The sequence below is a fragment of the Geotrypetes seraphini genome, chromosome 4 (assembly GCF_902459505.1).
Source record: "Geotrypetes seraphini chromosome 4, aGeoSer1.1, whole genome shotgun sequence".
Lineage (NCBI taxonomy): Eukaryota > Metazoa > Chordata > Amphibia > Gymnophiona > Dermophiidae > Geotrypetes > Geotrypetes seraphini.
The window spans coordinates 142,100,476-142,528,412 of record NC_047087.1 but is presented as its reverse complement, the minus strand read 5'-3'; the positions used below and the strand labels follow the sequence as shown (position 1 = coordinate 142,528,412).

Sequence of the window (427,937 nt, the reverse complement as noted above, 5' to 3'; positions counted from 1 at the left end):
CTGTTTCCCTTGCTTGGAATCTCAGAATGAGCCAGCTGAATGGCCCATTTTTTTTTTTTTTTTCTTCAGATAGTCTGGTATATGCAGATATTCCACTCACATTCTCATATCCTCTTTGTTCATGTCATGCTAGTGTGTCCTTAAGCACTGTATCTTTGTGTTTGGCATATTTATGTCCCTCACTTGGAGTAAAGATACCTGCACATACCTCTTTTAGATTCGGTACCAAATGTTCTTCTCAGAAGATCTTATTGTATTGGACATCCACATGTTCCTTGCTTAAAGGACCTCTATTAATGTGGTACCTGCATATCCCTTTAGGAGTCTGTGCATGGGATGACATTATGTTCATCACTCTGTGTGTGTCCAAGAGAAATGACCTTTAGAGGCTTCATCTTATGTCCTAAGGCTCTTACAGAAATCAAATGTTCCTTTATGAAGCATTTTGAGTAGAGGTACTATAGACTTACACATGATAAGATAAGAGAACCCATGACGCTAGTGGAAGGAGGGAATTGATTCTACAGCAACCTCCTTGTCATAGAAGAATTCATACTCCAATGTCACAATAAATTACTTTGCTTTCTATGTTTTATACATGAGTTTAGGAATGCAGGAGTGATATTTGTGGGTTTTGTTTTTGGATATTTTTTTTACATTTCTGTGTACTACTATTTTTTTTAAATGTGTATTCATCAGAACTTTTAAGTCCAGTGTTGTATGTCCTTGAGAAGGGGTCATTTTGTTTCTTTAGCAATTCTCCAGATCGATATAGCTATAGATCTTACAGATGGGTTTACCTATATCTCATCATGACCAGCAGGTGGAGACAGACAAAACTTTGAAACAGTACATAATAGGTGACTCCCCCTTATTCCATCAGTCTTCTCTCAGTCTTCAGCAGGTGTGAGTGAGTTGTACCCATCTCCCTTGGTAGGGCTGTTGGAATTTGTTTAGGGCTTTTTGGTGCCAGATTGAGGTTGGATCGGCCCTGTTTGGGGGTCCGTCCAACCTCGGGGGTATCAAACCCAGCGGGTCTCGTGCTGGGTCCCTCCCCCCCAATTTCCTCCACCTCCACCTCCCCAACTTTTTTTTTAGAGGTGCCTCAGCAGTAAGCCTTGCCCCAAATTCAAGTAAGGCATACTGCTTTGAGAGCCTGTGGAGTCTGTTCTGTGAAAATAATAAATCCTGAAGCAGGGCCGGTCTGAAGAGTTGCTTTCCCTTTAAATTTGCTGTAAATTACTGTACTTTTTCACTAACTGGCACTTTTTGTTTAGCTAGGTCATGTATGGAGCAATGAACACTTTACAAGGGAAAAAGTGCTCATTGTGCTCCAGACGCGAGGCACTCGTGGCCAACCTGTGCAGATGCTGGACAGCCCAGAGCGGTGGAGGAGCCTCGTCAGCAGCGGGTGCTGGCAGCCAGAGTTCCCCGCTGAAAGTGCCTCATGAGTCGGCAGCTGCTAGCAGGGAAACCCGGGCTTCCCCCACCACCCATGGAGGGAATTCCTCAGCTGCTGACGGTGAGGGTATAAAGGATTCCCTTACCACCAAAGCAGCTGGGGATTCCCTAACAGTTGATGCCGGCTTACCCGCTTTAATGGGTGGGACAGTTCAGGCTTCCCAGCTGCTACAGGCCCTGGAGGGGTTATTTTCAGCGGGAACTTTGCCATTTTTGGCAGCAAGACCCTCCATTTTTTCTGCAGCCTCAAGTGACCTTCCCCCTGTCTTGGAAAAACAGGGGCAGGTTTCTGCTGGGTCCCCTGCTGTCAAGAATTGTAAAGTAGTCACTCTGTATTCCTTTACAATGAACTGAAACAAATATTCTTCAACTGCTGTTGAAACTAATGCTCAGAGACATGAAGGTGGATATAACCGCCTCACTACCCAATCATCGCATTGCTCAATACAGTGTCAGAACAGTAATCACTATAGATGTTACACTTGCAGTTGCCAAACAGGCTATACACTCTATATCTTGTATTGCTGGCTTAAGAATGTAAAACTTAGCTTCAAGTTAGCTGGTTCTGACGTGACACGTTTCAGTACCATCTGAGACATCTAAGAAATAACATCCCTATAGGGCAATTTTTAAGGCTGCGCCACTTATGCTCTTCAAAAGGTGAATTTATAGACAAAGCTGAAGAGATGAAGCATCGTTTCAAAGAGAAGGGATACCCTGATGCCACGATCAAGAAGGCGTTTAAGAGGGCACTCCATTCCCATAGGGAAGTGTTGTTAACTCCAAATAACAGAACTAATGAAGCTGCCCCAGTGTGTGTCCTTCCATACTCGCAACATGCCTTTAAAATAAAACGGATTATTCATTCACACTGGAGTATCTTACAATACCATGCGATCTTTGAGGATCCACCAAGGTTTGCGTATTCTCGGGTAAGCAACTTAAAACAATACCTTACTAAAGCTCAATACAGTTCTAATCCTCCCAATAGGTTAGAAGGGATACATTCCACATGTACATCCTGCACAACTTGTCAATACAGTGTCACTTTGAACGATATGAATGTTCCTGAGTGGGTTAAAAAATGTAAGCTGTCAGTATTCACCAACTGTAGCACTAAGGGAGTGGTATATGTAATTCAGTGCCTGTGTCAGTTGTTATATGTTGGGCACGCCACCAGAAGCATTCGTATTAGAATTGGTGAACACATCAGCAGGATAGTCAATAAAGACCATAACATTTGGAGATCCAACATAAAACTCTACAAACAACAGATAAAAGAAAAACGTAAAACATTTTACTCGTCCAAAATCAATTCATCTAATACTGGCTCAAAAGGAGCCAATACAAAAGAACTGTTCAACATAGTTACAAATTTATTCGACACCACACGCCACACTCAACCCATGCATAATGCCAAACTACTCTCAGCAAACGAACTAGCACAACATTTCGACTCAAAAATCAAAAACCTAAGAAACAACTACTCGACAATTCCTGCATACGAACATCAATCAATTGATATACCAAGAAATGAAATACCAGCGGATATGATCTGGAGTTCCTTCCACAACTCAGATTGGAATAACTACATCAAATTATATAACAAATACTCTAATTCATAATGTGTCTTGGACTCATGTCCCCCAGAGATTATGAAAGCAGCTCCATTAGGCTTTAAATTATCCCTATTGAACTATCTAACCAATAACCTATACAATGGAAATTTCCTCACCAACAATGGTCATATTATAATAACCCCAATCCCCAAAAATTGTAAAGAACCAGCACCATCAATAACCAACTATAGACCTGTAGCATCTATTCCATTCATGGTAAAAATCATGGAAGGACTGGTACACACCCAACTAATGGAATACCTTGACCAATTCTCCCTCCTGCACGAAACTCAATCTGGTTTTAGGCCTCTATTTAGCACTGAAACAGTAATTGCGGCCATTCTGGACAATTTGCATTACTTATTCAGTAAGGGCCTCAACGCCCTAATCATGCAATTTGACATGAGTTCCGCCTTTGACTTGGTGGACCATGGAAAACTGTTACAATGCTTAGACGCAATCAGAATCAGAGGTGAAGTACTGAACTGGTTTCGAGGTTTCCTTATATCACAGACATACCAAGTCCGTTTTAATCACGATCTCTCAGATACATGGAGCAATCCATCTGGCGTGCAACAAGGATCACCGCTATCCCCTTTGCTCTTCAATGTTTACATGTTCTCATTGGGTGCACAACTATCCCAGTTGGGGATAAAACTATTTAGCTACGCTGACGACTTCATGATAATCATCCCATTCATCAACTCTATTTCAGAAGTCACCCCCAAAGCAACAGAAGTATTAAATAGGATGGAGCAATGGATGACCGAATTCAGACTAAAACTAAATTCGGAGAAAACAAAATTTTTCATAGCAGCGCCATACCCACTCGACACTAAAGCACCAATGTGCATCAACAACCTTAGCTATCCAATTCAACCCACTATGAAGATACTGGGTGTAATACTGGACCAAAACCTTACCATGAAAGACCAGGTTGATTCCTTGATCAGAAAAATCTTTCACACCCTCTGGAAACTTCGGTCCATCAGAGCTTACTTCGATGCCTCTTCATTTCGAATTCTAGTACAATCCCTTATTCTGAGTCAACTCGATTATTGTAACATCGCCTACTTGGCACTCCCCCAGAAATACATGCAGCGATTGCAACTAGTTCAAAATACAGCAGTTAGACTACTTTGTGGACTGAAGAAGTTTGATCATGTGACACCTTCCTATCGACTCTTATACTGGCTACCGATGGAGGCACATGTGAAATTCAAGTTTGGTTGTTTTTGTTTCAAGGTACTCTATGGCTTAGCCCCTAAATACATAACAGATCTTTTCTGTTTCTCAACCAAGAGACACAAGCGAAGCTCACACCTGAACTTCGTTTCTCCACCGGTTAGAGGTTGTAAATTTAAAAGTCATCATCAACACCTTCTCGCACATCAAGCAGCATTATGGGGTAAAGACCTTGAACAATTGCTTGTGCCTACTACATATGGAGAATTCAGAAAACGCCTGAAAACACATCTATTCCTGAAATACTTAGGAAACCAACCTATTCAATCTTAGTCCTTAACAACCGAGCGTACTTTTTTTATTCATTCAATCTGTAACTTTGTTTATTCATCAATCTGTAACATTTCTAATCATTGTAAACCGCATAGAACTTCACGGTCCTGCGGTATATAAACTGTTATTATTATTATTAATAAAGTTTTGGAGGCTCCCCTCACCCAGCATTGGCTTAAAGAAAAACATCCTGTATTGGCTTTAAGCTATTCCATTTTGGAAGTCCCTATTTTACCTCGGGGAGGTAATTTGAAAGCCAGATTACATGCCAAAGAACAAGCCTGGATTTTCAATTTAGGGACGTTACATCCTGAGGGGTTAAATAGTGAAATCGAATGGAGAGCGTTTTTATAGTCCATCTCTAGGGTTGAACATGCTAGTTCCCCCTTCTTTAAGGACCTTAGTTCGGCTCGCACTTTCTATGCTGTATTTGTTTAAATGTAGGATGTTGCAAGTCCTGAGGTTGTATTAAGAGTTGACCCTTTAAATTCCGTCTTTTGCGTGCAGTCGGGATTCCCCTTGTTTAATGTAGCGCCGCCTGTGACGTACCCATGTGATTGAGTGTGTGGCGACATTACAGTTTTTAAGACAGCTCGTTGGCAGTTTTTTTAGCAGTTGTAACGCTAGGAAGAAGTAAACTTTAATGGTGAGAATGTGATTTTTGACGCTGCATAGTGAGTCTTTCTCCTTTACTGAAACTAGGATTAGTTAGTAGCATGTGATAATTTATGCTTTTAATTGATTTATAAATAAAGTAACAATTCTTTTAAATGTTTATTTCAGAGACTTCATTACTCTTAGTTTGAGGTGGTGTAGCAGTGCAATATTGGTTCCCTGAAGAAGTAATGAAACGTGTCACGTCGGAACCAGCTAACTTGAAGCTAAGTTTTACATTATTAAGCCAGCAATACAAGATATAGAGTGTATAGCCTGTTTGGCAACTGCAAGTTTAACATCTTTAGTGATTACTGTTCTGACACTATTGAGCAATGCGATGATTGGTGGTGAGGCGGTTATATCCGCCTTCATGTCTCTGAGCATTAGTTTCAACAGCAGTTGAAGAATATTTGTTTCAGTTCATTGTAAAGAACATGAGAACATAAGAAATGGCTTCGCCGGATCAGACTCTAGGTCCATCCAGTCCGGCAACCCACACCCGTGGAGGCCAAGCCAGGTGTTCCCTGCTGAGAACCCTTGTTTACTCGTATCCCCCAATGTGATTTGCAAGAAGGTGTGCATCCAACTTGCTCTTGAAACCCAGAATGCTGGTCTCCATCACGACCTCCTCAGGGAGAGCGTTCCAAGCGTCCACCACTCGTTGTGCGAAACAGAACTTCCTAATATTTGTCCTGGGCCTAGTGCCCCTCAGTTTCAGTCCATGACCTCTTGTCCGAGTCACATTTGACAATGTGAATAACGATGTTTCTTGCTCTATTTTGTCAAATCCTTTTAGTATTTTAAATGTCTCTATCATGTCTCCTCGCAGTCTTCTCTTCTCGAGGGTGAACAATCCCAGTTTTCCGAGGCGTTCTTTGTAGCTCAAATTCTCGATACCTTTTACTAGCTTCGTAGCTTGCCTTTGCACCCTCTCCAGTAGGGTTATATCCTTCTTTAGGTAGGGAGACCAGTGTTGAACAGAATACAGAGTGACTACTTTACAATACTTGATATATTCACTTTGAGTCACTCAACACTAGCATATTGGTCGAGTTATCTGCCCCTTTTTTCTGATTTTTGACCAGGTCCCCTGCTGTGGCAGGGAGTCCCATGGGATCGCCAGGGAGGTTTTTCCCCAGATTTATTTTTTGCTTTGTGCAGAGCTTATGTTCAGGCAGCCAGAGGTTCTGTGGTTGGCCCGGGAGTGTCGGGGTATGTGTGTATGTTCCCTCCATGCTCCCTGCGGCTCTGCCCCCCTCTACTCCTTTACCGCCCCCTCCTCCTCCTCTCTCGTCCAAGTGCACGCGAGTGGCCTGGGACAAAGACTTGTGGTCTGAGGAGTGTGAGGACCTGGACCCTTGGGGAGACCTCCAGGATCCTCTTGAGTGGACGGCTGCTGGTAGTGGGGCCTCGGATTTTCTGGCTGTCTGTGAAGAGGCATCCATGGTGCGCCTTTTTCAGAGAGACGAGCTTCCAGATTTGATTCAGCAGGTCTTCTCGGTGTTGCACTTTGAGTAGGCTCCACCTGAGACCACGCAGATAGGGACCCTCTTAGGGGTATCCGCTCTGAGTCCTGCTCTTTTCCTTTGCATCAGGATATTCGGGATATTATCGTGGTGCAGTGGAATATGCCAGAGGCGCCATTTCGGTTTACGCGCTCCATGGATCGTTTGTATCCCATCTCGGAGGGGAATAGGGCTATCTTGAAGTCGCCACTGGTGGACACGGTGTTCTCAGCTATTGCTAAACAGCATACAGCTTTACGGGACTCTGAGGAGCTTAAGTTGGAGACAATACTTAAACAGAATTTTGATGTCTCTGCCTTGGGGGTTCAGATGACTATTTGGGGGTGGAGGGGGGGGCTCGTGGCTTGGGCCATGTTTCGGGGCCATGTTCTTTACCATGAGCCTGACCAGTCCTTGGTGGATAAATAGGTGACGAAGATTGAGAGGGTAGCTTCTTTTCTCTCCGACGTCCTCTATGACTTGGTGCGGACGTCCGCCAAGTCTATGCCTTTTGGCATGGCCGCACGTCGTATCTTGTGGCTCTGTGCTTGGTCGGCGGATGCAGCATCCAAGACTAAACTCACAAAATTTCCCTTTAGGGGGTCTTTTTTTGTTTGGAAAGGAGCTAGATAAGTTAGTTCAGACTCTGACAGACTCTAAAGTTCCCCACCTGCCGGAAGACTGCGCCCGACAGGCTGGTAGGGGTGGCACTGTCAGGGGTATCTGTGGGATTTCCGCAGATACTGCCCAGGGTGTGGGGCTGCTACCTTCCTGACTTCTGGTTCATTTCTATCAGCGCATGCAGTCCTTTCGGGGGGCCCATCAGGGGGCTGGGAATCCTTCTATTGGTTCCCCTGCAGCCTGTCCTTCCCAATGACTCCTTGCCAGCGCCCCTGGTTCTGGTGGGTGGGCAGCTGCACAAGTGATTCAGGACAGTTATGCTCTGGAGTTGCCCATTCCCTGCCAGATCATTTTCTAGCTTCTCCTTGTCAGGCAGAGTGGAAGAAGCAGGCTTTTTACCAGACCCTTCAAATGCTGATAGATCTCAAAGCTGTAGTTCCAGTGCCCCCTCGGAAGTGTAGCACAGGCAGGTACTCTATTAACTTTGTAGTGCCCAAGAAAGAGGGGACCTTTCGGCCCATCTTAGATTTGAAAGAGGTCAACAGGGCTCTCAAAGTTCCGTCTTTTTGCATGGAGACACTGCGGTATGTGATCCTAGCGGTTCAGCTGTGGGAGTATCTGACCTCTCTCGACCTGACGGAAGCCTACTTGCATGTTCTAATCCGGGCCTCCCATCAGCGTTTCCTTTGCTTTGCAAACTTGGGTCAGAACTATCCCTTTGGTCTGGCCATGGCTCCTTGGACGTTCACCAAGGTTATGGTGGTCGTAGCGGTGGCATTGAACACAGAGGGCATTCTAGTGTATCCCTACCTGGATGTCTGGTTGATTCGCACAAAGTTGTTCCAGGAGAGCACCCAGGTCACGGTTTGCGTGGTGGAGTTCCTGCAGTCACTGGGATTATCAACCTTGCCAAGAGCCAGTTTGTCCCCCTTGCAGCACCTGGAGTATCTTAGGGTTGTGTTCGATATCTCCTTGGGGAAGGTCTTCCTCCCAGAGGCCCAGGTAAGCAAATTGCAATCTCAGATTCGCCTGCTTATGGAGTTTCTGTGTTCTTGGCGCAGGATTTCCCCCAAGTCTTGGGGTTGATGGTGGCTTCCCTGGGCTCGTGGCCATATGCGTCCTCTTCAGTGTGCTCTGCTTTGGAGGTGGTTGCCCCGGAGGCACAGTCTGGATCATCCTGTTCCTCTGAGGGGCTTGGTTTGCTGCAGTCTTCGTTGGTGGCTCCAGTCCTCCCATCTAGTTCAAGGGGTGCATCTGGATCAGTCCCAGTGGACAGTGCTTCTCATGGATGCCAGTCTTCTTGATTGGGGAGCTCAGTGTCTAGGTCACTCAGCTCAGGGCACCGGATCCACGGAGGAGACGTCCTGGTCGATCAATGTTCTAGAGACCAGAGCCATTCATCTGGCGCTGTTAGCCTTCCACTCCTTCTTATGTTTAAATGATTTTTATTATTCCAGCAGTAAGAAGCAAATACAAACAGTAGTACCATTCAGGAAATAACATTTTCAACAATATAATCAGTTCCCCTCCCATCCCCCCCTCCCCTCCCCTCCTCAAGAATCCATGGCCAGTCCAACAGCTGAGAGTGAGAATAAAATCTTAAAGATTTAAAAGTCTACTGCGAGCATGCGGTGTGAGGTCCTGCCAGAAGTGCTCCCACACCTGACAAAATTTGCGACCCGGGCCAAGAGTCAAGTCTCCCACCATGCGTCTCTCCAGTGTTGCGTGCACTATCATTAGGGATCTCCATTGTGCATATGACGGGAGAGCCAGTTGGTGAGGATGGCTTTTTTTTCCCATCAAAAGGGCTCTGGAGATAAATGCTGACATTCCCCTGGGTTTGGGCGAGGCTATATTATAAAATCCAAATAATGCCCTCGGTTGCGGAAGCCATCGTCTTCCCCAAAGCGATGTGGTATATAGGCCAAGATGTCTCCAAAACTGTTGGATTGCGGGGCAGGCCCAAAACATGTGACTCAAAGATGCATGAGCCTGATTGCATTTCGGGCAAGAATGCGATGCAGTAATCCCCATCCGGGCTGCACGTTCCGGTGGAATGTAAAGTCTAAGAACAATTTTCAATTGCATTTCCCAGTGCGTAATGTTGGGTGATACCTTCTGAATGTTCTTCAGGACCCGTTGTAACTGTTGAGCAGTCAACTGGCAATGCAAGTCCTCAGCCCACGCTGTCGCTATTCCACTCCTTCTTAACGGGCAAGTCGATCCGAGTTCTGTCGGACAATGCCACAGTGGTGGCCTATGTCAATCTTCAGGGGGCACCAAGAGCACTCTGGTGGTGCAGGAGGTGGCTCTGATCATGGTCTGGGCAGAGTCTCATCTTATGTATATCTCGGCCTCCCACATAACAGGAGTAGAGATTATTCAAGCGGACTTCCTCAGTCGTCATATGCTAGATCATGGAGAGTGGTGTCTAAGCCACATGGCCTTTCAGTTGATAGTGCAAGCTTGGAGTCAGCCCCTCATGGACCTGATGGCCACGAGTGTCAATGTCAAAACACCCCGCTGCTTCAGTCGTTGCAGAGACAGTCTCTCTGAGGGTCTAGATGCTCTGGTTCATCCATAGCCAATAGATGGTCTGTTCTGCCTGTTCCCTCCATGGCTATTAGTGGGCAGAGTTCTTCTCCGCATTGTTTGTCATCCGGGCCTTGTGATTCTGGTGACTCCGGATTGGCCTAGGTGCCTGTGATATGCAGACCTGGTGAGGCATCTGGTGGCAGATCCTCTGCCTCTCTTGCCTGACCTTCTGACTCAAGGTCCCATTCCAATGTTCGATATGGGTCCTTTTTGTCTTATGGCTTGGCTCTTGAAAGGGATCACCTAGGTAAGAAGGGATATTCAGATAAAGTAATCTCCACCCTGTTGGGGTCCTGGAGACTTGCCACTTCTTGGGCTTATGTGTGGGTTTGGCGTATATTTGAGGAGTGGTGTGCTGCGCGTGGAGTGGTCTCTTTTCACGCTTCCCTGCCCAACATCTTAGAGTTCTTGCAGAATGGCCCAGCTTGGTCTTCTTTCTGGGTTCAGCTTGCAGCCTTGTTAACCTTTTGTGGGTTGTTGCAAGGTCAGCGTCTGACTGCCATTCCTGATGTCGTTCGCTTGTGGGCGGCTAAATTTCTCAAGCCTCACGTGCGACCGTCTGTTCCATCTTGGGATCTTACTCTGGTCTTGTCTGTGGTGGTGCACCCACCTTTTGAACCTTTGGGTGCCTGCTCGTTAAAGGACCTTACTCTTAAGGTGGTCTTCTTGGTGGCCATTACTTCTGCTAGGCGTGTTTCTGAGCTGCAGGCTTTCTCTTGTAGGTCTTCCTTCCTGGAGTTTTCTAGGGAATGGGTTGTGTTGCAGCCTGTTCTTCTTTTCTGCCAAAAGTAGTTTCTCCTTTTCATGTCAATCAGGCAGTGGTCCTCCTGGTTTTGGGTAGTCGGGAGGGATCCTCAGAGCAGAAACAGTTGCACAAGCTGGATGTTGGTCGGGTCCTTCGCTCTTATGTGCAGAGAACTCAGATCATGATAGCGCTTCCAAGGCTATCATTGTGCACTGGATTAAAGAGACTATTGCTTCTGCATACCTTCTTCAGAAGAAGCCTGTTCCGGCCTTTCTCAAGGCTCATTCCACTCGGAGTCAGGCAGCTTCTTGGGCTGAATCTTCGCTGGTGTCTCCAGTAGATATTTGTAAGGCAACGGTTTGGTCTTCTTTGCATTCTTTTGTCAGGCACTACTGTGTGTGGATGTTCAGGAGCGTCGGGATGCGGTGTTCGGTGAGCATGTTCTGGTGTCGGCCCTTCGGGGGTCCCACTCTTGATGGGTACTGGTTTGGTACATCCCATCTGTAAGATCTGTAGCTATGCCGGTCTGGAGAGTTGCTAAAGAAGGAGAAATTAGGTTCTTACCTGCTAATTTTCTTTCTTTTAGCCTCTCCAGACTGGTATAGCACCCCACCCTGTCTGTTGTCGTGTTGTTCTTGCGTGAAGATTTAGCTTTTTCTGCAGGTTCTAGTATTTTTGTAGGGCCGGGGAAATCAAAGAACAGCGGCTGTGGCTTGGCTGGCATAGCTGGTGAGCTGTGACGGCCTTTGACATTTGCATTTGCTCCTTTGCATTTTCCAACAGAGTTCAGGTTTATTACTGGTTACTCCTGTTTGGAGTCCTGTTTTACTGTTTATAATTCTTACTTCTGCTTGGCTATTTGGCAGACTGATTGAATAAGGGGGAGTCACCTACTATGTACTGTTCCAAAATTTTGTCTCAGTCTCAATCTCCAGTCTCCATTTATTTCTATTTGTTCCGTCTAATTTATTACACAGTCTGTTTTAATTGTCTTCCCCATTTTGTGTGACACAAACTAATTTTTATTGTACACAGCTCAGAAGTCAGATTGAGTGGAATAAAACATTTTAAATAAACTTGAGATATATACCCATCTGTAAGATCTATAGCTATACCGGTCTGGAGAGGCTAAAAGAAAGAAAATTAGCAGGTAAGTACCTAATTTCTCCTTATCTGTTATATTTAAGAAGCAAATGGTCAAACATTTGTATATATAGTATTTGGCTTGTGAAGTTGCATGAAGATATTTTGATTGGTTTAGCACAAGATATATTTTATCCTGACTTGTTTGTTTCTCTGCATAATTTTTGTAGGCTACCTGACTTTCATGGAGTAGGAACAGTAATGCTTCATTAATTCACTTGGGTTTTAGGGTATTCCTAAGATTGCTGGGATAGAATCACAGCCTTGCCATTGCCACCTAAAGTACTTTTTACTTGCTAGGGTTTCTGTGCAGAAGCATCTATTATTTTCACAGCTTTGGGCTACCACTTTCTTAGCCAGTATTGTAGGAAACATCTAGCAGTTCACATATTAAAGCTTTGTTCTTGACCATTCCAGGGTTTGGGTTTTTTAAAAATGTAATAGCACTTCCTCTCAAATGCCTCTTAACAAAACATTGATAATTCTTTGAATAAAATATTTGAACGTGAAAGGTAGTTTGAAAGCTTAAAAAATGCCTGATTTCTCATGAGTTTTCATTCAGTGTTCCAGTTATTTTTGACAAAATATTTTTCCTTATGATATACTGACCAGAAATGTTTTGCTATAATTTCAGTTCTAGTGCAAGAGGCACATCATTCCTGAACCTTCGGGTAGTTGGTCTATTCCCGTAAGAATGTGTGTAGAGAGTCTCATTAGAATTCTTTGCTCTGCCTCCTTTCTCTCTGGGCTGTGCTCCAGATCTCCAGTTTGTATCTCTACACACAAGATGGTAGGAGCCTATCTCTTCTGTTCGTGTTTATTTTTCCTTTATTTTCAGTGTTTTTTCTATCTGATCTTTTGCATCGAGTGTCACATGTATGACTTTCTCCCAGTGGGTGAGAAGTTATATGTGTGTGCTCGCTGCAAAGAGCTCCTAGCTCTCAGAGAACGAGTATATTCCCTTGAGGCTAGAGTAGCAGACTTAGAGGAGCTGAGGGAGACAGAGAAGTACATAGAGGAGACCTACAGGGATGTTGTAGAGAAGTTCCACCTCCAGTCTGGTAGCCCCTGTGCTGCCTTGGAGAAAAGAGGTCTCCTAGAAGGAGAGCATCACCCTGGTGAAGTAGGAAATAATCCTGTAGCTAGGACCCGCCCACCAGGGGATGTAATATCCTCTTGCACCAAGGATGTGTCTCCAGTGACTTCTGCCCAGGGGGGAAGGGTTAGGACAGCTGTTGTAGTTATTCGATCATTAGGCATGTAGATAGCTAGGTGACTGGTGGGTGTGAGGATCGCCTGGTCACTTGCCTGCCTGATGCGAAGATGACGGCCATCACGCGTCACCTAGATAGGATTTTAGATAGTCCTGGGGAGGAACCAGCTGTCCTGGTACATGTAGGTACCAATGACAGGAAAATGTGGGAGGGAGGTTCTGGAAGTCAAATTTAGGCTCTTAGGTAGAAAGCTGAAATCCAGATCCTCCATTGTTACATTTTCAGAAATGCTCCCGGTTCCACACGCAGGACCCAAGAGGCGGGTAGAGCTCCAGAGTCTCAATACATGGTTGAGACGATGGTGCAAGAGGGATTTAGATTTGTTAGGAACTGGGCAACCTTTTGGGAAAGGGGGGAGCTTGTTCAGAAAGGACAGACTCTACCTTAACCGGAATGGAACCAGGCTGCTGGTGCTAATGTTTAAAAAGGATATAGAGCAGCTTTTAAACTGAGATGTGGGGGAAAGCCGATAGTCACCTGGGAGCGGATGGTTCGGTGTGAGGTTTTCTTGGAGGATACTGTTGAAACAGGATATTTAGGGAGTCCCGGTAGAGAGGTTCCAATAATGGTGAAAGAAAGCCAGGAGGGTTTAAGAGTAAAAGACTCAAATTTTCCCTGTCTTCTCAGCTGACTGTAGTTGCAAGGAAAAAACACAATTTGAAGTGTCTGTATACAAATGCTAGAAGCCTAAAAAATGAAAAGGGAGAGTTAGAGTATATAGCACTGAATGATGAGATAGATATAATAGGCATCTCGGAAACCTGGTGTAAGGAGGACAATCAATAGGACACTGTGTTACCTGGGTACAAATTATATCACAAGGATAGAGTAGATCAAATTGGAGGGGCAGTTGTGCTTTATGTTAAAGAGGGAATTGAATCAAATAAAATAAACATTCTGCATGGCATAGATAGCAGTATGGAATCCTTATGGATAGAAATTCCATGTGTAAAGGAAAGGAATCTGAAGGTAGGGTTATACTACCATCCCCTGGGACAAAATGAGTAGACAGATGAAAAGTTTTCAGAGATTAGGAAAGCTGGAGAAATGGGCAACAGTATAATGGTGATTTCAATTACTATATTGAATTGAGAAGCAGATATTTTCAATCAAATATAAACCAAATGTATCTGCATGATCCTCCCTCCATACTTTCACAAGTTTTATACGGTAGATGTAGCGACCAGATTGTATTCCACATTTGGATCATCTGTACTTTCCCAGGACGCTCATCTGTACTACCCTGGATTCCGGGAACTGCTTTGATACATCTCGAAGGTTCAGTGCACTAGAAGGGAAAATTAGGTACTTACCTTGATAATCTTCTTATAGACAGGCATGTCATTCCTGAAGCCTACCCCATCAGGTGTTCATTAGCTTGCTTTCTGCCTCAGACATGCTGGGATGATCAGATATCTTGTTTGCCCCCTTTATCAGTAAAGACATGGCTGGGGAACGCCACTGCTATTGTAATGAATCCAGGGAGGAATACTTTTAATCTAAAATGGTTAATGAAAGTTGCATTCAGGTAGGTGACTCATTTGTTTTCACCTGGTTATGTTATAATGGGTTTTTTTTTCCAATTTTGATTGTTATTTATTTTTGTGATATGAGCAGAATAGACATGTCTCTTGGGGAGTACCCCCATACCTGTCCCTCTTATCAATTTTCAAGTTTTATTAAAATTTGATATTCTGCTTATCGGGCTTCTAAGTGGCATACATAAAAATATAAAATTGGGGCTACTTAGACTAAGTCGCAAAAACGTACTGGAACAGTAGGGAGGAAAGGGAGGAATTACACTTCAAGATAGGACAGAAAGCTGATTAAGGATAATACACAAGGAGGGGACCCATCTGTAATAGAAGAATGGAGAACAGTTTCTTTTAAAGATTAAAGGCATCTCTAAATAGAAATGTTTTTTATTTCAATTTAAATTGATTTACTATCGTTTCTTCATGGAACTCAATGGGCATTGAGTTCCAGAGCATGGGTGTTGTGACTGAGAAAATGGTCAAACATGTACTTTTTTTTTTCCAATTCTTTATTCATTTTCATATCTCATAACAAGTATATAATAATCATTCAATATTCATACAATTCACTTGTATATTTCATATAATATTAAATCTTATATTATCCCCCCTCCCCCCTTCCCTTCCACACATATCAACATTTTATTTGAATCTCACACATTATACCCTCCCAATCCCATATCATATTATTCTTCTATATAAAAAAAAAAATGTCTAATCATTTGAATATTCAATCAATGGCCCCCAAATTTTTTTAAACTTGTTATAATTTCCTTTTTGCATAGCAAGAATTCGTTCCATTTTATAAATATAACATATAGAATTCCACCAAAAAGTATAGTTAAGTCTTGTATAATCTTTCCAATTTCTAGTTATATTTTGAATGGCAACCCCTGTCATAATCATTAGTAATTTATTATTATTTGCTGAAATTTGACTTTTTGCTCTCATCATTGTTCCAAACAAAATTGTATCATATGACATAGCAACTGGATTTTCTAGAAAATAATTAATTTGAGACCAAATTGACTTCCAGAAGGCGTTAATACAAGGACAATAAAAAATTAGATGATCCAAAGTCCCTGCTTCTAGATTACAGTGCCAACATTTATTAGATCTAGAGTTATCAAACTTTTGTAAACGTACTGGGGTCAAAAGAGCTCTATGCAACAAAAAGAACCAAGTCTGTCTCATAGATGCCGACACTGTACATCTAATTCTCCAAGACCAAATTCGTGGCCATTGAGAAGCAGAAATTTGATGCTTAATCTCAATGCTCCAAATGTCTCTTAGACCCGTTTTTTGTTTTTTATTTGTAAAACCATATATCAATTTATACCACTTAGCGGCTTGGTGACCCAAGAAATCCGCCTGGAAACACAGGATTTCCAAACTATATTGAGTATCAAGATCTTTCCATTCAGGGAACCCCTCCTGAATAGCCTGCTTCAGCTGCAACCATTTAAAACTTTGTGACTTAGTAAAACCATATTTATGTTGCATCTGTGAAAAACTAAGCAGCTTACCATTTGAAATAACATCATTTAAAGTTCTTATTCCTGCAATGATCCATTGTTTCCAGAGAATTTTATGACCGCCTATTTTAATCTTGGAGTTTAGCCAAATGGATTGATTTAATGATTTAAAAATTGGAATAGGTGATAATTTAGTAACATATCTCAAAGTCTTCCAAGTATCAATCAAAATTCTATTCCCTTTGTATCTATTAGGCATTGGTATACTCAAAAGATGATCCAAATGTATAGGAAACATGAGTCGCCATTCCAAATACAACCAGTCTGGGACATTCTCCATGAGCTCTGGAAGGACCCAATACATACCCTGTCTTAAAATATAGGCTTGATGGTACCTATAAAAATTTGGAAAATTTACCCCTCCTTCCACAATTGTTTTTTGTAACTTTACTAAAGCAATTCTAGGTCTTTTCCCCAACCAAACAAATTTTGTAATAATACCATTCAACTTTTTATAAAATGACCCCTGAAAAAAAACTGGTATCATACTGATTTGATAACAAACCACAGGCAATATCATCATTTTAATTGTTTGAACTCTCCCCCACCAAGATAAATATAAAGGATTCCATTGCTCACACATTTCCGTTACTTTCTTTAATAAAAGTTTTTCATTTTCCTTTACTGTATCTTCAATATTACTTTTGATATTGATTCCTAAATATTTTAATCCATCTTCTTTCCAAACAAATGTAAATGAATCAAATAATCCTTTGGTACAATGTACATTAAGTGGTAGCACTTCCGATTTGCTCCAATTAATCTTGTACTCAGAAAACTTTCCAAATTTTTCAATCAATTCAAGCAAGTAGTCTCTGGTTTCCTCAAATAAAGCAGAATATCATCCGCATAAGCGGAGAGCTTATATTCCCAACTTGAAAACGGAATTCCTTGTATCTCCTTTGCCTGATTAATAGCTATCAACAAGGGTTCCAGAACAACATCAAAAAACAAAGGAGACAAAGGACAACCTTGTCTAACCCCCCTTTGTAAACTAAATCTATCTGATAAATTATTATTAATATATAGCCTAGCACCAGGGGAGCTATACAATGTCTGAATCATTTGAATAAAACCAGTCCCTATACCAAACCATTCTAATGCTTGATACATAAAAGACCATTCAACTCTGTCAAAGGCTTTTTCTGCATCCAAAGAAATTAAGAATGCCGGATCCTGAATATCTTTTGTTAAATTTAAAGTATGAAAAGCCAGTCTGGTATTATTGGAAGAATGTCTTCTTGCAACGAATCCTGTTTGGTGAGTTTCAATAATAAAAGGGAGAGCTTTGGCCAATCTTAATGCCAAAACTTTGGCTAAAAGTTTACCATCTACATTAATTAATGAAATAGGCCTGTAGTTTGATACCAAAGTATGATCTTTGTTTGGTTTTGGTAAGACAATAATTAATGAATCTGCCATAGTACCTGATATACAACTTTTATTCAGTTGGTATTGATATAATTTTAACAAATAGGGTAACAAAGTATTTTGAAATAATTTATAGAACTCTACCGTGTATCCATCACCACCTGGAGCGGATCCAACTCTAAGAGACTTCAATGCTGTTTCTAACTCTTTTAAAGATATAGGTTCTTCTAAACTTCCTTTTATATGTTCAGGAATTTGAGGCCCCCTTAAGTGAACTTAAAAATTCCAATCCATCCTTTTCTCTATCTCTGTAAGATTCAGAAGAATACAAGTCTTTATAAAAACTAAAAAATTGTTTTAGAATCTGATCAATTTTATTATGTGATTTTCCATTTTTATCTTTTATTACAACAATTTTTGTTCTTCTTTTCCTTGCTTTAAGATAATTTGCTAGCATCCTACCTGCCTTATTTGAATTTCCATAGTATTGAGTTTGTTGAGAAAATAAATCATTCCTTACAAATTTAGAGGATAACTCATTATATTTAACTTTTGCTTTTAATAATAATTGTAAAGTATTCCACTCCCATCTATTAATTAAATTACTTTCTAATATTTTAATTTCCTTTTCCAAATCAACAAATTGTTTCGTAAACTTTTTCCTAACGTATGCTGAATATGAGATAATATTACCTCTCATGGTTGCTTTAAACGCATCCCATAATACTTCCATATTTATATCATTAGTATCATTAATTTGGAAGAAATCAATCATTTTTATTTTAAAATCTTCAGTAAAATTTGAATCTACTACCAAAGAATTATCAAATCTCCAAACCGGCTTAGAATAATCCTTTTCACCATCCTTTAACTCAATCCATACAGCACCATGATCAGATAAGAGAATAGGATCTATAATAGCTTTTATTACATTTTTCGCTAAATTATTTGAAACAAAAATATAATCAATTCTTGAAAAAGAATTATGGACCTGTGAACAAAAAGAGAATTCCCGATCATTAAAATGAAGAATACGCCATATATCTATTAAATCACAAGATTTTACCAAATTATCTAGCCCTAATGATTTCATAACTCTACTTGGATTTTTATCCATAATTGAATCCATTACAGCATTGAAATCTCCAGCCACCACTAAATTAGAAGCAGCCAGTGGCATTAAAATTTGTAGTAGGTTCTTAAAAAACTCCATCTGATTCGTATTAGGAGCGTAGATGTTAAATAAGTCCAGGGTATTATTTTCCATGCTCATTTCAATATGCACCCACCTTCCTAATGGATCCATTTCTACCATCTTAAAATCAGCTGTACATTTTTTATTAATTAAAATGGCCACTCCAGCCTTTTTCCCATTTGCTGGAGCAAAAAATACTTTTGAAATCCATCCCCCTTCCAGCTTTCTAGATTCTATTGTGGACAGATGGGTCTCTTGGATGAAATATACATCCGCTTGTTGCTTTTTAAGGAAATTTAACATTTTTTTCCTTTTAATTTGGTGATTCAGGCCATTGACATTTAAAGAGTAAAATTTAGTCTCCATCTTTCAACTCAATAAAATTCCAGCATTGACACTCCAGTTTATATAAATGAAATTGATTAGACACCATCCTTCCCATAACATCCATAAAATATAAGAATATGATATAATATCCCCTACTACACAGATATTCTTTCCCTTTACTCTTAAATATCCCCCCTCCCCATATCCCTCCCACCCCTCCCTTCATTATGGATAAACTTGAACCACGCATAGGATATGCAACCACTTCCACCCCCCAGGCATTTATACATTGTCTCCCACATATAAATGTACTTTTTCCCATCTTATATCTTACTACCATGACATATTATAAATATTAACATAACCATTTATTTCATTATTTTTCCATACTTTTATATAACCCAATTTCCAAAATGGTCAAATACCACCTTTACCTTTTTATCAATTCTTTTTTAAATCTTTTAAGTTCCCCCATATTCAATATTAATAAATGAACATTTCAAAACTTTACTTATTTTATAAATCCTCCTTAAGTTCATCTTATATTCCTCCCTCCTCCCACTTTCACAGCATAATATCTATATTTCTTTTAATTTATTTATGAATATGTTTCTTTAAATATATTTATATTAGAATTCTATACCATTTCATTCAATTTCATATTCACTACACACATACATAAAAGAAGAAATGTAACATTTTCATAAATCCTTAGCATTCCATCCATTCTATTCCAGTCTTACTTTTATATTCCACTCCTATTAATATATTTCTGTCTTCTAAACCTTTTCTTCCTTACATAGTCATTGGTTTAGAGTTATTCAGAAAGTCTTTCAACTTCCCTGGATCCTCAAAATATAGTGATTTACTCCCATAGGAAATCCTCATCTTTGCAGGGAAATATAAACCGTATCTATATCCTTTTTCTTTAAGCTGTGGTCTTAACTGCAGAAACTGCTGCCTCAATGCTGCTGTATTTTTTGCAAAGTCAGGCAAAAATAATAATTTTGATCCTTTATATGTCAAATTTTTTTCTGCTTTTGCCAACTTCAGTATTTCAAAGGCTTGCTGAAACCTTAACAGTTTAAAGATAAGTGGTCTGGGCTTTGACTGACTTTCTGACCGTTGGAACGGAATTCTGTAGGCTCTTTCAATTTCCAGAGGTTGTTTTGAGTTTAGCTGAAAAAGTTTTGGTATTAAAGTCTCCAGAAACTTTATGGGATTATCTCCCTCCAATTTTTCCGCCAGCCCAATTATTTTTATGTTCTTCTGACGTCCACGATTCTCATAATTTTCCAGTTTTTGTTGCATCTCTGAAATGATTTTTCTTTCAGCTTTAAACTGAACTTCTGTTAGTTCCAACTGTTCCATTTTTTTTTCCAGTGTTGTCACTCTCTGGTTTGCCAATTCCAATTGCTTATTTATGTTGACAACCTCTTCCTTTACTTCCTGTATGTAATCTGTGTTCTTTTGTAGCATCTGCTGTATTTTTTCCAGCGCTGTCATCACTTCTTTTTTATCAATTTCTTCCTGATCCAGGAGTGCAGTCTTTACTGGCGTCACATGATCATGCTTGACACGCTTACCAGTGCCCACAAAAGCCGTCTCAAGTTTCGTCTGTCTTAAAGTTGCCATCCTCTGACTTTATAGTAAGTTCTTTTGATACAAGAAACTTTATTTTATAGCAAATTCTTCAGAATTAGTGCCTGGGGGAGCAGAGCAATGTGATCACACCTCCATCTTGTGCGTGTTCCAAGCCACGCCCCCCGGTCAAACATGTACTAATGTGACGCAACTATGGGATGGATAACAGGTATTGGGTGTTTGATTGAAGGGTCTTTAATGGAGCATACGGAATTAAGAGTCTATACATTCTGGAGAATTTGTTGAATGCGTTTTTGAAGGTAAGGAGCAAAATTTTATATGTGATACTGGGAGCCAATGGGCCTTGATCAGAAGTGGTGTTACGTCAGTGGTCTCAAACTCGTGGCCCAGGGGCCACATGCGGCCCGCCAGGTACTATTTTGAGGCCCTCGATATATTTATCATAATCACAAAAGTAAAATAAAACAGTTTCTTGATCATATGTCTCTTTAGTTTCAAGTTTCAAATTTGATAAATCGCTTATTACATACTAAGCGAGTAACAGTAAAGTATAAGATAGATCTAGAGTTCATTATACAGCTTTAAAAGGGGTTAAAAACAGACAGACTCGGATACATAAGGGAAGGAAAAAAGAAGGGGAGACAGCTACAAAATTAATATTATTCAAGTTCAAGTTTCAAGTTTATTCAGATTTGATTAATCGCTTTATCTTAATTCAAAGCGATGTACATAATAAAATTACAAATTAAAAAGTGATACATTAAAGAATATTGACTAAACTAATGACAAATTTGACAATACTGGAAACACTTAGGAAAGAGAAGGGTTAGAAGTTACATTATAATATAAAGATGGGGAAAACATTTAGGGAAGGTACATAAGGCAGGGGTAAAACAAAGTTTTGGAATTATTTTATAATGAAATTATTGTTGACTTATAAAGGCGTCAATGAATAAAAAAGTTTTCAGGTTACTTTTAAATTTTTCTAAGTTGGTTTCTTGTCTCAAATGGTAGGGTAAGGAATTCCAGGTTTGGGGTGCAGTAACAGAAAAAATATATTGGCGGCGTGTATTTATGATTTTAAGAGATGGAATTGTCAACAAATGTTGTTCAGTAGATCTTAGTGTTCTATTCGTTGTGTAAGGGATTAATAATTTATAAATAAAAGCCGGAGTTTTAAAAGAAAGAGATTTAAAAGTGAGCAAACTAAGTTTATATATGATTCTATGAGCAACAGGAAGCCAATGGGCTTCCTTAAGGAGTGGAGTAACATGGTCAAATTTTTTGGCTTTGAAAATGAGCTTAATAGAAGTATTTTGTATGATCTGTAAACGTTTGATTTCCTTTTGAGCTATGCCTTTAAAAAGTGCATTACAGTAATCAATCTTTGAAATAATGAGAGAGTGGATAAGAATATTAAGAGAATTATTGTTAAGGAATTGTGCAACAGATCGGATTTCACGAAGCCTAAAGAAAGATGACTTTATGACATTGCTGATATGGTTATGAAAGGATAGTTTATGGTCAAAGATGACGCCTAATATTTTAATATTGTCTACCTCTTGTAAGGGATGGTCCTTGATAGAGATCGGAAATTTAAGCTTTGGATTATCTTTCCAAGGAAACAGTAATACATTGGATTTATTCATGTTTAATGCAAGCCTGTTATTATTTAATCAAAGATGTATTTTCTCTAATTTTGCATTAATCTCTGAAGTATCTAAAGGGTTATCAATATCTATGGGGTGTAAAAGTTGAATGTCATCAGCGTAAGAAAGGAAAAAGCCAAATAAGGAGAGAACATGCGGAGTGGGATTAAGATTATTAAAAATGGATTATTTAAAGATTAAATGCGTCTCTAAAGAGAAAAGTTTTAAAATTATTTTTGAATCTGCTGAGATCTTTAACTTCTCATATATAAAGGCAGGGCGTTCCAGGGCATATCGTGACATCTGGTTCCAATAATTTTCAAAGAAGGAACCATTAGCAACCCCTGAGTTGTGGATCGGAGAGAACGTGTCGTGTTGTATGGGATTAGTAACTGATCTATAAATTGAGGTTCGTTGGTATATAGTGTTTTAAATACTAAAAGCAATATTTTATAGGTTATACGTTGATTAATGGGAAGCCAATGTGAGTCAATCAAAAAGGGAGTTACATGATCAAATTTTTTTCCATTATGAATAATTTTAATTGCAGTATTTTGAATTATTTGTAAACGTTTCTTTTCCTTTTGAGTGATGTTAAACAATAGCGAGTTACAATAATCTAGCTTAGCGATGACAAGTGAATGCATTAAAATGTTTCAAGATTTGGGTTCTAGAGACTTAGACATGGAACGAATCAAACGCAAACGGTAGAAACAACATTTGACAACATTACCGATGTGACCTTGATAAGAAAGTTTGTCATCGATAATAACTCCAAGTATCTTCAATGATGATACTAGATTTATAAGTATGTTGTCAATTAAAAATGGAGCCGATAGTTTTAACCCTTGTTTCACTGGAAAGAGTAGAGCTTTAGTTATATTTAGAGCTAGTCTGTTTTGTATAAGCCAATTTTTAATTTTTTCTAATTTTTGGTTGATTAGAAGTATTTCATTAGCTATAATTTACAATATTATTATTAAGACTTAGCCAGAAGGAAAGATTTAAAAACTATAAAAAGTTTTACCTCATGCAAAATTGTCATTTCTTTAATAAGACATTAACTATTTTTTTTTCTGAGGCCCTCCAAGTACCTACAAATCCAAAATGTGGCCCCTGCAAAGGGTTTGAGTTTGAGACCACTGTGTTGCATGATCAAATTTCCTTGCGTTTTCAATGAGCTTTATTGCTGTGTTTTGAATTATTTACAGGTGCCTGAGCTCTTTTTGTGTAATGCCTTTGTATAACGCATTACAATAGTCCAGCCGGGAGTGTACCAAGAAGGTTAGTGAGGAAGGCGTGAGAATTTTAGAAAATGAACGTATCATACATAGTCTATAGAAGCTCCTTTGTATGACAGCACTTATTTGCTGCTATGTTATGTTAGTTTACTGTCAAGGATGATGCCCAAAAGTTTCAGGGATGATGCTATTTGAAGCGGAGAGGAATTGAGACGAATGGGGGTTTTAAATGGATCTTTCTTTACATGGAAATAGCATCATTGAAGATTTTTTGATGTTTAGTGCCAACATATTTTTGCTTAATCAGTTGCCTATTTTTTCTACTTTTTGGTTGGTTATTAATTTTTTTTGGGTCATTGGGATCTAATGGATGGAGAAGTTGGATGTCATTGGCATATGATGTAAAGCCAATTGATTGTGCGAGTGTCAGAAGTGGCACCAGAAAGATATTAAATAAGAGTAGGGATAGGATGGATCCTTGTGGTATTCCATATTCGTTTGAGTAGCGTTCAGACATTATCTTATTACTGATTACCCTTGAGGAGCAGTTGGAAAAGTAAGCTGTAAACCATTTGATAATGATCTGTGATTCCTATTGATCTGAGCTTTTATAGTAGAAGAACATGATCTATCATGTTGAATGTTGCTGATAGATCCAGTGAGAAGAGTAGAACTGACTTGTGATGGTCTATATAAGTAAATAGTTGAGGTTAGACCAATTAAAGAGTATTACATGGAGTGATTGTGTCTGAAGCCCATCTGATTCGGGTGTAAGACCTTTGTTTTCTCAACAAATTCAGAGAGTTGGTTGAAAACTATTTTTCTGCTACTTTTGCTAAGAAAAGAATGTTAGCGATTGGACGATAATTGGATTTCTCAGACACCATTACCTTATGGTTTTTAGTGATGGGATGAATTGTTGATTCTTTCCATGATTTTGGGAGTGTTCCTGATGTTAAACTGTTTGTAATTAACTTGTGAATATGGGTTCCAAAAATTGAGAAATATTGCTTTAGCAAGAATGGTGGAATTATTTCAGAATTGGTACCTTTTATGTTTAAGGTTTGAATTGTGGGTTGAATATCTGACAATGTTGGAAGGGAAAAGTAAGAGTATCTGGAAACTGGCACCGTCGAATGGTCATTAGAAATAAGGTTATTGTTAGGGGATGTGATAGATGGTAACTGTGATCTGTTTTTTTTGTATTTTATCGGTGAAATATGTGGCTAGTTCTTGTGTGGAGGGCTAGCAATCTAACTCCTTTGTGTTTATTGCTATTGGCTAAAGATCTAACGATGGAGTATAATGCAGATTTCTTGCTTTTGCGATTTGAACTGAGTAGTATTTCTTTTTTAGCTTGATTGATCTTAAGTTTATACATGTTTGCTTGTTCCTTGTAGTTGTTAAATGTGGATGGGTTCTTGAGCTTCCATCTCCTTTCAAGTAACCTTAATTGGTGTTTTAGTATGTTTCCTCTCTAGGGCTGATCATCTACTTTGATGCGAACTGAGGAATTGGAACACAGGCCAGAGAGATGGGTGGCAGAGCAAAAAATGCTTATTAGGCTCTCCACACAAATTCTCAATAGAATAAATTGACTACCCAAAGGTTCAGGAATGATGTGCCTACTAGAAAGAAGATTTTTGAGATAAATACCTAATCTTACTTGCTTTGGAAACAGCATATAGCCCCGTATGATTTGGGTGCTATATGGAAAGGAAAGAACAAAAAAAGTCATGGTATGTTCTTTATATTATAACTGGTTCTTGATGCAACTTGTTTCTTACTGGTATGAGTTTTTATGGAATATAAAGTTGCTTTTTGCTCTGGCTGTACTGTAAAGCAGAGCTTCACAACTCTGTCTTGATGCCTCACAGCTGATTGACTTTCCATGATATCCACAATGAGATGAACATGCATGTCTTGAGTCTTCAGCATATTAAGACTTATCGCATGCATAGTCATTGTGGACATCTGACAAGCTGTGCAGGGCAGAAAAATAGATTTGCGAAACCCTGCTTTAAAGAACCTATGGCCATGTGTTTGGGGTGCTGAGTGAGGATCTGCTAAAGGGAAGAAAAACTCCACTGGAATACCTTACCTGCTAGAATTCAAACTTGGGAAAAGTTGCCTTTCAGTTAAATAGTACCTGATTTCAGTTAAATAGTACCAGAAGGTGTAGCTGACATTTTTCACTTTAGAAGCACAGCTAATAAATAGGTAACCCAGACCTCAACTGCTCCTTGTCCTAAAGAGGTGCTGAGTGAGGATCTGCTAAGATGAAGAACAACTCCATTGGAATATCTTACCTGCTAGCATTTGAACTTGGGAAAAGTAAAACTTGGGCTTCAGTAGGTTATTTAATTGTTCTTCTCTTTTACTTTTTTATTTCAGTACTCCTGCTTTTACAGCAAAGTCAGTTTAGGCAATGTTGTAGCCTTTAGAGTCTCTGTTAGAGTTTTATATAAAATGTTTTAGTCTAGATTAGTATTTTAGGTTGCATTTAAGAACATAAGATAAAATCAGATTAGGGCACAGATAGCAATTGAGGAAAGTCTTATTTAGTGTTTAACTTCTGCCCATCCATCCCTGATCTGATCTCTGATTTATAGTTCCTTGAACCAATTAGAAGGCCAAAATAAATAATTAGCTCTAAGAAATAGTCTAAGAAATCCTTGCAGGGTAACCTACCAATTATAACATTACAAAAAATAATAATTGAAATTAAACATAACAATAACCTAGCATATAACTAACAATCTTAGGGGAACTTAAAGTACATATTCCAATTCCCATAGCAACTTAACAAAGAAATCACTAATATTAAGATGCAGGCATCAGTCCAACAGCAAGAAGGGGACCATCCAGTCTTTTGCACAGTTATATGTTTGACTATCTCCCAGTGTGTTTGCTCGATGCAAAGAGCGCCTAACACTCAGGGAACAGATCCAATCTCTTGAGGCTAGAGTAGCAGACTTGGAGGAGCTGAGGGAGACAGAGAGGTACATAGAGGAGACCTACAGGGACAATGTAGAAAAGTCCCACCTCCAGACTGACAGCCTTTGTGCTGCCTCGGAGGAGGGAGGTCTTAAAAGAACATAAGTAGTTCCTCTACTGGGTCAGACCAGGGGTCCATCGCGCCCAGCAGTCCGCCCATGCGGTGGCCCATCAGGTTCAGGACCTGTATAGTAGTCCTCTATCTATACCCTTCAATCCCCTTTTCCTTCAGGAAAGCATCCAATCCCTTCTTGAAACCCAATAGCGTGCTCTGTCCTATCACACCTTCTGGAAGCGCATTTCAGGTGTTCACCACCCTTTGGGTGAAGAAGAACTTTCTAGCATTGGTTCTGAATCTGTCTCCTCTTAGTTTTTCAAATGCCCTCTTGTTCTTGTAGCTTTCAAAAGTTCGAAGAATCTGTCCCTCTCCACTTTCTCTATGCCCTTCATGATCTTGTAAGTCTCTATCATGTCCCCTCTAAGCCTCCGCTTCTCCAGGGAAAAGAGTCCCAGTTTCTCTAATCTTTCAGCATACGAAAGGCTTTCCATCAGTCGCATCGCTCTCCTCTGAACTCTCTCGAGTATCGCCATATCCCTCTTAAGGTACGGCGACCAATACTGGACACAGTACTCCAGATGCGGGCACACCATCGGCCGATACAACGGCAGGATAACGTCCTTCATTCTAGTTGTGATACCCTTCCTGGTAATACCTAGAATTATCCCAGGACAAGCAGGCAGGTATTCTCACTAATGGATCCAATGGAGCCCCGATGCGAATGCCTCACAAGCAGTCTTGCTTGAAGAAACTCGAAGTTTCAAATCGCCCGTACCGTGCATGCGCAAGTGCCTTCCCGCCCAGCACAGGGCACGTCTCCTCAGTTCAGATAGCTAGCAGAGAAGTCAACCTAGGGGAGGTGGGTGGAACGTGAGAATAGCTGCCCAGGACAAGCAGGCAGGTATTCTCACTAATGGGTGACCTCCAAGCTAACCACAATGGGATGGTGAAAGAGTTGGCAACTTAGGAGAATAGATTTTGCAATACTGTTAGGCCAAACTGTCCATCCCGTCTGGAGAAAGTATCCAGACAATAATGAGAAGTGAAGGTATGAACTGAGGACCAAGTAGCAGCCTTACAAATCTCCTCAATCGGTGTCGATCTGAGGAAGGCTACAGAGGCTGCCATTGCTCTGACCTTATGGGCTGTGACTTTATTGTGCAGGGGTAATCCAGTCTGGGCATAGCAGAAAGAGATACAAGCCACCATCCAGTTGGAGATGGTACGCTTAAAGATAGGACTTCCCAACTTGTTCGGATCAAAGGAGATGAAGATTTGGGGAGCAGATCTGTGTGGTTTGGTGTGTTTCAAGTAGAAAGCCAAAGCACGTTTACAGTCCAGAGTATGAAGAGCTGATTCTCCAGGATTCTCCAGGTTTCGGAAAAAACACTGGTTGAGATGAAATTCTGAGACCACTTTAGGTAGGAATTTCGGATGAGTGCAAAGAACCACCTTGTCATGGTGGAACACTGTAAAAGGTGGATTAGCCACCAAGGCTTGGTGCTCACTGACTCGTCTAGCAGAAGTGAGGCCAATGAGGAAGACCACTTTCCAAGTGAGATACTTCAGATGAGCCTTGTTAAGAGGTTCAAATGGAGGTTTCATAAGCTGAGAGAGAACAACATTGAGGTCCCAAACCACTGGAGGCAGTTTGAGGGGAGGATTGAAATGGAAAAGTCCTTTCATGAATCTGAAAACCAAAGGATGAGCAGAGAGAGGTTTCCCTTGAAGAGGCTGATGGAAAGCAGCAATTGCACTGAGATGGACCCGTATCGAAGTCGACGTGAGAGGTGCAAAAGAGTGTTGTGGCTCATGATGATGAGAAAAACACCAAGTAGAAAATCTGGTCCACTTTTGGTGATAGCATTGTCGAGTGGCAGGCTTTCGTGAAGCTTCCAAGACATCTCGCACAGGTTGGGAAAACTGGAGAGGAGTTATGTTGAGAGGAACCAAGCTGTCAGGTGTAGAGACTGCAGGTTGGGATGAAGTAGAGATCCCTGATGCTGTGTAAGTAGCGAGGGAAAAACAGGTAGGAGGCACAGCTCCCTGGTGCTGAGTTGAAGGAGAAGGGAGTACCAAGGTTGTCTGGGCCACCGTGGAGCAATCAGAATCATGGTGGCATGGTCTGACTTCAGCTTTACTAGATTCTTTTGAATGAGAGGAAATGGAGGAAACGCATATAGGAAGAGATTCGTCCAGTCCAGAAGAAAAGCATCTGCCTCGAGGCGATGAGTAGTGTAGATCCGGGAGCAGAACTGAGGCAGTTTGAAGTTGTGGGGGGCAGAAAAGAGGTCTATCTGAGGTGTTCCCCACTGAGAGAAGATCTGATGAAGGGGCATGGAGTGGAGAGTCCACTCGTGCGGTTGTAGAAGACGACTCAAGTTGTCTGCTAAGGCATTGTCCGCCCCTTGAATGTAGACAGCTTTGAGGAAGGTGTTGTGGTGAATCGCCCAATCCCACACTTTCAGAGCTTCCTGACAGAGGGAGGCCGATCCCGTTCCTCCCTGTTTGTTGATATAGTATATGGCGACTTGGTTAACATAGAAACATAGAAATAGACGGCAGATAAGGGCCCACGGCCCATCTAGTCTGCCCACCTTAATGTCCCTCCCCTACCTTTGCCCTGTGAATAGATCCCATGTGCCGATCCCATTTGGCCTTAAAATCAGGCACGCTGCTGGCCTCAATCACCTGTAGTGGAAGACTATTCCAGCGATCAACCACTCTTTCAGTGAAAAAGAATTTCCTGGTGTCACCTCGTAGTTTCCCGCCCCTGATTTTCAACGGATGCCCTCTTGTTGTCGTGGGACCCTTGAAAAAGAAGATATCTTCCTCCACCTCGATGCGGCCCGTAAGATACTTGAACGTCTCGATCATGTCCCCCCTCTCTCTGCGCTCCTCGAGCGAGTATAGCTGCAATTTGTCAAGCCGTTTTTCGTATGGTAGATCCTTGAGTCCCGAGACCATCCGGGTGGCCATTCTTTGCACCAACTCCAGTCTCAGCACATCCTTGCGATAATGCGGCCTCCAGAATTGCACACAGTACTCCAGGTGGGGCCTCACCATGGATCTATACAATGGCATAATGACTTCCGCCTTACGACTGACGAAACCCCTTCGTATGCACCCCATGATTTGTCTTGCCTTGGACGAAGCCTGCTCCACTTGATTGGCAGACTTCATGTCCTCACTGACGATTACCCCCAAGTCTCGTTCTGCTACCGTTTTTGCTAGGATCTCGCCATTAAGGGTATAAGACTTGCATGGATTCTGGCTGCCCAGGTGCATAACTTTGCATTTTTTGGCATTGAAGTTTAGTTGCCATGTCCTAGACCATCGCTCCAGTAGGAGTAGGTCGTGCATCATGTTGTCGGGCACTGAATCTTCGTCTGTTGTGCATTTGCCCACTACATTACTGTCTGTTCGGACGAGGACAATCTGGTCGCGAAGCAGATGTTGAAAGGCATTGAGAGCATTGTAAATCGCCCTGAGTTCCAGGAGATTGATGTGGTACTGGCGGTCCATGCTGGTCCAGTAACCCTGGGTGCGGAGACCGTCCAGATGAGCCCCCCAAGCATAAGTCAACGAGTCGGTCGTGAGAACTTTCTGATGATGAGGTGTGTGAAACAGCAAATCTCTGGATAGATTGGAGGATAGCATCCACCAACGAAGAGACTGTTGCAGAGCAGGAGTGACCTGGATGTGTAGAGACAGAGGGTCGGACACCTGCGTCCACTGAGATGCCAGGGTCCACTGAGGAATCCTGAGGTGAAGTCTGGCAAAAGGAGTCACGTGAACTGTAGAGGCCATGTGGCCTAAAAGAACCATCATGTGTCTCGCCGAGATGGACGGCCGAGAGGACACTGCGTGACAAAGGTAGAGGAGAGCTTCCAGGCGTGGAGGAGGGAAGAACGCTCTGAGTTGGGTGGTATCCAAGACAGCTCCGATGAAGAGTTTGGGAAGGCTGAAGGTGGGATTTTGGGAAGTTTATCTCGAATCCCAGATGCTGCAGTAACAAAATCGTCTTTTGGGTCGCGAGGGCGACTCCCTGAGACATGGAATCCTTGATGAGCCAGTCGTCCAGGTAGGGGAACACCTGGAGACCATGGTTCCTGAGTGCTGCGGCCACTACTACCAGGCACTTGGTGAAGACTCTGGGTGACAAAGCCAGGCCGAAGGGGAGCACTCGGTATTGAAGATGAAGATATCCCACCCTGAATCTGAGGTATTGACGCAAGGCCGGATGAATGGGAATGTGAGTGTAGGCCTCCTTGATATCCAGAGAGTATAACCAGTCGTTCTGCTCGATGAGGGGATACAGGGATGCCAGGGTCAACATGCAAAACTTTTCTTTGACCAGAAACTTGTTAGGCACCCTGAGATCCAAAATGGGGCGCAGATCGCCCATCTTCTTCGGAACAAGGAAGTACTGGGAGTAAAAACTCTTGTTCTGTTGAGTCAAAGGAACGGGCTCGACAGCCCGAGCTGCAATAAAGCCTGAGCTTCCTGAAGAAGAAGGGCGATCTGGGTCAAGTTGGAGGATGTTCCAGAGGAACTTGGTGGAACTGAAGAGAGTATCCCTCCTTGATGATGGAGAGGACCCAGAGGTCGATGGTAATAGTCGTCCATCGATGGTAAAAGTGATGGAGACAACCTCCAATCGGTGGAGCAACTGAAAACGGCAGAATGACTGATGATATGTCCTCTATGAGACAGTCAAAAGGGCTGAGGGGACTTAGGGACAGTAGATGGTGGAGGCTTCTGTTGCTGCTTTTGGGGATGCTGCCTCTTCACAGGCTGTCAGATGGGGGGGAGCCTGTTTAGGCGGGAAACGCCGCTGGTAGATCAACGGTGGGCGTGATGGACAAGGAGGATCAGGCTTAGGCTTCGGACGCAGGGTGGACTGGAAAGATTTCTCATGGTCTGAGATCTTCTTGGTCGCCGCCTCGATGGACTCATCGAAGAGGTCGGTACCAGCGCATGGAACATTGGCAAGCCTGTCCTGGAGATTGGGGTCCTTGTCGATGGTCCTGAGCCACGCCAGCCGGCGCATGGCCACCGAGCATGCTGTAGCCCGAGCCGAAAGTTCAAAGGCATCATAGAAGGACTGCATCAACTGTAGCCGGAGCTGGGATAACGAGGCCAGAACCTCCTGGTACTCAAACTGTGCTCTGGGGTCCAGATAGGGCATGAACTTCTGGAGTACAGACAGGAAGAACTCAAAATATGTGATGAAATGGAAGTTGTAATTCAGAACTCTGGATGTCATCATGGAGTTCTGGTAAATCCTCCTGCCAAATTGGTCCATGGTCCTGCTCTCCCTACCAGGTGGAACGGTGGCGTAGACCTGGGAGGGGTGAGACCGCTTCAGTGAGGATTCCACCAAAAGGGATTGATGGGAGATTTTGGAACCGTCAAACCGTTTATGGTGTACCGTGCGGTACCTGGCATCCAATTTGCCCAGCATGGCGGGGATGGAATAAGGTGTTTCAAGGCACCGCACAAAGATCTGATCCAGCAACTTGTGTAAAGGCAGCTTGAGGGATTCAGCAGGTGGTTGAGGGAGGTGCATAGTCTCCAGATATTCTTTTGAAAATTTGGACCCGATGTCCAGTTGAATGTCCAAATCAGCTGCCATCTGCCGGAGGAACGAGGAGGACAGCTGGTTGGCCGAAGCAGGGCCTCGAGAAGGACTCGAGGACGTCGATGCCTCTGGATCCAATGAGGACGGGGATCGTGATGGTGATAAAGACCCCAGCGTGTCCTCGAGCTCCAGCATCAGAGAAGGTGAAGTAGCCGGTGGGGAATACTCAAGAAAAGGCTGCTTCCGATGAGGCGAGGCATGTCTGGACGAGTGCCTCGATGAATGCCTCGATCGATGATGCGAACTGTGTCTGGAGCCCGGCCTCGAGGGACAGCTGCCTGCTGTCCCTGGATAACAACTGTTACGGTAAGTAACATTGCTTTCTGTTCGCTTTCTTAGCGGCCGCTGCGCACTGTGCCGACGGCTTCATTGACTTGCCCACCAGTACCCTCAAGTCCTTTTCTAGGCTACTTTCGCCCATTGCCATCCCTCCCATCGTATAGCTGTACATCGGGTTTCTGTTTCCCACATGCAAGACCTTACATTTTTCTACATTAAAGTTCATCTGCCATTTATTCGCCCACTTTCCCAGTTTGTTCAGGTCCTTTTGTAAATCCTCACAGGCCTCCTTAGTCCCAACCCCACTAAAAAGCTTGGTATCATCTGCAAATTTTATAATTTCGCACTTAGTAGGAGGCAAACCTGTAGCCAGGACCTGCCCACCAGGGGATGCAATATCCTCTCACACCGAGGATGTGTCTCCAGGGCTTCTGCCCGGGGAGGAAGGGTTAGAACGGCTGTTATAGTGGGAGATTTGATCATTAGGTATGTATTGATAGCTGGGTGGCTGGTGGGTGTGAGGATCACTTGGTTACTTGTCTGCCTGGTACGAAGGTAACAGACCTCTCGCATCACCTAGATAAGATTTTAGTCAGTGCTGGGGAGAAAGCTGCTGTCTTGGTACATATGGGTACCAATGACATAGAGAAATGTGGTAGGGAGGTTCTAGAAGCCAAATTTAAGCTCTTAGGTAGGAATTTAAAATCCAGCACTTCTAGGGTAGCATTTTTAGGAATGCTCCCTGTTCCACACATAGGACCTAAAAGACAGGCAGAGCTCCGGAGTCTCAATGCATGGATGAGGCAATGGTGAAGGGAGGGAGGTTTTAGATTTGTTATGAACTAGGTGACATCCTAGGGAAAGGGGAGCCTATTCCGCAAAGATGGGCTCTACCTTAACCAGGGTGGAACCAGCCTGTTGGTGCCAACATTTAAAGGTATCTTTAAAAGATACCATAAAAGGGAAAACAGATCCTGATTAATTGCAATACAGGCCACAATAGACCAGGTTTCCTTAAATTCAGAGCAGGCTGATTTAAAATTACTATTTGCTTGGCAGTTAGCATAGATAATTTGCAAATAGATATAATGACAAACATTGAAATGTCTGTATGCAAATGCCTAAGAAACAAGATAGGAGAGTTAGAATATATTGCACTAAATTAAAAGATAGCTATAATAGGCATCTCTGAGACCTGGTGGAAGGAAGATAACCAATGGGACACTGCCATATCATAGTTATTTGATGGATTGAATTGGTGGATACATAGCATATGTTAAGGAGAGCCTTGAATTGAATGGACTGAAAATTCTACAGGAGCAGAAACACAGCTTGGAATCCCTGTGGGTAGAAATCCCATCTGTAAGGGGGAAAAGGATAGTGATAGGAGTGTACTACTATCTGCCAGACCAGAATGAACGGACAGATGCTGAAATGTTATTTATTTATTTATTTTTCTATCCTGTCCTCCCTAAAGAGCACAGGATGGGTTACAAGTTAACATACATAATATACAGTTAACAGGTTACAATATATGCCATAGTTACAGTACAAGTTTTTTTTTTCTGGTGCAAGTTTTTATCCTAACTTGACACATACTAGGGATCTAATGCCAATATCCGTAAAGTACAGTTTACAGGTTAAATTTGTCAGTTTCAATACAAAATATTACAGTACAAGTTTTTATCCTAACATGACACGTACTGCGGATCGTGTATCGATATACATTTCTTTGTAATCTCTCAGTTGTGGTAGTTAGGTGAACAGGTATGTTTTCATTGCTTTCCTAAAGTTGAGGAGTCCTTCAAGGGATCATATCTGTGGGGGCAGTCGATTCCATTGGGTTAGCATAGAGTGGAAAATTTGTTTGTAGTGGAGGTATTTTGCGGATGGCAAGTTTAGTTGGACTCTTAAGGATTCTTTTTGATGTCGACCAAACATTAGAGAATAATTGGATGAGAGGGGCTGCTGAACTTCTGTATAGGATCTGGTGTAGGATACATAACGATTTGAAGATTATTTGGGATCATAGTGGGAGCCAATGTAGTTGCCTGATTAAGGTTGTACCGTAATTGAGTCAAATTTGTTTCTGTGTTCTGGATGAGTTGTAGTTTGTGGATAAGAGCGATGTTGATGCCAAGGTAGACGGAGTTGCAATAGTCCAGTTGGGGTAAGACCATCATCTGAACGATCAGAGCAAAGTGGTGTGGGTGGAAGTATGGTCTTGTGAGTCATAGTTGACGCATAGTATAGATGGTCTTTTTCCGAAGGTTAGATATTTGAAGTTCCATTGTGAGAGTGTTGTCTAAGACAGTGTTCTTTAACCTTTTTACACCCGTGGACCGGCAGAAATAAAAGAATTATTTTGTGGACCGGCAAACTACTAAGACTGAAATTAAAAAATACATTTCTGCCCCGTCTCCGCGAGTTCGGTCCCTGCAAACCATCTGATCCCATCCGCACAAGCCTCAGTTATGATTTTATATTGAACGTATTTTATTAAAGTATAAAAAGAAACAATATTCTGTACAATTGTCATTTTATAAATACAAATATACAGAGCAAGGACCAACAAAACCCCTGTCTCCCCTCCCCTTCACATATATCCCCTCTACTATCAAGAAAACTGAACAAGCCAAATTATTACAGAATGCTACACAGAAATATGCTAACAGAATACTGCAGTCACACATGACAGGAATAGTGTTAGGGGAGTGCCGTCTGGTCAGAGAGCCCTAAGCAAGCTGGAAGCTAAAGAAGTACTGCCTGGGCTTTGTCTCTAGCAGGAAATATATTTCAAATCTTATATATTCTAATGACAATAGAAATAAAATGATTTTTTTTCTACCTTTTGTTGTCTCTGGTTTCTGCTTTCATCTTCTTTTCACTCTTTCCCTTCCAGTGTCTGCCCTGTCTCTTCAATCCAGCATCTGCCCGTTCTATCCATTGTCTGCCCATTCCAGAAACTGTCTGTCTCCCCCTGCCATCTCTCCTCTAGACCCCCCCCCCCTTTGGTCTGGCATCCATCATCTTCCCTCTGTTCCCTCATGGTCTGGCATATTTCTCCTTTCATCTCTCTTTCCTTCCCCCCTGTGGTTTTTAGCATCTCTCTCTTCTCATTTCCTCCGCTCAGATCTGATATCTCTGTCTCCTTCCCCAGCATCTCTCTCTCCTCTCTCTCTTCCCTTTTCTTCTCTGGTCTTCCTTCTTTATTTACTGCCTCTGTCTAAATTAAATTCTTTCTTACTATGCAGTCCTCAGTTTCCCTCTTTTCAATGTTTCTACCCACAGCATGCCACCGCTTTCCTTCACCCCTCCACTATCTCACTAACTCTATCTTCTTCTCCCATCCAGCATATGTCCTTTTTCTTTATCCCTCCTTTCATCTAGTATGTGTTCTCTTTCTCCCATTCAGCATTTGCTCTCACTTCTCCCCACTTCCATCATCTGCCCTCTCCCTTCTCCCCACTTCCATCATCTGCCCTCTTCTCTCTCCCCATTTCCATCATCTGCCCTCTTCTCTCTCCCCACTTCCATCATCTGCCCTCTTCTCTCTCCCCACTTCCATCATCTGCCCCTTCTCCCCACTTCCATCAACTGCCCCTTTTCTCTCTTCCCTTTTCCCCACTTCCATCATCTGCCCTCTTCTCTCTCCCCCTTTCCCCACTTCCATAATCTCCCCCTTCTCCCCACTTCCATCATCTGCCCTCTTCTCTCTTCCCCCTTCTGCCCACTTCCATCATCTGCCCCTTTTCTCTCTCTTCCCCCAGCTAGCTTCGGAGTCAGCAGGGAGAGTCAGGAGGCGCCTGGGCTGAAGCAGGTGAGCACGTGGTAGGCAAGGAGAGAGTGGAGGGGAGAGGACAGAAAGGCAGGCAAGGCACAGAGAGGGGCAGAGGTGATATAACTCCGCCCAACCTTCCGACGTCAGCCGCACCCCGCAGCCGAACTCCCCCATAAAAGGGGAAGAGCCAACGGCGCACGGCAAAGGCGCTCGCCTTAGCAAGAGCGCCTTTGCGAAGGGCCTTAAGGGCAGAGTCAGTACATCAAGGAAGGGCGACAAGGTAAGAAAACCAATAACACAGCAAAATAATAATTTAGAACATAAAAGCAAAACAAAGCAGACAGAGGGCACTTACATACATAACAGCAGGTCACAGATTAACTGTTATCTTAAAGTAGGAGCGTCAGCCAACACAGAACACCACAGCGCAAAACATACAACCAAAGGAGTAAAGACCTAGCAAGCAGCAACAGAAGAACACACACACTCACACAGAAATAAAAGAACCAGTGAAATAAAAGAGAGTACTTCAAAAAAACGTGAATGACAATGGAAGCAGAGGGAAACCAGAAGATGAGCTTTCCAGTATTCTGCACAGACTGTCATATGTATGACTACCTTCCCTCGGGGAGACAGTCATATGTATGCGGTAGGTGTCAGGAGCTGAAAAGCATGAAGAAGGAAGTAAAACGACTAGAGGAAAAGATACAGGAGCTAGAAGGGCTTTACACATCGGAGGACCCAATCAGGACAGCTGAAGACTTCATGAATGAGAGACACATTAAGGAGGAGGTCAGGGAACTCAAGAAATTAATTGAGGAAGCCTACAGGAGGAGGGTGGAAGAAAATGAACTTCAGATGAAAGATGAAGTTACACCAACATGGAAGGGAGAACAAGAAACAGATGACCTAAAGAAGACACCCACAGAGGAACACCACATGAGGGGGAGAAAATGGCTAGTCGATGCCCAGATGAAGAAACAGCGAAGCACACCGAGGACATAGAAGAAGCAGCAGCAAAACACTCCAAGGACAACGACCTGAGACCGAAGCAAAAATTGAAGGGAAAGTCAGCGATCCTAGTGGGAGACTCGATCCTGAAGCATGTGGACAGCCACATAGCAGGAGGGAGAGAGGATTGACTAGTGACCTGCCTCCCAGGAGCAAGAACCAAGGACATCGTGGACAAAATTGGAAAGATCCTGGAAGGAGCAAAGACGGAAAAGACTACAGTAATGATCCACATCGGAACAAATGATGTCAGCAGGAGAGACTATAGAAGAAGCACGCTGATAGAACAGTTCAAGATTCTGGGAAGGAAGTTGAAGATGAGGACTCAGAAGATAGCGTTCTCAGAGATCCTACCAGTACCGAGGGCTGAAGTGAAAAGGCAGGAGGAACTACAATCAATAAATGCATGGATGAGGAGATGGTGTGAGGAAGATGGGTTCCACTTCGTGAGGAACTGGACAATGTTCTGGGGCAAGAGCAAGCTCTACAGTAGAGAATGACACAGTGACAAAATTCATCACCGTTCCCGTCCCCGCAGATAACCGCGGGAAATAATCCCATGTCATTTTTTAGTGCTATTTCAACCTCAGTCCTTCTACACTAGCATTCTTCAAAGCAAAGCTTGTGGGTCAGTGGTTGTGGTCATTCATATTCTGATTCTTCCTCTCTCCTTAAAGAATGACATGAAGATGGTTTCCCGCGGTTATCCACGGGGACGGGAACGGTGATGAATTTTGTCACCGTGTCATTCTCTACTCTACAGGAGAGATGGACTGCACCTGAGCGCGGCGGGAACTAGACTTCTAGCAAACAATGTCAGGAAAGGAACAGAACAGGCTTTAAACTAAGAAGAAGGGGAAAACCGACAGTCGACCAAGCGTCGACGATACGGAAGAAGGTATCCCGTGAAGATACTAAGGGGGAAAAAGGCTGGGAAGAAACAACGGGCAAATTACAGGAGTTGACTAACCCTGAAGAGGAGGTTAGAAGGATTGTAGCACAAGAAGAACCTAAAGACCGAAGCAAAGGGAAAGGAAATGAAGACAAGAAAATACCAGGATCTAAATTGCATATATACTAATGCAAGGAGCCTAAGAAACAAAATGGGGGAATTAGAAGCCATGGCCAATGCAGAGGACATAGACATCATTTGAGTTTCTAAAAAATGGGATACAGCACTGCTGGGGTACAAGCTCTATCGCCAGGACAGGTCAGGACAGAAAGGAGGTGGAATAGCCCTATACATAAAGGAAAGCATACAATCGACAAGAGTGGACACAGCAGAGACGACCAACAAGCTGGAATCGCTATGGGTTAAAATACCAGGAAGGAAAGGGCCTGAAATAAAGATGGGCCTATACTATCGTCCACCCGGGCAAACCGGAGATATCTATGAAGAAATGGAAGCCGAGATGAAGCGAGAATGCAAAAGCGGTAACACGGTTATTATGGGAGACTTCAACTATCCCGAGATAGACTGAAGTCTTGGAAGCTCAAAAAGCGCTAGGGAGACAGAATTCCTGGAGGCTATACAAGATTGTTTCATGGAGCAGCTTGTTAGAGAACCGACGAGAGGAAATGCCACTCTGGATCTAATCCTAAATGGGTTAAGGGGACCTGTAAAGGAAGTGAAAGTAGTGGGACCGTTGGAAAACAGTGAACATAATATAATCAAGTTCAAGGTTGAAGTAGGAATACCGAAAGGAAAGAGAACCATAGCGACAACTTTCAACTTCAAAAAAGGAAACTACGAAGCAATGAGGGAAATGGTAAGGATGAAACTTAGGAATACTTTCAAGAAATGGCAGACAGTAGAACATGCCTGGTCTTTTTTTCAAGGACACGGTGAAGGTGCAAAATCTGTATATCCCCAGATTCAGAAAGGGGTGCAAAAAGAGTCGAAGAAAAGACCCGGCGTGGATAACTAAAATAGTGAAGGAAGCGATAGGCAATAAGAAAAATTAATTCAGGAAATGGAAAAAGGACAAAACTGTGGAGAACTGGAAAGAGCACAGGAATCATCAAAAAGAATGTCACCGTGTGGTTCGAAAAGCCAAAAGAGAGTATAAAGAGAGGCTAGCCAGGGAAGCACAAAATTTCAAACCGTTCTTTAGATATGTTAAAGGGATGCAGCCGGCTAGGGAGGAGGTGGGACCGCTAGATAACCAAGACAGGAAGGGAGTGGTGAATGAGGAGAAAGAAGTGGCAGAAAGACTTAACATGTTCTTTTCATCTGTATTTACAAATGAAGACACAACCAACATACCGGAACCTGAGGAAATCTTCAATGGAGATAAAGCAGAAAAATTAACATCCATGGAAGTGAGCCTTGAAGACGTATGCAGGCAGATAGAAAAATTAAAAACTGACAAATCCCCGGGTCCGGACAGAATCCATCCAAGGGTTCTGAAGGAACTAAAGGAGGAAATAGCGGAACTACTGCAGCAAATTTGCAATCTATCCCTGAAAACAGGAGTGATCCCGGAGGATTGGAAGATAGCCAACGTTACGCCCATCTTTAAAAAGGGATCAAGAGGTGATCTGGGAAACTATAGACCAGTGAGTCTGACCTCGGTTCCGGGGAAAATGGCGGAAGCACTGATAAAAGATAACATTGATTAACATTTTGAAAGAAACAAACTTCTGATGACCAGCCAGCATGGATTCTGCAAGGGGAGATCGTGCCTAACGAACTTATTGAACTTCTTCAAAGGAATTAACAAACGGATGGACAGAGGAGACCCCATAGACATCATATACCTAGACTTCCAAAAAGTTTTTGACAAGGTACCTCATGAATGCCTACTTCGGAAACTGAAGAACCATGGGGTGGAAGGAGGCATACATAGATGGATCAGAAATTGGTTGGCGGGTAGGAAACGGAGGGTAGGAGTGAAGGGCCACTACTAAGACTGGAGAAGGGTCACGAGTGGTGTTCCGCAGGGATCAGTGCTCGGACCGCTGCTATTTATATTTATAAATGATCTAGAAACAGGGACGAAGTGCGAGATAATAAAATTCGCGGACGACACCAAACTATTTAGTGGAGCTCGGACTAAAGAGGACTGCAAAGAATTACAAAGGGACTTGAACAAACTAGGGGAATGGGCGACGAGATGGCAGATGAAGTTCAACGTTGAGAAATGTAAAGTACTACATGTGGGAAGTAGAAACCCGAGGTACAGCTATACGATGGGAGGGAAGTTACCTACCAAATGTGCTCCCACTAAATGTTTTCTTTCTCTCTTTAAAAATTTGTAGTTCATCCCCTTCACCTTCCGTACCAGGTGTGTATTAGAATGGATAAAATTTGACTGTAACTATGTAAAAGAGTTTTGTTCTGACCCCCATTTTTAAAATGTTATATGCTTTGAAGCTTTTGATATTGCGTACATAACAAAAATTTAATAAACTTGAAACTTGAGAGTACCCAAGAAAAGGACTTGGAGTAATGGTGGACATGACAATGAAGCCGACGGCACAGCGCGCAGCGGCCGCTAAGAGAGTGCTAGGGAGTGCTAGAGAGTGTGCTAGGCCGCTAAGAGAATGCTAGGTATAATCAAGAAGGGTATTATTACCAGAACGAAAGAAGTTATCCTGCTGTTGTATCAGGCGATGGTGCATCCGCATCTGGAGTACTGCGTCCAGTATTGGTCGCCGTATCTTAAGAAGGATATGGTTATACTCGAGAGGATTCAGAGGAGAGCGACACATCTGATAAAAGGTATGGAAAACCTTTCATATGCTGAGGAGATTGGAGAAACTGGGACTCTTTTCCCTGGAAAAGAGGAGACTTAGAGGGGATATGATAGAGACTTACAAGATCATGAAGGGCGTGGAGAGGGACAGATTCTTCAAACTTTCAAAAAATAAAAGAACAAAAGGGTATTCGGAAAAGTTGAAAGGGGACAGATCAAAATGAATGCTAGGAAGTTTTTCTTTACCCAACGTGTGGTGGACACCTGGAATGCGCTTCCAGAGGGCGTAATAGGGCAGAGTACGGTACTGGGGTTCAGGAAAGGATTGGACAATTTCCTGTTGGAAAAGGGGATAGAGGGGTATAGATAGAGGATTACTGCACAGGTCCTGGACCTGTTGGGCCGCTGCGTGAGTGGACTGCTGGGCACAAGGCCGCTGCGCACTGTGCCGACGGCTTCATTGTCTTGTCCACCATTACCCCCAAGTCCATTTCCAGCCCTCCCATCATATAGCTGTACTTCGGGTTTCTGTTTCCCACATTTAAGAATTTACATTTCTCTACATTGAATTTCATCTGCCATCTCGTCGCCCACTCTTCTAGTTTGTTCAGATCCCTTCGTAAATTTTCACAGTCCTCTTTTGTCCCAACTCCACTAAATTGTTTGGTGTCGTCTGCGAATTTTATTACCTCGCACTTTGTCCCTGTTTCTAGATCGTTTATGAATACATTGAACAGCAGCGGTCTGAGCACTGACCCCTGTGGAACACCACTCGTGACCCTCCTCCAGTCAAAGTAGTGGCCCTTCACTCCAACTCTACTTCCTACCCGCCAACCAATTTTTGATCCATCTATGTACGTCTCCTTCCACCCCATGGCTCTTCAGTTTCCATAGTAGGTGTTCATGGGATACCTTGTCAAAGGCTTTTTGGAAATCCAAGTATATACTGTTTATGGGGTCCCCTTTGTCCATTCGTTTGTTAATTCCTTCGAAGAAGTGTAATAAGTTTGTTAGGCACGATCTTCCCTTGTAGAAGTCATGCTGGCTTGTTTTCATCAGTTTATTTCTTTCTAGATGCCCATCGATGCTGTCTTTTATCAGCGCTTCCTCCATCTTCCCCGGAACTGAAGTCAGACTGTATTTCCCCGGGTCACCTCTTGATCCCTTTTTCAAGATGGGCGTAACATTTGCTATCTTCCAATCCTCTGGGATCACGCCTGTACTCAGGGATAGGTTACAAACTTGCTGTAGTAGTTCTGCTATTTCCTCCTTTAGTTCCTTCAAAACCCTGGGGTGGATTCCGTCCGGGCCCGGAGATTTGTCACTTTTTAATCTATCTATCTGCCTATATATGTCTTCGAGGCTTACTTCCATTGATGTTAATTTTTCTACCTGGTTCCCTGTGAAGATTTTTTCAGGTTCCGGCACGTTGGATGTGGCCTCCTTTGTAAATACTGACGAAAAAAACATGTTTAGTCTTTCCGCCACCTCTTTTTCCTCCTTCACCACTCCTTTTCTATCTCTGTCATCCAGCGGTCCCACCTCCTCCCTAGCCGGTTGCTTCCCTTTAACATGTCTGAAGAACGGTTTGAAATTTCCTGCTTCCCTGGCTAGCCTCTCTTCAAATTCTCTTTTTGCTATCCTAACAACGCGGTGACATTCTTATTGATGCTTCCTGTGCTCTTTCCAGCTCTCCCCAGTTTTGTCCTTTTTCCATTTCCAGAATGAATGTTTCTTGTCTCCTATCGCTTTCTTCACTTCTTTGTTTATCTCTAGTTTGGGTTTTTTTGCATCCTTTTCTAAATCTGGGGATGTACAGATTTTGCGCTTCGTTCACCGTGTCCTTGAATAGTGACCAAGCTTGCTCTACAATCTGAGATTTCTTTCAGTTGTTCCTAAGTTTCTTTCTTACCATTACTCTCATCGCTTCGTAGTTTTCTTTCTTAAAGTTTAAAGTTGTCACTGCGGTTCTCTTCCCTTTTGATATTCCTGCTTCAACGTTGAACTTGATCACGTTGTGATCACTGCTTCCCAATGGTCCCACTACTTCCACTTCCTTTGCAGGTCCTCTTAGCCCATTGAGGATAAAGTCCAGAGTGGCATTTCCTCTCGTTGTTTTTTTGACAAGCTGCTCCATGAAGCAGTCCTGTATAGCCTCCAGGAATCCGGTCTCTTTAACACATTTCGAGTTTTCAAGACTCCAGTCTATCCCGGAATATTTGAAGTCTCCCATAACAATTGTGTTACCGCTTTTGCATTCTCGCCTCATCTCGGCTTTCATTTCTTCGTCGCTTGCTTCGAATTACCCAGGTGGACGGTAGTACAGGCCCATCTTTATCTCGGGCCATTTCTTCCTGCTATTTTAACCCATAATGATTCCAATTTGTCAATCGTTGCCGCTGTGTCCACTCTGGTCGAGTGCATGTTATCCTTTATGTATAGGGCTATTCCTCCTCCTTTCTGACCTGACCTGTCTTCGCGATAAAGTTTGTACCCTGGTAGTCCTATGTTCCATTTGTTATCCAATAGGGCTCGACTCGGTTAACAAAATATTCACAGAACATGGAAAGAGTTAGATAAGACCTCAACTTCTGTGATCATTAGTTTAAAGTAGAGGAATCAGTCAGAAATTTCTGAAATAGGTTTTCAACACTTTCCAAAAGATTGATAAATGAGAAAGAAGTCTGACTTCTGAGGGGAGCTCATTCCAAATCTTTGCAAACAAGAAAATAAAAGATTGGCAAAAGTTGCCCATAGTTTTGATTCCCTTAACAGTGCTAGAGCTATGTTGCGTTTGTATCATCTGGCACAGGAGTGTCAGCAGCTTTTGGGTTAGCCCAGGGTGGATTCTTTGATGCAGGTGACCAAGCTCACCTCTATCTCCAGTGAGAGGGTGTGTGGTGTTGAAGGATATACAAGACTACTGTGTGGATGTGGTCCTCAGAAAAATTTTTGATGCAGCTGCGGCAATGACTTTTGTTGCACACGCCTGTCTCTCTTGACTGTGCACACTAGAGAGTGAAGCAGTGGATCACCCTCCTCAATTGCTGATGGCTGGACCGAATTATATGGCGGATGCCTTATATGTCTTCATGAGAGTTTTGGCAAAGGTGTCAGCATAGTTAAGCTCTGGAACGCATTGCCAGAGGTTATGGTAAGAGTAGATAGCGTAGCTGGTTTTAAGAAAGGTTTGGACAAGTTCTTGGAGGAAAAGTCCAAGTCTGTTATTGAGAAAGACATGGGGGAAGCCACTGCTTGCCCTGGATTAGTAGCATGGAATATTGCTATTCCTTGGATTTTGGCCAGGTATTACTGACCTGGATTGGCCACCATGAGAATGGACTACTGGGCTTGATGGACCATTGGTCTGACCTAGTGTAAGGCTGTTCTTATGAATGTTCTGGATCAGACAGTGGGCTGGTAATTCCACTTCCAAGGTGACATTAGCTAGGCTGCCTTTTAAGGAGCAATTATTCGGTAAAGGCCTGGATTACCTCATGGATTCTGTGATGGACCGTCACCCTAAGACCCTTCCTGATAGACACAGACCCTCCAGGGGTTCTGGTCATTCTAATTTTCGTGGTTCTCAGCGTTCCAGGCCATATGTGAATGCAATGTCGCAAATATTTTCCCAGGACTCCTGATGAGGCTACACTGGTTAAAGGCATTCCCAGCCCTTCACCTCCCATTCTGCACCCCCTGCCTGAAAGACACAATGACACCAGGCCGAGGGATGTCCCTCGGTGGATATGGAACTGGCTCTAAGCGTTTTTTCCTGCCTGGATGTGCATCACATCAGGCCAGTGGGTCTTGGACATTATTCAGTCATGCTACAAGTTGGAATTTGTCCAGCCTCTGCCAGATTGGTTTGTGGATTCTCCTGGACGCTCAGACAAGGCGCTCAGAGTTTAAGCCATTGTGCAGTGCAGGGGGGGGTTTGTCTTGAGTAGACTTGTGGGAGGGAGGGTTATTGGGTGGGCAGACTCGTTCGGCCGCCAGCCCTTTTCTGCCGTCAAACTCTGTTTTTATGTTTCTACTGGATTTTCAAGCTATAGAGCTGGAACCACCCAACCTCTTGGGCTCAGGCAGATATTCTGTATACTTTATCGTGCCAAAGAAAGGCTCATAAGATTGGAGGCCTATTTTGGACCTTCAGAGCAAACAACAGAAAGGGGGGAACCAACAGGGTCTGCAGTCAGAAATACAAGGGCAAACCAAAACAAGAAAAACTGCAGACTGGCGTACAATGATGCAGGCAAAATTTATTTTAATAATAAATTAAAATGCGGTTAAAAACATTGCCTAAAGGCAAATGAACCAATGGACCCAACACGGTCCGTGTTTCGGACAATACACCTTCATCAGGGGTCCCAAATGGAGAAAAACTCAATAAAAACCACAAACAAGCTTATGCCCATATGAGAGGAACTCCGGGAAGGAGTCTGTGTGTTAAGCCTCTAAAGCAGTATCTCTCAAACTGTGTGCCCTGAAGAAATTCTGGGTGTGCCACAAGAGATTCCAGAATTTTACTTTATTTTTAAGAATTCCTTTCACAAGTATATACTAGAATAGATGACATGTACATCGTGTACGCAAGAGTGTCAATATTATGAGTGTGTGTGTGTATAAAGATACAACTGCCCAGACAAGCATCATTTTTTGATGTGATTGGTCCTTGAAAACTAATGGAAAGTAATTTTACTTTAATTTTTTATGCAGAAGTTATCCAAGGCTTTGTTACTGTTTGGATCTTATCTTTGCAAACTTGGATTTTCAGCTCTGACAGAAATTAAATTGAAAAAAAGAGAATGACTTCAGATAGTAGATGATGAAATGTGTGTTTCCTTGTTGACTATTGAGCTGTTTTGTGTTAATTTGCACTGAAAAACAATCACATCCATCACATTGATTAGCAATTCTATCTACTTTAGTTTCACCATTGTTACAATTACCCATAAATAGCTTAAAGCGGGTACGTGGGTTGACTGCTGCCCGGGATATTTCTTTGCCTGCCCCGTCAATTCCTCCCTGTGGGCTGACTGCCGCCCAGGATCTCTCCCTTTCCCATCCTGCCGATTCCTCCTTGCCACCCCCGTCCCCCACCAGCTCCATTCAATTATCCCCCCTGTCGCTGCAACTCCGGGCAAGGAAGGACCAGGCATGTGCAGCAATTGCATGCTACCGGCCCACAATTCTGACGGAGAGAAGTTTCTGGGCTAGCCATTCTCTGGCTGGCACAAACCTTCTCTCTGATGTCAGAATTGACCTGGGGGGGGGGAGGCTTGTGGGCCGGCGGCATGCAAATACTGCACACGGCTGGCCCTTCCTTGTCAGGAGTTGTAGCAGGGGATAACTGAATGGAGGTGGCGGACCAGGGTGGAAGGGGAAGAGGAATCGGCAGATTGGCTTGAAGGCAGGCTTTGGCGTGGGTTGGCTTCAGGGGGAGGGTGGTGGTTCAAAAGCTGGAAGGCAGTGAGGGGGAGGGGGCATGAACTCAGGACACAAAAGGGAGGGGGCATTAATAGGAAAAACAGTAAATGCGGCCATTTTACACAAGGGAGGAAGGGATCACTATCTTGGGACATAGGAATAGAAAAGGACAATTGTTGGGCCTGAGTATGTGAGAGAGAAAGAGATGGTGCACATGGGGAAAGGAAGAGGAAAATTGGGCAATAGAGAGGAGTGATGTAGAGATGCATGGGGAATAGAAGGATTAGAGGGAGAAATGTTGGATATGATGGTGGAGAGGAAACAGGGATAGATTGAAGGGGATGAAAGGGGGAGAAATGTTGGGCATAGTGATGGAGAGAGAGATGTGGTATGGTGTTGGAGAGGGGAGATAGAAGGAGAAATGGGCATGAGGCTGGTGGGCAGTGGTGAAAAAAGCTGCACATGATCTGGGGGATGAGAAAGGAAGAAAAGTTGGACTCCTGGAGGGACAGAGAGAGATGGTTGTGGAATGGAATGAGGTCTGTAGGAGAGGAAGCATGCAGGAGGCAGAAAGAAAGACAGAAGGAAGTGCAACCAGAGACTCATGAAAAAAGGTAGGAAACATGATTTTATTTTCAATTTAGTGCTCAAAATGAGTCAGTTTTGAGAATTTATATCTGCTGTCTATATGTTGCACTATATTTGTATATTTTTCTATAGTTATCCCAGAGCAAGCAGGCAGCATATTCTCATATATGGGTGACATCACTGACGGAGCCCCGGTACGGACACTTGAAAAGTGAATTGCAACTTCAGGTTTAGAAAGTTCATAATCAGCCCACACCGCGCATGCACAAGTGCCTTCCTGCCCCATGTAGGCGCGTGGTCCATCAGTTTCTTTGTTTCTGCGAAGCTAAGAAGTTGCATTTTAACGGCTGTTGAAATTTTTTCTATTTTCACTGCCTTCCTGTTCTCGCCTCAACCATCATGTTCAATTTTGCAGAGGTGATCTTCCTGTCAATGTCACGCCCGCAGACGGGTTTCAAAAAGTGCGGTTGCTGTGCTCGGTCTATCTCAGTAACCGCCCCTCACTGCTGGTGTCTCCAGTGCCTGGTTCCCGAGCACCATCCCAAAACTTGTGCCCACTGTTCTTCCTTGCAGAAGAGAATTTTAAAAAAACATCTTTTGCAGCAGAAACAGCTTTTTGGTGTTGCCCTCCTAGAAGGAGAACCTACTTCTTCACAGACACCAACTGCACCAGCCAAGATGACCGCACCGACCAAGATGGACCCCGAGATCGACTCCGGCAGATCTGCCAATGCTGTCTCTGGTGTCACAATCCTCTACATTGGGTAAGCCGACTAAGAAGCCATCCCCTTCCCCCTTCGGGACACAGGTGAAAACTGCATTGAGTCAAATCATGCTGACCTCACATAAGTCCTGTAAGTGCACGGCGCCAATCCCTGTGAGCGCCTCATCGGCCTCCGGATCATGGCGCGGCACCGGTAGTACTGGCTAAAAAGCAAATGGTACCGGTGCTCTCCCTGAAGCAAAAATTGAAAACTTGCTTAGGGAGGAGTTGGGAGAACATTTCCAGTTGTTAGTACCGACTCAGCTTGTGCCGCTGTAGACACCGACTCTCCCAGTGCAGGTCCAGTCTGAGTTGCTCATGGTTGCGACTGCTCAACCTGTGCGGATGTCCTCGATACGGGAATCGAGCAATCCACCTTCACGGCACCAGTCTTAGCACGGTCTGGCAAGGCTTCGCATAAGTTGAAGCATAGCAGAAGCTGAAGCAGGGGAGCAGCTTAGGAGCCAGAGCGCTGTGAGAGGAGCGGAGAGGAGGCGAAGGGGAGGCAGAGGAGAGCAGCAAGGGATCATGAAGCAAGGGGCAGTGGCGAGAGGTAGCTCTGCCCACCCCTACCACATCAGAGCAACCTAGCCCGGACTCCCCCCTTAAAAGGAGGTGAGCCAGCGGCGCGTGGTCCCAAGCCTAGCAGAAGCTGAAGCAGGGGAGAAGCTTAGGAGCCAGAGCGCTGTAGAGGAGCGGAGAGGAGGCGAAGGGGAGGCAGAGGAGCGCAGCAAGGGATCGGGAAGCAAGGGACAGCGGCGAGAGGTAGCTCCGTCCACCCCCACCGCGTCAGAGCAACCTAGCCCGGACTCCCCCCTTAAAAGGAGGTGAGCCGGCGGCGCGTGGTCCCGAGCCTAGCAGAAGCTGAATCAGGGGGGCAGCTTAGGAACCAGAGCGCTGTGAGAGGAGCAAAGAGGAGGCAGAGGAGAGCAGCAAGGGATCGGGAAGCAAGGGATAGCGGTGAGAGGTAGCTCCGCCCACCTCCACAGCATCAGAGAAATCTAGCCCGGACTCCCCCCTTAAAAGGAGGTGAGCCGGTGGCGTGTGGTCCGGAACCAAGCAGAAGCAGGGGAGCAGCTTAGGAGCCAGAGCGCTGTGAGAGGAGAGGAGAGGAGGCGAAGGGGAGGAAGAGGAGAGCAGCAAGGGGCAGCGGCGAGAGGTAGCTTTGCCCACCCCCACCGTGTCAGAGCAACCTATCCCGGACTCCCCCCTTAAAAGGGGGGAGCCAACGGTGCGCAGCCATTCGGCGTGTGGTGAAGGCGAGCAGCAAAGGCGAGTGCGCCTTTGCGAAGGAACCGTTGCGACGGAGCCAGGAAGCTAGGAGCCAAAAGAGAGACCCCAAAAGTAAGTTACAGGCCATTTTTACGTAGCCACACACTACAGGGACCACTTTTTGCACATACACACCCAGAAGACACACTTAGAACAAGCACTCACCACATACCAGCAGACCACCACCTTACAAGGAGACAGCAGACAAGAAGTCGGCCCACATACAGCCAACAAAAAGAGAAGGCCAGACAACCCAGAAAGGAAGCAAGGAATAATCGACCACGGAAGCCAGAAGATGGGCTTTCCAGTCTTCTGCACCGGATGCAACATATATGACTACCTCCCCTCGGGGATTAGGGCATACATTTGCAGTCGATGTAGGGAGCTGGATGGCCTGAAACAGCAAGTCCGACTGTTGGAGGGAACAGTGAAAGAACTAGAAGAACTCCTCACCTTTAAAGAAGAACTCAGCAAACAGGAGAAGTTGCTTATGGAATCCAGTGCCAGCGAAGGGATCGAAGAGCTTGAGAAATTCATTGAGGAAGCCTACCAGCAACATGTGGAGGTCCCAGGGCTGGAGAACTGTACCCGAACAACCCAGGAAGAAGGCCTTGGCGAGATGGAAGAAGGCACCACTACAGAGGATGAAGAGACGGATGTGAAGGTTGAGGGCGACCACTCACCTAGCGGAACTGAGAGACTACACGAGGTTGTGACACGGAATATAGCAGATGGCGAGATAATAATAATAATAATTTTATTCTTATATACCGCCATACCCAGCGAGTTCTAGGCGGTTTACATTAATTGGAATAGGATCCGCATAGACATGTAGATTTACCACATATTTATCGGATTTACAACAAATTTAGCCAAACTTGGCAGATGAAGAAGGAAGAGGGTAGAAGAAGGGGAGGATAGGAGCTATCATGAGGAGGAGATGAGCCGAGCCAGGGGCCCGGAGATTACCGGAAGGGACCGTTAAGGGTCTTGTTTGCTGAATAGGTAAGTTTTGAGTAATTTTCTGAAGCCGAGGTAGGTGGGGGTCTCGTGTATCATTTGGGCTAGCCATGGGTTCAGCTTGGCTGCTTGGAAGGCAAGGGTTTTATCTAGGAATCTTTTGAGATGACAGAACTTTAGCGAAGGGAAGGCAAACAGCTGAATTCTGCGGGATTTCTTATTGGTGCAGTGAAGGTTAAAGTGGGGAGTGATGTATCTTGGCGAAAGGCCATTTACCGCTTTGTAGCAGAAGCATGCGAACTTGAAAAGAACTCTGGATTCGAATTGCAGCCAGTGAAGTTGGTGGTAGTACGGGGTGATGTGTTCCCGTTTCTTCAGGCCATAGATGAGACGAATGGCGGTGTTTTGGATCAGTTTTAGTCTTCTGGTATTTTTCTTTGTGGAGCTCAGGTAGATAATATTGCAGTAGTCCAGCATGCTGAGAATGGAAGATTGTACTAGTAGGCGGAAGGAAGTGTCATTGAAGTATTTTTTTATGGTACGGAGTTTCCAAAGTACCGCAAAGCATTTCCTGACGATGAGGTCGGTGTGATTTTCTAGGGATAGGTTTTTGTCTAGGGTGACTCCCAGTATTTTTAAGGTGTGTTCTAGGGGGAAAGTCATTCCTTTCAGGTGAATTGAGGTGTTCTTGATTTTGTCCTTGGGGGTGGCTAGAAAAAATTTTGTTTTGTCAGGGTTTAGTTTTAGCCTGAACGATAGCATCCAATGTTCAATCTGATTTCAAAGAAGCGTGGGATGAACACAGAAGATTTAGAATCAGAAAATAATATTAAATATTGAACTAGGCCAGTTACTGGGCAGACTTGTACGGTCTGTGTATGGCCGTTTGGTGGAGGAGGGCAGGGGAGGGCTTCAATGGCTGGGAGGGTGTAGATGGGCTGGAGTAAGTCTTAACAGAGATTTCGGCAGTTGGAACCCAAGCATTGTACCGGGTAAAGCTTTGGATTCTCGCCCAGAAATAGCTAAGAAGAAAAAAAATAAAAAAAAATTTAAATTGAATCAGGTTGGGCAGACTGGATGGACCATTCGGGTCTTTATCTGCCGTCATCTACTATGTTACTATGTTATATGTTACTATATTGAGAATATTTGTAATGTGGTCAAGTAGTTCTGGTGTGAAACTGGTTAAAGGGATGGCTACTGTGATGTCATCTGCGTAGATGAAAAATTTAAGCTTGAGGGTGTGAAGGAGGTTACCTAGGGAGGCTAGGTATATATTGAATAGAGTGGGGGATAGTGGGGAGCCCTGCGGGACACCACAGGTGTTGTCCCAGCTATATGAGAAAGAGTTGTCCTTGAGTATCTTGTAGGATCTATATTTTAGGAACCCTTGGAACCAGTTGAGGACCTGATCAGATATGCCAATGTATGCCAGGCATTCGAGGAGTATGGTGTGGTCGACCAGGTCTGTATGATCAAGGCACTAGAGCCTTGACTAAAGAGCGTGTGAAGATAGTCAAGAAGGGAGGCTATTATGGTTTCGGTGCTGTGGTCCGCGCGATAGCCTGATTGATTGTCGCTTAGGATGTTGAATTTTTCTAGGTATGTGGAGAGTTCAGCCTTTACCACCCCTTCTGCTATTTTGGTGAATAGGGGGATGTTTGCGATCGGTCTGTAATTAGATGGTGAGTTTGGGGATTCTTTTGCATTTTTTATAATGGGTGTGATCATAATGTGACCTTGCTCTGGTGGGAAGTTTCCTGTGGATAGTAGGGAGTTGATCCATGTCATCATGTTTGCTTTGAAGTGGCTTGGGGCAGCTTTCATGATGTATGGTGGGCATGTGTCCAATTTGCAGAAGGAGTGGGTGTATTTATTGTAGTAGGTATTAAAGGTTTGCCAGTCAATTGTTGAGAATTGTTTCCAGTTAAGGTCTGTTCTGGCTCCTGGGTTTGGGTTGGCTATATCGGGGTCTGGGAGAATGGGGAATAGTTCGAGGGGATTTGTCCTGGTGGGTAAAGTTGATCTTAATTTTTGGGTCTTGGTGTTGAAGAAGTCTGAGAGGGCGTTGGCGGTTATAGTGGGTTCTTCATAGGGGTTTGTGAAGGTTTCGATGTTGTATAGGTCGTTAACCAATTTAAAGAGGTTGCTACTGTTGGTTTTAATGTTACCAATTTTGTGGGAGTAAAAGTTTTTTCTTTTTTCGTTGGTGAGGTTTTTGTAATTTTTTTAGTTTTAACCTCCAGGCCAGTCTATGTTCTTGGTTTCCTGATTTTTGCCATAGTCTTTCTGTTTTTCTGAGTTCCTTTTTTAATAGCAGCAGTTCTGAGTCGAACCAGCCTTCTTGGTTTGAATTTCTTATTCTGCGGGTCTTAATGGGGGCAATTTCGTTTAGTATGCTAGTGCTATCCACGATCCAGGAGGTCATGAGTTGTTCAGTTTCTTCGGTTTGATTGGTGTATGTTTCGAAACGGGACCAGAATTCTACTGGGTCAATTTTTCCTCTGGAAGTGTGGGTTTTTATGATTCTAGTTTTGCTGTTTTTTGGGGGTTTATGTTGGCATCCTATTGAGAAGGTGCATAGGGAGTGATCTGACCAGAGGGAGTCGGACCAACTGCCTTGATTCCAATAAAACGTGGGATTGGCCAGTTCTTTGGAGGAGAAGGTTACCAGGTCCAGTTGGTGACCTTTTTGGTGGGTTTTGATAGGGGGTTGTTTGGCATAGCCTAGTTGGGTGAGTAGTGACCATAGGTCCGCGGTTTCTGGTAGGTCAGATTGCTCAAGATGGATGTTAATGTCCCCGCATAGTAGATTGTAAGGATTTGTTAAGGAGTTGGTTAATAGTGATTCCGCGAAGTCCTCTTTGGCCAGTGTCCATTTTTTTGGAGGAATATAGAATAAAGTGATAGTTAGCGAGGAGGGCAGTGATTTTGAGGTTAGAGAGATGGTTAGAATTTCTACATTGGGCGAGGATATTGTGTTAAGAATGGCACATTTTAGCTGGTCCCGGTAGATTATTGCTAGGCCTCCTCCTCTTCCCTATGTTCTGGCTAGTGAGAGAATCTTGAATCCTGGGGGTAGACAGTCTTTAATGATAATGTCCTTGTCTGATTGCAACCAGGTTTCTGTGAAGAGGACGAAGTCGGGGTTAGTTTCGGTCAGCCAGTCTTTGATCAGTGTCGATTTGTTTCTCATTGATCTGATATTTAGGTATGATCCAAGTAGGGTCTGGTGGTTGGTGTGGTCGATTGGTGAGGGGTGGGAGTATTCAAGTTTTTTTAGCGTTCTTGGTTTTTTTGGGCGAGGTTTGGTCTGTTTGTGGGAGTGAGGGTGGATAGGGGGGAGATTGGTGTTTGGGTGGGCTTTTGTAGTGTGGAGAGTGTAAGTAGGGGTTTTGGGATTTACCGATCGATGTAAGGTGATGTGGATGGGGATGGGGGATGCGTTTGAGTGGTCTGCGTTACAGCATCTAGAGATGAACAGGTAGAGTAGGAGTAGTGCTGCGTATTGGTGAGTGTTTGGCCAGGCCATGGTGAGAGCTCTGTGGGCGATGGATGGGTGGGACGTGGTTCAGTGTTAGATTGGAGTGGTATTTCTCTTGATTTTTGCTTGGTTGGTCAGGCTTGGTGCAGAGAGGTAAGGAATAGTTAGGGGAAGCAGGGTTCGCAGGAGCAGAGGGATACGTTACAATCCAATGATGTATCGTATAGAACAATATGGTATCATACAGTGTGATCCAATATAGTCTGAAATAATGTCAGTACAGTACAATGCAGTAATGTCAAAACAGTGCAATATAGTAATGTCAATACAGTACAATATAGTAATGTCAATATAGTACAATACAGTTTACAAGTAAAGGTAATCTTGTCCTGAGTGTGCAACTTATGAGGACCTGTTGGTGGCTGCTATGTGGATGAAGAGATGGATGTGGAGGTTGAGGGCGATCACCCACCCAACGGAACTGAGAGTCTGCACAAGGTTGTGACACGGAAGATAGCAGATGGAACCTTCACCATGGATGTAGACTTACGACCCCCAAGGAACCCACAAATAGAGAAGGTCGGGATCATCATTGGAGATTCCACCATACGCAATGTGGACAGCCATACCGCAGGAGGGAGAGAAGATAGACTGGTCACCTGCTTGCCCGGAGCGAGAGTAAAGGATGTGGCCAGCAGGATCACCAGGATCATAGACAGCACAGGAGGAAAGGAGACTGCTGTAATTATCCATGTGGGAACCAACGATGTGAGCGGAAGGAAGTATGACAGAGAACAAATGAAAGACCAGCTCCGCTCACTGGAAAGAAAACTGAAGGTCAGGGAGGTGAAAGTGGCCTTCTCTGAGATCCTACCAGTACTGAGAGCAGATGCAAAAAGGCAAGATGAACTTCTAGCAATCAACGCCTGGATGAGACGATGGTGTGAAGAAGAGGGCTTCGACTTCGTGCGCAACTGGACGGCATTCTGGGGAAGAAGCAGGTACTATAGGAAGGACAGACTACACCTCACCAAGGAAGGAGCGAGAATACTGGCTGGAAACATGAAGAAGGCCATTGAGAAGGCTTTAAACTGAAGAACAGGGGAGAGCCGGCAGTCGACAATCGGTCGATGGCACGGGCAACAGAAGATCCAAGTGAGGGCACTGCAGACATCTGCCCAGATAAGGGGGAAGAGCTTGAAGCAAATGAAGGAGACACAAAAGGAGCGCAAATAGATAGTGTGAAAGACACAAGGACTGTGAAGCCCAGAAAACCCAAGATGAGAGCACATAGAGAGCTTAAATGTATGTATACGAATGCCAGAAGCCTGAGAAACAAAATGGGGGAGTTAGAGGCACTAGCAAGACACGATAAAATAGATATTATTGGCATAACAGAAACATGGTGGAACGACGAAAATGAATGCAGGGATACAAGCTATTCAGAAGGGACAGAATTGGGCAGAAAGGGGGAGGCATTGCCCTTTACGTCCAAGAAGGAGTAGTAGCGATCAGGGAAGAGAACACAGAGGGGAAGGAGAAACTAGAGTCACTCTGAGTAAGGATTCCCAGACAGAATGGAGCAGACACAAAAATTGGCCTCTACTATAGACCCCCAGGACAGACGGAGGAAATAGATGTAGAAATAAGAACTTAAGAAGTTGCCTCCGCTGAGGCAGACCAGAGGTCCATCTCGCCCAGCGGTCCGCTTCTGCGGCGGCCCATCAGGCCCATTGCCTGAGCAGTGGTCCCTGACTATTTCTATAACCTACCTCTACTCCTATCCCTATAACCCACGTCTATTCTTATCTGTACCCCTCAATCCCTTTGTCCTCTAGGAACCTATCCAAACCTTCTTTGAAGCCCTGTAACGTGCTCCTGCCTATCACAGCCTCCGGGAGCGCATTCCATGTATCCACCACCCTCTGGGTGAAAAAGACCTTTCTAGCGTTTGTTCTAAACCTGTCCCCTTTCAATTTCTCTGAGTGCCCCCTTGTACTTGTGGCGTCCCATAGTTTGAAAAATCTGTCCCTGTCTACTTTTTCTATGCCCTTCAGGATCTTGAAGGTTTCTATCATGTCTCCTCTAAGTCTCCGCTTCTCTAGAGAGAACAGCCCCAGTTTTTTCAGTCTGTCAGTGTATGAGAGGTTTTCCATACCCTTTATCAGCTTAGTTGCTCTTCTCTGGACTCCCTCAAGTACCGCCATGTCCTTTTTGAGGTACGGTGACCAGTACTGGACACAGTACTCCAGATGGGGGCGCACCATTGCGCGATACAGTGGCAGGATGACTTCCTTCGTCCTGGCCATGATACCCTTTTTGATGATACCCAACATTTTGTTTGCTTTCCTTGAGGCTGAGGCGCACTGTGCCGATGCCTTTAATGTTGTGTCTACCATTACTCCCAGGTCTCTTTCAAGGTTACTTACCCCTAGCAGTGATCCCCCCATTTTGTAAGTGTGCATCGGGTTCTTTTTCCCTACATGCATGACCTTGCATTTCCCTATGTTGAAGCTCATTTGCCACTTTTTGGCCTACTCTTCCAGTGTCGTCAGATCCTTTTGGAGATCTTCGCAGTTTTCCGTGGTTTTAACCCTGCTGTATAGTTTGGTGTCATTTGCAAATTTAATGACCTCACATTTTGTTCCCGCCTCCAGGTCATTAATAAATATATTGAACAGGAGCGGTCCCAGCACCGACCCCTGCGGAACTCAGCTCGTGACCCCTTGCCAGTCTGAGTAATGTCCCTTTACTCCAACCCTGTTTCCTGTCTGCCAGCCAGTTTTTGATCCATCGGTGGACCTCACCTTGCACCCCGTGATTCCATAGCTTCTTAAGCAGTCTTTCGTGTGGCACCTTGTCGAAGGCTTTTTGGAAGTCAAGGTAAATGATGTCTATGGATTCCCCTTTATCCACCTGGCTGTTTACCCCCTCAAAGAAATACAATAGGTTTGTGAGGCATGACCTACCCTTGAAGAAGCCATGCTGACTCGACTTTAGCTGTCCATTGTTTTCGATGTGTTCATAGATGCTGTCCTTAATCAGCGCTTCCATCATCTTTCCCGGGACCGAGGTCAAGCTCACCGGCCTGTAGTTTCCTGGGTCACCCCTTGAACCCTTCTTGAAGATGGGAGTGACATTTGATATTTTCCAGTCCTCCGGTATCTCTCCAGTTTTTAAGGATAGGTTGCATATTTGTCGAAGTGGCTCTGCTATTTTGTTCCTTAGTTCCTTGACAGAAGAAATAAGGCAAGGATGTAGGACAGGCAATGTAACGATCATGGGAGACTTCAACTTCCCGGGGATAGACTGGAACCTAGAAACCACAAGCTGCGGCAAAGAAACAAAGTTCCTGGAAATGAAAGGAGACTGCTTCCTTGAGCAAATGGTAGGGGAACCAACAAGAGGAAACGCCACATTGGACTTGATCCTGAACGGCATAACTGGGCAGACAAGAGATGTAGTAGTCACGGTCCCGCTGGGGACGAGCGACCACAGCATGATCAACTTTAAACTGGTCACTGGGAAAGGAAAACAAATCCAGACACAATCCACAGCTTTTAAATTCAAAAAAGGAAGATACGACAACATGAGGGCTATGGTAAGAAAACGACTCAAGAAAAAGATAGCTGAAATAGAAATGGTAGAGCAGGCATGGTCCCTACTAAAAAATACTATCACTGAAGCTCAGAATTTATACATTCCGCAGATAGCCAAGGGAAGGAAACATAATAATAATAATAATAATAACTTTATTTTTCTATACCGCCACAATCTTGCGACTTCTAGATAGCTGGACATTCAGCGGAATACAATAAGCAGATATTCAGAGGAAATACAATACAATAATCATGAGAGCTGGACATTCAATGAATTACAGTAAGCAGATATTCAGAGGAGATACAGTGAACAGAGATTTTAAGAAAGCAGGAAAAGAGAAATACAAATTGCTGAGCAAGAGTTTAAGATGTACATTTTGGTTGTTGATGTCCGAGAGGCCCTGTTAGGAATGGGCCGCATGTATAGAACATAACAACGAATAATTACGATAAGATAACAGTTTATAAGTATCACAGTGTCGTGAAATTCAAGTGGACTGAGGAGGGGGGGAAGGTTTGGGAGAGAGGGTCAATGGTTTAGGTTTTTAAGCGCTTCCTGAATTCCCCGTAGGCAGTGGGCGAAAGCAGTTGATCTAGGTCTTTACCCCATAGGGCTGCTTGGTGAGAGAGAAGATGTTCATGGTGTTTTTTTAATTTGCAACCTTTAACTGGAGGGGAAATGAATTTTGAGTGTGTGTTTCTCATGTGCTTGTTAGTAAATGAGAAAAGGTCCATTATGTACTTGGGGGCAAGTCCATATAGTACTTTGAAGCAGAGGCAGGTGAATTTAAACTTTACTCGTGCTTCCGTTGGCAGTCAGTGCAACTGCCGATAGTAAGGTGTCACATGATCGAATTTCTTCAGCCCGAAGATAAGTCTGACTGCAGCATTCTGCATTATTTGAAGACGTCTCATATTCTTTTGGGAGATTGCTAGATAGGCGATGTTGCAGTAGTCAAGTTGACTCAGTATGAGGGATTGCACTAGGATTTTGAATGCTGACGTATCGAAGTATGATCTAATGGATCTGAGTTTCCAGAGAGTAAGAAAACCCTTTCTGAATAGGGAGTCCACTTGATCCTTCATAGTTAGGCATTGGTCTAGAGTAACGCCTAATATCTTCATGGTGGGCTGGATGGGATAGTTGAGTTTATTGATGCATAATGGGGTTTTATTGTCAAGCGGGTGAGGGAAGGCAACGAAGAATTTTGTTTTTTCTGGGTTAAGTTTGAGCTTGAAATCTGTCATCCATTGTTCCATCTCATTTATGGCATTGGATGCCTTGGGAATGGTATCTGAGATAGAGTTAGCGAATGGGATGATGATAGTAAAGTCGTCTGCGTAGCTGAATAATTTTATCCCTAGTTGGGTTAGTTTCACACCTAATGAGGACATGTAGATATTGAAAAGCAGTGGGGAAAGCGGTGATCCTTGTGGTACTCCGGATGAGTTGCTCCAGGTATCGGAGTGATCGTTGTTAAAGCGTACCTGGTAAGAACGGGATGTGAGGAAGCCACAAAACCAGTTCAGTACCTCAGCCCTGATGCCAATGGTGTCCAGGCATTGCAGCAATTTTTCATGGTCTACCAGATCAAATGCAGAGCTCATGTCGAATTGCATGATCAGGGCGTTAAGGCCCTTGCTAAATAATAGGTGCAAATGGTCTAGGATAGCAGCGATAACTGTCTTCGTACTGAATAGGGGTCTAAAGCCGGATTGAGTTTCATGCAGGAGAGAGAATTGGTTAAGATATTCCATCAATTGGGTGTGAACTAATCCCTCCATAATTTTTACAATAAATGGGATAGATGCTATAGGTCTGTAGTTGGTTATTATTGCTGGGGATTCTTTTCTATTTTTTGGGATGGGGGTTATTATTATGTGACCGTTGTTAGTGAGGAAAGTCCCATTTTTTAGGTTGTGGGCTAAGTAGTGCAGTATTGATATTTTAAATTCTGATGGTGCCGCTTTCATAATCTCTGGGGGGCACGTATCAAGGGTGCAATGAGATTTAAAGTATTTGTTGTATAGTTTGGTGTAGGTATTCCATTCTGGATCTTGAAAGGAACTCCAGATCATGTCTGTTGGTATTTCATTGTCATGTGAGTTAGCTATTTGGTAATTGTTGGGGATGATGGTTACATCGTTATGTGTTATACAGTTATTTCTTAGGTTTTTAATTTTGGAGTCAAAATATAGGGCTAGATCTTTCGCAGTGGGTAGCTTCGTGTTGTGCACAGGTGTGGTGTGGCGGGTGGTGTCAAATAGATTTGTGACAATATTGAATAGCTCTTTTGTATTGATTCCTAGGTTAATTTTGGTAGAGTAGAACGCTTTGCGTTTGTCTTTTATCAGTTGTTTGTAGGTTTTTATGTAGGCTCTCCATTTGTTGCGGTCTGTTACTTCTCCTGTTTTGTTCCATATTCTTTCTAGTCGCCTAGCTAGTTGTTTCATTTTTAGTAATTCGGTGTCGAACCATTTGTTGTATTTGTTTGTGTTGCTTTTGCTTTTATGTATGGGGGCGATTTTATCTAGGATGGATGTGCTGGTTGTCTTCCAGTGGTCCCAGAAATCTACTCCTTCCTCTATTACTTTCTGCAGTTCGTATTCTGACCAGTATTCTGGATTAATATAACCTCTTGTTTGGTGTTCTTTTTTTATTATCTGACGTGTTTTTGATTTTTGGTGCGACCAGATCAGTTTGAAATAATAAGTGAAATGGTCAGACCAGATGTCGTGACGCCAGGTGCCCTCCGGTAGAGAGATGATTGGGTCAAGAATTTCCTTTGTGGACATGGCAACCAGATCTAAATGATGGCCTTTTTCGTGAGTTTGTGTGGGTGCGGGGATGTTGTAGTTGAGTAGAGTTAGGAAGTTTTTAAGCTCTTTCGTGTCTGTGTTGTTCTTTTCGTCTAGGTGTAAGTTTATGTCCCCTGCGATGATGTTGTAGTTATGGCCCATAGAATTGTGCAGGATGAATTCGGAGAAGTCTTCTTTGGCTTTGGGCCAGCTTTTAGGCGGGACATAGAATAGAATGCAGGATAAGGATTCTTCTAGCTGGGTATTATTGATTTTACAGGCTAGGATTTCTAGGTGGTCAGTCATTTTGGAGTCCAGAAGTACGAACTCGAATCCTTCTTTAAGGATTATAGCTAATCCTCCTCCTTTTTTGCCTGTGCGGTTTAACGTAAGGATTTTGAAATTGTTTGGTAGGAGATCAGTTATAATTGGATCATCTTCAGACAGTAACCAAGTTTCAGTTAGAAAGAGGCAGGCTAATTGTTTGCTGATGATCCAGTCATTAATAAGGAAAGACTTATTTCTAACAGATCTGGTATTGAGATATGCACATGGGATAGAGGTGGATATGGCTGTTTCTGTTAAGTAAGTAGTTTTGATGGTTTTCAGTTCCCTTGTTCTTTTTTTAAGGGTACGGTGGTGTCTTTTTTTATTTGAGATAACATCAATATGATTTATAGTGTCTTCTTGCAGGTTGGGTGATGTGGAAGAGAGATAGAGCTGGGTAGTGGGTGGATTGTAATTGTGGGTAGAGAGAGTAGGCATCTTTGATATTCCGCTTACCAGATAGATCAGAGGATCAATAGGAGATTCATGATTGTAGGATGGATTGTAATTTTTTTTAATATATATTATGACCCGGGAGAACCAGCTTGGCTAACCAAAGAGGTAATAGATGCAATAAGGGAAAAAAAAGAGCTCATTTAAAAAATGGAAACGCAAGAAAACAATCGAGGCTTGGCATAGCCACAAGGTCAACCAGAAGAAGTGTCACAAGGTAGTGAGAGAAGCCAAAAGGAACTATGAGGAAAGGATAGCGCAGGAGGCCAAAAACTTCAAACCTTTCTTTAGATACATAAAAGGGAAGAAAGTGGCCAAGGAGGCAGTGGGCCCTTTCGACGATCAAGGAAGAAAAGGATACATCAAAGAGGACAAACAGATTGCAGACAGATTAAATTCCTTCTTTGCGTCGGTCTTCACCAATGAAGACACCACATCAGTACCCGAGCCAGTGAAAGTATTCAAGGATTATTAGAGGAGAGCCTCAACACAGTAAATATGGATCTGGACCAGATTTACTATCAGATCGACAAACTAAAAAGCGACAAATCCCCTGGCCCGGATGGAATTCACCCGAGAGTATTAAAGGAGCTAAAGGTAGAAATCGGAGAAATCGCTCGTTAACATGTCAATTAGAACCAGAAAGATACCAGAAGACTGGAGGATAGCAAACGTCATCCCAATCTTCAAAAAAGGATCAAGAGGAGAACCGGGAAACTACAGACCTGTGAGTCTCACATCAGTCCCTGGGAAGATGGTTGAAGCATTGATTAAGGATAGCATAGTCCAACATCTGGATACCCATGACCTAATGAGAGCTAGTCAACATGGATTCAGGAAGGGGCAGTCATGTTTGACGAATTTACTTCAGTTTTTTTGAGACTGTGAACAAACATATTGATAGCAGAGATCCGGTGGATATAATATACTTGGACTTCCAAAAGTTCCACATGAGCGACTTCTCAGAAAACTTCAAAGTCATGGAATAGAAGGGAACATACTAAGATGGATAGGAAAATGGCTGGAAGAGAGAAGACAGAGGGTGAGCGTAAATGGAAAGTTCTTGGACTGGGAGAAAGTAACTAGTGGAGTGCCTCAGGGCTCGGTTCTTGGGCCCATCTTGTTCAATATTTTCATAAATGACCTGGAAGAAGAAACAACCAGTGAAATCTTCAAGTTTGCTGATGATACAAAACTAAGTCGGGCAATCGGGTCACAGACGGACTGCGAGGAACTGTAGAAAGATTTGAGACAACTAGAGAAATGGGCAGAGAAGTGGCAAATGAAGTTTAACGTAGATAAATGCAAAGTGATGCATCTAGGCAGGAAAAACAAGGAGAACCAGTATACCTTATTTGATGCAACTTTGGGCAAAAGCGAACAAGAAAGGAGTCTGGGGGTTATGATAGACAGGACCCTGAAGCCGTCGGCTCAATGCGCAGCGGTGGCAAAAAAAGAAAACAGGATGTTGGGCATGATAAAGAAGGGTATCATGAGTAGATCTGAGGATGTAATAATGCCATTATATAGAGCAATGGTGAGACCATACTTGGAATACTGTGTCCAACATTGGTCTCCCTATCTAAAGGATATAATACTACTGGAGAGGGTGCAAAGGCGAGCGACGAAGCTAGTAAAAGGTATGGAGAATATGAGCTATTTTAGATCACCTCAGAAAACTGGGACTTTTCACCCTCGAGAAGAGGAGACTGCGAGGGGATAAGAACATAAGAAGTTGCCCCCACTGGCTCAGACCAGAGGTCCAACGCGCCCAGCGGTCTGCTCCCGCGGTGTCCCATCAGGCCTATGACCTGTGAAGTGGTCCCTGACTATTTCTATAACCTACCTCTACTTCTATCTGTACCCCTCAATCCCCTTATCCTTTAGGAACCTATCTAAACCTTCCTTGAATCACTGTAGTGTGCTCTGGCCTATCACAACCTCTGGAAGCGCGTTCCATGTGTCCATCACCCTCTGGGTAAAAAAGAACTTCCTAGTGTTTGTTCTAAACCTATCCCCTTTCAATTTCTCTGAGTGCCCCCTTGTACTTGTGGTTCCCCACAGTCTGAAGAATCTGTCCCTGTCTACCTTCTCTATGCCCTTCAGGATTTTGAAGGTTTCTATCATGTCTCCTCTAAGTCTCCGCTTCTCCAGGGAGAATAGCCCCAGCATTTCCAACCTGTCAGTGTATGAAAAGTTTTCCATACCTTTTATCAGTTTAGTCATTCTTCTCTGGACTCCCTCAAGTACTGCCATGTCCTTCTTGAGGTATGGCGACCAGTACTGGACACAGTACTCCAGATGTGGGTGCACCATTGCACGATACAGCGGCATGATGACTTCCTTCGTCCTGGTCGTGATACCCTTTTTAATGATACCCAACATTCTGTTCACTTTCTTTGAGGCTGTCGCACACTGTGCTGATACTTTCAATGTTGTGTCCACCATCACCCCCAGGTCTCTTTCAAGGTTGCTCACCCCTAGCAATGATCCCCCACATTTTGTAGCTGAACATCGGGTTCTTTTTCCCTACATGCATGACCTTGCATTTCTCTATGTTAAAGCTCATTTGCCACTTTTTTTGCCCACTCTTTCAGTCTCGTTGGGTCCTTTGCAGGTCTTCACAGTCTTCCGTGGTTCTAACCCTTCTGCAGAGTTTGGTGTCATCCGCAAATTTAATAACCTCACATTTTGTCCCCGTTTCCAGGTCGTTAATAAATATATTGAACAGGAGCGGTCCCAGCACCAACCCCTGTGGAACTCCGCTCGTGACCCATTGCCAGTCTGAGTAATGGCCCTTTACTCCAACCCTCTGTTTCCTGCCTGCCAGCCAGTGTTTGATCCATCGGTGGACATCCCCTTGCACCCCGTGGTTCCATAGCTTCTTAAGCAGCCGTTTGTGAGGTACCTTGTCGAAGGCTTTTTGGAAGTCAAGGTAAATGATGTCTATGGATTCCCCTTTATCCATCTGGCTGTTTATTCCCTCAAAGAAGTACAGTAAGTTTGTGAGGCACGACCTTCCCTTGCAGAAGCCGTGCTGGCTCGCCTTCAGCTGACCATTGTTTTCTATGTGTTCGCAGATGCTATCCTTAACCAGTGCTTCCATCATCTTTCCCGGAACCGAGGTCAAGCTCACCGGCCTGTAGTTTCCCGGGGAACCCCTTGATCCCTTCTTAAAGATGGGCGTGACATTTGCTATTTTCCAGTCCTCTGGGATCTCCCCAGTTTTTAAGGATAGGTTACATATTTGGCGAAGTGTTTCCACTATTTTGTTTCTCAGTTCTTTTAGTACCCTTGGGTGGATGCCGTCTGGACCTGGTGATTTGTCGCTCTTCAGTCTGTCTATCTTTCGGAGGACATCCTCTTGGCTTACCTCTAGTTGGACCAGCTTTTCATCCTGGTCTTCATTTATGATCTCCTCGAGTTCTGGAATATTGGATGTGTCTGAATTTTCCTAAATGTCCTATTATTTCACCAGTTGAGATGGCTAGGAAATATTTCCGAGAGACTTTAGCCATCCCATCAGAAAATTTACCTCCAATTGTTAGAGCTTATTATTTGAATTTAAGGACAACACAAGGGGAATCCACACCTACAGAAACCCCAGTGGATAAAGCTGAGGACTTAAATTTGTCTTCATTTCTGGAAAATTCCCTTGAGGTTGTCACTCAAAGAACTACCATGTTGTTGACTTTAGCCTTGGAGAGTGACAGGGAATTTATTCTTCGTATGTATTTTCGACATATAAATGATAAGTTTTTGGGTTCTAATGTACGAGTTTTTCCAGATTTAGCTCAGAGGACCCAGAGACGTAGGAAGGAGTTTTTGTCCTTGAGGTCAAGGACCCTGGCTCTGGGGGCTACTTTTCTTGTTAAATTTCCTGCAAAGTGTTATGTATCTCTACAAGATAATAATTTTCTTTTTTTTGAGCCCAAACAACTTTTGGAATTTATTGAATCAAAGGAGAAAATGGTAACCATGCCTAGTAATGTATGACCTGCCAGCTGGCTGTAATTGGGGAAGCTAATGCCGTGACCTTGATTAGTTGATTTGTGATTATATTTAGATGTTCATTTCCTTTCTTGACCTTTTAATTGTGGTTTCAAATTGTGGACTAAATAAGATATTATATTTTCTTTATAAATTTTGTTGAATATTGTTATTGGATCTTTTGCATTGTAAAAAGTAATGCTTGTATTAAAATGGAAAATCTCATAAATAAATAATAATAAAAAAAAAAAGAATATTGGATGTGTCCTCTCTCGTGAAGACTGATGAGAAGAACTTGTTTAACCTGTCAGCTATCTCCTTTTCCTCCTTTACCGCTCCCTTCCTGTCTCCATCATCCAATGGTCCCACTTCCTCCCTGGCCGGTTGCTTCCCCTTCACATATCTGGTTTGAAGTTTCTTGCTTCCCCCGCCAGTCTCTCCTCATATTCTCTTTTTGCTTTCCTAACCACTCGGTGACATTCCTTTTGGTGCCTTTTGTGCTCCTTCTGGTTGTCCTTGGTTTGGTCCTTTTTCCATTTTCTGAACGATGTTTTCTTGTCACTTATCGCCTTTTTCACTGCAATTGTTATCAACATCGGGTTTTTTGTTCGATTCTTTTTGCACCCTTTCCTAAACCTGGGGACGTACAGGTTCTGTGCTTCGTGCACCGTGCCCTTGAGTAGGGACCAGGCTTTTTCTACGGTCTCCATCTTCCCTGAGTTGCTGCTGAGTTTCTTTCCCACCATTTTCCTCATGGCCTCGTAATTCCCTTTTCTGAAATTGAATGCTGTCGTTGTGGTTCTTTTCACCTTTGATGTTCCTATTTCTAGCTTGCACTGGATCATGTTGTGATCGCTGTTTCCTAGTGGCACTAGTACTACCACCTCCTTTGCGGGTCCCCCTAGCCCGTTGAGGATTAGGTCAAGAGTGGCATCTCCTCGTGTTGGTTCCGTGACCAGCTGTTCCATGAAACAGTCCCTCATAGCCTCCAGGAATTTTGTTTCCCTCATGCAGTTTGAGTGTCCAATACTCCAGTCTATTCCAGGGTAGTTGAAATCCCCCATCACCACCACACTTCCGTTTTTGCATACCTGCCTCAATTCAGCCTCCATGTCCTGGTCGTTTGCTTCCGGTTGTCCTGGTGGGCGATAGTACAGTCCCAATTTTATGTCTGCTCCATTTCCTCCTGGTAGCATAACCCATAGTGATTCCAAGCCGTCCACCCTTACTGTTGTTTGCATCCTGGTTGAAGGAATGGAGTCCTTTATATATATATATACAGTGGTGCCTCACACAACGAACTTAATTCGTTCCAGGAGCAAGTTTGTTATGTGAAAAGTTCGTTATGTGAAACGCGTTTTCCCATAACAATACATGTTAAAAAAAATAATTCGTTCTGTAGCATAAAATATGCTAAGATGACATAAAAAAAGATAAATTTTTGGTTATTATTTTTATTTAGATACATCTAAAAACATAATTGTTTTTTAAAACAACACACATTTTTTAAATTTAAAGACAGACTAAGTAGAGTCTAATTTTACAGTGAGAGAGGGCAGAGTCTCAGCGGCAAAAACTGGGACTTAACTTCATTTTTTTTTTTTTTTTCTACCGTGTTTCCCCGATGATAAGGCAGGGCCATCAAATAAGACAGCCCCCCCTTTTTAGAAAAAAATGTAAAATAAGGCACACCCCTGCAAATAAGCCACCCACCGATACCTGCGCTTACCCGAATCGGGTGGTACGGTGGGTGACTCCGTGTGGTCCCTGGCACCCCCGACACGATCGGGGCAAGAGGGAGCTCAAGCCCTCTTGCCCCCCCGACTCCCCGACACGATCGGGGCAAGAGGGAGCTCAAGCCCTCTTGCCCCCCCGACTCCCCGACACGATCGGGGCAAGAGGGAGCTCAAGCCCTCTTGCCCCCCGACTCCCTGACACGATCGGGGCAAAAGGGAGCTCAAGCCCTCTTGCCCCCCCCCCGACTCCCCGACACGATCGGGGCAAGAGGGAGCTCAAGCCCTCTTGCCCCCCCGACTCCCCGACACGATTGGGGCAAGAGGGAGCTCAAGCCCTCTTGCCCCCCCGACTCCCCGACACGATCGGGGCAAAAGGGAGCTCAAGCCCTCTTGCCCCCCCGACTCCCCGACACGATCGGGGCAAAAGGGAGCCCAAGCCCTCTTGCCCCGCCGATTCCCCAACTCCCCGACAATATCGGGCCAGGAGGGAGCCCAAGTCCTCCTGGCCACGGCGACCCCCTAACCCCACCCTGCACTACATTACGGACAGGAGGGATCCCAGGCCCTCCTGCCCTCGACGCAAACCCCCCCTCCCCCCAACGACCGCCCCCCCCAAGAACCTCCGACCGCCCCCCCAGCCGACCCGCGACCCCCCTGGCCGACCCCCACGACACCCCCAACCCCCTTCCCCGTACCTTTCTGTAGTTGGCCGGACAGACGGGAGCCAAACCCGCCTGTCCGGCAAGCAGCCAACGACGGAATGAGGCCGGATTGGCCCATCCGTCCCAAAGCTCCGCCTACTGGTGGGGCCTAAGGCGCCTGGGCCAATCAGAATAGGCCCGGGAGCCTTAGGTCCCTCCTGGGGGCAGGGCCTGAGGCACATGGTCGGGTTGGGCCCATGTGCCTCAGGCCCCGCCCCCAGGAGGGACCTAAGGCTCCCGGGCCTATTCTGATTGGCCCAGGCGCCTATGGCCCCACCAGTAGGCGGAGCTTTGGAACGGATGGGCCAATCCGGCCTCATTCCGTCGTTGGCTGCCTGCCGGACAGGCGGGTTTGGCTCCCGTCTGTCCGGCCAACTACAGAAAGGTACGGGGAAGAGGGTTGGGGGTGTCGTGGGGGTCGGCCAGGGGGGTCGCGGGTCGGCTGGGGGGGCGGTCGGAGGTTCTTGGGGGGGCGGTCGTTGGGGGGAGGGGGGGTTTGCGTCGAGGGCAGGAGGGCCTGGGATCCCTCCTGCCCGTAATGTAGTGCAGGGTGGGGTTAGGGGGTCGCCGTGGCCAGGAGGACTTGGGCTCCCTCCTGGCCCGATATTGTCGGGGAGTTGGGGAATCGGCGGGGCAAGAGGGCTTGGGCTCCTTTTTGCCCCGATCGTGTCGGGAGTCGGGGGGGCAAGAGGGAGCCAGGCGGAGAGAGGGCAGTTAAGCGCAGTGCCTGCGCAGAAGGATGCAGCTCGGGCGACTTCGTTGTGTGAAACGAAGTTCGTTGTACGAATCAAGACATAAAGTTCGTTGTGCGCAGCGTGCGCTGTGCGAGGCGTCCGTTGTGTGAGGCACCACTGTATATATATATATATATATATATATATATATATATATAGCGCTATTCCTCCACCCTTCTTGTATGTCCTGTCTCTCCTATAGAGTTTGTACCCTGGTATGACCACATCCCATTTGCTGTCTTCAGACCACCATTTTTTCTGTGACTCCAATTATGTCTAGGTCCTCCTTACTGGCTATGACTTCTAGCTCTTCCATTTTGGCTCTTAGGCTCCTAGCATTAGTGTATAGGCAATTTAAGTCCCGGTTGTTTACCTTCCCTGTTGGTTTTCCTCATGGTTTGGTGCTCCTGCCTACCCCCTCATGGGCTGCCAGTCCCCGAGCCTCGTTTCGTTCATCCTCCTCCTGTGGTGTGTCTGTTTCGTCCTCATCCCCCTCCTGTGGTGTGTCTATCTCATCCTCAGCCTGCTTCCCCATTTTTGGATGTCCCTCTGGCTCCGGCTGTTTTCTCCTTTTCCTGCTCTTTGTTTCATTAGTTCCTTGGGCCCTTGCATTGCGTCTTTGGGGTTTTTTTTCAAAAAATGTCCATTCAGTCTCGAGCCCTCTATCGCCTTTTCCCGGTTCAGTATCCTTGTTTGATACTCTAGTCCGATGAAGTGTCAATGTCAGATCGACTATCGGCTTTCCCCTTCTCCTCAGTTTAAAGCCGTCCCTCCTGTAGAGCTTGTTCTTCTCCAAGAAAGTTGTCCAGTTCCATACAAAGTGGAAACCTTCCTCTTCGCACTATCTCCTCAGCCAACCGTTTATTGCTTGCAGCTCGGTCTGCCTCCTTGCATCCGCCCTCGGTCTGATCGAGACTTTTAAAATACTGAAAGGATTCAACAAAATAGAACAGGAAACACCTTTATTCACATTGTTGAAGGTGACTCGGACAAGAGGTCTTGGACTGAAGCTGTGGGGAGACAGGGTCAGGACAAATGTCAGAAAGTTCTGCTTCACACAGCGAGTGGTGAATGCTTGGAACGCTCTCCTGGAAGAGGTTGTGGAGGAAACCACCATTCCAGGATTTAAGGGCAAGTTGGATGCATATCTTCTTGAAAGACACATTGAATAACTAAGGTATTCGCCAGGGTAGACCTGGCTGGGCCTCCGCGTGTGCGGATCGCCGGACTAGATGGACCCATGGTCTGATCCGGTGCAGGCATTTCTTATGTTCTTGTATTCAGCCTTCAACACTGGTCCGCCAGAACCGTACTCAGCAAAAATCATCATTCATGCTGCAAGATTCTGATTTGCAGAAAGTCTCTGATCAGGAGCCACCTTCTACTTCTGAGGATGACTCTTCTGCTTTAGGATCACCTTCTTATTCTCCCACAGGACCATCTTCTCGATCAGAGAAACTTTCTTTTTCCAGATTTTTCTGCCAGATGAGAAAAGATCTGGACATTTCTCTAGAAACAGATTCTAAATACAGTAAAGGTTATTTAGAGACTCTGGATTATGATCAGCATTCTAAGGAGATGTTGACGTTACCTCTTCATGCCATCTTGAGAGACTTTTTTCCAAAATTTGGAGACTCCCCTTTCCATCCCTTTGGCTCCCAGGAAACTGGAGTCTCTGTACAAGGTGGTACCCCTTCCAGGTTTTTGACAAGCCCCAACTTCCTCATGAGTCCATACATTGAAGAAGTCTTTTGGGGCCAGAGTTTATGCATCCATCCCCCCTGGCAGAGAGGGCTGGATGATGGATAAATTTGTAGATGCCTTTACTAGAATTCAATGATGGCCAACAGAGCAGGAAATTATAACTTTTATTTTTCCTGCTACCTCAAACACTTGGTCAAGCAATTTTCTGCATTCCAGAAGTACATTCTTTCGCAGAAGTCTAAGGCTTTTCAATCCCTGGTCTCCAATGTTTTACAACTTCACAAATATATGGTCAGGTCTACCTATGACACATTTGAGTTATGTGATGTCTTGCCTGGTTGCGAGTTTCAGATCTAGACATCAACCACCAGGATCGTTTAGCTCAGTGGTCTGAAACTCGTGGCCCATGAGCAGCATGTGGCCCCCCCCCCAGGTGCTATTTTGTGGCCCACGGTCTTGTACGCGATCTCGCACTCTGAGCACGAAGAAAGGCTCCTGAGCTGGCTGACTTGCAACTTCCTGCTGTTGTTGCTTATGCCGGGACTCCTGCCTTCATGTATCCGACAGATACATGAAGGCAGGAGTCCCGGCATATGCGATGGCAGCAGGACGTTGCAAGTCAGCTGACGCCAATGCGATCTCGCACAGTGGGCAGGAAGAGAGGCTCTGGCACCGGCGTCAGCTGACTTGCAACGTCCTGCTACCATCGTGTATGCCAGGACTCCTGCCTTCGTGTATCCGGCAGATACGTGAAGGCAGGAGTCCTGGCATATGCGACGGCAACAGGATGTTGCAAATCAGCTGGCGCTGGAGCCTCTCTTCCTGCTCAATGTGTGAGATTGCGTACAGACCGCGGCTACAAAATACAGGTAATGCTGGACAGGGGAGGAAAGAAGGGAGAAGGTACTGCTGGACAAAGGAAGAAAGGGGTACTTCTGGACAAGGGGAGCAGGGAAGAGAGAAGGGTTACTGCTGAACAGGGGGGGAGAAGGGTTACTGCTGGACTGGGGGGAAGGGAAGGGAGAAGGGGTACTGCTGGACAAGAGGAGCAGGGAAGGGAGAAGGGGTATTGCTAGATAGGGGGTGGCAGGTAAAAGGAAGGGCAAAGAGGTACAGAAAGGGAGGGAAAGGAAAGGTGCTACACACTGGAGTGGAGGGCGAGATGGTGCATGGGGAGAGAGCATGTTGGGGAAGGAGGGATGCCACTGAGGGAAGAGGCAAAGACAGAGAGAGATGCAGGAGACAGAAAGTGTTGGACTCATGGAGAGGGCGATAAGGATGGGGAGGACAGAAAGGAGGGAAGGAGAAATGTTACACTGGGGAAGGGCAGAGAGTGAAAAGTTGGACTCATGGAGGGAGAGAGAGAGGTGTTTGGTTGAGGGATGTAGGAGGAAGTGAGAAAAAAATGCTGGACTGGTGGAAAGGAGGGAGAAATGTTGGACTGGGAGGAGGGCTAGAAAGGAGGAAGGGAAAGGAGATAGACTGCAGGAGACAGAAAAGAGGAAGGGAAATAAATGTTACACTGGGGGGGAAGGAGAGAGAGATAGGAAGGGGGAAGGTAAGACATGGAAAAGTAGATTTTGAGAAGAAAGCAGAAAAATGGAAAACACAAAAAACCCACTCTCATCAATACTGGGCAAGTTTCTTAAATAGTATCTTCATATAACATTTAAAGGCTTTTAAATATTTAAATGTACTCATGAGCCCTTCAGCAAGGCACCACAGCAGCGGTATAATGTTGCTGGAAAGGTGCTTGAATTTTAATCATAACACATTGCATGGAGCAAAGATACTTGCTTCTACTGGAGTGGCCCTCCCCAGGGCGTCTTTTTTCAACATCAAGTGTGTAGACCAAAGGACTCGGGCACTGCACACTGCAAATAAAATCAATATAAAAAGATTATCCTTCCGGCTTCCTGATGTAGTGTAGCGAAACACAGACTGTGTTGGAGCCATGAACTGACCTTTTCAGATAAGTGGTCTACTGTTAAACAACTTTTGTAGAGCCATAACATTTGCCACTCCAGTAGAAGCAAGTATCCTTGCTCCATGCAATGTGTTATGATTAAAATTCAAGCACCTTTCCAGCGACATTGTACCGCTGCTGTGACGTCTTGCTGAAGAGCTTATGAGCACATTTAAATATTTAAAAGCCTTTAAATGTTATATGAAGATACTATTTGAGAAACTTGCCCAGTATTGATGAGAGGAGTTTTTTCTGTGTTTTGTTCAAAGATGGATGCAAGGCAGAAAGTGAAGATGGAGGGAAAAACAATCAATGGACAAGAAGGCCCTGGAAACATAGTTAAAAGCACAGAAAAATAAAGTCACCAGACAACAGTCAGGAAAAATGATTTTATTTTCAAAGTAGTGATTGAAATGTATCAGCTCTGAGAAAAGAAAGATGTTAAACTTTAACTGTGAGGACCGCAGAAAAAACAGGGTACTTGGAGGGCCACAGAAAAAATAGTTAATGTCTTAAAGAAATGACAATTTTGAATGAGGTAAAATTCTTTATAGTTTATAAATCTTTCCTTTAACAGTTAAAGGAAAGATTTATAAACTATAAAGAGTTTTACCTCATGCAAAATTGTCATTTCTTTAATAAGACATTAACTATTTTTGCTGCGGCCCTCCAAGTACCTATAAATCCAAAATGTGGCCCTGCAAAGGGTTTGAGTTTGAGACCACTGGCCTAGCCAATGCTCCATGTTTGGGTGATTAAATTTTGGTGACTCTACTGCCACTGCCACACAAAAGCTTTCTGCCCATGAGATCAGATGGGATACGGTGAAGCCTAAAAAGAAGGCTCAGGCCCCTTGACCTTTCAAGCAGGCCTCTTCTTACTAACGTTGGTTTTCTGCCAAGGCTCCTCCTCCACCACCTAGAAAGAAGAAGCAACAGCAGTGTCAACCACCTAAACAGCCAGCTGCTCAACAAAAACCTCAGCAGCCTTTATTACGTAGTTCCTCTCCAACCACTTCCTCAGCTGATAGGGGGACGACTTCAGTAGTACATCAATTGTTGGGAGCTCATCACCTCCGATCTCTGGGTGTTGAACATTATTTGCCAGGGTTATATTCTTCATTTCCACACCCTTCCTCCAGATCATCCTCCAAGAGAGTCTACTTTAAATCCTGCACAGTCCTCTCTTCTTCTCCAGGAGGTTCAATCCCTTCTTCTTCTCAATGCCATCGAGGAAGTTCCTCTCAATATAACCGGGGATTATACTCCTGCTATTTCTTAGTTCCAAAGAAGATGGGAGGAATGCGACCCATTCTGGATCTCAGAGCTCTCAACAAATATTTCATCAAGGAGAAATTTCAAATGCTCTCCCTCGCCCTTCTCAATCCCCTATTGGCTCAGAATGAATGGCTATGCTCTCTGGATCTCAAGTAAGCCTATACTCATGGCTTCCAGGCACTACCTCCGCTTTCAAGTGAATCAGTGCCATTACCAATACAAGGTGCTTCCATTCGGCCTGGCATCCTCTCCCAGGGTCTTCACGAAATGCTTGATTGTGGTAGCAGCAGCCCTCCGATCTCCTGGTCTTCAGGTTTTTCCTTTCCTGGATGACTGGTTGAGCAAGGCTTCAGCATCTCAAGAGGTGGAGCTCGCAACAACTCATGCCATTTCTTTCCTTCAAACCTTGGGATTCGAGATTAATTTTCTCAAATCATCCCTGCAATCGACTCAACGTCTCCAGTTCATCGGAGCAATTCTTGACACTACTCTCATGAGGGCGTTTCTTCCTCCAGATCGCCTAACCACTCTACTTCATCTCTGCAGCTAGAGAAGCAAGAGAAGATAGAGATGACAGTAATTGTCGTAGGGGACTCATCATCAGACAAGTCGAAACCACATAGCGGGAGGAAGACAGTATCGGCTGGTGACCTGCCTACCGGGAGCCAAGGTAAAAGATATAGTGAGCCGCATCGACAGGATCATCGACAGCATGGAAGAGGAAAATACGGCGGTGGTGATCCACGTGGGGACAAACAATGTGAGCAACAGGAACTACAGCAGGGAAGAACTGAAAGACCAGTTCCGGATGCTAGGAGGGAAGCTAAAGACCAGAACGCCAAGGGTAGTGTTCTCGGAGATCCTGCCGGTACCCAGGGCTGACAAGAAGAGGCAGACAGAGCTGCAAGCAGTCAACGCATGGATGAGGTGCTGGTGTGAGGAAGAAGGATTCCACTTTCTGCACAACTGGACGATGTTCTGGGGGAAGAGCAAGCTATTCAGGAAGGATGGACTCCACCTCAGCGGAGACAGAATAAGGCTACTTGCAATCAACATCAAGAGATAAATTAAGAAGTTTTTAAACTAGGAAGAAGGGGAAAGCCAACAGTCAACAGAGAGTCGATGGTTCAGGAAACGGTATACCCAGAGGATACCATGCAGGAAGATAGCAGGGAAGACTCACTGGATCATAGGCAAGACAGAAATCCTGACGGATTGAAAGGGACACAAGAGGTAAGGAAATGCAAGAAAGTAACAGGCCGCAAACTCAAGTGTATGTACACGAAAGCAAGGAGCCTAAGGAATAAGATGGGGGAAATGAAAGCTATGGCACAAAAAGATAACCTTGACATCATCGACATCACAGAAACATGGTGGAACAAGGAAAACGTCTGGGACACTGTGCTACCGGGATACAAGTTATACCGCAGACAGAGTAGGTCAAAAAGGTGGGGGTATTGCCCTATATATCAAAGAGGGAATAGAGTCTACCAGAAAGAACACAGCAGAAACGAAAAATAAGATAGTCTCTATGGGTCAAAATTCTGGGAACAAATGGAATGGAAACAAAGATCGGCATCTACTACCGATCCCCAGGGCATTCCAAAGAAATTGATGGAGAAATGAGGGACGAGATTAAACACAACTTCAAGGGGGGCAACGCAGTTATCATGGGTGACTTCAATTATCCGGGGATAAACTGGAACCTAGGCACCTCCAGCTGCAGTAGAGAGACCAAGTTCCTGGATACTGTAGGCGATTGTTTCCTGGAACAACTTGTCAAGGAAAATACGAGAGGAAATGCAATTCTGGACTTAATTTTAAATGGACTACGAGGACCGGCGCAAGGTGTAAAAGTAGAAGGGACACTGGGAAACAGTGCTCACAATATGATCCCCTTCAACCTTGACACGGGGGCAAAACATCGATCCAGAACGACAGCCACGGCACTGAACTTCCAAAAAGGGAATTATGAAGGGATGAGACTCATGGTGGGGAAGAAGATTAAGAAGAGGTTAAGCACTGTAAAATCGCTAGAGCAAGCATGGTCCCTTTTTAAGGACTTAGTCACCGAGGCGCATTCTAATATAATAAAACCCTAAACCGTGCATGCGCACTCCCATTGCATGCGCCTGTTTTCTGTGAGCTGTAGGGACCCGCAGGTAGGAGTGCGCATGCGCGCTTAGGGTTCTGTTTTTCGTCCTGCTCCCTGCTCGCCTTGCCGTATTGTATTTTTTAGTTGAAAGACGCAGCGGTGGCTCCTCTCACGATCCACGCCTGCGTCGGACTTCCGATACGGCAAGGCGATCAGGGAGCAGGCCAGACCGAAGCTCCGACTTGAACTGCCAGTTGGCCGGCTTCCTTGCCGGAGTTATTTTTCAGTTTAAAGGTGCCGCCGCGGCTCCTGTCACGAGCCGCACCTGCTTCAGAGAAGACTTCTAATGATCCCCGCGGCGGCACCTTTAAACTGAAAAATAACTCTGGCAAGGGAGTCGGCCAGATCACCACGGCAGCCACTCCCCCCCTCCCGCCCTCTCTCTGTCTGCCGAAAAAAAACAAAAAAACCCCAACAATTGCTGGCATGTAGGGGGAAAGGGGAGCTTGCAACAACAAACACTCCCGATGCCCGCAACTGTGACCCCCCCAAAGTAAACTCCCCTGGAGCAAGGGGGGGGAGGGAGATCATTCCCAACTGTCCAAAGAAGGAACCTGCAGGTTAGACGGTCAGCTGGGGGCAGAAGCAAGGGAATCAATCATGAGATGAGGGTGGAGGACAAGGAGGAGAATGATAGTTGGGTGGGGGCGGAGAGATGCCTGATTGGGAGTTGGGGCCTGGGTTGGTGAGGAGAAGAGAGACATGGGATAGCCACTATAGAGAGAGAGGCTTTGGGCGGGTGAGAGAAGCAGGCATTTGGAGTGCAGGTAGGAGAGAGAGTGCATGGATGGGTTGGGCCACCACCACCTCAGCGAACGAGAGCTAAAGGAACCCCTCCCCTCCCCCGCCAGGAGTGTGCAGGCAACTGACCACAGCTGGATTGAGGAAAGAGCAAGGGATCCCTTAGCTGGCACCGCTGGAAGGCGGCTTCAGGGAGGGTCTGGGCAGGGAGAGCGACAGAAAGAAATAAAGATAGACAGCGGGAGGGAGAAAGAAAGATAGAAAGAAATAAAGAAAGATAGACAGGGCAGGGAGAGAGACAGAAAGAAAAAAGATAGACGGGGCAGGGAGAGAGACAGAAAGAAAGGAAGAAAGAGACAGGGGGGCAGGAGAAAGACAGACAGACATCTATTCTAGCACCTGTTAATGTAACGGGCTTAAACACTAGTATCTATATATACCACGTATCAACAAGGGATCCAAGAGGTAAAAGAACAAGGAACCGGCGTGGCTCACTGTAGCGGTGAAGGAAGCGATCAGAGACAAGAAGACTTCATTTAAGGAATGGAAAAGGTCAAAAACTGGAAAAAGCACAAACAACATCAAAGCAGGTGCCATAAGGCGGTAAGAGGGGCCAAAAGAGACTACGAGGAAAAAATAGCCAAGGAGGCAAAAAACTTGAAGCTGTTCTTTCTATATATTAAGGGGGAAACTACCCGCGAAGGAAGCAGTGGGGCCATTGGATGACCATGAAATAAAGGGAGTGCTATAGGAGGACAAAGCCATCGCTGACAAACTGAACACATTTTTTGCATCTGTATTTACTGAAGAGGATATACACAACATACCGGAAGCCGACAGGCTATAATCAGGAAACGAAGATGGGAAACTGACAGAGTTGACGGTCAGTCTAGAAGAGATATGCAGGCAGATTGACAGGCTTAAAAATGATAAATTCCCGGGACTGAATGGCATCCATCCGAGGGTAATCAAGAAACTGAAAGGGTCTATAGCTGAACTGCTTCAACTAATAGCCAATCTGTCGATCAAATCGGGAAGGATTCCAGAAGACTGGAAAGCGGCGAATGTTACGCCGATCTTCAAGAAAGGTTCGAGGGGAGATCGTGGACTACAGACCGGTGAGTCAGACCTCGGTACCGGGAAAGATGGTAGAGGCGCTGTTAAAGGACCGTATCATTGATCACCTTGACGGACACAATCTGATGAGGACCAGCCAGCATGGCTTCAGCAAAGGAAGATCTTGCTTGAAGAACTTGCTGCACTTCTTCGAGGGCTTCAATGGCTGGGAGGGTGTAGATGGGCTGGAGTAAGTCTTAACAGAGATTTCGGCAGTTGGAACCCAAGCACAATACAGGGTAAAGCTTTGGATTCTTGCCCAGAAATAGCTAAGAAGAAAAAATTAAAAAATTTAAATTGAATCAGGTTGGGCAGACTGGATGGACCATTCGGGTCTTTATCTGCCGTCATCTACTATGTTACTATGAATAAACAGGCAGATAGACAAGGTCGACATTGCATATCTGGATTTTCAGGTGTTCGACAAGGTTCCGCATGAATGACTACTTCAAAAAATTGCGAGCCATGGAATCGGTGAAATACTCATGTGGATTAAAAACTGGCTGGAGCATAGGAAACAGAGAGTGGGGGTAAATGGACAATACTCGGACTGGAAAAGCGTCACGAGTAGTTTGTCGCAGGGTTTGGTGTTTGGACTCGTGCTTTTCAACATATTTATAAACGACCTGGAAATTGGTACGATGAGTGAGGTGATTAAATTTGCAGATGATACGAAGTTATTCAGAGTAGTGAAGACGCAGGATGACTGCGAAGACCTGCAACGTGACATAGACACACTCAAGAAATGGGCTGCAACATGGCAAATGAGGTTTAACGTGGATAAGTGTAAGGTGATGCATGTCGGTAACAAAAATCTTATATACGCATACAGGATGTCCGATGCAGTACTTGGATAGACCCCTAGGAAAGATACTTGGGAGAGAAGTCAATGAAGCTGTCCGCGCAATATGCAGCGGCGGCAAAAAGGGCAAACAGAATGCTAGGAATGATTAAGAAGGGGATCACGAACAGATCAGAGAGGGTTATCATGCTGTTGTACTGGGCCATGGTACGCTCTCACCTAGAATACTGTGTGTAGCACTGATCACCGTACATGAAGAAAGACACAGTGCTACTCGAAAGGGTCCAGAGGAGAGTTACTAAATGGTTAAGTGGGAGATTAGAGAAACTTGGCCTCTTGTCCCTTGAAAAGAGGAGACTGAGAGGGGACATGATAGAAACATTCAAGATAATGAAGGTAGAGAGAACGAGAGTTAAGAGGATAGAGTGGTAGAAAACTGGAATGCTTTTCCGGAAGCTGTTATAGGAGAAAACACCCTCCAGTGATTCAAGACAAAGTTAGACTAGTTCCTGCTGAACCAGAACGTACGCAGTTAGGGCGCTGGTCTTTGACCTAAGGGCCTCCTCGTGAGCGGACTGCTGGGCACGATAGACTACTGGTCTGACCCAGCAGCGGCAATTTTTATGTTGCAAACAATCTCTGCGAGGTGCATGATGGTTCTCCTAGGTCACAGTTCATGTGACGCCTTTTGCCAGACTGCATCTTTGTACTCCTCAGTGGGCCCTCGCTTCTCAGTGGTCTCAGGCGACAGATCGATTCTCACAGCATATCTCTGTAACCTCATCTCTTCTTCAGTCATTTCATTGGTGGATGACCTCCTCCAATCTATCCAGAAGTCTCCTTTTTCATCTTCCTTCTCATCAACAGGTGCTCACTACAGATGCTTCCCCATACGCCTGGGGCGTGCACATGAATGGTCTTCAAATACAGGGTCATTGGTCTTCCAAAGAACATAAATTTCACATCAATTTGCTGGAGCTCAGAGAAATGTACTATGCACTGAAAGCGCACCAACATCTTCTGAGCAATCAGGCCCTCCTCATTCGCACAGACAATCAAGTAGCAATGTATTACATAAACAAGCAAGGAGGCACGGGCTCTCTTCCACTTTGTCAGGAGGCTCAAAAGATTTGATTTTAGACGATGGCCCGCAATCTTTTCCTGAGGGCAGTCTACATACAAGGCAAGCGCAATTCCTTGGCAGACAACCTCAGCAGAATTCTTCAGCCTCACAAATGGACACTCAGTTCAACAACTCTTCAGTCCATCTTTGTACAGTGGGGCACTCCTCAGGTGGAGTTGTTTGCAGCTTCCCACAATCACAAGTTGCCCCAGTTCTGCTCCAGACTTTACTCACCTCACTGTCTGTAAGTAGATGTGTTTTTCCTGGATTGGACACAAATGTTTGTCTATGCGTTTCCTCCCACTCTCATCTTGAAAACTCTTTTCAAACTCAAGCAGGAGTCAGCTACTATTATACTCATAGCTCCTCAATGGCCCAGACAGCATTGGTTCTCCCTTCTACTTCAACTCAGCACCACGGAGCCCATACCTCTTTCAATATTTCCTTCTCTGCTTACACAGAATCAAGGAGCTCTTCTTTATCCCAACCTACAATCGTTACACCTGACAGCTTGGTTTATCTCGGGCTGAATCGTTCTGAATTACATCTTTCTCAATCTGTTCGATATATTATTGACGCCTCCAGGAAGCCAGCCACTCAACAATGTTATGATCAAAAGTGGACTAGGTTTTCTTCCTGGTGTCTTCTTCATCATCACGATCCAACTTCTTTGTCAATGGACTTCGTGTTGGATTATCTTCTTCATCTCTCTGATTCTGAACTCAAATCCACATCTATCAGAATCCATCTCAGTGCTATTACAGCTTTTCACATGCCAGTTGAGGGAAAACCTATTACTGCTCATCCTTTGGTCTCCAGATTCATAAAAGGACTTTTCAATGTGAAACCACCTCTCAAACCTCCTCCTGTAATCTGGGACCTTAATGTAGTTCTTTCCAAGTTGATGAAACCACCATTTGAACCAATGGCCACAGCTCATCTCAAGTTCCTTACCTGGAAAGTTGTTTTTATTTCGCTCACTTCAGCCAGGAGGGTCAGTGAGTTACAAGCTTTGGTGGCAGATCCACCCTTCACAGTTTTTCACCATAAGAAGTTGCCTCCGCTGAGGCAGACCAGAGGTCCATCTCGCCCAGCGGTCCGTTCCCGCGGCGGCCCATCAGGCCCATTGCCTGAGCAGAGGTCCCTGACTTTTTCTATAACCTACCTCTACTCCTGTCTGTACCCCTCAATTCCTTTATCCTCTAGGAACCTATCCAAACCTTCTTTGAAGCCTTGTAACGTGCTCCGGCCTATCACAGCCTCCGGAAGCGCGTTCCATGTATCCACCACCCTCTGGGTGAAAAAGAACTTTCTGGCATTTGTTCTAAACCTGACCCCTTTTAATTTCTCCAAGTGCCCCCTTGTACTTGTGGTTCCCCATAATCTGAAAAATCTGTCCCTGTCTACCTTTTCTATACCCTTCATGATCTTGAAGGTTTCTATCATGTCTCCTCTAAGTCTCCGCTTTTCCAGGGAGAACAGCCCCAGCTTTTTCAGTCTGTCAGTATATGAGAGGTTTTCCATACCCCTTATCAGTTTCGTTGCTCTTCTCTGGACTCCCTCAAGTACCGCCATGTCCTTCTTGAAGTACGGCGACCAGTACTGGACACAATATTCCAGATGCGGGCGCACCATTGCACGATACAGTGGCAGGATGACCTCCTTCGTCCTGGTCATGATACCCTTTTTAATGATACCCAACATTCTGTTGGCTTTTCTTGAGGCTGTGCCGCACTGTGCCGACGCCTTCAAAGTTGTGTCTACCATCACTCCCAGGTCTCTTTCAAGGTTACTTACCCCTAGCAGTGATCCCCCCATTTTGTAGCTGAATATCGGGTTCTTTTTCCCTACATGCATGACCTTGCATTTCCCTACGTTAAAGCTCATTTGCCACTTTTTGGCCCATTCTTCTAGTGTTGTTAGGTCCCTTTGCAGATCTTCGCAGTCTTCCATGGTTTCTACCCTGCGGTAGAACCTTGCAATTTGTTCCCGCCTCCAGGTCATTAATAAATATATTGAACAGGAGCGGTCCCAGCACCGACCCCTGCGGAACTCTGCTCGTGACCCATTGCCAGTCTGAGTAATGGCCCTTTACTCCAACCCTCTGTTTCCTGCTTGCCAGCCAGTTTTTGATCCATCAGTGGACCTCCCCTTGCACCCCATGTTTCCACAGCTTTTTAAGCAGTGTTTCGTGCGGTACCTTGTCGAAGGCTTTTTGAAAGTCAAGGCAAATGATGTCAATGGATTCCCCTTTATCCACCTGGCTGTTTACCCCCTCAAAGAAGTACAATAAGTTTGTGAGGCATGACCTACCCTTGCAGAAGCCGTGCTGACTCGACTTTAGCTGTCCATTGTTTTCTATGTGTTCACAGATGCTGTCCTTAATCAGTGCTTCCATCATCTTTCCAGGGACCGAGGTCAAGCTCACCGGCCTGTAATTTCCCGGGTCCCCCCTTGAACCCTTCTTGAAGATGGGCGTGACATTTGCAATTTTCCAGTCCTCCAGGATCTCTCCAATTTTTAAGGATAGGTTACATATTTGGCGAAGTGGCTCTGCTATTTTGTTCCTTAGTTCCTTGGGTGAATGCCGTCCGGACCTGGCGATTTGTCGCTCTTTAGTCTGTCTATCTGCCTGAGGACATCCTCTTGACTTACTACTAGTTGGACCAGCTTTTCATCCCGATCCCCATTTACGATGTCCTCTGGTTCCGGAATATTGGATGTGTCCTCCCTCATGAAGACTGACGTGAAGACTGACGTGAAGTTAACCTGTCAGCTATCTCTTTTTCCTCCTTTACCACTCCCTTTTTGTCTCATCATCCAATGGCCCCACTTCCTCCCTTGCCGGTTACTTCCCCTTCACATATCTGAAGAATGATTTGAAGTTTGTTGCTTCCCCCGCCAGCCTCTCCTCATATTCTCTTTTAGCTTTCCTAACCACATGGTAACACTCCCTTTGGTGTTCTTTGTGCTCCTTTTGGTTGTCCTTTGTTTGGTCCTTTTTCCATTTTTTGAACGATGCTTTCTTGTCACTTATCGCCTTTTTCACTGCAGTTGTTATCCACGCTGGGTTTTTTGTTCGATTTTTTTTTTTTGCACCCCTTCCTGAATCTGGGGATGTACAGGTTATGTGCCTCTTGCACCGTGCCCATGAGTAGGGACCAGGCTTTTTCTACAGACTCCATCTTCCTTGCGTTGCCGTTGAGTTTCTTTCCCACCATTTTCCTCATGCCATCATAATTCCCTTTTTTGAAGTTGAGTGCTGTCACTGTGGTTCTTTTCACCTTTGATGATTCAATTTCCAGCTTGCACTGGATCATGTTGTGATCGCTGTTTCCTAAGGGTCCTAGCACCGCCACCTCCTTTGCAGGTCCACCTAGCCCGTTGAGGATTAGGTCAAGAGTGACATCTCCCCGTGTTGGTTCCGTGACCAGCTGCTCCATGAAACAGTCCCTCGTGGTTTCCAGGAATTTGGTCTCCCTCATGCAGTTTGAGTGTCCAATACTCCAGTCTATCCCAGGGTAGTTGAAATCCCCCATCACCATCACACTTCCGCTTTTGCATACCTGCCTCAGCTCAGCCTCCAGGTCCTGGTCGAGTGCTTCCGGTTGTCCAGGTGGGCGATAGTACAGACCCAATTTTATGTCTGCTCCAGTTCCTCCAGGTAGCTTAACCCATAGTGATTCCAAGTCGTCCTCCCTTACTGTTGTTTCCATCCTGGTTGAAGGTATGGAGTCCTTTATATAAAGCGCTATTCCTCCACCCTTCTTGTGTGTCCTGTGTCTTCTGTAGAGTTTGTACCCTGGTATGGCCACATCCCATTTGTTGTCGTCAGTCCACCACGTTTCTGTGACTCCAATTATGTCCAGGTCCTTTGTACTGGCTATAACTTCTAGTTCTCCCATTTTGGCTCTTAGGCTCCTAGCATTAGTGTATAGGCAATTTAGGTCCTGGTTGTTTGCCTTTTTCGCTGGTTCTCCTCGTGGTTTGGCTCTCCTGCCAACCTCCTCATGGGTTGCCAGCCTCCGAGCATTGTTGTGTTCATCCCCATCCTGCGGTGTGTCTGTGTCGTCCTCAGCCTGCTTGCCCATGTTTGGATGACTCTCTGACTCCTGTTGTTCTCTCTTAATCCTGCTTGCTAGGTTCATTTGTGCATTGGCTCCCTGCATTGCGTCCTTTGTCCTTTTCCCAAAAGTTCCCTCTCAGTCCCGAGCCCTCTTTTACAAATTTCTGGTTCAGTATCCTTGTACGATACTTTGGTCCGATGTGTCGAGGTCAGGTCGACTGTCGGCTTTCCGCTTCTCCTCAGTTTAAAGCCAAGTCTATGCCGCTCTGGACGTTGCGTGCCAGCAACCTCGTCCCAGCCGTGCTCAGGTGCAGTCCGTCCATGATAAAGTGGTTCTACACACGCATCCAAAGTTTCTACTGAAAATGATCACGGAGTTTCATCTCAATTAGTCGATTGTTCTTCCAGTTTTTTTCCCTAAGCCTCATTCTCATGCTGGAGAAACGGCGCTGCACACTCTGGACTGTAAACATGCTTTGGCCTATTACATCGACACGACAAAGCCCCATAGAACATCTCCCCAACTGTTCATCTCTTTTGATCAAAACAAGTCGGGGCATCCTGTTTCTAAGAGAACGATTTCCAACTGGTTGGCTGCCTGTATCTCATTCTGCTATGCTCAGACTGGACTACACCTGGAGAGTCATGTCACAGCCCACAAAATCAGAGCTATGGCAGCTTCTGTAGCTTTCCTCAGATCTACTCCTATTGAGGAAATTATAAAGCTGCCACCTGGTCCTCAATTCATACCTTCACTTCTCATTATTGTCTGAAGTCTTTCTCCAGACGGGATGGGCGCTTTGGCCAGTCAGTATTACAAAATTTATTTTCTTAAGGTCCAACTTTCCCACCATCCCATTATAGTTAGCTTGGAGGTCACCCATGTGTGAGAATATGCTGCCTGCTTGTCCTGGGATAAAGCACAGTTACTTACTGTAACAGATGTTATCCAGGGACAGCAGGCAGATATTCTCACAACCCACTCACCTCCCCTGGTAAGCTTCTTAGCTGGCTTATCTTAACTGAGGGACCGTGTACCTATGTTGGGCGGGAAGGCACTTGTGCATGCGTGGTGCTGGCTGATCGCAAACTTTCTAAACTTGAAGTTGCGATTCAGTTTTTAAGTGTCCGTCTGGGGCTCCATCGGTGATGTTAACCATGTGTGAGAATATCTGCTTGCTGTCCCTGGATAACACCTGTTACAAACCTGTGTATTGGGTGCAGCTTGCTTAAATGGGGTGGCCTATCTAAAGACATGAAAACTCATTCGCTAAAACTATAATTCAGTACACCAAAAGACAACATATTGTTTAATTCAAAAAATCATACATAGTTATTTTAACTGTACCTATGAACATAGACACTAAGTCAATTAAGAATGACACCATCATTGGTGTAGTGATGATGCTCTGTCTCTTGGCGCTGCTGCATCCAGCCTCTTCTTTATGTTCGTCTCTTTCAGGTTCATTGCTGCAATGTAAAAATTGAACTTTTTCAGGCTTTTGCTTCATTACATCCTAGTTTATTGTTGGCTGGGAAAAGATGAGTTTTTAATTTGAACAACTGGAGGGTGGGGGTACTGCAGTATACTAATGTCAATCATCTGTCTACACATAAATTCTTCAGAATAAAATTAGCAACACTGAAAGGCAAAAATTATTAGGCTTACATTTCTTCAAATTCTTCAAAATCAGATCCGTAATCGTCACCGAACAACTCAATTGCGACTTGTGCTGCTTTGCTGTCACTGATGTCTGACACGCTTTCATCACCGGTAATATATTTTAAAATCATCCCTCCCCCGTACCTTTTTAAATCGTCCCGCGAGAACTGACGGCAGCCATTCAGGAAGTGGTGTGGGGCCAGGCTGGATGCCAAAAAGATCACTTCTGCCCTACACCACTGGCTGTGAGATTGGAGGAGGCAGCCGTCCAGCAAGGGAGGTATTTAAGGGGGATTTGAAAAGATGGAGGGGATGATTTTAAAAAGTACAGCTACTTCAGTAATGCCGCGGCTAATAACATGGGGTGGATTATCTTAGTTTTAAAACATAAATCGGCATTTTCCGCAGCTTATAGAAAGGGGCGGCCTATCGTTGGGGAATACGGTAGTATTTGGTAGCCTCACTCTCTAAAACAGGGGTGTTGAACTCAGTCACATTAAGGAGCTAAAATCCAAAACACAGGCTAAGTCGCGGGCCAGATCCCGCCCCCATAATAGTACTAATTGTAACACCATTTTTTCCATTCATTTTTCATATATACACACAATATAATCTTATTAACAACACATAATGGTTAACCACAAAATTAAACTACATAAAGCAGACTGTATGCTTTCAATATTCATTCCTACCAGAACACAGATAACCCCTATGCAAATATGGGACCAAAAACTAAAAGTACTAATATATACAAAGGAAACCCTAAGATTCAAGACTCTGCATGCAGTACAACCCCAGAGAAAAGAAACAAATGCATTTCTTCCTGAACAGTGCAAAATATAGACAGAAGATGAAAATTCTCAAAATTGACAATTCAATCACTAAATTGAAAATAAAATCATTCCCCCTACTTTGTTGTCTCCCTCCCTCCATGCTGTGCCTCAACTAGATGCCTCCCTCCGACAAGTATCTTACCTTCTGGCCGGCTCCCGCCCAGCCATTTTATGCAGCCAATAGCACAATGTGCGTTTTCATTGCCGCCCCTGGTGTTATCTTTTGGCCAGCTCCCTCTTCATCACTGCCTCAGTGTGCACAAAGTTGCAGACTGCGGCTCCTTGCTCATCCCACGTCTCATTTGGAAGCATTCCCTCTGACGTCGTGACATCAGAGAGAAGGCTTCCTGTTCAGGCGCAGGATGTGTAGGAGCCGCAGCCGCCGCCTGTGGCTTTGTGCACACTGCGACAGTGAGGAGGAGGGAGCTAGCCAGCAGATAACACTGAGGGTAGCAATGAAAATTCCGTATAGAAACATAGAAACATAGAAAGATGATGGCAGAAAAGGGCTGTAGCCCATCAAGTCTGCCCACTCTACTGATCCCCCCCCCCCCATTAAGTCTGAGTGCTAATGTCCTAGTTCCTTATCTCGACCCTCGTAAGGATCCCACGTGGATGTCCCATTTATTCTTAAAGTCAAGCACGCTGGTGGCCTTGATCACCTGCACTGGAAGCTTGTTCCAGTGATCTACTACTCTTTCTGTGAAGAAATACTTTCTGGTGTCACCATTAAATTTCCCCCCTCTGAGTTTGAGTGGGTGTCCCCTTGTGACCAAGGGTCCTTTGAGAAAGAAGATGTCGTCTTCCCCCTCGACACGTCCTGTAATATATTTAAATGTCTCAATCATGGAGAAGCGGAGACTCAGAGGAGATATGATAGAGACCTTCAAGATCCTGAGGGGCATCGAAAAGGTTGACATGGACAGATTTTTCAATTTGAAAGAAACCACAAGAACAAGGGGTCACTCGATGAAATTGAAGGGGGACAGGTTTAGAACAAACGCAAGGAAATTCTTTTTCACACAGAGGGTGGTGGACACATGGAACACCCTTCCTGAAGCCGTGATAGGAAATAGCACAGTACAGGGTTTCAAGGAAGACCTGGATAGGTTCCTGGAGGACAAAGGGATTGAGGGGTACAGATAAGAGCAGTGGAAGGTTTAGAGATAAGTGTAGAGGTAGGCATAAAATTAGTCAGGGACTGCTGCTCAGGCAATATGCCTGATGGGCCGCCGCGTGAGCAGACCACTGGGCAGGATGGACCTCTAGTCTGCCCCGGCGGAGGCGACTACTTATGTACTTATGTCCCCCCTTTCCCTCCGTTCCTCTAGAGTGTAGAGCTGCAATTTGTTTAGTCTTTCTTCATACGAGAGACCCTTGAGTCCAGAGATCATCCTAGTGACCATCCGCTGAACCGACTCAACTCTAAGCACGTCTTTATCCCAGGACAAGCAGGCAGGTATTCTCACTAGTGGGTGATGTCATCCGACAGAGCCCCGATACGGACGTCTCACAAGCATGTCTTGCTTGAAGAAACTCAGAAGTTTAGAGATGCCCGCACCGCACATGTGCTAGTGCCTTCCCGCCCGATGGTCCGGGCGTATCTCCTCAGTTCTTTTCTTTCCACGGAGCTGAGAAGTCTTTCTTCGTTCCTGCGCTGATTGAACTCCCGTTCTTTTGCCTTCCATAACTGCGGTTTTGAGTTTCTTTTCTCTTTTCGTGTGTTTATTTCTTTTATTTCATTAAAAAAAAAAATTTTTCCGGCGACTCGGCCGGGTTGGCCGCGTGGCTAAGGCCCCACTCCTTCGATCTCGTGGCGGAGCTTTTTCGGCCTATGTCCCGGCCAATCACCGGTTTTAAAAAGTGTAGCAAGTGCCAGCGCGCGATTTCACTGACGGACCCGCATCGACGCTGCCTGCAGTGTCTTGGTCCGGAATATTTACCGAAATCGTGCCGGCCTTGTTCCACACTTACAGCGAGGGCATTTAAGCGTCGCTGTTTTCTGTGGGAGTCGATGTTCAAGATGGAAGCTGTGCATGATCCTTCAGCTTCGACCGCGGCTGGTGCTTCACCCTCCCATGCGAAGCCCGCCGCCGCTCCCACTGCTTCGGGTCTCCTGAAACCAGCTTCGTTTGTCCCGGTTACGACCCCGTCTTCGGCGCCGGTGCCTTCCGTCTCTCAGGCTCAGGTACCGCCTTCTACTATTCCACCAGTGGTCATCAAGGTGCCGAAAGCTTCGAAGCAAAAGCACTCAGCCACGAAGGAGCGCAAAGACCATGCTGGAGGACCCCCTTTCGGTGTGGATCCCTCCATATCGGCTTCATTGCGGTCCCTTTTGGAAGCTCAATTTGTCGAGCTCATGCAAACCATGGGACCCAGGCTGATTGCCACCATCCAGGGTGACCTCCCGGTTCCGATCCCGGGGGGCGGACCGCCCTCTCCTCCTCCTCCTCGCCGGTCAACCTCGCTGCTTGGCGAGGAGGAGCGATGTATGGTGGCCGGTCCCTCGAGGTGGGCCTCCTTCAGTGATATGCCCCCTTTAGAGCCCATCACGCCCCCGTTCGAAGAGGCCTGGCATACCTCTTCGGGTAATCGAAGCCCTGGGCATCGCAAGTTGCAGGAAGAGTTCTTCTGCACTCCCTATCAGGCCTGGGCTGCGTCTCGAGAGGCGTCGAATCTCCCGCCTCTTCGTTCCACGGCCTCGAGTCCCATCTGCTCACTGGAGGCGTTGTGGGACCATGCTAAGCATCGCCATTCTAGATCCCCCTCCAGACACCGGGAGGGGCATCGGTTCAGGCATTCCTCGAGGCACTCCTCGAGGCACTCGGAGGTTTCCCCGCAGAAGAAGCAGCCACGTTTGGGGTACTCTTCATCGGACATGTCTCCTCCACAGGGACCGGAGTATGAGGAACCATCCACCTCTTAATCTCCTTGTCGCTCCCAGGTCTCTCTGGATCTCGAGGCCTCGACTTCGTCCAGTCCTTCTCGGAGGCCGGTGCTGGCGGACCAATTGTCTTTTTCCTCCTTCCTCAGGCAAATGGCGGATGATCTGGACATTACTTTAGACACCGGTTCGCGGTACTCCAAGGAATACCTCGACACCATGCATTTGCCGCATCCTCCTGCGGAGTCTCTTCGCCTACCTCTCCACAAACTTCTCGACCAAACGTTTATGAGATGTTTTGAGACCCCATACTCCATTCCTGTGGTCCCCGGCAAGTTAGATGCCCGATACCGCACGGTCCATCACAAGGGTTCGAGGGCCCTCAACTTTCCCACCAATCGCTGCTGGTCGAATCGTCCCTCAAGCGGTCTCATCCGTCCCAGGTGTACGCCTCGGTGCCTCCGGGGCGCGAGGGCAGGTCCATGGACAAGTTTGGCAGGCGGATATACCAGAACTCGATGATGGCTTCTAGAGTTCTTAATTATACGTTCCATTTTGCTTCTTATTTGGAGTTCTTCCTGCCTGTGCTTCGAAAGTTCACTCCTTACATTGAATCTCAGGCTCGCTTCGAATTTGAGGAAGTTGTTGCTTCGCTGTCCCAGCTGCGCCTTCAACTGATGCAGTCCTCCTATGATGCCTTTGAGCTCTCGGCTCGAGCTGCTGCCTGCTCAGTGGCCATGCGTCGTCTGGCCTGGCTTCGCACCATTGACATGGACCCGAACCTCCAAGACAGGCTGGCCAATGTTCCTTGTGCGGGAGCAGATTTATTTGACGAGTCTATCGAGACTGTGACGAAGAAGCTCTCTGACCATGAGAAATCCTTTCAGTCTATTCTTTGGCCTAAGCCTAAGCCTCAACAGTCTCGATCTACCAGACCGCCCTTGATCTATCAGAGGCGTTATACTCCGAGGCAAGCTCCAGCTGCCAGGCAACCTGCAAAACGACAGCCTCCACAAAAGGCTCCGCAGAAGCCTCTACCGTCTACTGTCCCTAAGGCTACTCAGCCTTTTTGACTCTCTCTTAGGGAGCATAACCAACTTCGTTCTGTCATCCCCTGTTTTCCCCATTGGGGGTCGCCTCCATCATTTTTTCCATCGATGGACGGCTATTACCACCGACCTCTGGGTCCTTACCATCATCAAGGAAGGGTACTCTCTGCAATTTCATCGGGTCCCCCCAGACCACCCTCCAAGAGAGTATCCTTCAAACTTGACTCAGACCACCCTTCTTCTTCAGGAAGCTCAAGCTTTGCTCCGGCTTCGTGCCGTCGAGCCGGTCCCTGTGGACCAGCACAACCGGGGGTTTTACTCCTGGTACTTCCTTGTCCCGAAGAAGACGGGCGACCTGCGGCCCTTTCTGGACCTCAGGGTCCTCAACAAGTTCTTGGTCAAAGAGAGATTTCGCATGCTGACCCTAGCTTCTCTCTATCCCCTTCTCGAGCAGAACGACTGGTTATGCTCTCTAGATCTCAAGGAGGCCTACACTCACATTCCCATTCATCCGGCCTCTCGCAAGTTCCTCAGATTTCGGGTGGGACATCTACATCTGCAGTATCGAGTGCTTCCATTCTGCCTATCCTCGTCTCCCAGAGTCTTCACGAAGTGTCTGGTAGTAGTAGCTGCGGTACTCCGGAACAGGGGTCTTCAGGTATTTCCCTACCTTGACGACTGGCTCATCAAGGCCCCCTCGGCTCCAGAGGTCATCTTGGCGACCCTGGCCACTATTTACTTCCTGCAGAGTTTGGGCTTCGAGATCAATTTCCCCAAATCTCATCTGAAGCCTACCCAGTCTCTCCCATTAATCGGAGCAGTCCTGGACACCATTCAACTCAGAGCATTCCTTCCTCCTCAACGCATGGATGCTCTTCTTCATCTCTGCCAGTCTGTGTCTTCTCGCCAGTCCATCTCAGTGAGACACATGATGGTCCTCCTGGGCCACATGGCCTCTACAGTTCATGTGACGCCTTTTGCCAGGCTCCATCTCAGAATTCCTCAGTGGACCCTGGCTTCTCAATGGACTCAGGTGTCAGATCCGTTGACTCGGCACATCCTGGTCACTCCTGCTCTTCGGCAGTCTCTACTTTGATGGATGACCTCTTCGAATCTATCCAGAGGTTTGCTGTTTCACACTCCTCCCCACCAGAAGGTTCTCACAACCGATTCATCGACCTATGCCTGGGGAGCTCATCTGGATGGTCTTCGCACTCAGGGATTCTGGACCTGTGCGGACCGACTCCATCAAATCAATCTTCTGGAGCTCAGAGCCATCTTCAATGCTCTCCAAGCTTTTCAACATCTGCTTCACGACATGGTGGTCCTCATTCGCACAGACAATCAGGTCGCCATGTATTATGTCAACAAGCAGGGGGGCACGGGCTCAGCCTCTCTCTGCCAGGAAGCTTTCAGAGTCTGGGATTGGGCGGTTCGCCACAATGCCTTCCTCAAAGCTGTCTACATTCAGGGGAAGGACAATATCTTGGCAGACAACCTAAGTCGTCTTCTCCAGCCTCACGAATGGACACTCCATTCCAAGCCCCTTCATCAGATATTTGCACAGTGGGGGACGCCTCAGATAGACCTCTTTGCGGCTCCCCACAACTTCAAGCTGCCTCAATTCTGCTCCAGGATCTACACTCTTCGTCTCGAGGCAGATGCCTTTCTGCTGGATTGGGGGAATCGCTTTCTGTATGCGTTTCCTCCCTTTCCTCTCATTCAAAAGACTCTGGTCAAGCTGAAGTCTGACCATGCCACCATGATTCTGATCGCTCCTCGGTGGCCCAGACAACCTTGGTTCTCCCTTCTACTTCAACTCAGCAGCAGGGAGCCATTCCTTCTTCCAGTGTTTCCTTCACTGCTTACTCAGCATCAGGGATCTCTGCTTCATCCCAACCTGCAGTCTCTCCACCTGACAGCTTGGTTCCTCTCAACGTAACTCCTCACCAGTTTTCCCAGGCGGTGAGGGATGTCTTGGAGGCTTCCAGGAAGCCTGCTACTCGACAATGCTACTCCCAAAAATGGACTAGATTTTCTTCATGGTGTATTTCCAATTCTAAGGAGCCCTCAGCGAGCCTCCCTATCCTCTGTATTGGACTATCTTCTACACCTGTCTCAGTCTGGTCTCAAGTCTACGTCTATACGAGTCCACCTGAGTGCTATTGCGGCTTTCCATCAGCCTCTACAAGGGAAACCTCTCTCTGCTCATCCTGTGGTTTCCAGGTTTATGAAAGGACTTTTCCATGTCAATCCTCCTCTCAAACCTCCTCCAGTGGTTTGGGATCTCAATGTTGTCCTTTCCCAGCTTATGAAACCTCCTTTTGAGCCTCTCAACAAGGCTCCTCTAAAGTTTCTCACTTGGAAAGTAGTTTTTCTAGTGGCCCTCACGTCTGCTCGCAGGGTCAGTGAACTTCAGGCCTTAGTGGCGGATCCACCTTTCACAGTATTCCATCATGACAAGGTTGTCCTCCGCACTCATCCCAAATTCCTGCCTAAGGTGGTCTCTGAATTTCATCTCAACCAATCCATTGTACTTCCAGTGTTTTTTCCAAAGCCTCATTCTCATCCTGGAGAATCAGCTCTTCATACTCTGGACTGTAAGCGTGCTTTGGCTTTCTACCTGGATCGCACCAAGCCACACAGAACTGCACCTCAACTTTTCGTCTCCTTTGATCCAAACAAGTTGGGACGACCTGTATCGAAGCGCACCATCTCCAACTGAATGGCGGCTTGTATCTCTTTCTGCTATGCCCAGGCTGGATTACCCCTTCCCTGTAAGGTCACAGCCCATAAGGTCAGAGCAATGGCGGCCTCTGTAGCCTTCCTCAGATCGACACCGATTGAGGAGATTTGTAAGGCTGCCACTTGGTCCTCGGTTCATACATTCACCTCCCATTATTGTCTGGATACTTTCTCCAGAAGGGATGGACAGTTTGGCCAAAGAGTGTTACAAAATTTATTCTCCTAAGTTGCCAACTCTCCCACCATCCCATTGAGGTTAGCTTGGAGGTCACCCACTAGTGAGAATACCTGCCTGCTTGTCCTGGGATAAAGCAATGTTACTTACCATAACAGTTGTTATCCAGGGACAGCAGGCAGCTATTCTCACGTCCCACCCACCTCCCCTGGGTTGGCTTCTATGCTAGCTACCTGAACTGAGGAGACACGCCCGGACCATCGGGCGGGAAGGCACTGGCGCATGCGCGGTGCGGGCATCTCGAAACTTCTGAGTTTCTTCAAGCAAGACATGCTTGTGAGACGTCCGTATCGGGGCTCTGTCGGATGACATCACCCACTAGTGAGAATAGCTTCCTGCTGTCCCTGGATAACAACTGTTACGGTAAGTAACATTGCTTTACGGTAATGTGGCCTCCAGAATTGCACACAGTATTCCAGATGAGGTCTCACCATGGTTCTGTACAGTGGCATTATGACTTCAGGTTTGCGGCTGACGAAGCTTCTATTGATACATCCCATCATTTGCCTTGCCTTGGATGAGGCCTTCTCCACCTGTTTGGCAGCCTTCATGTCTGCACTGATGATTACTCTCAAGTCTCGTTCTTCTGAAGTCGTAACTAGTGTTTCTCCATTTAAGGTGTAAGTTCTGCATGGATTACCACTGCCGAGATGCATGACCTTACATTTCTTAGCGTTGAAGCCCAGCTGCCATGTTGAGGACCAGTTTTCCAATGTAAGCAGATCCTGCGTCATACTATCTTGCAGATTGCTTTCACTCACTATATTACATAGTTTGGCGTCATCGGCGAATAGTGTTACTTTATCCTGAAGCCCTCGGGTCAAGTCCCTTATGAATATGTTAAAAAGGAACGGGCCCAGGACTGAGCCCTGCGGCACTCCGCTAGTCACCTCCGATGTCTCAGAGAGGGTGCCATTGACCGCCACCCTCTGAAGTCTTCCACTCAGCCAATCATTGACCCATGCAGTTAGTGTCTCACCTAACCCCATCGATTTCATCTTGCTTAATAGTCTACGGTATGGGACGCTGTCAAAAGCCTTACTGAAATCCAAGTACACTATGTCCAGAGACTCTCCCGAGTCTAGCTTTCCTGTTACCCAATCAAAGAAGCTGATAAGGTTGGATTGGCATGACCTACCCTTAGTGAATCCATGTTGACTGGGATCCCTTAGATTCCCCTCATCCATAATCGTGTCCAATTTACCTTTAAGTAGTGTTTCCATGAGTTTACACACTATCGATGTGAGACTCACTGGTCTGTAATTCGCAGCCTCTGCTCTGCAACCCTTTTTGTGCAGAGGAATGACGTTAGCTGTTTTCCAGCCAAGGGGGACTCTCCCCGTACTTAGGGAGAGATTGAAGAGCACGGCTAACGGTTCCGCCAGGACATCGCACAGCTCTCTGAGCACTCTTGGGTGCAATTTGTCCGGTCCCATGGCTTTGCTCACCTTGAGTCTTGACAGTTCGCTATAAATATCCGCTGGTGTGAACTCAAAATTCTGAAATGGGTCTTCCTTGCTTGGCTTTGCTTCCAGCTGTGGCCCGTGCCCTGGTGCCTCTCAGGTAAAGACTGAGCAGAAGTAATCATTCAGTAGTTTGGCTTTATCGGAATCTGTTTCCACATAATTCCCGTCTGGTGTTTTAAGGCGTACTATCCCGTTTGTGTTCTTTTTCCTGTCACTAATATACCTGAAGAAGGATTTGTCCCTTTTCTTAATGTTCCTTGCTAGAGTTTCTTCCACTCGAAGTTTGGCCTCCCTGACCGCTGTTTTGACCGCTGCAGATCTTGTCCTGTATTCAATGTTAGCTTCTTTTTCCCCGGTGCGTTTGAATGAAAGAAATGCTCTTTTCTTTTCCTAGGTACGAGACCTCATCAGTAAACCATTGGGGTTTCTTTTTTATTTGTTGTTTATTTACCGATTTTATGTAGCGGATAGTTGCCTCGTGTAGGGTCGATTTCAGGGTTGACCACATAGCTTCCACATTATCTGTTACTTTTTGAACCCGCAGCCTCTGATGGACGAAATTTCCCATGCGTGTGAAGTCAGTGCCCCGGAAATTGAGTACCCTCGTTTTTGTTTGTGATCTAGGGAAGCCCTGCTTAAGGTTGAACCATACCATGTTATGGTCACTGGTGGCTAGTGCTTCTCCCACTGAGAACTCCGAGACGCTTTCCCCGTTCGTAAGTACCAGGTCCAGGATGGCCTGGGCCCTAGTGGGCGCTAGTACCTTCATGGACGTTAATATCCTCCTGCTACCACAAGTTGTCGCTGAGAGTGTGTTCCAGTCTACATCAGGCATGTTGAAGTCCCCTATCATTACGACGTCCCCCCGTAAGGTGATATTCTCAATGTCTTCAATTAATTCTGCGTCCTTGTCCTCCGATTGTCTTGGAGGTCTGTATACCATTCCAAGGTACAGGCATTTTTCTCCGCCTCTGGCCAGGTTTACCCAGATGGATTCCCCAGTGTACTTGACATCTGTGATCCTGGTTGTCTTGATGTTCTCTTTGATGTAAAGTGCTACCCCTCCTCCTAACTTACCCTCTCTGTCTTGGCGAAGCAGGTTGTATCCTGGTATAGTTATATCCCACCCATGGGAGTCTGTGAACCATGTTTCGGATATTGCTACCACATCTAGACCAGCATTTACTATTTCTGTTTCCAGTTCTAGAAATTTATTCCCGAGGCTGTGTGCGTTAACATTCATAGCTCTCCACTCTTTGTGTTTACCAAACTCATGTAGAGAGTTACCCATCTGAGTTAAAGTACTTACCTCAGACTTAGAAGCAGAGTTTTGGTTCGCTACATCAGGATTGTTACTTACTGCTCCGGTATATAAGTGGGTACCCTCCCCCAACTTACCTAGTTTAAAGCCCTTCGAAGCAGGCGGGCTAGTCGGTGTCCGAAGACGTTCTTACCTCTGTTGGTCAGGTGGAGTCCGTCTGGTCCCTGTAGTCCCTGTAGTGCCTCTCCGTGATTCAGGAATCCGAAGTTCATTTCCCGGCACCATCGTTGTAGCCACTCATTCGTCTTCAGGATACGTTCGTCCCTGCCCCTTCCCTTGCCCCTAACAGGAAGAATTGAAGAGAATACTACCTGTGCTCCTGTCTGCTTCAGCCTCTCCCCCAATGCTCCGAAGTCTCTAGCTATGTCCTCCAGTGTGTTCTTGGCAGTGTCATTTGTTCCGACGTGGATGAGCAGCATGGGAAAGTGGTCCTGGGGCCTGAGAAGTCTATCAAGACAGGCGGTTACATCTCGTATTCTGGCTGCAGGCAGACAGCAGATCTCCCTCGACTGCATATCCGGTCTGCATATTGGTTCCTCAGTGCCCCTCAACATGGAGTCCCCGATGGCTATTACTCTGCGCTTCTTTTGGGGGTGTCGATCCGTTGCCCCTGGAGATGGAGATGTGTGTTGATTCTGGTCCTGCTCCAAGTTGGTAGTCTCGTCCCGCCTCACGTCGGTAGTCTCTTCCTGCAAGACCTGGAATCTGTTCTTCAGGTTAAGATGTGGAGTCGATGTGGAGCTACCCTGGTGAGAGAAAGAGTAAGAAGGTGAAGAGATTGTAAATGGGGGGGAGAGGGGGGGTCTCCTACGTTTACCTGTGGAGGAGGTCACTAACTGAGAGGAGTCAGTGTCTCCATCCATCTCCTGAACTCCAGCAGTTGGTTTCAGTGTCGACGGTCCTGGTGTCACCATGAGGGATCTGTCACGGGCCAGATCTGTGATTTGGGATAGTTCCTGCACTATTCCATCGATATAGGCCTCGTCCTCTCTAATGCCTCTCAGGCGTTTCACCTCCTCCCTGAGGCTCTTTAGTTCCTGCATGATGTCGTCATCCTGCTGGCCGACCTCCTCTGTCTGTGTAGAGGCCATAATGTACTGTTGTGGGATGTTCTCGGTCTGCACGGGGACATCCTTTCCTGGTGCTGTGTTCTCCTCCGTCTGTGCGCAGGCTGAGGTCACCTCCCGGATCACCTCAGTGTTGGGAATGCTGATCTTGCTTGTAGGTTTCACACTTCTTGTTCGCCCTGCCATATTCGGATAATATATAAGGTTTGCCTGTTAACGAGAAAAAAAAAAAAAAAGAGAGAGTAAATGAGAGAGAGTAATCGAAAGAGAGAGATAGTATTAGAGTATGTGAGGTTAGGGCCTCTGAAGGGTAAAGTTGAAAAGTTAGGGTGTCAGAGAGATCTGAGCAGTAGGGTGTTTAGATGAAGGATTTGCCCTACAGTGTTCAGTTGCCCTAGGTTTGGCTCTTCTTAAGGCTCTTCGCAAAGGCGCTCTCGCTAAGGCGAGCGCCTTTGCCGTGCGCCGTTGGCTCGCCTCCTTTTATGGAGGAGCCCGGTCGCACGTTACTGACGCGGTGGGGTGGGCGGAGCTACCTCGCCGCTGCCCCGATGTCTCCCTTGCTTGTGCGGGCGCTTCTCCTCTCTCCCAGCGCCTTGCACAGCTCTCCTGCTCTCAGCGCCCTTTGTCTCCTGCCTCCTGCCTCGTGCTACAAATCAGCTAGTAGCAGTAGCAGCGCCCGTTGGCTCACCTCCTTTTATGGAGGTGCCCGGTCGCACCATGGGTCGCATAAAACGGCCAGGCGGGCTGGATTCGGCCTATAGGCCTTGAGTTTAACACCTATGCTCTAAAGTCTTTACATGTGTACAGTGCCCAAATGGGTTGTCTATGAATTCCCCCATGAGAGACACACATACACAGATGCCTGTCAGTAACCCAAACTTCAGAAGGACTATGCTATTTGATATTAGAAATGCTCCCATTAACACCATTTACATACTTTTAGGAGAATCAGCTGTCTTGTCACAGTGGACCATGAATGGGAAACCATTGCATGGAATGCTGGGACTGCTGGAAGGAAGAGACTAGACTCTAATTCTGACAGGGTATGAAGCATAGGGCTTTGTGGGTAGCATAGTCTGCTATCATAATCCTAGTGCATTTTGGGACCTTCTGCACTGATCAGAGTGATCTGGATCAATCAGTACACATGACTCACAGTTCTGCAAAGTAATTTGGTAATTAGCAATGCATCCTGGAGTCAGCTATCTTCCCATTTCTGTTTGCTTATTGGCTTTTGTTAAAGATACAAGTCCGTTTGAGGAGGGAATGAATTACCACTACCATTCATGCCTCTTCATTATTTAGAGGAGTCCAAAAGTCAGCATGGCCAGGTGTGGCTTATAGTGGAAGAGCAGCCCTCTGGTTAGCATGCCCTCTTGAGAGCCAGCAGTTGTGGGTTCAATTTCCAGCTTCTCTGTCTCTTCTAGAAGGTATGTGATGATGAACTCAGAGAGAACACTCCATCTGCTGCCCTGCACATGGTATATTTCAAATGTTCAAAATTATGTAACATATTTTATGTTAAACTTCTGATAATTAATAAAGTAATAGTGAAAAGTGTTCAGTGTCAAAGTGATTCCTATAATTGTGAACTGTTAGGGAAACAAATTAGGACCATCATCATACTTTTCTTCCAAGTCCCTGATAGTGATTTTTTGCTATCTACTATAATAAAACGCTAAGCGCGCTTGTGCACTCCTACCTGCGTGTTCCGTGATCCGTAGGTCCGTGGCAGGCAGGAGAGCGCATGCACTTACAATGGGCCCACACTCGAGCGCTGTGGCCGACTCTTTTTAACTGCACGCCCAAACTCAGGAGCCGCACCTGTTGAATTTATTAAGAGCAGCGGCAGCTCCTCTCAAGAGCCTCACCAGCACTCGAGCACTGTAGCCGACTCACAGTGCACGCCCAAACTCACAGCCACAGCTGTTGAATAAGCCGCATGCAGACGGGGATCGTGGGAGGAGACGCCGCACCAAGTTCTGCACAGGGACTGGAGGGGGAGGAACATACCGCTTCTCCTGCACATACCGGCACAAACCTCCCTCCAACGTTGGCAGCCACAGCACGCTAAACAGGCTGCTTCATGGCTTTCTCCTGCCGGTGAGTCCCTCTGCCGTGTTACAGAGGGCTCAACTGCAGGAGAAAGCCGCGAAGCAGCCTGTTTAGCGTGCTGCGGCTGCTAACGCTGGAGGGAGGTTTGTTGTTAAGGTCATCTCGTCGGAGGGTCGCATGGGAGGGAGAGATAGGAGAGTCAGCGGGGGTTGGGCTGGGAGGGGAGAGAAGCAGTCTGCCTCGGGTGCTTCACAATTTGCTGCTGTTGCCAGCTTCAGGCCTTCCTCTCTGTCGGGTCCTGCCTACTTCCTGTTTTCATGAAGACAAGACCCGCCAGAGAGGAAGACCTGAAGCCGGCAACAGCAATGAATTGTGAATGCTGCTGCCCGATGAAGTTCAAGGAGGAAAGGGAGCAGAGGGGGAGAGAATGGCTTGGAGGGAAGAAGAGATGACAGGGCATGGAGGGAAGGAGGAAGGTATACCAGACCAAGGGAAAAGGAAAGGAAGGAGGAGATGCCATATGGAACAGAGAGAGAGAGAGCGGACACTGGATGGAAAGAGAAGAGAGAGCAGTGAATGGAAGGGGCAAGACAGAGGGTGAACAGTAGATGGAAGGGGTAGAGAGAGGGAGACAGATACTGAATGGAAGTGTGGGGGACAAGGGGAGCAGATGTTGGAAGGAAGTGGGGAAGAGAAAGAAAAAAGGGCACATGCAGGATTGAGGGAAGAGGATAGAGTTAGAAATAAAGATAGACAGACAGGGGACCAGGGAGAGACACAGACAGAAAGAATGACAGACAGACAGCGTCCAAGGAGAGTGAGACAAAATAAAACCCAGACAGACAGACATCTACTCTAGTACCCGTTAATGTAACGGGCTAAAACATGTATGCGCGCTTAAAACGTCCTCATACTCGCGGCAGCAGAACCCAAAGTGAATCGCGGATCCAAACAGCTGAACTAAATAGCGGCCCAGGAAGAGAAGCGCTGACAAAAAAAGACCCCAGCCGCTTTGCCACTCCCCACTCACTCCGTAAGTAATTTTTTCGCGGTCTGACCCTCCCATCCCTTCCCGACGTCTGACCGGCTCACTTAGTCCTTTACTGCCCCCTCCTTCCCGCGGTCCCGACTCCAAACCTGCCGACTCCAGCAGCGTCCGCAGCACTCTACACACCTGCTTCGGGGCCTTCTACTGCCCTGATTTGCTCTGCCGCATCTCTGATGATGTCATCAGGGACGTGCCAGAGTAAATCAAGACAGTAGAAGGCCCCGAAGCAGCGTGTATAGAGTGCTGCAGACGCTGCTGGAATCGGCAGGTTTGTCAGGACCGCGGGAAGGGAAGGGGGGGCGGTAAGGGACTAAGGGAGCCGGCCAGACCGCAGGAAGGGAAAGGGGGGTAGGGGAAACGCTGCTGCTGCACAGGGAAGTGGTGTGGGGGGAGGGAAATGGAGGGGGAGGGAATGGTGCTGCTGTGGCTGCTGCACAGGGAACTGGAGAGGATCGAAATGCTGCTGCTGCACAGGGAAGTAGGGTGGGGGAAATGCTGTTGCACAGGGAATTGGAGGGGGAGGTAATACTGCTGTGGCTGCTGCACAGGGAAGTGGGGGGAGAGAAATGCTGCTGCATAGGAGGCAGGGAGAGAGATAGATAGATTGAAAGAAAGACAGACAGCGGGAGAAAGGGAGACAGAAAGAAAAGAAGAAAGACACAGGGGCAGGGAGAGACACAGAAAGACAGTCAGACAAAGGGCGCCAGGGAGAGAGACAGACAGAAAGACAGCGGGAGGGAGAGAGAGAGACAGACAGACGGGCTAAAATACTAGTATATACTGTATAATGATGACAAATCAATGGTAATGATGATAGCCCCGAAGTAAAAAATCACTTATCTTCTTTATGATGTTAGTTGTATCATATTTCAACCCAGTCGGCCCGACCAATAGGTACTATTTTTCTGTTTTCATTGCAGTGTGAATCATAAAGTGCTCCGTGAGTTTAAAATCATATCACTCCCGTACCCAGTCCTGAGTTTCGCCAAAACGGCTTCCTCAGGAGGAGTATGCGTTAATATCTACAAATAAAATAAAAACAAATGAATTAAAAACACACCAAGTTATTTGTTAAAGAAAGATACCAGCTATGAATACCTTCCACTAGATTGTATTGCTAGTTTCAACTTTTTTTTTAATATATAATTCATTTTTCAAATATGTAGACAAGGCAGAAAGTATGTGAAAAATTAAAAGCACTGTATGTGGGGGAAAAATCCAAGATGGCCGCGGATGCAAGCCGCTGAAGCAGGTCGCCGAACAGACGCTACTGTTAAAGATTCTGAGCTCTTTTGAGCTGTTTTGTTTAGTTTTTCTTTCCCTCAAAATGCCGAAAAGAAGGGGAAAGAGCTCTGGTGGGGCCTCCCAGCGCTCCGGAACACCTACCTCCGGCAACATAGAAGCGCTGTTTCGGCGATTCCAGGGCACCATGATGACGTCGGGACTGCAGTTAGAGACACCCCGTGGGAACGGAACGGAGGTGTCTCACCGAAGTCTTGAGACCACTCTGAGCCCCGACGTAAGACCTCCTCCTCTGCACCCCCGTGCAACCAGCTCCCCAGGGGTTGAGAGCTCACCGGAAGTCGGGATGAGCTCTCCCCTAGAGGCTGCGCGGAGCTGTGTTGAGGGAGCCGATTCAGGCACACAGGTTCTGCAGGAGAGCCTGAATATGGTTGGGAGTGCTGTAACAGCTGAAACTGGACCTACTCAAGCAGAGGGAAGTGGAGGAGAGCGGTCGAATGGTGAGCATAAACTTTTGAATACTCATTTACAAATTCCTACCATAGTTAAGCCCCAAGAAGTTACCTTAGATGCCTTGTGGGACCTGGTGGCAAATATGGCGAAAACAATTAATGTCCAACAAGTGCAAGTGGAGGGGAAAATGAAAGACCAAGAAAAAGAAATTTCCTTAATAAAACAAGATATTGCTGACTCAAATACATCTTTGGACAGTATCAAAAATGAATTAAAATCCTCCAAACAGCTTCAAGAGACTTTAATTAAGGACAATGTAAACTTAAGAAGGAAGATTGAAACATTTGAAAATTTTTCAAGAGTCAACAATATCAGACTGATTAATTTTCCACGAATTACAACAATTACTCCGCGAGAGATGTTAAAACGATACCTGACGGAAATATTAGAAGTTCCTGAGGGTTCATTACCTCCATTTACACAGGTGTACTACCTTCCCAGGAAAAATCAAATTCAGCAACAGGAAGATAGCCATGGACCAATAGATGTATCGGTATTACTGGAATTATCAGAAAAAGAAATGGCTACTCCTGCAACATTAGTGGCAACTTTAGCTTTAACAATGGATAAGAATTGGATTTTGAGACTTTTCTTTAAAAATAAAGCAAAAGAATTTATGGGACTCAAAATACAAATGTTCCCAGATTTAGCCAGGGACACACAACGGCGAAGAAAAGAGTTTCTTATGTCAAAACCGGGAATTATAGCTCTTGGAGCAACTTTTTTCCTGCGATATCCATGTAAATGCGTTATACAATATAATTCCCAAAAATATGTTTTCTTTGAGCCTTACCAATTGACAACTTTCCTTTCTCTTTCTCGGCTAGAGAGGGAAAAGAATGGAGGTGTATAGAATATTTAAGATGTCCTTACCAGCTGACTTGCATTGTTTTCTTTAATAATATTTCTTTGCTTTTCTCCGTTTATAAATTACATTTTGGATCTTTTGTGGACTTGAGCTGATTTAAGTTAATTGGTATTCCCGAATTTATAATGTTGTGGTTTTTATTTTCTTGACTTAAAGCTTTCTGTACAAGTAAATCTTGATTTGTATTTTGAAAATTGAATAAATAAATAATTAAAAAAGCACTGTATGTGATTATGAAAGGGACCAGAGTTAAAAGTATATGTTCAATTAATAGCCTATACCCATTGTTGCTCAGTGGGGTCATGGTGTCCCAATTGAATATCATTCTTTGTTCTTTCCTCAAAAGGGAAAATGATACATTTCCACCCCTGTGGGATTGAATATGAAAAAGTGTTAACTATTTCAATTCATCTTCAGTATGATTGTGTTTAATTGAATGTTCCACTATAGGAGCCTGCATGCGTTGATGTCTAATACAGCTATGCGTGTTCAGCTATTCGTATTTTTATGGATCTTCTTGTTTGACCTATATAGTATAAACAGCACGGGCAGATTATACAGTACACTACCTGCATGGAGTTACAAGTTGTTTCATGATATAAATAAAAATATTTGTTTGTGTGAGGAACTAATATCTTGTTTGTTTGGTTCACATGTTTACAGAATTTGCAATGTCCAGGCCATGTGGTAGCCTGAGTTGGAGTTTATATGCCGTTTAGCTGGTTGTGTCAATACTTCCCCTATATTCCGACCTCTATTGTATACAAAACGTGGATAAGATCGTAGATTCTGATGAATTTTTAGTATAGGCCAATATTTGCATACAATATCTCTAATGAAGCGGGATTCAGTGGCATGAGAAAGAACACACACTGGGGAAGCCTGTTTTGTTTTAGGTTTTTTAGAGGCTAATAACATTCACAATGACAGTAAACAGCCCTTTTAAAGGCCGTTTTAATTACTTTGTGGGGATAACCGCGCTGTTCAAACCGAGTTGCCATTTCCTGAGCCTATATTTTGAAATTATCCAAATTTATACAAAGATATCTGAGATGTAAAAACTGTCCTACTGGAATGCTATTACGAAGTGGTTTAGGATGATGACTTTGAAAATGTAAAAGGGTATTTCTGTCTGAACTTTTTAAATATATATTTGTATCCAGTTTTTGATCATTTTTAATTACTTTGATCTCCAGAAAAGATATATTATTGGACTCAATGGTATATGTAAATTTTATATGAGGATCATACCCATTCAGTTTAGAAAGAAAATCCAATAGCTGCGATTATGTTCCTACCCATAACATAATAATGTCATCAATGAATCACATTGCTATATGCTGAAAATGTTCTGAAGTATATATGTACTTATCTTAAAATAATAGACATGCTATTGAGGGGGCCACTGGGGCCCCCATAGCCACTCCCTTGATTTGCAAGTATATTTCATCTGCATAAGTGAAAAAATTGTTGTAGATGACTTTTTCCACTAAAGTAACTAACATATTACGCTTTTCAGCAGATAAATTTATGTCCTGAGCTAAATAATATGATACCACTTCACATGCTTCTTTTTGAGGGATATTGGTATACAGCACTGTTACGTCAATGGTTACCAATAAAGCTTTAGATATGTATTCCCCTTGTAGGTTTCTAAGTTGTTGAATGAAGTGTGTTGAATCCCTAACATATGATTTTGCTCTGATAACAAATAGTTTTAGATAGTAATCCACATATTGGGATAATGGCTTCAATAGTGAGCAATGTCCGTACACAATAGGCCTACTGGCAGATTTATCAATGTTTTATGAATTTCAGGTATGAAATAAATGTGGGGCATTACCGTAAATTGTTGAAACAGATGTTCATATTCTCTTTGGGTAATGAGACCATCATATTTAGCTGTTGCTAATATTTCTTCTATTTCTTGTTAAAGGGTGTTGGTAGGGTCCATATCTAAACGTTTATAAAATTCTTTGTTGGTCAGCTGAGACATGGCTTCCTTGTGATAATCTGCAGAGTTCAAGACAACAATGCTGCCTCCCTTGTCAGCCCTACTGATATGAATACATTACATTACATTAGGGATTTCTATTCCGCCATTATCTTGCGGTTCAAGGCGGCTTACAAAAGATTAATAAAATGGGGGTTACAATGGGAGAACTATTGATTAACTAGAGAGGTAAGTAGTAGATCTTTTAACATTTCTCGGGTTGTTAAGGGAAAGACGGCTTACAAAAGAATTAAAAGGGGGGTAACAATGGAAGCACAATTGTTGTTACTAGTGAAGTAAAGAATAGATCAATTATCAATTTTAGAGTTATTAAGAGTACGTGATGTTATGGCTGCTTCAAGAATTTCTTGAAAAGTATTGTTTTTATTTCTTTTCTGAATGTCTTGTAGTCTGGGGTGGTCGTCAGAAGGATGGAGATCTGGTTGTCCAGTCTTGCGGCTTGAGTGGCTAGGAGGCTGTCGTGTAGTTTTGATCGTTTTACTTCTTTGATTGGGGGAGGTATGAATGGGGAGTGCGTTTTTCTATGTCTGGTAGTGGATGCTTGGATGAGGCAGTTGTTCAGGTCTCCGTTTAGGGTTTTAAATAACATCCAGTAGAATTTAAATTGTATTGTTTCTTGGATTGGTAGCCAATGTGAGTTGATGTAGGCTTCTGTGATATGGTCATATTTTCTCAATGAGTAGATGAGTCTCAAAGCTGTATTTGGTTTGTTTGAAGTTGTCTACTCTCAATTGTTTCAAAATGAGTTTTTGTTTGTTGGATAGATTGGAATAAGTACGTATATCTTGTTGTTCCATGTTACTAACATCATTCATAACTGCCCATTCGAATGCAACTATAGATGGGTCCGGAGCACCTGGTGGTATCCAAGAGGAGAAATATTTGTCATAGGCAAATTGATTCTCTGTAAGTCATTCTTTTTTAAAATAAGCTTTTAGTCTCAGCTGTCTAAAAAAATTGTAGTTTTATCTGAACCTCATATTTATCATACCTTGTGGACGGAACATAAGATAAACCTAATTGTAAGATTTGCTCCTCTTCCTGAGTTAAAGTTCAAATAGATAAGTTGAAAATTCTGCTTATTTTCGAGATGCTTTCTTCATTCATTGACCTCTGATTTCTTGTGGTCCCGGTTGTAACACTGGTATTTGTGGGGGTACTAGGCGTAAAAAAGATTCAGATAAAGTAGATGCAGTCTGATTAATTTCCTTGGATTTATTGCTTGAATCCATGTCCCCATCTTCCGTAGACGATTCACTCGATGACAGATGAAATGCTACCTTCTTGCCTATTGCTCTATTATTACATCTTGGTTTTCGACCTTTGTCCATCCAAGGATAGATGTTTCCCCGTGTGTAGTCATATTCATCTCTTTTGTATTTCTTAATTTTAAGAGTAGGTTATTCATTGCGGTACAATTCCATCTGTTTTTGATGTTCCTGATATTTTTCAGTATAAAGTTCATGCCCCTGTTCTTTTTCTATTGCTTCCAATTTTAATTGGAGTTCATTTTGTTGTTCATCTATAATTGGACAAAGTGCATCAATAGTCAAAAGCATTAAGTCCAATAAACATATGGAAATGATATCATTCCACTTGGACACGCATTTTTGATTATCCAAGAATCTTGGAGCATGACGTACTCGTAATCCCCTGGGTACTCTTTGGATGTGACAATATTCATTAAGTGTAACCAAGTGTAATTGAGCACAGATTAAGGCTTTAATGAGACTAGCTATCTCCTCCCAAGATTGCATCTGATCAATTTGGTCCCCTTCAAATAGTCTTCCTCTTGCCATGAGAGCTTTTACTCGATCCGTAGATAGTTCAGTTTTAGTTTCCCACCCTATCTGCCATTTCTCCTCAGTCCTTAAATTGTTATAAATATTAAGGAAATCAAAAGATATGATAATATTCTCATTAATTTGATCACTCAAAATTATGTAGCATATTTTATGTTAAACTTCTGATAATTAATAAATAGTGAAAAGTGTTCAGTGTCAAAGTGCTTCCTACAATTGGGAACCGTTAAGGAAACAAATTGGAACCATCATCACACTTTTCTTTCAAGTCTCTGATAGTGATTTTTTTGCTATATATATAATACTGTACAATGATGTCAAATCAATGGTAATGATGACAGACCTGAAGTAAAAAAATCACTTATCTTCTTTATAATGTTAGTTGTATCCTATTTCAACCCAATCGGCCCGACCAATAGGTACTATTTTTCTGTTTTCATTGCAGTGTAAATCATAAAGTGCTCCGTAAGTTTAAAATCATATCACTCCCCTACCCAGACCTGAGTTTCACCGGAACGGCTTCCTCAGGAGGAGTGTGCGTTAATATCTACAAATAAAATAAAAACACACCAAGTTATTTATTAAAGAAAGATATCAACTATAAATACCTTCCACTAGATTTTACCGCTAGTTTCAACTTTTTTATATATAATTCATTTTTCAGATATGTAGACAAGGCAATCTGAAAGGGCCAGAGGGATTCAAAAACAGAACTCCTAAAACTTTTGCTGTATTTGAATGTACACATGTAACTACTTGAAGGTGTGCGCGTTAGCACAATAGCATTTTGTGACCTACTGCACTGATCAGAGTGATCTGGATTAGAGAATGACAGGGTGACAAAATTCATCACCGTCCCCGTCCCCGCGGGAAACCATCTTCATGTCATTCTTTAAGGAGAGAGGGAAGAATCAGAGTATGAATGGCCACAACCACTGACCCGCAAGCTTTGCTTTGAAGAATGCTGGTGTAGAAGGACTGAGGTTGAAATAGACACTAGAAAATGACATGGGATTATTTCTCGCGGTTATCCGCAGGGACGGGAACGGTGATGAATTTTGTCACCGTGTCATTCTCTAATCTGGATCAATCAGTACACATGACTTTCCTGCTGCTGGAGGGTGGGGTGGTGTTGGCTTTCTAGCAGTCTCTGACACTGTCATGCCAGAGTTTTATACAGTGCTGTCACTGTATCAGCACCCCTGGACCAGTTGCTGATTTTTGTCGCCAAAAGCCAACGTCGCTCTTAGAAAATGGTTTGGCAATTGTTAAGAATCCAGCAGAGTGCTCATTTAAATGTTGAAAAACCCATTTGCGTGTCGGAGTCAGAGACTGCTAGAAACCTTGCTAAAGACAGAGATAAGCAGTTTTGATAATAATCTGCCGCTAAAATATCTGCAGGCTACACTGTCAGAAAACAGTTTAGCGACATCGTTACAGTTTTGAGAATCTGGGCCTCAATCTCTTCTTGAAATAGTATAAAGCCTGCGATGCTGTTCAACTCTCTGTCACAAGGCCTTATTGCACTGCACTGGAAGCAAAAATAACAGCAAATTTTAAGAAAAATTGAACTTTATATAATCAGTGGTTTGAGCAACCCCAGGATGGACTTTAAAAAATGTTTAAAAATTATTTTTTTGATCAAGCATAATCAGATTCATGCACAGAGACCCTCCATATGCAACGCTTTTCAAAACCTGGACATAGTACCGGGTTTGAAACCTGGTCGGTCCTCTAAATTGAGGACATGTCTGGGTAAATTTGGTACTACTTGGTAGTAATAGAAATCCAGCAGAAAAAGTAAACATAAAAAGATCTGGGTCTGGACTGGGAATCCTTTCAATTATTTGGTAAACAATGACTAACAATATTTTTATTTATTGTCTTCTTTTATTAAGCAAACTGTACAACAGGAGAACCAAATCCACAAACTCAAAGACGTGAAGCTAGGAGTGGAAATGTCCAAAAAAAGGTGGACATTTGATTTAAAAAAACCCTTTTATCCAAAAATGGCTCAAAAACTCAGTGACTCAACATGTACATGTTTCGGCCAAACTGGCCTGCTCGGGAGTCTGGTGAGTCTTCAGACACAAGGATATATTGATCCAAGTGCTTAATGTATAGACGCTGTAATACAGCTACTAGTAACCAAATACAAACTTGCAAGGCGAAAGACGCTGGAGCCGGGACAATCCTATGCCCGCATAATTCCTTGAATTACGCCTGCATAAGATTGTCCCGGCTCCAGCGTCTTTCGCCTTGCAAGTTTATATTTGGTTACTTGTCCCGGCTCCAGCATATTTCGCCTTGCAAGTTTGTATTTGGTTACTAGTAGCTGTATTACAGCGCCTATACATTAAGCACTTGGATCAATATATCCTTGTGTCTGAAGACTCTAGTGGTGCAGCCCGATTCACGATTCGAATCGGTTCACCGATTCACTTCGGGTGAATTGAATCGATTTAAAACAAAAAAAAAATTGGCTTCCCAATTCGGCTGACCTCGCCCCCTACAGCAGGAGCGGCAGCGCTGCTCTTGCTGGCTGGCCGCTGCAGCACCTGCTTTAGAGGTGAGGGGGGAGGGTCAGCCGGTTAGTGCTGGTGTCTGGTTTTCCCCCCCTGGCGTACGGTTTCCCCTTCCAGCCTCCCTGCACTGTTTACTTTATAGAAGCAGCCTGCAGACAAGATCGCGATGCTAGTGATTGCACTGCTTCTGAGCTGTTTCCTCCGCCATGATCCTGCCTCTGTCAGAGGAAACAGCTCAGAAGCAGTGCAAAGATCACTAGCATTGCGATCTTGTCTGCAGGCTGCTTCTATAAGGTAAACGATGCAGGGAGGCCAGGGGGAACATGCAGGCCTTCCCGGGGGGGGGGGGGATCAGTCCTTCGGGGTGGGAGGTGGGGCAGGCCTTCAGGGGGGACAGGCAGGCAGGCCTTCAGGGGTGGGATACAGGCCTTTAAGGGAGGGATGCAGGCCTTCAAGGATGGTGGCACAGGCCTTCAAGGATGGTGGCACAGGCCTTTGGGGGGGACAGACCTTCAGGGGAGGAGGGCCCTTGTGTAGAAGTACACGGAGGGAAGGGGGGTTCAAAGACGTGCATATGGAGGGGAAGAATTAATGGGACGAAAAATAGAGGAGAGGGAGAGAGAGAGATGATGAACAATGGGATTTAGGGAGGGAAGGAACAGAAAGGGAGAGAAGCTGGACACAAGGGATGGAGTGGAGGGGGGGATAAAGATACTGGATAGGAGGGTAGTTGGGAAAAGAAAGGGAGAGATGGTGGACCCTGGGGTGGTGGGTAAGGAGGGAGAGATGCTGGATGAAAGGGTAGTTAAGAAAAGGTGGATCTGTGGAGGGAGACAAAAAAAAGAAAAGATGCCAGACCTACTGGGGAGGGAATGGAAACAGAAGGGGAGAACAGAGATGGCAGATGGATGGTTAGCACGGAGAAAGAGACCCTGGCAAGCAAGTTATCAGAAGACAACCAGAGCCTAGGACCAACAAGATTTGAATAATGACCAGACAACAAAAGATAGAAAAACTAATTATATTTTCTGTTTTGTGATTATAATATGTCAGATTTGAAACGTGTATCCTGCCAGAGCTGGTGTTAGACTGCAAACCTAAGCTAGGATTTAACAGAGAGAGGAAAAGTCTTTTTTGTTTGTTTATTTTGTTTACACCACAGTGCCAGTGTGGTTAGGAGAAGGCAAAGGGGGTGAAGAGGCTATAAAATAAACCTACCAGGATGTATGAAAAAAAAACACCCAATTAGGCAGGAAAATCGAATCGAAAAACCAATTAAATAGGCTGAATCGAATCAAAATTTTTTTTCCTGAATCGGGCAGCACTAGAAGACCAGACTCCTGAAGCAGTTCAGGACATGTCGAGTCACTGAGTTTTTGAGCCATTTTTGGATAAATAAAAGTTTTTTAAAAAATGAAATTGTGTCCACCTTTTTTATTTTTATTTTTTTTTTTTTGGGGGGGGGACATTTCCACTCCTAGCTTCACTTCTTTTATTAAGAACATAACATATGAACCTAAGAATTGCAGTACTGGTACAGACTGAAGGTCCATCAAGCCGAGTACCCTAGTATTTCCAACAGTGGCCAATCTAGATCACAAGTACCTGGCAAGATCCGAAGGAGTAAAATAGATTTTATTAGTGTCATTATTACTATTATGTACATTAATATACTTTTCTTAAGTATTTGATATTCAGTAACTTATTTGTTATGATACTATGTTACATAATTGTTTGTTTTTGCTATATTTTTGTTTTATTTATGATTGCTTTTTAATAAAACTGAATGAATACGTTTTAAACTAAAAAAAAAAAAACAGCCTACACACGAACCCATCAGTTGTATGCTCTTTCCCTTTCTTTTAAATCCACACCCCCAAGCGCCGGTCCACCACCTGCCCCTCATTTGACACTGTCCGTCCACGCGTCCTACCTTGCAGCTTAGCTTTCAGTTTCCCCGCAACCGGCCCGCAGTTTTCCTTCGCCGGCATCCCGCCCTCTAACTTCCTCTCCCTTTCTCAGGCGTCCCGCTCCGCCTCTAATGTGACTTCCTGTTTTCTGGCAAGGCTGGTCAAGACCGAGGGAAAGATGTTGTAAGGCGGTGGGACACCGGAGAAGTACTGACCGACGAGCTAAGTTGGAAGGTAGGACGCCGGGGTGGGGAGGAAAGGGGGGAGACAGCTTTGATTCCCGAATGCGTATGATGATTGCTCAAATTGTATGAATGTGAGGACAGTCAAATGTGTGTGATTTGGTGTCTCTGCCAAATCCCTTCTATAGCCAGTATATATTGCAAACTCTCCAATATTCCTCAGATATCCTAAACCCACCAAGTTTGCCTGTTCAGGGTTGTAGGTTTTCTCTGGAGGAAAGAGCATTTTGACTGTTGTCGTTTCTTGGTGTAATGCATTTTACAGTAGTTGTGTTAGTGGGTTATAATAAAGGTTTAAGTACTGCCTTTTGGGGCTGAAGGATTTAGCATGAGCTATTATTTACTACCACTTAGGAGGGATCAAGGACAGTCTATTAGCTGGTAGCAGGTAAGAGGAATTAAACACTGGATGTATTCTAAGATTTAACATGGTGTTCCTTTAGATCAGGCTTGTCCAACTTGTGGCCAATTTTTTTCTGGCACTGCAAAGCTTGGTAATTCATGTGATGCTTATATCAAGGTTCATAGGAACCAACTTTTGAAAATGATTGGGGGTTCTGAACTCAAAACTCACAACATTTTCTCCCACCCAGCAAAGAAAAACAAAATACATCTGCTAGTGAATGACCAGCCTATAGCTAAATGTCAAGAGCAGGGCAGGTAATGTGGATAAATCAAAAGCTAGGGTCCTGCCACTCTCTCCTCCCCCTAGCAACTTGTCAGCATCATATGCTCCCCCCCTCCCCTTCAAGCTATCTACAGCACTTTTCTCCAACCATTCCTTCAGCCCATCATCTGTTCTACGCCATACTTTTTTCCTTCAAACTTTGTCACTTTTCCCTATTTTTTTTTTTTCTATTTTTGTAATATGTTTATTGAGACACAAGGAAGCCATAGTTACGAGTGCTGAGCATAGAAAGCAATACAAATACAATAATACAGAAACATAACAGCAGTTTAAAGGGCCACAACAGTACCAAACTCACAGGATATTACCCTAGTGGGTGTCCCCACCTCCAGCAAAGTGAGTAGGTATCCACCCAATCAATTCGTGAATAGGCACAATACCAAGAGTCGGCCACCCTTTGTCTCATATCTGAACACCCATACAGATACCCGAACATTCATCACACACAAACCACTCAAACCCACTCACATCCAACAACCACCCCACACACCATACAACAAAAAGCAAACATCAAACCCTGTAAGACCCAGACACCGGGAAGGCAGGACCATGGATGGGCAGTGTGGGAGAGAAGCGAGGCTGTCCATACAAAGTTCTCCCCCAAGTATACATCATAGAACCCCATAGGTGGGCCCAAAGGCCAGTTGCAAGCAAAAAGTTCCAACCTGAAACCATAGGTCAGGAAACAGCAGCAGGTTCACGATCCGGACAAGTTAAACAGTAGCTATGGTAGCAGCCCTCCAAAAGGCGCAGTAGGTTTTCCACGAGTCCTGAGATCTAGAGGAGTAGGTATCCAGCTTGTGGCAAGCTTGAATCTTCATCTGAACAAGCCACATGGAGTAAGAGGGCGCTTCCTCAGATGCCCAGGTCTGTAAAATAATTTTTTTGCCCAGGAGCACCACATGTAGTAAGAACTTGGCAGAGGCCACATCCAGTCTCTGCTGTACTAGGTCTGGTACATCCCCCCAGCAGCAAAGCAGGACCATTCCAATGCACACACAATCCATCACACTTAAACAAGTCAGACAAATACCTTTGAATGGGTGCCCAAAGTGTCAAGGTGGGGCAGTCAAAAAAGGAGTGAAGAAAGGTTCCCTTTTGGGTCTTACATTTAACACAATTGCTGTCTGTCCAAAGCCCCATTTCATACCCCCTAGAGCGAGTAAGATGCGCAATGGAGTATTTTGAATTGGGTCTCCTGCAGCGAGACAGCCTTCACATGAGAGTAAAATGTCTGAAATAATTGGTGAAGGTCATGGACAGAGACCTCCATGCTCAATTTAGTGGACCATTCTCGGGCCAAATAAGACAAACAGTCTTTCCCTTGAGAGTCTCTACTCGCTGCATACCAGGTTGAGATCTTATTAGAGGAGGAGGGAGTAGACAAAAAGAGCAATTCTAAGCCTCCATAAGTTCATTTGTCCCCAGACACCCGAACCAAAGACTGGTAATAATTTGGAGATAAGTATAAGATTGAGCAAAAGGTAAATCCCAAGCGTCTTGCACTGGGAAAGGGAAGGGAACTGTCTCCCTCCCAATTGAAATACCACCCCTAAGGTGAGATCCCTCTCCCCCAGGCCTGCCAGTCCTGTAAGAGCCAGGACAAAATCAGGGTTGTGAAGGAGAGACAGAAAGGGCAAGGCTGCAGGCGATCTACCCTGCTGGAGTCTACCACCGCCAGGTTTTACACAAGGGGAAAAGAAAGGGAAACACAGAAGTAGGGCCTCCCCTCCGACCTCCCCCAGAGCTGTGTAAGAGAGAAGAAAGAGCCCAAGGTGAGCAAACATCCACGAAGAAGTCCGGAGGGAAATATCTCTGTAAGGACACTAAATGTTCATGTATCCATCTAAGGAGGACTGCAACATTATAAAGGCGGATGTAAGGTAAGCCTAAAGCCCCCTCCCCCTCTCCTGTCCTTGGCCTGGGTCAGCTTGAGAAAGCCAATATGGGCCGCTCTGCCCCTCCAAATGAACTTGTGGATAACAGAACGAAAGAGGCTCTAATTGCTGCAAGAAATCCAAATGGGAATGGTCTGGAGCGGGTACAATAGCTTCAGGAACATAACATAAGGCTACGCGCCCCATGAGGGATAGCAGAATCGCTCGCCATTTGTGACATAAAGTTTTGCTTTTCCCAATGGTGGCCGAGAGGTTGGCTTCATATAGTTTTTGGGGGTCTCGATATAACATAATGCCCAGATATTTCAACTTCCCAGGAGTGATACCTATGCCCAACCTCCCACACCAGGGCTCGGAAGCATCCACCCCCAGCAGCAAGGCCTCGGTTTTATAGAACTTGATCTTGAGTCCAGAGAACTGCCCATACAGATTGATAACAGACATATGGGCAGGCATAGTGCGATCAGCATGCTTGACGTATAGCAGCATGTCATCCTCAAACATACTGATGCGGAACTCCCTGCTTCCAAACCGTAAACCCTCCAAGTTAGAATCTTGTCGAATGCGAACCGCTAGAGGCTCCAAAGATAAAAGGAAGAGTGGAGAGAGGGGACAGCCCTTTCTCGTCCTGCAGCCCAAGGGAAAAGGGACAGAAACACCCCCATTTACCAAAATTTGGGATTGTGGGTTGTGATATAGAGCGGTCAGCCAAGCGATAAAGTCACTCTGGATACCAAAGCACCCCAACACCCAAAAGAGATGATTCCAGGAGACCATGTCGAAAGCTTTTTCAACATCGAGACTAGTAATCAAGGCCCACTTGGAAGAAACATGAGGGGATTGCAAGACGGCCAGCACTTTTAAAAGGTTCATTGAAGCATATCTACTTGGTATGAAGCCAACTTGGTCTTCATGAATGCTTATAGATTCTCTTTTTCAAGAGGTAACCAACTTTTTAAATTATCCCTTCCTTGTAGGATTAAAGGAGTTAAGATTTTCAGCCAATCTTTGAGTTTTAAATTTTCACAACTTTGGAATGATCTTCCATCTTCTTTGAGAATTCTGGCTCACTTCAATTTTTTTTGCCTGCGTAGCTTACACATCTGGTGGGATCCAGATGTGAAATGTGTAAACTACGCAGGCGGGCCAACTCCTTGGTCAATGAAAGAAGCTCCCGGTCATGCCTCTTCCGCACAGCTGCAGAATAAGCCAGTATGTGCCCCTCATGACCGCCTTAGCTGCCTCCCAATAAATGGCCTGGCATCATCCACAGAATTAGTATGTAGATAATCATCCCACTTTTTCTTAAGATAAGTGTGAAAGTTGACATCAGTATAAAGATGGGGCAACATCCGCCTACACGGTCAGCAGAAGAAGGGCTGAATTGGCTAGTAAGCCCCAAGAGGGCATAATCTGACACCAGGGGTGCACTCATCGAAGCTGCGGTAAATATAGGGAAAAGCGCCTCAGAAGCTAAAAAATAATCAATACGTGAGTACACCGCATGGGGATGGGAGTAAAAGGTGAAGTCAAGCTCTCCTGGGTGTAGGGTACGCCACCTATCCACAAGCCCCAATTCTGCTAGGAGAAAATTCACCCCCCTTGTATAGTGACCCTTTGGGGCAGCCTTCGCTGGTTTGCAGTCCCAAGTGGGGTTGGCCACCACATTGAAATCCCCTCCCATTATAATTGAATTGGAACCAAGCGGGGCTAAGTGACCTACCTGGGAGGAGAAAAAACATAGTGCACCTGTCCCACCTAGTTCCTCCTAAGTTTAGCATGTTCCGCAGAGGTCAAATGGGTCTCCTGCAGAAATTCTGTCAGTACGTTCCTTCTTTAGATAAGCTAGAATTTTGATACATTTAATCGGGGAATGGATCCCATCAACATTAAGAAATTTGACATTCAATTGAGCCATTAGGTAACAGTATTAGTAGATAACAGAAACAAAGAATATTTGCTTATACCTGTAGAGGGATGGGACGTCCCAGCCAAATCCCCCCCTACCCACACAGTTAACAGAGTTCCAATAATCCCGTAGCCTCCCGGTGTCCAGGCATGCCATAGAAGCAAAACAAACAACCACACACAACACCATACACACATCCCATACACTCCCCACCCGCCAAACCCCCACAGTACATGGACAAGCCATGCTACAACCCAGAGACTAAAACAATCAGGCAGCCCTGGGCCACCACCAATACAAAAAGTAAAACACAACCCAAATCCATAGAATACATAGAATCTGCGCCAACCCATAGTCCAGGGTACTGTCAAAAGCAGGCCAGAAAAAAGAAAGAACCCATATATGCAGAATAAATCCCAAATCTTAGAACAAGCAGTTAACAAGCAGGCAATGGTAAGGCGCTGATCCAGGCAGCCCTTGTAGGGCCAAGGGCAATGCAGTGCACCAGCGTGCCCATCGATACTCCCCAGCTCGTGCAGGTGATGAGACAGGTCTTAAAAGAAGGAGAAATCAACATCTAAAAAAAATAACATCCTAGCCGCAAAAGGCTCTGGAACAGTGCACAGCAGAGAGAACAGCTGTGCAAAACAAGGTGTTCATGTGCCAGGGAGCACCCCTTTCAGGACACATGACGATCCCCCAGCACCGGAGCTGGCAGCTGCTTGATGAAGTTAGCCAGCTCTTCGGGTGAATTGAAAAAGGAGATTTTATTGTTGTAATTCACTCGGGCCCTTGCAGATTAGAGCAGAGAGAACCAGATGTTCCTCTTGAAGAGTTGCTGCAGTATGACCCCATAGTTTTGCGCTGAGAGGAGACCTGTGGCGAAAAGCCCTGAAATAGCAGGATCTTATGGCCTGAAAGTGGAGAGGTTCTCGTCGTTTATGATAGTGGGCCAAGATAAGTTCCTTGTTCGCGAAGTTCAAGAAGCGTGCGAGGACTGGCCGCAGGTGCCTCTCTTCCTCCTGGCGGGGCCCCACACAATGTGTACGCTTTATAAGGATGGGTGCCAGGGAAAAAGGTAAGTCCAGAGCTTTAGGGAGCCAACCCTCCAACCAGGACCACAGGTTGACGTCGTGGATCAAATCTGGGAGACCCACAATCTGGAGATTTCTACAGTGTCCTCTGTTCTCATGGTCCTCGAGGTGTTTGGAGATGGTCTGGTTAGAGGTCTCCAGGGTGCGGATGCACTCCTCAAAATTGGCCGCGGTGTCTTCCTGCCACGCTACACAGTCCTCCACATGTTGCAGTCGGCTGGCATGCGAGTCCAAACTTTCCTTTATATCTTCCATGAAGGTATGTATTTTCGCCAACTTATCTTCCATAACTAAAGTTAGCAACCAGGACAACTTCTGTATTGCAGCTGCAGTGAAAATAGGTGCCTTGTCTTTAACTTCCTGTGCCTTCGGTTTTTCCTTGGCTCTACGAGGAGTTTTTGTGGCCATGCCATGAGCGCACCACAACACAAAAGGCACTGCTAGAATCAGGAAGACGAGGGCTGCAACTGGATGTTTTCGGGTCCCAAGGCCGATGCCAAAAGAGGGGTTGAAAGGCTTGGAAAAAAAAATGTGGCCTGGAGCTACTGAGACGCACGTCTTTACTGTCTCCCGGCATCACATGCCCCCCCACCCCTAATTTTTTTTTTCCTTTATTCTTGTTCTCTTTCCCTCCATCCCTACTCCCTCTGCACTTTTAAATTTTTTTCTCCTTTTGCACAGGCTTAATTTGATATTTTACATTTGGAAGCAGGGAGTTTAATAGCTTTCTTCCTGCTCCACTACCTAAATCTTTTTCAGCCTGTTCTAATCATTTCCCTTTGACCCAGACTTCTATTTCCCTACACTCTTAGCAAGCTCCAAAGCACTTTTCTCTAAACAGTTGCTGTTTGATGGAGGTTTAGCTCATCCATCCTATCACTGCTTTTCATTTCTCACTTTCCTTTACAAGTGAGACTTCCTTTCCTTGGTAGGTTTAACTCATTTGACCTTAGGCATGGATCATTTTTCTGCTGTGCTATCCCTGGCTCCAGGTACATTCCTGAATTCTGGGATTGCTTCTCCATCTCCGTTTGCATTGCAACACTTCCCCTGGTACTCACAGATTCCAGGCCAATGACCACCCCCTCTACCCATAGAGTCTACATGAGATTATTTGCCACATGCTCACCATGAGCTCTGGAAGACCAACAAGGATCAGAGTTTGAAACATCAGATATTACATGTCGAGAGGAAAAACATAGTCTAGCATCCAAGGGCATAGAAGTATGCATTCATACTAACCACTCCTGCCTATGTGATAATGCTTCAGTGGCCAAGGAACAATCATCCAGCTCAGGGAGCCAAGTTAAGATCTGGGAGATAGCTGCAGAGTTTTACTAAGAGGCAAGGATTTAGCAATTAAACACAAGCACCCACGGGAGGGAGAATTGGGGATAGCGAAAGAGAACCACACACGGGAGGGAGAATTGGGGATAGCGAAAGAGAACCACCCACAGGAGAGGGAATTGGGGTTAGAGAGAGAAGCACCTGTGGGAGGGGGAGGGGGGAATAAGCACCTGCGGGAGGGTGAAATGGGGGGGGGGAGAGAGAAAAGCACCCGCAGGAGGGGGAATTGGAGGGGGGATAGAGAGAGAGAGAAGCCATATATGCCACGGGAAGGGGAATTGGGAGGGAGAGAGAGAAGCACCCATAGGAGAGAGAATTGGGAGGGAGAGAAGCACCCACAGGAGAGGGAATTGGGGAAGGGTAGAGAGAGAGAAGCACCCATGGGAGGGGGAATTGGTAGAGAGAGAGAGAAGCACCCGTGGGAAGGGGAATTGGGGTAGAGAGAAAGAAGCACCCACGGGAGAGGGAATTGGGGTAGAGAGAGAGAAGCACCCATGGGAGGGGGAATTGGGGGTAGAGTGAGAGAAGCACCCATGAGAGGGGGAATTGGGAATAGAGAGAGAAGCACCTGTGGGAATGGGGATGGGGGGAATAAGCACCTGCTGGAGGGTGAATGGGGGGAGAGAAGCACCCAAGGGAGGGGGAATTGGGGGGGAGAGAAGCACCCATGAGAGGGGGAATTGGGAGGGGGGGAGAGAGAGAAGCACCCATGAGAGGGGGAATTGGGGAGGAGAAAGAGAGAAGTACCCACAGGAGGGGGAATTGGGGGTAGAGAGAGAGAAGCACCCACGGGAGGAGGAATTGGGGTACAGAGAGAGAAGCATCCATGGGAGGGGGAATTGGGGGTAGAGAGAGAAGCACCCACGGGAGGGAGAATTGGGGATAGAGAGAGAGAGAGATGCACCCACGGGAGGGAGATTTGGGGGTAGAGAGAAAGAGATGCACCCACGGGAGGGAGAATTGGGGGTAGAGAGAGAGAGAAGCACCCACGTGAGGGGGAATGGGGGTAGAGAGAGAGAGAGAAGCACCCATGGGAGGGGGAATTGGGGATAGCGAGAGAGAAGCACCCACAGGAGGGGGAATTGGGGGTAGAGAGAGAAGCACCCATGGGAGGGGGGCTGGGGGTAGAAACATAGAAAGATGACGGCAGAAAAGGGCTATAGCCCATCAAGTCTGCCCACTCTACTGTCCCACCCCATTAAGTCAGAGTGCTGCTTGACCCACGTAGAGATCCCACTGGATGTCCCATTTATTCTTAAAGTCGAGCACGCTAGTGGCCTTGATCACCTGCACCGGTAGTTTGTTCCAGTGATCCACCACCCTTTCTGTAAAGAAATACTTCCTGGTGTCACCACCAAATCTCCCTCCTCCGAGTTTGAGCGGGTGCCCCCTTGTGACTGAAGGTCCCTTAGGAAAGAATATGTCGTTTTCCACCTTGACACGACCTGTGATGTACTTAAATGTCTCAATCATGTCACCCCTCTCCCTGCGCTCCTCTAGAGAGTAGAGCTGTAACTTGCCCAGTCTTTCCTCGTATGAGAGACCCTTGAGTCCGGAGACCATCCTAGTGGCCATTTGCTGGACTGACTCAGCTCGAAGTACATCTTTACGGTAATGTGGCCTCCAGAATTGCACACAGTACTCCAGATGAGGTCTCACCATGGTTCTGTACAGTGGCATTATGACTTCAGGTTTACGGCTGACAAAGCTTCTATTGATACATCCCATCATCCGCCTTGCCTTGGATGAGGCCTTCTCTACTTGTTTGGCAGCCTTCATGTCTGCACTGATGATTACTCCCAAGCCCCGTTCTTCTGAGGTCGTAGCTAGTGTTTCTCCATTCAAGGTGTATGTTCTGCATGGATTTCTGCTACCGAGATGCATTACCTTACACTTCTTTGCGTTGAAGCCCAGCTGCCATGTTGAGGACCAGTTTTCCAACTTGATCAGATCCTGCGCCATACCATCCGTGAGATCGCTTTCACCTACTATATTACACAGTTTGGCGTCGTCGGCAAACAGTGCTACTTTTCCCTGAAGCCCTCGGGTCAAGTCCCTTATGAATATGTTAAAAAGGGTTGGTCCCAGGACCGAGCCCTGCGGCACTCCGCTAGTCACCTCCGATGTCTCAGAGAGAAGCACCCGTGGTAGGGGAGATGGGGGGAATAAGCACCTGCGGGAGGGGAATTGGGGGGGGGGAAGAGAGATAGAAGCACCTGCGGGAGGGGGAATTGGGGGGGAGAGAGAGAAGCACCCACGAAAGGGGGAATGGGGGGGGGAGAGAGAAGCACCCGCAGGAGGGGGAATTGGGAGGGAGAAAGAGAAGCACCCGTGGGAGAGAGTATTGGGAGGGAGCGAAACACCCATAAGAGAGGGAATTGGGGAGGGGTAAAGAGAGAGAAGCACCCGTGGGAGAGGGAATTAGGGAGGGGTAGAGAGAGAGAAGCACCCGTGGGAGAGGGAATTGGGGAGGAGTAGAGAGAGAGAGAAGCACCCGTGGGAGAGGGAATTTGGGGAGAGAGAAAGAAGCACCCGTGGGAGAGGGAATTTGGGGAGAGAGAAAGAAGCACCCACGGGAGAGGGAATTGGGGGTAGAGAGAGAGAAGCACCCAAGGGAGAGGGAATTGGGGGTAGAGATAAAAGTACCCACTGGAGGGAGAATTGGGGATAGCGAGCGAGAAGCATCCACAGGAGGGGGAATTGACGGGTAGCGAGAGAGAAGCATCCATAGGAGGGGGAATTGGGGGGGTAGCAAGAGAGAAGCACCAACAGGAGGGGGAATTGGGGGTAGAGAGAGAAGCATCCACAGGAGGGGGAGTTGGGGGTAGAGAGAGAAGCACCCGTGGTAAGGGAGATGGGGAGCAGAAGCACCTGCGGGAGGGGGAATAGGGGTGGAGAGAGAGAGAGAGAAGCACCTGCGGGAGGGGGAATTGGAGGGGAGAGAGAGAGAAACACTCGCAAAAGGGGGGGGGGGAGAGAGAGAGAAGCACCTGTGGGAGGGTGAATTGGGAGGGAGAGAGAGAAGCACCCTTGGGAGATGGTATTGGGAGGGAGAGAAGCACCCATGAGAGAGGGAATTGGGGAGGGGTAGAGAGAGAGAGAAGCACCCATGGGAGAGGGAATTGGGGAGGGGTAGAGAGAGAGAAGCACCCATGGGAGAGGGAATTGGGGAGGGGTAGAGAGAGAGAAGCACCCGTGGGAGAGGGAATTTGGGGAGAGAGAGAAGCACCCGTGGGAGGGGGAATTGGGGTAGAGAGAAAGAAGCACCCACGGGAGAGGGAATTGGGGGTAGAGAGAGAGATGCAACCACTGGAGAGGGAATTGGGGGTAGAGAGAGAAGCACCCACTGGAGGGGGAATTGGGGATAGAGAGAGAGAAGCACCCATGGGAGGGGGAATTGGGGGTAGAGAGAGAAGCACCCACAGGAGGGAGAATTGGGGATAGCAAGAGAGAAGTACCCACAGGAGGGGGAATTAGGGGTCGAGAGAGAAGCACCTGTGGGAAGGGGAATGGGGGAAGAAGCACCTGTGGGAGGGTGAATGGGGGGGAGAGAAGCACCAGCGGGAGGAGGAACTGGAGTGGGGATAGAGAGAGAAAAGCATGCACAGGAGGGAGAATTGGTAGAGAGAGAAGCGCCCATGGGAGAAGGGGGATGGGGGAAGAAGCACCCGTGGGATGGTGAATTAGTGGGAGAGAGAATCACCCGCGGGAGGGTGAATTGGGGGAGAGAGAGAGTGAGAGAGAAGGACCCGTGGGAGGGGGAGAATTGGAGGGGGATAAAGAGAGAGTAGCACCCACGGGAGGTGGAATTGGAGGATGATAAAGAGACAGAAGCACCTGCGGGAGGGGGAATTGGGAGGGAGAGAGAGAAGCACCCATGGGAGAGGGAATTGGGAGGGAAAGAAGCACCCACAGGACAGAGAATTGGGGAGGGGTAGAGAGAGAGAGAAGCACCCATGGGAGGAGGAACTGGAGTGGGGATAGAGAGAGAGAAGCACCCACAGAAGGGAGAATTGGTAGAGAGAGAAGCACCCATGGGATGGGGGATGGGGGGAAGAAGCACCCGCAGGAGGGTGAATTGGGGGGAGAGAGAAGCACCCGCGGGAGGGTGAATTGGGGGAAGAGAGAGAGTGAGAGAGAAGCACCAGAGGGAGGGGGAATTGGAGGCGGGATAGAGAGAGAGAGAGAGAAGCACCCGCGGGAGGGGGATTTGGAGGGGGGATAGAGAGAGAGAAGCACCCGCGGGAGGGGGAATTGGAGGGGGGATAGAGAGAGAGAAGCACCCACGGGAGAGGGAATTGGGAGGGAACGAAGCACCCACAGGACAGAGAATTAGGGAGGGGTAGAGGGAGAGAAGCACCCGCGAGAGGGGGAATTGGGGGTAGAGAGAAAGAGAAGCACCCACAGGAGGGGGAATTGGGGGTAGAGAGAGAAGCACCTGTAGGAGGGGGGATTGGAGGGCAAGAAGCAACCGTGGGAGGGTGAATGGGGGGGGCAGAGAGAAGCACCCGTGGGAGGAAGAATTGGGGCAGAGAGAAGTACCCGCGGGAGGGGCAGTTGGAGGGGGGATATAGAGAGAGAAGCACCTGCGGAGGGGGAATTGGGAGGGAGAGAGAGAAGCGCCTGCTGGAGGGGAAATTGGAAGGGAGAGAGAGAAGGACCTGCGGGAGGGGGAATTGGGGGTAGAGAGAGAGAGAAGCACCTGCGGGAGGGGGGAATTGGGGGTAGAGAGAGAGAGAAGCACTCGTGGGAGGGGTGAATGGGGGTAGAGAGAGAGAAGCACCCATGGGAGGGGAAATGGGGTAGAGAGAGAGAAGCACCATCTGGAGGCGGAATTGGGGGTAGAGAGAAAGAGAAGCACCCGTGGGAGGAAGAATTGGGGCAGAGAGAAGTACCTGCGGGAGGGGCAGTTGGAGGGGGGATAGAGCGAGAGAAGCACCTGCGGAGGGAGAATTGGGAGGGAGAGAGAGAAGCGCCGGCTGGAGGGGAAATTGGAAAGGAGAGAGAGAAGGACCTGCGGGAGGGGGAATTGGGAGTAGAGAGAGAGAGAAGCACCTGCGGGAGGGGGGAATTGGGGGTAGAGAGAGAGAGAAGCACTCGTGGGAGGGGTGAATGGGGGTAGAGAGAGAGAAGCACCCATGGGAGGGGAAATGGGGTCGAGAGAGAGAAGCACCATCTGGAGGCGGAATATGGGGGGGAGAGAAGCACCCACAGGAGGGGGAATTGGGGGCAGAGAGAGAGAAGCACCCATGGGAGGGGGAATTGGGGGTAGAGAGAATGAAGCATCTGCAGGAGAGGGAATTGGGGAGGGAGAAAGAGAAGCACCCATGAGAGAAGGAGAGTGGTGGAGAGAGAAGTACCCGCTTAAGAGGGTATTGGGGAGAGAAAGAGAGAAGCACCCACGGTAGGCAGAATTGGGGAGAAAGAGAGAGAGAAGCACCTGCAGATGGGGGAATAAGGGGGAGAGAGAAACACCTGCAGGAGGGGAGAGAGAAACACCTGCAGGAGGGGAGAGAGAAAGAAACACCCATGGGAGGGGGAATGGGGGGGGAGAGAGAGCATCTGCAGGAGAGGGGCTTGGAGACGGAGAAACATCCGCGGAAGGGAGTTTGGAGAGAAAAAGGTGGAGCACCCATGGGAGGAGGGGGTTTGGAAAGAGAGAGAAGCTCCCACAGGAGTGGGTTGGAAAGAGAGATATAAACTCTCATGGGAGGAGGGTTGGAGAGAGAAAGAAGCATCCATAGAAGGAGGGGGATTGGAAAGAGAGAGAAGCATCTGCAGGATTTGGGGCTTGAAGAAAGAGAGAAGCTCCCATGGGGAGGGGTTGGAGAGAGAGAGAAAAGCACCTGTAGAAGATTGTTGGAGGGGAGAGATAAAACACCCTCAGGAATGGGGTTAAAGAGAGAAACAGAACACATGCAGGGTGGGGGGTTGGCAAGAGAGAAGCACTTGAAGGAGGGGGTTTGGAGCAAGAAGCATCTGAGGGAGGGGGTTTGGACAGAGAAGCACCCGAAGGGGGTTTGGAAAGAGAAGAACCCAAGGGAAGGTTGGAGAGACGCAGCGGAAGAAGGGGTGTTTGGAGAGAGAGCCACCCGAGGGAGGGTTGGAGAGAGAGAGAAGCAGCCACGGGAAGTGGGGTTGGAAGGAGAGAGAGAAGCGCCCACGAGAAGAGGAATTGGAAGAGGGAGGGAGAAAGAAGGTCCCACTGGAAGTGTGTGGCGCAGTGGTTGGATCTACAGCCTCAGCACCCTGGGGTTGTGGGTTCAAACCCCGCGCTGCTCCTTGTGACCCTGGGCAAGTCACTTAATCCTCCATAGCCCCAGGTATGTTAGATAGATTGTGAGCCCACTGGGACAGAGAGGGAAAAATGCTTGAGTACCTGATTGTAAAACCGCTTAGATAACCTTGATAGGCGGTATATAAAATCCTAATAAACTTAAACTTAATTGTACGGAGAAAGAGAATCATTTACAGGAGGGGGAATTGGAGAGAGAGAGTTTGAAGCACCCTTGGGAAGTGAGGGTGGAGAGAGTAAAACACCTGTGGGAGTAGGGTTGGAGAGATAGAAGCATCCACAGGAGGGGGGATTGGAAGAGAAGCATCCACAGGAGAGTGGGGGTGGAGAGAGAAACATTCACATTACATGATGGTTCCATTTTAGAAAATAGTTTAATCCCATCTCAATAACTGAGAATCTCAGAGACCCCTTTTGTTTCATTTACCTGCTACGATATAATATCTAGTAATGCACTTAAGAGCAGTATATTACATTATAATCTTTTGTGTGCAATACAAGAGAAATGTAGGAAATCATTAATAGATTCTAAATTAATGATTCATACAAACATAATATTGGCATTCAGTAAGGATTTTTTGGCTTGCTCCATTGCCCCAGCCTCCTGTATCACTGCAGACATTTCTCTTTCCTGCCCTGCCCTTATCATTGCCTTCTTTATCTGTCCCAAGGACACTTGAATTCATTCTGTTTGTTTCTTCCATATTTGCTGATGGGTAGTTCCAGAGATTCAGTAGTGACTCAGTAAAAATAATTTTTTTCTCATGTTCCTCTGAGCCTCCCTCTATTATTTCATGGCCTTGTGGATTTTTTTATCTATGCAAAATGCTGCTTCATGTTCTTTATTGAAGAGCTGCTACATAATAGATTTTTGCTAATACATTCCCTTTTCCCCGTCTTTTCTCCAGAAAATGTATTTTGAATGCCTTCAGTCCTATTGTATTTGTCCCCTTAGAACTCTTTTATCTCAAGATGGTAGAGGAAACTGAGGACCCTTCATCATAGGTATTATTTTTTTATTTCGGACATCACAAAATAGCTCATTGTTTCTTAGTCCATTCCTACAGTACCACTCAGTTTTCAGAATATCTATAGTGAATGTATAGGAAAGAGATTTCTATGCACTATCTTGTGAATATTCTGAAAACCAGACTAGCTAGAGAGTAATCCATGACCAGCTTCAGAAATGCTGCTATATTGTGGGCTCTGGAAATGAGCATAATTCTTGAGGTGGTGGGGATCTCACCAGTAACCTATATTCCAGCTCCAAAGTTTTCTTGTGGTATATAGATTCTGCAGTATGAATAAACTCTAATAGTTTATAGATTCTGCACCATGTTTGTATATAGTTTAAATTTCTTCCAATTGACAAAAAAGCCCATGCATATCAGCATTTTTAAAATATGTTTCATTTATAAGTTAACCTCCATTTGCCCATGTCTGTCCCAATAACAAACTATGGACTTTTCCTCCAGAAATTTGTTCAAACCTTTTTTTTCAAACCAGCTACGCTATCCGCTCTTACCGCAACCTCTAATCCTGGGCTAATCATCACACGGTAATACCAAAGCACTCTTTAGCACAGAAATGCCCATTCTCTGGACCTCAGATATTTTTTAACGTGCGGGTAGCATGCTCATTTTTGCAACTTAAAGCTCACTAGAACTATGGCACTAGTTTCAGTAGTCCTTATTTCAGTATAAGTCCAGAACTATTATAAAAAGTGTATACTGGTAAGAATCTTAACCTTGCAGACTCATGAGTGGATAAATGAAAAAGCCTCAGCCCCACCACTCCACCGCTGTAATATCTTGTTACTGCAGGAAGAAATTACGTGGTGCAATCATCACTGGCTATTTCATTCATTTATAAGTGCTTTTTGTTTAAATAGGATGTTTAAATAAATAATTTATTAGGTAATAGTAAGATAGTTAGATTGTGAGCCTTCGGGACAGTAAGGGAATTTCAAAGTACCCATTCTTTATTTATTTATCTTATTTTAGTGTATCCTTTATTGTATATTTAATGTATATTTCTCTGTAAACCGCTTAGAACTTAACGGATTTAGCGGTATATAAGAAATAAATAACATAACATAACATAACATACTGAGGTTCAATGTACTTATCTTATGCCAGCTAAACCCTGGGAACATGACCTGACATGTTTCGCACCATCTAAAATAGTAACAGGAAGGTGACATCAGTGCTTATTCTATAACATCACCCCACCCGCTAAGTTTTATAAGTAATTACTACCCAACTTTTAAATCCAAGTGTCTTACCGGGTTGCCTATGTCATCCGACTCTGTCTATGTTTGTAAAAGAGCAAGATGGCGTCGGCGTGTACACCGGTGTTTATATAGTGTCCTCCCATTTGTGCCAGTAACTCCTCCCCCTAAGTCCTACTGGTCAGAATCGGTCAAAACAATGGAGCCCTATTGGTCAGAATCTATCAAAACAATGAAACCCACTCCAACTCACAATTAAGTCCATAAGGTTCGACTGTATTAAGAAAAAAGATGTTTCTCTGCTCTCGTTCATTCAACTTAATTAAATCTTTCCCACCATCCCTCCCCACAACCTTCTCAATAATCCTCCATCTCATGTCCTCAACTTTATGGTTATGAACCAGCCAGTGGTCAACCAAAGGGGCTTTTTCAACCTTATTCAAAATCTGAGATTTGTGTTCGGTCAATCTAACCCGTATACGGGTTAGATTGTTTTGACCAATTCTGACCAATAGGACTTAGGGGGAGGAGTTACTGGCACGAATGGTAGGACACTATATAAACACCGGTGTATACGCCGACGCCATCTTGCTCTTTTACAAATATAGACAGAGTCGGATGACATAGGCAACCCGGTAAGACACTTGGATTTTAAAGTTGGGTAGTAATTACTTATAAAACTTAGCGGGTAGGGTGATGTTATAGAATAAGCACTAATGTCACCTTCCTGTTACTATTTTAGGGGGACCCTTGATACAGCACAGACGGTGCGAAACATGTCGGGTCATGTTCCCAGGGTTTAGCTGGCATAAGATAAGTACACTGAACCTCAGTATTTCTTACTATTACCTAATAAATTATTTATTTAAACATCCTATTTAAACAAAAAGCACTTATAAATGAATGAAATAGCCAGTGATGATTGCACCACGTAATTTTTTCCCGCAGTAACAAGATATTACAGCGGTGGAGTGGTGGGGCTGAGGCTTTTTCATTTAGCCACTCATGAGTCTGCAAGGTTAAGATTCTTATCCAGTATACACTTTTTATAATAACATTTTTGCAACTTAAGCAGGATCCCATTTTAAGCCGCAGTAAGCACTGTTAGTACTTAACGGTTTGGTAAAAGAGTCCCTTGAATTAAGAATCAGCCCAGGAATTTACTTTTTATAGGCTCAGGAAGGAATTTTTTTCTCTTATCTGTATGTTATCCTTTCTGCCGTATTCCTCAGATGTTTAAAAGTATCTTGTCTTCTCTTCTCAGGCAGATGATCCAGCAGCACTCAGTGTCTTCCAGGGGAGAACATGCCACCCACAAAAGATATTGTGAAGGTTGCCATACAGATGATGGGAGCTTATCCACAGCTCATTGATTTGAACCAGGTAATCTCCATCCTTTATGTGGTAACTTTCCATGGACGGAGGCAGGGATAAAATTGTCCTTAATAGCTTTCATCTTGAGGTTGCTAAGGACAAATGCTAAGCAGTTGGGGTTTGCATCTAGAAAAGTTTTGTTTTTTTATTGTTTCCTGTGTCATTTCTGGGAATGTTAATTTTAAGAACATAAGAATAGCCTTACTGGGTCAGACCAATGGTCCATCAAGCCCAGTAGCCTGTTCTCACGGTGGCCAATCCAGGTCATTAGTACCTGGCCAAAACTCAAGGAGTAGCAATATTCCATGCTACCGATACATGGCAAGCAGTGTTTCCCCCAATATCTTTTTCAATAACAGACTATGGACTTTTCCTCCAGGAAATTGTCCATACTTTTCTTAAAACCAGCTATACTATCTGCTCTTACCACATCCTCTGGCAATGTGTTCCAGAGCTTAACTATTCTCCGAGTGAAAAATAATGTCCTCCCATTGGTTTTTTAAAAGTATTTCCCTGTAACTTTGAGTGTCCCCTGGTCTGTAATTTTTGATGGAGTGAAAAATCGATCGACTTGTACCCGTTCTCCACTCAGGATTTTGTAGATTTCAATCATATCTCCCCTCAGCTGTCTCTTTTAGAAGCTCATGGCCTTGTGGATTTTTTTATCTATGCAAAATGCTGCTTCATGTTCTTTATTGAAGAGCTGCTACATAATAGATTTTTGCTAATACATTTCCTTTTCCCCGTCTTTTCTCCAGAAAATGTATTTTGAATGCCTTCAGTCCTATTGTATTTGTCCCGGTATATAAACTTAAGGTTTAGTTTAGTTTAGCTGAAGAGCCCTAACCTTTTAAGTCTTTCCTCATACGAGAGGAGTTCCATCCCCTTTATCATCTTGGTCTCTCTTCTTTGAACTTTTTCTAGCACCACTAAATCTTTCTTGAGAAGAGAGACCAAGATGATAAAGGGGATGGAACTCCTTTCGTATGAGGAATGACTAAAAAGGTTAGGGCTCTTCAGCTTGGAAAAGAGACGGCTGAGGGGAGATATGATTGAAGTCTACAAAATCCTGAGTGAAGTATAAACTGTACAAGTGGATCGATTTTTCACTCCGTCAAAAATTACAAAGACTAAGGGACACTCAATGAAGTTACAGGGAAATACTTTTTGTTCAAGTTGTTCGCCCATATCATCACAAGAGTGATGATGTTTAAGACTCTGCTCTTTTCCGATAGTGCTCATATGTGTGTACTATTTGCATATGTGTAATGATTTGTGCATGCCCACATTCACAGAAAAGAGTGCCAACTACTGACGGCACATGAAAACATAAAATTTCAAGTTCTTTCTGCTCGTTTGTCAATGACACAGGAAATGTTGACTTTTCCTGTGTCATTTCAAACCAATGCATATCCCTACTAAGCACTAGAGCTCCAGGAACTGGAAGCTCAGATAGTCTTTCTCTTCATATTTTTGGAGCTTATAGCCTAGAGAAAGTAGAGAAGTATGGGAAGAAACCAGTTCTGCTGGAGCTCTTTCTGCTACTGATAGGACACTGATAGAAAGACTAAATGCTTCGGTCCTCTTTAGCATTGACAAGGCAAAACTGGGAGGAGACACACTGCTCAAGTCCTCGGTGTTACTGATAAAACAATGCAAAGTAGAGAGACGTTGCTAGAGTTCCCCCTGGTGCTGACAGGGCACTGCTATGAGAAGAAGCATTGCTAGAGTCCTATTTGGCACTACTGGGAAGGAGAATTCTACTAGAGATCTCTCTATTACTGATACGGTTCTGCAGAAGGAGGGGTTACAGTTTATTTGTACCATATAAGTGGGCAGTATTAGAATATGAAGGGAAAAGTATTGGGAACAGTTATTGAAGATGGAGTCAAAAGGCTCTGTTGATGTAAAGTACAGGAATAATATGGCTTTTTTTTCCCATTGCAGACTAAACCACTGTCATCTATCTTAAAAGAAGTTTGTGATGTGTGAGTAACTTCTTGCTGTTCAGCATCACCTGCTGCTCTCTCAATGTCCCCTCTATTCTTCCTGCAAGAAACAGCTGGACTGCTAAGAATGTCATTGCTCCCTGTACTGTTTCTGTAACTCTGATTTGAAATGCACTGAAACCAGAGCTGAACAGTTGGCTCTGTGGTAGCATTGTATAATGTCACGGAATGTCGTGGGTTTGATTCCTGGATCAGGTCTTCCACCCTTCAGGTTGGCCATCATGACAGTGTCCTTAGCCCATGGAAAGGAGAGGGGAGGTTTAGACATTCTACAGTAGTTATACCCATGATTTCAGGTTTCAGAAGGTATACAGCATAGTATTCAGTGATATGAAAGTTTTCCCCCATCCTAATTCCCCCCATTATTGCTTGTATGTTACCCTGAATGGTTTCTGATCTTTAAACAAAATATATTAAACAAAGGAAACGTGAATAAACAGATAACTTTTTCCTTTAAATAAATGAAGTAATAAACTGCCATCTCAGATTTATATCACCCAGATTTATTAAAATTTTGATATACCACATCAGAGACAAGTCTTTCAGTGTGGTTTACAATATTAAAAACAACAACAACAGGATAGGTAGAAAAAATAAGGTGTGAAAAGTCAACACCTTTGGTAGATAGGAAAAAAAAATGGGATGGGAAAAAGTGAATGAAGAAGCCTCCCATGCAAGCACATCAAGTAAATAATGGTTAAAGTTGCCTATAATAGTGTTAGGAGCCAAAAGCTTCATGGAAAAGAAAGAAAGAAAGGCTTTAAGAGATGAACAGAAAATTGAGTGTGAAGGCTCATTGTGCAAAGTAAGTGGAAGATTGATAACAAAAACATAAGAATTGCCACTGCTGGGTCAAACCAGTGGTCCATCGTGCCCAGCAGTCTGCTCCCCGGTGGCCCTCTGGTCAAGGACCAACGCCCTAACTAAGACTAGCCTTACCTGCATACGTTTTGGTTCAGCAGGAACTTGTCTAACTTTGTCTTGAATCCTTGGAGGGTGTTTTCCCCTATGACAGACTCCGGAAGAGCATTCCAGTTTTCTACCAATCTCTGGGTGAAGAAGAACTTCCTTATGTTCATACAGAATCTATCCCCTTTCAATTTTAGAGAGTGCCCTCTCATTCTCCCTACCTTGGAGAGGGTGAACAACTTGTCCTTATCTACTAAGTCTATTCCCTTCAGTACCTTGAATGTTTCAATCATGTCCCCTCTCTGTTCTAAGGAGAAGAGGCCCAGTTTCTCTAATCTTTCGCTGTATGGCAACTCCTCCAGCCCCTTAACCATCTTATTCGCTCTTCTCTGGACCCTTTCAAGTAGTACCATGTCCTTCTTCATGTATGGCAAACAATGCTGGGCGCAGTTCTCCAGGTGAGGGCACACCATGGCCCGGTACAGCGGCATGATAACCTTCTCCGATCTGTTCGTGATCCCCTTCTTTATCATTCCTAGCATTCTGTTCGCCCTTTTCGCCACTGCCGCACATTGCATGGATGGCTACATCGACTTGTTGATCAGAACTCCCAAGTCTCTTTCCAGGGAGGTCTCTCCAAGTACCTACATGCATCACTTTACACTTATCCACATTGAACCTCATCTGCCATGTTGATGCCCATTCCTCAAGCCTGATTATGTCACGTTGCAGATTTTCGCAATCCCCCTGTGTCCTCACTACTCTGAATAACTTCGTATCATCCGCAAATTTAATCACCTTACTTGTTCCAATGTCCAGATCATTTATAAAGATGTTGAAGAGGACGGTCCAAGCACCGAGCCCTGCGGCACCCCACTGGTGACGCTCTTCCAGTCCGAGTATTGTCCATTTACCCCCACTCTCTGTTTCCTATGCTGCAGCAAGTTTTTAATCCACGTGAGTATTTCACCCTCGATTCCATGGCTTGCAATTTTCCGAAGTAGTCATTCATGCGGAACCTTGTCAAATGCCTTCTGAAAATCCAAATATACAATGTCAACCGGGTCGCCCTTTCTGTCTGTCTATTTACTCCCTCAAAGAAGTGCAGCAAGTTCGTCAAACACGATCTACCTTTGCTAAAACCGTGCTGACTGGTCCTCATCAGCCCGTGTCTGTCAATGTGGTCAATGATGCAATCCTTTATCAGCGACTTTACCATCTTTCCCAGTACCGAGGTCAGACTCATCGGTCCGTAGTTTCACGGATCTCCCCTCAAACCTTTCTTGAAGATCGGCGTAACATTCGCCACCTTTCATGAGGTTGAGCCAACAAGAGGGAGTTAGATTGGGAAGATCTCAGTTTTCTCTAGAAGGAACATAGGGGATCAAGAACCTGGAGAGGTATAAGGGAACCCATGTGATAAAAGTAACTGCCCCCTTAGTTACTGAGTCAAACAACTGACCAAACCTAATTGATAACTAGATTCAGTTGACTGAACATAAAGCCATGTATGATTGCAGCCAGCCCTGTTGAATCTAAACCTCACTATATATCTAGCCTTACCATAAGGCTGAACTATTCACCACAAAACTTCTGCAAGCATCCTTTGCCTCTATCAAAGGAAATTCCAGAAGAGATGAGAAAAAAGTTGTTGAAATATATCAGTCTGGAAAGGGTTACAAAGCGATTTCTAAAACTGTGGGACTCCGCCGAAACACAATGAGAGCCAGACAAGAGTGACAAAAATGGTTAAGGGACTGGAGGAGTTGCGAACAGTGAGAGGCTAGATAAACTGGGCCTCTTCTCCCTTGAAAAGAGGAGACTGAGAGAGGACATGATCGAAACATTCAAGATAATGAAGGGAATAGACTTAATAGAGAAAGAGAGATTGTTTACCCTCTCCAAGGTAGAAAGAATGAGAGGGTACTCTCTAAAGTTAAAAGGGGATAGATTTCGTACAAACATAAGGAAGTTCTTCTTCACCCAGAAAGTGGTAAAAATCTGGATCGCTCTTCTGGAGACTATTATAGGGGAAAGCACCCTCCAGGGATTCAAGGCAAGGTTAGACAAGTTCCTGCTGAACCAGAATATACGCAGCTAAGGCTAGACTTAATTAGGGCACTGGTCTTTGACCTAAGGGTCGCCGTGTGAGCGAACTGCTGGGCACGATGGACCACTGGTCTGACCCAGCAGTGGCAATTCATGTTTTTATTGTCTCCAAATGTAGAAGACTTGGAACAGTGGTGAATCTTCCTAGGAGTGCTTTGCTTCCAAAATTACTCCAAGAAATTTCTCAGAAGAATGTCCAAAGAACTGAATGCCTCTCTAGCCTCAGCTAAGATAAGTATTCATGATTCCACAATAAAAAAAAGAGACTGGGCAAAAATGGGAGAGAGCAAGATGGAAATTGCTAGTATTCAAGAGTTACAATTACTGTTCATCTCACATTTTCAAAACCATACTTGGATGATTCCAAGCCTGTTCTATAGACAGATGAGTCAAAAGTGTAACTCTGGACAACATAGGTTCCATTATATCTGGCTTAAAAGAAATATAGCATTCCACAGTACTAACAGCCAAACATGGTAGTAGTGTGATGGTGATGTTTTGTTGCCTCAGGAGTTAGAAAACTTGTCATTATGGAAGGAGCCATGGATTCTGCACTTTAGCAGAAAAATGACAAGCAGAATGTCTACTCATCTGTCTATGTGCTGAAGCTGAAGCATAATTGGGTTATGCCTCAAGACAATGATCCGAAACACAAAATCAAGTCTACTTCTGAATGACTGAGTAGAAACAAAATTAAAGTTTTGGACTGGTCTAGTTAAAGATGTCAGAATCTAATGGAGATGCTGAAGCAGGACCTGAAAAAAGCAGTTCATGTGCAAAAACCTACAAATATGTCTGAATTAAAGTACGGTAGTTCTCAGAAGAAGAGTAGACTAAGACTCCTGAACAGTGTGAAATTTTGATATTAAATTATAGGAAATGTTTGGATGCAATTATTGCTGTTAAAGGTGGTGCTACCAGTTATTAAGTTTAGGAGCAGTTACTTTTACACATGGTTGGTATAGGTGTTGGATAACTTTTGGGGCCTTTTTAATAAAACTTATTATATTAGCCATGGACATGACCCATTGATATAAAATAGGACATGCAGCATTTAGCGCATACTAAGCTTTAGTAAAAACTGTTATGTGTTTATTCAGGTTTCCTTTGTCTAATATTACATTTTGTTTAAAGATCATAATCCATTTAGGGCTCCTTTTATCAAGCCACATTAACGGTTTAACGCGCGTAATAGCGTGCGTTAAATTGTGGGACGCACTAGCCGCTACCGCCTCCTCTTGAACAAGCAGTAGTTTTTGGCCAGTGCGGGGATTAACGCGTGATGAAAATTCACACGCGTTAACCCCACTAGCGCGGCTTGATAAAAGGAGCCCTTAGTGTAACATACGTATAAGAATAGGGGAAATTAGGGGGGGGATTTTTCACAGTGCTGTAGCCATCCTCTCATAGGTAAAACTGTCCTGATACCACTTAGTGTGTGGTCGCTGACAGAGGACTATCGCGTCAATGACTGGGTTAGAATAAGAAGTGGATATATTAAATGGATATATGAATTGGGGGGGGAAACATTGATAGCTGAGAATGCATATGCCTGCATTAGAGGGTAAAACATAAAATAAAAAATCCATAAAAACATACAACCAAATATTTTGCTTTACAAAAATAATTGTTCTTTGCTGACAGCATGCTCTAGCTTCATCACATTTTCCAGTCAGTGATGTTTCAGCATTTTTTTATCATATTTAAACTAAATTAAAACTTAACTTTATATACCGGGTCTTCAACTGGCTTGTTACTGCACCAGTGATTTGGGCCGCGTGGGAGCCCTGCTCCGCCCCCGAAACCCTAGTGACCTGCTCTGCTTTCTAAAGCAGCTCCTCTGCCATCGGGAGCCGCTTGTTACTGCACCAGCAATTCGGGCCGCGTGGGAGCCCTGCTCCGCCCCCCGAAACCCTAGTGACCTGCTCTGCCTTCTAAAGCAGCTCCTCTGCCATCGGGAGCCGCTTGTTACTGCACCAGCGATTCGGGCCGCGTGGGAGCCCTGCTCCGCCCCCCGAAACCCTAGTGACCTGCTCTGCCTTCTAAAGCAGCTCTTCTGCCACACTCTCCATCTCTGTCTCACCTTCCTCCGCCCGGTGCTGCTCAAGCAGGAGGATCTGCCCCGGCCCTCTTAGAGCCCTGCTCCTCTCTAGCCCACCAGGATCACAGAAAAAGCTCCCTGCTGTCAGGGCTGTTTATCTCCTGCGTCCCTACTTCCTCTGCCCGGCTAGGCTCTTGCCGCTTCAACCGCCAATCCTGACTTCATTGACAAGCTCCATCCTGACAATTTCCTACTTAATTTGTTTTAGTCTGGCTAAGGCCCTCCAGTTTCTATTTAGTAATTAAACTTGCCAAAGATCTTCAGTTTCTATTCAACTGTATAATTGCTCTGCTATTCTATTGTTTAAATCCTGCTATGGACCACCTGATTATTCTTCCTGCTTTCTCTAAGTTTGTTAAGACCTCCATATTTTATTCAACTGTTTTTTAAGTTTGTTAAAAACCTCCATATTTTATTCAACTGCTTTTGCTCTGCTAAGGATCGCCAGACTCCTCTCAACTGATAAGCTCCACCCAATTACTAAGTCTCATCAGATTATATTTAATTGTTTCAATTCTGCCCAATTGTCTGGCTCTGCCCTACTACCAAGCCTTCCGTTTACACTCGCTTCTTACTCCTCCAAAGGCTCTCCCAAACCCCACCATGAAACCACACCCATGGATCCTTCTTCTTCTCTGCTCATCCTCCAACATCTCCTTCTGCCTGAAACCTCCCCCTCCTAACTTACTGAACCCCACTATTGTCAGTCCCACCTGCCCTGGTGCCATAATTCCCACGCTTTTGCGCACCAGAAGTCATCCCTCCAAGAAAATTCCCCGAAGAATCAATCACGCCTCCTTAAAGCCCATTTCCCCGGCCAACCCTCCCAACCACGCCTCTGACTCTCTCACCCCAGTACCGTCTCTCTACTGCAACGCCAGATCTGCATGCAACAAAACCCAAATCCTGAAGGACCTTCTTGAAGATCTTAACCCTGGATTCCTATTCATCACTGAGTCATGGATCACAAAAGACGACATATTCTCTCAAAACGAACTTTGTTCTCACGGTTACGAAGGCCTCTTCTCCCCCAGAATTAATCGAAAAGGAGGTGGCCTGGCACTCCTTCACAAATCATTCTTCGACGTCCAGCTGCTAGAAAAGGGCAGCCACGCCTCCCTAGAATACATGCTAGCCTCCTTCAATGATGAACTCCATCCTCACCCACTGGGCATCCTTCTATTATATCGTCCTCCCTCCCCCTGGAATAAATCCTCTGATCTCGTCCTTGAGACCATCACTAATGCATTCCTCAAATTTCAAAGACTACTAATCATTGGAGATATTAACCTTCACATAAACGACACCACCAACAAGGATGTTATCGATCTCAATAACTTCCTCACCTCTTTAGGCTTCTCCCCCCCGGCTCACTTCCCAACCCATGAAAAGGGGCATATGTTAGACATCATCACCTTCCTCGACCTCACCGATTACAAAACTTCGGTTGACGACACTCGCTGGGAACCTGTCCCTTGGTCCGACCATTTCCTAGGAGCTTTCTGCCTCCCCATTTTCATGTCACACCTCGAACCACCACCACGCACCCCCAATTCCATTACCTTCTGAAAAAAAATTGCGAGCGACCTGTTCTGGAACAAATTCCATCCTTTTTGCCAAAGGTTGTTTCAGCTTTCCATGTCAATCAGGAAGTCAGATTGCTGGTGTTCCAGTTCACAGGTTCTAGGTTCTAAGAAAAAAGACTCCCAATCCTCCAAGCCCTGAATCCAACTGGCTCAATTGGATCACCCTCTCTGAAACCACCTACCGCTCCCTTGCTCCACTATCCACTAAAACCGTCTCCTACTCCCGCAAGGCCCCCTGGTACCTTCCATACCACAGACATCTGAAACAGAAATGTCGAATACTGGAACGCAAATGGATAAAATCTAAATCCCCCACCGACAGACAGTCCTGGAGGGCGAATATCAAGCTCTACAATACTGAATTAAAAAAATCAAGGAAGAACTACTACGGTAACAAAATCTCCAGATCCAACAACCAAAGTAACACACTGTTCAACATTTGGCGTTCCATATCCTCCAAACACGATTCCGCCACACCCCTCTCCTCTCCATCTGTCGATGAACTAGCAAAATTCTTCAATGAGAAAGTCACCACCTTACGATGCTCCTTCCCTCCAACACCCTCTTACAACTCCCTGGTGCTCGCCGCCCCCAACCCCAATCTAACCGATGCCAACCATATCCCAGCCGATAGATCCTGGACCACCTTCGATCTCCTCTCCGATTCCCAGGTCTCCAAACTCTGCCTCAAGTTAAAATCCTGCAACTGCACCTTGGATCCTTTCCCCTCCTACTTATACAAAAATATTCCCACACAAGCCATCTCATCTCTCACCAAACTTATAAATTCCGCTCTACTCTCATGCCTATTTTCTGCAGAAATGGGAGACATTGCCTTATCCCCTCTTTTGAAAAAAGCTGATCTAAACCCCTCCACATCGTCCAGCTATCGCCCAATAGCTAACATTCCTCTCCTGACCAAGATGCTGGAGTCCATCATAGCCACCCAACTCTCATCCTATCTTGAGAGATTCTCCATTCTACTACCCTACCAACATGGCTTCAGACCCAACTTTAGCACTGAATCCCTTTTGGCCTCTTTAATTTCAAAAGTCCAACATCTTCACTCTTGCAACAAGTTCGCTGTCCTTCTTCAATTTGATCTTTCTGCAGCCTTCGACATTGTCCATCATGACATACTAATCCTCCAACTTTCTGAAATTGGCATAAACTCCACAGTCTTAGATTGGTTCTCAAAATTCCTACGTTCTCGCTCCTACTTCGTTAACATGAACGGTACCTCATCCTCCCCTCCGATTTGCGGAGTTCCTCAGGGTTCACCTCTATCCCCGATTCTTTTCAACGTATATATGTCCTCCCTGAAACTCCTCAAACTTTCCCCCTTTGAGACACTCTACACCTACGCCGACGACATTCTTGTCCTCCTCGAGACCGACTCCAACCTCACCAACCTCTCTGATAACATCTCTTCTTGTATAACGAACCTCCAATCCTGGGCTCTCACCGTTCAAATGAAACTTAATGAGACCAAAACAAAACTTCTTTGGCTAGGCCCAAAATTAGATCAGCTGCCCACCCTCATCCCAGTATCCTCAGGCATCAAACTGCCGCTTGAGCACTCAAGCAAAGTTCTGGGAATCATCATTGACTCTACACTGTCCTTCAACGATCACCTCAACTCCTTAGTAAAAAAATGCTTTTTCAATCTTCACATGCTAAGGAAAGTCAGATCCTGCTTCCACCAACAACACTTCGCTGTCCTCGTTCAATCTATTATTCTATCTAGACTGGATTACTGCAACTCCATCTACTTAAGCCTAACAAAGAAAAGTCTTCTCAGACTCCAGCGGATTCAGAATACCACGGCTAAATTAATTTTTGCAAAAAGCAAATTCGACCACGTCTCCCCGCTTCTATCTAAGCTTCACTGGCTCCCAGTTCTCCTCAGGGTCCACTACAAATGCGCCTGCCTAACCTTCAAGTCTCTACATAGCATCCTTCCTCCCCTGTTTCCACTATCCTGGCTCTCCGCGAATCCTAACTCCACCAGATCCTCTCAAAAATTCATACTATCATTCCCCTCTTTAAAAGGCATATCTCATACAGGAAAACTTGGAACATCCCTTCTCTTCAAGATCACCGAGCTGTGGAACAGCTTATCTGCCCCTCTACGGAGTGCGATCTCCCTCCAACGCTTCAGAAAACATTTAAAAACTTGGCTTTTCTCTAAAATGTAACCACTCCCTCCCTCTCCTCTACACTTAATCCCTTCTCTCTCCCCTTTTTACCAAGCTCTTCTTCTTCCCATTGGAGTTCCTTTCTTTTGTAATTCCTGTAAACCGTGTCGAGCTCTACTTCTGTGGAGATGATGCGGTATACAAACTTAAGGTTTAGTTTAGTTTAGTTTTAGGAAGCTCGATGCGGTTAACAATAAGTTAAAATATAAACTAAAATACAAGAGGATTCGTTTTCAAAATGTTTAGCAAATAGAAAAGTTTTTAAAGAGTAATGGAAAGATTGGAAAGAGCCAAAGAAAGGCTAAAATTTTTGACTCCTTGAATTCCTTTCCTAGAAGGGATTGAGGGATATAGATAGAGGTAGAGATAGGTTTTAGATAGAGTATGGATAGAAGGATAAAAGGGATCAAAGGGCTTAGAGAAGGATCACATTACAGGTCATGGGCCTGATGGGCCGCCGCGGGTGCGGACTGCTGGGCACGATGGACCTCTGGTCGACCCAGCAGAGGCAACTTCTTATGTTCTTAAGGGAGGGAAAGTTTAAATCGATGAGTACCTCTCGCATATGAAAATCTATAAACATTCCATAAAAGAGGAACAAGAGGAACAAAAATACCATATAAAATTTTAAAAATAATACATAAACATTTAAACTGGATTCTGAGATAAACCGGGAGCCAAAGGAGACTCAAAAGCAAAGGAGTAACGTGGTTGAATTTGCTTTTTCTATAAATCAACTTTGTAGCGGTATTCTCTTTCAGTAGCTATTTTCCTATATGGAGCCAAATACAAAATGAATGATTAGGAAATCCTCTGTAAGATATTTTTCATTCTGAAGAACTTTGAGACTCCTGAAGCAGGCCGTTTGGGCCGAAACATGTACATGTCGGGTCATTGATTTTCTGGATGAATAAAGGACTTTTTATGAAGATTGAGGTCACCAGGTTTTTATTGGACATTTCCACCCTTTATCTTTTGTCTTTGAGATGAAGTGGGGCCATAGGATGACTTTCCAGAATCAACCAATCAGGTAGTTTTTCCATGAGTTCAGGAAGGATCCAATACATACTCTGATATAAAATAAAAGCTTGATGATATCTGTAAAAATTTGGAAAATTTACCCCTCCCACCAATTGAGATTTTTGCAAAGATACTAAGGCTATTCTAGAAGTTTTACCAAGCCTAAGGAATTTTGTAAGAATCCCATTAATTTTTTTATAAAAAGAACTCTGAAAATAAACTGGTAACATACTCATTTGGTAAATAACTACAGGTGAGATCATCATTTTGATGGTTTGGACTCTCCCCCACCAAGAAAGATGTAATGGATTCCAATGCTCACACATTTCTTTAACCTTCAACAATAGGGAATTTTCATTTACTGTCATTGTATCTTCCAATGATTTTTGAATCATTATACCCAAATATTTTATTCCCTCTTCCTTCCAAAGGAATGGGAATGGATCAAATAAACCTTTTACACAATGGACATTCAATGGAAGAACCTCTGATTTACTCCAATTTATCTTATAACCAGAAAATTTACCAAAACGATCAATCAATTCCAGTAAATGAGGGATGGTTGATTCAGGATTTTTCAAATGAAGCAAAATATCATCTGCACAAGCTGAAACTTTATGTTGAAATGATTTTTATTGAGCCAGATAAATACACAATTCAACCAATCCTTCCAATAAACATAGCTCAAACAATTTTCAAATATTCAAACACCCGCCTACCCCCTACCCATCCCCATCCGGAGTCCCACTACTAAGAGAACAAGGTACCCAACAGTATACTAAAAGAGTAAACAAAGGGAAAGCACAAGTAGGGAGACCACACAATCAGCAATTCAGAATCCGACTTCTGGCCACAGAAGTCATAGTGTTCCAAAAGGGTTCCCAGGTAGCCGTAAAACAGATACCAAGAAGAAAGGCCCAGAACACTCCGACGTTCCCAAGCAAGCAAAGTAATCATCTGGATTCTCCACAAGGAAAGCATAGGAGCTTCTGGCTCCAACCATTGCAGTAGAATACATTTAAGGGCAGACAAAATAGACCACTGCAGGAAAACCCTCGTGCCAGGCTGGCAAGAGAGATGAGGAGGAGAAACTCCAAAAAGAAGTTCAATAAATGCGAACAGGCTAGTCCAAAAGGCCTAAACCGCAGGGCATGACCATAACATATGGCCAAGAGTAGCTTCCAAATGTCCACGTTTATCACAAACTGCAGAAGGGCGAAACGTAGCTCGATACGCCCGCTTGGGCGAAACATAAAGCCAGAATAACAATTTGTATTGCATTTCCAAAAAAATATAAGTATTTCCTTAAAGCAGGCAGTCTAGTTACAGCAGTTAAAATAGTGGCATCAGGCAATACTACATGGAGATCCTGGGCCGAAGAGGTCTGATATCTGGCATATGATAGCAATGATGAAATCCGAGGGGGACCGGGATTTGAGAACCCAGGGTATAAGCTGTAGACAGTAATTCCTGTCTATCAGCACACAAATTGGTTCGCTGAAGAAAGGCCACATAATGGTGAGTCTGCAAATATGCAAATTGATCTATACCAGTCAGGCCATAGTCTCAACACAACTGTACAAAAGGTTTCATTGTGGCCTCCCTATGGACCAAATGAAACAGATAGGTCAACCCCATTGCCTCCTAGTGAATGAACCGCGAGACCTCCATTCCAGGCAAAAAGTGTCTGTTAATCTAATAGGCAGAAAGGGGGATTCGCTGGCACTGATGCCATGAAACTGGCATACCCATGTCCAAGCCCGTCTCAGGGGTAAACCAAAAACCCGAAGCCCCAGGTGAGGTGGGGAAAGTGAAGAAATAGAATGCAAATATGCACTGAAATGATCCCCCAGGAAACAAGCAAGTTCTAAAGAGGTGTTGGAAAAATCAGACATTCCCCAAAAGTAATCATTGATATGGCGTATACCATATCCAGTAGTGAGGTAGTGGAGGTTAAGCAGACCCAGACCCCCTTTATAGAGCAAGCACGCCGCCTGAAGATAAGATAACCGCGCACGACGGCCCCTCCAAAGAAAATACTGAAGGGAACGTCTCGTCTCATCTCGATGTAACAGATACAAAGGAAGGACTTGAAAAATATATAACCAAGAAGGAATCACAATCATATTGAGTAAATCAACTCTACCCATAAGAGAGAGGAAAGGTATGCCACATAGGCAATTTGGCAGACAGAGAATGAAACAGGGGCCCCACGTTAATGGTGTATAGAGTAGCGAGATCATGCAGAATTAAGACTCCAAGGTACTTAAAGGAAGCCTCGGCCCATTGTAACGGAAACACCCCTTCCCACTGATGACTAATAGAAAGATGTGATGGTAAAGCAACTGCCTTATCAAGATTGATAACCAAGCCCGAATAAAACTCGTATTCCATTATCAAATCCAAAGCCACCGGGAGAGAACAGGCCGGGTTCGTGAGTGTAATCAGTGAGTCATCCACGAACGCCAATATTTAAGTTCCTGCTCTACTATACGCAACCCTCCTACCTCTGCAAATTTCTGCAAAGTACATAATAAAGGTTCAAGGGTAAGTATAAAAAGTAGAGGGGACATGGGGCAGCCCTAACGGGTTCCCCGGCGAATAGAAAATTTCTCAGAGGAAGTCCCATTGACCAGGAGGAAAGCCATGGGGTTCGCATATAGGGAACCTATAGCAGCACGGTAAAATCCAGAGACACATATGTAATCCAACGTTTGATAAAGATATGACCAGGAGACATTGTCAAATGCTTTGGCCGCATCTAAATTCATGAACAAGGTTGGAACCGCCACATGTTGAGCGTGAGTCGTGGCAAGTAAGATCTTTTGGACGTTCAACACCGATTGCCGCCCTGGAACAAAGCCCACTTGATCCCCATGGATCAACGGGGGGATATATGGAAGAAGTCTATTTACCAGAATATGGGAAAAAAGTTTGAGATCCACGTTGATTAGGGAAATAGGCCCTTAGGAACCTTGGAGATCAGCGGCTTTGCCAGGCTTAAGCAAAAGAGCTATGGAGGCTTCATTAGAAAAATGCAGAAAAGAACCACACCGCACGGCTTCGTTATAATATAGAAGCAAGGGACCACAAAGCTGAGTCTCTAAGATACGATAGAATTCCCCAGAAAAGCCATCAGGGCCAGAAGCAGTACCAGTCTTACCAGCCTGGATAGCCCTCTGCAACTCAGATGCCTGCAAAGGCCGATTCAGCTGCTGAACCGCCGTCGCTGGCAAATGCATCATCCCTGAAGAAGTTAAATAATCGTTGACCATGTCCACTGATGTGGGAGGGCTAGCTTCATATTGCGAATTAAAGTAATCCCGCAGAACACGGGCTATATCAGCGGTGTGAGAGATGACTGTACCCCCAGGTGAGTGCATAGCCAGAATAGGCTGCTTGCCCGTATGGGCATCCACTAATTTAGCCAACAATTTACCCGGTTTTCTACCATACCGCTGGAAATGATATTTACGATAAGAGGCCCAACACTGGACTGAAGCAGAGTATTAAGTGTGGCCTGTGAAGTTAAATACTACTCCGTAGTAGCCACTGACGGCCTGTTTAGCCGACTGCAGCACCCACTCTAATGTGATAATGGCTTTGTTTAGTCTCCGAATTCTGGTGTAAGTGTAAGCCAAAATATGTCCCCGAAGGACCGATTTAGCAGTGTCCCAAAATAGAAGGGGATCATCCAGATGCTGTGCATTATGGCGGACATAGTCCTCCTACTGAGCCAACAGAAATTTTCTAAACTCCGAATCTTGAGCAAGATAGGCCGGGAACCGCCAGTGCCCCGTACGAACAAAAGAGGCCTCCAAAAGGATATCAATCCAAACAGGCGCATGATCAGAAATATGAATATGACCGATGTGAGCCGCAGTGACCTGCGAGAACAAAGAGGAAGACATTAAAACAATCGAGACGAGACCAAGAGCCATGGGCTCGAGATAAATGAGTGTAATCCCTCACCTCAGGATGAAGGAGCCGCCAAGGGTCAATTAAATCAAGAGTGGAGCAGAAATTTTGAAGCAAGAGGCCACGCGGACCCAGGGGAGTGGTAGGGCAGGAAGACTTATCTAACTTGGGATCCATTGCCAAATTCACCAGGAGCAAAGGGTCACTGGAATAACGTGAGCGCAGCGCAATCAAGCGTTGAAAAAAAAAAAGGCAATGCAGAAGAATTAGGCCCATACAACACTAACAAAAGATAATAAGAATCTCCCACCTGCATGCTCAATAGTAAGTATCTACCCTCAGCATCCTTATCTAAGATCTGGACGCCAATGGGAGAGAACTTACGAAGGAGAACAGCCACCCCACCATGACGGCCCGTGGGAGAAGATAAAAAAGAGATCCCCAGGATCTTTTCAACTTGAGGTGCTCCTCATCCGTCAGTCTGGTCTCCTGGAGACATGCAACATCTGCTTTGCTGCGTTGAATGGAGGCAAGAATTTTCTGTTGCTTTATTGGTGAAGTAATGCCCCCCATGTTCCAGGAGACCTGCCTAAAGGGTGTACTCATTGCACAACCAGGAATTCAAACTCCAGCAAAACCAAATATACATAAGCCCCGGGAGCCCATCCTCCCCCAGAGCTCTACAGTCATAGAATGCTCCCTTCCCCATATGTCTCCTCCAAACAAACATACCAGGCAAAATGAAAGATAAGAAAGCAAACAGCTGAAACTTTATAATCTCGACCTGCATATGGAATTTTCTGTATCTCCTTTGCCTGCTGAATGGCCAACAACAAGGGTTCCAAAACAATATCAAAAAGCAAAGGAGATAAGGGACATCCTTGTTTAACTCCCCTCTTTAAACTAAAACATTCAGAGAATGCATTATTAATATAAAATCTGGCTGAAGGGGAACTATATACAAGGTTTGAATCATTTGAATAAATCCGGATCCTATTCTAAACCAATCCATTGCTTGATACATAAAAGTCTATTCTACTTGATCAAAGGCCTTCTCTGCATCCAAGGATATCGAGAAGGCTGAATCATCTATATTTTTTTGCTAAATTAAGCATATGAAGTGCCAATCTAGTGTTATTTGCAGAATGTCTTTGAGCAACAAAACCCGTTTGGTTCATTCCAATCATATAAGGGAGAGCCTTAGCTAGTCTCGGAGCCAATAGTTTATCCAGAATTTTTCCATCTACATTCATTAAAGAAATCGGCCTATAATTTGAAACCAACATGGGATCTCTGTTTGGCTTTGGCAAAACAATAGTAAGCGCTTCTGCCATAGTACATGATATCTTACCCTTCGTCAGTTGTGATTGATATAATTAAAAAGATGAGGTAACAGTATATTTTGAAAAGATTTGAAAAACTCCACTGTAAATTCATCACTACCCAGAGCAGACCCAGCTCTGAGAGACTTCAATGTTGACTGGAGCTCTATAGACGATAAGCTTTTCTTTTATATGCTCTGGAATTTTTGGCCCATTAATTGAATTAAAAAATCTCTTCCTTCATTCTTTGTATTTGAATATCGCTCAGAAGAATATAAAGCTTTATAATATTTTCTTCGGACCTGCCGACCAGGAACATAGGGAAGGTAGGCGTGGGAGCGCACTCCGCCCCCCCCAGACGTTCCACCGCTGAGCCAGTTGGAAGGCTCAGTGGCAACGCTCTTAATTTAATTTAAAGTTCTGGGGTTTTTGTTTTTTTCTTTTCTTCGGACCTGCCGACCGGGAACAGAGGGAAGGTAGGCATGGGAGCGCACTCTGCCCCTCCCCCACCGCCGTTCCATTACTGAGCCAATAAAAGGCATGCAGTCATTTGAAGCGCCATTGAAGGCGCATGTCAAAGGCGCCTTAGCGAGCGCCTTTGCGAAGCAACTAAGAAGTGACCAAAGCTATCCTCTACAGGCCACCTAATCAGCTCTCACGAAACCACACTCCAACACTAGCCAAACACAGCACCACAAAACATCCTCTCCATCACCAGAAATCGAATATCAACAAACAAAAGAAGGAAAAGAACTTCCCCACCACTTCCCTCAACTACCAGACCCACCACAATGAAAACCACACCACAAAAATATCAAGCTATCCTACTGATAATTCTACTCCTAACCAAATGGAAGACAACAGCGAACTACATCTACCCAATACCAACTATATCCACCTCCAAGGGAATTACCCATACTACCAGATGGCGCTCAACAGACAGAAACACAAACTATCAGATAGACACTCACCAACCCATCACATTAACCACAAGAACTAGACCGACAAACCCATACAAGACCAAAACGCAACCCCACCAAAGATCACTCATCTACCCAAAAATAACTCAAATCACACAAACAGAATACAACACTCTCACATGTGCATACGTTAACATCAGAGCAATAGGTCCCAAGACATCGCAGGGGAGGAGACATAGGCATCCTGGGACTGTCTGCCAAGTCTCTTCCCTGAAGAAGCCCTTTCTGGAAACGTCAATCGCTCCTCCTAAACTTACTTGCTCCACTTCATCACTGACGCTGAAACCGTGGATTGAAGACAAAGTTTTATTTTATTTTTCTTTCCAGCTTATGATTTATCTTTAATCTTATCTATTGTTTTGCCTTTTGTCTTTGTTTTGTTCTATTTCTATCATTTAAATTTCTCCAGAATTCTACTGTTCAACGGCTCCCCCTTCTGCTTCTATTCCTTTCTCTCCTCTCTTCTACCTTCCAAAGTATTTAGATCAATGCTGTCTTGTTAAAATGTTTATTTTATTTTTATTTTTCCTCTAACTCTACTTTTCACTTCTCTATTACCCTCCAGGTACTTTAGTTAGATTGTGAGCCTTCGGGACAGTAAGGGAATTTTTCAAGTACCTTTCTTATTTCTAATCTTAATGTATATTTTCTGTAAACCGCTTAGAACCTAACAGATGTAGCGGTATATAAGAAATAAATTACATTACATTACATTACATAACACATAAAAAACTGGATAGAAGAAGAAAACATAGATTGCCTTTTCCTCACGGAAACCTGGTTTACTTCAGACTCAGACCCCAGAATAACGGAAGTCTGCCCAAAAGGATACAAAATAATAGTGGTCTGCAGAGAAAATAAAAGAGGAGGAGGAATTGCCATTGTAGCCAAAACCTCCTTGGACCTAAAAACACAAGACAAAACAACCTCCCCATACATGGACCTACTAGCCTGTCAACTCTCAAGCGCATCACTCAAAGGAACAATAACATGCATGCTCTGCTACATAACTCCAGGAAATTGGAACACAGCAAAACCAACCTTCGAAGATTTCATATACCGAAACTCACTCACGACAACCTACAATTTAATTCTAGGAGACCTCAACCTCCACCTCGAAAACCAATCTCAAAAACAAGTAAAAAACTTACTATCTTACCTCGAGGCCCTGACATACCAAATACTAGACCCTCAAGCTACACATGAAAAAGGACACCAACTTGACATTGCTGCCTACATGTGGTTGGATCTACAGCCTCAGCACCCTGTGGTTGTGGGTTCAAACCCTGCGCTGCTCCTTGTGACCCTGGGCAAGTCACTCAGTCCTCCATAGCCCCGGTTAGATAGATTGTGAGCCCACCGAGACAGATAGGGAAAATGCTTGAGTACCTGATTGTAAAAACTGCTTAGATAACCTCGATAGGCGATATATAAAATCCTAATAAACTTGAAACATTAAACGGATACTGTTACCGCTCCCTCTGGTCTGACCATTACACATACTCCTTCAAAATCAACTGGACCAAAAACAAAAACAAACCAATTACACAAAAAATAACTTACAACTCACGTCAATGCATTGACCCCACCAAATTCTGGACAAAAACAGACACCATAATCCAAAACTACAACCCCAAAGACTTCATCTCACAATGGAATCAACTAAGTACAGCAACCCTAGATGAACTAGCCCCAGAACAACCCAAAACCAGAATCCATAGAAAATCAGACAAATGGTTTGACAACGAACTACTCCAACTCAAAAGGCAATGCAGACAACTAGAAAGAAAATGGAGAAAAGAGAGCCTAAATTCCACAAAAACAACATGGAGAATACTACACCAAAAATACAAGCAAAAGTTGAAAGAAAAAAGAAAGGCAAATAGATGGATCCCAAGACACTAAAAAGATTTTCCAATTACTAAAAGAACTCACAGACACCACACCATATCTGACAAAAAACAACTCCCTCCTCCCTCAGCCACCTTATTAGCCACATTCTTCAAAAATAAGATCACAACTATAAGAACCACTTTCAATGGAACACCTATCCACCTAGAAGAGATCTCAACTTCCCCTTCAGAGAAAGAATCAGTAGCAGCAGACAGAACTGGGTCCCACTTCTCACCCATAGAATGGTCTGACCTCAACAAACTATACAACAAATACAGTCACGCAGTCTGTGACCTTAACCACTGCCCACCATACCTACTGAAAACCTCCAGTATGCTATTCCGGACGCTACTCCTACAATGGATACAAACTCTACTCACGGAGGGCCAGTTCCCACAAGACCTCAGCGAAATTATCATAACTCCGATCCTAAAAGTCCCCAAAGGACCAAAAGGCCAACCATCCAACTATAGACCCATAGCCTCAATCCCATTCTACATCAAACTAATGGAAGGCCTCGTAGCTAAAGCCCTAAATGGATATCTAAAAAAAACCCACAATTTACTCCATCCTACACAATCTGGCTTCAGAACCAACTACAGCATTGAAACTCTGCTAGAAACATTCATGGACATCGCAAGACAACATCTCAGCACAGGCAAGGAAATGTTAATCATACAACTAGTCCTCTCCGCAGCCTTTGATCTAGTTGACAATGACATCCTATCCTATTGCAGTAGTCTATTAGGCCTAGTAGACATCCTACTAGACAATAGGAATTACAGGAAAGGTACTAGCATGGTTCAAAGGTTTCCTACAATCCAGAACCTATAGAGTCAAAACAAACAAAGAAAAATCAGAACCACGGTCCAACCCATGTGGAGTTCCCCAAGGATCACCCCTTTCTCCAACACTCTTCAACCTATACATTGCCTCCCTAAGCTCTTACCTAGACAAACTAGGCATTACCTCCTACAGCTACGCAGATGACATCACCTTACTCCTTCCTTTCGACCAACCTGAGCCCACCATGATAGGCAAAATACACAGGACACTTGAAAAAGTAGCAACATGGATGAAAGAACACAAACTAAAACTTAAACCTGACAAAACAAACTTCATCCTCCTAGAAAACAACAAAACCCCATCCTTAACTAACCTAGCAATAAACTCAGTCTTGTACCCCATTCAACCCTCACTAAAACTCCTAGGAGTACTGATAGAGGATGTACCATGCAACTACAAATCAACAAAACAATAAAAACATTCGCAACCATGTTTCAAGATTTCGAGTTTACACCCAGTTGCGTCTACTACGAACTATCAAGACTCAAAGTAGATAAAGCTATGGGACCAGACAACCTACATCCCAGAGTACTAAGAGAATTGAGTGAAGTCCTGGCAGAACCATTATCTGTTCTTTTCAATCTCTCCCTAAGCACAGGAAGAGTCCCCTTGGACTGGAAAACCGCCAACGTTATCCCACTCCACAAAAAGGGATGCAGGACAGAGACGGCAAACTACAGACCAGTGAGTCTCACGTCTATAGTGTGCAAGCTCATGGAAACACTGATCAAGCGACATCTTGACATAATCCTAGACGAGGAAAACCTACGTGATCCACACCAGCATGGATTCACCCAGGGCAGATCCTGCCAATCTAACCTGATTGGTTTTTTTGACTGGGTTACTAGGCAGCTAGATGCCGGAGAATCAATGGATGTGATGTATTTGGACTTCGGTAAAGCTTTTGATAGCGTCCCACACCGAAGGTTATTGAACAAACTGAAATCAATAGGGTTAGGGAACACTCTAACTACATGGGTTGAGGATTGGCTGAGTGGTAGACTTCAGAGGGTGGTGGTAAACGGTACCCCTTCCAAAACATCAGGCGTGATCAGTGGAGTGCCGCAAGGCTCGGTCTTGGCCCGATTCTATTCAACTTATTCATAAGAGATATGACCCAAGGACTTAGAGGAAAGGTATCAATGTTCGCCGACGACGCCAAACTTTGCAACATAGTAGGTAAAAGCATTTTGCCTGATAATATGACGCAAGATCTACTACTGCTTGAACGGTGGTCGGCAACATGGCAACTAGGCTTCAATGCTAAAAAGTGTAAGGTAATGCACCTGGGTAAGAAAAACCCGCACAGAACTTACATACTAAATGGTGAGACCTTGGCCAGGACCACGACGGAATGTGATCTAGGGGTGATCATTAGTGATGACATGAAGGTTGCAAATCAAGTGGAGAAAGCTATCTCCAAGGCAAGGCAAATGATGGGTTGTATCCGTAGAGGTTTTGTCAGCAGGAGACCTGAAGTTATGATGCCGCTGTACAGGTCCATGGTGAGGCCTCACTTGGAGTATTGCGTTCAATTCTGGAGACCACACTACCGGAAGGATGTGCAGAGAATCGAGTCGGTTCAGCGAATGGCCACAAAGATGGTCTGGGGGCTCAAGGATCTCACGTATGAAGAAAGACTGAATAAACTGAGGCTGTACTCACTTGAGGAACGAAGAGAGAGGGGTGATATGATTGAAACATTTAAGTACATCACGGGCCGTATCGAGTCGGAAGAAGATATCTTCTACCTCATGGGACCCTCGACCACCAGGGGAAGTTCCATAGCGACTCCAGAAAATACTTCTTCACTGAAAGAGTGGTGGATCATTGGAACAAACTCCCACTGCAGGTGATTGAGTCCAACAGCGTGTCGGACTTTAAGAGAAGATGGGATATTCACAGGGGATCCCTAGGGGAGTGAAACCTTAGGGCGGGTATTTGGAATGGGCAGACTTGGTGGGCTATAGCCCTTTTCTGCCGTCTTTTTCTATGTTTCTATGTTTCTATGAGAAACCTAAGACAAGTCAGAAAATTCTTCGACAGAAAACAATTCCAACTAGCGGTTCAATCACTAATACTAGGCCTAATAGACTACTGCAACATACTATATCTCCCCTGCCCAGCAACCATGATAAAACAACTTCAAACAATACAAAACACACCCTAAGACTTATCTACTCACTGAAGAAATATGACCACATCACAGAAGCATACCACGAATCACATTGGCTCCCAATACAAGCCAGAGTACACTTCAAATTCCACTGCCTTCTTTTCAAAGCTATAAATGGAGACAGCCCTACCTACTGGAACAATCAACTAACCCAAACCACCTCAACCAGACACAGGAGAAACCACACAATTTTCACACATCCACCAACCAAAAATGTCAAAAGAAGAAAAATATATGATAACTTACTGGCCACCAGAGCAACGAAACTGGACCGACAGCTCACCAATCTGCTGACTTCAACCATAGACTACAAAACCTTCAAAAAAGAAACAAAAACCCATCTCTTCAAAAAATACATAAAACCAATATAACACAACCAAACAGGCTCGGAACTCCTTCTGCAATTACCAACTACTCCTTAACAAATTAGAAAAACATAGAAACATCGAAGATGATGGCAGATAAGGGCCATAGCCCATCAGGTCTGCCCACTCTACTGACCCACCCCCAAGTCTACTATCCTAGGGATCCCACTCCTAGTGACAGGTTCCCTTGGCTTAACCCTCTAAGGGATCCCACATGGGCATCCCATTTACTCTTAAATTCTTGCACACTGTTTGCCTCAATCACCTGCACCGGGAGCTCATTCCAAGGATCAACCACTCTCTCAGTGAAGAAATATTTCCTGGTGTCACCATGAAATTTCCCGCCCCTGAGTTTGAGCAGATGCCCTCTTGTGGCTGAGGGTCCTTTGAGAAAGAGAATCTCTTCATCCATCTCAGTACGGCCGGTAATATACTTAAATGTGTCGATCATGTCTCCTCTCTCCCTACATTCCTCGAGTGAGTACAGCCACAAATTTTTCAGCCTTTCCTCGTACGATAGATCCTTGAGCCCCGAGACCATCCTGGTGGCCATCCGTTGCACTGACTCTACTCTCAGCACATCTTTTCGGTAGTGTGGCCTCCAGAATTGCACACAGTATTCCAAATAGGCCTCACCATGGTTCTGTATAATGGCATTATGACTTCAGGCTTCCGGCTGACGAAACTCCTGCGGATGCAACCTAACAACTGTCTTGCCTTAGATGAAGCCTTCTCCACATGATCAGCAGTTTTCATGTCTGCGCTGATGATCATTCCCAAGTCTCGTTCTGTTGAAGTTCTAGCTAAGGTCTCACCATTCAAGGTGTAAGTTCTGCACGGATTTCTGCTGCCGAGGTGCATGATTTTGCATTTCTTAGCGTTGAAGCCCAGCTGCCAGTTCGAGGACCAAAGCACCAACAAATGTAGGTCCTGTGTCATACTATCAGGTGAATTGCCCTCTCTCACTATATTGCATAGTTTGGCGTCGTCAGCGAATAACGTTACCTTACCTTGAAGCCCCTGAGTTAGGTCAAATGCTCAAACTTTTCCTAAGTACTTCTTAATATCTTAACAATATGTTTCGTCCTATTATCATAACAACTCTTATGTAATCCGCCTTGAACCGCAAGGTAATGGTAGAATAGAAATCACTAATGTAATGTTATGTAATATTCCAGAAATTGATTTAAAACATTTGGTATGTGGGTATAAATCTTACCCTTTTCATCCTTAATGGCCGCAATCTTTCCTCTTTTCTTTTTAGCTTTCAGATAATTAGCCAATACTCTTCCCGCTTTATTCGATTTTCTGTAATACACCGCTTGCTGACGAAACAAATCTTTCCTAGCTAATTGTGAGGAAATCTCATTATACTTGTATTTAACTTTCAACAGGGCATTCAAAGTATCTTGTTCCCATTTTAAAGCCAATTGTGATTCTAAAGCAGAAATAATTTGTTCTAAATGGGAAAATTCTAATTTGAGTAATTTCCTAATATGCGCTGAATATGAAATAATCTGCTCTCTTAAAGTTGCCTTGAAAGCATCCCATATAATTTCCAAAGATATCTCCTCCGAGGTATTGAATTGAAAATACTCATTCATTTTTATTTGAATTTCCTCAAGAAAGTTTGAATCAGCAAGCAGTGTATTATCGAACTTCCAAACAGGTCTGTTAGAATCTTCTTCAGTGAACTGATAATCCAAATTCCAAGCATGATCCGACAAAATGATAGGATCTATGCTGGCTTTTGTAACCTATTGAATTGGATGATCCGAAACAAAGAAATAATCAATTCTTGAAAATGATTTATGAACTTGAGAACAAAATGTAAATTCTCAAGCCATATTTCTTTTAATCCACAATTATGCACAAAATTATCTAAACCTAATGATTTTAATTGTCTACTTGGTTGTTTATCCATTATTGGATCAATTACAGCATTGAAGTCTCTAGCTACAATTAAATTAGATGTAGCGAGCAAAATAATTACTTGTTGGAGCTTTTTAAAGAATTCCGCCTATTTGGTATTTGGTGCATAAATGTTAAAAAGTGTCAGAGTATCATTTCCTGAAGTTATATTAACATGGAGCCATCTACCCATAGGACCAGCCCGAAAGTTATCAAATTTAGCAGAAATCTTATTAATCAGGATTGCTACCCCTGCCTTTTTCTCCATTGCTGGAGCAAAAAAACAATGTTTTATCCACCCTCCTAATTTGGCTGCCTCCTTAGCTGACAAATGGGTTTCTTGTATAAAATATATGTCTGCTTGTTGCTTCTTCAGAAAGTCAAGAATCTTTTTCTTCTTGATGGGATGATTGAGTCCATTAACATTCAAGAAATAGAATTTTAAAGCCATTTTATTTGTTTAATACATTGCATTACATTCGTGATTTCTATTCTGCCATTACCTTGCGGTTCAAGGTGAATTACAAAAGGAGTTATCTGGCCATTTCCAGAGGAATTGAAGAGTAGAGCGAGTTGCTTCAGAGAATTGGGATGAGTCTTGTGTTAGTTTGTCTCCAAGGATTTCTTGAATAGGATGGTTTTTATTTCTTTTCTGAATGATTTGTATTCTGGAGTCGTTATCAGTAAATTGGAGAGTTGGTAGTCTAGTTTTGCTGCTTGTGTGGCTAGTAGGCCATCGTACAGTTTTTTTCATTTGACGCCACTGATTGGAGGATGCGTGAACTGTTTGTGGGTTCTCCTATGTCTGGTTGAGGTAGTTTGGATTAGGCGGTTATTTAGGTAGACTGGACTGTCTCCGTTTATAGTTTTAAATAGTAGGCAGTAGAATTTTAATTGTACTCTTGCATTGGGAGCCAGTGTGAATCGAGGTATGCTGCCGTGATGTGGTCGTGTTTCCTCAGTGAATAGATAAGTCTTAGCGCTGTGTTATGAACTGTTTGTAGTTGTTTTATCATGGTTGCGGGGCAGGGGAGATAGAGTATGTTGCAGTAGTCTAGAAGAACTAGGACTAGGGACATGACTAAGAGCTGGAATTGTGTTCTGTCGAAGAATTTTCGAACTTGCCTTAAGTTTCTCATGACCGCGAATGATTGTTGTATTGTTTTGTTGATTTGTGGTTGCATGGTACATCATCTGTCTATTGCCATTCCTAGAAGTTTTAGAGTGGGTTGTATGAGGTTGTAATACATTTTAAAGAATGGACCCCTAATTTCCTTTTGGTCGAATATAAAAATAGTATTTTCACACACCCCCAGGACCCTAATCTAAAATTCCCCCACTCCCTCCCCTAACCCATCCCTGTATATAACACAAAAGTTTGTGTGCAAACATATAGACTGGTAACTACTATCTTCCCCCAAGCACCCTAAATTCATCCCCAAATTAACCCTCCACGTATCAATAAATATTAATAAAGTCATTTAATCCCCATAAAAATTTAAAATTCAATATATTTTTAAAGTAAGTTATTACCTCATCTAGGTACTCAGTTTAACATTATACATTAAACATTATACACCATATCTTATCCTGAGCTACCTTACTCCTTAATAACAAATAATTCATTTAGACTTTCTAATAATTAAAACAAACACCTAGACCTAAAACCACTAGGAATCTCTCCCAGCAGAATTATCTATTAAAATTACTAGGACTATAACCAAATATACTATATAATACATAGTAAATTCATTAAGAACTGCAGTATTCCTTCAATTAATTTATAAAAAATTATTTAATCCATAACCAGATGGAAATTGTAAAAATCAATAAACCTATAGGAAGAGCACCCAAATTCATTACCCTATTAATCATATAATATTAATAATGATTAATTAGAAAAGAAGAATTACCAAACTCAATAAGAGAAAAATCAGAATCACTGCAAAATAAACTCATCATTCTACTCTAATAAAAATATAGGAGTAACTTAATAAGAATATATAGCCTTCAAACAAACTGTCTTTGGAAGGAGGCACTCCGTCTTAGAAGTATTAATCTTCCTTCAAGCCGCTGCATCTTTCTGGATCCATTACGACCAACTACATCCAGGATGTAGAAGAAGATGATATACTCATTTCAGGGAACTGATGTCAATCTAAATTCTTCTTTTCCTCTGTCATTTTGCATCCATTGTGCCAGATAAGTCTCCAATTTGTAATCCACATTGTACTGCATCTATTCAATTTCTTGTTCAAACAAGTCTCCAGTGAGCTGACGCGTAGGAGACTTTTACCTTTACAAAGTTATTGAGCTTTAACAGAGACTGATACCCTTAAGCAAGACGTAGTGTCTTTTTGATTTCATTATTTGGCTTCCTGATGAAATATTGAAACGTGGCACGTTGATGCTCAACAGATAAGTTCTTGTTTGATACTTTTGCACACCAGTATTTCATTACATTTTGAGGGTATAGCAATGATTGGGTGGTGAGGTTTTTTGGGGAACATGTTCCCCTTTTTCCTCCATGTCTCTGAGCACAACCCTCTAATTAGATAATCATTATAGTGTTTGTTGATTGACTTTCATTTTATTAACAAAGTATTTTTTGAAAGCATGTTATGTACCTGAAGAAAGAGCCTGAAGAAAGAGCTGTTAGGATGGGAGGACATAAGAGAAGTGGAAAGACAGTGGTCTAAGCTGAAAGGAGCGATAAAAATGGCTACGGACTTTTATGTGAAGAAAATCAATAAAAACAAGAGAAAAAGGAAGCCGATATGGTTCTCCAACCTAGTGGCTGAGAAAATAAAGGCGAAAGAGTTGGCGTTCATGAAATATAAAAAAAACCCAAGAAGAGGAGAGCAGAAAGGACTACAGGGTGAAACTGAAAGAAGCCAAGAGAGAGATACGTTTGGCGAAGGCACAGGCGGAAGAACAAATGGCTACAAATGTAAAAAAGGGAGATAAAAATTTTTTCAGATATATTAGTGAAAGGAGGAAGATAAAAAATGGAATTGCTAGGCTAAAAGATGCTGGGAACAAATATGTGGAGAGTGATGAGGAGAAAGCAAATGTGCTAAACAAATACTTCTGTTCTGTGTTCACAGAAGAAAATCCTGGAGAAGGACCGAGATTGTCTGGCAAAGTTACACGAGAAAATGGAGTAGATTCTGCGCCGTTCACGGAGGAGGGTGTTTATGAGCAACTTGAAAAACTGAAGGTGGACAAAGCGATGGGACCAGACGGGATCCATCCCAGGATACTAAGGGAGCTCAGAGAGGTTCTGGCGAGTCCTATTAAAGACTTGTTCAACAAATCTCTGGAGACGGGAGTGATTCCTGGGGATTGGAGGAGAGCGGATGTGGTCCCTATTCATAAAAGTGGTCACAGGGATGAAGCAGGAAACTACAGGCCAGTGAGCCTCACTTCAGTTGTTGGAAAAATAATGGAAGTGTTGCTGAAAGAAAGGATAGTGTATTTCCTTGAATCTAATGGGTTACAGGATCCGAGGCAACATGGCTTTACAAAAGGTAAATCGTGCCAAACGAACCTGATTGAATTTTTTGATTGGGTGACCAGAGAGCTGGATCGAGGACATATGCTAGATGTAATTTACTTGGATTTCAGCAAAAGCTTTGATACAGTTCCTCATAGGAGGCCGTTGAACAAACTTGAAGGGCTGAAGTTAGGACCCAAAGTGGTGAACTGGGTCAGAAACTGGCTGTCGGACAGACGCCAGAGGGTGGTGGTTAATGGAAGTCGCTCGAAGGAAGGAAAGGTGACTAGTGGAGTCCCTCAGGGTTCGGTGCTGGGGCCAATCCTGTTCAATATGTATGTGAGTGACATTGCTGAAGGGTTAGAAGGAAAAGTGTGCCTTTTTGCAGATGATACCAAGATTTGTAACAGAGTAGACACCGAAGAGGGAGTGGAAATTATGAAAAAGGATCTGCAAAAGTTAGAGGAATGGTCTAATGCCTGGCAACTAAAATTCAATGCAAAGAAATGCAGAGTAATGCATTTGGGGATTAATAATAGGAAGGAACCGTATATGCTGGGAGGAGAGAAGCTGATATGCACGGACGGGGAGAGGGACCTTGGGATGATAGTGTCCGAAGATCTAAAGGTGAAAAAAACAGTGTGACAAGGTAGTGGCTGCTGCCAGAAGGATGCTGGGCTGTATAAAGAGAGGCGTAGTCAGTAGAAGGAAGAAGGTGTTGATGCCCCTGTACAGGTCATTGGTGAGGCCCCACTTGGAGTATTGTGTTCAGTTTTGGAGACCATATCTGGCGAAAGACCTAAGAAGACTTGAGGCGGGCCAGAGGAGGGCGACGAAAATGATAGGAGGCTTGCGCCAGAAGACGTATGAGGAGAGACTGGAAGCCCTGAATATGTATACCCTAGAGGAAAGGAGAGACAGGGGAGATATGATTCAGACGTTCAAATACTTGAAGGGTATTAACGTAGAACAAAATCTTTTCCAGAGAAAGGAAAATGGTAAAACCAGAGGACATAATTTGAGGTTGAGGAGTGGTAGATTCAAAGGCAATGTTAGGAAATTCTACTTTACGGAGAGGGTGGTGGATGCCTGGAATGCGCTCCCGAGAGAGGTGGTGGAGAGTAAAACTGTGACTGAGTTCAAAGAAGCGTGGGATGAACACAGAAGATTTAGAATCAGAAAATAATATTAAATATTGAACTAGGCCAGTTACTGGGTAGACTTGCACGGTCTGTGTCGGTGTATGGCCGTTTGGTGAAGGATGGGCAGGGGAGGGCTTCAATGGCTGGGAGGGTGTAGATGGGCTGGAGTAAGTCTTAACAGAGATTTTGGCAGTTGGAACCCAAGCACAGTACCGGGTAAAGCTTTGGATTCTTGCCCAGAAATAGCTAAGAAGAAAAATTAAAAAAATAAAAATAAAAAATAAAAATTTTAAATTAAATCAGGTTGGGCAGACTGGATGCCATCATCTACTATGTATGTTACTATGTATGTTACTATGTATGTAACTTATTTTGTATGGTTTTTTCACGTTTTCTTCTTTTTTGAAGAATTTTTTCCTCCTCATTTTGTTTTTGACAAACAAATGCTTAGCAAAAGATTGGGCAGGTGGAGAAAAGCCCGGAGGCCAAACATGCAACAAACTGTAATTCATACGGAGGGAACATGTCACATGTAGCACATTTATCAAAAAAGAAAGCACATAGGACTGAGAGGTCTTTACCTTAGGACAATCCCACCACATATGAAAGAACGTACCCCTGAAGCCACAATTACGCCAACACAGCTCAGAGCAAGCAGGAAACATTTTAGAGAGACGAGCCGGAGTATAATACCAATGATAGAAAATTTTGTACCCGTTCTCCATCAAAGAAGCTGAAATAGAAACCTTAAACAAATGTTTAAAGACCAGTGGCCAGGAGTACACCCCAACCCTGTCACTGAACTGAATCTCCCATCAGGATATAAGACTAGGATATAAGGATAGGTTCCTGGAGGACAATGGGATTGAGGGGTACAGATAAGAGCAGTGGAAGGTTTAGAGATAAGTGTAGAGGTAGGTATAAAATTAGTCAGGGACCACTGCTCAGGCAATATGCCTGATGGGCCGCCGCGTGAGCGGACCGCTGGGCGGGATGGACCTCTGGTCTGCCCCGGCGGAGGCAACTACTTATGTACTTATGTACTTAAGACTCTGGGCAGGATCAGTCTGACTAACAAAGCCTGATATAATCTACTTACACCACCCCTACCCGATCCTTTACGCAAAGCTTGCTCCATCAAAGTTTCAGAAAGTTCCAATTCCTCCTGCCCCTTTTTCCACAGAAATGCTCACAACTGATGATATTTAAACAAATCTTGGGAAGCAACACCAAACTCTTCAACAAGAGCTTCAAAAGGACGAACCGAATCCCCCTCCCAAACCTGACCAACTGTACGCAAAGAAAGTTTAGCCCAATTAAGAAATGTTGGATAAAATTGGTTGGGGGAAAAATCCGGTAAGAAAGAAATAGCAGAGTGAAGGAAATATCTGCATCCTGGAAACAGCGTGGCCCATTGCTTAACTCATTGAGCCAAAGGTACTGGCACAAGAACCGGGAATTCAGGTAGGAGCTGGCGAAGCCTATCTAGAGGAAGCCAAGGCAAAGCTCAGAGAGGTATACTTTCCACCCTCCGTTGTTCCATGCAAAGCCAAGGAGCCTTCACCCCTCCCACCCAGGCCGTTATAATGCGAAGTAGTGATGCCCAATGATACAAAGCAAAATAAGGGAGCCCTATACCACCCCATAACCAAGATTTATAAAGAACGGACCTACTCACCCTCAGGGGCTTCTTTTTCCAAATATACCGAAAAAGCTTTCTATCCAACAAATAAAAAAAGCGCTTAGGAATAGAAATAGGCAAAGTCAGAAATAAATAAAGAAATTTGGGAAAAATTACTATTTTAACTGCATTCACTCTCCCCATCCGGGAAGTACTCAAACCCTCCCACCAATCCAAATCACCCGTAACCTCCTTTAGCTTGCTAGGGAAATTATGCACATAAAGGTCTTTAACAGATCTAGTCAGATTAACACCCAAATAGCGAATGAGAGTAGTTGCCCACTGATAAGGAAAAAGTTGTTTCAAAGTGCACACTTCAGAATTTTAAAGATTAATATTCAAAATCTCTGATTTGCTAAAATTGGTCCTGAAACCAGACACAGAGCCAAAATCCAACAAAAGAGAAGATAAACTAGCCAACGAACACTGGGGATCACTCAAAGTCAATAAAATATCATCAGCAAATAATAACACATGTTCTGTACCACCAAATTCCTTAATACCCGTTATCCCAGAGGACGTCCGGAGAAGATGAGCCAGAGGCTCCACTGAAAGAGCAAATAAAAGCGGAGAGAGGGGGCAACCCTGTCGCGTTCCTCAATATAATTCAAAAGGCGTAGTATAGTGACCATTAATAGACAAGGATGCCAAGGGATGAGTATACAACAACTGAATCCAATGCAAAAAAGACCCAGAGATATCAAAACTGCGTAAAACTGCTAGCTTGTAGGACCACTGAATCCTATCAAAGGCCTTCTCTGCATTAAGAGAAAGGACCAATGAGGGAACATTAGTAGCTTGAGTCAGCTCAATCACATGCAGGGCCCTTCTAATATTATCAAACATAGTTTTCCCCACTATAAATCCCCTCTGATCTAGATGCACAACAACAGGCAACACTCGCTGGAGCCTAGCTGCCAGAATTTTTGTATAGATCTTATAATCAACGCCAAATAGGGAGATAGTGCGATAAGAACCACAAAATTTAGAGTCCCTACCAGGATTAAGCAAAAGAATAATTGCAGCTTGTCGCCAAGATCTCGGGAACTCACACTGCCCATCCATATCATTTAATACCCGGACCAGAAGGGGAGCCAACCACGGCCAAAACTTTTTTTTTTCCAAATAGTTTTTATTAAAGATTTTCACAAACAACAAACAATTCAAGCAACAATTCCACAAAGTCAAAATATACATAACCATATATCAAAAAACAAGCACCATGCTGAGGAAAGTGAGGTCCTGCTTCCACCAAAAACACTTTGCCGTGCTCGTACAGTCCATCATCCTCTCCAGACTGGACTATTGCAATTCCATTTACCTTAGCTTAACAAAGAAAAGCCTCCACAAACTCCAACTAATCCAGAACACCGCGGCCAAACTTATCTTCTCAAAAAGCAAATTTGACCATGTCTCTCCGCTCCTGTCCAAGCTGCACTGGCTTCCTGTCATCTCCAGGGTCCACTTTAAATGTGCCTGCTTAACCTTCAAGATACTCCACGGCATCCTTCCACCTCTTATTCCTCTATCCTGGAATTCCTCAAATCCATTCTTCACTAGATTCACGCAAAAATTAAAATTATCCTTTCCCTCCTCAAAAGGTATCTCCCTCGTCGGTAAACTCGGGTCCTCCCTCCACTTCAGAATCGCTCAGCTCTGGAATAGTCTCCCTTCCCCTCTCCGCAACTTGAGCCCCCTTCTACCATTCTGTAAGCTTCTGAAGACTTGGCTCTTCTCCAAAACGTAACCCGTCCCCTCCCTAGTATTATCACACCTACCTCTCTCTTACTTACTTCTATAAATCCACTGGAGTTCCGTTGCTTCCCTAACCATGTAAACCGTGTCGAGCTCCACCTGTGGAGATGATGCGGTATATAAACCCAAGACTTAGTTTAGTTTAGTTTACCATAAGAACAAAGAGTCAAAGCAACAAGTTTGCAATACAAACCCCTCTCCCTCCCCCACAGAACAATTAATTTATATATATATAATTAGTTTTTTTTGGGGGGAGGGAGGGGGGTTTGTATTGAAAACTTGTTGCTTATATATATATATATATATATATATATATATATATATATATATATATATATAAAGTAAAGAGAGAGCCTTCCAATAGACAATCACAAATCATGGATGAGATTCCTTCCAGGTGATATAGGGATCCTAGATCTTATAAAAGGGAGTTAGGCGGTTCTATCGCAGGGCAGTTAATTTAGTCATCAAAAAGATGTAATCCAATTTGTGACAGCCCCAAAGCAGGAATGGATGGTGTCCTCCACTCCCGAGCAAGGACCAGCCGGGAAACCAGTTTATGTATTCTAGGCCCTGGGGGGCATAAATTAAGCAGACAGTATTTTGCTCGCTCTGGATATTGTCTCTAGTAATTTGGAATGCTAACGCAAAAACTGAACTCCGATAAGAGCCCAATCTGGGGCAGGTCCACCAAATATGATACATATCCCCCTGACCATTAAATCCAAGCCAACACTCACTTCTCCCAGATGATACTAAGACTGAAGTTTAACAGGGGTGCAGTACCAATGAAACAGCATTTTGTATCCATTTTCAATCAGATGGCTAGTGTAAGGTTTAGCCCCCAAAATGTAAGGTTTTGGAGGGGTAATGTTGAAGCGGCCTTACAATCTGCCAGGTCCCGGGTTCAATACCCTCATTGAAGATTCAGAAGGAAGTAAAATTACTGACAAAGACAGCTAAGAGTGATTGCATAAAGAATATATATTTTGTGCAGAAAAGCAAGATTTATAAAGATATTACAGAAAAGCAAGATTTATTACAATAAAGCAAGATTTATAAAGATACATCAAGCATTACAATTGTACAGATAGAAATAAGCTTTACAATAACAGTGACTGCTTCTGTGCTCTTGTGAATGAGAGAGAAAAGACAGCTTCCTGAATAGGTACTGTGAGGACAAAGGGCTAGATTCACGAACTTGCTCGATTGGGACCAATTCGTGTCTGATCCGGGCAGGTTCAATGGATTCTTAATCCTCAAATATGCAGATAGGGGCGATCAGAGGAATGCCCCCATCTTCCGGCACAGATCACCGGAGTGCGATCCCGACGCATGTGCAGACCATCTGTAGATGGTCTGCGCATGCGTCTAGACTCGTCCGACCTGCGACTTTTAAAAAAAACTTATATTTTTACTTTTTGCCCAGTGAGCCCGTGGTTTTAACCTGCTTAAACCCGCGGGTTAAAACCACGTGCTCACAGTGCGGGGAACTGCAGGAGAGATTCAGGGTGGCAGGCAGGAGAAAACCGGGGACGAGCAGGGCAGAGCAGGCAGGAGAGATCCGGGGAAGAGCATCGGGGCAGCAGGCAGGAGAGATTCAGGGCAGCAGAGAGCAGGGCGTGCAGAGAGCAGGGTTTCTATGGAGCTGGAGAGTTGGAAAGACGTTTTCAACTGTTCCCCAGCAGTCACTTCTTGGGTTGATCGGCCAGCCCAGTCGTTTTTAAAAATTTGGTTGGTGAATTGTGTCTCTGTATACTTTGCATGCGTTTCTCCTCATTTGCATGCATGGATTTGAAGCGGGTGGCAGGAGAGTGATACTTAATCGGTAAGTGAATTGGGCCGGAGGGAAATCTGGTCGCAAAGGGGTCGCAAACCAATCGGTTTGCTTTGTGAATCTAGCCCAAAGAAAGAGAGAGAGTTAGAGAGAAAAGGGGGGGGGTGATGTTCCAAGCTTCGCATTCCAGAGAGAGAGAGGGGGAGGGTGTTGCAGAGAGGAGGCTTTTATAGGTTGGAGTCGTATTCTAAAAATAGAAACTATTGTATGTCCCAGTATCTTTCTGTTTATAATTTGTAAATTGTAGTGAAACAATGGTGAATAAGGTGAGTGGGGTGTGAGAGACCTCGAGAAGAAAAGAGGAAGACACTGTCCCTCACAGACTGAAGTCAAATGTAATTTCCAGTATAATTCTGACAATGGTTTCTGATGAACCCTAACTATCTGTGTTAGACTATGCACCTGGGCTTACTGTATATCTTAAGCACAGACATTAACACCTCTTTGCACCTTAGCTGTACCAAGATCCTTTGTTACTTTTAAGCACTGATGTAATTTAGGCTGTCTGCACTGACATGCCCTAAGATCAGATATGAATGATATGATCTCCCATAGGCCTTTGCTGACATTGGTAAGGCCAGTAAGTTAAGGCTGGGCTGACAGCTAGCAATAGAGACCTTAAGTAGGTAAGAAAGTTTCAAGTTTATTAGGATTTTATATACCGCCTATCAAGGTTATCTAAGTGGTTTTTACAATCAGGTACTCAAGCATTTTTCCCTCTCTGTCCTGGTGGGCTCACAATCTATCTAACCTACTATCTAACACTAAGCCACTGTTTAGTAGTAAAAGTAATATGAAGATCCTGCTCCCAGCACTCCCTGTATAGAGCGACCGGATCAGAAAAAGTCAATAAAGCCAAATATAATCTGGAAACTGCACCCCTGCCACTACCCCGACTCAGCGCATCCTCCAGATTAGTTTCCACAAGAACCAACTCATCTCGTGCATGACGGCTGAGATAACATGTCATTTCTGAAGGAGAAAGAATAGGAAGTTGCAAATTGGCTAAAAAAGCCGAAATCCTAGCTTCAGAAGGAGGAGACTGGAGTCTAAAACTGCTGGTAATACTCCCAAAACTGCTGCTGAATAGAGTATCAGTACTAGTAGCCCCAGTCTCATCCAAGCAACAATTTTGCTCCCGCTGTTTACACAATTTATGAGTCAAAAGCCTGCTAGTATGATTATCAGATTCAAAGTTCTCCTGACGAACCTTGTTAAGGCGGTCAGCAATATCCGCCAGGGTTGACAGGGACAGGAGTGGTTATGGACTGAAATGTTGCACTCCTTTTGCTCACTTTCTTTGAACTTTGCGTTCCTGTGTTTTGCTATGTTTGGAAATTTAATAAAATATACATTTAAAAAAAAAAAAAAAAAATGCCCACGCATCACCACCTTTAACGTCTCCCGCAAAACAAAAGAAGAGGTCTCAGGTAAATTGTTAAATTGCAAAAAATCATGTGAGTGAGTCTCCAACTGAACCAAATGACCAGATTCTGCCAAAAGAGAGACATTAAGACGCCATTGAGAGAAGCCATCCTTCCGAGGTGCACAAGAAGCAGAGATGCATGATCAGACCAGGAATTAACCTGTATAGAGGCCTCTATAACCTGCCCCAGAACTGCTGGACCTCCCAACCATAAATCAATTCTAGAAGTATTATGTTAAGGGGAGTAGAAATTATAATCCCGATCTCGCCACTCCAAAGATCCACCTCGCCACGCCACGCAAGCCATGCCAAAGATCCACCAACCCCCATTGATACATGAACCCCTGCAATTAAACTCTATCAGCCTGCCCATACTCCACCACTGAAGCCAAATTATCTAATGAGGGACCAATAGTGAGGTTAAAATCCCCACCAGCCAACAATATACCAGACACATGTTTCGGCAGGACTTGAGATAAATGATTAAAAAAATCACCCTGAGCTGAGTTAGGTGTATAGGTCTGGTCATAGAGTTGCAACTGGACCAAAGTTGATGACCCTCCCTATCTGCCACCGTATTACGAACTTGCCAGGGAAGGCACCTGGACAGCATAATACCCACTTCCTTGGTTTTCACATGGAACTTAATAGAGGCCAATATCGCTGGCAAATAATGCCTGTGAAAAAGCACCCACTTATACCTAAAAAGTAAGAGGGTTTCTTGCACAAAGAGAACATCAGCTTTCATCTGGCTCGCCTCTCGGAATAGCAATTATCACTTCATTGACACATTCAAGCCCCTTGCATTAATAGACACAAGTCTAAGCCCCCCATAGCATTAAAAAATAAAAATATTACTAAAAAAGAAAAAAGCCCTGGGAAAAACACAAAACCCACAGATCTCAAAACAAAATTAAAACTCCACTCCCCACCTCCCACCCCCCACACACTCTCTACCCAACACACTCTGTACCCAACCAGATTGTCAAGCGCACCATAAAAGCTATCACGTCTTGAGAAAAAGAAAAAGGAGAAGAGGGATGCCCCACATGGGGCCCGGCCCATAAACAGACCACAACAGGCACGCAATACAAAAAACTCAGCACATCAGAATATCAATTTGTTCAAAGAAACAACTCAGCATTTCGAAACACCAAACTAAGATTCAGGTATAACTGGAGCTGGAGGCCTGAACTTGAGTCCCAGATGCCTGACGAGTAAGTTGCCCCTTCCCATGGGTCATCCGCTGCCTTCGAAGCTGCACCAGTGACTCAGAGTACCTACCTGAAGGTGATACAGAGTGCGACCTAGTCTCAGAAGAAGATGGAGAGATATCTAGGAAAACACCAAGAGCATATTCTGTAGTACGTATTCTGTGAAGCTTGCCTTCCATATAGAAAGTGAGAGCGAAGGGGTGCTGCCATTTATATTTGATGCCTTTCTTCATCAGATAGCGAGTATAGGGGTTTAAGTTCCCCCCTTCTCCGTAGAGTAGCTGCAGCCAGGTCCTGAAAAACTTGGATTGGGTAAGTATCCCAATGGAAATCATCCTGCTTCCTCGCAATAGACGAAATCAATTCTTTCACTTTGAAATCAGGGAAACACACCATAGTATCCTGTGGCACATTAGACCGAGGCCACGCCAAAGTCCAATGGGCCCTTACAATGCCAATCTCCTTGAGGGACAAAGGCCGGGAGGAATCCACCAACAATGCAGTCACCAACCATTGGATAGTAGCTTCACAGTTAGTATAATCAGGACCTTCTGGGAACCCATGAAACCTCCTGGACTTATTTTCAAAGTCCTCAAGTTTGTCCAGTAAAAACGATCTGCAGTCCTGAAGTGCTGATTCCACAGAAGACAAAGAAGTTTGATGGTCCTCCAGCGTCGACTTGACCTCAACCAGCCGGCCCCCGAGCTCCTTGATCTCACTCTGCATGTCAGCTAAAAGGGTTGCAAGATCTGAGCGGACTGCCTGCAGATCATTTTTTTTTTAAAAATCCAACAGCAGCTGATGAAAAGCCGCAAGAGTCCGGCACTGGGGCAGTAATCATGTCCTGCGGAGAGCTGGAGCTGGAACTAGTTGCTGCAGGCACTGCCGCCATGTTGTTTCCATCCCCAGGCTGAGAAGTAGAAGCGCGGTATGTGAAAGATGCTAAATCTGGGCAGGCAGGCAAACCGCCCGGCATACCACCCCCACCGGTAGCTATTCCGAAATACAGTCCTCGCAATGAAAAGCTGGCTGCTAGTGTAAAACGCAAGATTGCTCAAAAAGAAATGCTGGGTTGCATGGAGCTCAAGCGCTAGGCAGCCATCTTGAGCTGTGAGGTCACCACGCCCCTGTACAAAAGTATTCTGATGCTGATTTAAGCTGTCAATTAGGTATAATCTTTTGAATAACATTGAAAATATATAGCAGGACAGAAAAGAGGAAGAAACACAACAGAAGAGAAATTGCAGTTTTATAAATTCAAGATTAAGGAATTGAGAGAGCAGAGCATTCAAAGGGGATATTTATTTTGTAATGATCAGGCTGATATTGAAAAAGAAATTCTGTGGTTTTCCTTTTAAAATGCACCTGTGAGCCTGTGTTGTAGGGGGTAGGTAATTTATATGTTTTGCAGGTATAGAGCATGTGGAATAAATCAGGGAAGAGTTCATGTGGTCATTTGAAAAATAAATCCCCTGTGCTTAATTTTCAAGAACTGCTCAGGGTTGGCTGTAGGCAGTTGTAAAGCAAACACATGCTTGGAGTAGCACATTTCCATGGTAGTATTTCATCCATTGTGTTTTGACAAGTAAAGATTAGGGCTGTGCAGTTATTAGCATTCATAAATTTTTAAGACAAACTGACAAAATTAAAGTGTGCAAACTGTGATTTAATATATGTTAACTATGAATTAATGTAGATACAATCAATTGTATGCATTGAAAAATTATAATGTTAAAAGAAAAATTGTAACATGCAGGCATGGATAAAGACCAACAAAATTAACAGAGAGTAGCATCTAAAAATTGCTTCCTTAGGATGACAGAAAACCTAGATCCAGCCCTGGGCCTTCTCCTTATAGAGAAAAGCATGTGTGCTGTTGGTAAGATGTATACTTTTCCCTGCTAAGGGCCTGGGACAGTTTTGAAAGGGCTGTTTTCTGTAGGTAAACCACCCTTTATTCACAGTAATCCATTTAAAATTGCCCCAATAATGTTTGAAAATGGAGAAGTGATCTTGCAGAGGTCTGTTCTTAGTGGATCTGGTAGAAGATGTTGGCATGGCTCTGACAGTTTCTTTAATTACTACAGATGGAATATCAATAACTCTGAACAATATGCTTTGCAGTATGTGGATGGACAGCAGACATACATCACAGAGACGGTGAGAACCACTTTGTGCTCTCTTCTTCATCTTTAAGTTTGTTATTCCTCTTCGTTGGCCTCCCCAGCCTTTTACATTCTTCCTATGCCACTTATGTGCTTGAGAGATACTGATCATGCAGATTTTATTTTCTTCCTTCCTAACAGTATTTGCTTCCATGCAGCCTAATGACAATTTCCTCAACTTTTGAAATTTAATATGGACAATTGCATAGCAATGCACATAAGGAAACATAATCCAAATTATAGTACACAATGCTGGGTTGTGTATTAAGCATCACTACCCTGTAAATAGATCCTGGCATCATTGTGGACAATATTTTGAAATCTTTTTTTCAGTGTGGTGCAGCTGTCTAAAAAGCAAATAAAATATTAGACAAGAAATGGATAATATTGCAGAAAATATCATAGTGCTTCTTTATCAATCCATGATACAACCACACCTTGAGTACTGTGTGCAGCCCTGGCTGCTGAGTATCAGAAACAGTATAGCAGAACAGAAAAATTATAGAGAAGGCAACCAAACTGATAAAGGGAATTGCAGCTTCTCTGTGGAAAAAAAGCTAAAGATAGGGTTTTGTTTTGTTTTTTTGTTTTTTTAGTTTGGAGGAGATGTGATAGGGGCATTGTGTACTAACACAGAATTCCAGTAGTTTGGCAGGCCATGGAATCCCTACTAATGGCCTGAAATTTACTACTTGCTGCTTTAGGTATGGATGTCAATGCTATTGTTGATATTGTTTTGGGATAGATTCCTTTTTCTAGACATGCATTTACTAGATTTGTCCTCCATAACAGAAAATTAGGAGGGGCATTGGTTAAAAGGTTACATGGGCATATATATCTAAGTGACAATGTTTTTTGGATATTCTCATCAGCCAGTTCGAGATCTCTAGTTGGCTGACAGAGGTGAATTTTAACCAGCATCTGTCAACTGGAATCCCTTTGTTCTTATTATCTTTGGCAGGATATAGATATATGCTATCATCCAGATCATGTGTGAATGATTTCCTCGTGGCTTTGAATTTTTCTTGAAAATAGTGTGCTAGGTTGTCTGTGTCGGGTTGTTAGGAAGTTGGTCCTTCTATTATATCTTTGGTGGAGATCAGTGAGTTGTATATGTTAAAGAGGCATTTAGAGGAATTTTTAGATTTGGTGATCAGGTTATCCTAGTATGATTGTTTTGCTTCAGTTACTGCAAGTTTGTATTGTTTTATTTCTTTCCTCCAGGTAATGTAGTGTCCTAGTTTTGTTCTTTTCTCTAGATCCTTTCTGCCCTCCTTACTTCTTTCCTCATAATGTTTAGCTGTTCTGAGAACCATGAGTTATTTTGCCTTTTCTGTTTTCTGGTTTTTATTGGTGCAATGAATCCATCACATCCTATCCTGGGGAGGCCATCTATGTGGTTTTCTTTCAAAAAGGAAACTCACAAGTGTGAAAATAACTTTAAATTCAAATCAGAAAAAAAAATCCAAGAAGGCCACAGGTGCTGATTTTGACTAAAAATAGCCCGGGAAAGCCACAAGAACCCTAAAAAAAATGGTGATTTTAGGATCTTAGGAGTGGAGAGGTAGCACATGCAGGGAAACCACCCATAAACCCCTTTTAAGACCCCCCTCCCAAAAAAAAGAAATTGCTGATTTAGGCTGTCAGTCTATACTCACAGAACCATGTGCTGACTGGAAAACACTGCAGGCAGAGCTGAAACAGCTCACAGGGAGATCCTCTGCCTCAAATTGCTGGAAAACTAAATTTGGTTTCTTCTGACTGCCCCTCTGGCCTGACATCCACGGCTGGGTACCTCCGCCATCCTCGGACACGCCACACAGAACGCCAGGCAGAGGAACGCAGTCTGACTCCGATCCCAGATGCATCTCTTTGGAACCATGCAGCCTGCGCGTGACCCACTAGTGGATGAACCTGGAGCCCCGATCTGATATACAGGCTGTCCAGGAGGCTTACTGCCAAGCAGGGTAACTCCAAGAAGCAGACTTTTTCCAAAGGTCTGTGATCTCCCGCAGTCAGAGCCATCCCCGCAGGGAGCTTCTGCGTAACGAGGGTGAAAACCGCGCACATAAAGACTGAAAATACACTAAATAAAACATGAGCAGAAAAAATAAGCTCCTACGGCCTGGCTTGTAGGAAGGACGACTGATGTTTCAGAACCAGTGTTGAAGTATGAGGGGGAAGGGTTTAAATCTCTGAAGTTTGAGGCTTCCTATAAGGCCTGGCGGGTAGACAGCAATAACCCACTGGTCCTGGAATAAAGTGTGGATTTACAAGAAAGAAGATTAGCAAAGGTAAGTACCAAATCTTTCATTAAACTCTGGAATTTGTTGCCAGAAAATGTGGTGAAATCAGTTAGCTTAGTGGGGTTTAAAAAAGGTTTAGATAATTTCCTAAAAGAGAAGTCCAAAGGCTTGAGATGGCTTGGGGAAATCTACTGCTTATTCCTAGGATAAGCAGCATAAAATTTGTTTCACTACTTGGGATCTAGGTACTTAGGACCTGGGTTGGCCACTGTTGGAAACAGGTTACTGGCTGGATTTGATAGGCCTTGGGTCTGTGCCATTATGGCAATTCTTATATTTTTACTGTACCAAAAAACTGAGTGACTCAGCAGTGAAACCATGAACTATTTTGAAAACCAGAGACACATTTAAAATCAATTCTTGCTCAAAGAGGCAATCAGTGAAGATTCCTTAAAATGAAGTAGTCAGAATGTAACTTTGAGCATCCAGCAATGGCATGGTTCTCAGGGTACATATTTGGCAGGGAAGAACAACTGTCTTGTTGACAGACTGAACAGGATAATGCAGCCACATAAGTGGTTTTTCAGCTGGACATAGCACAAAAGATCTTTTCAGAGAGGAACATAAGAACATAAGAACATAAGCAGTGCCTCCGCCGGGTCAGACCATAGGTCCATCATGCCCAGCAGTCCGCTCCCGCGGCGGCCCAAACAGATCACCTGTCTGAATCATCAGAAGGGGCCCCCTTGCCACCCTGGTTTCCCATTGAAGTCCTATCTTCCCATCGAAGTCCTAACCCTCCGGTTTTGCACATGCACGACCTGGTCGGGTTTCTATACTTATTTCCTGGATACTTCTCTCAGTATCCCACGATCCCTTTATCCCTCAGGAATCCGTCCAATCCCTGTTTGAATCCCTGTACCGTACTCTGCCCGACCACCTCCTCCGGCAGCGCATTCCAAGTGTCCACGACCCTCTGGGTGAAAAAAAACTTCCTTGCATTTGTTTTGAACCTATCTCCCTTCAGTTTCTCCGAGTGCCCCCTCGTACCTGTTGTCCCCTTCAGTCTGAAGAATCTGTCCCTATCCACCCTCTCTATGCCCCTCATGATCTTGAAGGTCTCTATCATATCTCCCCTGAGCCTCCTTTTTTCCAGGGAGAAGAGCCCCAGCTTATCCAACCTCTCGGCGTATGGGCAGTGTTCCAGCCCTCTTACCAGTTTCGTCGCTCTCCTCTGGACTCTCTCAAGCACCGCCATGTCCTTCTTGAGGTATGGCGACCAATACTGCACGCAGTATTCCAGATGCGGACGCACCATCGCTCGATACAATGGCATGATGACTTCCCGCGTCCTGGTTGTGATGCCCCTCTTTATGATGCCCAGCATCCTGTTGGCTTTTTTCGAGGCTGCTGCGCACTGTGCAGATGGCTTCAGTGATGCATCCACCAGCACACCCAAGTCTCTCTCAAGTCTGCTGTCTCCCAACAATGCCCCCCCCATTTTGTAGTTGAACAACGGGTTCTTTTTCCCTATATGCATGACCTTGCATTTTTCCACATTGAAGCGCATTTGCCATTTGTCTGCCCAGTCCTCCAGCTTCTCCAGGTCCCTTTGCAGGTCCTCACACTCCTCCCTGGACCTAACTCTGCCGCACAGTTTGGTATCATCTGCAAATTTTATGACCTCGCACTTTGCCTCTTTTTCCAGGTCATTGATAAATATGTTGAAGAGTAACGGCCCCAGCACCGATCCCTGTGGCACACCGCTTGTGACTCCCCGCCAGTCAGAATATTGGCCCTTTACTCCAACCCTCTGCAGTCTACCCGACAACCAGTGCTCGATCCATCTGTGCACATCTCCTCCCACCCCGTGGTTCCACAGCTTCCTAAGCAGTCTTTCATGTGGCACCTTGTCGAAAGCCTTTTGAAAATCGAGGTAAATGATGTCAATAGATTGCCTTGCTACTCATCTGAAAAACAAGATCCCTCAGTATTGCTCCAGAATAGGATCACACAACAGAGTAGCCTTGGATGCCATTCAAGTTCATCTTTATTTGATACTAGTCTTATAGCCCTTTACATTAACGGGTGCTAGAATATATGTGTGTGTGTCTTTCTTTCTTTCTTTCTCTCTCTCCTTAGCCGCTTTCTGTATTTCTATCTTTCTTTCTTTCTGTCTTTTTCTTTGGCTATCCACCACCACTACCCCTTCACTGCTCCCCTTATCCAGCATCAGCCCTTCTCCCTTTGTTTTACCTCCCTCCGTCCAGCAGCACCTCTTTTCTGCTCCCCCTGTCCAGCAGTAGGCCTCCCTTCCTTTTTCTCTCCCCCTGTCCATCAGCACCTCTTCCCCTGTCCAGCAGCACCTCTTTCCTGCTCTCTCTGTCCAGCAGTAGGCCTCCCTTCCTTTTTCTGACCCCCTGTCCATCAGCACCTCTTTCCTGCTCCCCCTGTCCAGCAGTAGGCCTCCCTTCCTTTTTCTGCCCCCCCTGCCCATCAGCACCTCTTCCACTGTCCAGCAGCACTCCTTACTTCCGTTTGCATCTGCCCTCCGCCACTGCCACCTCAAGCTGCCACTTCCTGCAGGCGCCGACAGCCGCCTTGCGCACCTGAAGCCGACAGCCACCTCGATAACGTTTCCACCATCCCTGCCACCGCCGCTGCTTGAGAGGCCCGTGAGACCGAAGGTGGTCAGCGTGTCTGGGACTCGGGAGGAGGAGTTCTGGTGTCATGCATGCGCACTCCTGCCAATCACGGACCTACAGATCAGGGATTAGGGAACACGCGGTAAGAGTGCGCATGCGCGCTTAGCATTTTATTATTATAGATACTGCCAAAGGGAGCATACCAACATAGCGGGGGGAAGGGACTTCTGTGTGCATTTCTTTTAGTACCTCTCATAGCAAAAATTCTCTTGAAACTTAAGCAGAACTGGGAAACCATGATCTTCATCGCCCCTTATTGGCCAAGTCAGACTTGGTTCCCTCTGCTTCTAGAGTTAGCCTTCAGAGACCGATGGAAACTGTTTTCTGACTCTCATTACTGAGAACAAGGGGTCACTTCTGTATCCCAACTGTCAATCTCTAGCTTCACAGCTTGGATGTTCAGAGGATAGCAGTTGACTCTACAACTGCATGAGAGTGTCTCTTGTGTTCTGCTTGCTTCTAGGAAAGATTCCACTAAGTAGTCATATAATTTTAAACAGAGGAGGTTTGCCATCTGGTGTGAGCAAGGCCCTAGATCCTCTCTCATGTTCTACGCAAAAACTGCTTGAATATCTTCTATACATTTCTGTCTGGCCTCAAACCCAAATCTATAAGGGTTAACTTAATGAAACTTGTACTGACCATCATCATGTAGAGGGTAAGCCAATTTCTGTACATCCTCTAGTTTGCTTTATGAAGGGTTTGCTTTTGCTAAAAGCGCCCCTTGGTGTCATGGAATCTCTGTTGTACTCACCCAGCTGATGAAAGCTCATGGAAGGTCTTGTTTTTGGTGGCGGTCACTTCAGTCCACCAGAGTCAATGAGCTCCAGGCCCTAGTAACTGATCAACCAAACACAAGGTTTCATCATAACAAGAGTAGGTCTTCACAAGCATCCAATGTTCCTTCCTAAGGTAGTGTCATAATTCCACTTTAACCAGTCAGTCATTCTGCTAATATTTTTCCTACAACCTAATGCCCATCCTGGTGAAAGTTTACTGCACACTTTGGATTGCAAGAGAACCGTGGCCTTCTATTTGTAGTGGATTAAAGCCCATAGACAATCCACCCAGCTTTTTATTTCTTTTGGTCCTAACAGGATGGCTGTGTCCATTGGTAAATAAACTTTGTCCAGTTGATTAGTGAATTACATCTCCTTCACTTATGTCCAGGCTGGTATGACACTATGGGTTCATGCTATGGTTCAGAATGCCATGGCTGAATTGGTAGCCCATCTGAGGTCAGCCTTTGTAGAGATTTGTAAAGCTGCAATGTAGTCATCTGTTCACACATTCCCATCTCACTACTGTCTTGAGCAATATTCCCTATATTATAGCTAGTTTGGTCAGACAATCCTTCAGCATTTATTTGATGTCTAGAATTCAATTCACAGGTGAGGCATGAGTGGGTCCCACACTTAAGCAAGAGGTTTATAAAATAAGATATGCACATAATGTTGCCCACCAGGCCTCTGGTCAGGACAGGAGAGGGCGCTGGTGAGAACTAGACTCGGGCCCTGACGTGTTCCCCTGGAACTAGGGTAACCCTTAGGAGTAAGCACTGGCCCGCAAGCTTGCCCAGGACCAGTCGGTATACTGGCTTTAGTAGCCAAAAATCACCACCATACAAAACAATCAGTTTAAAGGAAAAATAGTTTTTATTCAAACCTTTTACTGGGCTCAAGTCAGAATGGCCAGGCTGGCAATTATAAAACACAAAGAAAATCCAAGCCACAACTTTCATGAAAAAATACTTTTCAAACAGGAATAGTTTGCTAAGACAGTTCTTTCTACAGACTAGCAATGTATATATTCAACTAGAGAGAAGGCGCACATTAAACTTTACCAGTGAGTTGTAATTGTTTACACTGCAGGTGATCTCTGAGGTTTAATCAGGCCTTGTGATGGCTTTATGCTGGTAAGTACTTCAAAACAGGTTGTTGTCCCTTTTCTCCTTGTTGAAGAGGTGAATGTCCACAAAGTCAGGGAAAATCTTGACCTCCTCTGGCCCACAAATGGTGTCCATTGCTTCCCAACCTGGTTGTTCCCTAGAGGTTGGAGTGAAGCCAGTTCCTCCTCACACATTTCCACCTCTTGGCTCAACCATGGCTCAGCAAGGCACTGCTTTGTTCCCTTGGTCCCAGCTTCCACCAGCTCCTTCTCCTGCTGCTTCCACTGCTGCTCCTGAGGCTGTTTCACCTGCTCCCTCCTCTGCTTTCCAAGCCCTGCATTTTATGCTTGGGATAGCCACGCCCACTGTACCTGGAGTGGGGGAGGGGATCAGGCTCTCTAAGCTGTAGAGCCTGGCTCTCTCCATACTGTTTTCTAAGGGACTGTCTTAAAATAACAGGCTTCTCTTTAAAAGCAGTAAACCTTTTGGGCTCAGAAATAAACCTCTCCTGAGGTGTCCTTTGTTTGTGGCTGGGTAACTAGTCCCTGACTTGCTCAGCTTCACAGCCTGGGGAGTAGCCAGCTAACTCCTGACTATGGCTACCGACTTGGTCAGCTATTCTGGTAAGGAAATGTAAGTTCCTAATGCTGCATTCTCATGGGAGTAAGCCAGCACTGGTGCTGGGTTGGTCATAATAAGTGGCAACATATAGCCATGTGTATTTATGCTTGTCATAGACCAGGCATAAGTGCTTGCCCATAGATGTTGGCATATAAAGTGTTGGGAAGTAGAACCTTATATTTTAAGTGAATTGCTGTTTATATTATTATCTTTCCCACTGCTGTCATACTTTTACTTATGCTGGTAGTGATTTCCTGAACTAATATGTCACCCCCAACACTTTAGTTTAAACACATATGAATATATTGTCTGAATTTGTCACTGAAGATCCTCTTTCCTGCCACAGAAAGATGTAGCCAGTGAGTGTACATGTGCTAGATCAGTGTTCTTCAACCTTTTTACACCCGTGGACCGGCAGAAATAAAAGAATTATTTTGTGGACTGGCAAACTACTAGGACTAAAATTTAAAAATCCCGTTTACACCCCATCTCCGCGAGCTCGGTCCCCGCAAACCATCTGATCCCATCTGCACAAGCCGCAATTATGATTTTATATTGAACGTATTTTATTAAAGTATAAAAAGAAACAATATTCTGAACAATTGTGATTTTATAAATACAAATATACAGAGTACGGACCAACAAAACCCCTGTCTCCCCTCCCCTTCACATATATCCCCTCTACTATCAAGAAAACCGAACAAGCCAAGTTATTATAGAATGCTACATAGAAATATCATGCTAACAGAATACTGCAGTCCCCAGTTATGTCTCTAGCAGGATATATATTTCAAATCTGATATATTCTAATGACAAAATAGAAATAAAATTATTTTTTTCTACCTTTGGTTGTCTCTGGTTTCTGCTTTCATCTTCTTTTCACTCTTTTCCTTCCAGCATCTGCCCGTTCCATCCAATGTCTGGCCTCTCCCCCTTCCATATGTATCTGACTTCTTTCTATGCCCCTCTCCCCTTTCCATCCAGCCTGTGCCTCCTCTCTCCTTTTTACATCATTCATTCCAGCTTCACTGCCTTCTTCAATTTTATCTCTCCTACACCAAATCTAGCATCTTTATCCCTCTCTCATTTCTCTGCTGACCCCCTTTCCAACATCAATGTCTCTCTACTTTCTCATTCCTCTCTCTCCCCTTTCCCTCATCTGATCTCTCCATTCCACCCTGACCCCCTTCCCCTCCTGTAATCTTCCTGCCAGCTGTTTCCTTCCTTTTTTCTTTCTCCCTTCACTCCTTCCTTTTTTTCCTTCTCCCTCACCTCCCTCTATCCAACATTAACTCTCTTCCCATCCCTTTCCCTCCTCCCCTCCCAGCAGCATCTCTCCTTCTTCTCCCTTCCCTCCTCCCTCTATCCAACATTAACTCTCTTCCCATCCCTTTCCCTCCTCCCCTCCCAGCAGCATCTCTCCTTCTTCTCTCTTCCCTCCTCCCTCTATCCAACATTAACTCTCTTCCCATCCCTTTCCCTCCTCCCCTTCCAGCAGCATCTCTCCTTCTCCCTTCCCTCCTCCCTCTATCCAACATTAACTCTCTTCCCATCCCTTTCCCTCCTCCTCTCCCAGCAGCATCTCTCCTTCTAACTCTCTCCAAGTCCAGTAACAGCTCTCTCTTTATCCAGCAGCTTCCCTGCCTCCTACAGTGGCTGTCTCCCCTTCCTACTTGCCTGCAGGAAGTTGCCGGTAAATCACTGCCCTGGCAAATAGGAGAGCTGGTGGGAGGGAAGACAGCCACTGTGAAGGCTCCCCAGGATCTTGCTCGCACACGCTGACCATCTCCCTCCACCTGCACCTGAATCTGCAGCTCTCTCTGTTCTAATCGCAACTTCCCCGCGGCCCTCTTCAGCAACTCGGCAGGGGCGGCAATCAAGAGAGGCTGCTGACGTCGGGACCTTCACTCTCTGATTCCCGCCTATTTTGTTTCAACTTCCTGTTTCCGAACAGGCGAGACTCACAGAGGGAAGGCCCCGACGTCGGCAGCTTGTCTTGATCACCTGAGGCTGGGAGGAACATTAGTCAGCAGGAACCGCAGTCGGGAGGAACTGCAGTCGGCAGGAAATTTAACTGCCGACTTGATCTCGCCGGCCCTGCGCAGACCGGCAGAAATTTTCTGTGGACCGGCGGTTGAAGAACTGTGTGCTAGATAGTAAATAACAGAATATTGTTACCAGTCTCCTGTGGCTCATCATACCAGCAATCAGTGGCGTATCTAGCATATGTGACACCCGGGACCCATCATTTTTTGACACCCCCTACCCCATCTATATGAAAAATGATTTTTAGTAACAATCCACACATCACACAAGAGTATACCTAGGAAAAGGCAGCATCTTACATACTGCAGTGAGCAGTACAAGGTCCAATCCAGGTCCCTAGTACTTGGCCAAAACCCAAGGAGTAGCAACATTCCATGCTACCGATCCAGGGCAAGCAGTAACTTCCCCCATGTCTTTCTCATAGCAGACCATGGACTGGTAACTGTAATTTGGCTTATTCTTCCCAATGTGCATCACTTAGCATTTGTCCACAATAGTGAGACAAAGATTTCCCCACACTAAATAAAGAAAGGCTGCACATTAGGTGCTAACTGAAAGACGTCACCAACAGGGTTTTTTTTCCAGCCACCTGCCCTGCATTGGTCGTCTAGACCTCACGGATTGCCTGCCTCCCACTGTCTGATCACCTCTCCAGAAAGTCTTGCTGACAGACAGTAAACCATTTGTGTTATCGCTAATGGGTGATATTTGTAACCTGACTTTAGGCTTAGTGAGGGCTGATGTTTGTTTTCCTTAACCACTTGACTGATAAAAATATGTGCCTTTCGTTCTCTCAAGCTGTATAACCTTGTATATAATTCAGAGTCATGTTTACGTTAGACTGTACTTTAAATAAAAGCCTTTATTTTTATAATAGGCTGGGTTCATTGCTTGACAGTATTGGACTATGTAGGGTTAGAACTTAGATCTTTGGGGAATATAAACAGTTCAGAGTTCTATATATAATAGCAGTACGCATATATTTTGTTCCCTGTGCACTAGTTCTCTTAGAGACCAGGAGCTCTGTGAGCATTGACTGCACAAGTGACCCCTTATCAATACCCTTACAAGCCCATCATTATAGCCTTTTGTTTTTCCCTATATTGCTTCAATGCCCCATCCTCCAATGTATCTAAAACCTTCATGACACTAGATATTTTTTAGCCACCAGAGATGAGGATGCAGTAGAATTGCATGGCATAAATTGAGGCCACAGGGTGGTAGACTTAAGAGTAACATCAGAAAATACTTTTTCATAGAGGGTGATGAATACCTACAATACCAGCCTGGTGAAGATGGTAGAAACAAAAATATATGGGATAATCACAGAATATCCCTATATAGAAAGAGGTTGGAATTTTAAAAAAAAAACCCTCAAATGACTTTCACAATTCAGACTACAATTCAAACTCCTCTTACTGGCCCACAAATGCACTCACTCAGTTGCCCCTCATTATCTCTCTTCACTTATCTCCCCCTATGATTCCTCCCCCCATGAGCTCTGCTCAGCTGGTTAGTCCCTCCTATCTGTGCCCTTCTCTTCAACCGCCAGCTTTAGACTCCGTTCCTTCTGCCTTGATGCACCATATGCCATATACCAGTATTGGACTATGTAGGGTTAGAACTTAGATCTTTGAGGAATGTAAACAGTTCAAAGTTCTACATAAAATAGTATTATGCATATATTTTGTTCCCTGTGCACTAGTTCTCTTGGAGATCATTAAATATAAATTGTTATATATAGAACTTTATGCAGCAGGCACTCTTGACCAGCTGCAGGAGACCGCTCAACATATGCTAGCAGATTTTGAAAATAAAATAAATAGTATCATATATAAAGGAGGTACATCAATTGATTGAAATCAAATCCGGGTGTTTCAACAGAGATTCCCATGTGTCATTTACTAAATAAAGAGAACAATCAATTTATCATTGACAAACCAGTCGGCATCATCTTGCCGGTGATCAGTATTAATGATAAGAGAAAACTTATACAGCAATATTGAGAGATTACAAATGGAAGAAATTAGCAAACCCAAGAAATGGAATACCATAATTATACTCAAAAGAGGACAAAATTTTGAAGTGAAGAATATAGTCATAATTAAGAGTACGGTTCATCGCTGAAAAACAAAAGATTCACTGGAGCCAACACAGGCTTTATAGAAGAGAACCCCCCCTTCCCCCCCGGTATGACTGCAAATAGCCATGTGGTGGACATCTTTCTTCAGAAAGAAAAGAGTATCACCAGTGTTTTAAGAGGTAGACATTCCTTGTGACTGAACTTGATCTTGAAATTTTTGCAGCTGCTCCAGAGAATCAAAATTATGAGTTGAATTATGCAAAGTCACAGTCATTGTTGCTGGGTATTGAAGACCATATCTTGCTCCCATTGATTTTGTGCCGTGGTCTTCGACAAGTCTGGAACAATAAGCAGATGTTTTTCAGCATATTTTAGGTTCGGATTGCTTTTGGCAGCCATCAAGATTTGGATAGTTTGAGAATACCGGAGAAGTTTTGCCCAATTGTTCTGGGATGAATCAGGCCAGGCTTCAGATGTGAGGGAGTTCTATGGGCCCTTTCAAACTGAAATAGGAGATCCGAGGTGAAATTGAGGAGGGTTGGAAGCTTCTCCGTAAGAAATTTTGTAAGATCAGTTCCTTCAGCGCCCTCTGCCAGACTTATAATCCTGATGTTTTTCTTTGATTTCTATTTGAAAGGTCTTCAATTTCAGTTGTGTCTGCTCTTCAAAATGCACCATAGAGAGCGCAGCAGTATCTGCTCTGACCTCCAGAGCTTCAATTCTCGATTGGCATGCTTGAAAAGAGTCAGTCAGTGAAATCATATCTTGTTTAAGCTTGCATGTAATATCATAATGTTTGGTAATAAGGTCTTTGAGAGCCCTTATTTCGTTGATTACTACCTCCGATTGAGTAGCAAGATGCTTGCTGGTCAACGGCTTTTCTGGCGATGGTGGATCATGTTTCTGACACTTAGAACCCATACAGAGAATTCTAGAAATCATAAATGTGCTCAGTATGTTTTTTTAGCATTTGGGGAGGAGGGAAGGCTTTATGCATCCATCTTGGTTCTCAGCTCAACAGCGCCCTCATAAAGGAATTTCTATTCATAAAGGTTCCACACTACTATCTGTTTCACGTATAATGTTTAGTTTGTTTGACTCAATTCCCTCTTCTACACCCTTTCATAGAAGAACAAGCTGCTCTATCCCCTGCTCAATCCGGCTTCCGAACAGGCCACAGCACAGAGTCAGTACTCCTAGATATCATCGATGACAGCTGGTCAATACTCGACAAAGGCAGCGATGCCCTACTAGTCCTACTTGACCTCAGTGCTGCCTTTGACACGGTCGACCACCACCTCCTCATATCCAGACTCTATGACCTTGGAATCAAGGACTCTGCCCTCCAATGGTTCACCTCTTTCCTCCACCAAAGGACCCAAACTGTCCTACTAGGGACGCACAAATCTAATCCCAAGCCTATCAAATATGGCGTTCCCCAAGGCACCCTTCTATCCCCCCTCCTATTCAACCTCTACATCAGACCTGTCATTGATATAGCGCAAAAGTACAACATTAAAATCCACTCCTATGCTGATGACATCCAGCTGCTCCTCCCACTAGGCGAAAACCGATCGTCCCAAATTGCTAACCTCCAACACTGCCTCTCTGACATGAAAACCTGGATGACAAACAACAAACTACAACTGAACGCCTCTAAGACCGAACTCTTATGGATCAGGAACAAAAACACCAAATACACAGGCCCAACACTATCATGGGACTCCACTCTACTAACGGCAACAGATCAAGTACGCAGCCTAGGAGTAACCTTAGACGAACACCTATCCCTATCCACCCAAATAGTCTCTACCTCCTACTACCTCCGCCAACTGAGAAGGATCAAATCCTACATCTCCACACCTGACCTAGCCCAACTCCTCTATGCATATGTCCTCTCTAGAATGGATTACTGCAACTCCCTATTTAATGAAATAACCAAAAAAGATCTCAAGCGCCTCCAACGGGTCCAAAATGCAGCTATCCGCCTCCTACACAGCCTCAACTACCATGATCCCATCTCCCCAGCACTCAGCGCTGAACACTGGCTCCCAATTAGCCAACGCTGTGCATTCAAGGCCCTGGCAATAGCACACAAAAGAATTTATGCCACCATCCCCTCCTGCATAAAATCCAAGCTACCCATCTACATCCCCACCCGCACCCTCCGCTCAGAAACAGAGATACGCCTATGCATTCCCCCCAGAAGGTCCCTCCTCTCAGAAACGCTCGCAAACACTCCTACAACCACTTCATTCCCCAACTCTGGAACCAACTCCCCCCTCAACTCAGACTACAGAACTCACTAATGACATTCTGGAAAATGGTAAAGACCCTCCTCTTCAACTTAAGGTCACCCTCAGTCTACACCCATCCCCTTAAACCCCACCTCTACCCTTCTTTCTCCATTCTAATCTTCTACCTAAATTTCTGTATAGTCCACTCTCAGCCTATACTCAAATAACTTGTATCTAAACTAAACTACTTATATTTGAACTACTGTTCTTAATTTGCTGCATAGTCTCTATATTTAAACTGCTGCACAGTCACGTATGTCCAAGTATTTAAATCTACTGTATAATCTAGTATGTCCAATTCACTCCATTGTGAATGTTTACTTGTAAACCGTTCTGAGCTATTGGGAGGACGGGATAAAAATCTAAATAAAAAATAAATAAACATATAGTGAAACCCCTTCCAATTTTATCTGCTCTATCATTGTGATATTATTTGTACACTGATAACACAGTATCTCATTGATAGTCCTTCCACCAAGTCTGTGAGATGCCTATTGTATCTACCTCTTTCATTTAGCACTATATACTCTAACTCTCCCATTTACATATATGCAGATGATATTACTATTTTGCTACCCTGTAGGGCTATTTCGAATGAACTAATCACTCAGATTTCTAATGTTTTGGAAAAGGTAGAATTATGGATGATGCAGTTCAGGTTGAAGCTTAATCCTGAAAAAACTAAGATTTTTTTAGCTAGCCCTAATGAAAAAATTCAGGAAACAATGATTCAATTTAATGGTCAAAGCTTTGAGATAACATCAAATCTAAATATTCTGGGAATAACTTTGGATCGTAGTTTAACTTTCAGGAAGCATACAGACCTGTTAGTTAAAAAAAGTTATGCACTACTGTGGAAATTGAGGACTATCAAGAAGTACTTTGACATGGAGTCTTTTCGGTTGCTAGTCCAGTCCACAGTATTGTCTACCTTGGACTATTGTAATATTGTTTACTTAGGATTACCAAGAAAGATATTATTAAGACTTCGATTGGTTCAGAATGCTGCAGTTCGCCTGATCTTTGGCCTTAAAAAATATGGTCATGTAAGCCCTTTTTATGCTAGACTGCATTGGCTTTTGGGGCAAGAGTGTTTTTTAAGTTTGGGTAAATCTGTTATAAGGCTTTTTTTGGATTGCTACCCTCTTATCTGGTACCTTATTTGAAATTGTTTAATTCAAAAAAACATACCAGAAATTCGGGTATGTTTATCTTCTCTACCCCAAGGGCTTGTCGTTATAGAACTTTTTTTGACAGGACATTAGAATATCAAGCAGGAAAAATGAATTCCTGGATAAATCCGTTGATTGTCCAAGGTATTCCTACCCTATATTTAGGAAATTATTAAAAAATAATTTATTTGATAAACAAGATTGTTGATTTTTACTAAGCCTATGTTTATATGGGTATTTTTATCAGGTTACGTTTTTTCCAACTTTCTTTTTAATTAAGTTGTATTTAATTGAGGTATTAAAAGCTGTGTGTTTGAAATTGTATTTTAACTATGTTGTATTAATTTGTTCATTAGATGCAATTGTGCATGAGATTGTATTTATTAATTGTAATGTTTTAATTTTTTCTGTTGTGAACCACCTAGAACTGCTGGTACAAGAAAATAAATTATTATTATTATTATTCACGCTTCTAGCATTTGTATTCAGACACTTCAAATTGTGTTTTTTCCCTGTATCTGCAGGCTGCTTAGAAGTTCAAGGGAATAATGTTCATCCTTTACTCTGCTCTCCCTTTGAACCAGGGGTGTCAAACTCAGGGCCGTGGATCAAATTTGGCCCGCAGGGCAATTAGATTTGGTCCTCCCTCCATCCCAGCTTCCTGGTCTCACCTTCAAAGCAGCCTGCAGAGGATCGCCGGTCGGCTATAGCGAACCTAGCAGGCTGCTGTCAGTCTCCACAGCACGTTCCCTCTGCCGTGGTCCCATACGTCAGAGGAGGGGCAGGACCGAGGCAGTCTTCTAGGTTCACTACAGCACCAGCGATACTCTGCAGGCTACTTTGAAGGTGAGACCGGGAAGCTGGAGGACGCTAGAAAGAAGGTGGGTCCTGGTGTAAAGAAGGGGGAAAACATGCAGGCCTTTGGGGGAGGGGGACAGCAGCAGGCCCTGGCGTAGAAGTACAGGGAGAGAGGGAAGGAGAGGCTCAAAGAGACATGCATATGCCGGACTGAGGGGGGAGGGGAAGAAATAACAGAGGAGAGGGAGAGAGATGGATGGACAATGAGATGGAGGGAAGGAAGGAACAGAAAGAGAGAGAAGTTGGACATAAGGGATGGTGTGGTGGGAAGGATAGAGATGCTGGATAGGAGGGTAGTTGGGAAGACAACTGGTCAGTAGAGGTAAGAAAATGATGGCTGGATAGAGCTGAGGTACTAGGAATGGATAAGGGATCTGCCTAGGAATGGATAAGGGATAAGAGGTGAGAGAAAAATAGATGAGATGCAAAATAATGAGAGGTATGTAGTGGTGAAGAAGAAAAAGAAATAGAGAGAAGAGACATGAAAGGGAGAACATAAGAACTGCCTTCTCCGGATCAGACCCATGGTCCATCGAGTCCGGCGATCCGCACACGCGGAGGCCCAGTCAGGGCCAGGGAGACGGGAGAGCTGGGGAAAGGAGAGACCTAGAAATAAAAATGGGGAAAGGAGCCAGGAGAAGTCAGATGATGAAAAAAAGCATTAGAGAGAACAATATTTCATGGGGAATAAGCAAAAGCTGGAAAGTATTTGATTGCGACTTTGTATTACCCTTATATACTCGAATATAAGTTGATCCGAATATAAGTCGAGACCCCCTTTCCCCCCCAAAAGGAGGAAAAATGGTTGACTCGAATATGTCGGACGGCTTAATAATCAAGTGCCCTGCCCTGTCAGGCTCTGCACACAGCCCCCTCCCTACCAAGCTCTGCACCCAGTCCCCTTCCTTCCTTCCCTCCCTCCCCGTTCAGGCTCTGCACCCAGCACCCTTCCTTCCCTCCCTTCCCTGTCGACTGGAAGCAAAGATATGACATGGAACTAATCACATTGAAGTTTAGCCTGTTTATGTGCATTTGGTTTGTGTTGAAAAACTTGGTGCATCCTTTAAATATTTGCACGTTTACCCTTTAAGTCACTAGAATTAATCTCAATTAAGTGTATCTCTTTTGCTTCTGTAATGCTATATACTGTCAGGCTCTGCACCCAGCACCCTTCCTTCCCCCATCAGACTTTGCACCCTCCCTCCCTCCCCTGTCATGCTCTGCACCTTGTCCCCCCTGCAATAATTCTGGGAGGGAGTGTTGGCTCAAATATATACCGGGACCCCCATTTTTGGGCCAATTTTTTGGTCCCAAAATCCCAGTTTATATTCGAGTATATCTTATAGTAATATCAAAGAAAAAAGATGATTCAATTTAAGCATGAATTTGTATAATGAGTGTAACTGTTGGACAGACTGGATGGCAGACTTAGCTGGTGCGAATGACGTCCGTGCTGCACCATATTGCATTCCAGCTGATTACACTTCTCCCTCCAGATTCGTGGGGGATAGGGGCAGAGCCGGACCGCGAATGGTGAAAAACTGCGAATATCCGGTTCTGACCCACCCCGCCTCCCTCCCGCCTTCCCGGCCTTACCTGGTGGTCTAGCGGGCTTTTGGGGCAGGAGCGATCTTCCTACGCTCCTGCCCCGTGCAGATTACCATTAGGAAATGGCTGCTGTAAGTTCCCGTAGTTTCTCGAGACTACGACGAGAACTCCCTACAGTTATTTCTAATGGCGTTCTGCACGGGGCAGGAGTGTAGGAAGATCGCTCCTGCCCCGAAAGCCCACTAGACCACCAGGTAAGGCCGGGATGCCGGGGGTAAGACTTAACGATGGGGTTTTTTTTCTTTTTCCGCCCTCCCCAAAAAATCACGAATATGTGACCGTGATTGCCGAAACCGCGAATGGGGAGGGGGAAGTGTACTCTCTGGAAACACCTTTGCTATGTTCTCTTCTCATTCTCTTCAATATAGCAAAGGTGTTTCCAGAGAGTAATTAGCTGGAATGCAATATGGTGCGGCACTGACATCATAAGCACCAGCGACGTAGTTTCAAAACTGCATTTGAAGGTTGGCTGCCTTCGGAATTTTTTTACCAACTGCATAAATCAATGCATAATAGTGCCTTTTTGATGTTCTTTTAAATTGTGCAACAGTTTACTTATCAACAATAAGGCTCCTGAAGCAGGCCGGATAGGCTGAAACACCGTTACATTAACAAAAGTAGTGTTTTGAAATAAACAGCAGCATTGTGATCTTGGACATCTCCACTGTTTGTTTGGTGGTAAGAACATAGATGCTAATTTTAATTTTTTTAAATTGCCACATGCTAATTGTAACAGTACATGGCCATTAATATAAAAAAAATAGAGAAAGGTCATTTTTACAGCTGCAGGAAAAATCTGTGCAAGGGTGCCCAAAAGCCACTTTGTACCGCAATTTATAGGTCCTTTTACTAAGGTGCGCTAACTGATTTAGCGTGCGCTAAATGCTAATAAGTGCATGTTAGTCTATGGACGTGTTAGCATTTAGTGCTCGCTAATTCGATTAGCATGCGCTAAATCAGTTTGTGTGCGCTAAATCGATTATCGCACCATAATAAAAGAGGGGGTTAGTAAAAGGTCCCTTTAAACTGTAAGCCCTTTTGGAGTAGGAAAATACTTTTTGTATCTGAATGTAATGCATATTGAGCTTCTACTAAAAAAAATTGGGAGTTAAATGTAAATAGACCAAAAGGGGGATTTTCATTCCTGAAGAAATAAAGGCTGATGTCAAAATTTCCTAGGTTAATTTGTAACACACAAAAGAAAAACATCAGCCCTTAAGAGAGTTACAGCAACTGAGTCCTTCCTGATAAATATTACCCAAGAAATTCTTTAAATGCAATGGGTCATATTTTTCATTTTTGCTTTTACTCCTTTTTTTTTTATTTATAGAACCGTATGGAAATTAAGAATGGCAGCATTCTGCGACTGACCACTGCTCCGGTATATAATTCTTTTAGCTTTTCACTCTGTTTCCTTTTATCCTTATTCTCTCCAGCTTTTTGTCTTCTTATTCTCACTCTTCTTTTCCAAGCTGTTCAGTGCTAGCCCAGCTTGGAATGGCATCATTACTGTGTTGGTAGGACGATTACGTTTTGCATGTGTCCAGATCTCGAAGGGCCCAATATTCAGCCTGCAGTAAGCTGCTGACATCTGTAGGCTGAATTAAGTCTAGGTATTCAATGCTAGTTTATGTCAAAGCATTGACTATCTGGTCAGAGCCATTACCTGGAAGTTAACCAGGCACTGACTTATATTTAGACCAGCTCTCAGTTAACTTGGTGAATAAAGATAGGACTGCTTCTTTGCTGTTATAACTTTATGCTCTTATTTAATTGGTTAGTGGACTGAATATCACAGTTAACTAATTAAGTGTCAGTTATGTTCACAGAGCACCCAGGCACTAATAGACAGTGCTGCAGTGGTAAAAGCCAATATTTTGTAGAGCTGCCCAGTTAAGTGCTGCTGAATATTGACAGCTAGCCTGGTTAGTGTGATTTGAGCAGGCAGAAGTGTCTAGGCCCACTTAAACCATGCATTATATTGATCCAGAAATAATCTCTGGGGTCCCTGCTAATCCCACTGAAACCAGGTGCTTCATTATGACTTTAGTGTGAGTTGTGAGAAAGGCATCAGTTTGCATGCATGAAATATACTGACTCATAAGCTTATAGGAAGGCTGTGGCTCACCTATAGGAACATGAGAATATATCAGATTACGTATAACATTGTATGAATGCAGTTTGGGGGATCTCTGACTTCTCATCTTTCTTAGTATTTCCATGATCTCTTCTGGAATTCTCACATGTTTTCCCTTCCATTGTTTCTGTCTTCTTTTGTCTTTACAAATGCAATGCAGCATACAGTACTTTATATATTAACCATGATTTATAGTGCAATAGGTGTGTCATTCTGGATGGACGGGTAACCTCCCCATGCTCACAAGCCGTGCAGAAGGAATCCATTCCAGCTTTTCAACACCTCCTCCTTCACCAGAGGGCTCTGCTGCCACAATCTCTGTTTATTTTATTTTTTTCAGGTTTTTGGCGGCTTTCATTGCTCAGATTTCCCCATTTTGAGGGTCAAGCTCTGCCTGCATGGAGGAGAAATAAACTGAAGTCTGCATCTGACAGGTCAATTCCTCTGTGATACCTGGTAGCCAGCTTGAAGAAACTTTTGTGGAGCTCAGGGTCCGGACCCCTAGTAGCTTTGCTCACCTACTGGGTCACAAGCACTTGAGCCTCCCCCTTTTCATGTGCGTGGCTCTGCAGGCATTAAAGGATCAATCAAACTTTAGTCTGATGGGCAGCCCAAAGATTTCAGTATTGAAGGAACAGTTTCATTGAGGCAGTGATATCTTCTTTAAGAGCTGAGGCAGGCCGCAGCACATCTCTAGCAAAGATCATAGTGAGTAAAGCTGTTACAGCCTATTAGGAAAATGGGGAGGGGGTGTTTTTAAAAAACTGTTTTTATAGGTTTCTGCCCCTTCCTATACTGTTCACCACCTCTAAAATCCCTTTTTCAGTGTTTTTTATTTTTAGTTAAGGCGTTTTGGAGCTGTATTTTGGTGCCAAAACACTACTGCAGAGGTCATCTTGGATTTCATGTTTTAAAAATCCTTCAAAACACCTTGTTTTACCTCAAGAACTGGCAGGGATGGAGTCTTCAGGCTCCTTTACCCTTAATTCATGCCAGTACCACGTGCCACACAGTGCATGAAGGGGGACAGGCGCATCTGGCTTAGCCTCCTCTTTGCTCTCTAGGATTGAGGAATGGTTGAGGGGGGAGGAGTCTGTCAGCTGGGAGTAAATCCCTTCCAGAGCCTCGCAATGGTGGTCTATCTAAGCACTGGTGCATGGAGGCTGCAGAGCCCAAGAGACACAAGTTGGAGTCATCTAAAGGGAACTCCACATTGCCTAATACAGCATTTTCTCCTGAATTTGTCAATGAGATCCCCAGAGGAGGTCTGGCCATAGGCGTTGGAACAGGGGGGGGAGGCACAGGGGCCTGGCCTCCCCCCAAATTCCCGATGATTCGGTTTCCCACGCTTACCTCCTCTTTCTTCTTTCCTGCTCGCCCAACCGCTCCACCATCGCTATTATTTTAAAGGCAGCTGCAGCGCAGCATTCACTAGATGAGATTTCTTTCGTCGGCCTGCCCCAGAATTCTTGGTTCAGCAGCAACTTCCTGTTCCTGCCTAGGCAGGGGCTGCTGAATCAAGAGTTCCGGGGCAGGCCGACAGCAGAAGTCTCATCTGGTGGACTCTGCCTTTAAAATAATAGTGACTCCGCATGATATCACGGAGGGGAAGTGTGAGGTACTGGTTGGTGGTGGAGCTGCAGAGCTGGTGTGGGGATGGGGAAGTCTGTAGCTGCAGGGCCGGTGTTAGGAGGGGGGGTGCGCAGGGCAGGATTAATTCTTTGAGGGCCTCTAGGCACACAAGTACACTGGCACTGGGCCCCCCTTGGTCTGCCCCACCCACACCCCGCCCCCATTTATCTATTTTCTTATTTACTTCTTTATTTCCACTTATATTTCTTTTTTAAAATTCAAAACAAAGATTATCCCAGGACAAGCAGGAAGGTATTCTCACTAATGGGTGACGTGATCCAACGGAGCCCCGATGCGGTGCTTCTTTGAAAAAAACTCGAAGTTTCGAGTCGCCCACACCGCGCATGCGCGAGTGCCTTCCCGCCCGATGTACCGGGCATGTCTCCTCAGTTCTTACTTTTCCACGGAGCCGAGAAGTCCGTCTTCGACTCTCTGCGCAAAGTTCCTTCACTTGTGCCTTCTAAGTCCGCGGTTTTGATTTTAATTGATCGTAATCACTGATTTTCATCGTGTTTTATTGTTTTTTAAAAAAAAAAATTTCTTCGTACCGTTCGACCGGGCAGGCCACGTGGTCGCAGCCCCGTGGCTTCGATCTTGCGGCGGAGCTTTTTCGGCCTATGTCCCGGCCTATCACCAGTTTAAAAAAGTGTGACAAGTGCCAGCGTGCGATTTCGCTAACGGACCCTTATTGACACTGTGTTCGGTGTCTCGGGCCTGAACACATCCCGAAATCATGCCAGCCTTCCTCCACACTCACCGCACGTGCTTTCAAGCGCCGTTTCGTCCTGTGGGAATCCTCTTCATGGAGTCCTCGACGGAGCCGTCGACCTCAAAGGGACCCGCACCTTCGACATCATCAGCAGCCCCACAGTCTTCCACCTCTGCGGCGCCGAGTCTCATCAAGCCCGCCTCGTTTGTCCCGGCTCAGACTCCACCGCCTGCTGCGATGCCTTCCTCAACCTCCTCAGGTCAGGTAGCCCAGCAGCCCATTCCCCCCAGTCTGAGGGAATGTTAGGCCCGCGCAGGTGGTCCCATTTCAGATGTGGATCCATCCTTGCCGGCCTCGTTCCAGACCATGCTACAGAAGCACTTCATCGAGCTCTTTACCACGATGGGGCCTCAGCTTCTCTTCCAAATCCAGCCTGGGCACTCGGAGGCCTCCCGCAAGGTCGAGCCGCCTCCAGTGCCTCAGTGGGGAACACACTCTCAACAGGGAGCAAAGTCTCTGCGAGTGTCTGGTCTGGCAACAATGCATGCATCGCAAGGAGCAGAGTCTTTGCCCATGCCACCTTTGGAACCGATACACTCGATGCAAGGAGCAGAGTCTTTGCGAGTGCCTCCGTTAGAGCCGATACACTCGATGCAAGGAGCAGAGTCTTTGCGAGTGCCTCCGTTAGAGCCGATTCACTCGATGCAAGGAGCAGAGTCTTTGCGAGTGCCTTCGTTGGAGCCGATTCATTCAATGCAAGGAGCAGAGTCTTTGCGAATGCCTCCATTTGAACCGATCACCCCAACGGGGTTCGAACCTCTATGGCAGCAATCCCTGCTTCGATCGACCGCTTCCAGCCCCATCCACTACCTGGGGGCCTCAACGAAGCCTGCCTCACCCCATCCATTGAGGCCAACCTCTCGACACCGATCGAGGCATTCCTCGAGACATTCATCCAGGAACGCCTCGCCTCGGCGGAAACAGGCATACCGGGACTATTCACCTTCACTGACGCCAGAACTCGAGGACACAATGGGATCTTTCTCACCATCTCGATCCCTGTCCCCAGTGGACCCGGAAGCCTCGACCTCATTGAGCCCATCACGGAGCCAGGCAACGGCAGACCAACTGTCCTTCTCCTCGTTCCTCCGACAGATGGCTGAGGACATGGACATACCATTGGACACGGGTTCCAAATTCTCAAAGGAATACCTGGAGACTATGCGCCTCCCTCAAACACCCGCTGAGTCCCTTAAGCTTCCGTTGCACAAGCTTCTGGACCAGACCTTCGCTCGATGCCTCGAGACACCTTACTCCATCCCTGCTGTCCCGAGTAAACTGGACACCAGGTACCGCACAGTCCATCGCAAACGGTTCGACAGCTCTCAACTCTCTTACCAGTCCCTGCTGGTGGAGTCATCATTTAAGCGATCCCATCCCTCCCAGGTCTACGCCGCCGTCCCGCCTGGCAGAGAAGGAAAAACCATGGACCGATTCGGCAGGAGAGTGTACCAGAACTCCATGATGGCCTCGAGAGTCCTGAACAACAATTTCCACTTCACAACATACTTGGAGTTCCTCCTATCGGTATTCCAGAAGTTTATGCCCTACGTGTACCCAGCTCCGGGTACAGTTGATGCAGTCCTCGCACAACGCCTTTGAGCTCGCGGCTCGGGCAACAGCATGCTCAGTGGCCATGCGCTGGCTGGCATGGCTGAGGACCATCAACATGGATCCCAACCTCCAGGACAGGCTCGCAAACGTTCCCTGCGTTGGCACCAACCTCTTTGATGAATCCATCGAGGCGGTGACCAAGAAGCTATCGGACCATGAACAATCCTTCCAGTCCATCCTACGTCCGAAGCCCAGGCCTGCTCCTCCTCGTCAGCCTCGCTCGCCGTTGGTATACCAGCGGCGCTACCCTCCAAAACAGGTTCCCCCCAGCAGACAGCCTGTGAAGAGACAGCACCCACAGAAACACCAGCATAAGCCTCAGCCACCGGCTGCACCTAAGGCCCCCCCAGCCCTTTTGACTGTCTCAAAGAGGACATTTCCTTCATCGTCCTCCCTTTCTCAGTAAATCTACCCATCTGAGGCCGCCTCCTTCATTTCTACCACCGATGGACGACTATCACCACAGACCTCTGGGTTCTCTCCATCATAAAAGAAGGATACTCCCTTCAGTTCCACCAAGCTCCTCCGGAGCACCCTCCAAGAGAGTATCTTTCCAACTTGACCCAGACCGCCCTTCTTCAGGAAGCTCAGGCCTTGTTACAGCTGGGGGCTGTCGAACCGGTCCCCCAGGACCAACAGAACAAGGGGTTTTACTCCCGATACTTCCTTGTTCCAAAGAAGACGGGCGACCTGCGACCCATCTTGGACCTCAGGGTACTCAACAAATATCTGGTCAAAGAAAAGTTTTGCATGCTGACCCTGGCATCACTGTACCCCCTCCTCGAGCAGAATGACTGGTTATGCTCACTGGATCTCAAGGAGGCCTACACTCACATCCCAATTCATCCAACCTCCTGTCAATATCTCAGATTCAGGGTGGGACACCTTCATCTCCAATACCGAGTGCTACCCTTCGGCCTGTCCTCGTCACCCAGAGTCTTCACTAAATGCCTGGTTGTGGTGGCCGCAGCACTCAGGAGCCATGGCCTCCAGGTGTTTCCTTACCTGGACGATTGGCTCATCAAGGATTCCACATCTCAGGGAGCCGCTCTCACGATCCAGAAGACAATTTGGTTACTGCAAAATCTGGGATTCAAGATCAACTTCCCCAAATCCCAACTGCAACCGTCCCAGACACTTCCTTTCATTGGAGCGATTCTGGATACTACCCAACTCAGAGCGTTCCTCCTGCCCCCACGCAAGGACGCTCTCCTTCATCTCTGCCACTCAGTGTCCTCTCGCACGTCCATCTCAGCGAGACAAATGATGGTCCCTCTAGGCCACATGGCCTCTACAATTCACGTGATTCCGCTTGCCAGACTTCACCTCAGGATTCCCCAATGGACCCTGGCATCCCAGTGGTCCCAGACGTCCGACCCTCTGACTCACCTCATCCAGGTCACTCCTGCTCTACAACAGTCTCTTTGCTGGTGGATGCGCTCCTCCAATCTATCCAGAGGCTTGTTATTCCACACCCCCCACCACCAGAAAGTCCTCACGACCGACTCGTCGACTTATGCCTGGGGGGCCCATCTGGACGGCCTCCGCACCCAGGGTTACTGGACCAGCACGGAACGCCAGTGCCACATCAATCTCCTGGAACTCAGGGCGATCTTCAACGCTCTCCAGACCTTTCAACATCTCCGCGACCAGGCTGTCCTCATTCGCACAGACAACCAGGTTGCCATGTACTACGTGAACAAGCAGGGAGGCACTCCCTCTGCCAGGAAGCTCTGAAGGTGTGGGATTGGGTGACTTGCAACAACACCTTCCTCAGAGCAGTCTACATTCAGGGGGCGGACAATGCCTTAGCAGACAGCCTGAGCCGTCTTCTGCAACCTCACGAGTGGACCCTCAACTCCACGCCCCTGCATCATATCTTCTCTCTGTGGGGAACGCCTCAGATAGACCTTTTCGCAGCCCCCCACAACTTCAAACTGCCTCACTTCTGCTCCAGGATCTACACCCCTCAGCGCCTCGAGGCAGATGCATTCCTCCTGTACTGGACGAATCGCTTTCTATATGCGTTTCCTCCATTTCCTCTCATCCAAAAGACTCTATTCAAGCTGAAGTCAGACCATGCCACCATGATCCTGATTGCTCCACGGTGGCCCAAACAACCTTGGTACTCCCTTCTACTTCAACTCAGCAGCAGGGAGCCATACCTTCTACCAATCTTTCCATCTCTGCTTACACAGCATCAAGGATATCTGCTTCACCTGACAGCTTGGTTCCTCTCAACGTAACCCCTCTCCAGTTTTCTCAACCTGTGAGAGATGTCCTGGAAGCTTCAAGGAAGCCCGCTACTAGACAATGCTACCACCAAAAGTGGACTAGATTTTCTGCTTGGTGTTTTTCTCATTATTATGTGCCACAACACTCCTCCTTGTCTTCAGTTTTGGATTATCTTTTGCACCTTTCTCATTCTGGTCTCAAGTCTACATCGATACGAGTCCATCTTAGTTCAATTGCTGCTTTCCATCAGCCTCTTCAAGGGAAACCTCTCTCTGCTCATCCGGTGGTTTCCAGATTCATGAAAGGACTCTTCCATGTCAATCCTCCCCTCAAACCGCCTCCGGTAGCTTGGGACCTCAATGTGGTTCTTTCTCAGCTTATGAAACCTCCATTTGAACCTCTTCACAAGGCTCACCTGAAGTATCTCACTTGGAAAGTGGTGTTTCTCATTGGCCTCACTTCTGCCCGAAGAGTCAGTGAGCTACGAACCTTGGTTGCGGACCCACCTTTTACAATATTCCATCATGACAAGGTAGTTCTCCGCACACACCCGAAATTCCTTTCTAAGGTTGTCTCAGAATTTCATCTCAATCCATCGTCCTGCCAGTGTTCTTTCCGAAGTCACACTCTCACTCTGGAGAATCTGCTCTTCATACTCTGGACTGTATGCGTGCCTCGGCTTTCTACCTAGAACGCTCCAAACCTCACAGATCTGCTCCTCAACTTTTCATCTCCTTCGATCCGAACAAGTTGGGACGCCTCATTTCCAAGCGCACCATCTCCAACTGGATGGCGGCTTGCATCTCATTCTGCTATGCCCAGGCTGGATTGCCCCTTGACAGAAAAATCACAGCCCACAAGGTCAGAGCGATGGCAGCTTCTGTAGCCTTCCTCAGATCAACACCGATTGAGGAGATTTGTAAAGCTGCCACTTGGTCCTCGGTTCATACCTTCACCTCACACTGTTGTCTGGATACCTTCTCCAGACGGGATGGACAGTTTGGCCAAACAGTACTACAAATTTTATTCTCCTAAGTTGCCAACTCTCCCACCATCCCATTTTGATTAGCTTGGAGGTCACCCATTAGTGAGAATACCTGCCTGCTTGTCCTGGGATAAAGCAATGTTACTTACCATAACAGTTGTTATCCAGGGACAGCAGGCAGCTATTCTCACGTCCCACCCACCTCCCCTGGGTTGGCTTCTCTGCTAGCTAGCTGAACTGAGGAGACACGCCCGGTACATCGGGCGGGAAGGCACTCGCGCATGCGCGGTGCAGGCGACTCGAAACTTCAAGTTTTCTTCAAAGAAGCGTCTGCAACGGGGCTCCGTTGGATCACGTCACTCATTAGCGAGAATAGCTGCCTGTTGTCCCTGGATAACAACTGTTATGGTAAGTAACATTGATTTAGCATACCAGTGCACAGTTTTTCTTCTATGCAACCCCCAAACATCTCTTAACAAATCTCCCTTCCCACCTACTTACCCAGAACTTTAACTCTGAACCCTTTCTATGCATATATAAACGTGTTCAAATATATTTTAAAGCAGTAATACTATCCAAAATATAAATCTATTTTAATAACCAAGTTTACAATGCCTAACTGCCTCACTCTACATCAACCAACTGTAACCCATATGTATGTATAAACAAATCTGTAAGTCCTCTAGTATGTTCCACTCCATGTATGTTAACTTGCAACGAAACAACAAGGCAAGCAGTCCACCAAAGAATCCAACGTGAAACAAAAGAAGATTGGCAGAAAATAAGGAGATTCAAATCAGGTTTATTCAAGGTGCTCCCAAGAACCATGCCCGATGCATTTTGCCAAACAAGGCTAGTCAACGCTAACAAAAAAACATGTCTTTCATACAAACAGAACACAGAAAACACCTTTGCCTAATATGGAATATGTATTCACAAACTTACCTCTCCCCCTTTTACAAAACTGTAGCATGGTTTTTAGCCATCGTGGTAACAGCTCAGATGCTCATAGAATTCTGAGCATCAGAGCTGTTACCACCACGGCCCGTGCTAGAAAATGCTCTACAGCAGGGGTGTCCAACCTGCAGCCCAAGGGCCGCATGCGGCCCCGTGAAGTATTTTGTGCGGCCCTGGTCGAGGGTGATGCAGTGTTTTCCTCTGCTGCCCCCAGGTGTTTACCATCTTGCCGGCTCCCTCCTCTGTCTTGCTGCAGCGTTTGCGCATTTGTGCGGCCCCAGAAACATTTTTTTTCGGCCAATGCAGCCCAGGGAAGCCAAAAGGTTTGACACCCCTGCTCTACAGTTTTGTAAAAGGGGGGATAAAATAGAAATATGTAGACAAAGGTTAAATTGAACCACCAAGAAGCTGGACTCTGCATACAATGCAACACCACAGAAACAGTGATGAATCTCCCCTAAAGCAAAAAAAAATAAATAAATATAATTTTTTTCTACCTTTGTCTTCTCTAGTTTCTGCTCTCCTCATCCGCTTTCTGCTCTTCCTTTCATCTGTCCATCTATGCCACTTCCAGAAACTGTATTCCTCCCCCTTCCATGTTTCCCTTCACCCCCATTGGTCTGGCATCCATCTTCTTCCATTCCCTCCTCCAATGATCTGGCATCTCTCTCCTCTCCTCTTCTTCCCTTCTCTCTCCCACACCCCCAGGGTCTAGCATTTCACTCTCTCCTCTCTTCCCCCCACTTCCATCAGCATCTGCCCCCTTTCTTTCCCTCCAACCTAAATCCATCCAGTATCCTTCCCTTTTCCCTGCACACCAATTCCATCATTATCAGCCCCCTTTCTTTCCCTCCAACTCAATTCCATCCAGTATCCTTCCCCCTTTCCCTGCACACCAATTCCATTAGCATCTGCCCCCTTTCTCTCCCTCCACCACCATTTCTACACAGCAACAGAAACGCACCCCCCCCAGCAATGGCAATGGGCCCCCACCCGGCATGGATGATGACAACAACACCGTCCCCCCCGGCATTGATGGACGGCAATGCGGCCTCCCCCGGCATCAATGTTAAGGCGGCTGGCTTAGCTCCATGAAGATCCCACGATGAATGCATCTGCCGGTCCAACCCCCCCTCCGACATCACTTCTTCTGGCAGACACATTCATCACGGGACCTTCTTGGAGCTGCGTCAGCCGTGTTGCCGTTGATGCCGGCGGTTGACTGCGTTCCCGTCCATCGATGCCCGAGGGGCCGTTGTCGTCGGGTGGGGGCCCGTTGCCGTGGAGGGAGAGAAGAGGGAGGAACCCATTGCCATCTGAAATAAAATGGCATGGTAAGTCATCCTTCAGTGGGCCCTCCTGACTATTTCTGGCCCTAGGCACGTGCCTACTAGGCCTATTGTTAATCCAGCCCTAGGAGTGCGAACAGGGCAGCTAAGCATGCCGGTCCTAAGTCATTGACATTTTTGTTACAGGGGAATGCCGGCTGCAGCAGTGCCTCTGAAACACAGCCTGTGGCCTCCCTCCCCTCATTCCTTGTGCCATGTTCCGCCCCAATGACACAACTTCCTTTTTCAGCCTGGACAGACCGCGGCACAAGGAACGTGGTGAGGAAGGCCACAGGCTGCGTTTCAGAGTCGCTGCTGCAGCTGGCATTCCCCTATAACAAAAATGCAAATGGAGGTGAAGGGGGAGGACATGCTGGGCCAGATAGCCCCCAGGACTGTTTTTTTTTTGGGGGGGGGGTTTTCCAAGTAGAATGGGGGGATGGGTTTCAAAGACGTGCCAGGTGGGGAGTGAAGGGGAAGGACTTATAGGGCCAGAAACATGGAGGAACTAGTGATGGTCTGGAGGAATAGAAAAAGAGAGTAGTTGGATGTAGAGTGCTGTGAAGGAAAGGGGAATGAGATTCCAGAAGGTAAGAAGGAAAGAGAAAGGTAGAGATGCTTGGGGGTGGTGTAGAGGGAGATATATAGGAAGGTGGATAGTTGGAAAGGGAGAGAGATGGCATGGGAGGGCAGTTGGGAAGGCAGAGAAGAACATATGTTGCTGCTAGTGGGGGAGGGAAGAGAAAATTGTTGTGCATAGGTGCATGGAGTGGGAGGGAAAGAGATGGCATATATGGGGAAAGGAAGAGGGAGAATTGTTAGGCATGATAGTGGTGGAGAGGAAGGAAAGAAAAATATTACACTGGGAGGGAGGATAGATGACTCAAAGAAGTGAGAAATGTCAGATTCTGGAGAAGGGTGATGGAAGGAGAGAGTTGTCAGACCAGAGAAAGGAAGGAGAGAGAAGAAAGAGATACCAGACTGTGGGAAGGAGAGGAGAGAGATGTTAGACCATAAGAAGAGGGAAGGAAGGAGAGAGATGCCAGACCATGGGAGAGGAGAAAGAGCCAGACCATATGAGGATGTAAGGGGAAGACTGATGTCAGACCACTGGAGAGAGAGAGGGAGGAGATGGTGGACAGGGATGGAGGGGAAGGAGTAAGAAGGAGGAGATGGTTCACAGCAATGGGTGTGGCAGGGAAGAGAGATAGAAGAAATGCTTCTTATGGGATAGATGGGAATAGGGGAGAAGAAAGAGAAAATGGTACACATGGATAGAAGGGAAGGGTAGACACGGAAAAGTAGATTTTGAGAAGAAAGCAGAAAAATGTAAGAAAGTTGAATTTTAAAGGTTAATGCCAAAGATGAATGTAGGGCAGAAAGTGAAGAAGGAGAGAAAAACAGCAAATGGATAAGAAGGCCATGGAAACAGAAGAACACAGACAGAAAGAAATGCAATCAGAGGCTGGGAAAAGATGATTAGATCACCAGACAACAAAGATAGGGAATATGATTTTGTTTTCAAGTTACTGATTGAAATGTGTCAGTTTTGAGAATTTATATCTGCTGTCTATATTTTACACTGTTCAGGAAGAAATGAATTTCTTTCTATTTCTCAGGTTATAATGCATGTAGGAGTCTGACATCTTAGGGTTTCGTTTGTGTATATTAGTACTTTTAGTTTGTGGTCCTGTGTTTGCATGTGAGACCAAGGCCAGGTATTCTGGTAGGAATGAATGTTGAGAAGCATATAGTGTGCTTTGTGTAGTTTAATTTTGTGTTTAACCATTATGTGTTGTTAATAAGATTATATTATGTGTATATATGAAAAATGAATGGAGGGGGAAGATGACAGCAGTATAGATGGTTGCGTTTTCAACGCATCTCTAGTCTTTACAAATTTACCTCCAGGCAATGTGCTGCTCGTTTCTACAGATGCCCCATTCTAAGAGGAAGGGTGAAATTCGTTCGGACCCCTTCCTGACGAGGACTTCCACCCCAAATCAAAGATCAATTCTGGAGTGTGCAGCAGCCGTCAGAGGTCCGATGAACTCTGTAGGGTTACCCGAGTTTTCATTGACGGGTGGAGCTGCTGGCGACTTTGGGCTGGAGGTTTCCCTCTCCTCTCCAGCGACTGTCCCACCACCGCACCCTGCTCTTCCTGCGGTTATGTCAGGAAGGAATGCCAAGGGAAACCCTGTTTGAAGGGGCAGAAGCCGAGAAGAAAAAAGAGCAGAGAATCCAGGGAGCTGATTTTTTGGCTGAACTTGGAGCTAAAAAACCTGTAACGATGACCCTCGAGAGTATATGGGACGCTCTTGAAAGATTAAACTCAACGGTTTCAGGATCTTCCCAGGAACTGAAAAATTTCGTGAGTACTGTTGATAATTTGGGAAAGTCTTTAAAAGATACTAAAAAAGAGTTTTCTAAGGAAATTAAGAATCTTAAAGAAAAAACAGACAAGTTACAAGATGTAACAGAAGGGATTCTGAAAGAAAGAAAAATTGAACAATTAGAGAATTACAATAGATTAAACCTACGTTTACGGAACTTTCCAAAATCCTTTGGAGTATCTCCTCATGAAATGTTTAAAAAATATCTAACAGAGGTTTTAAAAGTTTCCCCTGAACTTATACCACCAATTAATCGTATGTACTATTTACCTTCTCATATGTACTATTTACCTTTAAAAAAACTATCAGCTGTTCCTATGAAGGTTTAAAAATAGCAGAGCCTCTAAATCTTACAGAGATTTTAGAATCCACTGTGTTGGTTGAAACAGAGAGAGCCACTTTGTTGGTCTCCTTTGTTTTTGAACAAGACTTGAATTCAGTAGTGAGATTGTTTTTTCGCAACTCTCAGATGTTATTCTATGGAAAAAAAATTTGGATTTTCCCTGAACTATACAGGAACAGAGAAAGTTGTTTCTGGTAATGAGGTCAGAAACATTAGCACTCGGAGCAACGTTTCTTTTGGCATATCCGTGCAAATGTTTAATAAAATTCTTAGATGTAAAATACACTTTTTTATTCCAGAACAACTTCGATCCATTCCTGGACCTGAAGAAAATGACAACCGGGACAGTTTAATAAGATCTTAATGACAGTCATGATTATGGAAATATAAGGACCGCATACTGTTAAACCAATTTCTTATTTTATATATTTTCCGGTTAGAGTTACTCCTCACTTTTAATAGTCCTCCTCTTCTAATATAGTGGTCTAAGAAAGACTTTATATTTTTTCTTTTAAAGTTGTTAATTTGTACTAAATGTTTTTCTTCTGATTTTCTTGAACAAGAGATCTCTTGTGAAGTTATGTTAAAAATTTCAATAAATAAATAGAAAAAAAAAGAAAAATGAATGGAAAAAAATGATATTACAATTAATACTATCATTATTATGGGGTGGGGTCAGGGGCTGAGCTTGGGTGGGGTCAGGGGTGGGGTTTGGGTGGAGTCTGGGCAGAGCTATTGGGCTCACCCAACAAAAAAGTTTTCCGTTGCGTATGGATCTGGCAGTGCACCAGGAGGCACGCGAGAGGGCTTGGCCTCCCAGGGTGCATCTAGGTTTGTATCAAAGGCTGGCCAGGATCCAGTGGACCTTTCAGAAGAAGACTCCGAGGACAAGGGGTTTATCTGTATGCCTTTACTGTCACAGAATGAGTCCTCCCTGCAGGGAGATGCAAAGTTGCAGGGAGTATGCAAGATGCAGTGATGGCTTACGGTCATAGGGTTGACCCCACAGTTTGCTGACTGTTCAAACCCTCAGCTCTGTTAGAGCTTATTGCTGACTCTCTGCGGGAGTTAAACTTGGACTCCCAAAAGGTCCCATCTGCTTCCTTCTCTATAATGAATGGAGTGAGAGCCCAGTCATCTTCGTTTTCCTGGCATCTAGATTATGAGTGTTTTAGTCACAGAGTATTGGGATATTCCTGAAGGGTCCCTAAAAGTAGCCAAGACAAATGGCTCAGCTGTATCCAATGGCACAGGAGTGTCAGCAGATGTTCGCTTGTCTAAGGTAGATTCCTTAGTAGCGCAGTTAACCAAATGCATGTTCCTGCCAAGTGAGGGAAGCATGGTATTAAAAGATATGCAAGATTGCAGAGACAATTCAAAGCACTGGCCTTGGGAATCAAAGCAGATGCAGCGATTTGTTTTGTGACATGCACTTGTCAGGGGCGAATCTTTGCACTATCTCCTGTTGGAGTGGATTATGTGGCTGATGCTCTCTACGACATCATCAGTTATGAGCAAACTCTCGGCTTATTCTATCTCAGCCCACAGAATGCTCTGGATCAGGCAGTGGGCATGAAATTCCACTTGCAAGGCTACCCTCAGCAGACTTCCTTTTAAGGGACAAATGTTGTTCAGAAAAGGGCTAGATGATCTCACAGCCAGTGTGACAGTTTGTCAGCTAAAATCTCTACCTGACAGCAGACTGCAAACCTCAAGAGGCTCTGGGTGGTCTAATTTTCATGGTTCCAGGTTCTTTCGTCAGTACTCAGGAGGAGTCTCCTCTCAGAGATTCTACCAGGGATCATAACAGAGATTATCAGGACCCAGGCAGAACCAAGCCTCAAATTCTCATCCCACTTCAGCTTCCAACAAAGCGCAATGGGACGGCTCTCAGAGTATGCGGATATTTGGACGCAGATCTCATCAGACCACTGGGTACTGGAGATCATTCGGAGTAGTTATAAACTCAAATTTGCCAGCCATTAACAGACTGGTTTGTGGACTCCCCTACGGGGTGACCAGAGAAAGCAAGTAAGGTCACAGCTACAGCTCAGAGGTTGTTAAATATTCAGGCCATAAAGAATATGCCGCCTGAAGATTCAGGCTCAGGCAGATACTCCATATACTTCATAGTGTCCAAGAAAGGCTCAGAAGATTGGAGATCCATTCTGGATCTTACACACACCAATGTGGCACTAAAAGTTCTGTTCTTTTGCATGGAGACTGTAAGGTCAGTCATAGTTGCAGTGGTGCTGGGAGAATTTCAGGCCTCTCTGGAGTTGAGAGAGGCCTTCTTACACATTCCCATTTTTCTGGAACATAGAAAGTTCCTAAGATTTCATGTCCTGGAGAACCATTACCAGATCTCAGCTCTTCCCTTTGGACTGGCAATAAAACCTTACACGTTGTGACAAACCCATGTCCATTTCGGGTTTTGTCTATGACAAACCCAAGATCGGTCCGGGTTTTGCCACAGGGATAAGGAAGAAATACACTATACCCCTATGCAAGAGAGCTGACCAAGTAGAATCACAGACTACAGAGCTAGCTGACTACTGCTCAGACATTGAAGTGGAGTCAGAAGAGGCAGGGCAGGAAAAGGTTAAGAGGGAGAGCTGCACACAGTTTAAACCTGTCCCTAAGCCTTGATAGAGTCAGAGGAGCTTGCTTGTGCCTCTGAGAGTTGGGAAGAAAACCCAGGGGAAGCAATGGACATACAGGAAAGTCCGGTAGGACCTGAGGTATTTCCCATGGATATTGAAATGCAGTGAGAGATATGTGTTGTGGCTTTGCCTACAATCTCTGAGCCTCTAGAGAAGATAGTGTTTGCTTTTGAAGGGGATTTGTATTTCTCTCCTTTTATACTGAACATTAAGTTTGTGCCTGAGTGCTTTAATTTTGAGCCTAGCAAATGTTTGGAGGTATTTTCCTGTTAGCTGCTAGGCTGAGCCAGGTACGTTCCTCCCCCACAGCTGTGCATAATTAATTACAGTAAAGTCTCAGCAGGGAAACGTTCTGAGAGCCCTGCACGTTTCCAGAGCCAAGGCTATCCAAAAGAAAACTTCTCCACAGACTTGGTTGTACTAAGTTTTCCTTATAAAACTTGTGCATGTGAGTGTTATGCCTACTTACAGAACAACAGTTTGTTTGGGGAAACGTTGAGCTGGAGATAAACCATGTGACATGCTTGCCTGTTTTGTTGCTCAGTTTTGTTTGGAGGTTTGTTTTTTTTTTCTTTTATGGGCTTTACATGCCCATGAACTGGCACAGCTGCTGGAGCATAAGCAGCTTAGTGAATGTTCTAAACTGATGTTCTTAAACTTCCTGCTCTGGCAAAGAGGACTGTGTATCAGAATACTGAGAAAGTCCAGAGGCAGGGGACTGAATGATACTGCCCTGGACACTGGATTTGAGGGTTTTTGCCTCTGATTGAGAAGCTTATGTTTGCCAAAGGTGAATGATTGTTTGTTTTGAAACTGCTGAGCTGAAGCCTATCCTTTGGCTTGGTGAAACCAGTAACCATAATAAAGCTAAAGTTTAATGCATTCTGACTTGAACTCTTCCCTTGCATGCCCTTATTAGGCCGATAAGAAGCCAGGCAAAGTCCTGAAGGGTCCCTTGTGGTAAGGGACACGCCGGGCCAGAGAACTGTGTCACGATCCCGGGGGTTTGCAACGCAGCTCAAGAGCACGGGTGTGACGTTCACCAAGGTGATGGTGGTGGTGGTAGCTGCGCATATATGCAGGACATGATTGCAGGTGCATCCATACTTGAACAACTGGCTGATCAGGGCTCCATTGTTCTTGAAAGGAGAACAAGCTGCTGGTCACATGGTCTGGGTCTTGCAGAGCTTTGGTTGGATATTGAATTTCCAAAAGAACCAACTGGTTCCATCCCAATCCCTGGAATACCTGAGAGTCATCTTCAACACAGCAGAAAGTCATGCTTATCTTTCAGAGGCATGCAGACAGAAGTTTTGTACCCAAAAAATGAATTTGTTGGCCAAGCCAGCTCAGTTCGTGTGGCATTACCTCCAAGTTCTAGGCTCCAGGGCAGCCACAATAGATATGGTCCCATGGGCAAAGGCTCGCATGCATCCTTTTTATTTATTTATTTATTCAATTTTCTAAACTGTTCTCCCAGGGGAGCTCAGAATGGTTTACATGAATTTTTTCAGGTACTCAAGCATTTTAACATATCTGTCCTGGCAGGTTCACAATCTATCTAATGTACTTGGGGCAATGGGGGGATTAAGTGACTTGCTCAGGGTCACAAGGAGTAGTGTGGGTTTGAACCCACAACCTCAGGGTGCTGAGGTTGTAGTTTTAACCACTGCGCCACACTCTCCCCCGGAAGCCTGAGCCAGTATGGGCTGGTGGCTCTGCCCACAGGCATTATCAAGGATTCATGCCTCTCAGAATAACTTTGTGGGTAATTGTGAAAACGGATGCCAGCCTGTTCATCTGGGGAGCTCGCTGCAATGGATACCCATCCAGGGGTGTTGGTCAGCCTCCCAAAGGAAGTGGTTGATCAGCAGATTGGAGCTTCGAGTCATTCAATTGGCATTGCAGATGCTGGAGAAGAGTCTGGAGGGACAAACGGTCAAAGTCTTCTCAGACAATGCTACTGTGGTGGTGTATGTCAATTGCCAGGGAGGCACCAAGAGTGTGCAGCTGAGTCTGAAGGCCGTTCTCTGTTCTGTTAGAGTGTTTTCTTCAGGCTCTTTCGGCAACTCATGTAGTGGGAGTGGACAATGTTAAGGCCAATTTTTCTCAGCAGACAGACACTGAATCTGGGAAAATGGACGCTGTCTACCACAGCCTTCCAAGCTATTGTTCATTGCTGGGATCACCCAAAGTTCGATCTGATGGCGACAGTGAAACCAAGAAGGTGGAACTCTTCTTCAGTTGAAGAACCGAGCCAGGATGCACAGGCCTGGATGCATTGGTCCAGCTGTGGCCAAAGAAAGAGCTCTTGTGCGTGTTTCCTCAATGGCCCATGATAAGATGCATAGGATTGCATGCCATCTGGGAAAAGTCATTCTCATAGCACCAGATTGGCCATGCAGAACATGGTATGCAGATCTAGTATGTCTACAGAGGGGTGCTGGTCTCAGACTGCAAGTGCAGCTGCATCTTCTTTATCAGGGTACAGTGGTCATAGAAGATTTGGATCACTTTGCTCTTACGAATGGCTCTTGAGCACACAGTGTTAATGCACAAGAGATCCTCAAAGGTAGTGATTGCTACTCTTCTCTGAGCCAAAAAACCTACAATGGTCTCTACTTATGCTAAGGCATGGGAAATTTTCCAGCATTGGTGCATTAAGGAGAAGGCAGAACCATTCTCTGCTCTAATCTTGGTTGTGTTAACTTTCCTCCAGGCTGGCCTTGAAAAGAGTCTTACAATGGTGTCCCTCAGACTCTTGTTTCAGGGCTTGAGAGCATAAAGCTTTCTTAGCATCTCATCTGGACATAGCCAGATTCCTAAAAAGGATGTTACAGCTCAGGCCCCCTGTAAAACACCCATTCCCTTCTTGGAACCTTAACGTTGTTTTGCAAGGCCTCAGTCAGACTCTATATGAGCCACTTAAGGAAGCATCCTTCATGGATCTTACGCTCAGGACAGTTTTTCTCATGGCCGTTACTTCAGCGAGAAGAGTCTCAGAGCTACAGGCACTTTTGTGGGAGGGACCTTCCTCAAGATCAGGGAAGCCAGAATTTCTATGCGCACCATTCCATCCTTTTTGCCGAGGTTGTTTGGCTTTCCATGTCAATCAGGAGGTAAGATTGCTGGTGTTCCAGTCCACAGGATCCAAGAAGGAGGACTGGATTCTGAAAATGTTAGATGTGAGGAAAGTCATTTTATAATACCTTGAAGTTAGCAATGAGTTCAGACTATCGAACCATCTTTTGCGCTCATCAGTCAGATTTGATGGCAACACCCCAGTGTCCAAGGCCATGATTTCCAGATGGACCCGCAGAGCTATTTCATCAGCATATATTGCCCATGGAACATAAGAACTGCCTTACTGGGACAGACCAAAGGTCAATCAAGCCCAGTATCCTGTTTCGAGCAGTGGCCAACCCAGATCCCAAGTACCCAGCTAGATCCCAACTAGTAAAACAGAGAGGGTGGTAGATGCATGGAACAGTCTCCCGGAAGAGGTGATGGAGACAGAGACTGTGTTTGAATTCAAAAAAGCCTGGGATAGGATGTGGGATCTCTTAGAGAGAGGAAGAGATAATGGTTACCGTGGATGGGCAGACTGGATGTGCGATTTGGTCTTTATCTGCCATCATGTTTCTATCCTAGGAAAAGGCAGTGGATTTCCCTAAGTCATCTCAATAATGGCCTATGGACTTCTTTTTTAGGAAATTATACAAGACGCTAAGCTAACTGATTTCACCGCATTCTACAGCAATGAATTCCAGAGTTTAATTACACATTGTGTGAAGAAATAATGTTCTTCTTAGGGCTTTTTAACCGGGCGCTCCGCCCGGCTAATTTAGATGACCGCTCGGCTATCATCCGCTGTGAATTCTGCTGTTGCCGCCGCTGCTGCTTCAACACCAAAAAAAAACACAAAACGGCTTGGAGATTTTACGCCTTAGCCCGTAGCGAACTTATGCTCCGGGGCTCTAATGTGTGCGTGCCGGCTTCCCTTCTCTTTCCTCCGAAACCGAAAGTTATGTCTGGAGGGGGGGAAGAGAAGAGAAGGAAAGCCGGCACGCACACGTTAGAGCCCCGAAGCATGCGTTCGCTACAGGCTAAGTTGGGAGACAGGTCAGTGAAGCTTACAATTTGCTGTTCTTGCTGGTGGGTCCTGCCTACTTTCTGTTTTCACGAAGGCAGGACCCGACAGCATTTCTCCCAATAGGTCGATCGTGATCTTGGGCCGATCAGCCTTCCTCACTCTGATGTCAATTCTGCCATCGGGGAGGAAGTTCTGTTCAGCCAATCGCTGCCTGTCTGGGCGTGAACTTCCTCTCCGACCGCAGAATTGACGTCGGGGAGAGGAATGCTGGTCGGCCCGAAGCAGGGAGAGCTTGGGACAGCGGCGGCTGCTTTGGGGCCTGTTATCCGATGGCAGCGGTGGCTTGGGGACCTGTTCCCTGATGTCAGCGGCATTGGCAGGGCTTGGGGGAGGGCAGGGAGAAAGAGAGAAAGAGGGCAGGCAGGGAGACAGAAGGAAAGAAGAGAAGCAGAAAAAAAGAAAGGGGGCATGAAGAGAGAAAGAAAGAAAGAAAGGGCAGGGAGAGAGGAAGAAAAAGTTGGGGGAGGGAATGAGGTCTGGAGGAGAGGAAGCATCCAGGCTGAAAGAAGGGAAGAAAGATTGAATGCACAGTCAGAAGAAGAAAGTGCAACCAGAGACTCATGAAATCACCAGACAACAAGGTAAGAAAAATGATTTTATTTTAAATTTAGTGATTAAAATGTGTCTGAATTTATATCTGCTGTCTATATTTTACACTAAGGTCCCCTTTTACTAAACCGCAATAGCGGTTTTTAGCGCAGGGAGCCTATGAGCGTTGAGAGCAGCGCTGGGCATTCAGAGCAACTCCCTGCGCTAAAAACTGCTATCGTGGTTTAGTAAAAAGAGAGGGGGGATTTGTCTATTTTTGTATGGTTGTTACTGAGGTGACAGTGCATAGAGTCATCTGTTTTGACCTCTTTGAAAAAACCCCGGAATAGGAATGATAATTAACTTTTTCTATGCGCACAGTGTGCTTTGTGTTTTTGTTTTTGTTTGTTTGTGCATTAGTAACCTGTTAAGGAGTCTGCCAGCACTGATTGTCTCTTCCTGCAAACGGTGAATCAGAGCAGTGGATTGATCGAGACTCCATTCACTACATTTCAACTGGAACATGTGCTCTTAATTATGATCTGCATTCTACTCAGAAACAGTCCCAACAGCCCATATTCCATTAAAATATCATTAAGGGCACAGTCCAGACTGCAGTACTGAGAAGCTCCCTTTAGGCATGGATGCCCATAATTACTCCCTTTGACTAGCATGTGGATGGAATAAGAGGTAGAAAATGAGAGTGCAACACAACAAAAAGGGATATAAAGTGATGCAGAGAGCACCATGCAATCTGGCTGCTTTCCATGTCCTTCCCCTTCATCCAAGAGCTGCTGTGATTTTCTCTGGGTAAAACTCTTTCCTAATATTCCTACCCTTGTCACATCAGAGGCAGGACAGGTGAAGTACACCTGGTGAGTTCATGTTAAAATCCCCTCTTGTTCTGTATTCTGTAAACCAAGGTAAAAGGATCCCTTTAAAATCAGCCTGTTCATGATACAAATATTCATCCATGCACTGCAGCTGCTTTTAAAATTGCACTCACCAGAAGTGAGTCTCCTCAGAAGTATTAACCAATCTGATTCCGCAGAGCACATCAGCATCAGTGAAGAAAGACATGGATCATGTATCATCCATGAAGAGAAGGAAAAGATTCATCTCCCTTTATGGTTTCCGTTGCTTAACCATCAAGTGCTCTCAGGCTTCATCTTTGTCAGTATAATAAGCCACATTTCTTCTTCTTATCCTTAGGGGATTAGTTAACCCTTGTTATCTTTCACCTCTGGAGAGTGAAGTTTTCCTAAACAACTGTGAAAAAAATAGATATTGACCAAAGTCACCAGTCTCCGTGAAGGTTCATTAGACAAGGAGCGAGGCTTCTTTGTGGGCGGAAGCTCAGGCAGTTTCTCCCAAGGAGATTTGCACACATTTTCCAAGTTTCCAAGTGGATATGACTCCTCTTTTGGATCCTCAGTGTTACGAGCCAGGTCAGAAGCCCCACTCTAGATTTCTGGGACTGCTTTTGTATGTCCCATCTGTCCAGAATAGCATACCTATTGCACTAGAAAAAAAGATTAGATTATTTTCCAGTAGATTCTTTACCAGTAGGTTCTTTTCCAGTAGATAGGCGTGTCATTCTGGAGCCCTGCCCTGTCAGTTATCTCCTGCGACTGCCTACTGTCTCATTCAGAAAGTTTGAGTCTAAACTGAAATTTTGGATGTCAGTCAGACCTTAAGGTTATGAAGATAATCTATTGCTATAACATGTTGGGGACTCTTTGAGGTCCATAAAAGTTTCTGTTTGGTAAGATTATTTCAATGTTTTGATTGTTCAGATGAAAAGTTTTAGCATATTAAGTTTTCAGAGCAGAACAGAGTTGTAGTTTGGGGAGTTTTCCCGTACCCCTCTTTGCATGTGTTTCTATTTAGGGCTATCACCTGCTTTGGTACAAAATGAAGATGACAGCAGAGCCCTCTGGTGAAGGAGGAGGTATTGAAAACCTGGAATGAATTCCTTCTGCACAGCTTGTGAGCATGGGGAGATTACCCTTCCATCCAGAATGATATACCTATCTATTAGAAAAAACATTAGCAAGATAAGAATCTAATCTCGTTATACTGTATATACTCTATTAACCATGATGGAAATGGATTCCATTTGTTCTTGCTGGTATTCATTTTAGCCTGCTTTCTCCTTGCTTTCTAAACTTTCTAGGACCAAATATTTAGACTATATTGGTGTATTTTTTTTTAAATTTACCATCCCCCCAGTAATACCTACTGTGTTTCCCCGAAAAGAAGAACTACCCTAAAAATAAGCCCTAGCATGATTTTCGGGGTAGGTCTTAATATAAGCCCTACCCCTGAAAATAAGCCCTAGTCGCTGGCAGCAGCAGCGCTTCCGACCGCCACTGTGCACCCCCATCCCTGACCCATCTCTCCCTCTCATCCGAACCGCAAGACAGGAATACCTTATAACAGAATCTACAGCAATCTACACAGGCTGGTCGTTCCTCTGCTGCATCAGTGATGATGTCATCAGCAACGCGGCAAAGGAACACCTGGGAAATAGAAGGCTGTGAAGCAGCCTGTGTAGATTGCTGCCGACGCTGTTATAAGGTATTACTGTCTCGCAGTTCGGATGGGAGGGAAAGATGGGTCAGCAGGGGGGACGGTGTGCGGCGGGGGGAGGGGGTGGGGGTATAGAAAGATGCACGGGGGATGGGAGGAAGGGAGGGATAGAAGCTGCAAGGTTTCTGCTGCACAAAGGATGGAAGGGAGGAATACAAGCTGCAAAGGTTCTGCTGCACAAGAGATTTGAGAGGTAGGGAAGGATAGAAGCTGCAAAGGTTCTGCACAAGGGATGGGAGGGAGGGAGGGATAGAAGCTGCAAAGGTTCTGCTGCACAAAGGATGGGAGGAAGGGATGCAAGCTGCAAAGGTTCTGCTGCACAAGGGATGGGAGGGAGGGATACAAGCTGCAAAGGTTCTGCACAAGGGGATGGGTGAGAGGGGAAGAAAGATGCTGCACATGTGAGGGAGAGAAAGAAAATAGGAATAATTGGGATGGAGGAGAAGAAAGGAGAGATGATCATTACATGAAAAAAATAAGACATCTCCAAAAATAAGACCTAGTGCCATTTTTGGGCCCCAAATTAATATGACAGTGTTTTATTTTCGGGGAAACACGATATCTGTTGAATTTTTTGTAATTAGGACGCTTCTTTCCTTGTTTACTGATTTCGTCTTTCCCACAGTATGATATTTTTGTTTGGCATTGCCCTATGTGGTTAGGCTTCAATTAGCTTGGTCTGATTTACCTTCTTTGCAATAGGAACAAGAAGCACAAAGGCTGTATAGTGGAGCTCAGAGCAATAACCAGGATGTGAAGCTGGATTCTTTGAAAAAGCTGGCCAGTCTTTCAACAGATATTACCTTTGCTCAAGAATTTATCAGCAGGGATGGACTTAAAATACTGTTTCAGATTGTGGAAGAGGGAAATGAGTGAGTAACATGTCATGCATGTCAAATTTAATTTGATTCTTAGGTTTCTATATCTCTTAAGTGGACCAAAATGAAAGCCATCCAAAGATGATGATATGCAAGAAATTTTGAGACTATCCTGGATGCTTCTACAAATATCTAATTAATAGAAACATTTTAATAATAATTTCTGCTACTGCTATTTGCCATAGAACCCATTTTATGCAAAATAGCACACATCAATTCCATTAGCATGTGTTGAAGTGTTAATCAAATGAACACATAAATGAATGAGGATATACCACCAGGTTTTATTTATGGTTACATTTGAAGAAAATAATAATAATAATAACTTTATTTTTATATACCGCCAGTAATCTTGCGACTTCTAGGCGGTTTACAATAAAGGGTAACTGTAAATACAATAAAGAGAGACTGTAGACCTATATGGGCTTAAAAGTTCATTTAAAAAAAGTGTAAGAAACCACACAGTATCAGGATGACACCAGGAGTCAAAAAAGTGTTAAAAAATATTTGTTAAATGCCAAATAGGTGAGTTAGCATTTCACAATGAGAGTGTGGCAAAGTGGTTAGAGCTACAGCCTCAGCACCCTGAGGTTGTGGGTTCAAACCCCACATTGCTCCTTGTGACCCTGGGCAAGTCCCTTAATTCTCCACTGCCCCTGGTACATTAGTTAGATTGTGAGCCCACTGGGACAGATAGGGAAAATACTCGAAGTACCACAATGAGTGTGGTTGTAAAACTACAAAAAGGCAGTATACAAGTCCCAATCCCAATTAGGACCCAACACAGTCCATGTTTCAGCAAAAACTACCTTCTTCAGAAGTCTCTGGGAAAACAATATTAGTCGTATGGCACAATGAATTTGAGAAAAAACAAAAGGAATTGACCCCGAAATATCCACAAAGAAGAAAATCCAGAGAAAACAAAAAAAAAAAACTCTGTGGAGTGACGATGTTCCTAAATGGACTTTATTTGAAAGTGTCAAAGTTCCAAAGGTACACTGAAATCATCCACATAAAATAATTCCATCCACATAAAAATAAATCATCCACATAAGAGCCTTAAAGGACCTAGTCCGCTAGGGATACAGGACCCAACACGGTCCGTGTTTCGACAAAAAGTCTTCTTCAGGAGTCCCTGGGGGTCCTATAAAGTTGAGTACATGGGAAACAATTGTGTGGTGAGCCGGAAGTGAAAACTGCAAAAAGACGGTATACAAGTCCCAATCCCAATTAGGACCCAACACAGACCATGTTTCGGCAAAAACTACCTTCTTCAGGAGTCTCTGAGAAAACAATATTAATCGTATGGCACAATGAATTTGGGAAGACAGAGAAAGGAAGTGCATAGGACATTTACTATGTAAGATAACCGTGCACTGTACAGTAGAATGAAATAAAGTGTTGTCTGTCCAGTGCTACATAGTGCAAATAATGATAAAACTTAAGAGTGATAAAAGCAATAAACTAATTCGAACAGTGTCCTATGTGTGCCTAGCAGAAAGGAAGAAATCTTATGTCCTCACTTCTTGGTTGACTGCTGACACTTAATATGTATTTATTCACTATACTTTCTGGATAGACCAATTTTTCTTCAGAACTAAATAATTTTCTTTCATGGATGGGAGAAAGGAGGGGATTGGGGGAAAGATAGAAGTGGGGAGCAGTTTATATAATTAAAACAGGAGTGAAGGGAAAAGGGAAGCTGTCAGTAAAACTTTTTTTTAGAGTCAGAGGGAGGCAGGAAGGATATTGGACTGCATAGGGATGGGTTATTTATTTTAGTCTAATAAGTGGGGCGTAAGCTAAGTTGAAGGAGCTTAAAAATGAGACCTTAGCCTGTTAAAAGTTAATTCAATTACTGATCACCCACTACAGGCGCTGGATATGGCACCTGCTTTAAATCTAAGATTAACAGTCTGTCCAACATCTGTTCTATATTAACATATAGGCAACACAAAATAGCTCCAACCAACCAGAGAAAAAGGAGAAAGCTCCTGCATGGGAAACACCTTAGGTGGAGGAATAGGAGTAGACCAAATAACTTCCAGCAGCCTGGCATGAAAAATTTATTTCCAAAGAATACAAAATACAAAAACCCAAAATTGGGCTGTGTTTTGGCAGTGAACCGCCAGTTTCAGGGATCAAAAAGCTCTAAAACCAAACATTAAATAACAATGTATATATACAACAATAAAAAAAAATTTCACTGCCTATTTCTAAGATAAGCAGCATAAATCCTGTTTTACTATTTTGGGATTTTGCTAGGTACTTGTGACTTGGATTGGCCACTGTTGGAAACAGGATTCTAGGCTATTTGCCATTCAGTCTGTCCCAGTATGGCAACACTTTTATGTTTATGTTCTTATGTATGCTCAATTTCTCCTCCTCCTTTCTTTCCTTTCTCTTGCACGCCCTACCCCAGACCAGTATTTCTACCCTACCCCCTCTTCATAGTAGTTGCTGTCTCTATTCTCCCCTCCCTAGGTCCATCATCTCTTCCCTCCCCAATCTTGTCTCTTGTTTTTTAACCTCTCTGAAAACCCCCCCTTCAATTTCAACACCCCCCCTTCAATTTCAGCATCTTTCTCTCTTTCTTCTCCATCCCTTCATTTTAGTTTTCTTTCTTCTGCTCCCCCCCCCCCCCCAAGTCTGGCATCTCTCTCTTCTTCCTTCCTCTTCTCCTTCAGGCCCACATCTCTCTCCTTTCTCTCCCCCCCCATATACTCTATATTGCATTCTTCCAGAAGTGTCTGCGATCAAGAACCTTACCTCTTGCCAGCCCTGGAATCCTTTCCTGTGCAGCACAATGGAAGCAATTTTAGAAAGTTTACAGATGTGAAAAAGCTCTTTACACATACAAATCAGAATACATTTAAAGGGGGAGCTGCATTCGTTTACCTACTGGGACACAGGAGGAGATCTCGAGCGCTGCCCCGTGCACCCGCAGTAGCGGCTGGGCCCGGAGGTGCCGGGCAGGCACTGAGGAAGACGGACCCTTGACGTCATTGGGTCCTTCTTCCCTGCTTCTGAATTACTTTAAATTGGTAACCGCTGCCGCAGTCTTTTGGGAGCTGCATTCATTTACCTACTGGGACGCAGGAGGAGATCTCGAGTGCTGCCCCGTGCACCCGCAGTAGTGGTTGGGCCTGGAGGAGGAATCGGGCAGGCACTGAGGAAGACGGACCCTTGACGTCATTGGGTCCATCTTCCCTGCTTCTGAATTACTTTAAATTGGTAACTGCTGCCGCGGTTGCAGCCGCACGGACGCAGGGCATGACCGAAGGGGCAGGTCTTGCCCCTTGGGAGCCCTTTGGAGCAACGAGGAGCCGGGAAGCAGGAGCTCAGGTAGTATAACTTTAATCTGTTACTATGGGTAAAAGGAAAATCAAGCCTAAGAGCTCAACGCCTGCTGTTTCTGGCCCTATGGATAGACACGTGACATATTCTACAGAAATTCCATCACGACCTTTACCAGATATGAATTCTCCCATATCAGGAGCATCGTTGAGTCCCCTCGAAAGGACACCCCCCCTTGTGCTAGCGGGAATAATATGCCCGCTTTATCTACTGAACTAGTGGTATCATCTACTCATTCACATAAACTAGACTTCACTGAAATACCTAAACCACTTGAATTTTCAGGTGTAGTAGCGGATCAACCACTAGCAGTGGAAAAACAAGATATTACCCTCAAAGATTTATGGTTAGTTATTTCTAGGGTTGAAGGGTTTCTCAGAGAGTCCGTGAAACAAACAGTGGACTATTCACATTCTGTGTCTCAAAAGTTTGAGAATGTGGATTCTAACTTAAGTTTTTTAGATAAAAGACTAACTGTGGTTGAAACTCAAAGTGTAGAAGACTTGAAAGAAAATGGAGAAAAACAAACCTAGATCAAACAAAAATCGCTTGGAAAAAAAATCAACAAACAATACAAACTTCTACTAAAGGATAAGAGGAAAACTTATTACACAAATCTTATAGGCACAGAAACCCAAGACTCCAAAAAACTATTTCAAATCTTAAAAGACCTCACAGATACCAAACCCTACACAACCACTACTAATATCCCTCCCCCTCAGCTACCCTCCTAGCAGAACACTTCAAGAACAAAATCACAAACGCCAGAGCCACCCTCAATGTTACCCCACCCCACCTAAACATAATCACAACTCACTCCACAGACAAAGAGTCAACTGCAGCAGACAGAACTTGGTCTCATTTTCCCAATATACAATGGTCCGAACTCAACAAACTCTACAAAAAATACAGCCATGCCTCCTGTGACCTCAACCACTGCCCTTCATATCTCCTTACTACCTCCATGTAAAATTCCGTAGTCTACTTCTACAATGGATTCAAACCAGGCTCAAAGACGGCATTTTCCCCTTGGTCCTCAGCGAAATCATCATCACTCCAATCCAAAAAGACCCAAAAGGACCACCAGATCAGCCATCCAACTTCAGACCTATTGCCTCAATACCACTATACATCAAACTCACAGAAGGCCTAGTAGCCAAACTCCTCACCAACTATCTGGATGACCATAACCTACTCCATCCCATGCAATCTGGCTTCAGAGCCAACTTCAGCACAGAGACACTACTTGGCTCCCTCATGGATACAATCAGACAACAACTAAGCACAGAAAAAAAAATTCTTCTCAAACTTCTCATACCTAACTGCAGCATTCGATCTAGTAGACCATAATATCCTTCTGCAAATATTGGATGCAATAGGTATCTCAGACAAAGTATACTCTTGGTTTGAAGGCTTCCTAAAATCCAGAACCTACAGTGTAAAATCTAACAAAGAAAAATCAGAACCTTGGTCAAACCCCTGCGGAGTACTACAGGGATCCCCACTATCCCCTACCCTCTTCAACCTATACACTGCCTCCCTCGGAACACATCTAGACAATCTAGGCATAACCACCTACAGTTACGCGGATGACATTACCATTCTCATACCTTATGATCAATCAAAGTCCCCCATGACAAAAACACTACATCGAACACTAGATACAATTACGACCTGGATGAAAGATCACAAACTTAAACTCAACCCAGACAAAACCAAATTCATTCTCTTTGAAAATGACAAAATCCAAACCATAGCCAACCTAGAACTCAACTCAATCAACTACCCCATCCAAACCACCATAAAACTACTAGGAATAACTATAGACAGATGCTGTACCATGCAACCGCAAATAAACAATACAATACAGAAATCCTTCGCTATCATGAGAAATCTGAGACAAATCTGGAAATTCTTTGAAAGAACTCAATTCCAGCTTATAGTACAATCTCTAATCCTAGGACTGCTGGACTATTGCAACATCCTCTTCCTCCCATGCCCAACCTCTATGACCAAACAACTACAAACAATCCAAAATACAGCTTTAAGACTCATCTACTCATTGAGAAAACATGACCATATCACAGAAGCCTACATCCACTCACACTGGCTACCAATCCAAGAAAGAATACAATTCAAATTCTACTGCATGTTATTTAAAACAGTTAACGGAGACAGCCCGTCCTACCTGAACAACCGCCTCATCCCAGCATCCACAACCAGACACAGAAAAATGCATTCCCCATTCATACCGCCCCCCCCCCCCCCGATCAAAGAAGTAAAACAATCAAAACTACACGACGGCCTCCTAGCCACTCAAGCAGCAAGACTGGACAACCAGATCTCCAACCTTCTGATGTCCATCCCAGACTACAAGACATTCAGAAAAGAACTAAAGACTATACTTTTCAAGAAATTCCTGAAACAGCCCTAACCTCACGTACTCTCAAAATCACTAAAATAGACAAAGGATCTACCCTTTACTATCATAGCAAGGACAATTGTGCTCCCATTGAAACCCCAGTCTACAAATCTTCTGTTAAGCCTCTTTGTTCTTAACCAACAAAGAAACACCAAAGATCTACTCTTTACCAATCTAGCAAACCAATTGTTCTCCCATTGTAACCCTGTTTATAAATCTTTTGTAAGCCACCTTGAACCGCAAGGTAATGGCGGGGCGGAATAGAAATCCCTAATGTAATGTAATGTAATACATTGCAAGCTGTCTCAGTATCTGATGTTAAGGATTCTACAGTGTTACACTCTAAAATAGAAATGTTGGAAAATATGCATAGAGCGAGGAATCTACGCTTGGTTAATTTCCCAGTGAAATTTTGTTAAGGAAGTTTTTTAAAGAAATACTGGGATTACTCAATCCGGAGAATTTCCCAATTAATAATTGTTATTATATTCCGCAAAAGAAAATACAATCCGACCAGGAGGTGGACCATCTGGTAACAAGTGAAATTAACCTGACAGAGTTTTTGGAAGATACACAGGATGTTATTCAGAGTAGGTCCACCATGGTAATAACATGCATGAATGAGATAGATAAAATGTTAATAATGAAACTTTACTTTAAAAATAGGTTGATAAAATTTTGTGGAGATTTCGTTAGAATTTTTCCCGATGTCTCAAGAGCTACGCAACTAAGAAGGAAAGAATTTTTGAAATTAAGAACAATAGTTCTAGCTCTTGAGGCATCTTTTTATTTAAAATTTCCATGCAAATGTCTTGTTAAATTACAAAGAAAAAGGAAATCTCCCAAGCCCCAAGAAGGAAACTGTGATCAGGGGGAGAGACCGCCCACAGAGACAATCAAAGTAGAACAAACTACTTCACTTAAGCAATGCTATGCAATGACTATGAAAATAATTTATAGAGAGCCCTCAGTCGCACAACCAACTTCCGAACTCCGGAGGACACGGCTGCCACTGGTTTGCACCCAGAAAGGTGTCAAATGTGAAACATCCTCGGGCTCTCTGTGAGTTTAGTGCTAAATAACACAAAAGTGCTGTGAGTGAAAAAATCAAAATCATACACTATAGGCAGTCTCTTCCCCTGAACCAGGGGGGCAAAAGTGCAAGTGTCCAAGTTCAACTTAATAAAGCCAAAGGCTTTATTCAACTTAGCTTCTCTGAAGCGGCCAGCGAGTCACCCAATGTCCTACGGGACTCCGTTTCGGGGGAGTACTCCCCCTTCTTCAGGAACAACTGACGCTGAGCGGGAGCCTGAAAATCATAAGGCAATCAATATTGCCAAGCTGCTGGAGCCTTATGATTTTCAGGCTCCCGCTCAGCGTCAGTTGTTCCTGAAGAAGGGGGAGTACTCCCCCGAAACGGAGTCCCGTAGGACATTGGGTGACTCGCTAGCCGCTTCAGAGAAGCTAAGTACCTTCCTTTGGCTTTATTAAGTTAAACTTGGACACTTGCACTTTTGCCCCCCTGGTTCAGGGGAAGAGACTACCTATAGTGTATGATTTTGATTTTTTCACTCACAGCACTGCAACAATTTCTAATAGCTCGAGAACAGAAACGATTTTTCCTATTGTTTTAATGACTCATCACTGAGAAAATGGTGGATGTAAGATTCCCAATAGTAATTGAATGGTTAAGATTCATCATGAATCAAGAACCAAATTCTTTGTTTTCCTTATTTTTGTTAGTTGGAAAGTTGCATGTCTCCCCACTATTTGTGGGCTTGAAAAGGAATGTTTGTGTTGTATGAATATTGTCAAAAATTGCTGTAAGAAACCTTTATCCTTGATATCTTTTGATATTGTAAATCATTAAATTTATAAAAAAAAAAAAGAATACATTTAAAGAAGTAGCTGTTTTTTACGCTAAAATCACTGCTGCAGAGGCCATCTTGGCTTTCCCAATTTGAATTTAAACGTTTCTATCTACCTTAAATGCCTCGATTTTGTTTATAAAACAGTTGGGATGGCCTCCTCAGGGCAGGATACTTTGGATTCATTTCCTATTTGCAGCAGATGGCAATCTGAGGAACATCCGTATTCCACGTGCCACAATGCACATGCACTTTAAAAAAAAAAATTCCCAGGTAACTTTAGATCTGGGATTAGAAAATATAATTGACAGGAAATTGTGCTCATCTCCCTGTTGTTCAAAACCATATATCTATCCTGTAACTTCTTCTTTTTTTTTTTTTTTTAAGTTTTGGAGCTTGGCTTCTTAATAGGAAATACACTTTTGTAAAATATTTCAAATTTTAGACATCCCAACTTGGATGTCCTGTTCTGACCTAGATATCCTATAGAAAGTTGGGCTTCATGTCTAGCCAGTCAGAAATATTTTGTAATGGATAGGAAAGAAATTTAAAAAAAACATTTAGCTCACATCTTTTCAGTTTGAAGCAAGTTGCATTCAGGCATTCCCTATTTGGGAATGTTCAGCTGAACATGGAATTAAACTCTGGAATTTGTTGCCGGAGAATATGGTGAAAGCAGTTAGCTTAGCAGGGATTTTAAAAGGTTTGGATAACTTCCTAAAAGAAAAGTCCCTAAGCCATTATTAAGATGGATGTGGGAAAATCCACAACTTATGTTTTACTCTTTGGGATCTTGCCAGGTACTTGTGATCTGGGTTGGCTACTTTTGGAAACAGGATACTGGGCTTGTTGGACCTGCAGTGTGTCCCAGTATAGCAGCTCTTATGTTCTTATGTTTTTTTCCTATATTCACCTTTAGATAACCACTTAAATTTATCTTATTGTCGTGCACAGTGGGTCTTTCAATATTTGTCTCTGCAGCCTCACAGCTCATGTGGTCTTCTTTCTCTGTCAGTCTTTTTAGCAGCCTATTCTATTCAAGTGCTTATATCCCACTTATATTGGATTCAAAGCAGGTAACAAAAAAGATATTAATAAATATTGTTAAGAATTATAATTTTGTACAACAGATGAATTAAGATCTGAACTACTTATAGAATAAATAAATCTTTAAACTTTTACAAAAAAATATGTAATTGGATAAGAATAGCATTCCAGAATTTACTGGATTTAAGAATACAACAGTCATCCAGCAAATGCTGGAATCAGACTTGATTCTGCTTTCTCTTGGACCTCTTATCCTATCTTTTGTCTCAGTATGTCTTCTCTGCAGTCTTTTCAGCTCTGTTAGTTCACACGTCTCTTCATTTCTCTGTCCCCTTAACAGCCTCCTCTGCTCCCTCTGGTTTTTACCATAAATTGGTGGTTTGATATTTCAGGATTGGTGAGATTTTGGCTTACACGCTAAAGGCTTTCATGGAACTAATGGAACATGGCTTTGTCTCCTGGGAGACACTGAGTCTGACCTTCAGTGGAAAGGTAAGAAGATTGTTGGAACCTTCCTTAATTTTGGGGAAAGCCAAGGAGGAATTTTGGGAAGCAGAGAGGATCCTACCAGAACAGATTGAGGTGGTGGGTTTGTTTTAAATCATTCCAAAGCTGCCTGACATTAGCATTATAGAAAGTGCATTACGGTACTTCTGAGATGCTATGACTTTTAAAAAATTATAACTTGGCATATCCAGTAACTTTTATAACTGTTATCCTTTGTAACCCTGTGTGGTCCTTCGTGTGGACCAAGAGGACCTAGAGGATAGTGAGTAAAAGAAACAACTGTAGATAAGAAATGTCTTTTCAAAACCTTAATCTTACCACAGTAGTATGTGTTAGAAAGGATTGCTTGAAGTACCGGTATTCTGTTTTTAAAGTTTGTAATCTTGTAACTATAGGATTTACTAAAACAATTACTAGTAGGGTATGTTAGAAATGAGCACTTGAAATATTCTGTTTTAAAGACTGATAGAGATAGTATATTTACTAGAAATGTTACCAGAAGTATATTGATTTAAGGCCTTATCTTAAAGATATAGTGTTTGCTAGAGAGGTTTACCAGAATTATAGTCCACAGAATAAGATTCAAGATGAACTGGACACTGATAGCAAGCCTGTCACTAATAAGCATAATCTTAATTAAAATAGGACTAATGGATGAAACTTCACAAAATAGCTGCAATCCGACATTTGCCACTCCGACAAGCAATAAAATACCTTTCAATAGAGCATGCTAACTAAATACCAAGAGCATGCTAACTAAATACCAAACACAACTCTTGCTCAAGTCAAGAACCCCAGCCAGACCAGATACCATCAAGAAGGGATATACTAGGGGTTCCAGGTGTGATTGTAGAAAATAGGAAGATGAAACCCATAATACCCCACCAGTACAGGTACAGAGATTGTAAGAACCTAAAATAAATTGTATATACTGCAAAATCATTACCAGAGGAAGAATAAAAGGACCTAATAACAAATAGCCAAGAGGGGATAATATGTATAGTAGAGAAATGGGTACAGGACAACGCCCTATGATCTTTGCCCACCTGGGTACAAAATGATCCATTCACCCAGAAAAAAAAACAGAAGAGGAGGGGGGCTTCCTTCTAATGTACAAATCATTCTTTTCTTTACAAAATCTAGACAGCTGTAATAACCATGGTCTGCAACCTTAAAAAACAAGAAAGAGGGAAAGACATAAAATTGCTATTAACATGTAGACCACCAGGTAACTGGAACATGGTAGAAGATAAAATTACTAACCTGATCTCTCACTACACCACCAACAACCCTAATTTGGTAGTCATAGGAGACCTAAACCTACATTTAGAAATACAAGATGAGTCAAAAGTACGCATCTTCCAAAGCTTAATGGAACAACTAGAACTCACCACTTCCCCACAGGTTCCTACTCACAAAGGTGAACAAAGTCTAGCTTTCATCTCACCCTCAACAAATAGACCAAATCACAAGCTGATTGACCACGTTGAGTGGGAGCCAGTTATCTGGTCAGATCATCATCTCCTAAACTTTTATCTAAAAATACCCGGAACAGTACAGACAACAAAAGAAACAAAATACATAAAAATACGTGGTATAATACATGGTATAATCTGTGTGGTACACTGTCAAAGGCTTTGCTAAAATCTAAATACACCACATCTAGTGCATTCCTTCTACCCAATTCTCTGGTCACCCAGTCAAAGAAATTGATCAGATTTGTCTGATAAGACCTACCTCTAGTGAATCCATGTTGCCTCTTGTCTTATAATCCATAGGATTCCAGAAACTTCACCATTGTATGTTTTAGAAATGTTTCCATTCATTTTCTTACCTCAGAAGTCAGATTTACTGGCCTGTAATTCCCTACTTCTTCCTTACTTCCACTTTGTGTAGAGGGACCACATCCGCCCTTCTCCAGTCCTCCAGTACCACTCCTGACTCTAGAGAAGCCTTGAAAAGATCAGTCAACAGAGCTACCAGAACTTCCCTAAGTTCCTGCAGCACCCTCGGATATACACCATTTGGTCCCATTGCTTTGTCTACCTTTGTTTTAGCTAGTTCCTCATGAACACAACTCTCTGAAAATTGATCGGGGTCTTCCACTCTACCATGCCTATTCACATTTGTCTTCTGCAGTCCCACTCCCGGATCTTCAGCCGTGAATACACAGAAATATTTATTAAGCAATTCAGCCTTTTCTTTATTAGTTTCTACATATTCCTCCCCTTCAGTTTTTGAGTCTCTCAATGCCACTTTTGTACTTCTTATCACTGATATAACTAAAAAATGTTTTGTCTCCCAGTTTTACCATGTCAGCTTTGTTTTTTCCATTTGTATCTTTGCTTTCCTGACTTCTCGACCATCCTCTCTTAACTTTTCCAGATATTTTTGCTTGTCTTTCTCTTTGTGCAATCTTTTGTAGTTTATGAAAGCTAACCTCTTATTCCTTACCTTCTCAGCTACTACTTTTGAGAACCAAAGTGGTCTTCTTTTCCTCTTACCTTTACTTACTAGCCTCACAAAAAGATTTGTCGCCCTTACAATAACTCCTTTCAGTTTTACCCACTACATTTCTACTCCTTCCATATATTCTCATCCAGATAACAATTCCTTGATGTAATCCCCCATCTGAACAAAGTTAGTTTTTAAAAAGTCTAGAACCTCTGCTTTTGAAAGAGCCCTCTCTATACTCATCTTAATATTAAAACATACCATGCAGTGATCACTGGATGCCAGATGATCACCTACTGTAACATCAGAAACACTTTCCCCGTTTGTAAGCACTAAGTTCAGTATGACTCCATTCCACGTAGGTTCCATTACCAATTGCTGGAACAGTTCTCCTTATAGAGAATCCAGGATCTCCCTACTTATTTATTTATTTATTCAATTTTTTATACCATTCTCCAAGGGAGCTCAGAACAGTTTACATTAATTTATTCAGGTACTCAAGCATTTTTTCCTTGTCTGTCCCGGCGGGCTCATAATCTACCTAATGTACCTAGGGCAGTGGGGGGATTAAATGACTTGCCCAGGGTCACAAGGAGCAGCGTGGGTTTTAATCCGCAACTCTAGGGTGCTGAAATTGTAGCTTTAACCACTGCACCACATAGGGATACCCCAATCAACAACCAGCATGTTAAAATCACCTATTAGTAAAACTTCCCCTTTTTTAGATATATTCTGACCAACTAAACTCACTTATTAAAAAGTGTTTTTTCAGCATCCATGCTCTGAGAAGAGTGAGAGCATTTTTTTCACCAACAACACTTCTCTGTATTGGTTCAATCAATTATTTTGTCAAGGCTGGATTACTGCAATTCAGTATATTTGGGTCTTTCAAAGGTCAGTCTGCAGATACTTCAATTGATACAGAACACTGCAACTAAACTTATTTTCGGTAAGAGTAAATTTGATCACGTAACCCCTCTGCTCAAGGAATTACATTGGCTTCCAGAGTATCTCAGGGAATTCAGTTTAAGTGCAATTGTATTGCATTTAAGATCCTATTTGGCATTTTTGCCACTTTGATTCCTTTTGACTGGAATGTTCATAGATCTCATCTTGCCAGAAGTTCTCAAATATTAAAACTTACATTTCCCTTTCTCAGTGGTAAAAACAGAACCTTTAAGAGATTTAGTTATTCTTTTGCTTTTAAATTAACTGAGTTCTGGAATGCTTTACCGCTTACATTAAGAAACTTGGGGTCTTTTGCTTTATTCTGGAAAGTTCTGAAAACTTTTTGTTTGCTAAACATTTTGGAAATTAACTATTTCAGCCTTCTCTTCCTTGTCAAATTTATGTATTATGTTTTACATTATTGTAAACCAAGTCGAGCTCCTCTTGGTTGATGACTCGGTCTATAAAACTAAGTTTTAGTTTAGTTTAATCTATCATTAAATCTCTGTCCACTTCTTCTGTCTTTGAAGGAGGCATGTATATCACATCAATATAACTATATTTATCATTTCCTCTTTCCAACTTGATCCACAGTGCCTCTTCCTTGCCCTGTATATCCTGCAATTGTGTGGCTTTAATATGAACTTTAATATATAACACTCCTCCTCCTCCTTTTCTTCCTACCCTGTCTTTCTTGAACAGATTATAGCCCGGTATATCTATATCCCAGCCACTATATCCAACTCATCTTCTTCCATCACTGCTTCTAGATCCAGAATCTTGTTTCCCATACTTCGAGCATTAGTATATACTGCTTTCCAGACATTGCTCCCTTTTCCCATCCAGAGGTATTCAGTGATTTACTTACTTGAGGGCTTATACTTACCCTGTGGTTTTGATCACCCTGCTCCATCACTTCTAATTTAAAGCCTTCTTCAGTAGATTAGCTAACCTGCCACCGAAGACACTTCTTCCCTTCTTTGATAGATGTATACCATCCCTACTAGAATTCTGTGTAAATATGCAACTAGCTACATTCATAGACCAAACATATGGTTTCCACAAATCACAACATGGCTTCAGACCAAGGCACAGCATGGAATCCCTATTACTTGACCTAGCATCTAAAGTAAGATATCAACTCAACAAAGGCAAGCAAGCTATACTGCTACAATTTGACATCTTGGCAGCTTTTGATGCAGTGGATCACTCACTCTTACTTCTCAAATTAAATGAACTTGGAGTACAGGGAGTGGTACTACAATGTTTTTCACAATTCTGAAAAACAGAACATATGAAGTTTGGAAAGATGACAAGAAATCCCAGTAATGGAAGGTCAACAGCACTATCACCTGCGCTGTTTAACATCTAATTGAGAGCTCTGGGAAATAATCTGCCCTCGACCCAGGATCATATCCTCTCTTATACAGATTATATCTTCATTCTTTATATAACTAAAAAAATCCTTTGATAATACTCTAAATTACTTGAAAAATACTATCGATGACCTAAGTGCATGAACGATGAGAAACATCCTCATACTAAACAAATCAAAGACAAGAATATTATGGTTTTGAATCAGCTAGTTCTGTGCTTGGTAGAAAGTTACTGATTCAGAACTGCCCCCAGATGAGAAACTAAAGATTGAAAATTCTTCCAAAATACTGGAAGTTACCTCACTAGTGAAAATTTTTTCTTTAAGATGAGACAACTAAGACCAGTACTAACCCAGGCCAGTAGCACAATCTGTCCTAATACCATACCTGAACTATTGTAACTCATTATATTGTGGCATTAAAGAAAATGAACACAAGAGACTACAACTATTACAAAACACTGCCACCAGACTAATTTTCAGAAGGAACAGGTACAAGAAGGCAAGTCTGCTATTAGAACAACTGCACTGGCTGCCAATGAAAATGCAAAATAGCCTGCATGATTTATAAAGTGATCTATGGAGAAAACTCTGATGGACTACCATTTGATATTAAATTCACACACTCCTTCTTCAATTCATGAGTATCACAATACTTCAAACTACCCTTCCCATCACCTCAACAAGTTTGGTAGAAGAAGATGTTTAAGGGAAATCATGTTTAACAAATTTACTTCAATTTTTTGAGACTGTGAATGAACAAATTGATAGTGGAGAACCGGTGGACATAATATACATAGACTTCCAGAAAGCTTTTGACAAAGTTCCACACGTAAGACTTCTCAGGAAACTACAAAGCCATGGAATAGAGGGGGATATACAAAGATGGATAGGCAAATGGCTGGAGAACAGAAAACAGAGAGTGGGCATAAATGGGAAGTTCTCCGATTGGGAGAAAGTGACTAGTGGTGTACCCCAGGGCTCAGTACTTGGGCCGATCTTATTTAATATTTATATCAATGACCTAGAAGAAGGAACATCCAGTGAGATCATCAAAGCTATGCTGGGCGATCAGATTGCAGAAGGATAGCGAGGAACTCCAGAGCGACTTGTGTCATTTAGAGAAATGGGCGGAGAAATGGCAGATGAAGTTTAATGTGGAGAAATGCAAAGTAATGCATTTAGGCAGAAAAAATAGGGAATATGAGTACAGAATGTCAGGTGCAACTCTGGGTAAGAGCGAACAAGAAAAGGACCTGGGTGTATTGATAGATAGGACCCTGAAACCGTCGGCACAATGTATGGCGGCGGCAAAGAAAGCAAATAGGATGTTGGGCATGATAATGAATGGAATCACGAGTAGATCGGAGAGGGTCATAATGCCGTTTTATAGAGCAATGGTCAGACCCCACTTGGAATACTGCGTCCAACATTGGTCTCCCAACCTAAAGAAAGATATAAAACTGCTGGAGAGGGTGCAGAGACGAGCAACGAAACTAGTAAATGGTATGGAGAAACTGGAATACGAGGATCGACTTAAGAGACTGGGATTGTTCTCCCTTGAGAAAAGGAGACTACGAGGGGATATGATCAAGACCTTCAAAATACTGAAAGGAATCGACAAAATAGAGCTGAAAAAATTATTTACATTGTCCAATTTGACACGGACAAGAGGACACGGAATGAAGCTAAGGGGGGACAAGTTCAGGACAAATATCAGGAAGTTCTGTTTCACACAGAGAGTGGTTGACACCTGGAATGCTCTCCCAGAGAAGGTTATTGCGGAATCGACCGTCCTAGGATTCAAAAGCAAACTAGATGCACATCTCCTTACGAGAGGCATAGAAGGATATGGGTGACTAAAAATTACGCCAGGTGTACGCCTGGCAGGGCCTCCGCGTGTGTGGATCGCCGGACTTGATGAACCGAAGGTCTGATCCGGAGATGGCGCTTCTTATGTTCTTATGTAACTTTGAATACCAAGGACCTCATATATAGAACAATTTCCCAACTTTGACTTCTGGAAAAAAAATTAATATATATCTCTTTCTATAGCCATTGTCCTACCTTTCACCTCTTCCCCCTAACGAGCACAAGATCGGGCTTAAATATGTAACTTCAAGAACTTGATCCAACTCTTATTGTAAACAGCATAGATTCTTTGTAGAGAATTGCAGTATATAAGACACTATATTGTATCATATTGTATAACATTATAGATTTATTGCTACTTAAAGGAAGACCTTTACCCTACACGGTATACACACAGAGAGCAGTATAGCACTAGAGCCAATGGATATTCTGCCTCAACCAACCTGTAGTTTTTGAATAATTATAGCTGGTTTTCTCTGACTTTTGTAATTGACTAAACTCTTTGTATGACATCTGTTCCAGATAGTGAATTATGTGAATAAGAATTTAATGGATGCCACTGTCCAACAGCTCTCGCTGGCCATCCTGGAGAACATGGTACTCAGCAGCACTTATCTCTACAAGGTGGTGAAAAATGATGTGACACTGGATAGGCTTGTCACTCACCTGCAAGTGTAAGTATGATGATCTAGCTAGCTTGCATTTATAGCAATGGTTCTGAACCCTGTCCTGGGGACCCCCCCCCCAGCCTGTCGGGTTTTCAAGATATCCCTAATGAATATGCATGAGAAAGATTTGCATACTTGTCACTTCCATTATATGCAAATCTCTCTCATGCATATTCATTAGGGATATCTTGAAAACCCGACTGGATGGGGGGTCCCCAGGACAGGGTTCAGAACCACTGATTTATTGGAATACATATGCTACTTTAGTGGAATCTCTGCTCTGTAACTTTTAATAGAAGCAATTTATCTCCATAGTAACCAGCATACTGTAGGTATAGATTTCTCTCCTCCCCCCTCAATTTAGTATAGCCAGGGGGAGGAGACAAGGCATACTTTCTCATCATTTGTGTCTCACACATATGCATATACCCAGTTGTGCACTCCTCCCCATCCCAACCTCCCCAGTATCCAGCCTGGATACTGCCATCTGTTCAGTTGCAGCTGTAATGGGGCAGTTACAAAAATGCTTTGAAACATTTGTATGTTGTAATCCTTTATTCTTATTTTATTTATTCAAGCACATTTGTATGTCATGTTTCTGAAGCAGAGACTTACAAAAACTACAGTTGTTCTATCATAATTGTGATAAATAAAATATACCTTATCTAATAATAGAATCAGACCATCCTAATTTCCATTCTCAATCATCAGTCAATAAAATAAGAATTCTCAGAGTCATCATAGATAATAAACTAAGGGCTCCTTTTACAAAGGTTCGATAGGGCCTTAACGCACAGAATAGCACGAGCTAAAATGCCGCACACACTAGCCGCTACCGCCTCCTCTTGAGCAGTGGTAGTTTTTCTGCTAGCGCGCTAGAGCACACGCTAATCCGGTGTGTGCGTTAAAAACGTTAGCGCACTTTTGTAAAAGGAGCCCTAAATTATCACGATCAAATAAATTCTGTCGTTAAAAGTTGTTTCCACAGGTTGTGTATGATTTGATCTTTAGCTAACTTTTTGGATGCTCCCTCACTAAATATTTTAATTCATTCATTGATCATTTTAAAACTGGATTATTGTAATTCACTGTATAAAAGAAAACAAGAAGACTACAACTACAAAATACTGCAATAAAAATAATTAAAGAAAATTTGACCATGTAATACCATTATTAAAGAACGCACATTGGCTTTCTATCAACCACCGAAAAATCTATAAACAGGCACTCATTACATTTTTTTTTTTTAATTTTTTATTCATTTTTAAGCTTTCAACAAGTGATTTATAATACAATCATATACACTCTAATATCACTTTTTAATCACACATATATTGAATCATAATATAATTCCTTCCTCCCTCCCTCCCTCCCTCCAATATAACATTATAATTTAAAATAATTTAAAATTAAAACCCACCATCCCCCACCCTATACTTCAATAAATAAAAGGGGAAGAAATAACTATTAAATATCATCATTCCTTACAGTAATTTGTTAATGGCTTCCAAACATCAATAAATTTTTTATAATGTCCTTGCTGAATAGCTAATATTTTCTCCATTTTAAAAATATGGCACAATGAATTCCACCAAAAACTATAACTTAATCTATCATAATTTTTCCAATTTTTTTGTAATTTGTTGAATGGCAACTCCTGTCATTATAAGTAGTAATTTATTGTTTTTAGAGGAAATTTGACTGTTTTTCCTCATTGATGTACCAAATAATATCGTATCATATGAAAGCGCTACTGGATTTTCAAATAAATTATTAATTTGACTCCAAATAAATTTCCCATAATTAAGTATTAGAGGACAAAAAAAACAGTAAATGATCCAATGTACCAGCTTCAAGATGATAGTGCCAACATCTGTTAGACTTAGAGGAATCTAATTTTTGTAAACGCACTGGGGTCCAAAATGCTCTATGTAACAGAAAATACCAAGTTTGTCTAATAGATGCCGACACTGTACATCTCATCCTCCAAGACCAAATACGTGGCCATTAAGATGCAGTAATTTGATGCTTAATCTCAATACTCCAAATGTTTATAAGAAGGTCATCTGGAAATATTGGATGAAAGCAGGTATACGTACTTTAGATGATGTTATTTCTAATTGTAAGTTGCTTGATTTTTCACAATTGCAACACAAATATGATCTTAATAAATCACAAAATTATAAATGGTTGCAATTGAAGCAAGCGCTCATTACATTTAAAGTTCTACAAGTAAACAGTTAGATTGAGTTATCATTCCGTATTCTCCTTTCTGCTCTTTATGATCTGAGGATAAAAACCTACTTACTGTTCCATCCCTACGACCCATAAATACCAGACGTACCACACTTTTCTCTGTTACCGCCCCCCCCCCAAACGTGGAACTTATAACCTGCTCAGATAAGAGAAGAAAAAAAATCTTGAGAAATTTAAATCAAAACTAAAAAGTTTCCTATATAGAGACGCTTTTAACTGATTAGCGAGTCGAACTTCTAAAATCGAAACAACTAGCCAGACGATTGGAAAGAACCTGGAAAAAAACAGGAGAATCAGCAGACCGTAACAAATGGAGAGCTAATATAAAAATCTACAAACAATGATAAAAGACAAACGTAAAGCATTCTACTCCACTAAAATTAACTCATCTTGCAATGATTCGCAAGGAATCAATACAAAAGAGCTATTCAACCTGGTTACGAATTTATTCGACATCACTCGATACACCATACCCACACACAACACTAAGTTACCCTCTGCGAATGACTTAGCGCTGCACTTCGATTCAAAAATTAAAAACCTTAGAAACCACTGCTCAACAAACGACCCTAATGATCATCAAATAGCTAACACCCAAGGAAATGACATACCAGCAGACATGATCTGGAGCTCCTTTCAAGACCTAAAATGGAGTGATTACACCAAACTATACAACAAATACTCTAAAACTTATTGCGTTCTGGACTCATGCCCCCCAGATATTATGAAAGCGGCACCATTACAATTCAAACTATCGCTGCTACAATATCTGGCCCACAACCTAAAAAATGGGAAGTTCCTCTCTAATAACGGTCACATAATAATCACCCCAATTCTAAAAAATTGCAAAGAACCCTCAGCCCTAATAACCAACTACAGACCGGTAGCATCCATTATCCCAGGACAAGCAGGCAACATATTCTTGACTGATGGGTGACGGCACCGACGGAGCCCCGGTACGGACAATTTTAGAGTGATTGCACTCTAAGAACTTGGAAAGTTCTAGTAGACCGCACGCGCGAGTGCCTTCCCGCCCGACAGAGGCGCGCAGTCCCCAGTTTCTTAGTTTCCGCGGAGCTAAGAAGCCGCGTTCTTTTCAACGGCTGTTGAAAAGCTCTCTTTTCGCCTTCCCGCTCGCGCGGATTTTGTATCGGAAGACTTCTTCCTTCTTTTATTTTTATTTTTAATATTTTTTTTTCGTCAAAAAAAAATAAAAAAATTATTTTTTCTTATTCTCGGGTTCGCCCTGGCAGGGCCTGTTGCCATCATCGAAGCCTCGGCTTTCGATTTGGCAGAGGCCGTCTTTACTTTCATGCCCCCTCAGCCAGGGTTCAAGAAGTGCCAACAGTGTGCACGGCCCATTTCTTTGACCGACTCGCACAACTGGTGTTTACAGTGTCTGGGTCCGGATCATAGGGCTTCCACCTGCACCCGTTGTGCCACTTTGAAGAAGAGAACGTTGAAAAATCGACAAATTCAACAGACATTACTTTTTGGTGCCGAGATGGCTGATTCTGCGGCATCGACACCGGCATCGGCTCCTTTACAATCGGCACCTACTTCCTCGACGCCGCGTGACACCGCTCCGGCGTCGCACCAGTCAGGTAAGCCGGCTAAGAAGCCTTCCCCGCTCGAGCGCCCTCCAGTCACTATGGCAGCGAGTCCAGTCCTGCCGACCACGAGGCGCCTGCGCAAACGCTCCGCCCCTATAGAGGTGAGTGCCTCTTCATCTGCCTCCTCATCCTCTGGGCGTCGAGCGGCACCACAGGTACCACAGAAAAAGAAAGCGGTACCGGTGCCTTTGGACGAGCGTATTGCAGCCGTCCTTCAGGTGCAGCATAAAGAGCAGTTGCAGCAACTCCTCCCTGCTCTATTGGCACCGAACCTTCCAGTCCCGGTCCAGTCTGAGCCACTGGTACAGACAGTGGAGCAGCCCCTATTGTCAGCTTCCACTCTATCGGTACCGGTCCATTCGGCTTCCTCCACTTCCATGCCGGTACTGGCACCGGAACTGAGAACTCTCCATCAGGCTGTCCAGACTTCGGCACCATTACAGCCTTTAACCTCTCCCGGTACCGCTTCTTTGCGGTCCGGCAAGTCGGTGCGTAAATCCCGACACCTGGAGACCTTGACACCGGATTCACGCTATGGTTGCAAACCATTCTCAAGGAAGGCCAATTCCCTCCGGAACTTGGAGAAATAATAATCACCCCCATACTAAAAGATCCCAAAGGCCCAATAGACAACCCAACAAATTATAGACCAATTGCTTCTATCCCACTATACATCAAAATCATCGAGGGTCTAGTTGCACAATATCTATCCAATTACCTTGAAGACCACAACATTCTACATCCATCTCAATTTGGTTTCAGAGCCAATCACAGCACAGAAACATTACTGGTATCTTTACTTGATATAGCCCGACAGCACCTCAGCAAAGGAAACAAGTTACTAATCATCCAACTCGACCTTTCAGCAGCATTTGACTTAGTAGATCATCTAATACTTCTTCAGACACTAGATGCCATAGGAATAACTGGTAAAGTTCACAACTGGTTCCAAGGCTTCCTTCAAACAAGATCATATAGAGTTAAGTCAAAAGATATTTTATCTGACCCCTGGACAAACCCCTACGGAGTACCACAAGGATCCCCACTATCGCCCATACTATTCAACCTCTTCATAGCTTCCTTAGGCACTGCCCTAGACGCCCTAAATATAACTTCTTTCAGTTACGCAGATGACATAACCATCATTCTCCCATTTGACATACAAGACCCCAGCTCCAATGAACGCCTGATAACAACACTGGAAACTGTAGAAAAATGGATGAAGAACCATAAACTGAAACTGAATGCAGAGAAAACCAAATTCCTACTACTAGAGAAGGAACAAAAGCAATCTTTAACAGAACTGGAAGTAAATACAATCAAATATCCCATACAGAGCACTCTAAAAATTCTAGGAATACAATTAGATAGACGCTGCACTATACAGACACAGATACACAAAGTCATACAGAAGGCATTCTTCACCATGCGAAACCTAAGAAAAATAAGAAATTTCTTTACCAAAGAACACTACAAGATCATTGTACAATCCCTCACACTTAGTAACTTGGATTACTGCAACAGCCTCTACCTAACATGTCCTAACAATATGATAAAACAACTACAGACAGTTCAGAACACTGCCATCAGACTCATCTACTGTCTCAGCAAATTTGACCACATCACTCCCGCCTATATAGACTCTCACTGGCTTCCGATAAAAGCAAGAACTCAATTCAAGTTCTATTGTCTGCTGTTTAAGATAACCCATGGAACTGCCCCCTGTTACCTAAACAACCGCCTAAACCGCTACCTCCCATCCAGATCAAGAAGAACTCAAAACCTATTCACCTTCCCACCTAATAATGGAACCCGTCTTAAGAAACTATACGACAGCCTTCTAGCGACACAGGCAGCAAAAATTGACCCCACAATCACCAAACTAATAATCAATACAACAGACATCAAAGTATTTCGAAAAGAAATCAAAACATTTCTATTCAGAAAACACGTCATTACCAACTAATATCCTCCCTTTATGTACAAGCTCTCCCTCTATAGAATAACACATTAATCAATTCTTAGAACCTTTCCTATCATACATATTCTGATTCCTATATAAACATTTTCCACACTATCCAATAAACTTCTTATGACATTATTAGGTAACTTCCAATCTGTAAACCTTATATACTGATATTCTCCACTATATTCTCTTATCACTTGATTCCCTGATATGTAATTTTCATAATTGAATCCTCTACCACACCATGTAATGTACATGAATCACTGTTATGTAATTTATCTAGATAATCTTTATTACGCAATTCTTTTGGTAATGTCCAAATCTCCTATAATTTGTATTCCGCCTTGAACAATATATAATGTATAATGTATTCAAAACTAATTTTCCTATGAACTGTTTTCCTACCTTCTTCTACTCTATGTTTATAACCTAACTAATTTATTTTTCTCAAGTACTTTAGCAAGAATGTGAGCCTTTGGGACAGTCAGGGAACTCTAAGTACTCTCTCTTCATCTTAATTAATCTTACTTATTGCATTTCTTCTGTTTCTACTGTAAACCGCTTAGAACTTCACGGTACAGCGGTATATAAGAAATAAAATTATTATTATTATTATTATTATTCCCGAGATCGAAGTTCTCAAGTTAGGGATCCTGACCTCTGGGGTGATTCTGAAGAGCCACTACACTCTGAGGGTGAGTTTTCTTCTGGTGAGGAGGATCCTTCTATTCATGATCCACCCTCTAAACCAGACAATTCCTCCTTCACTACTTTTCTGAAGGAGATGTGCGAGTGTCTTTCAATTCCCTTGGAGGATGAGTCCAAAAAATCCAAGGCATTCCTGGATGCATTGGATTTCGACCAGCCTCCAAGGGAGTTTCTGAAGTTGCCCCTCCATGATATTTTACGGGAGACTTTCTATAAGAATCTAGAAACTCCCTTAACCATTCCAGGGGCGCCTCGTAAATTAGACTCTTTATACAAGGTCATCCCCATCCCAGGGTTTGATAAACCCCAACTCCCGCACAAATCATTATTATTACTGTAAAAAAGTCTGCGGGATCTAGTGTATATGCCTCAGTCCCTCCTGGCAGAGAAGGGAAAGCCATGGACAAATTTGGAAAAAGATTGTACCAAAATGCTATGTTGGCAAATAGATCAGATAATTATGCCTTCCATTTCTCTTTTTACTTGAAGCACCTGATTCAGAACTTAGCTTCGTTTGAGAAATACTTACCTGACCGCAAACGATCTGCTTTTCGTCAGTGTTCTTCCTCCCTTCTCCAGCTTCGGAAATTCATGGTACGCTCAATCTATGATACATTTGAACTTACCTCAAGAGCCACGGCGACGTCTGTTGCCATGCGGCGTCTGGCTTGGCTGAGAGTGTCGGAACTTGATGTCAACCATCAAGATCGCCTGGCAAATGCTCCGTGCCTAGGGGATGAGCTTTTTGGTGACTCTCTTGACTCAACCACCCAAAAATTATCGGCACATGAGACTCGCTGGGACACTCTTCTTAAAAACAAGAAGAAGACTCCACCTGCCCGGCCTTTTCGGCAACAATCAGCCTATCAACGCCGTTATGTTGCTAGACCCTTGCCATCGGTCCCCCAGCAACCTAGATGCCAACGTCAGCAACAACGTCAACCACCTCATGCGCAACAGCAGCAACAGGTGAAGCCTCCTCCTCAGCAGAAGTCTACCCAACCCTTTTGACTGCATTCTCTAGGACATAGCCAGTATTCTACCATCCGCCCATCTGCCTCAACCCATAGGAGGACGTCTTTCTCGTCAGCCGTTGGAAGATCATCACTTCAGACCTGTGGGTCCTCAACATCATCCGCCACGGCTATTCTCTCAACTTTCAGACTCTTCCTGCCCAAAGTCCTCCAAAAGAGTCTGCTTGAACACTCCTCAGTCCTCCCTCCTCCTTCAGGAGGTCCAATCCTTTCTTCTTCTGAACGCAATAGAAGACGTTCCTCTAGATCAGATGGGGAAGGGATTCTACTCCCGTTATTTTCTGGTTCCCAAAAAGACCGGAGATCTTCGCGATCTCAACAAATGTTTGGTCAAAGAAAAATTCAAAATGCTCTCTCTGGCCACTCTTTACCCTCTTCTCACTCAGGGCGACTGGCTATGCTCCCTCGATCTCAAAGAGGCATACACTCACATTCCAGTCGTTCCGGCCTCCAGACAGTACCTCCGCTTCATGATCAATCGCTCCAGTACAAGGTGTTACCCTTCGGTCTTGCCTCCTCTCCCATGGTGTTCACCAAATGTCTCATTGTGGTGGCTGCTTTTCTCCGCTCTCATCATCTTCAGGTCTTCCCCTACCTCGACGACTGGTTAATCAAAGCCACTTCCTCTCAGACAGTGCTGCTTGCCACCAACCAGACCATCCTCTTTCTCCAACTTCTGGGATTCGAGATCAATCTACCCAAATCACATCTCATCCCTACTCAGAGACTTCAGTTCATAGGAGCGGTCCTGGACACAATTCTCATGAGAGCGTTCCTGCCGTCCAACTGTCTTCAGACTCTTCAATATCTATGTCAACAGGTGCTTCCACGGAACTCCATCTCTGCCAAGCAAATGATGATCCTCTTGGGTCACATGGCCTCAACAGTTCATTTCACCCCCTTCGCACGTCTTCACCTGCACACTCCTCAGTGGACCCTAGCTACCCAGTGGTCACAAGCGACGGATCCTTGCTCACGACATATATCTGTGACAGCCTCCCGGTCTCGTGGTTATAGTCCAGATAACCCTAACCGGACAAGTATTACTGTTACTTAATACTCAGTTGTATAGCCTTGCTAGACCTGTACAGATTATAGCACCACTGTATTGAAACTACATTGTTTATCCTTTCTACATTGTTTAATGTTAGATAGATTGTGAGCCCACCGGGACAGAGAGGGAAAATGCTTGAGTACCTGATTGTAAAAAAAACCGCTTAGATAACCTTGATAGGCGGTATATAAAATCCTAATAAACTTGAAACTTGAAACTTTAACCTACAGGATATTATACAGGAATCTACTAAACCGCTCTTCGACCCGCGAATCTAGTACCCCCCAATTACCGTCCCCCCTGCACTAATCCTGACCTCCCTAGCAAAAACACAATAAAAAAATTAAAAAAAAAAAAAAAAACATCCTGAGTCATCTTGCCCCCTTTTTTTCCCCCCTATAATCACCCGCAGGAAACTCCCCAACTTCTCCAACCTCAGTTGGACGAGCCTTTCACTATGGCCAGGCCAAACACACACCAATGCGCAGTTCTACTTATACTCCTCTTGCTCTCTTCCAGGCTCTGCAACGCAGACCACTCCAATGCATCCCCCATTCCCATCCACTTTACACTGCACCGATCGGTAAAACCCAGAACCCCTACATACACTCTCCACTCCACACAAGACCACCCTCACACCTATTCGCCCAACAGCCCCCCCCACCACTACAAACCGACCAAGCCCCACCCAAAAAAACCAAGAACACTAAAAAAACTGGCGTACTCCCACTACTCCCCACCCAATCACACCAACCACCAGTCCCTACAGGGCTTTTACCTGAAAATAAAGCCACACTAATCAAAGACTGGCTGACCGAAAATAACCCCGACTTTGTCCTTCTCACAGAAACCTGGTTGCTTTCAGACAAAGACATCATCATTAAAGATTGTCTACCACCACGATTTAAGATACTCTCCCTAGCCAGAACATGGGGAAGAGGAGGAGGACTAGCAATAATCTTCCGAGACCACCTCAATGCTTCCATTCTCAACACAACCTCTTCGCCCAATTCTGAAATTCTAACCATCGCCCTAGCATCAACATCTCTGCCCTCCTCACTAACCATCACTTTATTTTACATACCCCCCCAAAAATGGACTACGACCAAAGACGACTTCGCTGAATCACTACTTACCAATTCTCTAACAAGCCAATACAACCTACTGTGTGGGGACATCAACATACACCTCGAGCAAACTGACCAACCTGAAATCTCAGATTTCTGGTCATTGCTCTCCCAACTAGGCTTTGACAAACACCCCCCGATCAAAACCCACCAAAGAGGACATCAGTTAGACCTGGTAACTCTATCCTCCAAGGAACAGGCCAATCCCACTTTTTATTGGAAACAAGGCAGCTGGTCAGACTCCCTTTGGTCCGACCACCGCCTATGTAGCTTCACCATTGGATGCCAACTCAAACCTCCTAAAAGCGGCAAAACAAGAATCATCAAAACCCACACTACCAGAGGAAAGATTGACCCAATCGAATTCTGGTCCCATTTCGAAATCAACACCAATCCAATAGAAGATACAGAACAAATCATGACCTCCTGGAAACAAGATAGTATCAACATACTAAACGAGATTGCCCCCACAAAAACCCGCAGAATAAGAACCCCTAACCAAGAGGGCTGGTTCGATCCTGAACTGCTGCTATGCAAGAAGGATCTCAGAAAAGCCGAAAGATTATGGCAAAAATCCGGAACCTTAGAACACAGATTGGCCTGGAGGCAAAAATTAAAACAGTACAAAACCCTCACTAGTGAAAAAAGAAAAAATTTCTACTCCCACAAAATCGGTAATCCTAAAACCAATAGCAGTAACCTCTTCAGACTGGTCAACGATCTATACAACATAGAAACCTGCACAAACCTACACGAAGAATCCACCTTAACCGCCAACACCCTTGCCGACTTCTTCAATACCAAGATCCAAAAATTAAGAACAACACTACCCGCCAGCACCAACCCCCTCGAGCTCTTCCCCATCCTCACAGACATGAATCTATCAAACCCAGATCCTGGAGCCAGAGTCGACCTTAGTTGGAAACAATTCGCATCAACCGATTGGCAAACCTTCAATACTTACTACAACAAGTATACTCACTCCTACTGCCATCTGGACACATGCCCACCAAATATCATGAAAACTGCCCCCCCCCCCCCCATTTTAAAGCAAAAATGTTGACATGGGTTAATCACCTACTATCCAAAGGAAACTTCCCGTCGGAGCAAGGTCATATAATGATTACCCCAATTTTAAAAAACGAGAAAGAACCACCTGCCCTGATCATACAATTCGACCTGAGCAGTGCTTTTGACCTGGTCGACCACACCATTCTCCTTGGATGCCTAGCTCACATTGGCATCTCAGACCAGGTCCTCAATTGGTTTCAGGGGTTCCTACAAAATAGATCATACAAGGTACTCAAGAATAACTCTTTCTCTTACTGCTGGGACAACACCTGTGGGGTCCCGCAGGGCTCCCCCTTATCCCCCATCCTTTTCAACATATACCTAGCCTCCCTAGGTAAACTCTTACACAACCTAAATCTCAAATTCTTCATTTATGCAGACGATATCACAATAGCCATCCCACTAACCAACTTCTCACAAGAACTACTTGACCACATCACAAACATTCTCAACCAGATAGAACTCTGGATGCTATCATTCAGACTGAAATTAAACCCCGACAAATCAAAATTTTTCCTAGCCTCCCTCAAAGATAAAATCAAGGAAACCACAATTCAACTAAAAGGAGTGACCTTCCCCCTTGATCCGACCATAAAAATTCTGGGAGTCACGCTGGACAAAAACCTATCCCTAAATAACCATACTGACCTCATCATTAGGAAAAGCTTCTCGGTACTTTGGAAACTTCGCACCATAAAAAAATACTTCAATGACACTGCATTCCGTCTACTTGTACAATCCTCCATCCTCAGCATTCTCGACTACTGCAATATCATCTTCCTCAACGCCACAAAGAAAACTACCAGGAGACTAAAAATAATCCAAAATACCGCAGTGCGCCTCATCTTTGGCCTAAAGAAATGGGAACATGTCACCCCTTTCTATCACCAACTACACTGGCTACCATTTGAATCTAGAGTTCTTTTTAAATTCGCATGCTTCTGCTACAAATCGATTAACGGCTCTTCTCCAAGTTACATAAATACCCACTTTAACCTTTATTGCAATAACAGGACATCACGCAGAATTCAACTGTTCACCTTCCCTTCGCCAAAACACTGTCCTCTCAAAAGATTCCTTGATAGAACTTTCGCCTTCCAAGCAGCCAAGTCGAACCCATGGCTAGCCCAGATGATACTCGAGGCCCCCACTTACCTTGCCTTCAGAAAACTACTAAAAACTTACCTATTCAGCAAACACAACCCTTAATATTCCGTTCACCCCACATAACACTTACCCCACCCCTGCCCCCTTCCTCCTTCACCAGACCCTCCCTTCCACACTCTCTACTTCCCTTATCTAGTTCGACCAAACCTGCAATTTCTGTTATACTGATGTAAATCTTCCCCTCATTGCAGACAGTTGTAAATCGCTGTAATTTCACTGCTGACTACTGTAAATCATTGTAATTTATCGTAAATCTGCTTGTAATTTGTTGTAAATCTGCTTCTAATTTTGTTGTAAATCTGCTTGTCAATGCAAATCATTTGCTAATTGATGTAAACCGCCTAGAACTCACTGGGTATGGCGGTATATAAGAATAAAGAATAATAATAATAATCATCTTTTCGTCAATCTCTACAATGGTGGTTAAAATCTTACAATCTCTCCAGAGGCCTCCTGTTCCATCTACCTCCTCATCAACTAGTCATCACCACGGACGCCTCCCCTTATTCTTGTGGGGCTCACTTGAACGAATTCAAAACTCAGGGCCTTTGGACTGCTCAGGAAAAGAAACATCACATCAATTTCCTGGAACTCTGGGCAATGTTTTATGCCCTCAAGGCCTTCCAACATCTTCTCTATCCTCAAGTTCTACTACTTTGCACAGACAATCAAGTTGCGATGTATTATATCAACAAACAGGGTGGGACAGGCTCTCACCTGTTGTGTCAGGAGGCCCAAAGGATTTGGTCTTGGGCGACAACTCACCAATTATTCCTGAAAGCTGTCTACATTCAGGGAGAGCAGAATTCCTTGGCAGACAATCTCAGCAGAATTCTCCAACCCCACGAATGGACTCTCGATCCCATGACTCTCCAGTCCATTTTCGCTCAATGGGGCACTCCTCAGATAGACCTTTTTGCAGCCCCTCACAATCATCAGCTACCCCACTTTTGCTCCAGACTCTACTCTCCTCACCGTCTGGCAGCGGATGCGTTTCTCCTGGATTGGTCCAATCTGTTCCTGTATGCTTTCCCTCCTCTGCCTCTCATGTTACGAACCTTGTTCAAGCTCAAGAGGGAACAAGCCACCATGATTCTCATCGCTCCTCGGTGGCCCCGGCAACATTGGTTCTCCCTTCTACTTCAACTCAGCTCCAGGGAGCACATACTTCTTCCACTGTTTCCTTCTCTGCTTACTCAACATCAACAGTCCCTTCTGCATCCCAACCTCCAGGCTCTGCACCTGACAGATTGGTATCTCTCGGGCTGGCCTCAACTTCTTTGCTTCTTTCTCAGCCCGTTCGTTCTATTCTAGATGCTTCTCGGAAACCGGCCACTCTTCAATGCAACCAACAGAAGTGGACTCGGTTTTCTTCCTGGTGTCTTCTTCATCATCATGCTCCCACTTCGATTGCAGTGGAGACCGTGTTGGATTATCTTCTTTCTTTGTCTGACTCTGGTCTCAAGTCTACTTCCATCAGAGTCCACCTCAGTGCCATTGCTGCTTTTCATGAGCCGGTTCATGGGAAACTCATCTCGGCTCATCCTTTAGTTTCCAGATTCATGCGGGGACTTTTCAATGTGAAACCACCTCTCAAGCCCCCTCCTGTCACCTGGGATCTTAATGTGGTTCTCTCTGCCTTAATGAAGCCTCCGTTTAAACCTTTGGCTACAGCTCCTTTCAAATTTCTCACTTGGAAAGTGGTCTTCCTAATTGCTCTCACCTCTGCCAGGAGGGTCAGTGAGTTGCATGCACTAGTTGCTGATCCACCTTTTACAATCTTTCATCATGACAAGGTGGTTCTGCATACACATCCAAAGTTTCTCCCTAAGGTTGTCTCTGAATTTCATCTCAACCAATCCATTGTTTTGCCTGTATTCTTCCCGAAACCTCATTCCCATCCTGGAGAACAGGCTTTGCATACTTTGGACTGTAAGCGTGCTTTAGCTTACTACTTAGAACGCACTAAACCCCACAGATCAACTCCCCAACTCTTCTTGTTCTTTGATCCTAATAAATTTGGACATCCTGTTTCTAAACGTACGTTGTCAAATTGGCTTGCAGCGTGCATCTCATTCTGTTATGCTCAGTCCGGACTGACACTGGAAGGTTCTGTCACGGCCCATAAAGTTAGAGCTATGGCAGCATCTGTAGCTTTCCTCCGTTCCACTCCTATTGAGGAAATCTGCAAGGCTGCTACTTGGTCCTCAGTTCATACTTTCACATCTCATTATTGTCTGGATGCTTTCTCCAGACGGGATGGACACTTCTGCCAGTCTATCTTGCAACATTTATTTTCCTAATGGCCAGCCTTCCCTCCATCCCTCTTTTTGTTAGCTTGGAGGTCACCCATCAGTCAAGAATATGCTGCCTGCTTGTCCTGGGATAAAGCACAGTTACTTACCGTAACAGGTGTTATCCAGGGACAGCAGGCAGATATTCTTGCATCCCTCCCACCTCCCCGGGTTGGCTTCTTAGCTGGCTTATCCTAACTGGAGACCGCGCGCCTCCGTCGGGCGGGAAGGCACACGCGCGTGTGCGGTGCGGTCTACTAGAACTTTCCAAGTTCTTAGAGTGCAATTACTCTAAAATTGTCCGTACCGGGGCTCCGTCGGTGCCGTCACCCATCAGTCAAGAATATCTGCCTGCTATCCCTGGATAACACCTGTTACGGTAAGTAACTGTGCTTTCCGTTTATTGTAAAAATAATGGAGGGACTAGTACACACCCAATTGGGGTAATTTAGAATGAATCGTTTTAAATGTTATTAAAAAGATTTTGTAAGAGATTCTTTGACTGATTGGCAGCCAATGGGCCTTCCGAAGCAGGGTTAGTTAACGTGGTCATATTTCCTAGATTTTGTTATTAATTTGATTGCAGCATTTTGAATTATTTGAAGGCGTCTCAATTCCTTCTGGGTTATTCCTGTAAATAGACTGTTACAATAATCTAATTTTGCAATGATTACTGAATGAACCAATATGTTAATAGATTTTGGTTCTAAAAATTTAGAAATTGACCGAATCATCCGAAACTTGAATAAACATGATTTGATTACAGAATTTTTTTTCAAATATAACCTCTAGAATTTTTATAGAGTCAACACAGAACGAGGGGGAATTATCAAAGAGGATTGGGGTGTTTAGTACTATTCCCTCTTTTCAGGGGAAGAACATTGTTTGTGTTTTTGATGTGTTTAAGGCTAGCATATTATCTTTCAGACAAAGTCTGATCTGGTTGAGTTTGTTGTTAATTTCAGTGATTTCATGATGTAATAATTGGATATAATCTGTATAAGCAAATGCTGAAAAACCGATTGACTGAAATAGGGTAAGTAGAGGAGACAGGAAAATATTGAACAGTAAAGGGGAAAGAATGGAGCCTTGCGATACTCCACTTTGACAAGCAAAGAGATCTGATGAGGTGTTATTGAAAATGACTTTGGATTGATGATTTGAAAAGTAGGACTGTAACCACTTGAGTACCTGGTCTGTGATTCCATTGGATTTTAGTCTTTCTAAGAGAAGTGCATGATCTACCGTGTCAAAAGCAGCGGAAAAGTTTAGGGAGATGAGGACCACTGATCTGTGGTGGTCTAGATGAGGGGTGGGCAACTCTGGTCCTTGAGGGCCGGAATCCAGTCGGATTTTCAGGATTTCCCCAATGAATTTGCATTGAAAACAGTGCATGCAAATTGATCTCATGCATATTCATTGAGGAAATCCTGAAAACCCCACTGGATTCCGGCCCTTGAGGACCGGAGTTGCCCACCTCTGGTCTAGATGATAAAGTAAAGTAGTTGTCATCCCTAATAGAGAATGTTCAGTTGAATGGTTTATCCTAAAGCCTGTTTGATGGGGGTGTAGAATGTTGGTAGATTTCAGCGAATTCTGAGTTATTATCGAAAACTATTTTTTCCTGTCAGTTTCGCTAAGAATTGAATTTTTGCTATTGGATTCTTCAGAAGCACTAACTTTTGGATCCTTAATGATAGGGTTAATAATATAAGTTTTCCAGAGTTGTAGTAAAATTCCTGATTCTTAGCTGTTAATTACTAGTGAGTATATAAGGACCCCAAACTGAGAAAAAAATTTATTTAAAATAAATTAGGGTATTAGATCCCTTGATGTTAATATCCTGAAAGATACGTTGAATCTCAGATAGGGTAGGAAGTTTAAATGTAGAACATTTGGCCATTGGGATATAGGTATTAGAGAAAGAGATTTGATCTATGTAATTTATATTGAGGCTAGAGTTATTTGTTTTCTGATTTTCTCAATTTTATGTTGGAAAAAATTTGCCAAAGATTGGGCAGATGGAAGAGTAGTAGAAATTAATTCTATTTTCTTTGAGCTGGGAGATAAGGATTTTAGAATTTTGTAGAGGATAGTTGGATTTTTAGCCTTACTAATGCACGATGAGTAATATAATTTCTTAGAATGGTTAATTTTATCTTTGTAGAAGGAAGCTTGGGCATGAAATTTATTTAAATTATCTATAGTTTTGCTTTTTCTCCATCTTCGTTCTAGACTTCTGAACTGCAATTTTAGAAAGTGTAATTCTTTTATAAATCATGGATTTTCTTGCATCTTGGGTGTGATAGTTTTTGTTATCTCTGGACAATTGATCATCCATATTTTTATTGGAAAGATCTTCTGTTTTTTAAAGTTAAGAAAGTAGAAACTGAAGATGAATCTAAATTGTTGAAATCCCTATACTTTATTACCTTGGTTTGGAGCAGATGGGTATTAGATGGAATTTTAATGTCAGATGAAATAAATGTGTGATCTGACCAAGGAAAGAATTGGATCTTGGTGTTAGAACATTTAGATGCTAAATGCTCAGATGTACAGGTCACATCTAAGGTGTGACCTGCTATATATGTTGAGAATTCAAGAGCGAAAGGCCCAAATCTTGTAAGAAGGTTTTTAGGTCTAGTGTAAATGGATTTGAATTATCATCAAGATGAATATTCAGATCACCTAGTATTATAGGATTATTAGTTGAAATATTGAATTTAAAGAGTAGGGTTTATAAAATTGTCTCTATTTAAAGGAGGAGGAGCATAAAGAAGCAATAAGTCCATCGAAGGCTTGATATTTATCGTTAATTGAAGCATTTCAATTGAAGTTCATGAGGGGGATTGTTCTGTTCAGACCTTAGATACAGTGTTTAAGAAATAGATGACAGACATGCCTCATTGTGGAGAGAATCTGTTTAGAGATAAAGTTAAGAATGCTATGTCATTAATAAAAGAACACAGTAAGTCCCTCTGCAGGCCCACTTCCAACCCAATTTAGTAACATAGTAGATGACAGCAGATAAAGACCCGAATGGTCCATCCAGTCTGCCCAACCTGATTCAATTTAAATTTTTAAATTTTTTTTCTTAGCTATTTTTGGGCAAGAATCCAAAGCTCTACCCGGTACTGTGCTTGGATTCCAACTGCCAAAATCTCCGTTACAACCTACTCCAGCCCATCTACACCCTCCCAGCCATTGAAGCCCTTCTTCCTCTTTCAGGAAGTAAGAACATAAGAATTGCCATACTGGGACAGACTTAAGGTCCTTTTAGCCCAGTATCCTGTTTCCAACAGTGGCCAACCCAGGTCCTAAGTACCTAGCTAGATCCCAAGTAGTAAAACAGATTTTATGCTGCTTATCCTAAGAATAAGCAGTGGATTTCTCCAAGCTATCTCAATAATAACCTCTGTACTTTTCTTTTAGGAAATAAATTATCCAAGCTTTTTTAAAACCCCACTAAGCTAACATTCTCCTGCATTGAATTCCAGAGTTTAATTACACGTTATGTGAAGAAATATTTTCTCCAGTTTGTTTTTAAAATCTATTACTTACTAGCTTCATTGCCTGCCCCCTAGTCCTAGTACTTTTGGAAAACGTGAACAAGTGTTTCACATCTACCCTTTCCACCCCACTCAGTATTTTGTAGACCTTTATCATATTACCCCTGAACCGTCTCTTCTCCAAGCTGAAGAGCCCTATCCGCTTTAGCCTTTCCTTATAGGGAAGTCAACCCAAACATTTTATCATTTTCGTCACCCTTCTCTGTACCTTTTCTAATTCCGCTATATCTTTTTTGAGATACAGTGACTAGAACTGCACACAAATTCAAGATGCAGCCATACCATAGACATTATAACATTATACAAGGACATTATAACATTTTCATCTTTGTTTTTCATTCCTTTCATGATAATTCCTAACATTCTATTTGCTTTCTTAGCTGCCGCTGCACATTGAGCTGAGGATTTTAACGTATCCTCAACAATGACACCTAGATCCTTTTCCTGGGTAGTGATTCCTAACATAGAACCCAGCATCACGTAGCTATAGTTCAAGTTCCACATGGTTTCATTCTTCTAGATGAGTGAGTTAAATTTTTGCAGAAAAATGACAATTTTGATAAGGTTCTCATACACTGAACTTTTTTTCACATATGATGAAGTTGGGTCACTGTTTCTAAAGAGGAGGAGGTTTTCTGCCAATGAGGGTTCTACTTGTGTGCATAAAAATTGACTGCAAAGCCCAGATAGAGGAATGGGGGACTCACAAAAAACAGCATCTGACAAAGATATAAAAATTTAGGCAAAAACATCATTTTACAGATCACAAGTCTGCCCAACCAAGTATAACTCAACCTACGCTATCTATCCAGTGCAGTGGCGTACCTAGCATATGTGACACCCGGGGCCCATCATTTTTTGACACACCCCCATCTGTATGAAAAACATGATTTTTAGTAACAATCCACACGTCACACAAGAGTGTACCTAGGAAAAGGCAGCATCTTACATACTGCAGTGAGCAGTACTTCAATAAACCCATTGTAAAACTAAACAAGCCAGACTAGTACAGATTAATCCTACACAGTCAATCCTAACTGAAAACCATGTCTTTTCGAACACACAGAAAACATCTTCGCCTGGTATGTAATCACAAACTAACTCCTCCCCCTTTTACAAAACTGTGGTTTTTAGCCATGGTGGTAACAGCTCAGATGCCAACGCTAAAAAACGCTCTACAATTTTGTAAATGGGGAGATAGAATAAAAATACATAGACAAAGGTTAAACTGAAGCACCTAGAAGCTGGACTCTGCATACAATGCAACACCACAGAAACAGCAATGCATCTCCCATAAAGCAAAAAAATAAATAAATAAATAGAATTTTATTTCTACCTTGTCTTCTCTGGTTTCTGCTTTCCTCATCTTCTTATCACCTTCTTCCTTTCATCCACTGTCTATCCTCTCTCTGCCCCTTCTATATGGCATCTTCTTTCCTTCTGTTCCCCTTCCAGAAACTTTATGCCTCCCCTTCCATCTCTCCCTTCACCCCCATTGGTCTGGCATCCATCTTCTTCCCTTCCTTCCTCCAATGGTCTGACATCTCTCTCCTCTCCTTCCCTCTCTCACACCCCCATGGTCTGGCATTTCACTCTCTTCTCTCCCTTCCTCCAACTTCCATCAGCATCTGCCCCCTTTCTCTCCCTCCACCATGATTCCATACCACCCTGACCCCCCTTTCTCATCCTTCACCATTCTTCCATACCACCCTGACCCCCCTTTCTCACCATCCACACCCTTCCATACCACCCTGACCCAACTTCTCACCCTTCCATACCACCTTGACCCCCTTTCTCACCCTTCACCTTTCCTCCATACCACCCTGACCCCCTTTTTCTCCTTCCGCCACCCAAATCAGCAAGGTCCCGCGATGACTGCTTCTGCTGAATGAAGATAAAGCATCATTTTAAAAAAGTGGATTAAGCAACCCCTTAACCACCAGTGTCCCCGTGACGCTCCAATGCTTAGAGTCCACATAATAACAACAAAAAGTGTTTCCAAAAATCACGTGGCCTGCCAATCGGCAGAACAAAGCGGCACAGCGTCCCGCACCACTTTCACCGGCAATCTGCGGCGCCGCAATTCCGTCAACTTCTCCAGCATGAAGAAGAAATAACCATTCCAGCCACTTCGTTTATTCGGCATAATTGCGTCTTTGTAGAGATCCAACCAAGAAACCTGAACTCCTCTGCTCTTAGTCCCGCGATGACTGCGGCTGCCAGTCCACCCCCCCATCACTTACTACTTCCGGAGCAGAGGCAGCAGTGCGGGACCTTCCTGCACTTCAGCGAGGCTGCCCACATAAGTATGACAGCTGCGCTGAGGTACAGTTCAGAGCAGCGCAGGAAGCTCTGGAGTGTGGACCCGGCCGGCTGTGCACCCCCTTGGAGCGTGCACCCGTGGCGGACCATCCCCCTCTTGGTACGACACTGATCCAGTGCTAAAGACAATTCCTGAAAGAGCTTACCATAGTTTAAATGATAATCAGGTTAAATCAGACTGGATCTTTACCCGTGGAATTTTTAACAAAAGCAAAAAAGTTCAATCATGTTACCCCTATTCTCGTAGATGCTCATTTCATATAGGCTGACATATAAAATTGTGCTTCTTACTTTTAAATCCAGACAACATTCACCTTCTTACTTTTAAATCCAGACAACATTCACCAGCATTTATTGACAGATTACTTCTTCCCTATACTCCTTCTAGATTATTATGTTCCAGTCATCAAAACCTTCTTGCTGTTCCTTCTTTGCATCATATTATATATGATATCACTCATAAATCAATTTTTTCTCTTATAACTCCTACATTATAGAATGCCTGCACATCTACATCAAGAATCTTCTTTAGACAAATTTAAATCAGATCTTAAATCCTTCCTATTCAAAGACGCATATAACTTTATAAAGATCAGTGGGTGGGTGGGGGTTAATTACAGTTACTTTGTTTTACAGATTTGAGACTTTTCAATTTTTTCTTTATTTAAATATTTACTTGTTTTAAATTTTATTCTTCCAACCCTAATATGATTCTCCTTTCATTTTTTTCTTTTTAAATATTGTATTTCTATGCTCTTATCCATTTGTATCATTTTGTCTGTCTTTGTCTCTTTCTATTCTTAATTATTTTTATTTATATATATTTTAAATGTAATCCACTTAGATATCTGATGATCGGTAAATTAAATTTTAATAAAATTGAAACTTATTTAGGAAGTAGCCCATCTAAAGGAAAGTTGGCTCTTAAATATTAAGATTATAGAGTTATCCAAGGTTACATTTAAACATACTGACTAGCCCCATTATAATCCTGTCTTGACATGATTGCTGAATGGACTATAGTTAATAAACTTGTTCTGAGCCCTCAAAAAACTACTGGGATCTGAATTACCGGTACTTCTAGTTCTCCTACCATTGCTCCCTTTCTCCATGCTCAACCTATTAAGTTATTGAATAATATTAGATACTTGGGAGTTCAATTAGATGTTTCTTTATCAATTATCTTACAACTAACTTCTGTTGTTAGATCTTATTTTGCATCATTACGTCAAATTTGATTTGATACATCCTTATGTAGATAAACTTGTTGTGAATCTTTGATTTTACACATTGGTTATCTCAAAGTTGGATTATTGCAACATCATTTATATGGATCTTCCAAAAATAGCTCTTAAAAAATTACAAACTGTACACAATACTGCCATTAGAATGTTAACCAACGCTCATAGATATGATCACGTCACTCCACTTTTGAAAGATTCTCATTGGCTTCCGATACCATATTGGCTTTTGGTACCATATAGGCCTGTTAGAAATCCACACTCTTCTAATAGTCATCAGTTGTCCATGCCTTCAGTTCATCTCTACAAATAATTTTGCTTTTTTTGCATCTGTACCCTATTTATGGAATTCTTTGCCAACAGACCTACGTAGTAAATTCTCTTATATTAAATTTCAAAGATTGCTAAAAACCCTATCTTTTTGGATTAGCATTTTCTTAGGTTGAATCCTTTTTCAAAGGACATAGAAACATGACAATTAATATTATGCTGATTTGGACATTTTGGGAAAGATTTGCATTTGCAGCCTTTTTATCTTTATAATTTTATGTTATTTAAAAATGAATGTTTATGTTTATTTGCATTTATATATCGTTCTTCTTATGCTTAAGAACAATTGTTGTGTATAAGGGAGGGGATATTTGATGTGAGTTAGAATTCGATGGTATATTAAGTGATGTTAAAGTATAAAATGATTGTATCTTATGTTACACTTGTTGAAAGTTTTAAAAATGAATAAAGATTAAAAAAAAATAAAAAAAATTTATGTTATTTATTTTATTTTATAATTTTTATTCAATGCTTATTTTTAATTTTTATATTTGTACTTTTCTTTTGATGATGGAGTTTCTATCCTTCTGTTTTATATTATGTAAACTGCTATGATGTTATACTGAAGAGCGGTATACAAATATAAATAAACATAAACATTTATTTTAAAGCCTGCAGGATAAAAGGGAGGGACGAAGCAGGATCACCAACCATCAACAAAATATCATCAGCAAATAAAGTGATTTTTAATTCCTCCCTTGTAATACAAACACCATGGATACCCTGATGTCTTCTAATAGTTAACACAGTAGTATGGTAATATAGTAAATGATGGCAGATAAAGACCTGAACGGTCCATCCAGTCTTCCCAGCAGTCATATCCATCAAAATTCATGATTAAATTAACTTGTCTCTTCTTTGATACGCCTGGAAAACAGACTACAAAGTCCACCTGGCATTGTCCTAGGCTCCAGATGCTGAAGTTGCCATCCGAGCTCTCTCCAGCCTATCCAACCATCCCGCCCACAGGATATTTTCCACAAGACTGGCCAGCAACATCCCCATGTTCCAAGTTAGTGGAGTTCCCATTGATGCCCTCCCCAGCCCATCCCACACCAAATCACCACACAGGGACACAGACCGTGCAAGACTGTCCAGCCTCGGCCCTAGTTCCTTAATTTACTTCCTTTTTTAATTTACATCCTTCATTTTCTAATTAGAGATCCTTTATGTTTATCCCACGCTTTTTTGAATTCCATCACCGTTATCCTCTTCACCACTTCCCTTAGAAGGGCATTCCAGGCATTTACCACCCTTTCCGTGAAAAAATAATTTCTTAACATTGCTCCTGAGTCTTCCTCCCTTCAATCTCAGATTATGCCTTCTAGTTTTACCATTTTCTCTTCTCTGGAAAAGATTTGGTTCTATATTAATACCTTTCAAGTATTTAAGTGTCTGTATAATATCTCCCCTGTCCCTCCTCTCCTCCAGATTATACATATTTAGGTCTGCCAGTCTCTTACCATTTTTGTCGCCTTCTGCTGGCCCACTTCATAAGTCTCTTTATATACTTCACCAGATACGGCCTCCAAAACTGAACACAATACTCCAAGCGCGGCCTCACCAGTGGACCTATACAGGGCATCAATACCTCCCTTCTACTGATTATTCCTCTTTCTAAACAGCCTAGCATCCTTCTGGCTACAGCCACCACCTTATCACACTGTTTGGATGCCTTTAGATCCTCAGCCACATTCACCCCAAAGTCCCTTTCTCCGTCAGTGCTTATCAGCCTCTCACCTCCCAGCACATATGGTTCCCTCGAATTTCTACCCCCAAAATGCCTCACTCTGCACTTCTTCGCAATGAAATTTTAGTTACCAGACGTTAGACCATTCTTCAAACTTTTGCAGATCCTTTTTCATGTTTTCCACTCCTTTTGGGGTGTCCACTCTGTTACAAATCTTGGTATCATACACATAAAGGCTAATCTTACTTTCTAACCTTTCAGTAATGTCTCTTACAAACATATTAAACAGAATTGGTCCCAGCACCGATCCCTGAGGCACTCCACTAGTCACCTTTCTCTCCGAGCGAATTCCATTAACCACCACTCTCTGGCGTTTGTCCATCAACCAGCTTCTAATCCAGATGCCGCAAGGGACTCTACCACAAGGGCAAATAGCAGAGGGGAATGAGGACAACCTTGCCTCGTCAACCTATGAAGGCTAAATGCATCAGAATAACTACCATTAACCTTGATTCGTGCTTTGGGAGAAGAATAAAGGGCAGTAATCCACTTAGTGAAAATTAGGGCCCAATCCATATTATTCCAGCGTCTGAAATAAAAGCCCCATTCATCCCTGTCGACTGCTTTTTCAGCGTTGATAGCTAATAGTTACATTCTCCTCCAGAGAACTGACCAATCCCAAATCTACTGGAAACAAGATAATTGGTCAGATTCTTTATGGTCTGATCACAGACTATGTAATTTTACCATTGACTGCCAACTAAAGACAACAAAATCAACATTCAAGAACAACAAAACAAGAAATAAATAAGTTCATGATAGTAGAGGCAAGATAAATCTGGTTGAATTTTGGTCCCACTACGAGATTGTCTCAAAACAAAACGAAGAAACCGATCAACTTATGAACTCCTGGATTAACGACAGCACAAATATTTTAAATGAAATAGCCCCCATTAAAACCCGTAGAATAAGAACTAAAAACTTAGACGGATGGTTTGACTCACAGCTGCTATTGGTGAAGAGGGATTTAAGAAAATCAGAAAGACAATGGATTAAATAAGGAACTCAACAGCACAGAGTTTCTTGGAGAACAAAATTAAAAAACTACAAAAACCTCTCCAAGGAAAAACGCAAAAATTTCTACGCCCAAAAAATCGGAAACGTTTCAATTAATAGTAGTAGCCTTTTTAAACTGGTCAACGACCTCTATAACCTTGAGACATTCACTAACACCCATGAAGATTCTACCTTAACCGCAAAAAACTTGGTAGATTTCTTTAACTCTAAAATACAAAAGATCCTCGCTAACTGTCCCTGCCAAGCCCCACTGGTTCTATCCCGTCCTGCTAGACACTGACAAGTCCAGAGCTGATCTAGAGTCCAGAGCTAATCTGAATTGGAACTATTTTACAACCACTGACTGGCAAACTTTTAGCAAATCCTACAATAAATATGCTAACTCCTACTGCAGATTGGATACTTGCCCCCCAAATGTCATGAAAACTGCCACGATCAACTTTAAAGTCAAATTGTGGACAGGGGTAAACTTCTTATTATCCTCTGGAAAGTTCCCAGCAGAACAAAGTCATATCATGATTACTCCAATTAAAAAAATTGCAAATGAACCATCGAATGCCCCATCTAACTACAGACCTATCGCTAGTATCCCGCTGGTTACCAAAATAGCAGAAGGGGTGGTAAATGCTGAACTCTCCACATATTTGGAGAAATTCAACATTTTACATGACAATCAATCAGGCTTTCGCTCTGGACACAGTACCGAAACCATTTTAGCCTCATTGCTCAACTACCTGCACTCACTCTTTAGCCAGGGCTCAAGTGCCCTGATCTTGCAACTTGATCTGAGTAGTGCATTTGACCTGGTCGATCACACTATTCGCCTGGACTGTCTGGCAAACATCGGTATCTCAGGCTATATTCTCAACTGGTTCCATGGGTTTCTGGGAAACAGATCATACAAGGTGTTTAATAACGACTCTTTCTCCTATAGCTGGAACAACTCTTGTGGGGTTCCACAGGGCTCCCCCCTGTCCCCCACCCTATTTAACATCTATCTTGTCTCTTTGGGAAATCTCTTGCAGAGTTTAAAGCTCAAATTCTTCATCTACGCTGACGACATTACCATAGCCATCCTGCTAACTTGTTTTACACCAGAGTTTCTAAAATCTCTAACAATCTCTCTCAACCAGATAGAACTCTGGATGCTAGCGTTTAGATAAGAACATAAGAAGTTGCCTCCGCTGAGGCAGACCAGAGGTCCATCTCGCCCAGCGGTCCGCTCTCGCGGCGGCCCATCAGGCACACTGCCTGAACAGTGGTCTCTGACTAATTTTGCAATTTACCTCTAATCCTATCCTTCTACTTTTATCTGTACCCCTCAATCCCTTTGTCCTCCAGGTACCTGTCCAGACCTTCTTTGAAGCCCTGTAGCGTGCTTCTGCTTATCACATCCTCCGGTAGCGCGTTCCATGTATCCACTACCCTCTGGGTGAAAAAGAACTTCCTGGCATTTGTTCTAAACCTTTCCCCTCTCAATTTCACTGAGTGCCCCCTCGTACTTGTGGTTCCCCATAGTTTGAAAAATCTGTCCCTGTCCACTTTTTCTATGTCCTTCATGATCTTGAAGGTTTCTATCATGTCTCCTCTAAGTCGTCGCTTTTCCAGCGAGAAAAGCCCCAGCTTTTTCAGTCTGTCAGTATATGAGAGGTCCCCCCATACTCTTTATTAGCTTAGTTGCTCTTCTCTGGACTCTCTCAAGTACCGCCATGTCCTTCTTGAGGTACAGCGACCAGTACTGGACACAGTACTCCAGGTGTGGGCGCACCATTGCACGATACAGTGGCAGGATGACTTCCTTCGTCCTGGTCGTGATACATTTCTTAATGATACCCAACATTCTGTTCGCTTTCCTTGAGGCTGTGGCGCACTGCGCCGACGCCTTCAATGTTGTGTCTACCATCACTCCCAGGTCTCTTTCGAGGTTGCTCACCCCTAGCGGTGATCCCCCCATCTTGTAAGTGAACATCGGGTTCTTTTTCCCGACATGCATGATTAAAGTTAAATTCGGAAAAAACTAAATTCTTCCTGGCAACACCTAACGAAAAAATCAAGGACACCACAATACATGTGAATGGATCGGATTATTGTCTTGAACAAACCTTAAAAATATTAGGAGTCACTTTAGACAAAAATCTTACTCTGGAGAAACACTCTGATCTAGTATTTAAGAAAAGCATCTCGGTGCTCTGGAAACTCCGCACTATAAAAAAAATACTTCAACGACACCTCTTTTTGTCTGTTAGTACAACCCTCCATTCTCAGCATCCTTGACTACTGTAATATCATATACCTGGATGCCTTTAAGAAAACCATCAGGAAACTGAAACTGATTCAGAATACCGCCATCCGCCTCTTCTTTGGCTTGAACAAATGGGAACACATCACCCCTTTCTACCATAAACTACACTGGTTACCATTCGAATCCAGAGTCCTGTTCAAGTTCTCATGTCACTGAGTTATCTTAACCCACACTTCAATTTAAATTACAACAATAAGAGCTCCTGCAGAATTCACCTGTTTGCCTTTCCCTCACTAAAACTATGTCATTTCAAAAGGTTCCTTGATAAAACATTCTCCTTTCAGGCGGCTAAACTGAATCCTTGGCTTGCCCAAATTGTACTTGATGCCCCTTCCTATCTTGACTTCAGAAAGCAGCTCAAAACGCACCTATTCCACAGACTGAACACTTAATGCATTTTACTACTACTATCTTTTACTACCTTCCCTCATCACTACTACCTTATGACTGCTTTCCCATCCCTTTATGGCCTGCAACCTTTCCTACCCTTTTCTTATACTGTTGCCTTCTAACTGTTAACTTCAATGATTGTACTGTATGTATTTTTGATTAATTGCTGTGAACTGCCTAGAACTCCCTGGGTATGGCGGTATACAAAATAAATTATTATTATTATTGTGTTTTGTCCACCACATCAAATCTGTGGTACACTTAACATTATCCTCAATTGTCCTCCTAGGCATAAATCCTACTTGGTCCTTTCCAATAAGCACCCCTAAGACCTTATTAAGTTTATTGGCCAATATTTTGGCCAAAATCATAACATCCAGATTTAACAGAGATATTGGTCTATATGATGCACAAAGAGTTGGGACTTTCCCAGGCTTGGAGAGGATCATAACTCCCACCTCAAGCATAGAGGGGGATGTATACCATCTTCCAGAATGCCATTAAAGACATTTTGCAATAACAAAATGTTTGCTAACAAACCAGCAAATTGCCTATAAAATTTGACTGTAAAACCATCCAGTCTGGGAGCTTTGCCCGATTTCAGAGACAAAATGGCTTCATGTATCTCTTTCAAGGAGATCAACCCATCCAATGCCATACTTTCATCCGCTATGAACAAATAGGGTTATGGGAAATTGTTGAATTGCTTTTTCATGTATTTACTTTCATGTATGTATTTTCATGTATACTTTCATCCGCTGCCAGTCTAGGGAGGTCATCCTGATCTAAATAACAAGGGCTTGTGGGGAATCATGCAGGACCTCAGAGGATTAAAGGGTTTGGTAGTAGGATCTAAAACAATCCCAGATAGCTTCACTTTTTAAATTTTTCTGTTCCTCTCATTCTTTGCAGTCTTTGGTGAATTGACTGCTTGTCTGTATCATCATTCTACATGCTGAGACAGACAGGTTATATGTTTTCTATTTTCTTTATAATTGGTGCATCTCTTTGGAATTCTTTACCTATAAATTTACATGAGAGGTCTTATTTGTGCTGCTGGAAATATTTAAAGGCCTGTTTGTGCGGGCATTTTATTAAGGAGGGAAAACTGTAAGGTTGGGTTTTGATAGTGGAGAACTACACTTGCTGGTTTTATACTATTGCTTTCCTTCTTGGGTTATTTTTTGTAGGATTGTGTTTTATGTCCTTTCTGTATAAAATTCTGTAAACAGGTTAGAATGGTAAATGACATGGGTTATGAATTTTTAACTAAATAGACAATGCATTACATTAACAAGTAGAGAGGAAGAGAATTCTACCTTCTGTGTTGGGAAAATGACAGAACATTGAACTGGAAGACAAAGGACAGTATTACCTTTGGTAAAAAGGGTCTTTGTAAGATGTAATCCTTTATTTAAAACTTTCTCCATTCTCCTCCTCCTCCTCATGGTAAAATTGTAAATGATGGCAGATAATGATCAAAAATAGAGTTTTTAGGAAGTATGTTCTGAATAAGCTTATTACTGAACCTTTGCACATTATTCCATGGAGTAAACTTCATCTTGTGCCTCAGACAATTGCAGAAGAAAACCACGGAGGCTTGGTAATACAGAATTCCAGAAGAGACAGGTAATACTGTCCTTTGTCTTCTGGAATTCTGTATTACCAAGCTTATGTGATTGGTTGAGGCACAAGATGGCATTAACGCTGTGAGATGATGTGCTAAGCTTCAGTAAACCTGAGACTGCCATTACTAAATGAGCTGTATCTAATTGGCTAGCAAATTTGCTTTCCTTTCACTTATGCCTAGGCTTGATTCTTGAGGGTCAAGTCAAGTGAAAGACTAGCGTAATGATTAGAGCATTGGGCTGACACTCCTGATTTTGGGCAAGTTGCTTAACCCTGCATTTCCTCAGGTATAAACTTAAAACTCTCCAGGTACAGGGAAATACCTAGTATATTTGAATGTAACTTGCTTTGAGTTACTGATAGAAAAGGGATGAACTAAATCTAGATAACGTATGAGGTATGGCTATCAGTAGCTCATTTGAGATCCATGGAGGAAGTCTGCAAGGCTGTGACATGGATATTTGTCCCCTCTCATTACTAACTGGACACAGTAGCAGGTTTGGCCAATCTGTCTTCCAGAATATGTTTGCCACCAATTCCCCCTCTCAGGCCTGTTTTTCTGCATTTCTAGGCTGTCTTTTTTTTTTAAGATAAATAATGAAATGGCTAGTTCTTGTACAATCCCACTCTATTCCTGGACTAGTGGGTTATTTTCCCATACTCACCAGAGCTTGTAGGAAGCCTCATAGCACAAAATCTTGAGCCCCTCCCCTCCTACCTCAGGACTGTCCCCCAGGAAATCAGTTTCTTTCCTATAAGCCAGACTGTAGGAGCTTGTCTTTTCCGCTCATGTTTCTTTTCTTTCTTTTCAGTCTTTTCAATCGCATTTTTGCCCGCGTGTTACATGCCTCTCTACCGTGAACAACGGTGGCTCGGTGTTTTCTTCCCTTTCCTGTCAGCTGCTTGGGTGTCTTGTGACTGTGCCTCTCTGATTTTTTTCTTGGTCAATATCTGCAACTAAACTCTTTCACAGAATGAACCAGAAGATTCAACTGAAAGCTATGGCCCTTCTGATTGCTCTGCTGCAAAGTGCCAGTGAGGCTGAAAAAAAGGTAAGAAAGAACAGGTATTTGGTGAGACAACTAACTGGCATAGGCTCAAGTGCACAAAAGTCTACTGTACATGTAAGACTGCTTGTAGCCAGTCTCACATGCACAGCAGTTCAGGCTCTGATGCTCTAAAGGGTTTGGGGGGACTTTTACCAATTGCCATAGCAGACACCGAGATTTCTATGCAAATGCTTATTAGTATTTAAATGAGCTCTCCTTGTGATTTACAAAAGGGAAGCAGGTGTAAAATTTCTACAGTTGTCGGTAGTAGTTTGTACATCTGTTATATGAGTAAATATCCCATGTCTATGGGCAGAATGCAGCTGTTAGACACAGGACATACACTCACATAACAGATGCAAACAGCTGTATTCATTCAAATCACTCTAAAACGTTTGCTCGAGATCAAACCCATAGTCTCAGGCTGCTGAGACAGGAACTAAAACCACTCCTGTGTTTGAACTCTGGCAAACAAACAAACAAACAAAAATCTTCCAGCCTTAGATGTCTTTATTTATTTATTTTTTGTTGCTGCTGCTGCTGTTTATCAGAGCTGAAGCACAATGTGAAGAAGTGGCTTAGTGGTTAGAACTCCTGCCTCAGCAGATGCAGATTGTGGATATGATCCTTGGCAAGTCACAAATTCAAAAAATAAATCTGTTTGTGAGCTCTGGTGGTCAGGAGCTATACTGGGCCTGTGCATTAACTTCCCACCTATTAGCGTTTGCTGTTGAACATCTGGCAGTAATGAGAAAACGCCACTCTATATTTTTAGTCATCAAGGAGCTAGATGGAGTTGAGCAGAGAAAAGTGCTATTTGTAAATGGTGTTCTAAATATCAAAAGGGTGCTTATACTAGTTTGGTGTGTAATGGCTCATTGTTTACTATGGTTGTGCATTTTTATTAATTAATTAAAAAATTTATATACCGCATACAACTATGCGGTTTCCATGTCACATACATAAAATCTTGTTTCCCTCCGATTATCACATATAACATAGACATGTCTAAACAACATCGTTAATCGTCTCTGTTATAATAGGGATAGAGCACAAATTCAATCAATTCAGAAATACAAGCAAGCTTTAAATCATATATTGATGTCAGAAAAATTCTAAAAGGCGATTATCAACTAAAATGTACCTTAGCATAAGAAGGCATTGGCAAATAATTGAGTTTTCAGCATTTTCTTAAAATTTTCTTGTTAGCATGCTTTTATTTTGGGGCCTTTTACTAAAGCTGTAGCAAAAATGGCCTTTACACTGGTCTTTCCCACACGCTAAGGCCACTTTTGCCTCAGCCAGAAAATAGCTGATTTTCCCATTTTCAGAATTACGGCAATGTGCTAATTTTGCTATTAGTATGCGGCCATAAAAAAAAAAAAACCCCTACTGGCACCCCAACATAATAACTAAGACACAGTTACCCTAGACAAAAAGGCCCCTGTGTCAAAGTAGCCCCGGACATTTCTTCTCTCCATGTCTGCCATCCATCTTCTCGCTGCATCCCTATCTGTTCTGTTTAGCATCTGCCTTCTTAGTGTCCTTATCCACCTCTTTTCCAGCATTTCCCTGTGTTCCTGTCTCTATTCTCACTTCATGCCTAGCATCTCTTGTCTTTGCCCTGTCTCTCACCTCTCTTCCCTTCCTCCCACACCCCAGCATTTCTCCTTCTCTATCCCCTGTCCCCTTCTATGGTCTGGCATAACTCTCCATCTGTGGGTCCAGCATCTCTCCTCCCCTGTCCCACCCCCACCCCCACCCCCAACCCTATCTCTGTCTCTTCCTTACCCCAGTCTGGAGTAAGGGAAAGACACTGGATTCAAGGTGGGGAGAAGAAGAGAGAGATTGTCTGAACCCAGGAAGAGTGCCCCTGGCTAAGACTAGCCCCTGAGCAAGTGTTTCAGCGCTCAGCAGCAGTAGCAGCATGGGTAAAACAGAAAGGGACAGGCCTTTTAGTCAGGGGCTTATTTGTCGGGGGCCATACTGTTAACAATGTCATGTTTGCTGAACTGATATTAGTTATATTGAAGCACCTTGACTCTGAAGAAGAATGTGAAACATGAATTCATGTTGAAGAGGTGATTGGTTCTTCAACATAGAGAAAACCAGTGCTCAATTAAGATGTCTTGCACTTTAATATATATACAGAAAAATATATATATATACACAGATGAAATGAATGCTTTATATAGTTATAAAAAAATGGATCAATGACGAACTGAGCTAATTGGAACAGGAGTTATATACCTTGATAGCCATCTGAGAATCCAAAAAATGTATATAATACATATTATTGGGTGACTGGTTTAAAGGGTATGAAATATTTGAACTGATAAAGTCTAGTTCTCAGGTTAGCCAATATTCATCTGGTGAAATGGTTCATAAACTGTATGTTCAGCATCTAAAGCTCATAAAACTTGATGTAAAGGCTTCAACTATAAATTAAATAACATCACAAACCATGCTGAACCCTGCAGCACTTCTATATGCTTTGGGTAACCAGCTGAAACACAATTATCAAACTTCACCTACACTGAATGTCCACTCAGATAAGAAACTAATCAGTCAAAGACCCTTCCCCTAAAATCTAACATATGCAAGCAATGGAGGAGAATAGTATGGTCAACCATGACTATGGGCTAGATTTACTAAGGGCACGGATCCGATCCGATCTGTGTCCAGGGGGCTGATTCACGAATCATGAGGGCAATCAGAATCACGCCCCCAACTGCCTGCCTGGATCGCTCTATAGCAATCCCAACGCATGTGCAGACCATCTGTGGATGATGTGCGCATGCGCTGGCTCTCTGGGCCTGGCAGAGAATTTTTTTTTTTAACTTTTTGGGAGCCCATGGTTTTAACCTGCTTTAAGCCTGCAGGTTAAAACCACAAGCTTGCACTGCGGGGATCAGGGCAGGCAGGAGTTCGGGTCAGGCACAGGAAATCGGGGCAGCAGGAGTTTCTGTCAACGAGTGAAAATAAGATCAAAGGAATAGATAAAACAGCGCTTTTAGCAGCAAATAAAGTAAAAAACAAAGATGTTAAAAGCAGCAATAAAGGACTAGCCAAATGGGCTTAGGCAGAACTGAAAGCAAAGATAGCTGCTTTTCATTTAATTGGACAATGGAAGGCAGAGTTGAATTATTCCATACCTCAGCATAAAGTAGCAAACTAGCATAATCGGGTCAGGCAGGAGATCAGGGCTGGCAGGGCAGTCACAAAGGGCTTGAGCGACTAATCCTCAGCAGTCGCTTGTTTGTGATCAGCCAGCCCAGTCGGTATTGCAGGGTTTTGGTTAGTGAATCACATCCCTGCCTACTTTCCATGCCGTTCCCCTCATTTGCAAGCGCAGATCAGAGGATGGTCGGCAGAGAGGTAAGTGAATCGGGCCGGAGTAAAATCAGGTTGCCAAGGGGTCGCAAACCGATCGGTACACGATCGGTTTGCTTAGTGAATCTAGCTCAAAGGCTGACTAAATACGCAAACTAATAAAACAAAACCACACATTATTATCTAGTCCCTTCTGCAGCACATCAACAATGGACAACAAAGTTTCAGCATATGTGCTCTTCTAAATTCATAGTGATATTGATCTATCAAAGCATTTATTCTCCACAAGGTCCATTATTTAATTCAGCACAACCTTATCAATGACTTTTACAATACTGGATAAAATTCAGACTGTTCTATATTTAGTGACCACTTCAGAATCTAAAAGATCTCTTTTTAGCAGACGTTTCACAATTGTGATTTTTAAAGAATCTGGCACTCTCTTTTTCTTAAGATGTTTGTTCACTTCTGTAGATGATCTTGTAACACTTGGGGGGGGTTGAGGGAGAGAAACCAGAAGCATGTCTAACATGAAAAAAATACGTGATTTAAACTCAAAAATGCATTGTTTATTTCTATTCAAGGAAATGATTGACTTTCTCTGGAGGAAGGATGTGAGACAGTTTATTCACAAGGTGAGAAAACAAGATCCTTTCTATCATCAGTACTCAACCCTTTGTCACCGTCTCAGGTTTAACCACTCCACACTTCCATCTTCCATTACACTCTCCAGGGGATGTGTTCTGGAGAATGTTGGTGAGCGGGATCATCCTTGGAGATGAAAGAAATAGGGGTGACTACCCTAATCCCTGCATTTGGATGACCTATGCAATTGTGATAACTGTCTCTCATTTTTATGTGCCCCTGAGTCAAGAGTTGCAGTGGTCCATGCAGTATGGGTAGAAACCTTGACAGAAGTAGGTATAGTGAAAAGGTTCCCCTCCCTCAAACTTATCAGTCTTTGAGACGGATTCTTTTGTTGTGCAGTCTTTGGAGGTGGAGGTGCCTGGCCTATCTAATTCATCTTCTACTGAGCACTTAATGAATTTTTTAATGCATCCCAAGTACTGTAAATTTATTACGTCTACGAACATTTGTAGTTTTAAACTTAATTTTCCTTTATCTGCTACAAATGTGCTTAAGAAAGCTCATTTAGAATGTACATTTTCTTACTAGGCTGCTAAAGTTTGGAATAGCCTTACACTTCATATTAAGACTGCTTAATTTATACATTGTGTTTTTTTGTAAGGCGCTTAGGACTTATTTTTTTTAGATTTGTTATTCAGTATAAATTTCATATCTATTCTAACTGAATCTAATTTTTAATTTTTCTTAAGAGTGTATCATATTGTGATCTGCATCAAATCCAAAAGACAGGATGTGGAATAAAAGCCTTTTAGATTAGATTAGATCCTGGATCCTAAACACACTGTCAGCGCTACCCTATTGAAACTACTTACACACATTTACACTTGCAATTTAATAGATACAAATGGGTATGATAGAATGTGATGAACTTAAGGTGGCCAAACAAGTTGAAAAGGTGACTGTGATAGCCAGAAGGATACTTGAGTGCATAGGGAGAGGAATAGTTTATAGGAAAAAGGAGGTATTGATACCCCTGTATATTGAGACCTCATTTAGAATATTGTGTACAATTCTAGAGACCGCACCTTCAAAAAGATATAAACAGGATGAAGTCAGCCCAGAGGGAGGCTACTAAAATAGTTGGTGGCCTTTGTCATAAAATGTAGGAACATAAGAATAGCCTTACTGGGTCAGACCAATGGTCCATCAAGCCCAGTAGCCCATTCTCATGGTGGCCAACCCAGGTCACTAATACTAGGCCAAAACCCAAAGAGTAGCAACCTTCCATGCTACCGATCCAGGGCAAGCAGTGGCTTCCCCATATTTTTCTCAATAACAGAATATAGATTTTTCCTCCAGGAAATTGTCCAACCCTTTCTTAAAACCAGCTATGCTATCTGCTCTTACCACAACCTCTGGCAATGCGTTCCAGATCTTAACTAATCTCTGAGTAAAAAAATATTTCCTCCTATTAGTTTTAAAAGTATTTCCCTGTAACTTCATCGAGTGTCCCACTAGTGTTTGTAATTTTTGACGGAGTGAAAAATCGATCTAATTATACCTGTTCTACTCCACTCAGAATTTTGTAGACTGTAATCATATCTTCCCTAGTGCCGTTATCTTTCTTGAGATAAGGAGACCAGAATTGAATGCAATACTCCAGGTAAGGTTGCACTATGGAGCGATACAGAGGCATTATAGCATTCTTAGTCTTGTTAACCATCCATTCTTTAATAATTCCTAGCATCTTGTTTGCTTTCTTGGCCACCACCACACATTGGACGGAAGGTTTCATCGTATTGTCCAGATCCTTTTCTTGGCACTAACCCCGAAGGTGGACTCTAGCATCTGGTAACTGTGATTTGGGTTATTCTTCCCAATATGCATCACTTGCATTTGTCCTCATTAAATTTCATCTGCAACTTGGATTCCCAGTCTTTCAATTTCCTAAGGTCTGCCTGCAATTTTTCACAATATGCATGTGTTTTAACAATTTTGAACAGAGGACACACAACCGAACAGACACAGAGGACACAGCAGGTGCAGAGGGCACACAATCGGACAGACACAGAGGACACAGCAGGTGCAGAGGACACACAGCCGGACAGACACAGCAGGTACAGAGGAGACACAGAGGACACAGCAGGCACAAAGGACACACAGCCGGGCAGACACAGAGGACACAGCAGGCGCAGAGGACACACAGCCGGGCAAACACAGAGAACACAGCTGGCACAAAGGACACACAGCCGGGCAGACACAGAGGACACAGCTGTCGCTGAGGACATCCACAGCAGACGTGGAGGACAGCAATGGAAGCAGCAGACAGAAGCAGAAGTTGAGCTACCCAGTGTTTTGTACCGTCTGCCATATGTATGACTACCTCCCCTCTGGGAGGCGGTCTTACGTTTGCACTCGATGCGGAGAACTGGAGAGCCTGAAGAAACAAGTCAGACTCCTGGAGGGCAGAATACTGGAACTGGAGGCACTTTGAGCAGTGGAGGAGGAGGACAAGTCCAGTGCAAGCCAATGCCAAGATGAGGGAAGATGGGTGTGCATGGAGGACATGGACCTATGGCTAGAGAGATGGACATACACCTGGGACACAGACCTGCGGCTGGAGAAGCAAGAGAAGATAGAGGGGACAGCAATTGTCGTGGGGGACTCCATTATAAGACAAGTTGACAGCCACATAGCGGGAGGAAGACAGGATCGGCTGGTGACCTGCCTACTGGGAGCCAAGGTAGAAGACAGGATTGTCGATAGCGTAGAGGAAGAAGATACCGCAGTGGTGATCCATGTGGGGACGAACAACGTGAGCAACAGGAACTACAACAGAGAAGTACTGAAGGACCAGTTCCGGACACTAGGAAGGAAGCTGAAGACCAGAATGCAGAGGATAGCATTCTCGGAGATCCTGCCAGTACCCAGGGCAGATGAGAAGAGACAGATGAAACTGCAAGCAGTCAATGCGTGGATGCTGCGCTGGTGTGAGGAAGAAGGATTCCACTTCGTGTGCAACTGGACGACGTTCTGGGGGAAGAGCAAGCTATACAGGAAGGACGGACTCTACCTCAGTAGAGATGGAACGAGGCTACTTGCAAGCAACATCAAGAGAGAAGTTGAGAAACTTTTAAACTAGGAAGAAAGGGAAAGCCGACAATCAACCAAGAGAGAGAGTCGATGATTCGGGAACAGGTATACATGGAGGATACCATGCAGGAGGATGAAGGGGAAGACTCACCAGATCACAGACAAGACAGACCGAAAGGGACACAAGAGGGAAGGACATGCAAGAAGGGAACAGGCTGCAAACTCAAGTGTATGTACACAAATGCAAAGAGCCTTAGAAATAAGATGGGTAAATTAGAAGCTGTGGCACAAAAGGATAACGTTGACATCACTGGCATCATGGAAACATGGTGGACTGGTGAAAATGGCTGGGATACGGTGTTACCAGGATACAAACTATACCGCAGAGACAGAGTGACTAAAAAAGGAGGAGGCATTGCCATATAAATCAAAGAGGAAATTGAATCCACTGTAGAGAACATGCCACAACAGACAGGTAAGTTAGAGTCTCTATGGGTCAAAATTCCAGGAACAAATGTACCGGAAACGAGGATAGGCATCTACTACTGACCCCCAGGGCAATCCGAAGAAATTGATGGAGAAATGATGGATGAGATTAAACGCAACTGCAAGGGAGGCAACGCAGTTATCACGGGCGACTTCAACTATCCGGGGATAGAATGGAACCTCGGCACCTCCGGCTGTGCTAGAGAGACCAAGTTCCTGGAAACTGTAAGCGATTGCTTCCTGGAGCAACTTGTCAAGGAAAACACGAGAGGAAATGCAATTCTGGACTTAATTCTAAATGGGCTGCGAGGACCGGCACAGGATGTAGAAGTAGAAGGGACGCTGGGAAACAGCGATCACAATATGATCCACTTCAATCTGGAAACAGGGGCGAAACATCGGTCCAGAATGACGGCCACGGTGCTAACCTTCTGAAAAGGGAATTACAAAGGGATGAGACACATGGTGAGGAAGAAGATTAAGAACAGGATAAACATTGTAAAGACACTAGAGCAAGCTTGGTCTCTTTTTAAGGATACAGTCACTGAGGCGCAATATCTATATATACCGTGTATCAACTAGGGATCAAAGAGGAAAAAGAATAAAGAACCAGCATGTCTCATTGTAGAGGTTAAGGAAGCAATCAAAGACAAAAAACCTTGTTTAATGAGTGGAAAAGATAAAAAATGTACAAAAACTGGAATAAGCACAAATGACATCAACGCAGGTGCCATAAGGCGGTAAAAAGGAACAAAAGAGACTACGAGGAAAAAATAGCCAAGGAGGCGAGGAACTTCAAGCCGTTCTTTCGATATATTAAAGGGAAACGACCAGCAAAGGAAGTGGTGAGACCGTAGGATGACCAAGGAATAAAGGGAGCGCTAAAGGAGGACAAAGCAATTGCCAAAAGACTGAACATGTTCTTTGCGTCTGTATTTACCGAAGAGGATATACACAGCATACCGGAACCCATCAGGTTATATGCTGGAAGTGAAAACGGGAAACTGACAGGGTTTAGAAGAGGCATGCAAGCAGATTGATAGGCTCAAGAGCGATAAATTCCCGGTACTGGATGGCATCCATCCAAGGTTCATCAAGGAACTGAAAGGGACCATGCTGAACTGCTTCAACTAATAGCCAATCTGTCGATCAAAACAGGAAAGATTCCAGAGGACTGGAAGGTGGCAAATGTTACGCCAATCTTCAAAAAACGTTCGAGGGGAGATCCGGGAAACTACAGACTGGTGAGTCTGACCTCGGTACCGGGAAAGATGATTGAAGGCACTGATAAAGGACCGCATCATTATCACCTTGACAGACATGGTCTGATGAGGACCAGCCAGCACGGTTTCAGCAAAAGCAGATCTTGTTTGACAAACTTGCTGCACTTCTTTGAGGGAGTGAACAGGCAGATAGACAAGGGCGACCCGGTCAACATTGTATATCTGGACTTTCAGAAGGTGTTCGACAAAGTTTTACATGAATGACTACTTCGGAAAATTGCAAGCCATGGAATTGAGGGTGAAATACTCACGTGGATTAAAAACTTGAAAAAGGCCTAGCAGTGGATTCCCCCAAAGTACAAATTGCAGGTCCCTCATACTTTAGACCTCAGACCAACAAAGGAACATTGGCCTCTCATCCAGATTTATCCCTATTTTTTGAAGGGAGCATTACATCTGCATTTGCCTATACAGCATCCTTTAACAGAGTGGAATCTGAATTTCATCCTGTGAGCTCTAGTCAGAGCACCATTTGACCTGCTGGAGAAGGTGTCAGTACTGGACATCACTGTGAAAGCAGAATTTTTGGTGGCTATCACATCTGCACGAAGAGTGTCAAAACTGCAGACTCTATCCTTTCCTCAGAAGGTCGGAGATGAAAATAGTACTACATATAATTCCATCCTTCTTGCTGAAGGTATTGTCTAGCTTTCATGACAACCAGGAGGTCCGGTTGCCTGCGTGTATGCCTTCAGGATCCTAGAAGACAGACAAGATCAGGAAACTGCTGGACATGCACAGAGTGTTGCTGCATTACCTAGAAGTGACTAAGGAGTTTCGGTTATTAGATCATCTATTTGTATTAGCGGGTACTGGCCACTGGGGACAACCGGCTTCAAATGCAACCATTTCCAGATGGATTCAAAAGGTCATTTCACCAGCTTATATCGGGAGCGGTAGATACCTCCAACCTCCCTGAAGGCTCATTAGGAACGTAGCTTCTTCTGGGAGGAATCCTAAGCAATGTCCATGGAAGAGATTTATAGAGCGACCACTTGGTCTTCTTTCCATACTTTTACAAAAATTCACAGAGTGGATGTAGAGGCAATATTGGATACCATTTTCAGAGCTTCAGTGCTGTCAGCAGGCTCATCTATTCCACCCTAGATTCCAGGGCTTCTTTGTTATGTCCCAGTGATTCACAGCTGATGTTCCTATTGAGCTAGAAGGAAAGATTATGTACCTACCTTGTTAATCTTTTTTCTAGGAGATAGGAACATCAGTCTTGAAACTTGTCCTGTCAGATGATTCCTTGCCTGCCATTCTATCCCGGACTTGTTTGTAGCAATGGACAGTTTTATTCTTTCCTTGGCCTCTAGCAAGAGCTGAGATGAGATGAAACTTATGCCCCAGCTTAGGGGCACATCTCAAGAAAGCAGAGGGTATCTGATAGAATCCCATGATGGTTAGTGCAAGCTGCACTCAAGTAGGTGGCCTATGTTCTTCCTCCTTATGGGTTATAAATTGTTCATCATTGTTAATATTATTGTTGTTTGTTGTGCTATGAGCAGGTGAAACAGACGTGCTCTGTAAAAATTGGGACTCTTTAAGAAACGTGCTGTTTTCATTCAAGTTAAAGTGCAGACGTTATTGAACTACAGGAGGTGTTTTTGACTGATGATTATTTAAGATGGGATTGTGATTTCCACAGTTGTAGTCTGTCCCACTCTGAAGGTTTTTTTTCTTCCTAATACACTTAGCAAGTCAGGTCTCAGGGTCACGTTTGATGTTTGTTATTTTACAGTAATTTTTGCCTGTGAACCTTGGTCCTTGATTGATTTTGTATAGGTGTTATGAGAAGAACAGACTTGTTTCTCAGGGAGAGTCCCTTGACCCCTCCCTCTTATGTTTAGTCTCCAGGGCTGACCACCTGTTTTGATTCGAACTGAGGAATATAGGACAGCTCAGGGAGAAGGGAGATGGAGCAGAAAAATGCAAATGAGGTTCTCTACACACACCTTGCGGGTGAAGATGCACAAATCCAGAGATTCAAGAATAACCTTTTTATCTCCTTGAAAGAAGATTAACAAGCTAGGTACATAATCTTCCCATAGGTGTATACATTGACATTATAAAATAAATGCAATGTATGTATCTATGTGCCTTGACTTCCTAAGGCACTTTTTTATAATCTAATATAATAAAACCCTAAGCCGCGCAGGCGCACTCCCACCTGCGTGCTCCCATTTTCTGTGTGCTGTAGGGCACCGCAGGTAGGAGTGTGCATGCGCGCGAATCTCTCTCTCTTTCTCTCTTCCCCCGAGGTGGATGTCGGCCGCGGCAGCTGTCGGTGGCTGCAGGCCGCGGCAGCTGTAGGCCCCAGTGGCTGTTGGCAGCTGTAGGCTGCAGCGGCTGCAGGCCGCGGCAGGCGAGCACGGAGCCACCAGCAGCAGGTGGCTGTCAGCCCGGGGAACCCCTGACCTACAGGCCGGGCCGAAGTTTCTGTTTTAGCTTAAAAGACGCTGCAGCGGCTCCTCTCACGAGCCGCTCCTGCGTCGGAGAAGGCAGCGATCGTGAAAGGAGCCGCCGGAAAGTTACACTGGTCGGGGCTCAGGCTGTTCGGTCCGTGCAGGCTCCTCTTGCGGTAAATGGAGAGAGAGGGAATGCTGCGGATGCTGCACAGAGAGGTAGGGAAGGAGATAGGAAGAAAGACACAGGGACAGGGGCAGGGAGAGAGACAGAAAGACAGACAGACAAAGGGGGCCAGGGAGGGAGAGTGACAAAAAAGAAAGACAGCGGGAGGAAGAGAGACAGAAAGAAAAAGACAGGGGTAGGGAGAGAAACAGAAAGAAAGACAGACATATATTCTACCACCAGCGGGAGGAAGGGAGACAGAAAGAAAAGAAGAAAGACACAGGGACAGGGAGAGACACAGAAAGACAGACAGACAAAGGGGGCCAGGGAGAGAGACAGACAGAAAGTAAGACAGCGGGATAGAGAGAGACAGAAATAAAGACAGACAGACAGACATATATTCTAGCACCCGTTAATATAACGGGCTAAAATACTAGTGCATTATATAATGTATGTTTTCATGTGTCTGTTGGCTTGTTTAGAAAATTATCCACAGTTCTGAGTCTATGGGAGATGAGATGGCTCATTATCTGTATGTTCTGCAGTCCTTATCCTTGAATCTTCTAGAGCCTCGTATGAAGACTTCAATGGATCCATATAACCCGGTATGTTCAGATGGAGAAGAAAAATCACTTTAGATAGTAGCATGAAATATTAGCACACTATTCAAAACCTCAGAGCTCAATGATAACCATCGTTTGCTGTTGACTAGTAGTCCCATTAGTAAGCAAATAAATATTTTTAGGGTTTATAGCTAGAGAGGTCTTGTGGTGATATTACAGCCTACTTATGCTTGTTCTCTGAGGCCTCTGGCGGTAGATCCTCTAAATTTCCTTGCTGATGGCTACTGTCACATTTATGAAAAGAAGTCTAGATTGAATTTACAAATAGTTGATCATTAACTTTTCTAGGATTGGGGAAAACATGTACGGTATTTTTCTTTCACTCTAGCTAGTTAAACATTGGAAAGTTTATGACCATCAGAGGCCACAAAACCTGATCTGTTAAAGGTTTCACAAGTAGGGAATTCCTTGTACTCTAAAAGAGAGATCATAGTAGAGTACTAAGGCCACCATAGTTTTTGTAGACAAATCCAGAGATGCTGTTAAAATATTAATCTTTCGGGTTCCTCTCTGGGTAAGGTTGTAGAGCTTCAAATTTGAGTTGTTGGAGCTACCTGGAGTCAAGTAGTTGTTTGGAGAAAACACACTAAACCTAGAGAGGGAGGGAAAATGGCTCATGGTATTGATGGGCTCCTGGGAAAAGTAGCAGTGCTGAGGCTATGTGCCCTCCTGGATGCCAAAGGTACTTGAATTGTTTGGGCATGCCACTGCTGTGAGAAGTTTAAAAAGGGGGGGGGGCTTAAATTTTTCTGTACTGGCTCTGGTTTCATTTCTAATTGTAAAGAGTTTTACGACCCTGTAAAATAATTATCTTTGACCCTTTACACTGGATCACCAAGGTATTAAGTTTAAAAACATACAATCTGAATTCACAGAAGCCTTACTGATACAACAGTGAGTTCAGAGCAAAACTCACCATATAAAATAAATGTCTAATTTTGATGTCATCTCAGTAACAGCAATATAGCTCAAATGGTAGCAAAACTCCACCACCGTGAGAAGTTTAAAAAGGGGGGGGGCTTAAATTTTTCTGTACTGGCTCTGGTTTCATTTCTAATTGTAAAGAGTTTTACGACCCTGTAAAATAATTATCTTTGACCCTTTACACTGGATCACCAAGGTATTAAGTTTAAAAACATACAATCTGAATTCACAGAAGCCTTACTGATACAACAGTGAGTTCAGAGCAAAACTCACCATATAAAATAAATGTCTAATTTTGATGTCATCTCAGTAACAGCAATATAGCTCAAATGGTAGCAAAACTCCACCACCATTGGAATACCCTTATGTATTCAATATTTAGTCAAAGTTTCAGGGATCCTCAGCGGCACCACTTGGAGCTCAATAACATTTCATTGCGCCAAGCTTTATGTGTCTACTCGTCATCGGGTCCCGTTATTATATTAATTATCAAATACTATTTTTTACTCTTGCATCATATCAAACATTTTTTTTGAAGTTTATATATTTTATAATCAGTATTTAAAAGCTGTTACTTAGCTTTTTCGTGTGGTCTCTGGCAAGGGGAATGTCATACTGACATGTTTCGCTATAGATAGCTTTATCAAGGAATACCCCTCTAATATTAAACCGCCAGCACATACGACCACTCAGTCCTAAGACCTTAGGCCTTAGGACTGAGTGGTTGTATGTGCTGGCGGTTTAATATTAGGGGGGTATTCCTTGATAAAGCTATCTATAGCGAAACATGTCGGTATGACATTCCCCTTGCCAGAGACCACACGAAAAAGCTAAGTAACAGCTTTTAAATACTGATTATAAAATATATAAACTTCAAAAAAAATGTTTGATATGATGCAAGAGTAAAAAATAGTATTTGATAATTAATATAATAACGGGACCCGATGACGAGTAGACACATAAAGCTTGGCGCAATGAAATGTTATTGAGCTCCAAGTGGTGCCGCTGAGGATCCCTGAAACTTTGACTAAATATTGAATACATAAGGGTATTCCAATGGTGGTAGAGTTTTGCTACCATTTGAGCTATATTGGTGATTGAGGACCCTTGTGGAATATATAGATTGTGTTATCTCAGTAACAGCAACATAAACCACCAGGTATCTTGTGAAGTAATATAAAACCCTACAAAAGCCAATCAGGACAAGTCTATGATTTTATAACAGTACCAACTTCCAAAACTCACACAAAAATAAACCTAGGAAAATATAGCACTGTATATATTGCAGTGAGCCCTAGAATATACACCAGCTGAAAAATTGAACAAGCTGAATTACTTCAGATCCCCATTCAGACCTAGATGCACTAAAGGGAAACAAGGAAAAACTGCAGACAAAATGTACAAGATGCAGGCTATGTTTATTCTATCTATTATTAAATGCGGTTAATGTTACCACCTTTTAACAAACCAAGGGACCCGACACAGTCCATGTTTCGGTTAACAAGTCTTCTTCAGGGGTCCTAATAAATGGATATGAAGATATCTAAAGATATACAATAACAAATATATGAATACATAAACACATGGCATGTGGTGTGCTGATAAACAAATGCAAAGTGATGACAAAACCAAATATAAGAAGACAATCATGAATAATAAGGTGCCAATCCATGTGATGTGAATAACAAGCATAATGATAGATAAAAGACAGTGAAATGTGAATAGGACTAGCACATAGTGAAGAATACAAAATGAAAAACATTGAATCATAAGACTGCGAGAGCAACAAAAGTGCATATGTGTAGGGTATCATAAGACTGCAGGAGCAATAAAGGTGCATAGACTTCCGGCGGAAACATGGAGCTGTAGACCGCGAGTAGCTACAGCTCCGCACCACCCGACCGCGGCTCAGCAAATTCGCCGCATTTTGATCTTCGGACTCGGTCCCCCCACGGAGGTGGTGTGTTCCCAGGAGGTGTGCGAGCAGATTGCACGGGTCGGCGCGCTGAGATGGCCACGAAGACGGTCCGTAAGGAGCGGGAGAGATGCAAGCCGCCTGACTCCAAAATGGCGGACCACGTGGCTCCCCCGTCGCCGGAGGCTCCTAACTCCTCCTGGGTGTCGGCGGTGTCTGCGGAGGTCCAGGCGGCGCTTGAAAGTTCCCTAGGAGACAAGCTGCAGCGCATACTGGACAAGTTGGACAGTTTAGATCAGCGTTTTGCTTCCCTTTCCTCAGAGGTGAAAGAGACCCAGCAAAGAGTGAGTGCTACTGAGGATACTGTCCAGCAGCTTACTCAGGAGCAGTCTGCCCAGGCTGCCTCTATGGCTGCATTGAGAGCCAAGGTGGATGACCTCGAGAACCGGTCCCGCAGGAATAACCTCCGTTTTGTGGGTTTGCCAGAGTCGGTGCGAGATGTGGAGCTGGGAGCGCTGTTGGAACGCTGGCTGCCGGAGACCTTATCTTTATCTTCCTCCTCGGGCCCCCTGCGGGTGGAGAGGGCGCATCGCTTGGGGCAGCGGCGAGAGAATGCTGACCGGCCACGAGTGGTTATCTGCCGTATCCTGAATTATCATCATAAGATGGAGATTTTGCGTGCGTTGCGGCAGGGCAAGAAACTCTTGTATGACAACAGGCCCGTTCTTTGCTTTCAGGACTACTCAGCGGAAGTCTCTCAGGCACGGCGCCGGTTTTCACCTTTGTGCACCCGTCTCATCCAACGCCACATTGCCTTTTCTCTGCAGTATCCGGCTCGCTTGCGGTTGACCCACCTGGGAAGGGTACATCACTTTGACACGCTGGAGGCAGCGCAGAAGTTCCTGACGGAGATGATGCCAGAAGAACAGGCGCAGAGAGCTGTCGGGGATTGAGGAGCCCTATCTTCGGTGGACTGTCCTGTAGTTTATGTATGGACTGGTGGCCTGTTTTTCCTTTCCTTTCTTTTAACGCTTTGTCTGCTTGGAACCTATGGGTTCCTCTAAGCGTGGATGAGGCTGGTGGGAGTGTGGTTGGAGGGGAGACTGACACGTTGGTCCTGCTGGTGTCCGGCGATGGGGTCTCTTGGTTTGTGTGTTTCTTCGTTTCTTTTCTTTTTTTTCAGATCCAGGAGGTTTCCCAGTGGGGTTTGGCCTGTTCAATATTGTGCTGTATCCATTGGGGTCTTTGCTGGAAGAGTGTGACCGCATGTGGGAGATGTGGTGGGAGGGAGCGGGGAGGGGTGGGGTGTGTTTGAGTGCTCGGGGTGGCTTTGGTTACTGGGGTTGCATTTTGGTCTTTTTATGGTGGGGGTCTGAGGCCCGGGGGTTCTTGGTTAGTGATCCCGTGGGAGGGTGGTCACGGTTTTCTGGAAGTGATGCCCTTTTTGGGGTGTCTGGGATGTGAGTTGGGTGAGGGTTGGTTGTGGCAGGGGGAGGGGAGGGGAGGGGTTGGGGGGTGGGGGGAGGTTGAGCAGGGGTTTGGGGTTTCAGTGGTTGGGGTAATTGTAGATTCTAGTGGGAGCGGGGTGGGGGGGCTGTTTGATCTGGGTCTGGAGTGGCGGCGGGGGTATGGCTCGCCTTTTGGGGCAGGCGGCTGCTTGATACTGGAGAAGTGGTGGCTGGGACGCTTCTCTGGTGCATTACTGGTTTCTTCTGTATGTTCTCTTTTTCTACTAAGTGGGCAACTCTGGAATATACTTTAACTTTTTGGAACGTTGGGGGGATTCATTCCCCTATTAAACGCTCAAAAATTTTGCAGCGTTTGAATCGCTCTAAAACCTCCATAGCCTTTTTACAGGAGACACGTTTATCCTCAGTGGAACATGCTAAGCTCTGTACCTGGTGGGTGGGTTCCCATTTGGAGGCGCCCGCTGTGGGGGGAAAGGGAGGTGTTATTATTTTGATCCGAAAGGGTCTTCGTCTTCAAACCCAGAGAGTGCTCCGTGATCCGCGTGGGCGTTACATCGTTGCCTTAGTGTTGCTGGATAATAGGCCCCTTTTGTTATGTAATATCTATGCTCCTAACAATCCATCGGGCAGGTTCTTTCGGGGGCTTCGCAATCAGCTTTTGCAGTTTGGTGATGTTCCCATGCTGGTGGGCGGGGATTTTAACGAGGTGCCGGATCCTAAGTTAGATCGCTCTGCTTCTTCGGGCAGAGAGACCTCTAAACTTTTCACTGGGGCCCAGCTCTTGGAATCTACCCTGGGGGTGTTGGATGTGTGGCGGGTGCTCCATCCATTGGAGAGGGATTACTCCCACATATCCAGGGCGCACGGGACGCTTTCTCGAATTGATTTTATTCTTATTTCCCGCAACCTGCTTCCCCGGGTGTTGGGGGTGGATCTGGGGCCCATTGAAGTTTCTGACCATGCATGGGTGGGATTGCGGTGGACCTGGGGCGATTCTGCATGCCCTAGAGGGCCCTGGCGGTTTCCGTGTTATTTGTTTAGGGAGGCTCGGTTTCAGGAATACCTGGTAAAGCGTTGGCAAGATTTCCACCACACTAATCAGCAGCATCGCGAGGAGCCCATTCTCTATTGGGAGACGGCTAAGGCTGTATTAAGGGGGGATATCATTGCTTATGTGGCCCGAGAGTCGAAGCTTAGGTTCAGGACGGTTTTGGCTTTGGAACGAAAGGCGACTGCGCTGAGGAGGCAGTATAGCGGGACACCCTCCTTTCTGCTACGTACGCAGCTGTTGGAGGTCCAGCAGGAATTGAACGAATTATTGCACCTCCGGGCTATGCGGACGCGGGCGTACTTTAAGTTTCGATTATTTCGGTTTGCGAATAAGAGTAGCAGACTGTTGGCCCGCATGGCACGCCCGCGGGGCGGACAGGAGGGTGTTTCCGCACTTCGGGACTCCTGTGGGTTGCTGCATCATCGGCCGGTGGAGATTTGTGAGTTGATGCGGGAGTTTTTTGCTGAGGTGTATGCGGATCCTGGCTCAGAGATTTTAGATGGGCAACTTTATCTAGATAGCCTTGATTTGCCCTGTATCTCTCAGCGAGATGCTGCCGCTTTGGATCTTCCCATTGCTGTTGAGGAGGTTGAATGGGCGATAGGGGTCAGTCCGTTGGGAAAGGCGCCGGGCCCGGATGGGTACAGGAGTGAGTTCTACAAATTGTTGGTGACGGAGATAGCGCCTGTGTTGGCTGAAGTTTATAATCTGAGTGTTGCTAAGGGCTTTTTACCACGTTACGTGAATTTGGCGACTATTATAGTTCTCCCGAAACCCGGCAAGGACCCTCTTTTACCTGAATCGTACCGTCCTATTTCACTGTTAAATTACGAGGCGAAGCTTTTAGCTAAAATTCTAGCTACCCGCCTGGCGCGCGTCCTGCCCTCAGTGATCTCGGACTCGCAGGTGGGGTTTGTGCGAGATCGCCCTGTAGCTAAGAATATCCGGCGTATCTTGTTGGCTCTGGAAAGAGCGGGACAGGGGGGTGGCCCCTCCATGCTTATTAGTTTTGACGCTGAGAAGGCTTTTGACAAGGTGCGGTGGGGTTACCTCTTCGCGGTACTTAGGACGTACGGTTTGGGGCCTTTCTTTTATGGGGCCATACAGGCGTTATACAGTGATCCAGCTGCGCGGATATCAGTCAATGGGACTCTCTCGGGCTTTTTTGATATTCACCGGGGGACTCGCCAGGGCTGCCCCCTGTCGCCGCTATTGTTCGTGCTTTCTTTGGATCCATTGCTCCGGGAGATTCAGGCTAATGTGGATATTAGGGGAATGGTATTGGGAGATTCCCATTTTAAACTTGCGGCGTTTGCGGATGATCTCTTGGTTTTTTTAACGGACCCGCAGTGTTCCTTGCCCATATTGCTGGAGAGTTTGCGGGAATACGGGGATTTCTCCGGCTTCGTTCTGAACTTTGCAAAATCTGAGGCTTTGGCCTCCTCAACCCATCTTCAGCGGTTTTGGGGGGATCGCTTTCCGTTGCGCTGGGCCAATTCCTCGTTTCGTTACTTGGGGATCCGGCTGACTTTGGAGGTAGCCCACTTGTATCGCCTTAACATAGATAAACTCCTTGTCGACACTAAATTGTTACTGGCCAAATGGCAGGCGCTGCCGCTGTCTTTGTTGGGTAGAATTCATTTATTTCGTATGGTGGTGTTCCCGAGGTGGCTTTACGTTCTCCAGACTCTTCCTCTTTCCTTGTTACAGAGGGATATTAGATCCCTCTACTCCATGTTGTCCCGGTTTTGTTGGGGAGGGCGGAGACCTAAAATGAAATGGTCCTTGTTGGTGGGGCCCGCTTCTAGGGGTGGTATGGGGGTGCCGGACATCAGGGTTTATAACCAGGCTTGTTTGCTACGTCATGTGGGTGATTGGGTGATGGGCACCTCATTTTATACGGATCTTTCAATGGAGAGGGATCATTTCTATCCTCTTCATCTGTTGTATCTCCTTCATGCCCCATTGTCCAAATTGCCGAGATCTTGTAAGTGTAGCCTTCTGTTCCGCTCTTTGTGGACAGTGTGGCATCAACTCCTTGGGTTATGGAATCAGGATTCCCATACTAGTACCCTGTTGCCATTGGTGGGGAACCTGGCTTTTCCTCCGGGGGTTGGCCCCTCAGTTTTTGGTCGCTGGAGGGCTCGGGGGGTGGAGCTGTTGAGGCATGTTCTGCAGGATGATGGGTCTCTCCTCTCATGTGCTGAGTTAGTGGGACGGGGGGTTCCTGAGCTTGGTCTCCCCTTTGCCTATTGTCAACTTAGCCATTACGTGGCGTCTCTCCCGGGGAGTTCCCTGCAAGGGGATTTTGGGACCCAGCTTAGTGCTTTTTTGACTGCTGACTCTGATACTAGGGTCTCTATCTCTTTTTTTCATGGTCAGATAATGGCTCTTCGCCCACCGAGGGTTTTTCCTGGTGTTTTGGCTGCCTGGCAGCGGGACCTGGGCAGGGATTTGGGGGACCATTTCTTGTTGAACGTCCTGAAACGTACTTCGGGTTTAATACATAGTGCGGAATTACGAGAATGTCATTTTCGCACTGTCTTGCGGGCCTATGCTTCCCAAAGTCAGGCTTACTATATGGGGTGTGTTGGTACTCAATTTTGCACCCGCTGCTCGGGGGAGGTTAACACTTATTTTCATGGTATTTGGAGCTGCGAGGGGACTCAGGCTTTTTGGAAGGCGCTGGCCTCCTTTTTGCAGGGCTTGTTGAAAACACCTGTGCCTGTCTCCGTGAATTCTATGTTGTTTGCCCAATTCTCTTTCCTGTCTATGTATACTTCTTCTGACAAATTGTTTCTCAGTAAATGTTTTATTTTGGGGAAGAAATGTATTTTATGTTGTTGGCTTTCTCTTGAGCCCCCCTCCTTTTGGCACTGGAGGAATCGGCTTCACGAACTTATGGGCTGGGAGGCCCGTTTGGCCTGTTCTTCTCGTCGCCGGAGCAGAGACTTTGTTCAAACTTGGACTCCATATTTGAACATTTTGACCCCTGAAAGTCGTAGCCGCGTATTGAATAGGCTCCATTTGTGAGTCCGTTCCTCTCGACACCATTGCTGTACCCTACTTGAGAGTTGTATGTTCATTGGGGGGGTGGGGTGGGATGGGGGGAGCTGGAGGGGGGGTTTCTTCTGTGAGGTGGGGGTGGTGTTCACTCGCGGGGGACATCAGAGTCCAGTCCTCCGCGGCTGTTGTTGGGTGACATTGTATACCATGTTTTACTATTGCAGTTGTGCTTTCTGTTGATTTGCATAATAAAACAGATTTGAACATAAAAGGTGCATGTGTCGGGTCCCTTGGTTTGTTAAAAGGTGGTAACATTAACCGCATTTAATAATATATAGAATAAACATAGCCCGCATCTTGTATGTTTTGTCTGCAGTTTTTCCTTGTTTCCCATGTGTTGTTTTGTTTTCACTGCAGACTGTGTTGGCTTTCTCTTTTGTTTCTTCGCTAGATGCACTAAAGTCAGTGATCCTCAAATGATCGTCGCTAAACAGGTTTTACTGACCCGATGCAGAAAAAGGCTCTCTGTGTGGTTTTCTGCAGGATCACTCATTCTCCGATCTGGCCATGCAAATAAGCTCATTAATATTGAAATGCAATGTAAACTAGCAGAGCAATTGATGCTCTAACATGGCTTCTCAATGCACAAAAAAAAGTGGGATTGCTTTTAGCGATCCAAAAAAGCAACTGGTCAAGATCAGTCGCTTACCTGTCCCACGATAAAAAATATTTATAACATTCCAAACCTTCTTTTTTTTAAAATTAGCACAGATGCTGTGTGTGTGTTACGTACAGATGCCCCATTAAAAAGAAAAAAAAGCCCCCCCCCACACTGATGACGGCCCTCTCCGACAAGCTGGCACTGGGACCGCGCCAATGAAAATTAGCAGGAGGGATGCCCACTCCCTCCAGCTATGCTGCCTCCCCACACACACATAAGAAAAAATCAGCAGGAGGGATGCCCACTCCCTCCTGCCAACAGAGGCCCCAGCTGCCCCTGAACCATCCCCTCCCCTATTCCCCTCCAAAACAAAGGCAGAAGGTTTGCCCACTCCCTCCTGCCGTCAGATGCTCCTCTGATCACACCCCCCCGACTCCTTCCCTGAATCTTTGTCTGAAGAGAGCAGGAGGGAGGCAGCTCCGAGGCCTGCTGATCCAAACTGGTGGGCCTTCCCCTCCTTGGTGCATCATGTGATTCATGGGGAGGGACCTAAGATCCTGATTGGCTCAGATGCCTAAAGGCCCGACTTAGGCCTGGGATATATCCTGGGAAACAGAGGGAGGTGCCAAAGGCCGTTAGACAGAAGGAGGAGCCTCAGGACCTGATTGGCTCATACGCCCTTGGGAGGGGCCTTAGGCGTCTGAGCCAGTCAGGGCCTTAAGCCCTTCTCCGTGCTTCACATGATGCACCAAAGAGGGGAAGGCGGGCCTCGAAGCTGCCTCCCTCCTGCTTTCTTCAGACAAAGGTATGGGGGTGGGGTTGGGGGTTGGGGGGAGGTTCAGAGGAGCATCTGGTGGCAGGAGGGTGTGGGCATCCCTCCTGCCTTTTTTGGGTGGTTAGAGGGAGAGGTAAGTATGGTCGGAGGGAGTGGGCATTCCTCCTGACGATTTTCACTGTGTGTGGGGTGGGGGGTTGGTCCATCTCCGTTACTGGTTCGATGGGGGCATGTCAAGGAGGGCCATCATCGGTGGGGAGGGGGGCTTTTTTCCTTTCTTTTTTTTTTTTTAATGGGGCAGATATTGTGTATGTGTATCACACACACAGCATTTGTGCCCATTAAAAAAAAAAAGTTTCCTGCCCTGAACAGCTGAGTGGCAGGAGGCTTTTCCCCTGCCTCTCAGCTGTTTGGGCTTCCCCTACCAGCTCTGCACATGTGTGAGAATCTCTCTCACAGTGATCAATCGGATGGGAGAGATGAGGATTACGACGAACCTCCGTGTCAATCATTTGCATGCAAAATGTTTAGTGCATCAATAGCTCTTTTAGAATTGACCAAAATTGGATTGGACCCATGCCGTCTTACCAATCATGTTTAGTGCATCTAGCTCTCAGACACTTGGCTTTGTGGTCACACTTGCAGAACAGAAATAGCCTCTCTTCAAAAACAGGCAAAAATGAACTTGATATCCCAAGAAGCCAGGCTTTGTATGCAGGAAAACAGAAAGAAACACATTTCCTCCCCTACAGTACTAAATGAAGATAACAGATATAAATTCTGAAATTGAAATTATTCCAAACACTAAAATGAAAATAAAATGATGTTTTCTACATTTGTGATCTGTTTACTTTGGGTTTTGATCTTGTTGGTTTCAGTCTCTGATGTGCTCTTAACTCAAATTTCCAGGGGCTCCTATCCATTTGTTATTTATTTACTCTCCTTTTTCCTTCTTCACTTCCTGCCCTATGTCCATCTTTGGGACTTATCTTTCAAAGTCAGCTTTCTTCCATTTTTCTTTCTCTTTATCAGTTCTTGTTTCCCATCTGTTCCCTTCACCCAGCCAATGTGTAGCATATCTTCCCTTCTCTTTTCATCCATCCATGTGTTGCGTATCCTCCTCTCTTTCCTTCTGTTTCTCTCCATCCATGTGCATCTCCATCAGGGCTCATTAAAAGTCAGACCCTCTGGTTCTGCTCTATACCATCTACAATGAAGTCTAGCATTTCTTAGCATTAAATTTTAGCTGCCAGACAATTCTTCAAGCTTTGCCAGGTGTTTCTTCATGTTATTCACACCATCCAGCGTGTCTACTCTATTGCAGATTTTGGTATCATCCGCTAAGAGGCAAATTTTACCCGACAACCCTTCAGCAATATCGTTTATAAAACTGTTAAAAAGAGCAGGCCCAAGAACCTTGAAGCACACCACTGGTAACATCCCTTTCCTCAGAGCGATCTCCATTGATCATTACCCTCTGTCGCCTTCCATTCAATCAGTTCTTGACCCAGCCCGTCACTTTGGGACCCATCCTGAGGGCACTCAGTTTATTTATTTTACGTCTGTGTGGATCACTGTCAAAGGCTTTGCTAAAATCTAAATACACAGACTTGGTCTTTCGCAGTTATTGTAGTCGAGTCCCAGCACAGTGGGGAATGGGCAAGGATGCAGCATTCATTGCGGATCCAAAGGAGTTCCGTCATGGAGGTGTTTAGTTGTAATTTGTTGGCAGATATCCAGTTTTTGATTTCCGAGAGGCAGGTTAGGAGTTTTCGCAATCTGGGCTTCAAGGGGGGTCTCCTAGCGGTAGGGACAGTTGGATGTCATCTGCAAAAGAATGAGTCGGGTTTAACATAGAGATTGAATAGTAGGAAGAATAGCAGAGCCCCCTGTAGAACACTGTATTTAATCGGTTTCGATAGCATATTGTTGAGGAGAATGTTTTGGGAACTGTTATTTAGGAAAGAGGAGAACCATCGTACCGCAATGTCTCGGATTCCGATTTTAGAGAGCCGCTCAATGAAGAGAGGATGGTCAATAGTGTTGAAGGCCATGCCGAGATCCAGCAGTACCCATTTGTAGGAAGGTGTTGATGAGAGGAAGGATGGAGTCTACAAAGGCGTCTTTCATCGCCATTAGGTATAGCAGACAGGAGTCCAGGTTGGAATCAGAAAGGCGAATTGTGTCTAGTATCTCAACGATGTCATTGCAGGAGACTGTATTAAAGTTAGGCTCTCAGTTGTGGTTTTGGTTGTTTTGTCTGAGTTGAAGGGAGACAATGTCTGTAACATAGCAAAGTCAAAGTAAGAACGTATTTTGTCTACTTTGTCAGCGAAGTAGTCTGAGAGTGTTTCATTGTCGAGTTCAGTGTTAAGATATTGATTGTCTCCTTGTGATGTTATGAGTATATTTTTTGTTAGTTTGAAAAGGTTTTTTTGAGCTATTGGAGGTCTTTAAGAGTTGTTCAGAGTAGTACTACTTTTTAGCTTCTAGGGAGACTATTTTATATACTTTATGCAGATGTTTCCATTTGGACCTGTCACTATTAAGTCTGGATTTGTTCCATTTCCGTTCCTCTCTCCTTAGTTCTATTTTCTTAGTTCTTAAATTGTCAGTAAACCAGGGGGAGGAATGTTGGAATGTTTGTAGGGGTAGTATTTGTTCTCTTTGACCGGGCCAGCCTTCATATAGGGATTTTACCTCTGTGTGCCAGTCTACCACAGCTTCATCAACAGATTGAGAATTTGGTTTTGATGTTCCCTCTCCCCTTCTCCTCCAACTGTGTCCAGCATTTCTTCTCCCTCCATAAACATCCAGCATTACCTTCTCTCTCCATCTCACCACCCCGTGCCAAGTCAGGCATTTCTCCTCCTTAAACCTTCTTCCCTTTCCTGCCCTCCTGCTACCTGCCTCTGCCCCTGGCAGTAAGGAAATAGTACAATGCCCAGTGCTGCTAACTTCAGCAATGCAGAGCCTTTGAGCTTCGATCTTGGCTCTTCCCTCTCTGATAAGTATGCATCAGATGGACTGTACCAATAGGGCCTCACAAGTGGATAGGCTTAAAGGCTCCTCAGTGCTGAAGTTAACACAGGTGCTGGGCCTTTTGCTGTCAGGGTCTGGAAATAGGCAGTGAAAGGGAAGGGGTTCAACCCAAGCCCGATGAAATTGGGGTGGCAAGCCAATTTTGGGGGGTAGCATTTGCCACCCGAAGCAACACCTGTGACCTTTTCACGAGCAAGATATACTGTGATGTGAATGGGAGGATATATTCCAGGAACTCTGCTATTATATCATCATTATGCTACAGTGGAAACATGGGTCTGCTGCAAGCTGATAGCACTGGGCTACTGATACTTCAGTTTTCAGCTTGATCCAATAACTTCATTATTAGCCAGAATACAACTTAAATGCATGTAATAAATGTGTTAGAATGCATGAATATTTTAGAATATGTTACAATAAAATGATATAAGATCAGCTTTACCTGTAAGATATTTATAATACCCTCAAAGTCAGCCTAGTATTCAAAAGCACATTAATTAGTGCCCTCTCCATGCACTATGTGTACGTGCCCTATCTGTGAATTTTCAGCAGCACCATACATATAGTGCTGCTGAACACTCATAGAGACATCCCTAGCAATAAACAGACATCGCTTGGATGGAGTGCTTGCAATGTTCAGCTGCTATTAATATGCTTAAGTAGTTTAATTTACTATATGAATAGTGGCTGAATATCACCACTGTAAGAAAAAGCTTGCTGGCTGTACATATATTCAACTTTGCTGACTATATAATACATACAGCTGAGCTAATTATACTCATATAAGAATGATTTGCACAATGACTGTTGAGTTTAAATATTGATCCATGTGTTTTATCTGCACTCATTTTCATATGCTGCAGCATTGACAAAAAACATCTGCACATGTTCAGAGCTTATTGTATTCAGACATCAGACAAAACATCAAGATATTATAGCACCAGGATTATGACATCATAATCATGTCATCATATTGGACAAATGCACTCTTTAATTTAATCTAATTAAGTGATTTTATTTTTTACATTGAATGTAACAGGTTAATAGTTTACCTGCTGAAATAAATAATTGCCTAGAAAACTTAACTCCTTCCAGAATATATCCACAAGCAGTACTGATGCTGACTACCAAGCTTCTGAGGGCTGTCTCTTTTATGTGCTAAAAGCTGGAGAGGGATAACAGGAGTTCTGCCTTCTCTGTCATTTCTTACCTCAGGAACAAAGAGAGTTTCTCCGGATCCTGCGTCAGAGTGCCTTTGAATCAGAGTGTGAGCCTCCAGCCAGCCACCTGAACACTGATCGCAGACGTTCTCTCTGCTCCAAGGAGTTTAAGAAACTGGGATTTATAGTAAGTACTCTGTGATATTCTCCATGGTTTCTGAAAAGCAGCTGTCTGCAGTTACTATTTTCTTTTTTTAAGTCTTTATTCATTTTTAAAACTTTCAACAAGTGTAACATAAGATACAATCATTTTATAAGAACATAAGAATTGCCGCTGTTGGGTCAGACTAGTGGTCCATCGTGCCCAGCAGTCCACTCACGCGGTGGCCCTTGGTCAAAGACCAGCGCCCTAACTAAGACTAGCCCTACCTGCATATGTTCTGGTTCAGCAGGAACTTGTCTAACTTTGTCTTGAATCCCTGGAGAGTGTTTTCCCCTATGACAGACTTCAGAAGAGCGTTCCAGTTTTCTACCACTCTCTGAGTGAAGAAGAACTTTCTTACATTTGTATGGAATCTATCCCCTTTCAATTTTAGAGAGTGCCTTCTTGTTCTCCCTACCTTGGAGAGGGTGAACAACCTGTCCTTATCTACTAAGTCTATTCCCTTCAGTACCTTGAATGTTTTGATCATGTCCCCTCTTAACATCACTTAATATACCATCAAAGTTTAACTCACATCAAATATCCCTCCCCCCTTATACCCAACAATTGCACAAGAAATCATAAAGCATTCCCTCCCTCCCTCCCCACCCTGGACATGTATGAATAAATGGAAAAATAATATTCATTCTGTACAATATTTTGTTAATGGCTCCCAAACATCCCTAAATTTCTTAAAATGCCCCTGGTGTATGGTTATTACCCGCTCCATTTTAAAGATTTGGCATAACGAATTCCACTAAAAATTATAATTCAGCTGATCCCAATTTTTCCAATTTTTCATAATTTGCTGTATGGCAACCCCTGTTATGATGAGCAAAAATTTATTATTATTAGAAGAGATTTGACTCTTGGCTCTCATGGAAGTACCAAATAACATAATGTTATATGTTAATGCCACCGGATTTTCCAGCAGATTATTCACTTGGCCCCAAATGGATTTCCAAAAACTAAGTATCAACGGACAATAGAATATTAAATGATCTAATGTCCCAGCTTCGAGATGACAGTGCCAGCATTTATTAGACTTAGAGCTATATAATTTCTGTAAACGAACTGGGATCCAAACTGCTCTATGTAACAAAAAGAAAAACAAGTTTGTCTCATAGATGCCGACTCCATACATCTCATCCTCCAAGCCCAAATTCATGGCAGTAATTTGATGCTTTATCTCAATGCTTCCAATGTCACGCAGACCAATCTTTGGTTTCTTATTCAAAAATCCAGATATTAATTTATACCACTGAGCAGCCTGGTGGCCCAGGAAGTCTACCTGAAAACATAAGACCGGCAAACTATGCTGATTATTAAGATTTTTCCATTCAGGGAACCCCTCCTGAATGGCCTGCTTCAACTGCAACCATCTATAACTTTGTGATTTGTTAAGACCAAATGTATGTGGCAATCGTGAAAAGTCAAGCAGCTTCCCATCGAATATAACATCATCCAAAGTACATATATCTGCCTTCATCCAGTGTTTCCAGATGACCTTAAACCCGTCAATTTGAATCTTGGAGTTCAGCTAGAGGGACTGACACTTGGATTTATGGATTGGAATAGGTGTTATATTTTAAAGTTTGCCATATGTCTAGTAAAATTCTATTGTCCTTATACAATCTAGGTAACTTAATACTTAGAACGTGACCTAATCACAGAGGAGAAATGAGTTGCCATTCCAACCATAACCAGTCTGGAAGATTTTCCATGAGCTCAGGGAGGATCCAATACATATCCTGATGCATTATGTAGGCTTGATGGTACCTATAAAAATTTGGGAAATTTACCCCACCCTCCACAATTAGCTTTTGTAAAGATACTAAAGCAATTCTTGCTGCTTTCCCCGGCCAAATAAATTTTGTCAGAATACTATTTAATTTTTTGTAAAAGGACCCCTGAAAAAACAATGGTAACATACCCATTTGGTAACAAACCACAGGCAGAATCATCATCTTAACTGTTTGGACTCTCCCCCACCAAGACAGATGTAATGGGTTCCAATGCTTACACATTTCTGTGACCTTCAGCAATAAAGATTTTTCATTTATTTTCATAGTTTCTTCCAGTGTACTTTTTATCCAAATACATAAATATTTTATACCCTCTTCCTTCCAAAGAAAAGGGAATGTATCAAATAATCCTTTTGTACAATATACATTTATTAGAAGAACCTCTGATTTGCTCCAGTTTATTTTGTAACCAGAGAATTTTCCAAATCTATCAATCAGATCCAGTAAATGTGGAATGGTAGTTTCAGGATTCCTCAAATGAAGCAATATATCATCTGCATAGGCAGAGACCTTGTATTCCCAACCTGCATAAGGAATACCCTGAATCTCCTTTGCCTTTTGAATAGCCAATAGCAAGGGTTCCAATACAATGTAAAAAAGCAAAGGATATAATGGACACCCTTAACTCCCCTTCTAAGACAAAAGCTGGATTTTCTGACAGCGTGTTCTCTCCATTGGGAGATCCAAAGTTTTTTTCCTCCTGATGACGCAATTTGTGGTGAAACACGATCGGTGTTGAGGAAATGTTGGATTTTGTATGTTTTCACGCTAAGGAGATTTTTTCACATGGTGATTTTGGACAAGTTTTCAGCAGTTAATTTGGGGACTCATTTGTTTCACTGCTATTACTTCTCAACCAGCTATAACAACAAGGAATATTCTATTGCACGTCCCAGACCTACGAACAGTTCATAAGTATATTTACGATCATCTTTAAAGAATATACTTGATAGTGGTGATTTTTCATCTGATAATCACCATCTTCTGAATGCAGCTAAGTATTTCTCTACATTTATTTACTGACATTTGTTTGTCTGAACAACTTACATCTAATAAGGTGTTTAGGGCTGGTAGGTAGGTGAGTGCAATGATGTAATGATAATACATCTTTATTCTATTAAACCTGCTGGTTTTGAATAAGATACCACACTGAGCACTCAAAAAATTCTATATTTTATTTACTTTATTCAATTAAACAATTTAAATTCACTTTATTTTATACATTATATAGTTAGTGAATTGATTATTAGAATTTCATCTCCATTTTATTTATACTTTGAGTTCTATATACAATTACACAAGGTTCCTTAACTCTGGAATAGTTTGCTTCTCAAAGTAGGAAAATACCTTCAACGTGGCTATTAGCCAATCTGATATATAATTTATTTGATTTTTCTTTCTGTGGAATTAGCTGGTGTGTTTTATTTTAGGATAATTCCTTTGGGAAGCAGGTTAGTTTCATTCGGCAGAATATAAATATCTGTTTAAATTAAAATGAAGTATCAATTTTAGGAAACACATTACTTATAAATATGTATACCCATGGCATGCATATTTTTGAATAAAATGTGTTATGGGTGTAGTTTGGGCATTCCTGCAAAGTATGCATTATTTTCTATTTTACAATGGCAGTTCATATATTCTTTAGAACAGTGTTCTTCACTGCAAAGCTCAGGGCCAATGGCCTTTTTTCTATTACTTTCTGCCTTTTTCCCCATGCTCATAATAGAAAAGGGGTCGTGGACGGGAGGGAGAGCCACATGCTTGATGTACAAGGTATTTCTCAATAGACCAGTGAATTGCAAACTGTGTGCTGTGGTGAGATTCAGGGTGTGCTGCGAGAAGCCAGCAAGGAGGAGAGGTGCCACTGTCAGCTGACTACCTACAGGACGTGTTTCTCGTCACAAGAGGCATGTCCTGTAGGCAGTCTGCCAGCACTGGAAATTTTTCCTCCTCTCCGCACCTCTCCTCCCAGGGTTAGCAAGCTCAGGACCCTGTCTGAAGGCCGTCCGCAGATGCACAGATGTTTTCCAGAACTTACTTGTCCATGTTTTAGGATGGCACTCTGCATTCTAATGATAGACTTGCTCTTCTCTTTCATACCCTCTAGAATTATAGCAACCCTTCTCTGGACTTGTACCGGACTCCACCAGGACTGCTAGCCCTTGACAACATGGTTTACTTCTCAAATCGCTGGCCCAATGCCTATAGCAGGGTAAGGACCATTGTGCCATCATTTTTAAAAATGGTATTTCACCTCTTTTTTTTTTAAGAATAAAAATATAACATTTGTCATATTTTTCACAAGGGTAAACAGCCTCTCAGGAAAAAAAGTCTTATGCATATAGAAAATATACAGTACATGGAAATTAGGACTTATATAGCTAATGTAATTCCACATGATATTGTGTTCAGATATTTACAGATTCTATATAATAATTTCAGAAAAATTTTTCCTGAAATAGATATAAAATAGCTAGCTACTTTTTCATATTTAGCACAAAAAGAATGCTTTATCAACTGAAGATTGTTTCAACAAATACATGAGAGAATACTACAAACATGTGAAATTAGTGATCATTCTCTGATTGGAAGATAGAATGAGTGCCTTTTAAGGTGGTTCTTACAGGCATGGAGCTCATTGTTCAAAATATTTGTCTATGTAGCCCCAGAGGTTATCCAGAAATATTTTTGCCATTTCAAAATCCCTGAATACCACATTTGTTGACTGAACAAAATTTACATAGCTCCACCAAAGAAGTGAGACTTGAGGCTTTTCCAGGGTACAACAGGACAGTACTGACTTGTTCATATCTTCCAACTAAATTTGACCAGACAAGTCTAGCAACTGGCAGTGGCTGTTCTAAAATTAATTGGATATCTGTATCGAATTTATTTTATTTGGTTATATTCAACAGTATAAATGAGCCACTGAAAGATAAAGTTATCCTGTTAACATTGCTGCTCACTGCACTATTTTTATATGCTCCCCACAATGGTTACATTTCTGTGATTGAGACAGTGGCACAGCAAGTGAAGTTTCCACCTGGAGTGGAGGCACCTGACATCACCATGTTGTGGATCCTCCGATGTACCTGTCTCCATCTAATGTGTCGTTCCCTTGATGCAACCTACCCTGTGGCCTTCCCCCCCTCATATCTTTTCAAATTTTTACCAGCTATGAACAGCATCTCTTACCCACTGCTCACACCAGCCTCATCTTTTCCTCTGATGTCACTTCCTGAGCCCCGCAAACAGGAAGTGATATCAGAGGGAGGGATGAGGCCAGCACAAGCAGCAGATAAGAGATGCTGCTCACAGTTTGCGAAGATTTTAAGAGTTATGGAAAGGGGGGGGCAGAGGAGAAGTACAGAGATGTCGAGGAAAGGTGCCGATGCCCCCACCAAGGCGGTGCTTAGGGCAGTGCACCTCGTCCCCCACCCCACCCCCATCCCACCTTACTACACCAATGAATTGAGATAATAAGAGCATAAGAACTGCCATACTGGGACAGACTGAAGGTCCATCAAGCCCAGCATTCTATCTCCAACAGTGCAACCCAAGTACTTAGCTAGATCCCAAGTAGTAAAATAGATTTTTATGCTGCTTATCTTATCTTATTTATTTATTTTATTTAAAAGATTTCTCAACCCTCTATTCCTAGGCGGCTTTACAAATAGTAACATACATAAAGTAAAGTAAACAGAACTTATACAAACATCAATGATTACACATTATTCAATGTAAGGCTCGGGCAGACGAGCTGGAGGAAGGAGAAAGAGTTTATAGGGGAAGAGAAAGCAGGCAAATGAGAGAGAGAGAAGAGGGGGATAAAGAGCAGAAGGGAGCAGAGAGAGAACTAGGGGCAGCAGCAAGAGTTAGCTCCGCCTACCTCCTGACGTCACCCACTGGAGATCCCCCCTTAAATAGGGAGGAGCCAATGGTAAACTAAAGGCTCAGGCAGATGAGCAGGAGGAAGGAGTTTACAGGGGAAGAGAAAGCAGGCAAACGAGAGAGAGAGAGAAGAGGGGGAGAAAGAGCAGAAGGGAGCAGAGAATAGAGAGAGAACTAGGGGCAGCGATGAGAGTTAGCTCTGCCCACCCCTCGACGTCACCCACCGGAGCTCCCCCTTAAAAGGGGAGGAGCCAATGGCGCTCAGCCTTTCAGCATGTGTCGAATGGGAGCGTTAAAGGAGCTCACCTTAGCGAGAGTGCCTTTGCGAAGGGCCTTAAAAAGGGACGAGTCACTGAAGGGAGAGAAAGAGGACAGCCACAGCAAACGCAGAAGATAGCCACAGCAAACGCAGAGGATCCTGCATAAGGAAGCAGGGAGAAGCCACTTCAGACAACAGACCAGCAAGTGGACAACAATGGAAGCAGCAGACAGAAGCAGGAAGTTGAGCTACCCAGTATTCTGCACAGTCTGCCATATGTATGACTACCTCCCCTCTGGGAGGCGATCTTATGTATGCACTTGATGCGGAGAACTGGAGAGCTTGAAGAAACAAGTCAGACTCCTGGAAGGCAGAATACTGGAACTAGAAGCACTTCGAGCAGTGGAGGAGGAGGACAGAGAGGCACAGAAGGTCAAAACAGAAGAAACCATTGAGGAAGAAGTCCAGGAATTAGAGAAGTTCATCAAGGAGGCATACAGGGAGGCCGTGGAAATCACCAGCGACAGTGAAATCACCAGCGACAGTGGAACTGCCAAGATACACCTACAAGGAGTGAGGACCACCTGGAGAACAACCGCAAGGAAGAAATGGGTGACACAGCATCGAGATCTGGAAACAGCGGAGGGAACCCACACGAAGACGAGTCTGGTGCAAGCCAACGCCAGGAGGAGGGAAGATGGAAGTGCACAGAGGACACGGACCTATGACTGGAGAGACAGTCATACACCAGGGACACGGACCTGCGGCTAGAGAGGCAAGAGACTCCATCATCAGACAAGTCGACAGCCACATAGCGGAAGGAAGACAGGATTGGCTGGTGACCTGCCTTTCGGGAGCCAAGGTAGAAGACATAGTGAGCCACATCAACAAGATCATCGACAGTGTAGAAGAGGAAGATACAGTGGTGGTGATCCAGGTGGGGACAAACAACGTGAGCAACAGGAACTATAGCAGGGAAGGACTGAAGGACAAGTTCTGGATGCTAGGAGAGAAGCTGAAGACCAGAACACAGAGGGTAGCATTCTCGGAGATCCTGCCAGTACCCAGGGCCGATGAGAAGAAGCAGACGGAGTTGCAAGCAGTCAACGCAAGGATGAGGCGCTGGTGTGAAGAAGAAGGATTCCACTTTGGTAGCAACTGGACGACATTCTGGGGGAAGAGCAAGCTATTCAGGAAGGATGGACTCCACCTCAGCAGAGATGGAACAAGGCTACTTGCAAGCAACATCAAGAGAGAAATTGAGAAGTTTTTAAACTAGGAAGAAGGGGAAAGCTGACAGTTGACCAAGAGTCAATGGCTTGGGAACTGGTTATCCAGAGAATACCATGCAAGAAGACAGCGGGGAAGACTTACCAAATCATAGGCAAGATAGAAATCCTGACGGATCGAAAAGGACACAAGAGGGAAGAATTTGCAAGAAAGTAACAGGCCGCAAACTCAAGTGTATGTACACAAATGCAAGAAGCCTAAGAAACAAGATGGGTGAATTAGAAGCTATGGCACAAAAAGATAACCTTGACATCATCGGCGTCACAGAAACATGGTGGAACGAGGAAAACGCCTGGGACACTGTGCTACCGGAATACAAGCTATACCGCAGAGACAGAGTAGATCAAAAAGGTGGGGGTATTGCCCTATACATCAAAGAAGGAATTGAGTCTACCGGAGACAACACGCCGGAAACTAAAAATAAGGTAGAGTTTCTATGGGCCAAAATTCTGGGAACAAAAGGAATGGAAACGAAGATCGGCATTTACTACCGACCCCCAGGGCAGTCCGAAGAAATTGATGGAGAGATGATGGATGAGTTTAAACACAACTGCAAGGGAGACAACGCAGTTGTCATGGGTGACTTCAGTTATCCGGGGATAGACTGGAACCTAGGCACCTCCAGCTGCGATAGGGAGACCAAGTTCCTGGATGCTGTAGGCGATTGCTTCCTGGAACAACTTGTCAAGGAAAATACGAGAGGAAATGCAATTCTGGACTTAATTCTAAATAGACTAAGAGGACCGGCACAAGGTATAGAAGTAGAAGGGATGCTGGGAAGCAGTGATAACAATATGAACCGCTTCGACCTGGACACAGGGGCAAAACATCGATCCAGAACGTCGGCCACAGCACTGAACTTCCGAAAAAGGAATTACGAAGGGATGAGACTCATGGTGGGGAAGAAGATTAAGAAGAGGATAAGCATTAGGATAAGCACTGTAAAAATGCTAAAGCAAACATGGTACCTTTTTAAGGACATGGTCACTGAGGTGCAAAGTCTATATATACCGCGTATCACCAAGGTATCCAAGAGAAAAAAGAACAAGGAACCGGTGTGGCTCACTGTAGCGGTGAAGGAAGCGATTAGAGACAAGAAGACTTCATTTAAGGAATGGAAAAGGTCAAAAACGGATGAAAGCGGGAAAAAGCACAAACAACATCAAAGCAGGTGCCACAAGGCGGTAAGAAGGGCCAAAAGAGACTATGAGGAAAAAATAGCCAAGGAGGCGAAAAACTTCAAGCCGTTCTTTCGATATATTAAGGGGAAACAACCCGCGAAGGAAGTGGTGGGGCAGTTGGATGACCATGGGATAAAGGGAGTGCTAAAGGAGGACAAAGCCATCACCAACAAACTGAACTCATTTTTTGTGTCTGTATTTACCGAATAGGATGTGCACAACATACCTGGTACTAGATGGCATCCATCTGAGAATAATCAAGGAACTGAAAGGGGCTATAGCTGAACTGCTTCAACTAATAGCCAATCTGTCGATCAAATCGGGAAGGATTCCGGAAGACTGGAAAGTGGCGAATGTCATGCTGATCTTCAAGAAAGGTTCGAAGGGAGATCCAGGAAACTACAGACCGGTGAGTCTGACCTCGGTATTGGGAAAGATGGTAGAAGCGCTGATAAAGGACCGCATCATTGATCACCTTGACGGGACACGATCTGATGAGGACCAGCCAGCACGGCTTCAGCAAGGGGAGATCTTGCTTGACGATCTTGCTGAACTTCTTCGAGAGAGTAAACAGGCAAATAGACAAAGGCGAGCTGATCGACATTGTATATCTGGATTTTCAGAAGGCGTTCAACAAGGTATCGCATGAACGACTACTTTGAAAAATTGCAAGCCGTGGAATTGAGGGTGAAATACTCATGTGGATTAAAAACTGGTTGGCAGATAGGAAACAGAGAGTGGGGGCAAATGGAGAATACTTGGACTGGAAAAGCATCACGAGTGAAATGCCGCAGGATTCGGTGCTTGGACCCGTGCTCTTCAACATATTTATAAATGACCTGGAAATTGGTACGATGATTAAATTTGCAGGTACGGTGATTAAATTTGCAGACAATATGAAGTTATTCAGAGTAGTGAAGATGCAGGAGGATTGCAAAGACCTGCAAAGTGACATAAACACGCTCGAGAAATGGGCTGCGACATGGCAAATGAGGTTTAATGTGGATAAGTGTAAGGTGATGCATGTCGGTAATAAAAATCTTATACATGAATACAGGATGTCCGGTGCGGTACTTGGAGAGACCCCCAGGAAAGAGACTTGGGAGTACTGGTCGACAAGTCAATGAAAACGTCTGCGCAATGTGCAGCGGCGGCGGTAAATAGAATGCTGGGAATGATTAAGAAGGGGATCACGAACAAATCGGAGAGGGTTATCATGCCGCTGTACCAGGCCATGATGCCCCCTCACCTGGAGTACTGCGTCTAGCACTGGTCGCCGTACACGAAGAAGGACACGGTACTATTCGAAAGGGTCCAGAGAAGAGCGACTAAAATGGTTAAGGGGCTGGAGGAGTTGCCATACAGTGAGAGACTGGAGAAACTGGGCCTCTTCTCCCTTGAAAAGAGGAGACTGAGAGGGGACTTGATCGAAACGTTCAAAATACTGAAGGGAATAGACTTAGTAGATAAAGAAAGACTGTTCACCCTCTCCAAGGTAGGGAGAACGAGAGGGCACTCTCTAAAGTTGAAAGGGGATAGATTCCGTACAAATGTAAGTAAATTCTTCTTCACCTAGAGAGTGGTGGAAAACTGGAACGCTCTTCCGGAGTCTGTTATAGGGGAAAACACATTCCAGGGTTTCAAGGCAAAGTTGGACAAGTTCCTGCTAAACTGGAACGTACGCAGGTGAGGATGGACTCATTTAGAGCACTGTTCTTTGACCTGAGGGCTGCCGTGTGACCTGACCCAGTAGCGGCAATTCTTATGTTCTTATGTTCCTATGTATGTTGCCTTTACAATAGCTCCTTTCAGTTTTGCCCACTGCTTTCCTACTTCTTCCAGATGTTCCCATCCAAACAACAGTTCCTTGTCATATTCCCCCATCTGAACAAAGTTAGCTTTTTTTAAAGTCTAGAAACCTTTACTTTTGAATGAGCCCTCTCTACACCTGTCTTAATATTAATCACACCATGTAGTGATCATTAGATGCCAGATGATCACTCACAACATCAGAAACACTTTCCCCATTTGTAAGTATAAAGTCCAGCATGGCCCCATTAGGCATGGGTTCCATTCTCAACTGCTGGAACAGTTCTCTGTGCAGAGAATCCGGGATCTCCATACTTCTTGAAAACCCTGCAGTAGGGATACCCCAATCAACATCTAGCATATTAAAATCAGCTATTAGTAATACTTCCCAATTTACAGTTATATTCTAATGCCAATTGTAGGCAGTGGTAGGCGTCCTACCGCTGTCTAACCAGCCAATTGGGATGCACGTTTTTTTTTTTTTAAAAAAAAAGCTCCCGAGGCAGGCCGACTACATTGGTGGCGCCTCCGGGAGCCTAAGGATGTCCGCCTAAGTTCGCCTAAGGCTAGCCGTGGGCGTGGATTGCCCCGAAAGTAGCTTTAGGTGAAACTAAGCAGCCTATTCCTGCGGGAGATGCGTACAACGTAAGCCAGCAAAATGCTGGCCTACATTGTAAGTAGATGCGTCCGCTAAGCTTATCGTGGCAAGGGATTTCCCTGCTGCTATAAGTTTAACAGCTGTGGCTGCTAGTCCCCCACCTCCACCCCGAACGAACGTGGCAGGAGGGATATCCAATCCCTCCTGCCCGCAACAACACCCACCCCCCTGAAGATCACCAGCAGGAGAGTACCCAATACTTCAAGCATTAGTATATACTGCTTTCCAGATATTGCCCCCTTTTTCCATTTGTGTAGAGGTAGTTAGTGATTCACTTAACTGAGGGCTTATAATCACCTAGGATCTTTGATCATCTTGCCCCAGTGATTCTAGTTTAAAGCCCTGTTCAGTAGGTTAGCCAATCTGCTGCTGAATCTTTCCTTTTTTGATAGATGCACACTATCCTTGCTCAGCAGCCCTTGGAAAATCATCCCATGGTCCAGGAAGTCAAAATAACAACAGCATCCACACAGCCACACATTTATCTCTGGGATGCATGCTTCTCTGCCTAGAAAAACAAAAGGAAAAACTGCAGAGACGATGTACAGAGCGTCAAGCTACTTTATTAAAATTAATAAAATATAGTGATTTCAATAGTGGTTCTCATGTGTGAAAAATGCAGAACCCAACACAGGCCGTCAAGGGTCCAGATGCGATAAAGTCACAATTGTGAGAACCATAGATATCAAGGAAAAAGTACAACAAATTGATGGGCAGAAAACACTGCCGGTTTATGTCCTGCTGCTGCTACACAGTGTGAAACTGATAGCTTCTCTGCCTGGGACTTTACCCTGACAGGGAGGATCAACAAGAACACCACCTGCGCATCTGACTGCTTCACCTTCTCTTCCAGAGCCACAAAGTCACTTTTGATATATTTGGAGAGGTACCTAGCAGTATCATTAGTGTCAACATGGATGAGCAGCATGGAACAATAGTCATTAGGCTTGATAAGTCTGTGCAAGCTCTCCGTAACATCTTGGATTTTGGCATCAGCAGGTAGCATACCGCTTGGGACATCATGTCTGATCTGCAGATAAACCCCTATGTACCTCTCAGAAAGGAATCACTCAGCACCACTACCTTACACCTCACTACCTTACACCTCATGGATCCAGCAACTTTGGGGATTTTAAGCTTTCTTTCCCTGGGATGTATTCATCTCCTCCACTTCCAGGGCTTCAATTCAAAGACAGGTGGAATCACAGTATCAATCCTGCAGGGTTCTGTAACCTGAGTCCAGTTGTCCTCCCTCAACACAGCATCTTCTTCCCCACTGCTGTAAATCTTTGATTCCTTATGAAGCATTTCATCGATATCCCTCTTAGTTGCACTCCCCTAACACTATTCCTGCCATATGTGACAGATTTTTCTATGTAGCATGCTGTAGTAATTTGGCTTGTTCAGTTTTCTTGATAGTGGAGGGGATGTTTGTGAGAGGGGAGGGTAGACAGTGGTTTTGTTGATCCTTGTTCTGTATTATATCTAATATAATAAAACGGTAAGCCGCGCATGCGCACTTCCTATGCGTGCGTCCGTTTTCTGTGAGCTGTAGTGACCCATAGGAAGTGCGCATGCGCGGCTTACGGTCTGGCCTCACAAGGCAAGACAAGTTCACATGCACGCCCTTCCCTGCTCTCCACCTGCGGAGTGGCGGCTGCCGTCCGCTAGCACCCTCTGCCCTCTCCGTCACCTCCCAGCTCCAGCGGCGTAGGCAGCACTATAAACACGCTGCTTCGCGCCCTTCTCTGCTGATTTCCTCTGCCGCGTCTCTGATGACATCATCGGAGACAGACGCGGCAGAGGAAATCGCCAGTAGAAGGCCGCGAAGCAGTGTGTTTATAGTGCTGCCTACGCGGCTGGAGCCCCGAGGTTTGTCGGCGGTGGGAGGGTCAGGAGCAGGCCGGATCGACAACGGCAGTAAAAGAAGGGGGAGGGGCCGAACGGAGCAGGGAAGAGAAGGTAAGAGAAGGAAAAGGGGGAGTGGGGAAAATGCTGCTACTGCTTCTACACAGGAAAGGGGGGATAGGAGGGAAATGCTGTTGCTGCTGCATAGGGAAGTGGGATGGAAATGCTGCTGCACAGGGAAATGGGGTAAAATTACAGACAGACAGTGGGAGGGAGGGAGACAGAAAGAAAGAAAGACACAGGGGCAGGGAGAAGGACAGAAAGACAGACAGAGAAAGGGGGCCAGAGAGAGAGAGTCAGCGGGAGAAGGAAAGGGGGCTGCTTTGGGGGGAGGGGTGTGCTTGGGGCAAACAGCTTTGCTCTGGAGGGGAAGACAGAAGGGGCCATGGAGAGACAGGGAGAGGGATAGGTGGCTGCTTTGGGGGGAGGGGTGTGCTGGGAGGAGACAGAAGGGGCCATGGAGAGATAGGGAAAGGGGGCTGCTTTGGGGGGAGGTGTGCTGGGGACAGACAGCTTTGCTCTGGGGGGGGGAAGACAGAAGAGGGCCATGGAGAGACATTTGAGGGGGAGGTGGGTGCTGGGGGCAGACAGCTTTGCTTGGGGGGGGAGGGGGAGACAGAAGGATACAGACAGCGGCCAAGGAGAGAGAGATAAAGAAACACAGACAGACAGATACATCTATTCTAGCACCCGTTAATGTAACGGGCTTAAAGACTAGTGTGATTTATAAAATGACAATTGTGCAAAATTGTTTCTTTTTATACTTTAATAAAATGATTTCAATGTAAAATCATAACTATTTTAATCTGTGACTTTAAGTTTTGGGGGGTGGTTCATTAGAGCTTTTGGCTTGGTTTTTTAGAGGTTTGCCCCACACACTTAGTTTTGCTCCATTCTCTCCTACATAGAAACATGACTGCAGATAAAGGCCAAATGGCCCATCTATTCTGCCCATCCACAGTAACCATTATCTCTTTCTCTCTTTGAGAGATCCCACATGCCTATCTCAGGCCCTCTTGAATTCAGACACAATCTTTGTTTCCCCCACCTCTTCCGGGAGACACTTCCACACATCTACCACCCTTTTCGTAAAAAAGTATTTCCTCTGATTACTCCGAAGCCTATCACCTCTTAACTTCATCTTATGCCCTCTCATTTGCAGAGTTTACTTTCAAATGAAAGAGACTCGACTCATTTATATTATGTAGGTATTTAAACGTCTCTATCATATCTCCCCTCTCCCGCCTTTCCTCCAAAGTATACAGATTGAGATCTTTAAGTCTGTCTCCATACGCCTTATCAAGACCACACACCATTTTGGAAGCCTTCCTCTGGACCAACTCCATACTTTCTATATCTTTTTGAAGGTGCAGCCTCCAGAATTGTACACAATATTCTAAATTAGGTCTCACCAGAGTCTTATACAGAGGCACCTGTGTGTGTGTTGGGGGGGGTAGGGGGATTCTTCAGGTTGGGGTAAGGTTGGTCCTTTGGGTGCCCTTTTTAAGTGGGAGTCATAAGAACCCTGACTCCTGACTTAGTTGGAGGTTGAGGATCCTTTTTTGATTCTATTAGCTTGGGACCCTGGAAATCTTAAACATTTGTCTGGGTTTGGGAGGGTGGGGGACTTTAGATTTTATTACTTTTGTATAATAATGTTTTACTGTACTTTAATCTTTGTCAGTTTTCTCTGCTGTTGTGTTGTTCGGTTGTTAATAAAAATTGTTGAAACATAAAATCATAAGTATTCGAGTCTTGTGCAGATGGGATTAGACAGAGTTTACGGGGACAGGATGCTGACGGGGATGGAGCTCACATGGACGGTGTGATGACTGGGACAAATCTTTTCTCCACGTCATTCTCTATCCTAGGACTCGGCCTCTACTTCCGGTCCCTTTCTGTCTTCTTCTAGAAGCCTTTCCATTCATCTAAACCCAGCTACCTTTCCCATAAGTAAATATGTATGCAAATGAGTTTCGATCAGAGTCTCTGTGGGGCTTATTTCCAGTCTTTAGACCCAGGTTGCTTTATCTGCTGCAAGGATTTTACATAATTATAGTACCTTTAGGAAGGCAGTAAAAACTTTTTCCTTTTCCAGAAGTGTTTACAAATGATTGAATTATATCAATTTTCTACTTGTGCTTTTTGGACAAATTTAATGATAAGCCTACTGCAAAAATGAGGTAGTTAAAAACTTTGATTCTGGAGAGGAGTTTTTGATAATTACTGGTATTGTCCTTGGTATTGTCCAAGTCTTCTTAATTGTAAGCCACACAGAACCTGATTATGGATGCTGTGGCCTATAAGAACTGTGATAATGTAATATAATCCCCTGCCTTTACACTGCTTCTCAGTTGCTTCCTAGTCCCTTCCTTCATTCTATTAGGGCAATTTTATATACCAGGCGCTAATATTGTGAATACTAACATATATGTGAGCATATGCTATCATATCCCTTAAGCACTATCTTGCAATTATACATAATTTACATAGGGCCATATTCTATAAACAGCGCCATAAATTAGGCAGCAGTAGGTCATTGGCTGTAATTCGGTTAATGGTGGCCGACATCCATTTTTGTAGATGCTGCCAATTTAGGCACCATTTACAGAATCCAGCCCCATAGTGCTTATTTGAAAGTGGGGAGCATACATAGTGGTGGAACATGGGCATGATCTAAATATGGATACAGTAGAGTTTCAATTAACCGGGACTCTAACACAACTGGCAAAAAAATTGCTGGTGGGGAAAAAAAGTCCAACACAGAGAGTGGAAGATGTGTATCAACAAAATAAATTCAAGTACCACCACAAGTTGATACTTTTAATATAAGCCTAAATGGAGGAAAAGATCTCAGAATCACCTTTTGGGGATCATATGTTGTTTACCCCCAAAATAATATGGTGATAAATCTCTATCATCGATCAAAAAACCTCCATTCTATTCTACATACACTTCTTTAAGTTTATTTAATTTATTACTTTCCTTTTTAATTTATTGTTTTCTTATATTTTAAATTCATACTATTTCATAATTGAATCAATGTAAACTACAGCCAGCATTAATATAAATTAAACTGCTCAGCAGTGTATATAAGATGAACACTTATCTGAGATTGGTGATAAGTCAAAGTGTTCTCCTTCCTCCCTCCTTCCCTCCCTCAAGCCCCCAAGACCTGAAGCAGCTATGAACCCCCCTCCCTCACGCCCTGAAGCACCAGCATGGCAGCGGTCCAGAGCTGCAAAGCCCTCTGCCCTCCCTCTGGTCTCAAAGTGGCAGAAGCAGGTGGCAGTCCTGAGCTGCAAACTTCCTCGCTCTCTCCCTCTTCCTTACCCGAAGCACAGTGTCAGAAGTGATGCATCAGAGGAAAGACCTGCCAGGGCTGGCTGTGAGCAGCCTGTGCCTCCTGCTGACTTCTGTGCTTCAGGTAAGGAAGAGAGAGGGAGGGAGGAAGTGAGGGAGTTCGCGGCTCAGGACCACTGCCTGCTTCTGCCAATTCAGGGCTTGAGAGGTGTCACAAACCCTCTGCAGCTGCGGGCTGTCGTGTGACAAACACAAGGATTCTGGCGTGTCCCCTCTAACCAGGGGTACCTTCAGGACTTTTCAGGTGGCTCTAGGCGACCGCCTAGGCCTATGAGAGGCAAGGCAAGCAAAGAGTTTCCAAATATCACCAGTGAAACCAATTTCTTCAAATAGGAATATGATGTTTATTCTGACCCAGAGGTCAAAAAGATGCAGCATAAAACAAAAATCACTTTTGCATTTCATTCAAAAATAAAGTCAATTGTAAAATAAAGATATCACAAAACAGCAATCTCCTGTAGTTGATTATTCCTGAGGTCATGTGCTCTGACTCAGGTTTGCTTTACACTGGTGTTCACTCATAATTCAAACTTTCTCAGCATTAATATCAAAGGCATGTAACAGCAGATTTCAGCAGCCAAATAAAGTTTGAAATAAACCTTTGCTGTAAATCCAAATTAAACCAAAACTCTTTAGGCAATATAGCTCTTGCAAACGGATCAGCTTTTCCCTCAGCTCCCTGTGCAGGCAAAACAAACAGCTGAGGGAGATAAGCTAATTAGCTCTTCAGGAACGGGAGTCACAGCAGGATTTCTAAAGTTCAAAACACAAACTTAAAATGTTCTATCTTGAGCTTCTTGTTTCCAAACTTGACTTTAAATTACTTCCATAGTTTAGGATTCAGGTAAGTGTTATTCTTAACCCAAAAATACTCATAAAGTCCAAACCTATCTCACATTCTTCAGGCTTGTTTGCACAGCAGAAAAACATAGGCAAAAGGGGAAAAAAACCACAAACCACTAATGGTTTCCCAGTTACTCACTTTCTTCATTCAGTTTCCATACATTCTGTCTGGCTCTCTAGCATAGGGCCAGCTACTTGTATCTCCATGCTTTCCACACCATCTGGAATCTGGAAGTTTGAAGTGGGGAGGATTTCTTCCAAATCCTGCATGGGCCAATCTGGCACGGTTGTCTCTCCTGCTCTGCTCCACAGCTCCTCACTAGAGAGTTGCGCGGGGACAGAAATCCCACCCGTCCCCGCCAAAGTCCCACCCGTCCCCACCCGTCCCCGTGAGGAATCCCTCCGTCCCCACCCGTCCCCGCGAGGAATCTCTCCGTCCCCACCCGTCCCCGCGAGGAATCCCCTCCGTCCCCACCCGTCCCCGCGAGGAATCCCCTCCGTCCCCGCCCGTCCCCGCGAGGAATCCCCTACGTCCCCGCCCGTCACTATAAACTACAGAAATAGTTATTTCATTTAATTATGCTACTGAATTAAAGGCTCTGGTAGAAACCCATTTAAAAATAAGCAAAAAGACTTTATTAATTTGGAAATATTAATTGGGAAGAATACATACTTTGTAAACGGGTTTCTACCAGAGCCTCTAATGTTTATAAATTTTTATCAACACAACTAATATACTACTTTATCCTTAAGCAAAAAAAAGAATTTTTTTCCTACCTTTATTGCCTGGTTTCTGCTTTCTTCATGTTCTCATTCAATTCCTTCCATCCACTGCCTCTCTTCTCTCTGTGTCTTCCATTTGCTCTGTTACTGTGCCTCTCCCTTTCTCCCCCCTCCCAAATTGGTCTGGCACCCATCTTTTTCCCTCCGCTCCCCCCATAGTCTGGCACCTCTGTCTTCTTCCCTGCCAGCGTCTTCTTCCCATTCCCTCTTCCCCATTTCCTTTCAGTGTCCTTCTCCCCCACCATCTTTCCCATGTCCTGTCAGGCAGCATCCTTCTCCCCTCTCTGCCTTCCCCATGTCCTTTCAGCGGCCTTCTCCCCCCTCTGTCTTCCCCATGTCCTTTCAGTGGCATTCTCCACCTCTTTGTCTTCCCCAGTGCTTTCAGGGTCCTTCCCCCCCCCTTCTCCCGTTTACCCCATTTCCTTTCAGCGTTCTTTTCCACCCCTTTGTCTTCCCCAGTGCTTTCAGGGTCCTTCCCCCCCCCTTCCTCCCGTTTACCCCATGTCCTTTCAGCGTTCTCTTCCACCCCTTTGTCTTCCCCAGTGCTTTCAGCGGCCTTCTCCCCCCTTAAGCGTCTTTTCTTCTCCACTCCACCTTTCCTCCCTCCCTGCCTCCACCTTTGTGGCGCTTTTGCACCGGACCGACAACAGAACAGGCCCGGTCGGACAAATCTCCCTGTCCTGTAGCCGCGAATCTAAATTACCTTCTTACAGCAGCTGGAGTAGTGAAGCTGCTGTAAGAGGTAATTTAGATTCGCGGCTACAGGGCAGGGAGATTTGTCGGCCGGGCCTGTTGTCGGTCGATCGGGGGATCTGACCGGCTGTGCACATTCTCCGGGGCGGTCCGCCCCCTCCCCCCTCTTTCGTACGCCATTGCCTTCTTCCTACCTGCCCTGCCGCACACAGCCGACCGGAAGTCTTCCTGATGTCAGCGCTGACGTCGGAGGAAGGGAGGGCTTTGCTTAAGCCCTCCCTCCGACGTCAGCGCTGACATCGGGAAGATTTCCGTTCGGATGTGTACTGCGACAGGGCAGGTAAGGAGAAGGAGACTACCCTCGCGGCTCGACCAACCCCGCTGCGATCCAACCCCGCAGGAACCCCGCGACCCTCGGAGGCGTCCCCACGGGATCCCCGCGACCCTAGGGGGCGTCCCCACGGGATCCCCGCAACCCTAGGGGGCGTCCCCACGGGATCCCCGTGACCCAAAGGGGGAAGCCGCGGGATTCCCGCGGGTCCCGCGGGATTCCCGTCATCCCCGTTCCCGTGCAGCTCTCTACTCCTCACCTGCCTTGGGCTGTGAGAGTGACTCACCCTGGTCACTCGCTCCTCCTCCTCCCCCTGCTGCTTGTCTCAGCCTGCTTTTAAACAGCTCAGAGCCAATCCCCTTCAGCCTGTAGCGGGGGATGGGCTTTGGCTCTAAAGCAGCTTTTCTCTGCCTGGGTTTATCTAATGCAGCTATATTCCTTGTGGCTTCTCTAACTGCCCTAAAGCCCGGAGGCTGCTGTTGCCAGTCTGCCTGCCTCTGCTCCAGATCACTACTGCTCTGATCATAGGGGCAAGGGAGGTCAGCCTCAAGTTGAGCGCCAAAATCAATCTGATCAGCTCTTCTGCACCCGATCCTATTAGGGACCGAACTAGTGCTGGTGCTTGGTTTGTCACAGAGGGAAGAGGGCTTTGCAGCTCAGGACTGCTGCCACGCTAGTGCTTCAGGGGGAGGGGGGAAACTCATCCGTTCCAAAACTTCTCACTATTTGCAGACAATGTTATCGTAACAATATCCAGAGCTTTTTCTGAGGAGCACATTTTCCATTGTTTGATATGCCTGGAACAGACTGCCTGAGTTAATACATCAAGCTGTGTCCCTGGCAGTATTCAAGTCCACACTAAAAGCCCACTTTTTTGAGGTTGCTTTTAATCTCTTCATCCTAAAGTACCCACTGTAGCCTTCTTATGACCCTGGGCAGGTAACTTGGCACTCCATTGCCCCAGGTATAAAAACTTAGATTGTGAACCCGCTAGGGACAGAGATAGTACCTGCTTATAATGTGTACAGCACTGCAAATGCCTAGCAGTGCTATAGAAATGATTAGTAGTGGTAGTAATATCAGCACCTTTTCCATTGCTTGATAAAAATGACCCATAGTCCTTAAGTATTAATAAAAGAGCTCAGATCCTGCACACTCAGTACTGCCTTTTCATGGATTCTGTGGCTGGTTGCAGGATGCCTGGCTACTGTGGGGTGGAACCCTCAGTGATCACTCCATGCCTGAAGAATGGTCTGGTATTTGAGTACCTAGCAAGATAAACTCGGATATGTGAAAACTCAATAATAATCCAAAATACACTTTCACAAGAAAGATACAAAAGATGTCATGTAAAATATAAACAGTACTGCTTTGGTTTAAATGGGATGTGTCCCAAAAAAATGGAAGAAAAGCCTCAGACTGAAGCCCTCCCACCACCACAATGGTGGTCCAAGGTGGTTGGGTGATAACCTCACTGGCAAAAAACCTCCATTGCACTCCCAAAGTGTAAAACCTTAAGCAGGGCTGTCTGTACAGGGTGATAGAAGAAAGAAACTTTCAACTTATCTTCTTTTGATCAGTACACCATTTAAACCAAAGCAGTACTGTTTATATTTTACATGACATCTTTTGTATCTTTCTTGTGAAAGTGTATTTTGACTGGTATTTGAGTACCAACACCTTTTTTGCTAGATAAAAATGCACTGATTATATCAAAATCCCATAAAACTCTCCCAGCTGTGTTTTGTTTTCTAATTGATTTGGACAAAATATAGGCTCTTAACATCATTATAGAGAAAACTTAATGGGAAAAGACTAGGGAAAATGTCTCCTTCGGATTGGTTCCAGTAGTTAGTTATTAATCTTAATTCACTATACAGCTTAACTATGTTCTCCTACCCAAGAAAATCCAAGAAGATTTTAGAGACTGGAATAGAGACTGTTTTTCATGGTTGGGAAGGATAGCTATCATGAAAATGAATGTTCTACCTTGCTTTTTACATCTTTTTCAAACTCTACTGATTTTTATTGGTTGGGCATCCCCAATAAGTGGCAGCATATGCTCTTTGAATTTATTGGGAGAGGGAACATTCAAGAATACCTAAAGGGATTTTATTGAGCTTTAAAGAATTGGAAGGTCTAGGTGTCCCAGACCTAAAAAGCTACTAACTGGCTGCTCAAATTTGCATTTGGGACTGGAGAAGGCAACTTGTATTTGTATTTATTTATAAGTGGTTTACATTCAGGTACTTTATCATATTTCCTTATCTGTCCTGGTGGGCTCAAACTCTATCTAGTGTACCTGGGGCAATGAGGGGATTAAGTGACTTGCCCAGGGTCACAGGGAGCAGCAAGGGATTTGAACCCACAACCTCAGGGTACTAAGGCTGTAGCTCTAACCACTGCACCAAACACTCCACAACTTGATATGAAACCCTTCAAACAGATAGAACACTTGCACAAAGGACATTAGGTTACCACATCTGGACACCAAATACCCATAGGGGTCCTGTCCCTACTGATCATCCTTTTGTTCAACATATAATACAGTTATGGAGGCTCTTGCATCAATAGCTGTGAGGGTCTAGGGGTCATACTTGGTTAGCCCCATCTCAGCTCTGTTTGAAAAGGCCTTGGTAGGGATGTGGACTTCTGCTAAACATCGGGAGGCAATGGCCTCTCCATTATTCACCAACTATTCCAAGACGTGCTCCTGAAATCATTTTGACAACTTACATCATGAGCTTTATCTTAGCTCTTCTAATATTTATTTTTTACTTACAGTGTAGACACAGTTTACAGAGTGGTAAATATAGAGAAGATATGGGCATCCTCTTTAATGTGTTAGAATCACTTTGGCTCCAAAAGCTAGAATATAGAGAGCTGATATCTTTATTATACAAGGCAACCTGTAAATTTGGTGTTGTAAAATTCAAGTACAGTACATGTCCCAATGGGAAGAAGACTTACAAATGGAATTAAATGCTGTACAATGGAACCATGTTATTTTGACAGTCAATAAAACTTCCATATAAGTGGGCAGCTTAGAAAAAAATATCTTTAAGTCCTCTTGTGTTGGTGTATGACACAGATCAATCACATAAATTCACACCTAATTTCTCACCATGTTATTGGAGGGGATGTGGAGACCAGTGGTCTTATCTACACATGTGGTAGTCTTGCCCTTATAATAAAGCCTTCTGAGGCCAGATTGAAACTGCTGTTCAATCTGTCTTAGATTTCAGTCTACATCTATCTTCAGGTGTCTGTTTAATATCTGTTGGTTTAACTAATATGGACCAAACTATCAAAAGGTTCTAGCTCACTGTTTTATGATGAGAGATGTGCCATTGCAGATGAATGGAAATCAACTGATCTCCCATCATTGAAGGTCTGTCATGAGAAACTCCATTATATGTGATAAAGAACACTGCCAACTATGACAAGTGCTGGAGTTCTTTACTTAATTATCTAGACACTGCTTGATTGAAATCTGAGAAAATAAGTAGACAGTTGGTCCACAGGGGCCAGGGAATCAAGAAACAAATGGCAGACCAAGCCACAGTTTGATCCAACACCTGTGGTCTGAGCAAGACCCTTCACTCCTGTACCCAGCAGAGCTATTTATAGGAAAGTGTGCATATGAGGGTGCCCTTTGGAAGGGTAGGTGCCCCCTCCCACCAATTTTTTTATCAATTTACAAAATCTTTTGCTTGTGCAAATATGGTGAGCAAGTGAATGTTTCCCAGGTAAGTATAGAAGGAGAAAAAAGAGATTTGTCTCAAAATACACCGATGCAATCAAACAAAGACAGGCAAATGAGATGTCATAAAATCAACCAAACAGTTACTTTATTAATGTAAAATACTAAAAAAGCCATAAAAGTCTATGGTGTAATATCCATCTTAGTGGCAAGTCTATAAAAGTCACGAGCCTATGATTGAGGACCAGTCTTGATAGAAAGGTCTTCTAAATCGTCCCAACTAGGATCCCAGTTTCGGCATCCAAAGATGCCTTTTTCAGGGGATTGTGAGACACTGTAATCAGAGATACAAATTGCTTAATCATGTGAACATGAACAGTGCTTTTTGTAGTGGAAGACACCATCCCGCATTGACCGAGTCACTGTTCGTGTAGTATATACATGTTTTTGATGGGCTAAAAAAGTACTAGACAGGCTAGTCGAGGAAGCCATTTGAGGGAACCTGAAAGAGAATAAGATAGAGTTCATTTTGCCTTTATGACCAATAGCTATAATGATATGGCTGTTTTGGCCCTGCAGGTGGTTTTCTGTGTGGGGATATGGGAAAGGGATGGGGACTTGTATACTACCTTTTAGTAGTTTTACAACCACACTCAAAACAGTTTACATAAAGGTAGTTCAAACATATGTAGTGTATACATGTTTTTGATGGGCTAAAAAAGTACTAGACAGGCTAGTCGAGGAAGCCATTTGAGGGAACCTGAAAGAGAATAAGATAGAGTTCATTTTGCCTTTATGACCAATAGCTATAATGATTTGATATGGACCTCCACAAAAGAAATTGTGTTCATATCTTCAGCACATTGATCCATATGGTTATGCTGTTGGTTGGTGGATATAATGTCCAAGATGACGTTGAGCAAACTCAACCTTTGGGGGAAATTGTTCTTTGGAGAGGAATTGAATAAATTGGTGAAGAACTTTACCCTACTACCTTTTGCCACCTTCCACTCAAACAGTTTCTAACCCAGTCATTCACTTCATGGTCTGTACTGAGAGCACTTAATTTCTAAGTTGCCTAGAACTGTGTCAATAGCTTTCCTAATGTTTAAGTATACCACATATAGTGCTCTCCCTTGATTCAACTATTAGATCACCCTGTCAAAGAAATCAATCAGATTCAGCTCTAGTACAACATATACTGCCTTGAATCCTACAATCCGTTGTATTCCAGAAACCTCACTATCCTATGTTTTAGAAGCAATTCCATTAATTTACTCACCTCTGAGATCAGAGTAACAAGCCTATAGTTTCCAGCTTCCTCTTCACTTCAGTTTTGTGGTAACGGAACACATCCATCTTTTCCTAGCCTTAAGACACTCCAGACGCTAAAGAAGCACTGAAAAGGCCAGACAGCAGAGCTACCAGAACTTTCCTAACTCCCTTAAGTATTCTTGGATGTGTCCCATCTGGCTCCATTGTTTCTGTGTTTCAATGTAACCATGACTGGCTTCTCTACTTTATGCTACTAGAGGTACAGGCATATGCGAAATATACTGGGAACGCTGTTCAGCATACTGGCAAATTTTCCTTGATTTTCATAGGAATTCTTCATTTTTTGTTATGGCTCCTACTCTCTGGAATTCTTTGCCTTTTTATCTCCATTCAGAAAAATCACTTGGGACCCTCAAGATACAATTAAAGGCATATTATTTCTCTTTGGCCTTCTGCTCTTAATTTACTTTTCTTGGATGGCAACCTTTCCCAAAAGTTGCATTCTTGGTTTTCCATATCAGTTTGAGCAGAACTAATTTTCTGTTTCCTCCCCTACCATATTGTTCATCCCTCTCCTCAATCTTTTTGGTTTTATTGTAATTGCCGTTTCCCTTCTTTCCTCATGTTTTCAATTGTATTTTACATTTTGTTTAATTTTTGTTCCCTACCTTATTTTTATATTGTTTATTTTAATTTTTTATTATAAACTGCTTAGATTTACCTTTGGTTTTATATTTATAGTATATTAAATAAATTGAATTTGATATTGTATCTGAGAATAACAGTCCAGGGGCGCTGATACAGGACCTGCTTAGGCTAATTGGAATTTTCGAAGGGTAGAGAGGACTGGATTGCACCTGACTGGATTAGGCAGTGGTTGGAGTAATCTTGGTCCTGCTCTGATCTCTTTAATCTTGGGTGGCAAGATTTTTGGCACTCTATAGTGATGTGTGTACCTAAGGTTTATGTTTATTATAAAATTTGATATACTGCTTTAACTTTGCAAAATCAATTCAATTTACAATGTAAAATTACGTAACATATGAAAGAAATACCAAATAATAATAGGATAGACCTAACTTATTTATGCAAGACTTATACATATTCAACACTATAATGTGAGCCATAAGATGATTGTTTTCAGGCATGCTAATATGGATTCCTCCCCCCTATTTCTAGCTGAACTTCAAAAGCTTGTAAAAAAAAAAAAAAAAAAAAGGGTTTTCCATTGAATTTTGAACCTTTTAAAATTTAATTCTGCCCTTATCTCAATGAGCTCTTGACAAATGGGATAGTGCCATTTTATGATTTTGCAAGAATCTAAGAAGTTTTGAAGGTGTATATACAACTCAAGTGAGATGATTTTTTTTAATTCTTGTAATGCTTTAAACGCTATGCAAAGAACTTTGGTTACCTATCCAATATAGTGTAAAATTCAATGAAAGCATCATATACAGTACAACAAAGTAATATGATCAAATTTCTTGGCATGTCCTAACATCCTAATTACTAAGTCCTGTAGAGTTTGGTTTATGCAAGTTTACTAAGTATGACTCTTGGTAAAGCTGCATAAACCAGATTTCATAATCAAATCTAGAAAAAGAAGAACTTCCAACAAAGAATATGATGTAGTTTCTTCAAATATAAAAAAAGCTCTGACAGAATGTAATTGTCTCAGTAGCAACCCCCCCCCCACACACACACACTCTTTTTATCTATATGTCTGTTCAATAAAAGTTTATGAACAATGATAATCCCTAAATGCAGTATCTAAAACAGTCAATAGGTACTATCAATTTGCCAAACAATTTAGGGATCATAGTAGGCTTATCATGGTATCCTGAGATCCAACATGCATTTGTTTTATTAATATTTAAAACTAATCTATAATCCTGAAGCCACGTATATCTATTAGCAAAGCTTTTTCAAATGCATTATTCTCCTAACCTACCTATGATTTTTACAGTTATGATTCTTGGCTGGAAGCCATACACCATAAATCCTCGCTGATCCATAAACTCAGTCAGCAGTTGTCACTCTTGAGCGATGACTACACGTCACTCCCCACCCCTCCCCAGGTTGTAAATACTGCTTCTATTTCTCTAGTTAGCTACAGATGATGCTGAAGACCCAGATTTAACTGGGACTGTTCACATGCCACTGAGCCATGGGACTTTACCATGCCTTCTTTCTAAGTGACTAGAAGTATGCATATAATTTTAGGCAACTGAAAATCTACTTCTGTGGAGTGAGCCAAGCCAATCTACCTACATTACTTTTTATTGTTTATAATCAATGCATAAATCCTAACTTAAGCCTTTAAAAATGATCTCAGTATATCTATACTTGCTTGAGTAAGATCTTGGGCATATGTGGATTTTATTTTGGGAAACCCTGTATCCCTAAGGAAGTTGCTGATAGATGTGAAAATTTCTGGAGGGGTTGGATTGACTTGTGTTTCCTGCAAATATACAGGAAGAAAAATAGTTTTCAGTGAATTATTCTTTCAAAGCATTATTTTTCTCTGTCTTGCTTTAGTTTATTCTTGAGAACAGCAGCCGTGAGGATAAACATGAATGCCCATTTGCTCGGAGCAGTATTCAGCTAACCCTGATCCTGTGTGAGACTCTTCGTATCGGGGAACCTCGTAAGTTTGATTGCTACCACTTTATATGGGTCTTTGATGCAAGTAGGCTGGCAGGTCATTAATTTCCTGTAGTGTCAGATGTACTGCAAGGGTTGCTTTAGTTTATTTTATTTTTATTAAAATTTGATATGATTGCCTATTTGCTGTGTTCAGAACCTTGTGAAATGTGGTAGGATAATAGGATTTTATTGATAATTTCTAATATCTTTCTTGCTCTCTGCTGCAGCCTCTGAGACAGGTCAGAATTTCTACCCACTGTTCTTTGCTCAGGATAACTGCTTCGCAGAACTCTTCTGTATTTGCATCCAGCTCCTCAATAAGACCTGGAAGGAGATGCGAGCTACACAGGAGGACTTTGATAAGGTGAGGGGATGTCAGCCTTTGGGAGCAGTGAGCAGCAAGAGGAAATAGACTGGGGATTAGACTTACTGTAGATAATAGGAAGAAATGAATGTCTGTACATTCTGTTACTAGTTCATGTCTGGCAAGATATGTTTGTTGTTTTTTCTTACAGTTGTGTAATGGTTTAGATCATTTGATTTATAACAGTTGTTCAAAAGAGCATGGTTTAGAACAAGGTATCTTTAAAAGATATCATCATAAAAGGGAAGACAGAGCATCTCAATAGTGAGGTTGCAATACAGGCCATGGTAGACCAGGTTTCCTTAAATATAGAGAGCAGGCTGATTTTAAAGATTGCAAATTATTCACGTCAACTGCTGAGCAAATTGTAAATAGATATGATAAACATTATTTGAAATGTTTTTATGCAAATGCCGGAAGTCTAAGAAACAAGATGGGAGACTTAGAATATATTGCACTAAATGAAAAGATATAATAGGCATTTTTGAGACCTGGTGGAAGGAAGATAAGCAATGGTTCACTGTCTTACCGAGATACAAACTATATTGCCATGATAGGGTGGATCAAATTAGTGGAGGTGTAGCGTCATATACCGTGAAATCCCTAAGGGTAGAAATTCCATGTGTAAAGGGAAAAAGGATAGTGATAGGAGTGTACTACCATTTGCCTGACCAGGATGAATAGACTGATGCTGAAATGCTATTAGAAATTAGAGAGGCTAAAAAACTGGGTAATACAATAATAATGGTTAATTTCAACTATCCCGAAACTGACTGGGTAAATGTAACATCAGGGCATGCTAGAGAGAGAAAATTCCTTGATGAAATCAAAGACTGCTTTATGGAGCAGCTGGTTCTAGAACCAACAAGAGCAATTCTAGATCTAATTCTTAGTGGAGCATATGAATTGGTGAGGGAGGTAATGGTGCTAGGGCCATTTGATAACAGTGATGATAACATGATCAGATTTTATATAATTCATGGAATAAGTTCACACATGAAATCCAATACAACAGCATTTAACTTTAAAAAAGGAGACTCTGATAACTTGAGGATAATGGAAAAAAAAGAAGAAGAGCAGCTGCAAAAGTCAAAAAGTTACATCAGGCATAGTTGTTATTCAAAAATAATATCCTGGAATCCCAGTCTAGATATAGTCCAGGTATTAAAAAAGAAGAAATGTTGTTATTTTTCGGGTTTTGACTAGGTACTAGGGACCTGGATTGGCCACCGTGTACGGGCTACTGGGCTTGATGGACCTTTGGTCTGACCCAGTAAGGCTATTCTTATGTTCTTATGTCTGTTGAGTTGGGTAATTTTATAAATGAGTGCACATGTAAACAGTATGGCCCATATTCTATAAATGACGCCTTAACTTAGACAGCGGTAGGCACCCTACCGATGTCTAAATTAAGTGCAAAAACTGTTTAAAAACAGTTTTAAAATATTTTAAGCCACCTGCATCACGCCTATGGAGGCACTTTACGATGCCTAATGCCACTGTAGGCATGGCTAATGCCAGAAGTGGCATTAGGCATTGTAAAACGCCTCTAGGCGCGATTCACTTGAAAGGTAGGCACCGAAAATGTAGGCCTTGAAAACTCTGGTCTGCATTTCCAGCATCTACCTTTCCTGAAGATGCAATTCTATAAACTGTGCTTTCACATTATTGACATGCAATAGACAATCGTTTTTAAGGTAGCCGCCAGGGCTGTTTATATAGAATCCGGGCCTTTGCATATAACTTTTCCCTTATGGGTACTGGCAGATTTTCAGAACAGAAGTATGTGCATACTTCCACTTTGAATGATCAAGGCGGCATTTGCGAGCACATCGAGAAGAATGACCTATTGAGAACAAGCCAGCACGGATTCTGTAAGGGAAGGTCGTGCCTAACGAACCTTCTGTACTTCTTTGAGGGAATAAGCAGTCGGGTGGACAATGGGGAACCCATAGACATCACTTACCTCGATTTTCAAAAGGCTTTCGACAAGGTGCCACATGAAAGGCTGCTTAAGAAGCTGTGGAACCACGGGGTGGGAGGGGATGTGCACAGATGGATCAAGCACTGGTTGTCGGGCAGACTGCAGAGGGTCGGAGTAAAGGGTCAATATTCTGACTGGCGGGGAGTCACGAGCGGTGTGCCACAGGGGTCGGTGCTGGGGCCGTTACTCTTTAACATATTTATCAATGACCTGGAAAAGGAGGCAAAGTGCGAGGTTATAAAATTTGCGGACGATACCAAACTGTGCGGCAGAGTTAGGACCAGGGAGGAGTGTGAGGACCTACAAAGAGACCTGGACAAGCTGGAAGACTGGGCAAACAAATGGCAAATGCGCTTCAACGTAGACAAATGCAAGGTCATGCATATAGGGAAAAAGAACCCGTTGTTCAACTACAAATTGGGGGGGTATTGTTGGGAGACAGCAGACTTGAGAGAGACTTGGGTGTGCTGGTGGATGCATCACTGAAGCCATCTGCACAGTGCGCAGCAGCCTCGAAAAAAGCCAACAGGATGCTTGGCATCATAAAGAAGGGCATAACAACCAGAACACGGGAAGTCATCATACCATTGTATCGAGCGATGGTGCGTCCACATCTGGAATACTGCGTTCAGTATTGGTCGCCGCACCTCAAGAAGGACATGGCGGTACTTGAGAGAGTCCAAAGGAGAGCAACGAAAATGGTAAAAGGGCTGGAACACTGCCCATACGACGAGAGGTTGGATAGGCTGGGGCTCTTCTCTCTGGAGAAAAGGAGGCTCAGGGGAGATATGATAGAGACCTTCAAGATCATGAGGGGCATAGAGAGGGTGGATAGGGACAGATTCTTCAGACTGAAGGGGACAGCAAATACGAGGGGGCATTCGGAGAAACTGAAGGGAGATAGGTTCAAAACAAACGCAAGGAAGTTTTTTTTCACCCAAAGGGTCGTGGACACTTGGAATGCGCTACCGGAGGAAGTGATCAGGCAGAGTACGGTACAGGGATTCAAACAGGGATTGGACAGATTCCTGAAGGATAAAGGGATCATGAGATACTGAGGGAGGAGCTGGGATGTAACACAAGTATAGAAAGCTAACCAGGTAATGAGTATAGAAACCAAACCAGGTCGTGCATGTGCAAGACCGGAGGGTTAGGACTTCGATAGGAAGACAGGACTTAAATGAGAAACCAAGGTGGCAAGGGAGCCCCTTCTGGTGATACAGACAGGTCGTGACCTGTTTGGGCCGCCGCGGGAGCGGACTGCTGGGCAGGATGGACCTGTGGTCTGACCCGGCGGAGGCACTGCTTATGTTCTTATGAAAACTACCAATTTATACTAGTATTTTAGCCCGTTCCATTAACGGGTGCTAGAATATATGTCTGTCTGTCTTTCTTTCTGTGTCTCTCTCCCTCCCGTTGTTTTTCTTTTTGTCTGTCTCTCTCCCTGGCCCCCTTTGTCTGTCTGTCTTTCTGTGTCTCTCTCTGCCCCTGTGCATTTCTTCTTTTCTTTCTGTCTGCTTTCCTCTTGCTGTCTGGCTTTCTTTCTATCCATTTGTCTCTCTCCCCCCCACACTTCCCTGTGCAGCAGCCATAGCAGCATTCCCTCCCCCTCCATGTCTCTATGCAGTAGCATTCCCTCTCTGCCACTACTTCCCTGTACAGCAGCATTTAGATACCCACCTTCCCTGTGCAGCAGCCACAGCAGCACCAGCATTCCCTCCCACCCCACCCCACTTCCCTGTACAGCAGCAACGTTTCCCTTACCCCCCCTTCCCATCCCTCGGTCTTGACTGCTCCCTTAATCCCTTGCTGCCCCCACCCTTCCCTTCCCGCGGTCCGACCATCTGCCGATTCCAGCAACGTGTACAGCACTATACACACGCTGCTTCGGGGCCTTTTACTGCCTTGATTTACTCTGGCACGTCCCTGATGACATCATCAGAGACGCGCAGAGCAAATCAGGGCAGTAAAAGGCCCCGAAGCAGCGTGTGGAGAGTGCTGCACACGCTGCTGGAATCAGCTGGTTTTGAGTGGGGACCGCGGCATCCCTTCGCGGCTAGAGTGTTTTAGGCTTCCCTTCCCGCGAGGTGTCACCACGGCTCCTCTCGATCCTGCCAGCGTCGGAAGCCTTCTCAGACGCTGGTACGGCTGGTGAGAGGATCCGACACGGAGAGCAGGAAGTCCAGCGCTGGCGGCGAGTGGTAGGTGCTGGAAAGTAAGGCTGGGGACTCGCGCATGCGCACTCCTGCAAGGCCACGGACCTACATCTCACAGATCAGGGAAAACGGAAGCACGCAGTTGAGTGCGCATGCTCGGCTAGCGTTTTATTATATAGGATATGTACACCAGCTCTTTGGTACATACACATTTTCTGGATTATTTGACATGTATATGTACGTATTGTCAAAAGTATGCACATAAATGTAAACACCTCTCCATTCTTGCTTCAAGGAACTTCTCTGCTCAATCCAGCTTTAGATACATCCATCTTATAAGAGCTTGCCCTTTTAGAGATGATGATGGCTTTGGGGTTTTTTTGGGTGGAAGGGGGTTGTGGTAGTTCATGGTGTGCTATTTTAGGGTATTTTAAAGGATGGTTTAATTATATGGCCTTGAGATTAGGCATGTGTCATTAAGTGTTTATAACTGTTACTTGCAGAGCTGAGTTAGCTAAGACCTGGTTCTGCCACCAACTGTATTTCTACTATTCTATACATTATTATATAGGATTGAAATATTATATTTATTTCTTATACATTGCTGCACCCAGTGATGGTAATGTCTGTGTTCTGATGGCTGAAGATTTTTGCCTTGGCAAGCTGTGCCTCCCTTTGAGCATCCAAGTGAATAGAAAATGTTTTCAATAAATAAAATATTTTCCATACTAGTGGTGTTACATTGGTATGTGACTGGAGAAGAGATGGTTGTAGACCACATAATTTGGTTATGGATTTGATATATTGCCTTTCTGTGGCACAAGCAATGCAGTTTACATATACTATATGCAGGTACCTTTTCTGTCCCTAGTGGGCAATGGTTGTTTTTTTTTGTATGTGTTAGAGATTAATTTAGAATTGGGTTGGTATATCTGACTGTTTATGTCCTGGGTAGTTATGACATTACTACATTCATCTGCTTCTTCCCCCTTCCTTTTCTTCTGGTGGCCCATGCTCTGTTCACAAAGTTGCTATTCTCTCTTCCCAGGTGATGCAGGTAGTCAGAGAACAGATAATTCGGACACTGACCTCAAATCCCACATCACTGGAACTCTTCAGAACAAAAGTATATGCACTCAACTACAGTGAGATCCTCAAACTGAGACAAACAGAGAGAATGCATCAGGAGGAAATACTGCCTGCACCCGTCCTGTGAGTAGCTTATGTGAAGTGCTGTGAGTAGCGATGTAAACAGGGCAAAAATGTTGGGTTTGTCCTCTTTTTTTTTTTCCTGATTTCAGACTTTTATTAACTCATTTCATATATTTGTTTTAATTTTTTTTAAGACACGAATTTCAAGATGCATTACAGCTTTATTTATTTAATATTATTTTTATTGAAATCAATGAAAAGTACAAACATCTGTAAAAGAACAGTAATTTCTGTAACAATGAGCCATGCTCACACCATGTCCCCAAGCCCTCAACCCCTACAGAACCACACTTTCCCTCGTGTTCCCCCCCCCTTCCATTCCCAATCTCATGTCATCTAACAAAAAGACAGTATAGCAACACACATGTTAAACCCAAAAAAACCAAATCACAAATTGTTCAAGACCTGACTTTGACTTCTCGGAGCCAGAACATTCTAGGGAGTCCACACTTGAAGGAAAGCTTTAAGCCTTCTCCAGGAGCCAGATACAGCTCTTGCCACTTATCACATCAGGGCATGTTGTTTGTTTCTCCAATACCACACAGAAGGTGGCTGCTCAGACAACCAATGATTCGAGATACATTTCTTCCCCATGACATAACACTTGCTCAAGAATAATTTTTCATGAGCAGGATACATATGTAAAAGAGAAAAATGACAAAATAACATACAAGGCGCTGAGAGAGAGATCGCTGTGTTTAAGATTTTGCCCAAAAAAGAAGCAATATCTCTTCAGAAACCCTGAATTGTTGAACACGCCCACAGACTATGCACATAGGAGTTTGCAGCAGAATTACATTTTATTCAAAGCTGTGTGTCAACACTTCCCAAATGATAAGCTTGGCTTTGAGGGACATAAGCCCTCATCATAATACGATAATGACACTCTTGTAATTCTACACTACCACTGGTATGCCTTTAAGAGCCTTAAGAAATATTGGCAGTGTTAAATTTCAGTCTAGATCCCTCTGTCAGTGCTGTAGTACACTGGAAAAGTTCCCAGGAGGCTGTAACTTAAGCAGGCCCCAATGGAAGTAGGAAACCGATATTCTTGTCTCTGCTGATGCCTCCTAGAATTCCTCAAATCTAACCCCAAACTCCCAAGACAGGGAACTCACCAGGAGGGACCCCACATAATGTCAGATTTGTTGATAAGCATAGTGCGCCCCCAAAGATGGAATCCCTCTAGCAATCAATGTCTCATAAGAAAGTAGTGTACCCTCCTCCTGCAGAATGTGACAAAACGAAGAAACAGATCAACTTATGACCTCCTGGCTCAAAGACAGCACAAACATTCTAAACAAAATAGCCTCCATAAAAACCCGCAGAATTAGAACTTCTAATCTGGAGGGATGGTTTGATTCAGAGCTACTACTGGTAAAGAGGGACCTCAGAAAATCAAAAAGACTATGGATTAAATCTGGAACCCAGGAACACAGAGTAGCCTGGAGGCTCAAACTAAAAAACTACAAAAACCTCACCAAGGAAAAAAGAAAAAATTTCTATGCCCATAAAATTGGAAACGTTACAATTAACAGTAGTAACCTCATTAAACTGGTCAACGACCTCTACAACCTCGAGACACTCACTGATAACCATGAAGAATCCACATTAACTGCTAACACCCTAGCAGACTTCTTTAACTCCAAAATACAGAAACTAAGATCATCGATAACTGCCCCGGCCAATCCCCACGGGGATTTTCCAATTCTCCCAGACACAGACATGTCCAAACCGGACCTAGGGTCCAGAACAGACCTAAATTGGAACCAATTCACAACTATAGACTGGCAAACCTTCAACAAATACTACAACAGATATACCAACTCCTTCTGCAGACTGGACACCTGCCCCCCAAACATTATGAAAACTGCACCAATCTACTTCAAAGCCAATATGATGGCATGGGTAAACCTCCTACTATCCACAGGTAGTTTCCCAGCAGAACAGGGCCACATTTTGATAACTCCAATTATAAAAAACACGAAAGAACCACCCAATGCCCCGTCTAATTACAGACCGATCGCAAGCATCCCGCTATTCACCAAAATAGCAGAAGGGGTGGTAAATGCCGAACTTACCACACATTTGGAAAAATTCAATATCTTAAATGACAATCAATAAGGCTTTCGCTCTAACCACAGCACCGAAACCATTATAGCCTCCCTACTTGATCACCTACACACACTCTTCAGGCAGGGCTCTAGCGCCTTGATCGTTCAACTCAACCTGAGCAGTGCATTCGACCTAGTCGAACACACCATTCTCCTAGACTGCCTTGCATACAAGGGTATCTCTGGCCAGGTCCTCAACTGGTTCCACGGGTTCCTACGAAATAGATCATACAGGATATTTAAGAACGACTCCTTCTCATACAGCTGGGTTCCCTCCTGTCCCCCACCCTGTTTAACATCTACCTTGCCTCCCTGGGAAACCTTCTGCAAAGCCTCAAACTCAAATTTTTCATCTACGCGGTTGACATTACAATAGTCATCCCGCTAACCAGTTTCACACCAGAGTTCCTCACCTCCCTTTCAAGTATACTTAATAATAATAATAATAATAACTTTATTTTTCTATACCGCCATAATCTTGCGACTTCTAGGCGGTTCACAATGAAGATAAGCTGTACAATCAGCGAATTACAGAGTATAGATAGAAATGAGAACATTCAGCAGTCAGTGAATTAGAAGGTGCCAAATGATTAGGAGAAAGATGTACATAGGTTATTGAAAAGAATTAACTTAATTTTCATATTACATTGAAAAACATTGGGCATCAGCGGGAAGCTGGGTACAATTGTGAGGAGGACATAATAGCAGACAGAGAATATGGGGTTCCTATTGAGAGGAACGAAGGAATTCAGGTGAGGTAAGAACATAAGAAGTTGCCTCCACTGGGTCAGACCAGAGGTCCATCCTGCCCAGCGGTCCGCTCCCGCGGTGGCCCATCAGGTCCATGACCTGTGAAGTGGTTCCTGACCATTTTTATAACCTACCTCTGCTTCTATCTGTACCCCTCAATCCCTTTATCCTTTAGGAACCTATCTAAACCTTCCTTGAACCCCTGTACTGTGCTCTGGCCTATCACAACCTCTGGAAGCGCGTTCCATGTGTCCACCACCCTCTGGGTAAAAAAGAACTTCCTAGCATTTGTTCTAAACCTGTCCCCTTTCAGTTTCACCGAGTGACCCCTAGTGCTAGTGGTTCCCCACAGTTTGAAGAATCTGTCCTTATCTACTTTTTCTATGCCCTTCAGGATTTTGAAGGTTTCTATCATGTCTCCTCTAAGTCTCCTCTTCTCCAGGGAGAACAGCCCCAGCATTTTCAATCTGTCAGCGTATGAGAAATTTTCCATACCTCTTATCAGTTTAGTTGCTCTTCTCTGGACCCCCTCGAGTACTGCCATGTCCTTCTTGAGGTACGGCGACCAGAACTGGACACAGTGAGGTAGCTTTGATCGTGTATGGAAAAATCTGGCTAGGACATTAATTTCTTAAATAAGGCGGATTTTAATTCTTTCCGAAAGACACTGTAGGTCAGTCTAGCTACATCAATGAGGTAGCCTAGCTAAGTTTGCTGTCCACCAGCTTGGAACTTGAATGTTCTGTCTAGGAAGGTTCGATATCTGCAGCCTGTGATTTTCGGATATGAAAAGAGGTTGCGGTTTCTGGTAGACCGGGTAGAGGAGTAGAATTCGAAGTGCGGTAGAAGGTAGTTGGGGGCCATTCCCCAGATTAGTTTGTAGCAGAAGCAGGAGAATTTGAATAAAATTCGCACCTCAATTGGTAACCAATGCAACAGTTTGTAGTAGGGACTAACGTGATCACTTTTCTTTAGTCCGAATATTATGTCATCCTACAGTCCGAATATTATGTCATCCCACAGTTTGTAGTAGGGACTAACGTGATCTCTTTTCTTTAGTCCGAATATTATGTCATCCTACAGACTAAAACCAAACCCTGACAAAACAAAATTTTTTCTAGCTACCCCCAAAGACAAAATCAAAGACACCACAATTCAAGTGAAAGGATCGGCTTTCCCCCTTGAACAAACCTTAAAAATACTGGGTGTCAGACAAACATCTATCCCTGGAGAAACACACGGATATCACAGTCAGAAAAAGCATCTCGGTGCTCTGGAAACTCTGCACCATAAAAAAATACTTTGACGACACCTCATTCCGCCTGCTAGTACAATCCTCCATCCTCAGCATACTGGATTACTGCAATATCATTTACTTGAGCTCCAAGAAAAAAACCATCCGGAGACTTAAAATAATCCAGAACACCGCTATCCGCCTCATATTTGGCCTGAATAAATGGGAACACGTCACCCCTTTCTACCACAAACTTCATTGGTTGCCATTGGAATCCAGAGTCCTATTCAAGTTCACCTGCTTCTGTTATAAAACAGTATTTGGCTTATCCCCAAACTACATTAACCCACACTTCTACCTGAATCGCAACAACAAGCACTCCCGCAGAATTCATCTGTTCGCTTTCCCCTCCCTAAAACTATGTCACTCCAAAAGATTCCTTGACAAAACCTTCGCCTTCCAGGCTGCCAAGCTTAACCCTTGGTAGCCCAAATGGTCCTCAAGGCCCCCACCTACCTCGGATTTAGAAAATTACTCAAAACTCACCTATTCCATGGACAGAACCCTTAATGCCCCCACTCAATGAACCGAAACATCCCCTATCCCCCTCCACTGTACTACCCCAACCTTCTCCCCCACAACCTACTCGTTCCTTCTCTTTCTAACCTCAACTGCTTCGTTGCTTGCAACTTTGTTCAATTGTTATGAACCGCTTGTAACTTTGATAAACAAATGTGAACCGCCTAGAACTCCCTGGGTATGGCGGTATACAAAAATAAAGTTATTATTATTATTATTATTAAAATTGAAAAATGACCCTAGTCCTCCACTTGCTGAAAATAGAGGGCATGAGTCCTGGCGGAAAGGTTGCATTGCCTATCAATGGCATTAACACACTGATATGTAAATCTTGCCCCCAAAGAGAAAAAACTTGTTTCCACACTACCCAAAGGGGTTGGAACAACACACTGCTCCTAGTGGGCTAAGAGACATCCCAAAGTTGTGCATGTATAACATACAGCAGGTGCAAAGGATAAAAATGGTCCCGCTCTAAGGCCACATCAGTAAATAGGTCTGTACCGAACACCCAGTCGTCGATAAGATATAAAAGACAGGCCTGATTATATAAACAGATATCCGGTATACCCAAACCACCCCTGGCCCAAACAAATCTTTAATGCAGGGGTAGGGAACTCCAGTCCTCGAGAGCTGTATTCCAGTCGGGTTTTCAGGATTTCCCAATGAATATGCATTGAAAGCAGTGCATGCAAATAGATCTCATGCATATTCATTGGGGAAATCCTGAAAACCCGACTGAAATACGGCTCTCGACCGGAGTTCCCTACCCCTACTTTTAATGCATACAAATTGACTTAACTTGCATTAATTTGCAGTCTAATTTGTATTTAATCAGGTTTTTTTTTTTTTTTTTTTGCAATGAGGAATAAATAGTCAAAACAATTTAACCAGGTAGGAAAGGCTCCTACCCCATTAAATTGTTTTGGACAGTTCTGAAGTTGAATATTAGCTGTGACAGTTGTGATACTACCCAGTTAGTGTCATGGTGGTCTGGGAGCAGAGCAAGGACTTACCTGGTTAGCAAAGATTTTCAGTCTGCTAAATGGGTAAATGCCTGGATAAAATTAGGACAGCAAACAAGACTGACCTGATATTATCTGCTAGTCATCTGGTCACTAGTTTGAATGTTTGCCAACATGCAGCTAACTGCCAGTGGCTGCACATGACCCAGATATTCAGTGCTAGAACCCAGATTAGGCCTGGTATTGAATATCCAGATCTAATTCAACCTGCAGCTGTCAGCAACTTTAAAACCATTGAATACCATAGGCTGAATATCAGAGGGGGGTAAATTTTTAAAAAAAATATGCACTAACAATGTGTTGACATAGAGGATGTTCTCAAGTAGTGAGTATTGAAGGTTCTCCATACCCAGGCAATGTATCCAGGAATAGGATCTCCATAAGATATAGAAATGCCCCTGAACATTAGAGACTGGGCTTGTATAGGGACTCTAGAAGGTGTGGAAGGGTCCTAAGTATATTATGTAGGTGCTTCAAGCTTAGAGTACATCAGAGCTGCGGGATACTTATATTTGTGAGAAGTATTTAAAATCTAGCTTCCACTGTGGCTTATCTCATGTTCCTTCTTCAGAGCTCTGAGGGAGAAGCTAAAACCTGAACTACTGGAACTAATTAAGCAGCAGCGTCTGAACCGAATGTGTGAGGGAACACTTTTCCGCAAGATCAGTAGCCGACGCCGACAAGGTGGGGGAACAGTTAGATGAGTCAAAACTTACACCAAGGCCCTTTCAGCCAGGCAAGCAGGCAGAGTCCTACTTTGTACCAGCTGCAGCCAAATTCTTCTATACTTGATGCTGTCATGTGAAGCACTGAATGGGAGTTGTACATAGTCCCATTGCTACACTGTAATGGCCCATGTAACAGGGATTATGTACCATAAAAACACTAAGGACCACCGAGATGAACTATTAAATCAAATTTATTGTTGGACCCGATACCAGCTGTGTTTCGACGATACAACGCCTGCCTCGGGGGTCTCTACAAAAATTATATATATATATATATGCAAATTAATAAACATTAAATGTTACATAATATTGAAAAGAAGACAGACACGAGAAACTGCCTTCACAGCAGTGAAGAGTATGAAAACAACAACAAAGGAGACCAGATGGTGCTCAATACTTTTATTTTAAAACAGACTCGACACGATCGTGTTTTAGCCCGAGGGCCTGTCTCAGGAGTCTAAAATGAGACATGCATTAAAAATATACAATTATATCAAGAAACCTCCACTTAAAACAAATACAAAATGTACACATAAATGTATCTATAACATACAAATAGGCATAAATACATCCATATATACTGTAATTACATCCATATATATTGTAAATACATTCATGTGTATAGTAATGTTACAAATATAAGTAACTTTATAAATCAATAAAAACATATTACAAATAAACTTTATTAAAAACACCACATTAATATAAAAAAATAATTAAAAATAAGAAATAAATTATAATAGTGATTAAAATCACCTAAATAATATTATTCTTCAAAACCATACAAGGAGTAATGAAAAATGAGACTATTGTACATTATTTTTAAATGATGTAACCAATGATAATAGTGATTAAAATCACCTAATTAATATTCTTCAAAACCATGCCAAAAGTAATTAAAAATGAACATACCTTGTTATTAAATTATAAAACCCTAGATGTATTAATCCAGATGTCCAAGGATTGCAATAAATGCTCTTTAAAACCACTAAAGAATGAGGAATAAGCAAAAAAAAAGAAGAAAAGGGGAACACAGAACAAAGATAAAAGAAACAATGCAAGAAAAAAGGACAGTTTTGCCTCCTTTAACAAAGGCGTGCAAGGACCTTAACGCGCGGAATAGTGTGCGCTAAAATGCCGCGTGTGCTAGCTGCTATCGCCTCCTTTTGAGCAGGCGGTAGATTTTTGGCTAGCATGCACTAATCCAGTGCTTGCAGTAAAACCCGTAGCGCACCTTCGTAAAAGGAGCCCTTTGTGTTTATATTGCAACCAAAGTTGAGAAATGTATCATATAATAGTGAATTATTTCCAATTAGTTCATAAATATAATTATCAAATAATAAACCTGGCTGCATTAATGGCTAACATATATATGAAAAGACAGTAAAAAAAAGTCAGTAAAACAATGCAGTAAAAAAAAAAAATGCAACAATGAAACCTAAATGGCAAATATATCATATATATGTAAATTCATTTCAATTATGTCAAAAAATTAAGTAATTAAATATATATTTTTCTTGTGTCATATATATGTAAATGCATTCCAAATTTGTCAAAACTTGAAATAGTTTAATGAAATAATTAATTAAACTGGCTGCATTGATCACCAACCTTATATGTAAAAACAATTGATTTAAGCCACCAAACAATCCTTATCTTAATATGGTATAAAGATGTTGAAAAACATTTTTGTATATATATATTTGATAAAACATCTATTTGTGCATCTGGATTGTGTGTGAAATTCATAGCAAGTTAAGCAAGCCAAGCAGATAAACTTGCCAATTCAAACGGGAAAAACCATGGCCTCAAAATAGCTAATTATACTTAAATGTCTGAAAATCGTGAAAAAAAGGTTTGTGTGGGTGAAACACTGACATGTTATCTAAACAAAACCCCAATAAACGTGTCAATTTTACAAAAACATTGCATGCTTGCCAGATGAAAGTAAAAATTGAAAAGTAATCATGACTGCGCAAACTTATTACTATATAAACACAAAATGTCCTTTTTTCTTGCATTGTTTCTTTTTTCTTTGTTCTGTGTTCCCCTTTTCTTCTTTTCTTGGCTTATTCCTCACTCTTTAGTGGTTTTAAAGAGTATTTATTGCAATACTTGGACATCTGGATTAATACATCTAGGGTTTTATCATTTAATAACAAAGTATGTTCATTTTTAATTACTTTTGGCATGGTTTTGAAGAATATTAATTACCGTATTTTTCGCTCCAAAGATGCACCCTAGATTTAGAGGAAAAAAATAAGAAAAAAAACATTCTGAACCAAATTCTCCCTGCCAGGCTCTGCACCCAACCCCACACTCCTTGCCAAGCTTTGCAACCTGTACCCCCTCCCTGCCAGCCACTGTACCCTGTCCCCCCTCTGGTGGTCTAGTGGTAGGCCGGGCACAGGGCAGACAGGGACAGGGCAGACAGGCCTAGTGGCTGGCAGGCAGGTAGGAACAGGGCACTCAGGCAGGCCTTCCCCTCCAAGGCATCCCCCCAGGCAGGCATCCCCCCTCCAAGGCATCACCCCCAGGCAGGTCTCCCCCTCCCAGGCACCCCCAGGCAGGCAGGCAGGCCTCCCCCTCCCAGGCAGTCCCTCCAGGCAGGCAGGCCTCCCCCCTCCAGGCACCCCCCAGGCAAGAAAGCAAACAGGCCTCCCCCTCCCAGGCAAGCAGGCAGGCATCCCCCCTCCCAGGCAACCCCCCAGGCAAGCAGGCAGTCCTTCCTCCTCCAAGGCATCCCCCCAGGCAGGCAGGCCTCCCCCTCCTTCGCAGCCCCCCCAGGTAAGCAAGCAGGCCTACCCCTCCCAGGCAAGCAGGCCTCCTCCCTCCAGGCCTCCCCACAGGCAGGCAGGCAGACCCAACCTCTCCCTGCTTCCTTCCTATTTTTAATTTGGCAGGGCAGGCTCCGGCCCTCTTTCCCCCCCCCCCATTAACTTTTTTTTTCATTCCGTCACCCTCCTTCGCTAGACGCAGCTGCCTGCCTGGTGACGCGGCTTGAGTCCTCTTCTTTTTCCTTGCAGCAGAGCGACGCACAGGACTGACTGCCTGTTCTCGCGGGAAGTGGCGCAAGATCGGGCAGCCAGCCACTCTGCTGCAAGGGAAGATGACTCGAGCCGCGTCAGCCGTCACTACTTGTGGGGACCAGGCAGGCAGCTGCGTCTAGCGAGGGAGGGCAACGGAATGAAAAAAAAAGGTAACAGGGTGGGTGGGGAGGGTTGGATATTCACTCCATAAGACGCACCCTTATTTCCACCCCCTTTTTGGGGGTGGATAAAGTGCATCTTATGGAGCAAAAAATACGGTAGGTGATTTTAATCACTATTATCATTTATTTCTTATTTTTAATTATTTTTAATATTAATGTGGTGTTTTTAATAAAGTTTATTTGTAATATGTTTTTATTGATTTATAAAGTTACTTATATTTGTAACATTACTATATACATGGATGCATATGGATATATTTGTAATACATATGGATGTAATTATGGTATTTATGCTTATTTGTATGTTATAGACACATTTATGTATACGTTTTGTATTTGTTTTATGTGGAGGTTTCTTGATATAATTGTATATTTTTAATACATGTCTCATTTTAGACTCCTGAGGCAGGCCCTTTTGGGCTGAAATACGATCGTGTTGAGTCTGTTTTAAAATAAAAGGATTGAGCACCATCTGGTCTCCTTCGTTGTTGTTTTCGTATATAATATTGAATAAAATATAAAAACATAGAGCTCCTTTTACAAACTATGGTAGAGGTTTCTACCGCATGCCCGGCAAGGTAAATGCTCAAATGCTCATAGGAATTCTATGAGCATCAGAGCATTTATCTTCCCGGTCTGTGGTAGAAACCTCTACCACAGTTTGTAATAATAAAATATGAGTTGTAAATAATAAATATATACTATGAAATGGATATCATAAATGAAACAATAAAATAGCCATAATAGATACAAAACTATAAGAAATTAAGGGACTCTGATACTAAAGCATGCAAAAAAGAGTGAATATTGTGTAGAAATAACAAAAAGTGGTCTTGTCTAAAAAATAAAAATGTATCGGTAGACTAAAATGAAAGATAAATGAACAAACCTGACAAATTGCATGAAGGCACTTAATATGAAATAAGAAATAGGACTTAATAACCTAATCGTAAGAGAATGATCCTAAGCTCTCAGATGCCTGCACTGATTATTCAAGGTTTTTAAATCAGCTATTGCAGGAACAAGGTATCTTTCATCGAGCTGCGAGCTATGTTTGTAAACTTTTTTTTAAAGTGCTATATGCTGTGCCAAACAATAAAGTGCTATATAACGTGCAACTTGTTAAAATAACAACGAACTAGGAGCTTAATAACCGGCACTTAACTTTTGTTTCTGCTCTTGTGCCGTTACTGCTCCTCATTGCTCCTTGCAGCTGTTAACCCCATGGGCCCCGTTTCACCTACTTATCGGCTTCTTCAGGGATCTTCCAATATACACTTCAGAAGAGTGCTTACAAGTTTCAGTCCTGTGATTTTCTCCCTGGTTCCTGTGGGGAAATGCTGCTTTCTGGCTTCTATACCCTGGACTCCAACAATCTGCCTCTTGCCAAGAGATGAAAGATAAAATCTTACTGGAAAATGCAAGGAAATGTAAAAATAAGCATTTGCTTGAAAAGAAACATAGAAACATGATGGCAGATAAAGGCAAATGGCCCATCCAGTCTGCCCATCCACAGTAACCATTATCTCTTCCTCTCTAGGAGATCTCACTTGACTGTCCCAGGCATTCTTGAAATCAGACACAGTGTCTGTCTCCACCACCTCTTCCGGGAGACTGTTCCATGCATCTACCACCCTTTTTATTTAAAAAAAAAAAAAAAGTATTTATGATTCTGAAACTTGGCTGCGATGCGAATGGCTGTGTAACTGCTGAGCTCTTCCTTCAAAGGCCTCTTCAGATCAACTAAGTACTGTATTCTTCCTCAGAAATTCTCAGAATTTGTTAACTATGGCTACGGAAAGACAAACTCATTTGGAAAATGCTCTTGCAGCATCAGGTTCAGTTAAGAGGTCAAAGCCTGATCCCCCAACACCATCTAAAGTACCTCTGCCAAAGGATTCCACTGAACTTCTAGAGCAGCTAATTGGGGAGATGAAAAGCATTAAAGAAATGTTACAGGACAACTCTACCAAGTTACAAACTACTCAGTTACACTTACAACAGTTAAGGATGAAATGGCAAATTTGGCAAAGCAGGTACAGGTCTCAAATGCTCGTCTGGAAAGCCTGGACCACAGGGTATCTGAAGCTGAAGGAAGCTTGATTCAAACTCAGGAAGATCACAAAATTATCATGCGACTGACTTAAGGGCCTTGAGGAAATGAATAACAGAGGCAAAAGGAACAATGTCAGACTGATTGGTCTTCCAGAGGGAGCAGAAGGTGCAGATACCATCAAATTCCTGGAGGATTTTATTCCTAAGATACTCTCTTTAAATTTCAAGCATCCGTTAGAATTTGAGAGTGCACACAGAGTACCATCATGGCGAATTAATGGTCAGAGTGGACCTAGGCCAATAATCTTTAAGGTACTAAGATTTCCACAAGCACTTGAAATTTTAAGAGCTGCTAAAGGGAAAAGAAATTTAAAATGGCAAGAGGCATGTATTCTATTCTTCCCTGACTTTGCAAAGGCCACTGCAAATACAAGAAAGCAATTTTTGCAGCTCTGCCCACAACTAAGACAAATGGGAGCAGTATATGGATTACACACATTAACAAGACCATTCATTATGAAGACCCTGTGAAATTGCAAGAATATATTTCTCAATTTGCTGATGGGATGTCATAAACTTCTGTCATTCTAACTTGAAAACTGTAAGGATCATTTTTGTTTTATTTTATTTTTCATTTCATATTTGGTTACAACACGGTTGATTTTGGGAGGAAAACAGCTGTTACTTATTTTAATTGGAGTTTGAAAATGGATGATTACCATGGTTGCAGAAGAATTCCATAAGAAAGTGTTAGGTGGGATTTTTTTAATGGAAGTAAGATTGAATTTTTAAAACGTTATTCACGTTACCGGTTTAGAATGCTCTGACATCTTGCAGACTAGACAGGAACGGATTCTTTTACAGCTGCGGCTCTCCTGTTGCCAGAGTGTCGTTGTGCTTTCCAAGCCTCGATTTGGCTAGGCTCCGCCCCTTCATGTGCCATGGTGACGTTGCATTGTACTGGCACCACACCAAGTTTGGGGAGAGGGGAAGGGACCGGATTGCAGCAAGAGCATGCCTTCTGAGGGAGTTGTTTCATTTTGTGGTAAAAGGAAAGATAGAGGAGACCTATTGGAGCTGTGCCGGCCTTTTGTTTCGCAGAGCATCTGTCGGCACGTCATTCCCATGAGCCTGCCTTGACAGTGTTGTTAAGATGACCTGATAGTGACTCCTGCATGCCAAACTTGCGATAGAGATGAAGGACCTGCATTTCACCTGCGTATGAATCTTTGACGGGAGGCTCTCTGGAGCCTCTGCCCACTTGGCCGGACTCCTCTTCTTTTCTTCAGCAGCAACCTTGCTGCTGCAGACTTAAATGAGTGAAAATAGAGGACCGACAATACTAAACTGGCAAATACCCCCTGTGCATGCCTTGACTCTGTGACGCTGACAGAATGACATCACTAAACAATGCAGCACACCGCAAATGGCCCAAAATGGCCCAAACACTTCCAGCGGCCACAACAGGATCCTGGGACTGGCCAAGAAAACTTCGGACATTCCAATGGCCCAGAACCAGCCCAAAGGTGCTGTCTGCTTTAATTACCAGAATGTGTGGCCTCTAGTGAGAATCTATCGGGGAGGTTTCCTTCTGATTGAGTTTCTCTTCCTCCTGGGAATTAACACGTATGGCTGGAGGCAGGCAGGAGTAAACCATGTTTGGATTTTTGAGCTGAACCCAAGGAAGAACATCCCATCAGGATCTTTTTGAGACTGGTAGAAATGGGCAAGAGGTTTCCACTGCAAAGACTGGAGAATGCCTGTTTCTTTCTGTATGATATCAGCTCCTCTGCAGTCTTCTTCTGGGCTTCTTATGTCATGACAGCAGCTCTGTTTTGGAGTATTCCCAGCAGGGATGCCTGGAGAGACTTTGCTTGCTTGTTCTTTGCGGAATGTGGGGTGGGTGCTGTTTGGAAGTTCCCTGGTTGTGGATGGCAGGGTTGTTTGTGGTGTGTTTATTTGGGCTGTATATGTAGGCTGTAAATGGGGGATAATGGTTATACATTTATAATGCTCTGGCTTGTAATTCTGAAGTATGAATGGATAGATAGTTGTAGTGGGATGTTTGAATTGGCAAATGGTATTTGGAGTGGGGGGTTTTATTTTTAGGGTAGTTGTGAATGAAAAGTAAAAGAATGAATGGGTAAGGTAGGGTGGTTGGTTACTGTGTGATTGAATATAGTATTAAATGAATAACTAATTGAATGTTATATTAAATTTCTTTTACAGTAGCACAAATTTTAAAATCATTATAATATAAGAAATAGAATATTTGAGATTCTGTCATGTTTAATATATTTGAGACAATAATTAATTGATTAGTATTACTAATTCTAGTTTTTATTGACTATTTCATTCTAATTATTGCTGATATATATATATTATTTATGAGAGGGTGTGTGAATTTTATTTGTTATAAATGAATTGACTTGTCAATTTATTTAATTCAGTTATGATAAATCGGAGGTTTTAATTTTACTGTATTTGTTGGTAAGACATACTTATTATCTAGGGGTGTTGAGTAATTTTAAACAAAATGTACATTGAATGTTATACTATTCAAATATCAAAATACTGTATTGTTTAATGAATTATTTTAATTTAAACTGCTAGAGGGGCTAAATTAATTATATTGAATATTTAGTGCTTAATAATATAGTCGTTTAAAATAGTTGGGAATCATAATTTATTGTATTATTTATTAAATGGGGAGAATGAATTATTAGGATGATTTAGGGTGCCCGGGGAGGATGGCAATTGCTAGTCATTATGTGCGCACCCAAGTTTTTGAGATACTTAATGGGAAGGGTTAGGGGAGGGGGGGCTTTTAGTTTAGGATTCTGGATGTGTGTGGAAAAATTAGTTATAATTTCGGCAAAAAAGAAGTTATATTTCCATTTGATAGTACCTATACATAAAAGGAAATGGCTTTAAAATAAACGTAACTGGACTCAATCACCCTATCAAAAGGAAAAAGGCTCTTAATTTCTTGAAAAGTCAGTAAGCAGATATTTAGTAGAAGCGGCCAAATTTGAGGGAGGATGGGTAAAACATTGTTTTTTTTTGTCCCAGCAGTAGGTAAAAAGGCAGGGCTGGCAATTCTGATTAACAAGACTGTCTCTGCTAACTTTAATAACTTTCGAGCTGATCCATTGGGTAGATGGCTCTATGTTAATATGACTTCAGGAAAAGATACTGTGACGCTTTTTAATATTTATGCACCGTATACTAAACAGGCAAATTTCTTTAAAACACTCCAACAAATTATTCTGTCACTGGCTACGACTAATTTAATTGTAGCCGGAGATTTCAATGCTGTCATTGATCCAATAATTGATAAACAACCGAGTAGACAAATAAAAACATTAGGTCTGGATAATCTGGTATATACATGTGGTTTGAAGGATATATGGCGGATTTTTCATTTTAATGCTAGGGAATTTTCCTTTTGTTCCCAAGTTCATAAATCGTTTTCAAGAACTGATTATTTTTTTGTTTCAGATTATTTAATTCAAAAGGTCACAAAGACTAGCATAGATCTGATCATTTTATTGGATCATGCTGTAATTTGGATAGAATATCAGTTTACTGAAGAAGTTTCTAATAGACCTGTTTGGAGGTTTAATAATGCAGATTCAAATTTTCGTGAGGAAATTCAAATAAAAATGAATGAATATTTTCAATTTAACAACTCAGAGGAAATCTCTTTGGAAATTATTTGGGATGCTTTCAAAGCTACTATGAAAGGGCAAATAATTTCATATTCGGCACATACTAGGAAATTGCTAAAATTATAATTTTCCAATTTGGAACAAACAATTTTGACTTTAGAGTCACAATTGGCCTCAAAATGGGAACAAGACACTTTGGAACGTCAAAAAGAAAAGAAAAAAAGGAAACAAAATAGGAGAAATACTAACATATTCCCCTTACAATTAAGCGATCAATAGTCTACAATTATTGTGATCCAAGACTTTAGAGAGTGACAGTTTAACAATTAAGGAAAATCAATTTAAACAATTTAAAGAAAATCCAAGTGCCTGAAGTTGCGGGGAGTAATTAACCATGTGTCTCAGTTGTTACTTCAATTATTCCACCTTTCTCAAGATGTTTCAAAGCTACAAACTTTGTTAGATGTGTCGGATCAAAGAAAACATATTTATCTGAACTATATATTTACAAGGAAACCTAAGAAAATATTTCCCCCCACTGAGATTACTCCAGATTTTAGTAACAAAAACTGTCTTCTCCGTTTTTGAGTCTCTTTGGTAACATCTGGAAAGATATGTACTTTCTGACCCAGAAACTCTTTGGTTCTATTTTTAAAGAACATCTTTATTATCCAGTTCTTATCTGGTGTCAATGCAACAGACACCAACAATGTTGTGGTATAGCCAACTTTCTTATTGAAGTTTCCAATAAAATGGTAATATCTAATTTTGGTTCCTGTTGTCCCTCATTAGTCAATTGTTGATCCAATTTTCTAGCAGGCAAATAGAATACTTGTGTGGATGGTGGAATTAGTTCCTTTGAAACTGCAAAGATTTCTAAGAAATATTTCTTTAACATTTCCCTGGGGGACATAGAAGGAACCCTAGGGAAATTTAAGAACCGCAAATTATTGGCACGATGGCCATTTTCAATCATTTCCAGTTTCTGCCTGATGTTAACACAGTCTTTCTTTAATCACAACTTCTTGTATCTGCTTGACCCCTGTTATTTCAACTTCAATTTTTTCAGACTTAGTTTTAATTGAGGTCATTTCCAATTGCAATGCATTCAATTCTTGTTCCTGTTTATAAATTTTCTTTTCCACTGCTTTAATTTGTGGATTCAAAGAGTTTCCCAGAGAGATTCCATTGTAATTTCAGTGAGTTTTTCAACCACAAAAGAAGTAATCTCATCTCCCAAATTTGTAGTTTATTGGTCTTGTTGTGCCTCACTCTTCACCGATGTTCTAGCCGCAGTATCACTCTCTAGACTCAAAATGTCTTTCAGTGTATTCGTCTCAAAGCTCCCAGATGAACAAGCTTCTCGAGTTGCAGGCACTATCTCATTGGACGCGCCTGGTTCCCACAGTGAGCTGGTACGCTGCAGTTGGGGGAGTATCTCTTGCTTCATGGCTCAGCGTGACCTCTAGCCCAAGGATTTCTCTTGCAGCGTCACTCTGCGCCACCAAATCCAGCGGGCAATTCCCTGATGTTGTCGGCTCCCTCTGAAGGCGATTCAAGAGCTGCTCGATAGTGATAGGGGGATTTTCAGGGTGCCGCGAGGCTCCAGCGGCACTTCTCCCTCTCCTTTTAGGCATGAGGAAAGACTCAGTCAAAGCTGAAGAAATATGGTAAGGTAAAATATCCAATTCTAACAAACACTCGAGAGACGCTTTCTGACGTTCAGCCACTCGCAACCATCTTGGATCGGACATTTTTTGTAATACGTTTTTTGTGCCTATTTCTTTAATTAATGTGGATGGGAAAATCCTGGCTAAATTATTGGCTCTAAGATTGGCCAAGGCTCTCCCTTATATGATTGGTATGCACCAAACGGGTTTCGTTGCTCAAAGACATTCTGCAAGCAACATCAGATTGGCTCTTCACATGCTGAATTTAGCAAAAACAATGGACAATCCGGCCTTCTCTGTCTCTTTGGATGCATATAAGGCCTTTGATCGTGTAGAATGGACTTTCATGTACCAAGCAATGGATTGGTTTGGGATAGGTTCCGGATTTATTCAAATGATTCAAACTTTGTATAGTTCTCCTTCTGCAAGATTATATATTAATAATACATTCTTAGAGCATTTTTGTCTGCAGAGGGGAGTTAGACAAGGATGTCCCTTATCTCCTTTGCTTTTTGATATTGTTTTGGAACCCTTGTTGGCCATTCGGCAGGCAAAGGAGATACAGGGAATTCCATATGCAGGTCTAGATTATAAAGTTTTGGCCTACGCAGATGATATTTTGCTTCATTTGAAGAATCCTGAATCTACCATTCTGCAGTTACTGGAATTGATTGATCGATTTGGCAAATTTTCGAGATATAAAATAAATTGGAGCAAATCAAAGGTTCTTCCATTAAATGTGCATTGTGTAAAAGGCTTGTTTGATCCATTCCCATTCCTTTGGAAGGAAGAGGGTATAAAATATTTGGGTATCATGATTCAAAGAAGATTGGAAGACACAATGACAGTAAATGAAAAATCCTTATTATTGAAAGTCAATGAAATGTGTGAGCATTGGAATCCATTACATCTTTCTTGGTGGGAGAGAGTCCAAACCATCAAAATGATGATTTTGCCTGTAGTTTGCTACCAAATGAGTATGTTGTCAGTTTATTTTCAAAGTTCCTTTTATTAAAAATTAAATGGGATTCTTACAAAATTTTTTTGGCTGGGTAAAACTGCTAGAATAGCCTTAGTATCTTTGCAAAAATCACAATCGGCGGGAGGCGGGGGTAAATTTTCCAAATTTTTATAGGTATTATCAAGCCTTCATATTGCATAAGGGTATATATTGGATCCTTCCTGAACTCATGGAGAATCTACCAGACTGGCTGATATTAGAGAGTCATCTCATGTCCCCATTACATCTTAACCATATTTTGAGTATCAAGCTGCCTAGAATATATAAGGGCAATATTATTCTTCTTTCCACCTGGATTTATTTAATAATTTATTAATAATTTAACACCTACTCCAATACAACAATCCACGTGTCAATCTCTATGGTTAAACTCCAAGATACAAATCGGCGAGTCTAAAATCCTCTGGAAATATTGGTTGCAGGCAGGTATACGTACACTTGATGATATAATTTCTAATGGGAAACTGCTAAATTTATTACAATTGCAACAATCATTTGGTATTTCAAAATCTCAAGGTTATAAATGGTTGCAGTTGAAATAAATGTAAGACAATGTACCAAGTCTAAATAATCCTCAGATAAACAAAATAATAGACTGGTAAGACTTAAGGTTTAAGATACCATAAGTTTTTGTGTACTCTCAGATACCCGTCTCTTAGATCATCAAAGTTCTCACTAAGGTTGTATATACGGGTTCAGATATCTATCATTGAGTACCGAAAATGCAAATAATACTATAAAGTGCTATAAAGTGCTGAGTGAAATCAAAAATATATATAAAGGTAAGTATGTTGCACTTATCTTAATGCACCCAATACACCCTACGGGACCCGTTTCACCCGATATGGGCTTCTTCAGGGGTCAAATATCTAAAAATAAATACATACAAATACATACAAATAGAAATATATTAGGAATTTCTTAAACCATTAATTTTAATAATTTTAATATTGTAGGCACTTTTACATGTTTCATTCTTAATGGTTTAAGAAATTCCTAATATATTTCTATTTGTATGTATTTATTTTTAGATATTTGACCCCTGAAGAAGCCCATATCGGGTGAAACGGGTCCCGTAGGGTGTATTGGGTGCATTAAGATAAGTGCAACATACTTACCTTTATACTTACCTTTATATATATTTTTGATTTCACTCAGCACTTTATAGCACTTTATAGTATTATTTGCATTTTCGGTACTCAATGATAGATATCTGAACCCGTATATACAACCTTAGTGAGAACTTTGATGATCTAAGAGACGGGTATCTGAGAGTACACAAAAACTTATGGTATCTTAAACCTTAAGTCTTACCAGTCTATTATTTTGTTTATCTGCAGTTGAAATAAGCCATTCAGAAAGGGTTCCCTGATTGGCGAAATTTTAAAAATCAGTATAGCTTGCCGGGCCTATGTTTCCAGACAGATTGGCAGGGGCATCAGGACGCCAAGTGGTACAAATTAATATCTGAATATTTGAATAAAAAACCTAAAACAAGCCTAAAAGACATTTGGAGCATTGAGATAAAGCAGGAGATTTCTACTACTCAATGGCCATGGATCTGGACTTGGAGAATGAGATGTACAGCGTCAGCATCTATGAGACAAACTTGTTTTTTTCTGTTATTTCAAATCTTTTGGACCCCTATTCGTTTACAAAAGTTAGATAGTTCAAAGTCTAATAGATGCTGGCACTGTCATCTGGAAATAGAGACACTGGATCACTTATTGTTTTATTGTCCCTTGATACTCAACTTTTGGAAGGCTATTAGCGGAATTTGTAAAAACTGATTGAACAAAAAAACCTTGATTTCTAATTGATCCTCACACACATTCAGGGAGGGGGGAGGGAGGAGGGAATGTACTTTATAACATTATTTGTTTGGATGTAAGTGCTGATTGTTGTACTACTTGATTAAGTATTCTTTGCACTAAAAAAAAAAGTATTTCCTTAGATTACTTCTGAGCTTATCACCTCTTAACTTCATCCTATGCCCTCTCATTCCAGAGCTTCCTTTCAAATGAAAGAGAATCGACTCATGTGCATTTATGCCACGTAGATATTTAAACGTCTAAAATGGGGAGGCTAGACTTAAACAAAATAATATAAAGGCCTGTTTATGATACAAACAATGGGGGAGATAGGATAGGATACAAAAAGAAGACGGTGAGGGTTACTCATTTCATAAAAATAAAAAAATTGATGGGGAAGGGAAAAACAAAAGGGAGTGCAGTTTAGCAGAAATCAGGCTCCAGGTCTACACCCCAAAGGCGTCTTTAAAAAGAAAGGTTTACTTTGAATTTGTCAATTTATGTTTCTTGTCCCATATTTGATGGGAGCGAGTTCCACAATGTGGGAGCTATGACCGAGAAGATTGTTTTGCGGGTCGTTTCATAGACTAACTGGCAAATTACAAGGAGATTTTGTTGCAATGATCAGAGTACTCTAGAAGTTGTGTGGGAAACTAATAGCCTATCAATGAATGCAGACAAATGAATTGCTTTTACACTTGTATCCTCTGGCACAGGAGTGTCAGCAGCTTTTAGGTCAGTCCAGGGTGGATTCTTTGGTTGTGCAGGTGACTAAACACACCTTTCTACCCAATGAAAGTTGTGTGGTGTTAAAGGATATGCAGGACTGCCTTGTGGATGTGGTCCTCTGGAAACTCTTTGACGTAACTGCTTTAGGTATCAAAGCTGCTTCGTCCTATGTTGCATGCACCTGTCTATCTCGACTGCAAACGCTGGAGAGAGAGGCTGTGGATCCTCCTCCTCAACTTCTTTTGGCTGGGACAGATTATATTGCTGATGCATTGTATGACCTTTTGTGAGAATTTGGCCTAAGCACCTTTATGCATTTTGTCAGGTTTGTTCATTTGTCTTTCATTGTAGTCTGTTGATATGTTTTTTTTGTTTTAGAGAAAACCACTTTTTTTTTTTTCAGACAACATTCACTCATTTTTTGCATGACTTTAGTATCAGATTTCTTTATTTCTTATAGGCCCTCTTTTACTAAGCAGCTCTATGTTTCTCTGTGTTTCTATGTTACCATGGCCCAGGGTGCTAAATGCTCCAACGCTCATAGGAAGTCTGAGCGTTAGAGCAGCTTCAGCACATTTAGAACTCCGGGCCATGGTAGAAACCTCTACCATAACTTAGTAAAAGGGGGGGGGGGATAGTTTTGTATCTATTCTGGTTATTTCATGCCCCTTGGATATTTTGTTTCATTTATTGTTTAAAACTCATATTTTATTATTACTTTATTATGTTTTATATTTTATTCAATATTAGGAGTGAAATGGTGTGGTGGCCGTGTTAGTCCACTTTCCCAGGTAATATGTTGAAATAAAACAAAACCATAAAGAAAAAATAATATATTTTTTATTGTACTAACTTAATGTAGTTGATGATTAGCTTTTGAAGGTAACCCCTTCTTCCTCAGATCAGAGATGCAATAGTACAACCATGTAGGAGCTTTTGCCATTCTAGCAATAGCAGCAGCCTGGAGCATAGATACCCTTCTTGCCTATACCTTCTGGTGAGGAAGTTGCAGAGGACAGTTTGAGAAGGGGGACAGTTATGAAGGCATAGTTTTTATAGGGATCAGGGCAGTTTGGAGGTAGGGGGGCAGTTGTGGGAGGGGAATAGTTGGGGGTTTGGAGTAGTTTTGGGTGACTGAGCATTTTGGTGGTTGAGGGTAGTGGGGCAGTTTTGGAATGGTAGTGTGAGAAATAGAACACCAGTATAAGAAAAACTCCAGAAAGTGTTTGGTAAAATACTGGTGTTCTATTTCTCACAGTAGCTTTTGGGGTAGGGACAGAGTTGATAATGTGGTCAGAAAGAGAGAGAATGTGAAGCTCTTCTACTGTTGGATTTTTTTCATCTTTTCCCCTTCTCATTTCAGATAAACTCTGGTACTGTCGCCTGTCACCAAATCAAAAAGTCCTGCACTATGGTGATGTGGAGGATGGGACTGAGAATCCTCCAATTGAAAGTCTTCAGGAGAAGAGTAGGTAAACCCACAGGAACTTCCTGCCATCCTATGTATGATTAAGACATGAAATCCAGATCTACCCATTTGTTTCTCATAATGTCAGCATGTTCTTTTTGAACTGGATTGTCATAGTGACATAGGATTGGCAGTTGAGAGTTAAGATCAAAACCATTGAAAAGGGTAAGCAAGAAGGGAAGGCTGCCATTGTCAATACCAAAGCAACTTTTACCAATTAGCAAAGGGGGCAGCTACCCCAGGCCCCTGCACAAAAAGGACCCAGCTACCTTCTTACTGGGTGGTTAATTTATCCTTGAGTTTGATAATCTCTCTGTCCCCCCATGCAAGTCTTGCATCTTTCCCTCTCCCTTCTGCCTGCTGTCTCCTGTCCACATGGTTGACAGCAATAGCGATTAATACAGTCAGCCTTCTGCTGGCTTTGGGGCTTCTCCTTAGGTATATTCCACCTACTCTGATGTACCTTTCCTTTTTCCCCATAGGCAGGACATGCCTGAGGAGAGGCCCCAATGCCAGAGAAAGCTGACTGTGTTAATCACTGGTGTTGGAGAAGAATTTTCAGAGCAGTACCGACGACCGTGCGGATGAGAGAGAATGGGCAGAATGGAGAGGGAAAGATGCAAGACTTGGGCAGGAGGGATGGATGTTGAGAAAAGAGAAAGAGGCTGGACTGTGGGAGCAGACCAGCGAGATTTGTGGGTCAAAGGTGGATTGGGGAGTGCTGAAAGAGACAAGGGAGAATGATAACATGAAGAGAGATAAGGACATAGAAAAGGCATGCTGGAAAGGGAGGGGTAGGGACACAGGATCAATGGTAGGGAGAGGGTAGGGACTATAGAGCGCAAACAGGCAGAGTTGGAAAAAGGGGAAATGGGAGCACAGAGGGTCACTACTAGAAAGAAGATGTAGGGATACTGGGACAGTGCAGGAATGGGGGAGATGAGGATGTAGTGGACGGTGGTGAGCCTTGTCCTGAAGAGGTGCTGAGTGGGGGTTTGCTAAGGGGACAAAAAACTCCAGTTTGGAATATCTTACCATCTGGCATTCAAATGGGCTTCAGTAGGTTATTTCATTGTCCTGTTTTCCTTTTTGAGTTTAGTACTCTGCTTTTCCATCAAAGTTAATTTAGGCAACAGTGCAGCCTTTAGAGTCTCTGTTAGGATTTTATATGAAAAGTGTTTTAATCTAGATTAGTATTTTAGATTGCATTTCAAAACATAACATAAAATCAGATTAGGGCACAGATAGCAGTTGAGGAAAGTCTCTGTTTAGTGTTTAGTTTAAGTACAACTAGAAAAAGTAGCCTTACAGAGCCCCTTTTTTTTTTTTTTTTTTTTTTTTGCAAAGGTCTTTTTAGTAGGCAGTTAGTAATTACTCTTGTGTTAAACAATAGTACCCAATTAAAGGTAGGATTACCAGATTTTCTGCTCTAGAAACCCGGATACATGGCCCCACCTCATTCCGCCCCAGCCATGCCTTGTTCTGCCCACATTCCTGCCTTGTTCTGACTCCATTACTCCCTTGGCCTGCTCCCACAAAGCTTCATCTTTCTTCTCCGACCTCCAGGCCTTGTCTAGAGGGCCTCCAAGCATGCACAAATGTGTGTGACGTCATCCACTCATGCTCAGAGGCCCTCTAGACGCCATTGGAGGTTGGGGCTTTCCAAAACTTGGACAAACTATTGAGTTTTGGAAAGTCCGTCTAGGCACCCAGACATTCCTCTAAAAAGAGGACATGTCCGGGTTTTCCCGGATGTCTAGTAACCCTAATTAAAGGGAAAGGTTAAAAGAGCAGGATGCAGGGTGACTCATCCAGGAGTTGTAACAGACATCACTTTCACTTTAGAAGCACAGCTAACAAAAAAGTAACCCCGACCTCAACTGCTCCTTGTCCTCAGTGGTGTAGTAAGGGATGGGGGTGCAGACTGCCCCAGATGCCGGCACCTCTCTGCCCCTCCCACCCCATGCCATGCTTGCGCCCTCCTTTCCCCGTTCCCCATACCTCTTTAAAATCATCCTTTTCTGTTCAAGCAAATGAGAAAAATTCTGATTGGGTTTCTTTGTCTTGTGGGATCCCACATTTTTCGGCTGTATCAGTGGTGCTGTTCAATATCTACATACTTCCATTATGTAAGGTTTTACATTCGTTGGGTATTAGGTTTCATATCTATGCTGATAACATTCAATTTCTCAATCCTGTCAGAAAGTCACAAGATGAAGCTTTATCCTACCTGAATGATTGATTGGTTTTCTGTTAACCAGGATTGGATGTCTCAGAATCAACTAAAATTAAATATCATCAAGACCAAAGTGTTATACATTAGTCGAGGGAAGAACCTGGTATGTAGTCCATATGAAATTTTTCTTGCAGGTGAGGTTATTCCAGTGTGACGGTAGTGTAGGTATTTGGGAGTTGTGTTTGATTCCACTTTGTCTTGCAAGGCCCAAATTAAGGCAGTGATATCCGGCATGTTTTTTAAATTGCGTTTACTCTGTGGAGGTTGCATGATTATCTTTCTGATGATAATTTTCAAACAGTTATCACATTGATGATAACACCTTTGCTCGATTATTGTAATTCCATTTATTTGGGTCTGCCCAAATGTGTTTGGCGTGCTTTGCAGTTGGCACAAAACAATGCCGCATGCCTTATTACTCATGTCTCAAAATTCGATCACATTACTTCAATACTTTGAGAGCTTCATTGACTGCCTGTTGGTATGCGGGTCGAATTTAAAGTTCTTTGTGTGATGTTTAAGGTGCTTCAGATGGCCCATTTAGTCTGCCCATCCACAATAACCATTATCTCTTTCTCTCTCCGAGAGATCCCACGTGCCTATTCCAGGCCCTTTTGAATTCAGACACAGTCTCTGTCCCCACCATCTCTTCTGGATATCTGTTCCACGCAACTACTACCCTTTCTGTAAAAAAGTATTTCCTTAGATTACTCCGGAGCCTATCATCTCTTAACTTCATCCTATGCCCTCTCATTGCATGAAAGAGACTCGACTCATGCGCATTTACATTACATAGATATTTAAACGTCTCTATCATATCTCCTCTCTCCCACCTTTCTTCCAAAGTATACAGATTGAGATCTTTAAGTCTGTCCCCATACGCCTTATGATGAAGACCACATGCCATTTTAGTAGCCTTCTTCTGGACAGACTTCAACATGCCTGAAGGAGACTTCAACATGCCTGATGTGGATTGGAACACACTTTCCTCTGCATCCAGCAGCAGCAGGAGACTATTGAATTCTATGAAGGGAGCTAAACTGAGGCAACTGGTATTGGAGCCAACGAGGGAACAGGCAATACTGGACCTATTGCTTACCAATGGTGAAAGTGTCACTGAGGTCTCAGTGGGCGACAAGTTGGCCTCCAGTGACCACAATATGATATGGTTCAAGCTCAGGAAGGGTTTCGCCAAAACTAACACATTGACCAGAGTCCTTAGCTTCAAGAACGCCAACTTTGAGGGTATGGGGGATTTCATCCATCAAGCACTACAAAACTGAGCAGGAACAGATAACGTAGAGGAACTGTGGTCGACTCTGAAAGCTACCATTCAGGAGGCGACCAATCGCTATATAAAATCAGTGAGTAAACGGCGCAGGAACAATAAGCCACAATGGTTCTCTGTGGAGATCTCGGACCTCATAAAAGAGAAGAAAAAAGCGTTCATCTCCTACAAACATACAGGATCTCAGGACTCTAGAGAAGTCTATTTGACTAGGGCAAGAGCCGTCAAAACAGCAGTTAGAGAGGCCAAAATCCGAATGGAGGAAACTTTAGCAAAGAACATCAAGAAGGGTAATAAATCCTTCTTCAGGTACATTAGCGACAGAAACCGCAGCACAAGCGGGATAGTACACCTTAAGAAACCAGACGGGACCTATGTAGAAGCAGACTCGGAAAAAGCTGAACTGTTAAACGAATACTTCTGTTCGGTCTTCACCCGCGAGGCGCCTGGTTCTGGCCCTCAACTACAAAAAAAGGATGGCTCAGTAGACCCGTTTAGTACCTTCAAGTTCACAACAAGCAGTGTCTACTGTGAGTTGTCAAAACTCAAGGTAAACAAAGCAATGGGAATGTTATACCCAGGGGGTAATCAGCATAATACGTGACATGTCTCCTCAAGTCTGCTTATCTGACCTCCGTGTCCTGAGGGTTACCTTGACAACACCAAAAGGACACCTCCTGGCTTCCTTTGCCAACGTGTCGCCTGGATAGCATCAAAGAGACAGCAAATTGCAACACCTGCTTGCTTATCTGACATCCTGACCTCATTGATCTTCAAAGGACAGTAAAACCAGATGATCATCAGTAAAGACAGATGGGAAACTACATCAAAAAGAAAGGGGCAGTGACAAGTATCTGCTATCTTGACCTTTTTGACCTAGGAGTTGCCCAAACAGCATCAAAGGGACAGTGACAAGTATCTGCTATCTTGACCTTTTTGACCTAGGAGTTGTCAAAAACAAATAACAAAGGACCAGTACCAGCTGTCTTACTAAGAGGCAAGCAGTGTTCAGTGCTGGGGTGACCATCAAAGAATATCCAGGGCAGCTTGCGCATAGCCAGCCAAGCTGATTTTCATAGGCTGGCCGGCTAACACTAGCAGCCAAAGATAGACCAACCTTTTAAATATCGGCGGATAGCTAGCCAAACAGGACTTAGACAGACAGGAGCCATTCCCGGCCAGCTAAGTCCCACTGAATGGGGACTGTCTCCATTTTTGAGCACGAGATCTAGCATCACTCCTCCCCTAGTGGGTTCCATCACCATTTGTTTCAGCAGTGCACTTTGAAAAGCATCTACAATCTTTTGACTTCTATCTGATTCCGTAGATGGGGACCTTCCAATCTGCAACCGGTTAACAGTAGGTTGAAATCCCCCAGCAACAGCACCTTCCCATTTATTCCCAACTTGTGTATATCTGTGACCAAATCTTTGTCCAACTTCTCTGTGTGTATTGGAGGTATGTAAACAACACCCATGTGGATGGATGCTCCATCTTCTCTTTTTTATATAATCCATATCGTTTCTTCCTCTCACCAGGACTTCTGCATCTCAGCCACTTTAATATTTTTTTTCACATATAAAGCTACCCTCCCCCCACCACCACTACCACCTTTCCGACCTTCTCTGATCAACTAGCTAGGATGGTTTGTTTTAATTCTTTCTCCACTGCAATCATTCTCTTGCTGTTGGTTTTGGTGGGGGTGACTTCTGGAGTTCATCTGCTTCTGATTAGCACCCCCATCTCCTAGTTGAAAAGCCTAGAAATATATTGTTTATATTTTTCTGGACCATACTAAACCTCACAGAAAGTCCTCGCATCACCAAACATACCTTCTCTACTTGGCTGCCTGGCTGTATCTTATTCATATATGCTCAGGTTGGGCTGACCCTTCATGGGTGTGTCACCGCCCATAATGTGTGTCACCGCCCATGGGTGTGTCACCGCCCATAGGCTGCATCAATAGCCTATTTCATCTTTGCCTTTATTGAGGAAATTTGCAAAGCTGCAACATGGTCTTCTGTACACATCTTCCCCGCTAACTACTGTTTGGAGCAAAATTCCATATGGGATAACCAGTTTGGACAAGCAGTCCTGAAAAATCCATTTAATACTTGAATGCCAACTCTGCCCTTGGGCCCTTTTTTTCTGCCAGGCTCATTTTTTTTCAGTTAAGATTGTCTGGCAAAATAATGCCGTTCACAGAGAAAGTGTTTATGAAGAACTTCAAAAACTGAAGGTGGACAACGATGGGACCGGACAGGATACTGAGGGAGCTCAGAGAGGTTCTGGCAGGTCCTATTGAAGACTTGTTCAACAAATCTCTGGAGACGGGAGTGGTTCCTGGGGATTGGAGGAGAGCGGATGTGGTCCCTATTCACAAAAGTGGTCACAGAGATGAAGTGGGAAACTTCGGTTGTTGAAAAAATAATGGCAGTATTGCTGAAAGAAAAGATAGTGAACTTCCTAGAACTTCCTAGAATCAAATGGGTTACAGGATCCGAGGCAATATGGCTTTACAAAAGGTAAATCTTGTCAAATGAACCTAATTGAATTTTTGATTGGGTGACCAGAGAACTGGATCGAGGATATATGCTAGATGTAATTTACTTAGATTTCAGCAAAGCCTTTGATACAGTTCCTCATAGGAGGCTCTTGAACAAACTTGAAGGGCTGAAGTTAGGATCCAAAGTGGTGAACTTGATTAGAAACTGGCTATCAGACAGACGCCAGAGGGTGGTGGTTAATAGAAATCACTCAGAGGAAGGAAAGGTGAATAGTGGAATCCCTCAGGGTTCGGTGCTGGGCTGATCCTGTTCAATATCTTTGTGAGTGACATTGCTGAAGGGTTAGAAGGAAAGGTTTGCCTTTTTTTCTGATGATACCAAGATTTGTAACAGAGTAGACACCGAGGGAGTGGAAAACATGAAAAAGGATCTACAAAAGTTAGAGGAATGGTCTAATATCTGGCAACTAAAATTCAATGCAGAGTAATGCATTTGGGGATTAATAATCGGAAGGAGCCGTATATGCTGGAAGGTGAGAGGCTGATATGCATGGATGGGGAGAGGGACCTTGGGGTGATAGTGTCCGAAGATCTAAAGGTGAAAAAACAGTGCAACAAGGCGGTGGCTGCTGTATAAAGAGAGGCATAACCAGTAGAAGAACGAAGGTGTTGATGCTCCTGTGCAGGTTATTGGTGAGACTCCACTTGGAGTATTGTGTTCAGTTTTGGAGACCGTATCTGTCGAAGGACACAAAAAGGCTTGAAGCAGTCCAGGTGAGGGCAACAAAAATGAAAGGAGGTTTGCGCCAAAAGACGTATGAGGAGAGACTGGAAACCCTGAATATGTATACCTAGAGGAAAGGAGGGACAGGAGAGATATGATTCAGACATTCAAATACTTGAAAGATATTAACATAGAACAAAATCTTTTCCAGAGAAAGGAAAATGGTAAAACCAAAGGATATAATTTGAGGTTGAGGGGTGGTAGACTCAAGAGCAATGTAAGGAAATTCTACTTTACAGAGAGGGTGGTTGATGTGTGGAATGTGCTCCCGTCAGAGGTGGTGGAGAGGAGAACGGTGACAGAGTTCAAAAAAGCGTGGGATGAACACAGAAGATCTAGAATCAGAAAGGATAGTAAATATTGAAGAACTAAGGCCAGTACTGGGCAGACTTGCATGGCCTGTGTCTGTATATGGCCTTTTGGATGAGGATGGACTGGGGAGGGCTTCAGTGGCTGGAAGGGTGTAGATGGGCTGGAGTGAGCTTTAACGGAGAGTAGTTGGAACCCAAGCATAGCTTTTCAGACTGGAATCACATCAAGTTGTAGGCTTTTGACTATGTATTAAGAGCATTCCTTTTTGATTTTTTAACAAGTATTTTGGCGCCATCTACTGCACTTCATTTATACACCCCTGAGGAAGGCTTTGTAAGCCAAAACACAGACCATGTTGGGGTCCAGTACAAAAAGATTGAAAGACTCTCTATTAGGCTTGCATCATTTCTTATATATGTTTTAGCTCTTTATATATTTTCAATAAATTGATTGTCCTTGAAGTTGGTTGACTGTCCCTTCCCCACTCTTTTTCTCTTTTGGACAGTATAAAAGAAAGAGAAATGTTGGATATGGCAGAGGAAGAGAGAGAAAGCTGCATAGGGGGAGGCATACAAGGGAGGGAGAGAGAGAGGTGTTGGATATGGAAGTGAATGAGAGGGAGGGAGAGATACACAAGAAGAAGAGGAGAGAGATGTTGGATCCAGGAGCAGAATGGAGAGATGTCAAGATACCTGCCAGTGGAGTAAGGGAAAGAGTGGGAGAAATACTGGACCATGGGGGAGAGTGCAGGAGGGAAGAGGGAAATGTCAGGTAGGGATGGAAGGAAGAGAGAGCAGATGCTGGACTATAAGGGTGGAAGAAGGAAGACACTGAGAATGGTAGAACCTTGAGGGTGAGGAGAGGGAAATGGATGAGTGGATAGATATTATAGAGGGTAGAAATATGGTAATGGGGGGTACATTGAAGATGAAAAGGAATGAAGGGCTGAGGAAGGAATAAGACGAGGAATGGGAGAGAAGAAGTGAAATTTGATAGGTAGCTAAAAAGTGAAAAAGAGGAGAAGGGAATGATCAATATGTCAGAGACAGGTGTAGTAAGAGAATATACAGGAGAGAGGAGAAATAAATAAATGGAAAACAGCCACTTGAAGGAGAATTAGAAGATTATAGGAATGCAGAAAAGAGAAACTGGAACCAACTTGATGGAAAAATAAACATCCAGACAACAAAGGTAGAAGTAACACATTTTATTTTAAATGTTTTACTATGGAACATTCATTATAATTAGCAAAAATATTGTTTAAATTTTAACAAATAAACTTGCAGAATTTGCTAATTTTAGCACAAAATTTTGAATTTTTTTGTACAGAATTCCACCAGAAGTACCTTTTTAACTGATGTGTAGTCCCTTGTTTCATATTTGTTGAGGGTCAATCTATATTTTGTGCTTGTGATCAAGGTGCAGTATTTTGCTTTTACTACTATTACTATTAATTATTTCTATAGCGCTACCAGACATATGCAGTGCTGTACAGAGTACTGTACATGTTAGCATGTATTTTTTTATGTAGAGATTTGTAGCAGTCCTGGTTTTTTTTCTCTCAGTGTTCTATTTTAGTTCTAGGACCTGATGTAATATTTACAGTGTTTATTCATTGTTAAGTTTGTTCCTTTATAAGTCTTGGGAGCTAGTGCTGTTATTGGAAACAGTATATTTCTGCACAAATTTGTGCTTAATATTTTGTGGAAGAGGGATTTTATGTTGGTCTTACTGAGATTACATTAAAGCATTAATATCATTGTAGTTTGTTATACGAATATCAGAGTTTAAGAACATGTTGCAGGATCTGATATGTGTTCGGGTGGTTGTTTTATAATAGAATGTTGTCTGATCAGGTTTAAATTATGTCTTTAAATGTAGTTGAGTTGTTGGTCAATGCTTGAAATAGAGTTTAAAATATGTAACATGCTATAATACAGAAATCCATTTTTAGGTTCACATGAAGGCATTAGTTGTCAATATAAGTAACCGGCAGCCCTTCCTTATATCCTAAATGCACCAGCAGAGAAATCTCACTCGTTGGCCTTCAATCTCACTCCTTAAGATAGGTCACCCTTGGCATCTCTGCACAATGGCCCAGTATCTTTCCTCCTCTCCTTTCTCCATCAGCATCCTTCCCCATCTCCCCGTTTCCAGCTTTGCCTCTGTGTTTCCTTGTTCTCCCTTTTCCAGCATTATCCCTGTCAGCTCCACTGCTTCCAGAAAATGAATAAATAAGCAGTATTGGAGTAGAATTGCTGTCTAGGCTGCACAGCTAATGGCTCAGCCAGTTCTGCCTCTTCTGACATGAATTTCTTGATATTAAGATTTTATAATCAGCAGAGTCATCAGAAGTGTGACCTAAACAGTGACTCTGTGCCTTTATGCCACATTTGTTTCAGCGGAAAGCAGCTTGACTGGCACTGAGCCCCACAGGTGGTGGTTAAAGCAGCTCTGATCATTACAGTGGCCGAAGTAAGCTCCTGCACAGTTCTGTTATTAGATTCCCCCTCCCCCTGAAACAATAACCAGCAGAGGTGCTGTTTAGCTAGATTCCAGTCTTGAATAATATTCTCTTGCCTGAGGGTTTTGTCTCTCTTTTTCTCCATTCTTAGTTCCAGTGGCTGATATCAAAGCCCTGCTGATTGGAAAGGACTGTCCCCATATGCGAGAGAAAGGTGCTGGCAAACAAAATAAGGTGAGTTCCTAAGGCTTCAGTCCTAGAGGTTTACTGAAGAGCAGGAATGTATGGATACGATAGGGGAAGCATGAAGAGCATGGTCTTTAAGAATGGCTATAGTTTTCTAGAAGGGATTGAAGTACCCATATTAGCAGCAGCATGATTGTGGAATCATTCAAGCAATTTTCTATGCATTGAGTGTAAGGAGATGATATGTAGCAGGTTGTAAAAAAAAAACAAAAAAACAAACCGAGACTAAAAGGGATTAAAAATGCAAGAGAAATCCTGGGTAAAATCCATTATTCTAGGCTTATACTGCTATTAGCCTTCCCCTACTTTCCTCTTTATTTAGAACTAGGAAGAAGATTGACATTAACTTTTGCTGGTCTGCCAGCTCTTCTTTTTATCAAAGGCAAATGGAAAGGGCTGATTCTCACTTCCTGTGAGCTAGTAACACTGCCTACCACTTTCTCTGATTTTAAATATTGAAGGTTATTTTATAAAGACTTTTTTCAAGTGTACATGTCAATATATGCACATAAAAGCTTCTTATATAATTACCTTACATCTAAAGTACATATGGTGCAATTATTAGGCACATACTTGTATACGACATTAGGTTTGTTCAGGGGGGGGAGTTTTGGTGGAACATGGGTAGGGTGGTGATTTACACACAAACATTTATACCTATTCCTGAGCAGGTATAAATATTGGCTTTAATTTAATTATATTTATTTATTTGTTCAATTTTCTGTACCATTCTCCCCAGGGAGCACAGAACGGTTTATATGAATTTATTCAGGTACTCAAGCGTTTTTCCCTGCCTATCCCGAAGGGCTCAAAATCTATCTAATTTACCTGGGGTAATGGAGGGATTAAGTGACTTGCTCAGGGTCACAAGGAGCAGCATGGGTTTGAACCCACAATCTCAGGGTGCTGAGGCTGTGGCTTTAACCACTGCACCACACACTCCCACTTAAACACAAAGTTCCAAGCGATTTACAAGTTAAAATATATAACATCTAATATTTTCTTATAACAAAGTATACCATCAACTTCAGTGTAGGCACACTATCTGCAGGATTTTTGCTAGTCAATTATAAAGATACATGGGGGCCTATATTTATCTATAAAATGGGCTTCACGTCCAAATCAAAGTGACCGGTTATAAAACTGCCTTTATTAAGTCTGGAATTTCTTTATACTTTTTCATGCAGGATGTCTTAGAACTGGCATTTACGATCACCTATGACCTAGAAGAATACTGCTTGAACTTCATAGCTCCTACTAGATATGAGGTAGGTGAATTGTCAAGGACTCAGTCTACCAGACAGTCTAATTCTGCAGTGCTGACTTCAGGGAAAATCTAGTGGTAGTGGTTTTACCATAGCTGGCTCTCCTTCAGTTCCCCAATCTACTGCCAAAAAGTTTCCAAAATTAGCATTTAGTATATTGCAATTGAAAATATTAAGGGCTCCTTTTAAGAAGGTGTGCTAAGCGTTTTAGCGCATGCACTGGATTAGCGCCCGCGAGCCGAAAATCTACCACTTGCTCAAAAGGAGGCGGTAGCGGCTAGCGCACGGGGCAATTTAGCGCGCGTTATTCCACGTGTTAAGGCCCTAGCGCGGCTTTGTAAAAGGAGCCCTAAGTGTAAGAGGTGATGATAGCAACAGGAGTATAACAGTTCGACTGGTTAATTTCTAAAGATTTTTTTAAACATTCACCTTGATATTCAGACTGTGGGAGATCACTGGTGATCTCCCATTATCTGCAATGATACTGGAAAATCATTGGTGGTAACTGACATTAAATTTCTGGTCTACTTTTGGCAGACTGAGAGAGCCAGCTAGGCCAGTATTCAACAGTTAGCTAACTAAATCTTAATGGTCGAAGATAGACTACCCTTTTAGGTGACTCTATCTAGCCCACCCAGCGAGCCATTGAATATTGACAGTGACATAGCCGGTCACCAGCCAATCTGACATGCCAGATAAAGAGAATGACATGAGGCCAAATTTTTCCCTATCTCTGCGGAAGCTCATTTTCTCATCCCAGCGAGTTCTTTTCTTGTCCCTGCCCCATTCCTGCAAGCTCTGTCCTCATCTGCACAAGCTTCAAACACTTTAAAATCATAAGTGTTCAAGGTTTGTGCAGTTAAAGCAGAACTTACAGGAATGGGATAGGGACAGGAACAATGACAAAACTTGATGGGACGGGGAACTTGAGTTCCTATGGGGACAAGCCAGATATTCAGCAGCTATCTTCCACTGAATATCACTGGATTGCTAGCTATGTGCTACAAGAGCCATTCCTAGCTGGCTGAATATTGATCATATTACAATAAGTAAGGTCAAATATAAAATGTTTTCTTTAATCCTGCTTTTGTTGTCCAGAAATATTTTTCCTATCATTTATTTTCTCTGTTCTTTGTCTAACTTTTTTCCAAAATCTCTTTTCATTAATCCTTTCACCTGACTTTGACATCTACCTGTATTTGATTTGCATGTCCATTCTCTTCATTGCCATTTTTTCCCTCTCTCATCACTATCTTTGTCTCTAATCTGTTCATTTATTTATTTATTTATTTCACATTTACTATACTGCTATAACTGTACAGGACAGACCTAAGCAGTTTACAGTCTAAAATCAGAAAAGGAAAGGAACACCAGCATAACAACAGAAAAGAAAAATATCAGTCACACAAGAATATAAGATAGATAACAGTGTCTCTGCAAGAGTAAGCCAACTGCACTGAGGCCCTACACCCACACGTTATTGGATGATTTTCCAAAGGCTGCTGAGCAGGGATGGTATGCATCTATCAAAGAAGGGAAGAAGTGTCTTCGGCAGCAGGCTGGCTAATCTGCTGAAGAGGGCTTTAAATGAGAAGGGCAGGGTGATCAAAGCCCCCAGGTAAGTATAAGCCCTCAGGTAAGTAAATCATTGAATACCAAACGGTTGGGAAAAGGAGGCATTATTTGGAAAGCAGTATATACTAATGCTCAAAGTATGGGAAACAAGATTCTGGATCTAGAAGCTGTGATGGAAGAAGAGGAGTTGGATATAATGGCGATCAGGAGACATGGTTCATAGAGACCCATGACTGGGATGTAGTTCTACTGGGCTATAATCTATTCAGAAAAGACGGGGTAAGGAGAAAAGGAGGGAGAGTAGCGTTATATGTTAAAGATCATATTAAAGCCACACAATTGCCAGATCTGCAGGGCAAGGATTCCAGAGAAAGGAAAATGGTAAAACCAGAGGGCATAATTTGAGGTTGAGGGGTGGTAGATTCAAGAAGCTTCCTACAAGAGATCTCGTGAGATGGGATTGACCATCCATTTGTCCAGGAATAGAGTGTGGATTTACAAGAAAGATTAGTAAAGGTAAGAACCTAATCTTACATAGAGTACCTGATTACTATTCAGTATAAACCACTTAGGATAAAGACAGTATATAAATAAATAAAATAAATAAATAAATAAAATGTAGCTTCATTTGGTCATAAAGGCAAAATTTTTGTCTTTAAATTTAACATATTTACAGAAAAATCTGAGGAAATAAGATTGCCACTAAGGACATACCTTCTTGAGGTTTAGCAATAAAGACCTTATGCCTTTTTGTTTTGTTTTTTCTCATTAATATTTTTATTGATATTTGTTACATGAATAACAAAAAATCTGGAAAAAGACAAAGAAATTCAAACAAGAAAACAACTATTCAAAATAAAACTTTCTTCAAGTCCACATCAATAGAGCCGCTTAATGCTGAAAATATTACAAATTTGTATAGGTAAAAATTTATAGTCATCAATTACAGGTAAAGGCCAATTCCAATAAGTCACTAATTTTCTTCAACAACTAAATTTATCATTCAAAAAATTCTCCAATTGTGATGGATCCGCAAAAACAAATTTATCAGCTTTATAAGTTACATGGGAATTTAAGGAAGAAACTAGCTCCCACTGCAAGCACCTTAGGTTTAAGCAGTAGGAACTGTTTCCTCCTATGTTGTGTCTGTCTGGACACATCAGAGAAAATCATTAATTGTTGTCCACAAAACAAAGCTTGTTTATTCGCGAAATACAACTTAAGAATAAGTTGTTTTCAATTTCCGACTTGAAGGTAACTAACAGGTATGTGAAGGGGAAACAACCAGCCAGGGAGGAAATGGGACCTTTGGACGATGGAGACAGGAAGGGAGTGGTTAAGGAGGAAAAAGAGATAACTGACAGGTTAAACAAGTTCTTCTCGTCAGTCTTCACGAGAGAGGACACATCCAATATCCCAGAACCTGAGGAGAACATAAACGGAGACCATGATGAAAAGCTGGTCCAACTAGAAGTAAGCAAAGAGGATGTTCTCAGACAGATAGACAGACTGAAGAGCGACAAATCACCAGGTCCGGACGGCATCCACCCAAGGGTATTAAAGGAACTAAGAAACGAAATAGCGGAAACACTACGCCAAATTTGTAACCTATCCTGGGAAGATCCCAGAGGACTGGAAAATAGCCAATGTCACGCCCATTTTTAAGAAGGGATCAAGGGGTGACCCGGGAAACTACAGGCCGGTGAGCTTGACCTCGGTTCCGGGAAAGATGATGGAAGCACTGGTCAAGGACACAATCTACGAACACATAGAAAACAATGGACAACTGAAGGTGAGCCAGCACGGCTTCTGCAAGGGAAGGTCGTGCCTCACAAACTTACTGTACTTCTTTGAGGGAATAAACAGCCAGATGGATAAAGGGGAATCCATAGACATCATTTACCTTGACTTCCAAAAAGTCTTCGACAAGGTACCTCACAAACGGCTGCTTAAGAAGCTATGGAACCACGAGGTGCAAGGGGATATCTACCGATGGATCAAATACTGGTTGGCAGGCAGGAAATTGAGGCGTGACGAATTAGATTACACCAAAGGATTTGTATACGCTTGGATGGATAAATCCCGTTCTGCCAAGCGTGGTAATCGTCGTACTTATACACACACTTCATCTGATTCATCTGAAGATGACAAAAGACAGCAGAAGACCACCAGGTGCAGGCCCCAATGTCCATTTTCAAGGGGTCCAAAACCCAATACAAAAAGACCAATCAGATCAAAACAAACAAGAAACCAACCCTAACATCCAACATTTTTAATCTTTCTCATAGAAATCTCACTCCTGTTGAAACATCACTATTAGACAAGGGTCTGTCATTTGTACCTTCAAGTATTTACCAACCTTTTGACACCCGTATCGCCCTATTCAAATTCATCAGAAAATGTAAACTCAGGAATTTTTTTCATAAAGATGAAGCTGGCGTTCAAGACACTACTTTGACAAATTCAGAATCTTCTGTACAAGTCACATTGCAGGTTAAATCCACATGGTGCCCTCCAGGCACCGTGGACCCCCACATACAGGCCTTTGAGAATCTTATATTAAAAGAAGTAGGTATTTTAGAACATCAGAAATCCCTATTTCGGTTTAACCTCTCCCGATCACAGCAGACGGCTTTAAAGTCTTTAGCTGCAGATAACAGCATCATTATCCGTCCAGCTGATAAGGGGGGAGGAGTAGTCATTTTAGACTCTGCCCAGTATGTGGCAGAAGCACATCGTCAAATGGCAGATATTACATATTATGAGGTTTTGCAACAGGATCCTGTAGAGGATATCCAAGATGTTATTTCACATTGCCTGGTTCAGGGACTTGAAAAGGGAGTTATTACTGAGAGGGAATATAGGTTTTTATTCTGTAAATATCCCAAAACTCCAGTTATCTACTTCGTCCCAAAGATCCATAAATCTTTAACCAACCCCCCAGGCAGACCGATAGTTTCAGGGATAGGGTCAGTTCTAGAACCCCTGTCATCTATGTTGGATTCCTACCTCAAAGACCGGGTTCCCTTAGCACCCTCATATGTTCTAGACTCGGCCAGTATAATAAAGTTTTTGGCCACGTTTGACAACATTCCGGATGGTGCTATACTTTTCACCTTGGATATTACTGCCTTATACACTAACATACCCCAGCGTGAAGCCATAGATATCATCAGAGCTGAGTTACAATCCTTGGCCATTTCTGAGATTAGGATTGATTTTCTGACCACCTTGGCATCTATTGCATTGGGCATGAATTATTTCCAGTTTGGAGATGTTTTTTACAAGCAGATCAAGGGGACAGCTATGGGAGCTAAAATGGCTCCGTCTATAGCCTGTCTTTACGTGTCCGAGTTTGAAGATTCTTTTTTATACCCTTCAGTACACTGGCAACATTTGTTATTTTGGAAGCGATACATCGATGACATCCTAGGAGTATGGACTGGCACTGTTAGAGAATTGGATCAGTTCTTAGTATGGCTTAACAGCTGTGATGACAATTTACAATTCACTATGACTAAAGACTGCTTTCAAGTACCGTTTTTGGATATCAACATTATGTTGGTCAATGGGAGTTTTCAAACAACTATATATCGCAAACCCACTGATCGGAATAATCTCCTACAATATGATAGCTTCCATCCAAAGCATTTGAGAGATAATATCCCTGCGGGGCAATTTTTAAGGCTCCGCAGACTTTGTACCTCAGTTCAAGATTATATTTCAAAATCAGATGCTATGATGGCAAGGTTTAAAGAAAAAGGTTATCCAGCTAGAGTCATACGCAAAGCCTATAAGAGGGGTTTGTATGTCAACCGTTCATTACTGCTAGAGCCTTGTTCTAAAGTTGAAGAACAACCTTTGGTGTGCGTTTTACCATACTCGCACTTAGCTTTCCACATCAAACGTACTATTAAGCAACATTGGCATATAATGCAATATCACCCTGAGTTTCAAGAACTTCCCCGTTTTGCTTTCTCTAAAAATCAAAATCTCAAACAGAGACTAGTCCATTCACAATTTACATACTTATCTGAAGAAGCTTCCAGCAGCGTGGGAGGGCACAGACCGTGTGGCCATTGTAAAGTATGCCCGCACAGTATTCCATTGCAAGAGATGAATCTTATCACAATAAAGAAAACCAATTGTAGGGCTTCAGACTGTAATACGAAGCAAGTGGTGTACATCATACAGTGCCCGTGTGGTTTAAAATATGTGGGTTGCACCATCCGGAGCGTCAAAACCCAGATAGGAGAACACATTAGTAGAATTAGATCTGGTATACAAGAAGCTCCCCTCGTTCAGCACTGGCTTCTACATCACCACAATGTAGCTGATTTGAAATTTTCTATACTGGATTCATCAGTTCTTACTAGGGGTGGAGACATATCTAAATTACTCTGGCGCAAAGAACAGCAGTGGATTTTTGAATTAAATACGCTGCACCCTCATGGGTTAAATAATGAGATAGAATGGGTTGCTTTCCTGTAATCTTTATTTTTTCACTTTTCAATCGGCTTTATTCACAGTGACAGCTGTTACAGTAACCTGACGTTTCTGACGTCATGACGTTTTGACGGAGGTCACCCTTTCTTCCCTCCCCCCTCCTTCAGTATAAATCGGGTGAGGAGGGTAACGGTCCCCGTGGCTTAGAATGTTCGAATTCAGTGTTTGGTATGTGAATATTCAGTGCTTCCTTCCCTCTTATCCTTGCCTATAAGATGGTATAATTTCCCTCATCGGGGCATGTTAGAGCAGCTTGCCACGGTGTGTGGTTTTATATATTAATTTATTATTTTTCAGATTTTCTCTTGGAAAAGCATCATGACTGCACAGAGGGCTTAAAATGAAAGTTTGGGTCTCCTGAAGCAGATCTCGAAACGGGGCTGCGTTGGGACCCCTGAGAGTTTTAAGATTTTTGAGATAAGTGTGCATTATTTTTCCATTGAGAGATATTTCTGCATTAGAGACTTTTGAACAACTTGTGTTGAGCTTGCAAAAACAATTCAACATTTTTACCAGTGGTCAGAAAGTGCATTTTCACATATCAATGCGATGATTGGACGGTAAACTCTTCCCTCAAGAGGAGGTTTCCACCCCCCCTTCAGAGTTTCACTTTTCTGAGCATTTTTTGGAGTGTCAGCCACTTTCTCCTCACTGGTATTTATCATCATTAGTCAGTCTCCTATTATTGTCGTAGCTATTTTTCTGACTAGTATTGATACATTAGTCCCTGTAATCTCTTCAACAAAGATGGATGCAAGGCAGAAAGTGAAGACGGAGAGAAAAACAGTCAAAGGACAAAAGGCCCTGGAAACATAGTTGAAAGCACAGAAAAATAAAGTCACTAGACAACAAAGGTAGGGAAAATGATTTTATTTTCAATATAGTGATTGGAATGTGCTAGTTTTGAGAAAGAATAGATATTAAACTTTAAATGTGAGGGCTGCAGAAAAAATAGAGTACTTGGAGGGCCGCAGAAAAAATAGTTAATGTCTTATTAAAGAAATGACAATTTTGCATGAGGTAAAACTCTTTATAGTTTATATATCTTTCCTTTTAATAAGACATTAACTATTTTTTCTGCGGCCCTCCAAATACCTACAAATCCAAAATCTGGCCTCGCAAAGGGTTTGAGTTTGAGACCAGTGGCGTAAAGGATAGCAGTAAGTGATCAGATCAGGAGACTGCAAACTAGATAGGGTCGGTGACTGGGAGCATGGAGCTAGTTGCTATGAAGTCAGTGGTATAACCTTTGTCATACTTAGAGCCAAGAGGGAACCAGTTTTAGGTGAATGTTCACGAGGAAGGCTTTGAAGTCCTGGACTGCAGAGTTATCTTGGGATTCTAAGGGTATGTTGATGTCTCCAATGAGTGTTCTAGTGCAGTGTTTCTCAACTCGGTCCTGGAGTACCGCCTTGCCGGTCAGGTTTTCAAGATATCCACAATGAATATGCATGAAATACATTTGCATATAATGGAGGCAGTGTATGCAAATAAAGTTTATGCAAATTCAATATGGATATCCTGAAAACCTGACTGGCAACGGGGGGTACTCCAGGACTGAGTTGAGAAACACTGTTCTAGTGAATTGACATGCGATGCTTGAGATGATTTCCTATAGCTTGTAGTATATTTGAGACTGCAACCCGGGTGGGTGATATATTAGCAAGATGCCAACAGTGCTGGGGATGTTTTCTGTTTCATCTTGTAGAGAGCATATCATATACAGGTATTCCAAGCCTGGTAGGGTAGCTGTTATGGATACATGATACTGTTATGGATACATGAAAAAAACCTCTTGCAGATGAGAGCAATACTGCCTCCTCTTTTGCCAGGTCTTGGAGTGTGTAGGACACTGTAGTCTAGGGTGCAGGGCTGGGCCAGTTCTGGGCTGTTTGCATTTTTGAGCCATGTTGTAGTGAAAAAGGCAAAGCCTATATCTTTAGAGTATATTAGTTCATTTAGTAGCAAGAGTTTGTTTGATACAGATCTGGAATTGATATATATGCATGGAAATGGAGTGGATGATCTTTCATGGGTGTAGAGGTAAATGATAATTTGCAGAATGTTAGTGTGTTTGGTAAGGTTTGTACATTTGTGCTTCCTTCTGTTGGCAGGGTGGTTGCCACACATGGTAGTTATTTGATAAGGTAGGTGACACAAGTAGTCAGTCGACAAATGGGAGGATGATTGGATAACCTTATGCGATTTGGGTTTCCTATGTAATGACCAGTGAGTGGGGATGGGATAGTGTGGTGTGGGGAGATCAGCTCCCAGGCTGATAGGCCTAGCAGAGCAAGGAATAACAAGTAGAGCAAATACATAATCACTAACCTGCCCAGCTGGGTCTGAGTTGTGAATTCCTCCGTGGTGGTGTTTGTCCTCTGTTAGGCAGGCAGCTTCATGGCTACTTCAGCTTTAGGGAGGAATTTTGGCAGAGCTGTCAGTTTGGTCCACACAAAGGGCCTTGCCAGCCCTGTCTGTTCATTGGCCCTTTAAAGGACTGAAGATTGTTGCAGACCGGTGTAAGGTTTGAAACACCAGGTCCCACAGTGTTAGGGGTTACGTGAGAGGCGCCCTTACAAACGCCAGGTCTCAGGTTCAATTCCCTCACCGAAGATTCACCAGGAATAGAATCAAATGAGAAGCACAGCCAGAGGTGATTGCATAAAGAATATATTATAGAAATAGGCATACAGAAAAGTAGGATTCATAAAAGTTACAATTACATTCATAAAATTTACAATTACAATTACAGAGACTGCTTCTGTGTTCTTGTGAATGAGAGAGAACACACAAAGAAAGAGAGAAAAAAGGGGGTGGGGAGGGTGATGCACCAAGTTAGCAAGAGAGACAAGAGAGACCAGAGCCAAGAGAGAGGGGTGATGGTCTAAGCTTTGGGTTCCAGAGATAAAGAGAAAGATAGACAGAGAGATAGACAGAGAAAGAGATAGATTCATGTGTGTTGCAGAGAGGAGGCTTTTATAGCTTGGAATCTTATTCTGAATACAGAAACTATTGTATTTCCCAGTATCTTTCTGTTTAGAATTTGTAAACTGTTTGAAACAATGGTTAGTTTAATTGATAAGGAGGATGTGATACTTGCAGGCATGGTAGATGGGATTAGTCTCTGGCTTCTTTGTCCCATTCAAGCAGGCTATTTTCTTCATAAACAATCCACTCTGGCTGGATGATTAATGTATGTGAATTCTGTGCAGGAGCCCAGAATTCTGCATCAACATTTCCCATAGGCCTTTGCTGACATTAGTTATGCCAACTGAAAATGCTGATTGCTAGCAATAGCTATGCTGACATCTCCCATACTTTTTTTATTTTTATTCTTTGAAATGAAGGCAAGCTTGTGGTGCCCTTCTAAAAACAGCCAATCTGCCCTTCGCAGATGCCTCTCTTACTTCCAACCTTATATCAGCACGTCCCCTGTCCTGCAGAATTTCCAAGCTATGAAGATAAACAGTTCCCATTATGAGTTCAAACCTCTGTCTTAGGTTGTACAGTCATCTGGGGGGGAACCCAGTATGCTCTATCTCAGTGTTGCCTGGTGTGCCGTATGGTCAGGGCCGCCATCAGGGCAGTACCACCAGTCCTGCATTCAGGGGCCCGGAGCTGACAGGGGGCCCGGGCTCCCCCAGGGTCCTAGGCCACAGTCTAGGGAGAGGGGCGGTCCGCCCCACGTGGACAGGAGAGAGCTGGACGAGGGACCCACGGAGTTCAATACATCTCGGGCCGCGAGGCTCGTCTTCTGTTCCTGCCTGCCCTGCAGCTAACATATAGCCGATCGCAAGCGTTCCCCGATGTCAGCGCTGACTTCGGAGGGAGGGCTTAAGCAAAGCCTGCCCTCCGACGTCAGCGCTGACGTCGGAGAATACTTCCGTTCGGCTATTTGTGCGCGGCAGGGTAGGCAGGAAGCAGAAGACAAGCCTCGTGGCTTGAGCTTCGTTTTGCTGAGAAAGTTGCAAAGATGGGCTGGGAGGCAAACACGGAACACAAAAGGGGGGAGGGAGTGCGTTTTGGACACAAGGCATGAACTTGGGAGAGAGGAAGGGAGGGAAAGAGATGCTGAGGTGGGGGAGGGAATGGGTTTTTGGACACAGAAGGCATGGACTTGGGAGAGAGGAAGGGAGGGAAAGAGATGCTAAGGTGGGGGAGGGAATGCATTTTTGGACACAGAAGAAATGGACTTGGGAGAGAGGAAGGGAGGGAAAGAGATGCTGAGGTGGGGGAGGGAATGAGTGTTTAGACACAGAAGGCATGGACTTTGGAGAGAGGAAGGGAGGGAAAGAGATGGTTGTGTACACGGGGAATAGAAGAAAGGAGAATTTTTGGTCATAGGGAGGGAGTGAGGTACAGATAGTGGCATACCAGGGTGGGGGGGGGGGGCGGTCTGCCCCACCCCGGGTTTACATCCCAAGAGGGTGCACAGCTGGCCACCCTACAGTGTTGTCCCTAGGCCGGCAAACTGCGGCTCTTTAGCCACTTGAGTGCCACCGCCGCCATCGGGAATAGGCCGGCGCCAAGTTCTCCCTGCTTTTCCCTGTGGGGCCGGCCAACTCTTGCCACTCGCGTCAATTCTGACGTCGAAGAGGACGTTCTGGGCTAGCCAATCGCTGCCTGGCTGGCCTAGAACGTCCTCTCTGACGTTAGAAATGACGACGGGTGGCGAGAGTTGGTCGGCCCCGCAGGGAAGAGAAGCAGGGAGAACTTGGCGCCGGCCTGTTCCCGATGGCGGCGGTGGCACTCAAGTGAATTACTTTATATATAGTCAATATAGGCACAGAGTTAAATTTTTTAACATTTTCTAATGGTGGTGTGCCTCGTGATTTTTTTCATGAAACAAGTGTGCCTTTGCCCAAAAAAGGTTGAAAAACACTGCTCTATCTTACCCGTCGTTGAGCGAATGAACCGTGCATAAGGGATGCAGGAAGCTTTCTCAGAAGGTTCAGGCATTAAGTTACCAAGATGTCATGAGATAGTATGCAAGTATGGGATATGAGATAATATATTATGTCTGACCCTGGTATGCAATGCAATAGGCCATGCCAAATTAAAACCAAATTAGAACCAAATGAGCAAGTGTCAGAGAAGATACTGGAAATACATGTATAACTGTCCTAAAAGCTAGAAGGAACTTTGTGAGATAAAGAAATGAACATGTGTTTTACTTTACAGCAAAGGAGAATCATAACAATACATAGCAAAATTTGTAGAATAATTAAGATAATGATAGGGTGAATCAAAACATTAAATACGTGGTTTGTAGTGGGCGAATACCCAAAGAAAAGTTCCCAAACTGAGACATGAGTGTCTCGTAGCAAATTTTCTACAGTTTGTGCAATCTGTCCCTTTTCAAAAGTGATAGTATGATTCACTTCTTTGGAGGTTTTCTTAAGTTGTTCAATGTAAGTATGGAGTTCAGTAAAGTTCAGCAGCTTGTGAAATGTCTAGAGGTAGTGGATGCACAGCAAATGAAATCATTAGGTTCTATTGTTCAGTAAATAGGTTGAACTGCACAGCAGAGCGTTCTTAGGAAGGTGGCTGTCCTGAATCCGTAGATCCAACGAACAGGAAACAACAGTATGTGTGAGAAGGTAGAGAAGTCTTTGCAGTCAGGGTGTAGGAAGATGAATTAGTCCAGCAGGAACCGACAGTCTCTTTAAACTGGTGAGCTGCACACTTGGGATGAAATGATGTATGCATACAGGGAGGGATACACCGGCTTGAAAAGAGTCCAGATATCATTCAGCAGCTGTACTCCAGTGTGATCCAAATAAGAGATAGAAAAAGAGAGAGAAACCATGTTGCCTGTACTGAATGTAGAAAGAGAGAGATAGAGAGAGACCAGGTTGCCTGAACTGAATGTGGCAACATGTAACAATATTAATGCATTTACTTGGTATAGTTATGGCAAAAGAGAGACAATATTCATGTACTTAAGGTTCTTAATCGGACATTCCAAAAAGATATGTTTTTGTGTGCTGCATATAACTATTATGATATACCAGTAGACTAATGTAAACTAGTTCATCAATTTTACAAATTCTTTAGGGCTTCAGACATGCCATTACTTGTTCGCTGATATTTTTAGCGATACAAAACGTGTTTTATATGGCTATGGCTATGGCTTCTTCATTTGCCCATATATATTTATTTTTTACAATTTCTCTTTTTTTTATATATAAAGTGCTTCCCATAAATAGTTATAAAAAAGTTAACTTATCTTAGCAAATTGTCATTTCCTTAATAGGATCGGGTCGGGGCTTGTCACATCAACATGTTTTGCCGTAAGGCTTTTTCAAGATACAGTCCCCTATAGAAATGAAAGAAGACATTATAATTCCCATCCCCGTGTATTCTATGGCAAAATTAATACATTTTAAGGGGACCATACAGCAGATACCTCCGCAGCCATATGCTCACCCTTTTTTTCAGTTCAAACAGACCATCCCGATATCCAAAGCTTTCTGATCTATCAAAGATGGCCGCGGCGTCTTTTTTCTCAATTTAAGTACCACCCCCACTTCGTGACATCACTACTCAACTAGCGAATCAAGGAAGACACATTATAGTAAAGTGTTCCACTCCACCTCCTGGTTTAAACCCCCTGGCGTCACTGTATTTAACCTGAAGATCCATTTCTGTTCCAACCAATTTAATCTGCGTTTGTAATTTCCACCCTCCCACCCTTCTTTTATATGTGCTATAATGCGCCATCTTATGTCAGTGCTAGCATGCCCAAGGGATTCCCAATGTTCAACTAAGGGAGCCTCCATTATTTTATTAACAATCCTAGATTTATGTTCATTTAATCTGATGTTCATCTGGCGACTTGTTCTACCCACATATATTAAATCACAGGGGCATAATATTACATAAACAACGTTATGGGTCTTGCATGTGGTTGTCGTATTAGCTACAATATTGGTTTCCCTATGTGGGGGCTGCCACTCCAATCCTTCTATCGTGCATTTGCACCATTGGCATTTCTGACACTTCTGATGCCCCGGAGTAGTTTGCACTTCACTCCCTTCTATGTAATATCGATGACGTGCCAAATGTTCCCCTATGTTTTTCCCACGATGGTAAGTGATGATAGGAAACTCCTCAAAAACATTGGGAATGGTTTGCAAAATATGCCAGTATTTTCGCATACTGTTAACGATATATTTCGACCCCACATAAAAAGGCAAGACACACACCATTCTAGTGCATTTTTCTTCCGAATCATCCCTATGCTCTTCCCCTTCTTCCTGGATAGTAGATGACGACTGTAGTAATAACTCCCGGTTAGCATATTTAGCTCTAAGAAAAGCTTTTCGAATGGCTCTATTAGGGTATCCTCTTGCTCTAATTCGATACTCCAGTTGTCTAGATCACAGTTCTTCAACCGCCGGTCCGCAGACCGGTGCCGGTCCGCAGAAAATTCCTGCCGGTCCGCGCAGGGCCGGCGAGATGGACGCTGTTAAATTTCCTGCCCTGGTGGTGTTCGGGGAAATCTTCTGTTCTGCCCAGTCTCGGGCGATCAAGACAGGCTGCTGACGTCGGGCATTCCCTCTGAGTCTCGCCTATGCGGAAACAGGAAGTTGAAAAAATAGGCGGGACTCAGAGAGGGAAGGTCCCGACGTCGGAAGCCTGTCTTGATCGCTGCCCCTGCCGAGTCGCCGAAGAGGGCCGCGGGGAAGCGGCAAGTAGAAGGGAGATGCGCGGTGGTCAGCGTGCGCGGTGGGGGCAGCGTGTAGATTGGGGCCAACAGCAGCGTCTGTGCTGAGAGTCTGCCCACGTGCAGGATGCGGCGGATAGGGGCCTCCGACTCGTCTTGGGCGGCAGGGCCTGCGGTGCAAAGTTTTTGCCGGCTTGGGGGGGGGGGGGTCGCGAATGTGCAGGGAGCCTTCAACAGTGGCTGTCTCCTCTCCTAGCAGCTCTATACTTACCAGGGCAGTGATTCACTTTGGCAACTTTACCTTCCTCAGAGGCAGCAACGACTTAAGGCTGCCTAAGGAAATCACTGCTGCAGGCAAGTACTGAGAGCTGCTGGATGGAGAGGAAGCCACTGTTGGAAGCTGGGAAGCTGCTGGATAAAGGGAGAGCTGCCACTGCACCTGGAGGTAGAAAGAGAGATGCTGCTGGGAGGGGAAGAGGGAAAGGGATGGTTAGAGAGTTACTGTTGGATAGGGGGGAGGAGGGAAGGGAGAAGGAAAAAAGGAAGGAAACAGCTGGCAGGGAGATTAGAGGAGGGAAAGGGGAGAGACAGGAATGAGAAAGTAGAGAGAGATTGATGCTGGAAAGGGGATCAGCAGAGAAATGAGAGGGATAAATATGCTAGATCTGGTGTAGGAGAGATAAAAATGAAGAAAGCAGTGAAGCTGGAATGAATGATGTAAAAAGGAGAGAGGAGGCACAGGCTGGATGGAAAGGAGAGAGGGGCATAGAAAGAAGTCAGATACATATGGAAGGAGGAGAGGCCAGACAGTGGATGGAACGGGCAGACGCTGGAAGGAAGAGTGGAAAGAAGATGAAAGCAGAGACCACAAAAGGTAGAAAAAAAATCATTTTATTTCTATTTTGTCATTACAATATATCAGATTTGAAATATATATCCTGCTACTGCTAGAGACATAACTGGGGACTGCAAAGCCTAACACTATTTCTATCATGTGTGACTGCAGTATTCTGTTAGCATGATATTTCTGTGTAGCATTCTGTAATAATTTGGCTTGTTCAGTTTTCTTGATAGTAGAGGGGATATATGTGAAGGGGAGGGGAGACAGGGGTTTTGTTGGTCCTTGCTCTGAATATTTATATTTATAAAATGACAATTGTACAGAATATTGTTTCTTTTTATACTTTAATAAAATACTTTCAATATAAAATCATAACTGAGGCTTGTGCAGATGGGATCAGATGGTTTGTGGGGACCGAGCTTGCGGAGACGGGCGAAAATGTGTTTTTTTATTTCGGTCTTAGTAGTTTGCCGGTCCACAAAATAATTCTTTTATTTCTGCCGGTCCACGGGTGTAAAAAGGTTGAAGAACACTGGTCTAGATTGATATATAAATCCCAATCTTCTGAACACAACCGATGCAACCTAAGAAATTGCCCTACCGGCAAGTTATATTTCAATTTGTATGGGTGGTGACCACTGTTCCCTCTAAGCTGAGCAGGAGTCCTCCACCCACAGTCTCACCAATAGAGGGTGCTGTTTTACTGTCACATTTTTCAATTGTGAGGGACAGGCAAGTTCTGCAGGACTCCAGGGAACATACCTGTCCTTAGCGACTGAAAATATTCCACCCCCTAGTGGTAGCAATGCAGCTGGAGGACACCTGGTGACTGTGGAATTTTAATAGCGTGTTCCTGGCAACAGGTTTGCGAAACAGTGTAGTAATGAATCTTCCCTGTTCAAAACTTACTGTAAGATCCAGGAAGTCAACTTTGCCAACATTATAATCTACTGTAAATTTTATATGTTGATTCAAACCGTTCAATTCTCGTACAAAAGTTAGTAGGGTTTCTTCAGAATCTCTCCAGATGATGAATACGTCGTCCAAAAAACGTCTCCACATCCCCACTTTTTTAAAGTTCTGCATAGAGTAAATCATGCTTTCCTCCATACTTGCCAAATACAGAGTAGCCACTGAGGGGGCCAACGTTGCCCCCATCGCCACACCCTGAATTTGATGATAATACCTTCCATTGAACCAAAAATAGTTAGCTGATATGACCAAATTTGCTAATTCCAACAAGAAACCCGAATGTATTCTAGGTTCCCCTGTGCGTTTCTCCAAGACATCTTTTATGGTGTCCAACGCTGCTTGTTGGGGGATCATGGTGTAGAGAGATGTTATGTCTAAAGAGGCAAGTATGGGTACATCAGTGGGCTGCTCGATATCTTGTAACAGAGTGATGAAGTGAGAGGAATCCTTAATAAATGAAGTGACTCTTGTGACAAAAGGTTGTAGAAAAAAATCAACAAATTGCGATAACGGTTCCAGGACCGAACCTTTTGTGGACACAATAGGTCTGCCTGGGGGGGACTGCAAGTTTTTATGTACTTTAGGGACCAGATACAATTTTGGAGTAGTGGGACATTGCTCCATAAGGAAATTAGCTTCCTTTTTTGTTAACATGCCATTTTTTAAAGCGGGTTCCACTATAGCACTGATTTTTTCTTGTAAAGATTTTACTGGATCTATGTCCAATTCTCGATAAGCCGCCGTATTGCTCAATTGCCTCTGAGCTTCCAAATTGTATTGGTCTCTACTCTGCAGCACAGTGGCCCCTCCTTTGTCCGCTTTTAATATTATTATTTGTTTGTTCTCCGTCAGTTCTTTTAACGCAAAATGCTGTTGTTTGTCCATATTCCCCGGGACAAACCGTCCAGCGTTCTCTTTTTCTTGTTTTTCCAAATCCAATAAAACCAATTGTTGAAAGGTAATAACAACATGATGAACATTTCCCGGAGGTACCCAGTTACTAGGGTTTTTTTTTACTGAAATATCAATACTGGGAGGATTGTCACAGAAATATATACGTAGTTGTAACTTTCGTACAAATTTGAAAAAAGCCACTCTTATGGCAAAAGGGTCATATAAACTGGTAGGAATAAAGTTCAAACCTAATTGTAGAACCTCCTCTTGATATTCCGTCAACCTACATTCTGTTAGATTTATTACTGTTGACTGTTCCGTGTCACCGGGCCCGTTGATCCCTTCGGACCCGTGTTCCGCCCCCTTTTGCCCCCTCTTGATCTCCCTCTGGATCCCCCTAAAAAAGGTTTTGGAGCTTCAGCATTTGTAGTGGATTGATCATTTTCATTCCCTCCCTCACTTGAATATTCTGACTCATCAGACGAATTATCAAATGCTACCTTCTTCTGTTTCAGTTGTCGGATGTCCTTTCTATTCCAAGTGTAAACTTTTTCATTGATGTAGTCGAATTCATCCCTTCTGAATTTCTTTATTTTTGATTGCTTTAATGAGTCTTTAAATGTAGTCAAAGACTGTTGGAAATCCGAAAGATTTTTTTCAAATTCTTCAATAGGAAATTTCGCTTTTAGTTCTTGTTCCATGTTGTCTAATTTAATTTTCAACTCCTCCTCCACTTTGGTTGTTGTTTCAACAATTAGCACCATCAGGTCGCGACTACAACGGTTTAAAATGGCAATCCATTTTTCTAAAAAGTTTTTATCATTGGTAAACAGTCGTGGTTCCTTTAGCATCCTCAAACCTCGAGGGATCATTGTTTTCTTTAAGTACTGTATAAGAGTGCTTCCATGTAGCTCAGCTCTTATTTTTCTTTTCTGGACGTTCTCCCAGTCTTCCCACAATGTGTGCGACCCTAAGTCGCTATTGTTATCTAGCAGGGCCGGCCTTAAAAGTAAATTCTGAACGTGCTCCTCCGTATAACCCGCAAAATTAGTCATCTTGACTCGGGTTTTTTCTTTTTTTGCCTATATTTTTGATCAACTCTTAAGAACATAAGAACATAAGCAGTGCCTCCGCCGGGTCAGACCATAGGTCCATCCTGCCCGGCAGTCCGCTCGCGCGGCGGCCCAAACAGGTCACGCCTGTCTGCATCACCAGAAGGGGCTCACTTGCCACCTTGTTTTCTCATTTAAGTCCTATCTTCCCATCGTAGTCCTAACCCTCCGGTCTTGCACATGTACGACCTATTGGGTTACTATACTTATTACCTGGTTAGCTTTCTATACCTGTGTTACATCCCAGCATCTCTCTCAGTATCCCACGATCCCTTTATCCCTCAGGAATCCGTCCAATCCCTGTTTGAATCCCTGTACCGTACTCTGCCTGATCACTTCTTCCGGTAGCGCATTCCATGTGTCCACGACCCTTTGGGTGAAAAAAAACTTCCTTGCATTTGTTTTGAACCTATCTCCCTTCAGTTTCTCCGAATGCCCCCTCGTACTTGTTGTCCCCTTCAGTCTGAAGAATCTGTCCCTATCCACCCTCTCTATGCCCCTCATGATCTTGAAGGTCTCTATCATATCTCCCCTGAGTCTCCTTTTTTCCAGAGAGAAGAGCCCCAGCCTATCTAATCTCTCGGTGTATGGGCAGTGTTCCAGCCCCTTTACCAGTTTCGTTGCTCTCCTTTGGACTCTCTCAAGTACCGCCATGTCCTTCTTGAGGTGCGGCGACCAATACTGAACGCAGTATTCCAGATGTGGACGCACCATCGCTCGATACAATGGCATGATGACTTCCCGCGTCCTGGTTGTTATGCCCCTCTTTATGATGCCCAGCATCCTGTTGGCTTTTTTCGAGGCTGCTGCGCATTGTGCAGATGGTTTCAGTGATGCATCCACCAGCACACCCAAGTCTCTCTCAAGTCTGCTGTCTCCCAACAATGCCCCCCCCAATTTGTAGTTGAACAACGGGTTCTTTTTCCCTATATGCATGACCTTGCATTTTTCCACGTTAAAGCGCATTTGCCATTTGTTTGCCCAGTCTTCCAGCTTGTCCAGGTCCCTTTGCAGGTCCTCACACTCCTCCCTGGACCTAACTCTACCGCACAGTTTGGTATCGTCTGCAAATTTTATAACCTCGCACTTTGCCTCCTTTTCCAGGTCATTGATAAATATGTTGAAGAGTAACGGCCCCAGCACCGATCCCTGTGGCACACCGCTCGTGACTCCCTGCCAGTCAGAATATTGGCCCTTCACTCCGACCCTTTGCAGTCTACCCGACAACCAGTGCTTGATCCATCTGTGCACATCCCCTCCCACCCCGTGGTTCCACAGCTTCCTAAGCAGCCTTTCGTGTGGCACCTTGTCGAAAGCCTTCTGAAAATCGAGGTAAATGATGTCTATAGGTTCCCCATTGTCCACCCGACTGCTTATTCCCTCGAAGAAGTACAGAAGGTTCGTTAAGCATGACCTTCCCTTACAGAATCCATGCTGGCTTGTTCTCAGTAGGCCATTTCTCTCGATGTGCTCGCAAATACTGTCCTTGATCATAGCTTCCACCATCTTCCCTGTAATTGAAGTCAGGCTCACCGGCCTGTAGTTCCCGGGGTCACCCCTCGATCCCTTCTTGAAGATAGGTGTGACATTCGCCAATTTCCAGTCCTCTGGTACCTCTCCAGTTTTCAAGGATAGGTTGCAAACATGCTGGATTGTGCCCGCTATTTCTTGTCTTAGTTCCTTCAGAACCCTTGGGTGGATCCCGTCCGGGCCCGGCGATTTGCCGCATTTTAACCTGTCTATCTGTTTGAGGACATCCTCCTTACTTACCTCTATGTGTTCCAATTTTTCAGCCTGTTCCCCGCTCATGAGTTCCTCTGAGTCCGGTATATTAGATGTGTCTTCTCTCGTGAAAACCGACGAGAAGAACGTGTTCAACCTCTCAGCTACCTGTTTATCCTCCTTAATCACTCCCTTCCTATCCCCATCGTCCAACGGCCCCACCTCCTCTCTCGCTGGTCGCTTCCCCTTTACGTAACTGAAGAATGCCTTGAAGTTTTTCGCCTCCCTGGCCAGCCCCTCTTCATATTTCCCTTTTGCTTTTCTAACCTCTCGGTGGCATTCCTTTTGGCATTTCCTGTGCGCCTGGTGATTTTCCTCCGTTGGGTCCTTTTTCCATCGCCGGAAGGATACTTTTTTGTCATTTATTGCCCTCTTTACTTCTGTTGAGATCCAAACCGGGTCCTTTGACCGCTTGTTCTTACCGCCTTTTCTGAAACTGGGGATGTACTTTCTTTGTGCTTCCTGCAGGGTGTCCCTGAATAGGGTCCAGGCGCTTCCTACAGTCTCCATCCTAAGGATGTTTCTGAGCTTCCTCCCCACCATTTCCCTCATAGCAACATAGTTCCCTTTCCTGAAATTGAGCGCAGTCGTTGCGGTCCTCCTTCCTGTGGGTGTCCCCCTTTCTAATGTGACTCTGATCGTGTTGTGGTCACTGTTGCCTAGTGGTCCTCCCACTTCTACCCCTCTTGCAGGCCCCCCTAATCCGTTTAGGATGAGGTCAAGAGTAGCACTCCCTCGCGTCGGTTCCCTGACTAGTTGCTCCATGAAGCAGTCCCTCACAGCTTCTACAAATCCTGTTTCCCTAGTGCAGTTGGAGTGACCCATACTCCAGTCAATCCCCGGGTAGTTGAAGTCCCCCATCACTGTTACACTTCCAGTCCTGCATTCTTGTCTTAGTTCAGCTTCCAAGTCGTGTCCGACTCCTTCCGGTGTACCAGGTGGGCGATAGTATAGCCCTAGTTTTATGACTGCACCCTTGTTTCCCGGCAATTTGACCCATAGCGATTCCAGCCCCTCTGCCTTTTTTGCCATATCCATCCCGACCGAGTAGATAGAGTCCTTTATATATATTGCTATGCCTCCCCCCTTCTTGTGTGTCCTGTCCCTCCTGTAGAGCTTGTACCCCGGCAGTGCCACATCCCATTGATTCTCCTCTGTCCACCATGTTTCTGTAATTCCAATTATATCCAGGTCTTCCCCCTTGGCCACGACCTCTAGTTCACCCATCTTGGCCATGAGGCTTCTTGCATTTGCGTACAAGCACCGCAGGTCCCGTCGTTTTTCCTCCACCTCTGTATTTACCTGGGCCGCCTCCCCTTGAACTTCGGTCAGTTCTCCTGTTCCCTGTGCTTCTGCTTTGCTCTCAGCCTTTACCCTCGTAGCTTTGCCCTCAGCCTTTACCCTCGTAGCTTTCGGTTTCCCCACATTCCCTCCACCCCACTTCCCCGCTTTTCCTCTGAGTTTTCTAGCCCTATCGGCCCCCTCCTGGGCTATCATCCCTTGAGCCTCCGTCTGATCCCCTTCGCCTTGTGGCACCCCTATATTGCCCTCAGCTTCAGCCCTCGTGCCACCCAGTCCCCTTGTGTCTCCATGCCCCTTAGTCTCCTCCCAGCAATCTCCCTTTACCTGATGTTTCCCTCGCTGTCTGATCATAAGATCCGCCGGTCTCTTTACTTCCTCCTTGCAGTCAGCCCGTTCAGCATCTGTTCTGGATACTGTTGTCCGAAGCGTCAACCTCAGGTCAGCTGTCGGCTTTCCCCCTCTCCTCAGTTTAAAGCCCTCTCGATCTCCTTCCTCACATTGGCTGCCAGTAGCCTAGTTCCTGCTGTGCTCAGGTGCAGGCCGTCCCGCCGGTAGAGCTTACTCTTTCCCCAGAACGACGTCCAGTTCCTCACAAAGTGAAAGCCCTCCTCCTGGCACCATCTCCTCAACCATGCATTCACAGCCTGGAGGTCTGCCTGCCTCTTTGCATCTGCTCTCGGTACAGGCAGGATCTCTGAGAATGCTATCCTCCGGGTACTCCGCTTCAGCTTTCGTCCCAAGACCCTGAACTGGTCAGTCAGTGTGGCCATGCTGAAGTTCCTCCGACTTACATCATTCGTTCCGACGTGGATTATCACCGCAGTCTCCTCTGTCTCTGCTCCGTCCAGGATCCTCTCGATCCTATCAGTGACGTCTCGTGTCTTGGCCCCTGGGAGACAAGTCACCAGCCGGTCCTCCCTTCCTCCAGCTACGTGACTGTCAACCTCTCTCAAGATCGAGTCTCCCACTACAATAGCAGACTTCCCTTTCCTCAGCAACCTCCTCTGTCTCAGGTCCGTGTCCTCGGTGTAGTGCGGTGTCTCTCCCTCGGGGTCCCGGTGAGTAACGGTCTCCTCCTCTTGCGCGGTTCCTCCGCTAGGTCCTTCCCCGGTGTCGCCTTGTGGATCCTGGGTCTCGTCTGCCGACATCCGTCTGTGCAGCTGCTGGTCCTGTTCCTCCACCTTCCTCCTATAGGCCTCCTCGATGAATCTCTCGAGGTCCCTCACCTGGTCCACAATGGGGCCTTCTCCGTCTATGTCCTTGGTTGACCAGCTCAGTTCCTCCAGTCCCTCCAGTTCCTGGACCCTGACCCTCAATCTGCCGACCTCCATCCTCAGGCTTTCCAGTTCCTGACACCGACTGCATATGTACTCCCGCCTTCCCAAGGGGAGGTAGTCGTACATATTACACTCTGTGCAGTATACCGGAAAGTACCTCTGGGATCCTGGGTCCTCCATCGCTCTCTTGAGGTGCTGGTTTGCTCCTGCTGTGGTAAGAGAGAGAGAAAAGAGAAAAGAAAGTAGATTACTTGGTTCTGGTTCCCTCGCAAGGCTCCTTCGCAAAGGCGCTCTCGCTAAGGCGAGCGCCTTTGCCGCTCGCCTTCGCCGCGCGCCGAACGGCTGGGCGCCGTTGGCTCCCTTCTTCTTAAAGGGGAGCCCGGGCACCGATGCGACCTATGACGCGGTGAGGGGGCGGAGCTATCTCTCGCCGGTCCTCCTGCCTGCTCTGGCTTCCTCTCCTGCCCTCTCCGGCCCTGCAAAGAAAAAAAACAGAAACGGAAGAGTAAAGGCAGAAACCGCCGAGGTCTGCCTCGTGCCCTGGCTTCCCTTCTTCTTAAAGGGGAGCCCGGGCGCCGATGCGACCTATGACGCGGTGAGGGGGCGGAGCTATCTCTCGCCGGTCCTCCTGCCTGCTCTGGCTTCCTCTCCTGCCCTCTCCGGCCCTGCAAAGAAAAAAAACAGAAACGGAAGAGTAAAGGCAGAAACCGCCGAGGTCTGCCTCGTGCCCTGGCTTCCCTTCTTCTTAAAGGGGAGCCCGGGCGCCGATGCGACCTATGACGCGGTGAGGGGGCGGAGCTATCTCTCGCCGGTCCTCCTGCCTGCTCTGGCTTCCTCTCCTGCCCTCTCCGGCCCTGCAAAGAAAAAAAAACAGAAACGGAAGAGTAAAGGCAGAAACCGCCGAGGTCTGCCTCGTGCCCTGGCTTCCCTTCTTCTTAAAGGGGAGCCCGGGCGCCGATGCGACCTATGACGCGGTGAGGGGGCGGAGCTATCTCTCGCCGGTCCTCCTGCCTGCTCTGGCTTCCTCTCCTGCCCTCTCCGGCCCTGCAAAGAAAAAAAACAGAAACGGAAGAGTAAAGGCAGAAACCGCCGAGGTCTGCCTCGTGCCCTGGCTTCCCTTCTTCTTAAAGGGGAGCCCGGGCGCCGATGCGACCTATGACGCGGTGAGGGGGCGGAGCTATCTCTCGCCGGTCCTCCTGCCTGCTCTGGCTTCCTCTCCTGCCCTCTCCGGCCCTGCAAAGAAAAAAAACAGAAACGGAAGAGTAAAGGCAGAAACCGCCGAGGTCTGCCTCGTGCCCTGGCTTCCCTTCTTCTTAAAGGGGAGCCCGGGCGCCGATGCGACCTATGACGCGGTGAGGGGGCGGAGCTATCTCTCGCCGGTCCTCCTGCCTGCTCTGGCTTCCTCTCCGGCCCTGCAAAGAAAAAAAACAGAAACGGAAGAGTAAAGGCAGAAACCGCCGAGGTCTTAATCGACTAAATGTCCCACTATATAAGTAAATGTCCAGTCACTTCCTTAGCATTAGTCCATATTTAACATGATATACCAGTAGACTAATGTAAACTAGTTCATCAATTTTACAAATTCTTTAGGGCTTCAGACATGCCATTACTTGTTCGCTGATATTTTTAGCGATACAAAACGTGTTTTATATGGCTATGGCTGTGGCTTCTTCATTTGCCCATATATATTTATTTTTTACAATTTCTCTTTTTTTTATTTATAAAGTGCTTCCCATAAATAGTTATAAAAAAGTTAACTTATCTTAGCAAATTGTCATTTCCTTAATAGGATCGGGTCGGGGCTTGTCACATCGACATGTTTCGCCGTAAGGCTTTTTCAAGATACAGTCCCCTATAGAAATGAAAGAAGACATTATAATTCCCATCCCCGTGTATTCTATGGCAAAATTAATACATTTTAAGGGGACCATACAGCAGATACCTCCGCAGCCATATGCTCACCCTTTTTTTCAGTTCAAACAGACCATCCCGATATCCAAAGCTTTCTGATCTATCAAAGATGGCCGCGGCGTATTTTTTCTCAATTTAAGTACCACCCCCACTTCGTGACATCACTACTCAACTAGCGAATCAAGGAAGACACATTATAGTAAAGTGTTCCACTCCACCTCCTGGTTTAAACCCCCTGGCGTCACTGTATTTAACCTGAAGATCCATTTCTGTTCCAACCAATTTAATCTGCGTTTGTAATTTCCACCCTCCCACCCTTCTTTTATATGTGCTATAATGCGCCATCTTATGTCAGTGCTAGCATGCCCAAGGGATTCCCAATGTTCAACTAAGGGAGCCTCCATTATTTTATTAACAATCCTAGATTTATGTTCATTTAATCTGATGTTCATCTGGCGACTTGTTCTACCCACATATATTAAATCACAGGGGCATAATATTACATAAACAACGTTATGGGTCTTGCATGTGGTTGTCGTATTAGCTACAATATTGGTTTCCCTATGTGGGGGCTGCCACTCCAATCCTTCTATCGTGCATTTGCACCATTGGCATTTCTGACACTTCTGATGCCCCGGAGTAGTTTGCACTTCACTCCCTTCTATGTAATATCGATGACGTGCCAAATGTTCCCCTATGTTTTTCCCACGATGGTAAGTGATGATAGGAAACTCCTCAAAAACATTGGGAATGGTTTGCAAAATATGCCAGTATTTTCGCATACTGTTAACGATAACCAGTACTGGACACAGTACTCCAGATGTGGATGCACCATTGCACGATACAGCTTCGTCCTTCGTCCTGGTCGTGATACCCTTTTTAATGATACCCAACATTCTGTTCGCTTTCTTTGAGGCTGTCGCACACTGTGCTGATGCTTTCAATGTTGTGTCCACCATCACCCCCAGGTCTCTTTCAAGGTTGCTTACCCCTAGAAATGATCCCCCCATTTTGTAGCTGAACATCAGGTTCTTTTTCCCTACATGCATGACCTTGCATTTCTCTATGTTAAAGCTCATTTGCCACTTTTTTGCCCACTCTTCCAGCCTCGTTAGGTCCCTTTGCAGATCTTCGCAGTCTTCCGTGGTTCTAACCCTGCTGCAGAGTTTGGTGTCATCCACAAATTTAATAATCTCACATTTCGATCCCACCTCCAGGTCATTAATAGAAACATAGAAAGATGACGGCAGAAAAGGGCCAAGGCCCATCAAGTCTGCCCACTATAGACCCTCCCCTTAAGATTAGCTAGTGTTTTGCCCTGACCATCTTAGGGATCCCACATGGGCGTCCCATTTATTCTTAAAATCTGGCACGCTGCTGGCCTCGATCACCTGCACTGGAAGCCCGTTCCACCGATCAATCACTCGCTCCGTGAAGAAATACTTCCTGGTGTCGCCGTGAAATTTTCCGCCCCTGAGTTTGAGCGGGTGCCCTCTTGTGGTTGAGGGGCCTCTAAGAAGGAAGATGTCATCTTCCACTTCTATACGTCCGGTGACGTATTTAAACGTCTCAATCATGTCTCCCCTCTCCCTGCGCTCCTCTAGAGTGTAGAGCTGCAAATTGTCTAGTCTTGCTTCGTACGGGAGACCTTTAAGCCTTGAGACCATTCTGGTGGCCATTCTTTGGACCGACTCGACCCTCTGCATGTCTTTGCGGTAATGTGGCTTCCAGAATTGCACGCAGTATTCCAGATGAGGTCTCACCATGGCCCTGTACAATGGCATAATGACAGCAGGCTTTCTGCTGACAAAACTTCTACAGATGCAACCCAGCATCTGCCTTGCCTTTGAGGAAGCCTTCTCCACCTGATTGGCAGATTTCATGTCTGCACTAATGATTACTCCCAAATCTCGTTCCGCTGAAGTCCTGGTCAAGGTCTCCCCGTTCAAGGTATAAGTTCTGCACGGGTTTCTATTACCTAGGTGCATGACCTTACATTTTCCAGCATTGAAGCCCAGCTGCCAGGTTGAGGACCAGCATTCCAATGTGCGCAGGTCCTGCGCCATACTATCTTGTAAATTGTCCTCGCTTACCATATTACATAGTTTGGCTTCGTCGGCGAATAATGTTACTTTACCTTGAAGCCCTTGAGTCAGATCTCCTATGAATATGTTGAAGAGGAGCGGACCCAAGACCGAGCCCTGAGGCACCCCGCTGGTCACCTCCGATGTCCCAGAGAAAGTACCGTTAACCATCACCCTCTGACGTCTGCCACTCAGCCAATATCTGACCCATGCCGTCAGAGTCTCTCCCAACCCCATTGATTTCATCTTGTTTAACAAATATATTGAACAGGAGCGGTCCCAGCACTGACCCCTGTGGAACTCCGCTCGTGACCCATTGCCAGTCTGAGTAATGGCCCTTTACTCCAACCCTCTGTTTCCTGCCTGCCAGCCAGTGTTTGATCCATCGGTGGACATCCCCTTGCTCCCCCATGGTTCCACAGCTTCTTAAGCAGCCGTTCATGAGGTACTTTGTCGAAGGCTTTTTGGAAGTCAAGGTAAATGATGTCTATGGATTCCCCTTTATCCATCTGGCTGTTTATTCCCTCAAAGAAGTACAGTAAGTTTGTGAGGCACGACCTTCCCTTGCAGAAGCCGTGCTGGCTCGCCTTCAGCTGTCCATTGTTTTCTATGTGTTCACTGATGCTGTCCTTAACCAGTTCTTCCATCATCTTTCCCGGAACCGAGGTCAAGCTCACCGGCCTGTAGTTTCCCGGGTCACCCCTTGATCCCTTTTTAAAGATGGGCGTGATATTTGCTATTTTCCAGTCCTCCGGGATCTCCCCAGATTTTAAGAATACATATTTGGCGAAGTGTTTCCGCTATTTTGTTTCTAAGTTCTTATAGTACCCTTGGGTGGATGCCGTCCGGACCTGGTGATTTGTCGCTCTTCAGTCTGTCTATCTGTCGGAGGACATCCTCTTGACTTACCTCTAGTTGGACCAGCTTTTCTTTCTGATCCCCATTTATGATCTCGGGTTCTGGAATATTGGATGTGTCCTCTCTCGTGAAGACTGACGAGAAGAACTTGTTTAACCTGTCAGCTATCTCTTTTTCCTCCTTTACCACTCCCTTCCTGTCTCCATCATCCATTTGTCCCACTTCCTCCCTGGCCGGTTGCTTCCCCTTCACATACCTGAAGAATGGTTTGAAGTTTCTTGCTTCCCCCGCCAGTCTCTCCTCATATTCTCTTTTTGCTTTCCTAACCACTCGGTGACATTCCTTTTGGTGTCTTTTGTGCTCCTTCTGGTTGTCCTTGGTTTGGTCTTTTTTCCATTTTCTGAACGATGTTTTCTTGTCACTATCGCCTTTTTCACTGCATTTGTTATCCACACCGGGTTTTTTGTTCAATTCTTTTTGCACCCTTTCCTAAACCTGGGGACGTTCAGGTTCTGTGCTTCGTGCACCTTGCCCTTGAGTAGGGACCAGGCTTTTTCTACGGTCTCCATCTTCCCTGAGCTGCTACTGAGTTTCTTTCCCACCATTTTCCTCATGGCCTCGTAATTTCCTTTTCTGAAATTGAGTGCTGTCGTTATGGTTCTTTTCACCTTTGATGTTCCTATTTCTAGCTTGCACTGGATCATGTTGTGATCGCTGTTTCCTAGTGGCGCTAGTACTACCACCTTCTTTGCCAGTCCCCCTAGCCTGTTGAGGATTAGGTCAAGAGTGGCATCTCCTCGTGTTGGTTCCGTGACCAGATATTCCATGAAACAGTCCCTCATAGCCTCCAGGAATTTTGTTTCCCTCATGCAGTTTGAGTGTCCAATACTCCAGTCTATTCCAGGGTAGTTGAAATCCCCCATCACCACCACACTTCCGCTTTTGCATACCTGCCTCAATTCAGCCTCCAGGTCCTGGTCATTTGCTTCCGGTTGTCCTGGTGGGCGATAGTACAGTCCCAATTTTATGTCTGCTCCATTTCCTCCTGGTAGCTTAACCCATAGTGATTCCAAGCCGTCTGCCCTTACTGTTGTTTCCATCCTGGTTGAAGGAATGGAGTCCTTTTTATATATATATATATATATATATATATATATATATATATATATATAGCGCTATTCCTCCACCCTTTCTTGTATGTCCTGTCTCTCCTATAGAGTTTGTACCCTGGTATGGCCACATCCCATTTGTTGTCTTCGCACCACCATGTTTCTGTGACTCCAATTATGTCTAGGTCCTCCTTACTAGCTATGACTTCTAGCTCTCCCATTTTGGCTCTTAGGCTCCTAGCATTAGTGTATAGGCAATTTAAGTCCCGGTTTTTTACCTTAACTGTTGGTTTTCCTCGTGGTTTGGTGCTCCTGCCGACCCCCTCATGGGCTGCCAGTCCCCGAGCCTCGTTTCGTACAACCTCCTCCTGTGGTGTGTCTATCTCGTCCTCAGCCTGCTTCCCCATTTTTGGATGTCCCTCTGGCTCCTGCTGTTCTCTCTTCTTCCTGCTCTTTAGTTTCATTTGTTCCTTGGGCCCCTGCATAGCGTCTTTGGGTCCTTTTTCCAAAAATTCCCACTCAGTCTCGAGCCCTCTTTTACATTTTCCCGGCTCAGTATCCTTGTTTGATACTCTTGTCAGATCGACTATCGGCTTTCCCCTTCTCCTCAGTTTAAAGCCATGTCTATGCTGTTCTGGACGTTGTGTGCCAGCATCCTCGTCCCAGCCGTGCTCAGGTGCAGTCTGTCCCTCCAGTAGAGCTTGTTCTTCCCCAAAAAAATTGTCTAGTTCCGTAAAAAGTGGAAACCTTCCTCTTCGCACCATCTCCTTAGCCAACCGTTTATTGCTTGCAGCTCGGTCTGCCTCCTTGCATCCGCCCTCGGTACTGGCAGGATCTCTGAGAAGGCTATCTTCCTTGTCCTCAGCTTCAGTTTCCTCCCCAGGATCTTGAACTGCTCAGTTAGTGTAGTCCTGTTGTAGTTCCTTCTGCTGACGTCGTTGGTTTCAATGTGGATTATCACTGCTGTCTCCTCCATCTCAGCTCCTTCCAGGATTCTCTCGATTCTGTCGGTGATGTCCTTCATTCTTGCCCCCGGGAGACATGTCACTAGTCGGTCTTCTCTCCCTCCTGCTATGTGACTGTCCACTTCGCTCAGATTGAGTCTCCCACTACGATTGCAGATTTCCCCTTCTTCAGCTTCCTCTTTGGTCTCAGGTCTGTATCAGTGATGCGGTCTGCTAATCCTTCCTCCGGGTTCTGATGGTTCTCCGCCTCCTCTGCCTGTTCAGTTCCTCCGCAAGGTCCTTCTCCCCTGGCATCTGGTGGATTCTGTCCTCCATATATGGTTCCTGTCCCCCGGCATCTGGTGGATTCTGTCCTCCATCTGTTGGTTCCCTTCTGAATTGCTGGTGATCCTGTGCCTCCACCATCCTGCAGGCCTCCTCGATGAATCTCTCGAGCTCTCTAACTTGTTCCTTGATGTGGCTCTCTCTGGTGGTATCCTCAGTTGCCCAGCACGGTTCCTCTACGGTGCGGAGTCCCTCCAGCTCCTGGACCCTGTCCTGCAGTCTCCCGACCTCCTTCTTCAGGCTATCCAGTTCCTGACATTGACTGCATATGTACGCTTGCCTTCCGGAAGGGAGGTAGTCATACATATGAAACTCGGTGCAGTATACTGGGAAGCTTCGCTGGGTTCCTGCTGCCTCCATTTCTCTTTTCTCGTTCCTATAGTCCTTCGGTGTGTGGGAGTGGTGCCCAGCGTGCAGCTAGCTGAAAGAGTAGAGAGAGAAGAGAAGAATGAGAAGAGAAGAAAAGTACCTGTGGTTTATTTTTCAGAAGTTAGAATTTGCTGCTGGGCTGCCTGGGCTCCTGGCTCCTTCTCAAGGCTCCTTTGCAAAGGCGCTCTCACTAAGGCGAGCGCCTTTGCCGCTCGCCTTCGCCGTGCACCGAATGGCTGCGCGCCGTTGGTTCCTCCCCTTTTATGGGGGAGTTCGGCTGGTGACGTCGGGGGGTGGGCGGAGATATCTCTCGCCTCTTCCCCTCAACTCCGCTTGGTCCGCTATCTGCCCCTTAGCTCTCTTCGCCTGCTTTCAGCTCTCCTCTCAGTCTGTCTGCTCTGCTCTCAGCCCTCAGCTCCCCTCTCTCTGTCCACTCCGCTCTCAGCCCTCAGGTCTCCTCTCACTGTCCGCTCCGCTCTCAGCCTTCAGCTCTCCTCTCTCTGTCCGCTCCACTCTCAGCCCTCAGCTCTCCTCTCTGTCCGCTCCGCACTCCGCTCCTACAGAGCGGAGTGGACATAGAGACTGGCCCCTGTATCCTGACCCCCTCTATGATAGTATTAACATTGGGGCAGTCGGAAGTGTCCAATATCAAAGGTGCCATATACCTCAAGCTGAATTCTGAGTCTGACTTTTTTCCCTTATCCTGCATCTCCAGAAGTGAGTCCACAGGTAAGTGAAAGGAGTCCGGCGGGGCTGTGAAGGGCTGAGTCACCTTGGTATTTGGACACAGAGAGTCAGGACAGCCCTATGCACTAACACTGTTTTTCCTAGCTGTTAAATCACTTTTTACTCTGTCCAATTCTATCTGCATTGTATGTCGATCCTGTTCCCATTTAATTTTCTCTTTTTCAAATTTTTCCTTTTGGTCTCTGAGTTCATGGAAGGGAATTTAAGTGGAGGAATTTCTGTTACTACCTCTGACATGCCCCCTATTTCCTGTGTGTGGTGTTTTATTATATTGGGGTGCTCCTTCAGCACGCCATCTCCTAGCTTCCGATACTGAAATAATTTGAGCTGGCTGGGTCTTCCACAGAGACCCAATCCTGAGCAGTAAAGTGTCAAAAGGGGTAGCTTTAGGGTCCTCCGAAAACCACAGAAGGTATTTAGTAATCTCAGGGAATAATAATTCTAATAGAAATTCTTTATGTTCTCTCTGACCATAATCTGAAGAACTGGGCCAATGTTCATGCAGTACTGCATTTATTACCCACACTCTATATGCAAACTGCTCTAGTGTATCGGTTGGCAGGGGTGAAAGAGTTCTAAGTACTTGCAGGGAGGTGCATTTCCCTAGACCCCAGTGAATCAGTTTATCAGTAGCCCATTTGCACCATTCATTTATGTTAAAAGGCATAGGGCCCACTTTTTCCACTGTTCTTTCAATGTCACTATCTTTCATATGTCCCTGCAGTACTACTGTTACTGGAGCTGTGTCACTTATAGGAGTACTATTGATATTGCTCTGGCCTGGTAATGAATTTTCCTCATCTTTATTTGTCGGTTCTTCTTCCTGTTCTACATCTGTAGCTAGTTTACCTTTTCGCTGGCCTGCTACAAAAACGGTGTTCTGTTTCTCTATAAACTGACTACATGGATTATATGGTGAAGGTGGCACTGGTGCAGACGGCAGAATCAGTGAGGGGACAGCATTAACCTGTCCCTGTGAGGCACATTTTGACTTTAAATACTTTAATTCTGCCTTGGCCTCTTCTAATTATTCATTTACAGCTAAAAAGGAATTTGTAGCTTGAACAATTTTGGTTCTTAGCATGGATATATTAATTTGTGCCTCATCTAAGTCTTTGGACAGCTGATGGCACTGAGTGTTCAAGTCAGTATTTTCTTGTCTTAGGCTTATAATTCCCCTACATAGGCCTTGAATGAAAAGGCATTTTCGTTTATTTGTTTTCTTACTAAACTCCTGAGAATGAGTAACCATTTGTTTCTGAATATCGTGCCATGTGTGTTCTGGAAAATTACCCTCATAAGGACCCCCCTTCTTGTCAAAATATTTCTGTACAATATCTGTGAGTTCTTGAAAATCAAAATGGTTCATATTTGAGGCTGCAATCTGCCTTGGTACGTGGGCCTTGCTCATCCCTGTCTGTGTGTAGCCTTTGAGATTGAAATGCTCCCACTGATGAAGGAGGGAGACTTTAGTTAATAGGTAGAAAAAAATGAGGTAAAGCTTAGGCAAGGGTCACTGGCATAAAGAATACACTTATGCCCACACTTGCCCACACTTTAGTATAAATCATGTTTTATTGGCACATCATCAGTAAATACACAAGACAACACGACCATACAACAAGGTCGCGAACATCAAATGTACCATCAAACACATTTTCACCCCAACCAAAGGATCCCCCCAATCCCCACCCACTCCAAATCCCAAACCCCCACCCCAACCCAAACCCACACCATGAGACCCAATCCATACCCAAAAAAAAACCCCCCCAGCAAGAAAAGATTATGCTGAGCAAGCTGTTTGCTTATGCCGCTCAGCACAGATCAAACAAAACAAGAGAACCAATTCCCATCCTCCCACCCACAATGTGTAATCCCACCCTACCCCCTGAACTCCACATACGTCCAACCACTCATACCCACCTTTCACACTCTCCCAAACATCCACCCACCAACCCGGGGAAAACAGCTGAGAGCATAAGGTATCAACAACAGAGTGAATTCAAGACCAGACTTCTGGCCCTAGGGGAAAGCGAGGAAATGTAGGGGTCCCAGGTCTGCAGGAAAAGCTTCGACCGCCGGACAGATAATCGAGCATGGCGTTGCTCCAAGAGCATCAAATTATGAAAACGATTCCTCCAAGCCCAGTAAGCAGGCGCTATGTCTTGCGTCCAAACGCTAAGAATGATCTTCTTTCCTATAACAGCACCCTTCCGGATCAGCAACCGATGTCTCCGAGCAGGCACTCGCAAAGATTCATATCTATCTAAAAGCAAGCCTACCGGAGACATCGGAATAGCGTGACCAACCAGCCGCTCCAAAAAGCGGAGTATGGCTCTCCAAAAGACTTTCACTCGAGGGCATCCCCAAAACGCATGAAAAAAGGAGTTGCAACCCAGTGTACACTTAGGGCAGATTGGAGAAGAAATGCCCCCAACCTTGTGGACCCACTCTTGGGAAAAATACGCCCTATACACCACTCGAAATTGGCATTCCCTCAGTTCTGCACTAATAGAAATAGAAGAGATACGACCAATAAGGGAAGGAAAGTTCAAGGACTCACCAGGTATGCCCAGATCTCTACCCCAGCGGCTCTCCAGAGCCGTATAAGACTTCTGAGGAGTAAGCCGCCGCAAAGCCCCATGCAACGCAGACACCGTCAAGCCACAAGCATAAAATTGGGCAAAAAATAGACGAAATTGGTTACCCAATCGAAACCGTAAGCCCGGGCGCGCCAAGGATCCCACATAATGATGAATTTGCCGGTACGCAAACAGACCTCCCACACCCAAAGAATGAAGCATGGGAAAATCTCCCCAAGGTCTCATCGCCCCATCCTCATCCAATAAATGCTCAAGAAGAAGAAACCCCTCTCCAGTCCATCGCACAAAGACCGAGTTATCACAGCCAGGCAGAAACTGCGGATTCCCCCGTATAGACAACTGATCCGAAACTTGATGGTCCCCCCCCAGTAACCCTACCAATGCCTTCCAAGAAAAACGCCACGACCTAAGGATGAAACTAGATCGGAACGCGGGAGGCAAGAGGCGAACAGGTAACTGAGACAGCGAAAACAAGTGCCAAGGAGAGAAAAGAGCATGTTCAAAGTCCCGAAAAAGATAGTCATCACTCTGTAAGCACCAGTCTCCCAAAAATCGCAACAAGCAAGCCAGATTATAGAGGCCAATATCCGGGAGCCCCACACCACCGATCTTTCCCGAGCCGAACAGATAAGAGATCGATATCTGAGACTTCTTGCCTTGCCAGAGGAATCGGGTCAGCTGCCTATGAAGCCGTTGAAGATCGCTACGACGCAGACAAAGAGGCAGCAACTGGAGTACATACAACCAGCGGGGAAAAATAACCATCTTATACAACTGAACCCTACCATAAAAAGAGAGAGGTAGAGACATCCACTTTGCAAAACAACCCTCCGTAGCGGCCAACAAAACATCTACATTAGCACGATATAACCGTCCCACACTGCTCGTGAGTTGCACTCCCAAATATTTGAATACGCCATCCGCCCACCGTAAAGGAAACTGCCCCGGCCACTCCAAGCGCACCGCCTCGGCCGTAGCTAATGCCAGAGATTTATCATAATTCAATTGGAAGCCCGAAAAATCGCCATACTCCGTAAAAAGCGACATAAGAGCAGGAAAGGATTCCCACGGGGAGGTCAAATGAACCAACAAATCGTCTGCAAATGCCGAAATCTTAAACTCTCGGCCGCCAAGAGAAACACCCCGAACCGCCGGATTAGCAGAGATTTCGCGAATTAAGGGATCCAAGGTGAGCACGAAAAGAAGAGGAGACAAGGGGCAACCCTGTCTAGTACCCCGCTGAATTGGAAACACCGCCGAAGAAACTCCATTAACCAGCACCCTGGCCAGCGGATCATGATATAACGCAGCCACCGCATCACTAAAGAAACCTCCCATACCATAATGTTGAAGAGTACAAAACAAAAAATCCCACAAAACCCTATCAAAGGCCTTATGGGCATCAAAACTGACCAGCAAAGAAGAAACCTGCTCCCGCTCCACCCACTCCAGCGAAGCCAATATAGTACGTAAATTGCGAGTGGACGACCGACCTTTGACGAACCCAACTTGAGGCTCCGCCACCAGTGAGGGCAAAATACCCGCCAACCGGTTGGCCAACAATTTAGCAAAGAATTTAGCTTCAGCATTCAACAGGGATATGGGGCGATACGAGGAGGCCTTTAATGGGTCCTTGCCGGGCTTAAGCAGAACCACAATCTGAGCAACCCGAAGAGAAGGCGGAAGAGCCCCCTCGCGTACCGCAGTGTTAAACACATCAACCAGAACTGGGGCCACGTCCGCAAGTAGAAGTCTATAGAATTCACTGCGAAAGCCATCGGGCCCCGCCGCCTTCTGCAGCGGAGAACTACCAAGAACCAGCGATAGCTCTTCAACTGTAAAAGGAGCTTGCAAACGCGCATTCTGAGCTTCTGTCACCACCGGATGAGAGACCTGATCCAAATAAAGATCACCCGCCAACGAAGAAACCGGTGGAGCAGCATACAACTCCTGGAAATAATGGTGAAACACCGCCGCCATATCCTCATCTTTGTGGACCAAACCACCATCTGCCCGGCGGAGATGGAGAATTGGGGAAAACCCCTTAGCACGTCGAATCAAATTTGCCAGAAGCTTACCGCTCTTATTAGCATGCAAATACAGTTGAAATTTATAGTATGCCAAAGACTTCATAGCCCGATCATGTAATAGTTCCCGCAACGACAACTGCGAAGCCAATAATAACGCTCTATTGATTCCGGTGGGGTGAGCCCCATAGCGGCGACGATCATCCTGAACCTGGCGCTCCAGCCGGAGCACCTGACGGTCGCGCCTTTTTTTCTTTCGGCTAGAGTAAGCAATGATCTCACCCCGCAACACCACTTTAGCAGCCTCCCAGTAAAGAAATGAGTCACCCCTATGAGACGCATTGTGAAAAGCATAGTCCTTCCATTTATCTACCAGGAAAGCATGAAACTCCTGATCAGAATAGAGCGAGAGAGGAAACCGCCAATGAAAGCCCCCAGGGGTATCTCCAGGAAACTCTAAAATAAGAACAATCATAGCATGATCCGAAACATCATATCCCCCAATCTCCGCCGAGCTCACCTGCGAAAACAGGGAATCCGTGAGCAACCAATAATCAATACGGGACTGCGTTGCATGGGCACTAGATGTATGAGTGTAGTCGCGGTCTCCAGGATGTAACACCCGCCACACATCAATCAAAGACATAGAAGAGGCAAACAAGGGAAGGCCTCTATTCGGGGCATACCTGTCGTGAGGAAGGGGATTAGATTTGTCAATAGTGGGATCAAAAGCTTGATTAAAATCCCCACCCAACACCACTGGAAGGTCCTGATGAAGAAGTCTGGTAAGGGAACGCATAAAGGACCCATCCCAAGTGTTAGGAGCATATATATTACACAAGAGCAAATCCTGCCTATTAAGTGTCACTTTAGCTACCAGATAACGCCCCTGCGGGTCAGACCATACCTTATGGGTAGTCAAATGCAGACCCTTACGACATAAAATGACTACCCCCGCCTTCCGGTGCAGACCCGAAGACTCCAAGATCTCACCAACCCACCACCGGCAGAGTTTAGCATGTTCCGCAGAAGAGAGGTGTGTCTCCTGCAAAAATGCTATATCCACCTTTTGTCGATTCAATGCACTAAGAATTTTTTGGCGTTTAACAGGAGATGTGATACCATGGACATTCCAGGAGATAAACTTAATTACCATGAGTAGGAAAAGCTAAGATAAAAAGAAAGATAGCTGAATAGACTACCGGGGGAACCGTCCCAGCCAGCGGCTCCTTCCCAGAGCAAAAAGTCACCCATAGTCCAAAAAAAACACAAACACAGCCAAACACCAATACCCCGGGTCACACAACCACCTCCAGTCACACCCAAACACACCCTTCCAAACATTCCACACATACAAACCCCCCTCCCAAGCCCAGCCCCCAACCACCCAGCAGCCCTCCCCCCCCCCAACAACCTCCCAAACTCCAACCCCCAAATTCTCATGCACAGATCTGGGAGAAACCCAGATACCAATCACGCTGAAAAGCCCTCCCGAGCCCACCCCCCAACTTCCATAGAAACTAAACACAAACCCACGAAGAAGAAGTACTGGAAATTAGACTAAAGACATATCTCAACAAATAAAACAAGAATGCACAATTACTGCGGAGGAACAGGCAGTTATGCGGGGAAATTTTCCCAATATAAGTCGCAAAGAAGACAACATATCAGTAAATAAAATAAAATAAATCCCCCTTATGCTGAGAGAAAACAAAACGAGAACTATGTCAAAAGCAGATGGTGGCACCATGGCAGAAAAGCACGCCATCCCCCACGGAGGAATAGCGCCCTATAATCCAATACACAGGCAAACAAGAACAGCAGGAACAAAACCAAAGGGCTGGAGTCCTCGGACATGGGTCAGGCAGAGAAAATGGCAGCAGCTCCCTAATCTCCAGCTCCACCGCCCCACCGTCAGTCCATGGCAAAGTCCAAGGCAGCTTGCTAGCAGCAGCAAAACAGCAAGAGAGCCAGCCCAATACAGTCCAGAAACCTGAAACTAGGAAACAGAGGACGATCAGGGGCTAGGCGCCGCTCCCGCCAGACGTTGCACATAAGCCAAGGCATCAGCCGCAGAGTCAAAAAAGTGAGAGCGACCCTCATGTTGAACTTTGAGGCGTGCAGGATAGAGAAGCGCGAACTGGATACGCCGCTCATGGAGTTGACGACAGACAGCGGCAAACTCCTTTCTCCGGGCAGCCAATTGAACCGAGAAGTCCTGGAAGCACAAAATCTTCTGATTTTCATAGGTGAGGGGGCCTTTCGCCCGAATAGCCCGCAGGATCTCCACCTTGTGGGCATAATTCAACACCTTGAAGATTACCACCCTCGGACGGGTAGCATCTTGGCGGCGAACTCCCAGACGGTGCGCTCTTTCAATCCGCAGGGGCCCCGCAGTCGAAGGAAGCTGAAGAGACTGCACCAGCCAGGATTCCAGAAAGGAGTGCAGCTGCCCATCCAACACCGACTCGGGAACGCCAACAAGTCGCAAATTGCTGCGCCTGGAGCGATTCTCCAGATCCTCCACCTTAAGTTCCAGCTGGCGAATTTTGGAGTCCGACGCTGTCTGAGCCTCCCTAGACTGCCCGGCCGAGTCCTCCAAATCAGATACCCTTTGTTGAAAAGAGCCAAACTCCGCTCTAATATGGCTCACAGAAGCATCCAAGCCATCCAGTTTGTCGGAAAGCTTTTGAAGCTGAGAGGTAAGGGTGTCCTGTATCGCTGCCCGCACCTCCGTGATAACATCCGCCACCCACTCAGACCGTGGGGAAGAGGGGGACACGAGGGCCGGCTCCGCCATCTTGGGATCTGCAGCCCGAGGCTTCTCCCGCTCCTTGCGGGTCACTTTTGCAGCCATAGTGCCCCAAACCGAGGGTAAAACGCTGCCGGGACTTCCCCTCCGAAACCGGAAGTCGGGGAGAACAGACCGCGCCGATAGCAACGCCGGCCGAGATCGAAGAAACAAGCGGGCCCGGGAGCTCTTCTCACGCACGTCGGCTCACCGAGACGGCATCACGTGATGCCCACACTTTAAATGTAAAGGTTACTACCTGAAATTTACAGGCAGAAGTTTAGCAAGAAAAAATATAAGAAGTCGGTTAGAAGAGGAGAGATGCCAGCTGCCAGTTCCAGTGTGCACTGGGCCTTTCATCAGGGCAGAGACTGACAAGAAATAGAATTAAAAGCACAAAGGAAAAAAAGTAAAGGTTATTAGTACAGATGTGGCGTGTCTTAATTGAGTGACTGTTTTAATTTTGGACCATGCTTTTCTTCAGAGCAGCTCAAATATTCTTACATGCAACACACTCTAGCAAGCCTATAATAGCAAAGCATAAAATGCAAACTGGCACAGGTAAACTACAAAGACCTCCCCCCACGGACTGGGAGCACTCGGGGCAGAGCGGGAGCAGAGTAAGGCACACTCTGGGTGTGGGAGCGAACTCCGCCCCCTCCCCTCCCGACGGTGCACCGCTGAGCCAGTTGGAAGGCTCAGAGGGATCTCCCCAACAGTTTAAAAGTTTGTTTTTGCCGGTTTCAGTTTCTTTTACCTCTCGATGGACCTCAGCACCTCCCCCCACGGACCGGGAGCACTCGGGGCAGAGCGGGAGCAGAGTAAGGCACACTCTGGGTGTGGGAGCGAACTCCGCCCCCTCCCCTCCCGACGGTGCACCGCTGAGCCAGTTGGAAGGCTCAGAGGGATCTCCCCATCAGTTTAAAAGTTTGTTTTTGCCGGTTTTAGTTTCTTTTATCTTCTCGCCAGTCCTCAACACCTCCCTCCACAACCCACTCTCCTACCCAGACACTAAACACAGCCAACAACCTAACCACTGGAAACTACACTGCCTCTACCAGCAGCCCCACCTCCATAATGAAGCTAATTCCACAAACAAACACCCAGATTATCCTATTAATAATCCTTCTCATATCCAGCTGTAAGGTAGAAGCAAACAACCTACCCAACATTCCCACTAGCTCAATTGCAATCAAAACCCTTCACCCTAACAGGAGAGTTCCAATAGACAGAGGAACTCTGTCCACCAAACAAGCGTTCAACACCCCATAACACCAGCATGGGGAAGAAGAGCAACACAACCGCACCATAACCCAAATTCACTCATCTACCCTAAAACGATTCACAACCACCAAACAGAAACCACCACCCTTAACTGTGCCTACTTAAACGTCAGAGCCCTAGGTCCAAAAACAGAACTTATAAAAACCTGGATAAAAAACAAAAACCTAGACTGCCTCTTCCTCACAGAAACCTGGCTAACATCGGACACAGACCCAAGAATTACAGAAGTCTGCCCTCAAGGATACAAAATTACAGTGACCTGCAGAGAGAAAAAAAGAGGAGATGGATTAGGGATCTTACTCAAAGACTCCCTAACCTTAAACATATTGGAAAAAACTTCCACCCCTTACATGGACCTTTTAGCATGTCAAATCTCTTCCACCGTACTAAAAAACTCACTAAACTGCATGCTCTGTTATATAACACCGTGAAACTGGGCCATGGTTAGATCCGAATTTGAAAACTTCATATACCAAAACTCACTTACAGCAGCACACAATCTTATCCTAGGAGACCTAAACCTTCATCTTGTAGACCATTCATCCAAGCCAGTAGACAATCTACTTTCTTTCCTCAATGCCCTATCCTTCCAAATTTTAAACCCACTAACTACTCATGAGAAAGGACACCAACTGGACATTGCAGCCTTCATGACCCATCAAACATGTACTTCAGAAATTCAAACGTCTAATGGAACCTGGTCCCCATCCCTCTGGTCAGACCACTACACTTACACCTTCAACATCATCTGGACCAAAAACAAATCCAAACCAATATCCAAAATAGTAACCTACACATCACGCAAACGCATCGAGCCCGCCATTTTCTGGTCAAAAGTAGACTAAACAATCCAAGAAGATAACCCCAAAGACTTCATTTCACACTGGGGCTATTTGAGCAACAACGTCCTTGATGAACAAGCCCCACTTCGAACCAAAACCAGAACATGCAGACGATCAGACCAATGGTTCGACGAAGAATTACTCCTACTCAAGAGACAATGTAGATGTCTGGAAAGAAAATGGAGAAAAACCAACCAAGATCACACAAAAACCGCCTGGAAAAAAAATTAACAAACAATACAAACTTCTATTAAAAGAAAAGAGAAAAAAAACATTACACCAACCTAATAGGCACAGAAACCCAAGACACCAAAAAATTATTCCAAATATTAAAAGATCTAACTAACACCATACCCTATTTGACCACTAACAATAACTCCTCCCCTTCAGCCTCCCTCCTAGCTGAACACTTCAAGAATAAAATTACAAACACCAGAGCTACTCTCATTAGTAACCCAACCCACCTACTCGAAGTCACAATACTCCCCACAGAAAATGAATCTTGTGCTGCAGACAGACCTTGGTCCCAATTCCCTAAGATACATTGGACCGAATTCAACAAACTCTACAATAAGTACAGCCACGCATCATGTGAACTCAACCACTGCCCGCCATATCTCCTGTCATCAGCAAGCACTAAGTTCCGTACCTTACTCCTACACTGGATACAAACCATGCTCACAGATGGCATTTTCACGAATGACCTCAGCGAAATCATCATCACCCCAATCTTAAAAGACCCAAAAGGACCAACAGACCTCTCATCCAACTACAGACCAATAGCCTCAATACCTCTATATATCAAACTAACAGAAGGATTAGTAACCAAATTCCTCACCAACTATCTTGAGGACCATAACTTACTCCATCCCACGCAATCCGGCTTCAGAGCTAACTTCAGCACAGAGACACTATTAGGATCCTTTATCGACACAGCAAGACAACACCTCAGTATTGGAAAAAAAATGCTGCTCATACAGTTGGACCTGACGGCGGCATTTGACCTGGTAGACCATAACATCCTACTGCAAATCTTGGACTCAATAGGCATCTCAGATAAAGTATACTCATGGTTTGAAGGTTTCTTAAAATCCAGAACATACAAAGTAAAATCAGACAAAGAAAAACCCAAACCTTGGTCCAACCCCTGCGGCGTTCCACAAGGGTCCCCACTGTCCCCTACTCTCTTCAACCTATATACGGCCTCTCTTGGCGTTTACCTGAACAAACAAGGCCTATCCTCTTATAGCTATGCTGATGACATCACCATCCTCATTCCTTTCGACCAACCAATGCTCTTAATGTCAGACACACTACACAGAACTCTACCTACAGTTACGACTTGGATGGAAGACCACAAACTGAAACTCAACCCAGACAAAACTAAATTCATCCTCCTAGAAAATAACAAAATCCCAACCATAACCAACTTAGAAATCAACTCTATCAACTACCCTTTGCAAACCACCCTAAAACTTCTAGGTATGACTATTGACAAAGGCTGCACCATGCAGCCACAAATTAACAAAACAATACAGAAATCTTTTGCAGTTATGAGAAACCTTAGACAAGTCTGAAAATTCTTCGAAAAAACACAATTTCAGCTCCTAGTATAATCTCTAATCCTAAGTATCCTAGACTATTGCAACATCCTCTACCTCCCCTGCCCTGCAATAATGATTAAACAACTACAGACAATTCAGAATACAGCTCTGAGATTCGTCTATTCATTAAAAAAACATGATCACATTACTGAGGCATTCATCAATTCTCATTGGCTTCCAATCTAGGAAAGAATACAATTTAAATTCTACTGTTTACTATTTAAAACTATAAATGGAGACAGCCCAACCTACCTAAACGACCGCCTCATCCAAACCATCTCTACCAGGCATAGAAAAACACACACCCCATTCACTTACCCCCCAATCAAACAAGTAAAATGGAAAAAACTATACAACTGTGACCAGCCAGATATTCTACCTGCTCAGGTCCCAGTTAGGACAGAGAAAAAAGTGGAAGAAAAGAAATCCTGGAGAGGAATTGGGAAGGGACAAGTAGTTACTGAACATAATAATAGCACTGTCCACCGGGGGAGCCCAGGAGGCCCTTGGAACACTGCCAGGGCTGACAAAGCAGGGCGTTACCCCAAGGTACTTAAACCTGTGTGTAAGAACAGAGAGGGGAGCCAGCTAGGGAGGAGGTTTAATCCTTTCCTCCCTAAAGAATCCTCCCAGTCAAGCAGGAGCAATGGCCCCGTTCCAATGGAGGTGCTAGAGGAAGGTCAGGTTGAAGATCCTGTGTTCCCTGGAGAGTTACCGATGGAATTGGAGGACGGTTGGTCAGAATTTGCTCCTCAAGTCCCTGAAGCAATGCAGGTGGACTTTGCCTCCATTTCCAAACAGTGAGTGTGATTTTGGATGCTGGACTGTTTAGTGAATGTTTTTTTTTCTTTTTACAAGCTTGGGAGTGATTATTGGGGAGAGGTTTTGCTGTTATCCTGGGTGGGAACTGTGAGAGTCAAACTAATGACTGTTTGTGTGCAAAACCTATCACTCCCTCGTTTTCCTGGCAATATGGAACTAGCCAGAGGCTTGTAGAGACTGTGGCACTTCTGGGAAGTGGAGATAAATTCCTAAGACTGTATTGTTTTTTTTTTGATAATTTTGAAAATTGCCTGATTATGTAGCAGCCAGTTTTGGTTTTGAGTTGGACTACAAACCCTGGACACAGCTGAAGTGTCCTCAGTTCTGAAGGCAAGGCAAAGACTGGTTTGTATGCTGGCTTTGTACTATTTGAGTTGTTTCTCATTGTTGGTGCAGCTGTTTGAACATTCTGACCAATGTAGCAAACGTTTGAAGAAAACTACTTACCTGAATTCAGGAAGAATAAATATGTTTATGTTTTTTTGAAGAAATAGATGATAATGACTTTATGTTGTTTTTGATTCCATCTTGGAATCCGGTCCTGCAGGGTGGCTCCAGTCCGGACCACACGTCTGGGTGCTATTAGTGAGAGGTGCCATTGTGATGGATATACAGAACTGTTTTGCATTACAGTGGGCCACATAAATTGGTGTCAGAAGTGGGATCTAGCACCTCCTGCAGGACATCCGAGGAACTGCAAGTTAAAAAAAAAAAAAGAAGGAAAAAATATATTTTTTTTCTTTTGTTGCGCCATTTTGTTGGACTGGCGTGTCTTGGATGTTCTTTGAAGATTGTTGAACTATTGACAATATTGCTTTGTTTGGAGAAACCTTGTGTTTTGAAAGACTTTGGCTGGGGTTCCTGTGTCCAAGTCTAAGGAGGAGTTTCCAGCCGGAAACCGGAAACCAAGGATCCAAAACAACCACATTTCCTGTAGAGGACAAGGTGGAGCTCAGTTTGTGGTCGGAGGAGGAAGGAGACAGACCGGAGTTCCAGTCTTCCAGAGCCGAGTTCCAGGAGAACCCAGAGGAACCAGTGGACCGAGCCGGAGACCAGTTCCAGACCGGATACAGCACGGGCGGTGCACCCAATCAGCACGAATGCGGAGACTCACCAGTACCTCCGGTAAGGGTATCTAGGGGTAGCTGGTGAGGATAAAGTGGTGCTGGTTGGGGAGGACTGGAAGCTGGGGAGGCTAGCAAGGGGAGGACACTATTTCCAAGCGGCCACACTTGGGTTCCTTCTCTTGTTGTTTTGTTTTCTAGGTTCTAGTATGGAGCAGTCCCAGATTTTGTCAGAGTTGGCCGAGGAGCATAGGCAGCGGCGTGAGGACCTGGAAATCATCTTGAAAGCACGGGACGAACGCCGACAGGCTAGCCAAGAGGAGATGGAGCAACGACAGGGTAGCCTATTAGAAGCCATGCGACAGCAGAATAGGCTCTTTAAGCATTTCTTGGAGCAGAGGAGTATACATCCAGAGGGACCACCATCACCAAGTATACCGGTCGTGGATCCGGTAGGACTGACTGTTTTGCCATCTATTAGCTTATTGCCAATAGCAAGCAAGGACATAACTGTGGGGTGGTTTCCAGATAAAGGAGGGATGGATCAGTTGTTGCCCTGCTTGACCGAAGAAGGGAAATTAGGTGCCAACCTTGAAGACCCTGAACCAAATTTGTGTCAGTCTCAGATAGGCCCATATGAACCCCCTTACACTATGGTTAGTAGGAAAAGTGTTAGGAAAGCTAACCATAGAATCCTTCAGTCCTTTCCTCATAAACGTAGTTCCACAAACCAAGTGGGAAAAGGAAGGAGGGAATATGTTTCAAACGAATGTAAAGTAATTAACCTATCTAGCCAGGGTGCCCGGGTTGAGTCAGATTCGTCCAAATCCCGATCTCAGGGTATTGGATTACAGGCTGTATGTACAGTCAGGGTCTCTGTGGGGGGACAAGACACGGAAGCTCTCATTGACACCGGAGCGGATCAGTCAATGATGTCCTTGCAATTTTGGGAGAGAGTGTTCCTTGGGGAGAGAGAAGTTTCTCGTACTCAAAGTGTGGTTATAAAATGTATACATGGAGATGAAGTGAGGTATTCTCTGAGACCCACCACCGTGTTATACCAGGATAGGGTGTATCAGATTTCAGTGGCTTTGGTTCCAGGAGCCCCATATGACCTGATTCTGGGGCATGACTGGCCAGGGTTGAGGGGGTGTCTGGACACTAAACAAGGGCTCGTTAATACTCGATCCCAGGGTTTACCCATTGAAGGACCTGAGGCGGTACTAGGGGGTGTGTTCCCATTTCAGGACGGGGTCGTAGAAAAACCTTCCCAAAAGCAGTCTAGAGCCTCAAGGGCGCAGAAGAGAAGGCAGCAACAGCAACGTACTCAGGCCTTGCAAAGGGTTGGTCAGACACAGGAGTTCCCAAGACTACCTCAGGAAATAGCGGACACCTTTCCCACATTTCTGAGGGAACAACGTTCTGACCCCTCTTTGCAAGAACTGTGGCAACAGGCTACAAATCCATCATTGGAAAAAGCTGGATTTAAGATTAGGAGAGGTCTGCTTTATAAGATAGAATCTTGCCCAGAACGATCAGGAGAAAAGGGTGAAAAATTAGTGGTCCCGAAGGGGTTTAGAAAGATCATTCTGCAATTGGCTCACGATTCCCCATTGGCTGGCCACAAAGGGGTACTAGCGACCCAGACCCAGATTTTGAGCAGATTCTTTTGGCCGAGAGTGAGGCAGGAGGTGGAGGAGTTTTGTAAGACATGCCCCATCTGTCAACAACTAACTATGAATCGGCCGCCACGAGCACCCCTAATTCCAATTCCTGTGATAGACGAACCCCTTAAAAGATTAGCAATGGACATAGTAGGCCCATTGGAAAAGACGGTAAGGGGTTATAGTTTTATCTTTGTGGTGATGGACGTGGCCACAAGATTTCCCTGGGCTTTTCCACTTCGGAAAACATCTTCTAAGTCTCTTATGAAGGAGTTAATGGGACTGTTTTGTAACATTGGTTTTCCAAGGGAAGTGCTATCGGATCGTGGGAGTAACTTTCTATCAAAGGAAATGGAAGGATTCTGGAGGGAGTTGGGGATAAGACATATTAAAACCTCCGCTTATCACCCCCAGGCAAATGGCCTGGTTGAACGTTTCAACCAAACTCTCAAGCATATGATAAAAAAAGGTCTTAAAGGAAATATGAGAGATTGGGACTTGTTTATTCCCTATGGTTTATTCGCTGCCCGGGAAAGAGTTCAGGATTCTTTGGGGGTCAGCCCATTCGAAATGTTATATGGACGCGTACCCAGGGGGCTTCTGGATGTAGTAAAGGAAGGTTGGGACCCTCCTGATGAGACTGAATTAGACGTGTTGTCTCATTTGACCCAACTTAAACAGAGACTAGCTCAAGTTGCCGGACTGGGAAGGGAAAATTTAGAGTTTGCACAGAAAAAACAGAAGACCTACTATGACAGAAAGGCTAAGGATCGCCAGTTTGAAGTAGGTGATAGGGTACTGATACTTGTGCCATCTGACCCTCATAAGTTTCTAGCTCACTGGAAAGGGCCAGCCACGGTGATAGAGAAGGTAGGCCCTGTAAATTATAGGGTGAAAGATGAAAAGAAACACATTCAGACGTATCACATTAACCTGCTTAAGCCCTGGAAGGATAGGGAGACGTTAGCGTTAATCGCGATATCAAGAGGACGATTTAGGGCCCCAAATAGCTGATTTAGGGCAAGAAGAGAAGGTCAACGTAGGCCCAGAGCTCTCGGTAACGCAGGCCCAGCAGGTTCAGACCCTAGTGGAAAAGTTCTCGGATGTGTTCTCACACATACCGGGCCATACGAGAGGAATCACCCACGACATTGTAACCGCCCCAGGGAAGATAGTGAGGGTCCGTCCGTACAGGTTGTCGGAGGAAAAAAAGAAATTAGTTAATAGTTTAGTCCAGGAAATGCTGACACTGGGGGTTATCGAACCCTCACAGAGCCCCTGGTGCAGCCCGATTGTGATTGTCCCGAAGGCCGATGGGTCACCACGTTTTTGCATTGATTTCCGGCAGGTCAATGAAGTTTCTCAATTCGATGCGTTTCCTATGCCGAGGGTAGATGAGCTTTTGGATCGCCTTGGTCAAGCGCAGTATTTGTCAACCATCGACCTTACAAAAGGGTATTGGCAAATCCCTCTAACAGCTGCGGCCAAGCCCAAGACTGCTTTTAGCACTCCCTATGGGTTGTACCAATTTACTCGCATGCCGTTCGGATTACATGGGGCAGCGGGTACTTGTCAAAGAGCGGTTAATGAGGTTTTGAGGGGACGCCATGACTATGCAGAGGCCTACCTTGATGACATTGTCATCTACTCCCCCTCATGGCATCAACATCTCGAGCATGTCACTTCTGTGTTGGAGGCATTAAGGAGTGCAGGGTTTACTGTGAACCCCAAAAAGTGTTTTCTGGGACAAAGGGAAGTGAAGTACTTAGGGTACACGGTGGGAAGGGGCCAGGTCCAACCCTTAGTGGATAAGGTGCGGTGCATTCAAGGGTATCCTCAGCCTATCACAAAGAAACATATGCGAGGGTTTCTAGGCTTGTTAGGATATTACAGGAGATTTATTCCTAACTTTGCTACCAGGGCTGCTCCGCTTACTGATATGCTAAGAAAGGATAATCCCGATACCTTACAATGGGGAACTGACGGGGTAGAAGCTTTTCAGGATATGAGGAATAGTTTGTGTAAACAGCCGGTGCTGACCGCTATTGACTATAACAAACCTTTGATTCTGCAGACAGATGCGTCTGGCTGTGGATTGGGGGCCATACTCAGCCAGGAAAGTCATGGCCTAGAACATCCCATCTTGTATCTAAGTAGAAAATTACATCCTAACGAGCGAAATTATGCTGTGGTAGAGTTAGAGTGTCTGGCTGCTAAGTGGGCAATGCAAACACTGGACCACTATTTAGGGGAGAGGCCCTTCACGTTAGTCACAGACCACGCAGCCCTTAAATGGTTAGGGACCATGCGAAATAACAATGCTCGTCTCACCAGGTGGTACTTAGCTCTACAAACTTTTAGGTTTACGGTAGTACACCGCCCGGGACGACTTAACACCAATGTAGACATACTTTCCCGTATCCCTGAAAATACTATTCATTCTGGTGCTTATAGGGATAAGCATCGTCTAAGGGTGGGGGTATGTGACCAGCCAGATATTCTACCTGCTCAGGTCCCAGTTAGGACAGAGAAAAAAGTGGAAGAAAAGAAATCCTGGAGAGGAATTGGGAAGGGACAAGTAGTTACTGAACATAATAATAGCACTGTCCACCGGGGGAGCCCAGGAGGCCCTTGGAACACTGCCAGGGCTGACAAAGCAGGGCGTTACCCCAAGGTACTTAAACCTGTGTGTAAGAACAGAGAGGGGAGCCAGCTAGGGAGGAGGTTTAATCCTTTCCTCCCTAAAGAATCCTCCCAGTCAAGCAGGAGCAATGGCCCCGTTCCAATGGAGGTGCTAGAGGAAGGTCAGGTTGAAGATCCTGTGTTCCCTGGAGAGTTACCGATGGAATTGGAGGACGGTTGGTCAGAATTTGCTCCTCAAGTCCCTGAAGCAATGCAGGTGGACTTTGCCTCCATTTCCAAACAGTGAGTGTGATTTTGGATGCTGGACTGTTTAGTGAATGTTTTTTTTTCTTTTTACAAGCTTGGGAGTGATTATTGGGGAGAGGTTTTGCTGTTATCCTGGGTGGGAACTGTGAGAGTCAAACTAATGACTGTTTGTGTGCAAAACCTATCACTCCCTCGTTTTCCTGGCAATATGGAACTAGCCAGAGGCTTGTAGAGACTGTGGCACTTCTGGGAAGTGGAGATAAATTCCTAAGACTGTATTGTTTTTTTTTGATAATTTTGAAAATTGCCTGATTATGTAGCAGCCAGTTTTGGTTTTGAGTTGGACTACAAACCCTGGACACAGCTGAAGTGTCCTCAGTTCTGAAGGCAAGGCAAAGACTGGTTTGTATGCTGGCTTTGTACTATTTGAGTTGTTTCTCATTGTTGGTGCAGCTGTTTGAACATTCTGACCAATGTAGCAAACGTTTGAAGAAAACTACTTACCTGAATTCAGGAAGAATAAATATGTTTATGTTTTTTTGAAGAAATAGATGATAATGACTTTATGTTGTTTTTGATTCCATCTTGGAATCCGGTCCTGCAGGGTGGCTCCAGTCCGGGCCACACGTCTGGGTGCTATTAGTGAGAGGTGCCATTGTGATGGATATACAGAACTGTTTTGCATTACAGTGGGCCACACAACGGACTACTGGCCACTCAGGCAGCGAAGATAGACAATCAAGTCTCCAACCTATTGACAACAACCCCAGACTACAAGATGTTCAGAAAGGAAATAAAAACTATACTCTTCAAGAAATCCCGAGAAATGCTAGAAGAAATCACCAATGGATGTAGAGCAGGAAATGTAACGATCACGGGAGACTTCAACTTTCCCGGGATAAACTGGAACCTAGGCACCTCAAATTGTGGCAGGGAATCCAAGATCCTGGAAATGATAGGGGACTGCTTCCTAGAACAAATGGTGGGAGAACCGACAAGAGGAACTGCCACCTTGGACTTGGTCTTAAATGGCATAACTGGAAGGACAACAGATGTAGAGGTCACTGTTCCGTTGGGGACAAGCGATCATAGCATGATCAATTTTAAAATTGGCATCAGGAAGGGGAAACGTACCAAGACTCAAACCACAACCTTTAACTTCAGAAAAGGGAAATACGACAGCATGAGAGTCATGGTTAAAAAACGGCTCAAGAAAAAGGCAGCCAAAATCATAACGGTCGATCAAGCATGGTCCCTACTAAAAAATACCATCACCGAAGCGCAGAATTTCTACATTCCACAGATATCCAAAGGAAGGAGAAATAAAAACAAAGGAGAGCCAGCTTGGCTAACTAAAGAGGTGAAGGATGCAGTAAGAGATAAGAGGAACTCTTTTAAAAAATGGAAACGTGAACACACAACGGAGGCCTGGAACAGTCACAAGGTCGACCAGAAGAAGTGTCACAAGGCAGTAAGAGCTGCCAAAAAAGCCTATGAGGAAAAGATAGCGCAAGAAGCCAAAAACTTCAAGCCCTTTTTTAGATACACAAAAGGGAAAAAAAACAGCTAAGGAAGCAGTGGGCCCTCTCGACAACCAAGGAAGAAAAGGGTGCATCAAGGAAGACAAACAGATTGCGGATAGGCTAAACTCATTCTTTGCGTCTGTCTTTACCAAGGAGGACATTGCATCAATGCCAGAAACAGGGAGAGTATTCAAGGGAGAAAATGAGGATAGCCTCACCACAGTAAATGTGGATTTGAACATGATATATTATCAGATCGACAGATTGAGAAGTGATAAATCCCCTGGACCAGATGGAATTCACCCGAGAGTGCTAAAGGAGCTTAAGATAGAAATCGGAGAACTATTACAATCCCTAGCTAACTTGTCAATTAAAACCGGGCAAATACCAGACGACTGGAGGATAGCGAATGTCATCCCAATCTTCAAAAAGGGATCGAGAGGAGAACCAGGCAACTATAGACCTGTGAGTCTTACGTCGGTTCCTGGGAAGATGATTGAAGCACTAATAAAGGATAGCATAGAGCAACACCTGGAAAATCACGACCTGATGAGAGCTAGCCAACACGGCTTTAGGAAAGGGAAGTCATGTTTGACTAATTTACTTCAATTTTTTGAGGAGGTGAACAAACAAATTGATAGCGGTGAACCGGTGGATATAATATACTTGGACTTCCAGAAAGCGTTTGATAAGGTTCCCCACGCAAGGCTTCTGAAGAAATTACAAAGCCATGGAATAGAAGGAGATATACTAAGATGGATAGGCAAATGGTTAGAAAACAGATTCCAGAGGGTGGGCATAAATGGGAAGTTCTTGGACTGGGAAGAGGTAACGAGCGGTGTACCCCAGGGATCGGTTCTTGGGCCCATCTTGTTCAATATCTTCATAAACGACCTAGAAGATAAAACAACAAGTAATTTAATCAAGTTTGCGGACGACACAAAACTATGTCGGGTAGTTGGGACACAAAAGGACAGAGAAGAACTTCAGAGAGATTTGAACCAGCTAGAGAAATGGGCAGAAAAGTGGCAGATGAAGTTTAACATAGAAAAATGCAAAATGATGCACCTGGGTAAGAAAAACAAGGAACATGAATATAAAATGTTAGGTATGACACTGGGCAAGACCAAACAAGAAAGGGACCTGGGGGTACTGATAGACAGGACCCTGAAGCCGTCGGCTCAATGCGCAGCGGCAGCAAAGAAAGCAAATAGTATGTTGGGCATGATAAAGAAGGGAATCACAAGTAGATCGGCGGACATCATAATGCCGCTTTACAGAGCAATGATCAGACCACACTTGGAGTACTGTGTTCAACACTGGTCTCCCTACCTAAAGAAGGATATAACCCTACTGGAGAGGGTGCAAAGGCGAGCTACGAAGCTAGTAAAAGGTATCGAGAATTTGAGTTACAAAGAACACCTCGGAAAACTGGGATTGTTCACCCTCGAGAAGAGAAGACTGCGAGGAGACATCAAGTTTATCAAGTTTATTAATAGAATTTGATTTATCGCCTATTGAAATCACTAAGCGATGTACATTACAATATATAGTAAGTTAAAAGAGGTTCACAAATTAACAATAAACATTTGACTAAAACAAACAAGTAGTTGGGATGGAGAAATTAAAAGTTACATTTTTCGTTTAAAATAGAAAAGTGGGAAAAAACAATAGGTAAGGGTACATAAAAATCTCAGCTATTAAAAAAAACATAATCTGCTTTAAACATTGAAGGCATCTCTAAATAGATAAGATTTTAAAGATTTTTTAAATATTATGATAGAGACTTTTAAAATACTAAAAGGATTTGACAAAATAGAGCAAGAAACATCGTTATTCACATTGTCAAATGTGACTCGGACAAGAGGTCATGGACTGAAACTGAGGGGCACCAGGCCCAGGACAAATATTAGGAAGTTCTGTTTCGCACAACGAGTGGTGGACGCTTGGAACGCTCTCCCTGAGGAGGTCGTGATGGAGACCAGCATTCTAGGTTTCAAGAGCAAGTTGGATGCACACTTTCTTGCAAATCACATTGGGGGATACGAGTAAACAAGGTTTCTCAGCAGGGAACACCTGGCTTGGCCTCCACGGGTGCGGGTCGCCGGACTGGATGGACCTAGAGTCTGATCCGGCGAAGCCATTTCTTATGTTCTTATGTTAATAAAGCTTTTTATTTTATTTTTTTTAATATTCTTTATTCATTTTCAAAATTACATTAAGTGTAAAATATATTCATTCACAGTAACAATAAATATATCGCTTATAAACAATCATTGGTACATTATATAAATTTTTATCCCTTCCCCTTTCCCATCCCTCCCATCCATATCTTCCATTATTATATAATATATGTAATAATAAAAATACCCCCCTCCCTATATCCTGAACTGATAATTAAAAGGGAAATAATTTTACTTAATCCTTACAATATTTTGTTAATGGTTTCCACACATCCTGAAACTTCTTAAAGTATCCCCTTTGTAAAGCAATAAATCTTTCCATTTTATAGATATGGCATAAAGAATTCCACCAAAAATTATAATTTAATCTCCTCCAATCCTTCCAATTATATGTAATTTGCTGAATGGCAACCCCAGTCATCATTAGTATTAATTTATTGTTGTTAGCAGAAATCTGACTTTTTGCTCTCATTTCCATACCAAATATCACAGTATCATAAGATAATGCCACTGGGTTATCTAATAAATTATTAATTTGGTCCCAAATTGATTTCTAAAAATTCATAATATATGGGCAATGAAACAATAAATGATCTAAAGTTCCTACTTCTAGATGACAATGCCAGCATGATAAAGCTTAACCCCCCTCTTACCATCCCCTCCCTAACCCCAGATCCTACTTTTCCCTCTCTTGGAAACCTTCTCTGATCTAACGTTGTAACCCTTTTTCTATAACTCTTTTTGTAATCCGTGGTATGGTAATGGCGGAATAGAAATTTGTAATGTAATGTAATGTAATAGTACAATCTCACCAAATATAAAACCCAAAATATTACTGGAACTTTTCACAACTGTGTCATCCAGTCTAAACAATTTAAGGGTTCCAGAAGGTCTTTTGATTTTTATCTCACTCTGTCTATCAATCAAGCTACAAAGTCTATTGATAAGTAAAATCTCACCAAGTATAAAACCCAAAATATTACTGGAACTTTTCACCAGTGTGTCATCCAGTCTAAAGTACAATCAATCTAAGGGTTTTCCAAGGTGTTGATTTCTATCTCACTCTGTCTATACTGCACAAGGTCTTTTGAATGGAAAATATCATTTCTCACCTTGTCTTAGGCAGCCAATAATCCTATTGCACAGTACCTACAAGAAAAAATAAAATTGAATTCTACTTACCCAGATGAAATCATCAGGAAGGACCGAGATGAGCCCCCCAAATGTAAGGTTTGCAACGCCAGGTCCCACAGTTTTAGGTTGTAGAGGTTACGTGAGAGGCGCCCTTACAAACGCCAGGTCCCAGGTTCAATTCCCTCACCGAAGATTCACCAGGAATAGAATCAAATGAGAAGTACAGCCAGAGGTGCTTGCATAAAGAATATATTATAGAAATAGGCATACAGAAAAGTAGGATTCATAAAAGTTACAATTACATTCATAAAATTTACAATTACAGAGACTGCTTCTGTGTTCTTGTGAATGAGAGAGAACACACAAAGAAAGAGAGAAAAAAGGGGGTGGGGAGGGTGATGCCTCAAGTTAGCAAGAGAGACCAGAGCCAAGAGAGAGGGGTGATGGTCTAAGCTTTGGGTTCCAGAGATAAAGAGAAGGATAAACAGAGAGATAGACAGAGAAAGAGATAGATTCATGTGTGTTGCAGAGAGGAGGCTTTTATAGTTTGGAATCTTATTCTGAATACAGAAACTATTGTATTTCCCAGTATCTTTCTGTTTAGAATTTGTAAACTGTTTGAAACAATGGTTAGTTTAATTGATAAGGAGGGTGTGATACTTGCAGGCATGGTAGATGGGATTAGCCTCTGACTTCTTTGACCCATTCAAGCAGCCTATCTTCTTGATAAACAATCCAGTCTGGCTGGATGATTAATGTATGTGAATTCTGTGCAGGAGCCCAGAATTCTGCATCAACATTCCAGAGTCAGATTGATATAATTTCCCATAGGCCTTTGTTGACATTAGTTATGCCAACTGAAAATGCTGATTGCTAGCAATAGCTATGCTGACAACAGGATAGTAGGCAGGGCTTCAGTGCGGCATGGCTCCGATGGCCAGGATTGGGTCCAATGGGATAAGGATTGATGTAAGCTGCCTCCTTGCTCCTTACCCTGCTTGATTGCATCGGGGATTCAATCGGTGTTGGCCCTTTAAAGGGCTGAAGATTGTTGCAGGCCAGTTAATGGGCGGAGCTTCAGCATCGGATGGTTCCAGCAGCCAGGATCGGGTCCAGTGGGGTAAGGAGTGATGTCAGCTGCCTTCTCGCTCCTTACCCTCCTTGTTCTAACCTGAGAGCAAAAGAGCTGTCAGACTGGCTTTAGATGTCTCCAAGGTAATTTTTAAAAATATTTTAGATATTTTTATTAGAAGAAAACCACAAAATTATTATAACCACCACCTACTCTGAACAATATGATTTTAGAAAAAAAACAATCTGCCCCTCAGCCTCCCCATCCCAGCTCCCAATTCCTCACCATCACTATCTTTGTTCAAAATTGTTCTTCCCACTTGTCATAAGTGCTACCTATCAAATGTCCTTCGATGGGTGCTATCCCAATAATATAAAAAAAATGTTCCCTCCCCTTCAAAAGAAAAAAAAAGAATCCTGAGTAGTCCAGAAATTCAGTCTTGGGACAACATAATGTGACCATTCTCCTGGTGATGGATCAAAGCATCCTCTGTTCCAATCTGTTAATTGTTCCATATCTTGTTTTTCTTTTAATTTCAACATCCAGGCAGAATTGGAAAATCCAGAAGATTGTTTCCAGATAGCTGCTATCATGCATTTTGCAGCAGCTAAAGACAGCCTCTTAATCCTGGTTTACCATTTGTGATCCTTTTAATTCTAAGACCCCCTTAAACACAATCTTGGTTTGTAAGGAAGTGGCAGTCTCAAGCTGTTTCTCAAATGAACAGTTACTGAAGTCTTAAGAGGTCTTAAAATAGGACAGTCCCACCAAATGTGGAAGAAAGTGTCCCTGTCCAAAGAACATCTCCAACAGATACAGTTTGAATACATAGCAAGTACTATAATCTGTCTGGAGTATAGTACCATCCTTGTAAACATTTTATTTTATTAAAACACACATAGAAGCTTTTTGAACATATTAAAACACCGTTTTCCATGCCCCTTTACTTAACTCCTCCTCTAAATCTCTTTCCCATTGTAACATGAATTTCAATTTACAGAAATCTTTCCCATTTAAATACTTAGATAATATTGAAATTTCGACCCTTCAGTGTTCCCAATCCCACCCAAAGGTTAAGGTTAACTTTCTTAAACATTCTCAATCTTACTTGTCAAGGAATGTTCGGTAGTTGCTGTAGTATCTCCTGAGGTCTTCATTACCTTTGCTAATTTGGCTATTTCTTTATAATGAGTCTCCAGTTTCTGACTCTACACACACACATGGCCAGATGGGAATTTAGGATAACTACAATGAATATGCAAAAGGCAGATTTACAAATAGCTGTCAAATCCTCCCATAACCTAAGACTGCACTCAGAGTCACTCCATCTGATCTACTTATAAACTGTACCATCCTGTTAGAAGTCTCAGGTTGAGAACTGGCCAAAGTCAGGGATACTAGAGAGTTGTGCGGGGACAGAAATAAAACCCATCCCTACTGGAAATCAAACGCATCCCCGCTAGAATCGAATCTGTTCCCCCCCCTCCGTCCCCGCAAGGAATTGAATCCGTCCTCACCCGTCCCTATAAACTTCAAAAGTAGTTATTTCATTTAATTATGCTACTGAATTAAAGGCTTTGGTAGAGACCCATTTACAAATAAGCAAAGACACTTTATTAATTTGGAAATATTAATTGGGAAGAATACATACTTTGTAAATGGGTCTCTTCCAGAGCTTCTAATGTAAATATAAAATATAAATACTCCAGCTGATGAGGACTCCCAAGTTATATCAGCTGAGTACTTCTTCTGAAGGTGGCCGGAGGTCCCTTCTGCCAAGCTTGGCAGGCAGTACAGTATAATCTCGTAATAACGGACTCGATTATAATGGAACCTTGCCTATAGTGGATGAGGTCCACTAGTCCCAGCCGTGTGCCTTTATAAACATACAGAAAATCATTGCATATAGCGGACTCACATATAACTGACTTTCGGATATAACGGACAACCAATTTGGTCTCCAGAGCTGCTTTTAGCTGTAGTTTTGTTCTGCTATAACAGACATGCAGGCTCCGCATACAAGGCGCGTGGCGTGCCGGTGATATAGTATCAAAATGCAGCCCAGAATAAAATGACACAGTATTTTTTTTTCCAGTACAGTATGACATAATGCTTTAGAATATCTTTTAGTGTTCTGGTTTTTGCAATCATTTCGTGCCATACCAATGTTTTGTTGAGTTTTGTTATTGATGTTGCTGATATGCTTGTGCAGAGACTGTTGTTCATTGATTGTACGTTGTTTCAAGTTGACCTAAATAAAGTTTTTAAAAAATGTAACTCTGGATATAATGGACTTTGGCTATAACGGACTGTTTTTCCAGGTCCCTTGAAGTCCGTTATAACTAGATTATACTGTAGTAGCTTCTCTGAGTCACAGATACTGGCACCTCAGTGGCTCAGGGATGCTGCCAGCGACTGCTGTGCTTGGTGGAGGGGAGTTCTGGCTGTCTTTGGAGGAGGTCCTCAACTGCCAGTATTTGGGGATCCCCACCAGCCACAGCAAGGGTCAACAAGTACTTCAGCACTGCAGAAATAAAACCAGAAATGCATTTCCTTTTCTTTTGAACACAGTACAAAAACATCTTCTATATACATTTCCCAAAGCTAACATATTTCAGTCAATAAATTCCTTTTTTACCTTTGCTGTCTGGAGATTTATTTTTTCCATCAAGTTGGTCCCAGTTTCTCTCTTTTCCCCTTTCCTGTCTTCTTTTGCTGCCTATTGGTTCCTCCTACCATGGTCCAGCATTTCTCCCTCTGTCTTCCCTTTCTCCCATTGAACAACATCCTCACTCCTTTCTGTCCTGGATCAATCTCCCTCTTTTTTTCCTTCCCCATTCCTGAACAACATTTCTTCCTCTCTCCTCCAGCCCCATGTGCAACAGGTCTCCGTCTCTCACTGTCTACCATCTCTTTATCTCTCATTCCCTGCCTTGTTGCAAAGGGAGTGGGGAAAGAGAGAGAGGAATCCAGGATGTATCTCTCCCACTCCCCTCTACAGCCACATCCAGTATTTCTCCCTCTCTCATCCCCCGGATCATGTGCAGTATCTTTCACCCCTGCCCACCAGCCCCATGCTCCTTCTATCACATCTTCCAAGCACTATGTCACATCTCTTCTTTCATTCCCTCCACCACTATGTCCAACATTCCTCCCTCTTACATCCCTTTCGATCTTTCCCACTGTTCCCTCTCCAACACCATAGCCAACATTTTTCTGTCTCATCTTTCTCTTCCTCATGCATCTGTACCTCACTCCTCTCCCTCCCTATGCCCATTCTTTCTTCCATTCCCCGTGTGCACCATCTCTCTTTCTTTCTCACTCATGCCCAACAATTCTCCCTTTCTATTTCCACCCCCAAAGTTCATTTCCCCTTCCTCTCTCCCTTTTCTGTCTGAAGTTCATGCCCCCTCCCTTCCTTCTGTGTCCCAATTTGTGCCCCCATCTCTCCTTTCAGCTTTTGTCCCAAGTTCATGCCCCTCCCATGTCCCGCGCCCTCCTCTATCCCAAGTTTGTGCCCCTTCTCTCTTCCTTCCTTCGTCCAACACGCGCATGCGTGCATTTTGAGGCCCACCTACTTCTGTGCCCCCCTCCCGCAAGATTATACTGGAGCCATCCAGATCATCCACTTCCTTCCTGCTTTCCAGCTGCACTTTTTTGCAGGGCCATGGGCCCTGCATGCTGCACTCGGCTGACCCGGAAGCCTTCTCTCTGACATTAGCTCTGACGTCGGAGGGAAGGCTTTTGGGTCAGCTACTGCACACTACATACTGCTTGGGGAAGGGGCAAATGTGGCTGGAGAGCAGGAAAAGGAGGCACACAGGCATTGGAGCCCCTTAAGGTGCCTCCAACCCCGGAGGGGGGGATCCCCACAGCTTCTGCGGGATTCATGTCATCTCCATTCCCAGGCAGCTCTCTAAGTCAGGGGTGCCCAATAGGTCGATCACGATCAATCAGTAGATCGCCAAGGCAAAGTGAGTCGATCGCGGAGCCCATCCCGGGCTCCATAATAGACTCACTTTGTCTTGGCGATCTACCGGGCCGATCAGCCTTCCTTTCCCCAAAATCAATTCTGCCGTTGAAGAGGAAGTTCTGGCCAGCCAATCACTGCCTGACTGGACCGGAATTTCCTCTCCTATGGCAGAATTGACATAGGAGAGGTCGGCCCGATGCAGGGAAGCAGGGAGAGCTTGGGGCGGTAGCGGTGGCGGCTTTGGGGCCTGTTATTGGATGGCGGCAGCTTGGGGGCCTGTTCCCCGATGGCAGCGGCAGTGGCAGTGTCTTGGGGAGGGCAGGGAGAAAGAAAGAAAGAGGGCAGGCAGGGAGACAGAAGGAAAGAAGAGAAAGAAAAAAAGAAAGTGAGCATGAAGAGAGAGAAAAAAAAAGGGAGGCAGGGAGAGAGGAAGAAAAAATTGGGGGAGGGAATGAGGTCTGGAGGAGAGGAAGCATACAGGCTGAAAGAAGGGAAGAAAGATCGGATGCACAGTCAGAAGAAGAAAGTGCAATCAGAGACTCGTGAAATCACCAGATAACAAAGGTAGGAAAAATGATTTTATTTTAAATTTAGTGATCAAAATGTGTCTGAATTTATATCTAATCTAATCTAATCTAATCCTTAGGTTTATATACCGCATCATCTCCATATCTGCTGTCTATATTTTACACTATGGTCCCCTTTTACTAAACTGCAATAGTGGTTTTTAGCGCAGGGAGCCTACGAGCTTCGAGAGCAGCGTTGGGCATTCAGCGCAGTTCCCTGCACTAAAAACTGCTATCGTGGTTTAGTAAAAAGGGAGGGGGGTATTTGTCTATTTTTGTATGGTTGTTACTGAGGTGACAGTGCATAGAGTCATCTGCTTTGACCTCTTTGAAAAAATCCCAGAATAGAAATGATAATTAACATTTTCTATGCGTACAGTGTGCTTTGTGGTTTTTTTTTAATTTTATTGTTGGTAGATCATTTTGACTTGGTCATTTTAAAAGTAGCTCGCAAGCCCAAAAAGTGTGGGCACCCCTGCTCTAAGTGATACTGCCAAAACTGTCTCTCCAGCATGAGTGGTACTCAGACTTACATCCAGGTCAGAAATTTGCTTAGATCCTGTGCATGAAGAAAGAGCTTGCTGCTCCATGCTCAATGCAATTTCCAAATTGCTAAAGATGGTTTCTCCGCTGCTGATCAATACCATCTCCTACCAGGATTGTGAAATTATCAAGGGTTGCCTGAGAGAGCCAGGAAGCCCACACTACTACATTTGAAAGGTAAGCATATATTTTCCCTTTCTGTATATCCCTAATGTCAGTAGGGAAAGCAGCTCCATACGATCCAGCTTCTAATATGGTTCAGAGTTCAACCATCTCTTTTGTTAGAAACTGGCAATTTATGCCATTCAGTTCAGTGCATGGCTAAGTGTTTACCAAAGTGTAACAGACATATTCACAGAAATATTTACAGATTCTCGTTTCCTTTACCTCTCTAGTTTTGCCTTTGGACGGATGGGCTGAATGTACTGATGGGGAGAGAGATGACTAGCGAGACAACGAAAAGTGATCTTGACATTCTGCTGTCCATGGAAATCAAACTACGCCTACTAGATCTGGAGAACATTCCTATCTCTGATGCACCCCCTCCCATCCCGAAACCTCCCAGTAACTTAAATTTCTGCTATGATTTTAGCCACATTGAGCAATGAGACCACTGACTTCTTGTTTCACCTTTGAGCACTATATTGCTTAAGTACAAGTCATTCACACTGGACAATACACTACCTGGCAACATTGCTTCTTTCACCCAGAGTTCTAGCTGTTCAGCTAGAAACTTGAATGATACTAACTGGCAATCGATAGCACTTCTGTTTTAACTGGCTAATCCCAGAAGATACAATCTGCAAAAATTTGGGAATCAAGGACTCAAAATATCTGTTTTCAGTCGCTGTCTAGAGATAACTATGCTTGCTAAAGCTTTCCGTGCGATTGTATGCTTATGGTGTGGTTCTGTGTCTGCTTTAATTTGCATATCTGCTCTAACAAGCACTAAAGCAAGAGAACTTTACTAATACTTAGGAATATCCATGGTACTTCTGTGCTGCACTTGTCCGTTTAATAATGCTATCACTTACTGGATTGCTGCTACCAAATGTGCTTTCAGTGTTCCATGCAGGTCTAACCTGAGACAAATATTAACCATTTTATGATGGCAGCTACATACACTACTGGTAGATATAAAGTAAAGATTTCATCACACCTGAAAGGAGTTGCTGACACAGGCCAAACCACTCCTTTATTTTAGTATAATCTTACAACACATTCTCCCCTCACCTTCTTACTAAAACTGAATCACTTCATCCACCAAATTCTAAGTCAGATCCTGAAGAGACCTTGCCCTTTTTTCCTCTTAAAACTCTATGCTGTCTGGATGAATTAGAGTAAGAATATATTGGAAATAAGCTAAAGATCTGCAATTGTAAACAGGAACAGAAAGCTCAGATCTGAACTATAATGTATCTTGTAATGTATGAAATTGGGAGATGCTGTGGGAATTTAGGCATCTAGTGAAAAGTGCTCTTCCCTTACATTTCTATAACTGATGCCAAAATTTATTTTTGTGGATACTATAGAAAAAAGGTGTAGCATTTCAAGAACAAAATAGAGAAAGGATTCTACAGTGTGAATGCACTCCTATAAATCCCACTTTAGTGTATTCCTCCAGGCTCCTCTCAGGATCCTTTCGGTTTTGCCTGAGGGCCAGAGCAAATAAAGCTAAACCATTTTCATAACTCCACAAACCAGGTACAGAAACATCCAAACCTTTAAAAATGTCTTTCAGACAATATTGGCAATCTTATGTGGACCCAGTGGCATAGCAAAGATAGGATGCACCTGGGGTAGTGACACCCTTATGCTCTCCTCTCTGTTTCCCTGCTACTTCTATGCCAACCCCCCCCCCACTCCTTCTGTGCCCTCACACCACATCCATTTCCTCCCTTCCCACCCCTGTTCCTTTTTAAATCTTTACCAGCATGAGCAGCTACTTCGGCCTGCTCGCGCTGGCTTTCTCTCTGATGTCACTTCCTGGCCCCGGGACCCAGAAGTGCTTTCAGAGGGATCCAGGCCGGCGCAAGCAGCAGGCTAGAGTAGTTGCTCATGCTGGTGAAGATTTTAAAGAGGTACGAGGGGCTGGGAGGGCCACAAGCGTGGTGTGGGGGGGAGGTGCCCATTGCTTCCACCAAGATGGCGCCCAGGGTGGTCCACCCCACCTCCCCTTACTATGCCACTGTGTGGACCCTGGTGTAGGGTTACCATATTTTTGACCTGAAAAAAAGAGGACACATGACCATGGCTCTTCTCTCGCCCTGGCCCAGACCTCATAAGCTAGTTTGAGAGAGCCAGCTTACAAAACATACAGTGACTCTTACCTCCTCGGCACTGTAATTCTATTTTCTTCAAGCCACTGGCAGCTCAGTGATGTGAGCCTGCTGCCGTCAGCCTGCCTCAGAAGCTGCCTCTCTGTAGTGACTTCCTGTTCCCAGACACTTGGACAGTCCTAAAAAGAGAATATGTCTGGGTTTTCCCAGTTGTATGGTAACCCTCTCTTTATTCAAAAATATTATTAAAGTGTCCCATAAATGGTCCATCATTAGTGATTATGGGAATCATAATTAAGTGAAGAAAAAAGCCTCAAAAATCCTACATCTCGGGGCTCAAGGGTCTCTCGTACGAAGAGAGTCTGAACAAATTGCAGCTCTACACTCTTGAGGAACGTAGGGAGAGGGAAAACATGATCGAAACATTTAAGTACCTCACGGGACGTGTCGAAGTGGAAGATGATATTTTCTTTCTCAAGGGACCCTCGGCCACAAGAGGGCACCCGCTCAAACTCAGGGGCGGAAAATTTCATGGCGACACCAGAAAGTATTTCTTCACAGAGAGAGTGGTTGATCATTGGAACAAGCTTCCAGTGCAGGTGATCGAGGCAGACAGCGTGCCAGACTTTAAGAATAAATGGGATACCCATGTGGGATCCCTACGAGGGTCAAGATAAGGAAATTGGGTCATTAGGGCATAGACAGGGGGTGGGTAAGCAGAGTGGGCAGACTTGATGGGCTGTAGCCCTTTTCTGCCGTCATCTTCTATGTTTCTGTATTTCTAATGATGGACCATTTATGGGACACTTATAATAATATTTTTGAATAAAATATAGCTGCTTGCTATTATCGGGCAAAAATAGTCTGAAAAGATAACAGTTTAAATCAGAGAACTGAGTAGAATGCTTTTTGTTTTGTTTTGTTTTTTAGTTTTAGGTTTTGAATTTCCCACGGGTCCAGAAATGACATTGCCAGTCCACTGTTTCAAGCCACCATGGAATCTGTGTCTATGCACAGCAACTTTGTTTTTCCCTGAAGCAGCCGTATTTTATGTCAGAACAAGGTTCCTTGTCTGGAGTTCTTGGAAGCCAGAGGAGGATGACCATTGAAAACATTTGAGGCATTTGCAGCAACCTTCGGCAATGTAAGATAAGTTATGTGCTTGTGCACATGGTCGGTTGCTGTTACATTTTGAGACTATTGGTGATATTAAAGTGGATTTATTTTTGCCCATAAAGCAGGCAGCTTTGTTTTACTGTTTGTAAAGTGCTGCCATAGGTTTTTTAGGCTTTTTTTTTCTCCACTTAATTATGATTAATTATGATTCCCATAGTCATTGATCTGTGCATAATTATTTTTTGAATTGAGTGTTTTGCAACAATTTTTAGTTAAACCCTACCTTGGTGCCATGTGAAAAATGGCTGCAAAGGATATTTTAAAAAATCAAGGCACTCCAGCTCCAAGAAGGCTTACATAAAACTGAAGCAATATCAAAATCAGAGACCAGTGAAGAAGCATTTATAGGTGATACTATTGGGTAAAGTCTTTATTTTCTGAGCTAACCTTGAGATCCTTGCAGTGCCTTAATCACTATCAGTTTTATCTATTTATTCGTACAAGATATGCTCAAGTTCTTCTCCTTGCCTCATAAAATTGCTCTGAAGTTTACTGTAAGTTATAAAGGTGAAGCCACAATGTAATGTTTCAACTGTAGCTTTAATGCCATTGTTCACTGTTATGCCTTAATTTCAAACTTATGAACATTTATGCAAGTCACCATAAACAAACACTCCCAGGGCAGGCCTGTGTCAGTATTCTGTAAAAATGAATACTGCTACAGGATCCTTTGCTTAAAACTATTAAGACCTTAATGAATTAGGGTTAAACAGGTAGATGGGACGAGGTTCAGAAAAACACCAGCAGATTTAACTGTTGCCTTAATTAACCTATTAACTTTCAAATGCACTAAATATGCAAGGCTTCCAACATAAAATACAAAATATTAGAAAGACAATGATCAAGTGTTCTCTACTGTGTTTATGTATATAGACTAGATAACCAAACAATGAATGAAACAATCAGTCCCTCTTGTTCAGTCACTGATTTGACTGACAGCAAAACTGCTAGAGAGGAAGAAAAGCAAATCAGCAGAAATAAAACAAATTGTACTTAATTATTTTATCCTCTGAAAGATAATTTCCTCCCCACTGGTACCTAGCAGTTGATGCTGTTAAAAAGTGGGATGGAGAATTGCTGCTTACTGCTCACTACTTGCTCTGAGAGCTATCCCTACTGTGATATGAGCCAAAAATGTCACCTTATCTTCTTTTTTTATTATTTGTATTTTCAAAATGAACATGAGATGTCTTCTGATTTACAAATATTAGTGATGGTACTCTGCACAGGTACTGTAATTATACACTGAATGGGAGATTGGGGCTACTTACTTTTTTTGCTTTAGGTTTAGGCAAAAAAAACCTGTTTCTCACCTCAGCAAGTTTTACAATAAAACTGGGATATGGGATCTTTGTGTTCTTATTTTGTGTATATTTATTTCTAAATTTGTGTCCTAATGCCATAAGCCTCTATTCTGCCAGGTACTGTAGAACTGGCCATGAAGTTACAGAATGCTATGTATTTTTAAAGATTTTGATTGGTTGTTTCAAGAGTTTTGTAAACTTTTTATTTATTTGATAGAATTCTATATATGGATGATATTTAATGCAGTTTTAACACACATGTGGTCTTTGGAAGCCTTCAGCGCCATATTGTGAATTCCCAATTTGAGCAGCACAGAACTGGTTAGGCTGTTTTTCCACAATTTATTTTGCAGCCATTTTTGCAACTTGTCAACAATGAGATGATAGTATTAATATGAGAAGCCACTGAAAAGTTCTCAGCCCAACCAACGAAATAAGGGCAGCCTCCATCGAGATTTATGTTGCCATTATTGGTGCCTACTCGTATTATTCAAATGACATGAAAATCTGGATTTTTTTTTTTGTTTTTTTTGGTAACTTACATGGAGAAAATGTGAGTTCTGATCTATATCCATTTTTGGGAGAGGAGGGAGCTCAGTTTTTTGTGGATGCAGAAAATATTTACACTTGATTAATAAGTACTACACTGTATCAGACCAAAGGTCCATGAAGGTTATGTATGCAGTATGTCATGTATGTAAGCATCATCCACCAGGTGTGTCCTGACTGAAACAACTTCAGTATAGCTAGTGTATATACTGTAGGTCCTCATTGCACAGTTGTTCCTCAGTGTAAACAGGAATTTTAGTGTTTCTCAAATTGAAAGTCATTAGATATGGAGACAAATAACAAGAAAAACAATTTTTGGGGTATTAATTGATATATTATGAAGAGGGGGTGTGGAGTACAGCTGCACATCTGTGTTTTTATAAAATCACAGATCCTGCTGTATGTGTGGCAAAGAACATGTGTATTTGCCAGCATTGTTATAGGTATTTTATAAAAGGCTCCACATTCAGCATATATTGGGAAATGAATTCCTGCTTTGACTGATTCAAGGTCTCTTGCTAGCCTAATCACGGATCTAAGACAGTTATTCCCACGACACTTAGGGCTAGATTCACTAAGCAAACCAATTGGTCTGCGACCTGATTTTCCTCCGACCCGATTCACTAACCTCTGTGCCGATCCGATTCTGATCCATGCATGCAAATGAGGGGAAATGACATGCAAAGTAGGCAGTGACGCGATTCACTAAACAAATCTGGGACACTGACAGGGCTGGCCAATCAACAAAAGAAGCAACTTCTGGGGACCAGTTGCACATATCCCTGCCGACTCTCCTGCTCCATTGCCACCCTGCTCTCTGCCTCGACTCTCCTTCCCCAATCTTCCAGCCCTGCTGTCTGCCCCAACTCTCCTGCCCCGATCTCTGCTCCGATTCTCCTGCCCTGACTCGAGTCCATGGTTTTAACCCGCGGGTTAAAGCCACAGGCTCGTGAGTAAAAAGTAAAAATTTTTTTTAAAAACCACAGACGTCAAACGCATGCACAGACCATCTACAGGCAAAGTAAATGGTCTGCGCATGCATCTGGATCACTGGAGAGACAGTGGGAGGTGTTCCTCCAATCGCCCCCATTTGAATACAGGCCTGTTGTGAATCAGCCGGCCTGCGTCGGATTGAACACAGAGCGGACTGACTTGGCCAGGTTAGTAAATCTAGGCCTTAGTTCTGTGACAGTTAATCACAGACACTTCAACTATTATCACTTAATCCCATGTTAGTTAGAAACATAGAAAAATGACGGCAGATAAGGGCCATATAGCCCATCAAGTCTGCCCACACTATTTACCCACCCTCTTAGGTCTTCTGACCTCTTAAGTATAATTGTAATTATACTGTCACTCTACTGACCCGCTCATTGTAATTTTACTGTCACTCTACTGACCCGCTCATTCAAGTCCTAGTGACCCTATCCTTCGCATGACCTCGTAGGGATCCCATGTGGGTATCCCATTTGTTCTTGAAGTCTGGGATGCTGCGTGCCTCGACCACCTGCACTGGAAGCTTGTTCCAATGCTCGATCACTCTCTCCGTGAAGAAGTACTTCCTGACATCTCCACGAAACTTCCCTCCCCTGAGTTTGAGCGGATGTCCTCTTGTGGTCGAGGGTCCCCTGAGAAGAAAGATATCGTCTTCCACCTCGACCCGTCCTGTGATGTACTTAAATGTCTGTTTAATTTATTTTCTGCATATATATTCTGTGATTTATTTTTTAAGTTTTTGTATGCTTTTTGAAGTGGGCACTCATAAAAATAATATATATGCAGCATGTATGTAAATCAGTATATAATATCAGAAATGCAGTATATGCCATATAAAAGGCGCAGGTAACCTACACACACTGTACTTGAACACATAAAAATTTATTGATAAGAATTACATCAACTATTGACACATTCTACCGTGTTTCCCCGAAAATAAGACCTGGCCCGAAAATAAGCCCTAGCATGATTTTTGCGGTAGGCCTTAATATAAGCCCTACCCCCGAAAATAAGCCCTAGTCATCAGGAGCTGTGCTTCCCCCTGCTGCACAGCTGAACTCCTGCTGACCATCCTTCCATCCGAACCCACCGACTGCGAGCCATAACTACCTTTCTGTAGAGCAGCATTGGGCCAGCAGCATTCTAAACAGGCTGCTTCGTGGCCTTCTCGCTGGGGAATTCCCTCTGCCACATCACTGATGATGTCATCAGTTACTTGGCACACAGAAGGTCCCAGCAAGAAGGCTGCAAAGCAGCCTATTTAGAGTGCTGCTGGCCTGATGCTGCTCTGCAGGAAGGTATTTATGGCTCGCAGTCAGCGGGGTTTGGATGGGAGGAAAGGATGGAGGGTCAGCGAGGGTTCAGCTGCGTGGTGGGGCAGGGGTGGGTGCTCAAGGGTTCTGCACAAGGCATAGAAAGGATGGAAGCTGGACAAGGGTTCTGCTGCATAAGGAATAGGAGGGAGGGAAGGATAGAAACTGGGCAAGGGATCTGCACAGGGGATGGGAGGGAGGGAGGGAGGGATAGAAGCTGGGCAAGTGTTCTGCTGCACAGGGGGATGGGAGGGATAGAAAGATGCTGCAGAGGAAAGGCACAAGAGGATGGGTAAGAGGGGAAGAAAGATGTTGCCCATGTGGAAGAGAGAAAGGAAAGAGGAAGAAATGGGATGAAGGAGAGAAAGGGAGATATGATCATGTAAATGAAAAAAATAAGCCCTACCCGAAAATAAGACCTAGTGCCTTTTTTGGGCCCCAAATGAATATAAGACACTGTCCTTTTTTTGGGGAAACACGGTATATAATGTCTGAAATTATGAAAGTGACAAATGTGCCATTGCACGAAGAAAAACAAGAATCTCCACTCTTCCAAAGTTTCCAACCGTCTAAGCAACACGATCTTTCAGCATCTGGTATTTCTTTGTCGATAGATGTATTAATCCACTTGCTCCTTGAAGCAGAAGCGCCTTCTGACAGCTCATATCTTGCTTGATTCCTGGCATAAAAGTCCAGATGGTAGGGTGATGACAGTGAAAGAGAGACTGCAATCCGTGATGCCAACTTTCCAGTGCATTAGCTGTTGGCGCAACTCCATCTGCAGCTGCCTCGTTCTGATTCCATAGTTCTGGTCTGAATATTTCAGGTGCATATGTTGCAGAACGGCCATGCAAGCGACTCCCTCTGATATACATGTGCTCAAAGAAACTTACAAGTTCATTCATATAGTTGTGCTGTGCATGTTGTCCACTAGCATCTCAAATGCCTCGGTAACTTTGGTGACAGGAACAAAAATTAAAGCAGACAAGCAACGGACGCTTTCACAAATGTTATTTTGATACTCTGCTTTCATGCCAATTTCGTTCACTTTCCTCAGAATGCTCTGCCTTAAATGAAAATAACATCCGGTCAATGTTGCTCCAGGATAAGCTTCCTGGAACGCCACCATAGCTGCCTTTTCATCCAGTCAATGTTGCTCCAGGATAAGCTTCCTGGAATGCCACCATAGCTGCCTTTTCAAAGTCCACCAAAATCTTATTCAGGAAAGCACCTTGGATCAAACCTTTAATCGTCTCCAGCATCTTGTGATATGACTTGGTGTTTTTGTTCTTATGAGAACATATAAAGCAGCCGGATTAAGACCTTCAGCATAATGAAAATGTATCGAATACAGCTGAAAGAATATTGTAGGTACTACTGAAAAAGTGCCATCTGCCAGCCACACATCAGCACGAGCCAAAGCATATAACATTGTAGTTACCCGTGCATTGCAATGCTATTTTACTCATTTAGTGCAGCGCCAAGATATAGAACCATTAACATTTTCTCGGTGCTGCCAATACTCGTGGCCATCGAGCAGTAAACACTCTATGACCTTTGGTGCTTTTCCCAAACACTAGACATAATAACGCAACTGATATTTGTAACAGAAGCAACAAATGAATGCTCTATGTAAAACATGACATCCAGCACAAGTATTGTGGTGGACAACAAGACTAAACTAATCCTCCTAACGTCCCTTTTTATTCCTGTTCCCCGCCAACATCCAGCCATGTTGACTGATTTGCACCAACGGCCTAGTCCCAGACACTACTTGACACAAACCTCATGCCACACTCTTAATACGCTCCTTAAATTAACAAAGACATTCCTGATTAAGGGCTAGATTCACTAAACCCACTGATCCTGTAATGACAATCGCAAAATTAGTTTTACTGGTTTTGTGATCATTCTGTGACCTGATTCACTAAACTGCTGCCCGATCAATCTACCCGATCTGATCCACCCATGCAAATTAGTAAACCCCCATGCAAAATATCTAAGTGATTGATTCACTAACAATTGCTTGGCTATTTTGAATCGGGTTTTTTGACAGGTCTCTGCCTGTCTTTTATTCATTTTTTTTCCATGGCACAGATATTTTGCATGCATTACACACGCAAAATATCTGCCCCATTTAAAAAAAAAAAAAATGAATAAAAGAGACCTGTGAACGCCCCCCCCCCCGTGACCCACAAATGGCAGGAGGGATGCCTGGTCCCTCCTGCCATCGGTCCCCCTCCTCCCCCACATGCCCACAGCCAGCTGAACACACCCACCCACAGAACACCCAAGCCGCGCTTAAAAATATGGCAGGAGGGATGCGGACTCCTTCCTGCCATCAGCGCTCCTTTCTCCCACCCACCCCAAAACAAACGGCAGGAGGGATACCTACTCCCTCCTACCAGCGGATGACCCCTCCCACTCCCGGTACCTTGAAAAGTTGGAAGCAGGAGGGGTGCTTAGTCCCTCCTGCTCCAGCCTCCTGCACAGCAATGACAGCCTTAGGCCACGCCCCGATGCATCATCTAATGTACGGGGAAGGGCCTAAGGCACTGTTTGGCTCAGGCCCCTCCCAGGAAGGAGCACCAATGGCAGGAGGGAGTCGGCATCCTTCCTGCCATATTTTTAATCACGGTGGAGGGAGCGCCGATGGCAGGAGGGAGTCGGCATCCCTCCTGCAATTTTTTTTTAAGCAGTGGGGAAAGGAAGGGAGCCCTAACAGCAGTGACAGCTTCACTGAGCAATTAAGTCGGGCTGTTTGCATGCAAATCATTTGCATGCAAACTTAATAATGAATCAATCGCTGTTGGAAAACTGGCAAGATGAACTGTCGTATCGATACTATATCTTATTTGTAACAGCAGGCAAAAATTCTACCATAACAAACTATATTATAGAGAAGGTAATTTTAAAAGCATGTTGTGGCCACCGGGCCCTGATTAGGCTGATAGCGCCCCTAGTGGACCACAGGTTTACTGCACCGGGCATGCTGCTCAAAAAGGAGAACAGCACAAAAGGCAAGGTATCAAACAAAATAAAAAAAAATCTTGAAACCAGCCATACACACAATACTGTGTTTTTACTCCTTGCAAGATTATGGTTATTTTTATTCCACAACAGTTCAAACAAAAATGGCCAAACACAAAACTTGTAGAACAAATCCAGGTTAATGTTTTCAGCAGTTCAGAATTAACAAAGTCACTGTGCCTTAGCAATCTAGCACAGCCTACAGAAACTAGGCCTCACCTGGGTCTAGGCCTTACTCTGGCCCTCAAATGAGGCCTGCTCAAAATGGAGCACAAGTCCAGCTACCTTAGCAGATTTTCAAAAATACAACTACAAAAGAAAATGTTCAGGAACCCTGCAGCTCTGTTCCTGAGCGGAGGTAGGAGAATTGTCAAGCTTGCCTTTCACTGCTTAATAAAGCTTTCATAGAATCCCACCCAAGGTCTTTTTTTAAAAAAAATTAATTTATTCATTTTAAAGCCATAAGTAAGTGCAAAATAAAATACAATCATATAATTCTATAAAAGCACTTAAATACAATTACAATTATAATCTATAACAAAAAGATTATCACCCCCCCCCCCCCCCATAATTATATCTAAGAACTACATTCTAATTGAGAATTGAAAATTACATTCCAACCCACCCTGGACATGTATGACCAAAGGGCATAATCAGCAATCACTCTTTGCAAAATTTTGTCAATGGCTCCCAAATCTTCAGAAACTTCTTATAATATCCCAGATGTATGGGCATATTACGTTCCATCTTAAAAACATGACAGAGAGACTCCCACCAAAAGGAATAGTTCAGTCTATCCAAGTTTTTCCAATTCCTTAGAATAAACGGTATGGCAACCCCTGTCATAATAAATAGAAGTTTATTTATTATTTTATTGTCCCTTGATACTTCAATTTTGGAGATCCATTTGGGATCAGGTAAAAAGAAATGGAAAATCCAGTGGCACTAACATATGACACTGTGCTATTTGGCACTATGATGAGAGCTAAAATAATAATAATAATTTATTTCTTATATATCGCTATACCGTGAAGTTCGAAGCGGTTTACAATAAAGATACATTTTGACAGTACATGGGATACAAACGGTTTACAATAAAGTCAGTACATGGGATGCAAGTGGTTTACAGTAAAGATAAATTTTGTCAGTACATGGGATACAAGTGGATTACTATAAAGATACATTTTGTCAGTTCATGGGGTGCAGGTGGTTTACAATACAGATACATTATGTCAGTACATGAAATTCAAGGTAGAAAGCTGGACCTCTACCACCACATGCAAAGGGGGGAGGCGACATGCAACCAACACACCGAAAGTCCCCAACAATGACCACCTACAGGTGCGAAATCAGCCTGTGCTCAAGCTCCTGAAAAAAAATCAGGAGACAAGCTAGCTTAAAGAGGAACAGTCCCTGAGCTCCTAAAATCTTAACCAGGCTGCCTAACAGGTACCATAGAGGGACTGGCCTGCCAGCTGCAGCCCCCCAAGTCTACTCTCCCAGGTACAGTTACCCCAGCAATACTGGTAGCCAGTGCTGTTTAGCACTTCTTCACATCGGGACAGGCAGTCCCGCAACTGTCCGACCCAGCTTGCTGAGAGGGTCCTTCGGGGAGCCTTAACTACGGACCAGCCGCGAGGGAGCCTGTAGCCATTGCTGTTTAGCACAAGCCAAATATCATCCCACCCAAGGTCTTGACAAACTTCTCCCCATACAATTCTCAGTTCCATTGAATTACTTCATTCAAAAAATATAATCTCACAAAGCAAAAACATTTTCAATCCAAAACAAAACTGTCAATGCATCAGACACAGCACCTAGAAAGCACAAGAAAATACCCTGCCCCCGCCTGGGGCCTTGGATCGGGCCTCGGCAGTGCTGTGAGCCCATGCAGCAAAAAGAAAAAAAATCTCTTTCAAACTTAGTCACTGGCTGTAACACAAGCTATGGTAATTCAACACATTGTTCATTCCAGACCACAAAACAGCAATGAAAAAAAAACTGGGTTTTTTTTTGTTGGAAGTTGTGATGAGCAAACACATTTTTAAACTCAGTAGGCCTTACATGCTACACCGACTTCCATTGCTTCTGCTTTAGGAAATTCTTCCTCCAAAAATTCAATTTGTTCCTCCTGGGGTAGAGCTTCAGCTTTCTGGCTTGTAACTATTTCATCTACCTCCAGATTATTAGATTGCTCTGGTCTGGCTGGCTGAGCAGTAGAGAACCTGCCCTTCTGCTTGTCCTCTCTAACTCTGGAACAAACACTGCTGGCTTTTCAGTGTGTGAGACACGCCCTGCTCTCTGTGTGCCTGCACTAGTGCTACCCGATTTGCGATTCGAATCGATTCACCGATTCACATCGGGTGAATCGATTCAAATTGATTTGTTTTTGTAAAAAATCAAACTCACTGATTCGTCGGCCCCCCTTGCTAGAGACCTGTTCGGCCTTTCCCTCTTCCAACGGAATCCTTCCATCTAATGTAACTTCCGGTTTTGCAAAACTGGAAGTTACATCAGAATCAAGGACTCCGGTGGCAGAGGGAAAGCCGAGTGGACCTCTGTGTGCAGAACGGCGGCAACAAGGTGATTTTTAATTGGTTGGCTGGCAGCAGATGCACGCACCTCATCTTCCTGCATACACGCTCATGCTTCCCCCTGAGCCCGGCAAACACCCCCGATCCGCCACCTGCATGCACCGCTCTTGCTGCTGCTCAGTGGCGCGCGCCTGCTCTCCTGGGTCCTGCCAACGGCTGGCCTTTCATCGACCACATGACAGCCAGAGCCCCACACACCTGCGAGCACCAGGTGATGTGGTGGTGCACGGGGGCTCCTGAGGAGAGGTGTGAGTGCATTGGAAGTGCTACAGAGATGCTTCACACTTGGTTTTTGCAAGGCCATGTCTTCTGCAGCTCACGGGAAAAGTGTTTGTCCGCTGTGCAAAGCACCCGGAGCTCTTGGTAGGTGCCACAATGCATGAGTGTTGCCCTCTGCCAGCCATATACTGGGCTTCTTGGTAGTCAGAGCTGGGGGGAATTGGGAGATGGAGTTGGACTGGAGGAGAGATGGGGAGAAAATGGAGGGGGAAGATGGATGGTGGAGGGGGGAGATGAACTTGGGGGAGATCATGGAGAAGGGGGATGGACTTGGGGGAGGGAGAGATGAACTTGGAAGAGAGGGAAGATGGGGAGGGATAGAAGAAATAATGGATCTAAAAACAGGAGAGTGAGAGAGATGGTGGACAATGGGATTTAGGGAGGGAAGGAACAAAGAGGGAGAGAAGTTGTACACAAGAGATGGTGCAGGGGTTGGGTAGAGATACTGGATAGGAGGGTAGTTGGGAAGAGAAAGGGAGAGCTGGTTGAACCTTGGGTGGTGGGGAAGGAGGGAGAGATGCTGGATAAAAGGGTAGTTGAGAAAAGGTGGATCTGGGGATGGAGACAAAAGAAAGATGCCAGACCTCCGGGGGAGGGAAGGGAAACAGAAGGGGAGGACAGAGATAGAAAATGGATGGTTATCCTGGGACCAACGAGATCTGAATAATGACCAGACAACAAAAGGTAGAAAAAATAATTTTATTTTCTAGTTTGTGATTACACAGCAGCCGCGTGGTAGTAGGAGCAGGCAGCGGCAGCAGCTGAAGAAGGAGGAGAGGTAGCCGGAAGGAGGAAGCAAGAGGGAAGGAAACCAGAAGGGTTAGCAGCAGCAAGGAATAGGCAGTGGGGAGAGTAAGCTGTGTCATCAGTGGCAGCAGCTCCCGGACTCCCCCTTAAAAGGAGGGAGCTGCGGCATGAAGGCCACAGCAGAAGCATGGTAGTAGAAGCAGGCAGCGGCTGAAGAAGGAGGAGAGGTAGCTGGAAGGAGGAAGGAGAAAGCAAGAGGGAAGAAAACTGGAGTGGTTAGTGGCGGTGAGGAGCAGGCAGCAGCAAGAGTAAGCTCCGCCCACCAGCGGCATCAGCGCCCGGACTCCCCTTAAAAGGAGGGAGCCACGGCGCGAAGGCCACAGCAGCCGTGTGGTAATAGGAGCAGGCAGTGGCAGCGGTTGAAGGAGAGGTAGCAGGGAGGAGGAAGGAGGAAGCAAGAGGAAAGAAAACCGGAGGGGTTAGCAGCGGCGAGGAGCAGGCAGCGGTGAGAGTAAGCTCCGCCCACCCGCACCGCGTCACCAGCGGCATCAGCGCCGGACTCCCCATTAAAAGGGGGGGAGCTAACAGCATGCAGCCATTCGGCGTGCGGCAAAGGCGAGTGGCAAAGATGCCCGCCTTAGTGAGAGCGCCTTTGCGAAGAGCCTTTGCGAAGGGCTGGACCAGTACATCCAAGAACACAAGGAAAGACAGCATGGTAAGGGAGTAGCACCCACATAAGAACAAAGAGAAGCGGCAGGCACAGAGGGCGCAGAAGAAAAGCAGCAGGAACAGAAGACAGGAAAAGGGTAGGCCCAAGCGGTAGCATACACGCACCTCAGCATAAGGGGCAGCAGCAGAGAGAACACACACAAGCAAAAAGAGAACACAAGCAGAGAAAACACACACAAGCAGAAAGGCAACGGAAGAAGGTTAAGAAAAAGCAAACTCAAGAGAGAAGCACACACATACATAAAAGGTACTGACAGACACAGAGGGATAGGAAGAGGAGGACAACGCACACGCTCAAGCGGAAGGAAGCAGAAGAAGACCAGGAAGAGATAGGAACTGCAGTGAGCGCCCAAGCAAAGAGTACAAGAACTTCTAGAAGGCGGACAAGAATGGAAGCTGCAGGAGCCCAGAGGTTGAGCTTCCCAGTTTACTGCCACATGTACGACTACCTCCCCTCGGGGAGACAGTTGTATGTGTGCAGACAATGTCAGGAACTGAAGAGCTTGAAGAGCGAAGTCAGTCGTCTGAAGCACAGGATCCAGGAACTAGAGGGACTCTACATTTCAGAAGACCCTTTCCAGGCAGCCAAATACCCTATGAGAGAGAGGCACATCGAGGAACAAGTCAGGGAACTCGAGAAGTCCTGCCTATAGAAGAGTGGAAGAACAAGAACACGAGCAGCACAGGAACAAGGAGGATGCACTAAACGGAGAACAAGAACCATCAGACACCAAGACAGAGGGATTCCATGGAGGGAACTCGCAAGAAGAAGAGGCAAGATCCTACCAGCGCCTTGAGGGAGAAAAAACGAAAAGCACCAAGGACACTGATCTGTGACCACAGCGGAGGCTGAAAAAAAAGAGAAATCTGCAATCCTGGTGAGAGACTCGATTCTAAGACAGGTGGACAGTCACATAGCAGGAGGGAGAGAGGATCGGCTGGTGACCTGTCTCCCAGGAGCAAGTACTAAAGACATAATCGACAGAATTGAAAGGATCCTGGAAGGAGCAGAGACAGAAGAGACGGCAGTGATAGTCCATGTCGGGACAAATTATGTCACCAGGAGAGACTACAACAGGAATGCACTCACCAAACAGTTCAAGATCTTGGGAAGAAAGCTGAAGATGAGGACTCAGAGGATAGCGTTCTCGGAGATCCTACCAGTACCGAGGGCTGATGTGAAGAGGCAGATGGAACTACAATCAATAAATGCGTGGATGAGGAGATGAAGAGGAGGGATTTCACATCGTGAGGAACTGGACAACATTTTGGGGCAAGAACAAGCTCTTCAGGAGAGATGGACTACACCTAAGCACCTAAGCATGGGAACTAGACTACTAGCAAATAACATCAGGAGAGGAATAGAGCAAGCTTTAAACTAAGAAGAAGGGGAAAGCTGACAGTCGACCAGGTGTCGATGATTCGGAAGACAGTATCCCGAAAGGATACTGAGTGGGGAAAGTGCTGAGAAGACACCAAAGACACAAAACAAGTGATGAAATACCAACGGAGCCAGAAGAATCAAGAGGAGGATAGGAGGAGTCTACTACTAGGGGAGGACAAAATGGAACAGGAGGAAGGGAAGGAACAAAAGGAGGAAAATAAGAACATACCACAAGGGGATGACAAGAGAGACAATAAACAGGAGTCTGCAGGACAGGAAGGGGTCAGAAAAAATAATGAATCGAAAGGGAAAATAAGAAAATAAAAATATCAAGACTTAAATTGTATATATACTAACGCAAGAAGCCTGAAGAACAAAATGGGGGAACTAGAAATCATGGCCAAAGATGAGAACCTAGACATCATAGTGATCACGGAAACATGGTGGAACGAGGAAAACAAATGGGACACAGTACTGCCAGGGTACAAGCTCTACCGAAGAGACAGGACACATCAGAGAGGAGGAGGAGTAGCACTTTACATAAGGGATACCATTCACTCGACCGGAGTGGACGCAACAGAGACAAATGACCAATTGGAATCAATATGGGTTAAAATACCAAGAAGAAAGGGAACCGAGATAAAGATGGGACTGTACTACCGCTCACCTGGGCAAACAGACACAAAGGATGAAGAACTGAGAGCCGAGTTGAGGCGAGAATGTAAAAACGCAAACACCATAGTTATGGGAGATTTCAACTATCCGGGAATAGACTGGAGCCATGGAGTTTCAAAATGTTCAAAGGAAACGGAGCTCCTGGAGGTTGTACAGGACTGCTTCTTGGAACAGCTTGTCAAGGGGCCAATGAGAGGGACAACTATTCTGGATTTAATCCTCAGCAGGCTGAAAGGACCTGCCCAAGAAGTGGAAGTAGTGGGACCATTAGGAAACAGTGATCACAACATGATCCAATTCAAAGTGGAAATAGGAATGCCAAAGGGGAAGAGAACCATTGCAACAACGTTTAACTTCAAGAAAGGGAACTATGATGCCATGAGACAAATGATTAAGAGAAAACTCAGGGAACAGCTCCAGGAAAACACAGACGTGGAGGTGGAGCAAGCCTGGATCTTATTCAAGGAAACGGTAAATGAAGCGCAAAACCTGTATATACCCAGATTTAGAAAAGGGTGCAAAAAGAATCAAGCAAAAGACCCAGCATGGATAACCAATGAAATTAAGAAGGTGATAGGAGACAAGAAAACATCATTCAGGCAGTGGAAAAAGGATAGAACCGAAGAAAATTGGAAAGAGCACAGTAAGCATCAAAAAGAATGTCACTGCGTGGTCAAAACAGCAAAAAAAGAGTATGAAGAAAGACTTGCCATCAAGACTCAAAGTAAACAAAGCCATGGAACCGGATAACCTACACCCCAGAATGCTCAGGGAGTTAAGGGAAGTCCTGGCAGAGCCATTATCTGTTCTTTTCAATCTTTCCCTAAGCACAGGAAGGGTCCCCTTGGACTGGAAAACCGCCAACGTAATCACACTCCACAAAAAGGGCTGCAGGACAGAGACAGCAAACTACAGACCAGTGAGTCTCACGTCTATAGTGTGTAAACTCTTGGAAACACTGATCAAACAGAATATTGACACAATCCTAGACGAAGAAAAACTGCGTGATCCACACCAACACGGGTTCACCCGGGGTAGATCCTGCCAATCTAATCTGATTAGCTTTTTTGACTGGGTTACTAGACAACTGGACGCCGGAGAGTCACTGGACGTGGTATATTTGGACTTCAGTAAAGCATTTGTTAGCGTCCCTCATCGAAGATTACTGAACAAGCTGAAATCGATAGGATTAGGAGACACTCTAACCACATGGGTTGGGGATTGGCTGAGCGGTAGACTTCAGAAGGTGGTGGTGAACGGTACCCCATCCGAAGCATCGGACGTGATCAGTGGAGTGCCGCAGGGATCGGTCCTGGGCCCGATTCTATTCAACTTATTCATAAGAGATATGACGCAAGGACTTCGCCGACGACACCAAACTTTGCAACATAGTAGGCAGATGCTTATTATCTGATAATATGACACACGACCTACTGGAACAATGGTCAAATACTTGGCAGCTAGGCTTCAATGCTAAAAAATGCAAGATAATGCACCTGGGCAAAAGAAACCCGCGTAGAACTTATGTACTAAATGGTGAGACCTTGGTTAGAACCACGGCAGAACGCGATCTAGGGGTGATCATTAGCGAGGACATGAAGGTTGCCAATCAAGTGGAGAAGGCTTCCTCCAGGGCAAGACAAATGATGGGGTGTATCCGCAGAAGTTTCGTCAGCAGGAGACCTGAAGTTATGATGCCGTTGTACAGAGCCATGGTGAGGCCTCACTTGGAGTACTGTGTTCAGTTTTGGAGACCACACTACCGAAAGGACGTGCTGAGGATCGAGTCGGTTCAGCGAACGGCCACTAGGATGGTCAAGGGGCTCAAGGATCTCACGTATGAAAAAAGACTAAAGAAATTGCGGCTGTACTCACTTGAGGAAAGAAGAGAACGGGGAGATATGATTGAAACGTATAAGTACATCACGGGACACATCGAGTCAGAAGATGATATCTTCTGTCTCATGGGACCCTCAACCACCAGAGGGCATCCGCTGAAAATCAGGGGAGGGAAGTTTCATGGCGACTCCAGGAAGTACTTCTTCACCGAAAGAGTTGTGGATCAATGGAACAGACTCCCACTCCAGGTGATAACGGCCAGCAGCGTGACAGATTTTAAGAAAAAATGGGATACTCATGTGGGATCTTTAAGGGAGTAAATTCAGGGGGGGGGGGTACTTGGAATGGGCAGACTTGATGGGCTATAGACCTTTTCTGCCGCTTTTTTTTTCTATGTTTCTATGTTTTGATATGTGAAAGGAAAACAACCGGCGAGGGAGGAGGTGGGACTCCTGGATGAGGGAGACAGGAAGAGAGTGGTAAGGGAGGAAAGGGAGGTGGCAGACAGATTAAACACGTTCTTCTTGTCGGTCTTCACAAAAGAGGACACATCCCAAGTGCCAGAACCAAAAAAAATCTTCAAGGGAGATCAAGAGGAGAAATTATCATCAATTGAGGTAAGTCTCGAAGACGTACTCAAACAGATAGACAGTCTGAAAACTGACAAATCTCCAGGCCCAGACAGAATCCACCCGAGAATACTGAAAGAGCTCAGAGATGCAATAGCGGAGTTACTACAGCAGATTTGCAACCTATCCTTGAAAACAGCGGTAATCCCAGAGGACTGGAGGATAGCGAATGTTACATCTATCTTCAAAAAAGGATCCAGAGGCGACCCGGGGAACTACAGACCGGTGAGCTTAACCTCAGTCCCGGGAAAGATGGCCGAATCATTAATCAAGGACAGTATCAATGAGCATATAAAAAGAAATAATCTGATGAGAACCAGCCAGCATGGTTTCTGTAAAGGAAGATCATGCCAAACGAACCTACTGCACTTCTTTGAGGGGATAAACGAACAATTGGATAAAGGTGACCCAATAGACATCATATATCTGGACTTCCAAAAACCTTCAACAAGGTACCCCACGAGCGCCTACTAAGGAACTTGTGGAATCACGGGGTGGAAGGGGACGTGCACAGATGGATCAGAAATTGGCTAGCGGACAGGAAATAGAGGGTGGGAGTAAAAGGACATTACTCTGACTGGAAAGGGGTCACGAGTGGTGTCCCGCAGGGGTCGGTGCTGGGATCGCTGCTGTTCAATATATTTATTAATGACCTGGAATTAGAGACGAAGTGCAAAGTTATAAAATTCGCGGATGACACAAAACTCTCCAGTAGGGTTAGAACTGTTGAGGAATGTAAGGAACTACAAAGGGACCTGAACAAACTGAGTGAATGGGCAAATAAATGGCAGATGAGCTTCAATGTAGAGAAATGTAAAGTCTTGCACATAGGGAAAGGAAACCCGATGTACAACTACACGATGGGGGGGACGGTATTGGGGGAAGGCAACCTAGAAAAGGATTTGGGGGTTTTGGTGGATAGAACAATGAAGCCGGCAGCACAATGCGCAGCGGCCTCTAAAAAGGCGAACAGAATGTTGGGCATTATCAAAAAAAGGAATCACTACCAGAACCAAGGAAGTTATCCTGCTGCTGTATTGGGCGATGGTGCGCCCACATCTGGAATACTGTGTTCAATACTGGTCGCCGTATCTCAGGAAGGGTACGGAGAAGAGGGTCCAGAGAAGAGCAACAAGAATGATAAAGGGCATGGAAAACCTTTCATATGCTGAGAGGCTGGAGAAGCTGGGGCTCTTTTCCCTGGAAAAGCAAAGACTTAGAGGGGACATAATAGAAATTTTTAATTTCCTCCTGGGGTATTCTTTTTTTATATATATATACTGTGGAAATTGTTAGAGTCAGCTTTTGTAGCTTCATTCCTTAACTGGTACTACTTCAAAATGTATCTTTCTAAAATGGGACCCATATACATATACTGTAATTGCCAACACACACTTGGAAGTGTTAATTCTTGATACTTTCACATTTAAGTGCCAGCTGCTCTTTTTGTGCATTTGTATTTTTATTTGTAAATCACTTTATTGGAGAGTAAGCCCAGCAACAGGAACTTGTCAACATTATAATTCTGTAGATCTTAAGAACATAAGAATTGCCTCTGCTGGGTCAGATCAGTGGTCCATCGTGTCCAGCAGTATGCTCGTGCGGCGGCCCTTAGGTGAAAGACCAGTGCCCTATTTGAGTCTAGCCTTACCTGCGTACA

At 43.9% G+C, this 427,937-nt stretch overlaps 1 protein-coding gene across 3 annotated transcripts; it reads left to right on the top strand.

Moving 5' to 3' along the window:
* The first annotated feature begins 110,143 nt into the window (after positions 1-110,143).
* On the top strand, positions 110,144-408,181 carry ELMO3 (engulfment and cell motility 3). Of its 3 annotated transcripts, XM_033940765.1 has the most exons (22): positions 126,389-126,428; positions 126,536-126,606; positions 127,058-127,176; positions 129,115-129,155; positions 167,149-167,221; positions 186,081-186,131; positions 209,782-209,951; positions 219,044-219,143; positions 226,330-226,481; positions 256,289-256,367; positions 260,282-260,332; positions 268,204-268,326; positions 282,403-282,534; positions 286,465-286,569; positions 308,883-308,991; positions 309,218-309,354; positions 314,543-314,706; positions 320,977-321,089; positions 336,665-336,769; positions 346,511-346,593; positions 347,793-347,873; positions 407,150-408,181. In XM_033940765.1, exons 3-22 carry the CDS (start codon positions 127,099-127,101, stop codon positions 407,360-407,362), a joined length of 2,160 nt encoding a protein of 719 aa, XP_033796656.1. In that variant the 5' UTR covers positions 126,389-126,428; positions 126,536-126,606; positions 127,058-127,098; the 3' UTR covers positions 407,363-408,181. The 3 variants fall into 3 exon arrangements, with proteins under 3 accessions (XP_033796655.1, XP_033796656.1, XP_033796657.1); XM_033940764.1 differs by lacking the exons at positions 126,389-126,428; positions 126,536-126,606 and adding an exon at positions 110,144-110,324; XM_033940766.1 differs by lacking the exons at positions 126,389-126,428; positions 126,536-126,606; positions 127,058-127,176; ... (1 more) ...; positions 167,149-167,221; positions 186,081-186,131 and having other exon boundaries at positions 209,820-209,951; positions 218,992-219,143.
* Positions 408,182-427,937: the final 19,756 nt, after the last annotated feature.

Coding starts and splice junctions, on each gene's coding strand:
- ELMO3 (XM_033940764.1), top strand. CDS start 127,099: ATGCCACCCACAAAAGATATTGTGAAGGTTGCCATACAGATGATGGGA. Junction 226,482..256,288: donor CTTGTCACTCACCTGCAAGT/GTAAGTATGATG, acceptor ACTCTTTCACAG/AATGAACCAGAAGATTCAAC. Junction 256,368..260,281: donor CCAGTGAGGCTGAAAAAAAG/GTAAGAAAGAAC, acceptor TTTCTATTCAAG/GAAATGATTGACTTTCTCTG.